General features: G+C 46.5%; 3 protein-coding genes across 11 annotated transcripts; 1 reads left to right on the forward strand and 2 right to left on the reverse strand.

Moving 5' to 3' along the window:
- Positions 1-3981: 3981 nt before the first annotated feature.
- Positions 3982-93245, reverse strand: ppp2r2aa (protein phosphatase 2, regulatory subunit B, alpha a). Its single transcript, XM_072485674.1, has 10 exons — positions 93051-93245; positions 92547-92624; positions 46105-46202; positions 42344-42509; positions 22798-22910; positions 21235-21412; positions 15217-15381; positions 13183-13352; positions 9871-9962; positions 3982-5097 (listed from the first exon to the last, which is right to left on the reverse strand). Exons 1-10 carry the CDS (start codon positions 93055-93057, stop codon positions 4818-4820), a joined length of 1347 nt encoding a protein of 448 aa, XP_072341775.1. The 5' UTR covers positions 93058-93245; the 3' UTR covers positions 3982-4817.
- Positions 93246-114510: 21265 nt separating this feature from the next.
- tmem230b (transmembrane protein 230b) lies at positions 114511-119957 on the reverse strand. Its single transcript, XM_072485675.1, has 4 exons — positions 119847-119957; positions 118351-118467; positions 117571-117693; positions 114511-117130 (listed from the first exon to the last, which is right to left on the reverse strand). Exons 2-4 carry the CDS (start codon positions 118447-118449, stop codon positions 116990-116992), a joined length of 363 nt encoding a protein of 120 aa, XP_072341776.1. The 5' UTR covers positions 118450-118467; positions 119847-119957; the 3' UTR covers positions 114511-116989.
- Positions 119958-135187: 15230 nt separating this feature from the next.
- LOC140396875 (transcription factor COE2) lies at positions 135188-476480 on the forward strand. 9 transcript variants are annotated; one of them, XM_072485679.1, is made up of 18 exons: positions 135188-135312; positions 136706-136815; positions 142139-142257; positions 144087-144243; positions 145427-145490; positions 146493-146548; positions 149183-149256; positions 174063-174131; positions 355662-355743; positions 377966-378083; positions 394735-394865; positions 398179-398305; positions 421122-421210; positions 427519-427584; positions 435502-435697; positions 448168-448350; positions 453378-453560; positions 472992-476480. In XM_072485679.1, the coding sequence occupies exons 3-18, from the start codon at positions 142193-142195 to the stop codon at positions 473021-473023; spliced, it is 1692 nt and encodes a 563-aa protein (XP_072341780.1). In that variant the 5' UTR covers positions 135188-135312; positions 136706-136815; positions 142139-142192; the 3' UTR covers positions 473024-476480. The 9 variants fall into 9 exon arrangements, with proteins under 9 accessions (XP_072341780.1, XP_072341782.1, XP_072341781.1 ...); XM_072485681.1 differs by lacking the exon at positions 136706-136815 and having other exon boundaries at positions 135211-135312; XM_072485680.1 differs by lacking the exons at positions 135188-135312; positions 136706-136815 and adding an exon at positions 138682-138704.
- The last annotated feature ends 100236 nt before the right edge of the window (positions 476481-576716 follow it).

Raw genomic sequence — 576716 nt, forward strand, 5'->3', positions numbered from 1 at the left:
GTCAGACCAAGGACCGGATAATCTGTTGAGGAGTGTGGGTTGAGGAAGTAGCATTTCACAAGGGCAGTAACGCCAGAAGATTGCATTTACAATTGGAGAGTTGCATCCACGAGGTCAAAACAAGAAACAGTGGCACTCGCGGGTGTGACCCACCAGAACTGGCACCTTCAGGTTGACAAAAGGGAAATTGAAGTAAGATCTGCAGATTCTGCATTCCCAACAGCCAATGCAAATAATATAAACTAATTTCACAGTGCTAAGCAGTAGCTATCTATTTGAAACTTTCAAAGCATGTATTACTCCTGGCTTCCATGCCTTCACATTCCAGCTACCGCATTGGTTTGCAAGTGGGTGACAATGACGATGGCACAGTGAAACATTGTCTGCATATGATCACAAGCCTCAACTGATCTTAGACATTGGGGGGGGGAAGAAAGTGTAGCCTTCCTGACCTCAATCCAGTGATCACTGCAGGCAAATGCTTGTCAACATTAGAGTGCCACGATCCTTTGTGTGCCTATCAATACTCACCAGACAGGATTGCATATGACGATTGGCCTCTGGGGAAGAGGGACTGGAGAGCTTCCAGCACCATAAAACGATCCCCCCAACTTCGAATCTTCAAGAGAGAAATTTGGGGAGAAAACATAACCTGGAAGTTATCCATCAAACAAGCCAATACAGACATTGGTATTATTGAAATTCATGCATCGTTAAACAACTCATTTCATGAAACTAGCTGTGTGACTCATTGCTCAATTTTAAGTCTGTATTTACCCAGAGTTCAGTCTTCAAAATCCCAACAGGATTTTCCATATAATTATACAGAAAGCTGAACGCCATGTTGTGTGGCAAGTGGTATCACAAGAAGGTAGATATGGTAGGGTTGACCCAATAAAAACCTTTTGACTTCTTGGGCCTTGCAGACCAAATACCTTGCAAGGAGCCAACAACCACTCTGGTTTTGCAGGGCAATTAAGTATAACTTTTGCCAAGTTTTCATAAACATTACATGATTATTATTATTATTCCATGGGATGCTGCAGAAACTGAATTATCATTGCTGTTTGCAGACCAAATGCTTGAAAACTATTCAGCTATACTCACTGGGAATAAATTTCATTCACAGTTCATCGTGAAGACAACAGGTCAGCCGGTGGGCAGAACCAGGATCAATTTCAATCTGACAGTTAACTGCCAGTTGAGCAGTTAGGGAGTCCAGCTGTTGGGGTAGTTGATTTAATTGAGAGGAGGAGGGAAACTTACCTTATGCTCCTGATCGCAATCGAGCACTTGGCTCTGGAAAATGTAGAGATCAGCAATCACTGTCAGAATATTGCGCTGAATGCCCTCCATAGCCTGCAAATACTGCCTGAATATGCATTAGCCGTTTAGATCAGCCACCAATGGTTGCTAGTGAGGGGGCATTCAGCGATGATACCTCTTAAAACGGAATAGTTAGCATGCCACTAGAGTAGTTTTACATAAGTTACTTTATTCAGGATTGAGATGAATTATAGGACTAAGTAATCATTATTAACCACTGAACATGTATTTTTAGGACATAGCAGTAATAAGTAATCAAATGGGATTTAGGGTAACTAACTTGACCTGAAAGACATCACTTCTGACATCTTGTCTTTGTGAAACAATGCAGGAAGCTGGTTTTGCTGTCCTGCTTTTCACAATGAATGCACAGCAAATTACTAGTAAGCATAGCTGTCAGGATGAGGATCAATCATACGCTGCTTGCAACTCGATTGAGTGAAGTTTAAACATGGTTTGCAATTCTATTGGATAAGTTTAAACATAGCAGCTTCAGGGATTGGATCGCAACCAACTGGGATGGGCTATTGATTTTTGAAAATTGTATTAGTACCGTGTTCTGGCCTTTGCTCAGCAGAACAGATCTTGGCAGATATCCAGGTCTGTTCTCCGTGTACACGTAACAAGCTTGATTAAAGAGCCATCTTGTCCAGGTTGTTGATGTGTTTTTTTCCTCTCTGTACTGAGTTGAGCCACAGGAATAGCCCCACGTGGAAGCTGACTCAATACACAGGTCTTGAAACCACTCCTACAGCTAACACCCCAGAACCTTTACGAATGGTGAGAAAATTAATGAACAAGTTCGATCTACTTCTGTTCCATGGGCACAATCAGTCTGCTGCACAAGTTTGTTGCATACCTGCTTATTTTGCAACACTCCACTTCTCCATAACGCAATTAAAAGCTGCAATATCATGAGCATGCACAAACCTGGCAACTGTTCTCAATTAGTTTTTTTTCACAGTGAATCTATGATCAGCAAAAACTGAAGCTTACAACACCAATTCTACATGAAACTATATGAGACATCACATGGAACTCACCACAGTCCAATATGGGATTATAATATTTTATATTCAAAACACTAGCATTTAACACACAAATTGGACCACAATCTTATTTCAGGGTTAAGTAGATATACATAACTCAAATTTCTGGCCAAACACAGGTCAAAATCTGCTGAGAAGATTATACTTGTGGTACTAAATACTCCCTAACTTGAGGAAAATCATAACATTAAATCTCTTGAAGAGCATGAAGCTCATCAACATTTTAATTCATTTTTCAGTCTTGCAGAAAAAAATGCAATCTTGTCAGGTGAGGCTAACGTCACCCACATTAAACAGATGAGTGAATCATGTCCCCAGTAGGTGTACTGGTGTTAGAAATTCCAACTGTTGACCAAGAGGCACCAGAAAGAATGGCATGTCAGTCCTGGCCTTCAGCTGAGGGTTTCCAAGTCATGCTCTGCTACTTTCTGCAGCCAGCCTGACTGCTACAGCAACATGACCAAGTTTCAGCACTTCAACAGCACAGCCATCCCAATGCAGAACTTAGCGGTCAATCCAGTAAAATATGAAGATGGCTTCCCTAGGTTAAGTGCAATGCTTATGGTACTGGAGAGATCCAATACTCAATGCTCTGCCAATCTGAAGTTAGCTAGCCTCAGCCAGGGTGACAGCACAGATCCCATTTGCCTCACTGTTTGCCAGTTAAAGAGAAGCCTGCCACAGTTCCTGGTCCTGTTCACTGTCCAAATCAGTCAGTGAAGGGAAGGTGGGATCAAACTGATGCCCTCTATGGTCATAGTACCTGCAAACACTCAAACTGGTTGAAATCTTGGGTGGGAAAGTGTTGCACTTCAGCACGAGTCAACAAAATGTTTCAAAAGAACATGCAGTGCATTGCAACTTCATGAGTACGGTGCAGAAACACTCCACAAACCACTCAAGTTCAAGCTCAGTTTCAGCAATGGTTGAAAGGCCAGCTTTATGAATCTGAAAGCATTCTGGGTCTGCCAGGCAACAGTTATGTTCACTCAACTGCACTGCTTCCTTGGCGATTCTGGTTATTTTCAAATTCAGAGGTGGTTTAGTTAATAGTCTAACTCTGGCTCTCTCAATTATCTTGATTTGCAAGAGTAGGAAATGGTTCCATCTCAACAACTTGTGGGACAGTGTGACTCCTTTTCAACATGTGGCACTTGTTGGTCTGCAGTGTTGTTCAGCAATTGAGACAGGGAGAAACATGCCCAGTTTTACATGGGTTACAACAGCAAGGAAGTTAATCGCTGTATGACTGCAGTTGCACAAGATTTGAAGGAATTTGGAAAAAATAAACCGGAACATCCCAGTACATTGATGAGCAAAGTACGGCCAGAGAGAATTTTGTACTTGTGACACAAGAGAAGGGCGGGGGTAACATGGGTTCTGTCATGTATTTTGCCACACAAGGTTCCCATTCTCAGTCTTGTCAGCATGGTTGGCCTGAAGCATCGATTCAGTGAAAAATGCATAATTAAATTTCACTTTCCAAGCGATAATTCCTGAGCAAGGATCAGAGGTTTTTCCCACCCCACCCAAAGTAAGAGCTTCAAGAAACACAAAAGGGGACCGGGGGGGTATGAAACACAGATGGACTTCAAGTCCACTGGCGTCCCATTGAAAACGCACAAGTTTATTAACACCGAGTAAAAAATACTTGGATTACGATTCCATTACATCAAACATCAGTAAAACTTACCGGTGTTAGACACACACTCTTTAATGCATTCATTTAAAATAGAAGTACATGGGGTTTAACAGTTTACACTTAATTTAAAAAAAAGAAAAAGCACCAAATAAAGGAGCTATTTTTTATGATTTTTATTCAGTAGGTTTCTCTTGTGCCAGAAATGGCAAGGGCAGCAATATTACAGTTGGTTGTTAAAACATCGGTGTGTAACAAAAACCACCTGACCCACTGACCAGACTCTGACCCGGTATGTCCTTTATGCTCCCAACAGGGCCAGGAGGTATCTGTGAGGCCAGAGGAGGAATGTTACAAGCGTTAACAACAAGCTGTATGTTGATAAAAAGAGGGGGGAAAGGAGGGGAGGGAAGAGAACATTACAGTAATGGGGGTACACAGTAAAACATTGCCATATCATGACTGAAGGACTTCTTCCTCAAGACCTCACCACAATGGAAGGCAAAGGAGTGGATTAAATGAACGTCTGATGCAGTAAAATGCTAATGTAGTGGCCCATAATTTGCAATGAAGAGACAACCACCCTCCCCACCAAATGACTCGCGACCATAGACTGCAATTTTGGGTGGGGTGGGGGACAGGAGCAAAAAGAACTCTGATAACGTGACTTGTGTGCGTTATAAATGGCACTGATTCAAGAGAGGAGTTGGGGAGGGGGCCAGAATGGGCCTCTCTCTTACAAGATATAAAGGCTACGCTATCTTAACTCGGCAGGAATTGGATTCTTTCTTCACTGCACAGGTTTAATTCACTTTGTCCTGGAATATATACAGATTGTTGGTTGTGGCTACAGCGATGATATTCTCCTTAGGATGCCAGGCTGTGTGCAGGATCTTCTTGTTGAAGTCCAGACTGTCAACACTAATCTCGTCCTTCTTCCTCTTGCCCCCTGAACACACCCTGCGTGGTTTCAGGATTGCCCGGGGTTTGCTGTTCTCCCTCGAGGCCTCTAGCGTAATGTCCCGTTTTGTGTTTCTGTCGAACATTCTGAAGAAATTGTTGTACGACCCAGTCATGACAACACTGGAAGGATTTAGACATAAAAGAATTAGCAAGTGAACAAACATTTTCATGACCACAATAAATAGGATGCTGATGCAATCAGAATTTTGTTTTGACATATTTGTACAATGCTGCTGACACTCCACTGGGAGATTTCAGCCTTCCAACTTCACCCAATTTTGGAAAACATCCACACATACTGGATAGGTTCCTTTGAAACAAATTATTTTTCATCGCCATCTCCAAGGTGGGGATTACTTGTGGAGTTTCATCATTCAACAAATATTGGTTGTTCTCACCCAAATGGCCTAACCCCAATTGAAGCAGCATCAACAATTTTGTTCACTGGAGTTGGGGTGATCCTACAATGAGGCCAGAAGCACAGCTTCGACCATGCTTCTCACATTAGTGTCCTAACTGATGCCATGACTTGAGGCAAACTTGGTCAGTGAAGGAGTGTTATCAAATTCAGACACTAGATATTTCAGTAAAAGCAGAATTTAGATGCTTTTGAACTGTGGATTTCTAATGGAGGGGAAGCAGGATCCCTGCTGTGGATGTGGAGTACGAGTGTCAATGTACTACAAGAAATATGGGGATAAAATAAATATAAAGGTCAAACTGTGCCACGAATTTAGGTGTAACATTTAACTCATCACTTGAAACGATTCCCATGTCCAGGACTTCATCAGAGTGCTGTCAAGCTCAATGTGCTCTGCTCAGGCAAGCATTGTCACACAAAACCCAGAACTTAACTTCTGGATTATATGGATCAAGTGGGCACAACTTAAATTTTACATGGCCACCATCACCTGCAAGTGACGCCTCAATGCCACTAACCCTCCCACACCAATAATTTGCTATCATGTCAATTCCATCTCCAATTATGTCAAGTTTGGGACAGAATGTCGAGAGCTAGGTAAGAAATTAGCTAGCAGTAACTCAAAAATAGTCTTCTCTTGATTACTCCCATTGACCACATACGTGAGTATTTGAAAAAAGGATAAAGTAGATCATTGCATGTTTGGAGAGATGGTGAAGGAGAGAGAAGATTCTTGGGTTATTTGGAACATTTGTGGGAAGATGGGACCTGTACAGGCGGATGGGTCGCACCTCAATGGAGTCGGGACTGAGTTTCTTGCAGGGCGACATGCATGTGTTATTGGCGGGGGTTTAAACAAACTTGGAGGGGGTGTGGGAACTAGGTGGAATCATCAGGGAGGAACACAAAATATGCACAGAATACTGGCAGACATGAATAGCATGGGAGTAGAAAATACCAAGTTACTGGGTGGATCAGAATAACAGAAAACAATCAAGTGTTAATCAGGGTCAATATACATTTTATATGAATGCATAAACGCATAAATAAGATTGGCGAGTTACAGGCCCACACTGACAGAGACCTGGCTCAAAAACGGCAGGGCTAGTTGTTAAATATTTCTACTGCAAGGTGTTCAGCAGAGGTAGGAAAGGAAGAAAATTGGGAGGAGTGGTGGTATTAATCGAGGAGAGCATTGCAGTGAGGGAGAGGGTGTCCCACAAAAATCTTGCCAGCCAACAGCCAACACTTGCTCCGTGCACCCCGCAATCCTGAAACTTAACTGAAATCTGTGGGTGGAGGAAGGGGTGGTGATGGTGGTGGAGTCTCTACCCTAACACCCAGAGATTTGGAAATAGTGGTCCAGTCACCAATCCTCAATCACCACCAAACATGCGGAAACAATCACATGACTTCAGGGAGGCAGTGGCATACTGGCAACATCACTGAACGAGTAATCTGGAGGCCCACACTAAGGCTCTGGGGACACAGGTTCAAAGCCCATCATGGCACCTGGTGGAATTTAACATCAATTCATAAATCTCAAATTAAAAGCTCGTCTGATGGTGACCACAAAACTATCAGTTGGCATAAAATCATATCTGCTTCACAAATGTCTCTGCCCAGCCCCGTCAATCCTCACATTGGGGGGGGGGGATTACAGAATCATACCGTGCATAGTCCCAGATACCACCATCCCCATCCCTGGTTTTGCCCTGTTCCACCAACAGGACAGATCTTCCACAGGTAGCAGAACAATGGTGTACAGTTGTGAGTCCACAATATTGACTCCGGACACTGTCAAGTCTCATGGCATCAGGTCAAACATGGACAAGGAATCATCTTGCTAGTTACCACCAAACACCACCCTCAGCTTCATGTCAAACACCATTTGGAGAAAGCACTGAGCGTGCAAAGCACAAAATGTGATTTGGTCGACATCTTCAATGTTTTCACCAGGAGTGGGTCACTACTCCTGACCCAGCAGGCAGACTTCTAAACGAAATAGCTCTGAGACTGGGTGTGCGACAGCTGGTAAGCCAAACCAAAGGAAAGAAACCTACATCACTTCATCCTCAGCAATCCACCTGTCACAAACGCATATGTCCATATTATTGGAAAGAGCGACACTTGTGGAGACAAAGTCCCATCTTCACACTGAGGATGCCCTCCATCATGCTTTGCGGCACTCCCATTGTGCTAAATGGGATAGATTTTGCAAAGGCACTGTGACATAGTGGTTATCACTGCTGCCTCACAGCGCCAGGAACCAGTGTTCAATTCCAGCCTTGGGTGACTGTGTGCAGTTTGCACTTTCTCCCACAGCGTGGGTTTCCTCCGGGTGCTGCGGTTTCCTCCAACAGTCCAAAGATGAGCAGGTTAGGTGGATTGGCCATGATAAATTGCTCCTTAATGTCCATGCCCAAAGGGTTAGGTGTGGTTACAGGGATAGGGTGGGGGGCATGGGCTGAGGTAGATTGCTCTTTCCAAGGGTCGGTGCAGACTTGATGGGCCAAATGGCCTGTTTCAGCACTGTAAGATTCTATGATTTCACAAAGATATATCAAGTCAAAACTGGGCATCCATGATGGGCCAAATGGCCTGTTTCAGCACTGTAAGATTCTATGATTTCACAAAGATATATCAAGTCAAAACTGGGCATCCATGTGGCACTGTGGGCCATCAGCAGCAATCTGTAACCTCATGGCCTGGCATATCCCCCACTCTACCATATCGCCAAACCAGGGGATCAACCCTGGTTCAATGATGAGTGCAGGAAGGCATGCTAGAAACAGCACCAGGCTTACCTAAAAATGAAGAGTCAACCTGATGAAGCTAGAATACAAGATTACTTGCGTGTCAAACAGCATAAGCAGCAAGTGCTAGATAGACTCAACGATCCCACAACTAAGTGATCAAAACTCTCTGCCAATACCAATCGTGAATGGTGCAGGAGGATAATTAAACAACCAACTGGCAGCACGGCAGCACAGTGGTTAGCACTGCTGCTTCACAGCACCAGGGTCCCAGGTTCGAATCACTGCTTGGGTCACTGTCTGTGCGGAATCCGCTTGTTCTCCCAGTGTCTGCATGGATTTCCTCCAGGCGCTCTGGTTTCCTCCCACAGTCCCGAAAGACGTGCTTGTTAGGTGAATTGGACATTCTGAATTCTCCCTTCGTGTACCTGAACAGGCCTCCGAATGTGGCGACTCGGGAATTTACACAGTAACTTCATTGCAGTGTTAATGTAAGCCTATTTGTGACATTAATAAAGATTATTATTATTATTAGGAGGAGGAGGCTCCACAAATATCCCGTCTCAGTGATGGGAAAAGAGAAGGCGCGTAGTATTTTCAGCCATCTTCAGCCAGAAATGCCAACTGACTGATCCATCTCGGCCTCGTCCAAGGACATCCGCATCACAGATGCCCAGCCAATTTGATTCACTCTGTATGACAGGAAAAAACAGCTGGGCACTGGATACTGCAACAGCAATATTGCAACAATAGTATTGAGGGCCTGTACTCCAGAACTAGCCACTCCCATAGCCAAGCTGTCCCAGTACAGCTGGAACATAGGCATCTACCCAACCATGTGGCAAATTGCCCCGCAACAACCCATCCACAAAAGCAGGACAATTCCAACCCAGCCATTTACCGCCCTACCATTTCACTCTTGATCATCAGCAAAGTAATTACAAGTATTGACAATACTATCAAGTTGCACTTACTGAGCAATAACCTGCTCACTGACGCTCAGTTTGGGTCCCACCAGGGCCATTCAGCTGCTGATATCACTCGAGCCTTGGTCCAAACATAGACCACAGAGGTGAACTCCAGAGATGGGATGAGGGTGACTGTCCTCGACATCAAGGCAGCATTTGACTCAATGTGGGATCAAGGACCTTGGCAAAATTGAAGTCAGTGGGGATCGGGGAAACTCTCCGCTGGGCTGGAGTATAATGGGGGACAAGTTTGTTGAGCACGAAGTTCCATTCAGCCAACCTGGCTAATCAGCAGATCTGCCAAGTTCAGCTAAATAATAGCAAATAACTGTGGATGCCGGAGTGTGAAACAAAAGCAGAAAATACTGGACAATCTCACAGCATGTCTGACAGCATCTGTGGAGAGAAAAAGGAACTAACATTCGAGTCTGGATGATTCTTTGTCAAAGCTCAGGTGCCGGCTTAACAAGTCTACAAAGGAGCCTAGAGTTGGTGTCAACTTTCCGCCGTCAGGTGTGCCATCCAGAAAAGGAAAATACTGACAAGTTACCACTGCAAGTACAAGCTCAAAAGTGCATCATTTAAAACTGGTGCCGAGCACGAGTTCAAACTGTACCCATAACACATGCATATAGAAATCATCTGTTCTGTGATCATCTGTAGAGGCCACACAGGAGGAGCAGCATAAGACAGGACCAAAAAGCAAAATGAACAATTCTAAATGGCATTGCAGAAGAATCAGCTGTACCTATCACAACCATTCCAACAACATTCGAACTTGTCAAAAATACAGTCGTTTTCATATAGCGAGCACAGTTTGCTTCGGAGGTATTCGTGCACCTGCAAGAACAAAGAGTGAATCAGCACCAACACAGATAAATTGTATTGAGTGAACAGCAAAATGCAATACTATAGAAAGGTACAACAAGGGCACAATTATTTCTCTAAATATGCGGACTAGATTTAAACTCTCAAACACAACTAAGATTTAATAAATATGACACAATCAGGCGTAAAATCTAGAAACATCAACTGGATTCTCTTTTGGTGAGATGGATGAGGGAGTGGGAGGTATTAACAGAAACAACATGACAGTTCTTTTCACAAGTTTTTTTTCTCCATTTCTTCTTGGTTGCATGTCACCCAAAAGCAACTGAACAATTTTGTTCCTCACATAATTTCTTTTTAAAATTTAGAGTACCCAATTCATTTATTCCACAATTAAGGGGCACTATAGCTTGGCCAATCCACCTCCCCTGCACACCTTTGGGTTGTGGGGGTAAGACCCACGCAGACACGGGGAGAATGTGCAAACTCCACACAGACAGTGACCCGGAGCCGGGATCGAACCCGGGTCCTCAGCGCTGTGAGGCGGCAGTGCTAACCACTGCACCACCGTGCCACCCTTGATCTCAGATCATAGCTGGAAACTGCTCTCTACTCATCAGAATCGAATTAAACTTCCAAATTAACCATTTCAATTTGGGCATTGCCTGTAACTGGCAACGGCCCTCTCCAAAGAAGCCGATTAAAGTTCCTGCTTCTTCACTAACTTCATGCACTGTGGAAGTATCATGTGGAACTGGGGATAGGCAGTCAATGCTTGCTTTGCTCATGATGCCCATCCTTTCAGTGTAATACAATGTTTTGCATTACCTTAGCTCAAACAGTAGTCATTGAGAAAACACATGGAGGAAAGCACAAAAGAACAACCAGTGAGCTGCAGCAGTCACACGAATCAGCAAGCAAAAGGTGCAACTTGTACACCAAACCTTTACATGAAGTCAAAACAAAAATTCAGTGTTGGTGCCAGCCCGAAACCCAAGTCATATTTGGTGAGACCTGCAACAGGCTCCAGCAACTCAGTGACTGCAGGTCCCAATCAGGATTTTACTGTATAGCTACATTTCATAGAATTTATCATAGAATTTACGGTGCAGAAGGAGGCCATTCAGCCCATCGAGTCTGCACCGGCTCTTAGAGAGAGCATCCTACCCAAGGTCAATACCTCCACCCTATCCCCATAACCCAGTAACCGCACCCAACACTAAGGGCAATTTTTGGACACTAAGGGCAATTTATCATGGCCAATCCACCTAACCTGCACATCTTTGGACTGTGGGAGGAAACCGGAGCACCCGGAGGAAACCCACGCACACACGGGGAGGACATGCAGACTCCGCACAGACAGTGACCCAAGCCGGAATCGAACCTGGGACCCTGGAGCTGTGAAGCAATTGTGCTATCCACAATGCTATCGTGCTGCCCGAAATTTCTGTCACTTTGTTCGTACACTTCCTCTATGCGCCGGATAAGTTAACATGCATCAAAGGATAAACTTAGTTCAGTTGGTGTCATTTTCATCTGAGCCAAAAGTCTTTGTGCCCTTCCCCCACTCCACGAAGAATCAGCACAGTGTTTAGGTGGTGAGAGAGATCATTGTTTGGGTTTCGCTTTGTTTCCATTTCTTTTTTTTTTGGTTCAGGGATCATCAATTGAAATATTAATCTTTAAATCAAGCGGAGGAAATCATGTCAAGAGGGCTAGAATACAAGACCAGGGATATACTTCGGAGGCTGTATAAGGCTCTGGTCAGACCCCATTTGGAGTATTGTGAGTAGTTTTGGGCCCCGTATCCAAGGCCTGGGAAAAGGTCCAGAGGAGGTTCACAAGAATGATCCCTGGAATGAACAGCTTGTGTGAGGAATGGTTGAGGACTCTGGGTCTGTACTCGGAGTTTAGAAGGATGACGGGGGGGTCTCATAGAAACTTACAGGATACTGCGATGCCTGGTTCCAGTGGACGTGGCAAGGATGTTTCCACTTGTAGGAAAAACTAGAAGCAGTGGACACAATCTCAGACTAAAGGGACGATCCTTTAAAACAGAGATGAGGAGGAATTTCTTCAGCCAGAACACACCACACACACACTTAAATTTCACCTGTGGGGCTGGGGTTGACTGCGCAAAAGCCCAGGGTGTCATGACAGAGGACACATCAATGCAATATTGGGGGAAGGCTGCCATGTCACAATGTACTTTACCATGCAAAGTTGTCTTATTCTGTCCCAAAGCTATCATCCAAAAAGGATAAGTACAATCATCCACACCCACGTGTTAATCAGAAGTGTGAGCGCAAGTAAAAACACAGCTGAGCAGCCAAATTTAATTCACACCATCAAATGTACCTTGCAAAATACAAGTTACCACGAGTTCCTTTTTGAAGCAGATGTTAATCTGAATAACTCAGCAGTTTAAATCAAAAGTGTGTTGGCATACCAGTGACACAATGAGGAACTGCTATACTCTGATTTCAGTTACTTTAACAGCTTGGACCAGTTTTTTGGAAACAGGTTTGCATTGCTAACTTCCCTGAATATGTCATTCATTGGCAATTTTGTTCGATGTGCATATACAAGACAGAAATCTGTCATGCTGCTTCAGCAGGTGCCTTTCTTCCGATGCATTATTAAGACTGTGCAACCAGAGCTATACTCATCTGCACTGTGCCTGAACTGGAAATGTTTGGCACTGTCACAAAGGGAATGGTATGCAATGTCCTTCAACTTGTGACTGCAAAATAAAAGACAGACTTGCACTTTTCATTACCACTGGACATCTCAATGAAAGTATTTTATTTAAAACTTGTTGAAATTACGGTTTTAATGTAGAGAAAACGGCAGCCAGGGTGCACTCCGCAAACTCCCATAAACAGAAATGATAATGAGCAGTTCATTTCTTTTGTGATGTTGATTAAGGGAGAAATATTGGCCAGCACATTGGGGCTAACTCCCCTACTCTTGTTCAAAATAGTGTCATCCATCCGAGCAGGCAGCTGAGACCAGGGTTTACCATCTCATCTGCAAGATGACCCTCCAACATCACAGCACTCCCTCAGTGTAAGCTTTGATTTTTTTCCACTAGAGTGGAACTTGAACCTGGAACCTTGTGGTTCAGAGACAAGCGTGCAACCAACTGAGCTGCAGCAGACAAAATGCACGGCAGTGAGCAACATCACAAGCTCTCAGGAATAACAGCACAAAATGGCAGGAGTCTGTGTACCTGGTATGTCTCCACGGGTCTGCTTTCCATATTCAAGTCCCAGATTTTGACAGATAGGTAATCTCGTGTCATCATGTAGCGGCCACTGTGATTGAATTTGACATCTGATATTGAAGAAATTATTTCTGAGAAAAAGGACCTGTTACTGGGGTCTTCAGGTTCTTCAAACACTATAGAAGGAAATAAAATGTTGGGACAGTAAACACCCTGACAATTGGTCGCCTTCATTCGTGTTCTGGTTCCAGTTGTCCATGCCAAACTTCCTGTTATCCTAATTGTTCAATATGTTCAACACTACATATTCAAGTGTTTCCCAGATCCGAACCACTTGCAACAAGTTTTAATTCAAATCATCTGCTGCCAGTCAGCTTAAAGTTTGTCCTCGGGTTTTCTATCCCTCCTGCCAATTATATTCAAGTCATACGCGTCAGCTTCAGCTGGAAGGCATACAGTAATGGCAGTACATGTTTGACATAGTTGAAACAGTCTTTCTTTGGCTCAGAGCCACAGAATGGTCTACGATTACTTACATGATAAGCTGCAATAGTCATGCAAATAAATCTCAATGTTAATTTCACCTGTGAAATAATTTTGGTGTTCTCCCTCTGTTTCGGTCTAGAAATATTGCAAATTAGCACATGATGCCAATCGACAGAATTAATTGGATGATCAGGCGGTGCCAAATTTTGACAGCCATGTCACCATTCTCATATGCAACAAGTGTCACAGCTGCTGCAGGTTTATCAATTTGCTTTTCACAAATAAACCACAAAATCGAGTGTGATCTGGACAGAATAAATACAGGGAAACAGTTTGCATCAGGAGGGATGCCAAGAACCCGCGAACAAGCTTTAAGGTGACTGGCAGTTGATGATTTGAGAAAAAAACTTTTTGTAACTGATTAACATGTGACGAGACACTGACAGTACAACAGAGGCAGATTCAATCGTGGTTTATATAAAGGGAATTGGATAAGTATCTGCGGACTGACAAATTGCAGGGCTCTGGGACAAAGGCAGGTGCGTGGGACCAGCAGAGTAGCTCTTGCACATGGTCAACACAGGCGCAACTAGCCAAATTTCCTGCAACTATTCTACAATTGTATGACTCTTCCACCAAGTAACCTTTCTCTACAGCGCATCGCACGTACAAAGAGTGCACGCTTAGAATTCTCTGAAGGGCAAAAAGTAAAATCAGTGTACTCTACCCAGAAGGAAGATGAGATGGTGGCGCAAGTGTCCAATTGGAGAGAAGAGATTTTCAGGAGTTTTTTTTTTTTTTTTTTAAAATCAGAGTTGGCATGACGGAGGTGATTAGAGGGAATAAAGAACAAGTGCATCTCACCATTGTTGCAAGGTGGAGGTTGAAGAAACACGGGATATAATGCTCCAGCAATCTAAGATCAGTCTGTTCCGTGCAGGAATCAAACCTGGGACTCTCCACATTGCTTTGCCCCAGCAGCACATTGAACACTCAGCCATCTGAAAAGCCTGAAGTAATATTCTCAAACGTACATTACCCTACACCTCGAGGCAAATATAACTTGTTGCCCCAGCTGTTGTCTGCAAACAGATTGGAGCAGGCTGCTTAAATAGTCATGGCTACCAAACAATTCTGGTTTGTAATAAATAATAATAATATTTATTGTCACAAGTGGGCTTACATTGACACTGCAATGGAGTTACTGTGAAAAGCCCTGAGTCGCCACATTCCAACGCCTGTTCGGGTACACTGAGGGAGAATTCAGAACATCCAAATTACCTAATAGCATGTCTTTCGGGACTCGTGGGAGGAAACCAGAGCACCCGGAAGAAACCCACGCATTCATGGAGAGAACGTGCAGACGGGCACAGACAGTGCCGGGAATCGAACCTAGGACCCTGGTGCTGTGAAGCCATAGTGCGAACCACTGTGCTACCATGTCACCATGGTCCTGCTGGTTTCTGATTTCTGATTTAAGTACATGATTTTGATCTGTGTGAATGTAGCATTTATTAAAAATACATTTCATTGAAGTCTGAACAGTACACTTACATTTGGCATGTTTGTCACATAGGGCAGCTGCTCGCATGTCACACAGTCGAATGGTTCCCTTGCTGCTGCTGTATACAAATGTGTTGCATTGATTAGGGTGGAACTCTGCTGCTGTAATCACTTCAGTCAGCTCCTCCATGTTAGCAGGCTTGATATCTACAATATCTGAGACACAGGCCATCAAGGACAATACTTGTATTATCAGACAGACAAAATGTCATCCTGGTTTGGTTGGAGGATGTCAAAGACACATCTCGGAGATGTGCGAAATTAGGAATTCATCAACATTATTACCCCCGAGACAATCAACCATGTCGCAACCACCTTCTCACACCACTCAATCCCTTTACATTCATCTCTTTTCATACAGGCTTCTGTCCCAGCAACACCCATCACAAAGAACTTGTAAGCGAAAAGGATGGATGCTCGAGTTTCTGTCGAATCATTACACCCAGTTTTCAATTGGCTTTTGAGATGCTGGATCTCATTTTTCTCAAATTAGCACATGAAGGCAAATGGGATGGACTCTTGTGAGCTGGTTGCAACTTAATTCCTTGATATGTTGAACGGATGATCAACTCTTATCCTAGCACAATTAATAAAATGGCTTCCCAGCTGAACTCCGAAACTGTCACAGCCCTAATTTCACAAAATCCTGACTCACTGCATGGCTGCCTATCCCAAGTCATGCAACTTGCATTATCATACTCCCGCATATCCTTCAAAGCACACCCTCCAAGTCCACACTCGGAAATGCTTCATTCCACAAAGAAATCGAATCGACTGGCACTGTCCATTGACCTAATAGTTTTGCAACTGCCTGTTGAAGCTTGGTCAGGCAGGCAGTCTTCTACAACAGGGAGTGTGATTATGCATGCCTCATGTGAACTGCGTCAAGCAGCTGTCAAACTTGACAAAGCTAATCTGCCAGAGTGGAGGAGATGGCAAGAGTCTAAGTTGGTACCAAGTCAAATATAACAGCTCGGTTTGTCAGATTAACAATTTGTAGATGGTGGCCATGGAGGAAAAGCGAGAAAGAGTAAACAGATCGAGACCAAGCTTTTTCAGGTGTGTACCAGGAAATAGCTTTGACAAAGAGTCATACAGACTCGAAATGTGAGCTACCTTCTCTCTCCACAGATGCTGTCAGACCTGATGTTATTGTCCAGCATTTTCTGTTTTTGAAACATCTGACAGGTTTTATCCAGAGGGATAATTTTATCATTCTTCTCCTCAAGGGGCTAATTCCTATTGGGATCAAATTCCATTCAGTGTAAGAACATAAGACATAGGAGCGGAAGTCAGGCCATTCGGCCCATCGAGTCCACTCTACCATTCAATCATGGCTGATTTCAACTCCATTTACCTGCTCTCTCTCCATAGCCCTTAATTCCTCGAGAAATCAAGAATTTATCAACTTCTGTCTTAAAGACACTCAACGTCCCGGCCTCCACCGCCCTCTGTGGCAATGAATTCCACAGACCCACCACTCTCTGGCTGAAGAAATTTCTCCTCATCTCTGTTCTAAAGTGACTCCCTTTTATTCTAAGGCTGTGCCCCCGGGTCCTAGTCTCCCCTGCTAATGGAAACAACTTCCCTACATCCACCCTATCTAAGCCATTCATTATCTTGTAAGTTTCTATTAGATCTCCCCTCAACCTCCTAAACTCGAATGAATATAATCCCAGGATCCTCAGACGTTCATCGTACGTTAGGCCTACCATTCCTGGGATCATCCGTGTGAATCTCCGCTGGACCCGCTCCAGTGCCAATATGTCCTTCCTGAGGTGTGGGGCCCAAAATTGCTCACAGTATTCTAAATGGGGCCTAACTAATGCTTTATAAAGCTTCAGCAGTACATCCCTGCTTTTATATTCCAAGCCTCTTGAGATAAATGACAACATTGCATTTGCTTTCTTAATTACGGACTCAACCTGCAAGTTTACCTTTAGAGAATCCTGGACTAGGACTCCCAAGTCCCTTTGCACTTCAGCATTATGAATTTTGTCACCGTTCAGAAAATAGTCCACACCTCTATTCTTTTTTCCAAAGTGCAAGACCTTGCACTTGCCCACGTTGAATTTCACCAGCCATTTCTTGGACCACTCTCCTAAACTGTCTAAATCTTTCTGCAGCCTCCCCACCTCCTCCATACTACCTGCCCCTCCACCTATCTTTGTATCATTGGCAAACTTAGCCAGAATGCCCCCAGTCCCGTCATCTAGATCGTTAATATATAAAGAGAACAGCTGTGGCCCCAACACTGAACCCTGCGGGACACCGCTCGTCACCGGTTGCCATTCCGAAAAAGAACCTTTTATCCCAACTCTCTGCCTTCTGCCTGACAGCCAATCGTCAATCCATGTTCGTACCTTGCCTCGAATACCATGGACCCTTATTTTACTCAGCAGTCTCCCGTGAGGCACCTTATCAAAGGCCTTTTGGAAGTCAAGATAGGTAACATCCATTGGCTCTCCTTGGTCTAACCTATTTGTTATCTCTTCAAAGAACTCTAACAGGTTTGTCAGGCACGACCTCCCCTTACTAAATCCATGCTGACTTGTCCTAATCCGACCCTGCACTTCCAAGAATTTAGAAATCTCATCCTTAACAATGGATTCTAGAATCTTGCCAACAACCGAGGTTAGGCTAATTGGCCTATAATTTTCCATCTTTTTCCTTGTTCCCTTCTTGAACAGGGGGGTTACAACAGTGATTTTCCAATCCTCTGGGACTTTCCCTGACTCCGGTGACTTTTGAAAGATCATAACTAACGCCTCCACTATTTCTTCAGCTGTCTCCTTTAAAACTCTCGGATGTAGCCCATCTGGGCCTGGAGGTTTATCAATTTTTAGACCTCTTAGTTTCTCTAGCACTTTCTCCTTTGTGATGGCTACCATATTCAACTCTGCCCCCTGACTCTCCTGAATTGTTGGGATATTACTCATGTCTTCTACTGTGAAGACTGACGCAAAGTACTTATTTAGTTCCTCAGCTATTTCCTTGTCTCCCATCACTAGATTACCAGCGTCATTTTGGAGCGGCTCAATGTCTACTTTTGCCTCCCGTTTGTTTTTAATGTATTTAAATAAACTTTTACTATCATTCCTAATGTTACTGGCTAGCCTACCTTCATATTTGATCCTCTCTTTCCTTATTTCTCTCTTTGTTATCCTCTGTTTGTTTTTGTAGACTTCCCAATCTTCTGACTTCCCACTACTCTTTGCCACATTCTAGGCTTTCTCTTTTGCTTTGATGCATTCCCTAACTTCGTCAGCCATGGCTGCCTAATCCCCCCTCTGATAACCTTTCTTTTCTTTGGGATGAACCTCTGTACTGTGTCCTCAATTACTCCCAGAAACTCCTGCTATTGCTGTTCTACTGTCTTTCCCACTAGGCTCTGCTCCCAGTCGATTTTTGTCAGTTCCTCCCTCATGCCCCTGTAGTTACCTTTATTTAACTGTAACACCTTTACATCTGATTCTACCTTCTTTCTTTCAAATTGGAGATTGAATTCTACCATATTATGATCACTGCCTCCTAAGTGCTCCCTTACTTTAAGATCTTTAATCAAGTCTGGCTCATTACATAACACTAAGTCCAGAATGGCCTGTTCCCTCGTGGGCTACATCACAAGCTGTTCCAAAAAGCCCTCCTGTAAACATTCAATGAATTCCCTTTCCTTGGGTCCACTGGCAGCATTATTTACCCAGTCCACCTGCATATTGACGTCCCCCATGATCACTGTGACCTTGCCTTTCTGACATGTACTTTCTATTTTGTGGTTCATTTTGTGCCCCCAGTCCTGACCACTGTTAGGAGGCCTGTACATAACTCCCATTATGGTTTTTTTGCCTTTGTAGTTCCTCAACTCTACCCACACAGATGCCACATCATCTGACCCTATGTCGTTTAGTGCTATTGATTTAATTTCATTCCTAATTAACAAGGCAACCCCGCCCCCTCTGCCCACCTCTCTGTCTTTTCGATAGGTTGTGAATCCCTGGATGTTTAAATGCCAGTCCTGAACCCCCTGCAACCACGACTCTGTGATGCCTACCACATCATACCTGCCAGTCACAATGTGGCCCACAAGCTCATCTACCTTGTTCCGTACACTGCGCGCATTTAAATATAGCACCTTTAATTCTCTATTGACCGTCCCTTTTTGTTTTCTTAGTGTGGTGGACCTTGGTTTACTGAGCCTTTCCATACACTGTGTCATATTTTGTGGGATTGGGACTATCGTAACCTCTCCTGAGTTTTGTCTTTTCATGCTTTTTTGTATTCCTAAGCAGCTACGCTTCCCACTGATTACTTCACCTCTTGGTTCCCTGACTTTCCCTTCCTCCCCAATCTCTAGTTTAAAGTCCTATTGACCACCCTATTTACTCTTTTCGCCAGAACACCGGTCCCAGCTCAGTTCAGGTGGAGATCATCCCAAAGGTATAGGTCCCCCCTGTCCCAGAACTGATGCCAGTGTCCCATGAAAAGGAACCCCTCTTTCACACACCATTCTTTCAGCCACGTGTTAACTTCCCTTATTCTTGCCTCCCTATGCCAATTCGCACATGGCTCGGGCAGTAATCCGGAGATTATGACCCTTGAGGACCTGTTTTTTTAATTTGAATCCTAGCTCTTTATAATCTCTAAACAGGTCCTCTTTTCTACACTTGCCTATGTTGTTGGTACCGACATGGACCACAACATCTGGATCCTCCCCCTCCCTCTCCAGTATCCTTGCAAGCCGGTCAGAGATGTCCCGCACCCTAGCACCGGGCAGGCAACATACCATGCGGGACTCTTTATCCTGCTCACAAAGGATACTATCTATCCCCCCGATAATAGAATCCCCTACAACTACAACTTGCCTATTTACTCCCTCCCCTTGAATGGCCTGCTGAACCATGGTGCCTTGGTCAGCTGACTCATCCTTCCTGCAGCCCTGTTCCCTATCCACACAGGGAGCAAGTGCCTCATACCTGTTGGACAGGGTCAAGGGCTGAGGCTCCAGAGTTCCTGACTGCTGGTTCCCTTTACCTGCCTGACTTGCAGTCACACCCTGCTGTCCCTGGCCACTGGCAGGATTTAAACTACTTACTCTGACAGGTGTGACTGAAACACAGTGTCCAGGTAAGTCTCCCCCTCCCGGATGTGCCTCAGTGTTTGAAGCTCAGACTCCAGCTCATCAACTCTGAGCCGGAGCTCTTCGAGCAGCCAACACTTACTGCAGATGTGGTCGCTGCAGCTCGCAATGGGATCTGCCAGCTCCCACATCAAGCAGCTCAAGCACATCACTTGACCAGCCATCACTAATTAATTAGTTTAATTTAAGTTTACGAGTTTAGCTCTGTTTTTTTTAATTTGGGGCAGATTTGCTATCAACCAATCAGATCACAGCTTCCCTCTGATGTCACTTTTTGGGGGGAAAACTGGAAAACAAAGTTACCGTTAGGTTTTTATACTCACAGAGACTGCTCCTCCTCCTCCGAACGGCTCCCGAAATTAGGCCTTTCCTGGTTACCTCACTGCACCAAATTCTCACTTTGTCTGTGTCTCACTCACTCAGGCTGTGTCTCCTTGACCAGCGCAATGCTAGGTCCAGTGTCTCTCCAAATAGCTGCCATTCATATTCAAATCACATGAATGCCATCAATGTGTCTCACCTCAATGAACAGAGCCAATATCCATAGATGACATCCATTCGCAAGGATGCCTGGACAGACAAGAGGAGCCAGGTTTCTGGCTCATTTCCCACTGCTTGACTAAGAGCACCGAGGCCAAATTGTAATACTGCACAGCCATCTTGGCTATCACCTGATATCTCGAGCTCAATTCACAGTTTGCACGAAGACATTCATGTCTGTATGGTTCAGTCACAAGCTGCCTGTACCAACTTAATGAAAAAAAGATGCAGAACAATCCATTGTACAGGAGAGCATGTTGGCTCGATACTTTGTTGCCAAAATAAAGAATTATGGTTCAGAAAGGGATTCAAGTGCACTTTGGTAAGGATACTAAAACTTCTGTCTGTGATTTCTAAATGCCACAGGTTAATCCTAAGATCATCCGCTGATAAGTAAGTTTCATAGTCACTATTGACTGAAATAGAGTTTATATGATATGTGTGTGCATTAGCAAATATTCTTCGAGGGCTTGCTTCAACCATTAAATCCATTGGTTTGAATACTGGAACCTGAGAACGAGAAACAAAACGTTAAACCAGGAACGAAAAAGCAAACAGAGCCGAGCACGGCACACCACTTCAAAGAAGCTCTTCTGAAGGTTTTGTATGCAATGGGAGAAGCAGCAGGGTAGACAACCTAAGGTCTTCCTCAACTTCATCCTCAAAGTTAATGTTAGCTTTACAAAAGAAAACAAGTAAAAAATAAATAAATAAACAAATTTTGTTTTTACATTGTGAAGCTCTTTTAAAACAAAAAAAAAAAGTGCCCTGTGTTTGGTGAATTAATGATGGTAAGTTTTTCATGTCACAAGGAGAAGGAAGTTACAAACTTTCTGTCTGCAGAGAATTCCTGGAGCGTGAAATGTTTGGACACAGCAGTGAAGGTAGGGTTTGTTCTATCTTTTCATGGCCAAGTGGATAAACAGAGAAAACTGCATGTCAATGAGGAGAGTGCAGAAGTAAGGTATTGGCTTTCGACTGCATGAGCAAAGAGTTGGCACACATACAATGATATGAAAGCAGTGTTTTGTAATGTAAACTATACAGATAAGACGCTAGTAAATCAATGAATATAGGAAAAATACAAGGCAGAAATCTTGCAGCAACATTCACAAACACCAGATACAGACAACAGAAAACGCAGGCTACAGGGTAAACCAGCTGCCGTCGCATTCATGCTTTTGTTACCTTGATCCCAATGCAGTTCTGGCCAATCTAACTTCTTCCATCTTAAGCTTGTGCAAAATTGACTATATTGCTGTCTTACACTGGCTCCTGGTTCAGCACTGGCTCTATTATAAAATTTGCATCCTCACTTTCAAGTTTCCCCATGGCCTCACCCCTTCCCTTATCTGTAACCTCCTCCAGCCTGACGCCCTCCAAGATCTCTTTGCTTCTCCAAGTCAAGCTCTTGAGCCATCAATAATTTTAATCATTCCAACAATCTCAGTCTTGCCTTCAGCTATATAGGACCTAAAAGTTCTGGCATGTCCTTGCTGAACCTCAATCTCGCTTTGCTCCTCTGAGACACTGCTAAAACCCTACCACTCTGACAGAGTTTGGAGTAATTAATCTGAACATCTCACAGTTCAATGACATATTTTGTCTGTGAACAAACCTGCTGTTTCACCGCATTCAAGACGCGAGAAAAAATTTCATTTCTAGGTGTTCTGACCATCTGCAGCGAGGGCTGGGGCCTGTTTAATTGAACATGGGGCACAACTTGCCCCATGTTTGGATTCTGGGGCTCTGCATAAACAGTGTAAAAGTATCCCGGAATTTTACTGACAAAAGCAATTATTTACTCTATTTCACACATCACAATCACCGGGGGGAATTGCATTGAAGCATGATAAATTTTGATGAACTGAAAACAGTTGGTACTGCATGCTCACCTTAAGTGTAGTGACTGTGGCAGGGTCCCTGTATCTACCATCCTCTTCTTTCAAGTTATAACCTTCTGGTCGTTTGTCTCTTTCACTGATTTTCCACAACTTTATTGTTTTATCTGGCAAAGAAAGCAGAATTTGATCACATATTAAGTCGCAGAAGGCCCCTCTTGGACACGAGTGCTTTAATTCTATTTTGAACAAAATTAAAGGGTGACATTTTGACAAGATTTCATTTGCAAAAGGCAGCCAGCTCAGGAACCTTCATGAAATGCACAAGCAAAGTTACTATCTGAAGCATGAAATGATACTGAATTGAAACACTGATATTCATTATTATGTTCAAAATTGGTTTCAAAGATTGTTCGTGAACACGATTTTTGGATCAGTTATTGCCTTAAAAAGAGAAGGAATGCTGAATTTTCTCAAACGTGAAATAATTTTATGAAATAATTGGGCAGCACGGTAGCACAGTGCTTCACAGCTCCAGGGTCCCAGGGTTGACTCCCGGCTTGTGTCACTGACTGTGCGGAGTCTGCACGTTCTTCCCGTGTCTGCGTGGGTTTCCTCCGGGTGCTCCGCTTTCCTCCCACAGTCCAAAGGTGTGCAGGTTAGGTGGATTGGCTGTGCTAAATTGCCTTTAGTGTCCAAAAAAGGTTGTGGAGATGCCGGCGTTGGACTGGGGTGAGCACAGTACGAAGTCTTACAACACCAGGTTAAAGTCCAACAGGTTTGTTTCGATGTCACTAGCTTTCGGAGCGCTGCTCCTTCCTCAGGTGAATGAAGAGGTCTGTTCCAGAAACACATATCTAGACAAATTCAAAGATGCCAAACAATGCTTGGAATGCGAGCATTAGCAGGTGATTAAATCTTTACAGATCCAGAGATGGGGTAACCCCAGGTTAAAGAGGTGTGAATTGCATCAAGCCAGGACAGTTGGTAGGATTTCGCAGGCCAGATGGTGGGGGATGAATGTAATGTGACATGAATCCCAGGTCCCGGTTGAGGCCGCACTCATGTGTGCGGAACTTGGCTATAAGTTTCTGCTCGGCGATTCTGCGTTGTCGCACGTCCTGAAGGCCGCCTTGGAGAACGCTTACCCGGAGATCAGAGGCTGAATGCCCTTGACTGCTGAAGTGTTCGCCGACTGGAAGGGAACATTCCTGCCTGGTGATTGTTGCGCGATGTCCGTTCATTTGTTGTCGCAGCGTCTGCATGGTCTCGCCAATGTACCACGCTTCGGGACATCCTTTCCTGCAGCGTATGAGGTAGACAACGTTGGCCGAGTCGCACGAGTACGTACCGCGTACCTGGTGGGTTGTGTTCTCACGTGTAATAGTGGTATCCATGTCAATGATCTGGCACGTCTTGCAGAGATTGCCACGGCAGGGGTGTGTGGTGTCGTGGTCACTGTTCTGAAGACTGGGTAGTTTGCTGCAAACAATGGTTCGTTTGAGTTTGCGCGGTTGTTTGAAGGCAAGTAGTGGGGGTGTGGGGATGACCTTGGCAAGATGTTCATCGTCATCAATGACGTGTTGAAGGCTGTGAAGAAGATGACGTAGTTTCTCCGCTCCGGGGAAGTACTGGACGACGAAGGGTATTCTGTCCGTTGTGTCCCATGTTTGTCTTCTGAGGAGGTCGGTGCGGTTTTTCGCTGTGGCCCGTTGGAACTGTCGATCGATGAGTCGAGTGCCATATCCCGTTCGTACGAGGGCATCTTTCAACGTCTGTAACGCTCCTCCTCGTCTGAGCAGATCCTGTGTATACGGAGCGCTTGTCCATAGGGGATGGCTTCTTTAATGTGTTTACGGTGGAAACTGGAGAAGCGGAGCATTGTGAGGTTATCCGTGGGTTTGCGGTAAAGCGAAGTGCTGAGGTGACCATCCTTGATGGAGACGAGTGAGTCCAAGAATGCAACTGATTTTGGAGAGTAGTCCATGGTGAGTCTGATGGTTGGATGGAACTTATTAATGTCATCGTGTAGTCGTTTCAGTGATTCTTCGCCGTGGGTCCAAAGGAAAAAAATGTCATCGATGTATCTGGTGTATAACGTCGGTTGAAGGTCCTGTGCGGTGAGTAGGTCCTGTTCAAACTTGTGCATGAAGATGTTGGCGTATTGGGGTGCGTATTTGGTCCCCATGGCTGTTCCGTGCGTCTGGATCAAGAACTTGTTGTCAAAGGTGAAGACGTTTTGATCCAGAATGAAGTGGATGAGTTGCAGAATTGCGTCTGGAGATTGGCAGATGTCGGTGTTGAGTACTGAGGCTGTTGCAGCAATGCCGTCGTCATGGGGGATGCTGGTGTAGCGTGCCGAGACGTCCATTGTGACGAGGAATGTTCCTGGTTCAACTGGTCCATGGGTGCTGAGTTTCTGTAGGAAGTCCGTCGTGTCGCGACAGAAGCTGGGCGTACCTTGTACGATGGGTTTCAAGATGCCCTCGATGTAGCCAGAGAGGTTCTCACACAAGGTCCCATTGCCTGAAACGATAGGGCGGCCTGGTGTGTTGGCCGTATGTATTTTTGGGAGGCAGGTTAGGTTAGGTGGGGTTATGGGGATAGGGTGGAGGTGTGGGGATAGGGTGGAGGTGTGGGGATAAGGTGGAGGTGTGGGCTTAGGTGGGGCGTTCTTTCCAGGGGCCGGTGCAGACTCGATGGGCTGAATGGCCTCCTTCTGCACTGTAAATTCTATGATTCATTGCATCACAACTAACACTGCAATCAATGCTACAGTATCACAAAACAAAGTTATTCAATATGGAAATTATACAAATTGACTCCAAATACACAAGATTCCAATCCGGACGGCAGACTCACTTCTTCAACTTTCTTTTGTTCATAACTGCAGCACTGCAGCATCCCCATTCAATCTTTTATTATCCAGAGCTAATTGCTCTTGAAATGGTGGTGGTGGAGCTGTCTCCATGAACACAACTGAGTGGATGGCCAGGACTTTCAATTAACAGTTTGGAGTCACATATTAACCAATCCAGGGAAGGATGGCAAACTTTGTTCTCGAAAAGGACATGAGTGAACCAAAATGGGTTGCACTGCCATTAGTTATGCACTGTTAAGCTCCGCCTTCAACATCATAATCCAAGCCAAGCTCATATCAAAGCTCCAAAACGTCGGACTTGGAACCTTACTCTGCAACTGGAACTTTGACTTTCTGACCATGGACCACAACAAGCAAGAATAAATAACAACACCTCCTCCACGAGTCCTCAGTACTGGGACCCCGCAAGGCTGCATACTTAACCCCTTACTGTACTCCCTATACACACACGACTGCATGGCAAAATTTGCTTCCACTTCATCAACAAGTTTGCTAACAACATGACCGCAGTGGGTCGGATCTCGAACAACGACGAGTCAGAATACAGGAGGGATATAGAGAAGCTAGAGGAGTGGTGTAACAACAACAGTCTGTCCCTCAAGTGTCAGCAAAACTGAAGAGCTGGTCATTGACTTCAGGAAGCAAAGTACTGTACACACCCGTCAGCATCAACGGGGCCGTTTTTGAATTGGTTAGCAGTTTCAAATTCCTAGGTGTGCACATCTCCAAAAATCTGTCCTGGTTCACCCACGCCGTCGCTACCACCAAGAAAGCACAACAGCGCCTATACTTCCTCAGGAAACTAAGGAAATTTGGCATGTCCACATTGAATCTTACCAATTTTTACAGGTGCACCAGCGAAAGCATCCGATCGGGCTGCATCACAGCCTGGCATGGCAACTGCTCGGCCCAGGACCGCAAGAAACTTCATAGAGTCGTGAACACCGCCCAGTCCATCACAGGAACCCGCCTCCCATCCATTGACTCCATCTACATCTCCCGCTGCCTGGGGAAAGCGGGCAGCATAATCAAAGACCCCTCCCACCCGGGTTATGCTTTCTTCCAACTTCTTCCATCGGGCAGGAGATACAAAAGTCTGAGAACACATACCGATGTATTCAAAAACAGCTTCTTCCCCACTGTTTCCAGACTCCTGAATTACCCTCTTATGGACTGAACTGATCTCTTCACACATCTTCTCTACCGAGTCTCACATGCACTTCTGTATGCTTCACCCAATGCCTGTGTCTATGAATCTAAATTGTGTAATTTATGTTTGCCCTATTATGAATTTTCTTTTCTTGCACGGAATGATCTGTCTGAGCTGCACGCAGAACAATACTTTTTGAATTGGATTTGTCACATGGATTAGTATACAGTGAAAAGTATTGCTTCTTGCATGCTGTACAAACAATGCATACTGTACATAGGGAAGGAAGGAGAGACTGCAGAATATAATGTTAGTCATAACTAGGGTGCAGAGAAAAGATCAACTTCATACGAGGTAGGTCCATTCAAAGGTCTGATGGCAGGAGGGAAGAAGCTGCTCGAGTCGGTTGGTACGTGACCTCAAACTTTGGTATCTTTTTCCTGATGGAAGAAGGTGGAAGAGAGTATGTCCGGGGTGCGTGGGGTCCTTAATTATGCTGGCTGCATTTCTGAGGAAGCGGGAATTATAGATAGAGTCAATGGATGGGAGGCTGGTTTGCGTGCTGGATTGGGCTACATTCATGACCTTTAGTAGTTTCCTGCGGTCTTGGGCAGAGCAGGATCCAAACCAAGCTGTGATACAACCAGAAAGAATGCTTTCTATGGTGCATCTGTAGAAGTTGGGGAGGGTCATAGCAGACATGCCAAATTTCCTTAGTCTTCTGAGAAAGTAGTCGTTGGTGGGCTTTCTTAACCATAGTGTCGGCATGGGGGGGACCAGGACAGGCTGTTGATGATCTGTACACCTAAAAACGTGAAGCTCTCGGCCCTTTCTACTTTGTTCCCATTGATGTAGACAGGGGCATGTTCTCCACTACGCTTCCTGAAGTCGATGACAATCCCCTTCGTTTTGTTGACATTGAGGGAGAGATTACTGTCGTCGCACCAGTTCACCAGATTCTCTATCTCATTCCTGTATTCTGTCTCACCAGTGTTTGAAATCCAACCAATACTGTGGTGTCATCAGTAAATTTGAAAATCGAGTTGGTGGGGAATTTGGCCACAGTCATAGGTGTTTAAGGAGGAGAGTAGGGGGCTGAGGACACAGCCTTGTGGGGCACCGGCTCTTGGAAAGAGCACCCTACCCAAGGTCAACACCTCCACCCTATCCCCATAACCCCACACAACACTAAGGGCAATTTATCAAGGCCAATCCACCTAACCTGCACATCTTTGGACTGTGGGAGGAAACCGGAGCATCCGGAGGAAACCCACACAAACACGTGGAGAACGTGCAGACTCCGCACAGACAGCGACCCACTGCAGTGAAATCCGACCCACTACAGTGGTGTCATCAGCAAATTTGATAATCGAGTTGCAGGGGAATTTGGCCACACAGTCATAGGTGTATAAGGAGGCTGTAGGGGGCTGAGGGCACAGCCTTGTGGGGCACCGGTTTTGTGGATGATCGCGGAGGAGGTGCTGTTGCCTATCTTTACTGATTGTGGCCTGTGGGTTAGAAAGTTCAGGATCCAGTCGCAGAGGGAGGAGCCGAGGCCAAGGCGTTTGGAGATGAGTTTCGTAGTAATGATGGTGTTGAAAGTCTGAGCTGTAGTCAATAAATAGGAGTCTACGGTGTCTTTGTTATCTTGGTGTTCCAGGGTAGAGTACTTTTCATTGTACCCCGGTAGACGTGACCATAAACAAATCCAAATCCAATTATTTTAAAATGCTGTACTAATGTAAACAAGCCTGGCAGCCTCTGTGCCCATTCCATAATTACAGACAGCAATAAGGAGGGATGAACTTGAGCCATAGAGAGACTGATTAAGACTAAAGACCATCTTTATGATTCCCGAAGTTATTCATCAATTCGCAGAAAACCAACTCCCAAATCACAACCAATACTTACAAGGAGATAATATAATGATCGGAGGTTCAACAATATTTTATGAAACCAATGCTCAGCTCCTTTATTCCCCTACATGCCAATTTAATGACAGAACAATCACAATGTTTCACCAACATTTACAATTGGTCATGGCCCACATCTAGTTGATTCATTTCACCGAAGTAGGAGACACAAAGCATGGGCACATAAAAAAGCATGCTTCTTGGCGATACAGCAGTGCCAGAATGTAACATCTCTGCTGGCCACCACCTGATTCCTGTGACTTCCTCCACAATGAGACGAGCAGGGAAAGGCAGAGTACCAATGCTCCAAAAATATATAACAATCTTCATTGTCACAAGTAGGCTTACATTAACACTGCAATGAGTTTACTGTGAAAAGCCCCTCGTCGCCACATTCCGGCATCTGTTCGGGTACACTGAGGGAGAATTCAGAATGTCCAATTCACCGAACAAGCACGTCTTTCGGGACTTGTGGGAGGAAACTGGAGAACCCGGAGGAAACCCACGCAGACACGGGGAGAACGTGCACACTCCGCACAGACAGTGACCCAAGCCGAAAATCGAACCTGGGACCCTGGCACTGTGAAGCAACAGTGCTAACCACTGTGCTACCGTGCCGTCCCATTACACGCTTCATGTCAAAACAAAGCTGCCATTAACTCAAGAAACTGACTAACACGCAACAAAACTTCTGGGAACTGACGCAAATCACAAAACCAGCACATATTTTCCATAAATATCTATAATTGCTGTGACAACTAATTTTCACCATGGGCAGATGTTTTAAACTTATCCAACATTTCAACAATTTGCAACAAGTGCACATTTCTGACACCTTTATAGCTGAGTTTATAAATACTCCGGTGAACTGTATCAGAATTTGGGAGAGATATCTTTCATTAAGCTAGGCCCACATCCTTAATGATTGTGGATGCCAAGATACTGGCGAAGGTGCTGGAGGCAAAGTTGGAGCAGCACCTCCCGAGGGTGATAGAAGATCAGACAGGGTTTGTGAAGGGCAGGCAGCTGTCCTCGAATGTTAGATGGTTGCTGAAGGTGACCATGACGCCAACCAAGGGAAAGGAGACGGAAATGGTGGTGGCGCTAGATGTGGCGAGGGCATTCGACCGGGTAGGGTGTGGGTATCTGATGGCGGCCCTAGAGAGATTTGGGATTAGGCCACGCTTTGCGTCTTGGGTACAGCTGCCCTATAGGGAACCAATGGAGAGTGTTCGCACAAATATCAAGAGTTTGGGTACTTTGCTCTGCATCGGGGTACTCGGCAGGGGTGTCCCCCCGGCTATTTGCATTGGCAATAGAGCCACTGACCACTGCTCAAAGGAATTTGGGGCTGCGGAAGGGATATCCCTGTACGACTTATTGTTGTATATTTCAGAGCCGCGTACGGTGGGTGAGGTGCATTCTGGGACAGTAAGTAAATTTGAGGAGTCAGATAGATTTTTAATGGGTTGAAGGGTTCTGGAGATGGTGGCCAGGATGAGATCAGCCATGATTGAATGGTGAAGCAGACTTGATGGGCCAAACAGCCCAAATGTGCTCCTATATCTTATGTAACAGCCAACTTGCACACAGCAAGATACAGAAAACAGCACAAAATAGACAAACAGTCTGTTTTCAGTTCATGTTGTTTGAGGGATAAATGTTTACCACCTGCATCTATGTCCCTGCATTTATCCGAACAGTGCCATGGGATCTTCAATGAATGTGCAGAGTAAGCTTTACTTGAAGCTCTCATTTGCAAGACCTCTGAAAGGGCAAAACTGCTTCACTGAGGAAAGGTCATCTCAACCCCAAAATGTTAACTCGGTTTCTCTCCACAGATGCTGCCCGGCTTGCTGGGCATTTCCAGCAGTTACTGTTTTTATTGCAGATTTCCAATATTTTGCTTCATATAATCCCTGCAGTGCAGGAGGCCATTTAGCCCATTGAGTCTGCACCGACTCTCTGACGGAGCACCGTACCTCAGCCCACTAGCCCGCCCCTAACCCCATAACTCCGCGCATTGATCACGGCCAATCCACCTAACCTGTGCATCGTTAGACTGTGGGAGAAAACCCGAGCGACCGGAGTAAACTGACGCAGATATGGACCGAACATGCATACTCCACACAGACAGTTACCCAAGGCTGGAATTGAACCAGTGTTCAGTAATGCACTGGTGTTTCAGCCATGATTTTTTAAAATGGCACAAAATTCTGACTCAGATTCAAGAGTGCTGTCACCGGTTCAAGTCAGAAACCAAAACATGAACCTGAAATCGTAAGTAATTATCTCCACACAACTGCAACTCCACGAAACCTCAGGATTCTTCTTGCACAATAAGAGCTATACACACCCACACAAAATATATTGAAGATATATTCATCTGAAGCTCAGCATGGCAATTTAAACCAGTCCCTCACACCCATCATAACTAAGGAGCACTGCTATACAAGTAATGGTAAGGATCACCGCACTAACAATTTCCATAAACTACAATCATTTAAGAAATGAAGAAACTCCTGAAAAGGAATAATATAAATAATTATTCAGAAACGGTGAAGATCTGGAATTTGAGAGACTGCCAGTTGTCATAATATACACCAGTATATCATGGTGCAGACACACACACAGATGGACATGCAGTGGGACCAATCAGCACACACAACACCGCAGCCAATCACCAGTGAGAGCACACGCACTAGAAAGACAGGGGACAGGAGAGTTCCCGCTCATTCTAGTAGCAACCAGCCCGGAGCACAGAGCTCACAGCCTGCAACACAGACATTCACCATGTGCTGAGTGCATCACCTGGTTAGGACTAGGCACGGGTCAACAGTTAAAGCTGGTATTGCATTTACCCACAGTTCAAGTATGTTAATATTTTAACCTTATAATAAAATAGAGTTGCACCACTTCCAGTGTTGGTGACCCGTTTGTGATCCAGAACACCCAACACATCACCAGTGAAAAAGCTAGCTTTGCCACAGGTACTGTGGGTTCTCCAATGCAGGGAACGCAAAATTTCAAAATGACCATGAAATTCCACAAAGTACAATGAATTGTAATTAAGTACTTGTTCATGGTAGAAACCAATGCTTTTGCATTATTCCCTCATACTCACTTCCGGTGGCGACCATGGAGGAGTAGATTGCACATTTGATAGCTCCTGGCTGTGACAGACTTTTGAACCCTTTACACATTTTTTTTTCCAGATTTTAGGAGGTAAATCGGTGAAGAGTGAGAGAGTGAGGAGAAATTCCCCTCCAGAGTATGGAGAATTGGACTAGAAGTGGCCGTGTGAGAAGACAAAGTCCCACAAGGAAGACGTGAGTAGAGCTGGCAACACGGGAAAGCATGACGGAGAGCAAGGGCCACGAGGAGATGGCACAGTAGTCGACAGAGCAGCTGGTGAAGTTTTTTGAAGATTGCTTCGCCAAGCTTAAGGAGGACACGCTGGACCCGCTCAAGGCTTTGATTGAGACCCACGCAGGTGGTGCAGAATCAAGAAACCCACAGACGAGCGATCCAGGAGGTGGAGAAAAAGGTGTCCGAGCACGAGGAATACATAACAGTGCTGGAGACCAAGGTGGAGTTGATGAATGACCACCAAAAAAGAATGCAGAAGCTGGAGAACGGGTCCAGGAGGCAGAATCTGAGAATCGTCAGCCTCCCTGAAGGCAGTGAGGGATCGGATACGAGGGCCTATGTGACCAACATGCTGAAGAAGTTGATGGGAGCTGAGGCGTTCCCTCTGCCCCTGGAAGTGGATAGAGCGCACTGAGCCCTCGCGAAGAAGCCCTGAGCAAACGAGCCGCCGAGGGCGATGGTGGTACGTTTACACCGTTTCCTGGCCAAGGAACACGTTCTGTGGTGGGCCAAGAAAGAACGGAACAGCAAGTGGGAAAATTGTGAGCTGCGCATTTATCAGGACCTGGGCGTGGATTTGGCCAAGAGGCGAGCTAGGTTGGATCGTGCAAAAACGGCCCTCTTCAAGAAGGGGGTGAAATCCGGAATGTTATACGCAGCCCGTCTGTGGGTCACACATGAGGAACGGGACTTCGACTTTGAAACACCGGACGATGTGTGGACTTTTAGCTGAGAAAAAAGACTTGAGGTGAACTAAAAGACACTGAAGCCATGGTGAGTACTGAAGTGGCGATTTGTTGGGCTGGGTTGTATTAGTAGTGTTCTGTGTAACAAGGGGCTGTTTTGATGGTGGAAGTTAACTTTGTTTTACAGGGAGCTGGTTAAAGGTTTGGGCCCGTTTTTTCTTCTTCTGAGGCTGTTTTTGCATTTTTTTCTGATTTTTGTTTACTGGGGAATGTAATGCTTTGAAAATGTTTGTCTAAGTGGGGGGAGAACACAATGGGGAGACAGACTGCTTGGTGCGTTGGGTCGGCTGACTCACGGAGGCACAATGGGGGGCCAGCAGGTGTTAAGCTGGAGCTTGATGTGGGGGGTTGGGTTTCTAGTGCTGTTGCTGGGGGGGGGGGTCTGCTTTGCTGACAGGGGCGGAACTGTTACTCGGGGACAAATGGGAGGTCGGGGACGACCAATGCCGGGGGGGGGGGGGGGGGCTCGAGGAGGCCGGGAGCGTGAGCTGCAGGCTGGCCTAAAAAGGGTGATGGCTAGACGGTTGAATGATCCGGTCAAGACGGCTCACGTGTTTGCGCATTTGAGGGGGCTGAAGGCAGACTTGGCAATGTTACAAGAGACACACCAAAAGGTTATAGACCAGACTAGATTGAGAAAGGGGTGAGTTGGCCAAGTATTCCACTCATTGCTGGACTCAAAGACCAGGGGGGTAGCGATCTTGATCAATAAATGAGTGGCATTCGAGGCAGGGAAAATCATGTCAGACAAGGGGGGTAGGTACATAATGGTGAGTGGGAAACTGGAGGGGCTGCGGGTGGTACTCGTGAACATATATGCTCCGAACTGGGACGATATGGAATTTATGACGCGGGTGCTAGGTAAGATCCCAGACTTAAGAGTCACATAACTTGATTATGGGAGGAGATTTTAACAGTCATTGATCCGGAAATGGACCCGTCAAAATCCAAGACAGGGAGGATGCCTCCCGCAACAGGAATTGAATGGTTCATGGAACAGATAGGGGAGGGGGGTAAACCCATGGCGGTTTGCACGGCCAAGGGCGAAGGAGTTTTCTTTTTTCTCCCATGTCGACACGGTATACTGTCGCATTGACTTTTTAAATTCTGAGCAGGGCGCTAATACCAGGGGTGGTGGATACGGAGTACTCGGCAATCGCAGTGTCGGATCATGCCCCACATTGGGTGGATGCACGGGTTAGTGTGGATGGAGAGAGAGCAACGCCCGCTGTGGAGACTGGATGTGGGGGTTGCGAGCAGACGAGGCGGTCTGTGGGCATGTGAACAAGTCCATCCAGAACTACCTGGAAACAAAATGATATGGGGAAGGTCTCTGCAGCGACTGTCTGGGAAGGTTTGAAAGCAGTGGTCAGAGGGAAATTAATCTCGATACAGGCCCCCAGAGAAAAGGCGGAACAGGCTGAGAGGGATGGGTTTGTTGAGGAGATACTCCAGGTGGACAGTGTTGCTAATTTGTGTTCTCTTGATTTGGCTCGGAATATGGCGGTCAATATGGTCGCCTTCCTTAATTCTAATTACGTTTTGCTCTAAAGTCGCCAGGTATCTCTTGATACCGCCACAAGGTTCAAATCGAATACCGATCAAAGGCTCGATACACCAGTTAGTTAGTTCAAAGTCAAATGCTGATTTATTTACACACACACAGTTGATATAGTCATGCACAAATACTACAGGCTAAACTATCACTACTACTAAAGCCGATACTTCGCTTCGGCCTCCCACTCAGTCAGAGGAACAATGGCCGTTGTTCGGTTCTGAGGCTGCTGGGGTTGAAGTGGTACGGGATAACAGCAAAAGTCGTCAGTCTGGTAGCGTGTGTTGACCTTGGACTTACTTGTTCTGGTGCAGCTTTTGGGTAGGTCTCTCCTCGGTGAGAGCCGTAGCCAAGAGAACGATTCTCTCTTGGGAGATCCTTCTTATACCCAAAGGGGCTTCGCTCGCTTTTGGGCGGGCCTTGAACTTGGCCCCAATTAATTGGGCCATTTCCTGATCGTTCCTATCGATTTCCTCCAATAAAGGGGTGGGTGCCCTGATGGCTGGGCGTGTCCTAGATGGCCGTTGGCCTGCTTTGTTCTGGTCTCCTCTGGCGCCGGGGTGCCTGCCATAGTATCGTTTACTTAAATGTTACTCTTTTGTCCCCGGAGATGGCCCATTAGTATTCTAATGGGTTTGCAGTTTTGGTCTTGTCTGGGAGCTGCGGCTCTAATCAACAGACAAACTCTGAACCTGCTGGTTTCCTCAGTATTGTCCATTTTCCCTGCAATCTTTGCATAGTGTCCATTTTGTAATCAGGAAGTGGCCATCCCAGATGGCTACAACAGGAGATACTCGGAGGCCCCGGACGCAGGGCTGCTGAAGGAGCGGCGGAGGTTACAGGTGGAGTTTGGGCTGTTGACTACAGGAAAAGCGGTGGAACAGCTGAGAAAGGCGGGGGGAGGGGAGGGGGGGGGGGGGGTGTTTTAGGAGTATGGGGAAAAGGCAAGCAGAACCTTAGCGCACCAGCTCAGAAAAAGGAAGGTGGCCAGAGAGATAGGGAGAGGAAGGAGTAGAGGTGGGGATACTGTCCTGGACCCAGTGGGGGTGAATGAGTTGTTTAAGGACTTTTACAGTAAATTATATGAGTCGGAACCCCCGGCAAGGGTGGAGGGGATGAGGCAGTTTTTGGATCTGCTGAGGTTCCCGAGGGTTGATGAGGATCTCGTGGAAGGGCTTGGAGCCCCAAATGAGATTTAGGAAATAATCGAGTGGCTGGAGGGCATGTAGTCGGCCAAGGCCCAGGGGCCGAACGGCTACCCGGTGGAATTCTTGAAGACGTTTTCAGAGATATTGAGCCCACTGCTGGTGAGGACATTTAACGAAGCACGAGAGAAGGGAGTCCTCCCCCCAGCAATGTCACGGGCCTCGATTTCACTGATCCTGAAACGGGAGAGCAATGCAGGTCATACAGGCCAATTTCTCGACTGAATGTTGGCGCCAAACTGCTGGACAAGATACTGGCCACAAGGACTGTGTCCCGGGGGTGATAGGGGAAGACCAGACGGGATTTGTAAAGGGCAGGCAACTCAAGGCCAATGTTCAAAGGCTTTTAAATGTTATTATGATGCCCTCAGAAGAAAGGGAGGTGGAGGCAGCAATGGATGCAGAGAAGGCTTTTGATCGGGTGGAGTGGGATTACCTGTGGGAGGCGCTGGGAAGGTTCTGGGTTGGTGAGGAGCACCAGGTCTCACTTTATGCAGATGACCTGCTCTTGTATATTTCAGACCCGTTGGAGGGGATGGGGCAAGTTATGCGAAATGTGGGGGAATTTGGCAATTTTTCGGGGTATAAATTGAATATGGGGAAAAGCGAGATGTTCGCGATCCAGGCAAGAGGGCAGAAGGAGAGACTGGGGGAGCTGCCGCTTAGAATGGTAGGAAAGAGCTTTCGGTATCTGGTAATCCAGGTGGCCTGGGAGTGGGAGGCACTGCACATGTTAAACCTATCCCAGCTTGTAGAACAAATGAAAGGGGACTTTAAGAGATGGGACAGGCTCCCGCTGTCACTGGCAGGGAGGGTACAGACCGTGAAAATGAAGGTCCTCCACAGATTTCTGTTTGTCTTTCAATGCCTCCCCAACTTCATTCCAAGGGCCTTTTCCAAGCGGGTGAATAAAGTTATTTTGGGCTTTTTTTGGGCAGGTAAAACCCCACGAGTGAAGAAAGTGCTGCTGGAATGCAGTCAGGGGGAGGGTGGGTTGGCGTTGCCGAACTTCTGCAACTACTACTGGGCGGCTAATATAGCCATGATTAGGAAGTGGGTAGTAGGGGAGGGGTCGGTATGGGAGCGGATGGAGGCGGCGTCATGAAATGACACAAGTTTGGGAGCACTGATAACAGCACCTCTTCCATTCTCGCCGGCCCGATACTCCACAATTCTGGTGGTGGTGGCGGCTTTGAAAATCTGGGGGCAGTGGAGGAGATATAAGAGAGTGGAGGGAGCATCGGTTTGGACCCAGATTTATAATAATCATTGGTTTGTACCGGGTAGGCTGGATGGTGGGTTCTGGAGATGACCAAGGACAGGAATTAGAAGGATGGCGGACCTATTTATAGATGGGAGTTTCCCCAGCTTGAAAGCCTTGGAGGATAAATTTGAATTGCTGCAGGGAAGGTTTAGGTATTTGCAATTACGCGACTTATTGAGAAAGCAGGTTCAGGCCTTCCCTCTGCTGCCGCCAAAGGGGATACAAGACAGAGTAGTCTCCAGTACCTGGGTGGGAGAGGGGAAGGTATCAGATATTTACCAGGAGCTTTCGGAGGCGGAGGAAACTCCTGTGGAGGACCTTACAGGCAAGTGGGAGGACGAGCTAGGATGAGAGATAGAGCCAGATCTGTGGGCGGATGCCCTAAGCAGGGTTAATACATCCTCATCATGTGCCAGGCTTAGCCTAATACAATTTACGGTAGTCCACCGGGCACACGTGACAATGGCTCGGATGAGCAAGTTTTTCGGGGTAGAGGACAGGTGTGCGAGGGAAGCCCAGCAAATCATGTTTTGCGCATGCCCGAAGCTTAGAGGGTTTTGGCAGGGTTTTGCTAAGGCAATGTCCACAGTACTAAAAACATGGGTGTGCCGAGTCCAGAGGTGACGATCTTTGGAGTGTCGGAAGAGCCGGGAGCAGACTGGATCTGACTTTGTCTGGGAACAGACGAAGCCTGTGTGGAATATAAGGAAAGTAGGAAGGAACTTAAGCAAGGAGTCAGGAGGGCTAAAAGGGGCCACGAAAAGTCATTGGCAAATAGGGTTAAGGAAAATCCCATGGCTTTGCACATGTACATAAAAAGCAAGAGGGTAGCCAGGGAAAGGGTTGGCCCACTGAAGGGCAGGCGAGGGAATCTATGTGTGGAGCCAGAGGAAATGGGCGAGGTACTAAATTAATACTTTGCATCAGTATTCACCAAGGAGAAGGAATTGGTAGATGTTGAGTCTAGAGAAGGGTGTGTAGATAGCCTGGGTCACATTGAGATCCAAAAAGACAGGTGTTGGGCGTCTTGAAAAATATTGAGGTAGATAAGTCCCCAGGGCCTGATGGAATCGACCCCAGAATACTGAAGGAGGCTAGAGAGGAAATTGCTGAGGCGTTGACAGAAATCTTTGGATCCTCACTGTCTTCAGGTGATGTCCCGGAGGACTGGAGAACAGCCAATGTTGTTCCTTTGCTTAAGAAGGGTAGCAAGGATGATCCATAGAACTACAGGCCCGTGAGCCTTACGTCAGTGGTAGGGAAATTACTGGAGAGAGTTATTCGAGACAGGATCTATTTCCATTTGGAAGCAAATGGACGTATTAGCGAGAGGCAGCATGGTTTTGTGAAGGGGAGGTCGTGTCTCACTAACTTGATAAGAGTTTTTCGAGGAGGTCACAAAGATGATTAATGCAGGTAGGGCAGTGGATGTTGTCTATATGGACTTCAGTAAGGCCTTTGATAACGTCCCTCATGGCAGACTGGTACAAAAGGTGAAGTCACACGGGATATGGGGTGAGCTGGCAAGATGGATACAGAACTGGCTCGGTTATAGAAGGCACAGAGTAGCAATGGAAGGGTGCTTTTCTGATTGGAGGGCTGTGACTAGTTGTGTTCCGCAGGGATCAGTGCTGGGACCTTTGCTGTTCGTAGTATATATAAATGATTTGGAGGAAAATGTAACTGGTCTGATTAGTAAATTTGCAGATGACACAAAGGGTTGGTGGAATTGCGGATAGCGGTGACGACGGTCAGACGATCCAGCAGGATTTAGATTGTTTGGAGACTTGGGCGGAGAGATGGCAGATGGAGTTTAATCCGGACAAATGTGAGGTAATGCATTTTGGAAGGTCTAATGCAGGTAGGAAATATACAGTGAATGATAGAACCCTCAAGAGTATTGACAGTCAGAGAGATCTAGGTGTACAGGTCCACAGGTCACTGAAAGGGGCAACACAGGTGGAGAAGGTAGTCAAGAAGGCATACGGCATGCTTCCCTTCATTGGCCTGGGGCATTGAGTATAAAAATTGGCAAGTCATGGTGCAGCTGAATAGAACCTTAGTTAGGCCACACTTGGGAGTATAGTGTTCAATTCTGGTTGCCACACTACCAGAAGGATATGGAGACTTTGGAGAGGGTGCAGAAGAGATTTACCAGGATGTTGCCTGGTATGGAGGGCATTAGCTATAAGGAGAGGTTGAATAAACACGATTTGTTCTCACTGGAACGACGGAGGTTGAGGGGCAACCTGATAGAGGTCTACAAAATTATGAGGGGCATAGACAGAGTGGATAGTCAGAGGCTTTTCCCCAGGGTAGAGGGGTCAATTACTCGGGGGCATAGGTTTAAGGTGCGAGGGGCAAGGTGTAGAGGAGATGTCCGAGGCAAGTTTTTTTTTTTTTTTTTTTTTTTTTTTACACAGATGGTAGTGGGTGCCTGGAACTCGCTGCCGGAGGTGGTGGTGGAAGCAGGGACGATAGTGACGTTTAAGGGCCATTGTGACAAAGATATGAATAGGATGGGAATAGAGGGATACGGACCCCGGAAGTGTAGATGATTTTAGTTTAGACGGTCAGCCTGGTAGGCACAGGCTTAGAGGGCCGAAGGGCCTGTTCCTGTGCTGTACGTTTCTTTGTTCAGCGGGCAAAAGAGGCTGACATCTTGGCCTTTGCCTCCCTGGTTGCCCGGAGATGGATAATGTGGAGGGACTCAAAGCCCCCGAGTGTGGAGACGTGGGTTAGTGACATGGCTGGGCTTCTCAGTCTCGAGAAAATAAAGTTCGCCTTAAGAGGGCCAATGGTATGGTGCACCCGAGGTGGCAGCCGTTCGTCAACTTTCCCGGGGAAAATTAAAATGGCAGCAGATGCAATATTCCAAGGGGGTTTGGGCCGGATTGTTGTTTTATGGTTGGGGTGTGATGATTGTGATGGGGTGGAAATGTTTATTATACCATGTTTATGTCATTGTTATTATTATAAAAACTTGCAAATACCCTGATTACATTTTTTTATTTAAAAAAAATTATTCCCTCATACAGACCTTACAGTATAACTAAGCGATCACGTCTACGACTGGGCTCTCACCTGCACTAAAGGCAAGATACCTACCAAAAGCAGCTAATCAGAGAGCTTTAACAACACATTGGGAACCACAGTTCAGTGATATCCACTGATTGGCCCCCAACAGGTTGGAGAGCAGGTGAACGTCCCTGTGATTAGCATGCGCATAGGCTTTCCGTTCATTGCTGCTTTCATTGGGGCGGAAAACAAATCATTGACTGGAAATGGTTGGAAATGGTAACTCTATTCCTTGCCCCTTGACTACTTAAGAGTATCTCGAGCATTTGTTTTGATTGTAAGTGGCATTAGGGAAATCAGATACAACCAATTTGAGAATTGAGTTAAGATGCTGAAAACAGGGCGAACAAAATCAGTATGAAGTAAGAAAATAGCACACAAATGTTTGCAGTTTATCTCGGTTCTCAACAGCACCATGGTGGTTCCTGCAGCAAATAGACTGCAGTGCTTCAAGGAGGCTCACCACGGCATCTTTTCAAAAACAACAAATTATGGCCAGTGAGGCCCGCATCCCTCATAAGTTGTTTAAAAATCTGCATTTTGTTCCATGTACTGGATGTCTTTTCCACATGAGAATCTCCAATATCTGTTACTTCAGGCCAACACCTTTCAGAAGCAGCCACACAGTCTTGGCAAATAAGTTAATTTTTTTCATGAGAATTTTCTGTCCCATTCGAGCCTCTTGTATTTTCCTTGAGCGCAGTTTTATTTCAGAAATGTTGCCTGAGTATCTTAAGGAAGTTAGAAATTTATGCTTACATTCACGTTGCCCATCTAAGACATGGAAATATAAACATGGTCAGAGAAATTTTAAAAAATAAATATATTGAGAGTAACCAATTATTTTTTTCTAATTAAGGGGCAATTTAACATGGTCAATCCAACTAGCCTGCACATCTTTGGGTTGTGGGGGTGACCCAGGGGAGGGATCGAACCCAGGTCCTCAGCTTTGTAGGAAGAAGTGCTAACAACTGTGCACTGTACTAACCCCCCCCCCACCCCCCCCCCCCACTTAGACATTTTAACCCAAAAATTACAATCAGAGCTTTTCCATGATTCACAAATATCCCGGAATCTAATCCCACACATCATCCGACAGAAGTTTGAAATTCTCAGGATTGAGATTAAATTTACAAAAAAAAACAAAATTGGCAAAAGCACAAGACGGCAAGACTTCCAAGTTTCTGCCCTCACAGGTTGCCAATTCACAAGAAGCACATGAAACAAATAGAAAATATGTGCTCACTGCATCATACACAGTAAAATGGAAAATCCCCCAAACAATTAGTGAAGGAGCGTGAATTAAGTAACGTCATACATAAAAGGTTTATCAGACTTGGTACATTGCTCAATGGAGTGAAACTTCAAAGTTAAACTCAAAGCCAGAACAAAATTATTCCACGAATCATTTGGCAGATCACTGTGACAAGTGCATTAATGGTACCAAAATGGTGTTTGGTTTGCTCATATTAGCTGGGATCTTGGGGTCTCTGGGTCAAGTAAAGAAACAACATTTTTTTCAAGCACTTGTACAAAAGATCTTGCCTCTTATTAAGACCCAGAGGCTACAAACTCCAAAAGGTGCAGATCGCACTAGCCAGGGACAGTCTCCATGCTCAACCAGCTAATCAACGCTGGCTGAGATTACATCACATACATTAAAAGAAATGGTCAACTGATAAAATACCAGAGGAATGCTCTCGCCTGGAAGAGGACATGATCAAATGTCATGTTTTGGCACACATGAAGGTAGAAAACAGGAAGTTTATTTTTTAATTTTTCAAATTTAAAAGAGTCATCCAACTGCATTTGATTCCATCTTGACTATTGACGCCAGTTGAGAAAGAAAAAAAACTACAAACTTAGTTCTTCTTCTTCCATATCTTTCAATTGCCAAGTTGACAATCATCTCATTAAGGAATACTTAAGTTGCCCAATGACACGACACTGGTTTTCCTACAAAACAGGTCCTAGGTTTGAGCCGCTTTTACTGGGGCTATAACAATCCAATGGCAAACATAAATACTGAGGTGTGGAAAAAGCTATCCAGCATTGCATCAAGTTGACATGAGGAAGTGCAAGTACACAGATTTCATTGGGGGAAATAGCAGACACTAATAGCCTTAATTTTGAAGGCTCCAACATGGTGAATGGCCACTGGGCTGAGATAAAATAGAACAACCAGAAGCTGTGAACTAGTACCCCAGGCTGCACAGCAGTAGAAGAACAATTTGTAGACAGTCCGAGCACCACAAATCTGCTTCTTATACTTCTGCAAGCAGGATGAGGGAGCAATTTTGGGTGAACGGAAGCTGAAGGGAGCGTGAGCTGTGGTTAGACAAGAAGTCACTTTGGACAAGGTCACTTTGGACAAGGTCACTTGGACAGGGCAACACTGTCCTCACCAAAGGTTGGAACACTGAGAAACAATTAACTTACCATTTGTCGAGAGCAAGAACTGTGCAGCATTTTGTTGGGGTAACCATCTAATTTTATTGATCTTTTCTTCAATTTCTAAACTTTTCAAGTAGTCAAATTCGGGTTCGTGGCTTTGAAAAGTACTGTAAACATTGTATTCACCTCGGCAATGAGGCTGACTTTTGTTCTGAAAGAAATAACACAGTAAATTACAACACCAATGCTACCCAAGTACCGTTCAAAGTAACCAGGATGGGAAAGCTGCAGAGGGTAACTGGTTCTGAAAAGATTTTCTCTGGATTGAATGGGGATTTTGTTTCCTTGCTTTTTTATGTTTTTCTGCTGAATGAAGTTATGGATATTCACAGCCACTGTGATTTCGGTGGACTTTGCAAATCTCACAACACTTTTGAAAGATCAAAAGGTTTCCCCTGCTGTCCTGACCAATGCTGCTTCGCTGAAGGAATTCATTATGAAATTTTACACAGTTAGTTGCAGTGAATATCCAGGTAGTCGAGCGTTATGACAGAGCAGCATGTGAATACAAATCTTGTCAAATTAAAAGTGGAGAAAATATGCCAGGACTGCACGAGGAGAATTCAGACAGTCAACTTTCTCAATCAGATTTCTGCACACTGAGAAAATCTGAAAATGTCCTTTGCTCACAAAGTCACCAAGAGATGTGAGAGACTGAACAAGTGGCACTCAAAATTCAAGTTGGTGGAGTTCTATCCTGCTGCCTCCTGGCACAACATCCCCCATGTAAGAATGAACAGATTGGTGCTCCATTTGCTTCATCTAGAACATACTTGTTTACATCATCACAGATCCACTATCACAGCAGCACTCAGTTTTGCAACAAGCAGCCCCTGAAGAGTTGGAAGCCTGAGAAACAATTTAGCTCCCTCTCGTCCCTCCAACCCTTCCAAACTGAAATCAGAATTCCAATTCCAACCTTAATTTCAATTTAACCACTCGCTGCCAAGCGCGATGAACCTAGTTTCCACCTCAAATTCCATCTGCATTCAGTCTCAATGCAGTCAACACACTATGGAACACATCAGCAACACACGTATCCATCCCTTTTCTAAATATAGGCATGTGGGACAACTCAACTCCCTTTCAGATTATGTGAGGTTAGACCAAAGTGCCATTACGCCAAAACCATTGTCAGTCCTTTGTCGCCACACACAACCACATAACCACACACACCGATCCAAACTGCACAACAACTTTGATGTGCAACAATAATTTTCTGGTCAAAATACATGTATTGGACAAGCACAGCATATCCTTTGCTGGATGTCACCTCAAAGCACTTCAGTTTCATCGCACTCAGTATAACTAATCTGCTTTTCTCAACAAAAGTAGAGTGAAATTGCATGGAACACTTGCAACTTAACCTTGTTAGAACATAGAAAATACAGCACAGAACAGGCCCTTCGGCCCACGATGTTGTGCCGAACCTTTGTCCTAGATTCATAGATTATCATTGAATTTACAGTGCAGAAGGAGGCCATTTGGCCCTTTGAGTCTGCACCGGCTCTTGGAAAGAGCACCCTACCCAAACTCAACACATCCACCCAACACCAAGGGCAATTTTGGACATTAAGGGTAATTTAACATTGGCCAATTCACCTAACCTGCACATCTTTGGACTGTGAGAGGAAACCGAGGCACCCGGAGGAAGCCCACGCAGACACGGGGGAGGACGTGCAGACTCCGCACAGTGACCCAAGCCGGAATCGAACCTGGGACCCTGGAGCTGTGAAGCAATTGTGCTATCCACAATGCTACCGTGCTGCCCTTAAGAACAACTAAATCTACACTATATCATTTTACCGTAATCCATGTACCTATCCAATAGCTGCTTGAAGGTCCCTAATGTTTCCGACTCAACTATTTCCACAGGCAGTGCATTCCATGCCCCCACTACTCTCTGGGTAAAGAACCTACCTCTGATATCCCTCCTATATCTTCCACCTTTCACCTTGAATTTATGTCCCCTTGTAATGGTTAGTTCCACCCGGGGAAAAAGTCTCTGACTGTCTACTCTATCTATTCCCCTGATCATCTTATAAACCTCTATCAAGTCGCCCCTCATCCTTCTCCGTTCTAATGAGAAAAGGCCTAGCACCCTCAACCTTTCCTCGTAAGACCTACTCTCCATTCCAGGCAACATCCTGGTAAATCTTCTTTGCACCTTTTCCAAAGCTTCCACATCCTTCCTAAAATGAGGTGACCAGGACTGTACACAGAACTCCAAATGTGGCCTTGCCAAAGTTTTGTTCAGCTGCATCATCACCTCACGGCTCTTAAATTCAATCCCTCTGTTAATGAACGCGAGCACACCATTAGGATAATAGGCCACACCTCAACATTTGTTCGGATACCAGACAACACAAAATTATTTTCTTCAAATTTGCAGATCTGTGAGGAAAGGACACTTGACCATAGGAGTGATTACTCTGACTACTAATTACCTTTTATGTTAAAGTAAACTTCAATCTAAACACAGAATTAACATTTTTTTTTTTTTAAAAATAGCTTTACAATTATCAGTTAAACAGTTCTTAAACACAAGGGAAAACGTACACTTCCAAATTATACCTGCTACTAACTCCAATCAAGGAGCCCAATGCAGTTCAAATGCCACTTATAAATAAAGTTAGCAAACAGATTGCTTGCTTAATTGTGCAGAGATTTCAGGAGAGAAAGAGACCCTTTCAGGAGCAGAACCAATACACTTCTGCTCAACTGCGCAGCATTTTGCAAATCTGCTGTTCAACTTGAAATCATTCTGTCTTGTCAGACTCAAATTCTTTGGCATACTGCTAAATGGCAGACAGACCTGGCTCCTCATTAATTACATCACATGTATCCCATTCAGATATCACATGCGCTGCTTGGCTCGAACCAAAAACAACCCCATATAAATTATCTACTCTCCAAGTAACCACCAATCTTTTTTTTTTTAAATTTAGTGTACCCTATTCATTTTTCCAATTAAGGGGCAATTTAGCGTGGCCAATCCACCTACTCTGTACATCTTTTGGGGTTGTGGGGGCGAAACCCATGCAAACTCTGGGAGAATGTGTAAACTCCACACGGACAGTGACCCAGAGCCGGGATCGAACCTGGGACCTCAGCGCTGAGGCAGCAATGCTAACCACTGTGCCAATCACCACCAATCATAACCATGTTCCATTAGCCCTCCACAATTCAACAAGTAAATGGTTAAATCAATTAGGACCTCACCTTTTACAACTTCTTAATTACAGCCTGCATTCCTGACATTACAAATAAATTGATCAGAGGAAGAACATAGAACATAGAACAGGGACACCGAATCAGAAGGAAAGGAAGAAGGCTGTTCAGTCTGTGTGTATGCCAGAGAGTGAAGGCAGGTGTCTGAAATGCTCTAGTAGGAAATGCTTCAAGACTGCTGGGAAACTGGGTTTAGGGAATGTCAATCTTCACAATTTCGAGCATATTGTTGTGGTTAAAGGAATAGTGCGAGTTTGAATCACTATCTGGTGTTTGCATTGATCTGGTTTGTATCTGGTGCTTGCCTAATATTAACATCAGCTGGGATCTTAACATTAGCAACCTATGAAAATAAGCATGGTGGGTACACTGGATCAATGAGTTCTCACAAATACTGCTCAAAGCCCATCTGACACCACCAAAATGCACAAATGGTTCCTTGACACTGTGTGACTTGGAACTGCAAGGATTTATTTTCTTTGCCTGTGTTGATGTGCTACGCAAATAACACCCACCTCTTGCTCCTGCTGGAATATGACGACTCTTCCCCCCTTGTCTCCAGTTGCTAGTAGTTCTCCAGAGTGGTTGAATTCTACTGTGGAAATAATATCAGCTGTGAAGAACAAAAAGATGGGAAAACCAGTGAAATTGATGCAGCCACTTAAACGTCAACAAAACAAAGAACACCTGAATTATTTATACCTGTAAATATTATGCAACTCTTTCTAATATAATATAAAAATATGCAAGAAATAAAAAGAGATTCAGATAAACCTCTCTCGAAATTAATTTGGACACTTTTCAGTGAGATTTTTGGGTCAGCTAAATCTTCATTCTGTCAAAGTCTATGGAAAATTACATTATTTGTATTATTTCAATGAAATACCATTTTGGTAACCCAGTTAAGTTTCATTTTCAACATCCAAGCTGGCAATCGTCTCAGATTACATATCAACGGTTTGGGGAGCAGTGAGTAGCCATTACAAATATGTGCTAACTTCCACTTGAGATCTTACATAGATAGATCGGGGGCAGCACGGTAGCATTGTGGATAGCACAATTGCTTCACAGCTCCAGGGTCCCAGGTTCGATTCCGGCTTGGGTCACTGTCTGTGCGGAGTCTGCACATCCTCCCCGTGTGTGCGTGGGTTTTCTCCGGGTGCTCCGGTTTCCTCCCACAGTCCAAAGATGTGCGGGTTAAGTGGATTGGCCATGATAAATTGCCCTTAGTGTCCAAAATTGCCCTTAGTGTTGGGTGGGGTTACTGGGTTATGGAGGATAGGGTGGAGGTGTTGACCTTGGTAGGGTGCTCTTTCCAAGAGCCGGTGCAGACTCGATGGGCCGAATGGCCTCCTTCTGCACTGTAAATTCTATGAAATTCTATGAAAGATGCTTTTAGACGGCAGAGTCATCAATTCGAAATACCAACTCCAATCCAGAGCCTTTGTTTCAACCTTGGCGAAGTGACAGCAGTGTGCAGTCTTCAATCAATTACATTAAACCAGGATAGTCTGCATTTGCTCAGGTGGACAGAGAAAGATCCCAGGAAGGTGAATTTCTGCCTCTTGTGTACCCTTCAACAAACTTAAATTGAGATCTCATTTCTGTTTGTGGGATGTTAGACTAACAGATTTCCATCTTACCTTGATGGTACAGTACATAAATTCAAAACCATGTTGTCTGTTCTGAAGCACTTTTATGCTTTGAGAGGTTGTGACTCACACAATATAAATGCACTCTCTTGAACTTTCCAAATTTAAACTCAGCGAACAGAAGTAGAAATACAATTTTCTAGCTATTTTCATCAGTGCCAGGTCTCAGAACTCTGACGTCTTCCTGGAAGAGCCACTTCACCACAAAACCGCCATCATGATGCACGTACACAGACTGTAAAGACCCCATGGGCTACTGCATATTCACTTCCAGTCCCACTTGATCCCGAGTTGCAATACAATTGAATTAGCCAATAACTTTATGGAAAAGGCCTTGGCTGCCCAATAATTGCAGTCACCAGGTTTGCAAATTTAAACACAATTGCTTTTTATTCATAATAGGAACGATAAAGAAATATGCAGCAAATACAACTGGTTAACACACACACAAAGCCAGACAAACACGGAGGGGAGGGAAGAGGTGAGAATCAGAAGTAAAAGGGAAAAAAGGTCTTGGTTTCAGATGGTTGTGTTTAAGCAGACATTCCTTCAAAGTCAGCTTTCGGATCCAGGTCTCTGTTTGCAGGCTGCAGATTCATTCAGGTCTCAGCAGTTTCAGAAATTCACAGCCTTTCTGGAGAAAACACAAGGAAGAGAGAGCAGGTGTTTTCTCTCTGTCCAGGTCTCAACTCTGCTTTCCTGAGGTCTCCAGAAATCATCCCACTCAGGCAGGACCCAATCACCACCTGTTACCAGACAGAATTTGTCCTTTTGGCCAATTCATTGGCCATCGGCTACTCAATCGAACTGAGTCCCACCACATCTTTTGGGTGCCAAAAAGTCTGAGTTCTCCTGTTCAAAGAACCAGCACCATGTCCCATGTTGCAAATTGAATTCCTCATTCTCTCTGCTGCTTGACATGTCCATTAAGCATCCATGGATCAAAATGATAACAGTAAAATGAAGAAAGGAGAAATAAGGGAATCAACAGATAGTACCCTTAAAAGATGCACAAGAGCATCTTAGTCAGATTATCGGACAGATGTTCAAAAGGGCTCAACTCTATTGGAACATCATGCACCTGTGCAGGACAGAGTGCAACACTGGGAGTATAGTGGAGTCAGATCTGCAGTCTTACATGTTATAATTCAAAATCACTTTATGTTTTTGCACTATTTACCTTTCACATTGAGGTTTATGGTGGTGAATGCAAATTTTCAGGGGTAGGCTGCACACAACAAGCCGTATTCAAACCAGCTTTCCCAAGAACAAGGCCAGAAAGTCAGGGACCTCCGACAGGGACAAAGGGCCCCAGTACAAAATGGGCTGGCCAAGGTTGAACTGCCTGTAATGGGAAGGGCCATCAACCCAATCCACCCCCACCCCCCCTATGTGGAAAAGTCCATACAAACCGGCAGACCAACAGAGCCAGTTATGAGGCCTCAAGCCCAGCTGGGGTGGGTACAAACAAATAAGACAAAATAGACAAGACCCCCAAAGAAACACCAAAAACAGGGTGAGGAGGGGGGGGGGGGGGAAGAAAAGAACTATACGTATGTAAATACATGACAATCACCTTTTGAAAACTATGTATTCTATTAAAAATATTTCAAAATAACAAAAAAGGAAAGGGGGAAGTTGGGTGTTTGGCTTTTGTAAATTGTACCTGGTTTGTGGAAACAGATTTGTTTATTTTGTGTTGTACAAAATGAAAAACTTGAACAACAACATTTTTTTAAAAACCCAGCAGCATCCAAAACGCAGGCTGAGCACAGAAAAAGCACAATTTTGACCCCATTTTGGCCATGCAACTGGGCAGAAATCAAGCACTGTCAAAAAAGCTCCACATCCGTCCCAAGATTAACACTAACCCTAATGTTATTCCTGAGCTATTTCTTTGAACGCCTTTCGTGCAATATGGAAGAGACACACATCAAGCGGCGATTCCAGGACATTTGATATCAAAATGAACTTTGCATCCTGTTAATACTCCTCGGAACCCCTTCTTGCTCCCAAATCTGAAGACACCATCTTTCGGTCTTCCATATGCATGTTTTCCCAAGCTCTGCCAGACACACACTATTGCGACATGGTGGCAGTATGGTTAGCACTGCTGCCATACAGCACCAGGGACCTGTGTACAATTTCGGCCTTGGGTGACTGTCTGTGTGGAGTTTTCATGTACTCCCAGTGTCTGCGTGGGTTTCATCTGGGCGCTCCCGATTCCCCCCTCAGTCTAAATATGTGCTGTTAAGTGTATTTGCCATGCTAAATTACTCCCTATGTCCAACGGTTAGGTGGGGTTTTGAGGACTGAGCCAGGGGTTGGGCCAACGTAGGGTGCTCTTTCAGAGAGTCTGTGTAGACTCGATGGGCTGAATGGCTTCCTTCTGCACTGTAGGGATTCTATGATTGCCTCTTTGTATCCTCAAAATACTGGAACCAGGACACACTATATTATTGTTTCCCAGAATCTCAACTCGTGAGCTCCTGAACTCGTGTTTTCTGCTTCGCAAAAGCTCAAGTATTTTGAAAACTCAAGTATCACGCTTGCTCCTTTCCTTTTAACAAACAAAAGAGGAGGAGGCCATTCGGCCCTTCAAACCTGCTCCGCATTTCATTATGATCATGGCTGATCATCCAACTCAATCATCTGATCCTTCACCCCAAGTGAGATATCTAGCTGCTTCTTGAAAACATAACGTTTTCGCCTCATCTGTTTTCAGGAACATCCTTCCTGAATCTACCCTGTCTAGTCGTGTTAGCATATTTAGGTTTCTCTGAGAGCCCCCCCCCTAATTCTTCTCAGCTCCTACAAATACAATCCTAAACAACTCAATCTCTCCTCATACCTCAGTCCCGCCATCCGAGCAATCAGTTTCGTAAAGTTTCTTGGCACTCCCCCTCTTGCAAGAACACCGTGTCTCAGGTAAGGAAACTGAAACTGCACATAACATTCCAGATGGGGTCTCACAAAAACATCCCTGCTCCTGTACTCAAATCCTCTCGCTATGAAAACCAACATACCATTTGCCTTCTTTACTGCCTGCTGCACATGCATGCTTACCTTCAACAACCGGTGTACAAGGACATCCAGATATCATTGCACTTGCCCCTCTCCTAATTTATGGCTGTTCAGATAACAGTCTTCCTGTTTTTGCTACCAAAGTGGATAACCTTGCATTTATCCAAATTATACTGCATCTACCATTCATTTGCCCGCTCACTCAATTTGTCCAAATCACACTGAAGGATCTCTGCACCCTCCTCACAGCTCACTGTCCCACCCAATGAAATTTCTCTTTACCTTGCCTTCTGTCCTGAACTTCTCAACCTTACCAGTCCATTGACTCAGGTTCCTGTAGTTCATAAAAAGAACTTTCTCACAATGAAAGCAAGAACAAAATGCGTAACCCCAATATCGGACACTATAACTCAAAAAGACGACATTTCCACAGCAGCATTAGTGGATGCATTACCCACCTCCCATTTCACCAGACAACCACAATGACCAGGACAAGAGGAAACTTTTTAAAAAAGACAGAATCTCACCCTCGGCAAAATTAAATCAAACGTCACTTTCCACAGCCAATTGCCACCCACTCTTGTATCTATTTTTGGAGATATTAGCAAAGCTCTTCATCATTATTCTGTCACAGAGTAAATATCTCCCTTCAAATGGCAATCAACGTCATTCAACCCTTTATTATAGTAATTTAAATTTAAAAAAGACAAGTGAATCTGAGTTATAATTAAAAATATCAAAGTAACTGATGGAAGTGGTTAAAATCCTGACCTTCTCATTAATCCTCAAACTGCAACCCCTTCTACCACCTTCAACATTCACTCCCTCCACTGCAGACACATTGACAAATTGCACTCCAGTAACTCACCAAGGCTCCTTCAACAGCTCCTCCCAAACTGTGGCCTCCAACACCTCTAAAGACAATAACAGATGTACCACCAGCTGAAAGTTGCCCCCGCCCACAAGCCAAGCAGTCCTGACATTGAATTATATCACAGTTCCTTCACAGCTGCTGTGTCAAGCCCCAACTACACCGTGGGTGCACGTACACTACACCGACTGCAGTAGTTCAAGGCAGCTGCTCACCACTACCTTCTCAAGGGCAGTCATGGATGGGCAATAAATGCTGGCCTTACCAGAGGGGTCCACATTCCTTTAACAAAAATTTCTGCTTTAATTTTAGGGATTTTAAATTAAGTTGCAGTGTTGGAGAAACAGTTTTTCAGAATAATAACCTCGTGGAAGCAGACAGAGTTCCACCCTAAGATTACAGCAAATTTGACAAATCAATGGTCCTCACTGGAAGATGGCAAGTGGTGATAAAACATCCAGAGTATCAATTCCTGAACAACGCGTAATAACCTCTCATATGCAGTTTAGCTATGGGTTACTGAGACCAGAGTCTGACTCAGTAATGACCACCACATTCAGATTCACTAACATGCCAATACAATACAAGTCATAGTTCAAACATGAAAAGCCACCTGGCCCGTGCCATAGAAATCACATCCTTGCCAGGTACAATTCTGCAGCCTACTGTGCTGCAACTTCACGTTCATTCGTCTGCATATCTTGCACAATGACAGATCATGATGTAAATTAATTCTCGTACATCTATTTCCAGCAGCTTGGAATGTTTAAGTTTGGATGCTATTTGCTTACCGATATCCTTAAGAGTCCAGTGAACTATACAGAGCAAGCACAGCTTTTGCTTCAATGAGTCATGTTGGGTAATGAACAGATCAGTAACGGAGTACAAGTTTGTCATCAGCTTTTATGGGTACCAGCATATAAAAGGAAAAGCAATAATCATGAATGCAAATGTGCTTTAACATGTTTATTCACTGCCTAAAATTGCTCCAAGTCATTCGTCCTATCATAAAGTTCAAAGTACAGCTGCCTGACGCAAGTTTGAAAGTGACGCAAATTACACTGCGGAGGCCGTTTTCATAATTCAGGTGTGCATAATAGTCAATTTTAACATCCTTACAGCCTTTAGCTTAACTGACAACACAGCACGTGATCACCTTCATCTTTTACATGGTTTTAGAAGCATAAGCTGTCAGAAAGTTTTAATATTTTTCCGCAACCAGTCCAATGCCCTGCTGGACAGCAAGTGCAACTCCAGGATCTCAACCTCAAACTTCAGTGAGTCACAGCCTTCAGATACAATGAGCAAAGTACATAGACTTTCTTTCCCCTTTTTAAGACTACATCAAAACTACCCTCAAATGTTCATAATTCCTCTATGTAAACATCAAGTCGCAGACCTCCCAAAGTTTGAGAATCTTTATGCAGCCCAGTGGAAAACATAGCAGCTCCCAGCCTTCGCCAATCATGAATTGCATGGCACACTGTATTAAATGTTGCAAAATATTGAGAATGAATTAATAATAATCTTTATTAGTGTCACAAGTAGCTTACACTGACATTGCAATGAAGTTACTGTGAAAATCCCCTAGTCGCCACACTCTGGCGCCTGTTCGGGTACAAGGAGGGAGAATTCAGAATCTCCAATTCACCTAACAAGCACGTCTTTTGAGAATTGTGGGAGAAAACCGGTAGCACAGTGATTAGTACTGTTGCTTCACAACCTAGGTACCAGCTTGGTTCACTGTCTGTGCAAAGTCTGCACGTTCTCCCCGTGTCTGCATGGGTTTCCTCCGGGTCCCTCCCACAAGTCCCGAAAGAGGTGCTGTTCGGTAATCTGGACATTCTGTATTCTCCCTGTGTACCCGAAGAGAGGCCAGAATGTGGTTGACATGGGGATTTTCACAGTAACGTCATTGCAGTGTTAATGTCAGCCGACTTGTGACAACAAAGTTTATTATATATTAGATAATTAAGGAGACTTATCGACCATCACTGGCTCAAAGTTTCAGTGCAGCTGCATTCCCTTCGCAAAAAAACAATCAACATTGAGCAAGTCCATGACCCAGTTCAAAATCTTTTAAGCGACCAACTAGTCGAGCGTGTTCAACAGCAGGCAGGTTGAAACAAGAGACATGCACGACAAATGTCACGTTATATTCATAAAATCCTAGAAGTGTTTAAACCCTTGATTCACCCAAAATAAACAACATCCCATACCTTGATCATAGGATGCAGTGGACATCAGCGTATTTAGGCTGGAGAAAGAAGGCTGAATTGACTGGGAGAAATGACAGGGGAAGCATTTCATCGTCCACAGCACTCTAATGCGCTTGTGGATTCTCATTTGTTAACACCACGCCCCAAAACAAAAACCATGAATAAGGCCTTTCAATCTTTTTATACAGTTTCAATTAACAGCAAGATGCAGTTTCTTGTGTTGCAACGGCAACAAGCATGACATGCATGAACCAACAAAACAGCCGCCTTCTCCCTTTATTCCTCTCTTGCCAAGCGTGCTATTTTTACGGTAATCCCCGAGCTGCAGGAGTGACAAAAGAGAGAGAAAAACAGCTAACAGTGCTGTCAAGATTTTTTTCCCCCCACAATGCAGGATTCAGCTGTCTGCTTCTGTAATAGCAGTATTCAAGTAGGGAGCAGCTCAAATTCAACAACAGACTTTTTTTTCTGGACACAACAATTCAAAATTGGTTTCCTGCAGAAAATTTATGATGGTTTTCTCCACCCTTCTCAATGCCTTCATAACAGCATGGATCAGTGGAAACGTGCACTGCTGCTGTGCTTTCCAAGGTCAATATGACGTCACCTCTGCTCCCAGACCTCAGCGACTCCCTGCAAACCCCTTCTACTTCCATCTGCACCAACTATTTAAATATTCTGACTTGAAACATAAAGGCTAGAATTAAACCAAATAGGTTGCATACTTCTGCACGGAATTACTAAATTTTGGGTTTTAGTCAGTTTCATGGTTATATTTAAGTCACCACTCATTGGTATGAAGACAAAGGCACTCAAATGAAATCGAAAAAGGTCAAACTCTAAAATTCCAAATTAAATCTCGTAGTAGTATTTCGCAAAATTTCAACTGTTTGCAAACAATTTAATTATCACAGGTTTATGTCATGGTTTATCAAGTTTGGAACAATGGCCAAGCAGTTGTTCCTTCCCTTCTCACCCAATTTCAGAGCATGCAAATTTAGAAAGGCCACTTGATCCAGTTCACTTAAATACAAGATCCCCATTTAAAGTTGCCTCATTCAGCATCATTCTGCTTCAGCATCAGATACAAGGGGACTATTCGGCACACTTGCGGTTGACTGACCAGATTTTCTCTCACTCGTCCTCTCCAGCCTCTTCCCTGATCCTTGCCTCACTCCCTGCCTGGCTTCCAGACCCTCTAACCTGGCTCTTAAACCCTCTCGCCTGGCATTTCCCGACTTTTATGGGCCAGGGTTTAGAGAACTCCAAAGTAGATCATGGAAATCACCTGACCCACGACTTTTACTAGATTGTGGTATGGGGACCCCATGGCCCACCCTACAGGTGTGGTGCAGCAAAAATCTAAAAGTATTTTTTAAAGCAAAATAATGTTTATTCTATGAACTCAGTTAACCTTTTTAAAACATACACTGAACATCTTAGCAACCATCAATTCAAATACAACCGCCAAAGAATACAACACTCTAAGTAATCCTTAAACTTTCCTTTTAACATCCATAAGACAAAAAAACCCTTGTAAAAGAAGCACATCAGGTTTAAATTCTTTACTGAGAACAGTTATCACACTGAATTCACCAAATGATCGAGAGATAGTGTTTAGATTGCAGAGGTCAAAATTACACTTTTCTTGGCTGGCTGCAACTCCAACACAAAACTAAAAAACACAGACACACCCAAGCTTTTCCTCAAAGCGAAACAAAAAGCAGAGCCAGAGCTCAGCTCCACCCACACTCTGACATCACTACAGCCACTTGAGCAGACAAACATTTCTTAAAGTGACATTCCCGTGACACCACCTACTGACCATTCATCTGGTACCACCGCTGCCCCCCCACTGCACCCATTTACCCAGCACCAAAGATGTGCACTTTGAAAATGACCCACATTTACCATCCAGTGGCCAGTCCAAACTCAAGTGGTTGAAAATCTAACTGAGATTAACTGAACCTTGGAGTCCTCTCATGGTTATTCAAAGTGGTGAAATTGCTCGGGGTTTGGGTTGCTTCACCGTCTTTTCCCTTTAGGTAGCCTATTTAAGTTATTTAAGGTACTGTCACCTCGCTGGCAAACTTTGTTCAAAGCAGCATATGGATCAAATAGTAGGAGGTTTTATGTTTGTGCTCTGCAACCTGCTTTATCTATGTGACATGCAACAGCTGAGGTGTGGAGGCAAAAGACCTTCATTCATTTTGTGCTTTGCTGCTGACCCTTCCCTCTTGCCTGGCTCTTCCCTCCCCGGACTTCCCATCCACATCCCCTCTTGCTGCTTTGCTTGATCACTCCCTTGCATCACCCCTCTTTCTCCCAATTGTCGGCGAGGGGATGAGATTTGGCGATTGGGGGGCGGCAAGAGTCAGCCAGGATGAGCATGCAGTGAGTGGAGCTAGGTACAGAGGGCTAGCATATTCCTTTTAGCAATTTAAAATTGCACGTTATTTTGTTTATGAACGTATAATGTTTCAATGTTTTCAGGGCATAATGTTTCAATGTTTTCTCTGACAAGGTACAGCCTAACCACAGTTTTTACACTGATTACATTAGCAGGAAATCTGACTCGCTTAAACATTTTTCTCTTGAAATTTCACTTCTTAGGAACACAACTGCAATGTTAAGTGACAAATTACAGGACTGTACTGGAGTTTTTTTCAATCAGATCTGCAATGTGACATGCTGAATTTCTCCACAGGACAAACTACAGTATGAAGCAGCTTAGAGTAAGCAGCAACAGTAATACAAGAGCAAGAGTGCAGATTTCATAGACAGTGATTTGCCTCCAGGTAGTCAGAAGAGAATCAGAAGAGAGGTAGATGAGCACTTTGGTGATAATGACCACAATTCGGTTAAGTTTACTTTAGCGATGGAGAGGGATAGGTATATACCGCAGGGCAAGAGTTATAGCTGGGGGAAAGGCACTTATGATGCAATTAGGCAAGACTTAGAATGCAGAGGATGGGTAAGGAAACTGCAGGGGATGGGCACAATTGAAATGTGGAGCTTGTTCAAGGAACAGCAACTGCGTGTCCTTGATAAGTATGTACCTGTCAGGCAGGGAGGAAGTGGTCGAGCGAGGGAACCGTGGTTTACTAAAGTCGTTGAATCACTTTGTCAGGAGGAAGAAGGAGGCTTATGTAAAGATGCGACGTGAAGGTTCAGTTAGGGCGCTTGAGAGTTACAAGTTAGCCAGGAAGGACCTAAAGAGAGAACTAAGAAAAGCCAGGAGGGGACATGAGAAGTCCTTGGCAGGTAGGATCAAGGAATACCCTAAAGCTTTCTATAGGTATGTCAGGAATAAAAGAATGACTAGGACAAGAGTCGGGTCAGTCAAGGACAGTAGTGGGAAGTTGTGCGTCGAGTCCGAGGAGATAGGAGAGGCGCTAATGAATATTTTTCGTCAGTATTCACACAAGAAAAAGACAATGTTGTCGAGGAGATTACTGAGATACAGGCTACTGGACTAGACGGTATTGAGGTTCATAAGGAGGAGGTGATAGCAATTCTGGAAAGTGTGAAAATAGATAAGCCCCTGAGCCGGATGGGATTTATCCTAGATTCTCTGGGAAGCTAGGGAGGAGATCGCAGAGCCTTTGGCTTTGACCTTTATGTCGTCATGGTCGACAGGAATGGTGCCAGAAGACTGGGGGATAGCAAATGTTGTTCCCTTGTTCAAGAAGGGGAGTAGAGACAACCCTGGTAACTATAGACCAGTGAGCCTTCCTTCTGTTGTGGGCAAAGTCTTGGAAAGGATTATAAGAGATAGGATTTATAATCATCTAGAAAGGAATAATTTGATTAGGGATAGACAACACTGTTTTGTGAAGGGTAGGTCATGCCTCACAAACCTTAAGAGTTCCTTAAGGTGACCAAACAGGTGGATGAGGGTAAAGCAGTTGATGTGGTGCATATGGATTTCAGTAAAACATGGTAGGTTATTGCAGAAAATACGGAGGCATGGGATTCAGGGTGATTTAGCGGCTTGGATCAAAAATTGGCTAGCTGTAAGAAGACAAAGGGTGGTGGTTGATGGGAAATGTTCAGCCTGGAGTTCAGTTACCAGTGGTGTACCACAAGGATCTGTTTTGGGGCCGCTGCTGTGTGTTATTTTAATACATGACCTGGAGGAGGGCGTAGAAGGATGGGTGAGTAAATTTGCGGATGACACGAAAGTCGGTGGAGTTGTGGACAGTGCAGAAGAATGTTACAGGTTACAGAGGGAGATAGATAAGCTGCAGAGCTGGACTCAGAAGTAGCAAATGGAGTTTAATGCAGAAAAGTGTGAGGTGATTCATTTTGGAAGGAGTAACAGGAATACAGAGTAGTGGGCTAATGGTAAGATTCTTGGTAGTGTGGATGAGCAGAGAGATCTCGGTGTCCATGTATATAGATCCCTGAAAGTTACCACCCAGGTTGAGAGGGTTGTTAAGAAGATGTACGGTGTGTTAGCTTTTATTGGTAGAGGGATTGAGTTTCGGAGCCATGAGGTCATGTTGCAGCTGTACAAAACTCTGGTGCAGCCACATTTGGAGTATTGCGTGCAGTTCTGGTCGTCGCATTGTAGGAAGGATGTGGAAGCATTGAAAAGGGTGCAGAGGAGATTTACCAGGGTGTTGCCTGGTATGGAGGGAAGATCTTATGAGGAAAGGCTGAGGGACTTGAGGCTGTTTTCGTTAGAGAGAAGAAGGTTATCAGAGGATTAGATAGGGTGGACAGCGAGAGCATTTTTCCTCGGATGGTGATGGCTTGCACGAGGGGACACAGCTTTAAATTGAGGGGACATAGGTATCGGACAGATGTCAGAGGTAGGTTCTTTACTCATAGTAGTATGGGCGTGGAATGCCCTGCCTGCAGCATTAGCGGACTCGCCAACATCAGGGGCATTTAAATGGTCATTGGATAAACATATGGATGAAAATGGAATAGTGTAGATGGGCTTTAGATTGATTTCATAGGTCAGCGCAACATCGAGGGCCGAAGGGCCTGTACTGCGCTGTAATGTTCTCTTGTTCACCTCACAAAACAATGACAGAGTCTCAGCAAAAATAGAGAATAGAGGCTTCAGGCTTCATGACGTTTCACATGTTTGGGCACTTCGCAGCCAATGAATTGCTTTTGAAATACAGTCACTTTTGTCATGCTGGAAACAGCAGCCAATTTGCACACAGCAAGCACTCACAAACAGATCAGCTGTGGCTGATCAAGAGTAGTCCCTGAGTATCCAGAGATGTTTCTCCCCATGCCAAACAGTAAGGAGGCTCCGAAAACTCCAACTCCTCCCAGTGACACCCAACAGAGTGGTCGAGGTGAGTATTAAGTGTACAGGGATTACACAGGGAAACCTGTTGTCCAGTTTTCCATGGAATCATGAGATTCTTTGGAAAATAAACAGTATGTTAGAAATATAATAAACAAATGTTTCAAATGTTACTGTATTAACGGTAATAAAAATAAAAGTTTGATGAAAGGTCACTTTGTAGGGGCAGCACAGTAGCTAGCACTGTTGCTTCACAGCGCCAGGGTTCCAGGTTCGATTCCCGGCTTGGGTCACTGTGCGGAGTCTGCACGTTCTCCCCGTGTCTGCGTGGGTTTCCTCCGGGTGCTCCGGTTTCCTCCCACAAGTCCTGAAAGACTTGCTTGTTAGGTGAATTGGACATTGATTTCTCCCTCAGCGTACCCGAACAGGTGCCATAGTGTGGCGAATATTTGACACTAATAAAGATTACTATTTTAACACTACTTTCCTCTCCACAGGTGCTGTTAAACCTGCCCAGTGTTTCCAGCATTGTCTGTTTTTAATTAATGTTTTGCTTCAGTAATAATTGCTTGTACTCCAGTGTCATAGTGAGGGAGTGCTGCAGCACCAGCCAGTGAACTAAGGCCCCATATCTGCCCTCTTACATGGACATCAAAATTCCCTTAGGTCTATTCCATGGACACCCAAAATGAATCCCTCAACTAACTGCACCAGAAATCTCTCTTATCATTGTCACATCATTGTTTGTGGAAGCTTGACTGCATTCAGAATTTGACTACATTACAACAGTGATTGTGATTCAAATGCACATGAGTGCAAAGCACAAAATGAATGAAGGTCTCTTGCCTCCACACCTCAGCTGTTGCCATGTCACATAGATAAAGCAGAGCACAAACATAAAACCTCCTACTATTTGATCCATATGCTGCTTTGAACAAAGTTTGCCAGCGAGGTGACAGTACCTTAAATAACTTAAAGAGGCTACCTAAAGGGACAAGATGGTGAAGCAACCCAAATCCCGAGCAATTTCACCACTTTCAATAATCATGAGAGGACTACAAAGTTTCAGTCAATCTCAGTTAGATTTTCAACCAGAGTTTGGACTGGTCACTTATGGTAAATGTGGGTCATTTTCTACCTCCCTATCCTGATTCTGACACCTGAACTGTCACCCTGGTGAGATCAGCAAATCAACCAGGGATTGAACTTAGAGTTTCACGTTGTGTGTGGCTGGCTATCACCGCAGAGCAGTGTGAATGTACTCATCCAATAATTTTGGTTGCAACATTAAAATCTTCCAAATGCTGCTCAATCACGATCAAACTCAAAAACTGTAACAAATGCACCGTTAGGACATGATACAAAGATGCTCTCCAGCATTAGAATATAAAATAATTAATGTATTTGAACTGCAATCCAAAATGAACATGTATAAATCATTGGGTCACCACACCAGAACATCCAATTGGAGTAGCTTTAGCGAAGGAACCTGATTTTCAAACTTGCACTCCTCCTGTTGAGCCACATGCATCTTTTGCCAAGGTTTGCCAACATGCCTGCACATCAAAGGTATTTTAATTGTTCCAAAATGAAACGGTCAAACGGTTGTGAAAAATCAAGATCTGTCATTATATTGCACCTTGCAAGTTCACGGGATCTCTCAACGCCCTTTATGGCTAATCAAGTATTTTGGAAGTGCCGTCACTGTTGCAATGTTGATAACAACTGTACATCAAACTCGCACAAATAGTAACAGTAACCTGATTATTCCCTTTGTAATGTTGACTAAGAGATAAATATTGGCCAACAGGAATAATTTCCGTGCTCTTCTTCACAATAGTGCCTTGGGATATTTAATCCCCACCCGAGGGGCAGCAGGGCAACCATTTGGTGTCTCATTCTAAAGACGGCATGAGCAACAATGCCTTCGGAAAGCATTCGATTTTCACCTTCAAGATCTGGAACAAGACTTGAACCACAAACCTCTGACCAGAGCCACAGTGGTCACTGAAGCCCTGTCAATATCAATACAAATTCTTCTTTTCAAAATACAGCTTTAGGATCATGGCGAGTGGTTAAGTGAACTGCAGTTCCCTTTTATAGTGGATCAAGATGCAGGTTATTCACAAGAGGAATCCTTAAACATGTAAAGCCAGACTTCTCTCTGGTCAGGGCAGATTTAAAACCATTCAATAAATTTACATCCAAGAATCTCCCCAGCTCACACAGTACACATCCAGTGAGAAAGAGTCCCAAAACAGGAGATCTTAGCATGTAAAATCACCGTCATACTTCCACACATACACATTCCCATGGTAGCACAGTTGCTTCGCAGCTCCAGGGTCAGAGGTTCGATTCCCGGCTTGGGTCACTGTCTGCACGGAGTTTGCACTTTCTCCCCGTGTCTGTGTGAGTTTCCTCCGGGTGCTCTGGTTTCTTCCCACAGTCCAAAGATGTGCAGGTTAGGTGGATTGGCCATGATAAATTGACCTGAGTGTCCAGAAAGGTTGGGTGGGATTACTGGGTTACAGGGTGGAGGTATGGGTTTAGGTCGGGTGCTCTTTCCAAGGGCCGGTGCAGATTCGATAGGCCGAATGGCCTCTTTCTGCACTGTCAATGCTATGATTCATTACCCCAAGAAGGACTTGGCATTCCTTGTGCACATCACAGGGTGTTCCACAGTGCTTATTTTTTATAAATTGAATAGTTGTTTTAAGCTAATGCAACAACTAGTTTACAGGCATCCAGGTGACACAAACTTGACAATGGACAGTTAGTTAAGTGGTGGTTTCAGTCAAACGAGTAACCCTTCCAGCACAGTGGGGGGATACCCTGCTCTTTTTCAAATTGTACCATATAATCTTTTAATCTACCAGAGTGGCAAAATAGGGCCTCAGTTTAATATTTCATCTGAAGAGGAATCATAAAATCAGAGCTCTTCAAACTAATACTATAATTTGCTTCACTTCCCACTAGCTTTTTATCTGAATTACTCATGCTTTTCTTCTCCCAAAAATATCTAGCCCTTTCCCTCTCGCGGAGGCAGCGACTCATTGCTTCTGTGGGCGCAAACAACCTTCTGGTAACTCGTGCTAATGCCATTCATTTACATAAGAGACAGTGTTTGAGAAGCAATTTTTAACAAGATCACAGCAAGCCCAACCCAATCTATACATAGCTGGTTTCCGGCAGGGGTTAACAAATAGGAGTTTGAACCCTACCAGAGTGTGCACTTCCAAACCAAGTGTTGTGCCCAACATCAGCAAAAACGGCAGATGATAAATCAAACCTCTGAGCCTGTACATTTCAGTGTTACAACACGTGGGACCTTTATCATGCGGAAGCTCGGAGAATGGAATTGACCGCCACTCCCTTACTGTTCACCATGCTTCAAAATTGTTAATACTGAATGCAGGCAGCAATTTCCTTTCAGCTAAAAGCAAACACATAAACAGGCTGACAACGGACGGTTACTGAGCTGTTGCTGCTTCAATATTCTTCCAAAATCAGGCACTCCCAGATTTATTTAAAAGTTGCAGCCTCTGAAGACCAACAAAGCCATTCAAAAAGACAGACCAAATCTAGTAGAAAAGAGACTCAAAACAGCACGTCTGTTCTGGGTCAGGAACTGCAAAATATTTGTTTCAATAGTTCGAGGGGGCGCAGGGGAGAAGCACTTTTCTAAGATGTGGAATAATGCTACTGCTTCTCTGCCAAGTCTCAGAGGAAAGCTTCTCAAGGAGCATTAGAAACGAATAGCAGCAGAATATGATAATTACAGCTCTTCCCACAAACTATAATGAAAGCTGAGATCTCAACCATTTAAATGGGTCAGTTCTAATCATCACAATCTGGGAGCAAAAATGGAAACTTGGCTTTTCAATTCTTCAGAAATAAATTGTTTTTATGAACACGTTGAGCAACACCCACACAACAGCAGTAATATTCAGGGCTCACAGCAGAAGCAGCAACATCCAAAGATCACGTTGTCTATTTTGACCGATGACAGTGTACAACATTTTATCAGCAAAGCATCATTTGATGCAGTTACTGGCAAATCCATTTTGGACTCCAGTATCAGCAGGGAGGACATTACAAGGGAGGTTTGTGTTGAGCAAAGAGGGAGAAAACAGAATGGAGAATTAAAGCATGCATCAGTGAACATCAATGCACAGCAGAATTCTGCACAAAAAAAAACATGCATGCTGGCCTAAAATACACAAAATATTACTGACTCTGTGTTAACCCTCCAAGTAAAATTCAAAAACATAGAGCAGACTGACAGCAGCTCAATGTAACCCACGTACCGCTGAAGTGCTCTGCAACACCTCCTGACAACCATCACGTACAACATTAATACATCAAAAGCTCACACCAACCTTCGTGGATTGATATCTTCAACAAAATTACAGCAGTTGCTGAACCCCTGCACCTTTCAACTTCTTCTCTGTTATTGGATGCAATAAAGTAGACTACACCAGCTTGAAGAAGCTCAGAATGGAAGCACTGACCCATCTCCAACGTCTGATGATTAGCATTTCTAGGTTGGTGGCTACCTTCCACTAACCCCCTCCACTAGATTTTTAAAATTCATCAGGGGCTTCTTAAATTGCAGCCCAACGGCACAATTGGGAACTAAGTTATTTGTTATGCTTGGAGGCCACAATATCGCATGTCCAAGAACAAGTCTGACCTTCATGGAGACATTATATAAGTGGCTCAAGCTTTTGGATATGGGAAAAGGGGTGGAAGGGAGGTGTTGGAAAGACACCGGTGTTCCCATCCTTAATCGTGATCCAGTATTTATTTGCAACGCACCCTTGTTCAGGGGAGCACAGAACTAAGTTGGCCAAGAAAGGCCTTTAACTGAATCTCGAACTGGAAGAGTGACCATGAGTCCTACACCAGGAATATCACAGGTCCTTTTAGAATGAATTACGATCTCACACGAAGGGATGAGCAATTTTAAAATGCTTTTCACACATGCTTGACACCTCTCAGCCCTAGGTGGAAAAATTGGTTACTCTTTCTCTGACAGCTGCTCTCCTGTACTCAGGGAATAGGATGTGATGAGTGGGAAGAGCTGAGAATTAATCACGAGTGGGAGAATGAAAGAGGCATGAAGAATCCGGCACTCCTTGGGTTCCGCTTGAATTCTGGAGCACCATCTGTCAAGTCAGCCCATGTTATCACTCGACCCATTCCCCTGTTGCTTTCAACACAATACAAAAGAAAGCCTTGCACTCAAATCAATACGTTTTCGTGCTCCAGCATAAATATGGTGCTACTTTTAACTTATTACATTGCCTCAACTTCTGCTATTGTGGTCACTTCCTCCTCGGATAATCCAGCTAAAAATCTTAGACTAGACCCAAGAGCTACGGCTGCATACAATTCGACCTACGACTTTCTACCTGACACATTTTGCAACTCTCTCAAGCTTTCCCAACAGCTGTGCAGGTAGCAAGCTGAAACAGGAATATTCCAGTTGTGTACAAGAAAATATTCAGCCTGGTACGTTTCTTGCACTGTTGCCAAATTGACATGCTTCAAATGAACATCAGTTAGTGTCGATTTAAATGTTCAATTTATGAACAGCTGGAGCACCACAATGGTCATGAAAATCAGCAACAAACCAGCAGCAGTCCAATTTGCCAAAAGCCACTAGCAGCGTAATACTCGCAGGATGGTTGCACCAGAGAGAAGAGCAAGGTGAGCATTTTATCATTTGGATGTTGTGGTGAATTAGTGGAATCATTCCAGGGCCAACCTGCAACAGACTGAAATGCCTGTAATCGTTTGTATTGACTGTGCCAACGCCCATCATGGAAACACATCCTGTCCTGACTAGAGCAGTGTTTTCATTTCCGATGGTTTCCCCTTCCTGCTGAAGGTGCTTACGTGTGCTACTGTACTGTTCCCAAGCCATCCAGTACCTCACCCAAGTGGCTATTCTTCAGTGTGAAGCCACAAAGTGTTTTGCAGACAATTCAGCAACCAAAGAAATCACAGCTCAGTCCAATGCTCTCTCCACTTGCAGAAATGACTGAATACAGGTACAACGCAGAAACCTTGCTGAATGTCCTCTTTTGGTCGTTTCCAGGAGCCCAACTCTTGCCCCCAGCCAAGGCAAACAAATCAGTGGGAACTGGGAATCACAAAAGGGATTTCGGACTTCACACAGCTGTTGGGGGAGCACCCAGCGGCTTCCAATTTGCTTTATCGTACAGGAAAGCTAGGGCTTGGAAGTCAAGTGTTGTTGCCAGTATCACCTAGGTGAGCAGCAACACTGGCATAGCAGTATCACTTCCTTTTATGAGTTGGAATCATCTGCACAAAATTCTTGCAAAAAGACTATTTACAGTAATGTCCTTGTGGAAATCAGCCAAGAGGACAAAGGTCGAGAATCTAGTGATTCAATAAGGGCAGCACGGTATCATTGTGAATAGCACAATTGCTTCACAGCTCCAAGGTCCCAGGTTCGATTCCGGCTTGGGTCACTGTCTGTGCGGAGTCTGCACATCCTCGCCGTGTGTGCGTGGGTTTCCTCCGGGTGCTCCGGTTTCCTCCCACAGTCCAAAGATGTGCGGGTTAGGTGGATTGGCCATTGTAAATTGTCCTTAGTGTCCAAAATTGCCCTTAGCATTGGGTGGGGTTACTGGGTTATGGGGATAGGGTGGAGGTGTGGATCTAGGGTAGGGTGCTCTTTCCAAGAGCCGGTGCACACTCGATGGGCCGAATGGCCTCCTTCTGCACTGTAAATTCTGTAAAATCTATGAAAATGAATTCTTTCAGAACATGACCATATGGCAGTACAGTATCTACTCAGCATCATGTGGAAGTTGCAGGTCCAAGTTAATTCCAATAAGACTTGAAAGATACTCAGCCCCTTTATGCTTTAGGACGATATCCATTCCCACAATAATATACAAGCTTAAAATAGAAGCAAGACCTCTTAGTTGCCAAATTATAATTATGGATACAAAGGCACATGACTGTGCCTGGAAGATTCAAAGAGCAATCCCTTGAAACTAGATGTGGATGCACATGTACAGGGCGGCACCGTTTATGCAAAGTGACACTAACAAAAACACCCTGCTCGACTGCAGACACACTTCAAATCGTCAACAGCAAAACCCAACCCAGGTGTCACTTGCTATTCATGTTAAGTGGCTTTTTTTAAAGACTTGGCTGTCCCTCCAAGAAACACCTCCCAAAAGGAATCTTTGAGCATCAGGCACTGAGCTGCTGGGAACCTTGTACAGTGAATGGTCACAATTCTCCCCATTTGGATTTCAAAACAACCGTTCAAACAAAATGATCAACTTGGCCTCTTACTGAAAATCTCACGATCAAAATACCAAACTGCTATTCACCACTATTTTCTGCACTACAACTATGGGGTAGGAAGATTTCTGTCCATGCTGACTAAAATCTGAGAAGCAAATCTGTCGTCCAGGTGCACAGCATTTGCTCTTCCAACTCGCCGAGTGCAGATTTGTAGGTGATGCAATATTAATTAGTTTTGAACTTTGCTCCTTCAAAATCTATAATCTCATAATCTAGACTACTTGCGTTCAAAGTCCAAAGAGGAAAATCATTCCATCATCGTCAATTATTAAGTCGCCGGTAACAGCATATTAATCACTCGGGCATGCCGGGCTTTTACTGTTTACTCAGAAGATCACACCTCGTTATCGTGCAATTGCACCTTGAACTCCTGTTGGATTACAATTTACACTGCACAGCAATGACTTTCTAATAAACATGCTCAAGAAGTAAAAAGCACCTTGTTAAATGGAATCAAGGCATGCTGACAAAATTGTGCCAGAATTGTGCTCTGTTTCAGCACTAGATGGTAACAGGAAGAATTTGCTCAAGCTGTCACTTTAGTGGCCATGATACAGCACCGAAACTGCCACTAATGGCTCAGGAGAGGTGGTGCAGCAAATGATGGGGAGGGAGAATGGGAATAGGAGCTGGTCATTGAAGGCTTTGTGCTCCATCCAAAAGATGGAGATAGCTTGGTGTACATATTGCCACAAGAATTCAGATTCGGACTGCAAATTTCCCTCGCCGTCGAGGGCTGCTGTGGTATAAACCGCTATATGATTCGATCAATTTTAAACGGGTTTATTTTAATGAGTCACATTCTTCATATCTGACTTTTCAGTGGATGGTTTAAATAAAGCTGGTTACATTGCACACAGTTTTTCTTATTTTATTCAACAATGACTTGGCACAGCCCCATTGCATCGTCACATCCCAGCTCCTTTCAACTGTTCAAAGAGTTGAGTGGCAACAGTGTTCACACCAATATACCCACCAACAGCAGTGAGGAGTGTAGTCAGACATGGCATAATAACCCTTCAATGCTCTTTAGCTTTTTCATGATGTTAGCATTACAATACACCGACTGCTCTCATGTTTGAAACAGCGATGGATCTAAACATTTCTTTACCTGTGTGCCCATTTCTCGGCTTTGTCATAGGGCTATTTTCATTCATTCATGGGATGTGGGTATGCCTGGCACGGCCAACATTGATCGCCTTCCCCAAAATGTCCTTTACAAGGTGATGAGTTGCCTTCTTGAACCATTGCAGTGCATGTGGTCGCTGTTTGCACAGTGCTGTCAGGAAGGGTGTTCCAGGATTTTGATCCACTGACACCGAAATGTTGGCGCGTCAGTCCAAAGTCAGGCTGGTGGGTGGCTTGGAGGGCAACTTGCAAGTAGTGGTCCTCCCTGTTGTGAACGTTTTTCTGGGAATGAGGTTGCAGTTTACAAAGTGCTGTTGAAGGAACCTAGGTGAGTTGCTGCAGTGCATCTTGCACATGATACACATTGCTGCCACTGTGCGTGTGGTGGTGGAGGGAGGGATGGTGGTGAATGTGGTGCCAATCAAGCAGGTTGCTTTACCCTGGATGGCGTCCACCTTCTTCAGTGTTGCTGGACCTGCACTTATCCAGGCAAGTGGAGAGTATTATGTCACAATCCTTCAAGATGGTTGACAGACTTTGGTGAGACACATGGCAAGTTTCTTGCCGCAGAATTCCCAGCCTGCTCTTGCAGCCGTGTTTTTATGAATTGGTCAGTTCAGTTTCTGGTCAATGCTATCTCTCAGGATGTTGAGAGTGGGGGATCCAGTGATGGTCATGCCATTGAACATCATGTGGAGATGGTTAGATTCTCTCACTAAGAGATGGTTACTGTCTGGGACTGCTGGGCACAAATGTCACTCACCACTTATGATGCCAGGTCCGAATCTTGACCAGGCCTTGCCGTGTGTAGGCACAGACTACTTCAGAATCGGAGTCATGAATTGTCCTGAAGAACGTTCGCCGGTGATAGCACATCACACTTCTCACCTCACCATGAAAACAAAGTTATTGATGAAGCAGCTGAAGATGGTTAAAGCTCAAGATTCCTGCCATTGCTCTGGCCACTCATGGCCACTGGGAATATAAAGGGCACTCTGAACTCCCATATGGACAATAAAGCTGAACCTCAAGAGATGCAAAGCAACTGTGGCATTGCATTCCTTGCCAAAAGCCTCAGTTATATCCTTGCCAAGTATCACCTTTGTAGGCAATCATCAGGGCATGGGTTGCCGAGCTTCAGCAGCCCTTGTGGCCAATCTGTGCATGTTCTCTTGATTGTGTACAACAATAAGTGATGGAACAGTTGAGGGCAATACAACATGTCCTCACCCGAACAGCAGACACTGACTGTGGCAATCAGTTGATAAAAACTGGAAACAGACACACCTTCACAATTATTCCCAACAATTGGCAACTATTTTGGGTAAACCAATTGAACTAAATCAAATGAACGAAAGGGGTGCTGCCTTGAACAAAAATAAATCATGAATGAAACTTAAAATGTCATAAAGGCAGCATGGTGACACATGGTTGGCACTGCTGCCTACGGCGCTGAGGACCCGGGTTCGATACCGGCCCAGGTCACTGTCTGTGCGGAGTTTGCACATTCTCCCAGTGTCTGCTTAGGTTTTATCCTCACAACCTAAACATGTATCCTGGAATTTACAGTGCAGAAGGAGGCCATTCAGCCCATCGAGTCTGCACCAGTGTTTGGAAAAATAACCCTATCCCCGTAACACAGTAACCCCACCCAACCTTTTTGGACACCAAGGGCAATTTAGCATGGCCTATCCACCTAACCCGCTCATCTTTGGACTGTGGGAGGAAACCGGAGCACACGGAGGAAACCCACGCAGACACAGGGAGAACCGGCAGACTCTGCACAGACAGCGACCCAAGCCGGGAATCGAACCTGGGACCCTGGAGCTTGGAAGCAACTTGCTAACCATTATGCTACTGTGCTGCCCACTAACGTGCATGTTAGGTGGATTGGACAGCTAAATTGCCCCTTAATTAGAAAAAAATTGGGTACTCAAAGCAATTTCTAATCTTGATGAAATATGGTCAAAAAGAATCTTTGCAGAGTGAAGTTTTCTGATTTATCGTCACTGCTGTTAGCAATTGAATTATTAACCAAATTGATCGCTTCAGTCATAAACTATTCAAGCACACCATTTTTAGCCCCATAGTGTCCAGAAGTTCCTGAGTTTTATCATGTACAAACCACTGTTGTGTCTCCATCAGTGCAACAAATGAAGTCCAGATATTAATGCATTTTATCCCACCCTCCTTTAAAAATCACTCCCTGAGAGGACAAGGTCACGCTGGCATACCTCCGTGCCATAAATGCACTCATCAGACGCGAAAGCAACCTGCATCATGAACCACACTTGCCAAAATGACTTAATGGTTTACATAGGAACAGAATTCATTAAAACTGCCACCTCCAACGAAGAACCGCACTGACCGGTCATCATCATGACTGCACCGGACAGAAGCCGATTTATTTGACTTTAGTCTTTGAATGCTTAAAAATAAATATCAAGGGCAAGCCAGCTCACATTCTAAAATGACAGCAATACAAGATCTTGTTTCCAGTTCCACTCACTCCCACCCAGCTACTCATTTTATGGTTCTGACTGGACTTCCAACAACTGTACTCCCAAACAGACTGCCCTGAAAGAAACATACACAGAATCATGCGTAGAAAATAGAAGGAGGCCACCATTTGCCTCTGCTCTGCCATTCATTTTGACCATTGCTGATCAAGTTCAATTCCCTGATCCCACCTTGCTCCACCATCCTCCCCGCAATGTCCCTTGCTTCCTTTAGCCCCAACAGCGATGTCTAATTATTTCTTGAAATCACCTAACGTTTTGGCCTCAACTACATTGTGGTAGTGAATTCCAAATTCACGACTCTCTGGTTTTAGAGATTTCTCCTCCCCGTAGTCCTAAAAGGTTTACCCCCAACCTCAAACTATGCCCCCCTAGTTCTAGGCTCCCCCACCATCAGCAACATTCTTTCTGAATCTACACTGTCTAATCCCTCTCTGTTCTCAACTCCAATGAACATAATCCTAACCGCCTTCGTCTCTCCTCATATGACAGTCCCACCATCCCAGGAATCAGCCTAGTAAACCTTCGCTGCACACCCTCCACAATAAGAGCATTCTTCCTCATATGGAAACAAAACTGCACAATACTCCAGCTGTGGCCTCACCAATGCCCTTTACAAATGCAGTCAACCATCTCTATTCTATACTCAAATCCTCTCACTATCAAGGCCAACATACCATTTGCCTTCTTTACTGCCTTCTGTACAGAAGCTCAAGGCACGATCATGTCACCAATGGGTTCCACACCGTCTTCCCCTAAAATTCTATTTTTTATTAAACGGGTGTACTCAAAGCTCCATTATCTTCAATCTACTTTCTCAACAGCTTAACAATCAAGATCTGTTTTGAGAGCTATCAATTGGTCAGAAATCAATGACTTAGTCTGGTCGTCTGAGAAGGGGAATTATTCCCTTTTTGTATCTTCACACTTTTTTTTATGCATCTGGGCATCTGATACCAGAAAATTGCATTTCCAAGCTTAGAAGACCAATATAAAAGCAATATCTGAAATAACAGAAAATGCTGGAAATACTCAAGTCAGACAGCAACTGTGGAGAGATGTGGAGAGAGGGACAGCACGATAGCATTGTGGATAGCACAATTGCTTCACAGCTCCAGGGTCCCAGGTTCGATTCCGGCTTGGGTCACTGTCTGTGCGGAGTCTGCACATCCGCCCCGTGTGTGCGTGGGTTTCCTCCGGCTGCTCCGGTTTCCTCCCACAGTCTAAAGATGTGCAGGTTATGTGGGTTGGCCATGATAAATTGCCCTTCGTGTCCAGAATTGCCCTTAGTGTTGGGTGGGGTTACTGGGTTATGGGGATAGGGTGGAGGTGTTGACCTTGGGTAGGGTGCTCTTTCCAAGAGCCGGTGCAGACTCGATGGGCCGAATGGCCTCCTTCTGCACTGTAAATTCTATGAAATCTATGAAAACATTAATTATGTTTCTCTCCAAAGGTGTTATTTCCAGCCTTTTCTGGACATCCACAAAGTTGTTCGGTTTTCTTTCTTGAACGTCCCATTTCCCCAAGAACTTAGTTCAGCAAGTTGAAGAGCCAAGACTTTGAAACACCCGACGGTATTTGTGTAGACGAATGACGAGCAACTAACCCAGGCTGAGTGGGTTGCAGGAGTGACCCTCCTTCATCTCGGTGGTCTTGAAGATTGAAAATCAGGCTTCTACATTAACTGTGACCCTTGAAGGGGCAGCACTATTGTGCAGTGCATAGCACTGCTGCCTCACGGCACCGAGATTCCAGGTTCGATCCCAGCTCTGGATTTGGATACTCTATTGGATTGGATACACTAATTGGATACTCTAAATTTTTTTTTAAACAATGACCTTGAATTACAATGAATGCATTTCATACACGCCAAATGTTTCATAAGTTATAAAAAATGCCTAATCATTCATATATCAATGGAACTGTCATCAACTTCAAGAAATAAAAAAATATTTATGCTTCATTTTCTGCAGAGGGAGCACACAACCCTCAGTCACTTATGTACCATCTGAATGCACCTCGCCTCACCTTCCTTCGCTTTACATGCATATTTTTTTACAAAATAATTTAGAGTAACCAATTCTTTGTTTCCACTTCAGGAGCAATTTAGCGTGGCCAATTCACCTGCCTTGCATATCCTTTTGGGTTGTGGGGAGTGAGACCCACGCAGATACGGGGAGAATGTGAAAACTCCACATGGACAGTGACCTGGGGCCAGGATCGAACCCGGGTCCTTAGTGCTGCGAGGCAGCAGTGCTTAACCACTGTAAGTGCATATTACTCCAACCGAACGATGTGCTCGTTAGGTGATTTGGACAGTCGGAATTTTCCCTCAGTTTCCCCGAACTGGCGCCAGAGCGTGGCAACTAGAGGATTTTCATAGTAACTTCATTGCAGTGTTAATGTAAGCCGACTCGTGACAATCATAAAGATAATTATTAAGAGAAAGCTACACGGAAGGAAACCAGCAGAATGTGGCAACTCTGCACGTAGGCTACAGCCAAGAAAATGTCCTCATGGGCCGCATTCAGAACCCAAGTGGGCCACATGTGGCCCCCTGGCCGCAAGTTGCCCACCACTAGTGTAAACGGATACGGAGATTAACTGGCTGATCTGTATATTGTGAGTACAGAACAATGACAAGTTTCCTTCTGCACAGCCAGTCACAGCCACCCTCGCAACTAAGCATTTGAAGACGAGCTCATGTGCAGAGTGTCCCAAGTGACTGCTCTACCCGTTTATGTACCATTAATGAGTCTTGGAACATGTGAATCTGCCTGGTTGATATCAGATTACAGCATTTAGTTAAGGGTTGCTGGATTCTTCAGGTTCCAGTGTCACATTTCACCTCAGGAGCCACCACTACGTCAAAGAGATGCTGCTTGATCACTGCACATCTGGCAAGACATTCAGGCCTTGGCAGCTAAAAAGCAAGTACCAACGGTTCCTCACAAGTAGCACGAAGTACAAGAGTGCATTCAGACAACCCTTCTAACAAGAATATGGGCATTTAATTCAACTGAGTGATGGCCCCGTCATTCGGAACTTCAACAGGGGGCGACACGGTGGTGCAGCGGTTCGCACTGCTGCTTCACGGCACCGTGGACCCGGGTTCGATCCCGGCCCCAGGTCACCCAAAGATGGGCCACAATAATTGGCCACAATAAATTGCCCCTTAATTAGGGGAAAGAAAGAATTGGGTACTCTAAATTAAATTTATTTTTATAAAAAAGGAGAAACGTGGACATCTCTCTAATCCCATTTGAAGTCCTGTTCTGGCTTCTTAAGCCAAGAAGTCTGCTTACCCCCACCTTATTTTATGAACTATAGCCCAGTTGCTACCTTTTGCATCCATAACAGCACAAAAAGCATCAGATCCTGACAGAACAGTTTGGAGGAGGTCAGGACTGACATGGTCAGGTGCATGATAGGTTGATCCAGTGTGAATCGGATATTAATTTATAAACTAGCTACTTGAGAGAATTAAGCTCTTTTCTCAACAATACATGACAGATTCGGTTGACGGATTGGGAAGAGACTAGTGGTTTTTTAAAACTTTAGATTACCAAATCCTTTTTCTCCAATTAAGGGGCAATTTAGTGTGGCCAATCCACCTACCCTGCACATCTTTACGTTGAAGGTGAAACCCACGTAGAAACAGGTAGAATGTGCAAACTCCACACGGGCAGTGATCCGGGGCCAGGATCGAACCCGGGTCCTCGCCGCCGTGAGGCAGCAGTGTTAACCATTGCGCTGCCCTGCAAAGAGATTTGTTTTTCAGAATAAACCATGTGGACTCGTTGGGTCGAACTGCCTGGTCTGTGCTGCGAATTGCATGTTATTCCTGCTTTCACCGTTCCCTTCACAAGGTTCCAATATTGTGACTCCAAGTTCGCGAAATGTGTTGCACCTCTGGGTGACCTTCCCTCAATGCATCTGTCCTCTCCATTGCTTTATAGATCGACTCAAGCATCACTTGCCAGAATATAAAACAATTCAGCACACAAGGCGGCTATTTGGCTCACTGTGCCTGTGTCAACTCTTTGCACAACTCATGCCACTTACCTGCCCCTTCCCCGTAGCCCCATGTATTTTCTTTTCAATTTTTCCAATTTTCTTGCAAAGGTTGCTGTTCAATCTGCTTCCACCATCCACTCAGGCAATGCATAGCTGGAACCATGCATTTTTCCAAACCCTCATGTCACCACCGTACTTTTTGCCAATTATCTTCGAATCTTTGATTAACTGACCCTCCTGCCACTGGAAAGTTTTCCTCACTTTGAGTCTCAAAACCCCTCCTCATTTTGAATTGATGCAATCACTCGGTTGGTTGCTGGGCAGCAGGTGGCATGGACACAGTTCAAGTCTTTGAAACCAGTCGCTACACAGCTGCACAGGCCAAAATTCAGTTTGAGGTCAGTTATTCTTTCAAGTCAGATTTCACTAATACTCACCACTTAGTTTGATTAAAAGGTCCGGCTTCTATTTTGGGAATCAACTTGGGAGAAAGAGTTGCTGAAGGATTTTAGACTGTGCTCTGCCACATCCAGCAGCAAATTCATCTGGACAAAAGTAAATGCCCACTCCACTGAAAAAGGGTTTTGCAGTTCCTCAGATGGATCAGCTGATATTTTTGATGCTCAGTGTGTAATTTGTTGACAGATCAGGGGCGGGATTCTCCAACCCCCCGCCGGGTCGGAAAATCGCCGGGGGCTTGCATGAATCCCGCCCTCACCGGTTGCCGAATTCTCCGGCACCGGATATTCGGTGGGGGCGGGAATCGCGCCGCGCCGGTCGGCGGGCCCCCCCGGCGATTCTCCAGCCCGCGATGGGCCGAAGTCCCGCTGCTGGAATGCCTGTCCCGCCGCTGGAATGCCTGTCCCGCCAGCGAGACTAAGTGGCACGCGCAGGCTCCGGGGTTCTGGGGAAGGCGAGGCGATCTGGCCCCGGTGGTGCCCCCACGGTGGCCTGGCCCGCGATCGGGGCCCACCGATCCGCGGGCGGGCCTGTGCCGTGGGGGCACTCTTTTCTCTCCGCCTCAGCCACAGCCTTCACCATGGCCGACGCATAGGAGACCCCCCCCCTCCCCGCGCGCATGCGCGGGGATGGCGTCACCAGCCCCTGACACTCCCGCACATGCGTGGACTTCCGCCGGTGGTGCGCCAACCACTCCGGCACAGGCCTAGCCCCTCAAGATGAGGGCTTGGCCCCTAAAGGTAGAGAGAAATCTGCACCTCGGGGCGGCCCGACGCCAGAGTGGTTCCCGCCACTCCATCCCGCCGGGATCCCCCATCCCGCCGGGTAGGGGAGAATCCCAGCCCAGATCCCTATTTTGGGCTAAACCTGCTAACTTCAGCAAGTAGGGAGTGCAGCAATTATCCCCTCAGTGCCTGTGGTGGAAGTGGGTGAGGAGATTTGAGATCCTGATAGGTGACAGTGAATTCTGGTCTGAACCGCACACAAGTGGACAACTGCTCCAGAAACTCTTGTGTTGTTCCATACCAACCCTGTCAACACATAGCCACCATGGCTCAGTGCCTAAGTACACTGCACAGTATGGCACAATGCCACACATACCAGCAAGGTCCCTGGTCCAGGCTGAGCCAGCCAAGCCCAGCTAGAATGTCAGCCTGAACATCATCAACAATACTGTCAAAGGGAGAAAAGGGAACACCTAACAGTGCTCCCATTCTTCAATACCTAGTTCACCTACTAAAAGTACTGTATAAATGCCACATCAGGCAGTATCATACAATCCCTGCAGGACAGGAGGAGGCCGTACAGCCCAGGTCTGCCTGACCCTCTGAAAGAGCACCCAACCATGGCCCAATCCCCCACCCTATCACCACAACCGCACCCAGGGACAATGCACCCAACCTGCACATCTTTGGACTGTGGGAGGAAACTGGAGCACCCAGAGAAAACCCATGCACACACGGAAAGCATGTGCAAACTCCACATAGACAGTTGTCCAATGTCGGAATCGAACTCTGGTCCCTGGCTCTGTGAGACAGCAGTGCTAACCACTATGCCACTGAGCCGCAGTCAGTTATCAGCTGACTGCTAGCTATCTTAAATCCATCAGAGAGCCTTCTTCATTTTCATCCATCATCTGTACACACGGGAATCCCTGTAACCAGTGGAGGTTAGATAAGGGGAGACCTGTGTACCAAGGCCAGACATTGCACCTTTAAATCTACCGAAGCATTTCACAGGAGCACCAACCAACAAAACTTGACACGGAAACTTTTGGGATACGACGACAGATGACAAAAAGAATTCAAATGGAAGGATTTCAAGGAACGTCTTATAATAGGAGAGGAAACAGTGAAGCACCGAGTTCATCAGCTTCGGTTTGAGGTGCACGAAATTAAAACTGGAGATGATGTGCAAGAGACCAGAATTGCAGGAATACAGAGATCTTGAAGCAGGTTACAGAGCCGGAGAGGGGGTAAGGTGGATGTGAAAAGTGAGAATTGTTTCTAAAATGATTATGATATCTTGCCAGACCCAGAGCCAAACTAGACCAAAAAACATCCAGCAACACAAACCAATCTTGAAAACATGGTTGTCATTTCTTGCTTGTTCATTCACAGGGCCAGCAGACAGAGAAGCCATGCAATTTTTCTTACGGTCTATGCCTCGCAAAAAGAGGCTCAATCAATTTCTAGAACTAAGAAACAACAATGGCAGAATTGAAGATACGCGATCTTTGTAAAATTAACTTCATACACCTCTTGCTCCATCCTGTCATGCTCTTCAAATCAATCTCTCTCATAAGCCAACTAATTTTAACAATACTCTTAAAACGCTATCCACAGGGCAGCACGGTGGAGCAGTGATTAGCACTGCTGCCTCACGGCACCGAGGACCCAGGTTCGATCCCAGCCCCGGGTCACTGTCCGTATGGAGTTCGAGCATTCCCCACAACCCAAAGATGTGCAGGGTCGGTGGATTGGCCACGCTAAATTGCCCCTTATTGGGTACTCCAAATTTATTTATTTTAAATGCTATCATTGCCTACGTTTCAACTTCTTTCATTCCTCTCAGGTGAGTGCATGAGTGGACAAGAACAAAATTCAGCCAAGGCTGCCACCACCAACTGGTCAGTCATTGCTGCTGACAAATACCAACGTGCAAATGTTAATTGGGGCAATGATCGGCAAACTGTGATGCCCTCTACTGCCACTAATGAACAAGACTCCAAATTGAAGAATGGAAACAGGGCAGAGGTACCTGCCATCATCAATGCAGCCATAATGACGGGTGACCAACAATGCTCTCCACACACAATGCCCAGGAACCTGCAGCAACAGGAAAATGCTGTTTGCTTTTCCTATCCTGAATAATTCAGCCTCATTGTACAAGGAAAGGCTCTGGCACAATGGCCACTCGCTGTCCATTTGACTGTGTATCAACACAGCTCTAATGTTCCCAGGACAAACTCTTGTTTCCTGTCCCAAGTCTCAGAAAGTCTCAGAATTCAAGCAGTTTGCTCATACTGATTTTACGGGGAGCATAACTCAAGTCACTCCTCACACACAACATTTCAAGCTAATAATTTCTCATGGGAAAGTCATTAAGTCAAATGGAGGCAGAGCAAAGTTCTCTTGCTCAAAAAGCACTAACTTCAACTGCAAATCTTCAGCTTTCCACGAGCTGGCCTTGTATTCGCGAGGAATGATCAGCTCAATGACATGATGGAGCCAAATCATTTCACATCAGTATTCTTGCAACGCACTGGAAAGCTAACATATGCTCAGGTGTATTCAAATGCTGGTTCCCCGCATAATTCAATACTGACTAAACAATTTGGTGGACTTCAAACCAGTTTTTGTGTCAGGAGAAACTGCTTGTGTCATTTGCCCTCACTCCCTTTCACAAAGTCGATGTTCCCAAATCACAATTAGCAGGAACTAATCGCTATATTAATCTAAATGAGTCACTGCCATTTGCCAATAATAAAACGGAGTCAAAATCCTGCAAACACCTTGCACTATTATGGAAGCCTCTTCAATTCGAGGACAAGAGTGTTTGAATGTATCATCTAGAGATCTGGAGAGGGAAGAAATAAACAGACCGTGCCAAAACCACCCACATGCCAAGCTCAGGAAAACTATTTTGTTTTGTAAATTTAGAGTACCCAATTATTTTTTTTCCAATTACGGGGGCAATTTAGCATGGCCAATCCACCTCACCTGCACATCTTTGGGTTGTGGGGGTGAAACCCACACAGACATGGGTAGAATGTGCAAACTCCACATGGACAGTGTGGGAAACTATTTATGATAATAATCTTTATTGGTGTCACATTAACACTGCAATGAAGTTACTGTGAAAAGCCCCTCGTCACCACATTCCGGCGCCTGTTCAAGTACAAGGAGGGAGAATTCAGAATGTCCAATTCACCTAACAGCACGTCTTTCGGGACTTGTGGGAGGAAGCCGGAGTACCTGGAGGAAACCCACGCAGTCACAGGGAGAACATGCAGACTCCGCACAGACAGTGACCCAAGCCACGAATCGAACCCCGGTCCCTGGCGCTGTGAAGCAACAGTGTTAACCACTGTGCTCCCGTGCCTCCCATTAGAATGATAACTGCACCAGGAAAATAAAATAAACCTTGGCCCAGCTATATGAAGATATATTTCTGATGCCGTTTCACATCTGACTGAGTCTTGCACGAAAGAAAATATGCTGCTATGTTTCTTTTTAAATTTATGACGGTTTCTTTTTGCATTTATGAATGCAGAGTTAGAAATAAAGAAAAATTACTTGCATGTGGAAAGTTATTCGGCAATGGAGCTAAAGCCATTGCTCTTCTTACCCAATGACTGCCCAAGTATACTTAGCAGCAGGTAATCACTGATCAGAGTCCTGGTTAATTTTTCATTTCTCGGACCAAAAGCCAATTTTGCACTTCAATAGCTGTCTGACAATCAGCTAACACAATCCAAGTGGAGCTCTTGGCTCCACAGTCTCACCTTAGAACTAAATAAATCCGTACGGCAGAGCACAATGAGTTTGCTAATGGAGACCAAACAAGCAACAGCTAAAATGAAATTTCTCTATCCGAAGCTATACTCACCTGTGCGCCAATACTACTGGCGCTCCCATTAACTCAATGTGATATTCCATTCAAAAAACACACATGGTCAGTGCAGCAGGATGCCACTTTATGTTCCTAATTTCGACCTGAAATTTGGTCACTTCCACATCAGCAAGCACCTAATAACACAGCGGGGAGAAAAAAGTGCACCTTAAGTGCGGCACAGTGGCCTCGTGATTAGCACTGCTGTCTCATTAAGCCAGGGACCCAGGTTCAATTTAGCCTTGGGTGACTGTCGGCAGTTTGCACATTCTCCCCTTGTCTGCATGGGTTTCCTCCAGGTGCTCCAGTTTCCTCCCACAATCCAAACATGGGCCGGTTAGGTGAATTGGCCATGCTAAATTGCCCCTTTGTGTCCAAAGATGTGCAAGTGAGGTGGGATTACAGAGTTAGGGAGTGGGCCATGGGAGGTTGCTCGTTCGGTGGGTCGGTGCTGATTTTATGGGCTGAAGAGCCTCTTCTGGCGGGGTCTGCAGTCCCAAGTTATTTCATCTGACTCAACAAATTCACTTTCAGGTCCTATTTTGCCAACAAATTAAAATGATTCACACTTGAGAAATTAACTTTACCTGCTTATTAGGTTTTTCTATCATTTCTCCCTTTACGAGAAGCACCAACAATACAGGAACTTTCCAAGGCACCAGCAGCCACCTGATACGTGGTTTGAACAACTTACATGAACAAAGCACCTTTAACAAATTCTTGGTATGCCAGGGGATGTTTGACTAAGTGTCAGCAAGTGATTTAACATGGGAAGCCTCCACAGCTCAATCTGATCCTGTCCATATCAGACATTCTATCCCTGATCATTGGGCAGTAATCAGGACCAAGCGGTGAATTCAATTTCCTTCCTTCAAGCTCAAGGACATGAAAGCCAATTGGCAGATCCTCAACTGCCAAACTGGCCAAGATCAATACTTGAATCTGGGGCTTGCCTGGTCCACATGATTCAACAAAATATCAGACCACAGTTCACAAATGAACTTTCAAGGAAGCTTGTCACACCAGGTCTTCGACCATACCTAGAATAATTTGCTAAGGAAGGTTTTACGAACATGCCTCTGGGTTCTCAGTGGTCCTAATCCATTTAAAATGTCAGACTGATTTTCTGGAACATTTCATCTTTTGTGTCAACTGCAAACAAGATGCCTTCACTCAACTCCAATTCCATCATGTCTTCATGCACAGGATTCTGTCCACCAATATCACTGGAACAGAAACACACTTGCTTCCATACAACCATAAGCAGTGGGGGTGCCAATTCAGTCTTCTGTCAATTCTACCCCAGAACTACAACCACCTCCCCCATCAGCCAACTAAGTGTACCAAGCCATGCAATTTGATTGCAGTTAGGGCACAAAAAATTACTGAGGGGGAAGCCTGATGACATTGAGCATTAAACATCCAAGCAGATGAGCTCCACTTACCCGCCTGCTCACCATAACCCTTCATTCCTTTCATAATAATATAATAATAATCACTTGTCACAAGTCGGCTTCAATGAAGTTACTGTGAAAAGCCCGAGTCGCCACATTCCGGCGCCTGTTCGGGGAGGCCGGTAAGGAATTAAACCCGCGCTGCTGGTCTTGTTCTGCATTACAAGCCAGCTGTTTAGCCCACTGTGCTAAACCAGCCCCTTTCATGTTCAAAAATCTATCTTTGCCTTGAAAACATTCAACAAGGTAGCCTCAATTGTTTCACTGGGCAGGGAATTCCACAGATTTACAACTCTTTGGCTGACAAAATTCCTCCTCAACTCAGTCCTAAATCTGCTCCCCATGATTGAGGCTATGCCCCCTAGTTCCAGTTTCACCCACCAGTAGAAACAATCTCCCTGCTTCTATCTTATCTATTCCCTTCATAATTTTATATGTTTCTATAAGATCGCCCCTCATTTTTCTAAATACCAATGAGTATAGTCCCATTCTGCTCAGTCTCGCCTCATAAGCCAACCCTCAACTCCGGAACCAACCGAGTGGATCTTCTCTGCAACCCCTACAGTGCCAGTACATCCTTTCTCAAGTCAGGTGACCAAAGCTGTACACAGTACTCCAGGTGTGGCCTCACCAACACCCTATACAGCTGCAACATAAACTCCCTGTTTTTAAACTCCATCCCTCTAGCAATGAAAGACAAAATTCCATTTGCCTTTTTAATTATCTGCTACACCTGCAAACCAACGTTTTGCAATTCATGCACAAGGATACCTAGGTTCCTCTGCACACAGCATGCTGCAATTTTTTACCATTTAAATAATAGTTCATTTGGTTGTTCTTCCTCCCAAAATGGATGACCTCATATTTACCACCATTGTACCCCAAACAAGCAAACTTCCTCAATAGCACTGATAGGCGCTTACAAATGAGATTTTGTAGATTGTTTTGAACATTGCTGTTTTTTGCATAACTTGACATATGAATCACAAGCCATCCTACAAAATTTGGCTCCATGTTAAAAAGTAAAAAACTTGGCAGCAAAACTGTTGACTTTGAGTGGCACAGTAGTTTGCACTGCTGCCTCACAGCACCCAGGTTCGATTTCGGCCTTGGGTGACTGTACAATTTGCACCTTCTCCCTTTGTCTGCATGGGTTTCCTCTGGGTTTTCCGGTTTCCTCCCATAGTCCAAACATGGGCAGGTCAGGTGGATTGGCCATTATCAATGCACAGGGTTAGGAGGCTGGGGAGGGACAGTTTGTGTGTTCTTTCGGAGGGGGGTGCAGAATGGCCTAATTCTGCCTGTTGGGGTTCTGTGGAGTATTACACACGCAGAAGCAACATCAAAGTGGCTTTTTCCACAGACCAATATCTCGTTGGGGAAAGCACCCAGTCTTCAGTAGTCTCACCATATCTAGCAGGAAAGTAACATTCTAAATTTCCTGACTTTTACTGAACTTCGAGCTGGCATCATCCAGAACTGGGGAAGATGCAAGGTCCCAGGACAAGGCACCATATCCAGAGATGCAGCACTCTACCAGGACTGGCCTTTTCCAGGATGAGGTAGGTTCCTTAAGGAAGGTTCAGAAGTTGGTGTCGAGTCCACAAGTGCATAAATCCACGGTTCAGGATGCCTTGACATAGTCAAGTAAGCAAAGTTCAGCTATAGGGAAAGGGATTTTACTTTTGACCGATTCAGTCTAGGTTTGCCCAAGTTAACTGCACAGTTCTACATGTACAGTAATCACGTGTTATTATTTATTGTTTCACAGAATGTATGCATCGGAGGCAAGGCCACCATTTATTGCCCATTCCTAATTGCCCATGAGAAGGGAGTGGTGAGCCGCCTTTGCAGTCCATCTGGTGTAGGAACACCTGCAGTGCTGTTCGGGAACTAGTGCAGGATTTTGACCCAGACAGTGAAGGAACGGCGATAACGTTCTATTTTCAGTGTCATATGGGGTTGCAGGAGAACTTGCAGGTAGTGTTCCCATGCACCTGCTACCTCTAACCTTCCAGTGGTAGAGGTTATGGTTTGGAAAGATGCTGTCTTGACAGGCCCTGGTGAGTTTCTGTGGTGCATTGTTGATGGTGTACAATTCTGCCACTGTGCGTCAGTGCTGAAGAGGGAGATGGATGGGGTGCCAGTCAAGCAACTGCTTTGTCCCAGATGGTGTCTCGCCTGTTGTGTTTTGTTGGAGATGTATTCATCCGGTTGAGTGGATAGGATTCCATCACAGTCCTGATTTGTGCCTGGTAGATTGTGGGCAAGCTTTGAGGAGTTAGGAGGCCAGTTACTCACAGCAGAATTTCCAGCCTCTGACCTGCTCTTGACGTCACAGGATTTAAATGGCTGGTCAACGCCAACTCTCCAGAATGTTTATAGTGGGGGATTCAGCCATAGTCATGAATTGAATATCATGGGGAAAGAGTCAGATTCTCTCTCTTGATGGAGATGATCATTGCCTGCACTTGCTCAGCGTGAAAGCTATGTAACACAAAAGGTAATTTGCTTAGTTGCACTGTAACTTTCACATAGTTTAATCCCAGGAAATGGCAGAAACTTTGAGCAGGTATTTTGTACCTGTGAAGACACAAAATACATCTCAAGAGCAATAGGAAAGCAGGGGGCTGTGAGGGAAGCAAAGAGAGGGAAGAACTTGAAACAATCATTGTCATGAAAAAAAAGTATGCTGAAAATTACTTGGCCTAAAGACTGACAAGTGTTCTGTACCTGATGGCCTACATCCAAAGGTATAAAAGGAAGTTGCTGCACAGATTGTGGATGAACTGGTTGCAATCCTCCACAATTCCCCACATTCTGGAAAGATTCCAACCATTTGAGACCCCTACTCAAGAAATTAGGGAGACATGAAGTAGGAAACTACAGGCCAGTTAGCCTCACATCTGTCAATCACAAAATGCTAGGACCCATTATTAATGAGATAGTAGCAAGACATTTAGAAAATCATAATATAATCAAGCAATCAACATCATTTTATAAAAGGGAAATGGCGTTTGACAAATTTATAAAAATGCTTTCGGGATGTACAAACGGACAACTTAAAACAGGAGATGGAGTGCATTTGTATTTCCAAATGGCATTCAACAAGGTGCCACATAAAAGGGTGCACAAGATAGGAGATCACTGTGCTGAGGGCGATAGATTGGCAAGCATTGTAGATTGATTAGCTAACAGCAAATAGAGTCGGGATAAATGGATCATTTTCAGGTTGGCAAACTGTAATGAGTGGAGTGCCACAGAGATCAGTGCTGGGCCTTAACTATTTATGACCTACATTAACAACTTGGATCAAGGGGCCAACTTTTGTGCTGCCAAACTTACTGACGATACAGATAGGTAGGAAAGCGAGCCGTGAGGAGGATACAAAGAGGTTGTAATGGGCTAGAGATATAGCGAGTGGCCAAATTGATTACAATTTTGAAAAACATGAGGCACACCTAAATATGAATATTCAAATTCAGAGCAGGAGTCGGCTACTTGGCCCCTTGAGCCTTCTCCGCCATTCAGTAAGATCCTCAAAACTCACCCCACATTCTTGCCTCTCCCCGCTAACTTTTCACTCCCTTTGCTTTTTGAATCAAGAATCCACCTGCCTTACACATATTTAAAGATTTTGCTTCCACTGTCTTTTGGAGAAAGAAAGTTCCAGAGACTCTTGGCCCTCAGAAAAAACATTTCTCCTCACCTCCGTCTCAAATGAGTGACAGCTTATTTTTAAACAGTGACCCCTAGTTCTAGACAAGAGGAATCATCCTCTCCGCAACCACCATGTCGATACCCCTCAGAATCATAAAGGTTTATATCAAGACACTCCGACTTAAATACTAGTGGATACAAACATAACCTCCCCAACCTTTCTTCATAAGAAAACCCGCCTATTCCTGATCTATGTTGTAAATGTTCTCTGAACTGCTTCTTACATATTTACATCTTTCCTAAAATAAGGAGACCAATACTGTACAAAATATTACAGATGTGTTCTCACCAATGCCCTGTATAAGTGGAGCATAACCTGCCTACTTTTGTGATCAGCTTGTCTCACAATAAATTGGAACAATTGATTGCTGCACCTGCATTGTAACCTTGAGTGATTCATACACTGGGACAACCAGATTCTGCCACACCTTAGCTGCCATAAGCAGCTTTTTTATTCTTCTTGCCAAAAAGGACAATTTCCTATTTGCCCACATTATACTGCGTTTGCCAGATTATTGCCCGTGAACTTAACCTGCAATCTAACCTACAGGGGCTGGTTTAGCACAGGGCTAAATCGCTGGCTTTGAAAGCAGACCAAGGCAGGCCAGTAGCACGAACAGGCGCCGGAATGTGGTGACTAGGGGCTTTTCACAGTAACTTCATTTGAAGCCTACTTGTGACAATAAGCGATTTTCATTTAATTTATGTCCCTTTGTAGCTTCCTTACGTCCTCTTCACGGTTTACTTTCCTACCTATCTTTCATGTCATCAACTAATTTAGCAACCATACTTCAGTCCCTTCGGCCAAGTCATTTATATGAGATTAAGGGGGCACAATGGTTAGCACTGCTGCCCAAGGCACTGCAGACTCGGGTTCGATCCCGGCCCCAGGTCACTGCCCGTGTGGAATTTGCATATTCTCCCCGTGTCTGTGTGGGTTTCACCCCCACAACCCAAAGATGTGCAGGGATGTGGATTGGTCACGCTAAATTGTCCCTTAATTGGAAAAAAAAATAATTGGGTCCTCTAAATTTAAAAAACTTATATGAAATCAAAAAGGGTGAGGCTGCAGCACTGATCCCTGTGGCATACCACTCATCACACCCTGCCAAACAGAAAAAGATCAATTTACGCTCAGGAAGGAAGAACAGAAAAGCAGAGGTCGCATGTAAATGTAGAGAGACTGCAGAATTCTGCAGTACAGAGGGACTTGGTGTCACTGTACATGAATCACAAAGTGTTAACATTGTTATGGGCCAGGGTTTAGAGAACCCCAAAGTGTATCATGGAGTTCACCTGACCCACAACTTTTAAAAGATTGTGGTATGGGGAGCACACGGCCCACTCTACAGGTGTGGTACAGCAGAAAGGGAAAAGTATTTTTTAAAGCAAAACAATGTTTATTCTATGAACTCAAGTTAACCTTTTTAAAACGTACTGTGAACATCTTAGCAACCATCAGTTTAAATCCAACCCCCACAGAATACAACACTAAGTAATACTTAATAACTTCCCAAACAACATCCAGAGGTCAAAAGAAACACCTTTTAACAGAAGCACATTAGGTTTACATTCACTACTGAGAACATTTATAATTCTGAATTCACCAAATGATCAAGAGATAGTCCTTTCATGGCAGAGAACAGCAGTACACCTGCTTTGTCTGGCTTCAGCTCCAACACTGAAAACGAAACTAAAACACATCCGCAAACAGCCTAAATCGAAAGTAAAAAGCTGACAGACAGGCCAGCTCCACCCACACTCTGACATCACTGATCAACACCCATTTCTTAAAGGTACATTTCTTAAACACCCATTTCTTAAATGTACTCTCACATGACAACGTGCAGATACAGCAAGCAATTTAGAAGACAAATAAAGTGTTGGCCTTTGTTGCAAGATAGGTGAAGGACACAAGTTGGAATGTAGGGCGGAATGGTGGCTCAGTGTTTAGCACTGCTACCTCATGGCACCGAGGACCCGGGTTCGATTCCAGCCCGGGTCACTGTCTGTGTGGAGTTTGCACATTCCTCCCATGTCTGCATGGGTTTCACCCCCACAACCCAAAGATGTACAGGTTAGGTGGATTGGCCACACTAAATTGCCCTTTAATGGAAAAAAATAAATTGGGTACTTGAAATTGTTGTTTAAATACCAAGTTGGGACGTTTTGTTACAACTGTACAGCAGCACGTTGGTGAGACTGTGCACAATTTTAGTATCCTCACTTGATGGATACTCTTCTATTGGGAGCATTTCAAAAAAGTTTCACCAAACCAAATCCTGGGATAGAGGGGTTATCTTATTGGGAAAGAGTGGGCTGAAACTCACTGAAGTTAAGCTGCAAAGGTGATATTTTTGAAAAATAAAATTCTGAGGGGGCTCGATAGGGTGAATGCTCAGAGAATGTTTCCACTTGTGGAGAAAGCTGGAACTCGGAGATTGTTCCAAAATATAGGGTTGTGTATTTCAGACGAGATACAGAGGAATTGTCTTCTAAAAGGGACTTGCAAATTCTCTTCCCCAGGGAGAAGCTGTGGCCTGCAGTGCAGGAGGCCATTCCGTCCGTCGGGTCTGCACCAACCCTTCAAAAGAGCACTCAACCACGTCTACCCCACCCTATCCCTTTAAGCCCATAAACTAACCTGCACTTCGCTGGACAAAAGGGGCAATTTATCACGGCCAATCCACCAAATCTGCACATCTTTGGAGGAAATCGGAGTAATCCCATGCAGACATGGGGAGGACATACAAACTCCACACAGATAGTCACCCAGGGCAAGAATTGAGCCCGGGTCCCTGGCACTGTGATGTGATGTAGCAGTGCTAACCACTGCACCATCCTGGCATCCAATATATTTGTGTGGCATATTCAAAGTGAGTTGGGCAAATCATTAATCAACAAGGGAGTTCAGTTATGAGGAGCAGGCATTAAAATGCAGTTTAAGACCACAATCAGATCAGCAATCATTGTACTGAATTGCCCATCAGGCACAATGGCCTATTCCTGCCCCGATTTCCGATGATCTGCTGAGGTTTTGCCACGCTCTCAGCTGTTGAGGCACCTTGATGCAATCGGAAAACACACTGCTCTCTGGTCAAAAATTTATGAGAAACAGGACAACCTGCACTTGTACTGTCTGCATTTAATTTCATCATTGCCATCACATGCTCCTTCCCGACCTGCCATCGATGAGGTTCTCATGAGGTACCTAAATTTGGGGAGAACTGTGAATGCACCTCGGAGTCCCTCTCCTAATGAAAAGGCACTGACCGCTTTCTAGACCTCGAATGAAGATGGGACCGGGTTCTGTTGTGATGTCACCTCACTCCTTCGAAGGTTCACAAGACACCCAACAATTATGGATTAGAATTATCACTCAGAAAAACACTTGCACCTGTGAAACACGCCCCAGGGAGAAATGAGCATTTTAAAAGGTAAGGAAGGAAAAGAAAGGCAGAGAAAAATCCTTCTGCACAAGCTTGCTATTTATTTGCCTTCTACAACAGAGCAACATGGCATTGGACATATTTCACCTGGTGAAACATCAGAAGTTTGACTGAAAGTTGATTTTTTTTTTCCAATTCACTCGTCAGGAACAGATGCTATTTTCTTACTGGAACACTGACTAGAAGCAGCTGTGCGTCCTGCCCAACTTTAATCCCTTTATATTGCACACAATTTAAAATAGGTGTTTTTATTTTCCTTGGCTCCATGTACAATGGAACCTGCCCAGTTTACATCATGGGGTGGATTTCATGTATTCATGGTTTAGCGCAGTGGGCTAAATCGCTGGCTTGTAAAGAGAACAATGCCAGCAGTACAGGTTCAATTCCCGTACCAGCCTCCCCGAACAGGCGCTGGAATGTGGCGACCAGGGGCTTTTCACAGTAACTTCATTGAAGCCTACTGGTGACAATAAGCAATTATTATTTTTATTTCAAAATACTAATGCAAAGAGGCATTGCTTTTTCAAACTCTTTCATATGGAGGAACCTCTCCTCGCACCCCCTCCACTACTGCAACCAAAACAAAACCAAACCCACACACAAGCAGAAGCAGAAGCTGCATGTTAGCTACCAGGAGCATGAACACCAAGAGATTTGATACCTCTCCAGCCCAGAGATGTTACGGCCAACTGCAGCACCTCAACTGCTGCTCTAACGAAGGATAATAAACTCTGCGCATACTGAACTCGGGACAATTCTCATCCATGTGGCATTATGTACTGTACTCTCTCACCTGGAGAGCATAAATCTTTTCCCAAGTATTACCAATGCATGTGGGAGAAGGATGACAGTTAAAAATGCACTCACCAGGTGAGTTCAACAAGTATCAGACTGCTGTCCTGGAACAACCACACTACAATATGTTTCTAACATGCTACCGATTTGGAATGCAACGCAATGCCCATGCACAGTTAAAGGGCAAATAAACATCTTGGGTACAAGACGGAAACTGGGATATTTGTTTCATCCTCTTCACAAATGGGTTTATTTAGTATATAACACTCTTGGGTAAAGATTATACTTCAGCCAATATGACCAAATGTGGTGTGATAGTTCTTAATACTGCATAAGGAATCTGACTACCTCAAATTGTTGTCACCACTGCTGACAGAAGGGCACCGACCAGCAGTTCAGTGTTCAAGAGCAAATGATTCTCTGCATACTCAACCCAAGGAGATAATGAAAAATACTTTTCACTGTACTTCGGTACATGTGACAATAAATCAAATCAAATGTATATGGCTGGATATGCTCCACAAATTGGCAAAAGTATGAAAATCAGTGTGGTTTCATACAATCAAGTAACATAAATGGGTTTCAGTCAGGCCAGGCCTATCTTAAGTTTCAATTTCACAAATTTCAAAACAAAACTTGGCTTTCACATGCACATTTTACACCTCGCTAGCCTCCTTAAAACACTTGAATCGAATTATTTGACGGAGCTTTTCGTCATCTCCTTGTGCTGCATTTGTAAATAAACTTCCCCATTGATTCAGAACCTCTTGACTTAATACAGCCTCAATCACAAAATTTCAGCCCCAAAACGTCACCAGGTTGGCTTTGAACAACTGCTTGATCAATTCCAGGAAGACAATGGTGGATGTGCGACAGTTGAGGAGATAAAGATGCTCACACTTGGCCCAAAAACAACATGCCAACTTGAATCAGAAATTGGTCAGAGAAACCTCCTCAAAATGGAATGAAAACAAGATATTCATTGTCACCACAATCACCCTGCTCAAGTCCTCAACAATCCACAAGTCTCTGTGCTAGCAGTCGGGGTCGAGCACAAACGTGAATATCATATTGTTAACAGGGAACAGCAAGTGAGCAATCAATTCCTTTTGACAGCCAGCTCAGGACACACGCCTTCACCAGGAAGCAGATAACACTCCATCAATACAGCTTTGCTGGAATGGGACAACTAAACTGGAATATAGAGAAGACAACCCCATAACGGCAGTGCGACGAGGTTGTTACATTCCTATATAGACAATGAAGAAGGACACAAATAGCTTAAATATTCTGAAGTTATATTTTATATAAAGCATTCTCGCCAAACATCTTGCATGACTTAATACCATGTCAGAGGTACTGCCATGGAGCATTCCCTTCCCGGGAGCCCAAAGAGCAATTATTTCCCAACAGGTGCCTTCAATGCAAAACTCAATCTTCTTCTCATTCATAATAAGCAAGCCCTTTCCAAAACATGTCACTCAATAATGAGCAGGAGCAAGAACCCTGACTAAGTCTAGTTTCCCTTCCTGAACCAAGGTTCACTGAGGCTATCTGCATCACCCGTAAAATTGGCTGACTCACACAGACCAAAAACTGAACGTGGAAACTACTTGATCTGCAGGTTTCACATCATGCCAAGTAGGGCATTTTCCCAGCAGATATCACTGATACCTTTGTGAAGTTGTAAAGCTTAAAACTCAGACCTGCCAACCATTAGAGCAATCTTACCTGGTAGAAAGAGGTACATTGGCCTTGTTTAAAACTTGGTAGCAACGAATTTCTGCTCCGTACACATTCAATTATGTTTCTGTGGGTTAACCATGTGACCAGAAGCCCAAGACGTCTGAGCACTTCATTAACCAGGTCATGAAGCATTTTAATTTTACTCCATGTTGTGTCAGACTAAAGTGGTTGAAGACTATTACCTCCAGTGAATCCCGCTCAGTTTCAGTCCAGAGTCTGGTTGGTATATCGAGTTACACCAACAGTTCAGAGTTGGTTCATAAACATCACTGCATAGATTCAGACATGCAGCACTGGTGAGGTAGAATCACACAGAGCACTAGCCAAAACGATGCAAGAATATGCAGCATAACTTGAGCACCAATATTTCAGCGCTATGTTTAGTGTCCCAAACTACCTCAAATAACATGGTGAAATCACGTACTGACAGCATTTAATTACAACAATCTTATAAGATACCTCAAGTTGGTAACACCCAGCAATGCTGATCATTTTTCGGTCTTTGCATTGGAACAGTTAATCTAATCTCTTCGATATAACTGAAGCTCATTTTGCAGATCAGAGTGCAGAGCCTGTAAAGGCATGCCAAAGGTACACCTTCCAACGACCTGTTTTAAGCACTGTCAGCAAGATTTCAAATAAGGTTCAAGAAATAATGTGTGCATAAAATGTTTGTATTTGGGTTTAATTGAACTGCCTGTTACTTTCACCTCTTTGATAACTTACGAGTGTGGAAGTCATCTCAAACTGCAAGCATCGAATTTTGGTAGGTGCAGGTCTGTCACTAATGGCAGCAGCAGTTTGAAGAGATGACTTAAAACATCACCCAGCATGAAGAGATGCTGGTTTTGTAATATTTATTTCCTCCTTCAATGCTTTTGTGTCCATAGCTCTCACTGCTATCCAAAAAGATGCTTCATAGCAACAGATAATCGACAGCTAAACAGGTTGTTTGGATTGATGATTGCAGCCAACACAGATGTGCTATTTAAGAAACAGCAAGATAATAGCCAGGTTGTTAGGTTGGTGCTCTGGAGGTCATTGTGATCAAGTGGGTCAAAAGGATTCCTTTATCAGAAGCCACCTGGCAGCCCTAACATTAAAACACTGGTATCCCAGCACGCAAATAAGTCAGATGTGCGCACACATCAATAAATGCAAATTAACAGCTGTACTCTAACAGACAGAATGCCTTGCATCAGGACCACGGTCACAGTACTTTCCCCATATTAACACTTGTCACTTTGTTCAGTCTGCTGCTGGATTGTGCGCCACCCCAGGACCAAAGCATAAACTCCTGCCTGACCCAGGCACAGGACTGAATGGACGTAAAAAATCTCCATCATTCCCTCCAGAATACTGTAACGATTCCTTTCAATCAAAACTGATGCGAGTCTTAAATTCACCCATCACTTCACTTCTACTTCAAACACTAAAGGCCAATAAACATAATTGCATATTTGCACAGGATATGGAATCAGAATGAGGCCTCACCACATTTGGGAATGTTTCATACTCCATTTAAGAGATCAATTTAACAGAAGCCTCTTGGAACTTCATATACCCCGGGCACTACATAAAACTATATTGACAGATTGAAACCAGTGTCATCACCCAGCTTATTTCTCGGATACATACTTAAGCCTCTGTGTGGGCTGTGCAATGCATTTTAAATTACCACCAGCCCAATAAGACATTTGCAATCACCAGGGCTTCAGCCTGGTGTCACACAAAATGCCCGACACAGCCCAAGTTGGAAAAACAGTAACCTAGAATATGTGTTGTATGGTCCAAAGTGTTACCATACTAGTTCCACAACCATCATTACAGTCTACTAAAACTGGAATGACAGTGCCTCGTGGGTGTACAAACCAAATAATCTACGTATAGTCCAGTAGTTATAACCAATACTCAATGTTGAAACTTACAATTTATTCATCCAATACATCAGCTTGGAGATCCATTTGAAACCTTGTAACAGTCCATGAGAACCAAAATCCAGGATCTTCACCTCCATGTTAGTTATTTTTTGATAGACTACCTTGCCATACAGAAAATCTAAGGGACAGCAAAAAACAACAAAAATGCTGTTGCTTTTCACAGATCAGAATTTTACTACTCCAGTTAATTCAACCTGTACAAAATGAAAATGGGAGGAGTACTGAATGTGTCACAAAAATGCCTCGAGTCCACGACAGGAAGCATTTTAGTCACTTTAGTTCTACTTCAGCTGAAGGCCTACTGTATTTCATATCACTCAACTGTTAAGTGCAAATCACAAACCATTCTCAAGATGGTACATTTAACAATGAATTAATATTCCTCAGCTATGCATAATATCCACAAAATATAAAACTGATTCATTCTTAGCTGCTGAATGCCGTACTTCCTCCCACCCTCAACCAACACATCCAGCATTTTTTTTTAAAAACAGCTCAGGGCACATTTAGATTAATTTCCAAATAATTCATTGGGACATCTGTTGTGTCTCACCAAGCACTTCCTTCATCAAAAATTGGGAATCTCAGACAAAAAAAATCTACCAAGAAATCTGCAACAGGCGCTTTAATCTTCAAAAAAAATACCCAAACCATAAAACACCAGTGCAAAAAGCAATGTAACCAGGGATTTGGGGGCGGGAGGAAACAAGAATATAAATTGTCCTTTTTACCTTCTGCAACATCGTCGTCTATAGCCCCTTTCACCTGAGAGAAACACCACTGAATGTCATTGCCACCACTTCCAACTCCTGAATGAATGGAGGGAAAAAATTAATAGCATGCATTGAATAATTTTAAAAATGAAACTATACATTCATTAAAGGGTGTGGAGGTGTAGGTGGTGAGACACTGAAAGGTCTCTCCAGCCTCAGACTGATTCTCATTGATTTAAAAATAATTCAACACACTAAACTCCAGGAATTGTAAATTATTATTTATGCTGTTGAAGGCTTTGGTCCCTCCCAGGCTGCTTTCCTGCCCCCTTCCTTCATTCTGTGGAGGAATGAGTTCAGCATTCAAGTCGCCAGGCCTTGAAGGGATGGGGAGGGGGACGGGACAGAGAGCGGAAAATGGACTTTATATTTAAACCCAGAACCAAAGGGGCTGATGGAGAGGGTGGGGGGAGCGTTCACTCCCACTTGCGTTTCTTCATTCTCCCCTGCTTGAATTCTCACCTGCCATGGCGGAAGCGGCTGGACAGGGAGGGAGCAGGCGTTCGCGCAATGCCCAAGGATGCGGCCGGAGCTGCAGGCGGACAGGCCGGGGTGCGCTCGCTGAGGATGGCGGCGGATCGGCTTCGAATCGAGCTGCTGTGCCCTCCCCCGCTCTCTGAGCCCTTCAAAATGGCGGCGCGCCCGCCCCGGCCATCTTCCAATGACGTCATGGCAGCGGGAAGGGAGGGGGCCGAGCAGGAGTAAGGGGGCGGGGCCGAGCAAGAGCAAGGGGGCGGGGCCAGGGTGAGCTGCCTGCCCACAGCACTGCCTCAGTCTCCCATCAGATGCAACATTCCAGCCAGCATTGACGGCGATGTTTTGGTCTCTCTCTCCTTTGGATTGTTATTTTCCCGGTTTTGCTTCTGCAAATTTTCAAATCCCACTCGCCACACTGACCTGCATTGTTTCCCCATCCGATCATGCGTCATTTAAATGAAAATCTCATCCTTTTCAGATTCCTCCCTCTGTGATCCCAAATCTCAGCACTCCTCTGATTTCGCGCCCAGTCTCAGTTTTCATTGCTCACAACATTGGCCTTCAGTTGCCTGCGCGTTGAACTCTGGAAATTCCTCCCTGCATCTCTCCGATTCTTTGACCCTCTTTCTCAATTTTGAGATCCCCTGAAAGTCTCCCTCTTCAGACGGGCTTTGATCATCTGTCCACACAATCTCCTTCGGTGCCTGAGTGTCGAATTCTGTTTGGTAACGCTGCGTCTAAAGCCTCTTAAGACTTGTACTACTCCAGAAGCACTATATAAACGTCAAATGTTGTTGTCAACCACCCGCAGATCACAAAACAAAGAAAGAGCTGCATTTATATAGCACCTTTCATCATGCCAAAGGGCTTTACAGGCAAGGAAATACAGGCTGTGCGGAGTCTGCACATCCTCCCCGTGTGTGCGTGGGTTTCCTCCGGGTGCTCCGGTTTCCTCCCACAGTCCAAAGATGTGCAGGTTAGGTGGATTGGCCATGCAAAGTTGCCCTTCGTGTCCAAAATTGCCCACAGTGTTGGGTGGGGTTGCTGGGTTATGGGGATAGGGTGGAGGTGTGGACCTTGGGTAGGTTGCTCTTTCCAAGAGCCGGTGCAGACGCGATGGGCCGAATGGCCTCCTTCTGCACTGTAAATTCTATGATCATAATTCTATGAAATACGTTTGAACAGTTGTAATGTTAGGAAATGCGATAGCAAATCTCTGCACAGCATGTTCTCACAAACAGCAATACAATAATGACCAGATAATCTGCTTTAGTGATGTTGGTTGAGTGAAATGTGTTGCGCAGGATATTCAGGATAACTCTGCCATACTTGTTATGCCACTCCCTGAATCCTCCACTACTTCATCTTGCTGTAAAATGGAAGGAAGGACTGGGATGCAAATTCAAAGTGCACAAGTGGCCGTTCCTTGAGTGTTGAGCCCTGACAATGTGCAGTGGGAGGCTATTTAACTGCAGAACACTTCACAGCATATTGTGGCACATGATGGAAAGCACACATGTTCTGTGGAGGGGGGCTTCTCCACAGCTGTGATTTGTGGATGTCACCCCAGATTCAGTGGTGTCACTCACACCTCCAAAGGTTGTGGGTTTGAATCCAACTCCAGGGACATGAACACATTGGCGGGATTCTCCGTAGCCCGGTGCCAAAATCGTGATCAGCAATCAGGTGGAGAATGGATTCCGACACCGGAATCGGGGCCGGTGCTGCTATGACAGTAGTCCGCCATGCTCCACCCCCTCCAAACCGGCATCATCGTGACGTGCGCCGTTTCAATGTTATTGGCACGCCATCAGCTGGCCCACCGACGATGCTCCGCCCCCAATGGGCCGAGTTCCCAACAGCGCGGGCCACGTGTGGTACCGAGCGTGTGGGAACCCGGCATGCCTGCTGCAGACTGTGTCCAGTGCCGCCACACTCGGCTGGGATCTGTACCACTGGCCGTGGAGGCTTCTGCTAGGGCTGGGGGGACTGGTGGGGCGTGGCCGGGGGGTGGGCTGTGGGGTCACGGTTGGCAGGTTGGGTTCCTGCACGGCTTGTGCCATGTTGTATGGTGCGGTCAATGCAGATTGTCAGCTATGCACATGCGCGCCCCAGGACCCGGCCATTCTTCGGCTATTTCCGGCACGGTCCGCGGGAGTTTCACTCGGTGCCAGTGCTAGCCCCTCATCGGTATTGGAATTGGTGAGGGTTTCTGGCCGAATATTCGGTCGTGAAGATTCACACATGCTCCGCTGGCGTCAACACTGGGCAGGATTCTCTGGTCTCCGACTCGGAAATCACGTTCGGCGATGAGCCGGAGAATCCCCACTGGCGGCGAAATCGGGGGCAGCGCCACTTTTGTCATGCTCCGCCCCTCCAAAATGGCGTACAGAGTACGCCACACACCGTATTAATGGCCTCAGGACGTCACCTGGGGGGTACTCGGCATGGCGGCTGCGGACTAAGTACAGCACCGCCACAGTCGGGGGGGGGGGGTGAGCCGATCCACGGGCAGGGGGGGCTTTGGCGGGGGCAATTGTGTGGGTGGGCTGGCAGTGGCGAGCCTGGCCAATGGAGTTCACTATTTCACAGGCCGGGTCCGCACGCGGCCGGTGCCATGCGCATGCGCGGCCACAGACCCGTCAATTCTCCGTCCATATCTGCAGCTAGAGGTGGGTGCTCTACGCTGCATGCCTGCTAGCCCCCCAGCAGATGGGGGATCGGTGGCCGTTTTGCGCTGCTTGTCCGGTCGTCAGAATCGGAGAATCCAGCCCTTAGTCTCCCAAATGGAGAATCCAGCACATTATTTATGTTGGCACTTCAGTGCAGTACTGAAGGAGTGCAGGAGGTGTCATCTGTTGAACAAGATGTTGAGCGGTTGTCCCATCTTCCTTCTCAGCTGGTGGTAAAAGATCCCAGGGCACTTTTTAAAGTAAAGCAGGATTTTTGTCCTCCAGTATCCAAGCTAATATTTATTTCTCAACCAACCACTAAAACAAATTATCTGGTCATTTATTTAATTGCTGTTCGAGAGCTTGCTGTGCCCAAATTGCTGTTGTATTTCTTACCGTATAGCAGAGACTTAATTTCAATGGGGACTTCATTGGCTAGAAAGCATGTTGGGATATCCTAATGTTGTGAACAGTGCTATTTGGGTGCAAGTTCTTTCATTTAGTCATGTTCATACTTTAGAATCAGTTGAATCTGACATCAATAACAGAATGGTCTGTAAAACCAACTTTCACTGTGGCCAGGTAAAGTCTACCTTCAAGATTTCTGGTGGCGCAATGTAAGGGGAGGACTCACACGAGGTGGCTCCCGTTGGAAAGCTGATTTTCTTTTGTCCTCATTTATGGCACCACAAACCGTTTACTTTTCAATAACCCTCATAATTTAATAGAACAGAGCTTGTACCTGATGGAGAGACCCAGGGGAGACTAAACAAAAAAGATTCAGGCCAAAATCTGTCGACGGGCTCTGAAACCTTGCAGGATTCTCCTGGAAGTAAGATGGCAGGGGTGGGTTCTACCTTTGCGACAATTCCACAAACGGTCGAGGATCCCGTTCGCATTTTGGCGAGTGAACTAGAGAAACACCGTCAAAGTTCGGTGGCAGATCTCAAAATTGATTGAAGAGATCTTGTCCCCATTCATTTGGCCTTGGAAAGCACGAATCAGACAGTTGAGGCTCATGGAGCTATAATTAGAGGCCTCTCTGGAGGCTGATCTTACTTCGATGGTTGAAAGTAATAAGTAATTGAAGGCTAAACTGAGTGACCTGGAAAATAGATCCAGGAGCCATTTTGTGGTTGCGGGAGGGGATGGAGAGCTGTAACCCAATAAATTTTTGGGGGCATGTTTTGCAAGATGATGGGGGAAGGTATGTTCTTATCACTCCCAGAATTAGACCGGGCCCATCTCTCTCTGTGACTGAAGCCTCAATCTGGAGATCCGCCTCGGGTGGTTATCATACGGTTTCATAGCTTCAAGGAAAAGGAACAGGTTCTTTGCTGGGCTAGAGGGCATTGAGATATCAAATGGGAGGGCCATTCCATCAGGCTGTACCAAGATCTACGTGCGGACTAAGGGAGTGAAAGTCATTATATATAAAAATTGAGTCAGATTTGGAATGCCTACCTACCCAGCTCGCCTTCAGGCGACTCTTGGGGAAAAGGACCGCTTTTTTAAGATGCCAGAAAATGTGGTCTTCTTTGTTTGAAAGCTCAAATTGGAAACTGTTCAATCGATATTTAATCAATTTTCTGACCCTGAGGACAGGTATTTTACACTTTGTTTTCTAATGTTCGGGGTTTGGGTGTGCTCACAATACTGTCGGTTCAAATAGAGGGTTTTCTGCTCTTCCGTCTTTCTTATTTTTATCAGTTTATTGTTCGATGGCACTGTTCATCGTTGTTGATGGACATGATAATTAAACATAAACGTGGTGTTGTGAGCTGGATGAGGTTTTATTTTCCAGTTGGGAGTCTCCCTGCCAAAAAGTGGGTTAGTTAACGGGAATGGAGATCGAGGGTTTTCTGCTGCTGTTCAGAATAGTCTGTGAGAATGAACTTAGAGCATGTCGTTAGTTGTGTTTTGTTAACTGTAGGTTTTGGGATAAGGTATTGTTTTTTTACTATTTCAAGATGGAGTTGTTGAGGTGGGGGGGAATTTCAGTGTTAGTTCACTGACAGTGCCTGTGGGTTCTCCTTTGTCGAGCCATCTTTGGTGGATTTCTTTACTTTACCTTTTCAGTGTCCTGTTTGGATCTCTCTTTGGGAATGACTGCCTCCAGATTGAGGAGTGGTGGAAGATCTCCACTTCACTTGGTTACGTGCAATGTTTGGGGTCTGAATGCCCAGTAAGATGGTCGTGGGTATTCGCCCATCTTAAGAGCTTAAACTCCAATATTTTTTTCTTGCAGAAAATCCACTTGCGCATCAAGGAACAGATCAGGTTATGTAAGGGTTGGGTTGGGCAGGTTTTTCACTCCAGTTTTAATGGCAGGGAACTTTCTACACCCGAATGATAAGGGTTTTCATGTTTTTTCACACGTCCATCGTGAATATTTCCACACTGAATTTTTAAAATATTACAGACCCAGTTTGAGCTGGTGTCCAGTGGCAAGGCTGTGCATCAGCAACAGCACTGCAGGGGACGTTTTATGAGCATGAAGAGAAGGCCAGTTGTCTTCTGGCTCGTCAACTCAAATGGCAAACAGTCTCACATGAGATCCCGAGGATATGCAATAACGGCAGCATTCTTGTTTCTGCCCTACTCCAGGTCAATGCAGCGTTTTAGATCTTATTACTGCGACCTGTATAAGTCAGAAACACCTGCAGATAAATTGATCATGGCTGATCTTTTAGATGGTCTGCACATTCCAATTGTTGAGGTGGACAAAAGCTGGCAACTGAATTCCCCACTACGGATGAGATTTTTAAATGTATTGGGCTGATGCAATCTGCCAAGCACTGGGCCCTGATGGCTTCCTGGTCGAGTTTGACAAACAAATTCTTGGAACAGCTCAAACCATTGATATTGGATATGCTCACTGATTCACAGTCTCGGGGTCCATGGCCTTCGACCCTCACTCAAGCCTCACTCATCTTGTTCCTTAAGGGGAACAGGGACCCAGCCGAGTGCGGTTCATACCAACCATCCCACTTTTCAACATGGAGGTAAAGCTGTTGGCTAAGGTCCTGGTGCACAGGCTGGAGCCTTGCCTCCCTGGTATAATTTCGGAGGATCAAACAGGCTTTGTGAAGGGCCGACAATTGTCACCCCAATAAAAGTCGTCTTTTAAACATTATTCTTTCCCCCTTCTCAGCACCTTAGCCTGAGATTATGGTATCTGTGGATGCTGAAAAAACATTTGACAGGGTGGAATGGGAATATCTATTTGAGATTCTTGGGAGATTTGGATTCAACCATAAATTTACCTCCTGGATTTGTCTGTTATGTAATGCCCCTACTGCCAGCATTCGCATGAACACTGTGTACTCAGATTACTTTCCCTTCAGTAGGGGCACAAGACAGGGCTGCCCTCTTTCCTCACTCTTTATTTGCCTTGGCAATTGAGCCTCTCTCTATATCGTTAATGGAGAGATATTTGTCATGATGGGATGCAGCATTGCGTATCGCTTTATGCAGATGACCTACTTCTGTATATTACAGACCCAACTTCCTCCACAGACAACATAATGAAGATGTTTAATACATTTGGCTCGTTCTCTGGTTCCAAATTGAATTTAGACAAGGGTGAATGTTTTCCAATGAACCCCAAGAAGGGCTCAGTTTATCTCATTATTTTACCACCTTTCCAATTCCAGTTTCCATTATTGGGGGATCTGGTTGGCCCATAATTGGGCCTCACTTCATAAATTAAAGGACTCAAGCCTGATGAACAGTGTCAGTGTGGATTTACAGAGGTTGAACAACCTACCTCTGGCTCTGGTGGGAAGGATTAAATGAATGTACTCCCTAGGTTTTTCTTTTTCTTTCATTGCATCCCCACTTTTTTGCCCAAATCCTTTTTTTATTAAGGTTAAGAAATTGATTTCTGCTTTTATTTGCGCAGGGAAGTCTCAGAATCTGCAGTGTTCTTTTCCAAAGAGTTAGACAGACGGGAGGCCTGGCCACCCCAATTTATTTGTTTTATTATCAGGCTGCTGACATGCAAAAGGTTTTGCTGTGTATTAGTGACCCCAATTCTATTTGGGGCAGAATGGAGGCTCGCTCATGCACTACCTCTACTCTTCATGGATAATTACTGCACCACTGCCCTATTCTCCTGCTAGATTTTCCTCCAATCCGGTGGTGGTGGGTATAGAAACAGTTTCATCAGCACTTGAAGCTCTTTTTCCTGTCTTCTTTCGCCCCTATTTGTAACAATCACCTCTTCTTACTTTCTAGTTTGGACCCTTCATCGAAATCTTGGGACTTGAGCATTTTGGGGACCTATTTATAGAGGGGAGATTTGCCAGTTGTAGGGAGCTGGCTGGCAAATTTCAGTTGCCCAATTCTAGCGTCTTTCGTTATTTTCAGATTTGAGACTTTTCCTGGAAGGTTTTTGGTTCCATTCCTTTGGCCTTGCCCGCCTCCTTGCTGAAGAAGGATTTGTCCTTGGCTCAACCTGGCGAAGGTTCTATCTCAGACGTATATGGCTATATTCTCTCGTCGGAACACGCCCCATTGGGTAGGGTGAGGATGAGATAGGAGATGGAGCTGGGTCCTGTGCTTACTGATGAGGCATGGAGGAAGGCCCTCTGTAGGGTCAATTCCACATCGTCTTGTGCCGGTTGAGTTTGATTCAGTAAATGTATCACACAAGATGCACTTGGCCAAGGCAAGGATGAGTGGTTTTTTTCCAACATGGAAGACAGGTGAGATTCTTGTACTCTTGCCTCAGCTAAACTCACACATATGTTTTGGTCCTTCCCCAAAGTTTTCAGATTCTGGGTTTCCTTCTTCAACATTATATCGGAGATTCTTCGGGTGGTTATAGAGCGATGTCCATTGGTAACCATATTTGGGGTCTCAGACTCACCAGCATTTCACTCCGGGATATTGACGGACATTGTCACCTTTGCCCCATTGGTAGCCCGTAGGCAAGTTATGCTTTTGCCTGGCTGGACGATTTAATAACATTCCTGCACTTAGAAAAAATAATTATACCATCAGGGGATCGGTGGGGAAGTTCCATCTTAGATTGCAACCTTTTATTTCCTTTTTTAAGGATCTAGACGCTGTCAGTTGTTCAGGGGTTTAGTTATCGTGTTTAGGTTTTAGTTTGTGTTTTTTTATTGGGGATTTGTTTGTAACTTTTTGACTTTGCACCCTAACATCTACATTGGTTGGATGCTTGTTGTATTGTTATTGCGATAATACAAAACTTCAATAAATATACTTTAAAAACTTCTACCTTCACAAAGTCCAAAAGATAGAGGATCATTGTTGCCAGCAATGAAAAGTTAAATGCTGGGAATCCACTGCAGGTCAGTCAGTCTCTGAAAATGGAAAAGGCAGCTTCAGATTCTGTCGATACTTTGCCCAAGTTTTTCTTATCACTATATATATGCTGCATATTTTTCTCTTTATTTCAGGTTTCCAAAACTGACATCTTTGATCCTGGTCTGTTCCACAGTTGCAGTTAGGATGCTTGTCTGAAATTTTGGTTTCATGGCAATTTGCAGGCGGGGTGGCCATATATTTCAGCATATTTTCCGTAGCTTTCCTTCTTAAGTTGAAATCCAGGTTCTCAGAAATGCAAGAAGCACATTTATAGGGGCGACCCATCTGAGCTGCATCAATTCTTAAAGCCCTCAAAATAATTTATTATCTGGACCCAGGCTACAAATGATTGAACACTCAAAAGTGTGTTCATTTTTTAAAATGTTAATGCTGTTCTCAAGCTGCTGGAGGTTAGTGCTGAGAGATACAATTGCTTTCTATTTCAGCTTCAACATGGGGCCACCCAGATCAAGTACCAAAGATCATATGTGGAGTGGAGTTCCCTTCACCCTGTTGGAGCGAAGAACTTCATCCCAAAGCTGACACGAGTGCCTCCTAACATAACATTTTTTGGATTAAGTGTTAAGCCAATCTGTCTTCTCAGTGGACATGAAAGATCCCATGGCACTATTTTGAAGAGCAAGGAAGGTATTCCCCATGACCTGGCAAATATTTATCCACTAATCAAAGAGTACCTGGACATTATCACATTGCTGACTGCGGAAGCTTGCTGTGCTTAAGGTGGCTGCCGTGTTTCCTACAACAGTGAGGACACTTTGACAGTACTTCAATGGCTATGAAATACTTTGAGACACCTAGTGATCATGAAAGGCACAATATAAATGTAACTCTATTTTAATCTTACATTTTTCGATTTCTCACAGTTGCCATGCTACAGTCCATGGAGTTGGGTCACAGACCAGCTATTATCTTTTTAAAAATAAATTTAGAGTACCCAATTATTTTTTCCAATTAAGGAGCAATTTAACGTAGCCAATCCACCTACCCTGCACATCTTTGGGTTGTGGGGGTGAAATCCACACAGGCACGGGGAGAATGTGCAAACTCCACACAGACAGTGACCCGGGGACGGGATTGAACCCGGCTTCTCAGCGACGTAGGCAGCAGTGCTAACCACTGCGCCAACGTGCCGCCCACAGACCAGCTATTATCTAATTGAATGGCTCCAGGGGCCAAATGGCCAACTCCGTTCCTGTGATGGTACACACTGAGGAGGTATTTCAACAAATTCAGTGAGGAGCACAGACAAATCTGCAGATCAGGTGGATGGATGGCAGCTGTAACAATGAAGATAAATATAAGATCAAACATTGTTGGATGAAAATGAGGAACAGATGGATGTAGTCAAGGGAAAGATGCTGAGTAGCATGGAGGAATCACAGAATATTTGCAGTGCTGAAGGAGGCCATTTGGCCAATTGAGCCTGCAATAGTTTGCCAAAAGAGCATTCTACTCAGTCTCCTCCCTGATCTGCGTAACCTTGCACATTCTTTTTTTTCAGATAGCAATCCAATTCCCTCTCGAACAGCTCAATCAAAACTGCCTCCACCACCCTCTCAGGGAGTTTGCTCCAGACTTCAACCACCCTCTGGGTGAAAAGATCACTTCTGATCTTTTTGTCCATTATTTTGAATCTGTGCCCTCTGGTTCTTGATGTACTCGGGAGAGGGAACTATTTGCATTGTCCGTACCCCTCAGGATCTTAATACCTCCATCAAGTCTCATCTCAGCCCTATTTTTCTGCAAGGAAAACAGACTTACCCTCTCCTATCTAACCTCTTAACAACAGTTCTTCATCCTTGGAATCATTCTTGTGAATCTCCTCAGTGCTCTTTCCAATGCCTTCACATTCTTCAAGTATTATTTACAAAAGTTCAACATGACCTCCTGTATTCAATTCCCCTATTAATAAAACCTAGGATAGTATGTGCTCCATTAACTGCTCTCTCAACATGCCCTACCACCTTCACTGACTTATGTACATACACACTGAGGCCCTTTGTCCCTGTACCTGGTAGAGTGTCAGTATTTTATACTGGCTCTAAATTCTTCCTGCCAAAATTAATCACGTCACACTTCTCTGCTGGAACAGTTGGACCTAAGCTTCAAATGTAAGTGTCCGTAAGCAAAGCCATAAAAAAACATCAGTGTCAAGACGTATCTACATTGAAGCATCAAGCACAAAAGCAGAGCGAGTGATCAATATGTGCTGGGCATTGGTTAGGGCCCATTAAACTTCAAATACATTTTCAGCCCACGGCAGAAAGACACTCAAGCAATAGAAATTGAAGAGCAAAAAGTTTTTTTTCTGAAGGATCTGGGCGTCGCTGGCTCGGCCAACATTTGTTGCCCATCTCCAGTTGCCCTTAAGAAGGCGGGGTGAGCTGCCTTCTTGAACCACTACAGTTCATGAGGTGTAGGTAGGTACACTCTCTGTGCTATTAGGGAGGGAGTTCCATGATTATAGGTATGTCAGGAATAAGCGAATGACTAGGGAAAGAGTAGGACCAGTCAAGGACAGGGATGGGAAATTGTGTGTGGAGTCTGAAGAGATAGGCGAGATACTAAATGAATATTTTTCGTCAGTATTCACTCAGGAAAAAGATAATGTTGTGGAGGAGAATGCTGAGCCCCAGGCTAATAGAATAGATGGCATTGAGGTACGTAGGGAAGAGGTGTTGGCAATTCTGGACAGGCTGAAAATAGATAAGTCCCCGGGACCTGATGGGATTTATCCTAGGATTCTCTGGGAGGCCAGGGAAGAGATTGCTGGACCTTTGGCCTTGATTTTTATGTCATCATTGGCTACAGGAATAGTGCCAGAGGACTGGAGGACAGCAAATGTGGTCCCTTTGTTCAAAAAGGGGAGCAGAGACAAACCCGGCAACTATAGACCGGTGAGCCTCACGTCTGTAGTGGGTAAAGTCTTGGAGGGGATTATAAGAGACAAGATTTATAATCATCTAGATAGGAATAATATGATCAGGGATAGTCAGCATGGCTTTGTGAAGGGTAGGTCATGCCTCACAAATCTTATTGAGTTCTTTGAGAAGGTGACTGAACAGGTAGACGAGGGTAGAGCAGTTGATGTGGTGTATATGGATTTCAGCAAAGCTTTTGATAAGGTTCCCCACGGTAGGCTATTGCAAAAAATACGGAGGCTGAGGATTGAGGGTGATTTAGAGATGTGGATCAGAAATTGGCTAGCTGAAAGAAGACAGAGGGTGGTGGTTGATGGGAAATGTTCAGAATGGAGTACAGTCACAAGTGGAGTACCACAAGGATCTGTTCTGGGGCCGTTGCTGTTTGTGATTTTTATCAATGACCTAGAGGAAGGCGCAGAAGGGTGGGTGAGTAAATTTTCAGACGATACTAAAGTCGGTGGTGTTGTCGATAGTGTGGAAGGATGTAGCAGGTTACAGAGGGATATAGATAAGCTGCAGAGCTGGGCTGAGAGGTGGCAAATGGAGTTTAATGTAGAGAAGTGTGAGGTGATTCACTTTGGAAGGAATAACAGGAATGCGGAATATTTGGCTAATGGTAAAGTTCTTGAAAGTGTGGATGAGCAGAGGGATCTAGGTGTCCATGTACATAGATCCCTGAAAGTTGCCACCCAGGTTGATAGGGTTGTGAAGAAGGCCTATGGAGTGTTGGCCTTTATTGGTAGAGGGATTGAGTTCCGGATTCGGGAGGTCATGTTGCAGCTGTACAGAACTCTGGTACGGCCGCATTTGGAGTATTGCGTACAGTTCTGGTCACCGCATTATAGGAAGGACGTGGAGGCTTTGGAGCGGGTGCAGAGGAGATTTACCAGGATGTTGCCTGGTATGGAGGGAAAATCTTATGAGGAAAGGCTGATGGACTTGAGGTTGTTTTCGTTGGAGAGAAGAAGGTTAAGAGGAGACTTAATAGAGGCATACAAAATGATCAGGGGGTTGGATAGGGTGGACAGTGAGAGCCTTCTCCCGCGGATGGATATGGCTGGCACGAGGGGAAATAACTTTAAACTGAGGGGTAATAGATATAGGACAGAGGTCAGAGGTAGGTTCTTTACGCAAAGAGTAGTGAGGCCGTGGAATGCCCTACCTGATACAGTAGTGAACTCGCCAACATTGAGGGCATTTAAAAGTTTATTGGATAAACATATGGATGATAATGGCATAGTGTAGGTTAGATGGCTTTTGTTTCGGTGCAACATCGTGGGCCGAAGGGCCTGTACTGCGCTGTATTGTTCTATGTTCTATGATTAGTATCAGAAACTAGCATTATGCGGAGAGACTTTTTCCCCATGGGGAGATATACTTTTTTCAAACATTTCGGGTTTTCGATGGAGTGTTAGGAAAGTCGAGTTTCCTCGAGCTGAAGACAGAAACGAAGAGGACAAATTGGAGCGAGAAGGCTGAGGAGAGTGGTTCGATCATGGGACAGTTTATCCGGGAGTTGAGGCAGATACCATTGTGCCGTTTCGGGCAACGTGGATAAATACAGTATTTAACTGAGAGAAAGATACAGGGCTGTGGGGGAGAGAGTGGAAGTTGATTTTGGATTGCTTTCGCAAAGGGCTGGGCCAAATGGCCTCCTCTTGCGCTGAAGACTTCTTTGCTTGTGAGCGAAGCCAAAAAATGACAGCAACTCTCAAGACCTGCCGATGGCCGAAGTGAGCAACCTGACAAATTTACCTGACGCTCTGGACATTGTGTTTTAATTTGTACTTTACAGCAAGCTAAAAACCCAATCACTTTCTTCGCTTCAGCTTTTGGAATAGACCTCCGCCCTCGGAAAATAAACTGTTCATACTTTGGTCTCGAACATTATAATAACTTATTATAAAATTCCCAGGAAGCCAATAGGTTCTAGTGCAATTGAGGTGTTCAGTGTGAGAGGATGTTTTCTTCAGGGAGGGAGGATGTATTGTGGACAGAGCATTGTCATTGAGCATCGCCACAGAAATGATTGCCCAGTCACTGGGAAGGTTTGAAGCTGGCTGCTTGGCTGATCTTCCTCCGAGTTGCATTTAACACATTGCAAATGTCTCCAGCTCTTTGTGCTGAGTAAGGAATGAAGGGGCACTGCCTCCGAGTGCTATATGGAAAGTCCTCCTCGTCAGTGTCGGTACACGGAAAATAACCGAGGGGAGAGGAGATGAGGTTCGCCTGTAGCGCCCGCTGCTGTCAGCAATTCTGGCAACACCGCCGTCACGCCACCTGGTGAGGAACTGGAACTTTTTCTGCACCCCTGCAAGAGGCATCGTCACATCCAGAACAGGAGGAAAGAACAATTGTCAAAAAGAGAGAAACAAAGGAAATATCTCAATGTTACAACAGCAGATAAATGGACGATGTCCTCGGTGGGCTGGTTAAGTGTTGAACATTCTGTTTCTCGACATGATCCAAATGAGACCGTGTCCCTGTGTTATGCCGATCAGGTTAGCGGTCTGCAGGAATTCCATGGAGGCTTGTCTGTTTATACCCTGAATTATCAAGTCACAGCGTGTCAGATAAATCAACGCTGATAACTGTCCCCTCTGACCATCATGGATTGGAGAAAAGCTGGAGACTGAATTACAGGAAGGACTAGAATCGGCTGCTCCCAGACTGGCGGCTGTCTTTAAGCAGCCGAAGTATCGGAGAAGCCTGACATTGGACTGTGGGTGCCCTGAACTTTAATCACCCCCACCGCTCTCACAGATGAGAATACTTCCCGGTCACTTGCCTCTTCGCTGTTTGATTGAGGGAAAAGAGAGATTGAGGTGTGAGCAATTGTGTAAACGGAGCAAGTTCTCACTGGAATCAGGAAGTTGAGAGGCCACCCGACTGCTCTTTATATGATGTGGAGATGCCGGCGTTGGACTGGGGTGAGCAAGTAAGAAGTCTTACAACACCAGGTTGAAGTCCAACAGGTTTGTTTGGAATCACTGGCTTTCAGAGCGCAGCTCCTTCATCAGGTGAGTTTATAACATTGCAAGGAAACCAGATAACGTAAACCACAGCAAGCCACTGGTTTCACATTATCCTGAACAGGAGCACCAGATGATGCAGTCTGCCCTTGAAATGGGACAATTCAAGAAACATTCTTTCAGTGAGCGAGGCGTATTTCTATGGAACAGGATCCCAAAGAGACAGCGGACCCAGCCAGTCCAGTTTCATTCAGCCCAATCATTTCAAGATTTCTTCTTGAAAATAGTATTTTGGGATACAGCACAGGAGTAATTGGAGACATGTGTGTTCGGTATGTCATGCTTGTGAAAAGCAGGTGACTTTGGACCTGTGTTACCCAAAGCTCTCCCCCACGAGGGGTTTAACTCGCCCAGTGTCTGGGTCTGTTCCCGGCTAATTGATCGAGATTGATCGCTCCGATTAGTCACGTTTGGTACCATGCAGGATTGTGGATGGCCCTTGGTTTTCGCCCGTCCCGCAGTTCCTCCGTTCCAGGTTTGTGTGTGTGTTCCCTGTTCAGACTGTTGTTCTGTATTATCTTCTGCGCCTGATTTCAATGTCAGGAGGGGGTTGGACCCGTCCCAGAATAACTGAAGAGGACAATTAGAGTGTGGGACACACCAAGTTGATGTAGATTCCATAAAGAGTTCTGCTTGACAAAATACGATATCAGAGGTAATAAATAGGGAGCAAGCAGCAAAAGTGAAATCAGACAGGATGGCTGGCGAGGAGGAAAAAAAGTATGGACTCGATGGACTACCTGTCCTATTTCTGTGCTGTAACGATTATGGGACTGCAAAACACGAAGAATAACCACGATATCTCTTGGATGGTGAGAAATATACTGTTATCCCATTTTAACAGGTTAAATTAGCATTCATAATTTATTGACAAGTCAGCCAAATTTGCTCTTGCTTAATAGTTTTCAATCTTTCAGGTTGAGAATGTGTGAGCAGGCAGCACGGTGGCACAGTGGGTTAGCCCTATTGCCTCACGGCGCCAAAGTCCCAGGTTCGATCCCGGCTCTGGGTCACTGTCCGTGTGGAGTTTGCACATTCTCCCCGTGTTTGCGTGGGTTTCTCCCCCCAACCCAAAGATGTGCAGGGTAGGTGAATTGGCCACGCTAAATTGGCCCTTAATTGGAAAAAATGAATTGGGTACTCTAAAATAAAAGAGAGAATGTGTGAGCAACGCCTGTTCTCAAGACAAAAACCCTGCAGTCAGGGTTGGGATACATAGCTCCTTGGGGAAAAGCCCCTTCTTCTGAAGCCAGGAAAAACATGTTGGCAGTTTTCACACAGAGATAGACAAAGGGGATGACTGACTTCCCTTTCACAATTCCGTCAGACTGGCCTTCACAGCAGAAAACACGGTCTCGCACTTGAACATTTCATACCTGTTGTTCCGGGTATGAAAGTACTTTTGTGCTGAAAGATTTCTGAACAAAGCCCTTCTATCCTCATGCTCTATCTCTTGCTTCCTGTTATTTTGTGTCCATCCATGGAAGCATCCTCCAGTTTGGGCCCGAGATACTTGAAACTATTTGCGGCATTGAAAGATAGCTCTCGAATGCAAAATTGTTCCGTTTACTTCCTGTGTCACACTTCCAACTTTGCATTATGGAATCATAGAATTTACAGTGCAGGAGGCCATTCGGCCTATCAAGTCTGCACCGGCCTTTGGAAAAAGCACCCTACTCAAGCCCACATCTCCACCCTATCCCCATAACCCAGTAACCCCACCTAACCTTTTTTGGATACAAAGGGCAATTTAGCATAGACCATCCACCTAACCTGCTCATCTTTGGATGATGGGAGGAAACCGGAACACCCGGAGGAAACCCACGCAGACACGGGGAGAACATGCAGATTCTGCACAGACAGTGACCCAAGCCGGGAATCGAACCTAGAACCCTGGAGCTGTGAAGCAACAGTTACTACCCACCGTGCCGACTCACATGGATATCATGATGCAAGGAAAAATTCAATGTTTTTTTACCCAGCCCTCCTTGCTGGCTGGCTCCTGTTTGTTTGCTGCTCAGTTCAATGATATATCTTCAAATCTCAAGTGTGTCAATCCGAAACATCCTCCGATCAATGACGCTGTGAATCTTGCTCCATTTCCTGCTCTCTCCTGGGTCACACCACACCTTACATGTGCAGCCTGTCATGTTACAGGGATAGGGTGGAAGTGAGGGCTTAAGTGGGTCGGTGTAGATTTGATGGGCCGAATGGCCTCCTTCTGCACTGTATGTTCTATGTTCCATCATATCTTGCTCCAAGCAAACAAGGGACAAAATGGGGCAGAAAATTTGCCTCATTTATTTGCAGATTTTATATTGTACAAATGATAAAATCTTATACAGCTCAAATACTGCAGGAGCTAAAGTTTCCAATGGGAGTACTGGTTCAGTCAGAGTGCTGTTTTACTGTGTCATCCAGGGGTAGAAGAAAGTATCATCCACTTGTCATTTTCCACATATTTGGGAGGGGAAAAGTTAACTTTGAAAATTGTGGCATGAAAGAGTAGTGTATTCAAGGGGAAAAAGGCAAGGCTGAGATGATAGCGAGTTAAGATGCTGATGATAGCTTTGGGGTTTCCTCAGACTGCCAATACTGAGCAACTTGATACCTTGCTTCAGATAAACAGCTCACATGCAGTGTGACAGAAGGTTTCGGATCACTTTGTGGTCAGACATGGAGTATAGATACTTAACTTGCACACTAGTTTCTGTAAGAGAAAAGCTGTTGGGAGCAGAAATGTCCCAGAAAAGGCAGGTACAATATTGCATTACACTCAGGAGCATCTCTTCAAATAAAATAATCCAGTGAAATCAGGCAGTGTAGTACATTCATTACTTGTCTCACACCGATCAGAGATGCAATGTATTTATTGGACCGAGAGACACTAGTCATATCTCCTGGATTCTGTTGATTCACCTTCCTGTGGAATAAAGCACATGAATGATTCAAATCTTATCATGCTGAGTGTTGGTACATCTTTGGAGAGATTGAAAAAAATAGACAAAGAACACAAGAAATTGGTCGCAAGAAAAAGCAGGCACCATTGAACAGACCTAAAGTAAAGATTGTATAATCAGATGCTTAGACCTCTCAAGGGAATGACAAACACTTCTGAACCAGAGAAGGCAGGGACAAAAGACTCAACTTCATATCATCTTTTAACTGTGTTGCAGGGCAGCACGGTGCACAGTGAGTAGCACTGCTGCCTCACGGCGCCGAGGTCCCAGGTTGGATCCCGGCTCTGGGTCACTGTCCGTGTGGAATTTGCTCATTCTCCCACAACCCAAAAGATGTGCAGGTTAGGTGAATTGACCACGCTAAATTGCCCCTTAATTGGAAAAGGTGAATTGGGTACTCTAAACTTATAAAAACGTGTTGCAATTGGAATTGGACGGAAAGATTTGTCCCATGATTCTCGATCTACCACGCTAAATATCAGTCCATATTTATGACGTTCATTTTGTACTTGCCTGAAGACATATTGCAGCTTAATCAGACATTCTTCTGTACAGTATTTCCATCAATCTCTGATTGCAAGGCAAGCATCACCATTCGCACAGATCAGAGAGTCCCAGATCTGAGTCTGAATTAGCTTATCTCAAGGAGAGTAGAAACTGTGGAGGTGAAGAAAGGAGGACAATTGGCCTCAATACTGATGAAGTGGAGTGAATCGGAGCAGAATCCCAATCCTGATCACTCTCTATTGTATCTGCTAGAAAGGCTATGAGTGCGAACATCTGCAGAGTACAGATTCTGCCTCAGATTCAAGAACCATCTTCCAGTATCATTCACCTTTTAAACAAAGGACATAATGGGTAGGAAAGTGGTTTGAATCCCATGAAGCTGTGTACAGCAAGAATTAATGCCAAGCAAGAATTACTTAAATCCCTCATTGATCTCACAAAAGGACATCACACACCTCCAATCTTCTGATTGAAGCCTTTTACGTATACTCCAGTCCCACGATTGATGGCAGAAGTTTCATCTGCCTTGGCCCTACTCTCTGGAACTCCCTTCCTAAACCTACGTATTTTCCACTGAATTCACCTTCTGAAAGTCATTCACCCCTCCGAGTATCTCGCTCGATAGCTCAGTGCCCCTTAGACCGGTCTACTGCCACCTCGAGTGCCTTGGGAGACCTTTTACATTCACGTATTTAGATAAATGAAATCATTGTTGCAAGAGGAAAAAAATACAGGGACCAGCAAACATCTTGAAGCCTCTGATCACTCCAATTACCATGCTGAAACTACTTAAAGCTCAGATTTCCCACAAGTTATAGATGTGTTCTCTGGCAGGGCTTCTTTCTCTGCCAAGCTGTACTGGTCATTCAGTTGCAGTTTGCATCACTGACATCAATAACAAATCTAATCCACAACTTCTCTTAATCAGAGGAAAGATGTATCAATGACACAAAATGGTCACAGTTCACATTATACTCGATGAACCACTTTTTTCAGAATGTCAACAGATCTGAATTCAGTTTGAGCTCAATTATAGCATTGCCAGATACGTACAACACACAGTAAGTGTGTGGGCGAACATTGTTTACCTTATTGCATTATAGTCATATACATTTAAAATTGAGCTTCATTCCTCTGACCACCCAACTGACAAATTAGTTATACATCCATGGAAGTGGTGTCCAGTCCGTGGTGACAGTAGTTCTGAGTGACAACACTCATCACCCTTGTTCTTGCTAACCGACATTCGCTCCCAGTTGAGCAGCACCTCAATTTTAATATTCTCTCTCCTTTTAAAATCCCTCCACGGCCTCACCCTTCCTTGTGTCTAGAACCATCTCCAGCTTACAATCCTTCAAGATCACTGCACTCCTTCAACCCTGGCCGCTTGAGCATTCCTGATTTAAATCCCCATTGGCAGCCATACCTTCAGCTGTCAAGGTCCGAAGCACTGGATTCCCTCCCTAATACTCTCTGCCTCTCTTTCCTCCTTTCGACCGCTCTTCAAAACCTACCTCATCTTACATACATACATACAGATTAGTAGTAGGCTCTGCCCCCGAGCCTGCTCTGATTTTAATCTCAACTTTACAGTTCCACCTATGTGAGATAACGCTTTACTCCTTGCTTAAAAATAATCTATTTACCTTAAAAATATTCAAGGACTCTGCTTCCACCATCTTTTGAGCACCTGAGTTCCAAAAAACTCACTATCTTCTGAGAAAATATTTCTCATCTCTCTCAAATGGGTGGTCCCTAATTTTGAATTCTCCGGCAAGAGGAATCGTTCCTTCCACGACCACCCTGCTAAGACCCCTCAGGATCTTATGTTTCAATCAAGTCGTCTCTTACTCTTCCAAACTCAAGTCACAGACCTCCCAAAGTTTGAGAATCTTTGTGCAGCCCAGTGGAAAACATACCAGCTCCCAGCCTTCGCCAATTATGAATTGCATGGCACACTCATTTAAATGTTCTAAAATATTGAGAATTAATTAATAATAATCTTTATTAGTGTCACAAGTAGCTTACATTAACACTGCAATGAAGTTACTGTGAAAATCCCCGAGTCACCACATTCCGGCGCCTGTTCGGTACAACCGAGGGAGAATCCAGAATGTCCAACCCACCCAACAAACACGTCTCTCGGGACTTGTGGCAGGAAACGGGTAGCACAGTGGTTAGCACTGTTGCTTCACAACCTGGGTCCCAGGTTCAATTCGCGGCTTGGATCACTGTCCTCTCCAGCCCTGACCACAAGTCCCGAAGCCTGGCACTGGGCAGGCAATACAGCCTTCTGGACTTCAGTTGTTGCAGAGAACAGTGTTAATCCCCCTCTTTATACTGTCCCCTACTTGCACTTCACTTTTTTTCGTTCCCCAACGTGGCCAGTCAGCTCATCCACCTTCAGCCCTCACTCTCATCCAAACAACCTGAAAGAACTCAAACTTATTGGACAACTGCAAAGGCTGAGGCCCCTGCACTCTGGGTACTCTTACCTGCCTCACCCACAGTCACACCCTCCTGGCCATTGAGCAAATCAAGACTCTATCCTAAGAGGTGTGACTGCCTCCTGGTATAAAGTGTCCAGGAAACTTGCCCAACCCTATGCACCACAGTATCTGCAGCTCAGCCTCCAGCTCAAAGACTCTGAGCCAAAGCTCCTCGAGTCTCACCTCCTGCAGACATGGATCACACTGGCGTCCAGGATCTTCCACATGCTGCAGCCACAACATATCAGCTGTTCTACCACCCTTACTGCGTTTCAATTAACTGTTTCATTATTTTATTCAATTATTTTCCATTTTATATATTTTATTAACCTTACCACTAGTTTGTATACTCTTTTAAATATTAGGAACAAACCTTAACCAGGATGTTTCTGGCGCAAAAGGCCGCTGTATAACAAATTGTAACACTTCAAAAGTAAGGTTTTATAATTAAGCACAACAAAGTATTTACATCATAGAATCAAGTCAGCTAGACTACCAGTTCCATACTAGTGTTTACTCTCCCACTCCTCATCAAATGCAATCAACATATTCTTCTATTCCTTTCTCCATCTTGTCTTTTTCTCACTTCCCTTGAACCGCATCTATGCTAGTCACATAAACCAATCCCTGTGATAGCAAGTTCCATGTTCTAACCACTCTCTCAGCCGTTCCTTCTTCTGTATTCCCTGTTGGATTTATTTATGATTGTCTTACATTTATTACCCTGAGCTTTGGTCTTGCCTGCTAAGTAAATTCATCTATCCTGCCAAATCTTTTCATAATCTTCATGACATCTATCAGGTCAACCTTGATTCCTCTCTTTTCCAGAGAAAAGAGCCCAAGTCTATTCAATCTTCCCTGATAGGAATATCCTCTTTTCTTTATATCGATAGATGATTCCTGGTTTGTTTATTGTTGAATCTCTAATCTGTGTGGAGTTAGCTGCTAGCAGTTTGAGTGGCAATGGTGTTGCAACTATCAGTCACCCTTGTCCCACGGTAAGGATAACCCTGACCGGCTAAACTTCCTATCCATGCTCCTGGGCAAAAATGTTCATGTGTCGAGGGCAGCACGGTGGCGCAAGTGGTTAGCACGGTTGCCTCACGGCGCCGAGCTCCTTGGTTCGATCCCGGCTCTGGGTCACTGTCCATGTGGAGTTTGCACATTCTCCCCGTGTTTGCGTGGGTTTCGCCCCCGCAACCCAAAAAGATGTGCAGGGTAGGTGAATTGGCCACGCTAAATTGCCCCTTAGTTGGAAAAAATGAATTGGATAATCTAAATTTTTTTTTTAAATGTTCATGTGTCAACTTAATTCAAATCATCCGTAAGTCACCCTCCCTGTCCCCTCAGCGAAATAACCTGTGAATACTCAATATCTAGACTCACAAATGAAGAACTGCCATGTACTGGAGGATGCTGATGGAACTGGACGATAGCAAGAATCCGGACCTTCAGAGAAGGAGAGAAGATAATTGAAGGGAAACAAATCATACACACAGTATAATCAGTCAGACATTAAATATTTTATTTAGTGCATCTTGCATTGCTCGCACTTGATGTATAAGAACTAAAATAATATTTTTTGCCCCATGCTGACAAATCCTTTTCAAGAAAATCCCTTCAAATCAGAATCACTGATCATGCTCATGTTTTGATTCCTTTGGAATACTGCACTGCTCAATGGATTAAAACATAGGGAAAAACTGATCACCATTCAATAGGATTATCACAGCATCACCAGGTTTATCCGCCTCTGTTGATGGGGTAATTCGAATTGAGATTTTAAACATGGGGAGAGAAATTAATTACTGATGGAATGTAAAATATGAACAGAGGAATCAGTGACATACTGCAACATGTTTAGTCTATTTCTGTGCATTGTGCTTTTTCACCTTTCAACAAAATAAGCCCCAACTTGCATCGCAACATCAGACTTAAGCACAGCATGACACCATTCAACCCTTCTGAGTCTGCTCTGCCATTCAATCAGATCATGGCTGAATCTGGTTGTGGTCTCAACTCCACTTTGTCATCTGCTCCCCATAATCCTTCACCGGTCAAAAATCTGTCTATTGACTAATATCACCTGCTGACATTCTTCTTCGGCACAAGGAAAATGCTGCATGATCTGGGAGTCAACCTCAAGTACAAACTGAACACCACGTACAACTTTGTGCCCTTTCATGCTGAAGCACTGCCACCAATGGAGTTAGTGGACGTCCCTCAGCACAAAAGGGTTGACACCAGTGCCCACATTGGGTTTTGCACAGTCTCTCGCAGGACTGTGGGTATCAAAGCGAGATGGTTCCCTCCCCGGTGGTTATGTTGAATCTGCTATCTTAGGTCCAAGTCCAGACGCTAGGATGACCCCTTGGCGTTTCACCATCCCTGGTCCATACCAGGACTCAATCCCAAATAAAAGCAAATTACTGCAGATGCTGGAATCTGAAACAAAAATAGAAAATACTGGACAATGGCAGCAGGTCTGGACAGCATCTGTGGAGAGAAAAAGGAGCTGACATTTTGAATCTGGGTGACTCTAATGGGCTTTGACAAAGAATCATCCAGGCTCGAAACATTAGCTCCCTTTTCTCTCCACAGATGCTGTCAGACCTGCTGAGATTGTCCAGTATTTCCTGTTTTTGTACCCTATATCAAATAGATTGACAGTTGCAAACATGAATTTGCAGCTGGTGTGAATCTGTCAAGTCAAGCCAGGAATGGGGGCGGATGGGTCAGCAGAGTGTCCCAACCCAATTAGACTGACATTTGGTTTCACAATATTGCTTGAACTGAAAACCTCAAATGAAATTTATAGGCCTATATTGCAATGTCATTAGATTTAAAAATGTGTAAATACTGCTCATATATAGTTCATCATACTTATGTTCCTCAAGTCTCAAAAATTCCATCACAGCATTCACATCAGTCTGAGACCCCACAGAACGGGCTACTAATGAAACAATGCCTGTTTCAAATCAGTTTTCCCAAGTGATTTTGAGGTTGTAAGTGTAAATATAATCCATTATCCATTTCATCAGCCTTCTTAGCACAGACAGCTGGAAATTCAGTGCAGCAGGATGAATACAAAATAGGAAAGTTCACTGAGTTGACACATTTCTATGTTGTGTGAAATATTTTGTGTGTGTCCACCAGCACCTCACTGCAGCATTCTTCAGCTGGCTACACTCTGTTCCGACACAGCTCAAGTTTGGAAGAGTCTTTTCGCATTTCAAGTGGACACAGTACAACATTTCAGCCAACCATCAACCCACACTCTGTTGAAACCTTAGTTCTTCCTTGACATTGCAAAAATTTGGATGGACCTCGCTTTTGTGACAATGGTGCTCAAAATGCTGTTCAGTGGAAAACAATTCAGAAGCTTAACGACAAAAGAAATCACCTGCTCAGGCTAACATGGGGCTCAAATGTAACTTGTTTCTGAGCACCTGTCAGTCCAGGGAAACACTTACGATAAGAAGCACTCTGTTCCATTTATATGAAACAGTTAACAATAAACAGTTTCAATATATTGCCTCCAACGTGAGAAAAACTAAATGTTGGGTTTCCTTGCCAATGCTCTCACTGATTGGGAGAGGTCTGGAAGTCTTGGGCTGGTATCATTTGTTGCAGTGGTGGTCAAGCTGAGCAAACCTGATTCTGTTTGCGAGCCTGCCTGGTGTGAAGGAAACACACCCATTCATGATAACCATATTTATGTCAATTGTTTTAGCAGAAAGGGAGAAGTACTTTAAAAAACCCTTCAACACTGGTATTTGGAAATATCCAATACAGTCAGAAGGTTCAAAATATATATGGGATTATCAGGGGAGTGAAGCTGGCTCTTGTTAATCACAGTATTGTCATATAGCTGGAATTCCATTTGGTGCAATCTAGCCTTTTGGAATGGGAGTTCTCTCATTCTGTCCATCACAGACAGCCTCGGAGCAGACAGCAGTCAGCCAAAGGAAGAGAACAGTTTTCAGTCATCGAAGTCTGGGATGTCATCATAGGAGTAGCCTCTGTATCCTCTTGAGGCATAATACGCAATCCGTAGATGGTAAAAGCCAGGAAGGAAAACCAGGATCCCGATGATCAGTACCGGCCAGGTTGTGTCACTGTACTGGAAAATAAAAATAAAATGGAGTCATTGGTTTTCTTTTGTAAAAGCAAGATACTTTGCCCAGCAGAACAGAGGATTTGCAGAGATAGCTTTGTCCACAGTGGCTTTCAACTGGCAGAATTTGATTTCAAATCAGGCTATGTTGATGGGCAACTTGCTTGAAGGAGCCTTTATAAATTGAATTTAGACTGTCATAATCTGGCTCCTAATGGGCATATTCTTGAAGCAAAGAATTGTCCTGAATCCAACACTCATTAGCCATTTTATCGCAGACATGATTCAGAAATGGAACATGTTACAAAGATTCAGCAGTCGGCACTCATGAAGTTAAGACAGGATAGAGTTAACTTTAAAGGAACTGCAACATCCAATTATGTCTTCAGTTTCTCTCAATGGGAATGGAGTTGAAAACCTAAATTGTGAAGCAGTGTGTAACTTACCGAACTACTAATGTACCCAGTTAGCAGTAGCGCAGCAATGGTAATCAGCAACGAGCCAATCAGAAACAAGATGACTGCAAGTGCAATTGCCTTGTATGGAATTTTTGTGGGAAGTTTCTTAAACTGCAGGAAAAGGAAAAATTATTTGATAAGCTGAGACGTTTTATTATGAGGAATATACCACATAAATGCAAAGTGTTGGTTATTTACAAACTATAAATTTTCCAAAAAAATAATAAATATTTAAGACCGCTCTTAGCAAGTACTTGGCTGCTTGTGGCTTTGACCAATCATGACGTTGTGAAGGGTACCAGATAAATGCAAGTCTTTATTTTACCTGTCCCACAATTTCTGCCTTAATAACCTTATTAATTCCATTTCGTAACGTATGTTAACCCCTTCCTCTTACGAATATATTAAATGTTGCTGGGGTTCAGCTCCTGCACCTCATTCAAGTTTTCATTCTTCATGACCAAGCCCAGTTGAGTGTGGGAAGGCTATTCACTGTAAAGCCTCTGATAAACGTGGCAAATCCTCCCCAGACCAGATGTCGACATGCAATGTGCAACAAGCTAGCGCCAAGAACAATTCTTTCTTAAGCCTGCATCGCAAAGGCTCTGGTCAAGATCAACTACCTCAATGTAAAACATGGATCAGATTGACACTTGCCAACTAATTCATGGGCCAATGAGCAAAAGAGTGTTGCCAGATGAAATGAACAAGGAGCGTATGATTACTTCTATATGCTGTACACACTCAGTGTCATTATCAGGAACTAACCTGCAGATCGATGTAACCCTCGTCACTGTCTGCAAGTTTAGAGTATTTCACTTTGCTGCTGGAGCCCCCAGCAGCAGCGTTGTTACGCGACGGCATCATAACACAGCTCGTTAACAACTAAAACAAAATAATAAAAGAATGGATTTGCCAAGGCTGTGCATGGACACTTAACAAACTTGCAAATACATACACCTGCAGCACATGAACAATTGAATTATCCCCTTACTTCAAGCAGGTAAAAGATGAAACTACATTTATAGATACATTTGGACATCAACACATAAACGCTCTTATAATAATTATCTTTATTGTCACAAGTAGGCTTACATTAACACAGCAATGAAGTCACTGTGAAAAGCCCCTAGGCGCCACATTCCGGCGCCTGTTCGGGTACACGGAGGGAGAATTCAGACTGATCAAATTACCTAACAACACGTCTTTCGGACTTTTTGGAGGAAACCCACGCAGACACGGAGAGAACATGCAGACTCCGCACAGACAGTGACCCAAGCCAGGATTCGAACGGGGACCCTGGCGCTGTGAAGCAACAGTGCTAATCACTGTGCTCCCGTGCTGCAAAACGGGCTGAGCGAAGCAGAAAATTCTAGTCCCAAGCAATGACACCAGGTCAAGGAAGCTGCCTTAAATTGCTTGCACATTCTTGAAGACCAGAATAAATTGGAATGCAGAATAAATCAAATCTTATACGTAAGAAATATTCATCTAGACTGAAAGGAGTGGTGTCGAGTTACATTGCTCATCCACACTCCAGCTCACCAGCATCCAAATTCCTGATAAATGCTGAATGTTGGAAGAAAGCAAACCAAACAGGAACAAACATAGTTAAGCTTGAAATGTTGTGAGGCAGCCAGGGTGAGAAAACGTTTCAATGTTCAGTTTACACCAGATGCAGTTCTCCCTTAGCTGGGGTGAAATCAGAGTGGTTTCAATGCTTTCTCTGGAAGAATCGTCACACAGCGTGAGCAAGACTGAGCTGCATCACTGGGCGGGGGTCTGGTGGTGGTCAGAGGTGGCAACTTTCCTTTTTCTCAGGGAAATAAATGAGCCAGCTGGGTCCTTCCAATGATCCAGAGGCTTTTGCCATCATTTTAACAGGCACTAACCCAGCTGTGCACCTTTTCCCAAATGCATTTTGGATTTTAAATCGTGCTGGGTCTTCTGCTTGCTTTTTTTTGGGGGGAGGGGGGGCTTCCAGCAGCGATTTTACACATAAAGGTCCGACAACGAGTGGCGGGATTTGGGGACCTCAGCTGTACCGTCAGTGTTGCACTCAAGTATCAACCTCAACTTTTATCCTCCGGGGGAGGGGGATCACAATTCTCTGTCGAGGTAGGACCTGCCACCGGCTGTCAAAACATGCCACAATCCCGCTGACACATTGCTGCCAACATCGCCGCAACAGAAAACCATCCTGCACACAACCCTGGAAGGTCTGAACCACCCGTCCTCGCCATGAAACCGGCAGCTCCTGTTACCTGCGCGCAGCCTCCATCTCTCCTCCAAGCCCCGCTTCCGGCCCCGCACCAACAGTCGCACTGACTGATTCCACCCCGAACAAAGGTTCCCCTTCGCTCGTTCCCTCTGCAACCTTCCTTCCTTCCCTCATTCAGCAGCAGCAGAAATCCACACTGACACCTCCTGGAAACTGCTGCAAGGGTCCTGGCCCCCAACCTATCCTCCCAGCAGAAATGTTGTTTTGCTCACTGCTCTGAAAGAAACTTCCTTCGCACATCCCATTGCCTGCGTGAGGGACAAGTTTCAGATTTGAAGGGTAACTTCGTTTTGCTGAAGAAGATTTCCTTTTTTTTTGCCTTGTCCTCGGGTCCTGAATTTCCAAAACTATTCTTTTGAATATTTTAAATTGTTAGCCATCACACAAGGTCCAGCAGTCATGTTTGCTTTTCAGGTACCTCTTGATTGAGAAAACCATTGCGAAGCATTGGTTACAGTTCGATAGGTCTGAAGACATCTTCGTGGTCATATTTAGGTTAACTGTAAGTCTTTATTAATCCTGAGAACTATTTATAAAGGTACGGTAAAGGGTACAAGCCAGGTGGTGTCTCCATGCTTGCTGGGACACACAGCTCTGTCCAATGCTCAGCTGACCTTAAATGAAGGTCATGTGCTCGCTCACATTATTGTGTCCCACATATGTGCCAAACACTTTTACAACAACTCCACTCAGTTCTTTAATCATAGGATGACAGAAAGTTGACGGCACAAAAATAAGCCACCTAGCTCATCATCATCTACATCAGCCAAAAAGAGAGCCATCCAGTCTCATCCCACTTTGCATGACTAATGTTTTCTACAGTTCCAGCATAACCTTCATCCTCTTATATTCTATGTTTCGGCTAATAAAGGAAACAATTCCACATGCCTTCTTAACCACCTTATAAACCTGATACTTCCGATGGTCTGTGGACATTCACTCCAAGGTCACTTCCTCAACATCTCTCAGTTTCCTCCCATTTATCGTGCAATCCTTTGCCATGTTTGACCTTCTCAAATGCATCATCTCACCCTCATAGATTTCATAGAATTTACAGTGCAGAAGGAGGCCATTCGGCCCATCGAGTCTGCACCGGCTCCTGGAAAGAGCACCCCACCCAAGGTCAATACCTGTACCCCATCCCAGTAACCCCACCCAACACTAAGGGCAATTTTGGACACTAAGGGCAATTTTATCATGGCCAATCCACCTAACCTGCACATCTTTGGACTGTGGGAGGAAACCGGAGCACCCGGAGGAAACCCACGCACACACGGGGAGGATGTGCAGACTCCGCACAGACAGTGACCCAAGCCGGAATCGAACCTGGGACCCTGGAGCTGTGAAGCAATTGCGCTATCCACAATGCTACCGTGCTGCCCCTCCTCTGGGTTGAACTCCATTTGCCACTTTTTTGCCCATCTGAAAAGTCCATTGCTATCTTCCTGCAATGTACACATACAGAATGGGAGACAATGGTCACTTCCAAACCATTGACCACTGCCACCTCGAAGGATAAGGGCAGCAGGCACTTATGAGAATACCACCACCTGCAAGTTCCTCTCCAAGTCACACATCATCCTGACTTGGAAATATATAACCGTTCCTTCACTGTTGCTGAGTCAAACCCCCAGAACTCCATTCCTAACTGGGAGTGTATCTACACCACATGGACTGCAGTGGTTCAGAAGGCAGCTCACCATCACCTTCTCAAAAGCTCTTTAGGGATGTGCAATTAATGCTGGCTCAGTCAGCAATGCCCACATCCCATGAATGAATTAAAAACATTCCGACCTTATTTGGGATTGTTTATTTTGGATTTGATCAGATAGCTTTCCTTCATTCACTGTCACCTGCTTCCTCTGAGCTGCCACCGGCTGTTGCAGTTCCGGTAATGTGTCGGGCTTCCCAAAAATATATATTTTCAAGACTTTCGGAAAACTCTTTGCCTCTCTGGCTCAGGTAATGTCTTTTTCTCTTTCATGGGGGGTTTTCTCTCCCTTTTTGAAGCTCTGCCCCGCAACTTTAAGAAGAAAACATTTGTCGTAGCTTTTGATATTCCATTGAAGCTTTGCATTATGAATACTTCATCCACAAGTTCACCAAACCAGAATCAAAAGATATTCATCAGGACATTTTGTGACTTTCTACATAGTCTTGATGTACTCCAGCAGTGTAGAAATTATCCTCTCATGGACACCACATTTCCCACTAGGTTTGGCTCTTGAATAAGTCCAAAATTGTTGTGGATGATTGGAATTCTGATCCGTGGCTGAATTTTTTAAAGTACAGATTCTGCTTGAAGAGCTTTCTGAATTTCAAGATGGCGTCACTTTCATTTGGAGACAAAGGGATTTCCCATGTTTGTGGCTTTGGTGGGCTTCAATACAATGGTGACCGTGATCAGCTTGAAAGCATTTTTAACAATGCAGGCCTGGAACGGCTGACCGCAGAGTTTTTTTGCTGTGTTTATGTTCAAAGTCACAAATTCATCTGATCTTGGATTTTGCTTGCCTTTAACTGGATTTCTCTGAGAGCATTCAATTAATTATTTAGAAAATAATTTCTCAGCTAACTTGGGGGTATGACGTTCCGGTGACAGCTATGTGGTGAGCAGTCATACACACGGTAGCTTCCATCAGGGTACTTTGTTTTTGGCCCTTTTCACCCAGTTTGTGGGTGATATTTGGGGGGAAACTTGAGAACTTCGATGGGATAAGTTCCCACATAAAAGTAATGCCCAACAAGTGTAACACAAGGCAGCAGACGGGCAAAGAATCGTCGTCGGACTCAGACGCCCCTCAAGCCTCGCTGGTAGAGAAAATGGCAGAGGCTCCTGCTGTAACTTTGGACTCTCCATGGACAGCCAAGATGCTGGCAAACGTCTTGGTGGAGGAATTCAAGAGGTAGCGGCAGGCGGAATCTGAGGATCTTCATTCGTGTGGCGATGGAAAAGATGGTTCGGAAGGTAAAGGAGCAAGGCATGGTGATGGAAGGGGTGGAGGTGGCACTCTTGAACCACCTGGATAATTTACCTGGAAGCAGAGAAGGTGGTGTTGACTGATGCGCATAAGGCGGTGAAGGAAGTTCCAGATGGGACAATTTGAGAGTAGTTGGGCTGCCGGAGGGTCTGGAGGGCCCAAACCCTTCAGACTATATGTTCAGGATGTTTAGGAAGTTGGTGGGAATTGGATCGGGCCCATCGGTCGCTCAGGCAGACGCCCCGATCTGGAGAACCACCACAGGCAATCATCGTCAGGTTCCACAGTTACCAACAGAAGGATCGGGTCCCGAGTAGGCGAAAGATCAGAGAAACTATGGATAGGAGGGCTATGCCATCAGGATATATCAAAATGTGGAAGCAGAACTGGCTAGGTGTGCAGCGTTCAACAAGACCGTGTTGTATAGAAGTAATGTGCGATTCAGGGTGGTCTACCCTGCACATCTTCAAATGATTTTTAAAGAGAGTGGCTATTATTTTGAGGCGATGGATGATGTGGCCAAGTTCGTAAAGAAGCATGGGCAGGATGCAAATTAATTGTTAATTGTTCAGTGCATTTGTATCTGTATTTAGTGTGCTGTTTAGCACAGGGCTAAATCGCTGGCTTTGAAAGCAGACCAAGGCAGGCCAGCAGCACGGTTCGATTCCCGTAACAGCCTCCCCGAACAGGCGCCGGAATGTGGCGACTAGGGGCTTTTCACAGTAACTTCCTTTGAAGCCTACTTGTGACAATAAGCGATTTTCATTTCATTTCATTTCATTTCTGTATTGTGGATAAGGGCACGTGATTATGGGGATTTCCTCGGGGGGTGGTTCTGGGCATGTTTGGTGTTTGTATTTTGTATTTTTGGAGTTGTTTGAGGGATGGGTGTTGCTTTTCTTTTCCCCTCTTTTGTATTAAATTTGGATGTGGGCAGGGGCTGGTTGTCAGTATGATTCTTTTCCTGAGTTTACTCTGAGCGGGGTTCTACCAGCTAGCCTGTAAAGTTAGTTCATGGGAGCGGAAGAGTTGGGGTATATGCTGCTCATTACTTTAGGTTTTTAAAAAAATTAATGAGTGTAGAATTTTTGTTCTTGTTTTGTTTGGGGTTGGGTGTGGGGGTGGAGGATAGGAGTCTTTATTCTCCTTTTGGCTGTTTGTTTGTTGATTGGGGTGTGGTAGTGCTGGGTGGCAGGGTGGAGGGGAGGAGTAAACCGTGGACGGTGACTGATTCTTTGTCTTTGTTCTGGATTTATGGCAGGTTTGGTGGCCATTTGGGTGGGCCTGGTATCGCCATTCGTTGAGCTTCTGCTGGGTAACCCCACATAATGGGAATGGCTGATGGAATGGCTGACTCTGGGTTGGTGGCAGAGTCGGGGGGAGGACAAATGGTGGAAGGCCCCTGTCTGGCTGATAACTTGGAATGTAAGAGGGGTTGAATGGAACATATGGGGAGGCAGGCCCATGGAGCTTTAGGTATCCGAGGGATACGGAGGTTTTTTTCTTACGTCCATTAGGCCTACTCCCAGAGTGACATCTTGGTGGTGGGTAGGTCTCAACTTCCTGGAGAGTGAAGGGGTTGGGATGCTCAGCGATCGTTATTTCGGATCATGCTCCGCATTTTGTGGATTTGATGCTGGAGCCGAGCCCCTCTCAATGACCCCTGTGGAAATGGGCCATGGCGTTTCTGGCGGACAAGGGATGCTGTGAGTGTATATCTTCTACCATTGGGAAGTACGTTGAATTCAATTGGATCAATGCGTTTTCGCCTCCCACACTGTGGGAAGCTCTGAAGGCGGACGTTAGCTGGGGGAGATAATCTCCTATAAGGAGTAAAAAGATAAATCTGGAAGGGCAGAGAGGCAGAAGCTGGTGGACTCCATCCTCGAGGTGGACCAACACCGGAGCTGTTGGTGGGCAGGAAGAAACTGCAGGCAGAATTTGAGCTGCTCTCGACCGACAAGGCGGAGAACCAACTGCGACGCACAAGAGGGACCTTTTACAAATATGGGGAGAACGCCAGTCATTTTCTGGCATACCAGCTGAGGTGGCAGGCTGCCATCCGGCAGATAATGCAGAGAAGAGATTCGGGTGATGGATTGATTTCCACCCTAGGGAAAGTTAATATGCATTTGAGGCCTTTTATCAAGAGCTACACAAGTCAGATCACCATAGGAGAGGTTGCCATTGAGGCAGTTTTTGGATGGGTTGTCTTTCCCAGTGGTGGAGCAGGGGAGAAGGGAAATACAAATACAACACACAAATTGTTGCTCCAAAGAACAAATTCACCTGTTACGTGGCAGACCCTGATATGACATATCCTAGGTCCAGACTGGAGCCCACAGAAAAGATCATCAATAAGAATAGTATTTACATCACAGCTTGGGGGTCCTGTGTGCTCTCCCAGAAGGATGTAAATCCTCTGAAACGTTCATAAACCCTATATTTTATGTGAATTTGTTATTTGGCGCAACAATTTGTGTGTTGTATTTGATCTTTGCTCAAAGGCTTTCAATCTGTATCATTGTCAAGGGGTTTGTTTGGTATCATTGCCTTGAGTGCAGCAGACAATGTATCTGATCTGGTTTTGCCCTTGCAAGGATCAGAGAAATCATCTGCATTGGATGTTCCACCAAGAAAAATGGAGAAAAGGGAGGGGGAAGAAGTGCAACTATATTTAAGTTACATCCTGTTTGACCATTGAAGGTTCTCACGTCTACGTTTATGTCTCCCCAGGTATGTTCCTGCGGGAATATTCTACAATGGGACAGCAGTTTGTTAGTTCCTTTTTTCAACCTCTCATTGTGCTAGTTGGAAATCAAAGAATGGAGAAATATTTTGTCAGAAACTGATTTCACTGCATCACTCTTCAAATCTGGGGTGACAGGAACATGGCGAGGTTTACGTTTTCTCCAAAGATTTTCACCAGGCTTCAGAGTAAAGAGTTCTGAAGAGAACAACCCATTTCTAAATTGTTTTTGTTTTGGAACAGATGTTGCTGCAGTTTTCAGTGGAATTAACCTCTTGATAAAAATCAGTTTGCAATCTTTAGTCTGTGATGTATGGTGTGTAAGTGTTTTCCACCAGTTACAGAGTTCTGGAACATATAATGAGTAAACTGTGTTATATCTAATTTATACTTCCAAGAGTTCATTGTTCCCTGATGATGTGTTGCGCAAAGCATCAAGATTCAGTTTGTAGGAAGTATACTTGCTGCCAGGAATGGAAACTTTTGCAGAAAGCATGAGGAAAGACAACAGGGAAGGAACCAAAATTGTGGCAATATGAGTTCCGAGGTTTTAAGATTCTGGAAAACAACTGATTATTAAACATTCATGAAGTGTCTAGTCATCTTGACTTGTTTTTCGAGAACGCCTTTCACAGTCACAGGGTGTGCCAGTGTGTTTTACAGCAGTGTTTTTGAAACTTTTTTCCGGGGGCCCATTTTTATCAACGACCAGCCTTCAGGACCCACACCGGCTGGCCTTGCGACTCATGGCAGCCAAACTTTGCGACCAATGCCAGCATACCTTCGCGACCCACGCCAGCTGACCTTCGCAACCCATGCTGGCTGACCTTTGTGACCCATGCCGACCGAATTTCATGACCCACGCCACCCGAACTTTATGACCCACCACTTTCGCTTACCTTCAATGCAACAGGTGAGCCTCGCGATCTCACTTGCTTTGTTATTCAATGTTACATTTCTGCATGGGTTGTTCATCAGAGGTCCTGGAGCTCACACCACCACAGCTTTGTCCTGCTGTGGATTCTCCTGAGCCACTTTCTCCAGCTGGTTCAGTTGTGAGATCCTGGCCTGGTTGTATCTCTGGCCCTCTCTTCCTTATGACAAATCGATCCATTTTAAATTCTTCACTCCAGGTTGCTTGCTTGCTGTCAACAAATTGGAGGAATCTCAATTGCGCCTAGAGCACGTGACATCAGTGTTTGGGGGTGTGTGACCTGCTCTCTGCTGTCGCTTCGACAGGAAGGCTGCATCGAATTTAAAAAGATATCTTCTCCTGGGTCAGCCCGCTTTCCCACTGGGCTCCGGGCCTGCACACTGATGACCTGCCACGCATGCACAGCACTGCCGGCATTCTAAAAGCCAGTCGCGGACGCTATTTTAAAAAGCCAGCTGCTGCCGTTGGGCACTGCTTCCTCCGATCGGGAATGCTGCGACGCATGGCCCTGCAACCCTTCAGACACCCGCCTGCGACACACCCACGGCTCCCGACCCCAGCTTTGAAAATGACTGCTTTACAGCCACTGAAGAGCTTTTGAAATGTGGTGACTATTGACTTGCATGAAACATGGCAGCCAATTTGTGCACACGATCTCACAAACAGTGATGTGAACATGACCAGAGAACAATGCCTGTATTTCTCTGCTTTCCCCTCACCTCCATTTGTGTGGCTTATAATATGCTCTGCCTTACCCTCCTCCTTAACTGGAGGTCAGCAGGGTTTAGTTCCACAAGTATGAAGAGTTTCCAGCATCTTTCCCACTGCACATTTTTCCCCTAGCCTAGACTGTCAACACTGACAAGTTATGAACACCAGGTAAAAACAGGGTGACATCAGATATCCTACAAGCGCACCACCATATATTTATGAAGCTCCTATTTCCTTTTTTTTTGCAGTTTTTACTGGTCACATCTCTTAATTCCTTTTGGGTTTGCAAATTCAAACTTGTGCAACAATCAGACACATGAAAGGACCTAAAATCAACTTATAAATTCTCATTTACCCCAAAGCAACTGAATAACAGTCTGAAGTGTGTATTTTGACAAGAAACAGAACAGTGATTTTATCAGGTTTGGATTATATTGGTATTGGGACTAAAACACGTGCATTGGGCAGGAAAGAATTTCCTGCCCCAGACGCAGAGTTCATGGCCTCAACCAACTGCTTTTCACAGGGGAGGGACAAAGACAGTTAGAGAATGAGTATGTTTGGTAATCTAACAAACAATTTTGCACATATATATATACCGAGGTCTATAAACACTCCACTGTCAGCTGCGGCTCAGTGGGTAGCATTCTGTGATTCTGATTAAGAAAATGCAAGTTTGTCCCACACTGGAGATTTGAGCACAGAATGTGGATTGACATTTCAGAGCTGCAAACGTGCTGCAATGTGGGAACTGCGATTCTATTTTGGATAAGATGTAAAACTGAGTCCTGTGTGCTCTCCCAGAAGGATGTAAAAAAATTGCAGAACATTATTATGAACATAGAGGGAATCAATGATGTACAGTCTAATAGTTATCCTTCAACCAACATCACTGAAACAAACAGATGATCTGACCAGGTTGTTACGTGAAAAAAATCAGACACTGCTGCCTGCCATAATAAAAGCAAAATACTGTGGATGCTGGAAATCTGAAATAGAAGGATGAGGAACAACACCTCGGGTGGGATTCTTCGTCAGCCAATGCCGGAAACGGGAAACGAGATTGAGCGGAGAATCATTTTTTTAAAAAATTATTTTTATTGCCATTTTCCAATTTTTACAGTGTAACAGATTAACATACAGTGCATCTGACATTTACGCAGTATGACATTTCTGATTTAAAAATTTTACTTACAATCCCTCTGTCTGCCCTCCCCCCTCCCTGCTCCCCCTACCCATTGGTAGTCTGACTCTTTCGTAGCACCACCTTTCGCCCTGGGTGTCGTATTACTGCGCTTCGCTCCTCTCTTCTGCAGTTCCTGTTGTTGTCTTTGTGGGTTCTGTGGGGGAGAGGAGGCGCTTCCTGACCCCTCCCCTCCTCCCTTTTTTCTCTCTCTGCAACTCTCCTGGGTTCCCTCTTTGCCTCCCCTTCCACCCTTTGCTCCTCTCCATTATGTGTGCTCTTGTCTGTTCTCCTCAGTAGCCCCCCCACCCCCCCACCTTCCACCACAGTTTGCTTCGAACAGATCTTGAAACAGGCTGATGAATAGCCCCCACGCTTTGTGGAAGCCCTCGTCCGACCCTCGGATGGTGTACTTGATCTTCTCCAGGTGGAGAAATTCCGACAGGTCTGCCAGCCAGTCTGCAGCTGTGGGTGGTGCTGCTGATCGCCAGCCAAGCAGGATTCTCCAGCACGTGATTAAGAAAGCAAAAGCCAGGTGTCGGCCCTCTTCCCCGTATGTAGTCTGGCTGGTCTGAAACCCGAAGACTGCTACTCTCGGGCATGGCTCCACACTCACCCCCACAGCCTTGAAGAAGGCTTTCCAAAATCCAACGTCTGGGGCAAGCACAAAAAATGTGGGCATGTTTAGCCGGACCTCCCTGGCACCATTCACATTTATCCTTCACCTCCAGAAAGAACCTGATCATTTGCGTTCTCGTTAGGTGTGCTCTGTGCACCACTATAAACTGCATGAGGCTTAGCCTTGCGCAGGAGGTGGTGGAGTTGGCCCTACTTAGTGCTTCACTCCAGAGTATCCAACCACTTATGGCCCGCTTTTGTCCTCCCATCTTTGCTCAGCTCCGTCCAGTGGTCTCCTTGCCCTTTCCAGAATTCATCCATAGATGTCCCCACAGTTCCCCCTCTCCTTGCTGTCCTTGTTTATTAGCTCCTCCTGTAAAATGTCTCTCAGGGCCCTAGAATACCTTGTCGTCTCCTTGCGGAGACAATGTTTGATTTGAAGTTGCTGGAGTTCCTGGCCTGTCGGCAGCTCTAGTTCTTCCACTAGTTCGTCCAGGGTTACGAGTCTGTCCCCTATGTAAAAGTCCCTGACGACTAGCGTCCTCCGTCCTGTCTTCATTTTAAAAAGGCAGCGTCGAGCATGGCTGGCCAGAATTTGTGGTTGCCGCAGATGGGGGTCATGGAGAACATCCCGGTTAAACCAAAATGCTGTCTCATTCGGTTCCATGTCCTCAATGTGGCGACCACCACTGGGCAGGATGTGTATTTTTCCGGGTGGGATGGGAGTGCTGCTTTGGTGAGGGCTCGGAGGGTCGTTCCTTTGCAGGAGGATTCCTCCAGCCTCACCCATTCCATGTTGGGTTTTCATATCCGTCCCCTCACCATCTTGGCTGTGGCTGCCAGTTGTAGTATTGCAGGTTCAGTGGGGCCAGGCAGCCCATATTTCTCCTTTTCAGTGTCGACTTGGGGATCCTTGGGTTCTTTCCCCTCCACACAAACTCCATGATAATTTTGTCTTTCCCTTGGAAAAAGGCCTTAAGGGATGAAGATCAGTATGGACCTGAACAGGAAGAGGAACCTCAACCTTTAACTTGATTGTCTGCCCCTTTCCCACAGGGAAAGTGTGAGTGCATCCCATCTCTGGAGGTCCTACTTAACTTTTTCCACCAGTGTGGTCAGATTCCATTTGTAGATCATGTCTAATCATGGGCTATCTAGCTCTGGAATTCCCTCCCTACACCCCCTCCAGAACACGCGCTTACTTCCTTTAAGACAATTCTAATAATAATCTTTATTAGTGTCACAAGTCGGCTTACATTAACACTGCAATGAAGTTACTGTGGAAAGCCCCCAGTCGCCACATTCTGGCGCCTGTTCGGGTACACAGAGGGAGAATTCAGAATGTCCAAATTACCTAACAGCATGTCTTTTGAGACTTGTGGGAGGAAACCGGAGAACCCAGAGAAACCCATGCAGACATGTACAGACTCTGCACTGACAGTGCCCAAGCCAAGAATCGAACCTGGGATCCTGGCACTGTGAAGCAACAGTGCTAACCACTGTGCTACCGTAAAGCCCCATGATCAGTGCGAGGCAGCACAGTGCCGCGCAAACATATCACGTGTCGTGCCCAAGAAGTCTCTTTCTCTTTCCTCCTCTGTTCCACCTTCATCGCAGCCTCGCCTGCCCTTGTCCAGGCCGTTTGACCACTCAAATTTGTCCACCTCCGCCGGGGTGTTAAAGTATGCTCCTTGTTCTGGAACATGACCCAGAGTCTGGCTGGGAACAGCATTCCGAATCTTACCCCGTTCTTGTACAGGGCCGAAATTGCTGGATTAAATACAGCCCTGCATTTTGCCAAGTCCGTCCCAATGTCCTGATGTACCCGGATTTTGTGTCCTTCCCTGGTATTCGCCTTGGTCTGTCTCGCTCACCTCAGGATCCTCTCATGATCCTGGTATTGATATAGTTTAGCGATGGCCGCCCTCGGTTGTTCCCCCGCCTTGGGTTTCAGCCTGAGCGACCTGTGCACTCTATTGATCTCCGGGAGGTTGGGGAAGCTGTCTCTCCTGACTAGGTTGCCGAGCATTTGGGCAACATAGCCCATCGGGTCCCTGCCCTCCATCTCTCCTGGCAGGCCCACAATTTGAATGTTCTGGTGTCAGGATCTGTTGTCTTGGTTCTCGACGTTCCCTTTTAAGCTCCCTCGGGCCACACCAACCTTTTGCCTTCTGCCTCCAGGCCGACGATCCTGTCGCTCTGGTCTGTCACTGCTTTCTCCAATTCGTGGATTGATTTTTCTTGCATTTCCACCTTCTTCCCCAATCCATCGATCGCTTTTTGCATCGGCTCTGTCATCGCCACCTTGACCGCTACCTGGAATTTGATCTTTATCACCTCTTTCATTGCGGTCACTTCCTTCATAAGGAATGCTTTCAATCCATCTCTAGGTGGTTGGGTGGGAGGCTGATGCTCGGGTCGTCGGCCACCCTCTCTCTTGGGTGGCCGGGGCCCCCTTGATTCGTGGGTCCGCTGACTTGTCCGTCTGCTGCTTGTGGCCTCTGCCACCACTTCTGCCAACCCTTTGACCCCTCGAGCACCCGTTCGCTCGCATTCTGGTTCTATTCCTTTCTTTTCTCGGTTAAGGTTGAGCTGCTTTCGGATTTTCGGGCAACATTCGCATAAAAGTGCCTATTTGGTTATGGTGTGGAGGAGAGCCACCTGATGTGAGTCCACTCAGCACATCACTATCACAGGAAGTCAGAGAATCGTTTTTGACGCCAAAATCGTGGCAGGTGCTGCGTTCACATCAAATCGCAATTCTCCAGTGCCTCAACAGCGGCATCAATGCATTCCACCCCACACATACAGTAAATGCCGTTTGCATATCATTAGCAGGCTTGACCTGGTATTCTCTGGGGCATCCACTATTCTCCACCTGCACTGGGGGGAATTCCCAACAGTAAGTTTCACTTGTGCTTTTAAAAATCGAGAAACAGGCACCATGGCTAATGAGGGAGAGAGAGGAGGTAGGACACGAAGAGGCGTGACCGTGGGCTGCCATGCTGGACACTGGGAGGGGGGGAGCTGCCGGTGGGGGGATGACCAGGGGACAGGCCGTGGAGCCGGGGTTTGACACCCCCCTTGACCCGCCCCCCCCCCAGTGTCCAGCCATTGTCGCGGCCTGCAAGGCAGCTAATTTGCTGCGCACTCCACTTACCACCCACCTTGGCCCCTGGTTCTGCAGAGTGATTCTGGGCGATGGTTGCTTCCACTCGAGCCCCCACCTGATCACCCCCCCCCCGCACCCTACCCTCTACCATACCATCCCCTCCCCCAAACAGCCACCACCCACCGGCGGGCCATCACGTGGCCCACTAAGGGCAACACCCAAAGTAGCCCCTAAATGGGTACTAGATGGGGGCTGCAGAGCATACTGCTGGCAAGGGCAACACAAGCCAATGGTAGCCTTGGCAGCAGGGAGGGGCGCCAGGGCCAGAGGCCCCATGGTGCCGGGCACCGATGGCGCCAGGGGTGAGGGGATGGGGAGACATGCGAGAGCAGGGTCTGCAGTGCCAACCGGAGCCACGATGTAACCGTTGGACCTGGTTGGGCATGGGGGTATGCACCATGCTAACATGTCAGCCTTTCACCTCCTGCAGACAATGGATATTGGAATAGAACCAGCAATGGTGGCGTTCCTGCTGGTCGCCGCAGCCCTGGGGGATGCACTGCAGCTGTACGTGCTTGAACTGCGGGGGAATGGGGCAGAATGCCCATGCCTGGTGGCCGTCAAGGTGACGGTCACCCTGAACTACTATGCCATAGGCTCCTTCCAGGCGCTGAGTGGGGACCTGTCCGGGATCTCACAGAACTGGGTGCACAGGTGCATCCGTGCCATCGGGAAGGCCTATAATGTCCAGTCGGTAAAATACATCCATTTCAGTGTGGACCGAGCCCGCCAGGATGCTGGGCAGTGGGGTTCGCCACCATCGCCCAGCTGTTCCAGGTCCAGGGGGTGGTTGACGGGATGCATGTCGCCCTATGAGCACCTGCAGATGACAGGCTCCCCACACAAACCGAAAGGGGTTCCACTCGATGAATTGTACAGCTGATGAGTGACCATCAGATGTGCATCATGCACCTCTGCACCTGATACCCGGGCAGTGTGCAAGACGCCTTCATCCTGGCATACTCAACGGTTCCTGGCCTCTTCGAGGGTCTGGTCCATGGGTTGGAGTATGGTGACAAACTGCACCGCGATGAGCTCTGTTCCTCCGCATTGTTGGACAACGTCTGCCTCCTGGCCAGAGTAGCACTTTCCACCGTCCAGCTACGGGGAGGGGGGGAAGTGAAGATGGGGGGGGAGGATTAAAACACCACAAGGGAAACACTGGAAAAGAGAGAGTGAGGGCATCAGGATGGCTAAAGCAAGCAACCACTTTGGAAGGTCCCTGAACAAGGAGAAACCCCAGAGTGCAGGGGCTCACCCACATGGCGTTCTCACAGTTGGCGGCCGTGTTGGACTGCCCCCGAACAAAGTGAAATCTCGGAGTGCAGGGGTGCGTTCACCAGATAAGAATGGTTGATCCTGCAGGATAGTCACCTGGAACGTCAGGGGACTTAACGGCCCTGTGAAAAGATCCAGAGTCTTCGCCCACCTGAAATGTTTGAAAGCTAACAGTCTTCCTCCAAGAGACATACCTGAAAGAGAAGAGCCGACTGTGGGTAAGAAAGGGCTGGGTGGGACAGACTTATCATTCCTGTCACAGGACGAGGGCCAGGGGGGTAGTTATGCTGTTAAATAAGAGGACGGAATTTACGGCGACAAAGACGGTTACGGAGCCGGGGACGGTATGCCATGGTCAGCGGTGTCCTGAACGGGGCACTGGTAGTCCTGGTGAACGTGTATGCTCCCAACTGGGATGACACGGAGTTTATTAAAAGGACCATGGCAGAAGTCCCCAACATAGATACACACCGACTAATCATGGGGGGCGGGGGGATTGGGGGGATTCAACAGTGTACAATACCCATGGACAGGTAGGTCGAATCCCAAAACAGGAAAGATCTCCAACATGGCGAAAGAACGAGGCATTCATGGAGCAGGTGGGAGCAGTGGACCCATGGCTGTTTATCCACCCAAGTACACAATGTGTATTCATGGATCGGCTTCTTTGTAGTGGGAAAATTGGCGCTTCCAGGGCTAGTTATTCCGCGATTGTAATCTCCGACCACGCTCCATATTATATGGATGTGAGGTTGGAGATGGGCCGTGCCCAACGCCCCCCATGGAGGTTCGACACGGCACTCCTGGCTGATAAGGACTTCTGCGAGAAAATATCACAGGCTGTGAAGTACTCAGTCAATGCAAGTCTTTCTTTGTTTCTTGATTGGGAGACTCAAAAAAGGGTCAGAAAATAATATGAAAATTATATGAACAAAGTTTAACTTTGCTGGTAACTATATGTGCTGGTGCAGTTCATGCCTGATCTCACGTCCTGGGTTTGGTACCTGTGTGTACTGAGGTAGATGACCCATGGTCTGAGTTGGGGTAATTTTTGCATCGCTCAATTCGTTTTCAGAGAGCCAGAACACGTACGATGACAGAACACGCACGATGAGCTAAATAATCAGGATTCTTGTGACGACAAAAGCGACAATACTTTTAAAGTCCTTTTGGCTGTCAGGCGCTTTGGGGCATCCCAGGGTCGTGCAAGATCTGGAAAAGTGCAAGTGTCTCTTCCCTGCTGGAAGGGAGCATCTGTGGATGCCAGGGGTATCTGCATGACTGGCAAAGTTCTTCTGCATGCAATTCCAAGTTGCATGCGTGAAAGCCAATTAGAAAATCCTTGTAATATGGAAACAGCACAGAAAGGGAGTGACCGTCTCCCCAATCTGGAAGAGTTGCTCAAAATCTCCGGCCAGGCCCGCACATGGAGAATAACATGCATTGGCTTGAGAGGGCTGAGGGTAACACGCAGCGAGAAGCATCCCATGCTAGGCCAGGGGGGAGAATATTGATGGGAGGAAAAAGCAGCTGACAAAGAGGAGACGGCAGATCGCTACCACGGCGTGGCGCTCTCCATCCTCAGTGAGCGCGGTGCTATTTCCAAACGCCTCCTGTGGGTTTCAGGAGGCGCAACATCTGCTGAACAAAGGAGCCGAGACGCGAGTTGACTTTGATTTGAGGGCAGAGTTAACCCATGGTGTAATATTGCCTGCAAAAGCGCCGGGAAAAGTCAGTGAAGTGAAAGCACCTACAAGACTGGCGCTAAATCATTGCACCTCAGCACTGAGTTCAGAAAACTCAACATATTGCCTGGGCTGCAGGTGTGTATCTCTCCATGTATCTATTTATTAATGTATAAACCAATCTCGTGTATTTCTGGCGGCCTATCAGTTAATTCCTGTATCTGTCTCTATCAAGGAAATTGTAGTGTTTCTTCAATGTTTGAAATTGTGTCTCAATCTTTCTTGATCGCATAATTAAAGCGTATTTGAGGCGGGAACATTGTGTCCTGTTGTTACTATTTCATGGATAGTTTTGCTGTTAAACTTGTTTTATTACGGGTGGTGTCAATATTGAAGTCAACCCAAGTTGGAGTTGAGAGGGGGAGGCAGTGTTGTTTGACGGTCGGGGTGGTGGCGGAGGAAGTGAAATTGACCCCGAAATTGACAAGTAGAATTTGGGAAGAGGGATCTCAAAGGGAGTGTCAATAACGGTGTGAGAGACATCGATAACAAACTAGAGAATGAATCTAACGCGTATGTATCGTGAGTCAGAAAATTAATAACAACCTTGGTTGAAATCGCAACTGGAAAACACACAAGACACCCCCGCCAATCCAAAAAATCGAACTTGTAAACAAACGTCTTTTATTTGTTTAAAATTAAGGGGTGGCGCTAAATTAGTGGCGCATAATTAAATGTACTGGGATTTTTTTTCCCCGGACTGATAAGACGCGGGTAAGTATGGGTCGCAAGGACTGCGATTCAGGGTTTTTCGGTCTGTATCCTTTTTGAAGATGAGGAGGGGGCGATGTGCTGTTTTTTGGGGGTGGGGGTCGTTTTGCAAACTTTGAATCCACAGCAGCCAACAGTCAGACATTGCGGATATTTTACGAATAATTGATACGCGCCGGATAGATAAATAAATACCCCATCGGACCAATGGATGCAGTGAGTTCAGAAACTGTGTGTGATGAAACTTCGCCGCAGGCTGTGACATAATCGTATCAGGAACAGCAGGAGGTCCAATTATCCCTCACAGTTTTAATATTCAGCGTTTCATATGGGATATAAACTGCTGCCTGCTAATTGCGAGAGTGCATGTAAATACATAACGATTATTGTGGAGGAATGATTCAATCAATCTATTTATTTGCGCCCCCCCCCTCCAAAAACCACCACCGCCTACCGTCTGCACACCGCTGTGTGTGTGAAACCTAAAGTAAATCTTTGGTTGCATAAAAATAGGTGCACGTTATATTTCTTCCGACCTGTCCACTATCAGAACAAAATTAAAATTGTATCTGAACGCTTTGTCAGATTAGAACACTTGTACTTTGGGACCCATTACTTCCAAAAATGTGGTCCAAAAATGCTGTGTAAAAACTGAGTTAGCATGCATTTGGATTTCACATAATATTGTTGATACTGTGTGCGATCGGGTGGCCCTTTCTGTATTTTGAGTATCCTTAATTTCTCCTCTTGATTTCAAAAGAGCGAGCAGGAACGGCCTCACCAAAGTGTCTGGAAATCTTGCGGTCGGCCAGGATGAGTTGACAGGAGAAACGAAACAGACTTAGTGCAAGTTGATATTGAACATTTCAGGTTAGATTCATGAACGCGGTTTTGTACAACGTGGCGGGGGGGGGGGGGGGGGGGTGAGGAGCACAGGTCGACAAGTCGACAATGGGGGGAAAAGGTAGTAAAACTCTTGAGTGTCACAGTCTGACCGGGGGGCGCTACGCGGCACACCACCTCCATGTCAATTGTGAAAATCATTATTGTAATGTTAATCCACATTGTAGGAAAAATCACAAGCAACTATCGGACGGGACACGGGTACTTGTGTAAACTTGCATCTGTTTCATCAATTTTAATGATCTGTGCATCTGGCCGCGCGACGTGTCGTGCGTTCCTCGTCTTCAATGCGAAATTAGTATTTCGATCTGATAGATTTAATGATCGTCCGTTTCAGCGATACTTCATTGAACCCTGTGCCATATACACCACACCGCATATCCGGACAGCGATCAAACCGCCATATAATGTCCATTCCTCAATCATCATGCCCCGCAGAATGGACAGAACTGGCCGAAGGACCGGACCTTCCTTGGGCGCAGAACACCACCAAAGTTAAAAGGAGTAAAAAACATAAGATTGACGAGTCAACAGCCAGCTTGAGTTTTCAGTCTAGACTTTAGAATAAAAATGGAAAGGTTGAAGCACAAAGCCTGTAGGAAAACAGCGTGATGGCGTCGGAACATGTTTTATATACAAATAAATATCATATACAATTATATAATATATAAATGCAATTATATACAAGTGATATAAATATCGATCATATTAATAATATACTATTGAAAAAGTTACAGATATTTTCCAAATTTCAAAGGACGCGGCGATATTTGTTTCAGCAGATATCTGTAACGTTCACTGTAATGATATATATACGATATATATATCTGGTCTGGATCATTGTGATCTGTTTCCCTCTGGCAGCTGGCTAGGCTCAGCTCGGCCCGGCCCGGCCAGTGTTGTGACCTGGCTGCATGTCCGCTGTCCCCGGGCTGTGGGCCGCAGACAGACGGCTGCCTGTTCAGACCCGGGGCTCTGGCACACGCCTTCCTATTGTCCTCGGTCCTCACAACGGAAAGATTTCAATCCCGGCGGGAAGGGGATGGAGAGGGAAGGGGGGGGGGTCTATTAGCATTCTCCACACCCACGGCCCGAACAGCCAACTCCCATTGAAAACCGCCTTCCGATCGCGGCATTTTAACTCTTATTTAAACAATGGCTAAACTCCATTGATTACTTTCAAGCAGATTATTATTCACCGCTCCCTCGCTGGCAGCTGCCCCCTTATTTGACTTAACTCCAAACGCCTCATCTCACGAACATTGTCTCCACCAGCCAGCCAGACACAACCGAACAATTAAAAAATATATATCTCCGTCAAGGCCACGCAAAACCATCGAATTGTAATAAATGAAATATTCAAGACCCCCATGAGTAATTGGAGCTGGAATAATTAGGATCACTAACATTTCTGATATATCTGCTGCACGCATTGCAGCTCTCGGGGCCAAAAAGGGTCACATTTTAATCCGGTAGTCAGGCTTTATTTTCGTTACTCTAAGAACTGTTCCGTTGTTCACGCCGCCGGGTGAAGCCATTTACAGGACAAAGCGAAGTTACTTTTCCAAACAAAACATTAAAATCGCAAATCTCTGAGGTTTCCAAAGGGCAACCATTTAAATGAGTGAAAGTCAGCTTTCAAACATTGATGTTATTTGCTGATGCTATTTGGGTGTTGGTGATGGTTCTCCAGGTAAAACAATACAAATAATTCACACCACATTTGTGTGTTAGTCTTTGGGAGAAGAGTGGGCTGCGAGCCCATGATCTGTGCCTTGATATTCCTCTGTTTTTACAGGGGGCACACTGCGAGTTGGAAACCTTCCCTCCGCGTTTCATCTCCATTCGCTTTACAAGTAAGAAACCAGATAACCCCTCAGCCGGTTCAGTGAATGTTGTCAGTTAGGATTTGACTGACACAAAAATAAAACTCTTTTGGTGACTCTCTCTGTTGTGCCTCCCCGACTTAATTACTACTTGAGTGAATTATCATTAATCTATTTTCATAAAGATGAATGTCAGTGAAAGAAAACTAATAGTTATGTCTGATAATTATAAAGCCCTGGCGTTTACTGTAGGTTTATGGTGAGATATATTTTTTTATAAAGAACTAACATTGATTCTTTGCGATATTCTGGGGTGACCGTATCTTGCACCCAATTTGTTAACTTCCGTCAAAAAATATCAGCTGGATCTGCCCCTTTAAGGGATCTGGGTGACAGCTGAGGGTCGCTCCGGCAGATGGTCTGTGAGCGGAGCCTCATTGTTTGTCACTAAATCTGTTTGCATACCAAGCGTCCCGTCCCACCCAACCCCTCCTCCCCCCTTGTCTGTGAACGTCTATCGCTCCGTGTTCAAAAGCGAACAGCAAGAGAAACGGCCCAACAAACTCAAACACACAGCATGCACACAGAAACTCCCCGGTGCAACAGTTAAATTCAGACGTTTGCGAACACAGTCTTCAAAACATGATGCCATAAATCAATGCATGGGGAGGGGGGGGGGGGGGGGGGGGTAATAATAAATACATTGGACGGGAGCGATCTGGTGCCCTGGTTACTTGATCCCAACTCTGTTCTGTAGCCCTCAGGTTCAAGTTTTGAATTATCCATTCCTCCCCCATTCCCACCACATCTCACTTAATCCCATCCCGCCTCATGCTCTCCTCTCTGTATCAGCGCCTCCTGACGAACGAATCTTCTGCTGTCGCATCGATCAGAGACACTGAGCCGATCGCTCGCTAAATGCCTTAATTGGACCATGAAACGATTAAACATTGGAACAAGCCCCATTTGAAAGACGGAGATGTAACTCCGGGTTGTTGCAGTTCAAGCGTCCTCCTCTCCAACATGTTTAGAAAACGACAGGAAGGGTGGTTACATCTGAATAAAATGTTGATTTCAATTTATCAGACTGACGAATTTATTGTCTGACTGATAACTTCCCAACAGCTAATACTGTGCAACGTGCAATATTATCATGGATGCTGAGCTTCACAAAAAAAGCCGCAAGAACATCATTATTGGCTGTTACAAATTACTATAAATTATCTGTAATCACTGAATCTCAATCTGTGACCTTATTAGATGGTCGATCCAACCTCTAACAAAAGTAAGGTTCAGTATGTATTAACGAAGTTTAAAACGAGTGTTTTGGGCGGAAAGGAACTTAGAACAATCACACTCCCTCAAACGTTTCTTACATGCTTTGGGGCAGAGATTGTTTCAATCGAAAGTAATTCTTAAAATTGTTATTTTAGACTCCAGTTGATTTTGTGAAGTTGTTCAGTGGCAGCTGAAGTAAGTATGCCGGGCGAAGGTGAAAGGAGTTTAATGTCAGGCTGAAGTCGGCGTACACAACCCAATCGGGTCAAAGTTTTATGTCGCACGCCTCAACTTAATGGATCTTGAATCAATCAAGGAATCAGAAAGGCATCGCGGTGAAAAGGAGATTGAATTACAGGATTGAGAGTAGCTACCCCAGGAGAAGGAGGAAGGAAAGATCGGCGAGTATAAATCTGGGTGTAGTGTTAACTAGCAGGATGAGAGTGTCAGTCAGTGTAGGAGACAGAAACGAAAGAGACACAAGGGGACAGAGATGGTAACAGAAAACGTGAGAGTGAGAGGGACGTGGCAGTCACAAATACAAAATACGGGACAAGTGTTCGTTACTGAGACAAAAAAAGAGGGTCAGCGAGAATGAGGTGGACGGGATAGGGATAGAAAGGTGGATAGTGACAGTTTGACAATAATAGGTCTGGATATAAACAACTATAGGCAGTGGCACGGGTAGAGTGACAAAGAGAGAGACAGACAGTGAAAGACAAAGAGAATGACACAGATAGACAGTGCCGGATAGAGATCGAGAAAGGAATACAGAGAGAGTGACAAGGCAGAGGAAACAACTAAAGATAGGCAGTATAACAGAGTGTGAGAGAGATAGAGTCGCACAGAGAGTCAGAAACCAGGACACAGACAGTGATAGAGACAGTGACACGGGTGTCATGGAGAGAGAGGGAGAATAACCCAGACTGGAACAGAGATAGAGAGTGAAAAACACAAACACAGAGCGACAGGGATAGAATAAAATTACTAATGGCAGAACTAGAGACAGTGACACAGATAGACTGAGATGAATGGAGAGAACCTGTGACACACTTAGAGTCATAAAGACACGGAGAGAGAGTGGGAGGAGCAGAGAGTTACACAGATGTGACGGGATCAGAGACAGACAGTGACACAGATAGAGTGACATGGACAGAGAGATTGTGGCAAATTACAGAGGCGGAGACACGGACACCGAGAAAAAGTAACTCAGCGACGGGACAAAGAGAAAGAGTGGCACAGATAAGGATGTCAGGGACACAGAGAGACAGGGACAGAGACAGCATTACCGATAGAGACGTGGACGCAGATAGAGTGACTGGGACAAACACGGCAACACGGACAGCCAAAGTGACAGGAACATAGATTGAAAGGAAGGAACGGAGACAGAAAGACAACTAACGAAGGAGGGAGGAATTGATGGATTGAGAGTGCATGACCTCCCCAACAGACACGCGTACACAATGGATTATAACACCCCAAACACTAGATCAATCTGGCGAATCTTTGGATTAAGACTGTTTTAACTGACTTTCCACATTCCATCCCTATATTATGGTAATAACGTGCCTCCTATTGGTGACAGCTGGGAGAAAGGCGTGCATAAATCACTTACTTTATCCAATCTGAAAATAGCCAAGACTGATTCAGAAAGTATAAATGCAGCAGGAACGCCTCCTCCACGCCCTCTGAGCTGTCAGTTACTGTTCTGGCCCTCCCGCAAAGGGAATCATTCATTAGAGTCAGGACGTTGCGGAATGGAGCTATAGATGTCAGAGCCGGTGAGAGACTCCCAGGCCCCTCATCTCTCCATTCCCCCCGCCCTGGATTAAGGGCATTCTCTGTTTGTGTGTGTGCGGATCAATGTCTCCCGTCCTCGGCAGGCAGATGAAGCTTGTTAGCCCGTGATCGATTCCTCGATGGTTTTCTGCTTGAAGGATGACAGCACCCAGAGGAGGATAAATCTCGGGGAAAAACTTCACTGCTAACCGCCTCAGCGAACTTTGGCATTGGAGGTCTTTTTAGAACAACTTCTAACCAAATCTGTGAAACTTGAACAGTGCAAGAGAAACGCGGCGCTTTCTCTTCTGGGATTTTCCACTCTTGAAGAATTCTGCAATCGTCTATTTTTTTCGATTAAAAAAAGTATTAATTATTAACTATCACCTTAAATGTTTGGGATTCAGGAGCATTTACCCAGAGGAGGGGCTGATATCAAGGACAAGTCGACTGGGAGCGGTATGGATGCTGTTCGATCTTGGGTCCGGACGGTTGGGGTGCTGGCTGCCAATGTAGCGGCACAGAGGTACAGTAAAGGACAAACTAAACTAAAACTGCGCCATAGACAGGCTGCTTCTCAGCTGAAATAATCGGGTGACAAGCGCATTGCAACCTCACACCAGCCGCTTTCGCACCGTTTAAAAGCCCCGTCCACATACAACAAGGAGCAAATCACAGTAATGCGTCCCCGTTCAGTTCTCGATATTTCAAATTTAGCGGGGGAGAAATGACTTTGAGACCCAGGGTGTGTGTGTGAGGGTGAGAGTGCCAGGGGGCGGGGGAGGTTGTGGGGGAGAGAATCTACTTGATGAAACTCGGAAGCGCCACTTCCATCTGTCCCTGTGACAATGCTGTCATCCCCAGTTGCAGTGTGAGAGATTTCTAATGACATGTAAACATTGGACCAGGACACGGTGTTAAATAACCGGTTAAAATGGGGCGCTCCATGGGACTGACCGAGTACTCTAAAGGCAAGGGCAAAAAGGCAAATTTGAAATTACTTTTCAACCCTTCTGTCAGAATTGTTGGGCTGGAATCTATCGCTCAGATTTGGTGAATACACCCCCCCCCCCCCCCCCCCAGGTACAGCAGGAATTAAGGACATGGGTACACCGATGATATTTTAAGGACACACACACCTGAGACGGTCGTACAACTGACAACCAGAAATGAACTATTTCACACAGTGAAGAGATAATTATGTCCACACTCAATCTGAAACAACCACCCGCACTTTCCAGCAACACTGTTATCGATTGTTATTTGTGAAGAAAAAGAGGCAAAATTCTTGAGGCCTTCTTCACTGGCAGTTTAAAAGACGTATCAAAATATGATGTTTTAACCTTAAAAGTCCAGAATTTGAAGTGGGGTTGACACCAGAATCTTTTTTTCTCACTGCTCGATTTCCCACGTCAACTATTTTTTTTTTGAAAAATCAAAATGATCGCTCTATAAAACCCAATAATACGAGACAGAACAAGAAGTCAGTCAGTCGGTCATCGGCACCCAACCTGTGTGTGGAATGCTGCAGAATTATTTACCCCACTCACCAAACGTGCTCTAAGCCACTCCGTTTCCTTCGATTTCAGTCAGCATAAAAGACCCGCTGACTGCGAAACGATGAACAGGGCTGTGGAAATTCTCATTCCAGTCTGACTCTCAATCATGTTCTGACTGGATATTTCTGTTGTGATATTTATATTGCCTAGCTCGCTTTTTGGATAGAAAGGTTTCCCTTTTCCCGACGCCCAACCTCTTGCAGAGACGCCTCTTACGAACACGAACACCATCTATCTGGACATCTGGATAATTATTATTTTTCAAAACATTGGTTGCGCCAGTGTCCTTCCTGTCCTCCGACCTATTAACCATTTCACATAAAATGACTGTAATTCCATGTATGAGGAATAACAACCTTCGCCCCTTGGTGCTGAATAAAAGCGCAGAAAGGAAGTATTTAAAGTTGAAATAATTAAGCCAGCAGTGCGTGAAACACAGACACACAAACTCAATTGAATCATTTGAAAAGCCAAATTCTGACTGAGCCGTCATTCGTTCCCCTGTCACGTCTACTTATTATTTTAGCTGGTCCGATTGCCTTTATATTTCTTTAAAGTTGCCGAATGAACAGGTGATAGATCTCCGAGTCCTGCCCAGCACATCGTTTGCCGCATTTGTACTCATGTTGAACAGAACATTCCACCTTGTATCTTGAAATGAAGTTGGCATTGAAACCATGTATATTTGCAGCTCAATTTGCGCTCCGCGATTACTGTCTTCATGCAGCTTGGGAAGGTAATCAGTGTTTCTTACCCCCTGTCATTCCCACCCCCCTCTCTCTCTCTCCCTCCTCAGTGGCGTGGCTCTGGCCAGAGCACATTTCGAAAAACAGCCCCCGTCCAACTTGCGAAAGTCCAATTTTTTCCACTTCGTTCTGGCACTGTACGACAGACAGGGGCAGCCAGTGGAGATCGAGAGAACCACTTTCACAGACTTCGTGGAGAAAGACTTGGTACGTTCAAGAAGGCAACTCACACCTTAATCTGAGCTACAAAAATCAATCACTAACAATATCTGGTGTTGGGCCATCATGGTGACAATGTGTGGGGAGTTACTTTTTCATCGAGAAGCGGGTTGTTTGACCGACAATCCAAAATTCTTGGCCTTTCTGTCCGTCAAACAAACCGCCGACACGCTCCAGGTTAGCTTCCCCGCAACGGAACCTCTTCCGCCTGGGTTAAATCGCAACATTTCAGCCCAAGAAATGTTCTTTCTAGGTGTCAAACCTTTCAGGTATTTTATCCTTGTCGTCTCAAAGACTAATTGTGATCAAATGGAGGGATTGGGGCCGCCCATCCAGAAGTGCCCAGTAATAAAATTGGATGGAAGTTTAGACCCGGGAGTGATCGCCTCCGGATGATCATTCATTCGGAAGCTTTCTGTAATTTACAGGGTATCGATCGGGTTTCACCCCCACAACCCTCACATCACAAAGTCTGACTCCGCTCCTGTTTGTCACTGAGTGGAAGCGAGAATCCCGGGCTGGGGATATTCCCGGCTCAGGGAAACTCAGCTCCCAGCAGTGATCTTTACGCAGCTCAAATCCACTTTGATATTGACCTGGGGAAGAAGCGACTCGAGTCGGTGGGGGAGAGAAAGAAGGCGAAGTGAAGCTGGGCATTTAAAAATAATAATTCCTCAAGACCCTTTCTCCTGCTGGCGTTAACGTGAATGTTCCCAACCAACCGAGTTGGGTCTTGTTTCTTGGATATCTGATAGAAAGTTTATGTTGCTGAGGCACATGAGCTGTTCAAATTGGTTGGAAAAGAAATAAGAGTTTCAATGTTGAAGGCTGGGCATTTTCCGTGGAGATATCTAGTGAAATGGATCAAACTCTCTTTGGTGCAGTTGTTAGTGAAAGTTAACTTGGTCTTGGTCAGTTTCACGGCAGTTCCAAACCAATTTGAAAGGAATACAAATGTTTTTTTGAAAGAATCAGAGAAATGCCAAAAAACTGGGCTGAGACTTTGAGTGTCTTGTGTTGATTCTCAGGGTCCCTCCCGGCTTTTCCATTTGGGTGGGGCGGGTTAATCTGCCATCATTGAGGACCCCCCCCCCCCCCCCCCCCCCCGCCCCACGTTGAGGAATAACGGATGAGAACTAAACCTCTGAATGATGTGAAATCTCTCTTTCAGGAGCCGGGAAACGACAAGACCAACAACGGGACACATTACAAGCTGCAGCTTCTCTACAGCAATGGTAAGTCCGCCTTGGGCCTCCCGGCCACTTCATCTGTCCCTTGTTCAGAGCGGCACCGTGCGCACAATGTCACCCAGCCCAACTGCAAATAAACAAATGCGGGAAGATGTGACAAACCGGGTAACCCGGAGCTGCAACTCCCTGGTTATTGAGTTGAACAATTTTACAATGTGAAGTTGGACTATTTTAAGCTCCCCTCAATCCTTCAATTGGCGTCAATGCAGTGAGGAGCCGGGCAATATTTTAACTCATTCCAAACCCATGCACTTTGCACCGAGTTATAATGGGGAGCTCGTTATAACGTTGTAACGAGTTATAACGTTGACTCGTTGTGTGGGGGCAGGCAGGCTTCAAAAGGCCAACAACCAGCTGCCCACTGGATTAAACTAACGGCGGGAGGGCTGGACCATTCCCCGTTTGCTTCACGTACTCAGGGGATAGGGGTTTTAAACTTCCCCTCCATCCAAAGTTGAGGGCATCCTGGAAATAGACTGGAAGGAAACGGGGCCATTGGTCAATCCGATCAGAGCCTCTCCCGCTGTTTCCAGCCGCCGCGTTTCCCGCTGGAGGTTGCATGCACCGTGCTGCAATTTTAAACTCGCCAGTTCATGGCTTTTATAAACCCATTCTAATTTTTCAATAAATCGACTACGAGAGCTGATAGAGAATATAAACTGTCGTATAGGATAGAACAGTTATCTTCTGGAGTACAGGACTGCGAGCCACAGGGCCTTTGGACAAATTTGGACAGGTCCGCCGGCGGTTTCAGACAGGTCTGGGTCACGCAGACCTTGACCAACAGCCGGAATCAGGGGGTGGAGGGGGGGGGGGGGGGTGGCAGGAGCTTCAAACCTCTGTCGTTTTCCCACATCCTCTCGGATTGTCCAGATCAGTGTAAAGACAGCGGCGGGACCTCTGCGCCCGTTATTTTTTTTGTCGAATCGGTTACAAGTGATTGAAAAAAAGCAGGCTTCTTGCAGCTAACGTGTTGCTTTTGTGCAGGTATGCGGACCGAACAAGACCTGTACGTGCGACTCATCGACTCTGTGACCAAGCAGGTACAGAAATTGATTGCCTTTTAGTCTATGTGATCAATGACACTCCAAAAGAGCAGAACATAAAGCCCTCTAAAGACCTTCCAATCTCACTACTCTGAAGGCAACTGAATGGAATTGACAGGGTGCAAGGCCATGTTGGCGAGCCTTAACATCTAATATTGTCACTACTAAAGGATGGGCTGTTACAACATCACTCGTTACACGTGAAGAGCACAGGTTATGACCTACCTCATGTTGTAAGGGGAAGGCAGTGGTACTGATGTTCTGGAAGGATGGGATCTGAATAGCGTCCATCATCCGAGTCTGTCTTGTGATCTTGCAACCTGTAAGGAAAGAGCTATGTAATTATAAATATTATTTAAAAGTTGATCTGACCATAAAAAAATGGGACGAGAAAACCGCTCAGCCCCACCAGAGAGGGATGTAAATTGGGTGATAATTGGGACAAGTGGACAAATGTTGAAGTGCTTCGTAGTTTAGTCTCCATTTCATTCACTCTTTAATAATCCGTCAAAGTTTGGCCTTGAACTTTAATTGTATTTGCGGAGCCTGTCAAAGGAACAACAGCAACTTGCATTTATCGAGCACATTGACACAAAACGGCCCAAAGTGCTTCACACGAGCATTAATTAGGAAGCACAATTTGAGATTCAGCCACACGAGGTAATATGAGGGCAGATGACCAAGAACTTGGTCAAAGGGTGAGGTTTTCAGCAGCTCTTTTATACGAGGAAAGCAACGGCAGAGAAGCGGGGAGATTGAGGGAAGGAATTCTAGAGCTGAAGCCGAGGCAGCTGAAGGCACGGTCATCAGCCAGGGAGGGAATAAAATCGGGGATGCAGAAGAGACCCAGGATTAAACGAGGCCAGATATCTCAGATGGAAAAGCAAAAAACTTCCCAGTTGGTCCCGAGATGAACACCCTGCTGAGGGTGGAAAGTTTGCTTGTACAGAGAGAATCAGGTTCAGCTGTAACATCCCTAAACTCAGCAGTGTCACTGACAGTCATTGCCCAAATTTACTCTCAGCAAAGGTGCGGGAGGAGCGGGCCTGCACACCGACTGTCAGCAGCACTTTCAGAGAAGGAGGGAAGCAACATGGAGAAGGGGATGTTATCCAGAGAGATATATAGCAAGCATCAGTGACTGTGATTCATGGAAAAGAAATGTACTGGCCTGGCAGATATGTTTAGGTGAACTGTCAGTGACCAGCATCCTAATATATAAAATCAAAATAGGAAGTTTGAAAAACAAAGAATAGCTGCAAATTCTCAGCAGGCCAGGCTTCAGAAACAAAGACAATGTTTCAGATTAATGATCTTTTATCACAACTACTCATACATATTCAATGTTTTCAGTACGTGTCACTGATTGCTTTGCTTCGGGCCAACTTGGTGGCAATTGGTGCGATATGATACTTACCATGATGCAAACATGATAAATCTTTAGTTTAAATTGTTCATTTATTTTGTTCTGAGAATGGAAAGCATGCCTGTTTTTCGCCCAGTACAGTTAATATCAATTATAAATGGGACAGCATGCTTGGATTGAGAGAGAGAGAGACTCTCTCTACTCTGCCCTAACAATGTCTAACTTTCCAAGCACGCATCCCTCCACAGCTCCAGTGTGAGTTTCTCCCATTTCTCTGCCAGCAATGCCTGGAGCCACTCTGGGTGAGATTGCCACTTTATGATGTTGGCTCACATCCACGAGGAACTGGGCTGCAACTCCCCCAAAACCTATTTCACTTGGGACCCTTTCAGCCAACAGTCAGACAGATCTCATTTCACTTGGGGATGGTTATAGCTGACAGCAAGAGGAAATTTTCATCCCATCAGTCTGGGTTGAACTGCAACCCAGGTCTCAGAGGTGAAAGGATAGTGTCTAAGCCACTGAACTACCGAGTCCCCGAAGTGTTAGATACATTTAACAGCTGTGTACATTATCCCCTGACGTCAACAAGAAAAAGTTCTGCCAAGCTGCTGAAGGGAAGCATCAGTCACTGATTGTAAACCTCTGATCCATATATTTGGTCAAATTTGAATACATTTCAAAGTCCTCTTAATTCATTTATTTCACTTATCAAGAGGACATATGTAAGAGTTTGCAGTGTCACTTTACAAAAAATGGGTCAGACCCCGTTTTGTCACGAAACAATTGGAAAGGTGCCATTGGCAGTGCAAAGGCACAGAGACAGACAATCAAAATTATTCCAGGTATCAAAGTATTTAGATTTTCAGGAAATGCTCAGAAAGCTGGGCAAACATCCTGTGGAAAAATGCGTTCAAAGAAACCCAAATTAAATTTTCCAATCATAAAGGAAATTGACAAATCGAACCATTCAAATAATTCCCTGCTGTTAAGAATTCAAAGATCAGGGACAGACATGAAGAGGAAGGTCAGGCAAGACATGCTCACCTTAAGGAGACCTGAGCCACGGAACAAGGTATCAGGGAACAACCTTGAAGTAGGCAAAGACGTGATTCGATGTACTTCTGCAGACAGAAAGGATTGGAGGATTTGATGGGAACGGTGGGCTAGGTGACGACGAGCCCAAATGATTTTTCCTATAGCTAATTGTCTTTACCTTCTCTGTGCTTTAGAGGTTACCAACCCTTCTCTAACTTTCATTTCAGCCGATAATCTACGAGGGTCAAAATAAAAACCCTGAAATGTGCCGGGTGCTTCTCACGCATGAAGTGATGTGCAGGTAAGAAACAGCTATTGGCAGATCAGCTACCTTTTGTCTTGTACTTTGGTTGTGGCATGCTTCTCGACATCCCCTATAATTTGGAATGACTCTGAATCCATTCCAGATACATAAATAAAACACTCGGGCTGAGCATCCTGCCGTATTACTGAGTCAAACCTGTGATGGGAAAGTTTTAAATTCTCTGGACCAATTATCGCACAGTGATGGTGTAAGACTGGTTCAGAGACAATAACCTCTTAAAGCAGGCTGTGTGTAAACTTTCTGCTTGGCGAATTTCCACGCTGATTCATTGATGTGTCATTTCACTGGTTCTAGCAGAGTAAGGCAATGGCATCTAGGCTGTGATGTGCACTTTGCGATGTGCGACCCGGCACTCAAACTGGCTTCCAGTTAACCCACAACAGAAGTGCAAACTGGAGCAGAATCACATTGCTGTAGTTGATGTTTTCTGGGGTCATTTTAACAGGGACGCTGTTGATTCAGTGTAAAGTAACATTGGGCGAAGTGCAAAACTGGCGCCCGATCCGACCCTGTCAATTCTTGCTGAGTAGGTTAGATTAAAATAACTTTCAAAATTCAGTTTTAACCGACAGAGGTGAAATCTAGTTGAAATCTTGGAATGATTTCAGAACTAACTTCTGTTTCAATATAAGATCACAACTATAGTTAGTGAGTTCCGCCTTGCAGATAGAGTCTTTATCTCGTGTTCTGGTCCCTTTCAAGCAGAGGCAGAGTAAATGTACCTTTCTTTCACCATCCCAAGGTATACAGGCTTTTAAAACAGTTGCTTTGCATCACCCACCATTCATTCTGGACTCACACTGTGTTTACTCATTACTCTTTACATTTTGGTGGCTTCCGCACACGAGGGCCTTGGATGTGAACATCTTTCCATCTACTCCCTAATCTCTTCTATTTGCTGATATTTTTAAAATTCATTTTACGGGATGTGGGCGTCGCTGGTTAAGCCAGCATTTATTGCCCATCCCTAGTTGCCCTTCAGAAGATGGTGGTAGTTGCCTTCTTGAACCGCTGCAGTTCTTGAGGTGTAGGTACACCCAATGTGCTGTAAGGGAGGGAGTTCTAGGGTGTTGCGCCAACGCCAATGAAGGAATGCAAATATGTTTCCAAGTCAGGGTGGTGAGTAACTTAAAGTCATAGAGTCATAGATGTTAGGGCAGCACGGTGGCACAGTGGTTAGCACAGCTGCCTCACAGCACCGAGGTCCCAGGTTCGAATCTGGCTGCGGGTGGCTGTCCGTGTGGAGTTTGCACATTCTCCCCGTGTTTGTGTGGGTTTTGCCCCCACAACCCAAAGATATAGGGTAGATGGATTGGCCATGCTAAATTGCCCCTTTATTGGAACAAATGAATTGGATGCTCTAAATTTTTTTTAAAAAAATAGTCATAGATGTTTACAGCTTGGAAACAGGCCCTTCGGCCCAGCTTGTCCATGCCACCCAGTTTCTAACACTAAGCTAGTCCCACTTGCCCGCATTTGGCCCATATCCCTCTATACCTACATTGGCCATGTAATTGTATAATTGCTTTTTAAAAGTCAAAATCGTACCCGTCTCTCCCACTGCCTCTGGCAGCCTGTTCCAAATGCACACCACTCTCTGTGTGAAGACATTTTCACTTTGGTCTCTTTTCTATCTCTCCCCTCTCACCTTAAACCTCTGCCCTCTATTTCTGGACTCCTCTACTTTGGGAAACTTTGTTGACTATCTACCTTATCTATGCTCCTCATTATTTTATAGATCTCTGTAAGATCACCCCTAAGCCTTATACACTCCAGGGAAAAAAGTCCCAGCCTCTCAATATAACTAAGACCATCAAGTCCTGGTAGCATCCTCGTAAAACCTCTTCTGCACTCTTTCTCGTTTAACAATATCCTTCCTGTAGTGGGCTCGCCAATACTAAGGGCATTCAAATGGTCATTGGATAGACATATGGACGACAAGGGAATAGTGTAGATGGGCTTTAGAGTGATTTCACAGGTCGGCGCAACATCGAGGGCCGAAGGGCCTGTACTGCGCTGTAATGTTCTATGTTCTATGTTCCTATAATAGGGTAACCAGAACTGAACACAGTATTCCATGTGTGGTCTTACCAATGTCTTGTACAACTTCAACAAGACGTCCCACCTCCTGTATTCAATATTCTGACCAATAAAACCTAGCATGCTGAATGCCTTCGTCACCACCCTGTCCACCTGCGACTCCACCTTCAAGGAGCGATGAACCTATACCCCTAGATCTCTTTGTTCTGTAACTCTCCCCAACTCCCTACCATTAACTGAGTAGGTCCTGCCCTGATTTGATCTACCAAAATGCATCACCTCACATTTATCCAAATTGAACTCCATCTGCCATTCATCGGCCCACTGGCCCAATTGGTCAAGATCCTGTTGCAATCTTATATAACCTTCTTCACTATCCACTATACGATCAATCTTCGTGTCATCTGTAAACTTACTAACCACTTGGAGGTGATCCTTCAGGTGGCAGGGTTCCCTGGTATTTTCTGTGTGTTTCTCTGTGTTTTCTGCCCCTATCAATATTGAATTGAAAAACTGGTTAACATCATAATGTAATGAAGCCAACCGTAAAAGAAGGTTGTCAGTTTAATCATTGATCTGATGAAGTTGGCTGGAGTAAAAGTAGAAGGTGAAACAATTGGCGTCAACCTCTGGGATGTGGAGAGAGACAAAAATCCACCAGAGTATATTACAGGGTGAAAAAATGTGATCAGCACATGATCTATCCTCAATTACCTTTATTTTCCTGTGAACCTCTCAACCCAAACCTGATCAAAATTAACACTAGGTGGTCATCTCAGAATCATCTGCTTTCTCAAAATGTTTGAAAACAAGGATGTGTGTCGCCCTGAGTTGTAAAATGCACTACCAAGTATGACACTGAGCTGCACACATCCTGAATCTCTGTAGTGTGACCGGTGCTTAATCAGTCCATTGTAGTTGAGGCATCAATATGGCCACTAGAATTGATGTCAGCAGGTCCATGCGTTGCTGAGTGGAGAATGAGACTTCCCTGTTATGGTGCTGTAAGTAAGCCTGTTTGCAAAGAGGCTGCAGATTCACATCGGAAGAGCAGCTATTTGGGTGAGGTATCACAGGTGTGGAATTGTGCATTTGCTCACCAGCACCTTGGGGAAGGGGGAAATTGCAGAAAAACAAAGACAAAGGATGAGACGCACTCCTGGAACCAAGAAAACACAACGGATAATTTAACTACCCCTCCCCCTATCTCCCATCATATTAATGTGAAAATCAAAAAGTATAATTCACAGGTGCAAAATAGCACTTAATGATGAGAGGCAGTGTAGTGGAACTCATTGGCGACATGCTGCAGCCCAATCAGGTGCTGTGCACCCAGAGAACAAACAGAGCGGCTCCTGCTCTCCAGGGAAAGGTCTGTACCAGGTGCTGTGAGACAGACCTCTGTCTGAAACACTCGCACACTTTGGGATCTAGGACGATATTTCACAGAACGGTCACTCCCCCGTGTGTTAGAAGGTTCTGCTGAATTTGAAGATGAAATCACTTGACTGTGTCTTAGTGATGCAATATTGAAGAGTGTTTCCCAGGGAGTGGCCGCAACTCACTGGTCACTTTGTCATATGGAAGGTCGTCAGGCTCCTTCTGGTATATCTTCCATATAAAATATCTGCATCCCAAGGTACCTCTTCCTCACCACATTTATCTGAGTCATTGACTCTGGATGCAAATCCCTTTCTGGGGTTTGATACAGTATCTGGCCTGGCACTCCAATACTGAGGGTGTGCTGCAAATTTGGAAGTGCCACCCTTCAAATGCAATATGATCTGATCTGAAGCCCCATCTGCTGGTTCCAAAAGCTCACGTAGATGTTTAATCTCCCACAACATGACTTTAAGAGCAGAAATAAGTCCTCCTGGTTTGTAGGTAATATTCTTCCCTCAACCAACATCATCACAAAAGTATCTATCTCATTGTTGTTTTATGGGGTATTGCCATTTTAAAACTGACAATTGGATTTTTGAACACAACAGTTGTTGCATTTGAAGATAATGTATTGAGTGCGAAGCACATTGAGATGGTTCTGAGGATGTGATAAAGAGGTTTGTAAGCTGTACTTTTTTCTTTTTTAATGACCTGTGACTCACTGGGCTGAGTCCCCCACCCACTTTATGTTGATTTTGGAGAGGGCCGAGCTTTCGGGGAGGGGACAATTTGGCAGAAAATTGCCTTCTGAAGCTAATAGTTTCCTTTACATACTTAAAATAGGGAAGGGAAGAGAGTTGCACCATTTTCAGGCCTGCAGGCAGATTAAAGATTGAGTCTCGATCAAATGAATGGAAACCTAGTAGGGCGGGGGGCCTCAGGCAGACTGCAGGCAGAAGGGACTCTAAGAGGTCTGCAGATCTTCCAGGTAAGTGTTCCAGCCTACTCAAGAGACCCTTGTTTGTTATTTACTGCTGACCCTTTGGCCTTCAAGCAAATTTATTTCCATTGTTTCCGACTTTCATTGATTTGCACCAGGGAATTTGTTATCCAGGTTTTTCCAAACTGATGTGTTGAAAGAAAAGAGGCAGAGCTGCAGATTAGCCAGACTGTCTGAGACTTTCCACACTGTCTTGTGACACCTCCTCGGTTTGGTAGATGGGTTCAAAAGGCTTCACCAGCAGATGCTTGGTGACACCACTGCAAGATGTGTGAATGCCTGGCCAACCATTTTACTGGAAGATTCTTCAAAAGCATCTCAGTTGGAATCATATCATCCCGTAACTGGCACTGCAAGGTAGAAGGAACTTGGGATGTGATAGAGAGCCATTGTTACCTATTGGACTACACTTGCCAAGATGCCACCTTCTATTTCTTTGGGCCTAACTGGGAAAGATGATGGAACCTGTCCTTTCAGGACTGTGGTTCAGCAGAAAGACAGCTGCTGTACCATTTGCAGTCAGCAGACATGTAGCACAGGCTGTGTACAGCTTAGACATGTGCACAGTCAGTAACAGTCAACAATGGTCTGAAAACTGGCTGCACCTTCTACCAGGCAGGACTGACTATGGGATGGTGTTGGTGAGCAACACAGAGGACAACATTCCACAAAACAACAGGTGTATTTATGCAATGCATTTGGATTTAAAATTGTTACAGAGGTGCAATCAAACAAAAGGAAGGCACAAATTCACAAGTGTCACATGCAATACTATCTCATACTCAGTACTAGACGAACTAATACAAATAAAGGCTCACACGTCTCCTGGACCCGATGGCCTGCATCCTAGGGTATTAAAGGAATGGCTGCAGAGATAGTGGATACATTGATTGTAATCTTCCAAAATGTCTGAGGTTTTGGAAAGGCCCCAGCAGAATGGAAAGCCATAAATGTAACATCATTATTCAGGAAAGGAGGAAGACAGAGAGCAAGAAACTATCGGCCAGTTGGTTGAACATCTGTCATTGGGAAAATACTAGAATCATTATTAAGGAGGCAGCAGAGGGACAGTTAGCAAATCACAATACAATCAGGCAGAGCCAACATGCTTGTGAAAGGAAAATTGTGTTTGACAAAATTATTGAAGATGTTTCAAGCAGGGTGGATAAAGGGAAACCAGTAGATGTAGTACATTTGAATTTCCAAAAGAAATTCATTCAGGTATGAAATAAAAGGTTACTGTACAAGATAAGAGTTCACAGTGTAGGCGGTGATTATATTAACTTTGATAGAGTATTGACGAACAGGAAAAACAGTCATGATGTGGAGATGCCAGCTTTGGACTGGGGTGGGCACAGTAAGAAGTCTTACATCACCAGGTTAAATTCCAACAGGTTTATTTGGAATCACTAGCTTTCAGAGCACAGCTCCTTCATCAGGTGAGGAAAAACAGTGTGAGTAAATTGATCATTTTCAAATTGGGAAGCTGTTATAAGTGCAGTGTCACAGGAATCAGTGCTGGGGCCTCAACTGTTTACAATCAATGTTTATGACTTGGGTGAAGGGACTGACTCTAGTGGAGCCATAACTGCTGATAATATAAAGGGATATACAAGGTTAAGTGAGTGGGGAAATAAATGGGAGTATAATGTGAGAAAACGTGGCAGTTTGGCAAGAAGAACACAAAAGCAGAATATTATTTATATTGGTTTGAATTTTCAAGCCGTTCACGCCATTGGGATCTGCCGGTCCCACCGATGGCACACCCCGCAATGGGTTTCCAAGCGGTGAGGTGCACTCAACAGGAATCTCCACTGACAACAGCCAGTGGTGGGTTGCCTCTGCTGCCGTGATTTGTGCGGAAAATGACCCCTGTTGAGAGAGATTGCTGAAATTTGCAGCACAGAGGGATCTGGGTGACCTTGTGCATTAATCACAAAAGGTTAGCCTGCAGGTACAGCAAATAATTAGGAAGGCAACTGGAATGTTCACCTTTATTGCAAGTGGGAAGGAGTATAAAAGGAGGGAAGTCTTGCTTTAATTGTACAGAACATTGAGGAGACCATACCTGGAGTACAATGCACTTTTGTTTCGGTCTCCCTACTTAAGGAGGAACGTTATTGCATTGGAAGCAGTTCAGAGAACGTTCAGCATGCTTATTCCTGAGTGAAAGTGATGTTTTGTGAGGAAAGATTGAGCAGCTTGGGCCTAAAATCATTGGAGTTTGGAAGAATAAGAGGTGACCTTGATGAAACATGAAAGGTTTGACAAGGTAGATGCTGAGAGGATATTTCCTCTTGTGGGGAATCCAGAACTAGCGGGTACAGTTTAAAAATAAGCAGTCTCCTAATCAATACAGGCATGAGGAATTTTTCTTTCATTCGCCTTCCAGAGGGCTGAGGACACTGGATGATTGAATATTTTTAATGCTGAGTTTGGCAGAATATTGATCAACAGGAAATCAAGCGTATGGGAGACAGGCAGGAAAGCAGAGTTAAGGCTACAGTCCAATCAGTTGTGATCTTATTGCACTACTGCATGGTAGAGAAAGCTTGATGGGCCAAATGGCCGACTTGTGCAACAATTTCTTATGATCCAATAATTGACCTTAGCAGCCACCAAACAGAATTCTGATGCTGTACTGCACCATCTCTTGTCTACAGACTCATGATGGCAACTGGAGTTCCCTTCTCCTCTTCTTGGCATGCCCATGTGGTCATGAAAAAGAACCCTAATAGGCTGAAGATCAATTTTAAGGCTCTACAGAAGCTGATTAAACCGTTATTCCTTTCTTTGTGATACACCTTTCCAAACTTTTCCATCCCTTTAACTTTGTCTTTCAAACTGTTTTACTTTCATCTCTGACCACAGCCACTGAGGTTTGAAACAAACTTATGTAAAGTTCTGCAAATGAGTGAAAATTGAGTTCCAAGTGTCAGATACAGCTCAGTGGCCACATAGACACCTCTGCTGAATCAGGAGGTCATGGGTTCAAATCCCAGTCCAGAATTTCAATATTGAAGCTTGGCTGAGGGGTGTTGCACTATCAAAGGCACCTTCCTAGGAATGAAGAGTTCAATCGAGGCCACTTCTGCCCTCTCAGGTGGATATAAAAGAGGGGAAATCGAAGGCGGGGAAGAGAAGTGCTGAGAGTGGGGAATCAGAGAAACAGAGTGTGGTGGAGGGGGAACTGGAGAGCATAAAAGAGGGGAAGTGGAGGTTTGTGGGAAAGTGAGGAAACCAAGGTTGGGGAAGAGGGCAAGCAGAGGTTGGGGAAAGCGGAATCGAGTGCAGAGAAGAGGAGAAGTGGAAGGTGGGGAACTGAAGCAGAGAGAAGAGGAGAAATGGAAGATTGGTTTAGAGGAATCTGATGGTGGGGATGATGGGAAATGAAGGGAGGAAAGAGACTGAAATTGGGAAAGAAGAGAAATGCAAAGAGGGACGGGGCAACATTGGGGATGGAAAGGGAAAAATAGAACATAGACAAGAGAGTAAACAGAGGGTGTGGAAAAGGTTAAAGTGGTGGGGTGGAGAAGAGCAGAAGGCAGCGGTTGGGAAAGTTGGGTGCGGAGAAGAGGAGAAACAGATTGGGAATAGAGAGAATCTGAGATTCAGGAAGAGAGGAATGGAGGGAAGGTATTGATGGAAGGAGGGGAGGAAAGTGAAGACGGTAAAGAAGATAAACTGAGGGTGAGGGATAGGGGAAACAAAACAGAAGAGAGGAAATAGAGGGTGTGGAATACATGAAATTGGGGAAGAGGAGAAAGTGAAGGCAGAAGAGAGGGGAATTTGAGAGAAGAGAAGTGAAGTGTAATTCACCAAGGGGAAACAAGATGCTGGAGCAACTTTGATTCCACTAGTAATTAATAGTAACACTGAAATTGCATTGATAAGTATAAGTAACACTGGTAACACACAGATTCTATTTGTAACCAACAGCAAAGCAATCTGCTAATTATGAACATGCAACTGGTAGTAAGCAATAGGCGTAATAGCTCAATAGCCTACCTATAATTAGTCGTAATCCTATAATCTGTCATTATCCAGACAGAACTCTCTACAATGTACACATTGCAGTAATGCTCCACAGTTCAATCCACTTTTAACAGACACAATCTCTCTCCTTATTTGCTTCTGTGTAATGGTGATGACTCTGAACTGAGCTGTTTCAAAGTTGACCTGTACTTGGGTTTCACACAGCAAAGCCAACCAGTTCAGTCTGAACTGGACTAAAGTGATAAATCACACAATGGGCACATCTTGCCAAACACCTCCTCCTGGACACGGCTCAGCACCAACATTTCTAAATAATTCCAGAGTCAATCTCAGTAAAGAATAGTTTCCAGAGAATGACAGAAAATACACTATGGTGGATGTCATGTGACCTCCCAGTGCTCTCTCAATCTCTTTGAACCCCATTCCTTTCAGATCTTATCACATTGCCCCATTTCTCATATTTATCCCTTTGCTTTCTAAATTCAGTTTTAGTCTCCAACTCAACAGCCAGATATGGTGAATGGTTTCACAGTCTAAGAGCCGCAGTTCAGGAACCTCCTTCACTCCTTCCTCCTGGACTCTTCTCGTGTGAATCTTCTGTCTTCATCCCATTGTTTCCATTCACCTACGAGTAAAAATTCTTGTCCTCTCTTAATGCACAGTAAAGCCCCAAAATTTCACGCTCCCTTTTGCTGCTCTGTCAGTTGTGCTCCCACTCACCATGGTGTTGCTGTTTTTCCCGGCTGTGGAGGAAATGCTGGTCCACACCCATCCTCTTCCCTCCCTAAATTGAGCTACAATCTGTACTCCCTAGTCCCTTTCTCTCCCTGATTCAAACATGTACTGAGTTGCATTCCTCAATTTATCTGTCTCCCCAAATTCCTACCCTCCTCTCATCTTCTCAGCCCCTATCACCTCATGATCTCTCCTCTTGATCCCCCATTCCTCAATCACCATCATCCCCATGATCCCACAATTCCCCAGTTTCCAGCCCTCCCCCAATTGTCCATTCCCTGGCTGCAACATTCCCCACTTCCCCATTCCTCTCTCTATTGCCTGCCCCCCAAACACTCCCTTACTTCTGATTTTACCCTCTTCTACTCTGCCCTCTGATTCCTGACTTTTCAGTTCTCCCCCCTCATGTATTCCAGCTGCATGACTCTCTCCAGAAGGTACCAGGGCTGAGCGATCAGTGGGATGAAATTCAAATTTCCCATCAGCCCAAGCTGCTCCCCGGAACGGGAATTGCTTCTTTTGCAAGAATTTGTGCTTCCCATCATGTGCTACCCACCAGAAGTCTCTGTGACCAAGAAACTCTCTGATCTTTCCCTTCCCTGGCTAATATGAGGGGCAACTGTGAGATTTGGAGTCAGGAATTCGAGGGGATTGTAACCATAATCCCCTTGTCCAACTGACAATTGCGCCTTTTCCAAGACTTTGCTCCTTTATCTCTTCTGCTTTCTCTAATGGGATTCACACATTTCTGGTAACCTTTCAACTGTGTGACCTTTGAACCTTTCTGTCATGAACATCTGCAAAAGGAATTCCGTAAAGATTCTGAAATTCTGAGAATTACAAAGTTTGAAGATAGCACAAAGCAAGGCAACATTCCGATATTCTCAAAAGGATACATAACCAAAGAATGTCTTTTCATATTTTGTGAAACATCCTTTGTCTTGTTTTTCCCCTCAAATATAATGATTTCAAAATCCCCAGCTATGTTTACAAATCTCCCCACAGCCTTCCAGCTTACCTACATATGTGCTCTGTTTTAACTCTGCTCTACTCCGTCCCCTCTACCCAGATGATTCAGACACCAAATCTTGCTCACTTTCATTCTCAAACATTTAAACACATCTCACCACACTTCTGAAGCCCTCCAGACCTTTGACCACATAACTTTGACCACCCCCAATTCTTCTCAAAATTCCCACTCAGTTATTGTGCAACCGTTGAAAGGCACTATCCAATTTCAAGTTGCTGCTTGCAGCTTACTTTGCTCACCTAGGGTTGGAGCTACTGGCAAGGTTTCTGTAGTTGCACAGGAGGAAGTCTGGCAATCGCACTTGGTAACCACCCAAGACTCTCCCCTTCCAGGAGAAGCTTTGCAACTTTGCATCCCTGGCCACTCTCCCCCGCACCCTGACTGAATTTTGACACCTTTTGCATATCTGTAGGCCCTATCAAAATCAGATAATGCCACAACACTAGTTCCAGAACAGAACTTGACAATTATTTAATAATTCACATTTTAATTGCCCACCACTTGCTTTTCCTTCCCCAATAATTGATTTCCTTGAGAAAGCAATTTTCAGAGAAAAAAGGAAAGAGAAAAATATGAAATGAACAAGAGAATAGAAAGAAGCCAAAGAGGAAAAGAAAGGGCCCCATTTCTCTGCTCCCAGTCACACCATGGAGCCATCATTTCCAAATTACACACCAATGTCACAACAATTACTGACCCTCATCAGAACAAACCTGTGGAGATGACAAATATGATTATTTTCTCAAAAACTTGCACTTGTTCTATCAACACTGGGGACATTGAGATTTGGGTTTGTTGAAACAAACTGCCCCAAAAATCCATTTTAATTCTGATACAGCGCAGATACGGCTGGACTCGCAAAAATTCTGCACCACGTAGAGGCTTCATGCAGCATAATTCCCTTCGCCTCTGACCATTGGGAGTCTTTTTGCTCCCAGTGTCCCTGGACTTCAGTTCATAATTTGCCAGGTGGCAGGATGCTGACTAAATTGGGAGACAGAAGGAGGAAATATCACTGCTAGCCCTGCCTCCATGCAACAAGCAAAAGGAATTTGAAACAGAAGTGTTAGGTCTTCAGTCCTTTATTTTCATACTTCTCAGGAAAGGCTGAACAGGCTGGGGTTTTCTTTCAGAAAAGAGAAAGTTGAGGGAGCAACCTGAGAGGTCTTAAAAGTTATGGAAGGATTTGATGAGATGGATATCGAGAAGATATTTCCATTTTTGGGTGAGAACATGACAGTGATAGTTCACTCAGGAAGTCCAAGCTGCTATAGCAACATGAACTTGTAGATGCATGTTCTAATCTGGAACTGTGGATATAATGGTAGAGGCTACAATGTTTTTTCCATCATATGACTGATCAGGAATCTCTCCCATCTTACCACCTGCCATTGGCATGTGTGCCAGAAGGATTTGCAGGTTGATACTCAACCTGTTTGGCCATATTGTGAACCCACTCTCTTTGGCCATCAAATTCTGTGGTGGGGTTCAAACATGAAGCTTCTGGCTGAGAGGCAGGGGTGTTACCCACTGTGCCATAAAACCTCCTCCAGAACAGTCCTAGGGGCAGGGGCCTGAAATATAATATCGCCATCAATAAATCCAAAGAGAATTCAGGATAAACATCTTTAATCAGGCCTGGTTTGAATGTAGAACCTGCCACCACAACAGTTAAGGTGAATAGCACAGATGGGAACTTAAATGAGGGAGAAAGGAATAGAAACGGTGTGCTGAGAGGACAAAATGAAGAGGAACGAGAGATTTGCAAGGAGGCTTGTCTGGCAGGTGAATACCAGCAGAGATGAGTTGGAACAAATTCCCTGTTTCTATGCTGTAACTGCTTTGTGATTGTACATAATACCTGCAGGAAATTGTCTGACCACAGTTGGGATGACTGAAATCAGGAATTCACCACTTAGGAATCACAGGCTAAGACTTACTGTGGTCCAGTATTTCCTGAGAGCAAAACATTGGTTGGAATTATGGCTTTTAGTTAAAAAAAAGTAAGTGGTAAACTAAAGTACTGTCCATGTGCTGATGCAGTTGCTCCTCCAAGTCACACAGTAAAACATCCCAGAGAAGGTTCGCTCTGACCTTGCTGTCAGTGAAATACATGACTGTATGCACATTGCATTTTGCAAATCTAGGAACATTCTTTACTGCAAAGTCAACAATTTTTTCCCCAAAAATATTTTGGGCAGGATTGAATGTTCATGTTTTTAAATTCAAATCTGTTAAAGCCTTGTAAATTACTTGTGCATTGGTAATCAGCAACCGATCTGCCTGGAAGACTCCAGAGATCAATAGTGAGAGTGGGCAGATTATAGAGTTAGGCCGATGTTAAATCAGCAACTTGCAGTGTTGCCTCACTGTGTGGGGATTTGAGATTACAAACTTCCCCTCCGATTGCCCTCAGTATGGAGGATGTGCCACCCATCATTCAGAACAATGATGAAAAATCACCTATTCTAACTATAGGGCATATTATACATACTTGCAAAGCAAGTGCAAAGAGTGACAAGAAATTAAGACAGAAAAAGAAGAGGAAAACCAAGAAAACAAGACTTAAGAGGCGAGGAAAAAAATAGCCAACAATGCTTTTGCTTTACCATTTCCAGTAGTTGAATGCCACACCATGGCAATTTTTCCTGTGTTTTTGGCATAGTGCGATACCATGACCTGTGAGTATAAAACACTCTTGTAAAAATAACCCATTTGCTGTTCTCTGGCACAAAACAGCAAGCTCCCAGATATGATCAATAGTTTGTACAGTCTCAGCTGCCTTGAACAAGAGAGCTGAACACTGGGCATTGCCATGAGACTCAACATTGCAAATCAAGAATGAGTGAAAATAAATAGATTAGTCAGAATAAAAGCAAAAAAGTGCAGATACTGGGAATATGAAATAAAAACAGAAAATGCGGAATGAACTCAGCAGGTCTGGCAGCATCTGTGGAGAAAAACAGAGCAAATGGTTTGAGCCCAACTTACCCTTCTACAGAAGCACAGAAAGATTAGTCAGAACTCCTGCTTCAATTTGTCACAGATGCTGGTGTTGTGGCAACATCACTGGACTCGCAATCCAAAGGCCCAGGCAAATGATCTGGGGACACCGTTTCAAATCCCACCTTGGCAGCTGGTGGAATTTAAATTCAAGTCGTAATATGAAAGTGAAAAGCTGTTCTGAGTTGCTGTGGCCATGAAATGATTATTGTAAAAACCTATCTTTAGGAATAAAAACCTGCCATCCTGACGTGGTTTGGTGTACATGTTACTCCAGACCCACGGTAGTGTGATGGACTCTAAAAGCCATTCAGTTCAAGGGTAATTAGGGATGGGCATTACCAGTGACTCCCAAATCCCATGAAGGGTAAATATTTACAAGCTTGGGGACAGAGAAAGTGATGAATTGGATAACACTATCAAAGAGCAGGCACAGATACAGTGAACTGAAGAGCCTCCTCTGTGCTGGACCACTCTATAATGTTGTATTCATCCTGTCCCCATTCCGGTGACTTCTGCTGGGTGGTGCACATGTCTGGACAACAAGTGAGGACAGGATCGAGCCTCACCATGAACCTCTTCAGAGTCAATTAACCTATTCATTGTTGTTGAGGCTCACAGAGGAAGAATGGTCGCCTGGAGGAGGTATTGGCAGGCTGGAGGTGCTCAGGGAATTTGTATGTCAGCAGAAGTTAGTACCTCCATGACAGTGAGGCAAACAGCTGACAAAACTAAATAATTATTCTGTAGCAGAGATATTTCTGTGAGGTGAAAACAGGCATTTTATAATCATAGAATTTACAGTGCAGGAGACCATTCGGCCCATCGAGTCTGCACCGGCTCCTGGAAAGAGCACCCCACCCAAGGTCAACACCCCCACCCTATTCCCATAACCCAGTAACCCCACCCAACACTAAGGGCAATTTTGGACACTAAGGGCAATTTAGCATGGCCAATCCACCTAACCTGCACATCTTTGGACTGTGGGAGGAAACCGGAGCACCCGGAGGAAACCCACGCACACATGGGGAGGATGTGCAGACTCCGCACAGACAGTGACCCAAGCCGGAATCGAACCTGGGACCCTGGAGCTGTGAAGCAATTGTGCTAACCACCATGCTACCGTGCTGCCCCTTGATTTTACCATTAACTTGTTTCACCGAAGTAGTGGAGCTCAAGTCCAGAAACAACAAGGGCTCATTCCTAATGCTGAGGTAATCTGAAATTAAGGCAGAGAGTTCTGGAAGTACATGGCAGGTCAGCCAGCATCTAATGGTGAAAAATTAAAGGATGTACTCAAAACCGGAGTCGTTAACTTGTTTCTGATCGATCCACTGTGTATTTCTGGCATTGTTATGTTTTTAACTCGACAATTCATGTGTGGGGAGCAACAGCTGACTTAATCAGGTCTACATCCAATATATACACTGGCAGACCTTCCAGCATGGTTCATGCAATAGGCTGTGGGAATGCTAACTGATGTTCTCCCCACCATGGGCAGAGTCCGGAGGCCTGCTGGCTAGGCTTAGACAACACCAAACAAACTTATCAGGTGTGCCATATCCTTGTAAAAATCCCTTTGTGGTCTTGTGTCTTCACATTCCTGTAACCTCTGCACCATTCATCTTTCCCTTCCTCCAACTCTGGGTCCTTGTGCAGTCACTCATTGCCTTTATCCTATCAGACTGATGTTCACTGTGTCAGCCTTTGCTCAGTGGATAACACTCTCACCACAGAGGGAGTGCTGCATGCCAGAGATGCCATCTCTAGAATGGGATGTTAAGCACCATCTGCTCTCTCAGGTGAATATAATTATTTCTATGGCCCTATTTCTAAGAAGAACAGAGGAGTTATTCATCCCCCACTCAGCATCATAGAAAAGCAAATTATTTGGATATTGTCTCATTGTTGTTTCAGCAAGTTTGCTGTGTGCAAAATGGCTTCTGTGTTCAATGCATTACATCAGTGACTTCACTTCGAAAGTGTTCCACTGACTGTTAAGCATTTTCAGATGTCCTTACGTCATGAAAGGCACGATAGAAATGTCTCTCTTTTCTCATTGACAATTGTGCTGTCATACTCTGGAAATCCTTCCCGAAAGCCTTCTGCTAAATCATAGAATCCCTGCAGTGCAGAAGAAGTTCCAAAAGACATGCTTGTTAGGTGAATTAGAAATTCTGAATTCTTCCTCAGTGTACCCGAACAGACGCCGGAGTGTGGCGACGAGGGGATTTTCACAGAAACTTCATTGCAGTGTTAATGTAAGCCTACTTGACAGAATAATGAAGATTAGATTATTAAGGCCATTCGATCCATCAAATCTGCAATAAACCTCCCAGGCTCATACCCCATCCCCATAACCCCACCTAACCTGCACATCTTTAGACTGTGGCAGGAAACCGGAGCACCCGGAGGAAACCCACACAGACACGGGGAGAATGTGCAAAATCCACACAGACAGTCACCCAAGGTCGAATCAAACCCGGGTCCCTGGTGCTGTGAGGCAGCAGTGCTAATCATTGTGCTGCCCCTTCTCCTTCTTTAAGACCCTCTTTAAAATCACCCTCCCCACCACGTCCTTCTTTACTCAGCAACTATTTTCTGATTTCACCTCCATGTGGAGGCTTTAGGGAAACATTTGTAATGAACATAGAACAAGAAATAGGGGCAGCAGGAGGCATTATGGCCCCTCGTATCTGCTCTGTGAGTCAATGTGATCCTGGTCAATCTTTGACCTCAATTCCACTTTCCCACCCAATTTCCATTTCCCTTGATTACCATGGAGCCTAAAAACCTAATTGACTCAGCTCTTAATGTACTCAATAACAAAGTATCCATTCTGTCTGGGGTAGATAATTCCAAAGATTCACAACTCTCTGGGTGACGAAACTTCTCAGCTCAGTCCTAAATGATCAACCTCATAATCTTTTTTGCACTGAGTGCTGAATTTGGTGCATTTGAGTGCTATAGTGAGAGTTTGGTGACTGAGGGAGTATAAGGCTTCATTTTTATCTCAAGTCTAGTCTTTTTTTATTTCGTTAATTAACTTAAAAGTTGCTGTTTGGTTTAGAAGAAGGTGAATTTTCAATCAGCTTTAAACAAAGGTTTTACTTGTAGGTACTTGCAGCTGGAGCTTGTTAATTAGTTAATTGGATTAGGCCAGTTTTCAGAGGCTAGATTTACAGTATAAAAGTGATCCCCTACAGTGCAGACTTTGTTTGCACTGAGTGCTGAATTTGGTGCATTTGAGTGCTATAGTGAGAGTTTGGTGACTGAGGGAGTGCTGAATTTGGTGCATTTGAGTGCTATAGTGAGAGTTTGGTGACTGAGGGAGTGCTGAATTTGGTGCATTTGAGTGCTATTGTGAGAGTTTGGTGACTGAGGGAGTTAGGTGAGGAGACGCTCCTTTCATTTTGTTTCCTACATTTCCGCAAAGAGCGAGAAGGGAGCCAGGAGTTTACAGAGAGTGCAGCTGACTGGGAGCAGAGTCGGAGGGCGGAGGTCCAGTTGGTCCACAGGGCAGCTATATTCTGTAAGATAAGAGGGGATGGAGGTTAGGCATGTTGCATGCTCCTCCTGCAGGATGTGGGTGGTGAGGGATACCACCGATGTCCCCGCTGACTATACCTGCGGGAAGTGCACCCAACTCCAGCTCCTCAAAGACCGTGTTAGGGAACTGGAGCTGAAGCTGGATGAACTTCGGATCATCCGGGAGGCAGAGGGGGTGATAGAGAAGAGTTACAGGGAGGTAGCCACATCCAAGGTACAGGACAAGAGTAGCTAGGTTTCAGTCAGGGGAAAGAAAACAAACAGGCAGACAGTGCAGGGATCCCTCGTGGCCGTTCCCCTTCAAAACAAGTATACCGTTTTGGATGCTGTTGGGGGGGATGACCTACCGGGGAAGGCCCTAGCGGCCAGGTCTCTGGCACTGAGTCTGGCTCTGGGGCTCAGAAGGGAAGGGGAGAGAATAGAAAAGCAATAGTAGTAGGAGATTCAATGGTTAGGGGAATAGATAGGAGATTCTGTGGTCGCGAGCGAGACTCCCGGGTGCCAGGGCCAGGGATGTCTCGGATCGTGTCTTCAGGATCCTTAAGGGGGAGGGGGAGCAGCCAGAAGTCATGGTGCACATTGGTACCAACGACGTAGGTAGGAAAAAGGGTGTGGAGGTAATAAACGAGTTTAGAGAGTTAAGCTGGAAGTTAAAAGCCAGGACAGACAGAGTTGTCATCTCTGGTTTGTTGCCGGTGCCACGTGATAGCGAGGCTAGGAATAGGGAGAGAGTGCAGCTGAACACGTGGCTGCAGGAATGGTGTAGGAGGGAGGGCTTCAGGTATTTCGATAATTGGAGTGCATTCTGGGGAAGGTGGGACCTGTACAAGCAGGACGGGTTGCATCTGAACCAGAAGGGCACCAATATCCTGGGAGGGAGGTTTTCTAGTACTCTTCGGGAGGGTTTAAACTAATTTGGCAGGGGAATGGGAACCGGATTTGTAGTCCAGCAACTATGGTAGCCGATATTCAGGACGCCAAAGCGTGGGGAAGGGAACACTGACAAAGGAGAGTACTTGCAGGCATGGAGATGGGTTGAAGTGTGTATACTTCAACGCAAGAAGCATCAGGAATAAGGTGGGTGAACTTAAGGCATGGATCGGTACTTGGGACTACGATGTGGTGGCCATCACGGAAACTTGGATAGAAGAGGGGCAGAAATGGTTGTTGGAGGTCCCTGGTTATAGATATTTCAATAAGATTAGGGAGGGTGGTAAAAGAGGTGGGGGGGGGGTGGCATTGTTAATTAGAGATAATATAACAGCTGCAGAAAGGCAGTTCAAGGAGTATCTGCCTACTGAGGTAGTATGGGTTGAAGTCAGAAATAGGAAAGGAGCAGTCACCTTGTTAGGAGTTTTCTATAGGCCCCCCAATAGTAGCAGAGATGTGGAGGAACAGATTGGGAAACAGATTTTGGAAAGGTGCAGAAGTCACAGGGTAGTAGTCATGGGTGACTTCAACTTCCCAAACATTGAGTGGAAACTCTTTAGATCAAATAGTTTGGATGGGATGATGTTTGTGCAGTGTGTCCAGGAAGCTTTTCTAACACAGTATGTAGATTGTCCGACCAGAGGAGGGGCAATATTGGATTTGGTACTTGGTAATGAACCAGGGCAAGTGATAGATTTGTTAGTGGGGGAGCATTTTGGAGATAGTGACCACAATTCTGTGACTTTCACTTTAGTAATGGAGAGGGATAGGTGCGTGCAACAGGGCAAGGTTTACAATTGGGGGAAGGGTAAATACGATGTTGTCAGACAAGAATTGAAGTGCATAAGTTGGGAACATAGGCTGTCAGGGAAGGACACAAGTGAAATGTGGAACTTGTTCAAGGAACAGGTACTACATGTCCTTGATATGTATGTCCCTGTCAGGCAGGGAAGAGATGGTCGTGTGAGGGAACCATGGTTGACAAGAGAGGTTGAATGTCTTATTAAGAGGAAAAAGGAGACTTATGTAAGGCTGAGGAAACAAGGTTCAGACAGGGTGCTGGAGGGATACAAGATAGCCAGGAGGGAACTGAAGAAAGGGATTAGGAGAGCTAAGAGAGGGCATGAACAATCTTTGGTGGGTAGGATCAAGGAAAACCCCAAGGCCTTTTACACATATGTGAGAAATATGAGAATGACTAGAGCGAGGGTAGTAGCGGGAGATTGTGTATTGAGTCTGAAGAGATAGGAGAGGTCTTGAGCGTGTACTTTTCTTCTGTATTTACAAATGAGAGGGGCCATATTGTTGGAGAGGACATTGTGAAACAGACTGGGAAGCTCGAGGAAATACTTGTTAGGAAGGAAGATGTGTTGGGCATTTTGAAAAACTTGAGGATAGACAAGTCCCCCGGGCCTGACGGGATATATCCAAGGATTCTATGGGAAGCAAGAGATGAAATTGCAGAGCCGTTGGCAATGATCTTTTCGTCCTCACTGTCAACAGGAGTGGTACCAGGGGATTGGAGAGTGGCGAATGTCGTGCCCCTGTTCAAAAAAGGGACTTGGGATAACCCTGGGAATTACAGGCCAGTTAGTCTTACTTCGGTAGTAGGCAAAGTAATGGAAAGAGTACTGAAGGATATGATTTCTGAGCATCTGGAGAGACACTGCTTGATTAGGGATAGTCAGCACGGATTTGTGAGGGGTAGGTCTTGCCTTACAAGTCTTATTGAATTCTTTGAGGAGGTGACCAAGCATGTGGATGAAGGTAAAGCAGTGGATACAGTGTACATGGATTTTAGTAAGGCATTTGATAAGGTTCCCCATTGTAGGCTTATGCAGAAAGTAAAGAGGCATGGGATAGTGGGAAATTTGGCCAGTTGGATAATGAACTGGCTAACCGATAGAAGTCAGAGAGTGGTGGTGGATGGCAAATATTCAGCCTGGAGCCCAGCCACCAGTGGTGTACCGCAGGGATCAGTTCTGGGTCCTCTGCTGTTTGTGATTTTCATTAATGACTTGGATGAGGGAGTTGAAGGGTGGGTCAGTAAATTTGCAGGCGATACGAAGATTGGTGGAGTTGTGGATAGTGAGGAGGGCTGTTGTCGGCTGCAAAGAGACATAGATAGGATGCAGAGCTGGGCTGAGAAGTGGCCTCCTTCTGCACTGTAAATTCTATGATAATCTATGATTAATCTAGGACAAAGGTTCAGCACAACATCGTGGGCCAAAGGGCCTGTTCTGTGCTGTATTTTACTATGTTCTATGTTCTAACCAGAGGCGATGATTTCCAGTTCTAGACCCTCCAACAAATACAGTCTCAAAACATCTACCCTGTCAAGTCCCCTGAGAATGTTACCATTTTCTTCCAACAATCTGATCAATTTCAACAGGACACCTCTCATTCTTCTAAATTTTAGAGAATATAGGACCAATCTCCTCAACCTTTGATCATCAGATGAATTTTCCACATTAAAGTCACTGGATTAATGAAGTTGTTCTTCTTGTTGTTGCTGCTGTTCTTTCCGTGTGCAACATTCAGCAAATATCATCAGCTTGTGACCTGTTTGCCCTCCAGGCCATCAACCAAATGGCTTTTCTTTAGGTATAAGGCTGGACAGTGAGGGTCAGTGCGCTATTTGACTGTGGTGTTCAAATCAAGCTTGACCATGAGTGTGATCAGAAGCAGAATCCCAAGAATCCCCCCTTCAGCTTACCATGATTGCTATATTGAACTATAATTCTCACTGCTACCTCTTGCTATCCTGATTGACACGAGTGCATTGAGCATACAGACGAGTAAGGGAACCCAGGACCCTGACTGACTGAACCAGCTGGGGAGCTACAATGTCTGCTCATCACTTTAAGGAAATCTATCAGTCAAATTTCTAAGATAATAAGGTGCAGTGAGGGCATAGGAATAATGTATAGAAGACTCTCTGGTGTTTGCGGAAATAGAGGGTTAAAATCTAAATTTCAGCTGAGGGGGGAAACAAGGGTTTCAGCTGTCTAACCACACAGCAATGATCAACTGAGGAAGGAGGCGCAGATGTGTTCTTACTCACATGGCTCTGCGACTCGCTCGCTCCAGCTCTGTGCCCGACAGATGGTGCAAATTAGTACAACTCTCATTGGGGGGAGGGGGCTGCAAGTTGTCAGTACTGAGAACAATGTGAAGGGTTGGACTGCAAACCATCAGTATTATGGAAACCAACACATAGCTGGACTGTACCCTAACCCCCACAAACCTCAAAACTATTGAGTCTGATTCTACAGGCCTCACCTCGGAGTAAAGTTAGCATATACTCCTGCACACCAAGGGTGATAGAATTTCGGAAGCCTCTTTCGAGATCATCAATTGAAACTAGATAAATTATTATTAAATCCGAGATTGATCGATTTTTATGAACCAAAGGTATGAAGGGATATGGAACAAATGATGGTGTATGGAGTTCGATCATAGATCAGCCAGATCCTTTTGATTGACAGAGCAGGGTTGAGAAACTAAATGGTCTCCTTTTATGTTCCAATGTTACAAGTGGCAGTGCGTCATACAAAAACGCACTCATCCATGAACTCTTCCTCCCACCCCACACCCGTACTCTGTATAACTGAAATTAGGGGTTCATTGTGTCGGAGAATCATGGGCCGAGACGTCAGACGTATAATTATAATAATAATAATAGCTTATTGTCACAAGGAGGCTTCAATGAAGCTACTGTGAAAAGCCCCTCGTCGCCACATTCCGGCGCCTGTTCGGGGAGGCTGGTACGACCTATTACTCTCTGTTGCAGCATTCCTGAGACTGGACAAGTAAGACACAAGTTGGTGATGGGTAGCTGTGACAAAAAGTGATTGACATGAAAGCAAAATAGAGAGAAGTCCTGTTCCTATTTGTAGGGAGAAAAAGAAAGCAAACAAATGTCAGCATGTGACATCATTGGAGCGCTGTTGTATGTTTCTTGACATTCAAATTACTCCCAGAAGAAAACACTAAATTCAGCATCAGGAGAAATGTAGGGAAAGCAGTAAAATGCCAGAAATCCTGGTCTGAATTAGAAACAGTACAGCAGTATTTTCTTAAGTTCTATTTTGCAATATTTCTTTTGTCCAATTTCTGTAAGTATCCTCTGTGAGACGAGTTTTGGAAGCCTCACTGTGGCTGTCTGTGGATACAGGCCCAACTGGCCCTCTCATTCAGCCTCAAGGTGGCTCATGAGAAAATGTGAAAATTCACAGACAAATGAATAGGGGGCACTCTTCTAAGGCTGGAGCGGAGTCATACTTTTGGGGTATCTAGCCCGTGTTGTAGCTGCCTTGGGAGTGTTGGATGAGACATTGTCGAGTGAGCTTGACTCTCTTGCCAAGCTTGTTCCGAGGTTTTCTACTGCTGACAATGGGTGCTTGAAAGAGGAAGTGTTCCATTGTCCAACAGTAACACTTGAAAGCACAAAATTCACTAAAAAGGGAATCAATTTGGCAAAAACAAAAGCAAATATGACCACCCCATGCAGTAAGCTCTAAATGTTAACCATTTTGCCAGACAGAATCTTGATGTGGTTGATCATTTGCTTGATTCTCCAAAAAAAGTACTAGTACAGAAGGTTAAAGTGCCTGAAAATTCTGTGGTTCAAATTGTCACCGTGACATGAGTAAAGTGCACCACAAAGATTATGCGGGCGAGGAATTTAAATGGATCTCAGCTGTGAGCCCGACTCTTATAAATATAGATCCAGGGCTGCAGGATGTTCACACCACTTCCAGTTCCCAATGTCACTATTTTATTGTTATATCTATACAATATTAAATAAACATTGCATATATAATTGAAGAAAAAGAACATGTGCAGCATATGTTTTCCACCCTGTTTTCCACCTAACAAAAGTGTGTGATATATCTTGAGTTAATTATTTAATGAAAGCATGGTCGTGACTTTCTTACATTATCAAAACTGGGGGAAAAGCTCGATTAATAAGGATGCATGGTCATTTTGTTTGTTGGTGAGTCTCTGGTTCGTTTGATAAAAAACAATTTTCATTGGAAATGTTCAAAAGCTCAGAGAGAAGCTTCAGTGGATAGGTGACTATGTTGGCCGCGAAAGATCCATGTACCTTATTTGTCTGTGTTGAGATGGCTGATCTCAGAGGGATAATGATAAGGCTGATTCATTAGCAGAGGTCACTTGGTAGCGCTGACTAGTTTTGCACACACCTCAGAGGTAGAAGCCCAAATTATAGCAGTCTGAACAGAGAATCAACTTTGGATCTTCTAGTCAGTTTTATATTGAGATGACGTGCGTGATTTAATGGATAAACAACAGGGGCGAGATTTTCCGACCCCCCGCCGGGTCGGAGAATCGCCGGGGGCTGGCGTGAATCCCGCCCCCGCCGGTTGCCGAATTCTCCGGCACCGGATATTCTGCGGGGGCGGGAATCGCGCTACGCCGGTTGCCCCCCCCCCCCCCCTCCGCGATTCTCCGGCCCGTATGGGCCGAAGTCCCGCTGCTAGGATGCCTGTCCCGCCGGCGTGGATTAAACCACCTCTCTTACCGGCGGGACAAGGCGGCGCAGGTGGGCTCCGGGGTCCTGGGAGGGGCGCGGGGCGATCTGATCCCGGGGGGGTGCCCCCACAGTGGCCTGGCCCGCGTTCGGGGCCCAGCGATCCGCGGGCGGGCCTGTGCTGTGGGGGCACTCTTTTCCTTCCGCCTTCACCACGGTCTCCACCATGGCGGAGGCGGAAGAGACTCCCTCCACTGCGCATGCGCGGGGTGCCGTGAGCGGCCGCTAACGCTCCTGCGCATGCGCCGCCCGGCAATGTCATTTCCACACCAGCTGGCGGGCACTTCCGCCAGCTGGCGGGGCGGAAATCAGTCTGGCGCGGGCCTACCCCCTCAACGTTAGGGCTCGGCCCCCCCAAGATGCGGAGGATTCCGCACCTTTGGGGCGGCGCGATGCCCGACTGATTTGCGCCGTTTTTGGTGCCGGTTGGCAGACATCACGCCGATACCGGAGAATTTCGCCCCAGAGTCCTGTTTTGGGCCCGTCTAGTGGGGTGTTTCCTGGCACTTGCAGCATCGAGAACGACCCGTCTATTAAATGGGACTCTGCTTCTTTTTCGGGCCTCGGCAACGAATACCCCGCCAAGGCCGCACTTAGACTCATTTCCTACATTAACGAGCTCAGCTCACCAGTGAGGGAAGAGATCGGGGTGCCATTTTTCAAAGGTGCCACGAACACTCAACCCCCTCCCGCAGCCTCTGGATCTCCCCAATGCCCTAATTAATTAGGGAGTCCTCGAGCCCCCGGCACCCCACTTACTAAGGGCAGGACTCCCCCTGACCTGACCCCTGGCACGAGCAAAATGCCACCTGGACACTATGGCATTGCCACCCTTTGTGGAGACCAGTGCTAAACGGTGCCATGGCAGGGTCGCCGAGGCGAGGCCGTTCAATCCTGTGCCTTGTGTAACTTTGACGTAGACATTTTAAAATGAGATTAACTACTCACTTCAATGTGCAAATCTGGATCCCACCCATTGAGGGCGGGATCCAGATTGCGAGATCTCGCGAGGCGTAACACTCATCGTAAATCGCATAAGAGGTCTCTTGCGAGATTTACCGGCCTCCTCTTCCCGAGTGAGGTGCGACGAGGCTGTTACATTGCAATTGATGTCTTTATTCATAAATTCATCCCTCCACCAGTCAGCAGTCCAGTGTTGGACAACTCAAAATGATCTCAAAAGGACAGAATGACAGTAGTCCCTTGCTTGATCCTGCTCCACCATTGAATAAGGTTATGGCTGATCTTTGATTCCCCACCACCTCCCTATTCCCATATCCCATTCTCCAAATGCAGCCCAAATTTGCCAAAGTGGAATCTACAGTTCTGGTATTGGACGTTTACACAGTGCACGCAGTGTAGGAGTATTGTTACTGACATGGACCTGGAGGGCTGAATTGCTTGTTTATGTACTGTAAATACGGTGTAAGAGTATGTAACACTGCATGAAAACAGCGTGGTTGATGCTCCAATCAGCACATTGTGCACTCCTAAGGCTTTCCTCATAGCAGTATTAACTTGTGCTGTTTGCCTGATGGTTTTCCTCTGTTTCCTTCCAGCCGCTGCTGTGAAAAGAAGAGCTGTGGCAACAGAAATGAAACCCCATCAGACCCCGTCATCATTGACAGGTAGGAAACAGTGTTTCATTTCTTTTAAATATTCCTCCAAAGGAATGGCAGGAAAGTGTTCTGAGCTGTGCCTGGTCAACCATGGTGTGGTGTTGCGGGTTTTCACGCTGATGCCTGTGCTGCTATTGCCAGTGTGGCAGTGGGTTGTGGACCTGTTTCCAGTGTTGTGAGTCAAAGTGCCCAAGAGTGACTTCCAACACATAATTTGTGGAAGGGATGAGAAGGCCATGACACCTGGGCATCAGGCACTGACAATGGTTACAAGCAGATGTTGGTTAGGTGCACATAGAATGGAGTAATAACTGACAAACACTGATGTGTGAGACATATGATTTAAGGACAAGGAGTTACAATGGTAGATGCGGAGTAGAATCACCATGAAATGTATCCCTTGTGGCAGTTATGATCATTTGGTATCAGTAATTCCAGGGGGTGAGAAGATGCTCCAAAGTACACCATTGCATTGTTGGTGATTTTCCACAAAGCTGCGTGTCTGCACCCATATTACACCACCCAAGTTAAAATGTGTCACACAAGCTTAAAAAGAAAAGCAGTGTGCTTTTTGCCGTGGGTCTTTTAAAACTCATTGTCACAATTAAAGACGAGTAACAAGAGCCATTAGACTCATCAATCAACCTCTATTTTACCCAGTGCCTCTTCCAACTCTCTTGCCTAAGCCAAGAAAAATCAGGAAAAGAAGCAGTTCAGTCACTGTTCGTCAGTTAATGAAACTATTTCCCACGTTATGCTGCCAATCTGCTCATTATTTTGGAAACCAGCTCAGAGAAGGTTCTTTAAATTTCTGAAGTCCCCAGTAAGAGGCCATGGACCTCATTTGTGTGCCATCGTTGTTGTCTTTATTCCTTCAACTGGAGAAGGTTCTCGAAGTTAACTGTTGCAGCATCAGAGCTAGTCACAGTCGCCTTATTGTGCCAAGTTGCAGATGGGCACAAAGGTCAAAGGGTGCCCTCCCGTACCTCAGTGAAGCAGCTATGCTTTCATTCTGGAACTAGTCGGTGTTGACAGGCATCGAGATGAGGCTGAATCTCTCCTCATTTGACAGTCACACACACACTTTCCAACAAAGGTGACTGGAAAACAATCACTATACTTTTCAAGAATTGTAAGTATTCCAAGGGATTTCTGAAGTTCCAAGATGGTTGGGACACCTGAAGATTAGACTGAAGTTAACAAAAACTCTGTGTAAAATTGGTTTGCAGTAACTACATAAGTTAAAAATGACAGAGAAAAAGTGGACTCTGGTAAATTACAGTACCTGCGATCAGTGGCAGGAACCTTGATTGAAAACTCACCTGCCAAGAATCATTGATGTTATTTGCCAATGTCTTGGCTGAGGGCAGCTTACAATAAGTAGACATGGAATCTGGTACTTTGCAGCTGGACATTACATTTACAAACTGAGCTACTGTTGAATCTTACTTGATAACAATGGTATGGTGTTGATCCTGTGATAACAACCTTTACATTGTATTGATTTCAGAGAGGGATGAAATAGGATTCAAAGTTTTTGTAGCTCCTCAAATTGGCCAGGCAGCCTTTGCTTCATTTTATTCTGGAATGACTGACTGAAACATTCTTACAGAGACCAGAATGTGGACAATGTTACTGGCCATTGCCTATTAGCACACGGAACATTTAATCCCACAGCCACAAGTAACTGGGAAATACTTAAAGAGTTTTAGATATATTCAGACAAACACGACCTTGGGCAATGTACTCATCTGGTGACTGTACTTACATTTTCCCACTTGCAATGTTTAAAAGGGAAAGAGATTTTGAGAAAATTGTTAGGTATATCATGACATGGAAGAGATACTTGAGAGTACACACAATAGGTCTGATTTTCAATTATAGCGCAATTTCTTGATTGGGGAGGACTGTTGGGAGAAGAAATTGTTGGATGCACTGTGCTGTTACCGGAGGCAGTTCCAGTGACAGTGAATAAATAATATGTTTCCAAGTCAGGGTGGCATGTGATTTGAAGGCGAATTTGCAGACGGTGATATTCCCATGAGTCTGCTGCCCTTGTTTATCTCGATAGTCGAGATAGTATTGAAGAAGCCTTTAAGAGTTGCTTCATTGAATTTTGCAGAGGTTCTGCATCGCAACCACCGTGTGACGGTGGTGAAAGGAATGAACAGTTTTAAAAAAATTTAGAGTACCCAATTCATTTTTTCCAATTAAGGGGTAATTTAGCGTGACCAATCCACTTACCCTGCACATTTTTGGGTTGTGGGGCAAAACCCACGCAAACACGGGGAGAATGTGCAAACTCCACATGGCCAGTGACCCAGAGCCGGGATCGAATGTGGGACCTCGGCGGTGTGAGGCAGCGGTGCTAATCACTGCGCCATCGTGCTGCCCAGGAGTGAATAGTTAAGGTCGTGGATGAGGTGCTGAACAAGCTGGAAACTAAGGGTGAGATTTACCGGCTGTTCAGGCCGGCTGGAAATTCCGGTCCCACACCGGCGCACGGGTTTCCTGGCGATGAGGGGGCTGTCACCAACCAGTAGATCCCACTGGCAGGCTGTCTCCACTGCCGAAAAACAGTAGGGTGGTTGGTAAATCAGGCCATGAGTATTGTAAGTGAAGTGTGGGTATCCCACAGCAACTGGCAATTAGTGGGAAGGTTTTTGTGGGGTCATGAGGAGCATTCCCGTTCTTCAAAGTGACACAAAAATTAACAGCACCCAGGTTCTTGCACAATTGGTGTAGCTAGTTAGGTTGCTCTAAGTCTGCTTCCATATGCAGAACATATGTGGCACTTGTTCTGTCCAGTGGTAATGAATAACCAGTTGGTGTCATGACTGGGAAAGGGCAGTGTTTAAATATTTGAACAAAGCAGAGCTGCCAACCTTTTCCAACATAAATTAGTATTCCGGATCCCAAAAACCAGTATTTTCATTTCAAAAGTAAAATGCCCACCAGTATGCAGTACAGCTTTACGCCTTTAGTAAATCAGTAGCAAATCACATTCAGCCATGTGTGCGATGTTGAAGCAAAATCCTTGATTTTATGATTTTAAATATTCCGAATCTACTCCCTTGCACCCTGCATGTGATGACAAGATTAAACATCCTGCTGGTGTTGCACTGGGCATCTTTAACATCATTGGTCAATCAACTCTTCTGAAACACAAATGGAAAGTGGAAATCTCACATTTTTACATGTACAGCATCATGAGTGTGTGTTTTCAAATTAAGTTTCAAACATGCAGTAAATCTAAGAATGAAAAATAAATCAAAACATTCATCTTTTTACATGAAGTTGAAAAGAGGAATATCATTAAAGATAGTTTTTTTTGAACAAACAATTTTAATGAGGTATTTTTGGCATTACAAACAGCAACAGTATAAAAACAATGTACAAAGAACAATAAACATTGTGCAATCACCGACTCCCATCCCTCCAAGACCCGCCCAATTGACCCGCTACCCTTAGCCCCCCCCCCCCGAAAATCGCCACCCCTGGACTCATTGCCACCCAGAGTTGTTTTGGATACGCCCAGACATGTGAACATGGTTCGCTGGTCCTCCTGCACACTTTACACACCTATCCTCCCCCCCAAAGAATCTACTCATCCGGGCCACTGTCATGTGGGCCCGGTGGACCACCCTGAATTGGATCAAGCTGAGCCTGGCGCATGTTGCGGTTGCGTTGACTCTGCTCAACCCATTCGCCCATAAGCCATCCTCCATCTCACCACCAAGCTCCTCCTCCCACTTACGCTTCAGCTCCTTGGTCTGCGTCTCCTCCGCCCCCATAAATTCTTTGTAGATTCCGAGACGCACCCCTCTCCCACCCATCCCCTAGATACTACCATATCCTGGATACTTCTTCGTGGCAGGAGTGGGAAGGATGATACCTGCCTACGCAGAAAGACCCGCACCTGTAAATATCTGAATTTGTTCCCCCTTGCCAACCCAAACTTCTCCTCCAGCGCCCTCAAGCTAGGGAAGCTCCCCTCTAAAAACAGGTTCCCCCATCCTCACAATTTCCGCCCTTCGCCATACTCGCAACCCCCCATCCAAGTTCCCCGGGGCAAACCAGTGATTGTCACATACTGGGGACCAGACCGATGCTCCCACTGCTCCAACGTACCTCCTCCACTGACCCCAGATTCTCAGGGCCGCCACCACTACGGGGCTGGTGGAGTACCTCACCGGCGGGACCGGCAGAGGTGCCGTTATCAACGCCCCCAGACTGGTGCCCCTACATGAAGCGGCCTCCATCCGCTCCCAAACCGGCCCCGCCCCCACCACCCACTTCCTTATCATGGCTATGTTAGCCGCCCAGTAATAATTACTGAAATTCGGCAGCGCAAGCCCCCCTCCCCCGCTCGAGCATCACCTTCTTCACTCGCAGGGACTTACCCGCCCACACAAAGCCCAGGATGATTTTATTAACCCTCTTAAAAAAGGACCGCGGGATGAAAATTGGGAGACACTGAAATACGAACAGAATTCTAGGTAGGACCGTCATTTTGACCATCTGCACTCTCCAAGCTAACAACAGCGGGAGCGCATCTCATCTCCGAAACACCGCCCCTCACCTGTTCAACCAACCGGGACAAGTTCAACTTGTGTAACCGGCCCCAGTTGCGCGCCACTTGTATCCCTAAGTACCTGAAATTGTCCCCTGCTAACCTAAACGGCAGCTCCCTCAGCCGACCCTCCTGACCCCTCGCCTCGACTACAAACATCTCACTCTTTGTCATATTCAGTTTATACTCCGAAAACCAGTCAAATTCCCCCAAAGTCGCCATCATTTCGCCCATCCCCGCCCCTGGATCCGATATGTATAAGAGCAGGCCGTCCGCGTACAGCGAGACTCTATGTTCCACCCCTCCGAACCAGCCCCTTCCAGCCCCTTGAAGCTCTCAGAGCAATTGCAAGCGGCTCTATAGCTAACGCAAACACCCCTGTCTTGTCCCCCGGTACAGTCTAAAATAATCCAAGGTCGTCCTATTCATCCTTACACTAGCCTCCGGGGCCTGGGACAGCAGTCTGACCCAGTTGATAAAGCCCCTACCGAACCCAAATCGTCCCAGCACGTCCCATAGATAGTCCCACTCCATCCGGTCGAACGCCTTTTCCGCATCCATTGCCACAACTACCTCAACCTCCCTACTCTCCGGGGCATCATGATCACATTGAGCAGCCTTCTTATATTGTCCACCGACTGCCTGCCCTTGACAAACCCGGTTTGATCCTCCATAATCACATCTGGCACACAATCTTCAATCCTGGAGACCAAAACTTTGGCCAGCAACTTGGCATCCACATTAAGCAGGGAGATCGGCCTATATGACCCGCTTCGCTCCAGGTTCTTGTCCCGCTTCAATATCAACAAAATAGTGGCCTGTGACATCATCGGGGGCAGCACCCTTGCCTCATTGAAGACCTTGACCAGCAACGGCCCTAAACTCCCCGAGAACTTTTTATAGAACTCCACCGGGTACCCGTCCGGCCCCAGGGCTTTACCCAACTGCATTGCCTTCAAGCCCTCAACTATTTCTTCAGCCCTAATCGGGGCCCCCAGCCCATCCACCAGCTCCCTACCCACCGTTGGGAAGGTCAGTCCGTCCAAAAAGCGTCTCATCCCCACCGGCCCCGTGGGGGGTTCCGAGCAATAGAGCCTACTGTAAAAGTCCCTGAACGCCCTGTTCGCCCTGCCAACTCCCCTATCAAGTTCCCATCCCCATCAACCACCCTCTCTATTCCCCTTCCCACCTCCCTCTTCCTAAGCTGCTGTGCAAGCATTCTGCTGGCCTTCTCCCCATGTTCGTAAAACGCCCTCACTCCCTTTCTAAGCTACTCCACTGCCTTACCTGTGGACAACACCCCGAACTCAGCCTACAGCTTCCGACGTTCCCTTAGGAGCTCCACCCCCGGGGTCACCGCATACCTCCTGTCTATCTGTAAGATCTCCTTAACAGTCGGTCCGTTTCTGCCCTATCCGTCCTGTCCCTATGAGCCCGGATCAAAATCAGCTCCCCCCTCACCACTGCCTTCAGTGCCTCCCAGACCACCGCTGCTGAGACTTCCCTCGTGTCATTAACCTGCAGGTAATTCTGCATACACTTCCTCAGCCTCTCGCACACCGCCTCGTCCGCCAACAACCCCACATCCAACCTCCATTGCGGGCGCTGGAAGCTCTCCTCACTAACCTGCTGTTCCACCCAGTGTGGGGCATGATCCAAAGTAGTGATGGCCGAATACCCCGTGTCCACCACCCCTGCCAGTAAATCCTTGCTCAAAATGAAAAAGTCTATCCGGGAATAAACCTTGTGAACATGCAAATAAAAAGAAAACTCCTTCCCCGTCGGCTGCCTAAACCTCCATGGGTCGATCCCCCCCCATCTGCTCCATGAACCCTATCAGTTCCTTAGCCATTGCTGGCACCCGACCCGTTTTTGAACACGACCAGGCCAGGATCGATGACTGTATTAAAATCCCCTCCCATAACCAACTTGTGCAAGTCCAGGTCAGGTATCTTCCCCAGTAACCTCTTTATAAATTCCACGTCACCCCAATTTGGCATGTACACATTAACCAAGACTACCTTCCTCCCCTCCAGCTCACCGCTAACCATGACATAACGACCCCCCTATTCCGAGACTATATTGCACACCTGAAATTGCACCCACTTGTTGATCAAAGTCGCAACCCCTCTAGTCTTGGTGTCCAGCCCCGAATGAAAGACCTGACTGACTCAACCCTTCCTTAGCCTGACTTGATCCGCCACTTTCAGGTGTGTCTCCTGCAACATTACCACGTCCGCCTTCAGAGCCCTCAGATGCGCGAACACACATGCCCTCTTCACTGGCCCGTTCAACCCTCTAACATTCCAGGTGATCAGCCTAGTTGGGGGGCACCGTGCCCCCCCCCCCCCCTGCCGTTCAGCCATCCCCTTTCCTGGGCCCGCCACCAGCCCTTGCACCGCGCCTCCATCGGCCAGCCTCCTGGTAGCCCCCACCACCTACCTCCTCTCTGTCCCGAAACCTAAGTCCCTCCCTCGTCAGCAGAGTAACCCCCCCCCCCTACCCCCCCCCCCCCCCAGCAACAACACTTTGTAACCTAACCCCTGCCATAGATTAATCATATGCACCCCCCCACTTTGCTTCTGTAGACTAGCTAGCCTGGTGGCCCCTGCCTCCGGCGCCAAGAAGTCTCCCACCTATTGTTCCCTCACTCCCCTCCCCCCGCCAATCGAAACCACTTCCCTCATCAAACCAACCCCAAACAATCGCCCAATTAACATAGGAGACAACCCAAAAAGAAAAACACACAGAAAACCTCCCCAGTAGTGTAAATCAAAGTAATACAAAATAAAAAGCCCCACCAGCCACCCCCACCAAAACACCGAAACCCCGCAGAAACCAAATAACGTTTACTTCCCACTTCTTCAACCAAACTCAAATACAGAAGAGGAACGACAATAGAAACATATAAACATCACTCAAAAAGTTACAACTTAAAACAAAAAGTTCTCAGTTCAGCACCAGCCCTTTCCTCTTGGCAAAGTTCATCGCGTCTTCCAGCGACTCAAAATAATGGTGCTGGTCCTCGTACGTAACCCAAAGACGCGCCGGGTATAACAGCCCAAATTTCCCCCGCTTCTTGAACAGGATCGCCTTAACTTGGTTAAAGCCTGCCCTCCTTTAGGCCACCTCCACGCTCAGATCCTGGTAGACACGCAAAATACTGTTGTCCCATTTGCAGCTCCGCGTACGCTTGGCCCACTGGAGAACACACTCCTTGTCCAGGAACCTGTAGAACCGGACATGGCTTCCTCGCCAGCGCTCTGTACTCCCTGTCCACCTCCAATAGTCGGGGAAAAGCCCCCTCCCCTAGAAGCTTCCAAAACATACTCGCCACAAATGCGCCAGCATCAGCCTCCTCAGCGCCCTCCGGGAGACCGACAATTCTTAAGTTCTGCCGGCGAGTTCTAGTCTCCAGGTCTTCTACCTTCTCCAGCAGACTTTTTTGCTGATATTTCAGCATCCCCACCTCCAGCTCAACCAGCGTTTGGTGCTCCTCCTGGTCCGCCAGTGCTTTCTCCAGCTTCTGAATCGTCCGATCCTGGGCATCCAGCCTGCGCTCCAGCCGAAAGATCGATTCCTTTATCGGATCGAGACAATCCCGTTTCTGCCTAGTGAAGCCCTCTTGAATGACCTGCATCAACTCCTCCGTTGATGGGGGGCCATCACAGCAGGGGTTCGAACATCAGCCATATCAATACAAGTTGGCAGCTTGATAAAGCCACTGAGACCTCAGGCAACCAATAAGAGTTTTCCTTTGTTCTTCGTACAAGTCGAGTCTTAGACAGACAAAATGACTTCCACTGCCCCCTCCAACTCTGAGTTACAGAGACCATGAAATGAACCATGCTGAATTAGCTCATTCCAGTTTGCCTGGTAGTAGGGACATTGCAACTGAAAATGTCAACTTTGTTTGGGCATTCAGAAAGCTGCTCAGAAAGTGCGTCTGGTAGCCATTATCAACGACATCCTGAGGTGCTGTTGTGATATATAATTGGTTTTTAGTTAAGATGAAAATAAGCACAGTGAGGCCAAAGGGTTAATGCAACAGGGATAACTTGTGTGGTTTTAGTAATTAGCAAACCAAACTCTATTACATTAAGCAACCATTACCGCACACAACTACATAAAAAAAAGTTTTGTCTTTTGTTTACATTGAACCAGTGTACAACTCTTGATATTTTCTGTTCATGCATTTTAACTAAAAACACATTGTTCATCCTGCGGAACTCAATGATCCTGTTTCACGCTTACATTTTTGCACATCAAGAGTTTTCTTGGACAAGCCATGAGCCAAGTCCTATTTCCCTTGTAGCTGGATTTGAAATTAACCAACACTGCCATCAAGGCAGGAGTCAACCCCAACTCTTTCCAGTTGGGAAATGAAATAACCAGATGGCTCCAAGCTCAAATTGAACACTGGGAAATGGCAGAAATATAGTTTTCCTAATTTTTTTGTGGGATCCCAAGGGAATTACTGTCAACAAGAAAATCTGACCCAGCACAATTCATAATTTAAAAAAAAACCCAAGGAACTTTATTTGACTTTCTACCAGTCCATTAACTACTGCAGAACCTGTGAGTGCCAGTATTTGCATGAATTGGTGCAGTGTTCAAAATATACCCAAACGTGTGTCCTCAAATCATCACCTCAGTACAAAACAGCATAGAATTGGGTTTGTGTCAGCTCTAATGAGGATTAACATGATGTTTTGGCAATTTGTACTTAACTCCCTGATAGTGGAACTTTATTGGGAAGCAAAGATGAAGGATTACCACATGCTCTTACATTCCAACCCTGCCTACCCCTCATGTTTGACATCACACATGAGAGGTTAGTCAACATAATGGAATCCTTCTGCTTTACTCTCTAATCATATCAGTCGGAGCTTTGAAATGCTTTTGTTGGCCTTCTTAACAATTTCCAGGGCGCCTTCCTCAAAATAAAGCGTTTCCTTATTCTTATTTTTATCTCTCCATTTTTCTTTTAAAATTTTAGTGTAGCCAATTGTTTTCCTTTTTCCAATTAAGGGGCAATTTTAGCATGGTCGATCCACCTAACTAGCACATCTTTGGGTTGTGGGGTGAAACCCACGCAGAAAAGGGGAGAATGTGCAAACTTCACACGGACAGTGACCCAGGGCCGGGATTCAAACCCGGGTCCTCAGCGCCGCAGTCCCAGTGCTAACCACTGTGCCACATGCCACCTATCTTTCCACCTTTGGCAGCCATTATCTACCAAGATCCTGAATCATTCTGCCCCCTTTACATCTCCCTCTTCCTTTCAGAAGCTCTTTAAACCCCGCTTCTTTGACCAAACTTTCAGTCATCTGTCCGAATATTGCTGATTAGATGTTTGATAACACTCCTGTGAAGCTACTTGGAATGTTTTCCTGCATTAATGGTGCTATGCATTATGTAATTGCAAGGTCTTAATGTGGAAATATGGAGAGGAACACCAGCATCCAAAGAAGTTGAAAGCAGGCTTCAATTGTATTTACAGACTAACTTTGGCTTCCAAAAATCTTTGACCTCTGCTTTGAGATAGGTATTGTTTTTTGGTGGCTGGAGTTGTGACAGAGGAAAATGAGACAAAGCCCCACCCTTCCACCAGCATTTGTATATGGTGAAGCAGTCAAACAGTGCATTTAGCACTCTACCCCTAAGGAGAGGAAATAGAAAACTCTGGCTGACATTTTGAGTAGCACAGCTACAGAGAAATGTCTGTTTGCCTCATTTTCAGCCATTGTCCACCCCTCTAATTGCTCCAAAATTGGCTGCATTCCAAAGGAAAATCCAGCCAAGTGTGGTCACTGAGGGCACGACAACTGAGTGAGCCTGATCATGTTCATCAACATTGCCATGATACAATCATCAATCAGGAGTACATAGAACATACAGTGCAGAAGGGGGCCATTCGACCCATCGAGTCTGCACCGATCCATTTAAGCCCTCACTTCCACCCTGTCCCCGTAACCCAATAACCCTTTCCTAGTAGGAATGAACCCTGGCTGTCTTTTCCCCTTTCTAGCCCAAACTTGCTATTACTTTCCTGCTGCTAACTAAGCCCAGGCTGGACAGTCCATCTGGAATCTTCCGAGCCTGTCTGATTCATGCTGGATAGATGCAGTCACGGCTAAATTTCAGGCAGGCATCACTTGGGGTTTGGCATTCAGCTGGGGACCATAACATCTCTCACTACTGAGCTCAGATGCCAACATATCCTTCACTCCCTCTCGATTTGATCAAAACCATTCTGGTCAGTGCTTCTCTCAATTTTCCTGTTTTGTTCTTACTCAAGTTCCAAATATCGCATCCTAAAAACTCTCTCCTCTTCTTGAATCATTGTAATTGTGAAATCAAGACCAGTCAGATCATTTTCTGTTTGAGTTTTGCCTTTCTCAGGAACTCCTTTCCCCTTTCAGTCCTCTTTCCCTTTGCCTTGCTATTTGCTTTAAAACCCGGAGCCTGGCAGTCATCTGTTTGATGAGCTACCCCCTCCTCTTCTCTCCTACTCTCTGAGCCTTGGTGCGATTCTGCACTTTGGGCCTCAGGCTTTCACCTGGGTTTCTCAATAAGCAGACTCCTCTGGGCATTGCTGCAGGGAATAACATGAACCAGATCTGACTGGCACAAATTGGCAACCCATCCATCACTTAAGCTTAACCTTTCTGAACAGAATAAAACTCTTTGTGGAAAAGATTAATGAAAACAAATTCCTGTGTTTCAAGAGCCAAGTGGTTCAAATTTCTCTCTTCGAAAATATGGCTTGAATCACTAAACATCTGACTGTTATAAAGTGGAATGAGGGTGTAGAATAAAATGTTCAGATACCTTTTCGACAATACATTATTCCTTGATTAAACATTAAAAAATGAAATCTCCATATTTTTCCCTCGTCTGTATTGCTGGAGAGCAACCATGTAGCTTGAAGTTCCACAGTGTTGCTTCATTGAAGTCTGCTTGTTGCAGCTTTCCCAATGGCTCAGGAAGTAAATGCATCACTTGATGGAGCTTTCGGACATACAGACCTGCAGTTTCAATGCCGGTTTCTGCTGAATAGGCATTGGAAGACCAAGGGCGCGATCTAACCCGAATGGGAACAGAGTCCCATAAGAGCGCATTTAATTGGGTGCTGGCAGCGCTGAGAATCCATCGGCACTCTGGTTCTATTCGGGGCCTCAGTGGGGAACGCCCCGAGGAGGCTGCACTTCGTCCCATTTCCTGCGCTGATCAACTCCACTCGCCGGAATTCCTCAGTACAGGAGATTGGGACACTACTTTTCAATGGCATCCCGATCTCTTGACCCCCGCCGCAATCCTCGACCCCCCAACTCACCTATAACGGGGTCCTTGGGGCCTCCCACACATGGCACCACACCCATGTAGGGCAATTCCAACCTACAGGCCCGATCCCCGTCCAGGGAAAATGCCAGCTTTGCATGCGGGATGTCACGCTGGCAGTGATAGGATGCCAGGTTGGCAGTGCCAAGGTGCTGCCCAGTGGACAAGCACCTGGGAGCCTCCGATCCCCTGGGATACCCCCCACCGGCCAAGTGCTTTCCTGTCTGATCCCCGTTTGTCGAGGCCAGCTCCGAACGGTGCTCACCCGAGGTCTCCGATGTGAGGGCGTTATATCCCAGGGCCTCAGTAGATCATGGGAGAGCATATTAGAGTAAGACGAGCTGTCTCGCTTTAATATGCAGCTTCGCAAAACAGTGATCCCACCCACATTGGGCAGGATTCAGATTGCGACGTCTCGTGAGATCGAGTTAGATCTCTGGAGGTGTAGCGAGCTGAGCAGATCCCAGAAGAGGGATCTCTCGGCATCGATCGGTTGAGCTGCCTTCCGGGCGCAACACGGCCGGTAGATTGTGCCCCAAATGGGCTATATTCGTAGCCTCAATACTGTCTAGGTTGGGAAGGGAGAGCAACCAGTGTTCCTGCGCCTGATTTATTGCCCAGTAAATGTGTGGGGATGTGGAGTGCGTATTTGTGGATATGCAATCACATGTGGAAAGATGCCAGGAGAGGAGAGGATCAGGTTTGCTGGAAAACATTTTCAGGAATGAATGGTAACTGTCTACTAATGTCACCCACTAATGAAGACTGCTACTTAGATTAGAAACCCGAGGAAGAGAACTCATAAGTGCCTTCAGACAAAGGAGAAGAAAATAGAAAAACATGGCTGTTGCTCTTCTGGGGACATGGGGTGGATGCTCTCGTCACAGGAGCAGGAGTATGACAAAGAGCGGAATCCTTCACTGATTTCCCTTCTCCTTTATCCAATGAGAACTCATCTAACATCGTCACCCCTGGTGGTTGGAAAGCCTACCTCTGTAACCTCCTTCAGTCCTAACCCCAGCTTAGACTCTTTGCCCTCAGAAGCTGGCAAACTGTTTGCACCCCTCTTCTCCACAACTACAACATTCTCAGAGCCTTCAACCATTCTGTTACTGCTCTGCGAAATTTTTTCCCAAAGCCTACCACCCATGTCCCCAGAAGAGCAACAGCCATGTTTTTCTATTTTCTTCTCCTTGTCTGAAGGCACTTATGAGTTCACTTCCTGTGGTTTCTAATCTAAGTAGCAGTCTTCATTAGTGGGTGACATGAGTAGACAGTTCCCATTCATTCCTGAAAATGTTTTCCAGCAAACCTGATCCTCTCCTCTCCTGGCATCTTTCCACATGTGATTGCATATCCACAAATATGCACTCCACATCTTCAAACGCCTTCTCAAAAATGTTGGGCTGGATTCTGCATTCTCCAATCATGTGTTTTTCTCTGTATCGTTCACTGGCGTTGGGAATCTATCAATGGGATTTCCCATTGCCACCCCATGCCATCACAAAACCCGCTGGTGGGGGCACGCTGACAGGAAAAGTGAATTCTGACGACCAGAGAATTCTGGTCATTGTCTTTCCCTGCAGTTACCTCCCTTATCTTATAAACCTCCTCTGTCCATCTCCCCACCAAACAAACCTGTGAAAAGAATCATAGAATCATAGAAGCTCTCGAGTCTGCACTGACCCTCTGGAAGAGCACTCTAATGAGGCCCACTCACCCACCTTATCCCCATAACCCCAACTAACCTTTGGACACTGAGGGGCAATTTAGCATGGCCAATTCACCTACCCTGCACATCTTTGAACTGTGGGAGGAAACCCACGCAGACACGGGGAGAAAGTGCAGACTTCACAGTCACCCAAAGTCAAAATTGAACCTGGGTCCCTGGCGATGTGAGGCAGCAGTGCTAACCACTGTGCCACCGTGCCACATCAAAAGCCTTGGTGTGTTTATCTGTACTAAAGGAAAGAGGGAATTCAGTTATGTGGAGAGGCTAGAGAAGATGTGCTTGTCCTTCTGAAATTAAAGTAGGATATTTGAAGTTTGATAAATATGTTCAAAATTATGAAGAGTTTTGATAGAGTAAACAGTGAGAAACTGTTTCAACCAGGAACAGGCTTTGACAACCAGAAATTACAGATGTAAAGATTTTTGGCAAAAGAAACATTTTTTTGGACACAGAGAGTTGTTGATCTGGAATGGGTGAGCTGAAAGGGCGTTGGAAGCCAGTTCAAAACAACTGAAAAAAGAGAATTGGATTCACGCGTGAAAACTTGCAGGGATAGGCAGAGGGAACAAGGGAGTGGAACTAATTGGACAACTCTTTCAAAGACACAATGGGCCAAATGGCCTGCTTCTCTGATACCACACACCAATGTAATCACTAACGAAGGCATCGGAGGGCTATGTATTTCAGAGCAATATGTTTGAGACTGGTCAGGTTTTACAATAACATTTATCAAACAAAGAACCGACTATATTAGGGCAAATTGCAGCAAGATATCATTTACTTTGTCCATAGGGAGCCCTGCAGGATGATATTTTGTGAAGGGGAGCTGGCGGGGAGGGTGATGGGGGAACAGAAATTAAACAAAGACACAAGACTAATCAAACGTTTACCCTCACAGCTTTCCAAAAATATTCTGCAAAGAAGATTGAAGTGCTGGGAATTACCCACTGCTATGTCTGATACGTGGTAATAACCCCGTATAATTACTCAGGTATAAAACTAATTGGAAATATTGCAAATGTCAAGCAAAACTGGCATTTAAGCACAAATTCTGTGATGTTAATTGCCGAACAGGTGCGAGTAGGAATCTAAATGAGGGACATGATTAGAGGAGCCCACAGAACAAATGTGGCCTGTGATTGAGTCAACCACATAAATTATTTAACAATCTAGGCGACCAGTAAAGGTCATGTTGATTTAACCTTTTGTTTGTGACAGGAAGTAGAGTATAAATACATAACCCCAGCCCCCATCTTCCCCATCAGTCCGGCCCCCCACCTTACCAAAGCAAACATCACAGACCCTCTGTCATGCAGTACAAATAACAATTCCAACTCTTCAGCCAGTGTGTGAACCTTGTGTTCATTTTCTTTTCTTAATTTTTCTGTTCCAAGCGCTTTCCCTCCTCATATAAATTGGAGTGGTTGCTCGACCATTATAGTTAACTTCTACCTTCCTGGATCAGGGACAGGGAAAGGCAGACAATATGCCTATTCCCATTTGATATTTTGCAAGCACATGACAGCTGTGAGTTTGGTTTGAAAAAGAGAAGGCTCAGTTGCAATGCCTTTCATGGTTGAACAGCTTGCTGATATTCATCGATTTGGCTCACATATTCAGAAAGGCTGGTGAAGGTCAGATAATGGATGGCGGCTGGTGCTTGTGGAATAGACCTGGGAATCATCTATGGCTTTAGGAAGAAAAGGGGTACATTTGTAAAGAGCTCCTTTCATTTTCTTTCCGAAACAGGGGAAAGCACACTGTAGGAGACTCAAAATCTGATTCGTATGTCCTACCAATACATTACCTTTTCTGCACAAGACACAATTGTGCCAAAATCAAGAGTTCTCATGAAATGTGGCTGAAAAATTGACATATGTCATGCACTTGATGAGATAGTTAAGGGGAAGATGTTGAACAACGTGATTCAATTGAAACCATTTTGCATCATCAGTGAATTTTGAGATGAATTTCCCATACCAATCTTACACCGAAGTCCCAATGGCCCACATGTAGCAAGAAGGGAACCAAATACTGACACACAGACAGGTAATTTGACCTTGACACAGACCAGTTTAAAATTTTCTCCATTCTTAGCAACTCACTCTTCCTTTTTAGTGTTGAATTCCCATAAGAGGTCTGCTCCGGGCTTTGTGAAAGAACAACAGCCGTTCCATAAAAAAAGGAGAAAAATGTTGTTAAAGTGTGATTTCCATTTCTCCCGATCCATCCACCAACTTGCGATCCACATTACCTAATTTTCACTCAGACTATATGCCTGATTTTGCCAACAAGCCTTATGAGAGACATTTTGGGGACAAACTTAGCTTGCTTTTAAAAAATTTGTGCTCACTGATTTTATATTGAATTATGAATTCTAAGAGTTCTATTACAGTTGATGTCTCTAATTTTCTTGAACATGCTAATAGAGCCTTGTTATTTATCACATTGGGTTTTGTTCACTTGATTTAGAATTGATTCCTTTTTGACAGCAATCCAAGCAATTTATTCATTCTACCTTCTTCTCATTATCCAAAAACGAGAGTTCCATCCAGTGAGATCCACTGCATTAGAGATTTCTGGCCCTCAGATAATTCTGATGTGTAGAGCGCGATTCAACCAAAATATTTCTGAGGGCGTGATCTTCCCAAAAGAGAACAAAGTCCCTGAGCGAGCGCGTTTAGCCGCATGTTTCACGGCACTCGCCGTGCCAAGAAGCACATGGCTATCCAACGCGACTTGCTTTGAATAAGGGGCCTGAAAGGGAAATGTGCGGCTGAAGCTGCACATAGCCCCGTTTTTTACAATGGGGAGCTCCCAGGAGGGGTGACCATGGCAACAGAAAGAGGGTGCACCTGGGGGACCCCGAACAAGCCCCTGGTATGATCTAATAACATGGGCCACATCTAAATAATGAAACAATGCAGTTGGGATAACCAACTGTGGGGGGGGGGCCTCAGGCCAGTAGGCCTTAAATTTGTAAATATATTGCTCATGTAACCAGACTGGACCACTTTGTTTCCCCGTTTTCATTATATTTCATACTGTATGTTTCTTTGACCATTTGAAGTATATTCTTCCAGTAATGTTGTACAAGTTAAATGCAAAATCAAGAAAAACATATTAAAAAAATATATATTTGGCGCCCATCAAAATCATAAGAGATTGGGTCATGCCAACCCATCCCCGACTTTGCAAAAATATCCTATGAATCCAGGAGTCTTATCCACCCAAACAAAATTAGATATCAATTCATTAACCCTGTAAAAGAAAGCCTTGGGAAGAAAGACTGGGAGATACTAGAGCAAAAACAAGAACCTCCGGAGAATATTCATCATCACCGTCTGCACCCTTCCACTAGGGTCAGAGGGGGGGCATCCCACCTTTTCAAATCGGCCTTCACCAGATCCAGCAGACAAGTAAAGATATGTTTATGAAGTATGGCCCAATCCTGGACCACCCAAATACCGGACACAGCAGCCTCCCCAGATCAGCTCCCCACCCTGGAGAGAAAAAAATCATTTTTACCCAAATTTAGCTTGTACCACGAAAAGGAGCCAAACCTCCTGAACAGCTCCATTATCTTCCCCATTTTAGATAGAGGGTCCGTAATGTATTGTAACAGATCGTCCGCATACAAGGACACCCCATGATCCCTTCTCCCACACTCTCTCGTCTTCCAACCAGTAGTCAAAGCAATGGCCAGCGGCTCGATTGTAAATCAAAATCTTTTAAAAATAAATTTAGAGTACCTAATTCATTTATTTTCCAATTAAGGGGCAATTTAGCGTGGCCAATCCAACTACCTTGCACATCTTTGTGTTGTGGAGTGAAGCCCATGCAGACACAAGGAGAATGTGCAAACTCCACACGGGCAGTGACCTCGAACCCGGGTCCTCGGCACCGTGAGGCAGCAGTGGTAACCACTTTGCCACAGTGCCGTCCTGGATAAATCAAAGTCAACACAACAATATTTTAACGATCAACATCACCACCCAAACCAAACTTTAATAAAGACCCCAGAGGAAAATCAACAATAAAGTGCTCTAAAGAAATCCGAACTTCGCCCAATCCCTCCCCTACATTACAAAAATCACCCACAGTATACAAATACACATGAACATAACAAAGAACAAACTCCATAGTCCCCACGCACTTCAGTTCATCCTCAGTCCATGCTTCTTGACAAATTCATTCGCATTCTCCAGCACATCAAAATAATAGTCTCTGTCCTTGAAAGTTACACGAAGATCCGCCAGATACACCACACCAAACCTTACACTCTTCTTGTCCAGCATTGCCTTGGTTTTTTAAAAAATATATTTTATTGAAAATTTTTTCCAAACAACAATTTTTCCCTCTTACAAAGCAAACGAAACAATAACAAAACAGAAATGTTTAACAATACACAGGTAACAAAACCCCATTGTCTATTGACCTAAACTAAACTAAACCCCCCCCTGGGTTGCTGCTATTGCCTTGGTTTTATTAAATGCTGCACACCTTCTCGCCACCTCTGCCCCAACATCTTGGTATATTTTGATGGCATGGTCCTCCCATCTGTAGTCTCATTGGTGCATCGCCCACATCAGGACCGCTCCTTATCCAGGTATTGGCGAAACCTAACTATAATCACCCTAGGCGGCTCCCCCGATTTGGGCTTCTTCCTTAACGATCTATGTGCATGGTCCAACTCAGTAGGGGCCGTGAAGACCACCTTCCCCACTAACTTTCCAAACATCTTGGACAAATAGCCTGTGGGGTTAGAGCCCTCCAGGCCCTTCGGAAGCCCAACAATCCTTAATTTTACCATCTGGAGCGGTTCTCCAGATCGTCTTCCTTGGCCTTTAACGCCCTCCGCTTCTCTGCCAGCGCCACCATCTCTACCTCCAAGGAGGCAATCCGATCACTGTGGTCAGAGAGCGCCGCCTCAACCTTCTTTACTGTTTCCCAACGTACTTCAATCTCTATGCTACTGTTTAACGAAAATCAGGACAGCTAGTCCTGTTGTCCTGGCTGATCGTTATCCATCAGCCAACATTAAATCAGCCCTTAGTTATCCAGACACATTATTTACACATTGCTATTTATGCGAGCTTACTGTGTGCACATTGGCCAGAATTCCCCGACTGTTCGCTGGCAGCTGGTCTCTCTGGTCCTGCTGGCAGTGCATCTGCACCCGCGGGTTTCCCGTGGGAGGCTTCAATGGGAATTCCCATCGACAACGGTGGGAATGGAGAAGCCTGCCGCCAGCGAAAAGCGTACCACCTCCTGTCACCGAGGCCGGATAATTCCACCCATTAACAATGTTTCAAAAGTATTTCATTGGTTGCAAAGCACTTTAGAACATAGAGTGCAGAAGGATGCCATTCAGCCCATCGAGTCTGCACCGACCCACTTAAGCCCTCACTTCCACCCTATCCCCATAACCCAATAACCCCTCCAAACCTTTTTGGTCACTCAGGGCAATTTATCATGGCTAATCCACCTAACCTGCACGTCTTTGGACTGTCGGAGGAAACCGGAGCACCCGGAGGAAACCCATGCAGACACGGGGAGAACGTGCAGACTCTGCACAGACAGTGACTCAGTGGGGAATCGAACCTGGGACCCTGGCGTTGTGAAGCCACAGTGCTATCCACTTGTGCTACCGTGCTTTCTGATGTCCTGAGGTTCTAAATGCAAGTCTTTCTGTATAAGATGCCAATCAATGGCACAGATGGCTGCCAGTAGAATAATTTGCTGAAGTGAGGTGCACAAATATCAGGAGCAGTCAAATTTGATTCACAGATCTGCTTTCTTCCTTTTTCTCCCTGCCTGTCAGCCTCTCTGCAGTCACCAAGGAGCTTCTGAAGCTCAGATTTCACTGTTTGTGCATGAACCAGGTTTTACAGCAACCTATTATTTCCTCTGAAACTAAAGGATTTGAGGAAATCTTGACCAAACTATCACTTCTGCATAGAGTAAAATGTTTTCTGCATGGAATAATGTTTAAGAAGAGTAAGGCACAAGCTGGAATCAAATCGGGGTTAAGATGATTTATATAAAGAAGAATAGTTTCCCAGGAGTGAGGTAAGGCTGAAATCTAAACTCAAGGTTCAGGTAGTTTGTATGTACAGGGTACTGGGAATAAGGTACAAACTGGAATCTTAGCTGAGCAGTTTGAAATGAACTGATTTGCATTGAGCTCTTGAAGAAGTTGCTGATGTAAATTCTAAACAATATTATTCTGAACGCTGAGCTCCTCCCACTCCATCCTGACAAGAATTCTTCAACAAGCACCTGTTCTTTTCTATTTCACAGCAAATGTTTTATCTATTTGCAAGTTTTAGCCTGAATCCCCACAGCTTTGAGCCTTTCATGCGGAACTTTATTAAATGCCTTTTTGAATGTCTAAGTATATCATGCCATCCAGTTTACCACAGACTCCCTTGAGCCTGTCATTTCCTCATAGAAATTGAGGTGATTGATCAGGCAGGACTCATTCTCCACTCAAACCCCAGGCTCCTATCTACGTCTGCTGGATAATGCCTTATGTGGACATTGGCTCAGCCCCTCACAGTTGAACACCCTGCCAGAATTCATTCTCCAGGTTGACACATGATAATTTTGGAAGAGAGTGTGTCCCATGCCTCTTCAACCATATTCCTTTGAGAGAGGAAGGGGGTAAATTGCAGCAGTCAATGCTATATTTCTATCTAAATAGCCAAGCTATTTTCCACCAATAGAAGATTGACGCCAGGATTAAATAAAAGTGAAATTGTGCACAGCCCACACAGTTTGTTCAAAGAGTTGCTGTCAAGGCCATTCTGCACAGACCCAGAGCTGGTAGAATTTCACACTTATCTTAATTGAATCCAACTTGCCAAATTGGTGCCCTGCCAGGATTGCTGGCAACTGCCAAAAACCCTGTCAATAGGATCATTCTGTCATTTGAAGCTGCACAGCTGAGAAAGCCAAGATCATTGATAACTAGACAGTGATTGTAGCCATCACATTTGTTGTGTGTTAGCCAGGGTTTGTAAATCAAACAGGCTTGGGAGTCCCTCGGAGAGCCCCTGCCTTTTACTAGTTGTATCCCCCAGCCTGTGTGTTCCACTTCTGTGCACTGAGGCTTCTCAGTACCACCACAGGTCCCAGGTCCCAGAAGTGGTTCGGAGAAGAGGAGGCTGCGGTAGGAGCGTGATTTGCGGAACTGGAGGTCAGGAATGACTAGTCAAAGAGATTGACATGATTGACCTCCTTCCTTGCTACACTGTCCCTAAAGTGTGGAATCGGACTCTGGGGACAGCGTGCGGCCTTTTGAAAACCAAAGTTTTTTACCTTTTACTTGCACAGGAGGCATAAAAAGATATTTATTGGGCTCCATTCTGCCAGGCTTGATGGCACCATCGGGACCAATATTGATGCAGGATGTTTGTCATTTATGAATTTGCACTAGATTTTGTGTGGTAGACTGATTGCTTTATGTAGAAGGTGGATGCAGGGTGGTATTTGACAATAATTTAGTAGCATCAGACTAGTTTTGGCTGGCCAGCACTCAGCTTTGAATGCTGGTACCTTTGAGTGAAAAATACATTGGAGAGCTTGCTCATAAATCAAAATTTATGTTACAAAGTCTCCCTGTTTGCAAATCTGGATTTGCGCTGACTTTGGAATTTTGTTGGCAATGCCACAAAAACAGTCTTCAAATATTTTGTGATTGTGGTGTTGCGTAACGCACTGTATGAGGGTAGGAAGTAGGTCTGAGGGCATCCGGTGAGGGAAAGCGAAAATCAGTGTTTGGGTGGGGAGCATGCGGTGGTGGTACATTTTACTGCAACATCAGCCTTTGTTATATTGCTATTTGTGGATGCTTGCTATATGCAACCTGCTGCATTTCCTAAATTGAAACTATGCCTGTACTTCAAAAGTATTTCATGGCTGGTAACCACTTTGAGATGCCCTGTAATTTGAATGGCACTACATAAATGCAAGTCTTTCTTTATCTGTATGCAGGAAAGACTGAGAAATGGATTCATTTTGCTACATGGATTAAGTTGATATCTTACTGCATCAGCAAAGGTAGCAGTGGGCCATACAAATCAGGGCACCTGTTTGTGATGCATGCACTGATATCAGCTGTCTACTGGCACCATGATTGGCAGCACATTTACCAACAGGGCCACCCATCACTCTCTAGGTTTATGAAGCTATCTGTAACCCTGGACATTAGATAGCCAGAGAATTCGCTGCTAAGTGTCTGCCAAGGACATTTCTAAATCAGTGAATCAAAATGTGTATTTGATAGGAGAGATGTTCTCTGAAAACTCGCTGCTGTTCCTAATCAGATAAAATATTCTATCCTTTTCTTACATGTTAATAAACAGGATTAACAGCAACACTTTCATTTTACAGTCAACTGTTTACACCTTCTGTACACAAGCCTTTCTGCAAAACATACGTAAGGCAGTATTGATCCCAGTTTAACTTCAAGACTGAGTATTGATCAGTGGAGATTAACATCTGAAAAAACTTTCAATCAATTCCCTTTGGAGAGTCTGACACTTCCAAGTTGCTCTCCATCATTAAACAGAGAGAGCCAGGGAGTTGGAAGACTTGAAGCTTGATTCCCAGGATTAGGGAGAACACATTGCTGATTGGAGGAGTCCTGGAACAACGTGAGGAGAGATTCAGATTCTGGTTCCATTGGGCAATCAGCATCCAGCTGTACTTGCATTTTCCCCATCTTTCTTGAGAGCACTGTCATTTGTAAGGGACACTTCACGGTTCTCAGTCTCCATTTTCCATGTTTAAGTCTTGAGGGTGGATGATTGCTAAACATTCAGCTGCAGGGTGGTTACTTCCCAGTAACTAGTTGCTTCTTTATGAAGAAAATACATGTTACATTGCGACTGTACTCACTCCTCAAATGGAAGAAAATGGAAGAAAATCAGCTTCTCATGCCACAGCAACACCAGTATTTTGTGAAATTGCTCAGCCCAGATGCACTTTTCAATTCTATTATCTCAGTTTCTCTCTTTTATGTAAAACCGGTCTCTCAGGTTATCCACCCTCCTCTTAATATCAGCCATCAGTAAATTCACTGAAAGCAAATTCCCAACTCCACTGCCCAGTTTCCTCCCCAATTTCCTCCTCTGAGTCCTCTTGGAATGAGTGTCCTGCTTATTCCTTTGCTTTCTGTGACCCTTACTCTGGGAACACCAGAGCTCCTGCCAAGATTTCCACTGGGACTGGGATGAAAAATATTTGCCTCTGTATTGCTTTTAAGGTTTTCAAGGGAAGAAGACTCAGCCAATCTACTGAATTATAACATAATAATAATCTTTATTATTGTCACAAATAGGCTTACATTAACACTGCAATGAAGTTACTGTGGAAAGCCCCTAGTCAGCACATTCCGGCACCTGTTCGGGAACACAGAAGGAGAATTCACAATGTCCAAATTACCTAACAACACGTCTTTTGGGACTTGTGGGAGGAAACCCTCGCAGACACAGGGAGAATGTGCAGACTCCGCACAGACAATGACCCAAGCCGGGAATCGAACCTGGGACACCGGCTCTGTGAAGCAACAATGCTAACCATTGTGCTACCGTGCCACCTTATTTCTTGATATTAGTCATCTTACTGTTTTCAATAAGAACTGCCCCACTCTCAAATCCCTTGAAATTGTTCCAGATTGCTTGTAATTAAGCAACCTTACATTCTGTGAATTTCTAGGATAGTTTTCAAATTTAGTTCCTTTCGCTGCTGCCAATGCAGACACAGGGCGTGGGATTCACTGATCCTGAAGTGTTGATGCCGTCGTAAACGCCGTCGCGTTTCTCAACGGCATCAACATGGCCTCAGGAGCAGCGATTCCGACCCCTACAGGGGGCCAGCACAGCACTGGAGCGACCTACTCCGTTCAAGCTGCCAATCCGCGGCATCAGATGGGCGCCGCTGGTCTGCGCATGTGCAGTGGGACCGGCGCCAATGAACGCATGCGCAGTGGCTCCCTTCTCCGCTCCGGCTCCGACGCAACATGGCGTAGGGTACAGGGGCTGGCGTGGAACAAAAGAGGCCCCCAGCCCGAGAGGCCGGCCCGCTGATCGGTCGGCCCCGATCGTGGGCCAGGCCACAGCAGAGGCCCCCTCCGGGGTCGGACCTCCCTTCCCCCCCCCACCAGGCTGCCCCCGGATGCATGCACGCTGAGGTCCCGCCGGATAAGAGCAGGTGTGAATGGCGCCGGCGGGACTCGTCTTTTTTGGGCAGCCGCTTGATCCATCCCGGTTGGAGAATCGCTGGGGGGACCCCGCGCAGAGCGGCCCCGACCGGCGCCGTGTCGACACCACGCCGGTGCCAATGGCGCCTATTCTCCGCTCTCTGGAGAATCGGTGGACCAGCGTCGGGGCGGTGTGGCACAATTCGCACCCTTCCCAGCGATTCTCCGGCCCAGCCTAGGCTGAGAGAATCCCGCCCAGGCAATCTATACCCTTATTGAAGATTTTAGAAATTGTGTCACACATCACCATCGTGAGGGTCTGTCAGGAAATATTCCCAGGGTTGCTTCTCATGAACACCCATGGTAACTATATTATGTTGTAGCAAGTTATCCTTGGCATTGTTAGCAATTGGTTTAAAAAATCAATTCCAGGAAATGGGTATCGCCGGCTAGATCATTTATTGCCCATCCCTAGTTGTCCTTGAGAAGGTAGTGGTGAGCTGCTTTCTAAAGCTGCTTCAGTCCCTGAGGCGTAGGTATGCCCACAGTGCTGTTACAGAAAGAGTGCCAGGTTTTGACACAGCGATAGTGAAGGAACAATGATATATTTCCAAGTAGGGATGGTGAGTGACTTGGAAAGGGAATCTCTAGATGATGGTGTTCCCATATATCAGCTGCTCTTGTCATTCTAGATGGAAGTGGTCATGCCTTGAGAAAGGGCTGCGTCTTGGTGAGTAATGCATCTTGTAGATGTTACATACTGTTGCCACTGATCGTCGATGGGGAGATTGAATGTTTGTAGAAAGAGGTCGCTATCCTGGATGGTGATAAGCTTCTTGAGTGTTGTTGGAGCTACAGTCATTCAGGCAAGTGGAGAGTATTCATCACACTCCTGACTTGCACATTGTAGACGGTGGACTTGGTTTGGGGAGTCAGGGGGTGAGTTACTTGCTGCAGTATGCCCAGCCATTGACCTGGTATCGTAGCAGGTTTATATGGCTTGTTCAATTCAGTTTCTGGACAATGGTAACCCATCCCCCCTCCCCCAAAGGATGTTGATCGTGGGGATTCAGTGGTAATGCCTTTGAATGTCAAAGGGAGATGGTTAGATATTCTCTCATTGGAAATGGTCATTCCCTGGCATTTGTGTGGCACAAATGTCGCGTGCCACTTGTCAGTCCAAGCCTTGATATTGTCCAGATTTTCTGCTTTTCGACATGGAATGCTTCAGTATGAGAAGTCGTGAATTGTGCTAAACATTGTGCAGTCATCCACAAACATCCCCACTTCTGACCTTATGATGTAAGGAAGGTCATTGATAAAGCAGCTGAAGATGGTTGGGCCAACCTTGGTGATTGTAGGTCAGTGAAGCAAAGAACACAACACAGTTTTTCTCCTTATTTATTTTGCTTTCTGATTCTTCTCTTGTTAACTGTACTGTTTGTGCTGAGTCATATACCCCCGAACAATTGGGTTTCTATTCCTAGTGTGTGAACAGCTAGCCCATCCAAGCAGGAATGGGTGTAGAATTACATATACATGGATTACATAGAATTTACAGTGCAGAAGGAGGCCATTCAGCCCATCGAGCTTGCACCAGCCCTTGGAAAGAGCACCCCCATTTAAGCCCAGAACTCCACCCCATACCCATAACCCAGCAACCCCACCCAAACCCTTTGGACACTAAGGGCAATTTACAAAGTACTACCTTTGGCTTCAATTCATCCAGAGATCAGGCAGGACCCCCAGCACTTAACTGCTTTCCAATACCCTGTGCAAAAAGTGCATATGCGGGGGCCTCAGGTGAGAGCAGGATTAAGCTGTGATGCAACTCTAGGTCAAAGACCCTGGGCGGGATTCTCCGACCCCCCGCCGGGTCGGAGAATCGCCGGGGTCTGGCGTGAATTCTGCCCCCACTGGTTGCCGAATTCTCCCGCACCGGATATTTGGCGAGGGCGGGAATCGCGCTGTGCCGGTCGGCGGGCCCCCCCTGGCGATTCTCCGGCCCGCGATGGGCCGAAGTCCCGCTGCTGGAATGCCTGTCCTGCCGGCGAGAATCAAACCACCTCTCTTACTGGAGGGACTAGGCTGTGTGGGTGGGCTCTGGGGTCCGGGGGGGGGGGGGGGGGGGGGGGGTCGCGGGGTGATCTGGCCTCGGGGGGTGCCCCCACGGTGGCCTGGCCCGCAATCGGGGCCCACCGATCCGCGGGCGGGCCTGTGCCGTGAGGGCACTCTTTTCCCTCAGCCTCAGCCTTCACCATGACCGACGCGTAAGAGCCGCTGACGCTCGCGCGCATGCGCGGACTTCCGCTGGCCGGTGAAGTCCTTTCGGCCCCGGCTGGCGTGGTGACAAAGGCCTTTCCCACCGGCCAGCGGCGCGCCAACCACTCCGGCGCGGGTCTAGCCCCTCAAGGTGAGGGCTTGGCCCCTAAAGGTGTGGAGAAATCCACTCCATCCCGCCGGGACCCCCCGCCCCGCTGGGTAGGGGAGAATCCTGGCCCCTGTCACCACTCAATGCACATGAAGAATGTAAGTAGCAAGGATTTGCATTTCTGCAACACCCATTCACAACATCAAGATCTCTCTTAGCTCCTCACAGTCAATTACATTCCTTGCAAGTGCAGTCACTGTTATGTATACGGAAGACAAACTGTGCATAGCAAGATTCCACACACACCAAATTGGATTAATGCATAGATAATCTGTTAGCCAGGACACCAGCGAACACTTTTGCTTCCCTTTAAATAATATTTTGGGATCATTTAAATTCATATAGGATGGTGGACAGGGCCTCAGCTTAACTTGAAAAACAATACTTTCAATAATGCACACACGCTCAGTATTGCAGCAACGCCCTTGAATTGGAATTTGAACTCACAACCTTGTGACAGAGATACAAGAGTGCTACCAATAAGCGAACAGCTAACTGGGATACAAGTAATGCCAATATGATTGTGGTCCAACGATTATGAGGTAAAGAAAGTGAACGTAGCTGTGATTGCAGTCACTCCACCTGCTTTTTAAACACTGCTTTTGTGGTTGAATGGAAATCAAATGCAACTGGGAATGTGCACTCCAAATGCAAACACGGCAATTGTCTTGAAGCTGATACCCATCAATAAGTTCCATCTGGAAACACTTTGTAGAATTTAATGATTGATCCTCAATCCTAAACATCTCTGCAACAACTGCTGTCCACCTGACAGTCATGCAGCTTCGTCCCTGTACTTTCAGCGATCTGTCCATTTCAAGAATAAATGTCAGGAAAGACCGGATTGACTGGGGTTTTTTTTGGAACAGAAGGGGCTGAGGAGAAATTTAATTGAGTATTTAAAATTATGCAGGGCCTCGGCAGTGGGAAAATCTATTTCCTTTCGCAAAGAGGTCAAGATCCAGGGGTATGGATTTTGAGTAATTGGCAGAAAGATTAGAGAGATTTTTTGTAGCAATTTTGTCACCCAGCAGATTGTACGGGTCTCGAACTCACTGTCTGAAAAGGTTGAGGCAGAAAGCCTTACTGCTTTTATAAAACACTTGGATATGCACTTAACTGCCATAAAATAGTGGGCTATGGAGCAAGGGTTGAAAAATGGGATTCGGCTGGACAGCTACTTTTCAACTGGCGTGAAACCTTGCGACTGAATGGCCTCTTTCTTTGCTGTAAATTTCATGATACACATGTTTAAATGGCATAACTCGGTGTAATGTCAGAGGAAACCGCTATCAACAACAAATTGACATTGCACATTAAGCCTCAAAAGAGAATTACCAGATAAAAATAAAGTTATCGAGATAGCAAACCGAGAACATTATTTTTCAGATACACCAAGTCAGCAAGACAAGAGGAAAAGCAGGGTCAGGGTAGCACAAGAGAACATTTCGGACAGATTCCAAGAAGTCGTTATTTGTTCATGTGAAATTTATTGCCAGGAATGGAGACTGAGACCAAACACTGGACCTATTTAAGAAACAGCCAGATCAGAAGCCAATAAAATTGGGCTTCTTTATCAAGTGAGCTGAAGGGTCTCCTTGTGATTGCCCGACCCCCAGTGCACTGAAAGCCCTGAAAACAGCTTTCGGTTCCATATCGTTTTCTCAGACAAATAACCCTGAACTAGTGGCAGGAGTCCAATAATCTATATTTAGAATGGGTGAAGTGCACTCAATGCACAGCCTTGTTATGGTACCTAGTTGTTAAGTTTAATGCACCATGATTAGCACAGTGCCAAGGAGAGATGGTAAACAGGTAAACCACCTGATGCCTCAAAGTAAGTCACAAAACAGAACTCTTAATTTGGTAGAATGAAAAGAAATATCAACAAATTCTGTCTTCCATCCAGTCCACTTCCCGTCCTCCGATCGCCACTCCACAACCATTCTTCGGAAGGTTTTCAGAGACAGACTAACTATCACAATCTGCTACCCTTGGCCAAATGTCAGCTGTTTAGATATTGGATGCATCATAGCTGAGTTTAATTATGCCCTCATGCGACAACTATTCTCCAGCAGATGTTCGTTGACAGTGATGAGAATCAGAATCTTTGATGATTTTTTTATCTCCATGCCCTGAAGTGCTGAGAACAACTGTAATGCTTCAAGGGTGGAATGACCTGGTCAAGGTCTTTGAGATAATGAAAGGGTATATCCAAGCTAGAAACGACAGAGGTCCAATGGAACTTGATGGTCCACGTAAAGAAATCACTGAAATGTCATGGACTGATATATGAGATAATCAAAACAAATTATGGAATTCTGGATTCATATGCAGAAGACAAGACAACAAGGAGGTAGAATTATGCTACAACTACTTAATGCCCTAGTTACACAGATCTAGGATACTGAGCAGCTCTGGGCATTGCACATTCGGATAAAAATACTGAATTTTAGGAAGTTCAGCATAGATTTACTAGAATGATACTTGCAGCTTCAGGGTTAAATCACAAAGAAAGATTGCAGAAGCAAGGGTGACAGTCTCTTGAAGGTTATGGGGAAAATTATCAAAGCTTTCAAGATATTTCATAAAGGGAAACGGATGGCTGGATACAGAGAAACAATTTCAGCTGTTTGGGGACTTTAGGATGAGAAGACATTGTCTAAACATGAGAAGACATCTTCTGAGTGAAATTAGGAAGCACTGAAACATGCAAAAGGTGGTGGAAGTTTGAAACTTTCTTCTGCAAACTCTTTTACGATTAATGACAGACAATATTAACTTCGGTCTAAACCGTAAGTATTTTGAGAAATGGGGCAAAGGAAAGTGAATGGAATTAGCCTCTGATTAGCCAAACAGGCTCAAAGGACTATTCCAGCTGTTATGTTTCGAGGTGCAGAGCAGAAATCCCTCCACACTCTTCGCAGAGGATCCTGGGTGTCCGTGCACAGAGATCAAAGAAAGTTAATATGTAAGTAATTAGGAAGTAAATGAAATTTAATCTTTATTGTAATGGGTTGGATGAAGAAGTGTTGCTGCCATAATTTAGGGATTTATTGAGTTGAATCCGAGCGTACGATTTTCTGCGAACCCCGCTGCATTTCAAGGTGGCAGAGGAAGCTCGCCATTGGCCAGTGAAAGGATCTTCTGATCCCACCACTGTCAACGAGGCTACCAGTTCAATACACTCTCTTCCACCAGGAAACCCAACGGGTTCATTGTCGTCGGGAACTGAAGATGCCACCGGCGAGAACAGCTGAAAGTTTCCGGTCCTAGAGTACTGTGTAAGGTATTGATCTCCTTACCTAAAGAAGCCTAAAGATTGATTCCAGGGATGAGAACGTATGTGGATAAATTGAGCAGAATAGGCCTATATTCTCTGGAGTTTAGAAGAATGAGAGATTATTTCATGAATACAAAATTCTTGGTGGGTTTTTGGGAAATGAAGAGGTACGGGGCAAGGTTGTAAAGTAGATTTAGGGTAGGATACAACTGTCCTCCAGCTGCGTATTTCTCAGTGGTGCACTATTCGCTGGTGGCACTAGCATTCGGAGCACTGCTCCTTCCTCAGGAGAATGAACCTGAGGAAAGAGCAGTGCTCCGAAAGATAGTGATTTGAAACAAAGCTGTTGGACTTTAATCTGGTGTTGTCAGACTTCTTACTATGCTCATCCCAGTCCAACGCCGGCATCACCACGTCAGAAAATCCTTTGGCCTGGGACGACATCACCAAGAAGATAAAGGGGACAAAATCTCAAGAGTGTGAGTGGAATGGGCAGCACGTTGGGCAGTGGGTTAGCCCTGCTGCCTCACGGCGCCGAGGTCCCAGGTTCGATCCCGGCCCTGGGTCACTGTCCATGTGGAGTTTGCACATTCTCCCAGTGTTTGCTTGGGTTTTGCCCCCACAACCCTTAGATGTGCAGGTTAGGTGGATTGGCCACGCTAAATTGCCCCTAAATTGGAAAAAAAAATGAATTGGGTACTCTAAATTTTTTTTTAAAAAAGAGTGTGAGTGGAATTAACATAAAGGTAAAAGGCATGTGAAAAAAAAACTACCTTCTATTTCTCTGAGGATAATTTGCTTTTACATCTAACTGTTTCATATCGAAGATGTGCATTCAATTGTTTATGTCAAGTTACAGCTGCTTAATTTGCATTTCAATCATTCATTTTGTGGGAAACATTTAAATCTGCATACACTCGCTGTTTGGTTTGTGTCATTAGGGAGGGGTTGGGCTAGAGATATACCTAATGATATTTAAGGAATGCCCATGCCACAATGGGATGAGAATGGACATGTCCTCCTCTTTGATCACAGATTTCCTGGAGTCACTCTGCCGCCAGCTGCCAGAAATTGAAAAGAAAATTCTACTGGCATAAGGTGATTGCCAATCCAATTTTATGATGCAAAATCTCTTTCTTTCTTCCTTATTCTTGTGGGCAGCATGGTAGCACAGTGGTTAGCACTGTTGCTTCACAGCTCCAGGGTCCCAGGTTCGAATCCCGGCTTGGGTCACTGTTTCTATGGAGTCTGCACGTCCTCCTCGTGTCTGTGTGAGTTTCCTCCGGGCCCTCCGGTTTCCTCCCACAAGTCCTGAAAGACATGCTGTTAGGTGAATTGGACATTCTGAATTCTCCCTCTGTGTACCCAAACAGGTGCCAGAATGTGGCGACGAGGGGATTTTCACAGTAACTTCATTGCAGTGTTAATGTAAGTCTACTTGTGACAATAATAAAGATTATTATTATCTTACAATATGTCAGGTACGTAACCACATACAAGAATCATGTGGATAATAAGAGGTGATTCTGTGATTTGGAGTGTTTGGAAATTGATGAATGCCTGCCATCTGATAACAACCTCTCAATTTTACCCTGATTAAATGTGGTACTATCTTGGGGTTGTGGGTTTTAGCCTGTGCTATACAGAAACATGGAAAAAATAGGAGCAGGAGGAGGCCATTCGGCCCTTGAGCCCGCTTTGCTATTCATTATGATCACAGTAAGAAGTTTTACAACACCAGTTAAAGTCCAACAGGTTTGTTTCGAAGTCACTAGCTTTCGGAGCGCTGCTCCTTCCTCAGGTGAATGAAGAGGTCTGTTCCAGAAACATATATACAGACAAATTCAAAGATGCCAGACAGTGCTTGGAATGTGAGCATTAGCAGGTGATTAAATCTTTACAGATCCAGAGATGGGGTAACCCCAGGTTAAAGAGGTGTGAATTGTGTCAAGCCAGGACAGTTGGTAGGATTTCGCAGGCCAGATGGTGGGGGATGAATGTTATGCGACATGAATCCCAGGTCCCGGTTGAGGACTGACCATCCAACTCAATAGCCTAATCCCGCTTTCTCCATATCCTTTGATTCCCTTCGCCCTAAGTGTGCTATCTCACTGCTTCTTGAAACCATACAATGTTTTGGACTCAACTACTTCCTGTGGTAGTGATTTCCACAGGCTCACCACTCTCTGGGTGAAGAAATTTCTCCTCATCTCTGTCCTAAATAGTCTACCCCGTATCCTCAGATTGTGCCCACTGGTTCTGGACACACCCACCATCGGGAACATCCTTCCTGCATCTACTCTGTCCAGTCCTGTTAGAATTTTATAGGTTTCTATGAGATCCTCCCTCATTCTTCTGAATTCCAACGAATACAATCTGAACTGATTCAATCTCTCCTCGTACGTCAGTCCCGCCATCCCAGGAATCAGTCTGATAAACCTTCGCTGCACTCCCTCTATAGCTAGAACATCTTTTGTCAGATAAAGAGACCAAAACTGCACACAATATTCCAGGTATGGCCTCACCAAGGCCCTATATAATTACAGCAAGACATCCATGTTCCTGTACTCGAATCCTCTTGCAATGAAGGCCTGCTGCACCTGCATGCTTACCTTCAGTGACTGATGTACGAGGACATCACGTCTCATTGTACGTTCCCCTCTCCTCATTTATGGCCATTCAAGAAGGCAGCCTGCCTTCTTGTTTTTGCTACCAAAGTGGATAACCTTGCATTTATATTGCATCTGCCACTTATTTGCCCTTCATCAATGGAAGATTTATTCAGCGACACCTCTCTGATGCAACATGGTAATAGTAAGTGAGGCCCATTGGATTCATCCATCTCATTCTTCATGTGCAAATCATATTGAGATTGATTCTATCTACCCACTCCCTTTACCAAGCCTGTCATTATTTACCTTTCCTTTTAGTCATGATGTGGAGATGCCGGCGTTGGACTGGGGTGAGCACAGTAAGAAGTCTTACAACACCAGGTTAAAGTCCAACAGGTTTGTTTCAAACCCTAGCTTTCAGAGCACTGCTCCTTCACCTGAGGAAGGAGCAATGCTCCGAAAGCTATTGTTTGAAACAAACCTGTTGGACTTTAACCTGGTGTTGTAAGACTTCTTACTGTTTCCTTTTAGTGGAAGACCCCATTCACCTGGAGCCAATTTTTCTCTCTCAGTTAATCAAATGGTAAAAGAGCTCCTTTGCCTTCTCTCCTGAAGGTATTGATTCCATCCCATGCTTGGTTCCACTCAGATGTGCTCCGTGACCAAATGCCTTTTTTCTACCAGCTAAACAGTATGAATGTCAGAAGACATTTCAGCTGCAGAGACAGCAAAATTCAGCCTGACCCTCACCCAACTTTGTCAAATGGAAATTGTCCAGGAGAGGCCATTGGGTAACAGTGAGAAGGTTGAGGCGTGATGAGTGACAGGGGACAAGGGTAGGGGAGATTCCTTCCTGTACCTCGTGTCCAAACTGCAGCATCTCCATATTGCCTCAACTAGACCAGTGGTGGGAAAACTGTGGCCCGGGGGCCACATGTGGCCCACGAGACATTTTGTTGACCGTTGTCCACGTGCAGGGTTGCCACATTCACTAATTTCCATCCGCATTGTTTTTTGCCTACCAGTATGACTGAAGTGAAACACACGTAAAGCAAGGACAAGTGAAATGAGGGGTATGCAACATCGGCTGTGAGAGCTGTGCGCTCGCTGTACGTCCAAAGGGTTAAAATTTATTTTATTTTTATCATTTGAATTTGATGATATTTCCATTAATGTATGAATGATGAAGCACTTTCTATAGGGTGTTATGAAATATTCAATGTGTAATAAATGCATTCAATCTTATTCATGGTTAGTGAACAAGCCCGATTTCAATCTTGCGGCCCACTGAGATGAAGGAGAGCCACTCATGTGGCCTATTCACTAGCCTAGGTTGTCCCTCACTGAGTTAGACCAATGACTAAGTGCAAACAAAGGATGAGACTTAAATCTACTTATCTGAATAGCTCAGCTGCTCACTGAATAAATACATTGGGGTTTTCTCACTCCTCAGGAACCTTCAACTTGACTGAAAGAGTTTTCCCCATTCAGCACTGCAAAGCTTTTGATTTTGGGTGGTGAGAACCTGGAATTCACTGCACGAAAGGGTGATAGAGGCAGTAACTCTCACAACATTTAAGAAGCATTTAAATGAGCATGTGAAACACATACAAGGCTACGGACCAAGTGCTGGAAATTGGCAGTAGAATAGATAGGTGCTTGATGGTCAGTGCAGACACAGTGGGCTGAAGGACATCTTTCTGTGCTGTAAAACTGAGACGCTATCTATGACTCTAAAAATGTGTACAATAAGCTTCACCAAATGGGTAACTGCACTGTCCACTATGGGTCAGAGTTACCAAGACTGGAAGCTCAGAAGTTGCCTGGTATGTGCTGAGTTAGCTCATCTTCATCGAGGCAACCTTTGGGTCGACAATTGTATCCAGGCCCCTGAGCTAGAAGGTCTGCATCTATTATGGGGTCAGGCTTGGTTGCCTTGTTCTCCACAGTGGATTAGCTTGTCAACATTCATTGGGTGGCATGGCGGCACACTGGTTAGCACTGCTGCCTCACAGCACGAGGGACCCGGATTCAATTCCAACCTTGGGTGCGTGTGTCAAGTTTTCACTGTGTCTGTGTAGGTTTCCGCCCACAGACCAAAGATGTGCAGGTGAGGCGGATTGGCCATTGTAAATAGTCCATAATTGACGACAGAAGCTCCAATGGAGTATATAGACCAACTTGAATCTGTTGGGCTGAATGGCCCATTTCTGGGAAATTCAATGTAAATGCATTGACTTGTGCTTAAGCACAGTTCCACGAGTGGTCAATCCCTTTTTCAGACAGCATTCTTTAGCTTTGAGATGAGACACAGGGCGTGATCCTCTGGTCATTCTGCGCCTGAAAGGCGGCTTGACGCGGAGCAGCGTGGCAGTTGTAAACCGGGAGACCCCGCTCCTTGGATCTACCAGGCTCACAATGCCTCGCAAAATTCAATGCAATCTCACAAGACGTTGCAAGGTGAATATCGCCACAATGGGTGGGATCAGTTTTTGGCAAATCTACTTATTAGAGTGAGGCAGTAAGCCTTACTCTAATGTGAAGATTCCCGAGGTATCTGAGGCTTTAGGATTTAATCCCTTCACCTCGGGGACCTCGAGTGAGCGCCATTTGGTTCTGGTCCCCACAAATGGGGAACGGCACTCGTGGGGTTCTCCAAAGCGGAGCCCCCAGCTGCATACCCTTTGGGCAGGGTATTGCCCTGGCACTGCCGGTGCCACCTGGGCACACTGGAAGTAAAAAACGCTGCTATGTGTGGCCTCAGCCGCATGTTCCCCATTCAGGCCCCTTATTCAACACGAGTCGCGTTAAATAGCCACGTGTTTCTCGGCACTACGAATGCCGGGAAACACTCGGCAAAACGCGCTCGCTTGGAGATTTGTTCCCTTTCGGAAAGATCACACCCATAGAATCCCTGCAGTGCAGAAGGAGGCCATTTGGCCCACTGAGTCTACACTGACCCTCTGAATAAGCACCCTACTACTCCCCTCTTCACCTAAACATATCCTTCTATACATTCTCTCTCATGTATTTATTTAGTTACCCCTTAAATGCATTTCTGCTACTCACCTCAAATACTCCTGGTGGTAATGAGTTACATATTCTAACCACTCTCTGGGTAAAGAATTTCTCCTGAATTCAATTGTACTCTCTTATGTTTACGGCACCTAGTTTTGGTCTCTTCCTCATGACACCATCTTCTTTATGTCGACCCTCTTAGAATCCAGAAGACCTCTTTTAGTCACCTCTTGGTTGGTCTTTTTTTGAGAGAAAAGAGGTAAAGCCTGTTCCAATTTTCCTTGATCGGCATAACCGATCTGTTCTGGTATCATGCCAGTAAATTTTTATTGGACCCTCACCAGTGCTTTTTGTGATGTGACCATTGAGGGGAGGAATGGAGAATAGAGGGGAGACGTGAAATTCCAAGATATGTCTGGAAGAGTGAGCTCTGCAACCCACCGTTTGTTGACGCTGTCTGACGGAAGAACAGATAATTTAATATGAATAAATAGGATTTTACAGCACCACTCCACACATGTTTTTAATAGAGTTGGTTAGGAATGGAATTAACACCTTTTAATCTCTCTACAAAGTGATTCTGTTGTTACATGTAACTTGACTGGCAGTAAACACAATTCCGAATTGAAACAGATTGGTACCATCTGGCAATCCTGTCTCCTGATATTAGACCAGGACAACAAAGCCCCAAGCTGAGAAACGGGAGCCTGTGACAAACAAATGGAAGGTTGCTGCAAAGTGAGGGGGGTCCTTGCACAAGAAAACTTGTCATTGCATTCAAAGCCTCTTTGACAAATTGGAGTTTAAAAAAAAACTTAATACCCCAGCCTGCCCTCCATTAAAATTGGTCGAAATCTGCTGTGTAAAATGCGACAGTTACAGAATGCTTGGCGCTCTGGACTGCTTTTTATGGCATTGTTTGTTCTCTCCCAAACTGACCAACGGATGGCAGGCACCCTTCACCACATACACGCACCCACCACTGCCTCATTTTTAACAGAAAAACATCAGAAACTCTATTGATCTCAGTCTTGGAATTACTGAGCATCCACAGCCCTCTGGGGTAGAGAATTCCAATCCTCTGAGTAAGGACATTTCTCCTGATCTCAGTCCTAAATGGCCGCCCATATTTTATAACACTGTGACCCTGAGTTCTATAGTCTCATCCGAGAGAAACTATCTTCCCAGCATCTAACCGCTTAAGTATTTTACAGGTTTTAATGAGATCACTTCTCCTTCTAAATTCCAGAGATTGTTGGCCTAGACTTCTTAATCTCTCTTCATAGGCCAATTGCTACATCCCTGCAACCAATCTAATGGACCTATGTTTCCCTCCCTCTAAGGAAAGTACATACTTATCCAAGGAGACTGAATCTGTATGTAGTATTCACAGAATGATCTCACTAAGGCCCTCTATATTGGAATAAGACTTCTTCACTCGTATGCTCCAATCCCTTTGCAATAAAGGCGAACGCACCATTTGCTGCATTTGTCCTGATGAGCTGTTGGGAAGCTCTGTTGTTCAACAATTCTGTAACCTCTGACCCTGCAGTCAGTGGATAAAACTGTTCTTTGACTCTCCATCTATCACACAGTGATAATCTAAGCAACAGAATCATTGATGGCTTCACGCAAGTACTGTATTGATCTTGGAAGTCCCCATTACAGCTGTCATGTAATAATCTATCGGTGGCTTTTGACAAAACCTTTTCAGAACATTACAGTTCTGCTCATTTGAGGATGAAATTTCAGTTCTGTGGTCAAGGTTATCAAAAGATCCCGGGGACCAGTGGTGATTTAGTGTAATTCAATCAGTCACCCAGGAAAGGTAATGCCAGCACTTTGTAAGGTACCGGTTACTGATAGTGATCTGCCCATGACGTGACAGAGAGCATCTGGAGCTGCTGATTGAAGATGTGAAGCTGGCAGTTCGGCCTCTGCTCATACCCATGCAACTGATACAGTGAAGATGCTGCATGCTTGTCCCGAACTGGATAAGGAAAATGAGTTCAAACACTGCTTAAAATATCCCCATCATGTCGTAATTTCAATCATCAAAGACATGGAAATAACAGACATGAGATGTCATGTCTCGTGATTCCTGTGCGCAGGTCGAGTAAGGAACTGCAAAATGAAAGACATGTTGGGTTGCTTTCCAGGACACATACTGGAACATTTATTTTCTAAAGTTAGGAAGGAGTTGCTTCGACTTGATAATTCTGTGGGAGAGTTAACGTTACCCCCATTAGCCTTGAGTTCATGCTCGTGCTGGTGGGTTATTCTCTGAAGGCAGCCTGCTCATGACTATTAGCCACATTTGTGGCAGAGTTGGGAATCTCCCACAGCTTTGGTTGCAAGCTTTCCTTCAATGGTTCACTTTGAATGGAAGCTGTGGCTTTCCTGTTTTAGCTAATATTTTGATGTGGCTGGAGCCTGGTTTGGAAATTCCTGAACTCATCTCGGCTAGTTGAATGTGAGGTGAACCTAACCGTAATGTTTATAAACATTCTTTTTCGCATTGACAGCTGCTGGTCACTTCAATATGCTAAGTGCTTTCTGCCATTGGAAACGAGGAAATGAAACAACTTTGTTGCTTTAATGTGGCTAGCAGCTGTCAATCAGAACAAGAATGTTTATAAACATTAAGGTTTGGACCAATGGGGGAACATTTCAGACAGATTCAAGCATGAAGGGAAAGATAAATAAACAAACGTTCTGGCAGCGGTGTTTAAACCATTAAGCTGTCAATCAAATGCTAGTTAAAGGTGCTGCACTGGGAAACTAAATGAATGCTGTGCATTTCAAAGAACCTCAGGGGATTTCAAGGCTTTTCAAGTGGTGTGGGATTTCGCGGAAGGCACTGACACTTCAAAAGGCAGCAGTTTTAAAAACATACCGCTGAGGGAGCAGATGTGAGGAAAGGGAAAGTTTTCCTGGCTTGAATCTTCAATGAACTGTCAGGTCTGCTCATCAGCTGTCCGGCAGAGCAGTTCAGCATGAGAAGACCTCTTCAGAGTTTAAACAGATCAGATAAGGATGATGATTTTGAACAGAGGGCTGCCTGAGATCACCATGCGAAGAGTGATCAGGTTGCCTAGGGATGGAAGGGGCAGTCCAGAAATGGGACCCCGATCCTGGGAGAGGGTACTCAACTCCTTACCCCAGTCTGAGCCTACCCAAACCCCCATGTCCCTTAGAGGACCCTCCTTTGAAGAGCACTTCAGCAATGGGCTAACCTCCATGACCCTACTTGGGTCCAGTATGCCAGGCTTGGGTCGCTGTCAGGGTGTCAGTGTCATGGTGCATTGAGCCTCTGATAATGCCAGGTGGCGGGGACTGAAGGGGGGGGTCTGAAGAGGGGGTGGCTAAATAGGGGGTTGGTTAAGGGGGGTGCTGAGGAGGGCTCCAGATGGGGCAAGATGGGTCATCCCCATGCATTTGCAGTGAGGGGGGTGACCTGTTATTCCTGTGTTGGGGTGAGAATGCCCTTCCTTGATGAGGGGCTGGGGACAAGGGGCTGACCCTTGTCAGCAATAGGGTCGACTTTTGCATTGTGGAGGGGAGGAGGGTCCTGTCTCTGTACACTGGGATCAGAGTGTCCATTACAAATGGCAGCATGACACCAGTAAGTGGAGGGAAATTTGCCGCTTTGATGCATTCTTCATTCGTTGACAATCTTTCGGCTGGCTAACAGCGCAAGGCACCATCGCCAAGCCTGTTCCTGGCCTTAACTGATCTCGTAGAGATACATTTTCCATTGGGGTCACTGGTAGGTAATTACCAGCAAGGAACCTGGCATAAGAAGTAGAAACAGGAGTAGACCAGACAGTGACTAGAGTCTGCTCTGCCATTCAGTTTGAGCATGGTTCATCATTGACCTCAATCCACTTTCCCGACCTATCCCCACATCCCTTGGTTTCCTTAGTATCCAAAGATCTTTTGATCTTGGCCATGAATATACTCAATGACTGAGAATCTACAGCTCTCTTGAGCAGAGAATTCCACTTATTCAGAACCCACCAGTGAAGACATATCTCATCTCATTCCCAAATGACTGCGCCCCCCCCCCCTCCTCTGAGACTGGGACCCCTGGTACCAGGCTCTCCAGCTTGGAGAAACAACATCTCAGTATCTACTCTGTCAAGCCCTCTAAGAATTTGATACCCTTCAATAAGATCGTCCCTCATCCTTCCAAACTTTACCAGCTGAGTTCAGTGAACTCAACACAGATTGAGAATCACTGACTGTACAAAATTTCTCTGAACCAAACTGAAGTGCCTCTTCAACTTGGGGAAAAAAAGCCACAATTTCAAATTAATTTTGGGTAGATTTGTGTATGAAACATTCTGCAATGATTATCTATTACCTCCACATCTGCAAGAGACACTGACTAATGCCTGGATTTGCTTAAAAATCTCTAATGTGATAATGCCTTGATTCTTGCATCCTAGCAATTAAAATAGTGTTTCCAAATTTCCTTCACAAATCTTGAGGGGATTGTGGGATCACTGAAGAACATAAGTCTTCCTATTTGATTGTGTCAGAGTGTCACGTTAAAAAATCAAAATTTCATTCAATATTGATTCTCCTGTATGTCAACTCAAGTACCCCAGACACTTCAACTGCATAATCTTGGGTGTTTAAAAAAAACACATCTGACTATTCCAAACACAAGAAAAGCTCATCTCTCTCCGTGTATAGAGTCGAGAGAATAATGGAATTCACTGAGTATGAATTTGCTCCACCTATGGCTGCACAATTTTCTATTTTGTAATTCTTCCACCTCCCTTTTCTGAAGAGGCCAATCCTTTTGAGGCTATCATTTCAAAGTGGCCATTTATTTGCTGTGTAGCCTAGGTACTGTGTGGCAGTAAGCTATTTGACTCTGGTGGGCCATCACAGTCACTCTTGCTTTCATTTGATGTCCCACATTTATCCTTCAACCAACAGGACCAAAACAGATTATTGCTGGGCATGAACCAGATTAGCATATTTAAAGAAGCATTTAAATTTGCTTTGTCAATTTATAGCTGGATTTGCCCAGTTCCCCCACCCATGCTGACGCAACTGAGGCCGGTGGAAATCACTGCTGGTCTCCACCACTGGAGAACAGACTAGATGACCATGCCTGGGGGCTCAGAGGCCCTTAGAGCCCCCGGGTGGTCAGGGGCACGGCAGCACAGTGCCATGTCATTGCCTCCTGACACCCTGGCAAAGCCAACCTGGCACTACCATCTCAGAACTGCCAAGGGGAGAAGGCTAAGAGGGTGTGGGGCCTGAGGGGGCAGGATCTGGGGGGCATGAAAGCAGGGCAAGGGCATCTGGTGACCTCCTAGCTGGGGGGGGGGGGGGGAGTGCTGGTACCAACAATTGTGGGAGCGGGGGTTGATGATGCTGGAGAGAAGCGCCGGGGGGGGTTACTGAAGGGAGACCCAGTATGGGCAGCCCCAATGTCAGCAATCCTTGCGGGAGTTGGGGGGCGGGGTGGGGAGGAGAAAGAGGGGGTTGATGCCAGTGAGGATGGTGGGGGGAGGGCTCTGAAGCCCTCAAGGCGGGCCATTGCTGGGGGGCCGGGTGGCACTTTGAGATCAGGGCGCCAGAGAATTTAGGACGTGGTTTGCGCCATCTCACCCGTGGGTCGGGACCTGATAGAGCTGGCAAGGCCAGTCCCACAGAGATCAGGGCCCTATCTTTAAATGGCGCCCCAAACTGTGTAAAAGATAAACTGAATGGAAATGTAAGTGTAGTTCATTGTGAAATATATAGTGAGATGATCTAAAATAGTACAGGAAGGACATCATGGTTAAATTATGCGATGATGCAAGATGAGAGGTCAGTGTGAGTTGGGGGTAAGGGGTGTGTGGATAATGTCGTCTGTGGAAGATCCCAGTTGAACAGTGGAGGCAAAAATTTGAATGAATGTTCTAAAAGTATGTCACACTGCCCTGAGGGCTGAGGGAACCACTTACGCAGAACCTTCAGACAGGAAATAATATTGTTGACAATATTCTTACATTGTTAAATGAAATAGGGAACATAAATAATTTGAAAAGGTATTTTGCCCATTCAAAGCTCATCATAATGGTACTCTGTCTCCCCATGAGTGGATCTAAATATACTTGGAACAAAACAAATGCTTTCTATTCCCAACAAAGCAGGTTGTTTGAAAATCTCGCCAGTCTCTGAAATGTGTGGGGCAACTGAAATCTGTTCCAAATTTGATTTTACCATGAAGTAATTTCCCTGGTACCACTATCTAACATTTACACACCTCAATGAGAACTCCTACCTCGCTGGACTGTGGAGCTTAATTACTAGAACCATAGCTCATATTTATCATCCCAATATTTCTCTTGTTCTTTTTGTGGGATTGGTAGAAAGCTTTTGCTTTGACAGAAGTACAACTTTAAGGGTGTTAAACCTTACTTCTGGCTCCTCTAATTTTTCCACGTTGAGTCTGCAGCTGTTTCAATGTTTACAGGTCGAATGTCAATGAAATATCAGACATTTAAATAGAGAGGACAGGTTGAGGAGGTTGAGCATGTTTTTTTTGGAAAGGAGGGTGGTTTGGGAATTTATAGAGAGAGAGCTCACAATGCTGATGAAGTCAAATTGTTCACTGTGGTAAAGGGTTCACATAGCAGGGAACACACATAGACAATCAGAAGTGGAGGGAAATCAGGTGAAACATGTTCACTCAAAGAGCAAGAGAGTTGTGGGGTAACTGTGCTGGGGACGTTATTGAGCAAATTCTGGGTTTTAACAGAACAAGATGTTCTGTGTGATGTGCTTTCAGCTTTGCGCAAGTGAAGGAGACACAGCCGGAGTGAGACACATCCAGAGTGGGAATTTGGAACTTGGTAATTCGGTGCAGAGTGGGAGAAGGTGCTTTTTTCCGACTGTTTTGTTCTCTCTATTTCTTCTGGCCTGTAACTTTTAATCTGCAGCGAAAGAACCAGAGAGCACCTGAGAACCTGGGAAACAAAGTGATTTTTATTCATTTTTATTTTTATTACCTTTTCAAATTGTGAGGGGGGGGGAACTGAAGTGACATCACAGTAAAGCTGTGACCTGATTGGCTGGTTGGGATCTACACTAAATTTAAAAATTAAGCATTGTTAAACTAATTAAACATAATTACTTAATTATAATTTAGAGGGTTATCTAAGCCAGAGATCGGAGAGTACTGTATTTAGCTTTCACATTTAGAGTAGAAATCTAGTGCTAGAAAACATATAGTTAACAGTAACTTTAAAAAAAAAATTATTTTAATTTAATTTACTAATTAATTGATGCAATGTCAATTAGAGGGGTGCAGTGCTCTGACTGTGAGATGTGGCAGGTCCGGGATGCTTCCAGCGTCCCGGATGGCTTCATCTGCAGAAAGTGCACCCAACTAGAGCTCCTCACAGACCGTATGGTTCGGTTGGAGCAGCAGTTGGATGCACTTAGGATCATGCAGGTGGCGGAAATCATCATAGATAGCAGTTATATAAATGTGGTCACACCCAAAGTGCAGGCAGAGAAATGGGTGACCACCAGAAGGGGCAGGCAGTCAGTGCAGGAATCCCCTGTGGTTGTCCCCCTCTCGAACAGGTATACCCCTTTGGATACTGTCGGGGGGGATAGCCTATCAAGGGAAAACAGCAGCAGCCAGAGCAGTGGCACCACGACTGGCTCTGATGTTCAGCAGGGAGGGTAAAAGCGCAGAAGAGCAATCTCATAGGAGACTCTATAGTCAGGAGCACAGATAGGCGCTTCTGTGGACATGAAAGAGACTCCAGGATGGTATGTTGTATCCCTGGTGCCAGGGTCCAGGATGTCTCCGAACGGGTAGCGGGCATCCTGAAGGAGAAGGGCAAACAGGCAGATGTCTACATATTGGTACTAACGACATAGGCAGGAAGGGGCATGAGGTCCTGCAGCAAGAGTTCAGAGAGCTAGGCAGAAATTTAAAAGACAGGACCTCTAGGGTTGTAATCTCAGGATTACTCCCTGTGCCACGTGCCAGTGAGGCAAGGATAGGAAAATAGAGCAGCTAAACATGTGGCTAAACAGCTGGTGTAGGAGGGAGGGTTTCTGTTATCTAGACCACTGGGAGCTCTTCCGGTGCAGGTGTGACCTGTTTAAGGACAGGTTGCATCTAAAGTGAAGAGGCATAAATATCCTGGCTGCGAGGTTTGCTAGTGTCACACGGGAGGGTTTAAACTAGTATGGCAGGGGGGTGGGTACCGGAGCAATAGGTCAGAAGGTGAAAGCACTGAGGGAGAACTAGGGAATAGGGCCAGTATGGCTCTGAGGAAGAGCAGACAGAGAGATGTTGCTGAAAACAGCGGGTCTGGTGGCCTGAAGTGCATATGTTTTAATGCAAGAAGTATTACGGGTAAGGCAGATCAACTTAGAGATTGGATTAGTAGTTGGAACTATGATGCTGTTGCCATTACAGAGACCTGGTTGAGGGAAGGACAGGATTGGCAGCTAAACGTTCCAGGATTTAGATGTTTCAGGAGGGATAGAGGGGGATGTAAAAGGGGTGGCGGCGTTGCGCTATTGGTTAGGGAGAATATCACAGCTGTACTACGGGAGGACACCTCAGAGGGCAGCGAGGCTATATGGGTAGAGATCAGGAATAAGAAGGGTGCAGTCACAATGTTAGGGGTTTACTACAGGCCTCCGAACAGCCAGCGGGAGATAGAGGAGCAGATAGGTAGACAGATTTTGGAAAAGAGTAAAAACAACAGGGTTGTGGTGATGGGAAACTGGTACAAAAGGTGAAGTCACACGGGATCAGGGGTGTGCTGGCAAGGTGGATACAGAACTGGCTAGGTCATAGAAGGCAGAGAGTAGCAATGGAAGGGTGCTTTTCTAATTGGAGGGCTGTGACTAGTGATGTTCCGTAGGGATCAGTGCTGGGACCTTTGCTGTTCGTAGTATATATAAATGATTTGGAGGAAAATGTAACTGGTCTGATTAATAAGTTTGCAGACGACACAAAGGTAGGTGGAATTGCGGATAGCGATAAGGACTGTCAGAGGATACAGCAGGATTTAGGTCGTTTGGATACTTGGGCGGAGATATGGCAGATGGAGTTTAATCCGGACAAATGTGAGGTAATATATTTTGGAAGGTCTAATGCAGGTAGGGAATATACAGTGAATGGTAGAACCCTCAAGAGTATTGAAAGTCAAAGAGATCTAGGAGTACAGGTCCACAGGTCATTGAAAGGGCAACACAGGTGGAGAAGGTAGTCAAGAAGGCATACGGCATGCTTGCCTTCATTGGCCGGGGCATTGAGTATAAGAATTGGCAAGTCACGTTGCAGCTGTATAGAATCTTAGTTAGGCCACACTTGGAGTATAGTGTTCAATTCTGGTCGCCACACTACCAGAAGGATGTGGAGGCTTTAGAGAGGGTGCAGAAGAGATTTACCAGAATGTTGCCTGGTATGGAGGGCATTAGCTATGAGGAGCGGTTGAATAAACTCGGTTTGTTCTCACTGGAACGAAGGAGGTTGAGGGGAGACCTGATAGAGGTATACAAAATTATGAGGGGCATAGACAGAGTGGATAGTCAGATGCTTTTCCCCAGGGTTGAGGGGTCAATTACTCGGGGGCATAGGTTTAAGGTGCGAGGGGCAAGGTTTAGAGTAGATGTACGAGGCAACTTTTTTACACAGAGGGTAGTGGGTGCCTGGAACTCGCTGCCGGAGGAGGTGGTGGAAGCAGGGACGATAGTGACGTTTAAGGGGCATCTTGACAAATACATGAATAGGATGGGAATAGAGGGATACGGACCCAGGAAGTGTAGAAGATTTAAGTTTAGATGGGCAGCATGGTCGGCACAGGCTTGGAGGGCTGAAGGGCCTGTTCCTGTGCTGTACTTTACTTTGTTCTTTGTTCTTTGAAAAAAATCAGCTGATGGGTTTGGTGAAAGGTTGAGTTGGTGGGATCTGTCAAATGGGGCCTGGTGCATCAGACCTAAAGCCTATTCCAATTCTGCATAAATTCTTACGGGTGCGATTTAACTCAATGGGAAGAAAGTCCCTTGGCGAGCACATTTAGCTGCACATTTCCCGGTGCTTGCAGTGCCGTGAAACACACTATCGAACGGCACTCAGGGTTATATAGGGGGTCTCAGGGGGAACGTGCAGCAGAGGCCACACATAGCCTCATTTTCTGCACTGAGGAGCTCTGCTCGCTTGAATTCCCCAGTGTAGCGAGAGATCGGACCGCCAATCCCCCCAAGCCCCAACTCACCCCCAGGCACCCCCATGCACCACCCTCCTCCCCCAACTCTTGTGCAGGGCACCCCCAGCCTGATTGCCACTGCAGTGCCAACCTGGTACCCTGGCAGTGAGCCTACCAGCTGACAGTGCCAGGCTGGCACCCAGGTAGCACTGCCAGGGTGCCAGACTGGCACTGACATGGTGGCAGTGCCAGGATGCCCAGGTGGCACCAACAGTATCAGGGTACCACCCTGCCCAAAAGGCATGAACCTGAGAGTCTCCAATCTGCTGGGAGATCCCCACGTGTGCCGTTCCATCTCGTCCCCATTTGTGAAGACCAGTACTGAACGGCGCTCGCATGAGGTCTCAGAGGCGAAGGGGGTAGATACCCAGTGAGACCAACTGGCTCGCTCGAATATGCAGATTTGCCAAAAGATGATCTGGCAGGATTTACATCGCAAAGTCTTGCAAGATCGCGTTAGATCTTGTGAGGCATTGTGGGCTGGGTAGATCCTTGGAGCGGGGTCTCGCGGCATCTATTGGCCAAGATGCGCACGGCGCGTTGCGTTCAGGTACAGCGTGGCTGTTCGATCACCCCGACATTTCCTTTCTTTTTTGATTAATTCATGGGGTGTGGGCATCGTTGGCTGGGCCATAATTTATTGCCCACATTTATTCCACCCTCTATAAGCACAATATATGTTACTCTGTGCATAATACTGCAAAGATCTGTCAGTCTGATGTAGAAGTAGCACAGGTATACAGTATGTTGAACAGATATATCTTCCCCTGTTTACTCCTAACTTTTCTCCTCTCCTTAAGGTATTGATTCCTGCTGGACGACAGGACCACAGTTGTCCGCTGCCAAGAGGCTACCTTTCATGTATTTACCCAGACAGTAAGAAGGGGCAAGCAATTTGGCAAGAAATGCTTCACATCTGAGGACAATGCTGCCCTTGCCTGACTGCCATACAATATAGTTTCTGCCTGGGTTCACTGGATTGTGTCAACAGCAGAGTTCTTGGTGACTCTTGCCCTCCCTAGCCCCAGGTTTTATATTCATTCTCGGGATATGGAAGTCACTGGTGAGGCCAGCATTTACTTCCCATCCCTAATTGCCCTTGCGAAGGTGGTGGTGAGCCAAATTCTCGAACTGCTGCTGTCCTTATGGTGTTGGTACACCCACAGTACTGTTGGGGGAGTTCAAGGATTTTGACCCAGTGACAATGACTGAAGGAACAGCAATATATTTCCGAGTCAGACAAACGGTGTGTGACTTGGAAGGGAAGTTAGAAGTAGTGGTGTTCCTATCGTCTTTACACATTAGGCCAGCTGAAAATATAGCATTTTGTTGGAAAAAAACAAATTCTATCAAAGATATTTAGTTTTTCCCCTTCTTTCTTTCATCCCACTTTCCCACACCACCTTTGTTATTGAAATGCAGTAAAAACTAGAACAGCGGAGCTGGGGAAGGAGGGGAGGTTCCAAGATTGGCCAAACATTTGGTGCAACAGGGTTTTAATGTGTTCATAGTCCAGGATTAAGGTCTCCTAATGCCCCAGTGGGTAAGCAAATTGGCTGATGCAGGCTGAGTCATACAACCTGGGAAGGCCCCAGTCTTCATTCCTATGCGGCATTATCTGATTTCATCTGGGCCAGCAGTTTCTGGAGTTATTTGAACCGTGAAGTAGAGAGAGAGAAAAAAAAAGAGAAAATATTCAGCCAGGGATCGTGCTTTTCTGCACAATCCAGTGACTGCTTCCGCCCCACTGGAATAGTTTATACCAGAAAGCAGTTCATACGTCTGGAAATAAACCCCATTTGCTTCAGGAGGGGAGGGGAAAAGATGGGGAAGCATATATGTTCAGTTCAAGGGGAGGAGCTTTCAATAAAATAATCCAGTTCCTAAATGGTTAACAGTGAGTGTGAAGGAATCAGTTCCAGACATTGCCTTCATTGTTATGATATTAGCATAATATGATCTAACTGGTGTAAATCTTAATAGGAAATCAAATGGTTCAGCAGTATCACTCTGATTATTTCATTGTTTCCGAAGGCTCATTCGTACATTAACTGTTCTACATATGTTTCCTGGTGTCAAACTTCCGAGATGTGAATATCGCAAGGTTTGTAACAATAACCGGACTGATGAATGGTGGATGAGGTCCAGGACACCCACTCACTTTCCAATGACCATGTGGCAAAGTCATTAAACCTGGTAATTCCTGAAGGGATAAGGCTCCCTGTCCTTTCTAATCCTGGCTTATTTGTTACTTTGACCCCTGTATTCAGACGGATACTGTGTTCCCATACATACTTGGTTTAATTGAATGCAGTCGATATTTGATAGCAGTGAATGGTTTCCAGGTTTTTGGACTGAATCTTTCTTTTGCAGTCACGTCTGTCAAAAGTAACTGTGATTTAACCCTCTCCCGCCGTAACCAGCACCAGAAAATAAATAATTGTACATTGTATTAAATGTTCCTTGATGTATGGCTTTCAATGCATGGGTCTAATTTACTGGCTATCTTGTCCTACTTTTTCTCCCCTTCCCGTCTAAAGGTCTTGACTCAAGCAGTATGACTGCTACAATTGGTCATGCCCACCCCAGGGCTGGGTGGGAGGAGAATTGAAGGAAAATCAGCTAGCACTCTTGCTCCTGATCACAATTTACTGATTCCTACTTTCAAGTCGGTGTTTGCAGATGTCAGCAGAGGGCAGGCCTGGCTGTGGTACCCAATGTCTGAACATTCCTGTCACCAGTCACTATCTAGTCTCTCAATGTACACTGATCTCTTGGGGCAGAGATCTATCCCAGAAATTTCAGGAAACAAGTGAAAAATGTGAATGAAAAAAAAAGAAAAGGAAATATGAAAAGCTTTTGAAATACATCAGACATGAGAGGTTTGCAGGAGTTATTGTGTCACGCAGGTTTTTGAAGAGTTTCAGCTCAGTTGTCTACACTCTTGGCATCTAGTGGCAGACTGTGATCGTGCAGGAAGTATTTTCATTTTTTTTAAATTGGCATGTACTTTGTGCTCTTCAAAGTCAGGGATATTAGTGTTGGGGATTGAAAGACTTTTCATTCAGGCGTAGGTGCCAAGCATGCCCAGGTTAGATGTATCACAGATTAGATGCAGATAACATTGTTGGAGGCTGTTGGTTGCAGTTCGGTTGTCAGAAGAAGTCTTTGTAATCATATTGGTTAACTGTATGTCTTCATTGACTCAGAACTATTTAGCCATCTGCATAAAAGGGTGCAAGCTTGGAGCTGACTCCATGCTTGCTGGGAGACAAGGCAATGCCTAACACTAGACTGAACCTGGGTGTGGGTCGTGAGCTCTCTTGAATCACTGTGTGGGTGATACTGTACTCAGTTCCACATTAATCCTATATGTAGCAGACCCTCATACTACACTTCCCCCAAGTCTTTATGCAATATGTTTTACATAGAATCCCTACAGTGCAGAAGGAAGCCATTCAGCCCATCTGATCAGCACTGACTTTCTGAAAGAGTGCTCTTCCTAGGTCCATTCCCCCACCCTATCCCCATAACCCCACCTAACCTGCACATCTTTGGATAATAGGGGCAGTTTTATCATGGCCAAGCCACCTAACCTGCACATCTTTAGACTGTGGGAGGAAACCTGAGCACCCGGAGGAAACCCACACAGACAAGAAGAAAACGTGCAAACTGCACATAGACAGTCACCCAAAGCCGGAATTGAACCCTGGTCCCTAGCAGTGAGGCAGCAGTGCTAATCACTGTGCCACTGTGCCAATTATACTTTGCCTTATGTCTCGCATTGTTATTACTATCCTACATTTGAAGAATAAAGGGATTAAGGGTTATGGTGTTCGGGCCGGAACGTGGAGCTGAGTCCACAAAAGATCAGCCATGATCTCATTGAATGGCGGAGCAGGCTCGAGGGGCCAGATGGCCTACTCCTGCTCCTAGTTCTTATGTTCTTTACCACATTATTACTACCTCATACCTCTCATTTAAGTTCTTGAATTCAAAGCTTCAGGCAGTCTGGAGACCTTGTAACCCTTCAATATCTCATTTGCACTGCTGTTGCAGGAGTGGTAGGATCTGTTGCTGCTGCTTTTTCCTTTAGGTTTGGAGGTTCTTCTGGCATCTGGGCCAGCATTTATTGCCCATCCCAGATTGTGTTTGAACTAAGTGGCTTGCTGGGCCATTTCTGAGAGCATTTAAGAGTCAACTGCATTTCTGTAGATCTGGGACGTCATTCTCCGACCCCCCGCCGGGTCGGAGAATGGCCGTTGGCCGCCGTGAATCCCGCCCCCGCCGAAGTCTCCAGTACCGGAGATTGGGCGGGGGCGGGAATCGGGCCGCGCCAGTTGGCGGGACACCCCGCTCAATTCTCCAGCCCGGATGGGCCGAAGTCCCGCCCAGAAATTGCATCTCCCGCCGGTGTAAATCAAAGCTGGTATTTACCGGCGGGACCAGGCGGCGTGGGTGGGCTCCGGGGTCCTGGGGTGGGCGCGGGGCGATCTGACCCCGGGGGGTGCCCCCACGGTGGCCTGGCCCATGATCGGGGCCCACCGATCCGCGGGCGGGCCTGTGCCGTGGGGGCACTCTTTCCCTTCCGCCTCCGCCACGGCCTCCACCATGGCGGAGGCGGAAGAGACTCTCCCCACTGCGCATGCGGGGCACCAAAGGCCATTTCCGCAGCTGGCGGGGCAACAAACGCCATTTCCGCCAGCTGGCGGGGCGGAAATCCCTCCGGCGCCGGCCTAACAAAGAACAAAGAAATGTACAGCACAGGAACAGGCCCTTCGGCCCTCCAAGCCCGTGCCGACCATGCTGCCCGACTAAACTACAATCTTTTACACTTCCTGGGTCCGTATCCCTCTATTCCCATCCTATTCATATATTTGTCACGATGCCCCTTAAATGTCACTATCGTCCCTGCTTCCACCACCTCCTCCGTTAGCGAGTTCCAGGCACCCACTACCCTCTGTGTAAAAAACTTGCCTCGTACATCTACTCTAAACCTTGCCCCTCTCACCTTAAACCTATGCCCCCTAGTAATTGACCCCTCTACCCTGGGGAAAAGCCTCTGACTATCCACTCTGTCTATGCCCCTCATAATTTTGTATACCTCTATCAGGTCTCCCCTCAACCTCCTTCGTTCCAGTGAGAACAAACCGAGTTTATTCAACCGCTCCTCATAGCTAATGCCCTCCATACCAGGCAACATTCTGGTAAATCTCTTCTGCACCCTCTCTAAAGCCTCCACATCCTTCTGGTAGTGTGACGACCAGAATTGAACACTATACTCCAAGTGTGGCCGAACTAAGATTCTATACAGCTGCAACATGACTTGCCAATTCTTATACTCAATGCCCCGGCCAATGAAGGCAAGCATGCCGTATGCCTTCTTGACTACCTTCTCCACCTGTGCTGCCCCTTTCAATGACCTGTGGACCTGTACTCCTAGATCTCTTTGACTTTCAATACTCTTGAGGGTTCTACCATTCACTGTATATTCCCTACCTGCATTAGACCTTCCAAAATACATTACCTCACATTTGTCCGGATTAAACTCAATCTGCCATCTCTCCGTACAAGTCTCCAAACGATCCAAATCCTGCTGTATCCTCTGACAGTCCTCATCGCTATCCGCAATTCCACCAACCTTTGTGTCGTCTGCAAACTTACGAATCAGACCAGTTACATTTTCCTCCAAATCATTTATATATACTACAAACAGCAAAGGTCCCAGCACTGATCCCTGTGGAACACCACTGGTCACAGCCCTCCAATTAGAAAAGCATCCTTCCATTGCTACTCTCTGCCTTCTATGACCTAGCCAGTTCTGTGTCCACCTTGCCAGCTCACCCCTGATCCCGTGTGACTTCACTTTTTGCACTAGTCTACCATGAGGGACCTTGTCAAAGGCCTTACTGAAGTCCATATAGACAACATCCACTGCCTTACCTGCATCAATCATCTTAGTGACCTCCTCGAAAAACTCTATCAAGTTAGTGAGACACGACCTCCCCTTCACAAAACCGTGCTGCCTCTCACTAATATATCCATTTGCTTCCAAATGGGAGTAGATCCTGTCTCTAAGAATTCTCTCCAGTAATTTCCCTACCACTGAAGTAAGGCTCACCGGCCTGTAGTTCCCGGGATTATCCTTGCTACCCTTCTTAAACAGAGGAACAACATTGGCTATTCTCCAGTCCTCCGGGACATCCCCTGAAGACAGTGAGGATCCAAAGATTTCTGTCAAGCCTCAGCAATTTCCTCTCCCGCCTCCTTCAGTATTCTGGGGTAGATCCCATCCTAGCCCCTCAATGTTGGGGCTCGGCCCCCAAAGATGCGGAGCATTCCGCACCTTTGGGCCGGCGCGATGCCCGTCTGATTGGCGCCGTTTTTGGCGCCAGTCGGCGGACATCGCGCCGTTGGGGGAGAATTTTGCCCCTGAAGTCACAAGTAGGCCATACCAGGTAAGAATGGTAGATTTCCTCCCGAAAAGGTCATGAAGCGAACCAGATGGATTTTTATGATAATCGAGAATAGTTTCATGGGCATTATCCAACTTGTAATTTCACATTTTAATTGAATGACGGCATACTTCATCTCCATGTCCGTCAGCCCTCTAGACGTGTGGTACACAGGTCGGCGACTTCCATCTTATTGTTCCTGGAACAGTACGGTCCCAGGACTGTGGGTGAAGCATCCATTGCACTGGTGGTGTGAAGAGCTGGGTTATAGTGGGCCGTAAAGTCTGTGGAGAACAGCATCACCTTGGTGCAAGTGAAAGCTTGCTGTGGATGTGAGGCCTGTACCATGCCTGGTCAAAGCCTCAGGGTTCTGTGATCTGTGCCAAATTTGGCAAAACGTTTGCCAGCTGGTTCACCATCCCCAAGACTCGCTGGGGTGTGAAATTGAGGATCGCTTTGGAAACTCATTTCTAGCTTTGGAGCTTTTGTAGGCCTGCTATGCTGCCTTCATTGCTGATGCTGTGGCTCAGGAATCAAGTTGATGTTTTTTAAAACTTGTACTTGTCATTCAGCATCAGCCCTGCTTCCTACAGGGGCTCGAAGACTCCTGTGAGTTTCTTGTCATGTTCATCCACCATTGCACTGTGAACCCATACATTGTCCATATGGCAAATGATGTCTTGAAGGCCCTGCAAAAAGGCCAACATCATACATTGGAATATTTCTGATGCCGGCGTGATTTCAAATGGCAGGTGGTTAAAGCACACACATCAAAAATAATCCTAATGGTGAAGTCAGATGCGTTACCCTGAACTCAGGGCTTAAGTAAATTTAGTTTTTTTCCAATTAAGGGGCAATTTAACTTGGCCAATCCACCTACCCTGCATATCTTTGGGTTGTGGGGGTGAGACCAATGCAGACACTGGGAGAACGTGCAAACTCCAGATAGACAGTGACCCGGGGCCTGTATCGAACCTGGGTCCTCAACACCATGAGACAGCAATGCTATCCACTGTTCCACCATGCTCCCCTCACTTAAGTACATTTTGAGGGCACAGTCTCAGTCTACAGCTGACCTGATATACCTGGCCTGAGAGTGCTTCATGAAGCAATGCAGAGAGAGCTGTACTTTTCAATCAATTTGCACAAACCTTACGTCCATAAACTTTGGCTGATTCACCAGAGCAGTTCTGAGGGCCTGTTGTTAAATGCACTCTCAGGTGGACAGAAAAGACCTTAAGATATTGGGCATGATTTAATGCACAAAAATCAAAGTCCTGTTTTGGGAGCCATAAGCGGGACCTTCCTTGGTGCTTGCAGCGCTGAGAATAACCCTGCTATCAAACAGGACTCTGTCCTTTTTTTTGGCCTCGGTGGGGAAAGCCCCACCGAGGTAGCACTTATCTCATTCACTACTCTGATGAGCTGAGCTTGTCAGTGCAGGAAGACATCGGGGTGCCATATTTAAATGTTGCCCCGATCTCTCAGCCCTCTCGGGCACTCCACCATGGACTCTTCCCCAACTCACCTCTTAGGGGGTCCTTGAGCACTCCCCTCTCATCTCTTCTCTTAAAGGCAGGTCACCCCCAGACCTGATCTCGGACACGAGCAACCTGGTACCTGGACACGTTGGCACCACTTGCTTGGCACTCTGGAAGCCTCCTGCCATCCTGGCAGTGCAAAGGTGCCAGCGGTAGTGCCAGGGTACCACCCTGCCCACAGTTTGACCACTCGGGGCCTCCGTTGGCCTGGGAGACCTCCTCAGGTGCTGTTCCACTCGGTGCACATTTGTGTGGACCAGTACTAAACGGCGCCATGTAAAGTCTTCCCAGGCCTCGGGAGAATCGGACGCAGACATATTTTCAGCTCATTTAAATGTATTAATCTGGATTTCGCCCTTGCTGGCCGAGATCCAGATCACGACGTCTTGCAAGATCTCATTAGATCTCACGAGGCGTTCCGAGCGTCGCAAATCTCGCAAGAGGCCTCTCGTGAGATTTAGCAGCCTCATTGTGTCAGCGTGTTGGACGCAATTCCATTTCAAAGAAGAGTGGGGGATTTATTCCCGGTGTTGTGGCCAATATTATCTCTCATTTAGCATCACTGAAAAGGAGATTATATGGTCATTATCACATCATTGTTTGTGGGAGCATGCTGTGTGTAAATCGTCAGCCATATTTCTTGCAGTACAATAGTGACTACACGTCAAAAAGTATTTCACTGGCTGCACATCTTGAGGTTGTGAAAAGTGTTTTGTAAATCACAGGAATGTTTGATGTTGACACTGAATACAACACTCTGTTCCCAGTCATAAATACATTTTGCACTGATTAGCACAATAGAAAATGAACACAAAACTTCTGGATGTGTAAAGAACTGTAATCTGTTTCTTGAGTCCAGCCTGATTCTGGTTATTCAAGCCAAACTCCAAATTATACAGTGATTTATGAGCAGGGAACCACACATGACTAACTTTGCTGTTTATATTGCCAAGCAGAATAGTACTGATATGGCTACCCTATAAGGCTGTCAGTCTCCAAAGAATAACATAGTAAACCAGCTAACGTAAAGCCTAATGCAGAGTTAGGGCAGCACGGTAGCATGGTGGTTAGCACAATTGCTTCACAGCTCCAGGGTCCCAGGTTCGATTCCGGCTTGGGTCACTGTCTGTGCAGAGTTTGCACATCCTCCCCGTGTCTGCGTGGGTTTCCTCCGGGTGCTCCGGTTTCCTCCCACAGTCCAAAGATGTGCAGGTTAGGTGGATTGACCATGCTAAATTGCCCTTAGTGTTCACAATTGCCCTTACTGTTGGGTGGGGTTACTGGGCTATCGGGATAGGGTGGAGTTGTGGGCTTGGGTAGGGTGCTCTTTCAAAGAGCCGGTGCAGACTTGATGGGCCGAATGGCCTCCTTCTGCACTGTAAATTCTATGAATTCTATAATTGGTCACACTCTTGACTCTGAGACTGAAGGTTGAGTGTCCCATTCCAGAGAATTGAGCCTATCGTCCAGATCGGCACTTCAATGCAGTGCAGCATTGTGGGCGCCGCTATCTTTCCATTTGATGTTAAAGCAAGGCACCTGCTTTCTCAGGTTGATGTAAAGGATCGTATTTGCAGAACAGCAGGGAAGTTCTCTGTGGTGTCCAGGCAAATATTTATTTCTTAACGAACAAGACTAAAACAGATTACCCAGTCATTCTCATACTGCTGTTTGTCGGAGCTTGCTGAGTTTTCTCTGACAAAAGTGACGATGCTTCAGAATTACTTTGATGGCACGCAGCCTTTCCCTCCTCACTACCCTTGGGCCTATTGAGTCCCTGAAGTAGCCAATTAGTGGCCATTGAAGGATCTCATCCCAACCCGGCTGTAATTTTACTCATGGAAGGTGGAGGCCTGTGCCGTGTGGCAAACCCCGCAGTTCTAGCTGCTTGAGCTGGTATTAGGCAAGTGGGGAATCAACCTCCTTTGTGAGCCCCAGTGCCCATTAGAGGCAAACTCCACTCCCTCCCCCACAACCGACACCTCCCGGGTCCCCTCACTTCCCTTTTACCCTCCTCCTTTTGCCTCTCAAACCTTGCCACCCATCCCCACACTACTCACCCCTTTGCCATGCAGGGCATGCCAGCTTGACCCAGAGAAATTCCCCCCAATTAGATTAGTGTTCAGCTCCAGAAACAATCTCCATTGGGGACCGCCCTGTCTTCTCGGCATTAGCCATCCAATTAGCCGGCAACACTCTCAGGCAAGACTTCCTGCCCAAGGGTCAGAAATCCTGCTTCAAGTCTATTAATAGCCAAGTGATCGTTAAATGGCAGCCATACAGCTGTTTTTCCCCTGGGTGGGCTCCACACTGACTTCTTAGACGTGGTATGGGTGCGCCTCATAAAATCCAGTGCTGTGTTCTAATGACTGCCAAAACCTTGCTTGATAGAGAAGAAGAGAGCACAAAAGAAAGCTGCAGAGGTTGTGTCACCCCACTGCCATAAAAGGGAACTGGATAAACACCTGAAGAAAAAAGATTTGCAAGCTGAAGGAAAAAGCAGAGGAATGTATCTTCAGTTTATTCTTGCAGAGAGCTGGCATGGACACAAATGACTGAATGGTCTCCTATGCTGTAATGATTCCATGAAGAACCTTTCGTTAAATTTGTTGGCTTGGCAGATTTAACTAAAGGCTTTCAAGTCTGTTCTGAATTCTGGCATAGCTCTGTCTCCAAAACAATCAATGTAACGTTACCACATTTCTTGGGAACAATGCACCTCCAGGAACCTAAGCCTTAATGCAGGCTCTAAGGGTTAAAAAGATTATCCACAAGTAGTGAGGCAACCAGTCAGAAAGGTCACCACAATTGGCTCCAGTGCTCTTGTGTTGACTGTTAAAAAAAACAGCCAGAATTCCTGTTGCTAAACGCTTTGCAGTACCCCTGCTGGAGCAACCGTGTGTAAATGGTGGATGAGGACATGATGGGCTCAGCAGGCCGAGAACCTGCTGATGCTCACAATCAGGCCCCACTTTTGAATAATGGTTAATAAGCACCGTTGGAATCGCACGGCAACAGGGGTTCAATGGCTGCAGGAGAGTAGGAGAAAGTCAAAGTTTGGTGAGGAGAAGAAGAAAAAATGCATTTTACATGTTTAAATTGCTCTTGGGAGAGAAACGCCCCCAAGTGACATTAATATGATTTAAAGCCAGGATTATTGAACAATATGTGTCCCATTTCTAGTGCAATATACATCTGGGGTTGATTTCCTGTGAGAGTGTTGGATTCAGGAAACCTCAGACCATTCAGAAAGTGGAAGTTGTCTCTTTAAGGCACCTGAGCTTGCTCAAAACAACATGCATACGGGTAATGATAGTGCCCCCACATTTCTTCTGAGTTTATCCTAACTGGGTTATGAGAAAAAGCTTATTATGTGATGAATGATCCCTCTCTCATGACTTCCATTGAAACTAGTTTGAGTTTTCCCTGTTTTATTGACCTTGCTCTGAACTTGCTTTACTTCTCTCTCAATACCATCCCACACACTCTTCCTCCTCTTCATCGTCACTGTGTTGAAATGAAGACTTATCTCACTGTCTGGAAAATGAACATATTTTCCCCAAGTCTTTAGAACTGCAGAATGCCCCACTTAGATTCCCACACTTCAGTCGTGTGTGAAAAATTTTGAGGTGCCTGAGAGATAAGGACGAGGGAACACATCAATACAACCTGTTCATTTATTTTTCTAAGTCTTCCATTTCTCAGGCCTTCAAATCCATACAACACAATGTCATCTTTAACACACTTTATCAATTCTATGTCCATTATTCCATCGATAATTTGTCTGAACCACTCCAGACCATAATTCAATCCTGGTTATCTACTGCTGTCCATTCATAGACATCTACTTTCTGAGTTCTTGGAGAAATAGAGAAGGATGATCAATCCAACTTTGTTCAATTTCAAATAGTCAGAGTGTTGACCACAATCGAAGAGCAGGCACTGAATCCTAAATCTTCAGATTCCATTACACTGTGCTTTGGTGGTCAGGAACAATTCACTTGAGGTGTATGGATACCAGTGTCTGAGCCACTGTTCCTGAGTTGAGCCAAAACTTTACATCCAGAAGTCTTATCGATGTTCCGTCGGTTCCTCCTGTCTCTTCATGCATTATTGGAAAATGCAGACGGCCCAACTATCCCCTGGTTTCTGCAAAGCCAATCCTGTTGGAATGGTGTTGATTGTCAACTTTCGCATGCATTTCTGCACAGGTGCAGTTCACTGTTTATTATTAGCAAGCTTGAAAGGCAATAACCCAATTCTCCCACTGGCAGTTCTTGATAGCATCACACAAATCCCACTCCCACACACATGTACAATCATACCAGCCCTCCCATCCAACCAGATGAGTAGGGAGTTACTTCCTTTTCTTGGTTTTGGTTGAGGGAGAAGTCAGTCAGGGCATTGGATTCTTACTGTTCTGCAAATCACCATCTGAAATGATGGGATGGGGCAAAAGGCCTCATTAAAATCTCGGCCAAAGGATGACATCTCTAACAATGCGACACTCTCTCACTGAAGTTAAGCGTCAATCTAGGTTATGTACCCACAAGAATGTGCGGTAAGTGAGCAACCAAATGAGCCAAGTTAACATGCTCTATTATCGACTGAGGAGAACAGGGATAGTCAGGATATTTCCTCAACCTCAGTTAGGATGAAGGGAGAAAATCTGCCTGGATTACCATTTCCAATCTCAATCAGTGAACCTTGTGTAATTGTTTGATGAAGTCAGGTTTGCCTTGAGCTATGATGCTAATCCTGGTACAAGAGTCAATTGACACTAATTCATGATGAACCGAGTAAAGTAAAAGTGCCTTTGGAACCAAGTTCCAGCACATCTTAGTACCTGGAGTAAAGGACATGAAAAGCACACAGAGGTATACCTTCCATGCATTACCTTATGGCACAACAGACACACAGATTTTGAGACCAACTCCTGCGTCTCTTATGCAACCTGAAGCGCCAGAATGGCAAAGTAATATAACAAAATAAATTCAACAATACTCCAATCAGTGCAGAGGTTTCAACCCACTTGGGATTTGTTTGCTACCTAATTATTAGGGTACTACAAGTAAATAATATTAATTAAAAAGATCTTCCAAATTAGTTTTTTCACACCTGCTTACTACTTAATTAGCTGGTGGTCTGCAATTTCAATGGCTTCCAAATTATTCACTGCCTACTGAAGCATGTCTTGCATTAGCCAAGGAGTTGACAGGAACCTATTCATAGTCTGAATTTCAATCATATTTTGACAAATGATGTTTACTAAAATTAGTGTTTTGGAAAACATCATGTGTTACCGGAAAAAAAAAATTGAGAAAGAGCAAAGGCTGTTGTAACAACACAGGCCAAAGCACTGGAGTGTGATCATTAAAGAGGGATAATCTGGTGCAGTGTTATTAGCATACACTGGTAAACAGGCAGCCTGTCCCTGTCTACATGAACACATGCTATCTCACCAGTTTTCAAACCTATTGACAGCTATTCTTGCCTCTCGTCTCTAATCTTTCTATTATAACCTTTTGTAACTCTTCATTTTATTGATGGTGTTATCAATTAGTGGTGTTCAACAAATATTCTCTTGATCCTTTTAAATTCCAGACATCCATCCTCCGTGATCTCCAAATAGCAAAATGATGGAAATATACAATACAAGAGGAGGCCATTCAGCCCATTGTATGTGTGTCGGCTTTGTTGTCGTAATTTCGAAACTTTCCTTCTTTCTCCTCAGAATTCTGTATCTTGCTGAGCTTCACATTATTCCTCAACAGATGGAACAGACGCTCCCTAAGCTACTCCCTGCGGTCAAGTATTCCATGCTCTGCACATTCCTTCTCAGAACTTCAAACTGTGGAGTGCCTCCTTTCCATCAGTCTCCCATTATCCCCTCAATGTTCCTCTCCTCTCCCTCGGCCCCTCTCCCTTCAGTTATCTCTTCCCCTCCCTTAGTCTTCCTTACCCCTTTCTCTCTCTTCCCTATCTCTCCCTCTGTCAACCTCAACTCCCCCTCAGTCTTTGTCTCCTCTCCCCAGTTTTTATTTCCTCTCTGACAATCTGCCCTTTCCTTCCATTAGTCGTCCTTCTCGTCTCTCTTCTTTTGGCCTTCCTCCCTCAGTTTTACTCCTAGTTTTTTATTCCTCTCCCGCAGTTTCCCTTTCCCCCTCTTCAATCTTGCCATCTCTTTTTAATTTCCAATTTACAGACAGTTAAATCCTGTGTCTGGTTTCACCTAAAAAATCAGCATTGTATCATTTATCATTACAACTGATGGGGGGCCCTCCTTTCACCTCAATTTAAGAAAATAAATTCAGCAAAAAATAAGGCAGGACATTTTATTTATTTTGCGGGGCATAATGCCAATTGTGGGTGATATTTTCTGCAAAGTAAGTTGAAATTCATTTCAGAATAAAACAAATTGAAAAATGTTTGAGGAATCAATGGCTCTGATATTCCAACCAGGCCTCAATGAAAGCCTCAACAATGTTCCACCTGAGAATGTGTCAGCACAATTTAAAGGAGGTGTCATTGCAGTCCTGTGCCCTATCAGAATCTGGTGCTCGCATCTATTTTCTTTCTTCCTTTCCTAAAAACACCGAGTCTTCCTTGACGAGGTTCTACTGGCCCAACCTGTGCTGCCAGCTTCAACTGTTTATGCACATATCCACCGAGGTTCCTTTGCTCCTGCACCCACTTTGGAATTGTACCCTTTATTTTATATTGTCTCTCTTCATGCATTCTACCGACCACCACCCTTTTTTGAAAAGTGTGTAACATTTGCGAATCTTCAGTCGTCTGGAATGCCTCTGGGTCAAAGAAAGACTGGAAATCTATGGCCAGTGTCTCCGTAATTTCCATTCAGTTCCCTCCGAATTCTTGAATGCATCTCATAGTGTTCTGGTGCCTTATCAATTTTTCAAATGATCTCGGTCAAAATGGTGGTCCTTCCGAGGTTTCTGTTTGTGTTTCAGTGCTTTCCCATCGTGATCACTGAGGCCTTTTTTAAGAGAGTAGGCAGGAGTATTATGGGGTTTGTGTGGGCGAATAAGACCCCGAGAGTAAGGAGAGGGTTCCTGGAACGCAGTAGGGACCGAGGAGGGTTGGTGCTGCCAAACCTGGGGAGCTACTACTGGGCAGCAAATGTGGCGATGATCCGCAAGTGGGTTATGGAGGGAGAGGGGGCGGCATGGAAGAGGATGGAGATGGCGTCCTGTAAAGGAACGAGCCTGGGGGCGTTGGTGACGGCACCGCTGCCGCTCTCGCCGACAAAGTATACCACGAGCCCGGTGGTGGCGGCAACGCTAAAGATGTGGGGCCAGTGGAGACGGCACCGGGGTGCAATGGGAGCATCGGTGTGGTCCCCGATCAGGGGTAACCACCGGTTTGTCCCGGGGAAGATGGACGGGGGGTTCCAGAGCTGGCATCGGGCGGGGATTGGAAGAATGGGGGACCTGTTCATCGACGGGACATTTGCGAGCGTAGGGGCACTGGAGGAGAAGTTCGAGTTACCCCCGGGAAATACCTTTCGATATATGCAGGTGAGGGCTTTTGTGAGGCGACAGGTGAGGGAATTCCCGTTGCTCCCGGCACAAGAAGTTCAAGATAGGGTGATCTCGGGTGTATGGGTCGGGGAGGGCAAGGTGTCGGAAATACACCAGGAGTTGAAAGAAGAGGGGGAAGCGCTGGTAGAAGAGTTGAAGGGTAAATGGGAGGAGGAGCTGGGGGAGGAGATCGAAGAAGGTCTGAGGGCTGATGCCCTAGGTAGGGCTAATTCCTCCTCCTCGTGTGCCAGGCTCAGCCTGATACAATTTAAGGTGGTCCACAGAGCGCACTTGACGGGGCGAGGTTGAGTAGGTTCTTTGGGGTAGAGGACAGATGTGGAAGGTGCTCAGGGAGCCCGGCGAACCATGTCCATCTGTTTTGGTCATGCCCGGCACTGAAGGGGTTCTGGAGAGGAGTGGCGGGAGCAATATCTCAGGTGGTGAAAGTCCGGGTCAAGCCAAGCTGGGGGCTAGCAATATTTGGAGTAGTGGACGAACCAGGAGTGCAGGAGGCGAAAGAGGCCGGCATTCTGGCCTTTGCGTCCCTAGTAGCCCGGCGAAGGATCTTGCTAATGTGGAAGGAGGCGAAGCCCCCCCCCAGCCTGGAGGCCTGGATAAATGATATGGCTGGGTTCATAAAGTTGGAGAGGATTAAGTTCGCCTTGAGAGGGTCTGCGCAGGGGTTCTACAGGCGGTGGCAACCGTTCCTAGACTATCTCGCGGAGCGTTAGAGAAAGTTCGGTCAGCAGCAGCAGCAGCAACATTGGGGGGGGGTGGAGGGGATGTCCTGGGAGGGAGGGGGGGGAGGGGGGGGAAAGGGGGGACTGCCTGGGAGGGTGGATGAGTAAGAGATAACATGAAGGGTTGGGGAAACTGGCACGTAGGGTGAGGGCCAGTGTACAAAGCTGTGTAAATATATCATTTTGCCATGTATATATCTTGCTCTGCGCGATTTCTCTTTTTTTTTTGTTACGGGGGGGTGGGGGGGGGGGGGGGTTATTGTTTGTAAGGGAGAAAATTTGTGTTAAAAAACTTTAATAAATATATTTAAAGAAAAATTTTTTTTTTTTTTCAAATGATCATAATAATCCAATAATCTTTATTAGTGTCACAAGTAGGCTTACATTAACACTGCAATGAAGTTACTGTGGAAATTCCTCCGACACCTGTTCGGGTACACAGAGGGAGAATTCAGAATGTCCAATCCACCTAACAGCACGTCTTTCGGGACTTGTGGGAGGAAACCGGAGCACCCGGAGGAAACCCAAGCAGTCACGGGGAGAACGTGCAGACTCTGCACAGACAGTGACCAAAGCCAGGAATTGAACACGGGTCACTGGCGCTATGAAACAAGAGTGCTAACCACGGTACTACCATGCCACCCAAATATTTCCTCCTTATTAATTTCCAATGCTTCAAGGGTCTGAATTACCTTCTCTTTCACCGCAATACCTTCTTCCTTGGAAAAGATAGATGCAAAGCAGTACTTTAATACCTCAGCCATGCCCCTGCCTCACGCATAACTCCCCTTTTGGTCACTAATCATCCCCACTCCTCCTTTTTGCACCATTTTGTGATTTATATGCTGAATGAGACTTTAAGTTTACCTTTTATGTTAGGTACTCGTCTCTTTTTAAACACTGCCTTTGGTATTCTTATTTGTTTTTTTCAATTTCCCCTGAACCTTCTCTATTCAGCCTGGTTCTCAGTTATATCATTCGCCTGACACCTGTCGTAAGCATACTTTCTCTTCTTCATCTTTACCTCCCTCTCTGTTGTCATTCAGGAAGCTCTGGATTTGTTTGTCCGATCTTTCCCCTGCATAGGAATATTTCTTGACTGCAACCAAACTTTCTCAACTTTAAAGGCAGCTCATTGTCAATGACAGTTTTGCCTGCCAACCTTTGAATTCAATTTATCTGGGTCAGTTCCATTCTTACCCCATTGAAGTTGGCTTTCCCCCAGTTAATTGTTCTCACTCTGTAGTTTGCCTTGTCCTTTTCCATGGCCAAACAAAACCTGAAGTAACGTTTAAACAAATGTGAGAAGTGATTTAATATATTTGGAGATATGCTCACTAAAGTTTTAGAGAGTTATCAGGATCAACATAGTAAAGGTGAACAGCAAGTGTAAAGAGAATTTAAACAACAGACTGTTAAACAACAAGGCTCAAAAATGAGGTTTGGACAGTGCCTCAGAGCAGGCAATGAAGAAGGCCTTGGAAGCCAATGGCAACAAAGCAAAGGCCAAGATTTTTCTTGTACCAAATGTTGGCATAGCTTTCATATTTCCATGCAGCTCAACAGGTGAAACTCGAGCATACTCCAAAACTTGGGAGGTGGCTTCCTTTGCCGTGACGTCGCATCTCTTTCCAAGAAGTCTGGCAGCTTGATGGAAACTGAAAGTTGAATACAACTAATTGCTAATCAAATGAGGCTGCGACTCCAAAGTGATTACAATCACTGGATGTTTCACGGCAGGCAAGGGGCATCTGAAACCCCGATTCATGTTCAAGTCCATTCAAAAATATTCTTTGCAAAATTCATTTTGCTGACCCGATCTTTCATTGGCCAAGTAAATGTGAGCATTTTGCAATCAGGATTCTAAACAGTTGGCTAATCAGATATGTGTCAAACCATGGATATTTATAAGACAGAAGGAAACAATTTGGCACATCATTTATATGATCGCATAACACAGAAATCTTGATCTTCTATTCTCTGTGGTGGATGTAAAAGATTCAATGGTATCATTCAAAGAAAGGGAGGCAGTGATGTAGTGGAATTGTCACTCGACGAACAAACCAGAGTCTGAGGATAATACTCTGAGAACCTGGGTTTGAATCCCACTGTGGCAGATGGTAACATTTGAAATTGAAAGTCTCGTGATTACCATGAAACCATTATCAATTGTTATAAAAACTCACCTGGTTCGTGAATGGCCTGAAGGGGAGGAAATCAGTCATCCTTATCTTGTCTGGCTTATTGTGACTCCAGATCCACAGCAATGTGGTTGACTCTTAAATGGCCTAGCAAGCCACTAGCAAAGACAATTAGGGATGAGCAATAAATGCTGGCCCTGCCAGCGATGCCTACATCCCATGAATGAATATTAAAAAAGGAAAGGTGTCTGGTGTCCTGACAAATATTTATCCTTGCATCAGTACCAGCAAAAAATTAGATTAACTTATAATTTATCTCATTAGGACCTTGTTGCTTCCTGCATTGCCCCACATAACAGCAGTGACTGGCTACAAAATAAATTGGAGCAACAATGACAACACCCAGTGCAGACATGATGGGAAATGGCCTCCTCGTTCTGTGTTCTATGTACTGTGTTCTGTGTTGTAACATTTCTGTGATTCTGTGAACTTATACTCAGATACAATTTTAATATAGAACATTGTCAGAAAATATTTCCCAGAAATTTAATTAAACAAAAAGAGACTGAACCAAAGTGGGGATCATAAGAGGGGTGGCTCATCGAACAGGTGAGTTTCAAGGAAAGCCTGAATTGGAAGTGGCAAGGTGGAGAGGTTTTGAGAGCGAACCTTGGAGCAATGGTTGGAGATAAAACTTCCAGTGGTGAGGAAAAGGCAAGAGTGGAAACAATTCACAGGTGTCCAGATCAGTGGAATCAGGAGTTAATTGGCTATTAAGAGCTGCAGTAGATTACGGAGGTAAAGAGAGGCAAGGCCATGAAGGGATTTTGAAAGCAAAGATGAAAGTTTTATGTTTGAGGTGTCTCGCCATTAGGAGCAAATGGACCAGGGTGATGGTTGAGTGGAGCTTGGTATGGTGCAGGATCGGACATCCTGAGGATGTGCGAAGCACAATATTTTGAATTCAAGTTATTTCTTTGAATATTTAGCAGAACTAATTATGAGGACTTAGAAAATTGATGGGTATTCAAACTTGTCATTTTAACCAAGATTCAAACACAAGGCCGAAAACCGAAAGAATGATATACTTACCGACTGTGCCATTCAATCATTGTAAATCTTTGTTTTATTCATGGTGAAAAATATTTTCAAGAGCTATGTATTTTAACCCATTTTCACTTACAATTTCTGTGCTGATTCGTACCTGTGGGTCCATATCCTTTGTTCAGAGAATATTAATTATCGGTGGTGAAAACTGTCCAAAAGTCTTGAGAGTTCTAAAAATTTGCAAGACAGCAACTTGGGAATCGGGGGAAAGCTCTCCACTGGTTACAGTCACACCTAGGACAAAGGGAGATGGCTGTGAGTGATGGAGGTCAATCATCTCAGTCGCAGGACATTGCAGAGGGAGTTCCTCAGGGCAGTGCACTAAGCCCAACCATCTTCAGCTACTTCACCAATGACCTTCCCTCCATCATAAGGTTATAAGTGGAGATGTTCACTGATGATTTCACAATGCTCAGTACCATTCGTGACTCCTAAGATGCTGAAACATCCATGTTCATATGCAGCAAGACCTGGGCAACATTCAAGCTTGAGTTGATTCGTGCAAAATAACATTTGCGCTTCACAAATGCCAGGCAATGATCATCGTGAACAAGGGAATATCTAACCATTTACCCTTGACATTCAATGGCATTACTATCACAAACTTCTCCATGATCAACATCCGAAGGGTGACCATTAACCAGAAACTGAACTGGACCAGTCATATAAATTCTGTGGCTACAAGGGAAGATCAAAGGCTGGGAATGCTGAGGCGAGTAACTCATCTCCTGACTCTCCAGAGTCATAGAGATTTACAGCATGAAAACTTGTCCACCATCTACAAGGTGAAAGTCAGGAGTGTGATGGAATACTTTCCACTTGCCTGAATGAGTGCAGCTCCAACAACACTCAAGACGCTCCACACCATCCAGCCTGCTTGATTGGCACCCTTCCAACACTTTAAAAATTCACTCCCTCCACCACTGATGCACAGCAGCAGTATGTACCATATACAATATACACTGCAGCAACTCACCGAGACTCCTCAGACAGGACCTTCAAAATCCATGACCTCTACCAACTAGAAGAACAATGGCAGAAGATGCATGGCTATATCACCACCTTCAAGTTCACCTCCAAATCAAACCATCCTGACTTGCAACTGTATCACCATTCCTTCTCTGTCAGTGGGTGAAAATGCTGGAACTCCCTCCCTATCAATCCTGTGGGTCTATGAGATGGCTCACCACTAACTTCTCAAGGGCAACTAGAGATGGACAACAAATGCTGACGTAGCAAGCGATGCTCATATCATGTGAAAGAATAGAAAAAAGACTGCAGACAGCTTAGGAGAATATGAGAAAATGTAGGTTTCACCCAGGATCAGGGCCCATCATTCCAACCAACTACAATCTGCATTTATATAAGACCCTTAATTAAGAAAAGGGATTTATCAAATTCTGGCATGAGTCTGACACGACCTGCACACTTTCTGTTCTCGGTTGGAAATGGAGCTTGGCATGGAAACAACAGCAAGCGCACTGGGGGAAACCTTCTGCCACTGCATGACATATGAACCAACCTCTGGTATTGACTGTGGGCGCGATTCCATGAAAAAAAGAGTCTGTTCTGGGCAGGAATTGAGGGGACGTTCCTGGCCCTACGGCACTCTGGGTTTTTTCAGCCCCGGGTGGGGAACACCCCGTTGAGGCCGCACCGAGCTGCATCTCCTACAATGAGGTGCTCCCATGTCGGAGCGCCTCAGTACAGGAAGAGATTGGGGCATCCCATCACATACCGGCAAGGCACCTCCTGGCCCGATCCCTGGCATGGGCAAAATGCCAGCCTGGCACCTTGGCACTACCAGCCTGTCACCATGGCAGTGCCTCTGCCAGCACCAGTTGGGCACCCTGGCAGTGCCAGGGTGACACCCGGGTGGCACTACCATGATGCAATACTGGCAGTGCCAATGTGCCAGGTTCGCACTAGCAGTACCAGAGTACCAGCTTGGTCAGAGACCGACCACCCTGGAGAACCTCCCCCCTACCCCCCCCCAAAAGTACCATTTCGTCTGGTCCCCAATTGTGTGGACCAGTCCATCTTCAGCGATGCCCATCAATGCCAAGTGGCCGTTTGATCCAGCAGCAGCATAGCTAAGTGAGTTTTTAAGTTCTTTTAGCTCTGTGAGTCTGGGTGCCGCCAATTGTGGGCGGGATCGAGGTCGCGATGTCTTGTAGGCATAACAACCATCGGGAATCCTGGGAGAAGCTTCTCACGGGATCTACCGGCCACATCCTATTCCAATGGCACGTGGTTGGTAAATAGCGCCCTTTATTTCCTCTGAATTGGAATGGGCTTTTCATTTTGTTAAAAAACATATAGTAGACCAATATAGTAACTTAATATAATTATTTTGCCTTTAAAATGGGACCATTGCTGTTGGAGATGAACCAGTGGAGCTTTTCATTACCATTTGTAAATATGGAATGATCTGACGTGGAGACACCATTTAGGGTGCAAATTCATCCCTTGTTCAATAATACCTCATCATATTGCCCACGGACAGAAATCCATCTGCACATTTGTTGGCTTTTGCCCTTCCAGAAATATTCTGCTGTTTAAGAATTCTCCATTCACTGTGCTCCAATCTTTCATCTATGGCTGCTTCCACCTGACATATTGTAAAAATTAAAAACGCAAGTTTGGAACATGAGAACTGAATTTATTGCAGTTTTTAAAAGTCTTCAAAATCTGCTTGTTTTCAGCACCCTCACTTTCTGATCATTTAACTCCTTTAGAATTACTGAGCTGCTCTGTGTGAGGAAACTGGATTAAGTATCGACAAGTACTTAAGCCATTCCTTTGTTAAGCATGCAGTGGTAAATCATGTCGTGAGTTTAAGAAGTGGCTGATCCAGTACCACCTGTCTTATACTCCCACAGAGGCTCAATTTCACACTTCAACCTTTGTGGAATTGAGCCAACAGACATAAAGGGGGAAAGGTGATTTGCAGTATTGATTAATCTTCAACAAAACAATTATTCGGGGTGTTCCAATTGTTGGATAGGGCAGACAAAGAGTCACCAAGATATGCACTCAACAATCTAGTAACCCTTGTGTAGATACATGGGTCTAGAGGGTTGAATTATAAGGAAAGGTTGCTGAAATGTGGCTTGTTGTCCCTCAAGTCTGGAAGATTAATGGGTATTTCAAATGGAAAAAGAATTTGAGAGGTTTGATAGGGAGTGAAATTTGGAACTCTCTTCCCCAAAAGGGACTGGACATTGAGGTTTTGAGGCGAAGACTTGGATTTTTGATCCGTAAGGTAGGTATCATGGGATTATGGAGCTGAGGCAGTAAAATGGAGTTCAGATACAGATCACCAGGAGTAAATCGAATGATGGACCAGGTGTGAGTGGGTGAATGGCCTATTCCTACTGTTTACTCCATTACTATGTCAGTTCAGAAAAGAATTGAGCTTGGATGACACAAATCTCACTTATTCTTCTCAGTGAAGAATGGTGACTTGATGAGGTATTGAAGAGCAGGTGGTGCCCATAGAACTGAGCCCCAGCAAAAATAAATAACTTCAGTATATGGGCAAAGCAAATGAAAACATGTAAAGAAAGAAACACACTGGGATGATACTCTACAATCTTTCCAACTGCTGTGTAATGAATGCTTTGAATTAATATAGCTCCACTTTATTACACACCGGAATTATCTGACAAGGCAAATGCACATTAATGAAGGGGAGACTTAAATTCAAAAGGCCATGAAACCAGGCTTTTGGAAGGCTCTCAAACGGACATAGGTCTGCTTTTAGATTTAGATTCACTTCGAATTAAACTGCTTGAGATCATTTTGCGAATAAATGGCCCTTTAGCCTCGGTCTGGATGAAATCAGAATTTAAAAGCTCTGTGTAAACAGGGCAGAGCCTTTAAAAAAACTGGTAATTCTGTAAAGCAGGACAGAAGGCAGCTCTAATAGGTTGCCTTAGGGGGAGCTGGTGTTTAACAGTCTCATGTCAACTTACACATTGATTGAGAAAAGCAGCCTCCGTTGGCAACAGTTGTTAAGTAACATAAACAATAGCAGACATGGCATGTTACTAGGTGTTGGGTTCCAACAGTTCTCCATGGGGAGCCTTTCCTCCAGAATTAAAAGAAGCTGTTCTGGGATGTGGTCCACACTGGGAAGGTCCAGAGAAACATAACAGAGAGGGAATGAAAAGTAAATGCATGGAAATGCAGCACCAGGAAATGAGGACTTGGCAGAAGGAAACTATCTGAACTGCTGAGAGGTGTCAGAGATAAGAGAAGATATGGTTTCAGGCCAGGAGAATGAGGGGAAGTACTTGAAGCCAATACTGCACAATGAAAGACAGATGTATATGTTAGGTAGAGCAAAAACCAGTGTCGGGCCATCAATTTAGCACTTTAAAAAATAATCCAGATTGCATTTTAAAGATGTGACAATTCAATCAGCTGAAATACCTCAATTCATCTCAACTCAGTGAATCTCTGGGACTATGTTCAACAATTGTCAACTTCAATATATTTTTTAACATCCTGTTTGGCAACAAAGTCTCTCTTTAAAAAATGGGCCCGCCCCAGCACCCTCCCCCCCCACCCCCCCTTTTAAATTATGGGTGGGATTTTCTGCTGTTCACCTGATGGATCTTATAGTCCCACGGACAGTGCATCCCCACTGCGGGTTTTGCAACGGCGAGGGGTGCGTTCAACAGGAAACCTCATTGACAACACCTGGGACCAGAAGACCCTGCCGTTAACCATTGGTGAGCTGCTCCCAGCCACTGCAAAACACCATGGAGCGAGAAAATACCGCCAACATGTGATAAAAGGTGAGGGATTTTAAACTCGGAATAGTGCCTTTCTCTTTCAGGGACCCAGAGTAAGCATCAAACATACTTGGATAGAATTCAGTATTATGATCCCAGTTGATGTTATAACTGGATGGATAGCTCAAAAGACCATGGGCGGGATTCTCCGTTGCCCGATGCCGAAATCGGGAATGGTGATCGAGCGGAGAATGGCTCCCGATGCCGAAATCGCAGCAGGCGCCAATTTTCCCATTGTGAAACACCATGGATCCTCTGTTGATGTCGGCACTTAGCCTCAGGAATGGAGAATCCAGCCCCAAAACTAGTCTTTTGTATAAAATGTGGAGGAACAGTCACAGGACGGCTAATTAGTTTTAACAATAAGGCAAACACATTTATCAAACACAGGAAGTTGGATTATTATATAATACTCTTTTACTCTCCCTTTAGTTGAGCAATTACACACAGGATTTCGGACGAACATGGATTACAAAGTACATCTTACCCAACAATAACACACAGTCCTTTTTCAGCACACAAGATGACTCTAGATAAACACACTCTCCACACTGAACCCCAAGTGAATGCTTGTAGATGTCTTCTCAGAATTCTCCAAGATGCGTGTCACGCGAGAGATTCCAACTACACTTTAAAATCTTCTTTCATAAGTAGGTCACCTTAGTGGTTTGCATTCCAAAATCCAGACCAGGTCTTCCAAATTACACTTTTAAACAAAGCTTCCGCTCCACTTTTAACAGTGAATCCATTCCAGGATTTTACACCATTCCCTTTTATGTTCCCTTTGGCTTAATTGCTTTTACTCAAACTCTGAGATCCAGTCACCAATTTCCATAGTTATTTTAAATCATGTTCCACAAGTTGTTGTAAAACTCACAAACCTGAAAATCACTTCAGATATCTTTCTGCATCTCAGCCTTCTTCTCAGCTCTGTATGTCTTGACTGAACAGTACTCTGTTTGCATACCTTTAACCTCAGAATTCTTGGAAACTTCTCTTCATTTCTCTAATTTCCTTAACTGGCTGCTCATCAGATCTCTGCACCAGTTTTCTTTATCATTACTCCATGCTTTTCTTCTAGAAAAGCTGAGTGAGTTGCTCCCTCTAGCCTTCCAAACCAACTGTTTCTGGAGGAACGTGAGAGTGGTCATCTCTCTCACTATCTATCTTCAATTGAAATCAAATTAACTAAAACGTAAAGGTTTCCCCACCTTATTGTGCCCTAGTTGCGAAGCAACCACTGCTGGTTTATTCATTCTTCATGCCATAGCCCTCTCTAAGCACAATAGAAACACTGTTGGAACTTAACCAACCCCCATGATGGATGTTGAGGTTAGGGATGGATGTTTAAATACTCTAGGTCAAGTCGGCATAAGGAAGGGGGAAGTTTTGGGTATTCTAAAAGGCATTAAGGTGGACAAGTCCCCAGGTCCGGCTGGGATCTATCCCAGGTTACTGAGGGAAGCGAGGGACGAAATAGCTGGGGCCTTAACAGATATCTTTGCAGCATCCTTGAGCATGGGTGAGGTCCCGGAGGACTAGAGAATTGCTAATGTTGTCCCTTTGTTTAAGAAGGGTAGCAGGGACTTCCGGGTGCGGCTATGCAGAGCTAGGTCGCATATTCGGCAGCTCCTGCTTGGAACGGACTTTTGGGCTCTTTTACAGGGCCCCCACGGCATTTGTTTGACATTTCCCGGTGTGGGAAGAAGGCTGCAATATTCCCCCGACAGTGTCCCCCAGGAAGGGTATGTCTCTTGGTTGCCAGACACACGCAGAAACAGTAAAAGATTTGGCTGCAACTGCAGGATAAACAGGGCCTCTTCCAGCATGCAGGCGGGGGAAGGGCAAGCTTAAAGCTGCAAGCTGACCTGAGGGCCTGTATCAAAAGTGAATTCTAGCAGCAGAGGGAACAACTGTGAAAAGACCTCATCAAGGCCACTGAAGGGACTTCCGGTTGCGGTGATGCCTAGCTAGCCGCACGCTTCGGCGGCTCCAGCTCCGACGGACCTTCGGGCTCTTTTAAGAGCCCCAACGGGGAATTTTTCGACGACGCAACCCGGTGTGGGGCGTGTCAGAAGGGAGTCCCCCCCAAACGAAGGAGGAAAAAACCGGCGGCGGCGGCTGCAGCGCGAGGAATCGTCGACCAAAGGGTCAGAAAGAGAGAAGTACAAGATGGCGGCGGAGAAAGCGCAGGCGACATGGGGGCCTGAGCATGAAATTGTGAGACGGTGCGTGGAGCTGCTGAAGAGGGAGGTGCTGACCCCGTTGCTACAGGCAATTGAGGGGCTCAAGGAGACATTAAAGACCCAGGAGACAGAGCTCCGTGTGGTGGAGCAGAAGGTGACAGATATTGAGGACGAGATCCTGGGCCTGGCGGTTAAGACACAGACGCACGAGGCACTTCATAAAAAGTGTACTGAAAGGATCGAAGCCCTAGAAAATGGAGCGCGAAGGAAGAACCTTCGGATACTGGGTCTCCCTGAGGGTGTGGAAGGAGTGGACTGTGGAGCGTACGCAAGTACGATGCTGAGCTCACTGATGGGTGCTGAGGCCCCTACGGGCCCCTTGGAGGTGGAGTGGGCAAATCGGATTCCGGCGAGAAGACCAAAAGCGGGAGAACCACCCAGGGCGATAATCGTGCGATTTTACCGCCTTAAGGATAGAGAAGAGGTCCTGAGATGGGCTAAAAAGGTGCGGAGTAGCAGATGGGAGAATGCAGTGGTACGGGTATACCAGGATTGGAGTGCGGAGGTGGCGAGAAGGAGGGCGAGCTTCAACCGAGCCAAAGAGGTGTTGCATAAAAGGAAGGTGAAGTTCGGGATGCTGCAGCCGGCAAGACTATGGGTCACGTATCAGGAGAGACACCATTATTTCGAGACGGCGGAGGAAGCATGGACCTTCATCAAAGAAGAGAAATTGGATCGGAACTGAGGGACTGATGCTGCAGGAAATGTTATTGTTAATGTTACGGTGGAAGTTAATTGAGAAGTAAACAGGGAAGGGGGGAGACATTGGGGAAATGTGGGCGCCGGTGAGGGGGGAAAGACGGGACATAGTTGGAGAATGGGGAAGGGGAGGGGGAGGGGAAAGGGAGCTGCGCTATAAGAGGCGGGTCAGGTAAAGGGATGTTCCCGCACCAGAAAGAATAAGGCGGGAAGACAGGCGCAAGGCGGATGGGAGTTCCCCACATGGGGGGGGTCGAGGAGTGAGCAGGAGTAGCCGGGGTCAGTTGAAGTCAGCTGACTTACGGAAGTAATATGGGGGGAGCAATCATGCTAGAAAGAGATCTAGCGGGGAGGGGGGGAGGGAGGGGGAGGGGGGGGGACAACTGGGTTGCTGCTGCGGAAATCCAAAAGGAAATGGCTAAAGAGTGGGTGGGCGGGGATGGTGTGCGACGCTGGGGGAGCGAGCGGGAGCGCGGAGGCGGGATATGGGACTGGCCTAGAGAAGGTAATGGCTAGTCGACACGGGAGGGGGGCAGGTAGCCCCCTAGTGAGGCTGATCACGTGGAACGTGAGAGGCCTGAACGGACCGATAAAAAGGGCCAGAGTGCTCGCGCATTTGAAAGGACTAAGGGCAGACGTGGTTATGCTCCAAGAGACGCACCTAAAGGTGGCGGACCAAGTTAGGCTAAGGAAAGGATGGGTGGGACAGGTGTTCCACTCAGGACTGGACGCAAAGAATAGAGGGGTGGCCATTTTGGTGGGGAAACAGGTCGCATTTGAAGCAAAGAACATCGTAGCAGATAGCGGAGGTAGATATGTAATGGTGAGTGGCAGGCTGGAGGGAATGGAGGTCGTGTTGGTTAACGTGTATGCCCCAAACTGGGACGATGCGGGATTTATGAGACGGATGCTGGGGCGTATACCGGACCTGGAGGTAGGAAACTTGATTTTAGGAGGGGACTTTAATACGGTGCTGGACCCGGGGCTAGATAGATCCAGCTCAAGGACCGGAAGAAGGCCGGCAGCGGCCAAGGTACTTAAGGGGTTTATGGACCAAATGGGGGGAGTGGATCCATGGCGATTTCTTAGACCGAGGGCTAGGGAGTTTTCCTTCTTCTCCCATGTCCATAAAGTGTACTCCCGGATAGATTTTTTTGTTTTGGGAAGGTCGTTGATCTCTAGGGTGGAAGAAGCTGAGTACTCAGCCATAGCGGTTTCGGATCATGCCCCACATTGGGTGGACCTGGAATTAGGAGAGGAAAGGGAGCAGAGAACACTCTGGCGATTAGATGTGGGACTGATGGCGGATGAGGGAGTGTGTGCAAGAGTGCGGGGGTGTATTGAGAGATATCTGGAGGTCAATGACGACGGCGAGGTCCCTGTGGGAGTGGTATGGGAAGCACTAAAAGCGGTGGTCAGAGGAGAGCTGATCTCCATTGGGGCCCACAAAAGGAAAACAGAGGCCAAGGAAAGGGAAAGATTACTGGGGGAGATTTTAAGGGTGGATAGGGAATTTGCAGAGACCCCGGAGGAGGAATTGTACAGGGAGAGGAGACGACTCCAGACGGAATTTGACCTTCTGACCACCAGAAAGGCGGAGGTACTGTGGAAGAAGGCACAGGGGAGGAGGTATGAATATGGGGAAAAGGCGAGTCGCCTGTTGGCTCATCAATTGCGAAAGAGGGCAGCAGCGAGGGAGATAGGAGGAATTAGAGACGAAAGGGGAGACACGGTGCGAAGGGCAGGAAAGATAAATGAGGTGTTCAAGACCTTCTATGAGGAACTGTATAGGTCTCAACCCCCAGAGGGAGAGGAGGGGATGCGGCAGTTCCTGGACCAATTGAGGTTCCCGAAAGTGGAGGAGCGGGGGGTGGTAGGCCTGGGGGCACCGATTGGGGTGGACGAGGTTATTAAGGGACTGGGAAGCATGCAAGCAGGGAAGGCCCCAGGACCAGACGGGTTCCCGGTGGAGTATTACAGAAAATATATGGACTTGTTGGCCCCGTTGATGGTGAGGACGTTCAATGAGGCCAGGAAAGGGGGGACTCTACCCCCGACGATGTCGGAGGCGACGATATCGTTAATTTTGAAGAGGGATAAAGATCCGTTGCAGTGCGGGTCCTATAGACCCATTTCATTGTTGAACGTGGACGCCAAATTGTTGGTAAAGGTACTGGCATCGAGGATAGAGGACTGTGTCCCGGGGGTGGTGCACGAAGACCAGACAGGGTTCGTAAAAGGGAGACAACTGAATGTTAACGTGCGACGACTATTAGGGGTGATAATGATGCCCCCAGTGGAGGGGGAGGCAGAGATAGTGGCGGCAATGGACGCAGAGAAGGCATTTGATAGGGTGGAGTGGGAGTATTTATGGGAAGTGTTAAGGAGGTTTGGGTTTGGGAACAGGTTTATTAGCTGGGTTAGACTTCTTTATGGGGCTCCAACGGCAAGCGTAGTTACAGGTCGACATAGATCGGAGTATTTCCGACTATATAGGGGAACAAGACAGGGATGCCCGCTGTCTCCATTGTTGTTCGCGTTGGCAATTGAAACTCTGGCCATGGCGTTGAGAGACTCCAGGAAATGGAGAGGGGTGATTAGAGGGGGAGAAGAACACCGAGTCTCGTTATATGCGGATGACCTATTGTTATACATGTCGGACCCAGCGGGGGGAATGATAGAGGTTATGCGAATTTTGAGGGGGTTCGGGGATTTCTCGGGGTATAGGCTAAACATGGGGAAGAGTGAATTATTTGTGATACATCCAGGGGACCAGAGTAGAGAGATAGAAGGCTTGCCTCTAAGGAAAGTGGAAAGAAACTTCCGATACCTGGGGATTCAGATCGCTGGGAGCTGGGGAACCTTGCACAGACTTAATCTGACACGGTTGGTAGAACAAATGGAGGAGGACTTCAAGAGGTGGGACATGCAGCCTCTATCGCTGGCGGGCAGGGTGCAAGCAATTAAGATGATGGTCCTCCCGAGGTTCTTATTTGTATTTCAATGTCTCCCTATACTAATCACTAAGACCTTTTTTAATAAAATAGACAGGAGCATCACGAGCTTCGTGTGGGCAGGGAAAGTTCCGAGAGTAAGGAGGGGGTTCCTTCAGCGTAGTAGGGACAGAGGAGGATTGGCACTACCGAACTTGGGCGATTACTATTGGGCCGCCAATGTGGCAATGATACGTAAATGGATGATGGAGGGTGAGGGAGCGGCGTGGGAAAGACTGGAGAGAAAGTCCTGTAAAGGGACGAGTTTAGAGGCGCTGGTGACGGCGCCGCTACCGATCTCACCTAAAAAGTTTACCACGAACCCGGTGGTGGCGGCAACATTGAATATCTGGGGACAGTGGAGGCGACAGAGAGGGGTGCGGGGAGCCCTGGTGGGGTCCCCAATCAGGAACAACCATAGGTTCGCCCCAGGAAGAATGGATGGAGGATTTCAGAGCTGGTTCCAGTTGGGAATTAGGAGGGTGGGAGATTTATTTATAGATGGGACTTTTGCGAGCTTGGGAGCATTGGAGGAAAAGTATAAGTTGCCCCGGGGAAATTTCTTGAGATATATGCAGGTGAGGGCATTTACTAGACAACAGGTGAGGGAATTTCCGTTGCTCCCGACACAGGGGATACAGGACAGGGTGCTTTCAGGGGTGTGGGTCAGAGAGGGCAAGGTGTCAGAGATTTACCGAGAGATGAGGGAAGAGGGGGAGGAGTCGGTGGGCGAACTAAAAGGAAAGTGGGAAGAAGAACTAGGGGAGGAGATAGAGGAGGGTATGTGGGCTGATGCCCTAAGCAGGGTAAATTCCTCTTCCTCATGCGCCAGGCTTAGCCTGATTCAATTTAAGGTGCTACATAGAGCACATATAACGGGAGCAAGATTGAGCAGGTTCTTTGGAGTGGAGGACAAATGTGGGAGGTGTGGCGGGAGCCCGGCAAACCTCGCACATATGTTTTGGGCATGCCCGGCACTGGAAGGGTATTGGAAGGGAGTGACGGGAGTGATTTCGCGGGTGGTGAAGGCCCGGGTCAAACCAGGCTGGGGGTTAGCTCTATTTGGAGTTGCGGAAGAGCCGGGAGTGCAGGAGGCGAAAGAGGCCGACGTTGTGGCCTTTGCGTCCCTAGTAGCCCGGCGCAGGATCCTACTCATGTGGAAGGAGGCGAAACCCCCCGGACTGGAGGCCTGGGTAAATGATATGGCGGGGTTCATTAAACTGGAGCAGATAAAGTTTGCCCTGAGAGGATCGGCTCAAGGGTTCACCAGGCGGTGGCAGCCATTTCTCGACTACCTAGGGGAACGTTAGAGGGAAGACAGATGACCAGCAGCAGCAACCCAGGGGGAGGCGGGGGGGGAGGGGGGGGGGTTTAGTTTAGGTCAAAGATAAAGGGGTTTTGTTACTTGTGTATTGTTTAAAATTTCTGTATTGTTATTGTTGCGTTTGCTTTGTAAGAGGGGAAAAATTGTTGTTTGGGAAAAAATTTTCAATAAAACATTTATAAAAAAAAAAAGAAGGGTAGCAGGGATAATCCAGGGAATTATAGACCTGTGAGCTTGACGTCAGTGGTAGGCAAACTGTTGGAGAAGATACTGAGGGATAAGATCTATTCACATTTGGAAGAAAATAGACTTATCAGTGATAGGCTTTGTGCAGGGGTCATGTCTTACAAACCTAATAGAATTCTTTGAGGAAGTGACAAAGTTAATTGATGAGGGAAGAGCTGTAGATGTCATATATATGGACTCTAGTAAGTCGTTTGATAAAGTTTCCCATGGCAGGTTGATGGAAAAAGTGAAGTCGCATGGGGTTCAGGGTGTACTAGCTAGATGGATAAAGAACTGGCTGGGCAACAGGAGACAAAGAGTGTCTTAAAATGGAGAAAGGTGACTAATGGTGTTCCACAGGGATCCGTGCTCGGACCACTGTTGTTTGTGATATACATAAAAGATCTGGACTAAGGTGTAGGTGATCTGATTGGCAAGTTTACAGATGATACCAAGATTGGTGGAGTTGCAGATAGCGAGGGGGACTGTCAGAGAATACAGCAAAATATAGATAGATTGGAGAGTTGGGCAGAGAAATGGCAGATGGAGTTCAATCCAGGCAAATGCGAGGTGATGCATTTTGGAAGATCCAATTCAAGAACGGAGTATACGGTCAATGGGGAATGGGAGTCCTGGGGAAAATTGATGTGCAGAGGGATCTGGGAGTTCAGGTCCATTGTACCCTGAAGGTGGCAACACAGGTAGATAAAGTGGTCAAGAAGGCATACAGCATGCTTGCCTTTATCGGACAGGATATTGAGTACAAGAGTCGACAGGTCATGTTACAGTTGTATAGGACTTTAGTGAGGCCACATTTAGAATACTGCGTGCAGTTCTGGTCGCCACATTATCAGAAGGATGTGGATGCTTTAGAGAGGATGCAGAGGAGGTTCACCAGGATGTTGCCTGGTATGGAGGGTGCTAGCTATGAAAAAAGGTTGAGTAGATGAGGATTGTTTTCGTTGGCAAGACGGAGGTTGAGGGGGGACGTGATTGAGGTCTACAAAATTATGAGAGGTATGGACAAGCTTTTTCCAAGACGGGGGTGTCAATTACAAGGGGTCATGATTTCAAGGTGAGAGGGGGAAAGTTTAAGGGAGTTGTGCGTGGAAAGTTTTTTACGCAGAGGGTGGTGGGTGCCTGGAACGCTTTGACAGCGGAGGTGGTAGAGGCAGGCACGATAGCATCATTTAAGATCATCTAGACAGATATATGACGGGCGGGGAACAGAGGGAAGTAGATCCTTGGAAAATAGGCGATGGGTTTAGATAAAGGATCTGGATCGGCGCAGGCTGGGAGTGCCGAAGGGCCTGTTCCTGTGCTGTAATTTTCTTTGTTCTTTGTTCACATATTCAAACACTTTGTTCAGCATGAATCGAATTATAGACTTTACCCTTCCAGGCACTGAAACATAAAATTAAACCCACTTGAACTATACCTTATTTCTAATGTTTACCAATATAAATCCCTCAAAACTACCTTAGTTTTCCTAACAGCAGCATGGGTTAGATGTTGACTGAATCTCCCCTCAACACTGTTCCATCAATGTGAATGGCTGTCAGCTTTGCAAAAGTGCCCTCCACTGGATCAGTCTAGCATATTTTATTTCCCAAATCAGCCAAACAGAACACTCTTGAGGAAGATGTAAACTTTGTTGACCCCTGTGCTGGGGTTTCCATGACCAGACTGGGTCAGCCCAAAGTCATTTCACTGCAACTGAGGAAATCTTTCCCCATGGATTCGATTTGACACAGGAAGCAACAGTTAATGAAATCAAACAACAACAATCTGTATTTATATTGCCCCCTCTCATATGGTCACAGTACGAAGATGCCTCACAAGCGCTATCAAAGAAAATCTGACATTGAAGATATTGGGCAGATGGCCAAGAACTGGGTCAAAGAGATAGGTTTTTAGGAGAGTCTTCAAGGTGGAAAGTGAGGTAGGGAGGTGGATAGGTTTAGGGAGGGAATTCCAAAGCTTCGGACCCAGGCAGCTAAAAGCACAGCAACCAATGGTGGAGAGATTCAAATTGCGATCGACAAGGTCAGAATTGGAGGTTGCTCTCAAGTAATACTCAAGCTTTGCCTTGAACTGCAACCAAGTGATCCTCTGTGGAATGCCATGATCAGGGACGCAGTCATAAGCGATACCATGAAGTAATGGGGCAAAGGGGCAGCACAGTAGCACAATGGTTAGCACTGCTGTCTCACATCGCCAGGGACCCGGGTTTAATTCTGGGCTTGTGTGACTGTCAATGTGAAGTTTGCACTTTCTCCCCATCTCTGCATGAGTTTCCTCCGGTTTTCTCCCGTGGTCCAAGAATGTGTAGGTTCGGTGGATTGGCTATGCTAAATTGCCCCTTGGTATCCAGGGATGTGCAGGTTGGTTGCATTATGGGGATAGGAAGGGGAAGTGGGCCAAGGTAGGGTGCTGTGCTCTTTCAGAGGGTCGGTGCAGACTCGATGGGCCAAATGGCCCCCTTCTGCACTGTGGAAATTCAATGGTTCTAAAGGTCTCTGTCTGTTACTTTCCACACAGATTGTTCCTAATTTTAATCATTTCACAGTGGGAAGGCATTGCCCTGCAAGAACAGAGAAAAAACAACATTAAATAAATGGGGCCCTTTCAGTTGCTAGATGTCAGAAAGCTGGAATAAGTTGTGACTCAGTGGGTAGCACTTCTGTCTCTAAGTCAGAAGATTGTGGGTACAAGCCCCACTACAGAGATTTGAGCACAACATGTATGCTGACACTTCAGTGCAGTACTGAGCAAGTGCAGCACTGTTAGATGTGCTGTGGAATGGTTAAACTAAAGCCCCATCTGCTTTCTCAAATTGATGTAAAAGATTCCGTGGCACTATTTGAAAGAATAGCAGAGGTGTTGTCCCCAGAGCGTGGGCCAACATTTAACTGTAAACCAATGCTATTGAAATAGATTATCTTGTCATCATCACATCACTACTTGTCGGAACATGTTGTGAACAAATTGACTGATGTGTTTAGTATATGACAACAGTGACTATACAACAAAAGTACTGAATTGCCTGCGATGTAATTTGAGATATCCTGAAAGTAATGAAAGGACAGCATGGTAACCTAGTGGTTAGTACAGTTGCTTCACAGCTCCAGGGTCCCAGGTTTGATTCCCGGCTTAGGTCACTGTCTGTGTGGAGTCTGCACATTCTTCCCGTGTGTGCATGGGTTTCCTCCCACAGTCCAAAGATGGGTGGGTTAGGTGAATTGGCCAAGCGAAATTGCCCTTGGTGTCCAAAAATGTTAATTGGGGTTACTGGGTGAAGCGGATGGGGTGGAGGAAGTGTGTATTTGAGTGGGGTGCTCTTTCCAAAGGCCGATGCAGACTCGATGGGCTGAATGGCCTCCTTCTGCATTGTAAATTCTATGATTCTATGACATAAATGCAAGATGTTTGTTAAGCTGAGACAACTTTGCCTTCTGATACCATCATCGCGCCTTCTTTTGCTTGAGACAGAAAGTGAAAAGGAAAAACAGATTTGCAGTATAATCCACATTGCACTTGAATGGTGGTTGTGAGACACAAGTTTGCTGAGGGCCACAGTTGACGGGAAGCTGCATCACAGATAACTCTCAGGCTGCATAATGAAATGAAGTTAATTGGAAATAACTAGTATTTAATGGCAATCCCAACTCGAGTAATTATTATTTTTTTAAATTTAGAGTACCCAATTTATTCTTTCCAATTAAGGGGCAATTTAGTATGGCCTGCACATCTTTTGGTTGTGGGGGCGAAACCCACGCAAACATGGGGAGAATGTGCAAACTCCACACGGACAGTGACCCAGAGCCGGATCAAACCTGGGACCTCGGTGCCGTGAGGCAACAGGGCTAACGCAGTGTGCCACCGTGCTGCCCTTCAACTCGAGTAATTATAAGATGAACCTTTTGCTGTTGCTCTACCAGTGTATGGGCAGTCTGTGGTTACATGGAAGTTCAAGAGCTTGCCCTTGTGTTTGACCAGGAATGTAAAGGGAGCATGTCTGTGCTGGCCCTGTATCTGAATCCATGGTGATGCTCTGTATGCAGCCTAGTGTGCTGGATCTCCCTTTAAATTTTTCCATCTTTTGCCTGACCTCTCACAGAAAATTTGATTCTGGGTTCCATCCAGCACAGGGGTGTCAGCAGTTTTCTCGCAGCCCTCTCAAGGGCCTATTATTGAAGTAGTCTTTGGTGAGTTTACAGACTATTCACTATTGTGTGCTTCACAACACTTCCTCCTACCCTCATAAGACACACATGTGTGGCTGTCTTCCAACAGTGGTAAGTAAATAGGTAATAATCAGGAGCAGGAAGATTGGCTGATGGCTGGGCCCAGTCATGGAGATCAACTGTGGTGTTCCAGCATCCCTGAAATTCATTTTATTTTCATATCTTTCTGCAAAGCTCAATCACTTGGATTGTGATTAAAAATAAAATCTGATCTCAAGTTAAAATATATTTACTTTATGGCGTCATTTGCTTTCCAAATTTCCCTCTGGGATTAAATTCCAGAACCATGGATGAAGCCATGTGGAAATGATATATATTTGTATCACTGCAATGGAAACTGCCAGGATCTGGGAATAAAAGAACAATTTTGTCACTTTTAAGCATCTGTCTATAAAGGGGCAACAGCCAGGTATGCCATTCTGGGAGAGACATGCAAACATGTTCTGTACCTTTAAATGTTGCACAGCTGTTCAGAAAACTATGCTTTTCTTGAAATGCCTTGAATTTCTAGTCTTAAAGGGGCAATGTTAAAGGGGCATTGTTGTCAATGCACCAATTAAAACTGTAGAATTAAAAATAAAATGTGGATTATCCTTATCAAAATATCTCACTAAGGGCACTGGAAGTGGCTGAGGAGAATATTGCTACGTGTTTCTACTTAATGGATGCACAGGTAATGAGTGGGACCAGAAGAGACACAAATACTCCTGTGTCCATTTCTCCAGATGATGCAGAGAAAGACAAGACAAAGAGGAGCAAGGTTGGATGGGAGTAATATTTAAAAAGTTTATAAATTCAGTATATTTGTTCAGAATCCAAGGGGAAATACTCAGTGTCTCACAATACCCAGGCAGCAGCAGATTGGAACCAGCAGTAGAGAAGATGTGGTAAAGTAAAGAAATAATGATGAAGTCACACCAAGATTCTTGTTGATGAAGGAATTGCTAAATAGTTCCAAGTCCGGATGGTGTGTGACTTGGAGGAGAATTTGCAGGTGATGGTGCTCCCTTTTTCCTTCGAGGCAGTAGTAATTGTGGGTTTGGGAGGTGTGTCGAAGAAGCCGCTGCAAGTTGCTGCAGGCGATCTTATAGATGGTGCACAATGTTGCCACAGTGTGCCACTGGTGGAGGAAGTGAATATTTAAGCGGATGGATGAGTTGTCAATCTAGTAGTCTGCTTTGTCCTGGGGTGGTGTTAAGCATCTTGAGTTATGGTTGGAGCGGCTCTCATCCAGCTAAGTGGAGAATAATCTATCACATGCCTTGTGAAAGCGAGATAAGCTTTCAGACAATACCTTTCTCCTTCAGTACTGTCCAGGATAACAAGTCCAAACATTTGTCTCCAATTTTCCATTTGTGACCATCATATCATAGATTAAAGAAGAGTTCGGCCTCTTCAGCAGTCTCTTCTGACACTTGACACTTTTGGCCTCAACTACCCTCAAGTCCCACTCCAGAGACTACAGCACAAAATAAATCAAAGTTGACGCTCCAGTGTAGGTCTGAACAAGTGCTGCACTGTTGGATGTGCTGACCTTCAGGTGAGAAGAAAAAAGCACCCGGGGTTTTAGCACAGTGGGCTAAACAGCTGGCTTGTAATGCAGAACAAGGCCAGCAACGCGGGTTCAATTCCCGTACCAGCCTCCCCGAACAGGCGCCGGAATGTGGCAACTAGGCGCTTTTCACAGTAATGTCACTGAAGCCTACTTGTGACAATAAGCGATTATTATTATTGGATTTCAACTTCCCCAATCTTAACTGGGACAGGAAAATGTGAAAGGCTTAGAGGTGAAATTTTTGAAGTGCATCCAGAAATGCTTTTTGAGCCAGCATGTAGAAAGTCCGACAAGAGAGGGAGCAGTACTGGACCTAATTTTCAGGAATGTAGCCAGACAGGTGGTGGAAGTGTCAATGGGGGAGCATTTTGGTAATAGTGACTATAACTTACTAAGATTTGAGATAGTTATGGAAAAGGACAAAGTTAGACGAGAAATAAAGATTTTGAATTGGGCGAAGGCCGATTTTAAGATGATAACGCAGGATCTGGCCAAAGTGGACTTGGAACAGCTTCTTGGAGGAAAATTTACATTAGAGCAGTGGCAGTCAATCAAAAAGGAAATAGAGAGAGAATAGGGCCAATATGTCCCTGTGAAGGTAAAGGATGGGAACAAAAAGTCCAGAGAACCCTGGATGTCAAGACATACACAAGATTGGATGAGGGAAAAAAAAGGGAGACTAATGGCAAATACATTAATGGCAGGGGCTGAAAACAGTGGATGCCCTAGAGCAGTAGAGAAAGTGCAGGGGGGTACTTAAAAAAGAAATTAAGAGAGCAAAGAGGAGGCATGAAAAAATACTGTTGGCAAAATAAATGAAAATCCCACTACCCACGACTGCTCATGGCCCTGGTAGCCATTGCCCAGCAAGCCCGACAGTTTTCAACAGCTTTTCAATGTTTTTTTAGCCTGCCGCTCCTCCTCCGCAGTGCACAGTCCACATTTGTTAAAACTTGTAGTAATTCACGCCCTTGAGCCTTCTGGCTGAGAGAATCGTCTCCAACCCGCTAATCATATTTAAATACATTCAAATGCTGGTTTTGCAAGCTGGCGCGGGCCGCAAACTTCGTTGTTGCCACCAGCAAGAGACCGGAACATGGCGTCCGAATCGGCACCAGGCGCGGACCTCAATTTTGGCGGGATGCTTGATTCTCCGCTCGATTGCTGTTTGCATTTACGGGTTGCGAAGTGGAGAATTTCACAGAGATGCATCCAGGGCTAATGTGTGAGGCAAGGGAGAAGATTTCAAGATTCTGGTGCAAATGTTCAAATCCTTTCTGGCCACAGGAGAGGTACCGGGGGACTGGAGGACAGCTAATGTGGTATCATTATTCAAGAAGGGAAGTTGGGGAAAAAGCAGGTAATTACAGGCCAGGAAGCCTAACATCTGTCGGAGGTAAATAATTTGAAAAAATTCTGAGGGCCAGAATTAACCTCCACTTGGCGAGGCAAGGATTAATCAAGGAAAGTCAGCATGGCTTTATCAGGGAAGGATCATGGGCAGGATTTTCCGGGCCCCCACGGCGATTCTCCAAAGTCAACTGGCCGAGTTCCCGCCGGCGTGGTTCTCTCATGGTTCCACCCAGCGGGCACTTGGAGTGGCGGCTGCAGACGCGGCCGCCCTGGTGGGGGGATCCTTCACCGGGAGAGGGCCTCCAGGACGGCCAGGGTTCCGATCGGGGGCCACCGATCAGTGGGTGCGTGCGATCTGGGGGGAGCCTATGTTGTCGGTGCCGGTCCGCGGTATGGGTCGGCCATGTCGCGCGGGTAGCCGACCGAGGCCGTCGCCATGCGCATGCGCGGACCCCCGACTGGAAGTGCAGGGCCCCGTATCGGCAGCCAGAGCTGCGAGGAGTTCTCCGGGGCCCTGCTAGTCCCCTGGAAATCGCAGAATCACCCTGGACTTACTCCAGGTAAGTCCAGAGTGATTTGCGCACGTTTTTTCACGGGCGTGGGGACATAGCCCCATTACTGGAGAATTCCACCCCATGTCTCACAAATCTGATTGAATTTTTCGAGTTGTGGGTACATGAGGGTAGTGCAGTAAATGTAGTCCACGTGCACTTCAGTAAGGCCTTTGACAAGGTCCTGCATGGGAGACTGATCAAGAAGGTAAAAGCCCATGGGAATCAAGACAATTTGGCAAACTAGATCAAAAATTAGTTTAAGGGTAGGAGGCAGACGGTGATGATTGAAGCTTTGTTTTGTGACTGAAAGCCCGTGTCCAGTGATGCGATTGGTCCTGGGTCCCTTGCTCTTTGTTGTGTATATTACTGATCTAGACATGAATGTGAATCAGCCCGAGCCAACATGGGAGGAATAATGGAACTCCTAAGGGAGTTTGGAGTCTTCTCAAGTTGCAAACCTCACCTAGGTAAGAACGAAATGTTCCCAATAAACCCGTCGTGAGGAGACTCAGAGTTGGGGAAACTACCGTTCAAGGTGGCCCAAACCAAATTACAAAATAGCCAAACTAATCATGGCATTTGTGTGGTAGGGAGAAGATCCAAGGATTTGCAAAAGTGTGCTCCAGAGGAGGAGGAAAATGGGGGCCTGGCGCTACTGAACCTCTGCGCAGAAAGAGTATGGGGATGGATCACAGAGCTGGAGGTGGAATGGGTGAAAATGGAGGAGAGCTCCTGTACGGGGACATCTCTCCGAGCACTGGTCACATCCCCAATACCATTCTCCCCAGCCAAGTACCCAAGAAGCCCAAGGTAGTTACGACTCTGGAACATGGATTCAACTCAGGCGCCACTTCGGTCTGGTCGCCAAGTCCACCATGGCCCTCATCTGCAAGAATCATAAATTCACCCCTGCGACAATAGATGCCTCCTTCAAAAGGTGGAGACTGGACCAAAGGGTATTGATGATAGGGGGCCTCTACGTGGACGGCAGAGTAGCCACCCTGGGGGAACTAACGGAAAAGCTCCAGCTCCTAAAAGAGAACGACTTGTGGTATATGCAAATAAGGAACTTATACCGCAAGGAGACAGGAACCTTACCTCAGATACCATGATACCCACTTCTGGACAGACTTTTGACCGTGGGCGAAATAGGGTTCGGTAACTGCACACCTGGACAGATGACTACGAGAGGAGGTGTAGTCACCGCTGGACGAGACACGGGAGAAGTGGGAAGAAAAGCTGGGCATTAAGATGGGAGAGGACTCTGGATCGAAGCGCTGTATAAGGCGAACTCTATCTCCTCATGCACAGTGTTGAGCCTAACACAGCTAAAGGTAGCGCACAGGGCGCACATGACCAGAACACGCATGAGCGGTTCTTCCCGGAGGTAGAGGACAAATGTGACCGGTCTCAGGGAGGCCGGCCAACCACATCCACATGTCCTGGATCTGCTGCCCTCTTGGTAGGCACTGAACCGCCTTTTTTGAGGCCACGTCCAAGGCTGTGCGGTTGAGGGTGGAGCCATGCTAACTAATGGCGGTCTTCAGGGTATCAGAACAGCCAGAATCTTTTACGGGGATGAGGGGCAGACATACTAGCCTTTCCCTCCCTGATCACCAGACAGAGACTCCTGCTCGGCTGCAGATTAGTAGGCCGGGGTGGGGGGGGGAGTTTCGTGACACATAACAAAAGGAGAAAAGAAAGAGTGAGGGGAGGTGGATAGGGGGGAGATAGGAGGAGGGAAGGGAAGAGGAGAGGAAGGTCACCTGTCACAATACAGGTCAAGTAGGGTAGAGGAGACAGAGGGGACAAGGGACAACGAAACCCACGTGGGCGTCCACAATTACACCACCACGATATGCCCGGTTGGCAACAAACATTCCCCTGGTATGCTTTAATACCAGGAGGCCACATGCATATAATTAGTGGCAACTGAGCATCGGGGCCCAAAATTAGGGGCCCCATATATGTATATGTGTTACTTTTGCCTGCATACCTGGTTATTTTTTCTTTTGTATACCATTTCCCTTTATTGTTATGCGATATCCCTTGCAATATTGCTGTGAATAAATGTGAAACCAGTAAAAACTAATGTGAATCAGTAAGTTCACAGATGACACGGAAATTACTGGTATGGTTAATTGTGAGGAGGAAGGCTCAGATTAGCTGGAATTTAACCCTGAAAAGTGTGAGGTGATGTATTTTGGGAGGACTAATAAGGCTAGGGAATTCACAATGAATGGTACAGAGCTGGGAAGTACATTGCACCAGAGGGACCTTGGGGTGCGTGTCAAAAGATCCCTGAAGGCAGCAGGGCAGCACGGTAGCATTGTGGATAGCACAATTGCTTCACAGCTCCAGGGTCCCAGGTTCGATTCCGGCTTGGGTCACTGTCTGTGCGGAGTCTGCACATCCTCCCCGTGTGTGCGTGGGTTTCCTCCGGGTGCTCCGGTTTCCTCCCACAGTCCAAAGATGTGCAGGTTAGGTGGATTGGCCATGATAAATTGCCATTAGTGTCCAAAATTGCCCTTCGTGTTGGGTGGGGTTACTGGGTTATGGGGATAGGGTGGAGGTGTTGACCTTGGGTAGGGTGCTCTTTCCAAGAGCCGGTGCAGACTCGATGGGCCGAATGGCCTCCTTCTGCACTGTAAATTCTATGAATTCTATGTAGATAAGGTAGTTAAGAAGGCATATGGGATAATTGCCTATATTTGTTGATGCACAGAATAGAAGAGCAGGGAAGCTATGATGGAGCTGTGTAAAACAGCCGTTAGACCACTGTTTGAGTACTGTGTGCAGTTCTAGTCGCCACAGTATTGCCTGGGCTAGATCGCCTCGGCTATGAAGACAGGCTTGTTAGGCTGGGGTTGTTTTCCTCAGAGCTGAGAAGGTTGAGGTGGAAGCAGATAGAGGTGTACAAAATTATGAGGGACAGATAGGGTAGACAGGAATAAACTTTTCCCTGCAGTGGAGCTGCCAGTAACCAGAGGGCATAGATTTAAGGTAAGGGCAGGAGATTTGAGAAAAAACCTTTCGCCCAGAGGGTTGTGGATATCTGGAACTCACTGTCTGAAGGGTGGTAGATGGGGTACTCTTTGCGACATTTAAGAAGCATTTTGGTGAGTACTTGCAATCCCATAGCATACAAGGCTATGGACCAAGTGCTGGAAAATGGGATTAGAATAGATCGGTGCTTGATGGCCAGCGCAGACACGATGGGCCGAATGGCCTCTTTCTATGCTGTAAAACTCTCTGACTGTGTTAATGTAAGACCTAACGCTTGCTCTCGGGTTCAAATGAGCCGAATTGTTTAGCAGTGTGATCAATGTCTGAATCCGACTGCTGAATTGGAGTGCTCTGTGATTATTTTAGCCAAAAGGAAAATGAGGATAAAGCATTAAAATTCCCCCTCCCAAAAGTGACCCACTTGAAACTGTCACATCTACAAAGTGAAGGTACATTTCATTGACTCAAATCTCAGGTTTATAAAAAAAATGTTGCTCAACAATAATTAAAAATATAAATCCAGTAATTTCTAATGTTCATGTTATTGTCTTAAATATTGTCAGGTGATAAACAATTTAATTTTAGCAGAAGGCAGTCTGTCCCGAAATAGGTATTCAGAGGTGAGCACTTCCTTTGCTCTTTTAAATTCATTTATATTCAGGATCTAACGTACTTGGCATTTTCAAACACGCATACTCCAATTTAGCAAATGTTGTGGAAAATAAACAGTGGATGTGAGAAAGCCATTCACCCCATTGAAGACTATCCTGAACTGCCCCATTATTGCAATCAGCTCTACTTTCAACTATTTCATATTTCTCAGTGTGAAAATGAAGCGCAGAAATCATGGCTTATTTTCTCTGCTCCATAACATTGGAATGAGATGGGAGGAGGCAGAGGGAAGAGGCTATCATCAATTGGAGTTTCTCCATGACTCCCCCTGTCAAATTCAGCTAATCCAACCCAAATTTAACCTGTATGGCTCAGTCCCAAAGTGGGTGGTATGTTTACCATTGGAGCCAGTCGATGAGAAGCAGACAATGCATGTTTACTTTCTCATTTAAAGAAAAAAACATTTGAAATTTAAAATGAGAGAGTCTGGGCATAAAATCAACCAAGGTCGCGGAACGATTGGGTGGCCCAACAAAATCTCCTGTGAATATATAGCTGCCAGATTTGCATTATTACGAGAGACATTAAGCAGGTATCTGGTTATATTTGACGGCAGGTCATACATGTAACACTCAGGTAGTCGATGGCTTGAGCAGATGTGGTATGTCTCTTGTCAGACAGAGTTAGGAAGACTGACAGGACAAGAAGTGGGTAATTTGATCTCCCGGTGATTAGAGCTGCCTCAAGCTGAGCTCTAAAGAGAAAATTAATCTTCTACATCGTCAAATAATCCCATCACTTGCATCTAATGCAATAATAAGGCTGCGGAATACCTCGTTCACCCAGGCGATTCGTATGAGGTGGGCCGCGCTACCCTGGGACTGGAGTATGAGAGATTTTGACAGTTGATAGACAGCTGAATTCTTTCCTGGGAGCACTGTCTGAAACAACGGGGCCAGATGGAAAATCACAGCTCATGTTTAATATTCATTTTCTAAGAAGATAGAAGTCCCAATTCCCAGGAATGTTTCATGGTTGCTTGCTGTGTATATTTTGTTCACCTCTCTTTGTCATTTTGTTCCTCTTTAACATTAGTACAAAACCATGTCGCGTGTCAGGTAAACCAATGTCTTTTGTCTCCTTAAAATGCTAACTGGGCTCAGTATGTACATGTGAGATGGAAACCTCCAGAATGTTATTTTTCTGTGCCAAGCTCTGAAGTCCCAAATGTCGCATTCTTTTATCAGCCAAACTTCAACAAAAACCATTTGTAGGAGTTGAACTGTTCCGCAGTATTCTGGATACTGCATTCCCTCATGTTAAGAAAAAGATGCGCAGTCCACCCAAGGCATTGAATTATAATGCTACATCTGATGCATTTTGCCTTCAAAGGCACTCAGAGAAAGAAACTCCTGAGGTGGAGTGGTAGTTCATCGCCACGAGATATTTGCAAGCTTGTCTCAGATAGTGTATGTAACTTTGGAGAACAATGTAGCTAAAATGGGGCAATTAATTAAACAAGGAATGAAAACTGAATAGTTCTGATTGGTGATGACAGTCATCTTTGCTTTCAGTATCCACAAACAACTTAACTTCTTTCAAGTTTTATCTTGAGTTATTTGTTTGTGAGATGTGGGCATCACGGGCAAGGCCAGCATTTATTATCCATCGTTAACTGACTGTGAAGATGGTGGTGATCCGCTGTTAGGTCGGGAGGTCCAGGATTTTGAATCAGCACCGTTGAGTTCACAACTATACAGTTCGAAGTCAGGATGAGGTGTAATTTGGAGGCGAGCTTGTCAACGGTAGTGTTTCCATTTACCTGCTGACCTTGTACTTTTAGGTCAACATTTAAGTGAGTTTGAGTGTTATCCCATTCGTTCTGCTAAAATATTTTTGACTTGAGAAGGCATAAAACAAAAATGGAAAATTTGCATTTAAATTTAAGGGGATTAACACCTGGACAAAATTCTCCCCCAACGGCGCGATGTCCGCCGACTGGCGGCAAAAACGGCGCCAATCAACGGGCATCGCGCCGGCCCAAAGGTGCGGAATGCTCCGCATCTTTGGGGGCGGAGCCCCAACACTGAGGGGCTAGGCCGGCGCCGGAGGGATTTCCGCCCCGCCAGCTGGCTGAAATGGCGTTTGGTGCCCCGCCAGCTGGCGGAAATGGCGTTTGGTGCCCCGGCAGCTGGCGCGGAAATGCGGCGCGTGCGCGGGAGCGTCAGCGGCCGCTGTCAGTTTTCCGCGCATGCGCAGTGGGGAGAGTCTCTTCCGCCTCCGCCATGGTGGAGGCCGTGGCGGAGGCGGAAGGGAAAGAGTGCCCCCACGGCACAGGCCCGCCCACGGATCGGTGGGCCCCGATCGCGGGCCAGGCCACCGTGGGGGCACCCCCCGGGGTCAGATCGCCCAGCGCCCCCCCCCCAGGACCCCGGAGCCCGCCCACGCCGCCTGGTCCCGCCGGTAAATACCAGCTTTGCTTTACGCTGGCCGGACAGGCAATCTCTGGGCGGGACTTCGGCCCATCCGGGCCGGAGAATCGAGCGGGGGGGCCCGCCAACCGGCGTGGCCCGATTCCCGCACCCGCCCAATCTCCGGTACCGGAGACTTCGGCGGGGGTGGGGGCGGGATTCACGGCGGCCAACGGCCATTCTCCGACCCGGCGGGGGGGGGTCGGAAAATGACGCCCCTGTTTACAAATAATAAATGAACTATTCATATGAAAATAGAAATTTAAGTTAGAGAACTGGGGCGGGATTCCCTGCCGGATGCGTGTCCCTGCCGGCGGCAGAATTCTCCGTCTCACCAACCGGCCAATGGGGGTTCCTATTGTGGGCAACCCCGCCCCATCAGGAAATCCTCTGGCATGGGTGCGCTGCCAGTGCAGCTGAGAATCCCAACAGCGATTGGACATTCTGAATTCTCCCTCAGTGTATCCCAACATGTGCCGTCATGTGGCGACGAGGGGATTTTCACAATAACTTCATTGCAGTGTTAATGTATGCCAACTTGTGACACAATAAAGATTATTATTATTATTATTATTAATAATACTAATGGAGTTTCTTGTTTAGGAAGAGAAAGAGCTGCAGAGTTGGTCATGGCAATGACATGATATGGGTCTCATTCCAATTTCAGATTTAGCATCCACCCATTTCCTCCCACTAAATACACTTGGGCCAGGAGTTTTGCCATGATGGAGAGAAATTCCGTCTTAAACCGGGATCCTGAACACTGCACTTCCCATGTTTGTGGGGATAGGAATGTAGACAATTCACATTCCATGCACATGTGGTTTATGGAGGCAACTGACCATTTAAGTCATCAGCTGACTCCACTGAAGTTGGATTTTGTTAGCCCAGAAGTGTGAAGCCTGAAGTGTGCAGATTAGACCTGGTAAGAACAGGTATGAACTTTGTGGAATTGTTTGGTTGGTCAGGGTACCACATTCGAGAGTTAAGGTACCCATTTGGGTCTGGTCCTGATACATCTTTGGGGGGGGGGGGGGGGGGGGGGGGTAGTCAGATGCCGTTTGGTGGAGCTAAGGTTCCCTTTGTTGGCTGTCAAGTGTCTTTGAGGTAGGTCAGGTGCCCTTTCGAATTGTTAAAATTAGGAATGAATATGCGTAAAACGTGCATAAGTGTGTTAATTGTCAAGTGCATTGGAACTGTCAACAGACCTGTCAAAATTACCTGTCAAACATGTGAAGAGGACCTGTCAAAGGTGTCAAAAGGAACTGTGAAAAGTACCTGTCAAAGGGAGCTGTCAAGACATTTAAAAGTTCTGGGGTGGGATTCTCCGATATCGGCGCGATGTACGCCGACCGGCGCCAAAAGCGGCACGAACCAGTCCGGCATCGCGCCGCCCCAAGGGTGCAGAAGTCTCCGCATCTTGAGCAGCCGAGCCCTCACCTTGAGGGGCTAGGCCCGCGCCGGACTGATTTCCGCCCCGCCAGCTGGCGGGAAAGGCCTTTGGTGCCCCGCCAGCTGGCGCAAAACTGACTTTGCCGGGCGGCGCATGCGCGGGAGTGTCAGCGGCCGCTCACGGCATACCCGCACATGCGCAGTGGAGGGGGTCTCTTCCGCCTCCGCCATGGTGGAGACCATGGCGAAGGCGGAGGAAAAAGAGTGCCCCCGCGGCACAGGCCCGCCCACGGATCGGTGGGCCCCGATCGCGGGCCAGGCCACCGTGGGGGCATCCCCCGGGGCCAGATCGCCCGGCGCCCCCCCCAGGACCCCAGAGCCTGTCCGCGCCGCCGTCCCAAAGGTGGTTCAATCCACGCCGGCTGGCATGGGTTGACAGCGGCGGGACTTCGGCCATCGCGGGCCGGAAAATCGCCGGGGGGGGGGGCGCCAACCGGCATGGCATCACGTGAGCAATGGCAATTAGATATCCCGTGCCGGAGAGTTCGGCAACCGGTGGGGGCGGGATTCACGCCAGCCCCCGGCGATTCTCCGACCCGGCGGGGGTCGGAGAATCCCGCCCCTGATCTTCAATTGTTGAAAAAAATGTCTTAAATGTTGAAAACAATGATTGCTTGTTATTTCGCACTGTTGACTTCAGTCTGAGGACTTCCACAATGTTGCTGACTATTTCACACCCACCAATTATTTCAGTCGGGCGTCTGCCATTTCAGTTTAATTGACAGCTGCAAGTCATTTTGGGCTCTTTGAAGTGGGACAATGAATTCCAATGCTTATTCTTGAAGGGGTTTGTGGACTTGAATGAAATGTTTGTTGATCTCAGGTTTTATTTAGTTGAAGGGATGTAAATGTAGTACATTAGTATTTTCATGAATGAGAGAGTTTTTTCTGTATAGTGGTCTGCATGAGATACTTTGGGGCGGGGGGGGGGGAGTTGTAAGGCATGTGTTGGGATAAAACCCCTATATTGCATCAAGTCTGCACCGATTCTCTGAAAGGCCCACTCCCTTGTCTTATCCTGCCACCCTACCTAACCTACACATCCACGAACACTAAGGGGCAATTTTAGCATGGCCAATCCACCTAAGCTGCACATCTTTGGACTGTGGGAAGAAACTGGAGCACCCGGAGGAAACCCACGCAGACACGGGGAGAACGTGCAGACTCCACACTGACAGTCACCCCAGGCTGGAATTGAACTGGGACCCTGGAGCTGTGAGGTAGCAGAGCTAACCATTGTGTCGTTGTGCCTGCTGTAAAGGACAAAACTGGTAGAAAAGCATAGATTGGCATGGGGGTTATAAAAGGCTATGGGGGTGAAAATTGGCATGGGTGTCTGAGAGTCCATGGGGGTGGGTACAAGGTTAAAGGTTGGCTTGGAGAATATGAGGGATGTTACGAGCATAGGTTGGTATGGAAGGTACGAGAGGCCAGTGGAGGTATAATAAGAACCGTTTGCAACAAGAATATGCTATGGCTTCAGTGTGTGAAGAACCATGACAGCCAATGTATGCTCTCCAAAATGTGAAAGTCACTGATGCCAATTGGCGTGAAGTTAGGTGTGATTTATGCTTTGGGTTTTTGTCTCTGAAGAAATCCTTTTGATTCTACGATATGGAATGACACGTTAAATCTTGCAAGACGCCTCGCGTGAAATGTGCGACTAATAGCCTCACCTGGGAAACACGGACCAGCCGTAATGGCACCTGGAGGATCTCCCAGGCCATTGGAGACCCCCCGGGTGGTCGGGCTCTGGGCAGGGTGGTATGCTGACACTCCCACTTCCAGCCTGACACTGCCATCTTGGCTCCCTGGCAATGCCACCCAGTGCCATTGAAGTACCACCCTGGTACTGCCAGGGTGCCTGGGTGGCTGGCAGATGCAGTGCCAGAGTGCCAGGCTGGCAGTACCAAGGTGCCCAGGAGCCAGGTCGCTTGTGCCAGGGATCAAGCCCAGGGGTGCCCTGCCCTTGAGAGATACAGTGAGGGGGGTGCTCAAGGACCCCTTAGAGGTACCTTGGCAATGGGTGTTCCGGAGCCCACGCTGGAGGAGCAGAGGGGTTGGGGGGTTGAAGAAATGGGTGGCATTTAAAAATGGCAGCCCGATCAGCGAGTGTTAAGTGCAGCTTCAGAGCGGCGTTCCCAACCAAGACGTATAACAAATAACGGCAGAGTACCGTTAGATATCGGGTTAATCCTTGGCACTGCACATGCCAAAAACACCCCACCATATGCACCCAAAATAGGACTCTGTTATTTTGCATGTAAAATCACACCAAGGACTCAATTCATCTATTCTAGCAAGGATCATGAGCACTACTTTTTAAATCAATTAGATATTTATTTCATAAAACTTCCTCTTTGTCAAAGGGATAGTGCTCATCTCTGTCATTTAGGTCCAGTGCAGTCATTTTAACAATTTGGGTGCAGGATGGTGCATCCATTAAGGTGAAAGGCAACTATATCTTGACCAGAAACCACAGGAAGGATCAAAGCTCCCACATTAATCCAATGTTCCACTTTGATTTGGAAATTCCCAATCATGCCATTGAATGAAAGGGCCTATCATAAGGGAGCAAGATTTGATTTAGTTTTGATGTCCACCATTTAGCTCAACGAGTCTGTTCTGGGGTTTAAACTTTGCACGTCTCCTCCCATTCCATTGACCTATGGCTCAATCAAATGGCCTTGTCGCGCCCGACTTGGTGACGCAACAAGGTCGGTAAATCTCACGAGAGGCCTTTCGCGAGACTTCTGACATCCGTACGCCTCGCGAGATCAAGCGAGAAGTCACAATCTGGATCTTGCCCTCGTTGCTCGGCGAGATACAGATTAACATATTTAAATGAGCCATTAAGCTCAATTAGCTATGCCGCTGCCCAACTCTCCCAAGGCCCGGGAACGATGCCAGTGCCTAGGAGACCTCACCATGGGGCCATTTAGCACTGGTCCACACAAACGTGGACCAGGCTTAACAGCACCTGAGGGCATCTCCCAGGCCATCAGAGGGCCCCAGGTTGGCGAGTTCTGGGCAGTGTGGTACCCTGGCACCCGCACTGGCAGATGGGCACCTTGCACTGCCAGGCTGGCAGGTGCACTGTCAGAGTGCAAGGCTGGCAGTGCCAAGGTGTCCGGGTGCTTGTGCCAGTGATCGGGCCCCGGTTGCCTGCCCTTAAGGAGTGGGGTGAGGGGATTTCGAGAACCCCCTAAGAGGTAAGCTGCGGGCATCTGGAGACTGCGGTGGGGATTCCGTGCAGGGTTGAGAGATTGGAGCGGCATTTAAAAATGGCACCTCAATCTCTTCATGCACTGACAAGCTGAGCACATCGGTGCAGGAAGTGAGACCTCGGCGGGACATTCCTTGCCGATGACAAAAAAAGCAAGAATCCAGTTTTATAGCGGGATCGTTCTCAGGGCCACAGGTGGCGAAAATGATCCCACTATAAATGCCCAAATCGGACTCTGTTTTTTGGGCGTTAAATCGCAATCCTCATCTCAGCCTTCCAGCTTAACTTTGTGTTCCCCTTTCTCTCATGTATTCTTCAAGTTTTCTCTTGCAAGCATCTCAGCTATTTGCCTCAACTACTCCCTGTGGCAGCATATTTCACATTCTAACCACTCTCTGAAAAAGGACATATCTCACTTCCTGTTGCATTTGTTAATAAATATTTTGTATTTATGAAACGTGGCTTCATCACGCCAGGGACCCGGGTTCGATTCCCGGCTTGGGTCACTGGCTGTGCGGAGTCTGCATGTTCTCCCCATGTCTGCCAGGGTTTCCTCCCACAAGTCCCAATACACGTGCTGTTAGGTAATTTGGACATTCTGAATTCTCCCTCAGTGTACGTGAACAGGCATCGGAGTGTGGAGACGAGGAGATTTTTACAGTAACTTCATTGCAGTGTTAATGTAAGCCTATTTGTGAGACGAATAAAGATTATCATTATTAAACAAAATACTGGAGCGTTGTCAGCCTCCCCACAACCATAGTCTTGCTGGAGTTAGAAGTTTCAAGCGAGGCAAGGATAAAATTATAAAGAGGCGACCAAATTGGGATTTCAACATTTTTTTGACAACTGACAGCAGTCACAGTTTGACTGCAGATCGGAGTCAAGGAAAAGTTTAATTTGTAATAATCTTCTGACCACAAGAGATTTTACTTTCAGATAAACATTTCAAACGTCAGGTTCTTCCCTCACATAATGATGGACATCTAACTGATAAGGGACTGGTTGCCATGTGACCAGATTACTGAGATATATATCTGTGGTTACATCTCCAAATGGATCATTTTAATAGATCATTTAATCTGCAACAGCTGCCGTTAGTTGGAAAGACCTTCACTTCTGAGTCAGAAGGTTGAGTTTTAGTCCCAATTGCAGGTTTGAGTACAAAATCGAGGCTAACACTCCGGGAGTGTGGTACTGAAAGAGTGCTTCAGTGTAATTGGAGGCCTCTTCAGATGTCACTATGTCATGACCAAAGGCATTCAATTATCTACTGTTTGTGAAAAATAGCCACTATTTTCCAACATAAAAACACTTCAAAATCATTATAATTGAAGCCATTTAAGAACTTCTGAGAGACATAACGAAGAGCTCATAATTGGATGCTTTTAATGTTTAATACCTTACTTGCACTTCTGATGTTTTAAAATCTAAAGACACAATTTTACCAGACCATTCTTTCTGCTTTCCATTTACAAACAGATTAAGAATATAAAAGACATGTGTGAGCGTAATTTTACACAATCTTTTTTAAAAATTCACTTTTTTTCTAACTCATACATCCAATTCTAACATTAAAGTTAAAACCTGCCATTTCAATTATTCTGCCTGCTTCTTCCTATCATCTATTTTGGTGTTTTTTTTCTTGAAGACATTTTTATTAGCTGAAGAAAGGAGTCCAGGGATAGGTTTTCAGTCAATTTCAAGACAAGAACCTGAATATAAAAATATACCAATAATCAGAGTGGTCATTGTTTCTGATGGCCTGGCTCTGATGGGTGCTCAGAGAGTTAATTTTTGATGTGTAACATTTAACCCTGAAGGACGAGGCACAAAATCTCGGCCCTGCTGCTAGGGAGAGTACAGCTGACCCCGTTTTAAACAGAGGTTGCAGGGAGGGTGGGAAACTCTAAGGGAGCTAATCCCCTGTGGCTATTCCTCCTATTCGCGCAAGAGACTGCTTTCAAGAAGTCTCCCATGCACAAATGCTGTGTAACTTGGAGTGATTATGAGGTGGGGAAAGTGGGATGGGAGGGGGGAGGAGGTGGTTACGAGAGAAAATAACTTCCAAAACTTAATAAACAAAATACAATTGTACTAAATAGGACTTCTCTCAGCTGGTACAAATTTACCTTGGTCCAGTTTCAGCATTCACCCCCAGTGAACTCATTTCAATTTCTGATTATGTCCCTATGAAGTGCCTTGGCACATTTTACTGCTTCAAAATCACTATATAATTCAAGCTGTTGTTACGGGTTAGGCTGGCAGGAAAATCAAGATGTGCAGCCACAGCTGTCGCATTCCTTTTTTCCCTTTGCGTATTTTGGTGGTCTTCACTGCATCGCTGATGAACCCTAGGTACTATTGGCATTACTAGGTACTTTGGCATGTTGGATGCTGTAAAACGCAGGAAAATCATGTGCTTCTTAAAATATACAGGCAGGATTCTCTATCCCATCGCACCCTTTCTGGTGCAGTGTGCTCCATCCCGGCAGCTGGCCAATGGGGTTCCCATTGTGGACACCCCCATGCAGTCGGGAAATCCGCAGGCGTGAGTGTGCTGCCGGCGAAACAGAGGATTCTGCCGATGGAGAATCCAGCGCTATTGGCTGCCTGGTAGATGTCAAAACCACAACCGCTCGTGAAGTGTTGTGTGATGTTGTAATGGCACTATATAAATGCAATATGGTGTTATTATGATTGTTGTAACATGGTGCTCAGCAATATCCTGAATCAGAGACAACATAAAATCATCACTATCCAAAACTAATATGCACAATATTTTACACTGCGAGGCACAGCAGTCTGAGAATACAGCTTTTATGTTGTGCCAGATTTTCAATTATTTAATTTATTTTTAAAGAATATACATCCTCCAGAGTTGAAGGTGTTTTTATTTTACTTGCTGTCTCAATAGATAATGGGTTTGTCCTGCATCAAGATGAAGAATCACTGAACATGTGATCCCTTGGTCTCGCTTATTGTTTGTTATGTATTGCCATTTTGGAAGGGAACCAACTCGCAAGCTGAAAACTGGGGTTTTCTTTGGTCAATCCCTTTCCATTATTTTCCCAGCACTTTTCTTTCGGTGCTGATTCCCGGAAGCATTCCACAGGGGCCTTTCAGCATTGGGGTTTCTACCACCCGATTGTTCTGCTGCAAGCCAGTTAGTGACAAAGGCCGGCTATTCAATCATGGAATTCAATCATTGGGCTGAAGCTATTACATTTCCTGCCTGAACATCACTCTACTCCTTAAAACTTAACTATTTCACCACATTTTTGGCCATCTATTTTAATATTTCCTTCTGTGATTTTGTGTCAAATTCTTGATCATGCTGCTGAGAAGTTTCTTGGCACGTTTTTGTTGCTGGAAGATCCCCACACCATCCTATTTTCACTTGACACACTCTCCCTCTTATATGCACATGCACAAACACACACTTTACAGCTGGATTAATGTCTGATACTTGCATTAACTTTTCTCCCTCATTGGACTTGAGAAGCTGAGACTAATTTTATCACACCTGTTCCATCCCCACTAAAATAAGCGAATACCGCACAGATTGAACAAGGTCAGCATTTATTAGCCATCCCTAACTGCCCTGAACTGAGTGACTTGCCAGGCCACTGCAGAGGGCAGTTCACGATCAACCTGTTTGTTGTGGAACTGGAGTGACAAATTGGCAAAGAGCAGCAGGTGTTTTTCACTTGAGGACTTGATTGAACTTGCGCTCTGGTTTGTATTGGTTCAGTGCTACATTGGGCAGTGAACTTAGCCATTGAGCAGAATATACTAGAATCGTACAGAGAATTACGAGCTATTTATGCTCTTTTTAATTTTTCAATGCAGATTGAGGGAAGTGAGCAATGTTCACAACAAAATACGGAACAGTAAATTTTGGGGGAAAGCCCGATGTCACAGACGAAGCTGCAATTAGGAGAACTTTGTAGACGAACAGCTTAGTCAGCAAAAATCAATGATTGTGCACTACCTGATTGAATGAGATGAGGTTGCGTCCTGGTGTTTTTGGTTTTTGTTTGCACTGCAGGGTGTGTTCAGATTGCTGGCAGCAAGTCTGAAACAATGGACATGTGCAAGATTTGCCGAACATTACAGTTTTGTCTATCGGTGCCCTCCAGTGTCACAGTTAGGTCAGAGGTATGTGGTGATCGGAAAATCACCCCACTGAAGCCTCTAGCTGTCTGAACGCGAAACTAAAAGGGTGCAAGCCAAAGGCTACACTGCGCAGGAAAAGCAGCTCGCTGAGGTGCAGTGTAGCAACAAAGCCGGGAGACCCTGCTCCCCGGATCTATCTGGCTTGCAACTCTTCGTGATATCCAACTTGATCTCACAAGACATCGTTACGTTTTGGCAAATCTGCATATTAGAGCGAAACAGCAGATTGCCGAGGTACCGGAGGCTTTGGGATTCATCCTCTTTGCCGGGGACCCTCCCATACTGCATTCGGGCTGGGGATCGCTTCAGGGCCTCGGAAATGGCATCCTGATCTCTCTTTCCACTGTACAAAATGGGGCTATGTGAGGCCTCGACCGGGCGTTCCCCATTCAGGCTCCTTATACAACGCGAGTCATGTTGAATAGCCATGTGTTTCTCGGCACTGCGAGTGCAGGGGAACACGCGGCTAAACACGCTTGCTGGGGGACTTTGTTCCCTTGTGGGAGAATCGCACCCGAAGGGGACCTGCATCTCCAGGACAATCTCAGACTAAGCAGGTTGTTTCGTTTAACCCTGCTCCATTCTGCAGGTTCTGATTTAAAGGACATCTGCCAAAAATCACCTGTCCCTCTTGTTCTCTGGACATGACTGTTCTTTTAGCCAGAGGTCTACACAGAAGAAGCAATTGTGGCTTGTCGCCACACTGGCAGGAAGAGGCGTCTGGGTCAGATGAGGTTCAAAAAATACTTCTCTTAACTTCCCTTGCAGGCAAGGAGGAGTAAGAGAGTGGCTCCTGCCCACACAAGGAAAGTTTTCCTCTTGTCCTGGACATGCCCATCTCTCCTCCCCTAAGTGCTGAGAAGCAAAGGAACAGCCTTTTGGTCCCGAACATTACTCCGCTCCCTTTGCTTTCCACTTTCATTAGTGACTAACTAGGGAATGCCTTGCTGAGGTCAAGAGAGTTTGCAATCTTCCTGACTCCTGCCTCAGTTTCAATCGTGTCTTCTCACCTTTGCCTCCCTGCACAGGTATGATTCTGGTGGACAGAGACCCAGCCTGGGATGTTCCTTTGAAGATGGTGGGCATTGGCAGAAGGGGATGGGGTGCACGCATTATCGTAATGTCTGCAAATCGTAAATAAACCACATCAGACCTCATTAAAGTGCGAGTGTGCTCTATTTACAAAATTGTCATGACATGAACAATGGCCATGCACCCGTGCAACCACATGTGAAATCAAAACTTACTTATCTTGCGTTCCCTGCCACTTCTTCTCAATGCTCTCCTAGCATCTGCAGCTGACCAGCTTTCCCTGTTGTCTTGGATTACCTTGGCAGCTATCCTCTGGCAACCTGAGGCCTGGAGGTCAACCTGAGGCCTAGCTTACTTTGGCTGTCCGGTTGTGCGGTCACAGAGCACAAATCTGAAAAGGTCACAGGTCAAGGGTAATTCCAAAGGGCTGGTCAACCTCAAGAGTCCTGAGTGGAGGTCCCATTGCTCTTCGTCCCTTTGGGTACCCAAGCACCTCTGCCTGACCTCTTAATGTGACGATATTATGCATGGATCCTCACTGCATGGAGACTGCCCACCGACCTCTCTATCCGCACAGGCTCAGACCGGTTCCTCCCCTGCCAGCTGGGATTCTCGCTCCTTGAACTCAGTGAGGTTCTTGAGGTCAAACCTGCCCCCTTCCATCTTCTCGCTCTCTCTTATTGTGCCTCAACTTCTCCTGCACAAGGAGAGAAGATGGGCTTGAGAGCAATTGGGTTTCATATATCTTTCTCATATTTTTAGTCTTACAAATAATCCACTGGATTGTGTGCCATCTGATTGATGCACTGCAGATTGTTCATAAGGGTTCTGGGGCAACATTGCAGTGCAGACCTCTGGTGGAGGTCTTGTGCACTGACCACCCTGGTGATTCCTTCCATGCAGGGTTGGTCTGACGGCTCAGCCTCCTCCTTCCATCCTCGAGGTAGAAGACAGAGTACACCCCTCCTGGCCTCCACAGCAGAGCGCCCATCAAGAGATGTGTCACAAATCTGGGGGCAGTGCCCCCTGTGATCGGCAGGCCATCTCCTTCTTCAATGGTAGGTAAGTTGATGTCAGGGCACCTTTTAGATATGATGATGGGCATGCGCCATTCTCCTCGCACCACCACGCAAAACGTCAGGAAACCACCAAACTCATAATTAATTTGGTCAGCTTTGCACGATTTGGCATTAACCCCAATAGCCTTTGAGGTGCCAAACACTCCTAGTTCCCACCCCACCACGTAACTTGATCCCAGAATGTTAAATTCTGCCCAGAGTGACAGCTTTCATATACAAGGCAATGGTGCACACAATATCTTTGGATATAAAGGGAGGTCAGATCATGGCAAGCTGGCAGAACCTGACCTGGGCATCAATGTTTCACACACCAGCTGCCTTTTCCTTTGTCCCCATCTCCCATTGATAACTGCACTGCTGTTGGCATCTTCCTGACTCTGACATCTGCTCAGGACTATTGATACGGCTGTGTGATAAATCCCAGAGGAACAGACAAGGTAAACAAGGAATCATCTGATGGAATTCCCCTGTTGCAGGAGGCCAGTGGTTTAATTCAAGGATTCATTTTGGTGTCTATTATTTCACATAAAAATCTTGTTATAAAAAAAAATCTAACAGGTAATTTCTGTTCATTATAAGGGGAAAAAAATCCTCTTGAATCCCACGGCAAGCAGCATTGCATTGCATTGCAATCTGTCAAAACCGTCTCTATGATTTAATTAGACTACATTCAGCCATGTTTAAATTCAACAGGATTTTCACGACATCAAAAACATCGACTTGGGCTTTGAAACACATGATTCAGAATGTTCTAGAATGTGTGTAATGTCTCACGAGGTCGAACAGGTTTGTGTGGAATGAATTAAAAATGCAAAAAGGAGATGGAAATATTTGCAGGAATGTAATATAATAATCCCAACAACTTTACACCAGAGAAATTTTTAAAGAGAAGATCTGTATTATTCCTACATTTCGTGAACTGGCAGGCTATTTCTCTAGTAAAGATTCATAACCATTTCCCCAACCCTCAAGTTAACTCTAGATTTCCTCCGCTAATATTGAGGAAATTCGTTTAAATTGTGAGTAAAGCAATTGTTGCCATGAACAATACTTCCTTGCTTCATTGAAGTAATGGACTATCCTCTCCTGTTCCTCCTGTGCTACAAATACAAAATCCTGCAGACATATGTTTCCTCTTCTATGCATCCAGTCGATACTGAAATCAGGGTTGACCACATTATCACAAAAGCATATTATTTTTTGCTTTTGGACAGCAGTTGTTCTGTATGCTGTCATTCACACCTCCTCTGGACACACCTTTTGTTTCTCTGCCTGTTGCATTCCCGTTCCCTGTTTCTGCCCCACAAACCTTTTTTGTTATTTAATGTCTCCTGTGTTATGTCCGATGACAAATCTTTCTTTTACTTCTTTTTCCATCCTCTGCCATTTAACCTACTTAAAACCTACTTCAGTTCTGATTTTTCCAAGTTTTGATGAAAGATCATCAACCTGAAATGTTAACTCTGTTTCTCTCTCCACAGATGCTGCATGAATTACTGAGTTATTTCCAGCATTTTCTGTTTTTGAATATCACCCATTTAATTCATTTGCTCCCAGGTTTAATATTCCTCGTTCTGTTTTATTATTCTCTAAAATAACCTACAGGTTTCTTCAACAACAAATAAAAAACTTGGTGTTACCTAATTCCTGCTCCCTGATTATCTCAGCCTCCTTTTGCCAATTTTAGAGGTGGCCTGCAATGCAATGCAGGCTAGAGAACCTTTTCTAGCTTCCTCATCTTGTAAAAAAACAAGTTGACTGTGCCTTCTATCACTTCTTTCTTCTACTTTCTGTTCCCCCCTCCGCTCCCTTATACAGGTCTTGATTCATCAAATGTTGGCAAAGTTATGTGTTCCAGGAGGCTGACTGCTCAGTGCCCTGACATGGGGTTGGAGGGGCGCGTTGCTCATTTGCTGAAAATGATCCTCAGTTGACTTTTCTGCCAGCCTGTGCAAGCAGTGAAACCCTTTCCATCTGAGCTCATGCTAATTAGCATGATCATTTTGATACCACCATAACGACTGTCAATTTGCTTTAATGCCGCCTTGAACAGAACTCTCCAATTAGGAGCAAACCTGTTCAGGGCTCCACTGTAATTATGGGCGAGCCATTTTGTATCCTGCGTGAACAAGCGGCATATGATGCATTTACAGACAATCTGTGTTCGATTGTTGTGTGACAGTTAAAAACACATTGGAAAAAGAGAAGGCTATTAAAACGATGAAATCAATAGCACCGCATAATGTATCTGGGAGAATAAGAGCTCATTGGTTATAAAAGAGACCTTGCACAGGAGTGATGAAGATTAGTGCCACATTGTTTTTGTATAGCTGCATTAATTTTGAAAGGAGTGTCGGTACCTACACCAGCAAAAAACATTTTGGATTGATTGCTCACCCTTCATTTTACATTGAAAAAAGTGCACATATTTGCAAAAACATCTTGCCTGTGTTTCTTTCGCAATTACAAGTACCAAATATATCAGAGATGGGTCAGGATCAAGCCTCCTTCCTGCTGGACCATAGTCTGACATTAATAATGGGATTGATGTTTTGGAACTTGTCCACTTCAGACCTGAGCACCTTGATCTCGGGCCACATGATCTGGAACATAGGAACATCGGAATTAGGAGCAGAAGTAGGCAATTCAGTCCATGGAGCCTACTCTGCCATTCAATCAGATCATGGCTGATCTCTTCCTGGTCTCAAATCCACCTCCCTACTTGTTCCCCATATCCCTTTCACCCATTTTTTACCACAGGCCAAGTATGATGCAACTGCCCCACAGAAGGGCACCCAAAACATGGCTGGCCCTCCAGAGTAACCCGTCAATGTCATCACAGACAAAAGGGTGTAGCAGTCAATGGGCTACTTCCACCTCCACAGTGGATATCGGGGGAGTACCAAGATGTAGCAACAGGGTAAGGAAAGTTAAAAAGATGTAGTTGCGCAACATTGACATGTATATAATGCTCACAAATGCAATTAGATTCATTCCATATCTTGTCTTATCTGTGCCTTCTTATGATGAACTTTGTTACTGTCACTCGCATACCTTGGTTTCTGCACCCACTTGGAGCAATTGTCTCTATCCTGGGCCTCTCTTCTGTGCAGTATGCCACCATTTCCGCTGAATGAGTGTCCTGTTTTAACATAATTCTCCATATAAGTAATGCCTGCACCTTCATGTTAAATGTGCTTCTGGAAAAAACTCATTCCCATGCCTCGAAGGGTCCCATCATGTGTGTTCTTGGCTCTACATGATTGAGGTAGAGGTGTGTCCCTATCTCGTCTGCCTACTTGAAAGATGAAGGTGTAGTGTTTCAGGAGCGGTGTGCTCACACATGGAGAAGGTTTATGTGCCATCCAACTCTATCTGCCGGCTGTCTGTCGGCAGGGTTTTGACTATTAAGAGTCCATAATCAGAGCTTATGTGTGCTTTCCTCAGCCAAACAGGTTTCTAACGTTCCCAGTGTCAAACTGTTGAGCTTAGTGAAAGATGGGAACACCTTGACACAACAAAATGACAAAGCAATGGCATATTTGTGTGCAGGCACTGGGATGTCTAACATTAAACATCTCTCACCCTGTAGTTGTGACTTCTGCAGGGAGATAAGTTTCATCACAAAGTTGTGATCACAAGTCGCATCACACAGCACTGTGTACCCCATTGCCTTGACACTACTGAAGGTCACTGAGGCTACTTCCAATTGCTGATTTCCAGAGGCCTAAACAGCCTTTAAGCATGCTCTGGAATTGTACATTGTTATTTCAGACAATGTGGAGGGGAGCAATGGGATACGGGTGGGTATGTGATGAAGCAGAACAGTGCATTGGCAATGACCCATGCCCTTGAGGGATTCATCTTGTCTGATCATCCTGGACATAGCAAAGGCCAGGGCTAATGCTGATGGGATAGGAGCAAGTATCATCATAGAATTTACAGTGCAGAAGGAGGCCATTCGGCCCATTGAGTCTGCACCGGCCTTGGAAAGAGCACCCTACACAAGCCCACACCCCCACCCTATCCCCGTAACCCAGTAACCCAATTTGTTTTGGACACGAAGGGCAATTTAGCATGGCAAATCCACCTAACCTGCACATTTTTGGACTGTGGAAGGAAACGGGAGTAACCGGAGGAAATCCACGCAGACACGGGGAGAAAGTGCAAACTCCGCACAGTGACCCAAGCCGGGAATCGAACTTGGGACCCTGGAGCTGTGAAGCAACTGTGCTAACTGTGAAGCAGTGCATCAGCAATGACACATGCTTTTGAGGATCCTGAATTTAAACTACTAAATATCAGTGTCATTTTGGGGAGTGTACCACAGCCAACTGAGTCATCTCTAAGTCACAGTCACAGCAGCGATATTTCATCAGCTGCCTTGCTCCAAGTGTTATGTTTCTGTTTTACCATTGATGTAACACATAGTGCATGGCTATGTTGGTCGCAATGGATCTCCTTGATGGGCCTTGCCAGGTCGAAGGCATGCAGCCATCAACCCACTGCTGATCGTATAAATGCCCTTGGGTCTTGTAGGGCATTGTTGCAACATGGATGCTGGATGGATGTGTGAAGATGCTGCACTTTCTGATGTCTGACACTAGGACACTCGCCTCCAGGTAGCACCAACTCAGCATGGACACATGCCCTCGAGGCTTGCTCATCCTTCAAAGCATCAGTGCAATGTGAGTGTGCTGTGCAATGATACATTGTCATCTGGAAGTTCATGGGTGAAATTTGAGGAGCACCAAGGGGCTGGTGGCCATCCTAGCCCATGATGGATGAGAGTTCTCCACGAGGATCGTCAGTGAATCTTGTCATCCTCTTTCTAAAATCTGCTGACAGTGAGGGCTGCATGAGCATGCCTGCCTCATCTAGCCTGTGCAATGGTCTCTTTGTCTGCATCCTTGGCTTCTCTGACCTCACCACCATCATCCTCTTTGAAGTCCTGCTGATCAGAGGAGATGTGTAGCTCCTCAATCTTGCCATCTGCCAAGTCCCCCCGCCCCCCCCCCCCCCCCCATTTGTCGCACTGGATTGTGCAGCAAGCAGCAAGCACAATGCGTCACACATTCTGGGGAGTGTACTGAAGTGTTCAGCCAGATTTGTCCAGACATCGGAATTGCATTTTCAGCATCCCTAAGGTGTGTTCCACCAATCTCCAATTTGAGGTATGAGCCTCGTTACACCTTATCTCAGCACGAGGCTGAGGTTGCCACACGGGAGTCATCAGCTGCACCCTTTTTGGATAAACCTTGTCCCCGAGAAGCCAAAGCTATATCCTGTGTGGTGCCCCCAAGATGTCAGAGATCTGAGACTTTGTCAGAATGCATGAGTCGTGATTGGTTACTGGGTATCTAGCGCAAACCTGCAAGATAAGTTTGTTATGGTCACACTTTGAGTGAGTGGTAGCCTTTCCAGTGATGTGCTGGACTGCCTGTTGCCAAAGAATTTTTATAGCCAAATGAGTGGAGTCGATCGTAAGCTGCATCTAAACTCAAAATCTCAGCAAAGCCAAGAGCTACTGTGTCCTGGATTGCTTGATCTTGTCGAAGTTGACAAAATAATGAGCCCTTGCAAAAATAGCGTCTGTCACCTGGATGCATTTGTAGGTGGATACTTGAGAAATCCCGCAGAGGTCAGCTGTGGAGCCCTGGAAGTCACCACTGGCTTAAAAGCTGACTGCAATGGTTACTTTCACAGCCACTGGCATTGGATGCCCTCCAAAACCCCATGGTGCCAAATCATGCAATGTGGCAAATGTGAGACACCAGATCCCTTGACATACAGGAGCATCTGCAACACTGATTCCCACTCAATTGCAGATAATACATGCAACATCTGTACACCCTGGGTCTAGTGAGGTGTCGAAGAAGGACGGCTCTCTGAGGTCTGAGAAGGACACAGAGGATGTACCCTTGGTCTTGGAGTTCTGCTCCTCCCATTAGCGAGCCAGGCACCTCTGTCGCATTTGTCTCATTCTTCTCTCCTGACTATAAGCAACAATTTTTTAAAAATTGAGAGTACTCAATTATTTTTTTCCCAATTAAGGGGCAATTCACCTACCCTGCACATCTTTGGGTTGTGGGGGTGAGACCCACACAGACACATGGAGTATAAGCAATAATGTAGGATGTGGTGACACCAGGCTCCATCTTCTGATGGGCTCCTCATTACAGTATCAATGAGACACGCAAGCTTCAGAATTTGTTTACAAACGTCCTCTTTCTGTCAAGAAATCGTCTGTGACTGTGGGCTTAAGGCCTTCTTTTGCGTGTCGGAGAGTAATGGCCGCTGAAATGAAGCCCAACAATGAGGGCTGCGCATGAATGTTCACCACAACTTTCCTCTCCCCAACAGCCCACCTGACCAACTGCTGACAGCTTCGGCCGAATGACAAGATGTCCTGCTTTCAGCCCAGGCGCTGGGATCTTCATTACCTGCACTCCAAGACTGCGCTGATTGGACTAAACATAAGGGTGAATGAGATTAATTTTGGGGGTCCGGAAGCTTTTCCTCTATGAGTGCTACATGGCCACATTTCCAATGGTGTCTCAAGCTTGTGCAGTCACCCAATAGTTCTGTAGTTCCATAATATTCTGGTGAATTTGTTGGCTGTGAACGAGGGGTTAAAACTAGGGGAACAAGGGTGCGACATGGTGTGCAGTGGTTAGCACTGCTGCCTCACGACGCCAAGGTCCCAGGTTCGATTCCAGTCCTGGGTCACTGTCCATGTGGAGTTTGCACATTCTCCCGTGTCTGCGTGGCTCTCACCCCCACTACCCAAAGATGTGCAGATTAGTTAGATTGGCCATGCTAAATTGCCCCTTAATTGGAAAAAAATAATTGGGTACTCTAAATTTATAATTTTAAAAACTAGGGGAACAAGCATTGCTACTTTGACGGACCAGTGTTGCATAAATGGGCAACATTGTTTCACTTTCTTGACTACCTGCATGTCAAGTGCAGCTAATAAACTGTCTCTACTTTTGCCCTAATTTTGGAACTATCATTTCAGTTGGGAGGCCCTTTAGTGACACAAACATGTTACATGAAAAATGAAGCAGGTGCAAACTGTACATATAGTGCATATGTGAGACTTTTAACATACACATGGTTGGTAAGTAGATACCATAGTGACAGAGTGAAGCTTCCTCTACGCTGCCCCACCAAAATCTCCCATATCATGCATGTGAAGCTGCAGCTCATTGCCCATCAAACATTCCCAAGTCTTGTCACATATAGAGTAACGGTCCCCATCAGGTGGAAATAGATCATATTAGATAGCGAGCTTCCTTCACAGCATCCCACACTTCATAAAATTTCCCAAGTCATGCAGAATTAAACCTCCTGCTACACTGCTGAATCACATATTCCCAGATCACAGCAGAGATAAAACAAAGCTCTCTTTGTACTGTTCCATCAAGCGTTAACAGGTCATGTCAGACGGAATGAAGTTCCTTCTACACTGCTCCATGAAACATTCCCAATTCATGTCATGTAGTTTGATGCTCCCTCCACATTGTCCCATCAAACAATCCCAGGTCAAGTCAAATATGAAGTGAAGCCTCTCCTAAACTGTCCCATCGACCATTTCCAGGTCATGTCAGATATTGTGTGAAGCTCCCTCAACACTGCCCCATCAAACATTCTCAAGATATGTCAGATATAGAGTGAAGCTGTCTCTTCACTGCCGCATCAAATGTTCCCAGGTCATGTTCAGTGAGACAGCCTGTTAACTTGCTGAGTCCTCTCTCACAGAATGTGTGAATGGGAAATTCATTTTGCTGAGATCTGGAAGGCATCAAGAACGGAGAGAATCTACACTGCAGAGCACAGTCCGTCGTGTAAAATAGGAAGTACAAGGCTAAACTGTGAATAATATAAATACTTTGAGTATTATAAATATGTAGGTTAATAGTCCTATATATCTTATGTATCACATGTATCTTTCTAACATAACTTCAGAGATTAACATAGTACAGGCAGGCTCAGCAGGCACATGCTAGTCTTGAAACACATTCTTCCCCAACTGCCTTTCATTTTTCTTACAATAGCATTGAAATGCACATCTGTCTATCCCCACCGAAACCCCTGACTGCTCCCACCTGCCAGCAAAGAGACACTATTATTATTTCATCTCCTATTTTCTAGTTGCTTGGCCGTTGTGCATTCCATTCAGAAAGTGCCAATGTATCACGAGTTTCCAGAGCCGGTTTGATAGAATATGACTGTCAGGAATATTAGAATAAAGTGCTGAGTCTCGTTTATCAGTCTAATCCATTTTCTGAGCTGAGATTTCAAGGCAGACCCTCACCCTAAGAGAAACAGATTTGGTAACTTTCACATTCCCTTGTCTCTGAGGTTCAAGAGGTGAGAGAAGACCCTGCAGAACATCACAAAGAGAACGTGGTAGCACAGTGGGTAGCACTGTTGCTTCACAGCTCTAATCTCCCAGGTTTGATTCCCGGCTTGGGTCACTGTCTGTGTGGAGTCTGCACGTTTTCCATGTGTTTGCGTGAGTTTTGTGAGGGCCACGAAGAATCCAGCACGAGTTTCAAGGAACGAGAAATAACATTTATTTACAATAACATATATATACATAACAGCGGCAACCTCACTTGCTGCTTACTCCTTCCTGCTAGTTCCAAACTGGCCAGCTATATTTATACAGGGAGTCTGCTAATGATTTCTCTGTCCCCCTCATTGGGGAAGCACATACTCCCACAGGATTGTGGGATTGTCATTAGTCCCCAGCCAATGGTAAGCAGGCAGGTTATAACAGTGGGTTACCTCTGGGTGCTCCAGTTTCCTCCCACAAGTCCCGAAAGACGTGCTTGTTAGGTGAATTGGATATTCTGAATTCTCCCTCTGTGCACCCAAACAGGCGCCGGAATGTGGTGACTAGGGCCTTTTCACAGTAACTTCATTGCAGTGTTAATGTAAGCCTACTTGTGACAATTAAGAATATTATTATTATATGTTTTCTCAAATCCTTGAATATTGCAGCAGAGAAGAAAGCTACTTGGCCAGTGAAATTTACTGGGGCTCTTTTGAAGAGCAATATCCCTCCAATTTCTTTCTCCTGAATGAAATGAAATGAAATGAAAATCGCTTATTGTCACAAGTAGGCTTCAAATTAAGTTACTGTGGACTTCCGGTGGCGGCTATGAGGGAGTAAATCGCGCATTTGGTGGCTCTCGTTCCGGTCAGACTCTTAGACATTTTACCCTGACTTTTTCGAACTTTTGAGCGCTGGAGGGGAAAACAACAGCACTGTAGATCTGGATCCATACAGAGTTGTATGGACTTAAGGAGTAGAAGGGAGCGAAAACAGGCGAAGAAGGGGCTGAACAAAGGTGGTGTGGAAGTTCAAGTGGGAGGAAAGATGGCCAACGAACAGACCACGAACGGACGGTCCAGACAGCACTGGACAACATTGTGAAGGTCATGAAGGCGAGCGTTGCAGCACTGAATCGGGATAATTTGGAACCGCTTCAGAAAGCGGTGGAGCGACTGGACCAAAGGCTGGTCGCCCAGGATAAGAAGGTCCAGGCATTGAGAAGACAGTGGAGGAGCAGGCGGATTTCCAAACGGTAGCGGATGTGGAAATTAGAAAGTTGAAGGAGCAACAATCAAGGCTGCTGGACAGGCTGGAGGACTTGGAAAATAGGTCTCAACGGCAGAGTCTGAGATTCATTGGGCTCCCGGAGGAGGCCGAGGGAATGGATGACACGGCATATGCGGCAGACATGCTGCAGAAGCTGGTGGGGGATGATTTCTTCCTGCGTCCGTTGGAGCTGGAAAGGGCACACAGAGTGCAGGCGAGGCAGCCGCGAGGGGGGGGGGGGGGGGGGGGGGCCCGGGCGATGGTGGTCAGGTTCCATAGGTCCGTGGACAAGCAGCGGGTCCTACAGTGGGCCAAGAACACGAAGAGCTGCTTATGGAACAACAGTGTCCCGCGCATCTATCAGGATCTGAGCCAGGAGGTGGCCAGAAGGAGGGCAGCCTAGAGACAAATTAAAGAGATCCTATTTAAAAAGGTCAAGTTCGGGCTACTTTTTCCGGAGTGGCTTTGGGTCGCATACCGGGAACAGCAACATTATTTTGACGACCCGGAGGGAGCGATGGACTTCGCTAAGGGGCGTGGACTGTGCCGAACCGAGGACCCATGGACTCAAGTTAGAGTGTTTCAAGGGATGTTTGCATTTGTTTGTGGATTGCCCTTCATGTTAGTGATGTCGTTCGGCATGTTCTTTTACTTAACATTTGGGGTGTTCTTGTGTTTGTTTTTGCCTGTTTGAAAGTTTTAAAGTTAAAGCCAAAGTCATAGTTAAAAGTTAAGTTATTGGGTGCTGGGGGGCTGTACGGGTTCTTTTTCCTATTTTTCTGGTCATGGAGGGGGGTGGGTGGTAAACACAGTTTGAATTGCACTATTGTGGGGGCGAGCTTTGTTCTTTGTTTGTTTTCTCTATGTTTCGGTCCCAGTGCGATTGCTCGAACAAGGCTGTTCTGGGGCAGTGGTGTTGATGGGCGGGGGTGAGGGGAGTGGGGGGATAATAGGTGACAGACATGGTGGTGCCGGAGTTGAGAGTCACCAGGCTAGCTGCTTTGAGCTAGTCAACAGGAGCGAGGTGGGAGGTGTGTATACAGCCAGTATATGGCAGGGGTTAGGTTATAGGGGGTTGTTGCTGGGGGAGGGGGGGGGGGGGGGGAGATGATCTGCTGACGAGGGAGGGAACTGAACCAAGTAACAGGGAAGAGGTCGGGGGTGGGAGCTGCCAAGAGGCGGACCAGGGGAGGCGTGGCACATGGGCAGGGGGTGGGCCCAAGAAGGGGGATGGCTGATCGGTGCAGGGGGGGCAGGGTGCCCTCCAACCAAGCTGATCACCTGGAATATTCGAGGGTTAAATGGGCCGGTCACGAGGGCATGTGTGTTCGCACACTTACGGGCTCTGAAGGGGGATATAATGTTGCTGCAGGAGACACATTTGAAAGTGGCGGACCAGATTAGATTACGGAAGGGCTGGGTTAGCCAGGTCTTCCATTCGGGGCTTGACGCTAAGACCAGAGGGGTCGCGATCATGATTAACAAACGGGTTCAGTTTGAGGTGGACAGCACAGTTGCGGATAGGGGTGGTAGATTTCTCATGGTCCGGGGTAAGCTTGAGGGGGTGAGGGTGGTCCTAGTGAATGTTTACGCTCCAAACTGGGATGATGTAGATTTCATCAAAAGGCTGCTGGGGAGGGGACTTCCGGTGACGGCGGGCGGGAGGCGGCCGCACAATGGAGGGCTCCCGTTCGGGAACGGCATTTTCGGGGCTTTCAGCCCGGTCCCAGGGTCCACGGAGGCAGCAAAAGCAGGAAGAAAGCACAGAGGTGGCAGAGTGAAGGCACAGTGAAGAAAAATGTCGAGGGTGAGTAAAAGAACGTCCGTAAGGAAAACAGCTGAAGGTCCGTCGTGGAGTGGAAAAGTCCACCGCGGGGTCACCAAGGAAAATGGAGGCTGGAGCACCAGGGGAGGCCGCATTGCTTACGGCTGAAGAAATAACTAAGGTGATGGCTGCGGAATTCGAAAGGCAGTTTTCAAAATACATGGAGACAATGAGGAAGGAGATGAGAGAGGTTTTGAGTGTGCTGGTGAAGGAGGCGATTTCCCCGGTGACGAAGGCGGTGGCGAGCGCAGTGGCGGAGGTGCGAGAGTAAGGGGAAGTGCTGAAGGAAGTGGAGGAGACGTTATTGCAGCACGGTGATCAACTTGCCTTGGTGGGGAAGGAGATGCGGAAGGTGATGGACATTAACAAGGATCTGCGAGGAAAAATGGAAGACCTGGAAAACAGATCCAGGCGACAGAATTTGAGGATTGTGGGGCTGCCCGAAGGAGTTGATGGACCGAAGCCGACTAAGTATTTTGGCGCGATGCTGGGGAAACTATTGGGGGAGGGGGAGGATCCCTCCCGATATGAACTGGATTGAGCTCATGGCCTGTACCAAAGGCGAGTGAGCCGCCAAGGGTAGTGACTCTGTGCTTCTGTAGGTACAGTGTGAAAGAGAAGGTCCTGACCTGGGCCAAGCAGAAGCGGGTGGTGCAGTGGGCTGGAGCTGGTATACGTGTATACCAGGACTTTACAGTGGAGCTGGCGAGGAGGCGGGCTGCCTTCAACCGGGTGAAGAGGGCACTGTACATTAGCAAGGTGCAGTGCGTCATTGTAAGGATACCACAAGGATCTGTTCTGGGGCCGTTGCTGTTTGTCATTTTTATCAACGACCTAGGGGAGGGCGCAGAAGGATGGGTGAGTAAATTTGCAGACGACACTAAAGTCGGTGGTGTTGTCGACAGTGCGGAAGGATGTAGCAGGTTACAGAGGGACATAGATAAGCTGCAGAGCTGGGCTGAGAGGTGGCAAATGGAGTTTAATGTAGAGAAGTGTGAGGTGATTCACTTTGGAAGGAATAACAGGAATGCGGAATATTTGGCTAATGGTAAAGTTCTTGGAAGTGTGGATGAGCAGAGGGATCTAGGTGTCCATGTACATAGATCCCTGAAAGTTGCCACCCAGGTTGATAGGGTTGTGAAGAAGGCCTATGGAGTGTTGGCCTTTATTGGTAGAGGGATTGAGTTCCGGAGTCATGAGGTCATGTTGCAGCTGTACAAAACTCTGGTACGGCCGCATTTGGAGTATTGCGTACAGTTCTGGTCACCACATTATAGGAAGGATGTGGAAGCTTTGGAGCGGGTGCAGAGGAGATTTACCAGGATGTTGCCGGGTATGGAGGGAAAATCTTATGAGGAAAGGCTGATGGACTTGAGGTTGTTTTCATTAGAGAGAAGAAGGTTAAGAGGAGACTTAATAGAGGCATACAAAATGATCAGGGGGTTAGATAGGGTGGACAGTGAGAGCCTTCTCCCGCGGATGGAAATGGCTAGCACGAGGGGACATAGCTTTAAACTGAGGGGTAATAGATATAGGACAGAGGTCAGAGGTAGGTTCTTTACGCAAAGAGTGGTGAGGCCGTGGAATGCCCTACCTGCAACAGTGAACTCGCCAACATTGAGGGCATTTAAAAGTTTATTGGATAAGCATATGGATGATAATGGCATAGTGTAGGTTAGATGGCTTTTGTTTCGGTGCAACATCGTGGGCCGAAGGGCCTGTACTGCGCTGTATCGTTCTATGTTCTATGTATATCCAGCGATGCTGAGGGCGACTTACAAGCTCAGGGACTTTTATTTTGGAACGGCGGAAGCAGCGGAGGAGTTTGCGAAAGCAGAAGGACTGTGGCAGAACTGACAAATTGAGGAATGGCCATGTGCCGATGTAACCTCATGACTGAATTTTCTTCTTTTTTGTTTCACTGCGTGCGGGTGTATGGGCTAAAGGAGCCAATGTTGTATATATTTGGACAAGGGAAGTGATGGGACTTTCACTCTAAATGAGGGCTTTTTGGGGTGTAGGTGGATATGCAGGGTTTGTGTGCTAAAAGGGGATTTCTGGGTTTTCCTTAGGCCGGGCTAGAGGGAAAGGGACCCGGGCGGGGGCCTCCACGCTGGCCGATTTAAGATGGCCAGTGAACGGGAGTGAGGTGGGGGGAGGGGCTGCGGCCATCGGAGCCTGGCAGAACAGGGTCCGAGTGGTCTAGCCGGGGTGGAAAGTTGGGGGGAAGGAACCGAGGTTGGGAGAAGGAGTTTTACAAGAGGCAATGGACGGGAGGAGTTGGAGACTCGGGGGGGGGGGGGGGTTACAACTCTTGGGTATCATGTACGGTACTCTTTCAGAGGTTGGAGGGCGTTGAGTGTAGGGGGGGAGGGGGAGTGGACTCTATAGGTCAATGGTGACTATGGGCGGTCCCGGACTGCTTTTTCTTTTTCTCCTTTGTTTTATTTGTTGCACCGTGGGCGGGTTTGTTTTATTGGATGCATATATTGACAGGTGGGCCGTTGTTTGGGGTGGTGGGAGGATGGGATCGTTGGTATTGTTAAGGGGATTGATTTTGTATTTGTTACCGTTTACTGTTTGTGGGCGGGGATAAATTTTGAAGGAAAATGTGAAAATGGAGAATAAACACATTTTAAAAAAAAAGGATGCTGGGGAAAGTCCCCGACTTGGATTCGCACAAGCTGATTATGGATGGGGACTTTAATACAGTCCTTGATCCCGACCTGGGTGGGTCGTGCTCCAGAACGACCTGGTCCCGGCAATGGCAAGGGAACTGAGGGGGTTCATGGAACAAATGGTGGGGGTAGGCCTCTGGAGAATCAGTCAACCGACGGGGAAGGAGTTCTCGTTCTATTGACATGTTCACAAGGTTTATTCTCGTATTGACTTCTTTATTATGACTAGGGACCTTTTGGAGGGGATGAGGGATACAGAATACTCGGCGATCACTATTTTGGACCATGCTCCACATTGGGTCGACCTGCAGGTCTGCAAAGAAAGGTACCAGCGCCCACAATGGAGGTTAGAGGTGGGATTGTTGGCAAATGAGGGTGTGTGTGAGAGAGTGGGAAAATGCATGCAGAACTGCCTGCAGGTCAACGATACAGGGGATGTCTCAGCAGCGGTGCTCTGGGAGGCGCTGAAGGCTGTGGTGAGAGGGGAACTGATCTCAATCCGAGTCCATAGGAACAGAACAGACAGGGCGGAGATGGACGGACTGGTTCAGGAGATGATACGGACGGACAGGGAATATGCGGAGTCCCTAGGGCAGAGCTACTTAGGGAACGACGGAGACTGCAGGCGGAGCTGGGGCACTATCCACTGGGAAGGCCGTAGAGCAGCTCAGAAAGGCAAGGGGCATGGTGTATGAGTATGGGGAGAAAGCCAGCAGAATGCTTGCACAGCAACTTAGGGAGAGGGAGGCGGCCAGGGAAATAGGGACGGTAGTGGACGGGGCAGGGAACCGGGTTGGAGACCCGGCAGGAGTGAACAGGGTATTCAGGGACTTTTACAGCAAGCTGCATACCTCGGAACCCCCCACGGGGCCGGAGGGGATGAGGCGCTTCTTAGATGGGCTGACCTTCCCAAAGGTGGGCAGGGGGATGGTAGAGGGGCTGGGGCCCCCGATTAGGGCTGAAGGCCATGCAGTCGGGTAAAGCCCCGGGGCCGGACGGGTATCCAGTCGAGTTCTACAAAAAGGTCTTGGGGATAGTGGGGCCAGTGCTGGTTTGGGTGTTTAACGAGGCGAGGGACAATGGGGTGTTACCCCCGACGATGTCGCATGCCACCATCTCGCTGATATTAAAACGGGATAAAGATCCGGAAGCCTGTGGGTCCTATAGGCCAAACTCCTTGATTAATGTTGACGCTAAACTACTGGCCAAGATCCTGGCGTCCAGAATCGAAGACTGTGTACCGGACGTGATTGTGAAGGACCAAACGGGGTTTGTAAAGAGCAGGCAGCTGGTAGCCAACCTAAGAAGGCTACTCAATGTGATTATGATGCCCCCGGAGGGCAGAGAGGTGGAGGTAGTGGTGGCAATGGATGCCGCAAAGACTTTTGACCGGGAGAAGTGGGACTATTTATGGGAGGTGCTGGGACAGTTTGGGTTTGGGGAAGGCTTTGTTAGACTGGGTTAGACTGCTATATCAGGCCCCGGAGGCTAGTGTAAGGACAAACAGGACGACATCTGAGTATTTTCAACTATACCGTGGGACAAGACAGGGATGCCCCTATCTCCATTGCTGTTTGCTTTGGCCATAGAACCGCTGGCAATTGCTCTGAGAGCGGCAAGGGGATGGAAGGGAATGGTCGGGGGCGGGGGGGGGGGGGGGGGGGGGGGGTAGAACACAAGGTCTCGCTCTATGCGGATGACCTGCTTTTGTACGTGTCAGATCCAGTGGCAGGGATGGACGGGATTATGGAAATCCTAGGGGAATTTGGCCGTTTTTCAGGATACAAGTTGAACATGGCAAAGAGTGAGATGTTTGTGATGCAGGCGAGGGGTCAGGAGAATAGGCTGAGGGAGCTGCTGTTTAGGCTGGTTGGGGAAAGTTTTAGGTATTTAGGGGTACAAGTGGCGCGGGACTGGGGCAGGATGCATAAGTTGAACTTGTCTAGGCTGGTGGAACAAATGAGGAGCGAGTTTCAGAGATGGGATGCGCTCCCGCTGTCACTAGTGGGGAGAGTACAGGCGGCGAAGATGACGATCCTCCCGAGATTCCTGTTTATTTTTCAGTGTCTCCCTATTTTCATTCCGCGGTCCTTCATTAAAAGGATCAATAAAAACATCCTGGGATTTGTTTGGGCGGGAAGTCCCCGCGGGTAAACAGGGGGATGCTGGAACGGAACCGTAGCGAGGGGGGATTGGCGTTGCCGAACATCAGCAATTACTACTGGGCGGCTAACATAGCCACGAGAAGGAACTGGATGGTGGGTACGGGGTCGGTTTGGCTGGAGGCTGCTTCGTGCAGGGGCACCAGCTTGGCAGCCCTGGTCACGGCTCCTCTGTCGCTCCCGCCAGCCAGGTACTCCACCAGCCCTATAGTGGTGGCGGCTCTGCAGATTTGGGCCAATGGAGGAAGCATGAGGGGGAAGTGGGAGCGTCGGTCTGGTCCCCAATATGCGACATTTGTCCCGGGGAAGATGGACGGCGGGTTTCGAGCGTGGCGGAGGTGGGAAGGATGGGCGACTTGTTCCTGGAAGGGAGCTTCGCGAGCATGAGGGCGCTGGAGGGGAAGTTTGGTCAGGGGAAATGACTTTCGGTACTTGCAGGTGCGGGATTTCGTAAGTAGACAGGTCCTGTCCTTTCCACGCCTTCCACCAAAGGGGATCCAGGACAGGGTAGTTTCCAGAGGAGAGGGGAGAGTCTCGGATATTTATAAGGAGCTTATGGGAGCGGAGGACACAGGGACCGAGGAACTGAAACTCAAGTGGGAGGAGGAACTTGGTGGGGAGTTGGAGGGAGGTGCATGGGCAGACGCTCTGAGGAGGGTAAATGCAACCGCAACATGTGCCAGGCTCGTCCTGATTCAGTTCAAGGTAGTTCACCGGGCCCACGTGACGGTGACCCGGGTGAGTAAATTCTTTGGGCTGGAGGACAAGTGTGCTAGATGTGTGAGAGGACCAGGGAACCATGTCCACATGTTCTGGGCGTGCCCAAAACTCAGGGGGTACTGGCATGGATTTGCGTACGTCATGTCCGGGGTTCTGAAAACAACGGTGACGATGAGTCCAGAGGTGGCGATTTTTGGGGCGTCGGAGGACCCAGGAGTCCAGGAGGAGATCGAGGTCGAAGTTGTGATTTGCTTCCCTGGTAACCCGGCGACGAATACTGTTGGCCTGGATGGACTCAAAGCCCCCAAAGACCGAAGTATGGCTGTCGGACATGGCAAGTTTTCTCATCTTGGAAAAAAAAATCAAGTTCGTCTTACGAGGATCACTATCGGGGTTCGCCCGGAGGTAGCGACCATTCATCGACTTCTTCGCGAGGAACTAATCGTCAGCGCGGGGGGCGGGGGGGGGGGGTTAGAATAGTGTAGAATAGGGGGGAAGAATAGGCGGATCTATTTGCGAGAGAGGAACTGTTATTTGCACTATGTTTTTGGAATTGATATTTGCATACTAATGTACATTGCTACTGTTTACAATGCCAAAAATACCTCAATAAAATTGTTTGTTGAAAAAAAAGAAGTTACTGTGAAAAGCCCCCAGTCGCCGCATTCCGGCGCCTGTTCGGGAAGGCTGGTACGGGAATTGAACCCACGCTGCTGCCCTGCCTGGGTCTGCTTTAAAAGCCAGCTATTTAGCCCTGTGCTAAACCAGCCCTTCAAGCATTTAGCCAACTTCCTTTTGAAGGCTATTACCATATCTTATCAGGCAATTCATTCCAAATCCTTATCACTTGTAGCAAAAAAAGATTTTTCTCATGTCACCTCCGCCTCTTTCTATGTCTTCTGGTTATCAACCCAGCAGGCATTTTAAATAACTGGTTCATGAATGGTGTTATTCAAACGAGCACAATCCTATTCAGACGTCTCTTCTCACGAGCTGTCCAAATGGTTGCAGTGTTTTTGAGTCTTGACACAATGATCAGGGATGGACAGTTTGGCTGACTTCCCCCACCAAACCTAGCAGGTTTGAGGTCATCACAATTTGCCCTTTGCTGCTGATCAATCTGAGATAATTGAACTGAATCAGAGAACAAAGAGTGAGGTCTGAGATCTTGTGGTCTAAATAGTTCATTATCACACCAGTGGCATAATGAAAAGGGGTCCATTTTATTCTCTCCAAACATTTCAAAGAAAATGAAGGATACATAGAACATACAGTGCAGAAGGAGGCCATTCTGTCCATCGAGTCTGCACCGACCCACTTAAGCTCACTTCCACCCTATCCCCATAACCCATTAACCCCTCCTAACCTTTTTGGTCACGAAGGGCAATTTATCATGGCCAATCCACCTAACCTGCACGTCTTTGGACTGTGGAAGGAAACCGGAGCACCTGGATGAAACCCACGCAGATACGGGGAGAACGTGCAGACTCCGCACAGACAGTGACCTAGCGGGGAATTGAACCTGGGATCCTGGCGAAGCCACAGTGCTAGCCACTGGTGCTGCCCACATGAATTTCAACAATTTACAAGTGGTCTATCAATTTAGTAATGCTTTCTTGCTAATGTTATTACTGCTGCCACTCTTAAGATAATTTGCTGCACCCACTTTGATAAGGCTGCCACCTAGAAACAGATATTGTGGCAGAAATTACAAATAGTAAATGTGGAGCTTAATGGCTCAAAATTGTGGCTTTCTATGATGCGATTGACATCATTTAGATTGTTCAAACAGTGTCACACAACAGACGAGAAGGCAGTACTCTCCACCGACAAGTGCAACATCACTGTTCAATTACCACTGCCCCACAACTACTCGGAACGCTTTTCCTAGCTGCATCAACCCTTGCACCACAAGAATCCTTGTCAGCAGACTGCCCTGTTTATCTGGAGAAAATGAACATTATATAAGGCACCTTTTTCAGAAGTGAGCATTTCTGACGTTGAACTAAGAAATGCTTGCTGTTGGTAAAAATGTATGTCTTGAACGTACAGACGGGGTTTCCAGGCTTAGTAGTTGACCTCCACTGAGCTAGGTGATGCCATCAGTGCAACAGGTGACCCTGGGAGGTTGTTTCCCCTGCCTGGGGATTTGAGGACAGGTGGACACAATCTCAAGATAAGGAAATGACCATTGAGGATTGAGATGAGAAGAAATTTCTTCTCACAAAGGGTTGGAAATCTTGAGAATCCTCATTCCAGAGGGTTGTAGATGCACCATTGTTGAAGATATTTAAGGTTAAGATAGATGGAGTTTTGCTCTCTCAGAGTATCAAGTGATATGGGAAGCGAGCAAGCAAGTAGAGTTGAAGCCAAAGATTAACCATGATCATACTGAATGGCAGGACAGGCTTGGTGGGATATCCCAGTTCCTTTTCTTTAGTTCTTGTGTTCTACTTTTTAATATGCTCCTGAAAACCCACCTCTTTAACCCAGCTTTTGGTCATCAGTCCTTGCACCTCCTTGTGTGGCTGCTTTATAGCGCTCCTATGAAGTACCTTGGGTTGTTTTACTTGTTAAAAGAGGAAGATAAATGCAAGTTGTTGTTATTGTGTAAATAGCTCGGTTCCACAAAGGGTGGGGTATTTACCCGCTAACTATAAGATTAGATATTGACCCCAGTTTCCAAAGGATAACGACAATGCACCATCATTGCACAAATAAACAACAGCAGCAGTCGGTTCAACTTCTCAATTCCATATCCTGCTATCAACAGTAAACATATTACATATTTGGGGTCATGGATTCAGCCACAATGTTTGAAGAGTGTGTTGTTTTAATAACATTGCAGTCTTGTATATTGTTGCAATAAACTGTCAGTCTTCTATGGCTAATAAAATATTTATTTTGTTGTAATACCTCAGCCCTTCATTGTCAATAAAACAGTGAAGGCACTCCAGGGATCAGGGCAATATTGGAGGAAATATTGACAGAAGAGATGATTGCACCACTTTGTTACCTCAACTGCCAAAAGATAACTTGCTTGTTAGATTTCTTGTTGTAATTGACAAGAAACTTTGGAAAATAAAATCATTGTTTGGTTTAAAGGAAGTGTCACAAGATAGATTAAGACAGAGGTCTGTCAGATATGTCATCCAGAATATCAAATCTACCATCACAGCCTTTTTTTTATTAAAGTATTCACCCAAATCGTCTTCATTTCACATGTAGGCCAGACTGGGTATGCATAGCAGATTTCCTTCCCGTTAACCTGTTGCTTTTTCTGACAATCCAGTAATTTCATGGTCATCATTATTGATACCTGCTCATTATTCCAAATGTTGTAAATTAATTGAGTTTAAATTCCCTAACTGCGTTGGTGGGATTTGAATTCATATCATTGGATCATTAATCCAGGCCTCTGGATTATTAATTGAGTAACATAACAACAATGCTGCCATAACCTTTAGTTCTCAAAGCCCTGGAGTAGAGAATCATAGAATTTACAGTGCACCCTCATGTGCAAGGATGAGCCTGATACAGTTTAAGGTGGTGCACAGGGTACATATGACTTGGACGAGAATGAGTGGGTTCTTTCAGGAGGTAGCAGATGAGTGTGAGAGGTGTGGGCAGGGGCCAGCGAATCACGCGCACATGTTTTGGGAAGCTTCTGGGCGGGAGTGTTTGCGGTCTTAGCCAGGATAGTGGAGGAAGAGGTGGACCTTTGGTGGCGATATTTGGGGTCTCAGAGAAGCCGGAGTTCATGGAGAGCAGGAAGGCCGATGTCTTGGCCTTTGTCTCTCTGATTGCACGGCGGCGAATTTTGCTGGAGTGGCGGTCGGCATCGCCACCAGGGGTAGCAGCATGGTTGGGTGACCTGTGCGACTTCCTGCGATTAGAGAAGATAAAATATGAAGGGCTCTTCAGGGGGGTTTGAGGAAAGGTGGGAGATGTTTGTAACCGTGTTTGAGGGGCTGTTCGTCATGGGGGAGGGGGAAGGTGAAAAAAGGGAAAAATCTGTACAGACTGTATAGTTGATTGTTGGGATGCATGTTTCCCGGGGTAACCGATTGTTATACATATTTGTAATAAAATATTTTAAAAAAAAAAATTTACAGTGCAGAAGGAGGCCATTTGGCCCATCGAGTCTGCACCAGCCATTGCAAAGAGCATCCTACCCAAGCCCACACCTCCACCCTATCCCCATAACCCAGTAAATCCATCTAACCTGTTGGACACTAAGGGCAATTTAGCATGGCCAATTCACCTAACCTGCACATCTTTGGACTGTGGGAAGAAACCGGAGCACAGGTTGAAAGAACTACCTTCTCCCTCAGAAGCAAGAATGTTTCCTCTGGGAAAAGGTTAGTATCTTATTATGGAGAATCCTGAATTATGAGATAAGGCCTGAATTTCAGGATACCACCAATGTTGAAAACATTGGAAAAGCTCCATCAGTGTCATAGCTGTACGTAACTCAGCAACAAAAATGCAACGGTCCCAGATTGCTTCATTTGGCATGGTGGTTATCTTGTTGGTCACAGTTATCCTGGGCTCTGGTGAGGGAAAAACCTCCGTCAGGACTTTTTCCAATTCTATTAAGTGGTTGCTGCTGGAAACACATTTTCATGAAGACGCCATTGGGCTCGGCTATGCTGCTCCCATAGTCAAATAATCTGGAAATACTCTGAGGCTCTAATGTGAAGAATGATCAGTTGCACAAGCTTGTGGAGAACAAGTGATTCAAGTGAACAAGCGAATGAGTGAACAGGTGGAGAACAAGTATTCCAGCGTGATCCAGTGACTTCAAAGGCAGGAGAGAAAACTGGCCAGAAAGTGAGAGAAGATGAGATGCTACAGCCCATTTGCTTCTGGAGCTCTATTCCATGCCTTTGTTACCTCCAAACTTGACCTTTTCAATGATCTGCTGGCCAGCTTCCAATCTTCCATCGCCATAAACACAAGCTCATCCATATTTGCTGTCCAACACCTAACTTGCACCAAGTCTGAATCACCCATTGGCCCCAGTTAAGCAATGCCTCAACTTTAAAATTCTCACCCTTGCTTTTAATTCTTCCATGGCCTCACCCTTCCTTATCTCTGCTACCACTTCCAGCCCTACAACCCACAAATGTTGATTTTTTTTTGCTCTACCATTGACAGCCTTACCTTCAGTTTCCTAGGCCCTAAGCTCTGAAATTCCCTCTTGAAACTTATTCCCCTCTCCAACTCTCTCTTCTTATCTCGATGACCAAGCTTTTGATCATTTTCCTGAATATCTCTGAATGTGACTCAATGTCATATTTTGTTTGAGAACAATCCTGAAAATTACCAGGTTATGTTTGACTACATTAAGTTGTCTTTGGTTGCTAAACTGGTGATGCATGGCCATGTCTTCTGTCTTCTTATCCCAATGGTTCCCGGCTGGAGCTAGGCTCTAACCTCAGCAGGAGCACATCCAACATTGTGAAGATCCTACTGGCGTCAGAAAATTTGGACCCCTACCATGTCAGATAGGTAGTCAATGCTATGTTGACCACATCTCTGGAAAGATCACTTAGAGGCAGGGAAATATCAGGGAGCTGACCTGACATACTAATTTCAGATTTTTCTCCTAGTCCCACCTCCAGCCCACCATCAATGCACTGATAAGACTGTGAGCAAAGGAAAAGAGACAGCTACCTGAAAACACTCCAGTCTGTTTATTATTTTGTACGTAATTGACTCCAGTCTGTGGATTATCCTGTGTGCAACACACTCCAGTTTGCATATTATCCCGAGTGTAATATACTTCTGCCTGCATATTATCCAAGGTGTAATGGACTCCAGTTTGCGTATTATCATGAGTTAATACATTCTAGCCTGTGTATTATCCTCCATAAATCAACAAATGCAACAACATGTAATTGAATTAAAGAGAAGACCTGAGTACACTCACGCCATTCCGAGGAACATTGGTTCTAACCTCTGGACTGACTTACACAGACAATCAATACAGAGGCAGATTTATATTCTGAAATGGCAAAATAGATTTTTAAGGTCAGTAGTAGCACTTGCTCTGCTAACCCAACCAGGTTAGAAACATTGAAAATAAAACAACTTGCCTTCCAGTCGGTGACATTCTGCCTGTAAGAAGCATATTATTTTGAAAATGTGCAAGGCCTTAATTCTAGTCAATAGCAAGTGGATTGATTTTTACACAGGTTCCAAAATTGCCTAATTGATGGAAGGCTCCTTGTTGCTGCGGCCAGTCAGCTTTATGGAGATCATGAATTAAATATGGTGAGTTCTCCGTTGGGGGTGCTTGTCTGAGAAAGAAAGATTGGACAATATTTCCCTTAAAGACTTCATACAGTGTAATGAGTGCAGGAGAGTCAGAATACAACTAAAATTCATCCATCACTCTTTATTAAGTGTGAGAAGAACACTATCAAGTTGTATGGAATCCCGTTCCTTTTGTTAAATTGGATGAGACATGGCAGGATAGTGACATTAATATTACAATCAAATTGTTGTTCTCTCTTGCCATTTATTTTTACCTTGCAGTGTCCAAAATTGCTCCATTCATGTGCTGTTTAAATACTGTTCCCTACATTCCTCCTCTTCCCCCAATGGTATTGATTATTTGCTGGTTGACAGCTGCCCTTCAGTTAGTTACCCATCTGAGTGACCATTTGTAAGTTTAGAAAACAAATTTAGAAAACAAAATCTGTAAGTTATTTGGCCAAGAGTTGTATCTCAATAGCAAAGCCATGTCTTAATCTCAGCAGACATCCACAGACGCTTTCTCTGGCAGGGGTTACTGGGAAACAGTATCAAGAGGGAATCTGCCCTCTTTTGTTTCCCTGGAATGGGAACTGAAGCTAGTTGTGACACCTCAACTAGTGCCTTACCGATAGATATCAGATGCATTTAACAATAAACCTTGAGGGGAGACTCTTTGTCAAAACCAACAATTTGTTGCACCAATCAGCATTCATGAGAAAATTTCCAAGGCTCTTGAATTTCTTAATTCTGCTCAACCGCTCTAATTCAAGTCTTCCTGCGCAGCCAAATAGAATAATTGAATTGCACAGCTCAGGAGACCATTCAACCCATGGAACCTGCAAAGGTTGTTTCAAAGTACAAAGGACAATCTCATCTTTTCCCATATCACAGCAAATTATTTTTCCTCCAAATATTTTCAAATTCATTTTTGAAGCTACTTTTGAATATACATCCAATCAGGTAGGGCATTCTAAATCCTAACATGTTGTGTGTAAAAATATTGTCTCTTTTTTGCAATCATCCTTAATCTGTTCCATCTGGTTACTCACCATTGGAAACAATTTCCCTTTATGTAGTCAATTTAAACCACCTAAACAACTCTGCCAAATCTACCCAGGCCTCTCCAGTCCAGTACAAATAAATTCCAATGTTTTGCTTTCCACCACCTCACCCTATGAGGAGGGAGTTGCTTTTGTCAGGAAACATTTCAGCACAGTCTTTTGTACCTTGTGTTGAGATGTATAATGGAATTAGTGGAGAGTGCCTTTCATAACTGAGGAAGGCAGCAGTAGTGGAACAAGGATTTATTGAACTATGTAGAATACTCTGCCCATGGAAGTAACTCTCTCCCATTCCAGTCCCTCTTGAGATATCCAATAGCTCTTTGCTTCGGCAGTCTAACAAGCTGGAAGCTGGGTGGCCGACCTGGGAAGTTCATACTCCATGAGTTCCATGGGGAGATCGACAATGGTTTGTTGGGAATATGACATCCCTCCTCCCTAAAGTCTAAAGCTCTCCTTCAGCCACCATGGTGAGGTCTTCAACACCGCTTCGTCCAAGGCTGTGTTTCAGCTTGAGACGGTTCTGGGTTGGTGACATGTCAGTTCGTCGACCCTCTTTTTCCGGCCGACCTCCAAAGTGTTATCGCTGGGACCAAGATCCCAGACACGACATTGTCCCTTGACACGAATACTTCCATGTACATTTCCGAGCTGAGTCATCCTCATCCTGCTGGTCTGGGTGCTGCACCCACTACCCTCTGTGTAAAAAAATTTACATCTAAACCTTGCCCCTTGAACCTTAAACCTATGCACCCTAGTAATTGACTCCTCTACCCTGGGGAAAAGTCTCTGACTATCCACTCTGTCTATGCCCCTCATAATTTTGTAGATCAGGCCGCCCCTCAACCTCCTTTGTTCCAGTGAGAACAAATCAAGTTTATTCAACGTCTCCTCATAGCTAATGCCCTCCATACCAGGCAACATCCTGGTAAATCTCTTCTGCACCCTCTCTAAAGCCTCCACATCCTTCTGTAGTGTGCCGACCAGAATTGAACACTATACTCCAAGTGTGGCCTAACTAAGGTTCTATACAGCTGCAACATGACTTGCCAATTTTTATATTCAGTGCCTCGGCCAATGAAGGCAAGCATGTCGTATGCCTTCTTGACTACCTTCTTCACCTGTGTTGCCCCTTTCAGTGACCTGTGGACCTGTATACCAAGATCTCTCTGACTGTCAATATTCTTGAGGGTTCTACCATTCACTGTATATTCCCTACCTGTATTAGACCTTTCAAAATGCATTACCTCACAGTTGTCTGGATTAAACTCCATCTGCCATCTCGCCGCCCAACTCTCCAAACAATCTAAATCCTGCTGTATCCTCTGACAGTCCTTATCGCTATCCGCAATTCCACCAACTTTTGTGTCATCCGCAAACTTACTAATCAGACCAGTTACATTTCCCTCCAAATCATTTATATATACTACGAACAGCAAAGGGCCCAGCACTGATCCCTGTGAAACACCACTAGTCACAGCCCTCCAATCAGAAAAGCACCCTTCCATTGCTACACTCTGCCTTCTATGACCTAGCCAGCTCTGTATCTATCTTGCCAGCTCACCGCTGATCCCGTGTGACTTCACCTTTTATAGCAGTCTGCCGAGGGACCTTGTCAAAGGCCTTACTGAAGTCCATATAGACAACATCCACTATCCTACCTGCATCAATCATCTTTGTGACCTTCTCGAAAAACTCTATCAAGTTAGTGAGACACGACCTCCCCTTCACAAAACCGTGCACCCTCTCGCTAAGACGTCCACTTACTTCCAAATGGGAGTAGATCCTTTCTCAAAGAATTCTCTCCAGTAATTTCCCTCCCACTGACGTAAGGCTCACCGGCCTGTAGTTTCCTGGATTATCCTTGCTACCCTTCTTAAACAAAGGAACAACATTGGCTATTCTCCAGTCCTCCAGGACATCACCTGAAGACAGTGAAGATCCAAAGATTTCTGTCAAGGCCTCAGCAATTTCCCCTCTTGCCTCCTTCAATATTCTGGGGCAGATCCCATCAGGCCCTGGGGACTTATCCACCTTAACATTTTTTAAGACACCCAACACCTCGTCTTTTTGGATCTCAATGTGACCCAGGCTATCTACACACCCTTCTCCACACTCAACATCCACCAATTCCTTCTCTTTGGTGAATACTGATGCAAAGTATTCATTTAGTACCTTGCCCATTTCCTCTGGCTCCACACATAGATTCCCTCCCCTGTCCTTCAGTGGGCTAACCCTTTCCCTGGCTACCCTCTTCCTTTTTATGTATGTGTAAAAAGCCTTGGGATTTTCCTTAACCCTATTTACCAATGACTTTTCGTGACCCCTTTTAGCCCTCCTGACTCCATGCTTAAGTTCCTTCCTACTTTCCTTATATTCCACACAGGCTTTGTCTGTTCCCAGCCTTCTCGCCCTGACAAATGCCTCCTTTTTCTTTTTGACGAGGCCTACAATATCTCTCGTTATTCAAGGTTCCCGAAATTTGCCATATTTATCCTTCTTCCTCACAGGAACATACCGGTCCTGAATTCATTTCAACTGACATTTGAAAGCCTCCCACATATCAGATGTTGATTTACCCTCAAACATCCGCCCCCAATCTATGTTCTTCAGTTCTCGCCTATTATTGTTATAATTAGCCTTCCCCCAATTTAGCACATTCACCCTAGGACCACTCTTATCCTTGTCCACCAGCACTTCAAAACTTACTGAATTGTAGTCACTGTTCCCGAAATGCTCCCCTACTGAAATTTCTATCACCTCGCCGGGCTCATTCCCCAATACCAGGTCCAGTACCGCCCCTTCCCTAGTTGGACTATCTACATATTGTTTTAAGAAGCCCTCCTGGGTGCTCCTTACAAACTCTGCTCCGTCCAAGCCCCTAGCACTAAGTGAGTCCCAGTCAATATTCGGGAAGTTAAAGTCTCCCATCATAACAACCCTGTTGCTTTTACTCCTTTCCAAAATTTGTCTACCGATCTGCTCCTCTATCTCCCGCTGGCTGTTGGGTGGCCTGAGTAAACCCCCAACATTGTGACTGCACCCTTCTTATTCCTGATCTCTACCCATATAGCCTCACTGCCCTCTGAGGGTCCTCCCGCAGTCCAGCTGTGATATTCTCCCTAACCAGTAGCGCAACTCCTCCACCCCTTTTTCATCCCCCTCTATCCTGCCTGAAACATAAAAATCCTGGAATGTTTAGACGCCAATACTGTCCTTCCCTCAACTAGGTCTCTGTAATGGCAACAACATCATATAGACAACTGGTTCCCCTGGCTGAGGGGCGGTTCATGGCATGGAGGGTCGTAAATGCTGCCAGTTGGGCATCATGTATTGCGGGCACCGTTTCTTGAGGTGGTCCAAATTTGGATTTGTTTATTGTCACGTGTACCGAAGTACAGTGAAAAGTATTTTTCTGCGAGCAGCTCAAACAGATCATTTAGTACATCAAAAGAAAATAAAAGAAAATAAATAACAGGGCAACACACAAGGTACACAATGTAAATACATAGACACTGGCATCGAGTGAAGCATACAGGAGTGTAGTATTAATCAGGCCAGTCCACAAGAGGGTTGTTTAGGAGCCTGGTAACAGTGGGGAAGAAGCTGTTTTAGAATCTGTTTGTGCATGTTCTCAGACTTCTGTATCTCCTGCTCGATGGAAGAAGTTCGAAGAGTGAGTAAGCCGGATGGGGGGAAGTCTTTGATTATGCTGCCCACTTTCCCCAGGCAGCGGGAGGTGTAGATGGAGTCAATGGATGGGAGGCAGGTTTGTGTGATGGACTGGGCGGTGTTCACGACTCTCTGTAGTTTCTTGCGGTCTTGGGCCGAGCAGTTGCCGTACTAGGCTGTGATACAGCCAAATTGGATGCTTTCTATGGTGCATCTCTAAATGTTGGTAAGAGTCAGTGTGGACATGCTGAATTTCCTTAGTTTCCTGAGGAAGTATAGGCTTTTTTGGCGGTAGCGTCGACGTGGGTGGACCAAGACAGAATTTTGGTGATGTGCACCACTAGAAATTTGAAGCTGTCAACCATCTCCACGTCGGCCCCATTGATGTTGACAGTGGTGTCTACGGTACTTTGCTTCCTGAAGTCAATGACGAGCTATTTGGTTTGGCTGGCATTAAGGGAGAGATTGTTGTCGCTACACCACTCCACTAGGTTCTCTATCTCACTCCTGTATTCTGACTCGTCGTTGTTCGAGATCTGACCCGGGCAGCATGGTAACACTGTGGCTTCACAGCGTCATGATCCCAGGTTTGATTCCCCGCTGGGTCACTGTCTGTGCGGAGACTGCACGTTCTCCCCGTGTCTGCGTGGATTTCCTCCGGGTGCTCCAGTTTCCTCCCACACTCCAAAGACATGCAGGTTAGGTGGATTGGCCATGATAAATTGCCCTTAGTGACCAAAAAGGTTAGGAGGGGTTATTGGGTTAAGGGGATAGTGTGGAAGTGAGGGCTTAAGTGGATCGGTGCAGAGTCAATAGGCCAAATAGCCTCCTTTGCACTGTATGTTCTATGTTCTATGTTTGACCCACTATGGTGGTGTCATCAGCAAACTTGTTGATGGAGTTGGAACCAAATTTTGCCACGCAGTCGTTTGTGCACAGGGAGTATAGTACTATGTTCACAGCCTTGCGGGGCCCCGGTATTGAGGACTATTGTGGAGGAAGTGTTATTGTTTATCCTTACTGATTGTGGTCTGTGGGTCAGAAAGTCGAGGATCCAGTTGCAGAGCAAGGAGCTAAGTCCTAGGTTTTGGAGCTTTGATATGAACTTGGCTGGAATTATGGTGTTGAAGGCGGAGCTGTAGTCAATAAATTGGAGTCTGATGTAGGAGTCCTTGTGGTCGAGATGCTCAAGGGGTGGGTGTAGGGCCAGGGAGATGGCGTCAGCTGTGGACCGGTTGCGGCGGTATGCAAATTGCAGTGGAGCTAGGCATTCTGGGAGTATGGAGTTGATGCGCTTCATGATCAACCTCTCGAAGCACTTCATTTTTTTTTTAGGAAACATTTTAATGAGGCATTTATAATTTTAACATAGACATAGACATTTAATGTATTAACATTCTAAATAACAGAACTGTCCGACATGCAAAAACCCCACAGTAACATACCCAACTTCCCCCCACCCTAAATCCTAACTACCCATATATTACATTCCCTGCCCTTATTCTCCAGTTCCATACTCCCCCCGCCCCCCCTCGCACCCCCCCACCCACATTACCCCCCACCCCCACCCCGCCCTTTCTGCTGATGGTCAGTTTTCCTGAAAGAAGTCGATGAACGGCTGCCACCTCCGAACAAACCCCTGTATTGAACCCCGTAAGGCAAACTTAATCGTCTCTAGCCTGAGGAACTCTGCCATGTCACTGACCCACACACTCGGCTTTGGAGGCTCCGAGTCCCTCCAGCCCAGCAAAATCCGTCTCTGCGTCACCAGGGGGGCAAAGGCCAAGATGTCAGCCTTTCCCCCCCCCGGGCACCTGGATCTTCCGACACTGCAAATATTGTCTTCTGACACTCCAAATATTGCTCGAAGTACTTCATTACAACTGATGTCAGAGCCACAGGACATGTTTCTGCTGAACTCTCTCTTGAATCCTAACTTTGGAGAAGACTGGTCCTGTTCTCTTCAGCGCAACACCTGGGAGCCAAAGTGTCCTGTCTCAAAGGTTGAGGGTAGAGACCTGGGGCGAGATTCTCCGACCCCCCGCCGGGTCGGAGAATCGCCAGGGGCTGGCGTGAATCCCGCCCCCGCCGGTTGCCGAATTCGCCGGCACCAGATATTCGGCGGGGGCGGGAATTGCGCCGAGCCGGTTGGCGGGCCCCCCCCCCCGCGATTCTCCGGCCCGGATGGGCCGAAGTCCAGCTGCTGGAATGCCTGTCCCGCCAGCGTAGATTAAACCACCTACCTTACCGGCGGGACAAGGCGGCGCGGGGGGCTCCGGGTTCCTGGGGGGGGGGGGGGGGGGGGCGTGGGGCGATCTGCCCCGGGGGGTGCCCCCACGGTGGCCTGGCCCGCGATCGGGGCCCACCGATCCGCGGGTGGGCCTGTGCCGTGGGGGCACTCTTTTCCTTCCGCCTTCGCCACAGACTCCACCATGGCGGAGGCGGAAGAGACTCCCTCCACAGCGCATGCGTGTGGATGCCGTGAGCGGCCGCTAACGCTCCCGCGCATGCGCCGCCCAGAGATGTAATTTCCGTGCCAGCTGGCGGGGCAACAAAGGCCTTTTCCGCCAGCTGGCGGGGCGGAAATCAGTCCAGCGCGGGCCTAGCCCCTTAAGGTTGGGGCTCGGCCCCCCAAGATGCGGAGGATTCCGCACCTTTGGGGCGGCGCGATGCCCGATTGATTTGCGCTGTTTTGGGCGCCAGTCGGCGGACATCGCGCCGATATCGGAGAATTTCGCCCCGTGCCCGAGTGAAACTGCCACGCTGACATCCTCTGGTTATGGTGTCATTTCTGCGCATGCTGCTATAATTCCACTTTCCAGCTGAGGTTCAGAAAAGTGAGGCTCAAGCAGGTTCTGAGCAGTTCTGTAAGGGACTACCCCTGTCATCATGTGTGGTGTTGTGTGGCAGTTAAAAAGGAACCTGGCCAGTCACGTGTTCATGGAGCCCGTGGATTGCTATTTTATGTCCCTTTTTAAAGTCTGGACTGCCCTTTCCGCCAGGGATGGTATGGGGCGGTTCTGTTATGCCGGACGCCATTTTGTTTTACAAACATGGCAAACATGTTAGGTGGATTGGCCATGATAAATTGCCCTTAGTGTCCAAAATTGCCCTTAGTGTTGGGTGGGGTTGTTGGGTTGTGGGGATAGGGTGGAGGTGTGGACCTTGGGCAGGGTGCTCTTTCCAAGAGCCGGTGCAGACTCGATGGGCCGAATGGCCTCCTTCTGCACTGTAAATTCTATGAAATTCTATGAAATTACATCTCTCTCGTGAAGGGCATCCCATTCTTGTCCTTCACCAGGACCTCAGGGATCCCATGGGTGCTCAGCGAACACCAGAGCTTTTCTACTGTGGCCCTAGACATCATCGAGGCCATCCTATACGCGTCAAGCCACTTCCGAGTGGGTATCCACGATGATGAGGAACACGGATCCATGAAAGACCCTGCAAAGCCTGCATGCAGTCCCATCCATGGGCATCCTATCCATTCCCATGATTAGCAGTCGAGCTTGATCATAATGATCGAGGAGCTGTGTGGATGACAGTTGCTCTTTTACCCCAGTGAATGCTTTGTCTTGCACGGCATGCCAAAACCGCTTCTGGTCCTTCTTCAACAGTGTGTGGAGTGGAGCCAATAAAGTGGGCAGGTTGGCGATGAACGTTCCATAATAATTTACCAGGCCGAAGAGTTCAGTGATGTTCTGCGGGTTTGGGGCCCCTTTCATGGCCCAAACCTTGTCATCCACTGGGTGTAGACCATCCCTGTCCACCCTATATCTTAAGTAGGTCACCGCTCTCGCGCAGAACATACACTTGCTCCTCTTTAGCTGGGTGCCCATGTGGGAAAACGGCCTGAGCACTTCTTGCAGCTCGAAGGCCCGTTTCAAATCTAAGGTAGCCTCTGCCAACAGCTTCCCCTGACTGGCCATTTTGTTCATCCCACAAACCAGCCGATCCCTCAACATTTTGGAGAGGGACGACTCAAACTCACATTGCTCTGCTAGTCGCCCAAGGCAGGTCAAAAATGCAGTGACCTATTCACCCGGAGACCCCACCACCATGTTAAATCTATACCACTGCATGATATCGGAAGGTTTAAGGTCTCATTGTTCAGCTACCAACACAACCAGCTTGTCAAACGATTTGGAGTCTGGTGTGGATGGGTATAATAATTCCAAAAGTCGGGACCACGGGAGAATGACTTTCTGACGGTCTTCCCCAAAAATACTGTTAGCTTGGAAGAAGTACCTCATGCGTTCAGCATACTGGCTCTAGTCTTCCAGGTCATAATCAAAGGCTTCTAGCTTACTTAACAGAGACATCTTAAACTTTTATGTCCACATGTTCTGGGATAGTAATCGGCTTGTGTGGCTGGACAGTTCCACAATCGAGTCTTTTGTTTAGTTTAGTACTGAGGAAGCCAGCAGTAGTGGAACAAGGATTTATTGAACTATATACAATACCCTGCCCATGGCAGTAACTCTCTTCCAATCCAGTTTCTGTTTGGACAACCAACGGCTCCAGGACATGCTTTGGACAGCTTTATATGTCGGTCTAACGAGCTCCAGCTTGGCCCACAACCTGAAAAGCCCGTTGTCCATGAGTAGATTGCCCCCAAAAATGGCAAGAGAGATCCCGATGTGCAATTAACCCAGCGCCATTGACAGAAACGTAGCCAGGAGGCTAACTTCCTGCTGCCTGCTCATTTCAGTGATCTCTGCATTTAACCAGATTGGCTGGACGCATCAGCAAGGAGCCAAGTGTGTGTGTGTGTGTAAAACAGCAATTAAAACTAGTCTGCCCTTCTTAAACGGGAGGCTCATCGTGGCTGGAAATGGTGCTCTAATTCATGTAGGAAGTGAATCTGTCATGGGAAACAATGAAGAATGGCATAGGTGTGCGTGGTCTTCACGGTTTTTGAATGTAGTGCTCGAGGCTTTCGTGGAGGAGGTAGTAAGTCGGAAAGTTGTCCCAAATCTGCATGCTTAGACATGCTTTGAAGGTAGTGGGAACAGAAAATTGTGTTGATCAATGCCAGGAGTCCAGCTCCAAGGGATTGGATACGGTACTGCACAACATACAATTACCACACGCGAATGGTCAAGGTCAATAAATGCATCTTCCACTGCAATATCCTACCATCCGTACCATCAGCTTTACATTCTGTTAAAATCACCATTCACCTACCAAAATTCTTTATCGATCAGGGCTCATATCTGACATTCACATGTTCCACCACACCCTCATACACTGAGCACTGCTATAAGCCATAATGCTCTCTAAATAAGGATTAATTGGCTCTAATGGGTAAATTTTTCCTGGTTTGGAGCCTCACCCAGGACAATCTGTGCAGAATTTTTATGAACTGCTTGCTGGTGATTTCCAAATAAGTGTTCCAGGAGAGTGAGGTTCCATGCTAAGTGCCCACAAAGAGAGAACTGACCCTAAATTGGCAGTGGCCTTCAGTGGCCACAGGGCTGCAAGCCATGCTAATCCCGAAGCACTCCTTCAAAGTATGACAAGACACAAAAACAATGGGGAAAAGCTGAATCTGACTGCTGGGCTATATTAGACAAAGGTTGGTAAGAACTTAATTATGAAGAATGGCCAACATTGGGAGCATTTTTCAGCATGGTCACTTGTCAGCCATGCCTTAGTTGGCTCATGCCCACCTCCAATTCACAATGTTCTGACTTCAAGTCCCACTCCAGGCTGAATTTCCAGTGCAGTACTGAGTGCTGTGCTGTCAAAGGTACCGTCATTCAGTTGAGACCTTAAGTCAAGGCCCCACCTGCCCTCTCAGATAGATGACTGTTTCTGGGAGATTACAGTGTGCAAATTGGCTTCCAGGTCTCCTGCATTACAATAGTGACTACGCTTCAAAACTATTTCATTGGCTGCAAAGAGTTTTGAGATATTCAGTGATTGTGAAAAGCTCTTTCTTTCTTTCCATGGGTCAGAGGAAGCAAAAATTTTTCATTCAAGATCCAGTGAGATGGTCGGAAGGGGGGAATGGGAGTTTTATTGCATCTGGTTAATGAACTAGATAGTCTTAATTGCCATCACTATTAGTTTGGTGATCTGTGAAAAATAGAAATGTATTTCACTGTTGCAACTGTCGTCAAGAATGTCGTCATTGCAGCTGTTGCAGCTGTCGTCATAAATGCATCTTCATTCAAGAATGACGTCTACTCTACTCAGGGTCACGAGTTTTTCGATGTGACAGAGTCAAGTCCATCAAAGTTGATTTTGCAGGAATTTTGCCTGAACACTTGCGCATCTGGCTTCAAGAAGGACATTGGTGCTTGTTCGATAGTCCTCCCATTGATTTTGGAGAATGTGGTGGAGGCATAACTGATGGAATTTCTCGAGAGCTATTGCATGTCACTTATACACAGTCAGGTCCCACTCACTACAGGAGCGTATCCTAGGACAAGCATTGTCAAACTCGGGCGTGACCCGCGTGTGTCGGGAGGGTCGCGGAGCCGTCCGTCGCGGCGCTTCCGATCACGCAAATCCACGCGCAACAGCCGCAAGCAGCCGACTTTTAATAATACCAGCTGCAAGCGGCCTTCAAAATGGCCCGGAACATATTTTAAAAATTCGGCTGCACTGAGCACGCTTCCACAGTGCGGCCGCATTTTTTTAATCTGGTGGAAGCCTTTTTTTTTCCAAGTTCGGGGGGGCCAAAGGGACCATTGGGGCCAAAGGGACCCAAAACCATTTCCTCCATTTTCATCAGCAACAAATAAGGTGACAGAAAATGGTGGGTCGCGAAGGTCGGCCGGTGTGGGTCGCGAAGGTCGGCCGGCGTGGGTCGCGAAGGTCGGCCAGCATGGGTCGCGAAGGTCGGCCGGGTTGGGTCCCGAAGGTTGGCCGGTAGATAAAAATGGGTCCCTGGAAAAAAAGTTTGAAAAACACTGCCCTAGGATTTTTGTGAACTTGCAGAGGTCTTTGTTGTTGCTAGTATAGTTTGTAGAAGGCTGAGCTGGCGCAGGGATCATGCTGAGAAGGCCATCTGGCCCCTCAAGCCTGCTCCACCATTCAATAAGATCATGGTTGATCTTTTTGTGGACTCAGCTCCACTTACCCGCCCGCAAACCGTAACCCTTAATGCCTTTACTGTTCAAAAATCTATCTTTGCCTTAAAAATATTCAACAAGGTAGCCTCAATTGTTTAACTGGGCAGGGAATTCCACAGATTTACAACCCTTTGGGTGAAGAAGTTCCTCCTCAACTCAGTCCTAAATCTGCTCCCCCTTATTTTAAGGCTATGCCCCTTCGTTCTATTTTCACCTGCCAGTGGAAACAACCTCCCTGCTTCTATCTAGTCCCTTCATAATTCTATGTTTCTGTAAGATCCCCCCTCATTCTTCTAAATTCCAATGAGTATAGTCCCAGTCCCCAGTCTACTCAGTCTTTCCTCAGAAGCCAATCCTCTCAACTCCGGAATCAACCTAGTGAATCTCCTCTGCATCCCTACAGTGCCAGTACATCCTTTCTCAAGTAAGGTGACCAAAGCTGTACACAGTACTCCAGGTGTGGTCTCACCAACACCCTATACAGCTGCAACATAAACTCCCTGTTTTTAAACTCCATCCCTCTAGCAATGAAAGACAAAATTCCATTCACCTTTTTAATTACCTGTTGCAGTTGCAAAGCAACTTTTGTGATTCATGCACAAGGACACCTAGGTTCCACTGCACAGCAGCATGCTGCAATTTTTTATCATTTAAATAATAGTCCATTTTGCTGTTATTCCTACAGTTATTCCTATGCCAACAGTTTTGTGCTTAGAATTATCTGAGAGGAAAATGGCAATTCAAAGTGAAAGGAGGGAGTGTCAAAAAAATAAAGGAATAACGCCAACAAACGAGAAATAAGTAAATGGGAGGAAACAAAAGTTGAAGTGACAGAGAAGATGGAGAGAGAGGATAGCAAAAACAATTGAGAGAAAGAAAAGGAAGAGCAAAGAGAATTTAAATTGAGACTAAGAAAAATAGATGGATAGAAACAAGAGGAAGACAAGAGCAAAAAAGAGAGAGGCAGATGAAAGATTGATAATCAAAAAATAAGTAATGGAGTGAACAGCTAGAATTATCTGGCTGTTCTTGTCGGCGGGATCTTCCGGACCTGCCAATGGTGAATACATACCACGGGTACCTCAGCGGGAAGGGGTGCATACAATGGGAAACCCCGTTGACACGGCAAGACCAGAAAATACTAGTGCCAGCCAATGATGAGCCGCCTCCACAGCTAGGAAACATGCTGCAGGGGCCGTAGAAAATCCAATTTCGAGGAGCAATAGCAAGAAGCAGCAAAGTAAGTGAGTATGAGAGAGAAGGAGAAAGAGTAAAGGACATTGGCAGTTCCTGCTCATGGATCTGAAGTTTTGGGGAACAATAATTTCAGTTTCCACGAGCTACTGGTATCAAATATTTGTAATGGCAGCAACAATTCCAGTCCTCTGACACAATGGTTGCTGCAGTGTGGTCAACAGTTTATACATTCACAAAGCTTTCCAAGTTAAAAGCCCTCAGAGCCTGCAAATCGGACAATTTTGTTCCCTATACATAAATCCCACTTTCCGACAGCATCCTGGAAACCAGCACGAGCTTTCGATTCCACTTTTTTTCCAACAGTCACTTATCAGTTTACAGAGCTGGGTAAAGATCCTGTCAGCTCCCTCACAAATAAATAAGAGGCTGCTTATTAATTATGCAGGATTAGTCTAATTATAATTCTGCAAAATTAATTTGTAACAGAAGGCGTGCAGAAACATTCTGGGAAATTTGCATGTTAAATGGAGGGATTGGAGCATAATATATGATAATGTATGCACATTTTTTTACTTTAATTCAAAATTTGCAGCTGCATATGGTATCGGAGCAGGTGAAAAGTCAGTTTATGTTAAATGAAGCTGACAAATATTCGATGAGGCACTGTCAGTGAGAATGTATTGATCAAGGATCATTTTTCCCACCATTGATTAATCCAGACTCAAAACAACTCTGTGTGTCATGTAAATGTGAAGATTGATAGAATACACAATGATGACTAACTAAAGTCGAACTAGATAATCAGAACGTATGAGCTTCAAAGATTCCCTGCATGTTTCTTCCCTCTTCTTCTGAAGGTACAAACTGAGGGAGGCTTAGATTTTATGGGTGGTAACTGCACATGAGCCAGTATCTCACCAAATTGTCCATTCTACAATGTGTGATTCTAGAGAGTGAACATCAAACATTTGAGGTGATTTTAGAGTCAAACCTGAACCTGCTCCAGAACTAACACATGTCTTTCCAGCAAGGCTGATAGTATGTTTTCTGTCTTACCCAAGTGCAGTGCAGCCAACTGTACAGTTCTTCCTCAGCTGAGATCGAAAATGCACCATTTACTAGATTATTACCCTCCTACCGGCTTTGGTTCTATGCCTTAGATCCAGACTGAAAAGCACACCTACCGCCTGAGCCATTGGGCAACACTGGACAATCTTAACCTGTTAACAATTGAAGGAAATGTCAGTAATCTTTCCTCCCTCAGTCTCTCCTTCTTTATTCAAGTCTCTCCGTCAGACAGTCTGTAAAGGGCAAGCATGGAATCATCCAGCAATACTTTTGATTGACCATGCTTCCCTTTTACTGTGTCCTTAGTTTTCCAGGAGTTTAAAGGAAGGCCCACGTCTCAAATGCTTTCGCGAAGCATTCAGCAGTGATTTGGAGCTCAGCTTCTGAGCGAGCACAACACAAGCACCTTCTGCATACTGAACATAGGTGAATTACATTGGAGTGACTTTTGCTTTGTAGTGGAGGCAACAAAGGTTGAATAATTCCCTATCTGTCCTGTAAATTATCTCTACTTTTGTCAGGGGCTTACTGGAGGCAAGGGTTAGAACAGTAGCACAGTGGTTAGCACTGTTGATTCACAGCGCAAGGGTCCCGGGTTTGATTCCCGGCTTTAGTCACTGTCTGTGCGGAGTCTGCAGGTTCTCCCCGTGTCTGCGTGGGTTTCCTTCGGGTGCTCCGATTTCCTCTCACAAGTCCTGATACACGTGCTGTTAGGTCATTTGGACATTCTGAATTCTCCCTCTGTGTACCCGAACAGGCGCTGGAGTGTGGCGACTTGGGGATTTTCACAGTGACTTCATTGCAGTGTCAATGTAAGCCTACTTGTGACACTAATAAAGATTATTATTAATAGAATGGCAGCAAAAAAGATGGTGAGAAGAGGGTTGGTGCAATGATACAGCCTTGGTTAACTTCAGTCTTCACTGAGATAGGGTATATCGTGATCCCATTAATAAGGATCGTGAACTAGTTAAAGGATAAAGACAAATTTCTGTTGAAGGACTCTTCATAAACCATCATGATTACTGGTGACGTTTGCCAAAATAGGCTTTGTATAGAGAGGTTGATCTTGTTTCCTGAATTTTTCCTGGATTTGCCACGTAGTGTAGCCCATATCACATTGCATCAACATCCCTGATTCATTTGAATCCCTGGTCCGTGACCACCCAAAATGGAGTAGGAACATTCAGGAGGGCACCAAGCACCTCAAGAGACTGTGATGGGGACATGCAGAGACCAAGACCAGGCAGCAGAAGTGGAATACAGTCCCCCAAGTAACTCATTTACCCACTGTTACAAACACAGATAGAATCTGTGCATCATGCATTGGACTCGTTAGCCATTTGAAAAGTGGAACCAAGTCATCCTTGTTCCTGAGAGACTGCCTAAGAAAATGGTCTGTCCTTGAAATTGGACATTAGCTGAGGTTCTGTGTCCCTGAAAGTCCAGGTAGAGGTCAGTGGTTCCATGAAATAATTCAAATACATTGAGTTTTTCCATTACCCTCAACAAAGTTTAACACTTTGAGATTCTTGAGAAAAATAATAAAAGTGCAGTTTTTCTCTTTACTCTTCGCAATCTTGGTGATGATAAACACGACTGGCTGGATTCTCCGCTGTCGGGATTCTCCGTTGCACCGGCAGAGCACCCACGTCCGGGGATGTCCCGACAGCGTGGGGTTGCCCACAATAGTAAATCCCATTTACCGTCTGGTGGGACAGAGAATCCCGTTGCCGGCGGGACAGGGATGCCCTACAATTCTCCGCTTTTAAGCCTACATTTTTGGACAGGAGGTTCCTTTTACTACTGAGTGGGTCAGCTACCTTGAATCTCCAAATGCCTGGGATCATTTATTTTTATTTAGTCATGTCTGATGCTGTGAATACCAGAGAAAGGAATTTTCACAATAGTACTTGCTGTCTGGCACAGCTAAACTCAGAACCAGGGCCGAAATTCTCCGGAAACGGCACGATGTCCGCCGACTGGCGCCCAAAACGGCGCAAATCAGACGGGCATCGCGCCGCCCCAAAGGTGCGGAATGCTCCGCATCTTTGGGGGCCGAGCCCCAACATTGAGGGGCTAGGTCGGCGCCGGACGAATTTCCGCCCCGCCAGCTGGCGGAAAAGGCCTTTGGTGCCCCGCCAGCTGGCGCGGAAATGACATCTCCGGGCGGCGCATGCGCAGGAGCATCAGCGGCCGCTGACGGCATTCCCGCGCATGCACAGTGGAGGGAGTCTCTTCCGCCTCCGCCATGGTGGAGACCGTGGCGGAGGCGGAAGGGAAAGAGTGCCCCCACGGCACAGGCCCGCCTGCGGATCGGTGGGCCCCGATTGCGGGGCCAGATCGCCCCGCGCCCCCCCCAGGACCCCGGAGCCCGCCCCCTCCGCCTTGTCCCGCCGGTAAGGTAGGTGGTTTAATTTACGCCGGCGGGACAGGCATTTTAGTGGCGGGACAGGCATTTTAGCGGCGGGACTTCGGCCCATCCGGGCCGGAGAATCGAGCGGGGGGGCCCGCCAACCGGCGCTGCGCGATACCCGCCCCTGGCGAATCTCCAGTGCCGGAGACTTCGGCAACCGGCGGGGGCGGGATTCACGCCAGCCCCCGGCGATTCTCCGACCCGGAGGGGGGTCGGAGAATCTCGTCCAAGAACTTTCTACCCTCAACTGCACAGTTACTTCCTGGAATAAAATCCAAGAAGATTCAAAACATTCTCAATTGGGATAATCTTGAACCCCAGATATGTTGTTCGATTGTGCAGACAAGTGGCAGATGATGTTCAATGCAGAGAATGTCCAATGCAGAGAGGTATGACATGATTCATATTTGCAGGAAGAATATGTAGACAGGAGAAACCCAAAAGGAGGTGCAGGAACAGAGGGACCTCAGTGTCTATATACATAAGTCAATGACAATGGCAGGAGGTGTGATTCAATGGAAATGAAACAGAATCCAATGTCGGCCAAAGTTAGCCGGGTGCTTCCCGGCACGTCCAGCATCAAGAATGACCCCACTATTAAATAGGACTCTCCTTCATTGTGGGCCTCGGAAGGAACGCCCTGCCGAGGCCGCACTTGCCACTGCACTTGCCAGATCTGCTCGCCAGTGCAGGAAGAGATCAGGTCACCATTTTTAAACAGCGCCTCAATTTCTGAATCCCCATCTATGGCCTCCGGAACCCCCCAACCTACTACTGAGGGGGTCCTCGAGCCCCCCGCACCCCACCTCATATGGGTAGGGCACCCTCTGGCCCGATCCCAGCGTGGGCAAAATGCCACCCAGGCATTGCAGGGTGGCACACAGGCAGCACTGCCAGGATGCCCAGGTGGCATCGAGGGTGTCATGATAACATCCTGCCCAGAGCCCAGCCACCCAGAGGCCCCAGATTGCCTGGGTGACCTCTCGAAGTGCCAGTACACCTGGTCCAGGTTGATGGAGACCAGTGCTAAACAGCGCTCACTCGGTGTCTCCGAGGCGCGGGGGTTAGATCCCGTACCTTGGGTAAATTCAATGGGTGGGATCCAGATCGCGATGCCTTGCGAGATCTCATTAGATCTCATGAGGCATGACGAGGCCAAAGTTGGGTGCGACAAGCTTAGGCCTCATCTGGCATACTGCATCCAGTTCTGGGTGCCATACTTGAGGAAGGATGTAACGGCATTGGCGAGAGCACAGAGGGGATCCATGAGAATGATTCTATGGTTGAAGAACTGTAGCTCTGAGCATAGATTGGAGAGGCTGGGACCGTTTTCCTTGGCTAAAGGAAGGCTGAGGTATTCATGATCCTGAGGAGTAAGGACAGGGTATTTTGTGAGAAATTATTCCCTCTCAAGTAAGCATCGAGAACCAGAAGGCATGGGGGCAGCACAGTCATGCAATGGTTAGCACTGCTGTCTCACGGTGCTCAGGGTTCGGGTTCAATCCTGGCCCCGGGTCACTGTCCGAGTGGAGTGTGTACATTCTCCCTGTGTCTGCGCGGGTCTCCCCCCACAACCCAAAGATGTGCAGGTTAGGTGGATTGGCCACACTAAATTGCCCCTTGATTGGAATGTTTTTTTTAAAAGGAACCAGAGGACACAGATTCAAAATAATGGGCAAAAGGAGTAAAAATGCTGAGAGGAAATGTTTTTGTAGTCTGGAACAATCTTCATGAGAGGATGGTGGAGGCAGGCTCAAAACGGATTTGGACTGCTGTCTGAAAAGAAAATGTCCAAGGTTACAGGGATAAGGCAGGAGAGTGGGACTAGATAGAATGATCATTCAGTGAGACAGTTCAGACTCGATGGGCCGAATGGTGTCCTTTCACAAGGTGAAGAATTTTCAATTCTGTGAATTTTGAACCTACATCGGACTTCTACAACTGACTTTACACTCCCTGAGCATTATCCCTAAACTCAACAGCATTCTCTGCCCTGACAATGTCAGGAATTACTGTACTAAAACTCTTAAAGCTAATATAAGCTTTGCATTGGCAGTGCGTTAAAAGACAATAAATCAACTTAGCTATTTATCATATCCCCCGATAAATTCTCTTTCCAGGAACACAGCTTATTGATGCTTGCACCCATTTACGCCATTTTCTCTGTGACTTTCTCTGGCAACTTAGACTACGACTCCATTATCCCAGTTTTCTCACTAGAAGATTATGACTCTTCAGTTGAAAAACTGTTTTGCCAGATTTCTCATTGATAGCTGCCAAATGTTTAACTTCTGTACATTGGTGTTTGAGATCTTTGCCAGAATACATGATTTGCTTAGATCATTGTGCTGATCCCTTTTGTGACCTCAAAAGCTTCGACTGGGTCATCCATCACGTTTCTCAAACCCCTCGCACTTTGCACAGAATATATTATTTTGTAGGCCAGTGTGACAGCCATTATCACTTTTGCATGTTTATGTCTTTGCTACTATTCATTAAAACATCTCTAAATCCTCTCATGGAATTTTGTTCTAATTTCCCCTTGGCTCTTTTCCTTTCTCTGTTCTTTGTTCTCCTGTTTTCATCTTTTGGCTGCAGATAAGGCTCCAGCTCTGGAGCAATCCCTGGACTCTTTTTTTTCAGCTGTTCCTTTTCCTGAGCAGCACAGAGCCCATCCCTTCAGCCTCATCGAGACATCTCTTCCTTCCAGTGAGAATATCTGCTTTTACTGCCTCACATACTGGCCCAGATTTGTTGGAAAACCATTGCTGTGGATGTCTGCTGATGAGAAACAGATTTGTATTCTTAAAAAGCCAGCACATTTGGAAATAGAATATTTTTTTGCAGCTTTTTCTGGGACACTCGAGTTTGCAGTACAAATATCCAGTTTCTCTCTGAATGTGATTCAATGTTTGCTGTAATATCTCTAAATGGTTCTGTGTTGGGTAGCAATGCCTTGTGATTACATCACAGACTAAGTGCTGTAGAGCTCCAGTGTGTCACTAGTCTGTAGACTTACACATGTTCAATACATTAGTTGGTGCATTGAGGTAGCAATGTTTATTTCCTACAGCTCCCCTGTGCCCTGCCCAATCTGTATGGTGTTCTGTTGCACGATCCAATACTCAATCCATCCACCTCTTATAATGTTGGGTTCAATCTTTCCAGCTCCATTGTAGATAATGCAGTTCTAATTCATTATCCAAGGTTTGGTCTTTGCAAATTCCTTGTATCAGGTCAGGTTCAGTCCATACTTCCAACATGTGCGTTGGTAACTCATCTCGCTCCCAATATCCATAGAGCTCCTCTCCATAGTGTATGCAACTCCCGTGTATAATGTTTGGTTTAGTCTACAGTGCTCTGACATATTACACTCAACAGTATTCATCTGTTTTTAATGAATCCCTGCTTACAAGGCACAGATTTAAAGCCCTGAATTGTGTACAATGTTACCTTGTAGAAAACCCACTGGTGTATAATGAGGAGGTGATCTATTTACAACATCGCATGCCAATAGTATTAAGTGCATTTCAGTGGCAGAATTCTCCCATTTGGGGACTCAGTCCCGTGGCAGGAACGGGAACGTGGAATGTTTCCCACTGTGGAGACCGGCGGGAAAACATGACAAAACATCTGACCCTGACATAATTAATAATGCAACTGGGGGTTTTGCCCCATTTTGTGGCAGGGCAGGCCTAAGGGTGCATAGTCCATTGTCCTATCTGGGCGCCATATTGAAAACGTGCACATCACTGACCCACTAGTGAAGAATGAAGGTGGACCTCCTAAAAATGAAGATGGATCTCCAGGAACATTCTGAGGCTGGAAGATGGGCCCCCTCCAGGACAGTAAATGTGGAAGGTTGGATTGGATTGGTTTATTGTCACGTGTACCGAGGTACAGTGAAAAGTATTTTTCTGCGAGCAGCTCAACAGATCATTAAGTACATGAGAAGAAAAGGGAATAAAGGAAAATACATAATAGGGCAACACAACATATACAATGTAACTACATAAGCACTGGCATCGGATGAAGCATTCAGGGTGTAGGGTCCAACTGTCGATGCTCCTCCCACCCACTGCTGTGGTGTTCCAGGGTCCTGGGTTGCCGTCGGCCTTCATTCTGAACTCTGAAAGTAGCCCCAGGCATTGTTCAGATGAGTCCAGACATCTGCACACCACATTGTTCCAAATGTGTCTTGCACTGAGTGTTTTCCCACTGGTGCCACAGATAATCGGGTGTGGGTTTTTGGATTTCCATTTGCACCCCATTAGTGCCTCCACCATGGCAGACACCAGCGGAAGGTCCTGCTGTAAATCGTGTATGTGTAAAACTGATTTTTGGCGTCCCACAGAATCCCCCCCCCCACCCCCCCCCCCCCGACCACCATGGGGGCTTGGGAAAATTCCGCCCTTCTTTTTGTATAGTTGCCTGGGGCGCCCAGTGGTACCCATTATTGCAGCCTATGCTCTCTTCGATACTCCACATCATTCGAAGGGCTCCTTTGTTCTCTGTGGTGATTAATGTATTTTCAGCTTCCCATGTAGTTAAAATCTCACTTTTACTGGAATGGGCACAGAACTGAAATATCATTGTATGATATTTAGGAAAGAACTTGCATTTAACACCCTATCTTATGCTCAAGACATTACAGCCAAATAATTATCTTTAAAATGCACTGCTCCTGTTTTGTAAGCAGCCAGAGGCTCTAATTCGCATACAGCAAAATACATACAAATTGACAAATCTGGCTGGCCTATCACTTGGGCCCCCCATAAACTTGAGCTGATTCAAAATTCTGCTATTCACTTCCTAAATCACATTAAGTCCCCTTCCCCCATCATTCCTGTGACCACTGGTTGATATTAGCTCCCATTTAGACAAGTCCTTAATTTAAAAATTCTCAATTTTTGTTTTCAAATTCATGGTCTCACACCTCTCTATCTCTGCAATCTCCTCCAGTCCTAGATATTTTCATTCCTCTCATTCCTCTTGTGTATTCATGATTCTACCATTAGTAACCATACCTTCTGCTACCAAGGCAAAATACATAAAATGCTTCTTCAAACCTACATCTTTGACTAAGCTTTTAGTTTAATGCACTCATCTCTACTTATTTGTCTCTGTCACGTTTGTTTTGATAATACTTCTGTGAAGTGCCTTGGACATTTAATTATGTTAAAAGCACAATATAAATACAAGTTATTGGTTGCGATCTACCAGCTGCGTCGTGCCCAAATGGGAACACAATGCAGACGGTAGATGGCAGGAGAAGCCTCCCACAGGCTTCTCGGCATCCAGTACACTTCGCGAGATCTTCCCGGACAGCGTGTGGCGGCGCAATCGGGATCCCACCTATAATGTGCGTGACTAAGCCACGTGTACCTAAGTAAGTTTTAAATTTACTTAGGTGTACTCACACAGGATCTATCGGCCTCCCGGCATCTAACGGCCTCCCCAGGGAGTCCCGAGCCGGTTGCCTTTCCATACTGGCCCACACAAATGTGGTCCAGGCGCATTGGCATCTGGGGGGAGGGGGGGTGCTCCCAGGCCACCAGAGGCTCCTGGGTGGTTAGGGGTAAGGCAGGGTGGCCCCATGGCCCTGCCCCTTGAACTGTGGCACTGTCAACCTGTGCCTGGGCAGTGCCAACTTGTGCCAGGGTATGTACCTCTTCCCCCCCCTATACGTACCCTGGCATCCCCGACAGGATCCGTTTGAATCCTGTTCTTCTGAAGCTATTGTAAATCCTTGCTGACGTAACTTCACATTGGCACGGTTTGAATGTTTAGTGATGGGGGGTCATGTGATGGGGAGGCCGGTTAATAATATTCAAATTCATTAAAATACATTTAAATAAAGTGCGGGAACCTTGTTACATCACCAGCGAGATGCAGGGAAAATCCAGAAACGAGATGGTGCCGGTGAGAAATTTATTTCCCAACTCTCGTGGGATTTTGTGCCGGCGTCGCCAATCACACTCCCGGCGAACAGGGGCACAGAATCACCCCTAGAACTATCATGATAAAGAAGTGAGGCTTGCAACCAAATGATCCAAGTTGATATTTAAGCACTATACAGTTGGAATGAGATCTTCCTTCTCACAATGTCAACTGGGACTTGAAGGCCTTTGATCAAAGTCCTTGGGTGGGATTCTCCACTGGCCGACGCCGAAATCAGGGCCTGTGATCAGGCGGAGAATAGCTCCCGACGCTGGTACCGGTTTCACGCCGAATTGTGATGCTTCGCCGCCCTGAAACGGCATCAATGCAATGCACGCCGCGCATAGTTGAAACACCGTTTGCATATCATTAGTGGGCCCACCCGCGATTCTCTGCCTCTGATGGGCCGAGTTCCTGACGGTGTGGTCCACGTGAGCTCTCACAAATCGTGAACCTGGCGTGATGGCCGCTGAGAGAGAGAGAGAGAGAGAGAGAGAGGGGCGTACGGACAGTGTCTAGCACAGCCATACTTCACCGACAGCCATGCCGCTGGCCGGGGGATTCTGCCAGGGCTGGAGGAAGCAGGGGGGGTGGCCAGGAGGTGGGCTGTGGGGCTGGGGTGGACAGGTATGCAACATCATTACCACAGATAGTGAGGCAGCCATGCAGCTGCAATGCCGCTGACTGCCTGCTTTAAACCTGGTGCCCTGGGTCATCTAGGTGCCCCCCCTCCCTGGGGCACCCCCTTGGGTGCCCTCTTGCCCCAGCTGACCCATCAGCTGTATGGGCGCTCTAGCATAACCTGTCCCCATTCAATGTGTGTGTGTGTGGGGGGGGGGGTGGATTGCTTAAGCGCGGCTGCAGCTTGTCAGCCCTGCGAGTGTCCATCACGGACCTGGCAATTCCCACACCATTTTACGTGGGTTTAGATGGTGCTCCACGCCTCACCGATAGCAGAATCAGTGCAGGTGTGCTGCTGATTTGTCTGACGTGAGAGTCCATGGATTCTCCGTTGGTGTCAGCACTTCGACTCAGAAACGGAGAATCCGGCCTATGGTCTGTGAACACAAAGACGGAACTTGAGTTGAAAGCCTCAGTACAGATGGTGTCAAATAATTTTGAGAGCACAAGTGAGGGATGTAGACGAGGTCAAAACTGGCTATTTGTATTCAATACAATAAACTTCATTGGCAAAGCAACTAAAAGAAGTTCAGAATAGTGTCAACTAAATAATTGCTGCTATTTATCCACTTGCCATTTTTTCTAACAAGTCAAGCAAACTGCATGATATTCTGTGGCATGGTGAATACAATCAACCTCCAGTGAACAAAGACCAATTGATCCCATGTACTTTGCATGGCTAACAGACATTTGTTATGTGCAAGGTCCACTGTACAGATGAATTAACCTCGGAATCTTCAACGCACTGTTGCAATTTCAGTCCAAACTCTCTCTAGGTACTAAGTGGGTTCAAATGACACTCAGTTTGGTCACTCAGTTTCAAGTCCCCATAGCTCTGATTTGTTACAGAAAGTTCAGCCTGTAAAGCTCAAATGTATGCGTTTGGGTTCAGTCCCAAAAGCTCCTACATTGTATGAGGTTCAATCCAAAGAGTTTCAACACACTGCACACCTTTAAAGAAAATACTTTGCATTCAGCTTTGAGTTTACTTTTGGGTTTTCAGTCCAAGAATAGGGGGGCGAAATTCTCCGGAAACGGCGCGATGTCCGCCGACTGGCGCCCAAAACGGCGCCAATCAGACGGGCATCGCGCCGCCCCAAAGGTGCGGAATGCTCCGCATCTTTGGGGGCCGAGCCCCAACATTGAGGGGCTAGGCCGACGCCGGAGGAATTTCCGCCCCGCCAGCTGGCGGAAACGGCCTTTGTTGCCTCGCCAGCTGGCGCGGAAATGACATCTCCGGGCGGCGCATGCGCGGGAGCGTCAGCGGCCGCTGACAGTTTCCCACGCATGCGCAGTGGAGGGAGTCTCTTCCACCTCCGCCATGGTGGAGACCGTGGCAAGGCGGAAGGGAAAGAGTGCCCCCACGGCACAGGCCCGCCCGCGGATCGGTGGGTCCCGATCGCGGGCCAGGCCACCGTGGGGGCACCCCCCGGGGTCAGATCGCCCCGCGCCCCCCCCCCCCCCAAGACCCCGGAGCCCGCCCACGCCGCCTTGTCCCTCCGGTAAGGTAGGTGATTTAATTTACGCCGGCGGGACAGGCAATTTATCGGCGGGACTTCGGCCCATCCGGGCTGGAGAATCAAGCGGGGGGGGCCCGCCAACCGGCGCGGCGCGATTCCCGCCCCCGCCGAATATCCGGTGCCGGAGACTTCGGCAACCGGCTGGTGCAGGATTCAGCCAGCCCCCGGCGATTCTCCGACCCGACGGGGGGTCGGAGAATGTCGCGCGGGATTCCAAACACTGCACAGTCTTGACGATTTCTGGTCATATGGATATATGTTTTATAACATATTCACTCTTGCTGCTCGCTTTATATTGAAAACTTAAAAGAGCCAGGGTTTGAAATGCAGGACACCACAAAGAGTAGCAAAGATGAATCAAGACATAATGCTTAGCTTGAATATGAAAGACTGCAGATTCCAGAAGGAATAAATCAAGAGAGAAAATGAATAAATTTTGGGCCACTACATTGTAATGGGTCTTGATTGAACAGTGAGAATGCAGGGGGGAAATTGGTAGATACAATGAGATTTGAAGAAACTATTTTAAAAAACGGAAACTGAGGGAAAAGCAAGGGAGAGACATATAAGGATACAAAAAGAGTGATTAGAGGTTAGGGGTGAGAAGACATTGATAATTAGAAAAGTATTTTTCTGTATCCTGCCGAGTGGTGCAACGACAGTAGAAGATCTCTCCAAATGCGGGAGAAGCATTCTTAAGTCTTAGATGGATTTGGACTTCATAAAAAAATTAAGTGGTTAAAAATGTTGTTCTTTTTATATTTGCTGCACTTCAACTGTCATACAAGTAATTAGTGGGAGTGTTTACCTGAAGGAATGTGCTCCAGTTTCCTGCAATAAAATTATATTGTTCCAGACAAGATAATTTCTCTCGTCCGATGAAGAACTCTCACTGGACCTTCTTTTCAGAACACTTCATTTGCAATTACAAACTCACAGAGTCTTTAAGGTATAAATCGACACCTCCAATCTCAGCCCAGGAGCTTTGGAATTATTTTCAATAATTGTGTCAGAATTTAATTTGAATATAAAATCATTGAGCTGTCAGTTGAGACATCCATACTGGGACATTAGACTATAGCAAGCTATTTGCAATCAGAAAGAGAATACAATTTAACTCTCAAAAGGCCTAAATTAATATTTCTGCATCACTGAATATTAGAAAGCAGGAAAGGAGTGACACAAAAGACCAGAAGAACATTTTTAATTAACTTGCTGATGACAACAACAGTATTTTACAAGCCAGGCATGGGTTAATCTCAGGGGGTTCCATGAACCCAAAGCCAGTTGAGATAACAGCCTCTTCAAAATAGAAGAACTATCCAACAAAGCAGAGCAGTGGTAAAATGTTTACGAGAGATTAAGGAGATACCAAACACCTCCAGGATCTTGTCAGAAGCATATTTAGTTTTCATTGCAGGCCTCACCTTTTGAGCACATTCTGAAGTTGACCATCATATCAACAGACAATTTCACAAAGTTTCAATGAAACTCAATGTAACTTCAAAAATGGCGTCTGACCTTCTGATTTGGTATTTACAGCATTCTAGGCTCAACACTGAATTCAAAAATGGTGGCTTTGCTCATTTACAACTCCTCTCAACCCACCTTTTATTTCTTTGTCTGTCCAACGAAGAGGTGTGATTCAACAAACTTGAGCTAAATTCCGCCGAACGGCACGTTTCCTCGGGTGTTTCTCAGCTCCTGCAGTGCTTTGAAAGACCCGGCGACTCAATGGCACTTTGCCAGTAATTTTCTGGCCTCGGCGATGATCTCCCTGTCAAGGCCACTCCTTAAGTCATTTCCTGCACTGGAGAGCTCAGCTCGCCAGAGGAAAGGTGGGTGAAGTGGCAGAGGGGTCCTGAGACCGTGTTGGGGGTGCCATTTTTAAAGAACCCCCCCTGCGCCCCCACTACAGCTTCAGGACCCGCCGCCAGTTCACCCAACTTACTTCTTCTGGGTCGTCAAGTCCCTCCCCCCCCCCACCTCTTATCATAGAATCACAGAATTTACAGTGCTGAAGGAGGCCCATCGAGTCTGCACCGGCCCTTGAAAAGAGCATCCTATTTAAGCCTACACCTTCACCCTATTCCCCGAACCCAGTAACCCCACCTAACCTTTTGGACACGAAGGGCAATTCAGCATGGCCAGTCCACCTAACCTGCACTTCTTTGGCACTTATAGGCAAGGCCCCACTCCTGGTATGGGCAACCTGGGCACCTTGATATTGCCAGCTGGGCACACTGGTAGTGCCCATGCCAGCCTGACAGTGCTACCCAGGCACTGTGGCAGTGGGAGGGTGGCACTGCCAGGATGCCCGGGTGGTCATGCCAAGGAGCTAGGCTGGCTGTGCCAAGGTGCCCAGATGCCCAGGGGATGCGATATAACCACCCTGCCCAGTGCACAACCGTCTAGGGGCCTCTACTCCCCAGTGAAAGCCTCCCCCCACCCTCCTCCCCCACTGAGGTGCCTTTAAGACTGGCTCAGGATTTTGTGAACCAGAACCAAATGGCGCCGATTGAGGCCTCACTGGACAGCCAAAGAATCCCGGGCCCCGGGTGAATTGGGCCAGCGCATAACTAAATAAGCCCAATGGCTCATTGAAATATTCACGTCTGGACCTCACCCAGCGGGAGCGAGATCCAGATCGCAACGCCTCACGAGATTCCATTGGACCTTACGAGACATTTTAAGCTTCATGAATCTCGCTCGAGGCATCTCGCGAGATTCAACGGCCTCGTCCCGACATCAAATTGGGGCCGCTGAATGATGCCCAAGATCTCCTTTTGGTTTGTATCATTATCACTTTCATCATTTTATCTCTCCTGTCTTTCACACTATCGCCGACCTTCACTTAAGAACATAAGAACATAAGAACTAGGAGCAGGAGTAGGCCATCTGGCCCCTCGAGCCTGCTCCGCCATTCAATGAGATCATGGCTGATCTTTTGTGGACTCAGCTCCACTTTCCGGCCCGAACACCATAACCCTTAATCCCTTTATTCTTCAAAAAACTATCTATCTTTATCTTAAAAACATTTAATGAAGGAGCCTCTACTGCTTCACTGGGCAAGGAATTCCATAGATTCACAACCCTTTGGGTGAAGAAGTTCCTCCTAAACTCAGTCCTAAATCTACTTCCCCTTATTTTGAGGCTATGCTCCCTAGTTCTGCTTTCACCCGCCAGTGGAAACAACCTGCCCGCATCTATCCTATCGATTCCCTTCATAATTTTATATGTTTCTATAAGATCCCCCCTCATCCTTCTAAATTCCAACGAGTACAGTCCCAGTCTACTCAACCTCTCCTCGTAATCCAACCCCTTCAGCTCTGGGATTAACCTAGTGAATCTCCTCTGCACACCCTCCAGTGCCAGTACGTCCTTTCTCAAGTAAGGAGACCAAAACTGAACACAATACTCCAGGTGTGGCCTCACTAACACCTTATACAATTGCAGCATAACCTCCCTAGTCTTAAACTCCATCCCTCTAGCAATGAAGGACAAAATTCCATTTGCCTTCTTAATCACCTGTTGCACCTGAAAACCAACTTTCTGCAACTCATGCACGAGCACACCCAGGTCTCTCTGCACAGCAGCATGTTTTAATATTTTATCATTTAAATAATAATCCCTTTTGCCGTTATTCTTACCAAAATGGATAACCTCACATTTGTCAACATTGTATTCCATCTGCCAGACCCAAGCCCATTCACTTAGCCTGTCCAAATCCCTCTGCAGACTTCCAGTATCCTCTGCACTTTTTGCTTCACCACTTATCTTAGTGTCGTCTGCAAACTTGGACACATTGCCCTTGGTCCCCAACTCCAAATCATCTATGTAAATTGTGAACAGTTGTGGGCCCAACACTGATCCCTGAGGGACACCACTAGCTACTGATTGCCAACCAGAGAAACACCCATTAATCCCCACTCTTTGCTTTCTATTAATTAACCAATCCTCTATCCATGCTCCTACTTTCCCCTTAATGCCATGCATCTTTATCTTATGCAACAACCTTTTGTGTGGCACCTTGTCAAAGGCTTTCTGGAAATCCAGATATACCACATCCATTGGCTCCCCGTTATCTACCGCACTGTTAATGCCCTCAAAAAATTCCACTAAATTAGTTAGGCACGACCTGCCCTTTATGAACCCATGCTGCGTCTGTCCAATGGGACAATTTCCATCCAGATGCCTCGCTATTTCTTCCTTGATGATAGATTCCAGCATCTTCCCTACTACCAAAGTTAAGCTCACTGGCCTATAATTACCCACTTTCTGCCTACCTCCTTTTTTAAACAGTGGTGTCACGTTTGCTAATTTCCAATCCGCCGGGACCACCCCAGAGTCTAGTGAATTTTGGTAAATTATCACTAGTGCATTTGCAATTTCCCTAGCCATCTCTTTTAGCACTCTGGGATGCATTCCATCAGGGCCAGGAGACTTGTCTACCTTTAGCCCCATTAGCTTGCCCATCACTACCTCCTTGGTGATATCAATCCTCTCAAGGTCCTCACCTGTCATAGCCTCATTTCCATCAGTCACTGGCATGTTATTTGTGTCTTCCACTGTGAAGACCGACCCAAAAAAACCTGTTCAGTTCCTCAGCCATTTCCTCATCTCCCATTATTATTAAATCTCCCTTCTCATCCTCTAAAGGACCAATATTTACCTTAGCCACTCTTTTTTGTTTTATGTATTTGTAGAAACTTTTACTATCTGTTTTTATATTCTGAGCAAGTTTACTCTCATAATCTATCTTACTCTTCTTTATAGCTTTTTTAGTAGCTTTCTGTTGCCCCCTAAAGATTTCCCAGTCCTCTAGTCTCCCACTGATCTTTGCTACTTTGTATGTTTTTTCCTTCAATTTGACACTCTCCCTTATTTCCTTAGATATCCACAGTCGATTGTCCCTCTTTTTACCGTCCTTCCTTTTTGTTGGTATAAACCTTTGCTGGGCACTGTGAAAAATCACTTGGAAGGTTCTCCACTGTTCCTCAACTGTTTCACCATAAAGTCTTTGCTCCCAGTCTACCTTAGCTAGTTCTTCTCTCATCCCATTGTAATCTCCTTTGTTTAAGCACAAAACACTAGTGCTTGATTTTACCTTCTCACCCTCCATCTGTATTTTAAATTCCACCATATTGTGATCGCTCCTTCCGAGAGGATCCCTAACTATGAGATCCTGAATCAATCCTGTCTCATTACACAGGACCAGATCTAGGACCGCTTGTTCCCTCGTAGGTTCCATTACATACTGTTCGAGGAAACTATCGCGGATACATTCTATAAACTCCTCCTCAAGGCTGCCTTGACCGACCTGGTTAAACCAATCAACATGTAGATTAAAATCCCCCATGATAGCTGCTGTATCATTTCTACATGCATCTGTTATTTCTTTGTTTATAGCCTGCCCCACCATAATGTTACTATTTGGTGGCACTTCTGTTCTTTTCCTCCTCCCCTTCTAGATTTGCTTAAAACCAGCAAAAGCCCTAAGCTTTTCCAGTTCTGATGATCTGAAACGCTAACTTTATTCTTTCCTCACTGATGTTACCTGACCCTCCGAGTATTTCCAGCATTTTCTGTTTTTATCGCATTCCACAGTCCATTTCAAATTTGACATTTCAAAAGAGTGGCATTGCTGGGTGGGCGGAAACATAATCAGGCAGTAAACTGGGAACTGAGGAGGAACAAGGAGAGAGAACAAGAGATGCTCTCACAATATTATCATAAGTTTTTAAAAAATGTATTCAAGGATGTGGTCATCGGTGGCAAGGCCAGAATTTACCCCCTATCCCAAATTGGCCTCGAGAAGGTGGTGGTGAGCCCTCTTCTTGAATACAACTGAAAATGAAAATGAAATGAAAATGAAATGGAAATCGCTTATTGTCACAAGTAGGCTTCAAATGAAGTTACTGTGAAAAGTCCCCAGTCGCCACATTCCGGCGCCTGTTCGGGGAGGCTGTTACGGGAATCGAACCGTGCTGCTGGCCTGCCTCGGTCTGCTTTCAAAGCCAGCGATTTAGCCCTGTGCTAAACAGCCCTGTGCTAAACTGAGTGCCTTGCCGGGTCATTTCCGAGGTCAGCTAAGTATCCAACAATATTGCTGCGGGTCAGGACTCACACAGGGCCAAACCAGGTGAGGGCACCAAAATTATTACCCTAAAGAACATTCCGTACCCTGACGCCGAAATCAAGAACGGCGATCAGTGGAGAATGGCTCCCGACGCCAAAATCAGACCAGGTGCTGGTTTGGCACCAGCTGCCGATTCTCCGCCCCTCCAAACCGGCGTCATCAGTCTGCGCGCCACAGTCGTAACCCCGTCAGAGCGGCATCAGCCGGCCCACCCACGATGCTCCGCCTCCAATGTGCCGGGTTCACGACGGCGCAGACCACATGTGGTCCCAGCGGTCAGGAACCTGACGTGCCAGCTGCGGACAGTATCCAGCGCCGCCACATCCGGCCAAGATCTGTGCTGCTGGCCAGGTGGCTTCTGCTAGGGCTGGGGGGAGTGGTGGGGGGTGGCCTGGAGGTGGGCTGTGGATCAGGGTGAGCGGGTATGTGGTCCAGCACGGCCGGCGTCATGTTTTCCAGTGTGACTGGTGCGGGTATAGGCGTGTGCGGCTGTAGCTTGTCAGCCCTGCGCATGTGTCGCCCGGGACTTGACGGGAGATTCTCAGGCCATTTTCCACGCGGCGCCGGTGCTAGCCCCTCACCGGTACCAGAATCAGTGAGGGTTTTGTGCCGATTTTCCCATTGTGGAACACCACAGATTCTCCGTTGGCACCGGCACTTCGCCTCAGAAATGGAGAATCCAGCCCATTATGTTTTTACTGGAGCCAATAGTTAAATAGTCACCATTATTTATGCTTATTTTTTATTCCAGTGTAATTTAGTTGACTGAATTTAAATTCTCCAATTGCCATGGTGGGATTTGAACACATCCCCGGTTCATTCATCCAGGTCTCTGGATTACTGTTTAAGTAACAGAATGGCTGTGCTCCTGAACCCAAAGATAGAAAGATAAGAAAGGGTGTGAGAGAGAAGGAGGGAAAGAGAGCAATTGGTCTTCAAGGACCTTCCTCTGGTACCTTGCCTATGTAACCTGGGCGTGTTGGAGGTCTTTGGATCCTTTCCAGCAGCAAGGTGGGGAATAAAAATAACCAATGTTCCTGATCCAGATTAACTGGTCACTCATGCTGGAAAAGTGCATCTATGTGATGATTGTCCATGGAAAGAATCAACTCTGGTGCTCTCTGAACATAGTGGGTGGGATTCTCTGATTCCGAGGCTGTGTTGACTCCGTCGTAAACGCCGTCGCGTTTTACGACGGCATCAACAGGCCCCCAGGATCAGCGATCCTAAGCCATACAGGGGGCCAGCATGGCACTGGAGCGACTCATGCCATGGTGGAGGCCCCCACCCCGGGGTTGGATGCCCCCTCCTCCCCTCCAGCCCGCCTCTCGCAAGATGGACGCCGAGGTCCCGCCAGGTAGTATCACATGTGAACGGCGCCGGCAGGACTCGGCCTATCTTTTATGGACCAGATTGAATAGAGACAACAAATTTCCTTCACTGAACATTAGATGGGGTTTTGTGATAATCTTGTCATTTCATGTTCACCCTTAAAAGTGCTCGCTTTTTATTTATCTAACTTAACTTAAATTCCCCAGTTATTGTCCCAGGGTTTGAACTCATCTTCCCTGCAACATAACAAGTATTCTATCGTAAAATAGGAAAAAAGGGGCAGGGTCCTACTGCAAATATTATCTTCCACGTGAGTTCACTTCAGCCATTATCACAGCGGTCTACATTCCACCCCAGGCAGAAGTGAGGAAGGCGCTGGACGAACTATACACAGTAATAAACAACTACGAGACAGAACACCCGGAGGCCTTGTTCATTGTGGCCAGAGACTTCAACAAGGCCAACCTCAAGAGTGTACTGCCAAAATTCCACCAGCACATCTCCTGTCCCACCAGGGGCGACAACACTCTTGACTGCTTCTAAGATCAAGAGCGCCTACCGTTCCATCCCCCGACCGCACTTCGGGAAATCAGACCATAAGACGGTGCTCCTTCTCCCGGCATACAAGCAGAAACTCAAGCGGGAGAATCCAGCTAAGAGGGTTGTGCAGTGCTGGTCCAAGGAGACAGAAGAGCTCTTACGTGACTGCTTAGAGACAGTGGACTGGTCCATATTTAAGAACTCAGCAACTTAATTGAGTATGCCACCACCGTCACAGACTTCATCAGCAAATGTGTGGACGACTGCGTGCCAAAGAAAGCAGTACGTGCGTTCCCCAAACGGAAACCATGGCTCAATCGCGAGATTGACTCCCTACTGAAGGACAGATCTGAGGCGTTCAAGGCAGACGACCCTGACCTATACAAGAAATCCAGGTACGACCTCCGCAAAGCCATCCGGAATGCCAAGAGAGAATATCAAACCAAGCTAGAGTCACAAACAGACTCTCGGCGGTTGTGGCAAGGACTAAACAACATAACGGGCTACCAAGCGAAGCCGAACAGTATCTCTGGCAGCAGCGCACCACTCCCCGATGAACTCAATGCATTCTATGCTCGGTTCGAGCAGGTGACCAACAATCCGCTGTCGAGTGCCCCAGCAGCCCATAATTCACCCATACCCACCATCACAGCTTCTGAAGTCAGATTGGCCTTCCTGAAAGTGAACCCTCGGAAGGCGACGGGCCCGGACGGGGTCCCTGGTCGTGCACTCAGAGCCTGCGCGGACCAGCTGGCAGAAGTATTCGCAGACATCTTTAACCTGTCCCTACTCCACTCCGAGGTCCCCACCTGCTTCAAGAAGACCACCATCATACCGGTACCAAAGAAGAACCAGGCAACGTGCCTCAATGACTACCGACCAGTGGCCCTGACTTCAGTCGTAATGAAGTGCTTCGAGAGGTTGATCATGAAGCGCATCACCTCCATACTCCCAGAACGCCTTGATCCACTGCAATTCGCATATCGCTGCAACCGGTCCACATCAGACACCATTTCCCTGGCCCTACGCTCATCCCTGGAGCATCTCGAAAACAAGGACTCCTACATTAGACTCCTATTTATTGACTACAGCTCTGCCTCCAACACCATAATCCCAGCCAAGCTCATATCAAAGCTCCAAAACCTAGGACTTGGCTCCCCACTCTGCAACTGGATCCTCGATTTTCTGACCAACAGACCACAATCAATAAGAATGAACAACAACACCTCCTCCACAATAGTCCTCAACACCGGTGCCCTGCAAGGCTGCGTACTTAGCCCCCTACTCTACTCCCTGTACACACACGACTGCGTGGCAAAACTTGGTTCCAACTCCATCTCCAAGTTTGCTGACGATACGACCATGGTGGGTCGGATCTCGAATAACGACGAGTCCGAATACAGGAGGGATATAGAGAACCTAGTGGAGTGGTGTAGCGACAACAATCTCTCCCTCAATGCCAGCAAAACTAAAGAGCTGGTAATTGACTTCAGGAGGCAAAGTACTGTACACACCCCTGTCAGCATCAACGGGGCCGAGGTGGAGATGGTTATCAGTTTCAAATTCCTAGGGGTGCACATCTCCAAAAATCTGTCCTGGTCCACCCACGTCAACGCTACCACCAAGAAAGCACAACGGCACCGATACTTCCTCAGGAAACTAAGGAAATTCGGCATGCCCACATTAACCCTACCAACTTTTACAGATGCATCATAGAAAGTATCCTATCGGGCTTCATCACTGCCTGGTATGGCAACTGCTCGGCCCAGGACCGCAAGAAACTTCAGAGTCGTGAACACAGCCCAGTCCATCACACGAACCTGCCTCCCATCCATTGACTCCATCTACACCTCCCGCTGCCTGGGGAAAGCGGGCAGCATAATCAAAGATCCCTCCCACCTGGCTTACTCACTCTTCCAACTTCTTCTATCGGGCAGGAGATACAGAAGTGTGAGAACATGCACGAACAGACTCAAAAACAGCTTCTTCCCCGCTGTCACCAGACTCTTAAATGACCCTCTTATGGACTGACCTCATTGACACTACGTATGCTTCATCCGATGCCAGACATTATATATGTTGTGTTGCCCTATTATGTATTTTCTTTTATTCCCTTTTCTTCTCATGTACAGAATGATCTGTTGAGCTGCTCGCAGAAAAATACTTTTCACTGTACCTCGGTACACGTGACAATAAACAAATCCAATCCAATCCAATCCAAATAGTCCTACTGTTGCAGTGACATTTAAGGGATGTTAGCTCGGTAGGGCTTTCATTCCTCTCAGCATCTTCAAGGAGGGTGGGTTGAAAAAACAAGGTAAAGATTATTATTAGCATTGCATTTTGGATTTTTAGTCATGAGGGACGTACTCCATGTTAAAATCCTTCAATTTCAAACAGCAATTTTCAAAAGACACCCATTGCATGGGAAAATGTGAGAGGGGTAAGCATTTATTTTTCACCTGAAGGTACAAACTGATATACCATTGCACAGGTGACAGTAATCTTCTGCTATCTTGGTCACCTCCCATTCTAGTAGGTAAGTGGAAACAATGGGAGGTGAAGAGGTCCATCGTTTTGAGTTCCTGGGAAAAATAATCCAGATGGAGGTGGTGCATGGAACCTTGGGCAGGATTCTCCTCCCCGCCCCGCCACTTTTCAGCCTCGACCCGCTGGCGGGATTCTCCGTTATGCCGGCCAGTCAATGGGGTTTCCCATTGTTGGGCAGCCCCATGCCGCCGGGAAACCCCCGGGTGCCGGCAAAACGGAGAATCACGCCCATTGTTTTCATTACAGGAAGACTGTGTGTGACAGTGTATTTAATAGGAGAGTTCAGGGAACAAGGGCTATAGTGGCAGAAATGTATCAAGAGAAACAAGTGAAGAAGGCACTTGGCAAAGTGCATAACTCTGCCAACTGTGTTAACTCAACATTATTACACGACTCTTCCTTGAGTCCATTCCTGGCCTGGTTTCTGCTGTTTGACTACAAAACAAAAAAAAGAAATCTTTTTCTTTAGAGTTCCATCTCTCTAAAGGAGGCTTCAGGCCAATCCACATTCAACAACTTGCTCTGAAAACACTGTTCACATTCTGACAGCCGTGTTCAATTTCACCACAGCAGCGGAGACAATCTGCAATATTCCAAAAGAAAAGTTAATTTGCCTTGTGCATCTTAGCCAAAAAACAAATCAGTTTTTCTAGGGCCACACCGATTCTGTGTACCGAGTTTGGTTGAAATTTGTCCATTAGTTTTTGAGATATATTGCTTACAGGCAAACAGACTAATAAACAGAAGCAAAAAAGTTCCCTCTGGCCTGTAGCAAGAGAGAGTCCAACAACCAAAGGAGGGGTTAGAAGTCCAAAAGATATAAATCGATGGAAAGGTGCCAAAGCGGAGAAGATAATGTTTTTAAAATTATAGAAACTGTTCCAATGTATGTCACAACTCAAACATTGAACTGAAAGCTGCACAATATGTCTGACATAATGGGTTTCTCCAAGTCATGATCTCTAAATTTCACTGCAAAGGAAGAATAACAGAATACATCACAGGATCCGATCAGCTCTGCTCACCTCGAAGATTGAATACCTCAACCCTTATAGGTTCCTGTTTCCTTTGCAAAACCATCCCCCCCAATCTGGTTTCAGTCAAAGTGGTCCCTTGTGTCATGCTATTAACAAAGGCCTATGGATATCTGAAAGAGTGCACACAGAAATTGTGAGAAACAGTGAGTAAAAAAAAGAGCTGATGGAAGTACTAACTTGCAAAAGAAAGTGGACTTGGCTGTCTGCTTTCCTGGAATATGCGCATAAAATTAGTAGCTTCCTATAATTTTTGGAAAACAGAATAACACTCAAATATTATGGATCAGAAAGGTCTACATCAGTCATTTTCAAACCCAGGGTTGCCACCCGAGGGTGGGGCGCAAGCAGGTGTCGGGAGGGTCGGGGGGGCCATACGTCACGGTGTTGCCAAATGCTGGGCCATGCGCTGCCGTGTTCCCGATTACGGAAAGCAGTGCTCAATAGCACGACCAGCTTTTATAAATGCCGGCCATTCCGTGCCCCCTCAGCAGTGCTTAGGTCCAGAGCCCAGCGAGGCAGAACGCCTGCTCCTGACGTGAGCACACTGACCCATTAGCAGATGATTTTTAAAAATAGCTGGAGTTTTCCTGACTGGAGCGGTGGCAGAGAGCAGGTTCACATATTGTGGACGCGAGAGAGATTCCTCCATTATCAGCTGCTAGCAGTGCTGGTGTGAACCCAAGGGCCTCTGATGAACAGCCCATGAAGCAGCTGAAAACAGGAACAAAGCAGCATAAAGATGATTACTTGAGGTGTGGGTTTAATAATTGTGCCACTGCAAATCAGAATTCACAATTAATGTGTGTTAAATGCAGGGAAGCACTGGCAAATCAAAGTTTTAAACCATCAAAATTTTAAAGACATTTGAAGACTAAACATGGCGAGGTCGAGGACAAACCTCTTGATTTTCTTTCAACGGATGCAGTGAGATCTTAATTCATCACCTGAAGTCATTATCAGAAATGTAACATTGAATAACAAAATAGAGTTTACACATTGGTACCGTGTCTGTGTGGGTTTCCTCCGGGTGCTCCAGTTTCCTCCCAAACTCCACATATGTGCAGGTTGGGTGAACTGGCCATGCCAAAATCCCCTATGTGGGGTTACAGGGATAGGTTGGGGGATTGGGCCTCGGTTGGCTGCTCCTTCAGAGGGTTGGCGCAGAATTGATGGGTCAGATGGCCTCTTCTGAACTGTAGGTATTCTGTGTTTGTTTGGTTAAGTGAAAATGGTGGGTCGCGAAGGTCGACCTGCGTTGGTTGCCGGCGTGGGTAGTGAAGGTCGGCTGGTGTGTGCCCAAAAAGATGGGTGGTTGATAAAATGGGTTAAAAAGTTTGAAAAAGACCGGTCTACATCCTTCGAACTTTATTGGTTCTTAAAGGATGGAGAAGTTGAAAAAATAACATTTTAAAAATTACTTTCATTCTATGGCTTTTCTGCCAACCATCAGATGCGTACCCTTTCATTTAGTTTGGTACTTTGTCGACCAAAGACAAACTTGCAAGTTATATTAGACTCTTGTGCCCTCCTCATTTCACATATCTATTTTACAGCCCGAACAAAAATTGTTACCACAAAATTAGGACACGTTCGTGGGCTATCGGGACCACAGGAATCGTGATACTCACAGTCTGCAAGCACGTTCTCCATAACTCAAACGAACATTTTTTTTGTGGTGAAAGATGAAGAGAAAGGATGAGGTGGGCTTGGTGAATTATGGAAAACAGATGTTTCTTGATCAGAAACCAAGCGGTTGGTAGGAGAGCCAGAGCATATGCACCACACTGTAGTGAGGAACTTTTAAACTAGACCCAGCCCAGACTTGCACCTATGTGGCAAAGGGATTTTAACAAATAAAAATGGTTCAAACGAGGAAGCAATATTGTACAGCGGCATTTGGCAAATAACTACTTCATTGTATCACTCTTTTTATGCTCATTCTCATAATTCTGAAGCCCAAGAATCAGCCTGTCACCTTTCTGACCAACAACAACTTACATTTATATAGTGCCTTTAACATATTAAAACCTTTCAGCGTGATTCACTGGAATGTCAGCAAGTAAAATTTGGCACCAAATCACCCAATGAATCAATAGGGCTGATGGCCAAAAATTGAGTCAAAGAATTATGTTTTTATGAACGTCTTAAAGGAAGAAAGAAAGATAGAAAGCTGAAGAGGTTTCGGGAGGGAATTCCAGAGCTTAGGGCTCAAGCAACTGAACGCATGACCAGCACTCGTGGAGAGATTTGAATCAGGGATGCTCAAGGGGTTGCAACTGGAGCAGCATAGGTATCATGAGAGCTTTAGTGTTGGAGGAGGTTTTAAAGAGAGCGAGGAGCGAGTCGATGGAGGGATTTGCAAAAAACAAAGATGAGAATGATGATAAGTGGGGCATTACCTAATCTGGTATCAATGCAGATCAGCAGGCACAGGGATAATAGGTGAATGGGGTGGTGTGAGTTTGGACAAAGGGAGCAGACGTTTGGATGAGCTTATGGCAGTTGTAGAGGGTAGACTGTGTGGGGCCAGTCAGAGTGTGCTGAAATAATCAAACCTAGGAGGTAACAAAGGCATGGTGAGTCTTTCAGCAGCAGCGTTACGGTTAATTTAAGAGTCAGTAAAGGAAAAATCAGTTGGGATGCCTATTCCTGTAACCCCTGCTGTCCTGTAAACCTACCGGGGTATGTATTTTTGGCAGTGGGTGAGAACAGGATTTAGCTAATTGAAATGGCCCTGTCATTGAACATACTACCAATATCGACTGTCCAGCCCCATTCACGGAAAATAGGAACTCTGGTAGGTTACTCTCAGAATAGTAAACTGTTGAGAAATCAAAGCCTTCAGGAGGAGCCCTTGAAAGAAGTATTAGGAGTAAGATTAAAATATGGCTACAACAAAAGAACTATGTGTCGAGCAACTAAATACTGTTATTAGTAAACAAATTGAAAATTTGTTCTTTTAAATTAGCTTCGTCAAGGAATTATCTTTCCATCTATGACCTCTCAGGCTTCAATGAACTGGAACTGAATCGCTATGGATTTTCAGATGCGTTCATCACAAGTTTTAAAAAGTGCCAAGATTTTTTTTCTCTTACCAATAAATTGAGAAAGTAGTTCTTTGTTCAAAATGATTTGAGAGCCCTAGCCATTGTCTGTCAGCTTGAGAGCCGAAAGATTGTGAAGCAGTGTTCGTGCCTGTATCTGTCTTGAGGGGGTTGTGGGACTGCGCTACAAAATGTGGTTGCCATGGTGACCAGAAAAAAATGAAACCACTTTGAGTTCACCTGGGACCAACAGCCACACATCTGCTATTTTAAGAGCTGGGCTTCTGGAATCCACCTTAACCCTTTCTAGTGATGCTGCTTCCCCTACTCTCCTGAAGACAGAGACTATTGCTGGAGTATGGCTTCACGGGCACTGGTCAGCTACCTTGCAGTACTGCACCCAAGTGGCCATTCTTCATGCATAAGCCTAAACATTAAGAATTAATGGGACAATCAACCAAAGGGGGACGGGGACGGGGACGTCATGGAAAAGAATAATTGCATCCTCATAAAATATCCTTATGCAAACGCCTGCCCAGCATTTAGATAAGGAGCAGGAAATCTGTCTGTCATGCTCCTGCTCCGTCCCCTGACAACAGCTACCAAAGCAGAGAGCCAGCAGTGAAATTGGGCCTACCCGAGTCAGTTTAGCACAGTTCCATAATCGAGGTCCGAAGGAGAGTCACATTAACTGTTTTTCTCTTCACAGAGGCTGCCAGGTCCGCTGAGTGTTTCCAGCATTTTCTGTTTTTATTTCAAATTTCCAGCATCCACAGTATTTTGCTTTTATTTTAGTGCAATTCTATGCTTTTTTACCAAGAGAGCTATCAAGGAAATTCACAACTGCTTTTTGAAAACATTGCAAGGTGGATTCAGAGTTTCCATTCCACTCTGTGTTTGTGTGTTACATTCTCCCCTCAGTGAGTTCACAGAGCCATGAGAATTGAGTATTTCTGAGGGTGGAAGGGTTGCTCTTCTCACATTATGGGTTACATAACAACCAATACCTTCTGTGGGAAGAGGAATGAGAGGGAATATCTGCAGATGGGATTCACATCTACCTCTTAGGAGAGTGAATAAATGCAATACTGTTTTTTAGGAGGTCAGCTGAAGTGATTTAATTCTGGGCAGGGTAGCTATGGGCCTGCGCCACACATAGCTAATTGCCTGGGAATTTGTTTTCTGTACAAATAGCAGACACCCAGTGCTCAGGCTGGATTGCCACTCAACACTTCAACAAGAACACAACACTAACACCCATCCTTCTGTTCACCTTTCAGCATACCTCATAGAACAGTCTTGCTTCAGGAGACATGGGAGATAATTAGGGGCCCTCTAGATTTTCCCCCGGCTTTCCTCTCTCTGAGTAATGTGGCTTGGCCTGTCTCGAGGGCTACCCCAGTCCTGTAATAGAGGAATCACTTGCATCTTGAATCACCACTGAAGATAATTTGTATAATATTAGAAAATCATGTGAAAATTGGATGGAGGTGCTTGACTCGAAACAAAACTCAGAAATGTAACAATCGATTGTTTGGGAATCTTTGGTAGTTTCACCAAGGAGGGCACAGGAAGACTACTCTGGGAATTCGAACTGAGGGAATTCTGGCTAAGTTTGCAGATGATACAAAGACATAATAATATGTGGAGGGACAGGTTGTGTTGAGGAAGCATGGAGGTTGCAGAAGGATTTGGACAGGCTAGGAGAGTGAGCAATGAAATGGCAGATGGAATACAATGTGGAAAAGTGTGAGGTTATGCACTTTGGAAGGAAGAACAAAGGCATAGTCTATTTTCTAAATGGGGAAATGCTTAGGAAATCAGAAGTACAAAGGGACTTGAGAGTCCTGGTTCAAGATTATTTTCAGGTTAACGCGCAGGTTCAGTCGGCAGTTAGGAAGGCAAATGCAATGTTAGCATTCATATCGAGAGGGCTGGAATACAAAAGCAGGGATGTATTTCTGAGACTGTATCAGGCTCTGGTCTGACCCATTTGGAGTATTGTGAGCAGTTTTGGGCCCCGTATCTAAGGAAGGATATGCTGGCCTTGGAAAGGGTCCAGAGGAGGTTCACAAGAATGATCCCTGGGATGAAGAGCTTGTCGTATGAGGAAGGGTTGGGGACTCTGGGTCTGTACTCGTTGGAGTTTAGAAGGATGAGGGGGATCTTATTGAAACTTACAGGATTCTGTGAGGCCTGGATAGAGTGGACGTGGAGAGGATGTTTCTATTCGTAGCAAAAACTAGAACCAGGGGCGACACGGTAGCACAGTGGTTAGCATTGTTGCTTCACAGTGCCAGGGTACCAGGTTCGATTCCCGACTTGGGTCACTGTCTGTGCGGAGTCTGCACGTTCTCCCCGTGTCTGCGTGGGTTTCCTCCGGGTGCTCGGTTTCTTCCCACAGTCCAAAGATGTGCAGGCTAGGTGGACTGGCCAAGATAAATTGCCCCTTAGTGTCCAAAAAGGTTGTGGGATTACTGGGTTACGAGGATAGGGTGGAGGTGTGGGGTGCTCTTTCCAAGGGTGGGTGCAGACTCAATGGGCCAAATGGCCTCCTTCTGCACTGTAAATTCTGTGTCTATGTCTATATCTAACCAGAGGGAAAACCTCAGACTGAAGGGACGATTCTTTAAAACAGAGATGAGGCGGAATTTCTTCAACCAGAGGGTGGCGAATCTGTGGAACTCTGCCGCAGAAGGTGGAGGCCAGATCACTGAGTGTCTTTAAGACAGAGTTGGATAGGTTCTTGATTAATATGGGTATCAGAGATTATGGGGAGAAGGCAGGAGAATGAGAATGAGAAAAATATCATTCCATAATTGAATGGCGGTAGAGACTTGATGGGCCGAGTGGCGTAATTTTGCTCCTATGTCTTATGGTCTTATGGTATGTCCTATGTTTTATTTTCATGCATGGAATGATCTTTCTGGACTGTACGCAGAACAATACTTTTCACTGTTCCTCGGTACAGGTGACAATAAATCTAAATGTAAAAAATAATCTATCCAAAGAAAAAGGTCAAGGTCAAATTTCAACATAAAATTTAATCCATTGAAAGACAAAACTCAGTGAGAAAGAATCATCTCTCAGGAAGTTAAGGATAGTATTTGATTCAAAGAAGAATCTTACAATGTTAAAAAAATAGTTGCAAGTCTGAGTATTTAAGAAACCAGCAGGGGCCACCAAATGGTTGATTAAAAAGAGAAAAAACAGAATTTGAGAGTAAACTAGCAAGAAATACAAGAATAGATCCGAAGAGCTTTTCTAAGCATATACAGAGGAAGAGAATAGCTGAACATTGGCCTTTCAGAAGCACAGACAGGAGAAAGTATCATGGAGAATGAGTAAATGGCAGAGGCATTGAAAAAAAAATTTTGTGCCTTCACAGTGAAGTCACAAATTTCACACTAGAAATAAACAGTAATCTCGGGGCTAAAAAAGAGTGGAGAAATTAAGGAAATTGATATCAGCAGAGAAAAAGTACTTGTGAAACTTTAGGGACAGAAATATGACAAATCCGCAAGACCGAACGTCTATACTCTATGGCCGGGATTCTCCGATCCCGCGGCTAAGTTCTGACGCCGGCGTCAAAAGCAGCGCGAGCGATGCCGGCTTCAAAGGGCCTCCAGGCCCAGGTATTCCCCCCTGCCTAGGAGGCTAGTATGGCACCAGAGTGGTGTCCACTGCTCCGGCGGTCGAAACCTGGCACAACACGGCCGGCGCGGAGCTGCGCATGCGCGCCATGGCTGGCGTGGGTCCGCGCATGCGCGTGGGTTGCCGTCTCCACACCAGCCTCCAGGCAATATAGCGGAGCCCTGCAGGGGCCCGGCGCGGAGGAACACAGGCCCCCCCACGGAATTATCCCGCCCGCCGATTGGTAGGCCCCGATCGCGGGTTTGGCCACTGTGGTGGCCCCCCCGGAGTCGGATCCCCCCGCCCCACACCAGGACGGCCCCTGCAGCCAGAACTCCGAGGTCCCGCCAGGTAGGACCACATGTAACCCACGCCAGCGGGACTCGGCCGAACTCGGCGGGCACTCGGCACATCGAGGCGCGGAGAATCGGCGAGGGTCACCGCTTTCAACGACCCCCGGCCGGCGCTGCGGTGACGCCGCGGGCGCGATTGGCGACAATCTCCAGCCGTCGGAGAATCAGTGACCCGCCGTCAGAGCGGCGTGGCACGATTCTCGCCCCCGCCCCCCCCCGGCGATTCTCTGACCCAGCGCGGGATCAGAGAATCCAGGCCCAGGTGCTTCAAGAGGTAGCTGCAGAGTTAGTGGGGTGCTGGCTATGACTTTCCCAAATTCCTTTGATTCAGCCGGAATGTGGCGACCAGGGGCTTTTCACAGTAACTTCATTTGAAGCCTACTTGTGACAATAAGCGATTTTCATTTCATTTCATTTCATTGTCCCATTAGATGGAAAGTTAGCAAATGCTACACCCCTTTTCAAGAAAGGAGGAAGAAGGAAAGCTGAAGTACAGGTCAGGTAGCATAATATCAGTTGTTTGGAATCTATTATTAAGGAAATCTTGATAGTACACTTCAAAAAACATGGGGGGCGATTCTCCGAGTGCCGCGCTGGGCCGGAGAATCGCCGCAACTGCGCTATGACACCCCGACACCGGCGCGCGATTCTCCGAGGTGCAGAGAATCAGCGCCATTTGCGGCGGCGCATTTGGCGCGGCACCGGCTGCGGGCCGCTGGAATCGCCGCGGTCGCCGATTCTCTGGCCCGTATGGGCCGAGCGGCCGCCCTGATACGACATAGTCCCGCCAGCGCCGTTCTCCCCTGGTTGCTGCCGGCGGGAACTCTGCGCGAACACTCGGGGGCGGCCTGTGGGGAGGGGGGAGAGTGGCTCCTTCACCGGGGGGGCCTCCGATGGGGTCTGGCCCGTGATTGGGGCCCACCGATCGGTGGGCCGACCTCTCCCCCACCGGGTCTACTTTCCGGCGTGGCCGGCCCCTGAACACCGACCCCATGTTGGGTTGGGGCCGGCGCGCGTAAGAAGTTCCCCGCGCATGCGCAGGATGGCGCGGCCCAACTGCGCATACGCAGGATTGAGCTGGCCCAACTGCGCATGCGGGGGTTGGCGCGGTGCCCATTTAGCACCGCGTAAGGAGGCCCCTCCTTATTCCCTGTGGGGGCCAGAATAGGTTGTGCCTATTCTGCGACGGTGTTCATGACGGCACAAACACTTGGCCGCCATATCAGAGAATCGCCCCGAGAGTATGATGAGAACAAGTATACATAGTTTTACTGAGGGGAAATCCTGTTTGATAAATTTGTCATACTTTCTTGAGGATGCAACATGTAGGGGAGATAAAGGGGAACCAGTAGATGTAGAATATCTGGATTTCCAAAAGGCATTCGATAAAGTGTCTCACTGAAGGTTAATTGGGAAAATAAGAATTAATGGAGTTCGGGATAATATTTTAACATGGATAGAGAATTGGTTCATGGATAGAAAGCAGAATATGGGCATACAAGGGCATTTTCAAACGGGCAGGCAGTGAACAGTAGAGTGCCGCAAGCATTAATGCTGGGACCTCAGTTATTTACAATATATGGGCATGTCTCAGCGACCCCGTTGTGCCCAGCACAGAGCCGAACACAAGTGAATCACGCGAGAGCCCCAAATCGGGCTCCTCAAGTTACCCGACTGGCTCCGCCTGGCGCAATCTGGATTGCACCCTCGCTGAGTAAGATCCAGACAGTAAGATTTAAATGAGTCGTGATCCAGATCGTAATATTTAAACAAGCCTAATGGCTCATTTAAAAACCCAGATGCTGGATTCGCTCGGTGCCCGGACTCAATGGCCGTGCCTGGGAGAGCTCCCCAGAGGTCCAGGTGTAATGGCACCTGGGGGAGGGCCTCTCAGGCCAATGAAGACCTCCAGGTGATTGGGGACATGGCAGGTTGGTACCCTAGCACTCCGTCTGGCAGCTGGGATTATGAGGCAGTGCCGCCTGGGCACCCTTTATTGCTAGGGGATTGGTGTAAAGGAATAAATTAGTGTTGCTGCGAATGCAGAGGGTTTTGGTGAGACCACTTCTCAAATACTGTGTGCAGTTTTGGTCTCCACATTCAAGAAAGAATATACTTGCAATGGAGGCACACAGCAAAGGTTTCCTAGTTTGGTCCCTGGGATTAGAGGACTGTTCTGTGTTGAGAAATTAAGTACATTGGGTTTATATTCCCTGGAATTTAGGAGAAAGTGGCAATATCACAAAATAATGAAGGGGCTTGATCAGGTAGTCACTGGGGGATTGTTTCTGTTTGTTGGGTAGTATGCAGGGGCGCAGAGTAGGGGCATTTAAGACTGAGTTGAGTGAAGTAAGTTACTTCACTGAAAGGGTTGTGAATCTTTGGAATTCTCTACCTTAGAGTTTTGTGGATGCTCCATCATTCCACACATTGAAGACTGGGATGGACAAATCTTTAGTCCCTCGAGGAATTAAGGGATAGAACAAAGAACAAAGAAATGTACAGCACAGGAACAGGCCCTTCGGCCCTCCAAGCCTGTGCCGACCATGCTGCCCGACTAAACTACAATCTTCTACACTTCCTGGGTCCGTATCCCTCTATTCCCATCCTATTCATGTATTTGTCAAGATGCCCCTTAAATGTCACTATCGTCCCTGCTTCCACCACCTCCTCCAGTAGCGAGTTCCAGGCACCCACTATCCTCTGTGTAAAAAAACTTGCCTCGTACATCTACTCTAAACCTTGCCCCTCTTACCTTAAACCTATGCCCCCTAGTAATTGACCCCTCTACCCCGGGGAAAAGCCTCTGACTATCCACTCTGTCTATGCCCCTCATAATTTTGTAGATCTCTATCAGGTCGCCCCTCAACCACCTTCGTTCCAGTGAGAACAAACCAAGTTTATTCAACCGCTCCTCATAGCTAATGCCCTCCATACCAGGCAACATTCTGGTAAATCTCTTCTGCACCCTCTCTAAAGCCTCCACATCCTTCTGGTAGTGTGGCGACCAGAATTGAAAACTATACTCCAAGTGTGGCCTAACTAAGGTTCTATACAGCTGCAACATGACTTGCCAATTCTTATACTCAATGCCCCGGCCAATGAAGGCAAGCATGCCGTATGCCTTCTTGACTACCTTCTCCACCTGTGTTGCCCCTTTCAGTGACCTGTGTACCTGTACTCCTAGATCTCTTTGACTTTCAATACTCTTGAGGGTTCTACCATTCACTGTATATTCCCTACCTGCATTAGACCTTCCAAAATGCATTACCTCACATTTGTCCGGATTAAACACCATCTGCCATCTCTCCGCCCAAGTCTCCAAACAATCTAAATCCTGCTGTATCCTCTGACAGTCCTCATCGCTATCCGCAATTCCACCAACCTTTGTGTCGTCTGCAAACTTACTAATCAGACCAGTTACATTTTCCTCCAAATCATTTATATATACTACAAAGAGCAAAGGTCCCAGCACTGATCCCTGTGGAACACCACTGGTCACAGCCCTCCAATTAGAAAAGCATCCTTCCATTGCTACTCTCTGCCTTCTATAACCTAGCCAGTTCTATATCCACCTTGTGCTTAGTGAGTGCTGCCTCTCACTAATACGTCCATTTGCTTCCAAATGGGAGTAGATCCTGTCTCGAAGAATTCTCTCCAGTAATTTTCCCTACCACTGAAGTAAGGCTCACCGGCCTGTAGTTCCCTTGATTATCCTTGCTACCCTACTTAAGCCCCGTCTAAGCCCCTGGCAATATTGGGGAAGTTGAAGTTTCCCATCACCACAACCCTGTTGTTTTTACTCTTTTCCAAAATCTGTCTACCTATCTGCTCCTCTATCTCCCGCTGGCTGTTGGGAGGCCTGTAGTAAACCCCCAACATTGTGACTGCACCCTTCTTATTCCTGATCTCCACACATATAGCCTCACTGCCCTCTGAGGTGTCCTCCTGCAGTACAGCTGTGATATTCTCCCTCACCAGTAGCGCAACTCCGCCTCCCCTTTTACATCCCCCTCTATCCCGCCTGAAACATCTAAATCCTGGAACGTTTAGCTGCCAATCCTGCCCTTCCCTCAACCAGGTCTCTGTAATGGCAACAACATCATAGTTCCAAGTACTAATCCAAGCTCTAAGTTTATCTGCCTTACCCGTAATATTTCTTGCATTAAAACATATGCACTTCAGGCCACCAGGCCCGCTCGCTGTGTTCAGCAACCTCTCCCTGTCTGCTCTGCCTCAGAGCCCCACTGTCCCTATTCCCTAGTTCTCCCTCAATGCTCTCACCTTCTGACCTATTGCTCCCGTGCCCACCCCCCTACCATACTAGTTTAAACCCTCCCGTGTGACACTAGCAAACCTCGCGGCCAGGATATTTATGCCTCTCCGGTTTAGATGCAACCCGTCCTTCTTATACAGGTCACATCTGCCCCGGAAGAGCTCCCAGTGGTCCAGATAATGGAAACCCTCCCTCCTACACCAGCTGTTTAGCCACGTGTTTAGCTGCTCTATCTTCCTATTTCTAGCCTCACTGGCACGTGGCACAGGGAGTAACCCCGAGATTACAACCCTAGAGGTCCTGTCTTTTAACTTTCTGCCTAGCTCCCTGAACTCCTGCTGCAGGACCTCATGCCCCTTCCTGCCTATGTCGTTAGTACCAATATGTACAACGACCTCTGCCTGTTTGCCCTACCCCTTCAGGATGCCCTCTACCCGTTCGGAGACATCCTGGACCCTGGCACCAGGGAGGCAACATACTATCCTGGAGTCTCTTTCACGTCCACAGAAGCGCATTTCTGTGCCCCTGACTATAGAGTCCCCTATTACTATTGCTCTTCTGCGCTTTGACCCTCCCTTCTGAACATCAGAGCCGGCCGTGGTGCCACTGCTCTGGTTGCTGCTGTTTTCCCCTGATAGGCTATCCCCCCTGACAGTATCCAAAGGGGTATACCTGTTCGAGAGGGGGACAACCACAGGGGATTCCTGCACTGACTGCCTGCCCTTTCTGGTGGTCACCCATTTCTCTGCCTGCACCTTGGGTGTGACCACATTTATATAACTGCGATCTATGACGCTTTCCGCCACCTGCATGCTCCTAAGTGCATCCAATTACTGCTCAACCGAACCATGCGGTCTGTGAGGAGCTCCAGTTGGGTGCACTTTCTGCAGATGAAGCCATCCAGGACGCTGGAAGCCTCCCGGACCTGCCACATCTCACAGTCAGAGCACTGCACCCCTCTAACTGACATTGCGTCAATTAATTAAAATTAAAAGTTTTTTTTTTTTTAAAGTTATTAAAAAAAATTTTATTTCAGAGTTACTGTTAACTATCTGTTTCCTAGCACTAGATTTCTAATATAAATGCGAAAGCTAAATATAGTACTCTCCGATCTCTGGCTTAGATACCCCTCTAAATTATAATTAAGTAATTATGTTTAATTAATGGATAAGGAGATAAGGTGGGGAAATGGAGTTGAAGATCAGCCATGGTCATATTGAATGGCAGTGCAGCTCGATGGGCCACATGGTCCATTCCTGCTCCTATTTCTGTGTTCTTGAATTTGATGGGTGAGTGCAAAGGAAGTCTTAACTGATATCTAACCGATGCTGTACCTGGCCTGGGAGAGCTTGTTTGGCAATGTGGAGTGAGCTTTACTTTGTACCTAACCCTGTGCTGGTCTTTCCTTCAGAGTATTTGATGGGACAGCTTAAAGGGAGCTTTACTCTGTATCAAACTCATACCATACCTACTGTGGTATTACCCTCTAAATAGTCAATGGGACTGTTTAGAGAAATCTTTCCTTTGTATCTGACCTGTGCTGCGCCTGCTCTGGGAGTGTTTGATGGAATGGTTCAGAGGTAGCTTTATTCTCTATATTACCTGTGCCGTATCTGCCCTGGAGTATATTTGATGGGATGCTGCAGCGTTAACTTTACTCTGTATCTAACTTGTGCAGTACTGGTTCTCACATTGTTTGATGCTGAAGTTGACTGCATGAAATGGGAGGTGTTCCATCCCAAGCACGAACAGCAAATAAAGTAAAATTGCAGCTCGTGCAGGCAGCAATCACATCAGAAAGTGACTGTGGAAGTGTCCGAAGTAATAGGGACATGAAAACAGAGTATGTTTTTCTTGTTAGATCAATTTAAGGTTATAATTTGGGGTTGTCTGCTGGATATGGATCGAGAGATGCTTGGACTGGTTATTGATTAAGTGTTGCTTCATTTTGAAAGGCACTAAATTGTGCTGTGCTCAGAAAGGATAAAGTACACAGGCTATGGGGCAGATTCAATCCTTCCTAACAAACTCTGCCCTCTTTCACTTTACATCACCACATTGCTTGTTGTCTTGAAATTATTCCAATTTAAGGCTTTTAAAGGTTGTGGGATGACAACTTTGCCAAACTGAAGCGTATGGATCAGGATGCTTCAAAATCCAATTTTCAGTCTGTGCTGAGTAAGCAAATCAATTTCATGATTCTTTTCAAAAATGAATCTCTGAATAAATGAAACATTATACATTTAAAATAACACCTCAACATTGAATCTTCATCCTAAATCCTCATCTTTGTTTTCAAGTCTCTCTCTATGGCCAACTCTGAAACCTTTTCCTTCGAGATCACTGCTGTGCTCTCGTTCCAGCCTCTTGCACCTGCTTAATTTTAATCACTCCATCATTGATGTCTTTTTACCTGTCTGGGCACAAAGCTCTGGAATTCCTTCCCTACATGTTTCTGCCTCTCTATTTATCTCTACTCCTTTAAGATATTCGTTAAAACTTACCTTTGGACTGAGATGTTGGTCACCTGCATTAATCTCTGCTTTTGTGGCTTGGGTGAGATTTTATTTGCTGATGCTCCAGAGAAGTGCTTTGGAGAGTTTACTGTCTTAAAGGAGCAATATATATTTCTTGAAAAACATATTGTTGAGGCATTTTAAACACATACATAATCACAAAAATACAAAAGCCAACAGTGGTAAGAGGTAACAAAACCCCTGTATCCTCCCCAGCAGCAACCCCACTCATCTCACTGCCACCCCAGTACACACCTCCCTTTTTCAACTTATTACCCCCCCCAAAAAAAGTAAATACCTACCCCATTCCGACCCCCGCTGAGGACGCAATACTCCATAAAGAAGTTAATAAACAGCTTCCACCTCAAGGAGAACCCTTCCTCCACCCCTTGAATGGCGAACTTAATTATTTCCAAATGTAGGGGACGCGATTCTCCGCTCCCGCGACTAAGTGCCCACGCCATTGTGAACGCAGTCGAGGTTCACGACGGCGCAAAACGTCCCCGATCTCGACCGATTCAGTGCCAGAAAATGGGCTAGGATTGGGGCCGCGAGAAACTCGGGGGGCATGTCGCTAAAGCAGTGCCGGGCATTGGTGCCGCATATAAGCGGCGCCGCGTCATCCGCCCCTTAACTGGCGTCACCCGCACATGCGTGGTTGCCGTCCTCCCCGAGGCTGTCCCGCAAGAAGATGTCGGATGGATCTTGTGGGGCGGCGGAGGAAAGGAGGTCCTCCTTCAGAGAGGCCGGCCCGCCGATCGGTGGGCACCGATCGCGGGCCAGACCCCTTTTGAGTGCAACCCCGGTGAAAGACACCCCTCGCCCGCCCACAGGCCGCCCCCCCAGCGTTCCCGCGCTGTTCCCGCCGGCAGCGACCAGGTGTGGATGGCGTCGGCGGGAAGCAGTCGCTTTGGGCAGGCCGCTCGGCCCATCCGGGCCGGAGAATAGCGGGGGTAGCGGAGAATCGCCATTTTGGGTGTCCCGGGCGATTCTCCTTCCTGCGCCGCGCAGAACAAGGCGGGGCTGTTCCCACCGCTTGGGTGCATCGCGGGAGGGCGTCGGACCGGCGGCCTGCGCCGCGCAGAACTCGATGGGGCTGTTCCCGCCGCTTGGGTGCATCGTGGGAGGGCGTCGGACCGGCGTTGCGGGGAAAAAGGGCGCGCCAGGCGATTCTCCAAACCGGCGCGGGAGCGGAGAATCGCGCCCAGGAACTCTGCATTTGGCGGCTCTAAGACTTGTTGACACAGCAAAATCCGCCTCCGGGATATCAGGGAGGCAAAGGCCAAGACATCGACCTCTCTCCCCACCAGTACTCCCAGATCTTCTGACACTCCATAAAGCCACGTCAGGACTCGGAGCTACCTCTGCCCCAAAACCTTTGATATTATGTCCAAAAATCCCTTCCAAAACTTCCTCAACCTCCGACAAGTCCAAAACACATGTACATGGTTCGCCAGCATCCCCGCCCCCCTCCCACACACCTATCATCTGTCCCCGAAAATAACTGACTCATTCTGGACGCCGTCATGTGGCCTCGATGCACCACCTTAAATTGGATCAGACTTAACCGAGCACACGATGAGGATGCATTCATCCTCTACAGATCTTCCCTCCACACTCTGGCCCCTACTGTCTCCCCAACACCTCCTCCTACTTGTGCCTAACCTCCTCCACGGGAGCACACTCCTCTTCATTAGCTCCCCATACATGTACGCAACCTTGCCCTCCCCAATTTCATCCTTGGACAGAGGGCGGCAGCATTGGAAAGGACGGCACCTCCTTCCTAATATTGTCCCGAACCTGCAGACACCTGAACCTATTCCCCTGTGGTAACTGGTATGTCTCCTCGAGTTCTTCTAGTTCTGGAAACCTTTTCTCCCACGAATAAATCTCAGAAGTACTTTATCCCCACCTGCTGCCATCCCCGGAACCTCACATCCAATCCCGCCAGCGCAAACCAATGATTGTCGCAAATAGGCACCCACAGCGAAATACCTTCCAATCTTAAGTGCTGTTGACACTGGGTCCACACCCTGAGTACTGATACCACCACCGGACTCTTGGAGTACAGAACTGGCAAGAATGGAAGGGTTGCCAATGACAGCACCCTCAAACTGGTCCCCTTACACGAGGCCACCTCCATCTGACCCCAAACTAACCAATCCGCCACCACCCATTTCCCAGCCATTTCAATGTTTGCTGCCCAGTAGTAATTCAATAAGCTTGGCAATGCTAACCGCCCACTGCCACCACCCCCACCCATTGATTCCTCTCCAAGAACACCGTCCTCACCCGCGGAGCATTACGCGCCTCCACAAACATTCTTAAAAAAGGACTTAACAACAAAAATTGGGGGGTTCTGGAATACAAGTTCAGCTTGAGCAGCTGGGCCTAACTCTGCCTCCTGTATTACAAGATAGCAAAAGCTCGCCTCACCACCCGAAACAGCAATTCCCCAGCCTCGTCTCCTGTCCCTGTGCATTATTTGGGAACACCTCGCTTTTTCTCATATTCAGCTTGTACCGAGAAAAGCGACCAAACGTAACCAGAATCCCTATGAATCTGTCAAGGCTCTCCGGTCCGAAATATACAGTAGGATACAAAGAAACTCGATAACCCTTACCTCCCCACCCACCCCACTCCACCCCCTCGACCCGTAAGCGCCATTGCAAACAGCACTGTCGTGAGGGCAAAGAGCTGCGGGGGTAGCGGGCACCCCTGTCTCGTCCCTCAGTGTAACTCAAAGTAATCCAAACTAACCTTGTTCATCCAAACACTCGCATTCGGCACCTTGTACAGCAGCCAAGCCCAACCCACAAACCCCTGCCCAAACCCGAAGCGACCCAACCCCTCAAACAAATACGCCCATTCAACCCGATCAAACGTCTGCTCCGCATCCATTACCACCACCACTTCCACTTCTTGGCCCTCCAATGGCATCATAATACCATAAAGCAGCCTCAGTACATTCGCCGACAACTGCCGCCCCTTCACGAACCCTGTCTGGTCCTCCCTTATCATCCCCAGCATGCAATCCTCGATCCGCGACGCTAGCACCTTTGCCAACAACTTCTCATCTACATTCAACAACAAGTTCGGGCGATATGACCCATGCCGCTCTGGATCCATGTCCTTCTTTAAAATGAGCAATAGAGAGGCCTGTGACAGCTTCGGGCATGGTCCTCCCTCACCATCGCCTCATTATACATACTAACAAGCAGCGGCCCCAGCTCCAACCCAAACCTTATAAAACTCGGTTGGGAACCCATCAGGCCCTGGGGCTTTTCCCACCTGCATCCCCCCACATAATCCATCACCTCCCTCGCACATGCACCAGATGTACTCCCGGGTTGAATTCTTTGTTTTAAACAGGGTGTTGTTGGCGGGGTTGGTTGGATCGGAGTATTCGATGATTGTGGTCTCTGACGACGCGCCACACTGGGTGAATTTGCGGGTGGTGCAGGGTGAGGCTCAACTGCCGCATTGGAGATTGGATGTGGGGCAAAACCAATCAGGGCCCCCAATCCCTGAACCTTGGCCTCCTCAATCCTCGGGAACTCCAACCCACCCAAAAACTGCCTGATCCCTTGATCCCCCATCGGAGGCTCTGAGTTATACAGCCTCCAATAGAAGGCCTCAAAAACTATATTCACTGCTTGGAGGCAGAAACTTCCCCCGTATTATTCAGTTCCCATAATTTCAGATGGCCATCCGCACCCTCTCACAGACCCCCTTGTCTGCCAGTAACCCCACGTCCAATCTCCACTGTTCCTAGTTCTAATGCGTGAAGAAAGAACTATTCTGTCTGATTTCACCCTCCAGCTTTTGGTCTGTAACCCTACAGTTAACAGTACCGCAAGCACAAATCTGGTGTTCTTGATTAATAAGGGGATTTCTTGATTAATATTGAGATCAGGGGTTATGGGAAGAAGGCAGGAGAGTGGGGATGAGAAACATATCAGCCATGATCGAATGGTGGAACAGACTCAATGGGCCAACTGGCCTGATATCTTATGGTCTAAGTTGTCACCAACAAGATGATCCAGATTTGATTCCTGGTCTCAGCCAGAGTGGGATTAGAGGGTGCCAAGAGATTGCGGCCCTAGTGCAGAGAATCCTAGAATGACACAGCACAGATTGAGTCCATCATACCTGTACCAGCTCTTTGGAAGGGTTCTCCAAAGGAATAAAAGCCAGTCAAGATTTAAAAACTTCCAGGATCAATTGATGCTTTAATGCACTAAAATGAATAAGATAAGGGTCTTTAGTCAAAAATAAGGCAGCCAATACTGGTGTGCTTGTTCTGTGAATATATTGAGGTTGGTGTTGTTTTTCAACAAAGCACACACGTTTGTGCAAATACTGGAACAAAGAGAACCTGGTATGGCAGCGGGTTAGTGGAAGTAAATCATAAAAATAGAGCTGTGTGTTAATAGCTGAGTACAGGAGAGTAGCAGCTGAGGTATTTAACCACAATGTTTCACTGTGACTTGCTCCCAATTCATAACAGTATATTTTTCACTCAAAAGCATGTGTGCATCTTATTCCTCTGATAGTTCAGTTCTCAATAAAATAATAATTAATGGAATATAAAATGAGTTGCCATATTTTATTTTAATTTAGAACAAATTGGGGGCATGGCTTCACATCGATGTAAATTCTTCACTAAAATCGGAAAATGAGTGTTTCTTCACAATTTTCTGCTGAAAATGAATGACTCATGCTGAGTGAGCAGTTCTATGGTTAACAGCAGTTGTCTGTTTCCAAGTCCTTCATGCCTGTCAACACATAGGGTACAAGACACCAGGAGGCTTGGGTTCTCTACTCCCGAGTGAAGGGGACACAAGTCGGTTGAAGCACTTAAACGTCTGCAGTACCTGGTGAAGTGCAAGATTGGGGCAGAATTGTGGGAGTTTTCTGTTCCGCACAGCTTATTTCTATAGTGGTTGGGTGGAAATATGCAAATTATCAGGAGAAAATAAGTATCAAGTTCAACAAATTATTTACCTACTCACTTTATTCAACAGGAATCAGTCAGTCTTTATTCTCGTTTTAGCATCAAAGAGATCTTTGCTGAGACCAAGCATTCTTTTTTTCAGCAGTTTTTCTCCTGATTTTTTTTTTTGCCAGTCTCTTTGTTTGGCTCCAATTCCATCCATTCAGCTGCCCTGTCAGTCCATCTACCTGTCCTCCACTTTTTGTCCCTTAAGGTAATTACCTCTGTCTGTCTGCCTCTTTCTCCTCTTCCTGAACCTCTCTTTCATGCCACTTCACTTACCGGCGAAATTCTCCGGTATCGGCGCGATGTCCGCCGACAAAAACGGCGCGAATCAGTCCGGCATCGCGCCGCCCCAAAGGTGCGGAATCCTCCGCATCTTGGGGGGCCGAGCCCTAACCTTGAGGGGCTAGGCCCACGCCGGACTGATTTCCGCCCTGCCAGCTGGCGGGAAAGGCCTTTGGTAACCCGCCAGCTGGCGCAGAAATGACATTGCCGGGCGGCGCATGCGTTGTGGAGGGAGTCTCTTCCGCCTCCGCCATGGTGGGGACCGTGGCAAAGGCGGAAGGAAAAGAGTGCCCCCACGGCACAGGCCCGCCCGTGGACCGGTGGGCCCCGATCGCGGGCCAGGCCACCGTGGGGGCACCCCCCGGGGCCAGATCGCCCCGCGCGCCCCCCAGGACCCCGGAGCCCGCCTGCGCCGCCTTGTCCCGCCGGTAAGGTAGGTGGTTCAATCCACGCTGGCGGGACAGGCATTCTAGCAGCGGGACTTCGGCCCATCCGGGCCGGAGAATCGCGCGGGGGGGGGGCCCGCCAACCGGCGCGGCGCGATTCCCGCCCCCGCCGAATCTCCGGTGCCAGAGAATTCGGCAACCAGCGGGGGCGGGATTCACGCCAGCCCCCGGCTATTCTCCGACCCGGCGGGGGGTCGGAGAATCTCGCCCCTAATCTTTTTCCGTCTCTGCAACTCTAACTTTTTCTGCACATCATGCCTGTCTCCATTTGTCCCCTGTCTCGCTGTTCTCTCATATCCTGCCTAACTCTATCATTTGCTGTGGACTGCCATTTTCACTCATTTTAATTCATAAGATTTGCACATGGTGAACTTTTGCTGATGTCAGTCTGGGAGCAAGTGAATGTCATTGCAATGTTATATTGGAGAATTATATTGAAAAGGAATTTCCGTTTTGTTTTCAGATTCTTCTTAAAATTCTTCCTCAAGTGCAATCAGAATTGTTTGAAAACAGCTGGGAACCCACGAGACATGCGCCGATTCCAGGTACTGTTTAAAATTCCACATCTGTCCCTAAGTGTGTCACCATAAGAATAGTGAGAAGTCTTACAACCCCTGATGAAGGAGCCGCGCTCCGAAAGCTAGTGATTCCAAATAAACCTGTTGGACTTTAACCTGGTGTTGTAAGACTTCTTAACTGTGTCCACCCCAGTCCAACGCCGACATCTCCACATCATGGCTACCATAAGAATAAGTCAGGTTGAGGTTTTCTCTAGAAAGGGACATCATCATTCTGGCAAGTTCATTACATTTAGGAGCACAATGAGGGGCAATGATGTCCACCACAGATTTGGTCTGAGTTTTCTGTTCGGTTCTTTGAAAATGTCTGTGGAGGTATATTTTACCTTGATTTAGTTCAAACTGGGGAGCATGGCTTAGCAGCAGTGTCAATTTTCCCATTAAAATCGGTAATGGGGCATCATTTTATTTCTTTGAATTTTCTGCTCGGAAGGATTGGCTTGTGCTGAATTAGGGGTTCTGTGGGTAACAGCGGCTTTCTGGTTCCAGGTTCTTCATACTTGTCAAAACATACAATACTAGTGACCAGGTGGATTGATTTCTCTCCTCCCAATGCAATGGCACTTAAGTCAGCTGATGCACTTCAACTGCTGCAGCACCGAGCAAAACACAAAGTTGGAGGTCCGGATACAGATGTCTTGACCCCGTACACGAACCATTGTGCAAAGGAAGGAATGGGGACAGGTTCTGACTTGCACAGCTGTGATTCACTCACATCTGAGTTTCATTAGTTGGGTGTCGGAAACTTAATGTGTGCAAATCAGTCCTGGTAGGAGCATGTCTAAACTTCATGGAGTTGCTTGGATAAATGGGGTATCCGTTTGAAAAGGTAAGGTACCCTATATGTCTCAGGGCATGTTTAGAAGATGTCAGGTGTACTTTGAGAGAGGTAAGCTTTTCTTTGAGATCATTAAAAGTAGACATGAATATCAGTAAAAAGCGTATGAACTCACTGGAACTGTCAATCTCGTTGAACTGTCAAACTCATCAGAAATGTCAAGGCGTTTAAAACGTCTGCCTTATAAATATTTCAAAACAAACTGTCTGCAGTGTTTAAAAGAATCAGTGTTCACCATTTCACTTTGTTAACATAAGGCTGAGAATTATCATTTCTAAATGAGTGCTGCATGACTGATTTTATAACTTTCTGTTTTCAAAGTGGGGGATCTCTCGGTTGACAGTTTGATTGACAGCTCAAAGTGGTTATAGCCTCTTTAAAAAGGACCATACATTCTCGCAAGGCATTAAAAGAAGCTAAATGTAGTAAATGTTTTTTTTAGCAATGCAAGTGTTTATTTTTGAAATAGTGAATTGTTCCATTCAGCCCATCTTAAAATCTGTCATGGGGAAAATGTTTGTGTCCATTTTGAGGATGTAATTTCAGAGCATTTAGAAATATATAATATAATCAAGCAGAGTCAGCATGGCTTCATGAAGGTCAAATCATGCCAGACAAATTTAGTAGAATTCTTTGAGGTGGCTACGAGCAGTATAGATGAAGGGGAACCAGCAGATGTAGGGCGTGATTCAACCAAAAATGTTCTAAATGTCATTTTGGGTGAGTTTAGCGGGCTATTTCTCGCTGGATTTTTGAGTGAGATCCACATCGCAATTCAAACACACTTAAGGTATGATTTAACGGCCTTGTCCCCCTCTGATTCTGACAAAGCGGCCTGTAGATCCTGGGAAAGGCCTCCCCCGGGATTCCGAATGGCCTTAGTGCCTCGCAAGATCTTACAAGACGTTGCAATCTGGATCTTGCCCATAATGGGTGGGACCCAGTCTCACATGGTTAAGTGAGTTTAAGAACCTACTTAGCTGTGCTGACGCTGGACTGAACGCCACCCGGCATCTATCGGCCTCACTGAGGAGAACTCAGCCGCCAGGCGCCAATTAGTACTGGTCCCCACAAATGGGGACCAGACGTATCAGCACTTGGAGGGAGTCTCCCAGGCGATCGGAGGCCCCCAGGTGGTCGGCAGGGTGGCACCCAGACACTGCCGGTGCCACCTGTGTTCCAGCCTAGCAGTGCCAGGGTGCCCATGTGGCACTGCCAGGGCACCAGGCTGGCAGGAAAGTGGAGTTGAGGATTATATCAGATCAGCCATGATCTCATTGAATGGCAAAAGACCCGATGGGCCGAGTGGCCTACCTCGGTTCCAGCACTTATGGCGCACAAGTTGACCAGGATCTACTCTTGAAAGCAGACAATTTATTTTGGAGTTCTTAATTAGTGCTGTGAAGTTCCACAAGAAAATTACCTCTGGAGGAGGGAGAACGTGGGCTGGGTGGAAACACCAGCCGTTCGCTTCTCAGACTTTTGGTTTAAATCCATATTTATTGAGGATCTGAAGTAACATCAGTTCTGGCAATCTCAATCCACTCCGTGCTGTATACTGATCTACAATACAAAGTTATCTCGTAATTCAGCAATCTCACTTCAAGAGGCTACTGGATGGCTGTGGCGGAAGTGGAAACATCTTTCATGAATCCAGTGGGAATATTTTACTGATGTTGAGTTGAGGCACACTGCTTGGAGAGTGTAGAGGGAGCTTGGAGAGTGTAGAGGGAGTTTTACTGTACATAACCAATGCTATCTGTAATGACCTCCAATTGGCATGATTGGTTGACCAATTGGAGTATGAGCTCCCTCAATGATAGCTCATTGAGGGGGCTCATATAAGCACCCGTGTAGGCTTTGTGAGGCAGTCTTAAGTTGACTGGAATGCTAGCAGCACCGTTTGGAGCTGCTCTTGTATATAAGTTACTGCAAATAAATACTGGTGTGGTGACGGAACCCCTGCCTCCTGTGGATTATTATAGTGGCGACGAGGTAAACAAAGAACCTTGCGGAGACCAGCTGCCGCACTCGGAGGGTAAGCCTTGCTCTTTCAAAAATGCCTCTTTTTGGGAAGTTGGATGCATTCGACCCGACTATTGAGGACTGGTCCCAGTATGTGGAGAGGATGTGTTACTTTTTCCAGGCCAATGAGATAACGGAGGATGGAAGGAAACGGGTTATACTGCTGTCGGCGTGCGGACCCTCAGCCTTCGCCATTATACGTAGTCTAACTTATCCCGATACGCCGGACACGATACCTTTCCAAGAATTAATGAAATTGGTGGAAGAGCACTATGACCCAAAACCACCCCTCATTTTGCGTAGGTACAGATTCTACACAACGAAGCGGGAAGACAGAGAGTCAGTCACGAATTTCTTGACCCGCCTGAGAAGGCTGGCGGAAAAATGTGCGTTCGGCCCGACGCTAAATGAAATGCTTCGGGACCGGTTAGTGTGTGGCATAAATGACCTCCAAATACAGAAGCGCCTGTTGGCGGAAACGCAGCTAGACTGTAGGTGGGCGTTACAGCTCGCACTGTCCCTAGAAAAGGCAGCAAGTGGGGCGCAGGAACTACAGGGCACGCCAATGGAGGTAGATACCTGGGAGAGGGACTACCACAATGGGTCCAGCTACCAGATAGCTGCCCTCAGGAAAAGCCTGAGGAGCAGAGGGCCAAAGGAAAACCCCAGTACTGCCCCCAAGTCTGCTAGGACTAACTGGAGACAGAGGGAACTACCGGCTGAGGCTCCCCCAACAGAGAAGGACCGTTTCTGGCACCAAACAGAGTGGGGTAACAGCGACAGAAACCTTAGAAGGAGGTGGCAAAAGAGGAATAGCAGGTGGGGACGCAGGGAAGTACACAACCTAGATGCCCCATCCTCCTCCGAAGGGGAACAGTTATATAATATTGCGACGAAGAAAGCAGAACCTATTAAGATTACCCCACGGGTGATCGGTCGGCCGACAATAATGGAAATAGACACGGGTGCGGTCGTATCAGTAATGGGAGTGGCAGCATTTAAAAAAATCAAAGATGGACTCCAGCCACTAACCCTAACAAAAACATCGACAAAACTTAAAACCTACACTGGGAAACCCCTGGAAGTTCTAGGCACGATTCATGTACCCGTGGAATATGACAAACAATTGCTCAGATTACCATTGACGATAGTGAGGGCTCCGGACCGAACTTAATAGGACGGAACTAGCTGAAAGACCTAAACTTAGATTGGATGAAAATTTTCCAGAGTGGAAGCGGGCAGTTGAGTGCAGTACTCCAAAAATACCCGGAGGTCTTCCAAGAAGGTTTGGGGGAAATTATAGGCGCCAAAGCAACTTTGCACGTGGACCCAGAAGCCCTTCTGAAATTTTGTAAGGCCAGGCAGGTACCTTTTGCATTAAGGAAGAAAGTAGATGTCGAAATAGAAAGGTTACGGCGCGACGGCATTATCAGACCAGTACAGTTCTCGGAATGGGCAGTGCCGGTGGTACCAATTTTGAAGCCAGATACGTCTCTGTGGAGATTTCAAACAGACGGTAAACAAATACGCACTGCTGGACAAATACCCGATCCCGAAAATAGACGACCTATATGCCAAATTGGCAGGTGGGCTTGTGTTCATGAAACTGGACATGAGCCACGCCTACCTGCAGTTAAAACTGGACAAGGACTCCCAGAAGTTCGCTACGATCAACACCCTGAAGGGACATTTTCATTATACTAGGCTACCCTTCGGAGTGTCATCAGCCTGCGCTATATTCCAGCGTACGATGGAAAATATTCTGCAGGGACTACCGCAGGTGGCGATTTATTTGGACGATGTCTTAATCACGGGTAGGACAAACAGGGAACACTTAAGGAACCTGGAGGAAGTGCTCAGACATTTCGCAAAGGCAGGCGTACGGCTGAAAAGAGAAAAATGTGTTTTTCTGGCCCCATAAGTGACGTACCTGGGATATAAAGTAGACGAGTCGGGCTTACACCCATTGGAAGACCGAGTAAGGGCAATAAAAGAAGCCCCAGCTCCCCCCACAGTCCAGGAGCTACGATCATTTCTAGGATTGGTAACATATTATGGCAAATTTATTGAAAATAGGGCATCCATCCTAGAACCCCTCCACCAGCTACTAAAAAAGGGACAAGAATGGAAATGGTCCGCCCGCCAAAACCGAGCATTTAGGGACATTAAGGAACAGCTGGAATCCGAAAATGTCCTAGAGCATTATGACCCAAGGAAGGATTTGGTGGTCACGTGTGACGCATCACCTTACGGTATAGGAGCCGTCTTAGCCCATAGAGGAAGGAATGGGGAAGAACGGCCAATAGCCTATGCTTCCAGGACCTTGGCGATGGCTGAGAGAAAGTACGTCCAAATCGAGAAGGAAGGACTGGTGGTGATATTTGCAGTAAAAAAATTTCACCAGTATCTGTACAGGCGGAAATTCACCATAGCGACGGACCATAAGCCGTTATTAGGGTTATTAAAAGAAGACAAGTCAATACCCCCGATTGCATCAGCTAGAATCCAACGCTGGGCGTTGCTACTGGCGGCGTATAGATACGTTCTGGAGCACAGACCGGGAACGCGAGTAGCAAATGCAGATGCTTTGAGCAGACTTCCCCTCCCAGACACCCCGCCGCTAATACTGAAAGTAGAGGAGACAGTAATGACTCTAAATTTTTTGGACACTCTACCAGTGGACGCACAACATATTCGGTTGTGGACGCAAAAAGACCCAGTTTTAGCCAAGATGAAGCATTTACTGCTAACGGGGAACTGGAGAGACCAGTGGAGCCCCAGATGCACCCATACTGGAGCAGAAGGGACCAAATAACTGTAGAAGACGGTATCCTATTATGGGGAGCCCGGGTAATAGTCCCAGCTCAAGGCCGTCGGGCAATCTTAACCGAGTTACATCATGGACACCCAGGGGTGTCTAAAATGAAGATGCTAGCTCGAAGCTACATTTGGTGGCCAGGATTGGACACAGACATCGCAGCCTTGGTACGTCGGTGCCAGGAGTGCCAACAGGGGCAAAGAGTGCCACCAGCTGCGCCATTGCACCCGTTGGAATGGCTAGGCAGACCGTGGACCCACCTGCATATTGACCACACTGGCCCTTTCATGGGCTCAATGTTTTTGGTGATAGTGGACGCCCACTCCAAATGGTTGGACGTCCACCGGGTAAACACGGCAAGCACAGCATCGACAATTGAAAAGCTCAGGGCCTCGTTTGCAACACATGGACTTCCGGAGGTATTGGTGTCGGACAACGGAACGGCATTCACAAGTGGGGAATTTGGAAAATTCCTAAAGGGAAACGGAGTCCGCCACATCAAAACAGCCCCTTACCATCCAACGGCCCGGCAGAGAGAGCGGTCCAGACACTAAAAGTGGGACTCAAGAAGCAGCCGGCAGCGTCAAAGGACACAAAGCTCTCCCGCTGGCTGTTTGATTACAGGACCACACCGCATTCCACAACGGGCATACCGCCAGTTGAACTCTTAATGGGAAGGCGGCTGCGAACGAGGCTGAGTCTCCTTTTCCCAAATTTAACGGGGAAAGTGGAGAAACAACAGGAGGTCCAATGCAGGGGGCATGATAATAGTCGGCAGCAAAGACATTTCCAGGTGGGGGCACCAGCTTGGGTCAAGAATTATGGGAATGGACCAATGTGGGTCAAAGGCACGGTAGAGTCCCAAACAGGGCCCATATCATATAAAGTTTCGATAGGAGGTAAGGTGCTGAAGAAACACCTAGACCAAATAAGGGCAGCGGAACCACACCTGGAGGCAGTCGAAGCAGGACCGCCTCAAGCTGGGATAGCTCAGACAGGAAAGATACCCTCACCCGAGCCCCGAGCAATTTCTCCAAACCCCGTCATCCAGTCGTCAGAGTCGGAGATGGACACGTTCGACGAGGCCGCCGCGACACCTCTCCCCGAGGAGGAGGAAGTACAACTTCCAAGGAGGTCGTCAAGGAAAAGACGGGCACCTATAAGGTACACCCCACCCACGTCGGAGAACGACCCGGCGGACGACACAGAGGTGACAGACCAGGACAGGAGGAGCAGGAAGAAGCTCGGAGTGTAATGACCTCCAATTGGCATTATTGGTTGGCCAATTGGAGTATGAGCTCCCTCAATGATAGCTCATTGAGGGGGCTCATATAAGCACCCGTGTAGGCTTTGTGAGGCAGTCTTAAGTTGACTGGAATGCTAGCAGCACCGTTTGGAGCTGCTCTTGTATATAAGTTACTGCAAATAAATACTGGTGTGGTGGCGGAACCCCTGCCTCCTGTGGATTATTACGCTATCCCGAAACTCCAAATATGTTGAGTGTTGAGGCAGCCTAACTCTGCGTTTAAACCATGCTGTCACTTAGCTGAGAGTGCTTGATTGCACAGTGTAGAGAGAGCTTTATTCTGCATCTCACCAATGTTGCATCTGACCTTGGAGTATCTGATTGGGCAGTCGAAATCGAGCTTTACTGTACCTGACCCAAGCTGTATCTAAACATCAAAAGCAGTGCAGACTAGACTTTGTTCTGCATCTCACCCATGCTGCACCTGACCTTGGGAATGTCAGATGGGACAGTCCAGAGGGAACTGTAAAAACTGAAAGTGCTGGAAACATTCAGCAGGTTTGGCAGTATCTCTGGAGAGAGAAACAGTTAACTGACAACAGAGTTTTTGAAAAACAATTTCGACCACCCAATTCATTTTTTCCCATTAAGAGGCAATTTAGCGTGGCCAATCCACCTACCCTGCACATCTTTTGGGTTGTGGGGGCGAAACCCACTCAACACTGGGATAATGTCCAAACTACACACAAACAGTGACCCAGAGCCAGGATCGAACTTGGGACCTCGGCGCCGTGAGGCCGCAGTGCTATCCACTGTGCCACCGTGCTGCCCCAACTGATAACAGAGTTAACATTTCAAGTCCAATATGACTCTTCTTCGGCTCCAGAGATGCAGCCAGACCTGCAGAATTTTTCCATTTTTAATTTCATTTTAATTTCTAGAATCTGCATTATTTTGTTTTTATATTGGAGGGAACTTCACTGTATGTGACCATAGTTTACCTGAACTTGAAATATTTGATTGAGCATTGTCGAAAAAGCTGTACTCTGCATCAAAATCTTGTTGCCAGTTAGCTGTGACTGTTTGTAGGTTAGCGTAGTGAGATTTGTATTGTGTCTTTTTACCTGAACTTAATTCAAGCTGGGAATTGAAGTGTTGGGTGCTCTGAGATACAAACGAACCAACACGGTTGCGATTGGTACAACGCAGTTTTATTCTGTTAAACTATTTATACAACAAACTTGGTACTCAGCACGTGGTGACTGTGTGAGTGTCTGGCTTTGAGGTCCTTGCCCTTGCCGTCTCCTAATGGACTGCCCAGGAAGTGTTGTGTTTCTTGTTTTGGACTGTGTATGCTCTTGTCTGTGATTGGCTGTCGTGTTATGTGTGCTAATTGGTCCGTTGCTCTGTCTATCATTATGTATGTGTTTATGTGTTGTGATGTTCACTTGAATATCATGACATCCCTCCTTTTTTACAAGATTATGTGCCTACGTGGTTATAAATAGAAATGTGTCCTGAGTGCAGCTAAATGTGTGTGCGCGTGTAATATTTACAGCATGTACATGGGACTTAACTATATACAAGGTGCGATGTCAGGTGTGACATACTAACGAGGGTGTACCATAACAAAAAGAAAACAACGTGGAAATGTGGAACGATAAAACGAATGCCTGTAACGAGAAAAACATAGACATGTTAAAACAGTGGTTGCAAGAGTTCAACGTGGAAACAGTCTCATAAGTCCAGTCTCGTAGGTGGGGGACGAATTTGGGTTGACCGCCTCAAGGGTGGGTCGGGAACCACCGGCTGAGGTACGGGCCTGGCCACGGGCGGCGACGGAAGGGGCATGGTAGCAGGCAGCTCCACGAAGTCGCTATCAGGAACCTCAGGAGGACACGGTGTCAGTGTAAGGTCTCGTTGCAAGCGTGGAAGTAGGCGAAGAGCCCGGCGATTGCGCCTACGCACGGATCCATCAGGCATGCGTACCAGGAACGAGTGGGGAGCCACGCGTCGGAGAACTTCGGCAGGTGCTTACCAGCCACCTTCTGGTAGGTGGTTGCGGACGTCGTCTACAGGGGCCAGGGCGGGAAGATCAGTTGCCCGTGTGTCACACGATCTCTTCTGGCAACCGCGCTGCAGTTGCATCCTATGCAGTACCGGAGCATGGTCTATTGTTGGTGCCAGGATGGAAGGCACAGTGGATCTGAGGGCGCGACCCATCAGCAGCTGTGCTGGTGAGAGACCAGTGGCTAGTGGGGCCGAGCGATAGGCCAGCAGGGCAAGGTAGAAGTCCGACCCGGCAGCAGCAGCCTTGCAGAGGAGCCGCTTGGCAATGTGAACGCCCTTCTCCGTCTTTCCATTTGACTGGGGGTACAGAGGGCTGGACGTCACGTGTGTGAAGCCATACAAGGCAGCAAACAATGACCATTCCTGGTTGGCGAAACAGGGCCCATTGTCCGACATGACAGTCATCGGAATGCCGTGGCGAGCAAAGGTGTCTTTGCAGGCCCTGATGACAGCAGACAACGTCGAATCGTGCAGGCGTATGACTTCTGGGTAGTTTGAGAAGTAGTCAACTCTGATGACATAGTCCCTGCCAAGCGCGTGAAACAGGTCTACACCCACCTTCGCCCAGGGGGACCTCACCAGCTCATGGGGCAGAAGCATTTCAGGAGGTTGCGTCGGCTGAAACCTTTGGCACGTTGTACAGTTGAGCACCATGTTGGCAATATTGTCACTGATGCCCGGCCAGTATAACGCCTCTCGGGCCCTCCGTCAGCAATTCTCGACCCCCAAGTGGCCTTCGTGTAGTTGGTCGAGAACCAGCTTGCGCATGCTGTGCAGAATCACAATCCGGTCCAGCTTCAGAAGGACACCATCAATGACGGCCAGGTCATCTCGGACATTGTAGAACTGCGGGCACTGCCCTTTGAGCCACCCTCCCGTCATGTGGCACATTACACGCTGTAGAAGGGGGTCGGCTGCAGTCTCTCGGCGAATACGGGCTAGACTGGAGTCGTCAGCCGACAGATTTGCCGATGTGAAAGCCACCTGCGCCTCGACCTGACATACGAACCCCTCCGCATCTGGCGGCGTGCTTACTGCTCTGGATAGGGCATCCGCAACGATAAGTTCCTTCCCTGGAGTGTAGACCAGTTGGAAGTCGTACCTCCTGAGTTTAAGTAGGATGCGCTGGAGTCGAGGGGTCATCTCGTTCAGGTCCTTGTTTATTATGCTGACCAGGGGGCGGTGGTCAGTTTCGACAGTGAACCGGGGAAGACTATATACATAATCATGGAACTTGTCTAAACCGGTTAGCAAGCCCAGGCACTCCTTTTCGATCTGCGCGTAGCGCTGCTCTGCGGAGGTCATGGCCCGCGATGCATAGGCAACTGGGGCCCATGATGCCGTATCATCCCGCTGCAGGAGCACTGCTCCAATGCCGGATTGGCTGGCATCAGTTGAGATTTTGGTGGCACGAGAAATCATTGGATTTCGGCGGGAGCGGTGCGCAAGTGATTTCTGGGAGGTAAGTTTCTCCTTTAAAAACACTAAAGCACTTCTTTTCTGTTTTATTTTTTTCGACCAGCGGACTTCTGGGAAGGCCCCCCCCCCCCCCCCCCCCCCCCCCCCCGCCCCCCCAACAACCAATAAATTCTGGTGGAGAGGAAACCCGAGACACTACACGTGTAGTGTCTCCCACCCACCCTCCTCCTCTAACCTAAGAATAAGATCCATTGGTGTGAGGTAAGTGCCATATTATATTATTATTTTTTCTTTTTTTTTAAATTTACTGATTAGCCAGATCTTGGTTGGAAGTTATAGGGATGGCAGGGAAGGGAGTGCAATGTTCCTCCTGCAGGATGTTTGAGGTGAGGGATGCCGTTAGTGTCCCTGTTGATTTTACCTGCAGGAAGTGCAGCCATCTCCAGCTCCTCCAAGACCGAGTTATGGAACTGGAGCTGTCGTTGGATGAACTTCGGATCATTCGGGAGGCAGAGGGGGTCATAGATAGCAGCTTCAGGGAATTAGTTACACCAAAGATTGGAGATAGATGGGTAACTGTAAGAGGGACTGGGAAGAAGCAGTCAGTGCAGGGATCCCCTGCGGTCGTTCCCCTGATAAACAAGTATACCGCTTTGGATACTTGTGGGGGGGGGGGACTTACCAGGGGTAAGCCATGGGGTACGGGCCTCTGGCATGGAGTCTGTCCCTGTTGCTCAGAAGGGAAGGGGGGAGAGGAGCAGAGCATTAATAATTGGGGACTCGATAGTCAGGGGCACAGATAGGAGATTTTGTAGGAGCGAAAGAGACTCACGTTTGGTATGTTGCCTCCCAGGTGCAAGGGTACGTGATGTCTCGGATCGTGTTTTCCGGGTCCTTAGGGGGGAGGGGGAGCAGCCCCAAGTCGTGGTCCACATTGGCACTAACGACATAGGTAGGAAAGGGGACAAGGATGTCAGGCAGGCTTTCAGGGAGCTAGGATGGAAGCTCAGAACGAGAACAAACAGAGTTGTTATCTCTGGGTTGTTGCCCTTGCCACATGATAATGAGATGAGGAATAGGGAGAGAGAGCAATTAAACATGTGGCTACAGGGATGGTGCAGGCGGGAGGGATACAGATTTCTGGATAACTGGGGCTCTTTCTGGGGAAGGTGGGACCTCTTCAGACAGGATGGTCTACATCTGAACCTGAGGGGCACAAATATCCTGGGGGGAAGATTTGTTAGTGCTCTTTGGGGGGGTTTAAACTAATGCAGCAGGGGCATGGGAACCTGGATTGTACTTTTAGGGTACGGGAGAATGAGAGTATAGAGGTCAGGAGCACAGACTTCGCAGGAGGGAGCCAGAGTTCAGGTAGGTGGTTTGAAGTGTGTCTACTTCAATGCCAGGGGTATACGAAATAAGGTAGGGGAACTGATGCATGGGTTGGTACCTGGGACTTCGATGTTGTGGCCATTTCAGAGACATGAATAGAGCAGGGACAGGAATGGATATTGCAGGTTCCGGGGTTTAGGTGTTTTAGTAAGCTCAGAGGCAAAAGAGGGGGCGGTGTTGCGCTACTAGTCAAGAGCAGTATTACGGTGGCGGAGAGGATGCTAGATGGGGACTCTTCTTCCGAGGTCGTATGGGCTGAGGTTAGAAACAGGAAAGGAGAGGTCACCCTGTTGGGAGTTTTCTATAGGCCTTCAAATAGGGATGTAGAGGAAAGGATGGCGAAGATGATTCTGGATAAGAACGAAAGTAACAGGGTAGTTATTATGGGAGACTTTAACTTTCCAAATATTGACTGGAAAAGATATAGTTCGAGTACATTAGATGGGTCGTTTTTTGTACAATGTGTGCAGGAGGGTTTCCTGACACAATATGTTGACAGGCCAACAAGAGGCGAGGCCACTTTGGATTTGGTTTTGGGTAATGAACCAGGCCAGGTGTTGGATTTGGAGGTAGGAGAGCACTTTGGGGACAGTGACCACAATTCGGTGACGTTTACGTTAGTGATGGAAAGGGATAAGTATACACCGCAGGGCAAGAGTTATAGCTGGGGGAAGGGCAATTATGATGCCATTAGACATGACTTGGGGGGGATAGGTTGGAGAAGTAGGCTGCAAGTGTTGGGCACACTGGATAAGTGGAGCTTGTTCAAGGAACAGCGACTGCGTGTTCTTGATAAGTACGTACCGGTCAGGCAGGGAGGAAGGCGTCGAGCGAGGGAACCGTGGTTTACCAAAGAAGTGGAATCTCTTGTTAAGAGGAAGAAGGAGGCCTATGTGAAGATGAGGTGTGAAGTTTCAGTTGGGGCAATTGATAGTTACAAGGTAGCGAGGAAGGATCTAAAGAGAGAGCTAAGACGAGCAAGGAGGGGACATGAGAAGTATTTGGCAGGTAGGATCAAGGAAAACCGAAAAGCTTTCTATAGGTATGTCAGGAATAAAAGAATGACGAGGGTAGGGCCAGTCAAGGACAGGGATGGGAAGTTGTGTGTGGAGTCTGAAGAGATAGGCGAGATAGTAAATGAATATTTTTCATCAGTATTCACTCAGGAAAAAGATAATGTTGTGGAGGAGAATGCTGAGACCCAGGCTATTAGAATAGATGGCATTGAGGTACGTAGGGAAGAGGTGTGGGCAATTCTGGACAGGCTGAAAATAGATAAGTCCCCGGGGCCTGATGGGATTTATCCTAGGATTCTCTGGGAAGCCAGGGAAGAGATTGCTGGGCCTTTGGCTTTGATTTTTATGTCATCATTGGCTACAGGAATAGTGCCAGAGGACTGGAGGATAGCAAATGTGTTCCCTTTGTTCAAAAAGGGGAGTAGAGACAACCCCGGCAACTCTTGACCGGTGAGCCTCACGTCTGTTGTGGGTAAAGTCTTGGAGGGGATTATAAGAGACAAGATTTATACTCATCTAGATCGGAATAATATGATCAGGGATAGTCAGCATGGCTTTGTGAAGGGTAGGTCATGCCTCACAAACCTTATCGAGTTCTTTGAGAAGGTGACTGAACAGGTAGACGAGGGTAGAGCAGTTGATGTGGTGTATATGGATTTCAGTAAAGCGTTTGATAAGGTTCCCCACGGTAGGCTATTGCAGAAAATACGGAGGCTGGGGATTGAGGGTGATTTAGAGATGTGGATCAGAAATTGGCTAGCTGAAAGAAGACAGAGGGTGGTGGTTGATGGGAAATGTTCAGAATGGAGTTCAGTTACAAGTGGCGTACCACAAGGATCTGTTCTGGGGCCGTTGCTGTTTGTCATTTTTATCAACGACCTAGAGGAGGGCGCAGAAGGGTGGGTGAGTAAATTTGCAGATGACACTAAAGTCGGTGGTGTTGTCCACAGTGCGGAAGGATGTAGCAGGTTACAGAGGGACATAGATAAGCTGCAGAGCTGGGCTGAGAGGTGGCAAATGGAGTTTAATGTAGAGAAGTGTGAGGTGATTCACTTTGGAAGGAATAACAGGAATGCGGAATATTTGGCTAATGGTAAAGTTCTTGGAAGTGTGGATGAGCAGAGGGATCTAGGTGCCCATGTACATAGATCCCTGAAAGTTGCCACCCAGGTTGATAGGCTTGTGAAGAAGGCCTATGGAGTGTTGGCCTTTATTGGTAGAGGGATTGAGTTCCGGAGTCATGAGGTCATGTTGCAGCTGTACAAAACTCTGGTACGGCTGCATTTGGAGTATTGCGTACAGTTCTGGTCACCGCATTATAGGAAGGACGTGGAAGCTTTGGAGCGGGTGCAGAGGAGATTTACCAGGATGTTGCCTGGTATGGAGGGAAAATCTTATGAGGAAAGGCTGATGGACTTGAGGTTGTTTTCGTTAGAGAGAAGAAGGATAAGAGGAGACTTAATAGAGGCATACAAAATGATCAGGGGGTTAGATAGGGTGGACAGTGAGAGCCTTCTCCCGGTGATGGAAATGGCTAGCACGAGGGGACATAGCTTTAAACTGAGGGGTAATAGATATAGGACAGAGGTCAGAGGTAGGTTCTTTACACAAAGAGTGGTGAGGCCGTGGAATGCCCTACCTGCAACAGTAGTGAACTCGCCAACATTGAGGGCATTTAAAAGTTTATTGGATAAGCATATGGATGATAATGGCATAGTGTAGGTTAGATGGCTTTTGTTTCGGTGCAACATCGTGGGCCGAAGGGCCTGTACTGCGCTGTATCGTTCTATGTTCTATGTTCTAAGAGCATATTGGATTTCCCATATTTTCCACTGGAGCACCCATGCATTGCGTATGTGCAATGGATAATCAGACATCATCGTACATTTTTGCACCTTAAATCCCATCTGGCATTTCCGACCACATCCACTTAATTGTGCAGATATTTATCAATTCCGTCTGCATACAGATCACTTGACTGCACAGCTTAGCATCATCGATCAGTCTTATTTTGCTTCACATGATTTCTGAGTCATGTTAACAGCAAAAGAAAACAGATGTCTGCATGCGGACGGACCCCTGACCGGGAGATATGGTCCCCCAGGAACTTCAACTCGGTCTGGCCAAAGGAACACTTGGCTCGGTTGAGGCGCAGGCCGTTTTCCCCTATACGGGCAAAAACGCGTTGGAGACGATATATGTGCTCCTGTGGTGTGGTGGACCAGATGATGACGTCGTCCACATATACGCGCACCCCTTCGATGCCTTCTATCATCTGCTCCATGATCCTATGAAAGACCTCGGATGCCGAGATGATGCCAAATGGCATCCGGTTGTACCAGAGCCTGCCGAAAGGGGTGTTGAAGGTGCATAGCTTTCGGCTGGAGGGATCGAGTTGGATCTGCCAAAACCCCTTCAAAGCATCCAGTTTCGTAAATATTTTCGCCTGGGCCATTTCACTGGTGATCTCCTCCCATTTGGGTATGGGATAATGTTCCCTCATGATATTATTATTGAGGTCTTTGGGGTCAATACAGATACGGAGCTCGCCGGAGGGCTTCTTGACACACACCATGGAGCTGACCCACGGCGTGGGCTCCGTGACCCTGGATAGGACCCCTTGGTCCTGGAGGTCCTGCAGCTGCTGCTTGAGGCGGTCTTTAAGTGGCGCAGGAACCCTGCGAGGTGCGTGAATGACCGGGATGGCGTCCGGTTTGAGGCAAATTTGGTAGGTGTATGGCAGTGTTCCCATGCCCTCGAATGCCTCCTGGTTGTGGGCGAGGAGCGATTGGAGCTGTGCGATGAACTCTGCATCCGGGAAGTCAGATGTGCCGTCTGGAGAGAGAGAGTGGACTCGTTGCATGAGGTGGAGAGTCTTGCATGCCTGTGCGCAGGGAGTCCTTCGATGAGCCGACTGTCTCGAACGAGACTGGGGCCGTGTGTGTGTTGTGTGTCACCTGGAGCTGGCAGGATCCCATAGCCGGGATAACGTTCCCGTTGTAGTCGACTATCCTGCACCGGGACGGCCGGATTGGTGGTCTGACCTTCATGGAGTAGAAGGCTGACCATGCTTATGAGGTTGGCGGAGGCGCCAGTGTCCAGGCTGAGCCACTCGACAGTAAGCAGCGTAGTGGCCCACCTTGCCACAGCGTAGGCATTGTCGGGTTTTTGTGGGACATTGCCCTTTTAAATGTGCAGCGCCACAGTTGCCGCCGTCATGGCGTTCGTTACGCCACTGCGCATGCGCAGTTCGGTCTTGCGTCGAGCGCGCCTGCGCATCTCGTCCCTCAGTGTTGCCGTAGGTTTTGGCGCGTACAAGCGCGGGAGGCCTCGAAAAGCGCGCGAAACGGCCGCCCTCGTCCGGTAGGTGGGCTGGGAGAAACTCGATCGCCTGGACCTGTTCAGCCTCGTGGGTCGCCTGGCTCTCCGATCCGGTCGCGTAGGACCCCCTCTGCGCCGATTCAGTCGCCTGAAATTGGGCATAGCAGCTAGTCGCGTTCTCATGCAGGGCTTCAACTGCAGATGCTAAGGTCAGGCCTTTTATTTTTAGAAGCTGCTGGCGTAGGCTGCCGGAGGCAACCCCAAAAACGATCTGGTCCCGAATCATGGACTCTGAGGTGGTGTCATAACCGCAGGACTGCGCGAGTATGCGGAGATGCGTCAGGAAGGACTGAAAGAGCTCATCCTTACCTTGCAGGCGCTGCTGGAAGACATACCTCTCAAAGCTCTCATTGACCTCAACGTTGAAGTGTTGGTCGAGCTTGAGGAGGACCGTGTCATACTTAGATTTGTCCTAGCCTTCCGCGAACACCAGGGAGTTGTATACATGGATGGCGTGCTGACCTGCGGTGGTGAGGAGGATGGCAATCTTCCTTTTGTCCGAGGCGCCCTATTTTTCGTTGGCTTCCGTAAAGTGTTCGAAGCGCTACTTGAAGAGCGTCCAATTTATGCCCAGGTTCCCAGCGACTTGCAACGGCTGCGGTGTGTTGACGGTGTCCATGGCACAGGATGGCAGATTTGTGGGTAGGTTTCGATTCACTTCTGGTACCATGAGGTGTTGGGTACTCTGAGATACAGACGAACCAACACGGTTGCGATTGGTACAACGCAGTTTTATTCTGTTAAACTATTTATACAACAAACTTGGTACTCAGCACGTGGTGTCTGGCTTTGAGGTCCTTGCCCTGTGCCTTCTCCTAATGGACTGCCCAGGAAGTGTTGTGTTTCTTGTTTTGTAGTGTGTATGCCCTTGTCTGTGATTGGCTGTCGTGTTATGTGTGTTAATTGGTCCGTTGTTCTGTCAATCATTATGTATGTGTTTATGTGCTGTGATGTTCACTTGAATATCATGACAGGAATGACAGAAAATATTCCATTCCACAGCACTAATATTTCTGATCTTTAGGATCACAAATTTAAAAAATGTCATACCAATACCTTTAAGCAACTCAGCAACATCAAACGGTCTGGAAAATATCTCAGAATCAACTATAGGCAAACAATCAAACTGATCCCAAAATCATCAAGGTTTGCGTTTAATTATAATGTATGTTTTTCTGGCAGCGACTTATCTTTCAACAGATTACAATACAAGCAGAAAATATAGATCATGGGGAAAAAAATCCTCAAATCCCAATTCTGACTGCTTTTCCAAGATGCAAGAAGTTTTTGTAGCTGGAAGGATTTATACCCAGCGTTTTGGGGATTTGTGTGGGATTGTAACCGACCCCCTGGATCCGAGTTCAGTGGATTGCAGTTTTGAAAGCCAAGCAATGTAGAAGAAAAGGGAACAGGAAATGGAGGGAGGTGTTTCAGGAAGCTGTCGGGAGATGACTGATAGATACCAGATGGGTCGGGTCAGTTTCAGTGACCCGGAAAACTGACAAGAGGGACAATCGCTGGCACTGGCCAAAGTGCTCAGCCCTCCCCGCTGCAATCACAACACATTACGGCAACCTCGTTTAAATGATTAAGTAGACTGATTCACTCGTTTCACAGATTATGTTACATCCCAAACATGGGTCTTCCACAGATGCCTTTATATTTGCCAGATGCAAGAAATTAATTTTGTTAATCCCTCCCTGTCGCTCTTGAAGACCAGCATCCAGTTTTTGCAAAAACCCGCTGCCCACTGTAATCTCACTTTAGTGACTATCCTTCATGCATGAGCCTGGACTTGGAGTGTAGGGCCATCCTCGCTGTTTTTTTTTTGCTCACACAATCAAGATCATCTCTTTGCCTTCGGGTACTGAGGCTAATTCTAGTAGCACGAGAAACTGTTTCTGTCAACAAAAGGGTCAGTTATCTGAGAACACAGATTTAAGGTGACTGGCAAACGAACCAGAAGTGACGCAAGAAAATATTTTTTCACACCGTGTTTCTGTAATCTGGAATGAACAGCCCAAAAAGGATGGAGGAAGCGAATTGCAACTTCCAAAAGAAATGGGCAAAATAGATGAAGGGAAATAAATTGCAGGACTATGGGGAACGATGAGTGTCGATGAAATTATTGGATAGACAGGAATGATGGGCTGAATGGTCATCTTCTGTTTTGTATCATTCATTCTGTGGTCACTGCTTCCATGATTGTGAGCATCTAACTGAGCATAGTCCAGTGACTGACCCCAGATGATTGCACTTCCCAACAGCCAGCTTTAAAACTAAGTTAGGAACAGAGCTTCATTGCTGGGGCAGAATTGTATGGCCCCGTTGCAGTGGGGGCGGGGTTATAAATGCAGTGAGCCGTTCAAACGTCCATTTTGCAAAATCCTGCCCGCAGGAGGGGCCATAAAACTCTGCCCCTGATCTTTGTGAAGAAAGATTAATGGCAAGACTAATATTTAGAACTTGACTCTCCTCATTTGAAGTTTATTAGTTATTTCCCTTGATAATTTTCCTTTATGGTACATACCACAGTTGGCACAGAAAGCAGCCAGGTGTGTGACCCAATCACAGAACTTTTATACTGCTCCTGTTGAATTGGCTGAAAGAAAACTAATAAGACGAGCCCAATGGTGTCTCAGCAACATATCTCCTGTCTCCCACCATCCTACCCCACAGTCCACCATGTCACTCACCCAATATCTGGAGGTCATTACTCAGTTAAAACCCAAGTGCTTGTTAAAAAATAATTGAATTCATGAACAGCACGGAGTCCTAACACACATCATGTATTAAATAAATAGCTCTTATAATTCCGATCCTGGTGCCACCCGATCAATGATACATTATTGGTCTATAAATCATTCAAGCATTTTCTTCCATTTCACTGCATTAATCTTCATTCTGACCTTCTGTTGCAGCTCTGTCTTCTCTGTTGCTTCACCTTTTCTGTTGAATGTCTCGTCTTTTTCTCACTCAAAGGTAATTTTCTTTCATGCCCCCAGTATCGCAAAATCATAAATTAGTTCTTTATAAACACATTTAAGATTTTACTATTTCTACTGGATACTAGATATAAGACATTGATATGGAGTTTTCAGTTCCAGGGCTTGATTGATAGGACCATTGTGCATTAGAGTAATGCACCAATCTGTGCTTTCTGTAGCCATTCTTGTCAAACCTTGTGATTCATTGACTTCTTCAATGCAAGCTCGCAGATAGCTGGGATCTTACACAGTCGGGAAAACTAAATTGCTGGCGCTGCTGCGGCTACGTAAAGCGCTGCAGCAGTCCTTTGAAGACGTACGTGCTTTTGCCAGAGAACAAATTATATTTATATTTTCTGCTAAACCGATGAATTCAGAGAAACACTTCAGAGTGGAGATGCAGTTTCAGGAAGTGGATAAAGAAACCTTGCCTTATTTAGATTTATACCAGCTCTTTAACCTAACATTCCCCCCTTGTCCTTCTTAGCTCTCTTATTGCTATGCCTACCTCTCTCATAGATATAGAGACCTGAACCATCTGAACTCCAATAACATTTGACACATAGGGGTAGAGTTTCCAGTTCATAATGGGAAAGGCCAACATATAGTTTAGACTTAACTATTTTACACTGAGGCAGTGGATATGTGGAACTGACTCCAGGGAAGCAAATTTAACAGAATGGATGTATATTTAGTGAAGAACATTATTGAATCTTGTGAAACTATGGACTGATGTGTGACATTTTTGGGACTTGCAATCAGTTTAATGGACTTTAATGGTCTCAGTCAATCTGATACATTGCTTTGTTCTCTCATTCCAGTCTCTCTCGCTCTTATCTGTCTGCCATTCTTCACAGCAAGCTGGCATCAAAGACAAAAGGGCCCTTTTTGCTTAAGGATTGTCATCTGAAATATCTGATAATGCTTTGGCAGCAATAATCTAACCCACTATGTACAAACAGCATTGGACATCTCAAATTGGCTGTTAAAGGATTTAACTCAACTGATAATCACTTAAACATTTTTTTAATGTGTTAACATTTTTGTCAACTAATTTAGTATCAAAAAGTTTCACAACTGTCAACAAATTTCAAAGGAATAGTCATTTCTAGAAATGTCATGATGCCAATGTTCACCACAAGTTGTTCAATAAGCCAGAAGCTCCATATAATCTATGCAATTGCAACATTTTATAATATATTTTCAGACCACCCTCCAAGAAATTAGAAAATTTGAATTTAAAGAGTGTATCATCACATCTTTCAGAAATATTTCAACAAACATCAAGCATAATGAATTACTTTAAAGCACGAGGCTCAGTTATGGAGGCAAATGGGATACGCGTACACAGTGGCAGGTCCAGAAGCTGACACGAAATGTGCTTCTAGCCTGGTCGGCCAGAATGACAGGGGAAGAGGGAAGAAAATGGAGGGTGTGGCCTGGTGCTCCTAATGGGCTCTCTGAAGGCCAACAGCTGTTGCAGATCTCACTCAGGGAGCTGCAGATCTCTCCAAATTAAATGTGGTGAAAGGACTTGGTAAACCTGTGCCGAGGCAGCATACTCAAACACCTGGCAGCAGAATCTCAGTCCTGGACACCTTCTTTAATTTTATTTCAGCCCTGACATTTCATCCTGCTCTGGGTCGAGGTTGTAGCCAAACATGAAGGGGCCTGGCCAATTGGCCCGCCCACCACCATAAAAAGGGACAGACCACATGAAATTGCTTTTACTGACTTCTTTCTAGACCGAATTGCCCACGACTTAAATATTGCGTGAGTGCACGATGATTTTGGGACGCATGCCCGATGTCTTCTCATGTGATTTCACGCATTTCCGGGTCAAGCACGCACCCACCCAATCAATGTGAAATTCTGGCCATGGTAACCATTTTCATAAAGCAAGATCCCACAAACAGCATCTGAAGGGAAGGGGAGTTAATGGAGTTATTCTCAGGTCCCCCAGCCGCGTGTTTCTTGGTTGTGCGGCGTTCACTGTCTTCTTGCCGTTTGTCAATGGGATTCCCCATTGTCACCACCCCATGCCACTAGGAAACCCACGGGCAGTGGTGCACTGCTGGCAGTAAAAGTCAATTGCAGCAACCGGAGAATTCCAGCCATTATTGTTTTAGGTCCAGGAGGAATAGTGACCAGAACACTGGGAGAACTCTTTGAATAGTTCAGGAGATCTTCAACATTAATTGGAGGCACCCAATTAGGCATTAATTTAAATTCTTATTGCATATCTGATAATATAGTACTCCCTTGGTACTTCACTACAATGTGAGCTTAGGTTATGAACAGGTCCTCAACAAACCCCGATTTTCAGAAATGAACCAAAACAACCCAATTTCGCAATGCCTGTTAAATTATTTCTCTTGAAAAACAAATTAATATTCCCATAGACCCATTTGTAACACCAACTTCAATAACTTTCCCCGCATCGTAATTAGGAGTGGAAAAACTGACTGATACTTTCCCTCCTCAGTCAGAGGCAGAGGTGACAAAAATAACATTCTTGTTGTCATAACTAGGAACAGCTCGTTCATCGCTTTTTTAAAATTTAGAGTACCGAATTATTTTTTTCCAATTAAGGGGCAGTTTAGCATGACCAATCCACCTACCTGCACATCATTTTGGGTTGTGGTGGTGGCACGCACGCAGACATGGGGAGAATGTGCAAACTGCACACGGACAGTGACCCAGGGCCGGGATCAAACCCGGATCCTTGGCAACAGTGCTAACCAATTTGCCACCGTGAGTCCCAGCTCGTTCATCGCTGATAATTAATGACACTCTGGAGCCTTCCTGGTCTGTTTGGCTCAATCCGTATCAAGCAAACCGACACTTTGAGAGATACTTTCAAGGTTTCTGAGTCTCATTTACAGTATGTGCAGGATTTATTAATTGTTTGTTTCGGTTCACAATTTTGGAGATTTGAGAATGTCTTTAGAAGCTGGGTTCACACTAAGTTACATTTCCTTGCACGTTGCTTCACAGGTTGTTTTATCAACAACAATTAACGTTGATGGTCATGTGCTGGCTGTCTCCGACAACATGTTTGTGCACAACAACTCCAAGCATGGACGAAGGGCCCGTCGCCTCGACCCCACAGAAGGTAAATCCTTTTTTAATTCTTGGGTATGAACCCTATTTTTGCATTCAATCTGGTGTAAGGTGACAATTGTCACTGAGCCGAGTTCCAGCCGCCATATGTATCCCTGGGCCACGTCCTGTCCATCCAGGAGGACATGAATTAGATTCATGCATTATTTGGAGTCTTTAAAAACTCACTTATGTAATATATTGCCTACTTTTACAAGATTGTCAAGTTTTTCAAGTGAAAAACAAAGCTCTTAGTGGTCAGATGTCCATGATTCCCCAAAATTGCTTTTGAATTGGCATCAACAACAGTCTTATTTGGTCAGATAGGCCACAGGAGAGGCCTGATGTGGAAATATCTCAGCGACAGACTGTGCTCATCTCGGGTTGGTCTCTCAGCACATTGTCAGAGTACAATTGGTTGCTTCCATTCAAATGGGAGTGCTTGACTTGAAAGTTTGGGAAAATAACCATACCTAACATAAACATTGTTCATCTGAATAAGATTTACATTTATTCTTCCCCACAAAAAATAAAATATGTCATGAGTGCAATTTGTTGTGATCTTGAAATTCAGATCAACAGTCAAAACATTTTTCCCCCAAAAAATTAGCAGGGAAATGGATCTAAGCAAATTAATTAACTGCTTAATTCACTTTTCTGTGTGGGAATGCAATCAAGAAAGGAAAGGGACTGGGTGATGCATAGAGATGCTGATTCAGCTCTATGAAACTAATGCAAATTCAGCCTAGGCTGCTGGCATAAAAGTCTGTGTGTTGGCAGGAAGGACCCGATGTGAAATGAATTCAAGGACAGTCTCAACCCAACTCCTGGTGGATATGGCCATCAGGCCATATGCAATTGTACAAACTGTGGCTAATTGAGACTCATAGCAAATTTTACCCCAGGTGGAAAATGGACAAATATTCCACTGGTGCAACAGAAAGAGCTTTAATGAGGTTGGAGGTACTGTGGGAAGCACAAGGAGATTTTCCTCAGCTTAATGAGCTGAAGTGTGGACTCGGCACTGGGTGCCTCAAATAGAAGTATATCATTTCCCAGTATTAACATTCCACAACATTGGGTGGGCTGCTCCGGAAACAGAGCTTCTCCCGGTGGACAGTAGCAAGGTGACACATTGTGGTCATCTTGGTATTAGATCCGGCGAGAGAAGCTCGGGGGTCGCAGTTGCCCATCATAAAAAAAAAAAAAAAACATTCCACAACATTGAGCAATTTGAAAAAATGAAATAGAATTGTCTTGAAACAATTAAGAGGTTAAGTGGAGTGGTGTTGAAGAACACAATGTATTGTATAATCATTTGTCACCCATGATAAATAAGACAAATGGTTCAAGGACAACAAAGGTGACACACTAAATCGTGACTGAAGGAGGAAAGGCTCCTGAACACGTTGGATTTGGCTTCCAGACATTAAGGTAGTCTCCAACAGAGAACAATAATTTTTCACTTTTTTCTTTTAATATGTCCTTCTGCAATACCTATATTTGAGTGAATGAATGAACAAATTATTAATATGCAAGGAAAACAGTAGATTTGGAATCAATGGAAGTATGGAACTGCAAATGAGATGTGCTTAGGTTTGACATATTACAGAAACATTGTGGATATCTTCAAAGATTCTGGCTCCCAAAGGTCCTCCAGCATTTTGGAAATTTTAGTAATGCCTCGAAAGGGTCTAGTTCCCCAAAGGTCCCATGGTGCTATGGTAACCAGAACACAGTTTTTAAGTGCTTCTAAGGTTTCCACAGATTCACGGTATTCTAGAATCAGCAGCATAGTCTCTTAATGGTTCAGATGCCCAGACGTTTGACTGTACTACAGAAATGTTTGCAAGGTTGCTGAAGGCACTTACTTGTACAGAGTAGTTGAAAATACTCATTGTCCAAAGGTATGTTGTGCAAGGCTGCACAATGTTCACAACTCTTAATAAGTTCGAGAATTGAAACACCAACATTGTACTGTGGAATATTATTAAATCAGTCAAGAATTTACAATGGTGTTAATTTCCTGTCACTGACCGGAGAGTCGTGAATATAATCCGAGGAAAATACTCAATTTTTTTTCTTCTAAGGCTGATTGAAAGTGATTGACTCACAGTTCAGACACAGCTCGAATATTTGGCATGCTGCCAGAACCCTTCATGGTCTCCTCTGACCCTGTCAGCACTAAGCTTGAGGTGATGGATTGAACTTGGATGCGGCCTTGAAACCATATAGCTTCTGACAGGGTGAGAAATCGTAAGGTTGAAGACAGACTGTGATTCTTCCCTGCCTGAAATGTTCAGCTCCAAATGGAAATGTGCACCCAGGTTTCCCTGTGATGTTGTGTTAAGTGGGTACAGCTGAACTTCAGGAAATGTTAGTCTGGGGATGGCTGGAATGGTGAATGAACTATTTCAACAGGAAGTGAGTAAAGAAGCATACCTGCCTTTACTGAACCTCGTGTTCATTAATCTACTGGCCATATAAGCAGACACATTTTTACCTCTTACCATCAATAATATAATGGCTAATGCACAATTGCCTTTTACCTACGAACATATGAAATAGGTCCCTCGAGCCTGCTCCGCTATTCAATAAGATCATGGTGGATCTGTTTGTGTTTCGAATTCCCCATTCCCAGCTACTACCGATAACCTTTGATTTCCTTGCCGAACAAGAGTCTACGTACCTCTGCCTTAAAAATATTAAATGCCTCCACCGTCTTTTGAGGCAGAGAGTTCCAAAGTCACACAATCTTCTCTAAGAAAAAATTCTCCTCATCTCTGTCCCAAAAGGGCAACCCCTAATTTTAAAGCGGTGCTCCCTAGTTCTGGACTCACCCACAAGAGGAAACATCCTTTCCACGTCCACCTTGTCGGTTCCGTTCAGGATCATATATGCTTCAATCAAGTCACCTCTCGCTCTTCTAAACTTCAGTGGAAGCAAACCCTGTCTTCTTCGCCTTTCCTCATAAGATAACCCACTCATTCCAGGTGTCAATCCAGTAAACTTCCTCTGAACTACATCTTAGAGCTGCCACGTGAGACTCTTAATATTCTATCCACTTCAGGATGTTTTTTTCCATTGTTCAAGAATCACTTTTTCCATGTTCCATATTTGATCTGTAAGTTGAATACAGATAGAGCCAGTGTCGGGCTGCCTAAATTGGTTTAAGTGGCCCTAGGAGTGAGAAGAAGTAACTGACTCCAGTTGAAGAACAGCCATGAGGTAGGATGGTTTCTGCCATCAATGCATGTAGGCAAATTGTTTCAAACATTGGCCAGAATTCTCCGGCCATTGCGATTCACCTTTCCTGCCGGCAGCGCACCCCCACCCAGGTTTCCCGGGGGCGTTGGATGGTTTCAATGGGAAATCCCATTGACAAGCAGAGGGAAAACAGAATCCCACAGCCAGCGAACAACGTGCCACCAAGAAATATGCGGCTGGGGAACCTGAGAATCCAGCCTATTTCACAAAAAAATACCAAGCAGACTAAATTTGCCCATATTTTTAATAATGGTGCTGTCTCTAGTCAAGTGGAGGAAACAATCCCCTAAGGAGATGAACTATATGGTCAAATAGCCTCTCTCCAGCAGCAGCAACCGGGGGGGGGGGGGGGGGGGGGGGGGTAAGTTTGTGTCGTCGGGGATGTACTATTGTTTACTGTTTAATGTTTATTTGTTTATTTATGCACTTTTGTTCTTGTTGTTTTATTATTTGTGTAAAGGGGTCTTCTATTTTTCTGTTGTGGTAATCTGTGATAAATTTTGAATAAAATTTTTTTAAATAGCCTTTCTTGCACTCATTGTCAGGTTCAATCATGGATAGTTGGGAGGAAAATAAATAAAATAATGTAAACAATAGTGCTGTATGGAACTGAACAACCACTGTGTCGCCTAAAGATTCTGAATCTGCGATACATTTTGGGAGAAATGCAAGCTAAATTCTTTTACCTTTAAACCGACCTTTGATTTTATGATCCATTTGAAATTTGAAACAATATTTTTGCAACAAAGGTCAAAGAGCATCAGCCCACTGAATAAAAGTCATAAAACCAGCCAATCCAACAAAATGAAACCCTCCGATCCTTCCAGTCCAACAACTGTATTGTAATTTTGACTATAATGGACGTAGTTCACCAAATAAATGATTTTGGACGGGTTTGGGGCAGGGTGCTTCCCGCCAGCTTCTTGGGTGACCAATATGCACCCCATTTTTTGGGGGGCTTTGTGTATCAATCGCACACGTTGAATTTTTTTCTGCAGTGGGCAATTAAACTCAGCGGCCAGACCAACTCCTCCGACATCAGGGCGCCATTTTGGAAAGGTGCCCTGATCTCAAAGTGAGGTTGAGGGTCCCCTACAAGACCCCCCCACCTCCAATCCATGGACAATATGACCCCCACAGATTTCAGCAACACTCCCAATCCTCCACTCCCGAGTGGCAACCTGCCCTCCATCAATAGGGCAGCACGGTAGCATTGTGGATAGCACAATTGCTTCACAACTCCAGGGTCCCAGGTTCGATTTCGCCTTGGGTCACTCTCTGTGCGGAGTCTGCACATCCTCCCCGTGTGTGCGTGGGTTTCCTTTGGGTGTTCCGGTTTCCTCCCACAGTCCAAAGATGTGCAGGTTCGGTGGATTGGCCATGATAAATTGCCCTTAGTGTCCAAATTTGCCCTTAGTGTTGGGTGGGGTTACTGGGTTATGGAGATAGGGTGGAGGAGTTGACCTTGGGTAGGGTGCTCTTACCAAGAGCCGGTGCAGACTCGATGAGCCGAATGGCCTCCTTCTTGAATACAAGTTAGCATGAGCACCCCCCCCACCACCATCCAGACATGAGGGTGACCCTGCCCCAGAACCATCCTGTGGGCACAGAGCATTAGCCCACCTTGCCCCAAGTCCCCCCCCCCCCCCTTTCAGTTCCCCTTTCCTTTTAGGATCCCTCCCTTCAGTTCCCCAACCTTCATACCTCCTCTTCACACGCCCCCCTTTTCATAGAATTTACAGTGCAGAAGGAGGCCATTCGGCCCATCGAGTCTGCACCGGCTCTTGGAAAGAGCACCCTACCCAAGGTCAACACCTCCACCCTATCCCCATAACACAGTAACCCCACCCAACACTAGGGGCAATTTTGGACACTAAGGGCAATTTAGCATTGCCAATCCACCTAACCTGCACGTCTTTGGACTGTGGGAGGAAACCGGAGCACCGGGAAGAAACTCACGCACACACGGGGAGGATGCGCAGACTCCACACAGACAGTGACCCAAGACGGGAATCAAACCTGGGACCCTGGAGCTGTGAAGCAATTGTGCTATCCACAATGCTACCGTGCTTTTCATGGGCATGGTCCCCTCAGGCCCTACCCCTTGGCACTGCCAACCTGGCACCTTGGCACTTCCCCTGGCACCCTGGCAGTGTTGGGTGCGATTCTTCCACCCGTTATGCAGGTTGACACTGCCAGGGTTCCCAGGTGCCACGCAGTGCCCCCCTGTCCCAGACCATCCAGGGGCTCAAATGGCTTCTGAGACACCTGGAATGGCCATTATGCCTGGTCTTCGCTTGTGGAGACCAGTACTAATGGGTGCCCAAGTGAGGCTACGCCATTGCAACCAGTGACTCATGGGAGCCTCAAAGCGGCTGCGCATATTTCGACGATCCTATCTGGTTCACGCCCTCGCTGATTAAGCCGGGCACCATAGGTCAGGTGACTTGTGTGTGTTTCTGTGTTTTGGGTCTCTCCTGTAATGCTCCTGGCAGAATTAGATTGGCGCCAGGTGCAATGGGGTGCAAAAATCATGCCCAACACCACCAAGTTCTCAAGCTTAAATGCCAGTTCACAAGAGGAGCTCACACGAAGAGGCAGAGTTCGCTGAATGCTTGCAATAAGCTAGGTTGAGGCAATGTAAGTCTGCAAAATCTCTGTAGGATGATCATTTTCAGCTAGCTTTTCACATGCCAAGTTCACAGTAAACTTGTCGAAGGTAACCAAGAAATGCTACTAAAAAATCTAACCTAAGCTATAGTTTGAAGGAATTACCGTTACTGTATTATGTTGGCCTAAAATGACAGGGCAGCCTGAATAAACCTGAGAACATTTTCCTCCTCCATGTTAATCAAAGTGAAATAACCAAAATCTCAATAGTGCAAAGATTGTGTGTGCTTTCTTCGCATACTCCTCATTAATAGGATCTTGAAGTTTCAATTCATTTCCCAGCTTTATTGGAGGCCAAGTCAATTTTCTTGGGTAGCTGTTGTGACTGAAAGAGGTTCTGGGTTGGATCATTGCCTTGTCAAACTAACTGATTTCAGGGAGACTACAATTGACCTCAGACCTCTTGCATTTGGACAGTGAAATATAGCAGGCAGCATCTCGCTGCTCAGCAGTGTCCAATGTCACCTAGTTCAAAAATACATTGGACTGGACTCAGCTGCAATGCATAGTTACTGCATTGTACTGATCAGGCTTGTACCTCGCGGTATCTTGACACAGTTTTCCAGTTCCATTGCAGCGTGGGGTTGTGACTCTTATACCCATTGCAGTTACCCAAGAGCCTCAGTTAGATGCTGCAAACCTTAACACAGAATATACAGAAACAGGCCATTTGGCCCAACTAGTCTATGATGGCAATTATGGTCCACTCAAGTCTCCTTCCATCCTTCCTCATCCACCTCTATAAGCAACAATCTCTGTTCCCTTCTTTACATCACACTAATTGCCTCAAATGTTTCTTGTGACTGCGTGTTCCCTATTTTCACCACTTTCTGGGTAAAGAAGTTTCTTTTGAATTTCCTATTTAGTTTCAAGTTGACCATTTCATATTGATGCCTTGTGTTTTGCTCTTCCCTGTAAGTGGAAACAGTCTCCAAGAGAGATTTTAATTCACTCAAAACCCATCCACTTGCACAGAATTAAAATCAGTCCTCTGTGTCAAATCTGTCAACAAGTGTCATAACATCGAGAACTTCTTTTGGAATCTATAAAGGATATCTGCTGCTTAAACTATTCTTCTTCAGTTCTCCTGTTCCCCCACCATACCTTTGGTGTGAGTTCAGCAGAAAGGGCTCAAGTTATAGTGAGAAATGGGGATGGTCATGCAGATATTTTACTCCACTAAAATGTTCGAGGAGAGGGCAGTTTCACTGCACTAATTCCATTAATGTTTTATCTAAGCAATGAGTTTCAATGACAGAGCAAGCAGGGTGTTAATACATGGTTATCATCCAGCTCCAGTCCTGAACCAACAACAAACATTAACACCAAACCAAGACTGATCCGCACCTTTTCAGCAGAGACATCAAACAGTACTTTTGAAGACCACTACTTTTGTTGCTCATTTGGCTTTACCCAATTAAATTAACCTCAGCATCCCACACAAAAAAAAACTAAAATTGTTTGAGAATTCTGAAGTCAATCGGCGATTTCCCTCATGGGACTTCCGGGGTGGGAATAATTATCTTCCCCATGGTCCTCGCAGAGCACAAGGTCCTCTGCTGAGGGGTGGAGGAACTCCATTAATCACTGTATAAAAGGTTGGCCAGTAAGGCACCGACCCGAGAAGGAACCCGGTCGGGTTGTCCCGGGAAGTGTATCAACCGTTATTATAAATAAATCAAAGTTCTTTATTTTACTCACGGTGGAGAAGGCAATCTCACTGTCCTTACTTCAGTGTCCTTATTAAAGTCTCTTTGCCTCTTTCCGGCATGGGGCCCTGACTATGAGGTTCTGCAAAGCACACTCTGCACCAAACTGGGCCCTGCTGTATTCATTGCTTGTCTGAAAAACAAGCCCCCATGTGATACAATTTCTTGGCAACTGACTTTTCAGGCTTGAATGTGTGAATTCCAAATGAGCCCACCCCTATCTTATAACTCTCTCCAAGCCCCCACCAAAACCCCTCTTTCCCACAATGGTGGAAAGTAATCGAAAATTAAGATTTGGGAACTGAAAAGATTGACAATGCTTCTGTGAAGCACCTTGGGGTGTTTTCTACAAGTTGTTGTTGACAAGGTAGGTTTGGAGAAGGCTTAAGAAAGTGCAAATAATGTGAAATATCTCTGAATGGTTGAAGGCTTTGTATTTGAAGGGCTGCAGAGAGAAAAAAGGGATGCCAACCTAGCCAGAATCAGATAAGTAGGGAACATGTGCAGGAACACGGGGCAGCATGGGTTTTAGCAACAGGCAAGGAGGGATTTGTAGTTGCGGAAAGGATTTTAAAATTGATGTGTGGATGCCTGGAGTGTTCATCGAAGGATGGTGTTCAAAGGAGGTGAATGGAGAAAGGACGTTGATTGGGATAAGATGTGGACAGTGGAGTTTGCAGCAATTTCTAACAGGTAAACAAGGAAGGCAAGAGAGGGGAACATCGGATAATCAATTCTGAATCATCTTCCTCTGCAACCCCACTCTCTCTTCATGTAACCCTGCTCAGATTAGTTCTGGCCACTATCCAACTCTCCTCTTCCCAGTAAATATTTAACAGTGAGGGAATGCTGCACTGTCAGAACTGCCGTCTTTCAGATGAGATGTTAAACAGTGGCCCTATTAGTCCTCATGGGTGGACTCAAAAGATACCATGGCATTATTCAAAGAAGAGTAGGAGAGTTTCCCCCTGTGTCTTGGCCGATATTTATCCTGAAAGATTAAAACATTCTCAGGCCATTGTCACAATGCTGTAGGCTGGATTTTGCTGTGCATAAATTGCCTGCTGTTTTCCCTGCATTAAAACAGTGAGTATACTACAAATCTGCTTGTTTAGTTGAAAAATGCTTTGGTATGTCCTGAGGTACAGAAGTTGCTGCATAACTGCAAGTTGTTGCTTTCTTTACTGTGTAATATTGAGGTCCCTCAATGTTTCCCAGTATAATTTCATTGATCTATGTTTGGAGGTTCTTATGCTTTGAAGACAGCTGTTGTTTGCAAAATCCATCATGAGTGATGCATGCACTGTACTTCATTCCAAGTCCGTAGAAGCAGGACAAGGTCATTCAGCCCTTCAGGACTGATCAACCATTCAGTAAGTTCATGGCTCATCTTCGGCCTAACATACAACTAACTGCCTTTGCCCCATATCCCCATATTACCTTCGCCTAACAAAGATTTATCAAACTCAGATTTAAATTTAAGAATTGATCTAGCTTCAATTGCCATTTTCAGGAGAAAGTTCCAAACTTCTACCACCGTTTCCTAATTTTACTCCCGAATGATCTTATTTTAATTTTCGGCTATGCCCCATAGTCCTCGTTATTGTTAGGATCCAAGCCAATTTATGAAGCCGGAACCAAGACACCAAGCTTTTCTTTGTCAAGAGGGTTTATTGGCTTCTTCAGTCTCACAGCTTCCCTCCCAAACAACCCAGTATCTACTGTCCCTTATTAATATTTTTTTAATAAACCAAAGAAAATCAGTGAAATAAACGAACGAGAGGGATTCCTTATTTATATGTGCTCAAAGGCGATTTAGACCCATCATCTGTTTCTTTTACCTCAACAAATTACCTTGACAAGACATTAACCCGAGACTCTCCCGCTCATAGTATTCTCTTCATATTTAAATCATTTAAAACTTGATTTAAATCACCCCAGAACCTTCTAAATTTCAAGGTATGCAATTCTAGTTTATGTAATCTCGCTTCATAATTTAACTCTTCGAGTCCAAGTATCATTCAAGTAACTCTACACTGCAGTCACTCCAAGGCTAATATATCCTCCCAAATGTGTGATGCTCCCCCAACGATGCTCATGTGAATGTTTGAAGATAATCACATGTGAGTAAAAAGTGGGAAAGGCTCACGGGTTAAGAGAGTTTCATTACCGAGGAGTTATTTAACAAATGCTGTATGATTCTGTTTTTAGCTTTCCCCTTGATAGTTGAAGCTTCATTACTAGTGTTATTTCATTGGTAAGTCTATCATGTGTGTCAGAAAAGCTTGAAGGAATACATCCCAAGGTTTACCAGCAACACCTTTGGGATGTCTGAAGCTAAATTAGTTTATCCTACTTCTTGAAGTCTTGGTTTGTGATTACAGAGGGTATGAGAATTTCACAGTTCGAAGAGAGGAAGAAAGGGAGAGAGAGGGAAGAAAGGAATGAGAGAGAAAGTAAGAGTTTTGGTTTAGATGTGCAATCACAGAATATGGGCGCCGCTGACAAGGACAACATTTATTGTCCTTCCCTAATTTCCCTGGACAAAGTGGTGTGCTGTCTTTGTGGCTTATTTGTTACGAGGCTATGCCATTTTATTTTTGAAAATATGATTTATTTACTTTCAACTGACTGACACTTTTTCAATTTGCACTGAGGCAGAGGAAGCTGCTTAAAAATGCAAGGCCACATTCCAAGTTAAAGGTTGACAAGCACGGTAGCACAAGTGGCTAGCACTGTGGCTTCACAGCGCCAGGGTCCCAGGTTTGATTCCCCACTGGGTCACTGTCTGTGAGGGGTCTGCATGTTCTCCCCGTGTCTGTGTGGGTTTCCTCCGGGTACTCTGGTTTCCTCCCACAGTCCAAAGACGTGCAGGTTAGGTGGGACTGGCCATGCTAAATTGTCGTTAGTGACCAAAACGGTTAGGAGGGGTTATTGGGTTATGGGGATAGGGTGGAAGTGAGGGCTGAAGTGGGTCGGCGCAGACTCGATGGACCGAATGGCCTCCTTCTGCACTGTATGTTCTATGAAACCAACAAAATGCCCTGAGGAGAGTATGAAGAGAGAGACATTTCCATACATCCATACACTCATCGAAATTCGTAACTGTCCAAGGAAAAGACATTGAAAATACAAAGTGCTGGATATTGAAACAATATCTGCCACAGACACACTAAAAACCTCTCGGAAACATATAATGGGAGAATTGCTTCAAAGGCAAGGCTGCCAGTCACAAGAGAGAGATTGCAAGGGACAATCAGTGTCAAGAAAGTCTTCAGCAGAGGAAACAAGCTGAAGGCTCTCTCTCTCTTTTGGAATAAGTCTGTGGCCTGGTTCGAGAAGCCAGATCTACCAGAACTCTACCACCAAATCAAGATCTCGTAATAATTGCAACATCTTCTACATCTGACCGCCTCCATGAAACCAGCAAAGGTTAAAGATCTGGGTCCCAAGGACAATCAAACGACGCTTAGCCATATATTCTTTACTTTCTTTTTATTGAACTCTAACTCCCTGCGTGTGTGCGTATGTGTGTGTGAGAGCTGACTGCATGAGGGCTCAATGTTTGACATATCTTAATATTTTCCTCGGGTTCAGTGTGTAATAAATTTGCTCTTTCTTTGCTTCAACAAAACATTGTTTGATTGGCTCCTTCTTGCTCACAGCTTAAGTAGTTCCAATTTGGAAAAGGCATATTCTCACAAAAATGAACCAAGGAGGTTAAATTGAGGGGACGCACTTCACCCCTTCTCACCTGGTCATAACACATTTCACAGAGTCAACCACTCTGCTATGGATCTGCAGTCATATAAGGGTGAGTCCAGGTGAGGACAGCAGATTTGCTTTCCTAAAGTATATGAGTAAACCAGCTGATTTTTACAACAATATGGTAGCTTTGTGGTCACCATGACTGATCCTGACTTGTTATTCTAGATTTATTTTGTTAGCTGAATTCAATTCATAAACTGCTCTGGTGGGATTTCAACTCGCATCTCTCCCCTTACACATTCTATTTTGCTGGCAGGTGATCATTATGGTGAAATATGATGGGTGTACATGGTGACCCATCAGCATTTTAAACTGACTGCCGGCATCAAAAATGTTAACTTGATCATTTTAAATGGAATTATGGCTCAGTTAAATAACAACCAGAGTAATATGGAAATAGTGGCGCAGTGATAACGTCACTCAATTACAAATATACAAAGCACAGGCTAATACCCCAGGAATACATATTCAAATTCCCCCATGGCAGCGGGTGGAATTTAAATTCAAATAATTCAGTTGATTAATTTTTTTTTAAATTATGGAATTAAAAGCTAGTCTCAATAATGGTGTCTTGAAATTATCTATTTTGTTGTAAAAACACATCTGGTTCACTAAAGATCTTTTGGGAAGGAAATCTGTCATCCTTAATCTGGACGACATGTGACTTCAACCAATGTGGTTGACTCTTAACTTCTTTGCCACTCAGTTGTAATAAACTGCTACAGTAAAGGCATAAAAGGATAAAATTGGAAGGATCTGATCTTGACACTGAAAACAACAATGGAACAACCGAGCCTGCAAAGTCCTCCTGACCAACATTCGGAACTTTGTGTGCAACAGGCTTGTCAAACAACAGCCTGGCATAGTCATACCCACCAAATTATACCTTACAGCCAATGTCCCAGCAGAGGCAGCGGCACAGTGGTATATCATTGGGAGGGAGTTGCCTGGAGAGACTTCAACATTGGCTCTGGAACCCATGAAGTATCATGCCATCACATCAAACACGGGCAAGCAAAGCACCTCCTATACTTCTTCAGCTGCTGAATCAGTCCTCCTTCTTGTTGAACATTGAGGACAAAGAATGTATTCTGGTTGGGGGGCTTAACTGTCCATCACCAAGAGTAGCTTGGTAGCAGCATTGCTGGTCAAGTCCTGAAGAATATGATTGCCAGCCGGGGCCGCAGAGGGTGGTGCAGGAGCCAGCAAGATGGAAAAAATCTACTGGACCTTTTCCTCACCAGTCTACCTGTCATAGATACATCAAATGCATACCAGTATAGGTAGGGGAGACCACAACAAAATCTTTTTCAAGACAAAAGTCCTGTCTTCACGTTGACGTATCCTTAATCATGCTGCATGGCATTTTACCCATGCTAAAAGGGATGGATTCAGAACAGATCTAACAGCTCAAAACTGGGCATCCATGATGTGCTATGGGCCATCACGCGCAGAATTCTATTCAACCAATCTGTAACTTCATGGCCTGGTATATCCCTCATTCTACCATTAAAGGCAAGCCAAGACATCAACTCTAGTTCACTGAAGAATGCAGGAGTACATGCCAGGAGAAGCACCAGGCACACTGAAAAATAAGGTGTCAGCCGAGTCAAACTACAACACAGGACTAATTGCATGCCAAAAGCCAGGAGAAATCCATTCCAATTTGGGCCCCATCAGCTTCCTCGACCATCAGCAAAGTGATGAAACACATCGTTGACAGTTCCAGTAGGCGGCACTTAGACAGCAATAACCTGCTCACTGATGCTTAGTTTGGATACTGCCAGGGCCACTCAGCTCCTTACTTGATAATAGCCTTTGTTTAAACATGGACAATGTCAACTCAACAGGGAGGTGAGAGTGACTGGCCTTGACTGAAGGCAGCATTTGACTGAATGTGGCATCAAGGAGCCCTGGCAAAATTGAAGTCAATGGGAATCAGGGTAACCAATCTCCACTGACGGCGGTCATACCTAACACAAAGGAAGATGGTTGTGGTCGTTCAAGGTCAATCATCTCAGTCCCAGGACATTGCTGCAGGAATTACTCAGGATCATGTCCTGGGCCCAACTATCTTCACCAATGACTGATCTTCTATCATTAGGTTAGAAGTGGGAATGTCCACCGATTGTACAATGTTCAGCACCATTTACAACCCCTCAGATATTGAAGCAGTCTGCATCCATATGCAGCAGGATTCAGGTTTGGGCTGATAAGTGGTAAGAGGCATTCACACCACACAAGTGCCAGACAATGACCATCTTCAACAAGAGAGAATCAAACCATCTCCCATGACATTCAATGGCATAATCATCACTGAATCTGCCACTATCAACATACCGAGGGTTACCATTATCCAGAAACTGAACTGGACCAACCACATAAATACTATGGCTACAAGAGCAGGTCAGAGGCTGGGAATTCCGAGGTGAGTAACTTACTTCCTGACTCCCCAAAGCTGGTTCACAACCTACAAGACACAAGTCAGGAGTGTGATGGAATACTCTCCAATTGCCTGGATGTGTGCAAGTTTCATCATCACCCCATCCACCAACTTAAAAATTCACTCTCTCCACTACTGACGCACAGTGGCAGCAGTGTGTACTATATTCAAAATGCACTGCAGGAACTAACCAAGGCTCCTTTGACAGTACCTTCTAAACCTGCAAGCTCTACCACCTAGAAGAACAAGGGCAGCAGACACATGGGAACCACAACACCAGCAAGTTCCTTCCGTGGCACACACAATCTTGACTTGGAACTAAATTACAGTTCCTTCACTCTCATGGGATCAGAAGCCTAGAACCCACTCCACAGCAGCACTGTGACTGAACCTGCACAAGATGGACTGCAGCAGTTCAAGAAGATGGTTCACCACCAATCACCAACTTCTCAAGGATGGTTCAGGCTAGACAATAAATGCTAGCTTTACTGGTGACACTCACATTCCACGAAAGAGTGAAAAAAGGTCACACAACTATGTTTATTGACCAACACTGATCATCAAGCCACTTCAAACTAAAAGTCCAGATTATTTGCCACTTGCCTCTGACCTGCCAAGGAGTTAGATACAGCAACTGTGGGCTAGTTTTGCCTTGTGATTGGAGACTGCACTACTGGTTTGGGATTTGTGAGTGTGTACTAAATAACATTTTGGTTCAAAAATTAATTTGATGCAAGTGGATTCCCAAAGAAAGGAACTGGATTCCATGGGCGTCATTCTCCGACCCCCCCGCCGGGTCGGAGAATCGCCGGGGGCTGGCGTGAATCCCGACCCGCCGGTTGCCGAAGTCTCCCCCCCCCCCCCGAGAACTCCGCAGGCCGCCCGCAGAGCCAGGTCCCGCCGGTACGGACCTGGTCTAATTTACGCCGGCGGGACTGGCCGAAAACGGGCGGCCACTCGGTCCATCGCGTGGCGGAGAATCGCCGGGTGGAGAGGGGGCCACTGCCATTGGCCTCTGCCAGCACGGTGTGATTCCCGGCGTGGCGCGATTCCCGCCCCCGCCGAAAAGCCGACGCCAGAGAATCCGGCAGCCGGCGTCGGGGCGGGATTCACGCCGCTTCCTGGTGATTCTCTGGCCCGGCGGGGGTTGGAGAATCCCGCCCTTTGTTTGTTCTACAAATTGCTCATTTTCAGCATTGTTTTTGGAGAATTAAGTTGGGCACATATTTCAACTCACGGAGTTCCTCAAATAAATCAAGAACACTGTCACATTACCATTTTGACATCCTTCATTATTCAAAATATTTTAGTTGCTGTAGGGTTCCTTTGACAAGTACTGTAATTAAGAAACTTAAGTTAAAGCTGAATTGTTTAAAACAACTGCCTCCTGAAACAGAGCCTATCATATTCGGTTAGCTTCATATCACTGACAAGCATGAGAAGGGGTGCAACAAATGTGCAGTGAATTGGTTTCTGGATGGAAGGCCCAGAAGGCAAGTTTGGGTAGGATGTGCTAATACTCTGAAATTTAGAAAAATGGGAGGCGATCCCATGGAAACATACAAAATCCTGACAGCGCCTCCCTCGAAGGGGAGTACAGGATAAGGTGATGTCAAAAACAGGGGTTCCGGAGGGGAGGGTCTCGGAAATATATAAAGAATTGATGGAGTGGGAAGGGGTCCCAATCGGGGAGGTGAAGAGGAAGTGGGAAGACGAGTTGGGGTGGGGGAAGAGTTGGAAGTTGGGCTATGGGAGAAGGCCCTGAAAAGAATCAATGCATCCTCGTCGTGTGCCAGTCTTAGCCTGATCCAGTTCAAAGTGGTCCACAGGGCTCATATGACTGTGGCCCGGATGAGTAGGATTTTTGAGAAGGGGGAGGACAGGTGTGGGAGGTGCGGGGGAAGTCCGGCGAATCATGTACATATGTTTTGGGCATGTCCGAAGCTGAGGGGATTTTTGGCAGGGATTCACAGATGTCATGTCAGAGGTCCTGGAAGGGAGGGTGTCTCCAAGTCCAGAGGTGGCAATATTTGGAGTGTCGGAAGATCCGGGAGCTCAGTGGGGGAGAAAGGCCGACATTTTGGCCTTTGCCTCCCTGGTGGCCCGGAGATGGATTTTGCTGGGATGGAGGTACTCGGAGCCTCCAAAGTCAGGGGTGTGGGTCAGTGACATGGCAGAGTTTCTCAGGCGAGAGAAGATGAAATTCGCCTTAAAGGGTTCAATACACGGGTTCATTCCGAGGTGGCAGCCGTTCATCGACTTTTTTAAGGAAAACTGACCGTCAGCAGAAGGGGTGGGGGGGGAAGGGGATGGTGGGGGGTGGAAAGGGGAGGCATGTAAGTGGAGAACAGGGGCAGGGAAGCTAATATATGGGTAGCTAGGAATTAGGGCGGGGGGGAAGTTGGGTATGTTACTGAGGGGTTTTTGTCTGTGTCGGACCGTTCTGTTATTTAGAATGTTAATATGTAAAAATGTTAAAATTATAAATGCCTCAATAAAATGTTTCCTAAAAAAAACTTGAGGTAAAAAGGAAATTAGCAATTAGATCTCTGCAGTTTGTAGGAGGAAGGGAGGGCAAGGGGAAAGAAATCACAGTTTATGGTCCTGGGCAAAGAATGAGAAGAAGATTGCACAATGAGTTGTGACTTCACCATTGCTAATGCAGGGCCGAGGATGAGAAAAGGGTGCAGGATGACCTGCTTTGAGCTTGGGAGTACCAGAAAAATGTATTAATTAACCTGAGATGCAACATGAATGGAAAGGTGATATGTATGCATGTAATCTAATTTATTTACTATCATATTTAGCTACACCGTGCATCAAAGCAATCAGCCCGAGTGAAGGTTGGACTACTGGGGGTGCCATGGTCATCATTATTGGAGACAATTTTTTCGATGGACTGCAAGTTCTATTTGGCACCATGCTAGTTTGGAGTGAGGTAGGTTACCATTGGAGCAGCAATCCTCTGTAGGCCACCAAATTTAGAAAGAGTTCAATTGAAATCAATGGAAATGGAGTGGATGGATGAAAGGATGGAATATTCCCATTCTGAGACAAAGGTGTGGTGGCAGGAGGCTCCGGTGGCACCTTTAGCGCTGGCCAGAATGACGGGATCCTGCACCAGATCTTGTGCTTGAAACCTCATGAATCATGCATTTGCGAGTCCCCTTCCAGTTGACTCATCTGCCTGCCTGTGAGCTGGCAGCTTCAAAGGTCCTGACGTCATATTTAAATTGCAGTCCAGTGTACTCCCTTCAGCAAAATCTGTCTGCAGTAGGTCAGTAATCCAGAAATGAAATGAAATGAAATGAAAATCGCTTATTGTCACAAGTAGGCTTCAAATGAAGTTACTGTGAAAAGCCCCTCATCGCCACATTCCGGCGCCTGTTCGGGGAGGCTGGTATGGGAATTGAACCGTGCTGCTGGCCTGCCTTGGTCTGCTTTAAAAGCCAGCTCTTTAGCCCTGTGCTAAACCAGCCCCTAGGAAATGGTTAGCAAGAAGTCTGTTCCTCAATTAAACCACTCTCCCCCGAGGCCCATCAGCTGCAAGATGCCCAAGACCCACTTGGACCTCTACCCACTGCATCTCAATGCACCGTCTATGTGCATTTGGTTCCAGTAAACAATGTGGTATTCCATTGATCCCTTGTTTGTGAGCTTTTCAAGCAGCCTTGTTGGGGTCAAAATTCCCTGCCCTTGGTCTTCCCTCTGCCTTCCGTTGTTCGTCTCCTTCATTCATCTCCTTACCCCTCTGCCTGCCATTGAGAGTCCTTTCCCTTCCATTCACTCCTTGCTCAGCCCTCCCTCCACATTGTCCCCCTTGCCTTTGTCAGCCAACCACCCCTCTCCAGCCACACCTTGCACATCCCCTGGTTGAACTTCAGACCTTTGTTGCAGTGGCTGCACGAGTCCCACAGCATAATCCTGTCCAGATACACACTGGCATGTGGCACCAGTGGAAGGGGACCTCTCTATTCTAAAACCCCTGGAGATGTACCGATTTGACTCGGTGACACAGGAGGGTCCATGGGTCCAGCAGCACAGTGCTGTCCATAAGGACAAGTTCGGCATTAAGATGGGGGGGCAGGAACTGATCTTGCCCCAGTAGAATAGTGTACAGCACTTTGGCAGAAGGGTTTGCTTCATTCACCTCAAATTCTCTTGCAAACTGAAGACCATGCCATTCTTAAGCAATCGGGTTTTAGACTGACATAATTTCATGCTGACATGACACAAGATTGGAAGTGGTGATGGGATTCCGGTGAACAGCTGTTTTAATCAGCATTCATGAGAAGCAAATTAATGCAAATGGCGTTCACGCCACCAGCCAGCGGGAAGACCGGCCCACCATTAACCCGCCATGGGGAGAATTGAAACGTGGTTTTACGCCGGCGGGTTTCTGACTTTTTGGCTCCACTAGATTCTTCACTCCTGCCCACCACCAAACCTGCCATGACTGGAATGGGAGAATTCCACCCAGAGGATGATGGTTAAATTTGATAATTACCTGGGAATTTTTTTAAAAATTGCCTACAATTTTGTTTCAAGCTCCATTATCCTAACTCATGGCGCAGTACTCAGTTCTCTCAAATCTGTTCAGCAACAAACAAACTTCCTGTTGATTTAAATGGTTAAGCCACTGGTTGGCGTGAGCCATACAGATCAAGGGAAGTTTCGGTTCAATCCCAACTCTATGCTGAGTGAGCTGCAATCAGCCATCTCAGCACAAAATGAGCTACAATTTGTTGCAATCGATTACAGAGATCATGGGGTGAATTCTCAGTTTGGGAGTTGATAGGCGCAATTAAACTGAATGGGGACAGAGTCCCACAGCGCGATTAGCCAGGTGATTCACGGTGCTCGGAGTGCCGAGAAACACCACACTAACGAATGACCATTCGGGGGCCTCAGCGGGGCCGCACTCAGTCCCGTTTTCTACAGTGAGGATCTCTGCTCGCCAAAACTCCTCAGTGCAAGGAGAGAATGGGATGCCATATTTAAACGGTGTTCTGATCTTGTGATCCCCTCCCCCTCCCAAGCCCCAACTCACCGATAAGGGGGTCTTCGGCATCCGCGCAACGCAACCCTGGAGCCTGATCCTCGTTGTGCGAAAAATGCCAGCTTGGCAACTTGGCAGTGCCAGCCCTGCACACTGGCAATGCTGTCAGGTGGCACTGCCATGATGCCTGGGTGGCACCAGCAGTGCCAGGATGTCACCCTGACCAGCAGGGAGTCGGAGCATCGCAATCGGGTTGGCGCCCGGCGGCGATCCCAATTTTCCCCAACGCCCGATTCTGCCTCTCTTTGGGAAACGCAATCCGGGTGCCGTGGGATAGAAAATCCAGCCCGTATAAATAAAGTCACTTCTTTTTTAAAAATACATTTAGAGTACCCAATTAATTTTTTTCCAGTTAAGGGGCAATTTGGCGTGGCCAATCCACCTACCCTGCGCATCTCTGGGTTGTGGGGGCGAAACCCACGCAAACACCGGAAGAATGTGTAACCTCCACACGGACAGTGACCCATAGCCGGGATTGAACCTGGGACCTCGGCGCCGTAGGCAGCAATGCTAACCACTGTGCCACCGTGCTGCTCTAATGTTCCCACTTCTTTTTTTAAACTAAATTTAGAGTACCCAATTCATTTTTTCTAATTAAGGGCCAATTTAGCATGGCCAATCCACCTAACCTGCACATCTTTGGGTTGGGGCGAAACCCACGCAAGCACGGGGAGAATGTGCAAACTCCACAGGGACAATGACCCAGGGTCAGGATCGAACCTGGGACCTCAGTGCTGTGACGCAGCAGGGCTAACCCACTGCGCCACCCTGCTGCCCTTAATGTTCCCACTTCTGATTAATGCTCAGTGATCTCTCCCAGAAAATGAATGTGCATGGACATCACGGCAGAATAAGAAGGGGCCCATCTTGATGCGCCACACAAGAAAGACAGCCCATTCAGTTAGGTACAGGAAGTCTGCCAAAGCCCTGGGACTATACCCCAATAAATTAGCGAAGGAGGGAAAAATATTTTAATAACATTCAATTCTATATTGGAAGCGGAAAGGTACATCAGTAGTGTCGAGCTTGGCACACGATAAAAGTAAGACCAGTTAAAGAGTTGGGATGGGAATGATTCAATGAAGATTCCCATGCAATAAATCAGATTATGGAAGAACTGGAAGTGGGCCCTGGTTAGCTTGGTACGATCTGTAATGCCATTCAAACACTTGTCCCTTCTCATGTCTTTCAGCTAATTACTCCCCATGCCATCCGAGTACAGACTCCTCCTCGACATATTCCAGGAGTGGTGGAAGTCACTCTTTCCTACAAGTCCAAACAATTCTGCAAAGGTGCACCTGGAAGATTCATCTACACAGGTGGGTTAACTTCTTGCCACAAAACAGGGAATTGGGTGTCTGGTGGGTGAATGCTAATGGGACAGGTGTAATAGCATGAAAGTTTCCTCTGCCAGCTAGCTGTGAGGGTAACCTCAGTCCAGTTGCCGCACAACCCAAAACTGTCCAAGCTCTGCACAGCTGGACGTTAAACTGGCAATATCATTCAAAGATGGAGTCGGGGTTGTGTAATGGGTCGGAGTTAAGGGCGTTAGTGATGGCTTCACTGCCGTTTTCTCTGGGGATGTACTCAGCAAACCTGGTGCCGGTTTCAATGCTGAGTATATGGAGACGGCTTTGGCAGCACTTTAAATTGAGGGCGGTGATGGACGGAGATGGCGCAGATCTGTGTGAACCACAGTTTGAGCCACCGAGACTGTATGCTAGTTTTGGGGATGTGAAGATAAGGGAGCGGAAGGGATGAGGGACTGGTTTTTGGAGGGGCGATCTGCAAGCTTGGAGGAATTGTCAGAGAAATTTGGTCTTTCACAGCCGGATATTTTTGGGTACCTGCAGTTTTGCAATTTCAAGAAAAAGGTGTTTCTGACATTCCCAGTGGTGAAGCGATCCTTGTTGCCGGAGAGGGTTTAGTCGCAGGCAAGGATGGAGGAGAGGAGTAGGTCGGAGGTTTATGGTAGGATTATGTCGGAAAATGCAGTGTCTGGGGAGGGGAATCAGGCAGTGAGTGGAGGAGTTGAAGTTGGTGCTGGAGTATGGTTTATGGTGTGAGGCTCAGCGTAGGTGAATGCGATGTCGTCATATACGAGGTTAGGGAAATTTGAAGCAAAAAGGGACTTCGGAGTCTGAGTTCAGGATTTTCTTACGGTTAATATGCAGGTTCAGTTGGCAGTTAAGAAGGTAAATGCAATGTTAGCATTCATGTCGTGAGGGCTAGAATACAAGACCAGGGATAAGGGGCGTCATTCTCCGACCCCCCGCCGGGTCGGAGAATGGCCGTAGGCCGCCGTGAATCCCGCCCCCGCCCCCGCCGAAATCTCCGGTACCGGAGATTGGGCAGGGGCGGGAATCGGGCCACGCCGGTTGGCGGGACCCCCCGCTGGATTCTCCGGCCCGCCCAGAAATTGCCTGTCCCGCCGGCGTAAATCAAACCTGGTATTTACCGGCGGGACCAGGCGACGTGGGCGGGCTCCGGGGTCCTGGGGGGGGGGGGCGCGGGGCGATCTGACCCCGGGGGGTGCCCCCACGGTGGACTGGCCCACGATCGGGGCCCACCGATCTGCGGGCGGGCCTGTGCCGTGGGGGCACTCTTTCCCTTCCGCCTCCGCTACGGCCTCCACCATGGTGGAGGCGGAAGAGACTCTCCCCACTGCGCATGCGCGGGAAACTGACAGCGGCCGCTGACGCTCCCGCGCATGCGCCGGGAAACTGTCAGCGGCCGCTGACGCTCCCGCGCATGCGCCGCATTTCCGCGCCAGCTGGCGGGGCAACAAACGCCATTTCCGCCAGCTGGCGGGGCGGAAATCCCTCCGGCGTCGGCCTAGCCCCTCAATGTTGGGGCTAGGCCGCCAAAGATGCGGGGCATTCCACACCTTTGGGCCGGCGCGATGCCCGTCTGATTGGCGCCGTGTTTGGCGCCAGTCGGCGGACATCGCGCCGTTGGGGGAGAATTTCGCCCAAGGTCTTTGGTCAGACCCCATTTGGAGTATTGTGAGCAGTTTTGGGCCCCGTATCTAGGGAAGGATGTGCTGGCCTCAGAGAGGGTCCAGAGGAGGTTCACAAGAATGATCTCTGTAATGAAGGACTTGTCATGTTGAGGAGTGGTTGAGGACTCTGGGTCTGTACTCAGTGGAGTTTAGAAGGATGAGGGGATATCTAATTGAAACTTACAAAATACAGAGAGGCCTAGATAGTGTGGACATGGAGAGGATGTTTCCACTTGTAGAGAAACTGAAACCCAATGGCACAGCCTCAGACTGAAGGACGGCCCTTTAAAACAGAGATGAGGAGGAATGTCTTCAGCCAGAGGGTGGTGAATTTGTGGAACTCATTGCCACAGAAGTCTGTGGAGGCCAGGTCACTGAGTGTCTTCAAGGCAGAGATAGATAGGTACTTAATTAAGAAGGGGATCAGGGGATATGGGGAGAAGGCAGAAGAATGGGGATGAGAAACATATCAGCCAGACTCAATGGGTCGAATACCTAATTCTGCTCCTAAACCTAAGCCACTTGAATAGTATTTTTATCCCAATGTCTGGTATCACCTTGTGTTGTTCTCCACATCTTACTTCTCAGTCGGTTCCCAGTTGCACCTTCCACTGTTTCATTTGGAAATGCAGCTGCTGGAAGTGCCAGCTGCTGAGGTTAGACTCCAAAGGAGTTTACGTTAAAAAATACTCTGAATGGAAGGGAGGAAAAATAAAGCTGGAAGCTTGACAGATTGTAACTGGGCTTTTAAGTTGTTGTAAAAGAATTGGGCAGGATCCTGTAAATACCATAAAAATGGCTCATTTAACCCGATGGCAGATTCATAAATCCACATTTCCATGCAGAGACAGTGGGCTCTCCAAGTGTACGGCATTTACCATTGGGGTAGCCAACTGAGACTAACTCACTTTCCACCAATGAGGAGTTGATTACATGGCAATAGCAGGACATGGTTGGGAGAAAACTGAAATCCTTGGACCATTTTCCTAACTGTTCATAATCAGTGCAATTTTGGAGAGCAAGATGGGCTCGTTGTAGGAAGAAACATCATTGCAGGCCTATTGAAGGTAATATTATCACTCCAAATGGGGAGTTTCGGGGGGGTGGGGTGGTCAACAACTATAGTTATATACCGGGCATTATTGTACGATTCCCCTGAAGAGATGTATGTTCAGCAGGTCGTGAAGTTAATCACTTGTAGTTTCTTCTTGTCAGGGGATCAAATTTCTTTGCGGATGGACTCGAAATATAAATCAGGTTGGGAGACCTTTTAAATGTAGCAGTATCTAGATTTAAAAAGGTGTGGATCTCAGGCCTTTCTGATCCTGATTTTTTGCAGCTGGTGGTCTGTGCAAACTGACTGACATGTTTCTAGTATAAAAACAGAAAGTGCTGGATAAATCCAGCAGATCTGACAGCGTCTGTGGGGAGAAACAGGGTCTAAATGACTCTTCCACAGAACTGGTTCTTGGAATAATAAAGGACTTGCTATCAGAAGCTAGTTTTGGTCACATGATGGCTATTTTCAGTATCTTCCATTGTCGTCATAATGGGCTGAAGCCAGGGTGATTAATACACAATGGGAGAATGTTTGGTAAGCCATTAACATACCAGCTGTGAGTTGCTAACTGAAAGATTTTATTTGATGTTCCATCTTTACAGCTCTGATTCTGGCTGTCAGTAATTGTTAGGCTCCTTTCGTTGAATTGATAAGGATTGTCCCTTTGAACCTAAAAAAGCCATTTGCATTTGAGAACTTTGCAGGGACACGTTCAGACATGATTTAATCATTTATCTGTGTCACCTGACTTTTGGCAGCCATCTAACAGTGTTGTTAGATTTAGATTTATTGTCACGTGTACTGAGGTACAGAGAAAAGTATTGTTCTGCAGATCGTTCCATACATGAAAAATAAAGGACATACAATAAATACACAGTGTAAATACATAGACATCGGATGAAGCATACGGAATCCAGTGCTACAACAGTTGAGAAGATGCGTAGAGAGATCAGTTCAGTACATAAGAAGGCTATTCAGCGGTAACAGCAGGGAAGAAGCTGTTTTTGAACACTGTTTCCTTCAGTCTGAGGCTGTGCCATTGGGTTTTGGTTTCTCTACAAGTGGGAACATTAGAGCAGCACGGTGTCTCAGTGGCGTGCCATTCCCTGGCAGTGGGATTCACTACTCCCTCTGCTTGTCAATGGGATTTCCCAATGGAGCCATGGGGGTGGATGCGATAGCAGCACAACGGAGAATTATGGCCATTAACTCTGTTTCGCTCTCCACAGATGTTGCCTGACCTGCTCAGTATTTCTTGTTTTTATTTCAGATTCCTAGCGTCCACAGTATTTTGTTTTTGTGTTGTGGTAACAAGACGTGTTTTATGTCACAGTGGGAATTATTTTATCATGTGTTAAAATGGCTGGTGCTCTGAATTCACCTTTTTTATATTATGAATGGATCCACAGCACTATTTTCAACACCATTCAACATATACAAAGTTGCACTCGAGGAGATTAGAAAAATATCACAACATAATTGCTCTAGACTTGCCCAAAAACAGACATACATTATTCCAACTGGAGCAAATGGCAGGGAACAGCATCAAGTACCAGTCTTGGAAAGAAAGGTTCACTGCCTCTGGAGGACAAGCACCACCTTGCTTTTGTCATACAACTTGCTTTTAAGGAGAGTTCAAAACAGATTTACATGGGTAATGCCTTTGTATACACATGTCTTTTATTGATAATAGTGAGAAGACATGCGGCTAAAGTTGTGGCTCTATTACTCTGTTTTTCTGTACCAAATTGCTTTACCGTTCCTCTGGCTGCAGGGAAAATTGGTAAGAAGAATAACTTGCTCTTATATAGCACTTTTAATGTTGTAAATCTTCGAAAGAGATTTGACAGGAGTTTTTACATTAAATCATGTAATGAGATATAGGGACTGATGACCAAAAGCTTGAAGGTTAAAGAGTTTCTTTAAAGATGCGAGACCATTAAAGAGGTTTTGGAAAAATTTCCAACCAGTTCAAGACATTTGAGTGATGAAAATCGAGGTTGCACAAGGAACTATAGAATTATTGGAGGAGAGCAGAGCTTTCAAAGGTTTGCAGAGATAGGGAGGAGCAAAGTCACAGGAAAATTTACAAACAAGGATGAGAATTTTTAAATGGAAGCATTATCCTCTGCAGGTCAGCAAGCTTTGGCGTGATGGATGGATGGGACTTCACAGAATCCTACAGTGCAGGAGAGACCCTTTGGCCCATCGAGTCTGCACCGAGGCATGAAAGGCCCCGACCTGCCCACCTAATTCCACTTACCAGCACTTGGCCCATAGCCTTGAATGTTATGGTGTGCCAAATACTCAACAGAACCACAGACTGACTAGACTTAGTGCTGGTTAGAATCCAAGCAGCAGAGTTTTGGATGTGTTCAAGTTTGCAGAGATTTCAAGATGAGAGTTCAGGCAGAAGAGCATTGGAATAGCCATGTCCAGAACCTATGTATTAACTGTACTGTCTCAGAATGTTTTCAAAGCAATATTAGCAATAAACTGGATATTAAACCAAATGAAAAGTGAGTTGCAGAAATGGAGGAACAAACACAGGGAATGAATCATAGGTGGAATGAGTGCAACAGCAAGAGAGCGAATGGAGACCTAAAAACAGCTAGGTCTCTCTGGTAAAGCATAAAACTCGCAAGGTATCAGCAAAAGAAACCAAAGCAGAGGAGCTTTATTATACATTTTTATATATATACACAGCAAGTGACTGAAAGTGAGAGGAAAAATGAGCAGCAATGGAAACAATCGCTGTGGGAACTAGTCCAATTCTCAGGATAATGCTGAGGCTTTCTCAGGCTCAATCGTGTATGGATTAGTTGACTTTCTTCCAGTTGCAATTTGCATTATTAAAGTCCTAAAGCAAACCTTAACACTCCCTATGGAGGATTAAGTAATGCTAAGTATAGTATTGACTATATTCACTGAGCTGCTCTCAGTCCAATTCCCCAATGCACACATCAGCTTGTCAAATATTTAACTTCATGCCATCCTGTAGTTATTAAATAAAATGTAATATAAATATGACAAGATACACTTTCCATTTAATTTGATGAGGGGGATATCACAATGAAAGGTGCAGAACCCATTGATTTTTACAGTTTAACCTTTGGTATGCCATGGGAGTTTACCAATACAAATATACTTTGTTCCATGGCATCTCCTGGCAAGTTTACACACCTGACTGCACCCTTTCCTTTAACCCAAGAAACTGCACAATAAACTGTGCAATAAATATCAAGATTTCCACACTTCACATGATCCACATATACCATGAGTGTTTAATAGGCAGTCATTTCACACAACTTAAGTGAAAATATCAAAATTAATCAACACATCTGAAGATTGGCAACAAAAAGGCTCTTTTACAATCTTACGAAGGATTTTGTGCTGAAACACTAAATAGCGTTTCAACATTCCATCACATCAGTGTGAATGCTGAGATCAAATTTAGGGAAAAGGGTATAGAATCAGACTGAGTTACTCTGGACAGACTCTGGGAGTCATCAAATTATTTTCAGAAATACTAGAAAACGACTTTCATTCATATACACTTGTCATGTAAAAGAAGAGATCAGAACATTTTCCAGCATAGAGAAAAGCAGGAATTTAATGGCCTGATGCTCAAATCTAGAAAGGGATCACAAATACAAAGAAATGCGCACAAAAATATTTGAAGGAAGGTCGCAGAAAGAAAGTGGCTTGGGAAAAGTAATCCACAAGACAAAGTGCAGTGACTGATTGATCAACCTCTAATGGTGAAAAGCAAGCAAAACAAACAGCAAAATGGACTCAGAGGAACAGAGGTGCACAGTCATATCAGGTCTCTATTCTCTATTTTCCCTCAATTCTACCCTGTTAAATACCAGATATAACATAGGTCACACACAGTATAAACACTCTCCACTTTTCCTTCAGATATACTGAAACCAGTTATTGCCTGGGTGCGGTGCAGAGCAAGGCTTCCTCTGGCTTACAATGTGGCTGAACTCAAAGCTCAAATTATTCCTATTTTATAACATTGCCATTCTAACAACTTTCTTTGCTCTATTAGATTTGCCAAATTTGAAGCAGCTTCTTGCTATGGTTACACACCCACTGGTAACTGAATTCAAACCCATTTCTTGTGGGCCCTTTATATCCAACTGAAAGACAAGTTTACAATCTGACAGCACCCTTTCCTTTAACCCAACAACCTATGCAATAAACATTTAGAGAGTTCCACACTGCTCACAATCAGCATATATGATCTTCTTCTGAGTTGAGTTCATAGAATCGCTACAGTACAGAAGGAGGCCATTCAGGCCATTGAGTCTGCACCGACTCTCTGAAAGAGCACCTGGCAGCACGGTAGCACAGTGGTTAGCAATGTAGCTTCACAGTTCTAAGGTCCCAGGTTCAATTCCCGGCTTGGGTCACCGTCTGTGTGGAGTCTGCAAGTTCTCCCCACGTCTGCGTGGGTTTCATCCGGGTGTTCCGGTTTCCTCCCACAATCCAAAAAATGTGCAGGTTAGGTGGATTGGTCGTGCTAAATTGCCCTGAGTGTCCAAAAAGGTTAGGTAGGGCGATGGAGACAGGGTGAAGGGTCTTTCTAAGGGCCGATGCACACTAGATGGGCTGAATGGTACCTCAGCCCACTTCCCTACCCTATCCCTATAACCCTAACCTGCACACCTTTGGACTGTAGGAGGAAACCCATGCAGACACTGGGAGAACGTGCAGCCTCCACACAGACACTCACCCAAGGCCAGAATGGAACCCAGGTCCCTGGCAATGTGAGGCAGTTTTGCGAACCACTATGCCACCATGCTGCCCCCTGTGTTCCACTGGTGAATTTCCAGTCCCTGGCCCTGACAGATCTTTCACATTCTGACAGAGAAACACTGATTCCATTGATTTCCTCAGTCTTTGCAAATATGAAGTATATCTGTAAATATCTCTTAAAGCAACCATAGGAGCTGTTCGCACAGAGGAAAGTAATCAGCTAAGACCTAATGGGGAAGTGACTGGACTGTTGCGGACAGTATAGAATAATGCGTGAACTGCTACTAGTTTCCCAACACTGTCAAAGAGTCATTGGGCGAGATCCTCTGGCCTCCCCGCGGCATGTTTCTCGGCAGCGGGAGTCAGCCTGACATTAATCGGTGGCGGATCCTCTGGTGCCGCTGTAGTCAATGGGATTTCCCATTGAATCCACCCTACGTTGTTGGGAAATAGATCCCACCTATATTAACAGCCGGGAGGTCTCGCCCATAGAGTTTTATAGCACAGAAAGAGGCTCGTTGACCCATTGTGTTTGCGCTGGCCATCGAGCACCTATTTATTCCAATTCTATTTTCTAGCACTTAGTCCGTAGCCAAGTATGCTATGGTAAAAATATATTTTTTAAAATAAGTCATCTGTCAGCAAGGCACTGTTGGCAACAGTCTAATCTCAAAGTCCAAAAGCTTTGGGTCCAACCCCCACTCAAAGACTTGAGCACCTAATCGATGCTGGTGCTCCAGTGCAAAAACGTTCTGTCAGAGAATATTTACACTGAGGCCCGTTCTTGTGGTTCAGTAGGATCCTATGATGCTATTGGGAGAACAGAAGGGGCTGACCTCATATCCTGGTTCATCTTCCTCTCTTAACCAACAAAAACAAAGATAAATGGTCATTCACTTCATTGTTACTGAGACTTTGTTTTTCATAAAATGATTGTAGGCAACCTGTGCCGAAAAAATGAACATATTTCACTGCACGTGTTCGCTCACTTACACTAGCTCCTGAAATAAAAAGAGAAAGTGCAGGAAAAACTCAGCAGGTCGAGTAGAGAGAGAAATAGAATTAATGGGCGGAATTTCCCCTTTATTTACAGTGTGACAGTGGATGGGAAAAGTGGTGTTGAAGCTGCCGGCCCCAACCGCAGCTTTCTCCGCTGCAGCTTAAGGAATTTTGAGAAACAAAATTCAAGGGTATGAGTTCCAAAATTCATAGTTCCCTATGGCCTTGCCCCCTCCAGCCATACAAAACTTTCCTTTAATCTTAGCTCGCACAATTTTAATTGTTTCACTATTAGGCACCATGCCTTCTATTTCAAGGCCTTGAGATCTGAAATTCCTTTCCTGAACCTCTCCACCTTTCGATCTCTCTTTCCTCTTTTAAGTTGCATTTTAAAAGCTACCTCTTTGACTAATCTTGGGTCATCTGTCTCAAAACCCTCTTATGTGGCTTGGTGTCCAGTTTTGTTTGTTTATGCTTCTGTGAAGTGCTGTGGGATGTTTTACGACGATTGATGGTGCTATGGCAATGCAAGTTGCTGGATGTGAAGCACTTTGGAACATCATGAGAGGCCTGTCAATATGCTGTGTAAATGCCTGCCACTTCTTTCTTCCAGTTACTCCCAGTCAACACATGGCAACATTTCCACGTGCCTTTCTGAGAAGTATCGGATTTCAGTTCCCAATATTCACAGATCAAACACAACCACAATTATAAAAACATAAGAAATAATAGGCAATACAGTCTGTCGAGTCTGCCCCGGCATTCAGTAAGATCATGGCTGATCTTTATCTTCTCACCTGATCTCCATATCCTGTGATTCCGTTTGTGCCCCAAAATTTAAAAGACACAGTTGTGGAGCTGAGGCTATGATTTAAATGCCTGGTCCCCTGATGACATACCCATTGGAAAGTTGACATGTTCGAAGGTCAGAGGAGGGCAAAAATTAGGGCAATTATATCCTGAGCAGATCCACAAGCTTCCTGACATTCACAAGCTCACACACAGCCACTTCTGTGAGTCAGCATCTTCAGTTGAGGAGGGCAGAAAATAAAGGAGAAATATGACCGAAGTGAGAAAACATAAAAGCCGCTTTGAGCATACTAAGGACTGAAATGCTTAAGTACCCAGAATCAATTAATCCTATCAGATTGCTGAGAAACAGTTTCTTCATCTTTCCTTTTTGGGCGCTGGTGGGGAGAAGCAGGGCTAAGAAAAAGTTCTCTGACTCTCCATACATTCCACAGCTAGCCTTGGGTCCACCCTGGGTCTCAGAAGGGGTTAAATATGGTTACCCATTCCAGCTCTCTAATTTCCCACTGGATGCATAGCTGCAATTGCATCGCTGAGCTCCATCTGCGAGCTGTATGTTGTGGAAGCAGTAATTTATTAGGACAATGGACCCGAGGAGCAGAACAGCACTAAACCCTCCCCCCACTCCCTTCACCTCCAGCACCACATGCTTGTGCTCTAGGGAGTCTTTTATCACCGCAAGCTCTCCGGCAAGTATCCCAAACAGGATGATGAACATTCTCTGATGATGTAATTGCCACTGGCATTTCCTCCCACTGGTGAATTATTAAATTACTTGCAAGGATATATTTCTCAGTAACATTAAAATCACCACCTAGAGAATTGTTGGAAATTGTTAGCAAGCTCTTAATGAATAGAATCTTCCCTTACTTGACTTTTCAGTCATCTTCTTCCTAAAGTTGGTGCAACTTTTTTGCAACGTGCAGAAACCTTCAGTGTTTTGATAACTACAGGAATTCTCAATTTCCATGGTGGAAGAAAATGGGAGAAGATTGAATCAGTGATTTTCATAATTTGTCAAAAGGCTGGAATCATTCTAAAACTAGGACAGCCCTGGGGGCTGGGCTAATAGCGGCACTATGGGCAGGTTCCGAATCGAGATCTGTGCTGATTTAACTCATCTCATCCAGCGTTGAGTTTTATGACAATACGCTGGAAAGAGGAAATGCTCTTGTTCCTGTTCAGTGACTCCTGCTGAAAGAGTGTGAGAATGTCACATGACCTGAACTGGGCTTGGTTATGTTGCCCTCCTGGTTTAACAGCCTACCATCACTCACTCACTCAATGTCACACATGATGAAAGGCAACAGAGATGAAAAACCAGAGAACTGTTGTCATACGTGGAACTATTCCCCAGCAAAAGTTGGTGCTTTCAGGATCGGATAGAAAACTGTAGAAAGAAAAACTCAAAAGGGCAGCACGGTAGCACAGTGGTTAGCACAGTTGCTTCACTGCTCAGGGTCCCAGGTTAGATTCCCGGCTTGGGTCACTGTCTGTGTGGAGTCTGCATGTTCTCCCCGTGTCTGCGTGGGTTTCCTCCGGGTGCTCTGGTTTCCTCTTGCAGTCCAAAGATGTGCAGGTTAGGTAGATTGGCCATGATAAATTGCCCTTAGTGTCCAAAATGTTGGGTGGGGTTACTGGGTTACGGGGATAAGGTGGAGGCCTGGGCTTAAGTGGGTTGCTCTTTCCAAGGTCCGGTGCAGACTCGATGGGCCGAATGGCCTCCTTCTGCACTGTAAATTTTATGATTCCATGATTCAAACAACAACTTGAATTCACAATATATCTTTAACATCTCATGAAACTAGTTCCATATTGGAGAGTTAGTGGTCTTGGGAGAATTGAGCATCAATCAAAAGCATGCAGGAAAATAGCAAAGTCAGAAGGTTTAAAAAAGGAGGGCAACAGAAAACATTCCCACAAATGTCTCGCATTTTATATTGCACCTTTCTTCACATCCAGGGGATATCTTAAATATCACATAACATTAGCTTCTATGTTGACAAACGTAACAATCAATATGTGCCCTACAAACAGTAATTAGATAAATGACAGCTCATCTGTTATTGTGTGTTGCTCTGCCACAGGAATGATGGGCTAAATGGCCTCTTTCTCGGTTATTCTATAATACTCTGATTGCAATAGAACGCTCTTGCTCTTCTTTGTACAGTGTAATGGGATATTTTATGACTGCATGATAGGATAGGCCCTCAGTTCATCTGTCCACTGATAGTTGGCACTTGTTGACTGAAGGGTCAGCCGAGATTCTGTCTTCAAGCCCTGCAGTGGGCCACGAGCTTCCAATTCGGAGGAAAGGATGTTGCGACTAAGTAATGCTGTTAATTTAGATCAAAAGGGCTTGAGGTTGATTTGTGATTCTGTCATGAATGGTCCAATTGGATTTGGAGTTTTGAAAATTTATCTCTTTGCAAATACACCATGCTTTTTAATGACTGTTAAAGTTACATGATTTGGGTGTTTATATCTTTTGAGTAATAGCCAGTCAAGCTGTGTATGTTATGAACAGTTCTCGGTAAATCAACAGTATTCTTAAGACACTGAAAAGGCAAGTGTAATTTCCTGTATCATTTGTATCAGCTCCGATTGTTCATCGAATCACAGAATCTACGGCAAGGAGACAGGCCCTTCGGCCCAAACTGATCCATGCAAACCAAAAAGACCATCTAAGCTAACCCCATTTGCCTGCATTTGGCCCATATCATAGAATCATAGAATCCCTCCTGTGCAGAAGAAGGCTATTCAGCCCATCGAGTCTGCAGCGACCCTCCAAAAGAGCACTCCCACTCAAGAACCTACTCTTTGGCTGGGATTTTCCAGTCTTCGATCTTTCGATCCCCCGCTCTTTCAACCCCACCTCGGCCTTCAACCCCACCAGGCTCCCTTCCCCCAACTCAGCTCTTCCGGGGTCCTCAAGACCTCCGGTTCCCTTATCCCACCTCTTAAGAGCAAGGTCCCTGGGCCCGAAGCCTGTCACGGGCAACCTGGCACCGGGCACCTTGGCATTGCCGGCCTGACACTCTGGCAGTGCCACCCAGGCAGTGCCAGGGTGGCAATGCCAAGGGTGCTTGGATGGCAGTGCCAAGGTGCCAGGCCACCGGTGCTCAGGTGCCAGGGTATCACTTTGCCCTGTCCCAGACCACACGGGGGTCTCCAATGGCCTGGGAGACTCCCCAGGTGCCGTTATGTCTGGTGCATATTTGTGTGGCCTAAATGGCACCTGGTTGAGGCCTTGCTGGAACATAGAACATAACAGCGCAGTACAGGCCCTTCGGCCCTCGATGTTGCGCCGACCTGTGAAACCACTCTAAAGCCCATCGACACTATTCCCTTGTCGTCCATATGTCTATCTAATGACCATTTGAATGCCCTTAGTGTTGACGAGTCCACTACTGTTGCAGGCAGGGCATTCCACGCCCTTACTACTCTCTGAGTAAAGAACCTACCTCTGACATCTGTCCTATATCTATCTCCCCTCAATTTAAAGCTATGTCCCCTCGTGTTAGACATCACCATCCAAGGAAAAAGGCTCTCACTGTCAACCCTATCTAATCCTCTGATCATCTTGTATGCCTCAATTAAGTCACCTCTTAACCTTCTTCTCTCTAACGAAAACAGCCTCAAGTCCCTCAGCCTTCCCTCATAAGATCTTCCCTCCATACCAGGCATCATTCTGGTAAATCTCCTCTGCACCCTTTCCAATGCTTCCACATCCTTCCTATAATGCGGCGACCAGAATTGCACGCAATACTCCAAATGCGGCCGCACCAGAGTTTTGTACAGCTGCAACATGACCTCATGGCTCCGAAACTCAATCCCTCTACCAATAAAAGCTAACACACCGTACGCCTTCTTAACAACCCTCTCAACCTGGGTTGCAACTTTCAGGGATCTATGTACATGGACACCGAGATCTCTCTGCTCATCCACACAACCAAGAATCTTACCATTCCCGTACCAGCCTCCCCGAACAGGCGCCGGAATGTGGCGACTAGGGGCTTTTCACAGTAACTTCATTTGAAGCCTACTTGTGACATTAAGCGATTTTCATTTTTTAATTTCATTAGCCCAGTACTCTGTCTTCCTGTTATTCCTTCCAAAATGAATCACCTCACACTTTTCTGCATTAAACTCCATTTGCCACCTCTCAGCCCAGCTCTGAAGCTTATCTATGTCCCTCTGTAACTTGTAACATCCTTCCGCACTGTCCACAACTCCACCGACTTTAGTGTCATCTGCAAATTTACTCACCCATCCTTCTACGTCCTCCTCCAGGTCATTTATAAAAATGACAAACAGCAGTGGCCCCAAAACAGATCCTTGTGGTACACCACTAGTAACTGGACTCCAGGCTGAACATTTCCCATCAATCACCACCCTCTGTCTTCTTCCAGCTAGCCAATTTCTGATCCAAACTGCTGAATCACCCTGAATCCCATGCCTCCGTATTTTCTGCAATAGCCTACCGTGGGGAACCTTATCAAACACTGGGGAGGCCATTAGTTCCCAGGTGCCATGCGAATCCGGCGCAGACATATTTAAATGAGCTTCATGGCTTATTTAAAAAGGCTGATCTGGACCTCGCTCAGCGAGGGCGAGATCCAGGTCATGACGTCACACGAGACTCGGTTAATCTCGTGAGACGTTGCAAGTCTTGTGAGAGGCCTCTCGAGAGATTCAACGGCCTTGTTCCATCACAAAGCCGGGAGTGACGAGACTGGAAAGTCCCACCCAAAGAGTAAGGTTCTTGGTGTTGTGTTGTGTTGCTTCGTGTAGCATAAGCTGCTTCCTTGATGTATGCTTTGACAAAGGAAGATCCAGACTATGAAATGAGTTCAACGTGTTTATTGAACTATTAACACAGTTCTTAAATGAGTTAGACTCTCTGCTAATCTAGCTGTAGTAACTCAGTCTACCTTTACCAGCCTGCTCTAAGCCACGTGCTGGGTGTGATGCTGTTGATCAACCCTGATGTACTCTCTAGATGTCTGTCTGTGAAAGGAGGCAGAGCATGTGTGCCCTGTCCTTTTATATGGGTTGTGAAGTGCCCCCTTGTGGTAATGCCATCTCTGGGTGTCCTGATTACCCATTGGTTGTGTCCTGTTGTAATGACTCATTGGCTGTATGTCTGCATGCCATGACATCTCTGGTACTCCCTCTAGTGGTTACTTAGTTGTAGTGTATTTACATTAATCCCTTGTGTATATACAGTGATGCATATCACCACATTCCCCCCTTGTTCGTGTTATATATTTTCTGGACTGGGTTAAAGAAAATTGAACAAAATAGATAGATAAGTGATGACATGTAGAAGTCATGATGACAGTAATGATTATACAATACCAAATAATATTTGAGTCTAAACTTCATGAATTTATACGGTTGAGTGGCTTTCTTGTTTTGTTATTGAAGTGTTGATGTTGATATTGTCATTTCCTTGTGAACGCAATCAGTGTTCCTGTGCTTAAGGAACCAAGAAGTCATCAGGAGGTGTTCAAATGGTCAAATCACTTCGTTGTCTGATTTGGACTCTTTTTTTTTTCGATGCTTGTGGTAGCGAATCTTGATGTCATCTTTCCTGTCAGACCTGGACTGGTGTCTGTGTGTGCAGTATTGATGCCGTAGGTCAGCTGCCTTGAAAGTCTGCTTATTTGTAGCAAACACAAATTTGTAAGATGCGTTATCATGCCATGGTATGTCTGCACACTTGCCATTATCTTGTGCTGTCACAGTGCCCTGCATTTGCAGAGTTGTACCATGTCATACCAGTCGTTGTTCCAGTGTTGTTGGTTTTGTCGTGCTTGTTGTTGACGTTGGTGCCTTTGGTACGCTTGTTGTTGTCTGTGTTGTTGTTTTTGTAGGTTTTGTTGTTGCGTTTGTTGTGCTCAATGACCATTCCGAGTGGAGAATTCGACTCCTTCACAAAGTTACTTGTGTCAGTGTCCTTTGTGGCATCTGCTATTTCATTGAGCGTTTCGTCTTTGATTCCTCGGTGCTCACCGTCTGGAGTCATGTCCGGTTCACTTGAATCATCTTTGGCTTGTTGATGCTCCCCGTCTGGAGTCCGTTCTGGTTCACCTGAATCATCTTTGGTTTCTTGATGCTCCTCGTCTGGAGTCAAAATGTTCAAGGTTTCATTTTCTTTTGGAGAGGCTCGAGTGGATGAGGTTTCAATTGACGTGGTCGCACTAGACTCATGAGTAGTTTCACTTGGATTGTCGAGTGCCTCTGTGCATAAGAGCTGAGATCTGTCAGTCTCGCTGTGATGTTGCACATCTTGTATGGGAATTGTGATGCCTTTGTCACTTGTCTCACATAAAGTGGGGAGACCGTCAGTGCCTTCTTGTTGGTTGAATGAGCTGGGTAGACTTTCATAGTCTTGTTCTGGTGGCTCAAATAAGCTGGGTAGACTGTCATAGTCTTTTTGTTGTTCATGTGAGCGTGGTAGACTGTCATAGTCTGCTGCTGGTTGCTCAGATAAGGATGATAGACCTTCATGGTCTTGTTCATGCCTGGACTGCGCTGTGGGGTCTTGCGTTGCTTCCATTGTGGAATCTGTCAACGAGCTCGCTGTGGAGGCTTATATCGCTCTCACTGTGGTGTCTGGCATCGTTCCCTGTGTGGAGTCGTGCAGTGATCTCGCTGTGAAGTCGATCTGTGCGCTCTCAACGGAGTCGTGCAGTGGTCTCGCTGTGGAGTCTTTCATCGCTCTCTGTGTGGAGTCGGGGACTCTTCGTGGTGCATGGACCACCCTCTGTGTGGAATCAGGGACTTTTCGTGGTGCGTGGACCACCCTGTGTGTGGAGGCAGGGACTCTTCGTGGTGCGTGGACCACTTTTTGTGTGGCATCAGGCCGCTCTCTGTGGGCTTCGTCTTCTTCATGGGTATTTGACAGGTTGCTGTCATCCAATGTATCGACTATCTGCCATGGCATCATGCTATTGGATTCATCTACCATGAGTAGAGTCGTTTTGAGCTTTTCAACTGTGGCGCTGATGCTTGTATGATCATCATATCCGAATAACCCAGCCATGTCTGAGTAGTATTCTTCGATAAACCAGTTATCTTCTTGTGTTTCGGTATTGTCATTACGCTCTCTGTGTCCAAGGAAGAAATCATCGTCTGAGTAGTAGTCTTCAAGGACCAAATCATCTCTTTGGGCAGTGCTAACTGCTTGTTGTAGGGTTCTGCGGAGGTTGATTTCAACTACTGGTAGAAGTTCAGGCATTATTCTACCTTTCGAGGTGAAAGAATGGTGTTTTGCGGCTTTAATACTCTTCTTTTTAATTTTCGGATATTTCCCCTTTAACTGGGCGTGGTCCGGGACCTCTGATGTCATGACGCTTGTGACGTAAAGCGTAGGAATGGATTGTGCATGCGCAAATTGCTTTTCCTTTACTGTGCGCTCTTTTCGCAACTGCGCATGCGCGGCTTCTCGCGCATGCGCAAAACACTGTTTTGCTGGTTTGCGTCTTCCCGGGAACTGCGCATATGCGGACTGGGATGGCTGAATACGCACAAGATGGCTGCCAATCAAAATTGCCGTTTGCTTCTGTTGCAAACTACCTCTGCCTCGTGGTGAATATTGGCGCCAGTTGTACCGATTTCTTTTGTGTTTACCTCGCAGTAGCATTCAAATTTGTCCAGGACTGTCTGGAATTGCATTCTGTCCTGCCCTTTGGAGTATTTAAAGGAGCGGAAGATCTCTGTTGCATGTTCACCCGCAATGGTGAGTAGAAGAGCAATCTTCTCAGCATCGGCCACGCCATTTAGGTCGGATGCTTCAATGTAAAGCTGAAATCGTTGCTTGAATGCACGCCAGTTGGCATTGAGATTGCCATGGTACCTGAGTGGATTAGGAACCGGAATCTCGACCACCATGCCTGGGTTCAGTTGCTGGTTGTCACAGATGTTGCTGAGTTGAACTAAATAGATTGAACAGGCACACCTGGTATCATGTTGAGCTATGCTGCTTCGTGTAGCATAAGCTGCTTCCTTGGTGTATGCTTTGACAAAGGAAGATCCAGACTATGAAATGAGTTCAACGTGTTTATTGAACTATTAACACAGTTCTTAAATGAGTTTGACTCTCTGCTAATCTAGCTGTAGTGACTCAGTCTATCTTTACCAGCCTGCTCTAAGCCACGTGCTTGGGTGTGATGCTGTTGATCAACCCTGATGTACTCTCTAGATGTCTGTCTGTGGAAAGAGGCAGAGCATGTCCTTTTATATGGTTTTGAAGTGCCCCCTTGTGGTAATGCCACCTCTGGGTGTCCTGATTACCCATTGGTTGAGTCCTGTTGCAATGACCCATTGGCTGTATGTCTGCATGTCATGACATCTCTGGTGCTCCCTCTAGTGGTTACTTAGTTGTAGTGTATTTACACTCATCCCTTGTGTATATACAATGATGCATATCACCACACTTGGAACAGTAAAGCTTGAGTGATGGATGGTATTTCCTCAGTTTCTACTTGTGGTGTGCTTCCATTTCCTAATGAGCTCATTGGAATGTCACTGGGAAGGGAACCTGTGCCTTGCACTGCCTCTGATGTAAGTTTCCAATCCACACAGTGGATGGGATTCTCTCAGCCCGGGGTCGGGCCGGAGAATCCCCGCGACCGGCTTGAATCGCGCCATGCCACCCCGATGCCGGGACGCGATTCTCCGCAGAGCAGAGAATCGGCGCCGTTGGCACTGGCGTGGTTGGCGCCGGTCGGGGACTGCTCTATGCAGCCCCCCCCCGACGATTCTCGGCCCGGGTTGGGCCGAGCGGCCGTCACAAAAAACCTGAGGTCCGCCGGAGCCGTTCTAATCCATTCTCAGCGTGGAAGGGTCCGGGGGCGGCCTGTGGGGTTGGAGGAGGGGATCGACCCCAGGGGGAGTGCGGGGGGGGGGGGGGGCCTCCGTTGTGGCTAGGTCGCGATCGGGGCACACCGATCGGCAGGCCGGCCTCTATGTGGCCCCCCCCGCTGATTCTCGCCCCGGGACGGGCCGAGCGGCCGTTACAAAAAACCCGAGTCCTGCCGGCGCTCTTCTAATCTACTCTCAGCCAGTGGGATCTCGGCCTGGAAGGGTCCGGGGGCGGCCTGTGGGTGGGGGGGCCTCCATTGGGGCCAAGCCCGCGATCGGGGCCCAGCGATCGGCGGGCCTGCCTATCGGGCTGGGGGCCTCCTTTCTTCCGCGCGGGCCCCTTTAGCCCTACGCCATGTTGCATCGGGGCTGGCGCATAGAAGAGAGCCACTGCGCAGGCATGCTTTGGCACCGGTGCCACTGCACATGCGCGCGTTGGCGCCGGTGCCACTGCGCATGCGCGGACCACGCGATGCACAGTTGACGCCGGGATCGAGGCCAGAATTGCTGATCCTGAGGCATGTTGCCGCCGTCGAGAAACGTGACGGCGTTTCAGACAGCGTCAAGTCTTAGCCTCAGGGTCAAAGAATGCCGCCCAGTGTTCTGGGTCCCTCTGTTGTTGGGTCCTGAAAAGCATTTCTTACCCATTAATTGCCCTTCAGAAGCTGTTGCTGAGCCCCTTTCTTCGAAGTCCCCATGGTACAGGTACACTGACAGTGCTGTTAGGGATTTAGACGGAGCTACAGTGAAGGAACGGTGATATAGTTCCAAGTCAGAATAGTATACAACTTGGAGGGGAACTTGCAGGAAGTGGTGTTTTCTTGTACCTTCTGCCTTTGTACTTCTAGATGGTACAGGTCATGGGTTTAAAAGATGCTGTTGAAAGTAGCCTTGGTGAGTTACTGAAGTGCATCTTGCAGATGGTACACACTGCTGCCATTGTGCACCAGTTGTGGAGGACAGAAATGTTTCAGATCATAGATGGGGTGCCAATCAAACAGGCTGTTTAATTATAGATGGTGTTGAGCTTCTTGAGTGATATTGGAGTTGCACACATCTGGACAAGTGGAGAGTATTCCATCACACTCCTGACTTATGCTTTGTAAATGATGGGAAGGCTTTAGGAGTCAGGAACTGAGTTCCTGGCTGCAAAATTCACAAACTCAACAATTTTACACCCAGTCCTATACCCCTTGTTCCTCTAAAATGTATCAATCGCTCAGCCTTGAATATACTCACAGGCTGCACATTCATACCCTTTAGATTTTAAAATGACCTCTGGCTTTTAGATTCTCAAGTCAGGGGAAACAACCTTATTCTTTTGCTATTTTTGCCCCTTTCTTCTTCAAGGAGCTGCCATGTCTGAAGCTCTGCCTGAAAGGTTGTGCAGCACAGTCAATCATAATTTTCAAAGGGGGATTGGATAAATACTTGAAGAGGAAAAATTGCCTGCCGCTGGGAAAGGACAGGGACTAATTAGACTGCTCTTTTAATGTGTGTTTGGCTGAAAGTCCTCTTTTGATGCTCAATAGGGTTCAATTGGATAAATAGGAAACATCACCGGACTTTAAACATAGATTATTTCTAGGATGTAATAAGTATTTGCAGATTTTTCACGTTAGATATTAAAGCAAACGTCCCTTAAAACTGCCGTAATAATGTGCCCAACAGAAAGGGGGGTGGGGCGAGAAAGACAAAACGGGCCCAGTGCAAAGGGAGTTGCTCCCAGTGGGGAGCCACCACACTAATGAGAATGCTAGTGCATGGGAGTAAAGGTGGGTGGTGGGCACACAACATCCGAAAGGGAGGGAGCGGCAGCCAGAAGGGGGGTGGGGGGGGTGTGGCAAAACAGCAAGCCGGGAGAGGGGGGCTGGTGAGGGGCAAAATGGGGGTAAGTGAGGTGGGGGGGGGGAAATAGGGGCATGGGAAGAAGGGATAGATGGGCCCGAGGGGGCAGGGATCAGGGATTAAGTGGGGGAAGGGTAGAGGGGGTGGGGAGAATGCTGGTTGTAACAGGTCGCACACGGGGAAGCCTGGAACAAAGAAGACAATGGTGGCCATCTTGGATTGCCCACAAACAAATGCCCAGCATGCAGGGGCACGTCCATGTGCTAAGTACGGCTGACCCCACAGGAGGGGGGGAGGGGGGGGGGGCAGAAACCCACCCCATCAGAATAATCACCTGGAACATATGGGGACTGAAATGGCCCGGTGAAAAGATCCAGAGTCTTTGACCATCTAAAAAGCCTCAGGGCTTCAAGTGACACACCTGAGAGAGAAGGACCGACTGAGGGTAAGGAACAGCTGGATAGGACAGATGTACCAAGTGTGCATTAGCACAAAGGCGACAGGGGTGGCCCACTATTTCAGAAAAGGTTGCACTTTACAGCAACAAACACGATGATATCTTAATCGTTAGCGGTACTCTGGAAGGGGCACCGGTGGTTCTTGTAAACATATACGCCGCCTAACTGGGATGACGTGACTTCAGAAAAAAAAAAACTAGACACGGATCCTAAAGTGGAACCTATCGAGTTTGGTGGAAGAGGTAAAGAGAGACCTGCGGAGGAAACCTCCTATATGGGGACATCCCTCTGAGCATTGACCACAGCCCCACTCCCATTTCCCCCAGCCAAGTACCTGAGAAGCCCGGTAGTGGTGGCCACGCTAAGGACTTGGAATCAGCTTGGGTCCCATTTCAACCTGGGTGTAATGTTCGCTCTGACCCTCATCTGCCAATACCATAAATTCACCTCTGCAACAAGAGACACCTCCTTAAAAAAAGTGAAGACAGGACAAAGGGTACTGACGGTTGGTGACATTAATGTGGACAGCAGAGTAGCGACCCTGGGGGAACTAATGACAAGCTCCAGCTCCCGAAATGGAATGAGCTCTGGTACATGGAACGAAGGAACTTTGTCCACAAGAAGACCACAATGTTCCCCCAGCTACCCGGACACACCCCACTGGACAGACTTCTAACATCGGACAAACTAGGGGACGGTAACTGTGCTGACATGTACGGACACCTGCTAGAAGAGGTAAGGGCCCTGTTTGACGAGATGAAAAGTGGGAGGAGGAGCTGGGCATGAAGATAGGGGGAGGACTCTGGATCGAATCACCAAATAGGGCGAACTCCACCTCATGTGCAGGGCTGAGCCTAACGCAGCTGAAGGTAGTGCACAGGGGACACTTGACCAGAACACGCATGAGCGGGTTCTTCCCGGCGGTGGAGGTCAAATGTGAACAGTGCCAGGGATGCCTGGCCAACCACACCTGAATGTTCTGGTCCTGTCTCAGACTTGTCTGGTACTGGACCACCTTTTCCAAGGCCATGTCCAAGGTTGTGGAGGTGAGGGTGCAGCCACGCCCGCTCGTGGCGGTCTTTTGGGTGTCGGAACAGCTAGAGCTCTTTACGGCTGGAGGGGCAGACGCCCGAGTCTTCGACTCTCTGATCACCCGGCGGAAACTCCTGCTCGGCTGGAAATCACAGTGCCAACCAAGGCAGCAGACTGGCTGTCTGGCTCAGCAGAATTCCTCAAACTGGAAAAGATAAAATTCTACCATTGGAGGATTGGAAGAAGACTTCCGCAATACATGGAAGTAATTTATCAGCCTGTTTGTGGACTGGCCCATTAATGCCAAACTTGGAAGGACACGCACCACTGACTACAGCAGTATGAAACTTCCTAACCATAGTGTGGGTTTTCTGAATAAGATTGCCATTTGTTATCAAATTCGGTGCAGCTTTGAGCTGTGGGTCTGTCCTCAAGAGGAATTAGTCTAACACTGCCCAAATTTGTTTCATATCAGGCCCTCACAGCCAATAAAACTCAAAGGCTTTCATCTCAAGAATCTGGGACGTTCCTCTTCCAGTCCCATGTTTGTTCTAATAAACAGTATTTCTGAGTTAGGAGATATAAATGTGTCCATTAATCACTCAATGTCATTCTGATGAAGGCTTGGTACAACCACCCCGTAGCTTTCTCCATGTTCAGGTACATCACAGTTTTTGAGCTGTTATCCTTTCCACCATATAGAGCACTCTTAGCTTTGGCTAGGGAGGGTCATGGTCTTGTTCCATAGATCCCTTACAGTGCAGAAGAAGGCCATTCGGCCCATCAAGTCTGCACCGAACTTCTGAAAGGGCACCCGAGCTGGGCCCACTCCCCCGCCCCATCTCTGTAACCCCACCTAACCTGCACACCTTTGTACATTGAGGAGCAATTTAGCAAGGCCAATCCACCTAATCTGCACATCTTTGGACTTTCCAGTGTAATACACTGCAAAGTTCTTTTGCTGTGTCAAATGATGCACTGAATAAGTGCCTTAATTATACCTCAACTCTGAACTTTCCTCTCTGGACTTTCTAAAGGTTTAATATACCACTTTATCTTCCACCGCCACACCAACATGATCACTGAAGTTAAGACAACCCCTAACTAGTACCAAGCACTATTCCTTGATTAACCAACTAATTTCTGACTTTTTTCAATGATGTCCTCCTACACTTCATTATTCCCAATTATAAACAATAATTATTGAGCTTTATGCTCTGATGCACAGTGAATATTAACGTTCAACTTTGCAGGAATTAAAATGTTTAATTTCTTACTTGATTCAACAGCTCTAAATGAGCCCACAATAGATTATGGATTCCAGAGGCTGCAGAAGGTCATTCCAAGGCACCCAGGTGATCCAGAAAGACTAGCAAAGGTTTGTACAACTTATGTTTACACTCAAATGCAGATTGAATTAGTACTCAGAATCAATATGTTTAACCCGCTTATGTTACGTTACATTTTGATGCAAACATAACAGACATTACAGATGACCATGAAAACATTGTCGATTGTCGTAAAAACCCATCTGGTTCAGTAATGTCCTTTAGGGAAGGAAATCTGCCATACTTACCTGGTCTGGCCTACATGTGATTCCAGACTCACAGCGATGTGGTTGACTCTTAACTGGCCTCCTCAAGGGCAGTTAGGGATGGGCAATAAATACAAAGAGGTTAGAAGTGCAACATTTCTAACATATCACTTTTCCGTCCTCCACTGCTGAAAGCTGTGAGAAATGAAATGACATGAAATGAAAATGAATGAATGAAATGAAATGAAATGAAAATCGCTAATTGTCACAAGTAGGCTTCAATGAAGTTACTGTGTAAAGCCCCTAGTCGCCACATTCCGGCGCCTGTTCGGGGAGGCTGGTACAGGAATTGAACCGTGCTGCTAGCCTGCTTAGTCTGCTTTAAAAGCCAGCGATTTAGCCCAGTGTGCTAAAGCACATGGCAATCCAAGTAGTGTGAGCAGTGCAAGGTTATTTGACCATCAAGTGGGATCGCAAGCTCCATCTAGTCCTTTCATGACATGCATAATTTTCTCAGCAAGGCATTCACGTGATAGTAACTCAGAGCTGGCTCCCTAGTCAAAGGATGCTGAGATCAATTGAAGGAAACTCAACTGCTGCTCTATTTGAGATTAGCTAACTGGCCATACACTATACATGAAGCAGGGATGTATTGTACATCATTACATTGTGTTATGACCACAGCAGATGTTAATTGCTGAGCAAACCAAATCCCAGAGGGAAACTTGGCTTCCCTTTTTTTTGTATTCGGAAGGAATCATACTAATATCAGCAGCAAGAAGTCCAGTAATACTAGAAGAAAAGAAAACTTAAACACACAAGATTGCAGTTAAAATTGGTCTTACAAAACATTCCCCCCAAAAGATTCCCGAATTGGTCAGACCCACAGGTAAACTGGCAATACTCCCTGATAGATGTTTAACTATGAAAATATTCCCCAAGGCAAAGCTGCTGGCACTTTAATAAAGACATGTCACATAACCAATCAAACTCACTTTCATTCTGCTGTGGAAATCCAAGAAATCTTCAGACACAAGACTACTTTTCACAGACATTTCTGGCTTGACTGGATGACTGATTCAAACTCCACCTCCTCCCAGCCCAGAGCTGATTTCCTCTGGAGATCTTCCCCATACAGCCAACAACAATTCCTCTCAAAATCTCTCCTTAAATATTGTTTCTCGCTTTCATCTATGATTCAGTTGTCCTCAGCATTTCTTCGAATTTAACTTTTCCAATACATAAAAATATTTCATGATTTCCTATGCCCCCACTTTTGGGTCAAATATAATTTAATAACCATCTTTTGTTTACTGATGAACCTGTTACAATTTGGAAAAGCCTTTCAATGCCCTTTGAAATTTAACAGCTGAAAAAAAAGCAGGTACCTAATTGAAATTTTTAACACTGATGTATTTAGAAAAATACTTGACCGTAGTTTTATTAGAAATGCATGCATTTAGCACTCTACTCATTTTCATCTCTCAAATCTTCAGAAAAGCTGACTCCAATTAAGCTATCCCCAGCTTAATTAAATCATATCCACACCCACAGACACACATTCTTCTTTACAGAATAACACAATATTCCCCAAAAACTATTTTTAAAAAATAACATCCATTTTCACAATTGGGAATTCCCATTAACAGACTGGGATGCTTACAATAAACCTCTTTGATGAGAAGATATTGTCCCCTGGCACAGTGGCTCCCCAGGAAATCATTGGCAATAATAGCAAAGAGTGACAGGAAGAGTCACTGCAAAAAGTCAGGTTTTCCTGTTCCTGTTGGAACATTTAGCTGTCCCACACTATGGATGACTTTTCCAGCCATTCCTGCCAGTGGGATCTTCCAGTGCCACCACAGGTGACCCCCGGAAGGTCCCACTGGCGACCAATGGCAACCCTACTTCAGTGGGCTTGGAAAATCCTGTCTTACCTGTGTCATGGAGGGCAGTACCCCTGCTCGGTAGCACAAACTGGAAGAGATTTGACACAGGGTGCTGTTCTTGAAAGTCATCTGTGTGGTTTGTCAGACTTCTTCAGGAGCTGGTAAATAGACTGCCCTGTTGATGGAATAGACTTGACATATCAAGTGGCACTTTTCCCATTCCATACTTAGTCAGGTTTCAAATTTTATTTTCTCATTGACAATTTTGATGCTTGGTTCAGGCATTTTTCAGTTGCAGGCTCTTCTTTTAGTTCTCCTCTTCCTTTCCATTGTTTTTTTTTCCATAAAAAGAAGTATATATCCTCAATATCAGAAACCCTAAATATCAGTTTCACACTGTAATACAGTCTCGGAGAGGATTCAATCAAAGAGCATTGACTTCAGAACAGCTTCAAACCAGAGGGCTAAAGAAGGGTTGAAAGAAAGGATGACGTGCATTTTACGACAGTTCACTGTTACAAATAAACCGTCAATTTCAAATTCAGATGGAGAAAGGGCCTTTTTAAATCATAAAACCTAATAAGGGGGCCTTGACAACCCGCACCTGGCTGCTTCAGCACTCTGGACAGTTCTTACTCAATAGATTTCAAGATTTGTTGCCAGAACATCAGAAAATTGAATAATTAGACCTGCTCACATTGTAAATGTTGCCAAATGTTTCACATGTATTTTTCCCTGCAAAGAACCTTTGAATTCTTTCATGGTGTCATCACTTAAGGTGCTGTGAGAAATCTATCAGATGGTCTGGCATAGTTAGCTGGTTATATCACTCCAAAACCTGGGTGTGCAGTGTGGCTTTCAAACTGAACCTTTAACACATGTGCAGTTAAACTGTGGTGAATCACTGCTTCTATTTAGCAATGTCTGTGGGTAAAGTTGGCATACAAAGTTTACAAGGACATCAAATACCAAAGCGCAGACACTATGCAGTATGGGATTTATTACACTGTGTTTGGCAGTTCACTGATAAAGCAACAGCTGGTGAATGAACTTGCTTTCCTCGAAGCTGTTAACTTCAACAAAAATTTTCCTTTCTCAAATTCCATGTAAAATATTGGAATCCTGGAAACCGTTCAGCACAGTGGCTTCATTGCTGGATTAATAATCCAGAGGGTACTGATCTGAAGACATGAGTTCAAACACCACCCTAGCAATGAGGGAATTTAAATTTAGTTGATTAAGCAAATCTGAAAGAAAAAGATAATATCAGCAATAGTGGCCAAGGACTGAATATTTTGGATGGCAAGGTTCCCCTGCCTGGCTGACTCTGACTGCCCCGCAGACATTTCACACTTGAATGACTTAATTGGCTGCAGGCAGAACTTCGCCCCACCAGCCCCCATCACCCAGGAGGAAGTCTGCCTCAGAGAGCTGCTGGTCAGTCAGATTGCAGCGTACAGAAGAGGAAATGCTTTGCCATGCCAATGCCCAAGTCCTGGGATCGGTAAGTATTGGGGTCCCGGGACAGGGAATCCTGGGGTGAGGTAGTGGAGGGTGAGTGTTTAGGATTTTGGGGGAGAAGCTCAGGGGACAAGCAGCCACCAGACCTTTAGGGATGGCAGCTAAACTCAGATGGGGAGTTCAGATGGAGATGTCCCCCCACAACCCCACCACCTCCCTGCCCTCCATCACATCTCAGATCTAAGCAACTTCATTTTCGGGCTGCCCGCACGCAGGTAAATTCTCCCGCCAGCCTCAAAATTAAGGCTGAGTGGGAAATGGCTCTTAAGTAACCAATAATTGGCCACTTTAATGGTCAAACTTGGGAAATGGCAGGCTGCCCATCCGTGGACCTGCCTCCTCAGCATAAAATCATTGTGAGAATAGGGCGGGCAGGAACCAGAGGGAATCCCGTTCTTTCAATATCCCGCTCTCCCACCCCAACCTAAAAACCCACTGGTGGGAGAATGAAAAATTCAGGCCCATGAAATGACTGGATTGCCATCTGGTTTAATAATATCCTTTGAGGAAGGCAATCTACTGTTCTTACCTATCCTGCCCTGTGTGTGACTACAAACTCTCTTCAGTGCCCTCCAATATGGTCAAGCAAGACATTCAGTTGCCAAAAAATGGCCAATCACCACACTCTCAAGACAATTCAAGGCTACCTGCAACATACACAATTCTTAATTATTTTTGAAAAAGCAGGTATGAGAGGGAGTGACAATTCAGCACTTGGAATTCACAGCACTGGAGTGCATTAGGCACTCACTGCTCATCTTAGGGAGCTGCTAAGCATGAGAATCCATTGGTGGCATTAAAAGCCAGTGCAATTACCAACGTTTTTTGCGGGCTGTGTTGTAATGAAAATTAAAAGGATGTGTTAATGGCGTTTAGATGAAGAATTTTGGCCAGAGACTTGTGACACTGACCTTGACCTGCTGTGCTGAATGGCCTGTTTCTGTGCTATAGCTGTTCTCAGTTCTTCGTAAAATCAGGTGTCCACTCCAGATGTATTTAGAATGGGTAATTCAAGGACGCCTGCACCATGAAATTAGATTATTTGCCTTTACAATGGCCGTCTCTGTCCTCTGTCCTGTCACCTTTCCTCCTTCACTGTTTCTTCTCAAATGGTCAATGAATGAAAGGGGTAATTGAACTCTGAACAAGTTATTTTGGCATCAGGACACCATGAGAGCGGTCAGCTGTTCCTGACACTCATTGTTCTATCCCTGACTTTCAGAATACCATGCAATAAGTGGGGGAGCATAACAAGAGCTTGTAAATATGCAGAACTCAGGTTATGGAATAAGTTTAGCTTATTTGGGTTTACATGGAGAATCTCAGGAGCAATGGTTCTCACAGTGAAGCATCAGGGCAATACCACCTGTCCCATTGTTATAATTAGAGAATTGAAAATCGAGGGTTGTATTCACTGGAATAAGTCATTTTTTGAAATTCTCCCATGGGATGTGAGTCAAGCTGGCAAAGACACTATAACCAAAGTGCTAAAAAGTATGAAAGAGTTTGAGAAAGAATCCCGCTTGATTGGCACCCCATCCACGACCTTAAACATGCAGTCCCTCCATCATCGATGCAGTGACAGCAGTGTGTACCATCTACAAGATACACTGCAGCAACTCACCAAGCACTGAACAGCAGCTTGCAAACCTGCAACCTCTGGCATCTAGAAAGACAAGTGCAGTAGATGGATCGGAACACCACCACCTGCAAGTTCCTCTCCAAGCCACACACCATCCTGACTTGGAATTATTTCATCATTCCTTCACTGTTGCTGGGCCAAAATCCTGGAATTCCCTGCCCAATAGTACTGTGGGTGTACCTACACCATATGGACTGCAGTCGTTCAAGAAGACAACTGTCCACCACCTTCTCAAGGACAGTTAGGGATAGGCAATAAATGATGGCCAAGTCAGACATGTCTAAATCTCCTGAACGAATACATTTTTAAAAAGTGAGAAGTTATTCTCACTGGTTGCTGAATGGGTAACATGGGGTTATAATCTTCCATTTCTGTCCGAGAGCCATAATGAGAAAATGAGAGTAAGGTTTTTCACTAAGGGGTTTCTAGAATAAAAAATCTATCATTGCAAGTCAATCATAGCTTTCTGGAGAGTAAATAAATATGCATTTGACATATCATATGAAAGGATAAAGAGAAAGAGCATAAAGATGGGACCAGAGTAGGTAGCTTTAGCAGCAGCACAGTTAAGCAGGCAATTTTTACGATTCTGTGACACAAAGCCTTTTTGCTTCAGCATGTTCAATTAGCAGCCCTGTTTGGTGTGTCTCTTGTGACCTACTTTTACGCCATCAGAAGGGTAGCTCACAGTTTACCAGATGCTGTTCTTTGACTCTCTGGGTCTGTCTTTCAAAGGTGAGATGGTTGAACAAGATGGCTTGTGTCAGCTCTTCACTGCGATCTACAGTTCATGTGGATGAGAATAATGCCCGGCCACAAGCAACATACTTTTGTGGTCCATAAATCTCATTAAAATAAAAAATCTTTCTCTCTTCCGGTGAATGCAAGCCAGGGTCAACAGAGGGAAGCAATAGAGTCGAGCATGAAGGCCAAAAGCTCCAACTCACAACCCCAAGAAATACTGGCATGGCATAACAGTCGTCAAGTACCCACTATTATTAACATGTTTAGTCATTCTGAGAAACTTTGTGGCTTAAGTTAAGGATAGTGGTCCTTTCATGGATTTGTATGAGACCTTAATTGACTGTTTTGTCCCACAGGAGATGTTACTGAAAAGAGCAGCAGATCTTGTTGAGGCCTTGTATGGAGGACCACCAAATAATCAGGTACAGCAAAATATTTGCGACAACTCCCTTCAGACAAAAGGGCAGTCAATCAGATGGAGTCAGGGCATCACAAGAATATACATACGATGTACGATACAAGATAATATATATTAATAATGCAAAATGGTACATTTTTGAGTCAGAGTGAAGCAAGCTGGAAAATGAAAATTTGTTGACAAACCATTTGCTTTTTAAGAATCTTCAAACCCACCTAATGTTTTTATTCAGGTTTCTCACATTTCATTGCAAGCTTTACATGGCAAGGCAAGACCAAAACCCATATTTACATACAGTGTGGTTCAGGCAGTAATTTACCAGCAACCTGACCCTTGCGGTTATCTTCTCCTCTACCTGGCCCAAGTTCTTCTTCCCACGCTCTGCTCTCCCTTCCTTTCTCTTCCTTATTCCGTGATTTATTCTGTGTCGTCTCCACCTCCCCTCCCCACCCCCCTCCTCCTTACTTTATTGGTTGCTGGTTACAAGCAGGTCTTGAAACAAGTTGATGAACAGGCTCCATGTCCCGTGGAAGCTCCTCCAACCCACGGATGGCATACTTTGAGCTCTCCAGCGGAGAAATTCCACCAAGTTGGACAGCTGATCACCTGCCGAGCAGGAGTCTCTGGCAGGCGATCAGGGAGGCAGAGGCTAGGGCATCAGCCCCCAGTCCGCCTTCTCATGAAGAGCTCTGGCTGCTCTAATATCTTGAACACCGCCACTTGTGGGCACGACTCTACCCTCACCCCAACAACCCTGGACATGGCCTCGAAGAAGGATGTCCAGTACTCGACAAGTCGCGGGCAAGACAAGAACACGTGTGTGTGGTTGGCTGAGCCTCCCTGGCACTGCTCATACTTGTCCTCCATCTCTGGGAAGAACACGCTCATTCATGTTCTAGTTAGATACGCCCTATGCACCACCTTTAGTTGCATTAGGCTCAGCCCTGCGCACTTGGAGGTGAAGTTTGCCCTGTGCAGTGTTTCAATCCTGAGTGCTCCTCCTATATCCCTGCCTCGTTCTTCCTCCCACTTTTTATATGTTTCGTCCAGAGATGAGCGTACCTCCTCTAACAGTCATCCATCAATGTCCGCATGGTTCCCCTCTCCTAGTTCTAGGAGTGCATGTCCTGTTCTCTGGGGGCACTTCGTCGTTTCCTTGCAGAGGAAGTTTTTGATCTGTACGTACTTTAGGTCATTCCCTCTTGGAAGTTGGAATTTCTCTGTGAGTTCCCCCAGGGCTGCTACTCCACGTCTGTGTACAAGTACCTAGCCGTCAGTGTCCCCCCCGTCCTCGCTCCACCATTTGAAGGAGGCTGCCATTGTTGAGGGACTGAACCTGTGATGATTGCAGATGGAGCCATGGTGGACATTTCAGTCCAAAGTGCTATCTCATTTTGTTCCACGTTCGGAGCATGGCTTACTACTGGGCTTTTCACATAAATGGCCAGGGGTGATGGGAGTGCAATTGGGGCGAGTGCTCAGAGGGATGTCCCTGCATAGGAACGCTCCTCCACCCTCACCCACTCCGCTCCAGGTTCCTTGAACCAACCTGTACTCTTTCTGCGGTGGCCACCCACTGGTAGAACTGGAGGTTCAGGAGGGCCAGACCTCCCATATTCCTCCTCCTTTGCTGGACCTTCTTCCTAATCCTCGGGCTCTTTTCCCCCCCATCAGATCCCAGGGATCTGAACAGGAAGAGGAACCTGGGCAGCACATTCATCTTGATCGTCTCCACTCTCCCTGCCAGAGAGAGTACGAGTGAGCCCCATCCCTGCAGGTCCTTTTTAACTCCCCCAACCAGACTTGTCAGGTTCTACTTGTGGATCTGTGTCCAGCCATGGACTATTTGGATCCCCAGGAAACGGAATTTGGTGTGGGCCAGTTTAAACAACAGTCTCCCCAGCTCTGCTCCTCCCCATCTGTGGGTTCACAGGGAAGATTTCGCTCTTGCTCAGGTTTGTAACTGGAGAATGCTCCGAACTCCTTCAGGAGTTTCAGTATTCTTCTATGCTGGCCAGGGGAGTTCAGATGTGGAAGAGCAGGTCATCCGCAGAGAGTGAGACTCTATAACTCTCTGTTCCTCCTCCATCACTCCTCAATTCTAATGGTGCTTCCACTCCCAATCTCCAGTCTTACTCATGGCTGGCATATCTAGTCCCCCGAGGAACTGCCTCATCTTTGGGTCGCTCTCCGGGGGCTCGGAGATATACAACTCTCGGTGGAAGGTTGCAAAGGCTTCATTGACCTGGCGCTGTGACTAGTTTGCAGCTCCTGTCCTTAACCTGAGCGATTTCCCTCGTGGCTGCCTGCTTTCTCAGCTGGTGAGCTAGTAGGCAGCTGGCTTTGTCTCCATGCTCATAATCGGACCCCGTGTCTGACGGAGCTGGTGCACTGTTTTCCCAGTGGAGAGCAAGTCAAAGTCCATTTGTCGCTTTTTCCTCTCTGCCAGTAGTTCCACGGTCGGGACCTTGGAATACCACCGATCCACCTCAGTATGGAGTCAACCAGCTGTTGTCTAGCCGCCCTCTCCTCCCTATCCTAGAGCGCCTTGTACGCAATAATTTCCCCTCTTATCATGGCCTTCAGCGCCTCCCAGTATGCGAAGGGTGAGACCTCCCCATTCTGGTTGCTGGTTACATTCCTGTAGATGGCTTGTGATATCCTTAACGGCAAGGAGGACCTTGTCCAGTCTCCATGTGGAGCGGTGAACCTGGCACATTTGAATAACCTATCTTTATCTTTAATCATTTTTAATCTGCAACATTGTCACAGCAGGAATCTGAAATTAGGGGCAGAATTTTCCACACTCTCTGTGGCAGGTTTAACCGTGGGGAGGTGTGGGGGGGGGGGGGGGGGGGATAATGTAGTATGAATGTGTGCTTTATCCTGTCATGGGCATGGATTGAAGAGTAATCATAGGAAAATTAAATGTTGCACCTGTGGGGGGCTGGTCAATGTTTATGGGCGGGGAGGGTGTGGGTGACAGCGGTAGCGAGGTAAAGGTATTGAACTCGACTGTGAAAGTCACAAAAACCATGGCTGCTGCAAACTATGCAGAGCCTTGTGGTGGCGATCATGAGCTGCTGCATGGGAGTTGGGTCTTCGGGGGTAGTAGAGATGCAGATCAGCTCAGCTGGACAACTGACAGGGAACCCCAGCCTCTAATATTTAAAATGCTCCAGCATTGGGACAGATGGGTGTGTGAAAGACAAAGGGTCAGCTCGCCAGGAGGCCTCTTGCACATGGCTCGCAAGGGAAAATACCTTTGCTTTCCTGTGTATGCAGGATTCCGGGAGACATAGATCCAACCTGAGCTGCCCCTCAGAAGATAATGGTTGGGTGATGAGGGTGCCTTAGGGGCTAGATCACAAATAAACCACAACAGACCTCAGTAAAACGCAAATGGACTATATTTACCGAATTGTCATGAAGTTAACAATCATGTTAACCCTTGCACCATATGTGAAACCTTGTGTTCCCTACTACTTCTTCTTGGTGCTCACTGGACATCAGCAACAGGGGTGGAGGCAACCGCTGATCAGTTTGCTGTGCTCAGATGGATGACCTTGGCAGTTGTCCTCTGGCCACCCCAAGGGTTCTCCTGCTGTGGGGCAGCTGCTATCTCTGCGGTCACAGAGAATGAAGCTGAAGGGGTCAAAGGCAAGGAGGATTCCGAAGGGCCAGGCACCTTCAAGTGAGTCCTGAATGGAAGTCCCAGGTGTGTTCAACAGCCATCCCTCCTCTTTCTGGGTGACCAAGGGCTCCTCATAGAGGGGAAGAGGCACCAAAGGGAGATTGAGGTGCCCCAAACCCTTGCGCATAGCCACTACAAAAGGCCATGGCTTCATGGATGAAGTGCAGGTCTGTGCACACCTCAGCAGAAACTAGGCATTCCGCTGGACCAGGTCCTCCACTGCATCCCCCACCCTCCCCATGGAGCCCTTGATACGTCACATGTTGGCACCACTTTATCTGGATGTGATGGTGGGGCACATGCCATCCAGCCCACTCCACCACCAGCAACGTCGGGAAACCACTGACTGCATAATTAATGAGGCCAGCATCATGCGATTTGGCACAAATTCCCACCGGCCTCTGCAGCAGGAAACATTCTTTATTCCCGCCCCCGCCATGGGACTTGGTTCCGGAATGGAAAATTCCATCCCAGACGCCTAAGGAGCATTTAGTACACATTTGAGAAAGCAAGAACAACAACTTGATTAACTGTTTTTTAACATCTGCAATTTGTAACGTTTAGTTTTTCAATACTTGATTATGCGGTCATCAAGTGCCCTGGGTAAACATTGAAAAGACAAATAAAACTGCCTTTGTTCATTCTGGAAAGCACATAACTCCTGTAGAAGACTGCACTGATTTGTCAAAGAAGCTTCATTCTGCAGCTAACTATCTAATACTTTGCTTATCTGAGTGAAAATATGGAAATGAAAGGTGACCTTTCCTGTGTTCCACCTTCCGATCCCCTGGATTGCGACACTTGAATTACTTGAATGTACAGCAGAGAAATACAGAAATTATATAAAACGTGCATCACAGAATCAGGCCATTCAGCTCAATTAAAAGTCATTTGACATCAGTGAGTCGCAAACCTCAGAAAGTGCTCTTTCCCAATTTCCTCCCCCCCTAATACCAGCTGGGATCCACTCCACAAGTGCCTGCAGTCCTCTGGTACCTCGCCCAACAGATCATTCTTATCAATCAGTGAGTAACCAACTGAGCTGCAGTTCCTCCAGCTAATATTCACACATATTTGTTTGCAAGTGCTGATCAGAAGTCAAGGAAATCATGGCTTCTTTGTCCTGCTCTGTCCGACTGAGCCCAACTGCAGAACCCAAATGTTGGTCCCAGCTGAAAGCAACTACCTCAGCACAAACTTATCCAGTTTTGAACAACAGTCAGTTTACCAGGGACCAAAAGACCACCAAGTCAACCATAACAAATTGATTGTTAACAAAGACAAACCATACCAACATTCCAGAATTTGCAAAAGCTAATGTGTGATTCACGCACCGGTAGCTGCCTCTATTCACGAGCTCAGCTGAATGGCTTGGCATTGCACAAGTGTCATCTTAGGCTTCAGTCCAGATGATTTTAGGTTTGTGGTTTCAGGCCTGGGGCGGGATTCTCCCCTACCCGGCGGGGCGGGGGGTCCCGGCGTGATGGAGTGGCGGGAACCACTCCGGCGTCGGGCCGCCCCAAAGGTACGGAAGTCTCTGAACGTTTAGGGGCCAAACCCTCACCTTGAGGGGCTAGGCCCGCGCCGGAGCGGTTTCCGCTCCATCGGCTGGCGGGAAAGGCCTTTGGCGCCACGCCAGCTGGGGCTGAATGGTCTTCGCCGAGCAACGCGGGTCCATGCATGCGTGGGAGCGTCAGCGACTGCTGACGTCATCCCCGCGCATGCGCAGGGGAGGGGGGTCTCTTCCGCCTCCGCCATAGGGAAGACAATGGCGAAGGCGGAAGAAAAAGAGTGCACCCACGGCACAGGCCTGCCCATGGATCGGTGGGCCCCGATCGCGAGCCAGGCAACCATGGGGGCACCCCCCGGGGCCAGATCGCCCCACGACCCCCCCCCCAGGACCCCGGAGCCCGCCCGCGCCGCCTTGTCCCACCGTTCAAAAGGTGGTTCGATTCACGCCGGCAGGACAGGCATTCCAGCAGCGGGACTTCGGCCCATCACGGGCCGGAGAATCGGCGCGGGTGGGCCCGCCGACCGGCGCGATTCCCGCCCCCGCCGAATCTCTGGTGGCGGAGACTTCGGGACACGGCGGGGGCGGGATTCACGCCAGCCCCCAGCGATTCTCCGACCCGGCAGGGGGTCGGAGAATCCCGCCCCTGATTCCAGAATGGCACTTCTTGTACTGAGCAGTTTGTTCGTGTACCAGCTCATTCATACTGTCAGAAGGAGCAATTCTCACTATTTTATGGTGACAGAATGGGTTTTAATGTTGTCTTAATCTGTGCTGATCTTGTAAGTGATGACTACCCTATCCTTCATTGGAAATGGAGTGCAGAAATCATTCCAGGAGAGATTCTGACAAACTTTCTAAAAATAAATTTAGAGTACCCAATTATTTTTTTAATTTCAATTAAGGGGCAATTTAACTTGGCCAATCCACCTAATCAACACATCTTTGTGTTGTGGGGGTGAAACCCACGCAGACACGGAGAGAAAATCTGACAAACCTGATGGGTTTTGGAGTTGGATTCTTTGTGAGGATGCTGAATAACTAATGTTTTTCTTCGATATTTAGTTTCGCTCTTCTGTATTCTGATACCTCACCCAGGGGTGCGTGATTATGACCAAGAGAAGAGCTAGTGGGTGATTTTTCTGTTCCACCACTGGACTGTGCATGGGTGCTGAGGCCAGACACAGCGTCTTCGTAACACTCTGGGATTAAATAAATGACTCAGTGATTAACCCTGGAATGTATCTTGTCTGTATCACTCAGTGTAGCCCAAGCTATCCAGATGTTCAAAGATCCATCAGGAAGTATCCAGAGAAATGTGAAAATAACAAAAGCAATTTCACTGCAACCATAAAAAGCGGCAACATGTTTGAAAATGGGTTGCTGATTCATTGCCAAATTGTTTCCATTGGTGGACTGAAGGAACAATACAGGAACAATTGCACTGATTGAGCTACAGTTTAGGACTGCTCAAAGTGGAAGGCAGATTTGTTGTTGATTTATTCTGGTTGCTTCTATGTGTCAGTGGCATGTTTATGTGTCTGTTTCACTCGCCTTTCCTTCCCACTTGACATAGGTGTGAATGATTTCAGTGCTGCACTCAGCCAAGTATTTATCCCTGTGAACCGTTCTTCAACTACTGAATGGCAATATCTCAAAGGCATTTTTTTTACCGGGTTTCAGTGCTCCAACGGTTCAAAAACAAGTTGAAGATTTTTAACTTGCAAGAAAAAAGTTAAAAGAGGTGAAATGAGTAAAAAAGTAAAATTTAAAAGTGTGGGGTGGGGTGAAATTAAAACATGGAGAGATCTGATGACATTGCATAATGACCCTGGGAGTGATGCCTCCATAATCGGAGTTACACCACATCTTCACAATTGACTGGATAGATTTGCAAACAACTTTCAAAATGTAGCACCCACTTCACAACAGAACCAAAAGAACTGTCAGAAAAAAATAATCTTAACTTCTTTAAAGTGGCCTGAACTGGTACCAACCCATTCTGACCAGAGAGGTCCCAGGTTGAATCCCATTACGTGTTAAGTTAGTTGGTACTGGGGAATGAGGATGTTGGTTAGGGATGGGGACAACAGTTACTTTCAATGCCTTTGGATTAGAGAAGAATATTCAGAAAGTGATCTTGTAACATAGTGGGCAAGGTCAGAAGTGTTTGCCCATAGTGCTCTACATCTGAGAAGCCTGACAACGCTCATTGTTGGTGCTCACACACGAAGAATGAACTGGGTGGGATAACAGAGAATAAGAAAAGCCATTGGAACTGTACTACCACAAGAATCAGCATCTTTGGGATAGTGATGCTGGAAAATTAGAGTGGAGAAATCGCCTGAGGCTTCCAAAAAAGGAAGCCAGTTGAGGTGAGAGCAGAAGTAGCTCAAAGGCAATTAAATGCATTTCCAGACAACGGGTTTTTAAGGGAGATGGTCAGAAGATCAGGAGGTGAGGCTCAGAACTGTCCTTAATTGACGGTATTTTAATTCGCATTCTAGGTGAGGGACCAAGGCTCATAATGCAAGCACAGTGAAATTAAATTAGATAAACACAATGCTTGGGTTTTAAAAGCCTCATGATTTTAGGAGGAAAGGACACAGGTACCTGCATGTAAAAATAAATCCATAGTTTTTATGTCCAGGAAGGAATGAATTAAAGTAGGATATGGTGTCATGATTCAGGCTTAATGGCCTTTTCCATTTCGTAAGATTTCTTATGTTCTACAGGAAATCATCCTGAAGCGAGCAGCCGATATTGCAGAAGCTCTGTACAGTGTGCCTCGGACCCCCAGCCAGCTTCCTACTCTCTCCAACACTCCCAGCCACAGCAGCATGATGAGGATGAACACCTATGGCAGTCAGCTGGGAGTCAGCATCTCAGAGTCTGCACAGGGCAACAGCCAAGGTAAGTTGCAAACATATGAGTACAGATCAGGCATTCAATTCACTTTCATCATATTGTGCTGTAGGAACAAAGACAGAGTATTGACTCTAACTTGTATGGGCTTCATTGTACACCAGAGCAATGGTTTAGAAGGTGCTGATGATCTTTGATTGAACCATTTTCAAGGAGTTTCACTGTAACCTTTCAGAATGTTTGAATAATTGTTTCTCACTGGATCCCTTTTTTAAATCTGCTACCTTTGTCTGTAGCGGATAGAATCCTGAAAGTGGATCAAACAGGGTCTGCAAATGGAAGGGGACATGAAATGTAATTTCTTCACTGCATGTCTCTTAGATTACACTCCAAAAATCCGAGAGAATTACAGAGCCAGGGGACACTTTGGCTGAATCCATTCTTCACCTAGATAATTTCTCAGGGAACAGAGCTGGTGGGGCATTTATCTCACCAAACAGTCTCAAGCACAGGTGTCCAACCTTTTAGTCTTTTCAAACTGTTTAGCTGCTTATCATAAAGCTTTGTGGACCACTCAGAAAGCTTAATCCAGCTTCCAGTAATTTGCAAAGATCTCAAGTTGCTGATATGTTGCGGATGAGCAATAAATGCTGGCCGAGTTAGCGATGTGCATATCCCATGAATGAATTTTTTAAAAAGATGCAGGATTCATGCAAACAGAAAGGGACCAAACTATGCCAAATGAAATATAGATTGAGTGAGGAGTTGGGAATTTAGTTCAGGTGGGAATTAGAGGGGAAATCCTCCAGTTGTTGGTGAGTTTCCTTCCTCATCTCCAAGCTCGGTGAAAGCAACTTTCTATTGTCTGTGTAATTTATTACTTAAACCAATAATTAAGTGAAAAGGTTGGACAGAAATGGCAGGGCTGGTGCTGTGCTGTCACTGCAGCACATGGGATCTGTGGAATGTACTGCAATCCCGAATAACCATATCTACAGAAAGTGTCTGCAGCTTCGGCAACTTTGATCATGAGTTGCTGAGCTGAAGTCTGGGTTGCAGGCATTGCAGTGCATCAGAAAGGGGAGAGTTGCCTGACCACTTTATTCCAGGATGCAGCCACTCACATTAGATTAGGCAGAATTATAGAGTTGGTCAATGGCCAGGTACAGGAGGATGTGACTAAAAGTCAGGCAGGTAAGATGGAGGAGCTTCAGCCCCTGATTTTGTCCATCAGGTATTGGGTTTTTGTCACCTGTGTGGATGAGGAGAGGGCTGCACGGTGGATGAGCAGACTGACCACGGAACTATGGTGAAGGATGCCATTCCAGTTGAGGGAGCGAAGAAGAATGTAGTCGTGATAGGAGACAGCATTGTCAAGGGGATCAAAATTGTTCTCCGCAGTGCATGAATTTAGTAGGCTGTGTTGCTTGCCCTGTGCCAGGGTTTGGGATATCTGCTCAAGGATGGAGAGGAACTGCAGCTGAAGGGTGAGGGTCCAGTGGTCATGGTCCATGTAGATACCGATGACATAGGTCAGGCGAGGAAAGAGGTTCTATGTAGAGAGTAGGAGAAGCTAGGCAATAAAGCAGAACCTCGAAAGTAATGATCTCCAGATTCCGACCTGAGCCACATGCAAATTGGCATAGGGTAAATAAAATGAGAGAGATTAATGCGTGACTCAAAGACTGGTGTGGGATAAGTGGGTTCTGGTTCATGGGGCACTGTCACCGGCACCAGCAGTGGGGAAAGTAGGGGCTGTGCCATTGCGATGGTCTATCCCTGAACGATGCTGGGACCAGTGTTCTCGTGAGTTGCATAACTAGGGAAGTAGAGAGGGAATTAAACTAATTTGTGGGGAGCAAGGGATCAAATCTGGAAAGATATGGGGGGCGATTCTCCCAAATGGAGCCCAAATGTTCGCACCGTCGTGAACGCCGCCACATTTCACGACGGCGCGAACAGGGCCCGGGTACGACCTATTCTGTCCCCCACATGGGGCCAGCACAGCGATGGCTCCAGCCTCCTTTCCTGGTGCCAAATGGGCGCTGCACCAACCCACGCATGAGCAGTTGGGCCGCACCAACTTGCGCATGCGCGGGGGACTTCTTTAGCGCGCTGGCCCCGACTCAACATGGCGTCAGTGTTCAGGGGCCGGCCACGCAGGGAAGTAGGCCCGGGGGGGGGGGAAGAGGAGAGAGGCCGGCCCGCCAATTGGTGGGCCCCGATCGCGGGCCAGACCCCATCGGAGGCCCCCCCCCGGTGAAGGAGCCCCCCCTTCCCCCCCACCCACCCCCCACAGGTTGCCCTCCGACTGTTCGCGCAGAGTTCCCGCCGGCTGCGACCAGGGGTGAACGGCGCCGGCGGGACTCTGTCGTATCCGCGCGGCCGCTCAGCCCATCCGGGCCAGAGAATCGGCAGCCCCACCAATTCCAGCGGCCTGCGGCCGGCACCGCGCCAAACGCACCGGCGCAAATGGCGCCGATTTTCTGCACCTCGGAGAATCGCGCACCGGCATCGTGGCGTCGTGGCGCGGTTTTAGTGATTCTCCGGCGCGGCACGGGGCTCAGAGAATCGCCCCCAATGTAAATCAAAGAGTAGAGATAAGGCAAGAGAGAAAGGGGCTGGTTCAGCACAGTGGGCTAAATAGCTGGCTTGCAATGCAGAAAAATGCCAACAGCGTGGGTTCAATTCCCGTATCGGCCTCCCCGAACAGGCATCGAAATGTGGCGACTAGGGGCTTTTCACAGTAACTTCATTGAAGCCTACTTGTGACAATGAGCAATTATTATTATTATAAGTGTGGGAAAGGATAAACAAACCGTGACAGGATGGGACAGTGTGTACAAACCTAAGAGTAAATCAGCAGATTCGGCTGGAAGTTACAAATATAATAAAATGACAAAACTAAAGTATTTGCACAATAAAGAGGAATGACCTAAGTTTAAGAAACTAGGATGTAGGAAGCAGCAAAGAATGAATAAAAGATTATGGAGAGAAAAATTTGAGTCTGAGAGACAGCTGGCTAGAAATATACAGACAGATAATAAGAGTTTCTATAGATATTGATAAAAGGAAAGTGTTAACTAAGTGACCGTCAGTCCTACAAAAAGTGAAACTGGGGAATTAATAATAGAAAATAAGGAGATAGCAGATTAATTGAACAGGTAATATGCACTATAGAGAATACAAGCAACATCCCAGAAACAGCTAAAAATTAAGGGAAGGAGGAACTCAAGAAAATTAGAACCACCAGGAAAATGGCATTGCGGGCTGACAAGTTCCGGGTGCCAAGACTTCATCCTTAGTTCTTAAAAGAAATGGCGAGTGAGACAGTTGATGCATTGGTTTTAAGTTTCCAAAATTCCCTATATTTGGGAAAGGCCCCATTAGATTGGCAAATAGTGAACATAAGTAAGTCCTTTACCCGAAAAGGGAGGGAGGCAGAAATCAGGAAACTACAGGCCAGCTCGCTTAACGTATAAAAGCAAATTACTGCGGATGCTGGAATCCGTAACAAAAGAGAAAATTCTGGAAAATCTCTGCAGGTCTGGCAGCATCTGTAGGGAGAGGAAAGAACGAACGTTTCGAGTCCGATGACTCTTTGTCAAAGCTGAGAGAAAAAGCTTTGACAAAGAGTCATCGGACTCGAAACGTTAGCTTTTTTCGCTCCTACAGATGCTATCAGACCTGCTGAGATTTTCCAGCATTTTCTCTTTCGCTCAACATATGTCCTGGGAAAATGTTGGAGGCTTTGAGTGAAGACATTATCTTTTTTTAAAAGAATATTTTATTGAAAATTTTTGGCCAACCATCACAGTACATTGTGTATCCTTTACACAGTAATATCACAATATAAATAACAATGGCCAGTTTTATAAACAAGAAATAAATAATATATAAACAAAAACAAAACTAAATGGCAACTGCCTTGTCCCAGATAAATATTCTCCAAAAATGTTTCAACAGTCTAATATACAATTATCTATAACAACAACCTATACATATTATACTTATATATTAACATCCCTGAGAATCCCTCTGGTTCCCCCCCCCCCCCTCCCCCACCTCCCACACCCTTCCACCCCCCCCCCCCCCCCCCCCATCCCACCCCCCGGGTTGCTGCTGCTGTCTTCTTCTTTTCCATTCCCTCTATCTTTCTGTGAGGTATTCGACGAACGGTTGCCACCGCCTGGTGAACCCTTGAGCCGATCCCCTTAGGACGAACTTAATCCGTTCCAGCTTTATAAACCCTGCCATGTCATTTATCCAGGTCTCCACACCCGGGGGCTTGGCTTCCTTCCACATCAACAGTATCCTGCGCTGGGCTACTAGGGACGCAAAGGCCAAAACATCAGCCTCTTTCGCCTCCTGCACTCCCGGCTCTTCTGCAACCCCGAAATAGCCAACCCCCAGCTTGGTTCGACCTGGACCCCCACCACCTTCGAAAGCACCTTTGTCACCCCCACCCAAAACCCCTGTAGTGCCGGACATGACCAGAACATGTGGGTGTGATTTGCTGGGCTTCTCGAGCATCTCGCACACCTATCCTCTACTCCAAAAAATGTACTGAGCCGTGCTCCAGTCATATGCGCCCTGTGTAACACCTTAAATTGTATCAGGCTTAGCCTGGCACACGAGGACGATGAGTTTACCCTACTTAGGGCATCAGCCCACAGCCCCTCCTCAATCTCCGCCCCCAGCTCTTCTTCCCATTTCCCTTTCAGCTCATCTACCATAATCTCCCCCTCGTCTCTCATCTCCCTATATATGTCTGACACCTTACCGTCCTCCACCCATGTCTTTGAGATCACTCTGTCCTGCACCTCCTGCGTCGGGAGCTGCGGGAATTCCCTCACCTGTTGCCTCGCAAAAGCCCTCAGTTGCATATACCGGAATGCATTCCCTTGGGGCAACCCATATTTTTCGGCCAGCGCTCCCAGACTTGCAAACGTCCCATCTACAAACAGATCTCTCAATTGTGTTACTCCTGCTCTTTGCCATGTTCCAAATCCCCCATCCATTCTCCCCGGAGCAAACCTATGGTTATTTCTTATCGGGGACCACACCGAGGCTCCAGTCTTTCCCCCATGCCGTCTCCATTGCCCCCAAATTTTCAGAGTAGCCACCACCACCGGGCTTGTGGTGTATTTCTTCGGTGAGAACGGCAACGGCGCCGTCACCATGGCTTGTAGGCAAGTCCCCCTACAGGACGCCTTCTCCAATCTCTTCCACGCCGCTCCCTCCTCTTCTCCCATCCACTTACATACCATTGAGATGTTGGCGGCCCAGTAGTAATCACTCAGGCTCGGTAGCGCCAGCCCCCCCTATCCCTACTACGCGGCAAAAATCCCTTCCTCACTCTCGGGGTCTTCCCGGCCCACACAAAACTCATGATACTCTTCTCAATCCTTTTGAAAAAAGCCTTCGTGATCACCACCGGGAAGCACTGAAACACAAAGAGGAATCTCGGGAGGACCACCATTTTAACCACTTGTACCCTCCCTGCCAGTGACAGGGATACCATGTCCCATCTCTTGAAGTCCTCCTCCATCTGTTCCACCAACCACGTTAAGTTTAACCTATGCAATGTACCCCAATTCTTGGCTATCTGGATCCCCAAGTAGCGAAAGTCCCTTGTTACCTTCCTCAGCGGTAAGTCCTCTATTTCTCTGCTCTGCTCCCCTGGATGCACCACAAACAGCTCACTTTTCCCCATGTTCAGCTTATATCCTGAAAATTCTCCAAACTCCCCAAGTATCCGCATTATCTCTGGCATCCCCTCCGCCGGGTCCGCCACATACACCAATAAATCGTCCGCGTAAAGAGATACCCGGTGTTCCTCTCCTCCCCTGAGTACTCCCCTCCACTTCCTGGAACCCCTCAATGCTATTGCCAGGGGCTCAATCGCCAGTGCAAACAATAATGGGGACAGAGGACATCCCTGCCTCGTCCCTCTATGGAGCCGAAAATACGCAGATCCCCGTCCATTCGTGACCACGCTCGCCATCGGGGCCCTATACAGCAGCTGTACCCATCTAATATACTCATCTCCAAAGCCAAATCTCCTCAACACCTCCCACAAATAATCCCACTCCACTCTATCAAATGCTTTCTCGGCATCCATCGCCACCACTATCTCCGCTTCCCCCTCTGGTGGGGGCATCATCATTACCCCTAGCAGCCTCCGTATATTCGTATTCAGCTGTCTCCCCTTTACAAACACAGTTTGGTCCTCATGGACTACCCCCGGGACACAATCCTCTATCCTCATTGCCATTACCTTGGCCAGAATCTTGGCGTCTACATTTAGGAGGGAAATAGGTCTATAGGACCCGCACTGCAGCGGGTCTTTTTCCTTCTTTAGGCGAAGCGATATCGTTGCCTCCGACATAGTCGGGGGCAGCTGTCCCCTTTCCTTCGCCTCATTAAAGGTTCTCATCAGTATCGGGGCAAGCAAGTCCACATATTTCACATAAAATTCGACTGGAAATCCATCCGGTCCCGGAGCCTTCCCCGCCTGCATACTCCTAATTCCTTTCACTACTTCCTCTATCTCGATCTGTGCCCCCAGTCCCACCCTCTCCTGCTCCTCCACCTTAGGAAATTCCAGCCGATCCAGGAAGCACATCATTCTCTCCTTCCCATCCGGGGGCCGAGCTTCGTATAATCTTTTATAGAATGCCTTGAACACTCCATTCACTCTCTCCGCTCCCCGCTCTATCTCTCCTTCCTCATCCCTCACTCCCCCTATTTCCCTCGCTGCTCCCCTTTTCCTCAATTGATGGGCCAGCAACCTGCTCGCCTTCTCCCCATACTCATACTGTACACCCTGTGCCTTCCTCCACTGTGCTTCTGCAATACCCGTTGTCAGCAAGTCAAATTCTACGTGTAACCTTTGCCTTTCCCTGTACAGTCCCTCCTCCGGTGCCTCCGCATATTGCCTGTCCACCCTCAGAAGTTCTTGCAGCAACCGCTCCCATTCCCTACTCTCCTGCTTTCCTTTATGTGCCCTTATTGATATCAGCTCCCCTCTAACCACTGCCTTCAGCGCCTCCCAGACCACTCCCACCTGGACCTCCCCGTTATCATTGAGTTCCAAGTATTTTTCAATGCACCCCCTCACCCTTAGACACACCCCTTCATCTGCCATTAGTCCCATGTCCATTCTCCAGGGTGGACGCCCTTCTGTTTCCTCCCCTATCTCCAAGTCTACCCAATGTGGAGCGTGATCCGAAATGGCTATAGCCATATACTCCGTCCCCCTCACCTTCGGGATCAACGCCCTTCCCAAGACAAAAAAGTCTTCGCGAATAAACTTTGTGGACAGGGGGGAAAAACGAAAACTCCTTACTCCTAGGTCTGCTAAATCTCCACGGGTCTACTCCTCCCATCTGCTCCATAAAATCTTTAAGCACCTTGGCTACAGCCGGCCTCCTTCCAGTCCTGGATCTCGACCTGTCCAGCCCTGGCTCCAGCACCGTATTAAAATCTCCCCCCATTACCAACTTTCCCACCTCTAGGTCCGGGATGCGTCCTAGCATACGCCTCATAAAATTGGCATCATCCCAGTTCGAGGCATATACGTTTACCAAGACCACCGCCTCCCCCTGTAATTTGCCACTCACCATCACGTATCTGCCCCCGCTATCCGCCACTATGGTCTTTGCCTCAAACATAACCCGCTTCCCCACTAGTATTGCCACCCCCCTGTTTTTCGCATCTAGCCCCGAATGAAACACCTGCCCCACCCATCCTTTGCGTAGTCTAACCTGGTCTATAAGTTTCAAGTGCGTCTCTTGTAACATAAGGTGTGCGAGTACTCGTGCCCTCTTTATCGGCCCGTTCAGCCCTCTCACATTCCACGTGATCAACCGGGTTGGGGGGCTTTTTACACCCCCCCCTTGTCGATTAGCCATCCCCTTTTTCCAGCTCCTCACCCGGTTCCCACGCAGCTGTGTCCCCCCCAGGCGGAGCCCCCCCGCCCACCCCACCCCATTCCGGCTCCCCCCCTCTCCCCAGCAGCAGCAACCCAGTAACTCCCCCCTCCCACCACCCCCGCTAGATCCCCCACTAGCGTAGTTACACGCCCCATGTTGCTCCCAGAAGTCAGCAAACTCTGGCCGACCTCGGCTTCCCCCCGTGACCTCGGCTCGCACCGTGCGACGCCCCCTCCTTCCTGCTTCCCTATTCCCGCCATCTCCTCCACTGCCCTTCCTCCCTCCACCACCACCTGTGGAAGAGAGAAAAGTTACCGCATCGCAGGATTAATAACATAAGACTCATCTTTCCCCCCTTTTTCCCCCCTCTTCGCCCCCCCATACTCGCCCCACCACTTTGTTTCAAACGTTCTTTTTTAGTAACCCGCTTATTCCAGTTTTTCTTCCACAATAAAAGTCCACGCCTCATCCGCCGTCTCAAAGTAGTGGTGCCTCCCTTGATATGTGGCCCAAAGTCTTGCCGGTTGTAGCATTCCAAATTTTATCTTCTTTTTGTGAAGCACCGCCTTGGCCCGATTAAAGCTCGCCCTCCTTCTCGCCACCTCCGCACTACAGTCTTGATATACGCGGATCACCGCGTTCTCCCACCTACTGCTCCGAGTTTTCTTTGCCCATCTAAGGACCATCTCTTTGTCCTTAAAACGGAGGAATCTCACCACTATGGCTCTCTGAATTTCTCCTGCTCTCGGTCCTCGCGCCATCACTCGGTATGCTCCCTCCACCTCCAGCGGACCCGCCGGGGCCTCCGCTCCCATTAACGAGTGCAGCATCGTGCTCACATATGCCCCGCCGTCCACTCCCTCCGCACCTTCAGGAAGACCAAGAATCCTTAGGTTGTTCCTCCTCGCGTTGTTCTCCAGCGCCTCCAGCCTTTCCACACATCGTTTATGGTGTGCCTCGTGCATCTCCGTTTTCACCACCAGGCCCTGTATGTCGTCCTCATTCTCGGCAGCCTTTGCTTTCACGACCCGAAGCTCCCGCTCCTGGGTCTTTTGCTCCTCCTTTAGCCCTTCGATCGCCTGTAATATCGGGGCCAACAGCTCCTTCTTCATCTCCTTTTTAAGCTCTTCCACGCAGCGTTTCAAAAACTCATGTTGTTCAGGGCCCCATATTAAACTGCCACCTTCCGACGCCATCTTGGTTTTTGCTTGCCTTCCTTGCCGCTGCTCTAAAGGATCCACCGCAATCCGGCCACTTTCCTCTCCTTTTTCCATCCATATCCAGGGGGGATTCCCTTCTGGTTTACCGCACAGTGCTTTTAGCCGTTAAAATTGCTGTTGGGGCTCTTATTAAGAGCCCAAAAGTCCGTTCCACCGGGAGCTGCCGAAACGTGCAACTTAGCTGGTCATCGCTGCACCCGGAAGTCAAGTAAAGACATTATCGCAGGCCACTTAGATAAATTCAAGGTAATCAGGCAGAGTAAACATGATTCATTGAAGTTCTTTGAAGAAGCAACATATAAAGGGGTAGATTTAATGTATTTAGATTTCCAGAGGGAATTCGATAAGGTGCCACATCAAAGATTATTGCAGAAAATAAAAACTCATTGTGTAGGGGGTAATATATGGCGTGGATAGAAGATTGGTAGCTAACAGCAGAGAGTAAGCATAAATGGGTTATTTTCTGATTGGCAAGCTGTAATGAGTGGTGTGCCACAAGCATCAATTATGGGGCCGCAAACTTTTACAATTTATATCAATGAATTAGATGAAGGGACCAAAGCTGGTAAACTTGCTGATGACACAAAAATAGGTCAGAACGTAAGTTGTGAAGAGGATGTAAGGAGGCTACAAAGAGATGTAAATAGGTTAAATGAGTGGGCAAAGATCTGGCAAATGGGGTATAATTGTGGAAACATGTGAAATTGTCCATTTTGGCAAGAAGAATAAACAGGAAGCTTATTATCGAAATGGTGAGAGATTGTAGAGCTCTGAGATTCAGAGGGATCTGGGTGTCCTAAAGCATTAATCGCAAAAGGTTAGTATATACATACGTATGAATCTATATCAATGATTTTGATGCGGGGACCAAATGTAATATTTCCAAGTTTGCAGATGATGCAAAGTTAGATGAGAATATGCGTTGTGAGGAAGATGTAAAGCATTTACAGGAGGATTTTGACAGACTTAGTGAGTGGGCAAGAACTTTGCAGCTGGAATATAATGGGGAAAAATATGAGATCATCCATTTTGGTAGAAGGAACAAATGTGCAGAGTATTTTCGAAATGGTAAGAAAATACAAAGTGTACCAGGGGTCTTGGGTCCCCTTACCTCAGAAAGGATATTATTGCCAAGAGGGATTGCAACAAAGCTTCACCAGACTTGTTCCATGAATTAATTAGTAAAGGTAAGGGGCTGGCTATTTAGCACTGAATTAAAGCAAAATTTCTTCACTCAATGTTGTGAAGCTTTGGAATTTTAGAAAAAAATTGAAGGTAATCAAGTGACATGGGTATGAGGCAGGAAAATGGAGTTAAGTAATAGATCAGCAGTGATCTTATTTAATCATGGCTCAGGGGAGCGCAATGGCCTTCTCTTTCTCCTGTTTCTTCTGCTGCTTTTGAGTAATCTAAGCACACGCCAAAAATCTTTGTGAATGTTTGAAACCAGGAACCTTTAGATGACAGCATTTAACAATCGTTCTTCATTCAGAATCAGCTTGGGGAACATGAAAGGAACTATAAAATGAGCAGCAGCATCATTGCTGAGGACTTCATTGGCAAAGTTCCTCACCCAAATTCTATTGTCACAGGAAATCATCATTTGATATTATTTCATTGCAGTGTATAGAGTGGGTGCAAGGAGTTGTAAAATCATTAGACAATGGCAGTGTTGTGTAAGGAATGAGTTTAACACACACACGAGCTAATATACTCTTTTCTGGTTGCTTGTTAACTGTGCAAACACTTATGAAAAAATGTTGGCTCTCACTGACTCCTTTGTAACTTAGTCTTTGTTATTATTACCCCCACAGACAGGTCGTAATAAGACTCTGCAGACCTGTCACTCAATCTATTTGTTTATGCAAAGACCGGTTGCGGTACACTCCGTTGGTACCAAGCAATGGTAGATCAGATAGAGATAAAGAGAGAGTTACTGTTGGTGCTGATGACTTCACATCTGTTTTGTCTTGTTATTCAGCCAAGTCCCTGTGGTTAAACACGTGCTGATTGCATTCCAGATTTGACAGGCCCTTCAGGCAGATGTAAATGGAAAACCCCTAGCTGTTTCTAAACATCCTAACCTGGAGTGACTGGAATGGACATAAATGGCCCCCATCAATTTTTTCTCTCTCCTGCGCTCCACAATCTACTTCATAAATCATTCAGTATTATTTCAGCCTTCTGCACGTCAAATGAGAATAAAGTTGGGGAAAGAGCAGAGGAGATGGATGTCTCGTATAGGAACAGAAATAGACTACTTAACCTTTCCAGTCTGTTCCACCATTGGTTGATCTGTGACCCATCTCCTTGTACCCGCCTTTGACTCATATCCCTTGGTTGACAAAGATGTGCGGATCTCAGATTTGAAACTAACACGTGATCAGTTATTGTTTGCAGAAGAGGGTTCCACATTTCTAACATCAAATACTTACGAATTTCTGATTCGTCTAATGGCTCTAATTTTAGACTGTGCCCCTTAGTCCTAGATTCTCCAACAGCAGACATAGTTTCACTTGGACTGTTACTGTCAATCTGTGATCTTTAATGACATGTGCACGTGCAACAGGGTGTCAGGATCAAGTATTAGGACAGGAAATGCAATGGAAGCCTCATTCCTTCAGAATAAACAAGGATTTCCCTTTCTTCTAATGATTCTAATGTCCATAAGTGGTCAGGTCCCTTTCATTCTCAATATTATTCACTTCGCATTAAGTGATTGCACTCCTACATTCAGTCATAATTCTTCCAATTTTCCTCAGTTTATTGCAACACAATAGAAATCTCCTGTTGTCTTTCCTCCAATCCCACTGTCTCATACTAGGTCCCATACAAGAGGTCGGCGTCAAAACAGTGAGCATTGCAGGTTACTCATCTTTGGAAGGCATTACAGCCAATCCCGATTACGTTCTATTCGATTTACATATATACATACATTCCAGCAGGGTTCACAGAGCAGTGATCAGGAGACTCATATCTGCAGGAATGACCCTTCCATCGCCCAGAAGAGCAGAGATTGCAGTAGCCCTGGTGCACCGAAGGAGACCAGGGCATTTAAGACCTTCTTTGGAAGTATGGTCACTTATACTGAATTCAGTACGTTAACCAATTCAGCCACTGAGGCACTGATGTCCCTCACCTCATTGCATCAATTGACAAGCAAACAGTTCAAAAACCAATCATTCTATGGTCACTGCTATTAGGTGAAATGTTGCAGTGTGGGGGAATCTATAATCATAGAGCTGGGAACAGATATTTGTTTGAAAGACAATAAAGTTAATTGTGATATTAAATTAAATGCTACTTCAAATAACATGATATTGGTACTCTAACCCCACCTTTCCTCTGTTTCTGTGGACAGGTTATATCCACAACAGCAGCAGCATTTCTCCACGTGGGTATGCACCCACCCATTCACCACAACAGTCAAACTACACAGTGGGTGGTAACATCAATGGCTATAGCAACGTGCCAATGTCAAACCTCGGAGTGCCCAGTTCTCCTGGATTCCTAAACAGCTCTCCTGCCAGCTCACCCTATGGCAGTAAGTGTCAATTTTGCCTGGTGTAATCATAACAAGGGACTATATCTGGAAAGAATGAGTGTCTCCGCTCTCATTAGCTTACTGTTTCACTTGTTTGTTTATCTTGGGTTGGAGAGGGCTTTTTGAAGCTGGGCTCAACAATTTTGATACATGTGTGATATGTTGGGCTTTTGGTGTCTTGTCTTTTCTTGTCAATTGGGTTGCTATTGGACGGTCCAATTCCTGAATGGTTTAAGTTAGCTTTCAAAACTGGCCAAGTGGTGAGGCTGCTGTGGGCAGACCTCGTAACCCTACACTGAGGAGTGGGAAAAGGTGATGTTAGGCAAGGATCAAATCAGGCTCATTTATGATGACTCTAAAATGCCTGTTGCACATTCATCCTTATGTAGACACATGAAGAACAATCAAGCAGGCTTAGTATTGGAGGACTGCAGGCTTTCATAGCACAGTACCCTAATGTGCAAAGCCTGCAGAAGAGGGAGGAAAAGTATTCCCACAACAGGGCTCTTTTAATAACTACTTCAGGAATCCAATATTAGACTTCAAGTAGTGTATCGTAATTTTGTCTGGTCGTGTACATTGGGTGACAGTGTGTCCATTTTACCTCTTCCCCAGTTCTTATTTCAATTGGCTTGATTGCAAAGGGGTTGCTGATTTGCTGTTGCCTGTTTAACACTACAGCACAAAATTAATATGTGCCCCAAAGAGACTAATAGAGAAAATGATTAGCTGTTCCACAACAGCCTTGACAAGATTTTAAATGTGACAATGTGTTTCTATTTGCTTGGCAAAACTTCAGTATTATTTTTAATTGAGAAACTTAGATGAAGGGCCATGCTACAAAGCAGGACACCACCAGGGTTGGGAAAATAGAAGACCAGGGGCGTCATTCTCCACCGGCGGGAGTCTCCGTTTTGCCGGCGCCCGGGGGTTTCCCGACGGCGTGGGGCTGCCCCACAATGGGAAACCCCATTGACCGGCCGGTGTAACGGAGACTCCCGCCGGCCGGTCGGGGCAGAAATGTGGCGGGGCGGGTAGGAGAATTTCGCCCCAGATGAGATAAGTTAAGAAATAGTCACATCAAGCTTGGGTGTTAAAAAACCTGCAGATTAAAGAAGGAAGGAAAGGAAGAAAGAAGGAGGGAGGTAAGGTGTTCCAAAGTTTTCTGGTCCTGGGGAAGTTAGAGGAGACAATGTGATGAATCTTTATTTCAAACAGTGAAGATGCAGGGCACAGGAAAACATCACAGGATGCTACCAGTCTTCTAATTTGTTTCGAATTTACAAACAATTTGGCCGGTATGGGAGCAACTGGTCCATTTTGTCATGCCTCCTTGGACTATCAAGTCTCCACCAGATACTTGGGTCACACATCAATTGGGAGAATTATGTCACTGCATTTAATGCAGTATTCAGAGAACCCACTTACTCAATTTTCTTCCCTTCTTTCCCAACAACCTGTACAGGCTGGAATACAGCTCCACAGGAGCAAGCTGCCCTCCAGTACCCTTACCCAGGTGATTATTCTACAAATGCAAGCCTAGACTGTGAGCCTTGGCAACATATTCACCCTGGTAGGCATGACAGCCAGCTCAAACATGTCCTCAGTATCATTCTAAAATTAGATTAAAATGTTTGATACAATGATACTTACGACTGGTTACAATATAACACAGTCTTGCATTTCACTTTGCTGACTCCCTTGGTTCTCCAATGTGTCTCTGATTGTTTCTTGCATTAAGATTAGTAGTAGATGGTGGTGCTATCTGTGCTCCATGTTTTCATTGAGTGTGGTACTTCTAAACTTTTCTGATCAAACACTGTATACTTACACAATAATACAATCGAATGTTCCTGTAAGTGTGTATATTACAAAGTAACACACTGTATGTTCCTGGAGTATAACACGCCTATATGTATTATATAAAAGAACACTGTGTGTTACTGGGTATAACACATATGTACATTTGATATGACACACTGTGAGTTACTACATATTATGTTTCTGTGTCTGCATAATATATTAAAAGTCCTACATCTGCATGAATTCCCTGTCTGCAAAAAAGTCTCCTGTTATATGGATAATTTATAAATTCCTGTGTCCAGATTTATAATGGAAATTGCTATGTAAACTTGTCATGCTGAGATGGCCCTACAGCTGCCCATGCCTGTGCAAGAATCAGCTCTAGTGTTCCCCAAATTGTCATTTTTAACAATGTATAATTAGATAGAATCAAACTATTATATAAAATGAAGGATAGAATGTGTGACTTTAAAATGTCGACTGATTTATGTTTATAGACAAAATTATTCAATTACTCCCCCACTCTCTAATCCTGCTTCACTGGTCCTGCAGGAGGGTGTCAAAGACAATACATTTCTGTGTTTGTGATAGCTTGAAGATGTTGGGCACCACAGCACCAAGTTATGTGCAAGTGACGCATATTTCAGCAAACAGCTGTGTATGTTTTTTGAATTGTTCAGAATTCTTCATCCTTCAGATTAAAGTTTTAAAAATGGAAAGAGAAAAGAGTGGATAAGGAAGAACAGATGGGGGAAAAAAGCATTGACATCAGTTCACATTATTTTAGTTTGATCTAAGGTTTTCCTCTGGTCTTTGCAGTTTTCTAGTTTGAGACTAATATTCCAGTAATATGGTCTGATGTCAATGCTCCTGATGCTTGAGTATATATTTTTTACAGTAACTTAATGTTTTCTATGAGTGTCAGAGTGTTCGTGAGAAACTTCTGCCTGCAGCCCAAATTTTATATTGCTTTCCCATTTACCTTCTTGTCTGCAACATTGAGTTTTAAGCTGAGCAATGCATTTATCAATGATAGCAACAGAGTGCGCTACTGAGAATTTAAAACAGTGATGTGGATTAAATTTCCTAAATTGATTACAGATAAAAATAACTTGTGGCTTCCTGACTCTTTGAAAGTGATGTTCACGGAGAGTTTGTAAAGGATGAGCTTTTGAAAAGATCACTGCACACCACAGATCAATGAACAGAATTGAGATTTTCAGTCATGTCCCTGATGTTGCCTGATACCAAAAAGTTAATCATGGCTGAAGGTAGTGAGCTCTACCTACCACACAACCACAGGAGATGCTCGAGTAGCATCAATGCATCATTTTCTCTTTCTTCTCAAGCCTCTTCTCTGAATTTCTCTTTCTGCCTTGTTCTTCATTACCCTTTGGCTCTTTGTACGAAACCTGGCATTAAGATTTTCACGTGTTGGAAAGCCAACAAAACCAAGGGAAATATTTTCAGTTAGGGAGGGAACAGTAGCAACATGGCTATCTTAATCCAAATGCCTGGGATAATAATCCAGAGACATGAATTCAAACTAAACATGGCAGCTGGAAAACTTAAACTCAGTCCATGAATAAAACCTGGAATAAAAAGCTTGTACCAGTAATGGCAATATGTAGCTACTGAATTCTTGTAACAACCCATCTGGTTCGCTCATGTTCTTTAAGGAAAGAAATCTGTTGTCCTTCCCTAGTTTGGCCTGTATGTGTGATTCCAGACCTAGAGACATTTGATTGACTCTCAATAACCTTGTGAAATGGCCTTGTAAGTTAAAGGTAACTAGGAATGGACAATAAATGTTGACTTTGTAAATAACACCAAAAGCCTGTGAGTAAACAAAAAAAAAAAACTGCTAGCCCAGACTACATAAGAGTTGTGAAGAACATAGTTTGAAAGAAAGCTTTAATGCTGGGGTTCTACACTTCCATGTTGTTTTCCAAAAATCTCCATCAAGAGAAATTCTAGAAATACAATAACCAGGAACCAATCTCAGTCACTGGGTGCAGGGGGGAATGGCTGAACGGGATTTGGTATGAATTTGGATACGGGTGTCAGAATTTGGATCAGTTCGAGTTAATAGGAGGTGAAAATCAGAGGTCAAGTGGAGAGCATTGGAATGGTCGAGTCTGGAGGTAACTAAAGCACAGGACGGCATCATGTGGGGTGAGCCAAGGTGGAGATAAGACTTATGTAGGTGGAAGTAGGCTTGGAAAAGGTAATGGGGAACAGCACATGCATGAAAAGTTTATGATCCCAAAGCAGGGAATCAGCCAAGTGTGGAACTTTTGACAAATTTGATGCTTTGTTTCTGGGCAGTTAGTTATACCCCTTCTCTTTATGCATTAATATTACGAGATGTATGTATGGTTACTTTGTTTCTTGTGATCTGCATAAGCTCCCTCCCTGGATAAATGGACTACAGATCAAGATATCCTGAGAATGAGATCATCCTAACCGTAGACTGTGTTGGGTTGGCTGCTTAAATTAGAGATGAAGCTTAGTGTTGAAAATAATCTTAGTAGCTTTGAAAATAAGATACCAACAGTGAGAATAGTAATAAAAAACCTCCACCCAGTACTGCAGTGCTAATTAAAAAGCGGAAACACAATTAAAATATCGACAGCAGCTCAAGTGTCATGCTTTTAGTTTCCAATGCATAAATTCACAAAAAGGTAGAAAATCACCCGAACTGCTACCCAGTTGCTCCCTTTAGGGAAAGAGTGGACAGGATTGAGTTCTCCCCTACGTTCCAGAGCTTGGAAGCACTCACCATCCAGGCTCACACATAAAGATTGAGGTACTAGCACCTGGACAACGCAGCCAACAAGAGTCAGTGCCTTCATGAAAGAAGAGGGTGAAAAGAGAAATCAGCAGGCAAAGTACTGCAGCTGCTGGAAATCTAAACTTAAAGCAGAAAATGCTGGCAATAGCGTGTCAAGCAGCATCTGAGGAGAGAAAACAGAATTCATGCTTCAGATCAATGAAAGCAAAAAAAAAGTTTTAACATTTTCAACACATGCTTTGAGGTGGTCACCGTGTATTTTCAAATTGTTAAAGTGTTTTCCAAATGCTGTCTTGCGGCGATAGTGCTCCTTTAAATTATAACCTCGCCTCACTTCACACATCTGATACTCCACTTCCACAGGAGATGGGTCCTTTATGTCTAAGACAGAGTTGTTCTTTTCTTCCCCCTTTTTTTTGATTTCTTACAGTTATGCCTTCCAGTCCGACTGTTGCCTCTGCAGTCCCTCTGTCCTCCAGCACATCTGCCATACTTCCCTTCTCATCTTCTGTCTTCCCCGCAGTGAAACAGAAGAGCGCCTTTGCACCGGTGATCCGACCCCAAGACTCCCCCTCCCCGGCCTGCTCCAATGGGAATGGAAATGGATTCCGAGGTGAGGAGACGGCTTTTTGCCTGAATTGAATTTGTACATTAAAAGAAAGTGTGCATCATATGCCGATCAGGGAGGGAGGAAGTTCAATTGGTCTTCAATGATAGGTAGAATATGGGGGCGAGCAAAATGTCAGTCAGTTTCATAGGCCACCCAGTTTTCTATCACATTTTGTTTCTGGAAAAGAAACTAGTGTGTAAAACAGGCTGCCAAGTCACTACCGCTGTCATCAAAGACATATTTAACTACCTCCCCCACCCATACCCCAGTCACCCAATCTTAAAGGTACCATTGCTCTTGAGTTGCTAGCAAGGGGTGAAAAGTGCAAAGGAAAGATTGAAGGAAAAGGAAGCTCCTGAAGGGAATACATTACATTCACGTGGTTCTCCTTCCTGTGCTCAAAAGTGTACATTAAAAATAAATGTGCTGGTGAGATGGAGACCTCCACCCCCAAAGTTTCTCAGCCATTCAAGATGTAATTGAAGGCAATATATTCAGTCCCATTTTGTTGAATGCAGTGGGGGGCTGGGGTAGGTGAGTTGCAATTTCAACTGACCCAAGTTGGAGCTGCCTAACTCTCGGAAATCCCTCCTCTGGCTGAGGAGGAAAAACACAGTCACACTACAATGTTGACATTTACTATGTTGTATTGATGGAGAGTCTTTCACAATTGGGATAAAGCAAATCAAGAAATCATTGTCAGCCAAGCTTTTTGCTGTTGGCCTCTTCTGTGGTTTCATCTGGAAAAGTGGATGCTATTTTAAGGACAGTATTGGTCTCAATTCTGATGTCATCGGCCAAGTAAAATCTAAAAGGTTTACACATTGCAAAGAACTGTTTGGGTAAAATATTTGCTCCAGTGGAATATTCATTCTCCATTACGCGTGAAGTTTAGTAGTACACTTCCTTCTGAGTTCAAAAATACAATAGTCAGTTTGAACCCCACCTTGGGACTTGAGCACATAATCTAGGTTGTCACTCCAGTATTGAACTGAGGGCTCTTGCACTCACTGTAAAAGCAATGATGTCATGGAAAATTTGAACAGGCAATGTTCAGAGCTCAGATGGAGTGCAGTTTTGGGCAACTACCACAGAAAAGACATTAAAGTCACAATGAGTGTACAGCACAAATTCTCCAGAACAATGTCAGGGATGCAAAAAAGCTATCAGTATGACAAGGTGCTTGTGGTAATGGGAGTATTTTCAATGGAGCAGCAAAGAGTTTATTAAATAGGGGGATGACATCTTTTGGTTTGGATGTCAGTGTTGGAGGGCATCAATTTAAAATAGTCTCAGTGTGAGAAGAGGAAAGGAAGAATTTCTTTGCACAAGTAGAATCATGTATCATATGCAACATAGAAACAGGTAATTCGACTACTGTTCTACAGACTATTCAAGCCTCAATTGGTCCTACTTGTGCTCCTGTTTCTTCTGTTCTTATCCCTTAACCAAACCAGCATCTCCAAAAACAGAGAAACTGGTCATGTATCTTATTGTTGTTTGTTGAATTTGCTGCACACAAATTGTTCGCTGTGTTTATCTACAAAACAACAGTAAGTGCACTTCAAAATAATTTGCGAAGTGTTTTGAAATGTTGAGGACAAGAAAGACTACATAATTATGAGTTATTTCTTTGATACGCCAACTAAATGATTTGTATCGCGTTAGCTCTTTGCTTTTGTGATTTGTATCAGTTTTCAGATTGGTCAAATCTAGCCCAATGAATCTTTAGATATTTAAAGTGAAACTATGCTGTATTAATAATTTTGCGAACTGTTGATGAAAAAAAATAAAATTGCTTGTTAAAAATAAACTGAAGTAATAATGGAAGATTTTTTGAAAATCTAATACCTAGCTCTTTCTCATAATCCCTCAGGAGTCAGCCTGCTATGTGTCCAGATTTTGGTGTCATAATACACATAGAGAAAAATAAATAAAGAAGTAATGTTTTCTGTTGCCAGTGCTGTAATTTGAAGTGTTGCTCTGAGACTTCCTGCCCGGACTATAGTCATCAGGGAATGCCAAGTGGAAGAGGAGAATAGATGGTTTGCAGAATGGAGAAATGCAGAATTTCTATGAAACTCACCTGAGAAATTAAAAATAATATAGTTTGAAACATTTTTTGTAAAAGGAAAAAAAAGCAAGGTCAAAGTCAAGGAAAATGCATCTGAATTGGGCATCGCTATTTCGGCACAATTACTTTGTCTTGATGTATACAACCTCTGATCCTGACAGACTGCTACAGTTGTCTGATGTCAGAATTTTTGTCTGCAATCATTGTAATAAAGGGGAAAAGAAGAGAGTGATTTTATCTGCTTATTGCACACACTGCAAAGCAGGATAGTATGTAAAAGCTATTTGGAGACCAGAAATCTCCTATTCATGACCTGCCAGAGACCCAGACAACTTTTTCAAGCACACCTGATAGGGACAGCCAGCTGGCAAAACTGGCAGGGGCCTTATGCTAACAACAGTAGTATCCTAACATAATTTTTAGAGATCAATCAATGCAGAGTGATTTAACCAGTTATTTCCAGCGACTGCAGAAACAGTTTTCTAAATGAACCAGGAGTCTGGAGAAGCTTGAATCTGTGGAGGAACCAACACGTTTCCTCACGACTTCCTCAATAAGCACAGTGCCGGCTTATCAAAATATTGTGCAGATGAGGCCTCATCCAAATCCCAAGGCTGTCACATGTATAGCAGTCAAATGTCACCAGGGGAGCTAAAATCAAGGTGTTACAGATAAGATGATGTGACACTTTAAGTTTTAAAAGACGAGAGTGTAAAAGGTCAGAAAAAACTCTAGTTCAGGAAAAGAATAAGTTGAGAGATATGATGAAACTTGCAGTTGGAGGCAAAGTCATGAATTATATATGGAACTTAAGACGAACAGGAAACTAACCATAATTGATCAAGGAATTAGAAAATTCCTCGACGGAATCTCTCTCCAGCAGCGGGAATAGTCACGGCTATTTCCAGATGCTGACTCGTTCCCAGGAAAAACAATTGCTCATTGTGATTTTCACAATCAGGGGGGTGCTCCTTTAATTGGCATGGAGACAGGCAGACCAGAGCAGGTGAGCTCTCAGGAGCCTTCACGGCAGGAGGACCAATCAGAGGCCTTCCCGCTTGAAAGCACTAACAGGCGGAAAATAGAGAGTAAATACAGGAGAAGAGGCTTCAAGAAGGAGGCTCCCTCCCTCCAACGTTTCTTCAAACTTAAAACTAGAAACCCAATTTTTAATCCAAGTAACAATGGGCTGGGTGAACCCAGGCACACAGGAAGGACCTCTAGCCCTACCTGGAGCTCAGGCTCCCTGATCCACAGCTGGCAGACCACCACCAGGAACCTAATCTGCCCCAGCGGGAAGCTCGGATCTTTGACAGGAAAATTGCAATCAGCCTCCGATAGCTGGCCAGAAATCTGACTCTTAAAGAGTTAGGCCTGCTATCCATTGCAGGCGGGTGGGTAGAGTCATAGATGTTTACAGCATGAAAACAGGCCCTTCGGCCCAACTTGTCCATGCCACTCAGTTTTTACCACAAAGCTAATCCTAATTGCCTACATTTGGCCCATAACCCTCTATAAGCAGCTTTCCCATATAACTGTCTAAATGCCTTTTAAATGACAAAATTGTACCCGCCTCTATTACTGCCTCTGGCAGCTCGTTCCAGACACTCACCACCCTCTGTATGAAAAAATTGCCCCTCTGGACTCTTTTGTATCTCTCCCCTCTGATCTTAAACCTACACCCTCTAGTTTTAGACTCCCCTACCTTTTGGAAAAGATGTTGACTATCTACCTTATCTATGCTCCTCATTATTTTATAGACCTCTGTAAGATCACCCCAAGCCTCCTACGCTCCACGGAAAAATGTCCCAGTCTATCCAGCCTCTCCTTATAACTCAGACCATCAAGTATCGGTAGCATCCTAGTAAATCTTTTCTGCACTCTTTCTAGTTTAATAATATCCTTGCCCTAATAGGGTGACCAGAACTGTTCACAGTATTCCACGTGTGGCCTTACTGCTGTCTTGTCCAACTTCAACAAGACATCCCAACTCCTGGATTCAATGTTCTGACCAATGAAACCAAGCATGCCGAATGCCGTCTTCACCACATTGTCCACCCTTGATTCCACTTTGAAGGAGCAATAAACGTGTACCCCTAGTCTTTGTTCTATAACTCTCCCCAACTGTCTACCATTAACCGAGTAGGTCTGCCCCGATTCGATCTACCATCACCTCACATTTATCCAAATTAAACTCCACCTGCCATTCATCGGCCCACTGGCCCAATTGATCAAAATCCCATTGCAATCCTAGATAACCTTCTTCACTGTCCGCAATGACACCAATTTTGGTGTCAGTTGCAAACTTACTAACCATACCTCCTAAATTCTCATCCAAATCATTAACATAAATGACAAATAACAGTGGACCCAGCACTGATCCCTGAGGTATACTGCTGGTCACAGGCCACCAGTTTGAAAAACAACCCACTACAACCACCCTTTGTCTTTTGTCGTCAAGCCAATTTTGTATCCAATTGGCTACCTCAGTCTGGATCCTGTGAGATTTAACCTTATGCAACAACCTACCATGCGGTACCTTGTCAAAGGCCTTGCTAAAGTCCATGTAGACAATGTCGACTGCACTACCCTCATCTACCTTCTTGGTTACCCCTTCGAAAATCTCAATCGAATTCGTGAGGCATGATTTTCCACTCACAGTCCCTAATCAGTCCTTGTCTCTCTAAATGCCTGTAGATCCTAGGCGGGATTCTCCGCGAGCCGGCGGGGTGGGCCACTCTGGCGCTGAGGAGTGGCGTGAACCACTCTGGCGTCGGGCCGCCCCGAAGGTGCGGAATCCTACGCACCTTCAGGGGCTAGGCCGGCGGTGGAGTGTTTGGCGCCACGCCGTCCGGCGGGGAAGGGCTTGGCGCCACGCCAACCGGCACCGAAGGACCTCCTCCGGCCGGCGTGTGCTGGTGTCATCCCAGCGCATGCGCAGGGGGTTCTCCACACCGGCCATGGCAGAGGTTGACAGCGGCCGGTGCGGAGGGAAAGAGTGCCCCCACGGCACAGGCCCGCCAGCGGATCAGTGGGCCCCGGTCGCGGGCTAGGCCACTGTGGGGGCACCCCCAGAGGGGCCAGATCCCCTGCGCCCCCTGAGGACTCTGCAGGCCGCCTGTGGAGCCAGGTCCCGCTGGTAAGGGCCTGTTGTGATTTACACCGGCAGGACCCGCCGGAAACGGGCGGCCACTCGGCCCATCGCGGGCCAGAGAAACGCCGGGAAGCCGCTGCCAGCAGCTGCTGACCGGCGCGCAGTGACTCCCGCCCCCGCCAAAACCCCAGCACCAGAGAATTCGGCAGGCGGGGGCGGGATTCACGCTGCCCCCCAACGATTCTCCGACCTGGCGGGGAGGGGTCGGAGAATCCCGCCCCCTGTCTCTCAAAATACCTTACAACAACTTACCCACCACAGATGTTAAGCTCACCGGTCTGTAGTTCCCGGGCTTTTCCCTGCAGCCCTTCTTAAACAAAGGCACATTTGCTGCCCTCCAAACCTCAGGCACCTCACCTGTGACTGCCGATGATTCAAATATCTCTGTTAGGGGACCCGCAATTTTGTCCCTTGCCTCCCACAGCATCCTGGGATGCATTTCATCAGGTCCCGGGTATTTGGCTACCTTGATGCGCTTTAAGGCTTCCAGCACCTCCTCTGTAATATGTACACTCCTCAAGAAATAATAATAATAATCACTTATTGTCACAAGTAGGCTTCAATGAAGTTACTGCAAAAAGCCCCTAGTCACCACATTCCGGAGCCTGTTCAGGGAGGCCAGTACGGAAATTGAACCCGCGCTACTGGCCTTGTTCTGCATTACAAGCCAGCTAAACTGTTTAGCCTACCGTGGATCACTATTTATTTCCCCAAGTTCCTGAACAATCTTGCCTTTCTCAACAGTAAATACTGATGAGAAATATTCATTTAGGATGTCACCCATCTCTTGTGGATCCGTACATAGATGACCTTGTAGATCCTTAAGAGGCCCCAACCTCTCTCCCTAATTACTCTTTTGCCCTTTATTTATTTGTAGAAGCTCTTTGGATTTTCCTTTGCCTTTATCTGCCAAAGCAATCTCATGTCCCCTTTTTGCCCTCCTGATTTCTCTCATAACTCTACTTCGCCAACCTCTATACTCTTCAAGGGATCCACTTGATCACAGCTGCCTATGCATGTCGTATGCCTCCTTCTTTTTGACCAGGGCCTCAATATCCCGAGTCACCCAGGGTTCCCTACTTCTACCAGCCTTGCCCTTCACTCTGAAAGGAATGTGCTTACCCTGAACCCTGGTTAACACACTTTTGAAAGCCTTGCACTTACCATCCATCCATTTGCCTGCCAACAGACTCCCCCAATCAACTTTTGAAAGTTCCTGTTTAATACCATCAAAATTGGACTTACCCCAGTTTAGAATTTTCACTTTGGTACCAGACCTATCATTCTCCATAGCTATCTTAAAACTAATGGCATGATGGTCAAAGGTCCCAAAGTGATCCCTCACTAACACTTCTGTCACCTGCCCTTCCTTATTTCCCAAGAGGAGGTCAAGTTTTGCTCCCTCTCTCGTCAGACCATCCACGTACTGAATGAGAAATTCCTCCTGAATACACTCAACAGAATTCTCTCCATCCAAGCCCCTAATGTTATGGCTGTCCCAGTCAATGTTGGGAAAGGTAAAGTCCCCAACTATTACCATCCTATTTATCTTGCAGTCATCTGTCATTTCCTTACATATTTGCTCCTCAATTTGCTGTTGACTATTTGGGGGCCTGTAGTACAATCCTATCAAAGTGATCTCTCCCTTCTTATTTTTCAGTTCTACCCATAAAGACACAGTGGGCGAACCCTCGGATATATCCACTCTCAATACTGCCGTGATATTCTCCCGAATCAAAAACGCAATTCCCCCTCCTATCTTACCTCCTGTTCTATGTTTCCTATAGTATCTAGTAATACAAGAGTCTGGCAAATTTTGGGTTAATGTGAGTGAGTACAGTGCTGACAACACAATAATCTTAGAGAACACATGACCTGCACCTAGGAGTTAGTTGAGTGTTGGGCAGAGTATGTGCACAAACAAGCATGGAAACAGCTCCTAGCTGAAAACTTTTGTTGTGCATATGAACTGTATGTAGTTCTTGTCATTAATAAGTGCTTACAGTTAACTGACTGCAGACCACAAAGATTTCATTAAGACCTACTGAATGGTATCTAATATCCCACAACAAGGTAGCAGCAAATGGATAACTGCAAAACCTCACAGAAAAAGGCAGTGATAAACTAAGATCCTGCAAGACTGAAAATTTGAAGAAGCATTCTGGCCTGAAGAAAAGCACAGTAAGCAGACGCACTGAAGAAAATCACTCGAGAAAGGTCCAAAGAAAGGCTTGGAAGCTGAATGCATAAATTTTAAATTCCTTATTCCAGCAGAAGACTCCAAAGGAGTTCTTGGAAATCTAATTTCAATTCCCAGAGTGCAGAGTCAGCAGACCAAGCAGGGATGAGATAAACATTCCAGGTTAAAGCAAGTCTTGAGAAACTTTTAAATATTTCAGTCTTCAGCAATTGTCGGAAAAAAACATATTCTCAAACTGGCGTCTGAACAAGCCAACGAGCTTACTCTGAGAAAGGAAAGGAAATTCATTATTTTGGAAGAATTATGACGAAGGAATCAGCTTTCAAAGACCAGCTAAGGCCAAGATTTGAAGCATTTGCGACTCTAAACCATAGTGCTGAAACGGAGAATATGTAGCTAGTCGATCCAAGCAGTCACTGATTAAATTCCAGGAGCTTGGCAAAACTGGGAAGCACAGGTAAACACCTTTGTTTTCAAACAAGCGGTGGCATCACCTTGAATCTCAGCAACTTCTTCAAGCAGAACTACACTTCAAATTTGTTTTAACCATGGATCAAAAATCCAAATCATCAGAACAGTTTGGACGCATCCAAATCGAGTGGAAAATTAGGGTCCTGGGGAAGAGAATTTTTAAACTATCAGAGTATACCAGGTCTAGGTGGAAAGTCAGAAAAAGCCAAGATTAATACCTTTTTATATTGGTTTGGTGAGTTTGCAAGTCATGTAATCCTAATGCAGTGCATTGATAAATCCTCAACAGAAGTGAAGTATTGAAAGCCTTTGAAGAATATTTTAATTTTCAAGTTGTGAGCACTTGAGCTTAAAAACAGTAAAGTACTAAAAGTGAAAAATGGTATATGTAAATAAGCCACACATGGGTGCCAGAAAGGCTGGGAACTTTTGGAGAATCGGCGGACTGGCATCGGAACGGCGTCGCATGAATCGCACCCCCCCACCCCCGGCGATTCTCCGACCCAACGCGGGGTTGGAGACTCCCGCCTTCTATTTTTATTTCCATTAAATTGCGCCCCATACTTCCAAGGGGCTATATGAGGAGATGAAAATCAAGAACCCAGAGTGACAGGAAAAAGTAGAAGTTCTCACAAAATTGTGAGAAATCTCAAAAACGAATAGCAGAAGCACAATTACAGAATGCAAGCTTGAACATTAACACAGAGGAATTATACTCGGCCAAGGAAAATCTGATCAGTGCAGAGAATCAACTTTCATGTACAAAAGATGCGTTTGATAAGCAAAAACAAGAACTAATGAGAAGACTGTAATGTCGCTAAGAGGAAGTAGTACACTTGAACGAGGACGTGAAACATTTGAATGATAAACTTGGAGAAACAAATTCAACAAAACGGATCGTTCATTAAAACTTGGTGAACTTCAAGTGTCAGAGGTCTCCAGTAAGCATTGTGCAAAATGCAGGCAACGGGAGAAGGAATTGCTGATGACTCAGAACAGTTGCTTGAAAGTAGAATTAACAACCAAAGCTGATGAGCATCTTGAACTTTGGGCCAATCTAAATAACATGAAGAATGAGTTGCTCTTTATGAAAGATCAAATTCAGATGTTAAAAGTAGAAAAGGTGAGTTCTACGGAACTAACTGAAGATCTAACAAATGAATTGAAAGAGTCTAAGGAGCAGTCAGTGATCACGGAAGAAAAATCCCAAAAAGAACTGAATGCTCAGGCGAAGTTGTTATTCAAGAGTTCCACAGATAATTATGAAACAAAAACAGTTCAACTTACCAGAGTTATAGCTGAGTTGAGTGAGAAGATTCATAAGCTTGAAAAACTGAAAACAAAGAAAATAAATAAATTTGGCCAAAATTATGAAATAATAGGAATAAAGGTTTGATTGTTTAAATGTGAACTTTCATATGCATCATGGCAAGTTGCATAACGATAGAAGAGGAAAAAATACTGTGGAGACTAGCACAGCATTGTACATGCTAGGAAAATACAGGATACATCAACAACTACCTTTCACCACAACTACGTAATGGACAAAGAATGGTTCAATACCAAGGAATGGAAAAAGAGAATAAAAAGGTATCCAGGTGCCAGAACAACCTCCAAGTTCACCGGATTTACCTGAAACAACAGAGCCTACTGCTCCTCCAATAGTCGTGTGAATGAGTTATGGAAGGGTTAGAAGTCCTCCAAATGGCCTGAGTCTATAAACACAGAGACTTGAACAGAGGAGATGGGATAGTAATAATAATGTAACTACATAGGGTAAACTAGTATAACTTGAAAGTTGTGATAAGGACTTGGAGAGGTGTAGTATAAGGGTCTGGAAAGTATAGAGTTAACATGGACTGAGTACACTACTACCTACACAATGATGTAAGAGAGCACACCTAGGGGACAGTCTAGTGTTGGACAGAGCCATGTGCACAAACAAGCATGGATCCGCTCCTAGCTTGAATCCTTTCATGTATATATGTACATAATTCTTGCAGTTAATAAATACAATCACTTTAACTACTTAAGATTAAAAAGACTTCATTGAAACACACCAAACGGTCTCCAACATCTTACAGCAGGTAGCTTTACCATGACCAAACCGACATCCACAAAAATGACCTGGAAGTGCGAAAGAATTGGCACCCCAGCCAATGTGGCTATTTTTAGCTCCTTCCTCTCTTTCCAGCCCTAGTGGAAGCTCAAATTCAGTGCAGAGAACATGTTTTGAGATGATCAGGCAACAAGCTTTCTCTAGTGTTTTTTGTTCTTTCATGAGATATGGACATTTGTTGGCTTAATTTCCCTTAGACTGAATAGCTTGCTGGACCATTTCAGAAGGCAATGAAATGAAAATGAAATGATTAAGAGTAAACCACAATGTTGTGGGTCTGGAGTCACAGATAAGGATGACAAATGTCCTCCCCTACAGGGCATGAATGAACCAAATGGGTTTTTACAACAATCAATAGTTTCCTGGTCACCATTACTGAGACTAGCTTTCAAATTTGGACTTGTCCCCATTGCACTAGCCTAAGCCTCTGTGTTACTCAGGCTGTGACAATACCACTACTCCACATCACTCTCATTACAAGCGCAGACTGTTAGTCATCAAGCGTTTCCTAGGCATTGCAGCAATATCTGAATTAGCATTGTGGGTAGCCAAAAGTTTCTACAGGTTACTGTTGGGGCAAGGTAGGTCATAACATCCTGACCCTCAGGAACTTTTGCAGACAGCCTCCACTTCACCCCAACACACCTACAACCTAATGTGTCATTCATCCTCAATTCATAGTTCACTGCCTTCGTAAGGTTGCCAGAACTGGGCATAAGAGAAGGTGGGTGGCGGAGGCGAAGGAAGAGAGAGCATGTGAAGTTGCCTCACGGTGATTTTTGAAAATAACCTTCAACCAAGTTCCAAAAACAAAGGCAGTAACACTTCTCTCGGGCTTCAGGATGGGGTCACAGACTGAGGAAGACTTTAACTTGTACATTACAACATCTGACACCAAGACTTTCTTATAACCAGAACCTCATACATGCAACTGCAAGAGCGAAATGAGAAGGACAGTGAATAGAAACAGTGGAAGTCTGTTGTGACCATATAGCTGTCACATTAGTTACAGACGAACAGAGCTCTGTTCCAATGATTCTGCAAATGAGTTCAGAGGAAAACCATGCTATTCTGATCGAGAATGTGCCAATTTCAATCCTCAGTCTGTGCTGAGTTAGTGCACCTGGGGTGACAGTTGGGTGCTACGATTTCCTCATTGCCCCTTAGCTGTGGAGAGGAATATCAACCAGTGATCCTCATCTTGGTTGTTTACTCAGAGAAATATGGCTGGAGCCTCAATGGTGGCTGGATTTTGTATCTCTGAATTTGAGGAAATAAATTTCAAATCGGATGGGTTGATTTCAACAAAGACACAAATGACCAAAGACATTTTTATATGATGATTTTGCTGAAAGCAGTGCAAGCGACAGAAAGAAGTATGATTCCTTGATGTATCATCGAAGTGTCTTGGTGAACAGCAACCTTGTGCTGTTTGAGACATGATATGGAGATGCCGGCGTTGGACTGGGGTGAGCACAGTACGAAGTCTTACAACACCAGGTTAAAGTCCAACAGGTTTGTTTCGATGTCATTAGCTTTCGGAGCGCTGCTCCTTCATTCACCTGAGGAAGGAGCAGCGCTCCGAAAGCTAGTGAAATTGAAACAAACCTGTTGGACTTTAACCTGGTGTTGTAAGACTTCGTACTGTTTGAGACAGACAGACCAGGATCGTATTACCTGCCCCAGCTTTGCTTTCAGCAAAGAGGACTGTCGTGGGAATTTTAGTCTGTGGCCCACTCCTCACAGAATGTTTCATTAAATGGAATGCATTTAACAGTTTACTTTTCACTTGAATATAAGGTTTTTTAACTCACTTTCTGGAACCAACAGCTTTGTTTTTTGTGGGGTTAAGCTACAAAAATATGAATTTGTACTTTTGGCACAAATATATTGCCGATGGGAAATCTGAGATTGTTCACCTCCCCCTGCAACCCGCAGCCCCCAACACAACCAGTTACCCACATTTTTCTCACCGTCTCTCTTAAAAATGCTGACAGGTGTGGAGCAACAGCAACAACAACTTACCATTTATATCGCATCTCTAACATATTCAAATGTCTCATGGCACCTCACAGGATTAATTGTCAAACAGCATTTGACATCATTCCACCTAACACGATATCAGGTCAGGTGACATAAAGTTTGATCTAACAGGCAGGTTTTTAAGAGGTGTCTTAAAGGAGGCACAAGGTAGAGGTTCAAATATTCAGGGAGGAAATTCCAGAGCTTGGTTTTAAGCAGCTAAAGCATGGCTGTCAATGATGGAACCATTTAAATCAGGAGGTATGCCAGAGTATAGAATTGGAGGAATGCAGATATCCTGGAGGGCTGTAGGATTGGAGGCGATTAAAGCTTGGGAGGGTGAGACCACGGAGGGATTTGAAAACAACGATGAGAATTTTAAAATTGAGATGTTGCTAGAATAGAAACCAATGTTGGTTCATTTGGTGCAAGTTAAGACATGATCAGCAGAGACCATCCAGTATGTTGCCTGTTCTTCAAATGTAAGCTGAGGCAAGTAAGTGTTAGCAAATCATTCAACATGTTGAGTATCACAACAGATGTCCAAGAACACAGGGCGGGATTCTCCACTCCCGCGCCGAAGTGGCCGCGCCGTCGTGAACGGCGTCGAGGTTCACGACGGCGCGAAACGGCCCCGATTCTGACCGATTCAGGCCCTGACAATAGGCTAGGATCGGGGCCGCGTCGTCTACACGCGCCAGGCCTTGTCGCCGGCACCAACCCGCGCATGCATGGTTGCCGTCCTCTCTAAGTCCGCCCCGCAAAAAAATGGCGGACGGATCTTGCGGGGCCGCGGAAGAAAGGTGGTCCTCCTTCAGAGAGGATGGCCCGACGATCGGTGGGCACCGATCGCGGGCCATGCCACATTTAAGGTACCCCCCGCTGCAGGATCCCCCCTCCCCCCCCCCCCCCCCCGCAGGCCACCCCCCCCAGCGTTCACGCATCGTTCACGACGGCAGCGACCAGGTGTGGACGGCGCCAGGGGGAACCCGGGGCGTCATTCTCCGCCGGCGGGAGTCTCCATTCTGCCGGCGCCCGGGGGTTTCCCGACGGCGTGGGGCTGCCCCACAATGGGAAACCCCATTGACCGGCCGGTGTTACGGAGACTCCCGCCGGCCGGTCGGCGCAGAAATGTGGCGGGGCGGGTAGGAGAATTTCGCCCTTGGTGTTTTGGCCTGGCCGCTCGGCCCATCCGGGCCTGAGAATAGCGGGGGTGCCGGAGAATCGCCATTTTGGGTGTCTCCGGCGATTCTCCGGCCTGCGGCCCACGGAACTCAACGGGGCCGTTCCTGCCGCTTGGGAGAATCGCGGGAGGGCGTCGGACCGGCGTCCCAGGAGATTCTCCCAACCGGCGCGGGAGTGGAGAATCTCGCCCACAGATACTTTACAGAAAATGTTGCAGGTTAGCAAACAGGAGCAGTAACATTAGTTAATTTGTCCAGTTTGCGAGACTGGAGCACAGGCACAACCCCACTGCTGGCCTTTGCAGTCAGCAAACGCAACTTAGACTGGTAATTGAAACTGAGATCCACCAGATGTGTGTGGTTCTGGATCACATTTGGTTCAATTTGGTCATTTGAAGCTTGGTAAAGTCTGGTTTAGAAAAAAGAGGGTTTAGCTTCCACATTAAACCGGAATGTTTCAGTTGCCAAAACTAAAGCACAGCGGAAAATATAGATGTCCATACACCCAGTGGTGCAGAGGAAAGATAAATGAATTCTCCGTTTGGTCAGAATACCATGATGATCACAAGCTAGGTTTGAACAGAAAAGTACCTTCAGGCCAGCAGTTGATGCCTATCATCTGATTTCCGCATGTATTTCAGCTGTTTTAGTCCCAATTTGTGAAACAGGCGAGATATAGCTGATTTTGAGTCCAGTGACCATCTGAGCTGATTTATTCTGTGCATTTTATGTTCTGTGTGGTGTGTGCTTCTAGACAGTACACAAAAAAAATTTGTCACCTGATCGGTAATTTTGCTCTTATCATTTCAACCTTTCTTTCTCCGTCTTTTGGAAAAGATTACTTTCATTAGTTTTCTGAATTTTCCTCTTTTACCCTCCTCTGCATCTTTTTCCTCAATCACACTGCAGCACAGTGGTTAGCACTGTTGCTTCACAGCGCCAGGGTCCCAGGTTTGATTCCCGGCTTGGGTCACTGTCTGTGCGGAGTCTCCATGTTCTCCCCGTGTCTGCGTGGGTTTCGTCCCATGTGGTACCCTCAATAACGACGCTTAGAGTGTAATCAGTCAAGAAGGCTTTAATAAACTAAGAACTCGACTAGTGCCGAGACGTGTGCTAACTGCTGCACTGCCCACAAGGCGGCCCCTTATATACGGCTCCCAAATGGGCGGAGCCGGAGTTCCCCAGGGTTCCAAGCCCGGTCTTAAAGGGGACATCACCTTACATGATGACAAGGGTACAGGGTTACAGTAACCGTTCATCACATCCCACAAGTCCCAAAAGACATGCTGCTAAGTAGTTTGGATATTCTGAATTCTCCCTCGGTGTACCCAAACAGGCGCTGGAATGTGAAGACTAGGAGATTTTTACAGTAACTTCATTGCAGTGTTAATGTAAGCCTTCTTGTGACAATAATAAAGATTATTATTATTTGGGGATGGGGCCTTCACAAGGCCAACACTTACTGCCTACCCTTAATTGTCCTTGTGATGGTGAGCCATCTTCTTGAATGCAACAGAGTGGCTTGTTAGGCTATTTCAGATGATAGTCGCATTGATGTATGTCTGGAGGTCTTGTAGAACAGAGATAGCTTCCCTATCTCTGAGCTGGAAGTTCCAGGTTTAAGTCCCAATCCAGGGCTCGATGGTCATGGAGTTCCGTGACAAACAGGTTAATTATCAACCTGCAAATCCTTCAGTCTCTGAGAGTCATGAGAGTCTCTGAGTCCATCAGGACAATGTGGTAGCATCAGCACAACAACTTACCCACATTAAAGACTCCACACACAGGTTCTTGCTATGGGAGAGGGTGGCACAGCGATATTGTCGTTGAGCTAGCAATCCAGAAACCCAGGATAATGATCTGGGGACTAGGGTTCGAATCCCACCACTGCCGATGGTGAAATTTGAATTGAATAAAAATCTGGAATTAAAAGTCTAATGCTGACCATGAAGCCATTTTCGATTGTCGGAAAAACCCATCTGGTTCACTAATGTCCTTTCGGGATTGAAATCTGACATCCTTACCTGGCTGGTCTACATGTGATTCCAGACCCACAGCAATGTGGTTGACTCTTAACTGGCCCCTCAAGGGCAATTAGGGATGGGCAATAAATGCTGGCACAGCCTGTGACGCCTACATCCCATGAACAAATTACATTTTTTTAATTTTTAAAAAATTCTGTGGCAAGTGCCCTCCTTGCTTTGGAGGACGACCTGAGAGGGAAGTCTGGCGACACATATAGGCAAGCCTGGGTGAGCTAATTTTCTTCCCTAAAAAATAAGAGTGAATCTGATGGATTTTCATGACAATCCAGTAATTTGGTGATCACCATCAATGATATCAGGTTTTCATTCCAGTTATGACCTGAATTTAAATTTACCAGCTGCTGTGATAAGGTTTGAAGTCTTGCCAGAGAAACAGTTCATGTTTCTGGATTGCCAGTCCAGGAACATAACGACTGTGTTTCCATCCCCTAACTCTGGATTCTCACTCCGATTAAGCGACAAGTCATTTTTTATACTCTAACTCATTTCTTCACAGGACCAACAAAGTGTGGTATTCATTTTAACTTCTCTCAGCTTTCCTTTCCACCTACAACCTCTGGTCTTTAAAGACCCAAACTTGGTCGACACTTCAATTTTATTTACCTCATCCTCTCTTCTATTCTTTCCCACCTGATGCTCGCCTCCACTATGGCCGTGGCTCTTCAACTATACTTCTTACCTTTTTAAAGAGAAATCTACCTCCATTCGGATTGTCCAGCTTTGTTTTGGGTTACACACAGCCTCACTTCAGTGTCATCAGGTATGACGTGAGGTAATTTTGCTGTCAGCAGTATGGAACATGAGGACCTGCAAATTATTATAAATCATTGCCACTGTTGATCAGTGAATTTAAGATATATTGTCAAACACTCGAACTGGATCAGTTTCCAGTCCAGCCCTCCAATGTAACTGACAAGATGGAAATATGAACTTCTCCAAAATTAATTTAATGCAATGGATTTCAATTTTGAAAAAACTTTGTAGGCTTCTGCAATAAAGAAAATTGCTTTTATTTTCTGGTACTTTCTAAACTACAGTTTCTAAACCGTTATCCCCTTGATAAAAAGCATCTCACGTCCAATAATGAGAAGGTCAGACATGTCACAAAAGAACGGAGACAGCCCTTGGGTCACACCTCAGGTTGTCTGTGTGGTGTATTGGGAGATTAAAGATTCCAGTCAAATTCCAACCAAAAGATGATTGCTCAGGGACTGACTCTGAAACTCAGTTTGCGTGTTCTGATAGCCACGTAGGCCAGAAATTTTAGCAATAAAAAAAATAAAATTAGCCTTCTCCTGCTCAGAGGGCCTGTTTCCACGCAAGTGCATTGAATACTTGAGGGGTTGTGGAAGGGAAAGAAGATCAGTTTGCACCAACTTTATACTCACTGTTAAAATTAGTCTGAGATAAATAAATTGCAGAGAACATGCCTCAAATTATTGATGTATCTAAATTTTTGAGTCTTGGAATAAATAACATATCTCTAATTATCAGCATGAATCACCTTTGATACATGAATGTAACGTTCAATTTATATTCTAGAATATCAGCCAGTTTCTGTTGTGTAGACTTTGCCCAGTTTATATCGTGCCGTAGGTTTTACATCAGCTGATACAATGGTGCATATGAGCAGTTTTTAGTAAGTTTCATTCCTACAATTGGGATACTAGACAAAGTAAGTTAAGGACGGAACACTTCGCTCCTCATTGCACATTTAGTGGCACATTTAGTATGCGTTTATTATGGTGGATGGATCTCAACCTACAAATAAGGTCCAAAGGCTACGAGGACAGATTTTTAAAAGCTGTCAGCACAGTAGCACAGTGGTTAACATAGTTGCTTCACGCGCCAGTGACTCGAGTCCGATTCCCGGCTTGGTTCACTGTCTGTGCGGAGTCTGCACATTCTTCCCGTGTCTGCATGGGTTTCCTCCGGATTCCTCCCACAAGTCCCGAAAGACGTGCTTGTTAGCTAAATTGGACATTCTGAATTCTCCCTCAGTGTACCCGAACAGGTGCCAGAGGATGACGGTGAGGGGATTTTCACAGTAACTCCATTGCAGTGTTAATGTAAGCCTACTTGTGACACTGATAAAGATTATTTATTAATTATTAATGTGGCTGTATAACATGATAGTCAAAGCCACCTGGACTACATAATATAGTTTCTCTCACCTCCAAGAAAGGATATCATTAGGATTGAAGGGAGATCAAGATCTTCAGTGAACATGAGAAATCGAAGTCCTGATGATATTGACTCAATGACACAGAATCCTTACATATGCAGAAGGAGGCCATTCGGCCCATTGAGTCTGCACCGACCCTCCGGAAGAGCACCCTACCCAGGCTCACACCTCCATCCTATCCTCGGAGCCCCACCTACCCTTTTCGACACTAAGGGGCAATTTAGCCTGGACAATTCACCCAACCTGCACATCTTTGGACTGTGGGAGGAAATTCAAGCAGACATGGGGAGAATGTGCAAACTCCGCACAGATAATCACCCACGATCAGAATCAAATCGGGTCACTGGCACTGAGGCAGCAGTGCTAACCACTGTGGTACCGTGCTGCTCTCGAAAATTGGAGATTTTAAAGACAATTTACAGAGCTGATCCATGTCAATTGCAGCTGAGGATTCAAGTGCACAAATTAAAAACATTCAGAGGCATATCAGGAAAAGCTTTTTACTTTAAGGATAATAACGTTTTGGCGAAGGCAATCAGAGTGTAGGGGAAGAAATTCGAGAGAAAAGTTAAATGTTGAAAAGGGAAGAGATTGAGGAATGTCGAAGAAGGCAAATGGGGTTGATCCAACAGAGAAGCTTTTTGGGCTTTCTGGCTTTCTCTTACTGCTTGTAGAAGGGAGTCATGGAGGAAGCTGAAGGTGAGAGTAGGGCAGGAAAAGATGAACCAGCTACTTTTCTATTCTTTCCTTGTAACTGAGAAAGCCCAACTGAGCATCCAAGAATTAGTGAAAGAATAGGTTCAAATGAATGCCATCATTAAAAACTTTAAATAAAAGTCACAGTTTCACGTGTTCTCATCACTCAAAGCACCATTCAAGGGGTTGAATCTTCAGCTCTCTCTGGTGCCGAGCTGAAAGGGCATTTAACGAGGCGGAACTGTGGCGCATCTTTACCCCGCTGCTTTCCCACCTCTACCAGAATTACATGGTCGACCTTCCTGCCCTGCTGCCAATCCAGGCACTTAAGTGGTAAACTAATGACCACTTAAGGGCCTTATCCCACCACAATTATTATTAACCCAGCTGCAGGTGGGCCTGTTGCCATGCAGCATGCACAGCAGCTAAACCGTGCGGGTAATCTCCAGTGGGTGGGGGTCACTCGATCAAAGGTGCTCAATGCCTGATCAAGGGATTGGACATCGGGGAGAGATGGCCCATTGAAAGCCAACCATCTGTCCTGCCGATCACCCTGCACCCTCTCACTGTGACCCCCACCCTCCGAAAAACTGGCTACACATTACTTACCTGTGGCCTGGGTCACTCCACGGTCCTGGTGCCTGTCGTTTGGCAGCAGCTACGTCTCCTTAGTGGCACTGCTGAGCATGAGCTGCAGCTGTCGGTCGGTGAGACTTCCACCCCCAGGTCTTGATTCCAGCAGGCCTCACTGAATCTCACCGGCCTCACCACTGCCAGACTGGTTTGTGGTCTGACGGGCTTCACAACTAGCAAGTGAGCCTCCAGCAACTCGCAAGATTCTGGCCAAGGGTTGAGTCCTGCTCTTTGATGCATTAAGATGTTTGCATTTGAAATGCATTAATTGAACTTGGTGGGCTGTGAGCTGGGGTAAGTTGAATTTCAGCTCAGCTCTGGTCATTATGTTGAAAAGAGCAAATTCTTCAGGCACGAGATGAAGACATCAGTGGATTTGGCTCTGCTAAACATCCTGCCAATATTTGCTGTTATGGTTCATACATGGCCCCTTTGGTGAAGTATTGGGTGCCTATGAAACTGTACTATCAGGAGGAGGGGAGAACAAAAACCACAATGAAAACAAAATGTTTATTTCAGAAATACGTTAAAATATATTAAAATTGGTTTGCTCTGACCTGTCCATGTTATCACAGCGTTATGTATCTATCTGGAATGGATGTATCAAGTGCATGTGTGTATTTGTTTATATTTTCCCTTTGTCTTTTCTAGCCATGACTGGACTGGTCGTTCCTCCAATGTGAGACTGTTTTCTCCTGTCAATATATCGCATTCCAGGGAGCAAAGGTCATCCACTACAAAAACACCATCACCAGATCCACAGCTGTCAAAAATATTAGCAGGCCTTCCCTTGGAAGCTCGGAACAAAGCTGACTTTCTTCATCAAATGGACTGAGTGAATTCCCTACAGCGTTGCGGAAAACTCAGTTTCATCTGTACTCAAGGAATTGCCTCAAACTTATGGAAGTGACGGAAAGGTGGTGGGGGATTGTGGGGGTGGGGGAAGAGGGAAGGATCATAAACAAATGCCATTTTCTATTTTGTATAACAGTTTAATATGGCAGTTCTTTTATGTTAGCAAAGTAAACCTTTGGATACGAGAGTTGGCTTATGAACTAGATACTGACGTAAAACAGATAGAAGATCTTTTTCTAAACTGCAGCTGGATAAAGTGTCAATACATTTCTCAATGTGTGTGGTAAAATTAGAAGTTAACTGTTTAAAAACATTTACAGTAATTTGAAGAGACGGTATCCTTTATTGTCGGCTTATCTGAACCGAAATTCAGAAATTAATAATCTCCCCTGTATGTTGAACCAGACAAATTGCAGGAAGGCCCCAGGTTCAGATCATTGTGTGGACTGAGTTGGCTAATTGCGGTCAGGATTAAGTAGTTGTCCTACAATTGGCCAAAGCATCTCTGGGTTAGCAAAGGGAAAAGAGTCAGCCAAGGCTCCTGCACCCAATCCAATGTCTCCTGCCAGACAGTGCATGCATATTTGTGTTTGTCTATGTTTGTGATGTGTGTGGTGCATTAGTGTTGTCAGAGTTGTGTTTCACCTGTGTGAGATCTGTGTATTGTGTGTGTGTTCTGTGTGGTACGTGTGCATTGTATGTATGGGAGAAGCACATGTGTGGTACATGTGTTGTGTGTGATGCGTATTCTGAGTGTGTGATGTGTGTATGTTGATACGTATGTGTGTTGTGTGTGCAGTGTGTGTGGTACATATGCGCTGTGTGTATGTTGTGTGCAGTGTGTATGGTGCGTGTGTTTTGCACTTGAGCAGATTGCTGACATTCACTGTCTATATTTATACATTAATGGCCAATTTAACGAGGTATTGGAGTTTGCTGTATCCCTGCAACACTGAGCACATCAGCTGAGATGCAAAAAAAGGGGCAGAAAATTGAGCTGCCATTGAAAATTGAGCTGTGTAAATTTTTTTCACCAAAACTTTGTTCTTTCTGACTTCTTTAACACTTGCCTCTTTTTTCTCAAACATATTTGTTCCTTCATTATTGTGTTCCTGTGGAAACAATTCTGCAATTCTAATGGTGTGCATTGAGAAGCTTTCAGTGTATTTCTTTCATCTGTAAAATATGGACATAATGTCAAAATGCTTCCTATGGTGTGGGAATAATGTTAGTTTCAGTAGTCCCAACAATGAGATTGAGTGTCACGTATCTCTATTGGCCAGCAAGGATCCTATAAAATGTAGCAGCAGGTTTTAATCCACATTTCCAAACTCTGTGGAATTAGGGACCGACAATAAATGTTGGCCGAGCCAGCGACGCCCACACCCCGTAAATGAATTTTAAAAGATGAATAGTGAGAGTGGTCAAGTATATAGAGCCGATGGTTATTTAGTAAGTTGATATGAACTTAGTGTCAGGGTGATGTTGGGGAGCTCCAATCAGCGACTGGAATACACCTGGAATACTTGGTGCTATCAGGGGTATAGTTCAAAAATGTTTTTGTGTTCACTTCACACAAAAGCAGATTTCTAGTTTGAAGTGGGGAAAATTAAGTTAGGCATTACAAATGATCAAATCTTAAGATTCAAGCATTCCTTTCTCACCTATAAACAAAATATTTGAGAGGTCTATGCCAATTATATAATATAGCTAATATGACCTTATTTAATAAAATAATTCCAACAACAATTATTTGCTTTCCAGTCAACAGTTCCAAAAGATGTCATATCATATGCGACAATAATAGCACTACAGCCTGGAAGAGTCTTCCCTTCCAATTAGTTCCTCTGTGCTCATTTATACTCTCTCGCCCACATAAGACTGCTCATCAAGAGGATGAGACAATATGATCATTGAACATTCCTCCCGAGTATGTCTACATCGCTTATTGGTTGTTTCGCATGGATATGTACTCGAGCAGTTCAGGTCACTAGTAAACAGTAAAATTTACCCAACTTCTTCCCCTCTCTGAAACACAGTACCCAACCACTCACTGGGGCAACAAAAACAAGAAACATTCAAAAGAAATTTGAGTGCAGATGTCAGGAAACATCTCAGCCTTAAAACCAGGTTGTACAATAATTGTGATTGCCTGAAATTCCTCTCTGCTGTTTTGTGGAGGTGTTAAACCTGCAGTACAATTTCAAGGCCTATGATTTGAAACAGTGGAGCGAAACGGAGGGTGTCTCCCAACTCAGAAACCCAGTGTTCTCCATAATATAATAGGCTGCGCAGCCTGCTGGATAGGTGAACCAAAATGGGTACTGTCACTTTAAGCTGAGAGACTGAGCCTGTAACTTATTGTATAAAGGTAGTTGATATTAAAAAAAAGTGAGAATATATTCTTCCACTTCAACCCTGACATCACAACTCACATCAGTGGGGAAGGTTAATTTCTTCATTGGTACATTCAAACCATCAATTTGATTGGTTCAATCTCCTCCCACAGACTGGAGATAGAGATAAATGCGAAGGCTGGAATTCTAAAATGACAAGAAAATTGCTGAAAATGCACAGCAGATCAGTCAGCTAATGAAAGAGAAAAGCCAGGCTGATGTACTAGATGGGATATTCTGCTAGGTGTGAATTTATTAATGCTCCTTCTTGAAAGATTAGTGGATTCTTTTTTTTTAAAAATAGACTATTGTGATCAGTAATCCTCTCAACTTTCCTCTTTAGTTCTTCTCATGCTCCACCCATTCCACACATCCTTCCTATTAAAATCAAGACTCATGGCACCCCTCGTTCTCTTACGCATTTCATTACACAACCTCAGATTTGTGACCCCTTATTTTCATCAGTGTTCCTTTCCTTGTAGAATTTGCAGAATTTTAAACTGGAGGCTTGATGTAACCACTTGGTAGCCAGGGTTTTGGTTTCTTCATCGGGCACTGACTGACTGTCTGTGTATTTCCAGCATTTGTTTTCAATTTTGTGTCTATTCCTGGGCAACCCATCCTTCAATACTAATGATAATGGTGTGTTTTCTATGTGATTATAAATACTGTCTTACATTTGTGTTTTTTTTCTGGGTGGGGAGGGAAATCTGTAGCTAAATATTTATATAACCATTGTGTTGAAATTTTGTAATACAGTATGATGCAAAGGAAAAGTTTATTCCTCTAAAGAGTTTGTTTTGTAATAATTTTGATGCACCTTTTGGCCTTTTTTTTTTGCATGTATGATCCATGTAATATTGGAACATAAAACCCTTGTATCCCTTGATAGTTTGTAAGGTGATTCAATATATTTTTGTCTGCTCACTCCATGGTTCAGTTCAGTGATGCAGGAATCTGCTTTACATACTAAATTACTTGCTCAAGGCCTCTGGTTCAATTCCTGGGCCATGGTGAGTTCACTGTTCTTAGTCACAGAAGCACAAAAGCATAATGACTCCTGCTCACCATTGTAACTGGCAAGACTAGTAAACTATGCACATGCATTGGCTGTCGAGCAAGAACATGATGGGACCTGGCCATAATGCCCTTGATTGAGCGAGTGGTCTGCTGACACTCAATATCTGACACCTAAAGATTGGTGAGGTATTGGAGAGGAGCCTGTGAAACCACCCTCCAGGAAGGAGCCGATGCCTCCAGGAAAAAAGTAAGGGGGAGAAAATAGGGCAAGAGAGCTTAATTTTGCATTCCTTCAAAGAAGAACAATTTCTGTTTTGTTTGTCATTCTGTTGCCTGTCCTGTTGCCCATATAACCAATGTCAATTTTTGAAACCAGAAAAGCAAACTTTGTTTTTATGTTTGTTAAAAACTTAAATTATCTGAAAACAAAATTTGAATAAAAAATATCATTCTAGCGTTTTGTGTTCATCAAGACGAGGACATTAACGCTACGGTACAGAACACCTGCCATCTCGCACAGTATTAAACAACTTGTATCCATATAGCACATTTCACATAATGTGTTCCAAGGCAACATTACCAAACAAAATTTAACATTGGGCTACAGAAGGTGAATTAGGGCAGATGACCAAAAACTTGGTCAATTAATTAGCTTTTCAGGTGCATCTAAAAAGGAGAGATAGAGAGATTTAGGGAGGGAATTATCTGAGGCAGTTAAAGGCATAGCTGCCAATGGTGAAGTAATTTAAATCAAGGGTGTTCGAAAGGCCAGAATTGAAGGAGTGCAGATACCACAGAATATTTTACTGCCAGAGGACAGGTGCTGCACAGGTAGTAGGCTGTGCAAAGTAACATCACTGCTGCCTGAACAACATGGCACATCCCCAGCACCTCTGAGTAGTGCCTGTTGCACATCAGCTGAGTGAAATTGAACATTTCCTATTATATATAGTGTCGTTTCAATCCAGTGAGAAATGGATTAAAACTGCCACGGGTTAATTTCACCTTGAAGATGGGGCTCTTGCATTCCATTGGCCTGATCTGGATTTGAATTCCTGGCAGGGGGTTGGGGACATGGTGAAGGTGAATTTTAATCCTGCTGGCCTGGCACAAAACTGGCAACATCTGCTTTTGAAATAGTTGTCCCCTAAGCTGCTTCAATGCCAACTCAGTGACGGAACCACAAGGGAAATTTTCAGCCCGATACTTGGAAGGCGAAATAAAATTTCCAGACGTGGAATTAGCTAGAGTTGAAAAATAAAATTAGAGAGGGTGGTAAAGGTTGTGAGCACAGAACAAAGCTCAAGGTGGAATTTGCAGTTTGTGCAGGGAAAGGTTGCATCTGCAAACCATGGCAATTTCAGATCAGAGAGGGTACCTTTGGTGATCATATCGCCCATGGTCACATATAAAGAATGCCACTGACTTGAAGTAAAAAAAAGTGAGTGGTAGCCATAGAATGATCAGCAAAATTCAGTTCCTCCAGGGCAGCAGGAAGAAAAATGGCTCATCTCTTGCTGATCTGAGATTGGCTGAGGGGGCGTCTTGGCTCTCCAACTGGGGAACTCGATCAAGCTGTTTTAATCAGCATTACAGCCAACACAAAAGTTAGCTATCACCAACTCAAAGTTTCACGGTTCGTAAACTTTAAAATGGAGCAACTTGCTTTCCTAGTCAGCAAAAAAAAGGGAGGGTGTTTTCAGCTTCAGAATCAATCTTCCCAAATTTCCTCGCAATATTCAGTAATCATGTCATCTGTTCACCAATTACTGTTCATCAAATTCAATATGTTGCTGCAAAACCAAATTTCCTGTCCTCACATTGATAATGTGCTTGAATGAGATAAATATAAGACAACTGCCAAGATCCACAAAATTGAAGAATTTTTACTTTGCTTGAAGATTGCGTAATACTGATGTTGGCCATGACTTCTTGTCCCCTTCAGCCTTGTGAGCCTTTGATTTACTGTTCACTACCGTTTGAAGTGCGAGATCACATTTCACACAGCTTGCACATCGCCATAGCTAACCTCCACCCTGCCGCACAATACCAATATACAAAAACACTCAGTGAGGGCTCCTCAGCAATAGTGTTGTCAATCTCTGTAGGTACACTTTTGTAAGGCAAGAGCATGGAGGAAGAGCATAGTTAGCTTTGAGACTGCATTTAAGGAGCATGTACCCCACAATTTACAGTTAATACGGATCCTTTGGAGCCCTGAGTGAATGGATGTGTACCAGGAGATTTCACTTCACCAGAGGTTATTGGAGAAAGCCACCATGCCTACTGAATGAGGACCTGTAACAGCCCTCATCTGTTCACACTGCTCTCTCTGTGGTTATCAAGGTGACAACTTCACTCAGTTATAACACCCAATCCTTTCAGGCAGCCACAGGGGAACCTTAGCACCTTCAGCAATGTAACCAACAGCAGCGAGATTTGATCATTCAATTTTATGGGTCGCTGATGTTCACAAGGTTTTGGGTGTGATCAGTTCATTGCGCTGTTTTGCAGCCTCCCACAGTTAGCTCCCAAAAAGCATTCACTCACTGAAGCTACAATATTCTGTGTTACAACATGCAAAGCATCCTACAGGTCAAGGGTTAAGATTGAAGTTGACAGGTTGCATTAATTCTTCAATTTTCAGCCATCCCAGAGATTTACAAGGAAGAAGGGCTTGTCAGTGCAGTCAGCGATGAGGAATTTTCCCCAACTCACCTTACTCAGAATTGTAGCAGAGGGGGAGTACGACAACAGATACATACCTCATGCTGAGTGGATATCAAACCCCATCAGGGACAATTTTGCTGCTTCACAGATTAAGAAGGGTTTTACAACATCCTAAAACTTGTATACTCCATTGTTGCAGCTTGCTAGCTTTCTATGCCCTGCACAACCTCACCATCCAAAAAGATCTGGACCTGGGCCTTCCGAAGGAACTCAATCAAGCCTTGTTGACGTAAGGAGACAGAGCAGAGCAATGCTAACCACTGCGCCACCGTGCCGCGACATAACTATAAGATGTAATAAATCAGCACCGGTCAATGCTTTCTTTCCTGTGTGTGTTTTGGTTCCAAGAACAAAAAATTCCAACGCACATATGCATTCTCCTTCAAAAGTACAAACTCCAAGATGAACACAAACTAGCCTATTCCTACTGTAACATTCCCTTTTTTTGGATCCAACCAAAGGGCCAGTCTCCTGGTTAGTTCCTCCTCCGCTTCAAAGACTTATTAGACACCCCCCCTCCCCTGAGTATGGAAAATTAATTTCAGAAAAGTTGCATTCATGCCGCAACTGCGAGCTGTGGACGAAACTTACTTGCCACACGTTCTCGGCAACTGAGCTCAAAGCCTGCAGGAGATGCAATGGGCAGAATTCTCCCATTTTGAGAATGACATGCAGCTCCAGCGGCACCTTCCCCTCTGACAGAATGGTGGGTTCCTGCACCAGATTCTGCACTTTGAACCTCATTAATTATGCACAGGTGTGTTCCCCCCTCAGTTACCTGGCAGGCTGGCAGCTGATTAATTCATTCATTGTCAGATGGTGGGTCCCAGGACCATATTAAAGTATCAGTCCAGCACTCTCAGATCACTCTCTTCAGCCCACATGTCTTCACCAGAACGTGCAGGATATCAGCAATCCAGAAGAAAAAGGCTAGCAGCCTTAAGAAGAAGTCTGTTTCTCGATTCAACTATCCTCCCCCAAAGCCCATCACTATGGGGTGCCCTTGCCCCACTTGGATCTCCACCCATCGCATCTGCAGTATTCGTGCATCCCCTTCCAAGGAACAATGTGGTATCCCTTTGACCCTCTTAATTGTGAGCTTTTCATGCATCTTATTGAGGTCCAGCTTCCCTTTGATCTTCAGTCTGCCTCCCATTGTTTGTCTTCTTCATCCACATCCTCGTCCCTCTGCCTGCCAATATGGGACCTCATCCTCTCCCCCCAGACACTCCTTGCACAGCCCTCCTTCCACATTGCCCCTCTCATCTTCATCAGGCCAACAACTACAAACCCCACCCTTCTGCACCTGCCCCACAGCCTCACATTGCACTGCATCCCCAGATGAACTTTGGACCTTTGTTGTGGTACCTGCATGCATCTCGCAGCACAGTCCTATCCAGATAGATACTGGTGTGTGACACCAAGGGGACGGAGACCCCTGTTCTTCCTAACCTCATGACGGTGATATAGGAGGGTCCATGGGTCCAGCAACATGCTGCTGTCCATGAAGACCAGCTAAGCTTGGAGATGGAGGGCAGGAACCGGTCTGCCCCAACATTGGAGCAGCGCAGCACCATGGAAGGAAGTTGTTGCACTCACTTCAAAATCTCTTGCGAACTAACGACCGCCTTGTGCACGCCACCCTTTCGCAATCGGGTTTTAGACCAGTGTAATTTCACACTGGCGTGATGCAAGATTGGAAGGCCTGATGCACCAATGGCGACCAGCTGTTTTAATGAGCATTCATGAGATGAAAATTGTGTTCGTGTCACCAGCCAGCGGGAAGACCGAGCTGCCATTAAGATGATTGCAACATGATTTCGGCCAGCAGGCTTCCAACTTGTTCACTCCCACTCGACTCTCCGCTCCGACCCACGACCAAATCAGCCACGGATGAGATGGGCAAATTCCATCAAATATGTTGTGACCACAGCAGATTTTAATTGCTGAGCAAACCAAATCTCACAGGGAAACTTGGTTTACAGGCCATAACCTTTTTTTTATATTCTGAAAGTGAGAAGAAAACATATTTGAGTGGAATCTTTCCATTTTTCTGCAGTATCGCAATGGCCTGGAAAGTGGCGTTGAAGCCTTATTGTTTGCCTGATAGAGTCTGCCCTGCCAGCAACTTTGTTTTTTAAAGATAAAGGCACTATTTTTAAAAGCCACCTCGATACAAAAAAGTCTTGTCCAGGTACTGACCCTCTCCCCGCCCCCGAGCAATGCACTCTTCTGAGCTTTCCGGTGATTTCTGCCCGCCAGGTGCACGCAGTGGGAGACCTGTTGTAATTCATGTTGGCGTGCCCTCACACAATGTGAATAGATCTTGTAGCAGGGGGTTTATAAGCAGAGTGGTCTGATAATCTGATGCAAATTTATTATAATGGGGATTTTGTTCCGTCACTGGTGAGGGGTGGGGGCAGGATGAAATGCGATTTGGTCCTCTCATAGGATTTTCCACCCCTGTTACCTATCCCACCCAATGAAAATGGGAGGGTAAATTGTCCCCCTAATCACAGCAGCAAGTCTAGTAACACTTTTGGGATTTTATTAACAATATCAAAAGAAAACTTAAACACGCAAGATTACTGTTACACAGTTAAAATTAGTGCCACAGAACATTCCCACTGAAAGACTCCCTACTTGGTCAGACCTGCAAGTAAACGTCTTCCAGGCAACACTCCCTTATTGACCTCTAACTATAAAAATCCAGTAATATTATCCAAGGCAAACATGTGCGCATCCAAAAAACCTTCAGAGACTCAACTGCATTTTTGCAGCCCAAGACATTTCCTGCTTGACTGGATGGATGATTCAAACTGCACTTTCTCCCTGCCCAGAGCTGTTTCTCAAATATCTTCCTTACAGAGCCAACCCCGAAGCTCTGCACAGTAACTAGAAAATAACTTTTCCCCCTTTCATCATAGATTCTATTGTTCTCACAACTGTTTGAAACTTAAATTGGTCTAAATATTAAATCTTTCATGTTTCTAGTTTGTCTCTGCTTTTGGGCCAGTAGAATGTAATAAATGCTCTTCTATTTACCCTTGGAACCCCTGTAACTTACAAAATGTTTCTTATCATCTTTGACGTCCCTTTGATATTCAGACAAACTCTCAATTTATGTAAAAATTTAAATGTTAGGTCCAACCTAGGTATTGTATCTCAAACCCAATATGATATCTTATTATAAATGCACAAGCTGAACACTCACAGTGCTATTTCGGGAGGAAGCTCCAGGATTTTGACCCAGCAACAGTGAAGGAACGGTGGCGATACATTTCCAAGTCAGGATGGTGAGTCGTTTGGAGGGGAATGTTCAGATGGCCATATCCCCATATGTCGTCTGTCCACTAGTAGGCCTTTCCTGTTGATGTACCCCTCTGACCTGTCACTTGGTGCCTTGATGGCCACATGGGTGTAGTTGATGGTGTCTGGTACTTGTTGGAAACTGATGATTGTAGCAAATTAAAGTGCCCTCTGAGTCTAAAAGGATCCAACATTGCGGAATGTGACTTTCCTTTCAATCGTGATGTCGCTGACTGTGAAATGATGTTGAGGTCTGCTGCAAAAGCCCCAAAATGATGCAAAGAAATCCAAGATCACAGTTGCCTTAACTGGTACTGGTAGGGCCTGGTATTGAGTGGAATGAGGTGAGCACTCCTAATTGAGGGCACAAATGTCTGTGAACATCTCCCTAAAGAATCGCAGTCTCCTTTCCCAGTGCCGTTAAGGTAGCTTCGCCTGTTCTGGTGTATCCTGTCTCTGAGTCTTCGCTCCTCCTCCGTGGCTCTGCACTCCTGCTGCCCAGGGATTCTTGCTGCTTGTGCAGCTGCCGATATGGTGTCTCAACAGCCTCTCATTGTGATGGAGCCAACCTAAATTTCAGACGTACGCTCCCTGTTGCCCAGATGATGTCCGAGCAGCATGGCTCAATGCCCCAATACACTGCTCACAGCTCTGAGGTGGCCAAACGTCGCCTGCAATTCCACCGTCCCTCATCAGCTGAGGGTTAGGATTGCTGCTTGCAACCTTTCCCACTCTGCGCAAAATGGTGGAGGGTGAAAATGGAGGCAGGATTTCAAATAATGTGATTAGGAGGCCATTCTGTCCCGATTCTTGGGAAGAAAATTCCAACCAAAATGTTTCTTTTATAGTTGAGACTCTATTGTTTCATTCACCTTTGCACAAAAAATATGAATCGAATTATTGTTTGTCATCTTGTCTTGAAGCTCCACAGACGCTGACTTACATGACTTGAAAGGGAGTCCAAGAACCCAGACACTTCTGCCAGAGATTGTCCAACCTTCCCCATTGTGATCATTTTTGTCTCTTCTTCTTTACTTGTAAATCAACCTTATGACAACAGAATAAAGAAAAGCTTTAAGGAGAAACCTTTGGCTGTTTGGAACACTTTCTCTCTATTAACCCAAGTCCACAACTGTCACATTAGATGAAAGCAGAACGAAGGGACCACTAAGACCAGTAGCTGAGGTAATTGAGCACCACTATACCGAACAAGACAGAAGCACTGCACTTCATCCCCTGATAATAAATCAATGAAGCTTGTCATCTCTTAAGGTAATAGAGCCCAAACTGCACAGTTGAAGAGCCAGCCTTGAGCTGTTGACAAGATCCAGCTGCTTCAATCATTGGCATCCAGGTCAGCAATCAGACCAATGGTTATAATACCTTGGAATTCCTCATTATCTCTCTTCGTGGAAGCCATTAAAGGAGCAGCTGGAAAGGTTATAATGCAATGTAGGTGGGACAGATGTGACTGCACTAAGTTGCAACTTTGAATAGCAGAGACAAGGTAATGCGATACTGTTAAGCAGTACAAGGCCAAACAGAAGAGATTACCACAACACTAATGAGTGTTCAGGACAGATTTTTAAAAATATATATAATTCCTGCAGCTGTGCAGACTCAATAGTTTGGTTGTTTGTTGGAATCATTCTGTCTCCTTTCCATTCTTTGCTTTTTTTCTTCTCTGGATTGTTTCTAAGTGTATCTACAATGCAATTCTAGATATTATTGAAGTGTAAAATTTGGAAGGAGTGTGGAGACCATCGGCAGTCATTTCGCTTCACCTGTGGCTCTCAGCAAATTTGCTGCTTCTTGTGCTCTTTGTATGCAGAAGTAACCCAACCTCAAAACAAGAAGTGAAATGGCTTGATAAATTCAACTATTTAATGTAACATTTGGCCCTATGGATTTTGCCTTCTTGTCCAGAGTTGCCTGGACAACCGGATCAGCACTGCTGCCTGGGAAGCAGCGGCCGTCAGTTTGGGCAGCATGACCAGGTGAACTGCCGTACAGTGTTGGAAGAAGGCCAACAACCTCCACCGAGCTGCACGAGTAAATGAGTTACCAGCTCTCTCCTGGCATCAGTTTCCCCCCCCACCCCCCATCACAACCTTCCCCACACCCAAACTTCGTGCTTGTTCCTCAGCACAACCCCTTCCTGTCCAGACGTGGTGTCCACACAGGTCGCCTGCCATAGATCCCACCCTCCCACTATCCATCAAGCATGCGGCTCTTTGCCCCCGCAGGAGACGATCAGCCCATAATAGGTGTGAAAGGGCCAAGGGGGGGGGGGGGGCAGTGAGATCTGAGTCCTCACCCCGTATGAGGAACAGGCCCTGGATGTTGTAGAGTTGGCAGAGGAAAGAGCAGTCACCGACAGCAAGATTGGTTGCACTGCAGAGGTGAGGATCCACTGCTCATTCACCCAGATGAGGGAGCAAGGAGGGGAATGGTGGGGCTGAGGAGGAATGAGGGGAAAGGGGGGGCAGTGAGCTGACTGACAATGCCTTGTCCTATAAGAATAGGGTGACGATGAGGGTCTCCCTGCTCCTCCGAACATGACGGATTCTCGCCGCCACCTGTCCTCCATTCTCTGGCTCCTTCAGCGGAACCTCGCTGGGCTCGTCCACCATCCCCTCCTTCGATGAGGCTGCCTGTCCCTCCTCCTTCTCCACTATGTCCCCCACTGCTGTGCTAGTTGTGGAGGACTCAGCATATCACCACAAAGCAGGAGACCCCCTAGAGAGTGTACTGCAGTGCACCACCATAGTGGTTCAGGCATTGGAACCGCATTTTCAGTAGTCCGAAACTGCTCAATGACCCCACGAGTGGTATCGGCCAGGCGGTCCCCCAAGAGCCAACTCGTCATCTTGGGGTGGTCCTCAAAGACACCCAGTATATCCCAGGATGTAGCTTTCATGCATGCTCCGTGGGAAGCGTGCACACATGTGTATGATCCAAAGGTGGTGGTCGCACACGAGTTCAACATTCAGGGACTGGAACCCTTTGCTGTTAATGAAGGGAACTCCCTGATGTCCAGGCAAAATGCGTTCCACCAATTACCCCTGAGACCTGGGGCATCCCGGTGATGGCAGAGAAACCTGCAGTCCAGGCAGCTTGGTGGACTTGGTCCAGCTCCAAGTTGATATAGTCAGTTCCATGGGCAGACAGGGCATCCTCACATATGCACTTGTGGGCTCGAGCTTGGGAAATGCTGCACAAATACCGGCTCTAGTCCTGGAATGAACCAGTTACGTAAAGGTTCAAGGCTATGGTGACCATCACCGGGAGCCGGTGTCCTCCTCCTCCTCAGGGTGCCAAGTCCACAAAGACATGGCACAGGTGCTGCACTCCTGCAGCACATGCCGTCCGCCATCTCCTCAAAAGACGACAACACCTGTACACTTGGGCCGTCCATCCCTCTTGGGTTCCTCCTTGGTCTGATGGGCGACCGCATCTTTAGGATGTGCGGCTGCCCCGTGCACCTGGGGTGCTGCCTCCAGCCTGCGACAGCCCTGCTGCCTTCTCTGGCATTGCGAGGGGATCCTCTGCACGATCGATGCTGCCATTCATTTTGGTATCTGTAAGGAATTGGAGAAAGAGGAGTTAGTTTCCAGCCCGAGACCCTCAAATCCCACATGCCTCCCCCATCCTTGCATGTCCCACCTTCTCTTGAGTGCCATCCAATGAGCCAGTTGTGCTGGAAATCCTTGCTCTGCACACTCACCCGCGGCCACAGCAGGCGCCCCTCGACTCCTGCCGGGAACATTAGGGAGACTGTGTTCAGGTGCCCTCTCTTGATCCACACACTCCCCCTTTGGTTGCGAGTATATCCCCAGTGCTGCTCTCGAGTGTTTGATTGTTGGCTGCTCCTTCTCTGGTGCTGACGTTTCTGGAGGTCACGCAAACTGTTCAGACCTCAAAGTTTGAAATGATTGAAATGTGATGCAATAATCATCATCTGAGACATTGCACCTATACCAACGAGAATGCACTTGAGAATATTTTGCTGATTAAAAGATCAACAGTACCTTTATACAAAAAGATGAAAATAAACGACTTAACAGTCCATACATCACACTCACCATTAACCAACAGGGAAAAGGCACTGTGCCATACCCACAAGCACCTTTTCTCCACATAAGGTCTGCGCAAACTCATTGCAGCTGCATTCAGATTAAGCCGCCTCTCTCTCCCCCTCCCACAGCTCCCAGCACAAGACTCTTAACAGTGGCAAGTCGTTCGGGGGGTCACATAACTAACACCGGAAATTCACATCGACACAGAGCACAACAGAACAGCGAAAGAACTCTTCCCCCTCCCCTTCTCCAGTACTGGCAGTAAGTCATCTTACATCCTCCCTTTCCTTACTCCAGGCCACAAAAGCAAAAGAGGCACGAGCAAAGAAACACACAGCCTTCAGGCATTTGCAAGTCCCAGCAGGAGCAAGCAGAAAACACAACCTGCAGCTGTTGAAGTGCTCTCACAACTAACAAGGCTAATTCCTTATTAGCAAAAGTGAAGCTAGAGGCTGCTCACAGTAAAGATTGAGTTAAAGTGACCGTCATCATATAACCAAGAACTGAGAGTCCTGGAAGTGTGTGGTAGAGCAGAAAATGGAAATGGCTACTCGCCTCCTCAGATCCCCTCAGTAGCATTGCGCCAACACCAAGAGGCCATTATATGTGACTTCAATCTCGCTAATGAGATGGAAATTGATGCTGATTGGGGTCAATGATGTGCACGCCATATTTGGGCATGATCCAGAACATGCCATCGTGAGCCTGCTGGTTAAATGGCAAACTGATTTGTGCCTGGCACAATGCGGTGTTAAATCGCACCCCCCCCCCCCCCCCCCCCCTCTCTCCCCATCTCCACTTTACAATTGGCTGAATGATTACATATTGTGGTGAATCACAAGTAGGGATCCATATTCCAGTACTGTGTGGTATCACGTTCATGAGAGTAAAGTTCAATGATTCTGGCCCCTGAAAAAAATCTCTGTGCCATACAGTTGTAAAAAACTAGGTAAAATGCTTTAATAATGTGTCTGGAGCTACATAATACGTGACACTTCATTCACACTGTGAGATGCTTTCCTGTAACTTTTTTCAGACTTATCCAGCCAAAAAGGCTTCAATAGTCTTTGTCAGCTTTGACAAAGAGTCATCCAGACTCAAAACGTTAGCTCCCTTCCCTCTCCACAGATGCTGTCAGACCTGCTGAGATTGTTGAACAGTTTCTGTTTTTTGTTTCAGATTCCAGCATCCGCAGTAATAGCTTTTATTTCCAAAAGGATGTTTGGATTTGTGCTGTTCCCAAACTTCAGAGATATTGATAGATTTACAGGAGATACATGATTAAAAACACCAACCAATGGCATTAAAGCCGTTTGCTGTGGTCAATTCATTCAGACAAAAGTGAATCATTAGTCCTCTCCCTGATTCCAAGAGTGGTGTTAATGGGACTAAAATCCCTTTGTGCAAAGTTTGTTTCATTGTACTATAATGCCAGTTATTGGCTGGACGCATACAGGAAATAATCTCTTCAAAGGTGGGAGTACTACCAGTCACTTTGAAACTCCAGCATTCTGAGTGATTGTTCCTCCACCAGTTGTCCTACCCTCTGTAATCTTGAAGTCATCCAAAACTCTCAAATTCCATGTCTAAACTAGCATCAAGTCCTGTTTGCCCATCACTCCTCTGCTTACTGACCTACATTGATATCCACTTAGTAACGCACTAATTTTGAAATTCTCATTTTTTTCTTCAAATCCCTTCATAGCCTTAGAGAGGGAGACATGTGAACATTTGGAGTCTGCATGACTCTTCTTCGTAGCCTTGTCACTCCCAATCTCTGAACTCTCTTGCTGCCTGACAACCGTTGGCGATAACTATGCTCCTCTAATTTTTAAAGTTGGCTGATTTGAATAATTTCACCATTGTCCTTGTGCTTTCAGTTGGGAAGGCCTGAGAATCATTTTATCTTGTTTTTCTCTTTTAAGGGGCTCATTAAAACCTACCTCTTTGACCAAACGTTTGATCATTTCCCTCCGATATTCTGCAGCGGATCAGTGTCACATTTTGCTTTGAAATGTACCCGTGAATTTTCTTGGGGTGTTTTATTATGTTACAAGTGCTATATAATTTTTTCATATTGTTGTTGTGCCCCTGCATGGTCTAACAAAACACTCACCAATGTAGCATGAGCAAATAATTTATGGAATGCCCCATAAAATACTGCAGGAAAATTTAGCAACAGGTCAAAATGAATCTAATAATGAATGCTTTAATATATTTTTTTTACCATTCTTGTTCAGCCGAATACAATCAAAATGGAGTTCTGATAAAGCATTGCCATCTGGAAGTGAACGATTAACTGGTATCACAACGCATTAATTTCAGTAAATTAATTTGCCAACAGACCAACACACAAGACTATAATTATACTCTTATCTTCTGAGAATTCAAAATCATTTGATTCAAATTATTTTGGTTTCTTCAGCACTAAATTCATAAGAACATAAATAGGACCAGCCATCAAGCCTGTTCCGCTGTCCATTATGGCCTTAGATGATCTTTGACCTCAACTCTACTTACCCACCTGGTCCCCATACCCTTGATTCTTTCAGAGTCCAGAAAATCAAACGATCAATCCGCTTTGAATACATTCCAGCAGTCTGGGCTGGAGAATTCCAAAGATTTAAAATCCTTTTGAGTTAAGGGCGGAATTCTCCAGTGACCAACGCCAGAAACGCAATTGGGCGGAGAATCGTTCCGACGCCAAAATCACAGTGGGCGCCGATTTGATGCCAAATACATACAGGAACGCACGTACAATATCCAAACATCGTTTGAATATTATTAGCGGGCCTGACCAGGTGTTCTCCAAGGCCTCCGCGATTCTCCGCCTCCCATGGGCCAAGTTCCCAACAGCGCGGTTCACTTGTGCTTTTAAAAACTGTGAACCGCATTGTGGCTGAGAGAGGAAGTAGGACACAGAAAGGAGCGACTGTGGGCTGCCAGGCCGGACACTGGCCGCCAGGGCCGGGGGGGGGGGGGGGGGGGGGGGGGGGGTGGCAGTGGGGGAACAGGCCGAGCAGCCGGGATGACCCCCACGGGACTGGGGCAGTACCCAGGTACGGACCGACATTACCGCAGCCATCTTGCTGCACACCCCACTGACCGCTCACCTTGGTCTCTGGCTCTGCAGAGTGACAATGGCCTTATGGGTGCCCCTACCCCACCCTCTGTTAAACCCCCCCCCCCCAACCAATCTATGGAGCCACCTGCCAAAGGCCCACCACGGGCAACACCCACAGTAGCCCCTATGGGGGGCGCGGAATGTACCCCTGGTGAGGGAAGTGCCAGCAGACGGTACCCATGGCATCAGGAGTGGGCACCAGGGCCAGAAGCCCCACAGTGCCGCCCACCGACAGGGCCAGGGGTGGGGGTATGGTGGGGGACACACAGGCAGGGGCAGAGCCCACGTTGCCAACTGGGCCCACCATGTAGCCAAGTGGACATGGTTGAAGTTATGCACCATGCTAACATGTTGGCCTTTCACCCCCTGCAGACAACGGATATTTGAATTCAATAAGCAATGGTGGCCTTCCTGCTAGTCGCCGCAGCCCTGGGGGATGCCCTGCAGCTGTGCGAGCTGGCACTGCTTGAGGAGGAGGAAGCTGCAGCAGCGGGGCGTGTAGCAGCAGAGCATGCCGCAGAGGGAGAGGTGGAAGCCGCCCAGGGTGGAGAGTGAGCTACCCAACTGGTCAAGGCGGAGGAGGTGCCTGACATTCAAGGACCTGCCGGCCCGGGCATTTCATCAAAGACTCCGTCTGAGCAGAGAGACAGTGCAACATGTCTGCCAGATGGTGGCACATCTGGCACTGCGGGGGTATGGCGGAGGACATCCGTGGCCAGCAAAGTGACTGTTGCCTTGAACTTTTATGCGATGGGGTCTTTCCAGGTGCCGAGTGGGCACATCAATGAGGAGTGAGCCCATCAGGCTGCCTGGGTGGCAGAGTTCGCCGCCATCGCCGACATGCCACAGGCCCAGGGGGTGTTCGACAGGGTGCATGTCGCCCTATGAGCATCTACGGATGACCGGTTGCTCTACACAAACCGAAAGGGGTACCACTCGATGAATGTGCAGCTGCTTGTGTGACCATCAGATGCGCATCATTCACGTCTGCGCCCGATACCCGAGCAGTGTGCACAATGGCTTCATCCTGGCACAGTCGACGATTCCTGACATGTTCGAGATGCCCCGCAGGCTGGGGGTTTGGCTCCTGGGCAACAAGGATTATCCACTGTGGTCGTGGCTGATGACACTTATCCAGAGGCCACAGACCGGCGCGGAGACCCGCTACAGCGACACATACAGCAACCAGGAGCGTTAATGAGCGGTGCCTGGTCTGCTATGGAAGGGCCTTCCAGTACGATGCTGAGAGGGTTTGCCGCATCATGGAGCCCTGCTGCGTCCTCCACAACATCACGCAGAAGAGGGGTGACATGCAGGAGGAGAAGGATGAACACCAGGCCTCGTCCGATGAGGAGGCGGGGGAGGATAGGCAGGACATGTGTTCAAGAGCCAATGCGTACAGGACGCTCTGAGGAAGGGACGGGGGGGGGGGGGGGACGGGGGGGGGGACCGGCCAGGGGTATGGACACCGCCCCCCGCCCCACTTGCAACTCCCTCCGTGATAATACCTGACGCACTATGGGGTGGGGGCCCTGGGTTGGCAATAGCAGTAGCTCTGGTCCATGGGCTGGAGGATGATCATATGCCAATGTCTGACTCCTGCTCATGGTCGCACTTTCCACCGAAAACTTGGGTGATTCATGCATGCGAGTTGGCCATTCCATCGCACGGTGCCGTTAAATCCCTGGGGTGACTGTGGTGGAGCCGGATGGGGTGCGAGTGGGGGAGGAGAGCCCGGGCAACTCACAACATCCGCCCATTCTCCACACCCCTCCCTCCCCCGGCCAGCCCACCCCTCACACCTATCTGATAGCACCGAAGCACATTATAACACTGGTAATAGTTGTTGAATTGAACAAATATTTACAGATTTGTGCCCTAGCCCCTATAATTAAACTGTGCCCTGCACCCATGCCAAGTTAACTGGTGTCTAATTCTCTGGACTTATGGGCCCTAACGCTGCACCTAGATGGTTCCCCAGATGGTACAGCAGGAGTGGAGGCGTACTGCTGTGATTCCTGCCATGTGACCTGGGTCCCCTTCTTCTGGGGGACCGGGCCTGGATGGCTGTGGTGTTCCGGCATCTCCCCTACAGCAGTCACCAGCACAGGCCCCATCACCTTGTCCTCCCTCGGGGTGCCCTATGGCCCCTGGGCTACTCCACAGGATGGGGGGTGCGAGGGGAGCTATCCCCTGAGGCTCCCCCACCACCTGGCGCTGCCAGTCCTGGAGGTCCACTCTGGTATCGACCAGGTTCTGCACGCCTGGGCCCATGGAGCACAGTCCCAGATCATCTCCATCTGCGACTGTGTCACCACCTTCTGGGTTTGTGTCACATCAGCCAGTAACTGCGCATCTCCCTCTGGGACTGGGCAATGCCCCTAACGTTCCCAGCCATGGCCTGCTGTGACTGGGCCACGCTCAGGAGCGCCATTGCAAAGTCCAGGTGGCTCTGGCAAATGGTTGCCTGTGAGATGACAACCCTGCCCTGGGCCTCAGCCAGCGCCTGCAGAGAATGCCCCAGGCCTTGGATATGCTGATCCATAGCCAAAACCATCACCCCAATGCCTCCACCACGGACGCCACCCGTGCAGTGTTGGCCTGGGTGGCATACATTGTCGGCACCATCGCCTGCTCCTGCAGGCAGTTGGACTCCTCCAACTGCACTGCAGGTATTGGATGCTAGCCGACAATCCCTCGTGCAGTCCCTGCCTCTGTGACTGCATCTCCACAATTGATGGGACTGTCTGTTCCAGAAGCCCAAAACCCGTCTGGACGGCAGCTAGTTCTTGGGTCGGCCTGTCTTATGACCGTCTGCATCCTCGAGTGTTTCTACCTCCACCTGCTGTACCGGATCAGCTGTGTGGTGAGCACAATATAGTGTCACAGTAGCCTCTTCACTGAAGTGCCCAACTGAGGTGAATGTCTTTGGGTTGGTGGAGGGTGTTGGAGAAGCTGTGACGGGAAGTCGGTGTTATCCTCCAACTCACGCTCTGGGGTCCCCTGAGACTCGGGCAGAGAGGTGGTATCCGAGCTGCTCTGCTTACGGGGGGGTGGGGGGGCGGGGGGGGGGCTCTGGCTGTGGCACTGGCTGGGGGCGCCAGATGGACCTGCCCCAACACCAGCAGGTCGGATAAGACCCAAGACGCATGATTAGATCGCGGGCGGGGGGGGGGTGGGGGGGGCGACGACTGGGGATGCACGTGAGGGTGGTGCGGGAGTGAAGGTGGGGCTAAGGGTGATGCGGGGTGATGGTGGTGTTTGGGGGGGGTTGACACGTGTCATGGGGAACCACAACTAAGCGAGATCTCTCTTCCTCGCCCATGGCCGAACTCCACCTTGGCGACCTCCCTTTCCTCCGGTCCGCTGACCATATCCAGAGCCCTCTGCTCTTCCATGGTTAGGGGTCGCAGGTCAGGAGCCCCCCGTCTTCTCCCATTCCTGGCGGTTATGCGCGGCCTTCTCCTGGGGAGGGGAACAGACAACAACAGTGTTAGACAGTTTGACGCATGCAGCCCAGGGGCTGGGTAGCTGGTGGCTTCAGTGGCCAGGGCACCCGTCCATGGCGGCCGGTAGGGGTCCAGCATGTGGTGCAGGGTGGGGGTTCGGCCGCCCTCCAGTTGGGGGTGGGGGGTTTACAGGTGTGTGGGAGAGGAGCTTGTGCCAGGGGCACAGTGCTGCCTACTCACCCTGGCCACCCTGAGGAGATCGTTCAGTTTTTTTCAGCACTTCTAGCCAGTCCGGATGGTGTTGCCCACGCCGTTGACGGCCTCTGCCAACTGCGCACAGGCATGGCGAACGGTGGTGGCTGGCAGCCTCCTTCTCAGGCTGGGGTACAGGGTCATCTTCCTCTCCTCCACTGCATCCAAAAGGGTCTCCAGTTCAGCATCAGTAAATCTTGGGGCCGCTCCTCTTGCTGCCATCTTGTTAGCTGGGATGATGTTTGTGATGGAGAGAAATTTGTATATGCGGCTGCAGCTTGTCAGCCTTCTGAGTGTCAATCGCAAAACCGGTGAATCTGGCACCATTTCTCTTGGAATCGATTGTGTTCCATGTGGCGCCGGTTCCAGCCCCTTAACAGTAGCGGAATTGGTCCAGTTGAGGCGCCAGTTCTGCTGTCGTGAAAGTGCCTGAATTCTGAGTCTCAGAAACGGAGAATCCTGCCCAAGATTTATTTCAACACAATTCTAAATGGCTATTCCCTCATCCCGAGGCCAGACCACACTCTCCAACCAGGTAAGCAACCTCTCAGTATCTTAGAGTCCTCAGAGTCTTAAATGTTTCAATGAGTTTACCTCTTATTCTTCCAAAATCTAGAGCACATAGGCCAATTTTATTCAATCTCCCATCACAGAACAACCTTCTCATTCCTGGGGTGGAATTCTCCGCAATCGGCGCGATGTCCGCCGACCGGCGGCAAAAACGGCGCGAATCAGTCTGGCATTGCGCCGCCCCAAAGGTGTGGAATCCTCCGCAACTTGAGCGGCCGAGCCCTAACCTTGAGGGACTAGGCCCGCGCCGGACTGATTTCCGCCCCGCCAGCTGGCGGGAAAGGCCTTTGGTGCCCCGCCAGCTGGCGCGAAACTGACTTTGCCAGGCGGCGCATGCACGGGAGCGTCAGCGGCCGGTCACGGCATCCCCGCGCATGCGCAGTGGAGGGGGTCTCTTCCGCGGAAGGAAAAGAGTGCCCCCATGGCACAGGCCCGCCCGCAGATCGGTGGGCCCCGATCGCGGGCCAGGCCACCGTGGGGGCACCCCCCCAGGGCCAGATCGCCCTACGCCCCCCCCCAGGACCCCGGAGCCCGCCCGCGCCGCCTTGTCCCGCCGGTAAGAGAGGTGGTTCAATCCACGCCGGCGGGACAGGCATTCCAGCAATGGGACTTCGGCCCATCCGGGCCGGAGAATCACCGGGGGGGGCCGCCAACCGTCGCGGCGTGATTCCCACCCCCACCGAATATCCTGTGCCAGAGAATTCGGCAACCGGCGGGGGCGGGATTCAAGCCAGCCCCCGGCGATTCTCCGGCCCGGCGAGGGTCGGAGAATCCCGCCCCTGGAATCAATCTAGTGAACCTTCATTGCACGCATTCTGAGGCAATTTCAGTTACTTTCCATATTGCTCAATTCAAATTGGTGGACCATTCAATTTTAAAAAAATGTTCCAAGTGAATGAATTATCAGGCATAGATTAATTTTAAATGCTGCAAGTGTGAAGCCTTGTCAAATTTTGTTGACTAGGGCTGAGTTTTCTGTCAGCAGCCACTGTTTTGTGACAAAACAGATTTGTTTCACAATTGGATAACATACTCAGTTTCACTGTGATGGTCACTGGGTTTATTTAATTTTCACATAGATCCATTGAATTTTTATCCTCTGTTCCCTCCTTATAATCTGAAACATGGACTTTTGCTGGGTTCCAATCCGAGGGTATCTCTAATACCTCAATCAAGTGGGCACTCCCCAAGTGTGCATCTTGGCACTGAGCATTGGTGGTCTATTTCTCCTTGAGAGGTATCACAGCTGAGATCAGACTAGTTCTTGTCCTAAACACACATCTATACTTCCTGGTGCAGTCATCAATTGGAGATCTGCTGCAGTAGCCTGTATGAATTTATTGCCCCATCCTATAATAATAATCTTTTTATTGTCACGAGTAGGCTTACATTAACTCAGTCGCCACACTCCGGCATCTGTTCAGGTACACTGAGGGAAAATTCAGAATTGACAATTCACCTAACAAGCACGTCTTTCAGGACTTGTGGGAAGAAACTGGAGCACCCGGAGGAAACCCTCGCAGACACAGGGAGAACGTGCAGACTCTGCACAGACAGTGACCCAAGCTGGAATAGAACCTGGGACCATGGCACTGTGAAGCAACTGTGCTAACCCACAAGGTAACTACATTCTTTTGTCTCATCCAGCTTGGGTCGCACTGGGCTATTCGGGAAGGTTAGATGGAAAATTTTATTTCTACACCGCTGAAAGTATAGAAAATGGTACAAACTGGGAATAAATGTGCAGAGCTCGATACTGCCCACAGGTTTGCCACCCATCTGCCATCATGATGACCTTTTGAGTCTGAATTCCTGATGTGTGTTCCATGCTTTATCCTTGGCATAAGCAGTTATAAAATCTCAGTTCTTGGGATTACAAAGACACCAACATGTGTCCAGTTAACTTCTCAATACACTAAAACAATATAATTTTGTGTAATTTCAATGATTCAATCATTGAGAGATTGGAAGGAAAGGAAAAGGTGAGCACCAATGGAGAAATGAATGGGAAACAAAGAAATTAGAGGAGCAGCAAAAGCCCTTTACGAAGAACACTTAGAGAAGCCTTTCAAAAACAAGGAAAGTGACGAGGAGGGGTGAGGTGCAGACTGAGAGGGAGTGGCTAAAAGAACAATGTCGGAACGGAGGGGTCGGGAAATAACAGATAATTTACTGAAGGAATAGTGTGTGGCGACATATGGCTGGAGGTGGTTGCAGTGATTGGGTGGGACAAGGCCATGGAGCATTGTCAAAGAGAAGCCGCCCCACAACACTGCCCCCAAAATATAATTGTGTGGGAGATCAGTCACCAGGACAGCCGTGATGCTCCATTATTCATCCTTTGTTTGCAAAGCGCTATATAATTGCTGGTGTAATTGGCTCAGCATGTGGAAGGGCTTGCGCAATTACCAAGCATTAAGATCGTGTAATTTATTGATTGTCAGACAAGAACAACAGTTTAATTACCAGGGCTTGCAGTGATTAAACAGGCCACAAAAACACAATCAGAGGCAGCAATTTCTTTGTGACTAGTGTTAAGATGAAACGAGACATTAATAATTTAGTGGTTTTAATTGACTCAATGAGAGGATTCAGATGTCGAGAGTAACGTGGAATTATTAATTTAAACACACCCTGATCTCTTTTGTACTTATCCTTTCCATGTCTGAATCTTAATGCTCTAATGTTAGAACAAAGCATTTGCTTTTCTCCACGACAAGTTTTAACTTTCCATCAACCAATTCAGACTTGAATATTGCAAGGATTAAATCTGGGGAGATTTTTGCTGCACCTCTTACATTCATAGTTTCATTTTAAAGCTCATCCAGTCTTCAATGGCTCTATTTGATTGACCATGCTCATCATCTTTCTCCTTTGTATTGTCTTTGTGTTGAAATCAGGGCTCAGACCATTCCAGTTCCAACCCATTCTTATTCAGCAGATTGGGGGAGCAGACTGAGTTGAGGAGGAACATTTTCACCCAAAGGGTTGCGAATCTGTGGAATTTCCTGCCCAGTGAAGCAGTTGAGGTTACCTCGTTGAATGTCTTTAAGGCAAAGATAGGTAGATTTTTGAACAGTAAAGGAATTAAGGGTTCTGGTGAGCGGGCTGGTAAGTGGAGCTGAGTCCACAAAAGATCAGCCATGATCTTATTGAATGGCAGAGCAGGCATGAGGGGCCAGATGGCCCACTCCTGCTCCTTGTTATTATGTTCTTCTGAAAATTATGGATCTCCTTTCCTTCCATGGTCCTTCCTTTGTTCAACAATCCTTAGGTTTTGAAAACTTAGAGATGAATCCCTGATTTAGTTTACTTTCACTCCTCCTCCTTTTAACTTTCATGCAGTCTTCCAAAATAGACCCTGACTCTTTACTTGCATATCCTGAGCTTTTCTTAAATTGAGGGGTAGATTTCTCCCAATATTCCAAAATGACTCCCTCTTTTAACATCATCTCCTTCAAGGAAAGGTCACTCTTCACAGGTTGGATTTCCATTACAGCAATAAAACACACCAATATTTTCTACCATACAACATCTGGAGAGAGTTACTCAACTGAGAATATCAAAACTGAATTGAAGAAACGTAAGGAAACATTAAGCAGGCTCTGTTGACAGGGCTTTATGAGTAAAACACAGCTGTCTCTTTTTATTTTATTGTAGGCTATTAGCATGGTAATCCCAGAGTTAATAGTTCAAATTATTTCTGGGGTAAAGAAGAGTTTATGCTTATTGAAAACCATCATATTGTTGAAGGAGATTCTGAGGCATCAAGCCAATTTTACACACCCATGGCAACAAGCATCAAAAATTCAATCCATTAGAGGCTTGCAGCCCTTGCACCTTTCATCTGTGGCAGAGTTCTTACTCCATTCGTTTCTCGACCTGGCTGGAACATGGCCCACAAGTTGTAAAGTCCATATGGGAGGACTTTGATTCCAACGACTGGCTCCCAGAATCTGGATATTACAGGCAAACCTTTCCTGCCTTGTTCCACCTGCCCAGAGGTTTACCTGCAAACCCAGGATTAAAAGCCACAAATATTCCAGTGACCTATGAGAATGAAAGTAGCCAGCAAGTCACAGTTGTTATGGGCCAGGGTCGAGAGAACCCCAAAGTGTTGCATGGAGTTCACCTGACCCACAACTTTTAATAGATTGTGGTATGGGGAGCACACGGCCCACTCTACAGGTGTGGTACAGCAGAAATAGAAAAGTATTTTTGAAAGCAAAACAATGTTTATTCTATGAACTCAAGTTAACCTTTTTAAAACATACAGTGTACATCTTGGCAACCATCAATTCAAATACAACCCCCAAAGAATACAACACTAAGTAATCCTTAAGCTGTCCTTACATCCATAAGACTTAAAAAAGAACTATTATCAGAAGCACATCAGGTTAAAGTCACTACTAAGAGCAGTTATTAGTTTTAAATCACCAGAGGATTGATTTACAGTCTTTAGATTACAGAGAGAGACACTCATACACCTTCTGGCTGTGACTGCAGCTATCCAGCTCTGAAAACGAACTAAAACACACCCTGCAGCAAACAGTCTAAAACAAAAGTAAAAATCTGACAGACAGCCCAGCTCCACCCACTCTCTGACATCACTACAGTAATAAACACCCATTTCTTAAAGGTACTCTCACTACAGATACTTATATGTGAACCCATTTATAAATACCCATTTCTTAAAGGTACTCTCACATGACACGATACACTGTCAAATGTTATCCAGTAAACGCCATCTTTAATGACATAAGTCGCCTCTCCTTCTCACATGATTTCCTCCTCTCGGCAGAGTTTCCTTCGGTTCTCACTGGCTGCAGTGCACCTGCCACAAAGTCTCATTCTGATGGTTCTTGCCAATCAGGGTGTGGGTAAAAATGAGGAGAGGCTCCAATTTTGTCCTCGAGGAAGGACAATTTTTCAGTCGCCATTCAGCTTCTTTGTGATGTTAAAACCAGATGCAATTATTTTGGTGTTGTATGGATGACTGGTATATGTAGACCTTGGTTGGGTGCAGACCCGATCCGGTCCTGCCTTTTTAGCTGCCTCAGCAGTTTTTTTTTAACCATTTAATATCCTTTATTAATTCCACAGAATTTTCATCCTTTTTCTCTTCATGGTTGATTTTTCAAATCAGTCCTTCAAGGAGCAAAGCTTCGAGAACCCTCCAATGATTTTATATAGCACTGGCTTTTCAGTTTAAATAAAATGTTCAAATATCCAAAAGGAATTTGTTGTATATATATATGTGATTGTAAATAAATGTTATTTCTTTCTATCCTTGAACTCGTGCTGGATTCTTTGTGGCCCTCACAAAACTGTCGACGAGGGTTAAAGTGAATAGCTGCCTACGCTGCTGAAGCCACCTCCCTGAATTTTTGTTGGAGACAGGTTGGAAGTTTTTTTTCTGTTACACCATGCCTCTGTATGGATGTTTGGGTGTATTTGATGCTGCGCTGAAAAGTTGGAATCAGTACGCACAACGGATGCGTTACTATTTCCAGGCAAACAACATCACCGAAAACAAGCGGCAGGTGGTCATTTTGCTCACAGCCTGTGGCCCGCATACGTTTGGCATGATTAGGAACTTACGTACCCGGCTGCGCAGGACACCAAGGCGTTTGATGAACTTGTGAACTTAGTGGGGCAACATTTTAATCCAACCCCGTCCATGATAGTCCAGCGTTACCAGTTTAATACTGCCGAGAGGACCCCAGGGGAATCCCTTGCAGAGGTTCTATCCAGGCTATGCAGGATTGCGGAGTACTGTGACTGGTGAGACCTTGTCAGAAATGTTACGCAACCGTTTGGTTTGCGGTATGAACAATGCAACCAGCCTGAGAAAGTTGTTAGCTGAGCCAACATTGGCTTTTCAACAGGCCATTCAAATAGTATTGTCCCGAAAGAGCGCAGAACGGGGAGTGCAGGAGCTACAGGAGATGCATGCTTTGGGGCGCAACCCCTTCCGTCCAAAAGCGTCTCCCCGCACTAATGCGGTACTTTGGGCAAGGCGATGTCCGGATCGATGCCAGTGGCCGCCGGACGTTCCTCCCTGAAGGGAGCCTTCTCCAGAACCAATGGATGAGGAGCCATGTCAGTGTCGGACTTGTGGGTGCCGACCCCGTCACGGACGCCGGTCCTGGGGGCGCCAGAGGCGCCGTCGTTCCGACAGAAGCTGGGTCAGCCCAGGGGCCGTATCTTCCATTTGGATGAACCTGCAGCGACTACTCCCGAGGACGTGGAGATGGAGGACGATTGCCTGCAGCTGCATTGTGTGGCAGCTCCCCTTGTGGCCCCCATTAAGGTGACAGTACGGGTCAATGGTCACCCGCTTGAGATGGACACTGGCGTAGCGGTCTCCGTGATCGCCCAGAGGACATTTGACCGCATCAAAAAGGTTTCCAGACCCTTACATTAACCAACACATAGGCCAGGTTGGCCACCTACATGGGGGAACCATTGGACATTGCACGAACTACGATGACCCCTGTTGTTTATGGACACCAGGAGGGGCGTTTCCCACTTATCGTGGTGCGCGGCCACAGGCCCAACCAGTTGGGCCGGGACTGGTTGCACCATTTGCGACTGCAGTGGCAGCACATCCTCCAAACAGGTTCTGGAGGGTTGACGGATGTATTAGGACGGTACCCAGATGTATTCCAGCCTGGTTTGGGGAAAATAAAAGGGGCTGTAGCCTGTATCCAAGTCGAACCAGGAGCCATGCCGTACTATTTCCGGGCACGCCCGGTGCCTTACACCTTGCTCGAGAAGGTAGAAGGGGCGCTCACTCGTTTGGAGTCCTTAGGTATTATCAAGCCCGTCCGTTTCGCTGACTGGGTAGCACCAATTGTACCTGTAATGAAGCCAGATGCCACCGTTCACTTGTGCGGGGTCGATAAACTTACAGTGAATACGGCTTCCCGGCTCGTCCGATATCCAATGCCTCGCATAGAGGGTCTCTACACGAAGCTTGCAGGCGGACTCTCATTCACAAAATTAGATACGAGTCACGCCTACCTACTCAAAGCCTGCGTAGATCCAGGGAGCTGGACCCTGCCACCTGGTCATATGTAACTATTAATACACACCGGGGCCTGTATGAATATACATGGTTGCCCTTTGGGGTGTCCTCTGCCTGCGCTATTTTCAACGCGTCATGGAAGACATCTTGCAAGGTTTACCGCATGTCGCTGTCTACTTAGACGACATTTTGATTTCCGGGACGTCGGAGCAGGAACATTTGGAGGCTGTCCTTAGACGCTTTTCAGAGGCGTCTTTCCGTACGAAGTGCGTCTTTCAGGCGAAGAAAGTAGTCTACCTGGGTTATCGGGTGGACCGCGAAGGTTTTCACCCCGTCTCAGAGAAGGTGCGCGCAATTCAACAGGCCCCCTCCCCGACTGACACTTCGCATCTTCGTTCTTTTCTCGGCCTCGTAAACTATCACAGGAAGTTCCTTCCCAATCTGGCAACTACGCTGGCCCTGTTGCACCTTCTGCTAAAGAAGAATCACACCTGGGTTTGGTGTCAGCTGCAAGAAACCACTTTCCGGCGGGTAAAACAACAATTGTCGTTGTCTGGGTTACTAACCCACTCTGATTCTGGAAAGCCTTTGCTCATCACGTGTGATGCATCCCCATATGGTATTGGGGCCGTCCTGTCCCACAAGATGGAGAACGGGGCGGATAACTTTCGCCTCCCGCACATTGACTGCAGCGGAAAAGAAGTACGTGCAGATCGAGAAGGAGGGCCTGGCGGTGGTCTTTGCGGTGAAACGCTTCCACCAGTATGTGTATGGCCGCCACTTCACGATCGTGACTGACCATGAGCCTCTGTTGAGACTTTTCTGAGAGGATTAGCCAATACCACCCATTGCTTCTGCACGGATCCAGCGCAGGGCTTTGTTGCTCGCTGCCTACGAGTGTTCTCTGGAGCACAAACCAGGAACCCAGATAGCGAATGCCGACGCACTGAGCCGATTGACTTTATCGACCGGCCCCATGTCGACCCCCACGGCCGGTGAGGTGATTGCAACCCTAAATTTTATGGACTCTTTGCCTCTCACAGCATCACAGATCCGTGAGTGGACCCAGATGGAGCCAGTCCTGTCAAAGGTTAGGCACATAGGTGTATGGTGGGCAGCATAGCTCCCAGGCGAGTTGCGGGCATTTTCCTCCAAGCTGTGAGAATTCAGCGTGGAAGACGGTATCCTCTTGTGGGGGGACGCGTGTGATTGTCCCAGAAAAAGGACAGGAGCTGATACTAAGGGAATTGCACAATGAAAATGTTGGCCCGGATGTTGGCCCGGAGTTATGTCTGGTGGACAGGCCTTGACACCGACATTGAGAAGGTGGCCCAAAACTGCTCCATTTGCCAGGAGCATCAGAAGCTTCCACCGGCCGTGCCCCTACATCACTGGGAATGGCCAGGATAGCCTTGGGTGCGCTTCCATGCGGATTTCGCCAGCCCTTTTCAAGGATCCGTGTTCCTTCAATTAATTGATGCCCAGTCTAAATAGTTAGAGGTGCATAAGATGGTAGGCACAACGTCCTGCGAAACAATCGAGAAGATGCGTTTGTCTTTCAGTACGCATGGCCTCCCCGAGGTGCTGGTCACGGACAACGGCACTCCATTCACCAGTGAGGAGTTTGCGAGGTTCATGAAGATGAACGGCATACGCCATATCCGCACCGTTCCATACCACCCGGCTTCCAATGGGTTGGCGGAGCGCGCAGTGCAGACATTCAAACAAGGCCTTAAGAAGCAGTCTTCCAGGTCTATGGACACAAGACTGGCTCATTTTTTGTTTTCATACAGGACTACTCCACATGCGGTAACTGGGGTAGCTCCCGCGGGACTCCCAATGGGCCGGAGATTTCGCACCCACCTTAGCATGGTATTCCCGGATATTGGCGCAAAAGTACGCCGCACTCAAGAACGGCAGGGACATGTTTTTTCTCGGCATTGGCCGATTTGGCAGTTTGCGCCCGGTGACCCAGTGTTCGTTCGAAATTTTGCTGGTGGTGCCCAGTGGGTCCCTGGCATTACATTTCGCCGAACGGGCCCTATCTCTTACCAGGTGCAAGTCCAGGGCCGTCTCCAACGCAAGCATGTAGACCACATTCGGTCCAGAAGACCATCTCTTCCAAGGATTCCCCGCCCCCGGAGCTCATTTCTACAGCCAGAGAGACCAGACACAGTGGAGAGTATTCCTCACCATCTTCCAATGGTGCCGCACTCAAAGCCTGCGCAGGTCGTTCCAGAACCGCGTGGAGATAGAGACGCCGAGATGACGGAGGCAGCGGACTCCCACTCCGAGATGGAGATACAGGAAGCCTCAGAGGGGAAGACCTCGGGCCCACGGGCCATGGATGTACAACCGTTACGGCGTTCATCACAGAAGCGCCGTTCTTCGTCTCGTTACACGCTGCCCGATCCAGCGCCTCGTGCAAATGGTGTCTGGCCTGTGGCAAAACGAGTCCGACGCCCTCCTTCGCCAGGGTCTTCGGTGGATTCCTTGGACTTTGGGGGGGAGGGGTGTTATAACCTGCCTGCTTACCACTGGCTGGGGACTAATGGCAATCCCACAATCCTTAGAGAGTATGAGCTTCCCCAATGAGAGGGGTGGAGAAATCATTAGTAGATTGTCTTCATAACTAGAGCTGGCCAGTTTGTAACTAGCTAAGGAAGAAGTGAGCAGCAAGGGAGTTGCTGCTGCTGTTGTGTGTATCTATATATATGTATATATATATTATATATATATGTTATTGTAAATAAATGTTATTTTTTTCCATCCTTCAACGTGTGCTGGATTCTTCGTGGCCCTCACAAAAGTATTATTAGTCCTTTCCTTCAGGAATCAGGAAGTCAGCATGGGTTATCTTGGATCATCCTAGTAGACTTGCAAAATACGCTATGAGATATTGACTGAGCTAAAAATCATTACTGTCTTTCTTTCTCTTGGCCTACATTAAAAAAAGGAAAGGGAATGTTGTTTGGAGACTGGGACATTCCCATTTGCTACACAACAAGGGACCAATTAAAATAGAACTGTATGATAGAACAATAAATCCTTCTTTTTTTTGCCTCTCTCTTCATTATCTCTAGATTTTGACTGTTCGAACATACTCCTGGCATGTCTCCCACATTCTACCATCTGTAAACCTGAGGTTATCCAAACGTCAGCTGCCTGTGCCTTAACTTCTCTATCACCCCTGTGCTCGCTGACTTACATTGACTCCCAATCAGGCAACGACTTGACTTCTCATCCATATTTTCAAATCCTTTCAAGGCTTTGCTCCTCCCAAACTGTGTCATCCTCCCCTGCCCCACAGCCCTCCCAAGATATCTGCTCTCCACTAATTCTGGCCCATTGTGCACTGCCAATGATAATTGTTCCATCATTGGTGGCATACCTGCCATTGTTTTGCAGCAAGCTCTGGAACAGCCTCTGTACACCACTCCGCCTCACTCCCTGATTTAAGACCTTCTTTCAAACCAACAACTTTGACCAAGCTGTTTGTCATCTGAGCTAATATTTCCTTCATTTGTACATTGGTGTCATTCTTTGTTTTATAATGCTCCTTTGAAATATCCTGCGGCATTTCATTACATTCAAGGCCCGATACAAATTTATTTATTCTTTTCCAATTGAGGGTTAATTTTGCCTGGCCAATCGACCTGCCCTGTACATCTTTGGGTTGTGGTGGTTAGCCACTGGGCCGTGAGGCACCAGTGGCTAACCACTGCGCCACCGTACCACCCTTGCCCCATACAAATATAATTCGTTGTTGTGGCCTCTCGATTTGAACTGCTTGCATTTGGGTGATTGAAATAAGGAGCTCATTCCTGCATCATAGATGCAGACCCGCAATCTCATCAGTGTTACAATGTGTTGCTGCATTCCTCAAATTGGCCCTCCAGCTAGACATTTGGTGAGATTATGGTTTTTGATAAGATCTTTGGAAGGTACACCGCTAATCAGGTCAAATAGAGTTTGAAGTGAGGGGCATTTTTAGAAGGTTTGGAGTAAAGTCCCTTGTTCGACATAGTAGGGAAATCTTTACCATGTATTTAATATTTTCTTTACGGCTCTGGGAGTGTTTGGTGGAGAGGTGCAGAGGGAGCTTTACTCTTTACTTTCCGAGGGATTGCCAACAAAATCTCAGAATAAATCTGTGTGACAGGAAGATTTCCATAAATAATCAAAATACATTTCTGACAGCATAATACATGTTATCAGCTGATTCTGGAAAATATATTAAATACTGGGTGATTTTGTCAACATAACTCATTTATCTTTGGTTCTCAAACCTTGTATTATTGAAAAATCTTTCCGCACAGCTCGGTAACAAAGGGTGCGTTGGGGGGTTTGGGGTGGGGGGTTTGGGGTGGGGGGGTTGGGGAGGGAGGGGGTTGGCGGGAAGGGTTGGGGGGGGGGGGGGAAGTGCGGAGGGTGGAGAGCCCAGGCCACCCACAACATCCACCCATTCCCCTGCTCCCACCACCCCCTCTGTGAGAAGCCCAGACAAGCCTACCCCTCACACCCATCTGCAGAGCACCGAGGCAGGTTGAACGGGTGTTTAACTTGAAAATGTATATACAGATTTGTGCCTTAGCGTCTATCACTAAACTGAGCCCTGCACCCATGCCAACTTAACTGCTATCTAACTTTCTGGCCGTACGCACCCTAACTCAATGTCATGGTGGATTCCCAGACAGTACACCAGGAGTGGAGGCGGCCTGCTGTAATTCCCGCTTTTGGGAGGACCATGAAGAATCCAGCACGAGTTTGTAGAGTCCAAACAGAAAGTAACTTAGAAACTAGGCGGCATGGACCAGTTGGGACGATGGGCCTGTTTCCATGCTGTAAACATCTATGACTCTATTACTCTTATGTACACAGCAGCAGTAGTTCACCACTGCTTCCTTCACCCACCGGTACCACACTGGCCAGCTCTAGTTATACAGTGATGCACGATCAATTGCACAAAGACTAAAGTTGGGTACAACTGTGGTATTTTCACAGTCAGATGTGTGGCCTCCTGCTGCAGCTGGCGAAATGGCAGGGCACTGGCGGTCATGCATATTTATACAGTTCTCCCTGGGCGGAGCCAGCCGGCAGGAGCTACTGGGGAACCTGTTAAAATGAGTCCGGCGGGGGTGACGTAAAACTATATACAATTAGTGCAATTATGTACAGTGGTAGGGAAAGAAAAGTCCATGTTGACGGTCCGGAGTCCGTCAAAGGTTCCTCTCCCCCCTCATCGCGCCGCAACGATCGGTGCCCCCCGCCCCCCCCGGCGATTCTCTGGCCCGCGATGGGCCGAAGTCCCGCTGCTCTCATGCCAGTCCTGCTGGCGTGAATCAAACCACCTACCTTATCGGCGGGACTGGCGGCGCGGGCGGGCTCTGGGGTCCTGGGGGAGGGCGTGGGGCGATCTGGCCCCAGGGGGTGCCCCCACAGTGGCCTGGCCTGCGATCGGGGCCACCGATCCGCGGGCGGGCCTGTGCCGTGGGGGCACTCTTTGCCTTCCGCCTCGGCCATACCCTCCGCGATGGCTGATGCGGAAGTGACCCCCCCCCCGCGCATGCGCGGGGATGACGTCAGCAGCCCCTGACACTCCCGCGCATGCGCGGACTTCCGCCGGCTGACGCAGTTCCTTCGGCCCCGGCTGGCGTGGCGCCAAAGGCCTTTCCCGCCGGCCGGCGGCGCGCCAACCACTCCGGAGCAGGCCTAGCCCCTCAAGGTGAGGACTTGGCCCCTAAAGGTGCGGAGAAACCACATTTCAGGGAATCTCCAGCAATCAAAACTTTTATTCCATTAGCCATTGATCTGTAACCAAGTAAATGATTGGAATCAATCATTACCTTACCTTTTATGACTCTTTAATTACAGCTGTAGTATTTTATGATGTGGAGATGCTGCCGTTGGACTGGGGTGAGCACAATAAGAAGTCTTACAACACAAGGTTCAAGTCCAACAGGTTTGTTTCGAATCACTAGCTTTCAGAGCACCTGTTGGACTTTAACCTGGTGTTGTAAGACTGCTTACTGTCTGTATTTTAAACCAGGGTTTTTAATAATATTATTGATACAAATATGAAATTTAATATATTATTGAATTTCTACATTCATCACAACAGGTTAATGGCGGATTGGTCTTCCCACTCTCTGGTGGCGTGAATGACATTTGAATTCATGAATGCTCATTAAAACAGCTTCTCACGAGGGCAGCACAGTGGCACAGTGGTAGCACTGCAGTCTAACGGCGCCGAGGTCCCAGGTTCGATCCCGGCTCTGGGTCACTGTCCGTGTGGAGTTTGCACATTTTCCCCGTGTTTGCGTGGATTTCGCACCCATCACCCAAAGATGTGCAAAATAGGTGGATTGAACACGCTAAATTGCCCCTTAATTGGAAAAAATGAATTGGCTACTCTAAATTTTTTTTTTTAAAGAACAGCTTCTCACTGGCATCCTGTCAGGTCTTCCAACCTTGCATCACGCCAGAGTGAATTATGTCGATCAAACCCCAAATACTGAAGACAAAGGCGGCCATCAGTTCACAACAGACTTCAAGATGAATGCAACAACTTGCTGCCACAGTGCTGCACTGCTCCTGATGTACTGTATACCACTTGGATGGAGCACATTGGTTCCTGCCTACATCTCCATGCCAACCTGGTCTTCATGGACCGCACAGTGCTGCTGGACCCATGAACCATCCTTTGTCACCATCTCTGATCAGTACTGTGCCTGGGGTTGGGGAATACAGAGGTCTCCTTCACCCTGGTGCCATACACTAGTGTCTATCTGAACAGGACTATACTGCAGGACTCATGCAGCCACTGCAACAAAGGTCTGAAGTTTGACTGGGGATGGAGTAGGAGGTGAAACTCAGTGGGTAGGGGGCTCCATAGTGGTTGGTCTGATAAAGACAAGGCGGGCAATTTGGAAGCAGGGCTGTGCAAGGAGTTGGGGGAAAGCCGAGAACTCTCAATGGCAGGTAGAAGGGCAAGGAGGTGGATGAACAAGATGGAAGGCACAGGGAATACTAAAGCGAGGGAAGGGACCCCAACAAAGCTGCATGAAAAACTCACAAACAAGGGGATTGAAAGGATACCGCATGTTTTGCTGAAAGAGGATGCACAAAGACTCCAGATGCAGTGGGTGGAGGTTCAAGTGGGGCAAGGGTGCCCTATGGTCTTGGGGGGAGAGTGGTTGAATTGAGGAACAGACTTTGTGAGGCTTCTAGCCGCCTTCCTCTGGGTTGCTGACATCCTGGAAAATCAGGTTGGCGGGGGAGAGTGGACTAGTATTTAAATATTGCGCTGGGACCTTCGAACCCACCAGGTTACTCAGAGGTGAACTCACCTGTGCATAATTAATGAGGTTGCAAGTACGGTGTCTGGCAGAAGGTCCCAGCATTCTGACCGCGAGAAATGCGTGGCCAGACCTACCCACCACTGCACTCAAGTCTCAAAATGGGAGAATTACGGTCAAAGTTTCTGGTATTACTATTCAGAAAGGACTTTTGATATTTTGACATAGAAGGCATCATGTAAATTGTTGAGGAAGGAGGAACATTCCTGTGAATTATGACGTTGTATAAGAAATGTCATTCCCACCTATTCTATTTTTTTCAATTGTTATTTTCAGGTGATTTAGGCTTTCTCAGGTGTGTGTCATCACTGAAATGGAAACCGCAATCATCGCAAACTGGCATGAGGAGAAACCAGCTCAGTCCTTTATTTAACTCTCTCGTACAATTTGATAACAGGTCTTCCACAACACATACATAATTCCTTTCAAACAATAATTTGCATTCATACATTTATATTTTTGCATAGTAAAACATCCCAAGTAACAAAATGGTGCAACTCGTTTCAGAGGATCACAGCAATACTGAGGAAGGAGGAGAATTTAGGGTTCATGATAGAAAGCACGTTTGGAGCTGTAAGGCCTCAGGAGAACTTTGAAGGAGAGGAGCAAAGCAGCAAGAAAGTGTAGAGCAAGTATCAAGACACATGAGTGCAGATGTTGCCGTCTGTGCTTATGATTGTGGAATAGTGAGAGGAAGAGTTACAGAGGATGTTAAAATCAGGCAGTCAGAGTCCCGATGGGTATCATCTGAAAAAGCAATGACAGTATTAAATGCAGTTGTAAGGAATGAAGAGCTGTCTCTTAGATCACAGCAAAGGCCAAAGAAAGAAGATGGATTAAGTAAAATTTGGAAAGAATGGTGAAGCATATATTGTAGAGTCGTTTTTTTCTGTTTCTCTGATCCTGCTAAATGCAGATTGATAAGAGGAAATAGCCTACCTTTGCCTGTCAACAGCCATATAGCGCAGGGAGAGCTATTTATAAAATAGCATGGGTTGGAAAACAGTGAGATCAGATATAATTAGCAGTACACTCTTGGGGAAAACGCTGATGTTGTAGTGTTTGAGAACCAAACTTGGTTGTGCTTCTTTGATCTTTGCTTTCATGTATTAAGAGCAGTAGTGTTGGTGTCACGCACCTCACAGGAGAATTGAGATTTTCTTTGGCAAAAGATGTTTGCCAGGACACTGAACTTTAAACAGTTTATTAGCTGATGATTGTGTTTCATCAGTGATCACCTAAAGTAGGTTGAAGCCGTGCCCACAGGCTTTGATTATTTTTTTCAAAATAGCGATTTTAATTTTGTCAAATTTAGATGCTGCTGCTTTTTGCTGGGTAACAATCCCACAGGCACCCAAAATCTTCAGTGCCTTGCCTAAGTGACCAGTCAAGTGTTGGATTGATTCCTCAAACATGGGAGCATCAGAATTGGCCTGCATTGTTTCTTCAGATTATGTACACATTCCCTCTGTTCCCAACACCATCACTTGAATTTGGTTGTTTATCCGAATCTGTTATCTTTATCCCTTGTCGGTGTGTTTTATTTCTTTATTTGCATTCTTTGCTATGTAATTTCAGCTGAAGCAGACAATGTTTCCATGTTCTGTGCTGTATTATCTAATCTCAGCTGGGGCAGTGCTCGGCCTCCATACTCCTGATTTGGAAGGAAAGAAAATTCAGAGATTTTGCTCGTGAACAAAACACATAGTTGAAAATTAGGTGGGAACTCAATTCGGGAAAGCTAAGATTCCCCCTGTGGCCAAAAAGCGAACAGCATTCACAATCTGTGATCACTTGAGAACATGATGGACCAGAAAGCATCCAGTACCCATAGAACTACATCCAAGCAACAGTGAGTGACAATAGCATTTAATCTTGTCCTCATCCTGAGATTCATATACACACACATTTCAGCAGGAACCAGGAGACAACAATCAAGATAAACTAATCTGCTGAGCCCTTCCCTGCTTTAGGAATACTGAATCCAACTGGACCATACCTACTGTCATTCTGAAATCTGTTTGCTTCAGGATCAGTTTTAAAACGTTAATGATCGGTTTGACTAAATTTTACTCTGGACAGCAACTTTTCCAACTGAGCCAGTGGAATGCATCTGTTTCAGTCTGGAAAGCATATTTTTGCTTATACTGTGTTCCTTTTTCAAACAGAAAATTATTTGGAATATACATGACAGTCTGGGAACTCAATTTTCAACACAAGCCATTGTCAGCTGCCCAAGTGCAAAGTGCTTTGCCTTGTACAGCTGTACCCCAGCCAGAATTCCATTCTCGTGTTAAGACAGAAGGCACTTCTCAATCACACCTACTCTCTTCCAAGCGAGAAGTGGCAGGGAAGCAGTGGGAATTGTTTGACTTGAGACAGGAAATTTGAGGTTCTTTTGGTCAAACATCATCTGCAGGAAACAGGTAACAGCAGCTGATACTTAAGAGCTTTATTCAACACCTACCGTTTGGTCTCTTTGATGTTGACTCGTGGGACTTGGAATGCAGCAATTAAATATTTTTCGTAAATCATTATCCATGACTGGTGGTCAGCTAGTTGATAGTAACTGAATTAATTGACCCTCCTTATTAAAGTTGCCCCACAATCTCTCCGATTCTATTTTGGGTCTGGTTGCCTGTCGTGTCTCAACAATCGGTCCAAACTCTATTTTCACTTAATTTTATTTTTCAGGTACAATTAGATACAGAAAGCATTGACTTATTGAAATATTTCTGACAGTTATCCAAAACTTCCTTTTTACTGATCATGCATAATGACGCAATGTGTCAGTGATAGTGAGCAAATACATTTAGGATTTGTGCCAGAAGCATAAAGAGTAAGATTAGAAGCAATGTTTTCACAAAATGCTAAAATGCTACCGCTGAAAGTGGTGAGTGAAGCCAAGTTAATATCACAGAGAACCCTGGGTACCACACTACATAGAGGTGGCACTACTTGGTGGCACTAATTTTTGTTATGTTATCCATTAAATAATTCTACATATCATGATTCTATTCAATTGCAGAGATACTTTGGTTACACTACTAGAATGCAAAGCAATCCACATTCCAATTACTTACATGAGGCAGTTAAGCGCAGTCCATTCTTGTTCCTGAAATGATGGTTAGCCCGTGTCACCTGAGGTTCCAGTAGCTGCAGCAGGAGCAACCCTCTGAGATGTACACCATGTACCCTTAATCTCAGTCACTGAGACAACTCCAAATCATACACTTTTTCAAGCACGAAAGACATCAGTTTACATTTTCCTTCCCTCAATAAGGCCTGTCCTGACATCCTTTTCTTACAACTATGAAATTGCAATAATATTCATTTGAACTTTACAAGGTGAACTTGCACAATTTGTAATATATTTATATGTCCGTTCCAACTGCTTCACTGTACTGTGTTTACATTAACTTACAAATAAGACATTTACATTTCAAGGGACCCATCAAAAGTATTTCATAATTTATATCATTTTGTTGTATGTTGTATGTTCAGTTCAGGTCTCACAAAGAGGTTATGAGTCTTGTGTGGTTGAACACACATAATAATCTACATTTCTACAGACCATAGCCAAAGCCATGCTTGCTTCTACACAAGTCACTGTCGGGTGCAGAATCCTTTCTGGGCATGTGTTGCATTATATCACACTGTGGGCGGAACCTTTTTCCCAGTCCCACATCAGGTACCCAAAAATAGCACCTTTGACTGTGTGTGTGTGTGTGTGTGTGTGTGTGTGTGTGTGTGTGTGCCGGCTTACCTTCATACTCTCAAGTCTATAAACTTTTTCTTCACTTCGCCCATGTTCAGGAGGATACAGGGCTTCCACCACCCCATCAGCAAGTTCAAGCTGAGCATGCTGCACAATACCTTCTTTGTATTCCGGTCCCCTGGGCTGATAAAAGCCTCCATCCTCCCTTCAACCAGATCTGAAAAAACAAATTTTTGGTTACTTATAGTTTTTGTTGCACCTCTTAGAAACAGCTCAGTACATTTTTCATGCAATAAACTGCTTTGCAGTTACTGTTGTGCAACCAGCAAGATTTGACAAACAGCAGTGAGAAGGACCACGCATTTTCGGTTATGTTGGACGAGGAAAATATGGTGGCTAGGTCATGTGAAAAAGTCTATTTCTCAAATAGATTTTTATTTTCACCTGAACAGCAAGATGTAGTGTTGTTTTATGTTGTAGCCTGTACAGATCCTATTGGGTAGGGTCAATTGGTTCCACCATGTTTTTTAAAAAACTTTATTTACAGTTCCTTTGCATAAAAAAAAACTAAAGGAACTATAAAACAATTACATAAATCAATCAACAGGCAACAATACAATGACGATACTAGCATCCAAATCAACCCGTCGCTCCCTCACTCACAGCTACCGGCAGCAGACTCGCATCAGTGGAAAGCCGCTGGTGGGAAGTGACGATGCTCCTGAAAGTCACACTGGTGCGGAGCACAACGGAAGAACGAGGGGGCGCCCCCTCTCCGAGAACAACGACTCAGATAAAGGGGCTGTAGCTGGTTCACACAGCCTCCAAACCAACAGTGGACAATTAACAATACAATAAGGATACCGGCATCTAAATCAACCTGCCACTCCATCCCCTTCCCGCAGCACATGGCCGCTAGGCACGTTGAAAAAGCGAGGGACCACCTCATTCTGGGAGCCAAGCCGCAGACAAAATGGGCAGCAGCTGACAAACACATGGCCTCCAGACATTGAGCAACACACAATTGACAGTATAAAAACTCTCTCTCCCACAGTCCCAGCAGAAGGCCCGCATCAGTGGAAAGTCGCTCGGCTAATCCACCGGAAAAGTCACACCAACACAGAGCATGACGGAAGAGGGCACTTCCTCTCCCAGCACTGGCAGTGATTCCAGAAACTCCAGGCAATCAGAAGCACGATGTGATGCAAGAGACAAGCCCACAGCCTCCAGGCAATAAACAGGAAACAACAACATTGCAATAACAAGCATACAACTACCAAACATGAAATATATACAGGCAACAATGCAAAAAAGTACCAGCAGTTTACACAGTTTCCAAACCGGGAGCAATAAATAGTCATCAGCATAATCACCATTAGTCCACAAGGTATCTCAACACAGCCTTCAAGTTGTTCCTCCTCACCTGCAGCATGGCATCTGACCGCCTGACACTACCCAGGCCAAGGTCCAGATCACATGAAAAAAGGAGGCAGTGGCAAGCAACTCACACTTCCAAACATGACACGTGAAACAGCCAATAGTCAATAAAAAGTCAATATAATAATAAAAGTACCAGCAAACCGCAAGAGCAGATCCTCCGTCTTCAGCCCGGTAGCAAGCCGGCCTTCCCCTTGCCTCACACCAGGTCAAAGAAGCAGAAGGGTCGGCAACGAGCAGACACATGGTCCCAGGTAGTTGCAGTCGCATTCATGGCACTCCTCCTCTCTTGCCCCCTCTGGCAGTTCCAGCAGCAGACTCTCAAAGCAGAAACAATCATTACCTGAAGTCACAACCAGTACAGCAGAATGGACAAGAAAGCATCTGTCCCCCATCTGCAGTCTGGTAGCAGACCAGCTAAAACCTCCCCTTGCCTCATTCCAGGTCAAAGAAGCAGAAGGGGCAACAGCAAGCAGACCCACCCATTATCTCCAGGCAGCTACAGTATCGTCAAAGACACAACACCTCTCCTTGCGTCCTGCAAGGCAGCCATCGTGCTGCGCACCACACTAACCATGGCCCGTGGTTCTGTAGAGTGCTACCGGCCATATGGGTGCCCCCTCCCCGCCATCTCCCGCACCCCAGCCCCACTTTCCACCCCACACTCCAGCCCTCATTCATCCACCACCCCGCACCGCACACGCCACCATACCACCGCCCCCTCCCACAACCAGCTGCCATCAGCAGGCAGGCCATCACAAGGACCACCTCAGGGCAATGGCAACAGTAGCCCCTACAGAGAACCGCCGGGATGACGGCCGCACAATATATTGCTGGCATGCGCAGCACCAGCCTACGGTAACCCTGGCAGCAGGGTCGGGCGCCAGGGCCAGAGACCCCCACTATGCCGGGCAGCGACGGGGCCAGGGGTGTCACTGAGCCGGGCAGTGATGGGTTCAGGGGTGCGGGGATGGAAGACATCTGGGGGCAGGGTCCGCAGTGCCAGCTGGGGCCACCGTGTAGCCCGTTGGACCTGGTTGGCATGGGGGTAGGCACCATGCTAAAATGTCAGACCTTCACCCCCTGCAGGCGATGGATATTACAGCAACCAGCAATGGTGGCCTTCCTGCTAGTTGCTGCAACTCTTGGGAGATGTACTGCGACTGTACGAGCTGGAGCTGCACGAGGAGGAGGACGCTGCAGCAGCGGAACCTGCCCCAAAGCAATAGGAGGCAGCCGGTGAGAATGGAGAGCAGGCCGCAACAGGCCAAGGAGGAGGAGGAGGTGCAAAGGAGGCCTGCATATACTGGCAGCTCCTGTCATTCAAGGAGCTGCTGGACCGGGCATGCCGTCGAACAATATGGCTGAGCAGGGGGACAGTGCAACATAAAGGCGCACCTGGCACCACGAGGGAATGGGGGAGGACACCCGCTCCTGGTGGCAGTCAAGATGACGGTCACCTTGAACTTTTACGCCAGGGTGTTCTTCCAGGCACCCAGTAGGAACCTGTCCGGAATCTCACAGAGCTTGGTGCATAGGTGCTTCCGCACCATCATAGAGACTCAATCTGCCCAGTCAGCACAATACATCCATTTCAATGTGGACCGAGCCTCCCAGAATGCCTGGGTAGCAGGGTTTGCCACCATCACACAGATGCCCCAGGTCCAGGGGGTGATCCACGGGATGCATGTCACCCTATGAGCACCTGCAGATGACAGGCTGGTCTTCACAAACAGAAAGGGGTTCCACTCGATGAAAAAGAAAATCAAAATCGCTTATTGTCACAAGTAGGCTTCAAATGAAGTTACTGTGAAAAGCCCCTAGTCGCCACATTCCGGCACCTGTTCGGGGAGGCTGTTACGGGAATTGAACCGTGCTGCTGGCCTGCCTTGGTCTGCTTTCAAAGCCAGCGATTTAGCCCTGTGTTAAACAGCCCCTGAACGTGCAACCAGTGTGTGACCATCAGCTGTGCATCATGATACCCGGTCAGTGTTCAGGACGCTTTCTTCCTGACACACTCAACAGTTCCTGGACTCTTCGAGGCACTTACCCGGCTGGGGGGTTAGCTCCTAGGTGACAGGGGTTTTCTGCTGCGGAGACCATAGACAGACGTGGAGACCTGCTACAACGATGCCCATGGCACGACCAGGGGCGTGTTCGAGTGGTGCTTCAGCATCCTGAAGATGCTGTTCAAGTGCCGGGACCGCTCTGGAGGGCCGCTCCGATATAGCGCTGGCATGGTCTCCCACATCATGGTGGCCTGCTGCATCCTCCACAGCATCGCAGCAAAGGGGCGACGTGCTGGAGGAGGAGGATGAACACCAGTCCTCATCCTTTGAGGAGAATGCAGGGGAGGCGAGAATGGGCAGGACATGGGGCCCGGGCAGCCACGGGAGGTCACACAATGTGTGCACCTGGACCAACGTACGGTACGTTCTAATCTCTCTTGATTCACCAATTGTGGGGGCGAGTGGTACTGGCCAGGGGCATGGACCACATCCACATCCCCCCCCCCTACCCTCCAACCATCTTCCCCCCCAATCCGGTCACCCCCTCGCTTGCAACCCCCTCCGTTTTGCTACCTGCCTCATTACGGAGTGCGGGCCCTGAGTTGGCAGTAACACTGGTCTGGTCCATGGGGTGCAGGATGAGGAGAACCCGCTTTGGGATGAACTCTGGCGCTCCATATCATTTGACAATGTCTGACTCATGCCCACGGTAACACTTTCCACCATCCACCTGGGCGATCCCTACATGCGAGCTGACCATTTCATCACGCGCTCCCATCGAATCCCTCGGGGTTGCGGAGATGGGGACGATGGGTGACACAGGAGCGGTGAACGCTGGCTGAACCGAGGTCCCTGGGCCAGTCCCACCCACAACGTCCATCCATTGTCCCCGTGCCCACTCTGCGGTCAGCCCAGACCAGCCCACCCCTCACTCCCTTCTGATAGAGTACTGAGGCAGCTTGTAACCTTGTGCTCAGGTGTTTAATGTGTTCAAATAGGTTTGTGCCCTCGCCCCTAATGCTATACTGTGCCCTGCACCCGTGTCAACTTAACTGGTGTCTATTTTTCTGGCCTTACGCGCCCTCACATTACACCCAGTCAGGATATCAGGAGTGGAGGCGGCCTGCTCTGATTCCCACCCTGTGACCTGGGTCCCCTTTGGTGGCCATCTTTTGGGGCAACCGGGCCTGGCTGCTGCACGGGTGCCCCAGGTGGCGTGGTGCCACCCTGTCCTGCCCGCTGCATATGTGATGCACCACGGACCGAAGGGGGGAGGGGGAGACCAAGGCGCTGCTGTGTTCCGGCACCTACCCTGTGGGAGTCACTGGCACGGGCCCCGTCGCCGCCTCCTCCCTCGAGGTGCCTGAGTGTCCACTCCATGGGACATGGTGTGAGCGGAGCTAACCCCTGAGACACCCCCGCCACCTGGCGCTGCCAGCCCTGGAGGCCCGCTCTCATCTCGAACAGGGTCTGCATGCATGGGCCATGGAACACATGGAACACCTCCATCTGAGACTGCGCCACATCAGCCAGTGACTGTGTCATCTCGGTCTGGGCCACCTCCCTCTGGGATTGTGCCACATTGGCCAGCGCCTGGGCAATGCCACCACTGGTCTCAGCCATGGCCTGCTGTGAATGGGCCACACTCAGCAATGTTGCTGCAGGAATTAGATATTGTTCTTGGGGCTAGAGGGATCAGGGATGTAGAGGGAAGGAGAAATCAGGGTGTTGAACTTGATGATCAGCCATGATTATAATGAATGGTGGAGCAGGCCCGAAGGACCGAATGGCCTCCTCCTGCTTCTATTTTCTATCTATCTATGTTTATCTAGTGGAGTGGGATAGTACTCCCTCACTTATGGGGTAAGTTAGAGTTGGTGGAGGAGGCCAGGCTAGGCTCATAGATCCTAGAGGAATGAAGATGAATTGATTTGCAGGATTGTCTTTAGTCAGACAAACGGCAGATGCTGGTCAGAGCACACTCGATGTATAATCTCCCGAGCTTTCTCTACAACTGACAAATGGGGTCCTGTGGATCCCTGGCAGGCATCTTAAATGGACTTTTGAAAAAATATATTTTTATTCTCCTCCTTTTTCACATTTTCTCCCCCCCCCCAAAAAAAGCAATGTTGCTGCAATGTCCAGGTGGCTCTGGCACATGGCTGCCTGTGATAGGGCAGCCCTGCTCTGGGCCTTGGTCACCACCTGCAAAGAGTGCCCCAGGTCTTGGACATCTTGACCCATGGCCGAAACCTTTGCCCCAAAGCTTCCACCGCGGAGGCCAGCCATGCTGTGTTGACCTGGGTGGACCGCATAGTTGGCACCACTTCCTGCTCCTACACGCAGTTGGACTCCCCCAACTGTACCTGTGGGTGCTGAATGCTCGCATCCCTGGTTCTGCGACTCCATCTCCACAATCAATGGGTCCATCCATTCCAAAAGCTCCAAACCCGCCTGGGCAGCAGCTAGTCCCTGGGGTCGACCCGCCCTCCGACCAGCAACCCCCTTGAGAGTTCCTATCTCCACCTGCTCTACTGGAGCATGTGCATGTGGTGTGCATCCAGGAGCCTCTTCACTCACATGCCCAACTAAGGTGAGTGTGTCTGGAATGGTGGAGTGTGTTGGAGACAGCTGTGATGGTACGTCCCCGGGCATGAGCTCCTGGGTGTCCCGGGATGCGGGACGATGGTTCCCATCCTTGTCGGTCTTGTCCTCGTCGCTGGTCAACACACGGGGTCCTGGCTCTGGCTGGGGTCAGAGGACATCAGAAGGGCCTGAAAGACACAAGACAAGACACATGATTTCATTGCGGGCTGGGGAAGAGGGGGCTTAGTGGTGGTGGTGGAGAGGAGGTGTGGTGGTGGTATTATGTGTATGTGGTACGTGGGTTGGTGCGAGGGGCACAGTGCTGCCTACTCACCTTGGCCTCTCTGAGGAGGTTGTGCAGTTTTTGGTGGCACTGCTGCCGGTCCAGACTCTGTTGCCCACAGCGCTGTTCGGCCTCTGCCACCTGCACCCAGGCCTGCCGAACTGCCTTCCCTGGCCGGGGTACAGGGTCACCCGCCTCTTCTCCATGGCGTCCAGCAACGACTCCAGTTTAGCGTCGGTGAATCTCGGTGCCGCTCTCCTTGCTGCCATCTTGTTGGTTGTGATGATTGTGTGTGTGGAGTGGAGTGTGTATAGACGGCTGCAGCTTGTCAGCCTCCTGAGTGTCGATCCCGTACCCAGCAAATCTGGCACCGTTTCTAATTGGAATCGTTTGTGTTCCACGTGGCACTGGTGCTAGCCCCTTAACAGTTATTGAATTGGTCCAGTGCCGGCCGGATTTGCTCTCGTAGAACTCGATTAATCCTGCCCCGGTGTGAACACAGCCTCGGGGATGGAGAATACGGCCAAACAGCTCTGGAATTGTGCTCTTTGCAGTTCCATTTGTATTATTTGGTGTTTAATGTATCATTTAAGCCCTGTTAATCCATTTCAGGAATGTGAGACCTCCATTATTAACAATAAGCAATAAGTTCTCCCAGTGGAAAAGGCATGGATTTCAAATGGAAAAATATCAGTATCAACAATGTACAAAATACAGGTATCAATGCTCCACGAAGCTAAAGTCAAAAACATGCCCAAAGATTCCTCTATCTCTCCACAATTCAACTCCCTATGTCAAGGCACGATATCCAAGTATAAATTACTCTTAAGCCCCAGGTCTTTTTCTACCACTCCTTTGAAAGTGAAATAATTTTACTTGAAACCAAACTTGTTCCGAATGGGTGGATTTCCTTCCAAGCAGAGAAGTCAATTTTCCGCCTGGTGAGGTCACCATGAATGGTATCAGCACTGTGCTGTTTTACCTTGGACTGTGTAACCACCTCCCGGGATTTTCCAGCACAGGTCCTTGCAACTAAAGTCCATATTAACATGCTTTGTTGGGAGCGCAAAGAGGAGGCATGCAGCCCTTGGACTCTCATGTCCAGAGACCTGGAACGGATTGGTAGACCAAATTCAGTGGTGGTTTTAAGCACACACTCCTTATTAATAAGATCAGAAATGATGAGCCCCAATGACATGGGTGTGGAAGCAGGAAATTAATTCAAAATCTGTTGCCTTCACCCAGATTGTGTTATAATCTTTGTGTTATAACCTGCCTGCTTATCATTGGCTGGGGACTAATGACAATCCCACAATCCTGTCACCTTAGTATGAGCTTCCCCAATGAGGGGGGCAGATAAATCATTAGCAGACTCCCTGTATAAATAAAGCTGGCCAGTTTGGAACCAGCAGGAAGGAGTGAGCAGCAAGCAAAGTTGCTGCTGCAGATATATATATATGTGTTATTGTAAATAAATGTGATTTCTTTGTATCCTTAAAACTCGTGCTGGATTCTTCGTGGCCCTCACAAAACTGGCGACGAGGGTTAAAGTAAATAGCTGTCTACACTGCTGAAGCCACCTCCCTGGATTTTTGTTGGATACAGGTTGGAAGTTGTTTTCTATTACACCATGCCTCTGTACGGACGTTTGGATGTTTTTGATGCTGCTCTGGAAAGCTGGAACCAGTACGCACAACGGATGCGTTACTATTTCCGGGTAAACAATATCACTAAAAACGAGCGGCAGGTGGTGATATTGCTCACTGCTGCGGCCCGCATACGTTTGGGGTGATTAGGAGCCTAACGTACCCAGCTGCGCCGGACATCAAAACGTTTGATGAACTTGTGAATTTAATGGGGCAACATTTTAACCCAACCCCGTCCACGATATCCAACGTTACCGGTTTAAAACCGCTGAGAGGACCCCAGGAGAATCCCTTGCCAACTTTCTATCCAGGCTACGCAGGATTGCGGAGTACTGTGACTATGGTGAGACCTTGTCAGAAATGTTACGCAACCGTTTGGTTTGCGGTATTAACAATGCGGCAACCCAGAGAAAGTTGTTAGCTGAGCCAACATTGACTTTTCAACAGAACATTCAAATAGTATTTCCCGAGAGAGCGCAGAACGAGGAGTGCAGGAGCTACAGGTACCTTGGGCGAGGCGACGTCCGGATCAACGCCAGTGGCCGTCGGACATTCCTCCCTGAAGGGAGCCTTCTCCAGAACCAATGGATGAGGAACCATGTCCGTGTCAGACTTGTAGGCGCCGACCCCGTCGCGGACGCCGGTCCTGTTGGTGCCAGAGGCGCCGTTGTTCCGACCGAAACTGGGACCAGCCCAGGGGCCGTACCTTCCATGTGGATGAACCTGCGGCGACTACTCCTGAGGACGTGGAGACGGAGCAATGTGTGGCAGCTCCCCGTGTGGCCCCCATTAAGGTGACAGTACGGGTCAATGGTCAGCCGATTGAGATGGAGTTGGACACTAGCGCAGCGGTCTCCGTGATAGCCCAGAGGACATTCGACCGCATAAAGCAGGGTATACAGACACAGGCCAGGTTGGCCACCTACACGGGGGAACCATTGGACATTGCAGGAACTACGATGACCCCTGTTGTTTATGGACACCAGGAGGAGCGTTTCCCACTTATCGTGGTGCATGGCCATGGGCCCAGCCTTTTGGGTCGGGACTGGCTGTGCTATTTGCGGTTGCAGTGTCAGCACATCCTCCAAACAGTTTCTGGAGGGTTGACTGAGGTGCCCGGACGATACCCAGATGTATTCCAGCCCGGTTTGGGGACAATAAAAGGGGCCGTAGCCCGTATCCAAGTCGGACCAGGAGCCATGCGGCGCGCTATTTCCGGGCGCGCCCGGTGCCTTACACCTTGCTCGAGAAGGTAGAAAGGGAGCTCACTCCTTGGAGACTTTGGGTATTATCAGTCCCGTCCGTTTCGCTGACTGGGCAGCACCAATTGTACCTGTAATGAACCAGATGCCACAGTTCACTTGTGCGGTGACGATAAACTTACAGTGAATACGGCTTCCCGACTCGACCGATATCCAATGCCTCGCATAGAGGATCTCGACGCGAAGCTTGCAGGCGGACTCTCATTCACAAAATTAGAAATGAGTCACGCCTACCTACAGTTGGAGCTGGACCCTGCCTCCCGAACATATGTCATGATTAATACACACCGGGGCCTGTATGAATATACACGTTTGCCCTTTGGAGTATCCTCTGCCTGTGCTATTTTTCAACGCATTATGGAGGGCATTTTGAGAGGTTTACCGCGTGTCGCTGTCTACTTGGATGATGTTTTGATCACAGGGATGTCGGAGCAGGAACATTTGGAAAATCTGGAGGCTGTCCTTAGTCGCTTTTCGGAGGCTGGAGTCCGTTTACGCCGTAGAAAGTGCGTCTTTCAGGTGAAGGAAGTAGTCTACCTTGGTTATCGGCTGGACCGCAAAGGTTTGTATCCCGTCGCAGAGAAGGTGCGCGCGATTCAACAGGCCCCCGCCCCGACTGACACTTCGCATCTTCGTTCTTTTCTCGGCCTTGTAAACTATTACGTGAAGTTCCTCCCCAATCTGGCAACTACGTTACCCCGTTGCACCTTCTGCTAAAGAAAAATCACACCTGGGTTTGGGGTTCAGCCGCAAGAAACCGCTTCCCGGCGGGTAAAACAACAAATGTCGTCGTCTGGGTTACTAACCCACTATGATCCTGGAAAGCCTTTGCTCGTCACATGTGATGCATCCCCGTATGGTATTGGGGCCGTCCTGTCCCACAAGATGGAGAACGGGGCCGAGCGGCCGATAGCTTTCGCCTCCCGCACATTGACTGCAACGGAAAAAAAGTACGCGCAGGTCGAGAAGGAGGGCCTGGCAGTGGTCTTTGCGGTGAAACGTTTCCACCAGTACGTGTATGGCCGCCACTTCACTATCGTGACTGATCATAAGCCCTGCTGGGACTTTTCAGAGAGGTTAAGCCAATACCGCCCATTGCTTCCGCACGGATCCAGCGCTGGGCTTTGTTGCTCGCTGCATACGGGTATTCTCTGGAGCACAAACCAGCAACGCAGATAGCGAATGCCGACGCACTGAGCCGATTGCCTTTATCGACCAGCCCCATGTCGACCCCCATGACCGATGAGGTGGTTGCAACCCTAAATTTTATGGACACCTTGCCTGTCACGGCATCACAGATCCGTGAGTAGACCCAGAGGGAGCCAGTCCTGTCAAAGGTTCGGCACATAGTCCTGTATGGTGGGCAGCAGCGACAGCTCCCAGGCGAGTTGCGGGCATTTTCCTCCAAGCTGTCAGAATTCAGGGTGGAAGACGGTATCCTCTTGTGGGGGACGTGTGTGATTGTCCCGGAAAAAGGACAGGAGCTGATACTAAGAGACTTGCACAATGGGCATCCAGGTGTGACCAAAATGAAAATGTTGGCCCGGAGTTATGTCTGGTGGTCAGGCCTCGACACCGACATTGAGAAGGGTGCCCAGAACTGCTCCATTTGCCAGGAGCATCAGAAGCCTCCACCGGCCACGCCCCTACATCACTGGAAATGGCCAGGGCGGCCTTGGGCTCGCTTGCATGCGGATTTCGCCGGCCCTTTTCAAGGATCCATATTCTTTTTATTAATTGGCACCCAGTCTAAATGGCTAGAGGTGCATAAGATGCAAGGGACAATGTCCTGCGCAACAATTGAGAAGATGCGTTTGTCTTTTAGTATGCATGTCCTCCCCGAGGTGCTGGTCACGGAAAGCGGCACTCCATTCACAAGTGAGGAGTTTGTGAGGTTCATGAAGATGAACGGCATACGCCATATCCGCACTGCCCCTTACCACCCGGCTTCAAATGGGTTGGCGGAGCAGTGCAGACATTCAAACAAGGCCTAAAGAAGCAGTCTTCCGGGTTAATGGACACAAGATTGGCTCGCTTTTTGTTTTCGTAAAGGACCACCCCTCCATGCGGTGACTGGGTTAGCTCCCGCAGAACTCCTAATGGGCTGGAGACTTCGCACCCACCTTAGCATTGTTTTCCCGGCCATTGGCACATATGAACGCCACACACAAGAACGGCAGGGGCATGGTTTTTCTCGGCATAGGCCGATTCGGCAGTTTGCGCCCAGTGACCCAGTGTTCGTTCTGAATTTTGCTGGTGGTGCCCAGTGGGTCCCTGGCGTAATCTTTCACCAAACGGGCCCTATATCTTAGCAGGTGCAAGCCCAGGGTCGTCTCCAGCGCAAAGATGAAGACCACGTTCGGTCCAGAAGACTATCCCTTCCAAAAATTCCCCGCCCCCAGAGCTAATTTATACAGCCGCAGAGACCAGAGACAATGGAAAGTAGTCCTCACAATCTACCTCTGGTGCCTCACTCAAAGCCTGCGCAGGTCATTACAGAACCGCGTGGAGATAGAGACGCCGAGATGACGGAGGCAGCAGACTCTTACTCCGAGATGGAGACACGGGATGCATCAGAGGGGGAATCCTCGGGCCCACGGGCCATGGATGTACAACTGTTACGCCGTTCATCGCGGAAGCGCCGGTAACCGTCTCGTTACACGCCACCCGATCCAGCGCCTCGTGCAAATGGTGTCAGGCCTGCGGCAAAATGAGTCCGACGCCCTCCTTCGCCAGGGTCTTTGGTGGATTCCTTGGACTTTGGGGGGGAGGGATGTTATAACCAGCCTGCTTACCATTGGCTGGGAACTAATGACAATCCCACAATCCTGTGGGAGTATGAGCTTCCCCAATGAGGGGGGCGGAGAAATCAATAGCAAACTCCCTGTATAAATGAAGCTGGCCAGTTTGGAACCAGCAGGAAGGAGTGAGCAGCAAGCGGAATTGCTGCTGCTGTTGTATATATATGTTATTGTAAATAAATGTTATTTCTTTGAATCCTTAAAACTCGTGCTGGATTCTTCGTGGCCCTCACAAAACTTATCAGGCCTGGAAGCATTTGTGGATGGATAAACAGTTATCGATGACATCTCAGCAGATCGTGGAAAAGTTTGAAATGTAATAAATTGTAAGCAGGCGACATAGGGGAAGGGTAGAAAAAGAACAAAAGGGAATGGTGCAAACAGGAGATGTAAATCTGTTTGCGGATCAGAGCCCAAAGGGGTGCTAATGAAACAAGTAAAGAACCAGAAGAGGATTCCAGAGGAGGTGAGAAAGGCAGAATTATGAACAGCTGCCATTGAGACCAACACTTGGAACAAAAAGGAAACAAAACGGGCGTGGGAGGCAGTGCTTTTGATCTGAAATTGTTGATATTGTGTTGAGCTCTGCTGAGGATCACCCTCAACACCCAATCGTCATCTCACTGCATATTTTCATCCAAGCCCTTTTGTCTCCTACTTCCTCTGTTGTATATATCTTGGATTGATCATCTATTCCATGCTTTTACCCTGGCTTCCGACGGTTTGTTTAGTTTCCTCTTTTCCACACCCAGGCTTTACAAATTAAGCACAATGAGCATCAACAGTAATCAGATCACATAATCAAACACAGAACAACTGAACCATTGAACATTGCATTATTCGTCCAAGGCCCCAAATACTCCTTCCGGGTGAAGCAGCAATTTATATGTGCTTCTTTCAATTTTGTGTACTGTAAACGCTGTTCTCGATGACTTGCATTTGGGAGACCAAATGCAGCTTTGAAGTATACCTTGGTTAAGTCTGCAGGCATTAATTCAAGCCTCTGTTGGCCCGCCATTTTATCCCATTTTAATGATCAACATTGCTCTCCCATAGACATCTCTTTCTTTGATCCATGCAGTGTTACATTGAAGCCCAACATAAGCTTGAGGAACAGGTCACTTTACAGCCTTCTGGACTAAAAATTGAGTTCAATAATTTAAAACTATAATTTCTGTCCGCCCGCACCGCCACCTCCACCCACCCACAGCCTCATTTTGTTCACTTTTCTTTTCATGTTGATCTTAATCTTATTCCTTTCTGCTTCAGATGGTAGCTGCTCATTATTCTACCACTCACACCTCCTCTCGACCCATCTTTTATTTCTTAACTTTTTCTGTTGCCACTCCCTCCAGCTCTGCCCCACCAACTCTTTTGTTATTTTAAGTTCTAACATTCCCTTTTGTTTCTTTTCCACCCTTCTCCCATTTCACCTTGCTAAAGCAATTAATTTTGACATTTTCCAAATACTTGTGAAAGTTCACAACCTGCAGTGTTAACTCTGCTTCTCTCTTCACAGATTCTGCGAGGCCTGCTGATGGTCTTGGCATTTTCCCTGCTATTTAAAACTCTGCAGTATTTTGCTTTTGTCTTCAATGAGGCCTGCTGCTGCTCCTCTGTCATGTGAAGCACCTTTAAGAAATGGATGTTTAAGAAATGTACCTTTAAGAAATGGATGTTCCTGCAGTGATGTCAGAGTGTTGGTGGAGCTGAGCTCTGGCTCTGCTTTTTAGTTTCACTTTGAGAAACGCTTGGGTGTGTCTGTGTTTTTTTGGTTTCGTTTTCAGTGTTGGAGCTGAAGCCAGACACAGCAGGTGTACTGCTGTTCTCTCTGCCATCAAAAGACTATCTCTTGATCATTTGGTGAATTCAGAATTATAAATGTTCTCAGAAGTGAATGTAAACCTGCTGTGCTTCTGTTAAAAGATGTTTCTTTTGTCTTCTGGATGTTGTTTGGAAAGTTATTAAGGATTACTTAGTATTGTATTCTTTGGGGTTGTTTATGAATTGATGGTTGCTAAGATGTTCACTGTATGTTTTAAAAAGGTTAACTTGAGTTCATAGAATAAACATTGTTTTACTTTAAAAAATACTTTTCCCTTTCTGCTGTACCACACCTGTAGAGTGGGCCGTGTGCGCCCCATAACACAATCTATCAAAAGTTGTGGGTCAGGTGAACTCCATGATACACTTTGGGGTTCTCTAAACCCTGGCCCATAACACCTCCAAGAACACGCCTTTCTGTTGGAAAACTTGTAAAGTATGGAGAACACAACAGCAATGTGGTCGCTCCCTGAGCACATTGTAGGAATGTCCTGCTGGGAAGAGTTTGTGGTGGAGAGGTTGAGGGCTGAGGTGACTTCAAGAGTCAAAGGCAAAGCCCAGATCCTTGGTCCAAAAGGCAGCAGGTCCTCTTGCAGGAGGTGAGCAGATGTCTGAGACAGCCTGGCTGGCTGAGTGGAAGCTTTTTGAAGCACTGTTCCCCAGTTAGCTACCAGAAAGTGACTCTTGTGCTGGGTTGGCCTCCTCAAAGTGTTGCTCCCTGAAGTTGCAGAGGCTCATGTTGCTCATAACCTACAAACTGTTCAACCATCCAGAAGAGATGGCATAGCAGCTGTGATAGTTGGATAAAGGTTTCTGAGATCATTTACGGCAAGCCAAAGATATAATGATCCAATGTTTTGGAACTACGGAACCTTTTAAAACACAATCTCTTGGTCAAGGGGGTGCCTATCCCACCAGGCTTTATTAGTCAGTTTCAAGCTGGCTGAGCCTCTCATTAGAGCAAGTTGTTATAGCATCATCACATCTTTGGACTTACAATCTTTGTATGTAAAGATGTAGGTACTGGCTAGGGTGACCTGCCCTCCCAAACAAATCATTTGACAAGTAAAAATGGCATGGGGGAAGGATGATATTAAATGTGGCTTGAGGCCCAGACCATCCTTTTAAACACCTGATACCCACCTGCTTCTTCTCAATAGGTTATGTTAAAGTCAGGGCCGTACTTTCATACGTCAAATATTATGTTTGCAGTTCTCTATTGGCTGAAAACATACAACTTCTCTTCATCCCTTTCCTTTCGAATTTCAAATACCTTAATCTTTTCCTTCCCCAACGTTCCTTCTTAGTTTGCGCGAGGAATAGGCCCAAGTGGTTTTGGTGGCTCTCTATCAAGATGCTTCAACAAGTGATTCAACAATGTTAATTTATCAAGTGGCTGATCCTTATAATTTAAAAAAGACTCATTCTGTACTTTTACTTCCATGGGAAAAAGTACACTCTACTGTGTCCTTCGCCACAATACAAAGTTTGCTTCCTCCCGATGAAGAATAATCAGAGTTTCTTGCAATTCCTTCAATTGAAACAAGCCTCAAAATATTACTTATGTGCAGTGACTGAAAGCTCAAGAGTGAAACAAAACAAAAGTAACTGCAAGTGGGAGTTTCCCTGCTGCTTATTTGGCAGGTTTACAATCCAATCACGAAAGGCATTGCAGTAAATGGCATGTAGCAGACAAGAGATTGGAATTTTTGTTCTTAATTATTCATAGAATCATAGAATTTACAGTGCAAATGGAGGCCATTCGGCCCATCGAGTCTGCGCCTGCCCTTGGAAAGAGCGCCCACTTAAGCCTACATCTCCACCCTATCCCCGTAACCCAATAACCCCACTTAACCTTTTGGACATTTAGCATGGCCAATCCACCTAACCTGCACATCTTTGGACAATGGGAGGAAACCAGAGCACCCAGACATGGGAGGAAGTGCAAACTCCACACAGACAGTAACCCGAGGTAGAATTGAACCTGGGACCCTTGACCTGTGAGGCAGCAGTGCTAACCACTGTGCCGCCAATAACTTAATTTCCAGCTGGACACAGACTTTTAAAAACTAAATGGTCTAAATTTTTGTTTTTCCTCCCCATAATTCCATTCCCCTGTCTCATGGAGGTGAGGCATGATTCTGTAAGTGCTGCCAGCCTCCAGTATCTTTACCAACTGATTATTTTTCATGTTAGACACTGAGTGTAAGCAACCTATGTCACTAAACCTATAGAATGCATGTCCTCATTGTGCTCACTCAAGAGCCACACATATTCCAGGAGGAATTGCTGGACAATGATGCATTAAGACATGCCTTAGCATGGATGTCCCCAGCAGCCTACGGAACAGCAATGAGCAATTCAGAACAACAAGGTTTCAGGTTTGATCCTTCATCTGTTGTAATCCCTATTAGAGAGACATGGGAATATTACAATTGGCCTCAATTAGGTTAAGAACTGCTGTTAATATCTAGTTAATATCTGCTGTTTCACTTCTGAAATTCGGGTTGAGCTCAGCTGTAATGTCTCAACAGTTAAATCTTCCATCAACACTCCGTGTTCACATTGAAAGAATGACTAGTTGAGTAAATTACAGTCCTGGAAGATGCCTAATATTTGTGGAACTGTACACTGCTATGAGACAAGCTTCAACATCTCACACCTCATTCATCAGCCTCACAATTACACAACATTTATGGGACAGAAACAGGCCATTCGGCCCAACTGCTCTGTCCCAGTGGTTCTTCTCCACATGAGCCTCCTCCCCCCTTTCTTCATCTAAGCCTAGTGTCAAAAGCGGCCAGCTTGTGTTTCAGAATTCTGAGACCCCAAAATTCTTTGACCTTGTTCTTCAACGTCACTTACTCGCTCAACCATGAACACTGATCTTGGAAATATAAATTTGTGAAATATAGTTGCCTGAAGATTAAGAAAGGGCAATCAGTCTTCCTCAAACTATCTTATTTCACAGGACTTCAAAATTGTGGAAAACCCAACTTTTTCAGTATTCCCTGTCAATCTACAGGCTTTGAAAATTCAACACCGTATTAATGGCTATTTTTTTCATTTATCTTTTTAAAAGGAAAATAAATTTGGAAGGAATAATTCATCGACACCAGGCTTGGATTTTAAAGGGCTGGGGAAAGAAACACTAGAGTTCCATAGTCTTGACATGCTAGAGGAAGGATCAGAAAAGTATTTTCTAATAAATCAAATTGGGTTTCGCAGTCAATTTTTAAAAAATGGTTTGTTCTGGTCCCATGTTCGCAACACTGAAAGAGACCCCTGAAAGCAGACTTTCCCTGAATGCAGAACTGAAAGAGTTAATGCAATACTGTATCACTCCGTTCTTGGAGCCATCCACAGAAGAAGATAATTAGTGTCGAGCTATATCTGCCGCACAGTGGAGCCAGCACTTATGCAGCCAAGAAGAAACCCTTGGAGACTATGAGATTGGTTGGAACTAGCCCAGTAAATCTCTTCTGAGTCATCATTACTAGCTGCACACTCTCCTGGGGGTGAGCTGAAGTAACAGAGATGAAATGTTAGGCTCCAAATATGAGCGTACAAAAAGCAACAGTATTGTCAAATACGCATCACAGGATTAAAGAGAATGTTAGCTTACATTCGTCTACACTAAATTCACTCGTAAGGTAACGCAATAATCCAACAAATGCCGGCACTTTTATTTTAACCTTTTTCAAAGTTTCACTCGATAGTTTGTGTTTCTTGGAATTTAACATGGAATATGGTGAAGCCATTCACTGCTCCTGGAGAAATGTGGGTTCAAGAAAGGCAAAGGCCAATAAAGACAAGGACTGCTGCAAAAACAAAAGGCCATATTACGAAATTCACCTCAGAATTAACATTATTTTCACTGATAAACTATCCACTGGTTCAGCTGATAGGAGTTTGCTATGAAATAGAGCAAGGAAGAAGCCAAATCGAAGAACTCAAGCATATCATATTGAAGTCACACCTGTCAATATCGATCCACTTGGGTTTTCTTTTCCTGTTTCTCTCTGTGACAGGCATCCTCAGGTCACCTGGCCAAGTTAAGTGTGGCCTGGTGCTCTGTGTTAAACCAAAGGTGTTCCTCTATCAACCAAAAAATGCCCTGTAAACCAATGCTCTGTTAATCATTCATACTTATTTCAAGGCAAAATGATCCTTCATATCTATCTGTATCAGGGCCCAAGAAAGCATACATAAGTTGTGAATTCCAACAAAAAATGTCAATAACGCAAAAGGCAGCAACAGTGCATTGAACAGAAATCCAGAGACCAGCCTACGATGTGTGAAGCTTGGTTGTTGACATTTAACAGAGATAAAATTACTGGGGTCCTGCGACAACAGGTCTTTTGCTCCTGATTGTAACTGTAAAAGCCTCTGTTAAGGACAAGCAGCTGTTGTAATCCTCCAGCAGCAAACAGTCTGGATACACATCTTAGATATTATGGTAAATGACGTGCTGTTAGGTAATTTGGACATTCTGAATTCTCCCTCTGTGTACCTGTGGTAGTCGGTATTAGAGGTATTACGGTACCCTGTAATGCTGTAAGACCATTGGTGTAGGAGGTACTGTTTTCATTGGTTAAGCCTGCCTGCTGGTTCCTCCCAGTAAGGTGGAGTATAAGAGCCCGTGTTTCCCCAGCAGTTGGCTTCTGTACCTGCGCTGCTGGGGGTAACATCTAGTGTAATAAAGCCTTCAATTGTCTCCAATCTCGCTTTTGGAGTTATTGATCGAGCATCAATTTATTACACTAGATTTTAAAGAATGGAGCTCCGAATCAAGCCAGAGTGTCTGCAGCTCAGCCCCCAAATGGCAAACTCAGCGGCAACCTTCAAGCACTGGCTGGCGTGTTTCAATGGATATCTCAGGATGGCCACAATTACACCCATGAAGGACCAGAAAATGCAAGTTCTGCACTCGAGGGTGAGTCCAGAGACCTACACTCTCATCGAGGACGGAGACGATTTCGAGGCCGCAATGAATCTGCTGAAAGGACACTATATTTGCCCTGTAAACCAGGTCTACGCCCGATATCTACTAGCGACGAGGTGAAAAATCCCTGGGGAATCGCTGGAGGAGTTCTACCGTGCGCTCCTGGTGTTGGGGAGGAACTGTAACTGCCCGCAAGTTTCGGCCAGCGACCACACAGAACTTTTGATCCGGGACGCATTTGTTGCAGGTATGCTGTCCTCCCAAATCTGCCAGCGATTGCTGGAGATAGAGACACTAGGCCTTCCCTTGCTAGCTCCCTGGATATGGCCTCCCGAAACGCTTGCGCTTATGTCCCCGACTGCGCAGCAGTCCCTTGGGCAGCGTGGAACCCCCACGCGACCGACTCCGATGCATCCCCTATCCCCCCACAAGCTTGTGCTGCGAGACTGCCAGGCAACCCTGGGGGGTCCCGCTGCTATTTTTGCGGGCAAGCCAAGCACCCCTGACAGCGCTGTCCGGCCCGCTCATCCCTCTGCAAAGGATGCGGCAAAAAGGGCCACTTTGTGGCTGTATGCCAGGCCCAGGCGGTCGCTCCGGTCTCTGGAGGCGAATTGGGACCGCCACCAGAACCCTCTCAACAGGCGACGTGCGGCCACCGGGTGCCGCCATCTTCCTCCTTCAGGGCCACGTGTGGCCTCCGGGCGCCGCCATCCTGTCTCTTGGACACCCCGTGTGATGAATGGGCGCCACCATCTTGTGCACCCTCAGCCATGTGCGACCAGTGGGCGCCGCCATCTTGGCTGGGGTCTCAGGACCCCGACTCAGATGACCACACACCACCCGAGGAGAACATCCAACTTCTGCCACGACTAGCCTCGGTGACCCTGGATCAGTCTCGGCCCCGAACACTCTCGACTGCAATGACAACCGTGCTCATCAATGGGCATGAAACATCCTGTCTGATCAACTCTGGGAGCACGGAGAGCTTCATACATGCCAACACTGTAAGGCGCTGTTCTCTCCCCGTTCACCCAGTTAACCAAAAAATCTCCCTGGCCTCCGGGTCTCATTCAGTGGAGATGAAAGGGTTCTGCATAGCGAACCTCACGGTCCAGGGAAGGGAGTAAAAAAATTACCGGCTCTACGTCCTTCCCCACCTGTGGGCTGCCACACTCCTAGGGTTAGATTTTCAATGCAACTTCCAAAGCTTAACCTTTAAATTCGGCGGCCCTATACCCCCCTCACTGTCTGCAGCGTCGCGACCCTCAAGGTCGATCCGCCTTCCCTGTTTGCGAACCTCACCCCGGATTGCAAACCCGTCACCACCAGGAGCAGACGGTACAGTGCCCAGGACCGGACCTTTATTAGGTCAGAGGTCCAGCGATTACTGAGGGAAGGTGTCATTGAGGCTAGCAACAGTCCCTGGAGTGCTCGAGTAGTGGTTGTAAAGACCGGGGAGGAGCATAGGATGGTCATCGATTATAGCGACCATCAACAGGTATACGCAGCTCGACACATACCCTCTCCCCCGCATGTCCGATCTGGTCAACAGGATCACACAATACAAGGTTTTTTCCATGGTGGATCGAAAGACCGCCTACCACCAGCTCCCCATCCACCCTGGCGACCGCAAATACACTGCTTTCGAAGCAGATGGGTGCTCTACCACTTTCTAAGGATTCCCTTCGGTGTCACTAATGGAGTCTCGGTCTTCCAACGAGAGATGGACCGAATGGTTGACCGGTACGGTTTGCGGGCCACGTTTCCGTACCTCGATAATGTCACCATCTGCGGCCACGACCAGCAGGACCACGACACCAACCTCCGAAAATTCCTCCATACCGCAAAAATCCTTAATCTCACATATAACAAGGATAAAGGCGTGTTCAGCACCGACCGTCTAGCCATCCTCGGCTACATAGTGTATGATGGGAGTTATAGGCCCAGACCCTGAACGCATGTGCCCCCTCATGGAGTTCACCCTCCCTCACTGCTCCAAGGCCCTGAAACGCTGCCTGGGATTTTTCTCTTATTATGCCCAGTGGGTCCCCAACTATGTGGACAAGGCCCACCCGCTAATCCAATCCACGGTTTTTCCCCTGTCGACAGAGGCCCACCAGGCCTTCAGCCGCATCAAAGCGGACATCGCAAAGGCCACGATGCACGCCATCGACAAGTCCCTCCCCTTCCAAGTCGAGAGCGACGCGTCCAACGTAGCTCTGGCGGCCACCCTCAACCAAGCAGGCAGACCCATGGCCTTTTTCTCACGCACTCTCCACGCTTCAGAAATCCGCCATTCCTCAGTTGAAAAGGAAGCCCAGGCCATAGTAGAATCTGTGCGGCATTGGAGGCATTACCTGGACGGCAGGAAATTCACTCTCCTCACTGACCAACGGTCGGTGGCCTTCATGTTCGATAGTACACAGCGGGGCAAGATAAAGAATGACAAGATCTTACAGTGGAGGATCGAACTCTCCATCTACAACTATGAGATCTTACATCGTCCCGGGAAGCTAAACGAGCCTCCTGATGCCCTATCCCGCGGCACATGTGCCAACGCACAAGCGGACCGCCTCCGAGCCCTCCACGAGGACCTTTGCCACCCGGGGGTCACTCGAGTCTTCCATTTCATTAAAACCCGCAACCTACCCTACTCCATCGAGGAGGTCAGGACAGCCACCAGGAACTGCCAAATCTGCGCGGAGTGCAAGCCGCACTTCTACAGGCCAGGGAAAGCGCACCTGATAAAGGCTTCCCGTCCCTTTGAACGCCTCAGTATGGACTTCAAAGGGCCCCTCCCCTCCACCGCCCGCAACACGTACTTCCTGAACGTGATTGACGAGTACTCCCGGTTCCCATTCGCCATTCCCTGCCCCGACATGACCGCAGCCACCGTCATAAAAGCCCTCTACAGTATCTTTACGCTGTTTGGTTTCCCCGCCTACATACACAGCGATAGGGGATCCTCCTTTATGAGCGACGAACTGCATCAATTCCTGCTCAGCAAGGACGACCAGTTATAACCCCCAGGGAAACGGACAGGTAGAGAGGGAGAACGGAACGGTCTGGAAGACCGTACTACTGGCCCTATGGTCAAGGAATCTCCCAGTCTCCCGCTGGAGGTCCTCCCGGATGCCCTCCACTCCATCCGGTCACTGCTGTGTACCACGACCAACCAAACACCTCACAAACGTCTCCTTGTCTTCCCTAGGAAGTCCTCCTCCGGGACCTCACTCCCAACCTGGCTGGCACTTCCTGGACCCATACTGCTCCGCAAACACGTGCGGGTGCACAAGTCGGACCCATTGGTCGAGAGGGTCCATCTCCTCCACGCTAACCCTCAGTACGCCTACGTGGCGTACCTCGACGGCCGACAGGATACGGTCTCCCTACGGAACCTGGCGCCCGCTGGATCCCCACACATACCCCCACCACCAATCCCACCCTCCCTCCCACCAGCGCACCCCACAGCCGCCCCCTTCCCAGGTGGATCGGTCCTCCCACTGGTCCCGTCTAAGGGTGATGAAGCTGCCGAAGAAGCCGAAGCCACGCTCCCGGTGCCACAGATGCCCGAGCTGGCGCCTGCATCACCACCGAAGCTACGACGATCGCAGAGGACGACCAGGGCACCCGATCGACTAATTGCTTCATTCTGAACTGTAAATACATGTTGCAAATCATTGCGATGTAACGAGGCAAAACCACTGTGCTGATGTATACCGGGTACCTCCATAACCTTAACCTCTACCACTGTGTAATGCGAGGCCACCACCCCCGCCGGACTCTTTTTTTTTAAACAGGAGGTGAATGTGGTAGTTGGTATTAGAGGTAATAAGGTATCCTGTAATGCTGTAAGACCATTGGTGTAGGAGGTACTGTTTTCATTGGTTAAGCCTGTCTGCTGGTTCCGCCCAATAAGGCGGAGTATAAGAGCCCGTGTCTCCCCAGCAGCTGCCTTCTGTATCTGCGCTGCTGGAGGAAACATCTCGTGTAATAAAGCTTTCAATTGTCTCCAATCTCACTTCTGGAGTTATTGATCGAGCATCAGTACCCGAACAGGCGCCAGAGTGTGGCAGCTAGGGGCTTTTCACAGTAACTTCGTTGCAGTGTTAATGTAAGCCTCCTTGTGACAATAAAGATTATTATTATTATTAAGTGAACAATAACAGTAGTCCACCCTGAATGTATTTATTGCTTGGAAACCTGCATCCTCAATTCAAGCTAGCCCAAAGAATGAGTGTTCATTCTCTCTGTTGGCTGCAAAGGTCCTACATTAAATTAATTTGGCCAGTCATGATCTAGTTCTTGTGGAAGGTGCTGTCGAAGGAGCGAGCCTTCCTGAGTAGTTGCAGTGTATCGTGTCCTGGAATACATTGCTGTCAGTGTGCAATGGTGGAGGGAATGAATGTTGAAGGTGGTGGTTGGGGTGCCAATCAAGCAGACTATTTTATCCTGGGTGATATCGAGCCTCTTTTTTAAAAAATATTTTAATTCTCCATTTTCACATTTTCTTCAAGATTTACATCCCACCAACACACAGTAAACGGTAACGAATACAATGTCAATCCCCTTATTAACAACAACGATCCCATCCTCCCACCACCCCCCAAACAACGGCTCACCTGACAATATAAACCTCGAATAAAATGAAACCTCCCAAGGAGAAAAAAAAAAGAAAAAAAGAAAAAGGAATCAGGAATCGCCTGTGGTCACCATTGACATATATAGTCCACACTCCCCCTTCCTAATATTCAATGCCATCCAGCAACTTCATTGAAGCATGGTTGTGGCAATAAGCGATTATTATATTATCCAATCCCCAAAAGAGTCCCGTGAATGACACCCATGAATTGTAGACCCCCCCGCCCCCCACCCAACCAGACACACACAGATTCCTCCCCTGCACTTCCTCTTGTAAACTCCTCCCCCTGCCTCGGTTCCTTCCTCCAACTTTTCACCCCAGCTAGATTCACCGAAACCTGTTCTACCAGGCTCCGATGGCCGCAGCCCCTCTCCCCACCTCACTCCCATTCACTGGCCAGCTCAAACCGGCCAGTGTAGAGGCCCCCTCCCGGGTCTCCTTCCCCCTTGCCCGGTCCCAGGAAAACCAAGAAATCCCCTTTAGCACACTATCCCAGCATACCCACCCACGCCCCAAAGGACCATCACTGAAAATGAAAGTCCCAACACTTCCCTTGTCCAAATATACAGCGTCGACTCATTTAGTACATACACCAGCACGCAGTGAAAAAATAAAGTTACATGAGGTTACATCGGTACAAGACCCGCTCTCAGTCCAAATTCTCAATTCTGCCACAGTCCTTCTGCCTTCGCAAACACCTCCGCCGCTTCCGCCGTCCCAAAATAAAAGTCCTTGGATTTGTCACCCTCAACTTAGCTGGATACACTATGCCACACTGCACCTTGCTGTTGTACAGTGCCTTCTTCACCCGGCTGATGGCCGCCCGCCTCCTCGCCAGCTCCACCGTAAAGTCCTGGTATATACATATACCAGCTCCAGCCCACTTCACCTCCTGCTTCTGCTTTGCCCAGCACAGGACCTTCTCCTTCACGCTGCACCTACGGAAACAAACAGTGACTACTCTTGGCGGTATAGGCTTCCACGACCTATGAGCCCGATCCAGTTCGTATCGAGAAGGATCATCCCCCTCCCCCAATAGCTCTGCCAACATCGTGGCAAAATACTCCGTCAGCCTCGGTCCATCTACCCCTTTTGGCAGACCCATGATCCTCAGATTCTGCCGCCTGGATCTGTTCTCCGGGTCTTCCATTTTGGCTCGCAGACCCTTGTTGGTCTCTATCACCCTCCGCAGCTCCTTCCCCATCGAGGTAAGTTGATCACTGTGCTGCGGTAATGCCTCTTCCAGATCCTTCAGTGTCTCACCTTGCTCCCGCACCTCCGCCGCTGCACTCGATACCGCCGCCCTCACCGGGGAAATTGCCTCCTCCACCAGCACTTTCAATACCGCCCCCATCCCCTTCTTCATCGCTTCCATGTGCTTTGTGAACTGCTTTTCAGTTCCATGGCCATCATCTTGGTCATTTCTTCTGCCGTGAGCAATGCGGCCTCCCCTGGCCGCTTTCCTTGGAGGAGGAGTCCTATAGGGGGTCCAGCTTGAGGGCCAAGGTGACGGCATCGCTTCCGCTGGCACCGGGAAGGGAAACGGTGAGCCCGGTGATACAGTCTACGATCTGGGTGTGGAATCAGCTGAGGAGCCACGTTAGGGTGGAGGGAATGTAGGTGCTGATACCGTTGTGTGGCAATCACAGGTTTAAGCCGGGGAGATAGGTGGCATGTATAGGAAGTGGAAGGAGGCGGGGCTGGTGAGAGCGAGGAGATTGTACCTGGAAAAGAAGTTTGCAGGTCTGGAAGAGCTGCGGCAGAGGTTTGAGTTGCGGAAAGGAAGTGAATTTAGGTACATGCAAGTGAGGATTTCACGTGGAAGGAATGAAGAGGGTTTCCCAAGCTGCCGGAGTATATTCTGTTGGAGCGGCTGCTGCTCCCGGATGTGGAAGGGGGAGGGCTGGATTGGTGATATGTATGGTTGACTGGTGGAGCAAGGAAGAGCGCAGGTGGTGAGGATCAAGACAAACATTGGGAGAGCCAAGCTCAGGATAGATATCTTGTTTCTACTAACATGAGACTAATGATTTGCACAGTACAGGTTTGTACTTCCATGATAGCCTTTCAACCCTTTTCCGCATCAATTAAATGGGATATTAATAAGTGCATGTTCACAGCCACTGAAAGACATTGATAATTCACAACTAGAAAAGTGTTTGCTATTCATTTTCCACTGGAGCCTGGGTATTAAAGTTGGAAATGGAAGTACCCATGGGCTGCCTGTGCGCTCAAAGCACTTGGAGCTCAGAATTCCCATTGTTCTCTCAGCTTTTTCTCTCTGCATTATAAATATATTGAATAAAATCCATAAAGTACCATAAAGATGGTAGGCCAGATAACACAAGAGTATTAAGCCACAGTCTAATAGATGAGATTGGGAGTTACATCTCCAGACATCCCAAACTCTCCCTGATCTGATGCAATGTACAACAATCCACCCCGCCACTGTTCCCACATTCAAAGGAATCTAGCAATGATGCAAACTCCTCCCAATTTCCCTCATCCGTATACATTTTTTCCTGATGACCACAGCCATTCTCCCGGTGCCTGTGTGGGTTTCATCCGGGTGCTCTGGTTTCCTCCCACAAGTCCCGCAAGACGTGAGGTGAATTGGACATTCTGAATTCTCCCTCAGTGTATCCGAACAGGCACCAGAATGTGGCGACGAAGGGATTTTCACAGTAATTTCATTGCAGTGTTATTGTAAGACTATTTGTGACACTAATAAAGATTATTAGATTATTATAATCTGCACACTACCTCCAAAGCTCCTGCAATCTTCTCCAATTGCTCCTAACCTTGATAAACCACTTCCTGTGATTCCGGTTCCCATAACTTACCTCCCCAATTTTGCAGCCCTCCCTGGAATTTTCTTCCAATATTCCCACAGCAACAATGCTGCCACAACCTGTTTCTACCATTCTCAAGCTCCCACATCCCAAGGCTCAACACCACCTTCTCAGAATATCTACACTTCCATCCCAATATTCTAAGAACCGAGGAATCCTTTTCCCAATGTATGCAGACCTAAATAACCCTCTCTATCCCAAAATTCCCTTCAAATATTCTTACACTACCAAATCATTGCTCTTCTTCCCTCTTCTCAGCATTGCTTTCTGCCTCTTTCCAACAGACAACATGGAATATTTTTCCTATGAACTCTTTGGATTTCCTGCATTTAGGATTAAAGCATAAACGTCAGTGTTTCAATAAAAATAATCAAGGGCAGTGATTTGCAATTTTCATGAAAATATCGACTCATTGGGCGGCACAGTGGCACAGTGGTTAGCACTGCTGCCTACTGAGGTTCCGGTTCGATCCCGGCCCCGGGTCACTGTATGTGTGGAATTTACACATTCTCCCCGTGTTTGCATGGGTCTCACCCCCACAATCCAAAAATGTGCAGGTTAGGTGGATCGGCCACACTAAATTGCCCCTTTAATCGGGAAAACAAAGAATTGGGTGCTCTAAATTTATATTAAAAAATAAGTTAGAACAGAAATTTACAAAAGATATAATCCTGCAAGAGACAAGACATGATGCATGCTTGGATTGTGCATTGGGGTGGTGGAGGGGGATGTGGGGGTTGAATGTGGAGAGGGGTGTGGGGTGGTGGTGGCGGTGATACATGTGCCACGAGGAACTGCAACTCAGCAGTGTCACACTTGCTCGACCAATGCATCGGCAATTGCCCCCTCTCCCGAGTCCACCAACCTGCTCCAGTGCCCGCTGCTCTGCTGCAGTGAGGGGCTGCAGGTCCAACGGTCCCCCTCTGGTATTTTCCCTCTCCCGGCGGTTGTGGGTTGCCTTTTCCTGAGGGAGGATGGCGGGAGAAACAGAGACAGAAAGCGCAGTGTTAAGCAGTCAGACGCATGCAGCACAGGACTGGATAGCTCTTGACCTTCGTGGCCAGAGCACCAGGCCACGGTGGCCGGCATGTGGTGCAGCGTGGGGTCCGGTCACCCTCCGGGTGCGATGGGGTTACGGGTGTGTGGGACGGGTTTGGTTGCCAGGGGCACTATGCTGCCTCCTCAGCCTGGCCTCCCTGAGGAGGTTGTACAGTTTTTGGGACACAGCTGTCCGGACCTGGCGGTGGGGCCCACGGCGCTCATAGCCTCTGCCACCTGCGCCCAGGTTGGATGTATAGTGGCAGGTGGCAGTCTCCTTCCCACTCTGCAATACAGGGTAACCCGGCTCTCCTCCACAGCATCTGGCAGGGTCTCCAGATCCGCGTCCACAAACCGGGGTGCGGCTCTCTGTGCTGCCATCTTGTTGGCTGGGATGAGTGTGTGTGGGGAGTGGAGTGCTCATATACGGCTGCAGCTTGTCAACCTCTCAAGTGTCAATCCCAACAATGGCAAATCCAACACTGTTTCTCTTTGTAATCTCTTGTTGTTCCACATGGCGCCAGTGCTAGCCCATTAACGTTTGTTGAATTGCTACGGGAGCGGCGCCAATTTTGCTATCATAGAAGTTCACCGATTCTCTCCCGGCATCAGCACTTAGTCTGAAATGGAGAACCCCGCATATGGGCTTTGCATCCTTATTTACATTGGCAAAATTGACAAAACCACACCTCTTTATATTGCTTTGTTCCTGAGTTCAGTTTCTTCTTTGTAGGTTGTTAACCAGAGGCCGTGGAGCTCTATACAGAGTTAACACTAGCACTGCTCTGTCCTGCCCTGGACTCTCCTGAGCATGCTCTCTCCAGCAGATTCTGTTGTAAGATGCTGTCCAATAGGTCAACTGAAATGAAATGAAATGAAAATTGCTTATTGTCACAAGTAGGCTTCAAACGAAGTTACTGTGAAAAGCCCCTAGTCGCCACATTCCGGCGCCTGTTCGGGGAGGCTGGTACGTGAATTGAACCGTGCTGCTGGCCTGCCTTGGTCTGCTTTAAAAGCCAGCTATTTAGCCCAGTGTGCTAAACCAGCCCCTGATCTCTGGGCATCTGACACTTTTAAGAAAACCATTCATTTACACAGTTCATTTACCTTGCCTACCAGCAGCTGGAAAATGGAAGTAACACTCCACTGTGATTTAGCACCAAAAGCACGTACCTGGATCGCGTAACATTAAATGTGCATGAAGGGTGTGTGACGTGCTCTTTGCTGCCGCTTATAGCCAGAAGACTCCACACAGCCTCATTTATTTCCATTTAAAAGGCGGCAGCGGATGTCATTCTCGATGTTAAAGCCGATAGTGGCTGTTGGGCACTTCTCCCACGATCGGGACCACCGCGGGAACGGCGCAACTGATCACTCCATGACCCTCCCGGCACCTGTCCACGACCCACCAGCAGATCGTGACTCCACACTTTGAAAAACTCTGTTCTGCACTATCTCCTCAAACACTGCAGGGCAGGTACAGCAGCAACCAGGTGCAAAGTAAAGCTCACACCACAATGTCCCGTGAAACATTTCCAAGTCAGATACAGTGCGGACTAATTTAGTACCAAATCTGGTGTAGTGTTACATCAGATATGTTTAGCTGGCAGTTTGACAGATGTCGTTATCCAAAGATATGGCTGTCTTCAAAACCACCAAACACTGTATTCAAACATGACTGTGTTCGGTACAAAATAATATCTGCTTTCCTCTTCCCCCTGAAATGACCTCAGTCAATATGCTAACGTGATTTATTTCATTGTGTTATATTTTTCAGCTCCACCTTTTGTTCCAACAGTATAACAAGTTTGCCCAAGTGGTTATTGTGTTACAGTCTGCAGAATGACTTCTGGATAGGCCAACATAATGAACACAGTGCAGGATCAGGACATCTTCTGTATCATTTTCCAGTAATGTTGAGGTACATATGTTGCATTGTGACCCTGAACTGGATCAAATTAGCTTGTGCAGCACACACAACGAATCAAAGCCTGTCACCTCCCCCGTCTACCCCTTCTATTCAGTAGCACGTGCTGAAAAGCTTGACTACTTGCAGGCGGGAATGGGCTCAGTTGTGATTCACCAGTGACGAAATAACCAGATTGTTACTCATGGGAAGAATGCCAGTGGCTGTGTAGTCACAACTGCAACAGAAGTTAATATCCTTCAGGAGAGAAAGAGGGGGTTGGAAGTTATTTTTATAGTCAGGACATCACATTGATGACAAACTACCTTTGTAGCATCAAGCCGTTTTGGTCACCTTCCATAATTCTAAAAAAAACTCGACAAGCCCACAGGAATGCTTAAGCTGGAAACACGTCGGCAATTCAGGCAGTACCTGTGCAGAAAACCGAGAGATTAATATTTCAGGTGTGGCTCTTCCATTAAAACAGTTTAAAATAAAATTCTGACTCCTCCATTCTTTTCACGGGTGTTGACTTGGGAATTTCCATACTTCCATACTTCTGCTGTTTACATTTCAGGTTTTCAGCATCTGTGGTTTCTTTTATTAATTTTGCTTTTTGTATTACTAAGGCTGCTTTCTTTCAAAAAGAGCTGACACCATTCTGAAACCTGACAGTGCATATTGCAGAAAAGTACGATTTCTTCAGGCTCTATTCACTGCCAGGGCAAGTCTCAATGGAAGGCATTAGAAGATATTGCAGTTCCCACATTTTGATTGTGCAGCATCAGAAGTGATCCTCCAGTGGGCGGGAATAATTATCAGGCCTGCTGAAGCCTCTGGTAAGTGTGTAATTACATGTTTAGCACTGTGGCCTGTAGGCCAGGAGAAAGTAAAACCAACTAATCTTCAATGTTGAATCTCTCACGTTTAACCCAGTCAGTATGGGAGGAGGCTGAAGTGTCGCGAAGATAGTGGCTGGCACTGCTGCCTCACGGTGTCGGGGAACCGGGTTCGATCCCAGCCCTGGGTCACTGTCTGTGTGAAGTTTGCACATTCTCCCCGCGTCTGTGTGGGTCTCACCCCCACAACCCCAAATATGTGCAGGCAAGGTGGATTGGCCATGCTAAATTGCCCCTTAATTGGAAAAAAAAAATAATTGGATACTCTTAATTTATTTTTGAAAAAGTGTTGTAAAGATTGTGGGCAGGATTCTGCAATGCCATGCAAATGACAGTTTTGCATGGATCCACCAGTGTGGGACACAAACATCGATATTGCCGCCAGTGAGGTAACAGAATGGTGTTGGAATTGACCCCAGGCGCAAACCTTAATTTTTCAATTTTGTTCAGTTCTCCGCTCCGACTGCAATTCGCGTTTCCTGTGTCGTGAAGCGAGAATTCAACCCTGTAACTGGAATAAATCTGCTTATACAGACTTTTTTTTTACCCTCCTCAACATCTTGCTTTACTGTCCGCCTTGCTCACTCAAGTCGGATATTGAACTCTTTTATGTTTCCATCATACTTCAGGATTGTTAAGTTTCGAGCAAATGCCTTCATTGTACCTTCAACCAACAGTAAAGTTTCATTATACATTCCCCTGATGCCTGGGTGGCACTGCCAAGGTACCCAGGTGCCAGGGGGAGTGCCAGGGTGCCACCCTGACCTGACGTTGACCACCTGGGGGTTTCCAATGGCCTGGGAGACAACCCAGGTGCTGTTACAACTGGTTTACTTTTATGTGAACCAATACTAAACGGTGCCCTGGTGAGGTCTCGCAGGTGCGGTCAGTGAGTCCCGGGTCCCCGGTGAATCCAATGTCCGGGTTTTTAAATGAGCAGTTGTGCTCATTTAACTGTGCTGATCTGGATCTCACCGTTGCTGAACAAGTCTAGTGACGAACGCAAAATTTAATTCCCGGCACAAAACCCAATTTGGGGCTTGCGCGTGATTCACCTGGAGCTGCGTGAGAGCAGCGGGCTTGTTAAATCACGCCTCACGTGTGGACGTTGATGAAGAACAGCATCAGGTTTACAATCCCTGCTCGGATCAGACAGGTTACTAACATGGTCATCAAGATACAGGCTTCAGACTCTGCCGATATGGAACAGTCACTAACCCAACAAGAGTGAGTTAGTGCTTTCAAATTAATAAATCTTAAATGATGGTGGTGACCATGAAAGTCCCGGATATGTAAAAACCAATATGATTCGCAAATAGCATAATTGGGCATTGCGCGTAGAAAGCAAACACTTGGAAAACGGGTCCAAAAAATGTGTTCTTTGAAACTATGCCCATGGTTGTTTCCTTTCCTCAGCTTATGTACAATGTACAGACTAGTTAGAAAGGATCTCATTGGATTTTCTGCAAAATTCAAACGCTGATCTCATTCCCTGTGTTGACCACGTTTGACAGTATGTCTGGCTTTGAACTTGACTATAGATTGCAACCCTACAAGCTGCTGATAGACCCACACACTCAATCAATATACCTTCAATTTTAAAAAATTCCTTTACCAGATGTGGGCATTGCTGAATTGGGCAGCATTTGTTGCCTATCTTTCATTGCCCTTGAGAAGGCGGTGGTGAGCTGCCTTCTTGAACTGCTGGAGTCGCTGAGATGTAGGTATACCCACAGAAAGGTAATTCCACGATCTTGACCTCGTGACAATGAAGTACCAGCAATATATTTCCAAATCAGGAAGGCGAGTGACTGAGAGGGGAACGTGCAGGTAATGGTGTGCCCAGGTATCTGCTGCTCTTGTCCTTAAAATGGAGTAGTCGTAGTTTTGGAGGATGCTGCGTAAGGAACCTTGGTGAGTTCCTGCAGTGCACCTTGTTACTGAAACAAATGTCTGCTACTGTTCAGGGGTGGTGGAAGGATTGAATGTTTGTGGAAGGAGTAGCAATCAAGCAGCTGTTTTGACCTGGATGGTGTCGGACTTTGGGCGTTATTGGAACTGCACTCATCCAGGCAAGTCTGGAGTATTCCATCACACTCCTGACTTGTGCCTTGCAGATGGTGGACAGACATTGGGGAGTCAGGTGAGTTACTCATCGCTCGATTCCTAGCCCCTCTCCTGCTAGGGTAGCCACAGTATTTATTTGGCTGGTCCAGTCCAGTTTTTGGTCAATGGTACCCTCCTGGATGTTAAAATAATTTCTTCCCTGAATTTTCTCCTCATTATGTTGGCTTGATTCAGTCAGTCGCATTCTCACTTAAAGCTTGATTTGAGTGCAAAATCAAAATTCACACTTTAGAACATTACTCAGAGAGTATTGTCATTGGATCGGATGCTCATTTTAACAAATTATTTCATGTCATGGAAGGATCACTGGAAAGACAGCATTTCCGGCTTGTCCCTAATTGTCCTTTTAAAAGGTGGTGGTGAGCCATCTTCTTGAACAGCTGCAATTCATCTGTTGCAGGGAGATCCATAGTTAAGCAAGGAAGGGATGTCTATGTGAATGCCAACCTTGTCCTTCAGATGCTGCCACTGTGGTGGTGAATGGAGTGCCAATCATACAGATTGCTTTATCCTGGATTGTATTAAGTTTCTTGAGTGCTCTTAGAACTGCACACATCAAGGGAACAAGGGCAACATGGTAGCCTAGTGGTTAGCACAGATGTTTCACAGCTCCAGGGTCCCAGTTTCGATTCCCGGCTGGTTCACTGTCTGTGGAGTCTGCACGTTCTCCCCGTGTCTGCGTGGTTTTCCTCCGGGTGCTCCGGTTTCCTCCCACACTCCAAAGACGTGCGGGTTAGATCGATTGGCCACGCTAAATTGCCCATGGTGTCCAAAAAATGTTAAGTGGGGGTTACTGGGTAGGGTAGATAAGTGGGCTTCAGTGGGGAGCTCTTTGTAAGAGCCAATGCAGACTCGATGGGCCAAATGGTTTGCTTCTGCACTGTAAATTCTATGATTCTCTGATTCCATTGCAGTCGAAACTTGACCTTGTAAACGGAGGACAGACTTTGGTAGGAGCAGGTGAGTGACTCACTGCAGAATTCTCAGCCTCAGGGAAATTGTGGCTCCATGTTGATCATTCATGTGGTTCAGGTGAATAATAAATACCTTATATTCCTCAGTGAAGGACAGTGCATTTTTGCAATGTCCAGACTGACATTGTTTTGTCACGAGCAGCATTAAAAACAGATTAACTGTTTGGAGAGTCCCAAGATGCACAAATGGCTACCACATTTACCCATTGCACTTCAAAGTAACACATTTTGCGCAGAGAATCATTTAAAAAAAAAGAAATATATATATATTATTAAGGTATTTGAAACTTTTTATAACAGCAACAAAACCAATGACACCAACATGGTAAAATAAACATCCGCCCCCCCCCCACCCCATATCTTCACACACCTCAACCATACAACAATCCGCCCGCACCCCCCCCCCCCCCGCACCCCCCCCCCCCCCCCCCCCCCCCCCGGCCCTGCACCCCCGGAATACTGCATTTGCTGACATTTTTAATTTTCCCCGAGAAAGTCGACGAATGGCTGCCATCTCCAGGAGAACCCTTACATTGACCCTCTGAAGGCAAACTTTATTTTCTCAAGACTGAGAAACCCCGCCATGTCACTAACCCAGGTCTCTACACTCGGGGGGCTTTGAGTCCCTCCACATTAATAAGATCCGGCTCCGGGCTACCAGGGAGGCAAAGGCCAGGACTTCGGCCTCTTTTGCCCCCTGACCTCCCGGATCTTCCGACACTCCAAAGTTGGCTACCTCCGGACTCGGCACCACCTGTCTTTTTAGCACCACGGACATTGCCTTAGCAAAACCCTGCCCAAACCCTCTAAGCTTCGGGCATGCCCAAAACATGTGGACATGATTTGCTGGGCTTCCCGCGCACCTCGCACACCTATCCTCTACCCTGAAAAACTTGCTCATCCTCGCCACTGTCATGTGTGCCCGGTGGACTACCTTAAATTATATCACGCTAAGCCTGGCGCACGATGAGGAGGTATTAACCCTACTCAGGGCATCCGCCCATAGACCCGCCTCTATCTCCCCTCCTAACTCGTCCTCCCACTTGCCCTTAAGCTCCTCCACCGGAGTTTCCTCCGCCTCCGAAAGCTCCTGGTAAATATCCAATACCTTCCCCTCTCCCACCCAGGTACTAGAAACTACTCTATCCTGTATCCCCCGTGGTGGCAGCAGAGGAAAGGCCGGCACCTGTTTTCTCAGGAATTTGCGCACCTGCAAATACCTAAAACCATTCCCTGCTGACAATTTTAATTTATCCTCCAAAGCTTTCAAGCTGGGAAAGCTCCCATCAATAAATAGATCCCCCATCCTTCTAATTCCTGCCCTCTGCCAACTCCGGAACCCACCATCTAGCCTACCCTGTACAAACCTGTGGTTGTTATAAATCAGTGCTCCCTCCACTCTCTTATATCTCCTCCACTGCCCCCAGATCCTAAAAGCCGCTACTACCACCGGACTTGTGGAGTATCGGGCCGGCGAGAATGACAGAGGTGCCGTTACCAGTGCTCCCAGAATGGTGTCTTTACATGACGCTGCCTCCATCCGCTCCCATGCCGACCCCTCCCCCACTACCCACTTCCTGATCATAGCTATATTAGTCGCCCAGTAGTAATTGCAGAAGATCGGCAGCACCAACCCACCCTCCCCCCGACTGCGCTCCAGCAACACTTTCTTCACTTGCGGGGTTTTACTCGCCCACACAAAGCCCAAAATAATCTTATTCACCCGCTTGAAAAAGGCCTTAGGGATAAAGATGGGGAGGCACTGTGAGACAAACAGAAATCTGGGGAGGACCGTCATTTTCATGGTCTGTACCCTCCCCGCCAGTGATAGCGGGAGCATGTCCCATCTCTTAAAGTCCCCTTCAATTTGTTCTCCCAACCGGGATAGGTTAAACTTGTGTAGTACCTCCCATTCCCAGGCCACCTGAATTCCCATATATCGATAGCTCTTCCCTACCATTCTAAGCGGCTGCTCTCCCAGTCTCTTCTCCTGCCCTCTTGCCTGGATCGCAAACATCTCGCTTTTCCCCATGTTCAATTTATACCCGGAAAAATTGCCAAATTCCCCCAAGATTCGCATTACTTCCCCCATCCCCTCCAACGGGTACGAAGTATACAAGAGCAGGTCATCTGCGTAGAGCGAGACCCGGTGCTCCATCCCCCCCACCCCGAACCAGCCCTTTCCAGTTTAATGCCATGGCCAATGGCTCTATGGCCAGAGCAAACAGTAACGGGGAGAGGGGGCACCCTTGCCTCGTCCCTCGGTGTAGTTCAAAATGCCCTGACCTCAGCCGGTTTGTACGCACACTCGCTACTGGTGCCTGAAAGAGCAACGCACCTAGTCAATAAAGCCCTCACCAATCCCACAGGTAATTCCACTCCACCCAACCAAAAGCCTTCTCCACATCCATCGCTATCAGCACCTCCGACTCCTCTCCTTCTGAGGGCATCATAATAACATTCAGAAGCCTTCGAACATTGGCCTTGAGTTGCCTGCCCTTAACAAATCCCGTCTGGTCTTCCCCAATCACCCCCGGGGCACAGTCCTCTATCCTTGTGGCCAGTATCTTAGCCAGCAGTTTGGCATCGACATTCAGTGGAGAAATCGGCATGTGAAATGAATGAAATGAAAATTGCTTATTGTCACAAGTAGGCTTCAAATGAAGTTACTGTGAAAAGCCCCTAGTCGCCACATTCCAGCGCCTGTTCGGGGAGGCTGGTACAGGAATTGAACTGTGCTGCTGGCCTGCCTTGGTCTGCTTTCAAAGCCAGCGATTTTAGCCCTGTATGTCCAGCATTGTTCCGGATCCTTCTCCCGTTTCAAGATCAATTAAATCGAGGCCTGCAACATTGTTGGGGGAAGACTCCCTTCTCTCTTGCTTTGTTAAATGTCCTCACCAGCAGTGGGCTCAATATCTCTGAAAACTTCTTATAGAATTCAACCAGGTAGCCGTCAGGCCCCAGGTCCTTACCCGACTGCATGCCCTCCAGCCCCTTGATTATTTTCTCAATCTCAATTGGGACTCCCAGCCTCTCCACCAGGTCCTCCTCCACCCTCGGCAACCTCAACTGATCCAGAAATTGCCTCATCACCTCCACCCCAGCCGACTCATATAATTTACTATAAAAGTCCTTAAACACCTCGTTCACCCCGGCTGGGTCCAGGACAGTATTACCGTCTCTACTGTTTACTTTACCTATCTCCCTGGCCGCCTCTCTTTTCCTGAGCTGGTGTGCCAACATTCTGCTTGCCTTTTCCCCGTACTCATAGATCGCCCCCTTGCCTTCCTCAACTGTTCCACTGCTTTCCCTGTGGTCAACAGCCCAAACTCCACCTGTAACCTCCGCCGCTCCCTCAGTAGCCCCGCGTCCGGGGCCTCCGAGTATCTCCTGTCCATCTGGAGTATCTCCTCCACTAATCTATCCCTCTCAGCCCGTTGCACCTTTTTTCTGTGGGCCCGTATCGAGATTAATTCCCCTCTGACTACTGCTTTCAAAGCTTCCCAGACCATCGCTGCAGAGACCTCCCCCGTATAATTTGTTTCCAGGTAGTTCTGGATGGACTTGTTAACCCGCCCACAGACCGCCTCGTCCGCTAGCAATCCCACATCCAGTCTCCACAGCAGGCGTTGCTCCCTCTCCACACTAACCCATAGATCCACCCAGTGCGGGGCATGATCCGACACTGCAATTGCCGATAACTCAGTGTCCCCCACTTTCGGTATAAGCGCCCTGCTCGGAACAAAAAAGTCGATGCAAGAGTCTACCTTGTGGACATGTGAAAAAAGGGAAAACTCCTCCTCGGCCGTGCAAACCTCCATGGGTCGACTCCCCCCATCTGTTCCATATAACCCTTCAATTCCTTTGCTGCAGCCGGCTTTCTCCCTGTCCTGGAGTTTGACCGGTCCAATTCCGGATCAATGACTGTGTTGAAGTCCCCTCCCATGATCAGGTTATGTGAGTCTGGGATCTTACCTAACACCCGCCTCATAAATTCCACGTCGTCCCAATTCGGAGCATATATGTTCACAAGTACCACTCGCACCCCCTCCAGCTTTCCACTCATCATTATGTACCTACCCCCCTTTTCTGACACGATTCTCCCTGCCTCGAATGCTACTCATTTGCTGATCAAGGTCTTTGAGTCCAGTCCTGAGTGGCTAACCCACCCCTTCCTCAAATTCGTCTGGTCTGTAACTTTTAGGTGTGTCTCTTGTAGCATTACCACGTCCGCCTTCAGTTCCCTCAAATGCGCGAACACGCGAGCCCTCTTGACCGGCCCATTCAGTCCTCTCACGTTCCATGTGATCAGCCTGGACGGGGGGCTTCCAACCACCCCCCGCCCTCCTCCCCCCTGCCGACTAGTCATCACCCTTTTTAGGCCAGCCTCGAGCTCGCGCCGTCCGCTTCCTCGAGTCCCCACTCGGGCTGTCGCCGTTCCCGATCTCCCATTTGTCCCCTAGTAACAGTTCCTTCCCTGTCAGCAACACAGCTCCTCCCCCCCCCCCCGCCCCCTAGCAACAACACTAAAAACTCAAACCCCCAAGTCAAGCTCCAGCTTAACACCTGTCCACCCCCCACTGCGCTTCCAAGAGTCAGCTGACCCATGCTGACTCGATAGCTCCCGTCCCTGGCACCAAGCAGTCTGTCTCCCTATTGTATTCTCCTCTTTCCTCCCCACATGAATAAATATTTTAAAAGCATCACATTCCCCAGTAAACAAACAACAGAAAAAAAAACCAGTGAAGAAACAATCACTTTAGAAAAGTAGTCACCCAAAAAGCAGAACTAAATTCAAAGCCCCCCCCCCACTCTAACAAGGTCCCTGCAAGACAGATCAACCTTTAACCAACCACACAGCCCATTATTTCACATAGAACTACTTAAATTTTTACAATCCAGCACCACAAATCGCTGCCACAGTACTTCTCCAAGGCTTAAGTGTCTTTTAATTCACCTCCAGCTTAATTTCTTTAATAAAGGTCCATACTTTGTCTGGTGTTTCAAAGTAGAAGTCCCGTTCCTCATGTGTGACACACAGGCGGGCTTGGGTACAGCATCCCGAACTTCACCCCCTTCTTAAAGAGGGTCGTTTTTGCCCAATTGAACCCAACTCTTATCCAAATCCGCTTCCAGGTCCTGATAAATGTGCAACTCACAGTTCTCCCACTTGCTGCTTCGTTCTTTCTTGGCCCACCGCAAAACGTGTTCCTTGTCCATGAAACGGTGAAAACGTACCACCATGGCCCTCGGCAGCTCATTCGCTCGGGGCTTACTCTCGAGGGCTCTGTGCACTCTGTCCAATTCCAGGGGCCGAGGGAACGCCCCAGCCCCCATCAACTTCTGCAACATGTCCGTCACATAGGCCCTCGCATCCGATCCCTCACTGCCTTCAGGGAGGCCAACAATTCTTAGATTCTGCCTCCTGAACCTATTCTCCAGCTCCTGCAGCTTCTCCTGCAATCTTTTCTGGCAGTCGTTCATCATCCCCACCTTGCTTTCCAGCACGGTTATATACTCCTTGTGCTCAGACAACTTTTGTTCGACCTCTTGGATCGCTCTCTGTTTGATCACTTGATCAATCAAAGCCTTAATCGGGTCCAGCATGTCCTTCTTCAGCTTGGCGAAGCAATCCTCAAAAAACTTAACCAGCTGCTCCGTCGATCACTGTGCCGTCTCCCCGCGGCCATGGAACAACCCCATTGAAGAAGATAACAGTGGTTACCCAGACCTCATTGCTGGTTGCGAAGGGGCCCCCATAACAGATCAAGCTTCAGGGCCCCAAAAATGTAGGTCCGCCACCGCCAGGAACTCCAAGATTCAATGGACTGCAGTGTGCCCAATGTCGGACATCTGTCATGCCTGAAAACTGGGCTCCCTGTAGACAGCGCATCTGCACCCCACCCACTACTGTTCACCATTCAGCCAAGGCACAAAAGTAAATGGGCCGATGGCCATGAAACCCCAGGAGAGACTGTTTGGAGAACAGTCATGAGAGTCCTGAATCTGCAGCCGAAGGATATGCCCAAGGCAAGGCTGCCAGAATCGTCAGTACGTGTACCACCCAGGCTGGAAGCCAAAGGCACCTCAGGCCTGGACCTTGCAAATCCACCAGCCCAAACAGGTCAAACTAATGCAGTTGTACTGCATCACCAGACCCAAAGTTTCCCCAATCAAAATTAAACTCTGAGTCACTGGTCACACCTTAGAAATGGAAGGTGACGCGGGAGCCACTGACTCCCTTAGGGGATCAGGCTTTCAGGCGCCTCCAAGCCGGGATCACACCCCTGTAGCTGGAGGACACCAGGACTAAGCTGGCCACATGCACGGAGGTGACTCTACAAATCATAGGAACCACCATGCCATGTCATCCATGGGCAACAGATGGTCCGACTCCCCCGGTCGTCTTGCAAGGACAAGGACCCAGTCTTCTGGGCAAAGACTAGTTGCAAAATACCCAATTGGAACTGCAGCAAATCTTCAGAATGCAAACCGGTGGCCCATATGAAGTAATCGGGAAATATCTCAAGGTGGTTCAGGATGGCAAAATCAAAGGAGCACGAGCCAAAATCCACATAGACCCAGAAGCCCTACAAGAATGTTGCAGGGCGTGGTCAGTCCCCTATGCCTTGGGTGGCTGGAACGCCTTGGCATAATAGGCCCGGTACAGTTGGCGGAATGGGCTGTGCCAGTGGTTCTGGTACTAAAACCCAACAAGTTGGTCCGCCTTTCTGGAGACTATAAATTAACTGTCAACGGAGCCTCCCTTCTTGACCCGTACCCCATGCCTCATGTTGAAGATCTCTATGCCAAGCTGGCTGGATGCCACACATTTACCAAGCTGGAGATGAGCCATGCATCCCTCCAGCTGGAGCTCAATACGGCATACAGGACATTCATCACCCTCAACACCCCTAAGGGATTGCATGAATACACCCTCCTGCCTTTTGGAGTCTCATTGGCGAGCACCATTTTTCAGCGCGTAATGGAAAATATCCTTCAAGGGCTCCCAAGGGCAGCAGTGTACCTAGATGATGTGTTAACCACAGGAGCCACCGACAAAGAACACCTGGCAAGCTTGGAGGAAGTCCTATGATGATTCTCGGATGCACGTGTCCACCTCAAGCGAGAAACGTGCGTGTTTCAGGCGGGCGAGATGCCATACCTCAGCTACTGTGTCATCAAAGACAGTCTGCATTGAGGACAAAGTGAAAGCCATAAAACAGGCATCGACCCCTCAAAACACAATGGAATTGAAGTCAGTCCGAGGTGTCATCAATTATTGTGGGAAATTTAATCCCCAACCTGGCCACCTTACTGGCACCCCTACACGCATTGCTAAAGAAAATCCAGAAGTGGTCGTGGCAAGCACCACAAGATGAAGCAATCACAAAAGTGAAGCAACAGCTGATTTCATCCAACATCCCACAACACCACTGGTCCTAACATGCGATGACTTGCCCTACTCAGAGAGGCAGTCCTCTCCCATCGCTGGGGCCTTGACACTGAGCGGCTGGTTGCATATGCGTTGCGAACCCTGGCAGACGTAAAGCAGCACTATGCACAAATTGGAAAAGTCGTTCTGGCCATGATATTCGGAGTGGAAAAATTCCATCTCGCTCCCATATCCTGCCCAACCCCCCTCCCCCACATCCGGGGCAGCACGGTAGCACAGTTGCTTCACAGCTCCAAGGTCTCAGGTTCGATTCCTGGCTTGGGTCACTGTCTGTGCGGAGTCTGCACATTCTCCCTGTGTCTGCATGTGTTTCCTCCGGGTGCTCCGGTTTCCTCCCACAGTCCAAAGATGTGCAGGTTAGGTGAATTGGCCATGCTAAATTGCCCTTACTGTCCAATGGTGGGGTTACTGGGTACGGGAATAGGGTGAAGGCGTGGGCTTGGATAGGGTGCTCTTTCCAAGGGCCGGTGCAGACTTGATGGGCCGAATGTCCTCCTTCTGCATTGTAAATTCTAAGTTTGTCCACGGCCGATACTTTATGATAATCACGGACCATAAATCCTTGTTGGGCCTTTTTAAGGAGGACAAGGCGATCCCACCCATCGCCTCGGTTCTGATCCAGTGCTGGGCACTATTGTTGGCAACATATGAGTACTCCTTTGTGCACTGTCTGGGAATGCACAAAGCCAATGCTGATGCCCTGAGTCGCCTACTGCTACCCACAAGCTTGCCCCCCACCAAGCGTGGACAAAGTCATCATGACTTTAAATGTTATGGACCCCCTGCCTGTATCAGCAAGGCAGATCCAGAAATGGACCTTGAATGACCCCATGCTGACAAAACTGTGCCATGTGATCCTAAGTGGCGTAATCAAGAATACTCGATGGAGGACCGAAAGCCCTTCCTATCCAAAGGCTCGGAATTCAGCGTGGATGATGGCATCATCCTGTGGGGAGCCCGAGTGGTTGTCCCTGGCCCCATTTTGAAGGAGTTCTACAGTGGTCACCCAGGAGTTTCCAAGATGAAGATGCTTGCAAGGAGCTATCTCTGGTGGCTCGGGTTTGGTTCAGACATTGTAAGTTTGGTGAATCGGTGTCCCTCATGTCAGGAAAATCAGAAACTCACACTGTCGACCTTGCTACACCCATGGGAATGGTCAGAGAGGCCTTGGAGTGTGGGTCCACGTGGACTTTGGAAGCAATTTATGGGGTCAATGCTTTTAATCTTGGCCCATTCTAAATGGATGGATATACATCAGATGTTCTCCATGACTTCCAGCGCCACGAGAGAAAACCTCCGGCAATCATTTAGCACTCCCCTTCACCTGCAGAGAATTCCAGCTGTTCCTGAAGTCCAACGGGATGAAGCACATTTGGATGGCACCTTACCATCTGTCTTCTAATGGCTTGGCGTAGCTAGCGGTCCACACATTTCAAAGCGGTATGAAGAAACAGACCACCAGCTCGCTCAACACCAAATTGGATTGGTTTCTCTTTAACTACAGGACCATGCCAGATGTGACGATGGGGGTTGTGCCAACGGAATTGCTGATGGGCCGAAGCTTCTGGACCAGACTCAAGTCTATTGTTTCCCAACCTAGGTGGGAAAGTGGAGTCAAAACAGGAGTCTCAGGAAACGATTGTGACACCCAATGACCCAACAGGACTTTCAGGCCAGGGGATGCTGTCTATATTTGCAGTTTTGGAGACGGGTCCCCTTGGATCCCAGAGTGGAAGTAAAGAAGACTAGCCCCGTGTTGTACAAGTTCAAAACCAGGGAGAGGGCCGTAAAAATGCACGTGGACCATTTTTGGAGCAGGAACCCTCAACTACGGAAACTACTCACAGCGGGGTGATGCCCACAATGTCGTTGAAACCTACCACCAGGCAGGGGACTTAACCCACGGTTCACCCAAGAGTCTTCCTTCTAAAGGACGAAGATTCAGGCTCCATCATGGAGACTGAGGTGATGGATCAGTCGGAAGTTGACGCTGCGGTAGAACTCCCATGAGTGGCCCTTTGGCGCTGAGCTAGGAAGCAGCATTCCCTCGCCTCCAGATCCGACTCCACTGACAATGGACTCAAGACCGTATGTGAAGCAGCGAAGGAGGCCTCATGGTCGTGGGAACGAGAGGGAGGATCTGGAGGGGAGGGGGGGGGGGATGTGATAACCCTTCCTAGGATTATGAAGGATCACTCACTAATCTCCCCATGGAGCTCGTGAAGTACGAGTTCCCATGGTAACGGGCGAAGGCCTGCCCAGCTGGGACTTGTTATCAAGCCTTTTAAATACTGTCCCAGATCCGGACCAGGAGTCTCGTTGGTCCCATTCTAGGACACTGGTGTTGTATGCTGTGGGTGCAACTCCATTTTGAGTTTAACCTTTAACTCTTTGTCTCCTGGGTCACTGAGCGGGTTTTCCGGTGTTGGAGACAGCTCACCTTTGGTCACTGGCGGGATCTCTGGTCCCGTCAAAGTCCATGGTTATTTGCATTGCTCGCCAGCGGCTGCTGGAGAATCCGCTGCGGGGGTTGCCTTCGGCGGGACCGGAAGATCCTACCAGCAGGAAGGGCCAGGAAATCCTGGCCAGTGCTTTCAGTCGAGGGAGGCATAAAACTTAAAGAAAGAGAAACAAATTGAATAAAAAAGAATCAAAGAACAATACTTTAAACAGCCATCGGCATTCAGTATAATTCCAAGACATGGTGCTTGGTATTGAATCACTACATTTCCTGATCTGTGGGATTAGCGGTTTTAATAAGATTTATTGATTTTGCTAAATTCATTCAATTTTCAAGCTCAAAACTGCTAATTTTTTCCAAGTAACCTCCTGAGTAAATCACAGCTGCAAAGTGGAGGTCTGATTTTAACCTTGCTCCATGCTCACATTCCATTTGGTTCACAATAATTTTATTCAGGAGGAAGGCCTTGTCATTTCCAATTAGGCCCCAAACTAGCTGAGGGAGTACAAGTAGGCCGAAGGCTTCGTACTCCCAAACTGTAACACTTTAATTTGTAGTGAAAGCATCATTTTTTTCCCCTTGACCAGGATACTGAAAGGACCTGATCAGAGCAATAGCTTGGTAATAAATCACTTGAGCGCAGGTGACAATTTATGGCAAGAATTTAATGTTCAATAAAAGAACAGACGCTACCTTTCAACACTCAGCTGACCTGGGCTAATTGACCTCAGCATGGTCTTGTCATTAATCATCTTGGCACAGGGCAAGCTTCAGACTTACATCATCAACTTACAAAGTAAATAAAATACGAGGGAGAACTGGACAAGCCATTCCTATGTGTTTTACAGATATGGCAACTTCCTTTGTGTACCTTATTAAAATAATAATTCAATGCAGTTTTGTTTTGAGAAAGGGGCAAGTGTTGCTAATTTTAGCTTAAAAATTATGGCTGAGGCCGCTAACACATAAATACATAATCCATTTATCGGTTAGTTATATACTGGGGTTATTATTTTACAATGTTTCCACTAAAATAACAAAATTTCACCAAAACACTGTTGGCGGAATTCTTCATTCCTGTTGACTCCGGGGCAGGATTTGCAGACTTCTGCGACAGCAAAACTAGCACCATACCTGGACCAATTCAGAGACCATTGAGGGATTCGCACTGGCGGCACGTGGAGCACCATTGATTCCAATGAGAAATAGTGCCAGATTCATCGGATTCAGAATTGACACTCAGGAGGCTGACAAGCACATACACACTTCACTCCCCACACACACACACCATTCTAGCCAACAAGAAGGCAGTGAGGAGAGCGGCACCAAGGTTCACAGACGTCGAGCTTGAGACGCTGCTGGAAGCTGTGGAGGAGAGGCGGGTGACCCTGTACCCTGGAAGGAGGCTGCCGGCCGCTGCTGTGCCTGGGTGCAGGTGGCAGAGGACGTCAGCGCCATGAGCAAAACCGTCCACACCGACCAGCAATGCTGGAAATAACTACACAACCTCCTCTTAGGGCCAGGGTGAGTAGGCAGCATTGTGTCCCTGGTACCAACCCCATCCCACACACCCGTAACCCCAACCCCCCATCGGGAGGGCGTCCGAATCCTCCACCCTGCACCACATTGGCTGCCATGGCCGGGTGCCCTGGCCACTGAAGCCACCAACTACACACCCGCTGTGCTGCATGTGGCACAGTGCGTTTTCTGTTCCCCCCACCCGCCGCCCCAGAAGAAGTCGCCCATTACCACCGGGAGCAGGAAAAGACTGGAGATGGACCACCGGACCTGCAGCTCCTCTTCGGGGCACAGCAGAGGGCCCTGGACGTGGTTGGCAGTCCCAAGGAAAGAGCAGTCGCCGGGGTGGAGACAGGCATCGGGCGAGGAAGTGAGACTCCGGTGAGACATGTGTCCCCCACCCCAACACCACCCTCACCCCCAGATACCCCCTCACCACTGCTCCACACATGCCCACCACCCCCAAGGCCTGCGGTCTAATCATTCATCCAATTTTGTGTGTTGTGGAAGCTGCTGGTGATGGGGCAGGTCCTAGTAGTGTCCTCCGTCCCTGCCTACAGCCACAGCCCCAGGTGCTGAGCAGCGACGAGGACACCGACACCGACGAGAGCCTTCAACCCGAGACCCAGGACAACTTGGAGCTCGGGTCCAATGATGACATTGATTTCCTGTCCAACATCCTCCAGCATCCCAGACACTCAGCTCGGTTGGGCATGTTAGCAAAGAGACTCTTGGGACTCTATCTGGTGCCCACCACACACGTGCTCTGGTACAGAAGGTGGAGGGAGGAACTCCCAAGGGGGGGGCGAGTGGTCAGAAGGCGGGCCGACCCAGGGACTAGCTGCTGTCCAGATGAATTTCAGGATTCTGGAACGGACAATCTCATCAATCGTGGAGATGCAGTCGCAGAGCCAGCGACTACATGTCGTTAACCATCCAGCACCTGCAGGCACAGGTGGAGGAGTCCAACCGCGTGCCGGACTAGGAGGCGGTGCTGGCCATGTGTGCCACCCAGGCCAACGCCGCATGGGTGGCATCCGCAGTGGAGGCCTTAGGGCCGAGGGCAATGTATGCAGGCAATGGCCAAGGCCGAGGACAGGGCTGCTCTCTCACAGGCAGCCATGTACCAGAGCCAACTGGACATTGCAACGGCACACCTGAACGTGGCCCAGTCACAGCGGGACATGGCTGAGAGCATCGAATGCATGGCCCAGGCGCTGGCGAGCGTGGCACAGACACAGAGTGGTGGCCCAGTCCCAGATGGAGATGGCGCAATCACTGGCTAATGTGGCACAGACTCAGTTGGTGGCACAGTCAATGGTTGATGTGGCGTAGTCCCAGACAGAAGTGGTCCACTCCCTGTGCTCCATTGCCGCGAGCATGCAGACCCTGGCCAAGATGAGAGCGGGCCGACAGGACTGGCAACGCCAGATGGTGGAGCAGCCTCAGCGGATAGGTCCGCTCACATCCCCGTCCCATGGTCCGCTCACATCCCCGTCCCAAGGGCCATTGGACACCCGGAGGGAGGAGGAGGTGATGGGGCCCATACCTGTGGCTCCTGCAGGGGACTCCCCCGCACCCCCCTCCTGTCCCTGACGGTCTGGTGGGTAGAACAGGGCGGCACCACACCACCTGGGACACCCGAGCAGCAGCCAGCCCCATCCAGGCCCAGTTGCGTCAAAAGAAGCCAACGAAAGGGGACCCAGGTCGCACGGTACGAATCACAGTAGGCCACCTCCACTCCTGATGTCAGGCGATCCACCTAGCCACACAACCGGGGAGCACCGTAGCACAGTGGTTAGCCCTGGAGAATTCCAGGTTAGGCCTCCTAATGATATGCCAAAGGTGTTTACTGTACGTGCCAATTGGAATGCATTGACGCTGCTGTCAAGGCACCGGAGAATATTCCTTTGGCGTGAAACTGGCACCTGCCACGATTTCAACATCAAAACTGATTCTCCGCCTAATTGCGTTTCCTGATTTTAGCCTCGGCTAGCAGAGAATCCCGCCCTATGTTCTTTCAGGACCTGTTTATTGGTCGGCACCGTTTGACATGTGCAATTGAGATTAACTGGAATAGCACTTCTATTTTTAATTTTCAAATTCATTTTTTAATTCAGCCACAATTTAACAAACAGGGTTGAGGGTCTGAATGGTGTACACCTATTCCTATATTGCAGGAAATGGAACAGTTTCCATTTTAGGCACCCAGTATCAGCATCAAGCAATCTCAAGTCAGAAGCTGCACAGATACAATGCAGAGTGAAACTCCTCCTGTACTGTTAATGCTCAATCCCCCAAACCTCCCTAATCGAAACATGGGAAAGAACTTCGGACTGAAGGAGGCCATTCAGCCGCTTGCACCTTTTCCGATATTCAACTGGATCATGGCTGTTCTGTATCTCAACTGGTTCCATAACCCTTAATAAACTTGAAAGTAAAATTTCAAAATTTTCAACAGAACCACAGCCTGGGCAGCACAATCAGCGAGAACATAGGTTGAAGGCAATGTAAGGTTTCCCCCATTGTAGCCATCAAGTACTCCCAGGTTCAATATAGGCATAGTTCGTTGTATATTCCCTCCACATTATCCCACTATTTTCTCTTAACCCAGACCTCAAAATAGTGCCCCTTACTGTGTCATTGTGGCATACTTTCTGTTTCATACCCTGGGCATCAGTTGGTCTCTGATCAGATTGCCAACTTTCAACTCAATTACAAATAGTTTTTGTGAACTGCTGGCAGCTGGAAATTGAGATTCCTTACCTTTGTGAAAGGTCTTTTAAAAAAACACAAGCACAACCAGGTAACTTCACCGTCGCGATGTTGCTGATTCAGCACCTTTGTTCCAGGGGAAAGCCTCTCGGGCTGGATCCAAGATTACATTTTGGCAAAACAGGAAATTGCCACTAATTTGGGAACTTGGGACACAGAATTCAGTCTCGGTTCTCTGGATCTGTAAACACATTTTCTGTTTGCTGATTGTTTTGCTATGTTTAAATCCCATGTCATTCACCTTGCAAAGGTCTAACTATAATTTCCAACAATAAAAGTTCTGCTTAAAAACAGATTCTAGTCTTATTTCTGTTTGCCTTCCAATACCTAAGTGCCAATCTCCAGGGTACAATATTCAACATTCCTATCAGTCCTGTTCAAAATGAAGCGAAGGCTCTGCTGATGACCTATATTATCCAGAATGTTTTACTGAGAGATCAATCCAGTTTTTGATTTTGATCCTTGGCCAAATCAGCTGATCTCAGCCAGGATGGCAGTCAATGTGTTACAGTTGGGCTTAGCTGTCCTGGGCAGTAGGAAAGGTCAGCTGCAGTTCCCGCTCCTGATTGTTATCGAGTATGGATTTGTCTTAGATCAGCACAACCACTGGGATGTGACTACCAGTCAAACTGTACCCTGGCAAGGAGGAAGGAAAGAAGGGGAAAAAATGAGTAACCTTTGTTCTCAAAGTCATTGTGTGATATTTTAATTCACTGTACTTGCCTGCTTTTTCTATTTCCAATCCTGTTACTTCTTTTAACTTTAGTAATCCAGAGCTTGAGGTTGAATGGGTACATTTTTCCAGTGCCCCCATGTACTTGTTCTGTATCTTCCTCTTTCCTTCTGGTCTGACGTTTGCAACTGTTACTGCATCAATCGGTCACTGTTCACCAACAGATACGCCAGCCAACTCTGGCATCATTTCCCCATTGATTTTTCTTGGTCTTCTATGGGAAAGCTGCCACTCAGCTTGACATTACTCACATCAGGAACTGAGTAATGCACGATTCAAACGTTCACCCCTCCTCATTGGGTTAACTTACAATTCTTTATTACCCATAAGACTGTAAATACACAGTGCATGATATACTTGGGTATGCAGTCTGCCATATCATAAATTATAATTGTAACCATGCACTGTTATGTGGGAGCATTATTCAGTTTTTCCCAAAAGTAAAACATGCGCAAATTAATTTGGCTGATAAACTCCAACATAGCACAGTACAAAGTAGCCACAAAAAGTCAGAATTTGTTTAATTTCCATTTCCCCCGGTCTTTCGCTATGGCCATATTATTTCTTTGGTTTTTCTTTCCTCTCTCCTCCCCTGTAGGTCCCACTGTTGCTCTTCTTATCTTTCTTTTGCAGTCTACCTTTCTCACATCTTTTCCCTCAAAGACTACCTCTTGCTAAATGTTCTTTCTCTTTTCCATTGTGCATTTTCCTCTGTCTTTCTTTTTTGTCTCATCGTACTCAAAGCCTAGTGCCCACAAGACCCCTGCTGGTACAGCCATATGGCAGTCTGGTGGAACGCTGGCTCAAGCTGTACCCCAGATAGCTATAGCTGACAAGCACCCCAGGTAACAGAGTAATTGATAAATGCCTGTGCTCACAGCTTCTCTCCCAGATCCAGATGAGAGAGTGAAACAAAAAGCCGCAAGAGATCAAGTTGTGTAGTACTGTATCAGCCAGGCTCTTGTGTTCAGATAGATGCTGTTTGTCACTGAATCAGTCAGTCAATGTTGCTGAATTGGGCCACCTTAATTTCTTGTTAAATCCACACATATTTTGAACTCTCTGCCTTGTGCTTTCTTGACTTTCATTGTGTTATCAGTATTGCAGTGCATGTTCCTTTCATTGGAGCAGACTTTCGCCATGATGGAGAATATCTCCGTTGTGACAAAATGGCAGAAAAATCTGGAAATCCTAAAAATGCTAGAGAGCTCCTGCACCGTTTAGGAGAGGCAAGGCATTCTTTTGGAGGTCAGGCACCCTTTGGCATTCATAAAAGTTAAAATGATTGTGCTTAAATGTGCACAAACTCATTGGAACTATCAGAGCTGTCACTGAACTGACAAAACTGCCTAGGAACTGTCAGGCTGTTAAGGAACTGTCAACTAAATCAAAGAACTGTCAAAATTCATTGGAACAGTCAAAACTCACTTTAACGATTAAAACTGTCAATAGATTTAACTCTGCTGGGCTTTAAGTTTTAAAAAAAGTCTGGAGTGCAAAAATAAAATCAATATTTGATATTTAATTTTGTTTGTTGACATCAGCCCGAATCCCGACAGTGCAGGAGGCCATCGCTCCTGTAACAGCCCTCTGAAAGAGCACTCGACCTATGGCTAATCCCCTGCCCTGCTCCCGTAACCCCATCTAGCCGGCAAATCTTTGGACTGTGGGAGGAAATTAGAGCAGCGCGAGAAAACCCACACAGGCACAGGGAGAGTGTGCAAACTCCACACAGTCACCCAAGGCTTGAATTGAATCCAGGTCCCTGCCGCTGTGAGGCAGCAGTGCTAACCATCGTGCTGCCACCTATAAGATTTATGCTGCAATGAGTGATTTTACAAACTAACGTTATTACCACAGCAGAGTGCCTGTTAAATGAGCAGTTTTATTGACAGCTCCAAGTGGTGATAGAATAGAGAACTTTGATTTTATAAGAGATTAGTTGAAAGAATTTCTATACATTGAATGTTTTTAAATCAATGAGGTTTTTTTAAGCAGTGATGTCATCAACTAATAATCTTTATTAGTGTCACAAGTAGGCTTACATTAACACTGTAATGAAGTTACTGTGAAAATCCCCTCGTCGCCACACTTCGGCGCCTGTTCGGGTACACTGAGGGAGAATTCAGAATGTCCAATTCACCTAACAAGTACGTCTTCTGGGACTTCTGGGAGGAAACCGGGGCAAACCCATGCAGACACAGGGAGAACGTGCAGACTCTGCACAGACAGTGACCTAAGCTGGGATTTGAACCTGAGTCCCTGGCACTGTGAGGCAACAGTTCTAACCACTGTGTTACCGTATTTCATTTTATGTCAGCATGTTTTCTGAGGCATGGCCATAGTGGATACTAAGTGAGTTTCCATGGAGGTGATAAGGGCAAAGGATGGTGGGTGGAGGGCATGAATTGGCACTAAGTTAGCATAAGGGCTATAAGGAGCCATGGAGATTTGGGGTGGCAAAGGGGATACGAGGGCCATGGCTTGGCATACAGGATGGAGGGACATGCAGTAGCATAGATTGGCATGGATGGGGCATGTATTTGGTGTTGAGGGCTGGAGGGCTTCAAATAATTTTTTATAATTCTTTTACTAAATTCAATAAAGTTCCAAAGAACAGATGCAAGCCTTCTGTCCAGTTGGCCTCCGCATTGAAACCAAGGGACATGGACCTGACTTTCAATCCAGCACACAACCCACCCACAGCTCCTCCACCCCATCCCCAAGAATGAAATATCAATTCAAATTAAATAACTCCCACAAAGGGTGCTTCTTGGGCTAGCTATTGTTCTTGGAAGCACAATAACCAGCAAATATTTAATGTGGATCATAAAGTAGATCAAAGAGAATTAAAAATAGCGATGGACTAAATCCACAACATTGTCAGAAGTTTTCAAAGACTTTTCATTTTTCAAAGCGACCAAGGTGTTTTCGATGCCTATCGAACAACAGTGGAAACCTTGAAAGTAAAATTTAGAACAAAAAGATTTGCATTTATATCGCACCTTTCATCACCTCAGGATTCCCAAAGTACTTTGCAGTCAATTAACTACTTGTGAACTATAATCACTGTTGTAATGTGGGCAACACAACAGCTAATTTATATATAGCAGGTTCCCAGAAACAGTGTGCGGAATTCTCTGAGCCTCCGCGCCGAAATCACGATTGGCGCAGGGGCGGAGAATGGGCGTTGACGCCGAAAACCACCACGAATCATGCACGTGCGGTCTATGTGGCGCTGGTAGGGGGCCACTGACAGAGGCCACCCCGCGATTCACCGATGACAACTGGCCGAGTTCCCGGCGGCGTGGTTCTAACCACGTTTTGCCTGTCGGGAACGGTCAGCGGCGGCTGCGGACTCAGTCCACGGCTGCCCTGGTGGGGGGGGGGGGGGGGGGTGGGGGGGAGGATCCTTCACCGGGGTGGGCCTCAGGGACGGCCAGGCTAGCGATTGGGGGACACCGATCCACGGGCATGTGCGATCTCGGAGGGCCTATACTTCCGCGCCGCTCCGCGTTGAGTCCGCCATGTCGCGCCACGCAGCCGCTGAAAGGAAGTCCAGAGTGAAACGCCCGCATTTTGACGCTGGTGTGGGGACATAGCCCCATTATTAGAGAATCCCGCCCAGTGCGTTTTGACTGAGAGATAAATATTGGCCAAGTTACCAGGGTTAACGTCTCTTTCAAATAATGCTACTGTCTTTTATATCCATTAGAAAGGGCCTCAGTTTAACATCCCTTCCAAAAACATCCCTCCCTCAGTAGTGCACAGGAATGTGTTTTTGTGTTCAAGTCGCCAGATTGGGACTTGAAACCAGAGTCATCTGACTCAAAGGTGAAGGTACCACCTACCTAACCTTAGCATCCTTCAATGAGGAAGAAGGGCAAAAAACAGCCCCTGCTCACTCTTCAGGAACCATACTTGAAAGTGTTCCTTTGAATCTCAGGTGATCAGGATCAGGCAGTCTACTAACTCTCATTGTCCACGTTTACCTATAGTTAATGGGAAAGCGGCTGATCACTAATTATCCTTAAACTGGGTGGCGAGCTAGCCCATTTTCAGAGGGTAGTTAAGAATCAACAACATTGCTATGGGTCGGAGTCACATAGGCCAGACCAGGTAAGGACAGCAGGTTTTCTTCCCCTGACCTGCATGGTGGAATTTGAACCTGTGTCCCCAGAACATTAGTCTGGATTACTAGTCCAGTGACATTACGACTACACCACCACTTGGGAACTACTAAGACCTTGGGAACTGTTTCACAGAAAATTATAGACAAATAAAAATAGACGGGAAAGGGAAGAAAGGTTTGGCTTTCTCAACTCACAGCGGTATTCAGTTACAGACACTGCGTTGAAGGGAAACTTGTGGCTACAGTCGATAAAAACAAGAAATGCATTTATTCACAAAGATGATGACAATCATGGAATGAAATGATGGACATCTTACTGATCAACAAACATCTGTTTCCCAGTGCTGTCAAAAATGCCAGGATGTAGGCCACACCTGGGGATAGGTCTTGCCACAAAGACTTATACTCACTCATCGAATGGAGATGGCAAGTCCTTTGTCCGTTTGAGAAGCGGAAACTTCCTCACGATTGACAATGTTTTGATTTTAATGTTAGCTCGCCCTAGCCTGCCTATTTCATAACTTACGTGATTGGTAACGGATTTCTAAACCCTTATATTGCCATGATGAGAGTGCTTTTGCATCCACAGGACATGAAGGGCACCATGAATAATTTGAATGGGTGTGGAGATTACAAATCCTACATTGGAAGAGCCAGGTAACTCAAATCTCAGCTCTGCAATGCCTGTTCCTGCAGGCCAATTTTGTGCTCTTAATTTTATTTTGAATAGTGTGTAATTATTTATTTTTGAACACTGATTGCGTCAAAATTACACACATCGTTCTGCCATTTGAGCCCATTTATTTTAAAACACTGGAATAATGCTTTTAAATGGTGTGCCACATTCTAAATGTGTTCACTTTCTACCTTGCAAACAATTCTTTCTCACCTCATGTATTCGGTTTTAAAAACAATGTTGGAAAAGCATATTAGGTTGATCTGTATCTGAAATTACACTGCAAAAAACAAATTAATGTTTGGGATTCCTGGCTGCCAGTTTTTTTCCGCCCTGTCCCACCAGAATGATGACGTGGGTCACACGTCCAGATTTTTTCTGCACGGAGAAATGGGTTATCTGGAGAGAAAAGCCAGCAGTGCACCTTGCTCCCTGCATGCCGGTATTCTCGCCTTAGCCAGCACTCTGTGCAGAGAATGCAAATTCCGCCTCATTTGTACAAACATTGGATTGGATTTGTTTATTGTCACGTGTACCAAGGTACAGTGAAAAGTATTTTTCTGCGAGCAGCTCAATGGATCATTAAGTACATGAAAAGAAAAGGAGACAAAAGAAAATACATAATAGGGCAACACAGGGTACACAATGTAACTGGATAACACCGGCATTGGGTGAAGCATACAGGCTTGTAGTATTAATGAGGTCAGTCCATCAGAGGGTCGTTTAGGAGTCTGTTAACAGTGGGGAAGAAGCTGTTTTTGAGTCTGTTCGTGCGTGTTCTCAGACTGTTGCATCTCCTCTCCGATGGAAGAAGTTGGAAGAGTGAGTAAGCCAGGTGGGAGGGATCTTTGATTATGCTGCCCGCTTTCCCCAGGCAGCGGGAGGTGTAGATGGAGTCAATGGATGGGAGGTAGGTTTGTTATGGACTGGGCTGTGTTCACGACTTTCTGAAGTTTCTTGCCGTCTTGGGCCGAGCAGTTGCCATACCAGGCTGTGATGCAGCCAGATAAGATGCTTTCTGTGGTGTATCTGTAAAAGTTGAGAAGAGTTAATGTGGGCATGCCGAATATCCTTAGTTTCCTGAGGAAGTATAGGCGCTGTTGTGTTTTCTTGGTAGCATCAACGTGGCATTGAAGGATAGATTGTTGTCGCTGCACCACTCCACTAGGTTCTCAATCTCCCTCCTGTATTCTGACTCGTCATGATTCGAGATCCGACCCACTATGGTCATATTGTCAGCAAACTTGTAGATGGAGTTTGAACCAAATTTTGTCATGCAGTCGTGTGTGCACAGGGAGTATAGTTGGGCGCTAAGTACACAGCCTTGCGGGGCCTCGGTATTGAGTACTATAGTGGAGGAGGTGGTGTTGTTTATCCTTACTAATTGTGGTCTGTGGGTTAGAAAGTCGAGGATCCAGTTGCAGAGTGAGGAGCCAAGTCCTAGGGTTTGGAGCTTTGATATGAGCTTGGCTAGGATTATGGTATTGAAGGCGGAGCTGTAGTCAATAAAAAGGAGTCTGATGTAGGAGTCCTTGTTGTCGAGATGCTCTAGGGATGAGTGTAGGGCCAGGGAGATGGCGTCTGCTGTGGACCAGTTGCGGCAGTATGCGAATTGTAGTGGATCAAGGCATTCAGGGAGTATGGAGGTGATGCACTTCATGACCAACCTCTCGAAGCACTTCCTTACGATTGAAGTCAGGGCTACTGGACGGTAGTCATTGAGGCACGTTGCCTGGTTTTTCTTTGGCACCGGTATGCTGGTGGTCTTCTTGAAGCAGGTGGGGATCTCGGAGCGGAGTAGGGACAAGTTAAAGATGTCCGTGAACACATTTGCCAGCTGGTCTGTGCATGCTCTTAGCGCACGACCAGAGATCCCGTCCGGACCCGTCGCCTTCCGAGGGTTCACTTTCAGGAAAGCCGATTTGACTTTGGAAGCTGTGATGGTGGGTATGGGTGTGTTATGGATGGCTGGGGCACGCAACAGCGGATCGTTGGTTTCCTGCTCGAACCAAGCATAGAATGCATTGCAACAGCAATCCTGATCTGAAGCAGCAAAACATTCAATGCTCACTGGAATGAACTATCATGTCTGTCTCTGTTCGACAAACAGTGGCAGCTGAGAGGGAGTCAGGGAGAACCTGGGTTGGAGCTCTACTGGTTTAACAAGTTAAAATAACCGTTTTCAGTAACTTTGGAAGGATAGACTGAATATTCAAACCAAAGCCTTAGTGTGTGAGTGTCAAAACCAAGACTGAAATGCCAGTGCCATATTGCACTGCCGGAGGTCCTGTTTCTCAGATGCAATGTTGAACCAACATCCCGAGTGGGATTCTCCGGTCCGCCAGCTACATTTTCCGGCACAGTGCGCCCCACTGGCAGCGGGATTCTCTGTTCCCGCTGCCGACCAATTCAGTTTCCCATTGTGGCTACCCCATGATGTCGGGAAACGCTGCAGGCGTGGGTGCGCTGCTGGCGGATCAGAGGATCCCGCCAACGAATTCCACTGCCCGTCTGTCCTCTCAGGTGGATATAAAAGGTCCCATCGCACTATCCTGGAAAATAATAGGGGAGTTATTCTTGGTATCCTGGAAGGTATTTATCTGTCAATCAGCATCACAAAAATAGCTTATTTGGTCATTATCACATTGTTATTTGTGAGTTTTTTTGTGCACAAATTGGATGATGTTTCCTGGATTACAAGTGACTACATTCAATAGCATTTCAAGGCTATTTTCGTCACTCCATCCATGCCTCGTCAAATGCAGCTGGAACTTTCATCCATGCCTTTGTTAGCTCGATACTTGACTATTGGAAAAGAATCTGGGCGGCCTCCCATCTTCTACCTGAAGAGGCAATTTCAAAACTCTGCTATCCATGTCCTAACGCACACCAAAGGGCAGGATTTGCCACACAACCCGCTGTGTGTTTCGCAGTGGCAGATGTGGCCTGCTATTGGTCAGCGGCGGGATTTTCTGGTCCCACCCTTGTCAAAGGGGTTTCCCATTGAATGCACCCCTTACAGCCGGGAAACCCATGATGGGGGTGCACCATCTGTAGGACCAGAACATCCTGCCAGCCTGAACAGCCGGAGATTTCCTACTCAAGTCACATTTACCCAACACTCTTGTATTTCCGATTAATCAACATCTCAATTTTAAAAGTCTCATCCTTGTTTTCAAATCAAGTGTGCTCTGGTTTCCTCCCACGAGTCCCGAAAGAAGTGCTTGTTAGGTGAATTGGACATTCTGAATTCTCCCTCTGTGTACCCGAACAGGCGCCGGAATGTGGCGACTGGGGGATTTTCACAGTAACTTCATTGCAGTGTTAATGTAAGCCTACTTGTGACAGTCAGGATTATTATTATGATTCTCCTCAAAGGTCCCAGTTGAAAGAGCAGACAACAATAAGTCAAGCTCTCCATTCCTGACTGTTATCCAGTGATCCCTTTCGCAAAATACAGACAGCTGCGGACATCAGAAAAGGGATGAGCTTGCCTTTGTAAAATAGTCTGTCAAAACTCACAAGCTAGGCTCCTAAATGAAGAACGTCCACTTTAATGAATACTAGAAGTAGAGAGCCAAGTAAGAGTCAGCACCTTCAGGGAGGAAATCAAATTTAAACATTATCAACTTTAACTGATGAAATTATGCATTTTACAGCAAGGAATAGTGGACAGTGATCAGAAATAGGAACACAGACTGGTTTCAACCTTCTAGCGCAAGGCAGAGAGAGGTGCTCAGTTACAAAAGCATAACTGAGGAGAGAATCTTGAAACTATCTGCCCTGTATAGTACAGCTATCACCATCTGACGCATTGAGGAAACAGCATTGACTCCTCTATCCTTTGGTCATGAGAGAGCAAGAGAACAAGGAGAGGCAAAGGTGTCCAGAGGGGAAAATGTTCCAGAAAGATAAACACTGCCTGAGAGTGGCATACATTGCCAGAGAGGGACAAGCTCCTCCAGAGGGAAATAAATACCCTGTATTGCCAGAGGGAAATAAATATTGCCAGAGGGGGACAAACATAGCCACAGAGAAAATAATTCAGAAAGATAAAAATAGCCAGAGGACAAACATTGCCAAAGGGATAAACACTGCTAAAATAGACAAACATTGTCTGAGGACACAAACAATGCAAGTGAAAGGCAAGACAACCAGAGAGAAACAATGACTGACAGCGATTGACACTGTCAAAGGAACAAACACTGTCACAATCACAAAAATTGCCAAAAAAGAACAAACATTGCCAGAGATACAGATCCTGACAGAGACAAAGCTTGAGAGAGAGGCACACACAAACCCTGACAGAAAGGAACAATGATTGCCAGAGAGGGACATTCACTGCCAGAGACAAAAGAATGCAAAACGAGAGAGACAAGCGCTGCCAGGAAGAGAACACAGCCAGAGAGGAAACACTGCCAGAAACAAAGTGGGATGGAATGTGGGCATGAATCCAGCAGTGAAGCAGTTAACAATGAAATTATGAACACATCTCTTGTTCTGCTTCTTCAGGGAAACCATACTGTTATTCCCAAATATTGTGGACATCATAAAATCACCAGAAGCATCTGTCAGCACACCGAGCTGCTATTTTCATTGTCCAATAGCAAATTTACACAGTCAGGAACACCTGGGCCGAATCCCTGTTTGACTAATTGTCGTGGGACAGTAGCCTGCATTTGTCTTCGCTCGGGTTTCCTACCCTCCTTCCCAAACATGTGGTTTCACTTTTCTCCTCTGGCTACAGGAAATAACAGGACAGTGAAGGCAGAAAAATGATTCCTCTTCCAAAAGGTTGCCTCCTCCGAGGCCGTTCCAAAAATAACGGCCACGTGACGAGTCATTAATCATTCCACGAGCACCAGCCCGAGCCACGGGGTCTTCATCCTGCAGGGCTGCCTGCGCAGGAGCCTGAAGGAAAGGCTCCTCCCAAAGGCACTGGCCGCGCAGCGCAGTGGCCATGGAAGTGACCCGTGCAGCTTTCCGCTGAGACACAACAAAGGCAGTGGGAGGCGGACACATTCGTGCACCGGTGTTTCTTTTGAAAGAAGGGCGATGTCTGTGCACATTGTCAGCTGGGCTCTTTTATTCCGGCAGATACACGAACGCCTGAGTTGCTGCCCTGTTCAGTGCCGGTGTGGGTTAGTCAGATGATGGTTGTGGACCAGTGAGATTGGAGCAAAATACATTGAAGATGCAGCCACAGGACAGGCAGTGCAAGATGGGGGAATTAAAAGTACTTTTAATATCTGGTGCATGGAATGGTGATTTTCTTTTATTGGTCGGCTGGACCTTCTTTTGCCTCAAACAACTCTCTCAGTGGTGCCAGCCGTGACTCAGTTCGTAACACTGCACTGAGTTAGAAGCTTGTCGGTTCAATTCCCCCAAAGAGACTGGAGCACAAAATCTAGGTCGACACTCCCGGTGCACAGCTGAGGGAGTGCTGCCCTGGTGGAGATGTCATATTTCAGATGAGACATTAAACAAAGCTTTGTCTACCTTAGCTCTGAGGAGAATGCTAAAGTTCCCTTGATGCTGTTTTGAAGAAAAGGAGGAGATGTGTCCAATATTTACCCCTCAACCGACATCACACAAACAGTTTATCTGGTCATTATCATACTGCTGGCTGTGGGATCTTACTGTGTATGAATTGACTGCCACATTTTCAATATAACAGTGACAATATTTCAAAGGTACTTAATTGGCGAGAGAGCACTTTTAGACATCCTGTGCTTACAAAACGTCAAATATAAATGTAAGTCTTACCATTTTGTCATATTCACGTTGGGGTACAGTTCAATGGTCGGGTTCCCAATTCTATAACATTCTGGTGATATTGTCACATGACCCAATCACCACCAGCCTTTTCCTCCCCATCTCCAATTTTGTTTCGAATTAATAAACAAAGATTACCCAATGAAAATAAAAGAAGCACACCATTTGTTTTGAATGTCCCAATAGTTTTCTCCCAGTTTTCTGATGGCGATGTCCAGGAGATTAATCTGAAATTCCTGAAGAAGCATTGGTTGCCTGTTTGCCAACCCAAGTCAGAACATCTCATTTGTGAGCATTGAGACGGTCCACTGCCAAGCCCAATCCTGCTCTTGCCCAAAAATATCATGTGCATTTCCCTAACAGTGGATTGGCTGGCGGCGGGTGTGGGGCAGGGGGAGGGCACGGTGAGCACAGGATAGAGAGCAGAAGCAAAGACCTGACTGATTGTTTTCTACCTCGCCCAGGGTCACCAAAGCCAGTTGGAGTATCCCTCCTGCAGTCCCAGCTCAGATTGGCCAATTTAGCACACATTGCGATGAAACCTAGAACTATCCTGTGTGGAGCCAAGCATCAGAGTTGCAACCACTGGGGCTCATGCCACCACATTTTTGGACATTAGTTATGCTTCTCCAGCCACTTTGTTTCAAACCACATATTTACATCTGACTCTTCTCCCCTTCTATTCCCCAACTTTACACATTGCTCTGAATTTAGCAACTGAACCATAAAGAGAATCATGAAATTGCCTCTTCTGAACTTCTCTCCCTATTTCTGTAACCTCGTCCATCCATACCCTCTGAGATGTGAGTTCCTCAAATTCTGATTTCTTGTGCATCCGCGAATGTGAATCACTCAGCCATTTGTGGACATATCTTCAGTCACCAAAGGCCTAAGCTTCAGAATTCCATCTTGAAACCTGAATGCCGCACAGCACATTGAAATAATGCTTTTGTGTGTGTTTGGGAAGGTGGAACCCCGGTTCTAAAAATTGCACTGTACAACCACCCAGAAAGTCTGCCTCAGACTCAGTGGAACTCTTGAACATTTGATGCCTATATATGTCAAAAATCAAGCATTTTTCTTGTTCGCTATCACAGGATGGCATGATGTAGGCAGGGCTATCTTAGCAACCACAACAGTTGTGAATGCCTCGTATTAAAAGGAAATGATCATGTCATAGAAGGCTTTCACTGTTGTTCGGGATGTTGTAATATACTTGCTTTCATAACATTCCTCATCGAAATCCTCCATAATTCAAGAGATAATGAAAAACACATCAAAATGCGCAGAGAAAGGCAGGGGAAAACAGGTAAGAAAACTAAAGAGATACTTGTATTTATATAACACCTTTCCCAACCTTGCAATGTCTCAAAGTGCTTTACGGCCATTCATCTACTTTTTAGAGTGTAGTGAATGTTGGAAGGTCGGAAATATAAAGCAGCCAATTTGGAGAGGAGAAATTAATATATAGTTTACTGGTCATCCCTGTGGTCCATGCAATAATGGCTGCAGATAGCACATCTGGAGGCCTTCCTAAAAATGTTGCCCTGGCCTTTTCACCATTGCCTTTACATCCATGAACAATAACCGGCAACTAAAACATAGATTTTACAGCAGCGACTCCTTGAATAACCCATTTACCAGTCCACAACCCACCTTGAGTCTACCGCCACCCCCACTCCTCTCCTGACTTGACGACTCGACGACCCAGCTAATCCTAACCCCCAGACTAGACCTGGCTACCCCAACCCACCTACCACTTCGCTCCCTTACCTATCTCACCCCCTCCCCCCCCCCTCCCTTCCCAATCACTCACTCACCAACTCATCCATTCACTAACATTCAAACTGGACCTTTGAAACTGGTGCCGTATAAAAGAGGCGTGTCTTCCCCTATTCCAATCTCCTCTGACAGAGTTCCCCGAGGGATGCTGCTCTGTGCATTTCTGTGAAAGCCAGAGCAGTTGGAGGAATTTTCGACTGAAGCGGCAATGCGATGATCCAGTCCAAAGTATAAATGATAAGTATCGTCCGGTTAGTATCTCTCCTTTGATTCGAATGGAAACGTGACAATGACAATTAAATTTCGGACTGCTGAAAGTCTACCCAACATCTGAAGCCTGAATTCAGAAAAGAGCCTCTTAATATCTTGACTTTCACTTTCTCACCTCAACAACAGCAAGAACTTGTATTTATATAGCACCTAAAATGTAATAAAATGTCCCAAGACCTCACAGCGATGTATGAAGCAAAATCTGACACCATACCACATCAAAAAGATATTAGGGCGGATGACCAAAGAGGTAGGTCAAAGAGGAAAATATTAAAGAATGAAACGGAGATAGAGTGAGAGAGAGGTTAAGGGAGAAAGGCATTTGAAGGCATAGCCATCAATCCTGGTTAATTAACATTGAGGATACTCATGGGGCCACAATTGGAGGAGTGCAGATATTTCAGAGGCTTGTCGGGTTAGAGGAGGTTACTGAGATAGGCAGGGAAGGATATGAAAACTAGTATAAGAATTTTAAAGTTGTGGCATTGTTTACCTGGGAACCAATGTAAGTTTGTGAGCACAAGGTGATGATTGAGCAGGACTTGCTGTGAGTTCAGACCTAAAGCAGCAGGTTTTTGGATGGCTTCAAGGTTATGGAAGGTGGAACATGGGAAATCGACCAAGAGTGGGTCAGCCCTGTCTCAATCTCATCCTTGTTTCCCCTCTCGATGATACCAATAAGCTCATTGTTCCTCTGAGCTTTCCTATATTGTTGCAGGCTTTTCCTCCTCCCTGAGTTGAAAACAAGCTTCATTGTTCCTATTCTCATTCTTCCCCAGGACCTCAAAACTCATGTGCGACACGTATGCAACTTAAGGCATTTTAGTTTACACACTGCAACTTTTCATCCTGCCCACAATATGCAGCTTTTAAAAACAAAAGTTTGGTGTTTATTGATTTACATTCTTATGGTGATGTTACAAGTGGCATGGGGATTCCACTCAGGTTCACATTTTGAAAGGAAAGTTCAGACAGAAAGGAGACAGACTCATTTAAAGACCCATCAGCTAGGCACCCAGTCACAGCAAACAGAGCAAATTCATTATCTGGAAAACTGGGATTGGGAAAAATACAAAAAAGGTTGGGAAACAAAATACAACTAATAATAATGTTTTATTGTCACAAGTGTGAAGTTACTGTGAAAAGCCCCTAGTGGCCACATTCTGGCACCTGTTCAGGTAAGCCGGTACGGGAATTGACTGGAAGAGATAGTGGACAGAGAGACCAGGTCAGAAAAAAATTGGACTAAAAAAGCACTGAGTCAGAGGCAGAGGGAAAATAAAGGAATGGATCAAACCTACAGACAAACATACTGTGAGATCAAGGAGGCGAAGGAAGCATACTGTTGTCAGACCGAACTCTTAAAATTTTCTGCTGGTTGGCCAAGTTCCCAGAACTGACATTGATACAATTCCAGCGTTCCGGATCTTAATTAGACTTTTCCTGTACATTTCATAATTTTGTGCCTTTACTTCCTGGATGAGTTTCCTTTCTTTCTTCCTCTGTGTTCCACTCGTTAATTGACTAACGCTTTTTAAAAATTTATACGAATGAATGTGTCAATTCAGTAAATGCACTTAATCATTTATTTACGTACTGATAGCGAAGAACTCAGTCCAACACACTGAGTTCAAACACAAAAGGGATTAGTTTTTCTTGTGCTAAGAATCCACCCAGGTAAAGATAAAATAGACGTAAAAGGTAAACACACACCCTGATCATCCACACACACAAACGCACACACACCAAGCCTACAGAAAGTTGCAGAATGGAGAAGGTGGAATTGAAAGGAGTTAAAATCCATGGTGGTCTTGAAATTTCAATGGGGTTATGGTTTATATAAACTAGAGAAAATCTCCTGTGCACTGTGGGCCCGATTTAACAGCCTTGTCGCACCTGATGCAACGAGGCCGCTGAATCTCGCGTGATTCTCAATGCTTGAATGTCTCTCGCCGATCCTCACACGATGTCATGATCTGATCTCGTCCACGCTGGGTGAGATCCAGATTAACAGCTCATTTAAATATGCTTGCGCCATATTCTCCCAGAGTCCGGGAACTAACAGTCTCACCAGTAAGGCCTGGACCAGGCACCATTTCGTACTGGTCTACACAAACATGAACCAGGCCTAACGGCACCAGGGGGTCTACCAGGCCTTTGGAGAGCCTTGAGTAGTCGGGTACAGGGCAGGGTGGCACCGTGGCTTTCCCTCTGGCAGTCGGGCATCTTGGCACTATCAGTCTGGCACTTTGGTACTGCCACTCTGGCACTGCCAGTGCCCAGGTGGCACTGCCTGGATTCTAGGGTGAAACTGTCAACACTGAGAAGCCTAAAGGGGAAGGGGGGCATGCCCATGAAAGGGGGGATGAGAGGGGGTGTGAAGAGTGGGGAGGGGCGGGGGGGGAAGGGAGGTATGAAGGGACCTAATAAAGGTTGGGGGGTGTAAGGTGCAGGTCCTGAAAGGAGAGTGCCCAATAGGTGGGAGATACCTGAAAAGAGAGGGCGCCCTCAGCGACTCCACAGCGGGGTATCGTCACTTCGAGGGGGTGCGGGAGGGTAATGCCCATATGAGCATGGGGTGACATTGCCCATGGATGGAATGTGGGGAACCCTCAAGCTCACTTAGAGATCAGGGCACCATTTCAAAATGGCACCCCAATATCTGAGGAGCCGGTCTCAATGGCCAGTTCAGCTTCCCAGTGTTGAAAACATTTCTAACTGTGGGCTTGACCGGGGAGAAACTCCCCGAGGCCCAGAAAAATGACCGTAGGTGTGGTTGAACAGCAGTGTGGATCTTCCTCAAAAAGCTGGCATGAAATACCCCGCCAAATTCTTTTCACAGTAACTTCATCGAAGCCTACTTCATTTAAGCCTACTTGACAATAAGCGATTATTAGCATTATTATTATAAACTCACCCAAAATGACACTCAGAAATGTTTTGATTGAATCGCACCCTGTAATTCTTCTTTTCCCAAAGTGAATGCTGTGGCATCTGAAGCTCCTTTCGACTGAAATTCTACAAAACTGTGATGTATTCCAAAATGTAGCAGTGATAAGGACCTGAGCTTCAGAACAGCAGCAAAAAAGATGGTGTTACTGATCCATTCTGCAAACCTTCTGCCTACTTTCTGCACAGACTTTCCACTTTATATATATCTTTAGCAGCAGGTTTGTGGCTGATGTATCATGTGAATGGTGTTCATTGCACAGTCATTATTCCCTCTGTCAATGGGATTTCTCTCACCAATAGTTAGAAGCTCTATAGATCAATAATGGCCTGTTAGCCACTGTGATAGCCAAACATAAGTGAATATTAATGTCTCAGCTGATCAAGAAGCTGGAGGTCCTTTTTCGAGACGATTTAATCAATTCTGAACATTGGGTTGGAGCCTTGCACGTTGGTGTCGATATTTGGGGTTTTGGTTGTGGGTGTGCCGGAGCTCCGATCGGGGCAGATGGTAGCAAGGAGGCCAATTACAGTGCCAAGCTTCTCGGCGTGGCTGGGTGACTTCATGGAGTTTTGCACGTTTACAGTGAGAGGGTCAGTGTAAGGGTTTTACCACAGATGGCGGCCATTTATATTGTACTTTAAAGAGCTGGTCACTGTTAGCTGTTAAGAAGATGGGACAGAGGGACATAGTAGGTAAGTTTTACTGTTGTAAGGGAAGAGGGAGA

The sequence above is a fragment of the Scyliorhinus torazame genome, chromosome 20 (genome assembly GCF_047496885.1).
Source record: "Scyliorhinus torazame isolate Kashiwa2021f chromosome 20, sScyTor2.1, whole genome shotgun sequence".
Lineage (NCBI taxonomy): Eukaryota > Metazoa > Chordata > Chondrichthyes > Carcharhiniformes > Scyliorhinidae > Scyliorhinus > Scyliorhinus torazame.

Coding starts and splice junctions, on each gene's coding strand:
- ppp2r2aa (XM_072485674.1), bottom strand. Junction 22,911..42,343: donor GTTCTTGCTCTCGACAAATG/GTAAGTTAATTG, acceptor TTTCTTTGCCAG/ATAAAACAATAAAGTTGTGG. Junction 9,963..13,182: donor GACCCGTGGAGACATACCAG/GTACACAGACTC, acceptor TTGTTCTTGCAG/GTGCACGAATACCTCCGAAG.
- tmem230b (XM_072485675.1), bottom strand. CDS start 118,449: ATGATGCCGTCGCGTAACAACGCTGCTGCTGGGGGCTCCAGCAGCAAA. Junction 117,694..118,350: donor AGGGTTACATCGATCTGCAG/GTTAGTTCCTGA, acceptor CTTTTCCTGCAG/TTTAAGAAACTTCCCACAAA. Junction 117,131..117,570: donor CTGGGTACATTAGTAGTTCG/GTAAGTTACACA, acceptor TTTATTTTCCAG/TACAGTGACACAACCTGGCC.
- LOC140396875 (XM_072485676.1), top strand. CDS start 142,124: ATGTTTGGGATTCAGGAGCATTTACCCAGAGGAGGGGCTGATATCAAG. Junction 144,244..145,426: donor ACTTCGTGGAGAAAGACTTG/GTACGTTCAAGA, acceptor TCTCTCTTTCAG/GAGCCGGGAAACGACAAGAC. Junction 355,744..377,965: donor GAGACATGCGCCGATTCCAG/GTACTGTTTAAA, acceptor GTTGCTTCACAG/GTTGTTTTATCAACAACAAT.